The 480,134-nt window shown below is 38.7% G+C and overlaps 14 protein-coding genes and 1 long non-coding RNA gene across 32 annotated transcripts in view; 6 read left to right on the forward strand and 9 right to left on the reverse strand.

Moving 5' to 3' along the window:
- The window catches only part of tymp (thymidine phosphorylase), a 17,289-nt gene extending 1,186 nt beyond the window's left edge, over positions 1 to 16,103 (reverse strand). The window contains 10 exon segments of one of the 2 annotated variants that reach the window (NM_001126955.1): positions 196 to 336; positions 1,179 to 1,391; positions 1,693 to 1,855; positions 2,386 to 2,504; positions 3,280 to 3,409; positions 4,380 to 4,478; positions 6,929 to 7,131; positions 7,721 to 7,852; positions 13,632 to 13,662; positions 15,826 to 16,005. In NM_001126955.1, the coding sequence (NP_001120427.1) occupies positions 196 to 336; positions 1,179 to 1,391; positions 1,693 to 1,855; positions 2,386 to 2,504; positions 3,280 to 3,409; positions 4,380 to 4,478; positions 6,929 to 7,131; positions 7,721 to 7,852; positions 13,632 to 13,662 (1,231 nt within the window). In that variant the 5' untranslated portion in view covers positions 15,826 to 16,005. 2 annotated transcript variants of the gene reach the window in all.
- A 12,092-nt stretch (positions 16,104 to 28,195) lies between these two features.
- odf3 (outer dense fiber of sperm tails 3) lies at positions 28,196 to 37,254 on the forward strand. Of its 2 annotated transcripts, none has more exon segments than NM_001015830.1 (7): positions 28,196 to 28,236; positions 30,299 to 30,413; positions 31,066 to 31,269; positions 31,872 to 31,973; positions 34,300 to 34,421; positions 34,510 to 34,650; positions 35,950 to 37,252. In NM_001015830.1, coding segments are annotated over 6 exon segments (771 nt in total). In that variant the 5' UTR covers positions 28,196 to 28,236; positions 30,299 to 30,304; the 3' UTR covers positions 36,043 to 37,252.
- Positions 37,255 to 38,020: 766 nt separating this feature from the next.
- On the reverse strand, positions 38,021 to 45,908 carry nme6 (NME/NM23 nucleoside diphosphate kinase 6). 5 transcript variants are annotated; one of them, XR_001170159.3, is made up of 7 exons: positions 45,541 to 45,740; positions 44,839 to 44,946; positions 44,020 to 44,122; positions 42,127 to 42,166; positions 41,443 to 41,603; positions 40,633 to 40,830; positions 38,021 to 38,537 (listed from the first exon to the last, which is right to left on the reverse strand). XR_001170159.3 is itself a non-coding variant. In XM_018091950.2 (6 exons), the coding sequence occupies exons 2-6, from the start codon at positions 44,923 to 44,925 to the stop codon at positions 38,389 to 38,391; spliced, it is 540 nt and encodes a 179-aa protein (XP_017947439.1). In that variant the 5' UTR covers positions 44,926 to 44,946; positions 45,766 to 45,795; the 3' UTR covers positions 38,112 to 38,388.
- Positions 45,909 to 45,966: 58 nt separating this feature from the next.
- On the forward strand, positions 45,967 to 57,066 carry rabl2b (RAB, member of RAS oncogene family like 2B). Of its 3 annotated transcripts, XM_012959242.3 has the most exons (9): positions 45,967 to 46,117; positions 48,160 to 48,349; positions 48,783 to 48,812; positions 49,508 to 49,587; positions 51,705 to 51,784; positions 53,098 to 53,209; positions 54,965 to 55,062; positions 55,210 to 55,293; positions 56,418 to 57,066. In XM_012959242.3, exons 2-9 carry the CDS (start codon positions 48,243 to 48,245, stop codon positions 56,502 to 56,504), a joined length of 678 nt encoding a protein of 225 aa, XP_012814696.2. In that variant the 5' UTR covers positions 45,967 to 46,117; positions 48,160 to 48,242; the 3' UTR covers positions 56,505 to 57,066.
- A 3,203-nt stretch (positions 57,067 to 60,269) lies between these two features.
- arsa.2 (arylsulfatase A, gene 2) lies at positions 60,270 to 68,334 on the reverse strand. Its single transcript, XM_002941833.4, has 8 exons — positions 68,023 to 68,334; positions 67,541 to 67,781; positions 64,886 to 65,104; positions 64,558 to 64,727; positions 64,096 to 64,220; positions 62,624 to 62,751; positions 60,807 to 60,909; positions 60,270 to 60,665 (listed from the first exon to the last, which is right to left on the reverse strand). The coding sequence occupies exons 1-8, from the start codon at positions 68,238 to 68,240 to the stop codon at positions 60,352 to 60,354; spliced, it is 1,518 nt and encodes a 505-aa protein (XP_002941879.1). The 5' UTR covers positions 68,241 to 68,334; the 3' UTR covers positions 60,270 to 60,351.
- Positions 68,335 to 88,272: 19,938 nt separating this feature from the next.
- On the forward strand, positions 88,273 to 277,827 carry shank3 (SH3 and multiple ankyrin repeat domains 3). 2 transcript variants are annotated; one of them, XM_012960073.3, is made up of 24 exons: positions 88,273 to 88,345; positions 119,995 to 120,192; positions 130,654 to 131,262; positions 174,540 to 174,743; positions 175,611 to 175,682; positions 182,832 to 182,940; positions 198,521 to 198,672; positions 198,862 to 199,029; positions 199,915 to 200,031; positions 202,208 to 202,285; positions 215,042 to 215,108; positions 215,311 to 215,644; positions 224,505 to 224,656; positions 236,991 to 237,104; positions 238,034 to 238,109; positions 238,469 to 238,551; positions 242,245 to 242,369; positions 244,144 to 244,279; positions 253,626 to 253,706; positions 256,855 to 256,982; positions 257,645 to 257,750; positions 258,164 to 260,393; positions 268,468 to 268,498; positions 270,527 to 270,616. In XM_012960073.3, exons 3-23 carry the CDS (start codon positions 130,654 to 130,656, stop codon positions 268,487 to 268,489), a joined length of 5,163 nt encoding a protein of 1,720 aa, XP_012815527.1. In that variant the 5' UTR covers positions 88,273 to 88,345; positions 119,995 to 120,192; the 3' UTR covers positions 268,490 to 268,498; positions 270,527 to 270,616. The 2 variants fall into 2 exon arrangements, with proteins under 2 accessions (XP_012815527.1, XP_017947859.1); XM_018092370.2 differs by lacking the exon at positions 268,468 to 268,498 and having other exon boundaries at positions 270,527 to 277,827.
- A 7,397-nt stretch (positions 277,828 to 285,224) lies between these two features.
- On the reverse strand, positions 285,225 to 317,177 carry mapk8ip2 (mitogen-activated protein kinase 8 interacting protein 2). Its single transcript, NM_001097201.1, is given in 12 exon segments — positions 285,225 to 287,378; positions 288,490 to 288,588; positions 289,523 to 289,593; positions 292,152 to 292,262; positions 292,422 to 292,531; positions 294,692 to 294,861; positions 298,406 to 298,481; positions 298,644 to 300,491; positions 300,885 to 300,957; positions 302,064 to 302,312; positions 309,074 to 309,179; positions 316,876 to 317,177. Coding segments are annotated over 12 exon segments (3,051 nt in total). The 5' UTR covers positions 316,941 to 317,177; the 3' UTR covers positions 285,225 to 287,305.
- Positions 317,178 to 318,584: 1,407 nt separating this feature from the next.
- On the reverse strand, positions 318,585 to 338,516 carry LOC100487908. Of its 7 annotated transcripts, none has more exons than XR_004222015.1 (6): positions 338,266 to 338,516; positions 335,819 to 335,974; positions 335,589 to 335,690; positions 326,921 to 327,046; positions 326,205 to 326,247; positions 318,585 to 319,270 (listed from the first exon to the last, which is right to left on the reverse strand). It is a non-coding gene; the product is annotated as an uncharacterized LOC100487908 (long non-coding RNA). The 7 variants fall into 7 exon arrangements; XR_004222010.1 differs by having other exon boundaries at positions 326,139 to 326,247; positions 338,266 to 338,412; XR_004222009.1 differs by lacking the exon at positions 326,205 to 326,247 and having other exon boundaries at positions 338,266 to 338,412.
- Positions 338,517 to 338,623: 107 nt separating this feature from the next.
- On the forward strand, positions 338,624 to 351,789 carry chkb (choline kinase beta). The gene is made up of 11 exons (NM_001126676.1): positions 338,624 to 339,185; positions 341,166 to 341,274; positions 342,789 to 342,902; positions 343,370 to 343,503; positions 344,511 to 344,615; positions 345,556 to 345,614; positions 347,135 to 347,222; positions 347,837 to 347,945; positions 348,699 to 348,796; positions 349,012 to 349,093; positions 349,533 to 351,789. Exons 1-11 carry the CDS (start codon positions 338,830 to 338,832, stop codon positions 349,587 to 349,589), a joined length of 1,311 nt encoding a protein of 436 aa, NP_001120148.1. The 5' UTR covers positions 338,624 to 338,829; the 3' UTR covers positions 349,590 to 351,789.
- Positions 351,790 to 352,886: 1,097 nt separating this feature from the next.
- Positions 352,887 to 375,336, forward strand: cpt1b (carnitine palmitoyltransferase 1B). 2 transcript variants are annotated; one of them, NM_001079298.1, is given in 19 exon segments: positions 352,887 to 352,933; positions 358,897 to 359,045; positions 360,999 to 361,138; positions 361,963 to 362,134; positions 363,220 to 363,321; positions 363,846 to 363,983; positions 365,195 to 365,272; positions 366,490 to 366,597; positions 367,125 to 367,209; positions 368,860 to 369,055; positions 369,420 to 369,605; positions 370,411 to 370,516; positions 370,748 to 370,864; positions 371,271 to 371,435; positions 371,797 to 371,931; positions 372,091 to 372,243; positions 373,327 to 373,440; positions 373,888 to 373,980; positions 374,889 to 375,334. In NM_001079298.1, coding segments are annotated over 18 exon segments (2,316 nt in total). In that variant the 5' UTR covers positions 352,887 to 352,933; positions 358,897 to 358,904; the 3' UTR covers positions 374,976 to 375,334.
- Positions 375,337 to 375,754: 418 nt separating this feature from the next.
- Positions 375,755 to 380,323, reverse strand: reg4 (regenerating family member 4). The gene is made up of 6 exons (XM_004915988.3): positions 380,223 to 380,323; positions 379,884 to 379,954; positions 378,812 to 378,906; positions 378,137 to 378,274; positions 377,806 to 377,920; positions 375,755 to 376,894 (listed from the first exon to the last, which is right to left on the reverse strand). Exons 2-6 carry the CDS (start codon positions 379,951 to 379,953, stop codon positions 376,827 to 376,829), a joined length of 486 nt encoding a protein of 161 aa, XP_004916045.2. The 5' UTR covers position 379,954; positions 380,223 to 380,323; the 3' UTR covers positions 375,755 to 376,826.
- Positions 380,324 to 383,698: 3,375 nt separating this feature from the next.
- reg1b (regenerating family member 1 beta) lies at positions 383,699 to 389,390 on the reverse strand. The gene is made up of 5 exons (XM_002934582.4): positions 389,007 to 389,390; positions 385,421 to 385,518; positions 384,827 to 384,964; positions 384,621 to 384,735; positions 383,699 to 383,832 (listed from the first exon to the last, which is right to left on the reverse strand). The coding sequence occupies exons 1-5, from the start codon at positions 389,074 to 389,076 to the stop codon at positions 383,765 to 383,767; spliced, it is 489 nt and encodes a 162-aa protein (XP_002934628.1). The 5' UTR covers positions 389,077 to 389,390; the 3' UTR covers positions 383,699 to 383,764.
- Positions 389,391 to 391,302: 1,912 nt separating this feature from the next.
- hcls1 (hematopoietic cell-specific Lyn substrate 1) lies at positions 391,303 to 414,256 on the reverse strand. The gene is made up of 17 exons (NM_001011314.1): positions 414,207 to 414,256; positions 407,791 to 407,871; positions 406,806 to 406,879; positions 406,365 to 406,494; positions 404,734 to 404,844; positions 403,173 to 403,227; positions 401,526 to 401,581; positions 399,461 to 399,515; positions 399,152 to 399,262; positions 398,902 to 399,012; positions 398,266 to 398,321; positions 396,912 to 396,981; positions 395,785 to 395,930; positions 394,368 to 394,472; positions 394,004 to 394,295; positions 393,314 to 393,373; positions 391,303 to 391,553 (listed from the first exon to the last, which is right to left on the reverse strand). The coding sequence occupies exons 2-17, from the start codon at positions 407,869 to 407,871 to the stop codon at positions 391,405 to 391,407; spliced, it is 1,662 nt and encodes a 553-aa protein (NP_001011314.1). The 5' UTR covers positions 414,207 to 414,256; the 3' UTR covers positions 391,303 to 391,404.
- Positions 414,257 to 416,211: 1,955 nt separating this feature from the next.
- golgb1 (golgin B1) lies at positions 416,212 to 450,463 on the reverse strand. 2 transcript variants are annotated; one of them, XM_012966897.3, is made up of 16 exons: positions 450,317 to 450,463; positions 449,246 to 449,343; positions 447,156 to 447,302; positions 444,058 to 444,174; positions 443,726 to 443,974; positions 442,700 to 442,810; positions 441,192 to 442,044; positions 437,736 to 437,803; positions 431,908 to 437,309; positions 429,060 to 430,785; positions 428,483 to 428,623; positions 427,382 to 427,513; positions 426,213 to 426,319; positions 425,132 to 425,257; positions 424,773 to 424,866; positions 416,212 to 418,860 (listed from the first exon to the last, which is right to left on the reverse strand). In XM_012966897.3, exons 2-16 carry the CDS (start codon positions 449,324 to 449,326, stop codon positions 418,729 to 418,731), a joined length of 9,486 nt encoding a protein of 3,161 aa, XP_012822351.3. In that variant the 5' UTR covers positions 449,327 to 449,343; positions 450,317 to 450,463; the 3' UTR covers positions 416,212 to 418,728. The 2 variants fall into 2 exon arrangements, with proteins under 2 accessions (XP_012822351.3, XP_017947861.2); XM_018092372.2 differs by lacking the exon at positions 450,317 to 450,463 and adding an exon at positions 448,476 to 448,567 and having other exon boundaries at positions 449,246 to 449,335.
- Positions 450,464 to 455,119: 4,656 nt separating this feature from the next.
- guca1al (guanylate cyclase activator 1A like) lies at positions 455,120 to 466,465 on the forward strand. Its single transcript, NM_001079039.1, is given in 5 exon segments — positions 455,120 to 455,799; positions 458,311 to 458,460; positions 461,785 to 461,875; positions 464,006 to 465,703; positions 465,743 to 466,465. Coding segments are annotated over 4 exon segments (567 nt in total). The 5' UTR covers positions 455,120 to 455,601; the 3' UTR covers positions 464,134 to 465,703; positions 465,743 to 466,465.
- The last annotated feature ends 13,669 nt before the right edge of the window (positions 466,466 to 480,134 follow it).

The following is a 480,134-nucleotide window of genomic DNA, read 5'->3' on the forward strand; positions in this document are numbered from 1 at the left end:
GTAAAATCTGGTCTCAGTCAGAAGTTTTACTGTTGCCTGAAAGCGGCGACACACTATGCTGTGTTTCATCACCCATTCCATGTAAACTTTTTATCCTGTCTGTTAGTATTTAGTTGCTATTCTTCATAACATGTTCTATGCATTTGTGTATATGAAGGTAAAATTTTTAAAATAAAAAATAATAATGATACTTGCCTTGCTCTACATGCTGGCCCATGCTCACCAGGAGCTCAGCCCCAACACTGTGGTTTATTGGATCATTGGCTCTGCTTCGCCCAGCTCCCAATGCATTCAGTGTCTCTGCAATGGGTTTGGCTCGGATCAGCTTCACTGTTCCTGGTGAGGAAGAGAGAACAGATAATTCATGATGTCTGACATTCTGAGAAATATGGTAATAAACCAGAGATGACCTATAGCACTACTGAAGATATCTGACACCATAGTATGAGAATATGTATAAGCAACAGCACATTCTATGGTAAACCATACATATAAGCACAACATTTACAGCAATTATTTTATTGATTATACCACCTTACTGTTCTTGCTTCTTCAGATCCTTTGTTCAGATATCTATCTTTTTTTATATATAAATTCACATTAATGAGAATACAAAGCATACCAAAGCTAATAGAACTAAATACAAGAGTAGTATTTGCCCTGTTAAAATAATCTTAGAGGTTATGCTGCTGATTTCCTTTCAAAACTGATATACTTCTCTCTAAGATCTATAAAGGCTCATTTATTAATGCAAGTGCAAAGTAGAAAGACTGCTTTGATTAAATTGAATTGAAATGTAATCATTGCATCCCTGTCACATGCATTTATATGGAGTCCCTGAACTTTGAATCTGGTAATCTTATGCTAAATAGCATGAGCTGCAACTTACACACAATTCACTGATATAAAAGTGATGCAAGTCAGTTGCATGTATAGGCACAACTGCTAAGGGAACCATACACCACCGGCTCAAGGCACATATTTATTTCCAGGGATCCCTTGCATCCATTTTGCACTTATTTGAAATTAATCAGAACAGCTTAACCAGATGCATTGGTGCATTGATGCATGCCTGAAGGGGGATATTTGTCTGTTAGACTAGAAAATACAATTTTTCGTCTCCGGCAGAAGGGGTAATGCCAAAACCGATGTTATCTTATCTCAAGGCAATAACCCACCTGATTTTTCTACCCTAAGCAGCTCTTGATGGGATGCTGTACGAAGATTACTAGTAGAGCTAAGTGTCCTTGCTATTTCAGAAGGTACTCCTTGTGCTTCCAGCATTCCACGGAAACATTGCAGAGCTGAACCATCAGCCAGAGCTCTGGCAATTTTCTCTGAACCATGGGTTTCTGAAGAAGCCTGACCACACAGCCAGAGAAGATGACCACCTGTAAGGAAACAAGTAAAGATTGTGTAGTAGGATATGAAAACCACTAGGGAAATAAAATGAACTCAGAAATGATTCACAAAATAAGAACATGAACACTACAGTCTATAATTTTTGTATAAATGAAAAGTAAATTTATTATGAAAATGAACCCCTTTTCAAAGCAAATAAGCATATATTGGGCATCACTGAGATAAAGAGAGACTGGTGCAGTACCACTGACAACTGACCACTCAAGCTCAGCAACTTGGTAATTGTTTATCTTTAGAATTTTATTTTGGAACATTCTTGGGCATTCTGACCTGTATGCATCACCAGTTCTCGAAGGTCATCTGGACCAGCACCCTCCATGCACTCTAGTGCCTCTATCACCTCAAGTGTATTTCCCACACAACGGCCAATTGGACTATCCATGTTAGAGACTAGGGCAGATGTTGGTATACCAAGAGAGACTCCAGCACTGACCTTAGGAAAAATAAAAGATCACAAGCTCAGATAAGCAATAAAAGCACTGCACATTTGTGAATGTTGTTATTTATAATGTGAACATAGTCCAAGTTTTGGCAAATCAAGTTAATTCCAAAAACAAATTCAATACTGTTCCTAAATCTGTCATATATTTAGCCCAACAAAAATAAAAATACATATGTACTGAACTCCTGCATAGGTTGTTGAAATAATTTAAAATATGTTGGTATTATTTAAATATAAAAAAAACACCAGTACTTCTGTCATGGAACCAATGAAGCCTAGGCAAGTGTCTGAATCTTTTAATAAATAATAATAATGCCAACAGTGCAAAATCTTGGCGAGGAGGTCTCTTTAAGTCTTTATCATGCAGAAGGGAAAACCTAACCACAATAAACACGGGTAAAAGTAAAAGAATAGATGTACAAGGATTAACATGATTTATTTCTATTCTTTCATTGTGTTTAACACTGGGCATATTTAAGTAAGAAACATAACCAGTATCAAATAATGTAATTATGACTTACAAGGCTATTTGCCAGAATCCTTGCTTCTTCCAGGGTTGGACTCTGAGCTGCTTCACCAAACTTCACATCCAGGATAAGGGCTGAAACATTCTCAGCAACTTTCTTGCTGATAACAGATGCTGCACAAGACAAGCCATGGACAATGGATCATTGCCAAAACTAAAATGGAATGTCATTGCTATACTACTAGTGTTGCTGCGCACCCTATTAAAGGATAGGTAACTTTCAGTGGTCTAATTTGTTTAATAGATGTTTCAACCCATAACCAAGACCCCTTTATGGGTTAAAGCGCATTGGGCTGGTGCACTATTATGTATTTTGCATTTGTATAATAAACTTTGCCTTTTTTGTACTTATTGGAGTGTCCGGTCCACTATTCATTAATTGTGTAATTTGTTTAAATCAGAAGTTCCCAGAAAGTATTGTGGCTCTACAATACATGACAATACATTTGGGGAGCAGTATCCGACAATAGCAAGTCCCCAATTGTTACCAAGGCAAGGTACTTGTAAGTGAAAACTATTTATAATAGAAATTTAAGTGAATAGCACTATGAATGTGTTACTGAGTGTATAAATACATCCAATTTACATATGCTGTTTATAAAACCCTCCATTGCACTGATGAGCCCCAAAAAGGTTTTAAAATCAGTTGAGCATACTGCCCTGGCTATGCTTTACAACCCAGTTGGCTCATGGGCAGGGTCAGAATGGGGGTTCAGGGCCCACCAAGGCTGCCCCCACATCCCCCAGCTGCCCACCCAACCCCCGAGTGCGCATACAATAACTTACCTTTGGACGTGTTGAGGGAGGGAGATCAGGGCAGCCTGGAGAGACTTCCCAGAATTCCTTCTGTATAAATAATATAACAGGCAAATAAGTAAAACTACATCACCTGTAATCAGTGGCAGACTGTCCACTGTTGCTGTCACATCCCGCATCTCATAGAAAATCTTATCAGCAGGCACCAGATCTTTAGACTGTCCAACAATACAGCACCCGACTGAACGTAGGATCTCTAACATCTAAACAGAAAATAGAGACTTTCAGTGAAAATTAGTAAATGCTGGTGCAGCCGATGCACGTGTGTGAGTGTATAAATGCAGACCCTCTCGATGTAAATCATCTTTGTGCCAATACAGGTATGGGATCCCTTATCCGGAAACCCGTTAACCAGAAAGTTCCAAATTACGGAAAGGCCATCTCCAATAGACTCCATTATAAGCAAATAATTCAAATTTTTTATTTTAAAATTTTTAATTTTCTCTGTAGTAATAAAACAGTACAGGTATAGGACCCATTATCCAGAATGCTCGGGACCAAGGGTATTCCGGATAAGGGATCTTTCCGTAATTTGGATCTCAATACCTTAAGTCTACTAAAAAATCAATAAAACATTAATTAAACCCAATAGGATTGTTTTGCATCCAATAAAGATTAATTACTGTATATCTTAGTTGGAATCAATTACAAGGTTGTGTTTTATTTCTACCAAGAAAAAGGAAATCAGTTTTAAAATTCTGAATTATTTGATTAAAATGGAGTCTATGGGAGACGGGCATTCCGTAATTCGGAGCTTTCTGGATAACGGGTTTCTGGATAAGGGGTCCGATACCTGTACCTTGTACTTGATCCCAACTAAGACTAATTAATCCTTATTGAAGGCAAAACAAGCCTATTGTGTTTATTCAATATTTAAATAATTTTTAGCAGACTCAAGTTATGGAGATCCAAATTACGGAAAGATCCCTTATCTGAAAAACCCCAGGTCCCAAGCATTCTGGATAACAGGTCTCATACCTGTATTAGCCATAAATTCAACAAATAGTTTATACAATTATTTTTCCTTATTTCTACATTTGTTTTTTTCTCACCTGCACCTAAATAACTTATAAGTATATTTTACTAGTTTGATACTGTTAAGGCATTTTTCTCACATTTCCATTTAACCATTTAGTTTAGCATGCATAGAATATGCCTACTACTTATTTATACCTGTGCAGGACTCTGCTCAGGGCTGAAACCAGGAATAGACTCCAACTTGTCTAAAGTTCCACCTGTATGTGCCAGCCCTCTGCCACTGATCATAGGGACCTGTGAAAAGAAAGCTTAATTAGAAAACAAAAATCACTTTAGGGCTCATTTACATTCTGTAATACATTTGTGTACTGTGATACAAGTGCAAAAAAAATAGGTACATACTACTTACAATGGTGTGCAAAGACCTGTGCAATCAGTCACAGTGACAATGGGTGTAAGGTTAGGGGGCCTTGTACATAGCAAACACTACTGAGTAAGAACTCAGTGCATGGCAAAAGCTGTAAAGCTGCTGAAGCACTGTGCCTTCTTTATCTGCTATGTGTATCTATTTTTTTTAAATGATGTTACAAAAGTTAATTCAACTAATTACACATTTATTAGTTGCATAAATATACATTCTTCTGAGAAAAGACTTGGCGTTGGTTGCAATGACAGATGCAAACCTTTTGAGGTGTGTTTCCTCCTGCAATTTTATAACTATTTTTCTTGCCAAAATTGCTTAATCTGTGTTGGATTCAAGTAATGCCTAGATTATAAATCGAATCGGGTCTGGGATTTGACTGAGCCATTCTAAAATACTCCAGTGAGGTTTGGGATGTGTATTTATAGTCATTGTCCAGCTAGATGGTAAACCTCTGTCACAGTCTCAGGTCTCCTTCAGACTGAAGATAGTCTTGCACAAATTGCTGATACAGGTATGGGATCTCTTATCCAGAAACCTGTTATCCAGAAGGTTCCAAATTATGGGAAGGCAATCTTCCATAGACTCTATTATAAGCAAATAATTCTAATTTTAAAAACTGAATTACTTTTTTGCTGGAGTAAAAAAATAGTACCTTGTATTTGATCACAACTAAGATAATATTAATCCTTATCTGGAAGACCACTTATCTGGAAAACCCCAGGTCCCAATCATTCTAGATAATAGTTTCCATACCTCTAATAGAATCTGTTTACCGCAGTATTACCCTTGTCTTAAGTTATTTTTTTTAGTGTGCACAATCTGTTTGCTAAAATAACCAGTGCGAGGGGCCAAAGGTCCACTGGAATTTTTCCTGATATTTCGGTGGCCCAGTCCAACCCTACTCTAGAATCCATCTTGCCATCCATCATGCCCTTAATCCTGACCAGTTTCACAGTCTTTGTTGATGTATACACCAGTGATAAGTAGAGCTGGCTCTCCATCACACAGTATTTTGGCTAATGCAAAAAAGACATGTTTTGTCTTATATGAGAGCAGATAATTTTCATTGTTTGCCTCAATAAAACCCTGCTTTGTGGCAAATTTGGATTTTATTTGTCCCATGGACATTTTTAATGAATCTCTCCAGCCCCTTGGCGTCTTTGGTTGTTTCTATTTAATATAGAATAATAATACTGTCCTAACCCAGTCACTGAGTTTTGGTGGGCAGTTCTCCCTAGGCAAAGCCATGTTTGTGCCATATTCTTTCCATTTTTAAATTGTGGATTTGGAAATATAGAAAGATTGGAATAGTTTTATCCAGTAGCATAAAAATAGAGGAAGCAGAACCCCATGGCCCCCTCTCCCCCAGGCCTCCTTGCTACCGCGGGGTCTGCTTTCTCTATTTTTAAGCCAATGCTTCCTCCATTTTGCAAATAAATGTCCGCTCCACGCTTGTTCCCAGGTAGGAGAGCAGGCAAGGAGCAGGGATTTATTGGCTTTACACTGGGTTTTATGCAATCAACACTTGCCTCCAAGCCAGAAATTCAAAAATGAGCACCTACTTTGAGGCCACTGGGAGCAACATCCAAGGGGTCAGTGAGCAACATGTTGCTCATGAACCATTGGTTGGGGATTACTGCTGTAGCACTTACTCTGTTACTGCATGGTAAAGCTTTAACTTGCATTTTCCAGTCTTTTGTTGCCCCCTATCTCAACTTTTTTGAAACATGTTGCTGGCATCAAATTCAAAATAAGCATATGTATTTCAGAAAACTATACAATTATTTAGTTTTAACATTCAATATGTTGTCTTTGTACTATTCACAATTAAATAGAGAGTTTAAATTATTTGAAAATCACCCAGTTTGCTTTTTATTTACATTTTACACAATGTCAAAACTTTTTGGGAAAAAACATTGTAGATTTGGTATATTTTTAAAATATGTGTACATAAGTATAGTCTACATATTACCTATGCATGTGAGTGGGAGATTCCAAGTTGCTTGCATAGCATGCAGTGTTATTTCTAGTGCAGTGCCTCAGTCAAGATAAGTAACAGCTTACTTTTGGGTTACTGAGTGATACTGTTCTCACAGCAGCAGTCAGTCATAGAGGGAATACCAGCTTTACCTGAGAGGAAAACAGAGCTCAAATAGCCCATGCCTTGAGCGTACAGTCACACTAGGTACAGATAAGAAATAATATTTGTCTTTAACTCAAATATTAGTTTCACAAATCATAATAAGCACAATTTCTCAATTATGAAAAATATATCCTATCAGAGTGCATTTATGCTTTATGTCCTTGGAATATACAATACCTTGCAGCCACAAGCCGCAAGTGCTGGTGCCAGAGGCAAGCTGACTTTGTCCCCCACGCCTCCTGTAGAATGTTTGTCCACCAAAATTCCACTCCATTCCTTTGGCCACTGTAAAACACACCCAGAGGCCACAAACTCCTTGGTTAGAGCTAGGGTCTCCTCTGGGTCCATTCCACGGAGTCGGACTGCCATGAGCAAAGCACCTGGGGCAAAACATTTCTGATGTAGTAAATGATTTCTTTTCAATGCCTATTACATTCATGAAGAAACAGTTGTTTGGGATATATATTTATGGCAAGAGAGAAAGGCAAGTTTTGGGCAAACTAAAAATGAAAAAAAACAAAGTCAAAAAAACCAATATTAACATTCTTGTTTGTTAATAATATAGAGCAATTTTTCCTGCCCATGCCACACATTTATTTATTGAGTGATAATATGTACAAAACAGAAATGTTATTTCAGTGCACCAACTAGGGTTGCCACCTCTGCCAGCTTTCTTCGCTGGGCAGGGGGCGGGGGTGACGTCACGAGGGGTGGGGAAGAGGCAGGGTCGTGACACCACAGGACAGGAAGAAATGGAGCTATGACATCCCAGGGCTTGGCTATGACACAGCGATCACTAATTGCTCAGTCGCAGCGTCAATGTTAGTGAGCCCAGCCTGGTTTTCTTAATTTGGGAAACCGGGCAGGAGGTTTTGACCTGGACTGCACTTCTGAAAACCGTGCTTTCCAAGTCAAAACCGGACAGGTGGCAACCCTATCACAAACTCTGAGAGCCTCTATCCTATTTACCCAGTTGGCTGTCCTGAGCGTGGCCTCTTGTAGCTGCCTGTACCACATGTTTAATCTCTTCTGCTGTAAGGGGCAAGCCGTCACGCTTCTTAGCAATGATGTCAGCGATACGGAATGGCAAATTTAAACCATCTATAGGAAACAGTGAGAAAAAATGAAAGGAAGTCAAAGGCAATGAAACGGATCTATGGATATGAGTGTAACAAGGAAATATGAATATTATTATTAACACAAATTTATAAACCTCAGTCATATTCTGCAGCTCTGTATAACAGAAGGGCGCATACAGAAAACATGCTGTTTAAGTAAATGTTTCAATGAAAAAACATTATCAAAGTCTAACTGCGACTAAAATGTTTAGTAGGTCAGTAGGACAATGGGGCGTTACATAGTTACATAGGGTTGAAAAAAGACCATCAAGTTCAACCCATCCAAGTAAACCCAGCACCCACAACCCACGCCCACCAATCTATACACTCACATACATAAACTATATATACAACCACTAATACTAACTGTAGATATTAGTATCACAATAGCCTTGGATATTCTGATTGTTCAAAAACTCAACCAGGCCCCTCTTAAAGGCATTAACAGAATCTGCCATTACCACATCACTAGGAAGGGCATTCCACAACCTCACTGCCCTCACCGTGAAAAACCACCTACGCTGCTTCAAATGGAAGCTCCGTTCCTCTAATCTAAAGGGGTGACCTCTGGTGCGTTAATTGTTTTTATGGGAAAAAAGAACATCCCCTATAATCCCCTCTAATGTACTTGTACAGAGTAATCATGTCCCCTCGCAAGCGACTCTTTTCCAGAGAAAACAACCCAAACCTCGACAGTCTAACCTCATAGTTTAAATCTTCCATCCCCTTTACCAGTTTAGTTGCACGTCTCTGCACTCTTTCCAGCTCATTAATATCCTTCTTAAGGACTGGAGCCCAAAACTGCACTGCATACTCAAGGTGAAGCCTTACCAGGGGCCTATAAAGAGGTAAAATTATGTTTTCATCCCTTAAGTCAATGCCCTTTTTTATACAAGACAGCACTTTATTTGCTTTAGTAACCACAGAATGACACTGCCTGGAATTAGACAACTTGTTATCTACAAACATTCCCTAGATCCTTCTCCATTAAGGATACCCCCAACACACTACCATTCAGCAGATAGTTCGCGTTAATATTATTTCTACCAAAGTGCATAACATTGAATCTCATTTTCCAGTTTGCTGTCCAGTTTCCCAATTTTGTCAAATCGCTCTGCAAAGCGGCAGCATCCTGCAAGGAACTTATAGTTTTGCACAATTTTGTGTCATCAGCAAAAATAGAAACAGTACTCTCTATGCCCACCTCCAGGTCATTAATAAACAAGTTAAAAAGCAAAGGACCAAGGACTGACCCCTGCGGTACTCCACTAACCACACTGGTCCAATTAGAAAATGTTCCATTTACCACCACTCTTTGTACTCTATCCTTCAGCCAGTTCTCTATCCAGTTACAAATATTATGTTCTAGGCCAATATTCCTTAATTTGATTATTAACCTTCTGTGAGGTACTGTATCAAACGCTTTAGCAAAGTCCAAGTAGATGACATCAACTGCCATTCCAGCATTGAGGATCCTACTCACCTCCTCATAAAAGGCGACTAAATTAGTCTGGCAAGATCTGTTACGCATAAAACCATGCTGGCACAAACTAATAGTATTGTGAACTGCAATGTATTCAAGTACCCTATCCCTTATTACCCCTTCCAAAAGTTAGACTAACAGGCCTATAGTTTTCAGGCTGAGAACAGGATCCCTTTTTAAATAACGGCACCTCATTAGCAATCCGCCAGTCTCTCTGCACCATGCCAGACCTCAACGAATCCTGAAAAATTAAGTGAAGAGGTTTGGCAATCACAGCGCTCAGTTCATTTAATACCCTGGGATGAATCCCATCCGGTCCTGGACCTTTGTTTACCTTTACATGTTCAAGTCTCTTTTGAATTTCCCCCCGAGTGACCCATGCGTCAGTAGCTAAATTACTAGAACTGGGCATATTAAAAAGGAAGCCTTCATTACCTGGCTCCTCAGATGTATAGACAGATGAAAAATAAGAGTTCAAAATTTCTGCTTTTTCCCCATTCTCATCAACCAACTTACCCCCCCCCCCCGTAATAATAAGGTTCCCACCCCTTCTTGCTTCATTTTTTTACTATTCACATAATTAAAAAATAATTATACTCCTAGCTGCAATATCCCTTTCCATTTCTATTTTAGCTTGCCTGATAGCTTTTTTGCATGCTTTATTTGCTTCCTTGTACCTGATGAAAGTTTCTGCTGTTCCAGCTAACTTGAATGCTTTAAAAGCACGTTTTTTCTTACCAACCTCGACACTAACACTTTTATTCAGCCATAAAGGTTTTGCTTTGCCATGCCTCTCCTTGCTTACAAGGGGAATATACTGTTGTGTATACCTGCAAAGCAATGTTTTAAAGATGTTCCATTTTCCTTCTGTGTCTAACCCCATGAAAAGCCTTTCCCAGTTGACACATTGCCCTTATACTGGCAAAGTCTGCACGTCTAAAATTGAGTGTTTTAGTTACTCCCTTATAGAGATGTCTCTGCAGCATTATCTCAAAGGAGACCATGTTGTGATCACTGTTCCCCAAATGCTCACCCACACAAATGTTAGAGATGAGTTCATTATTATTAGTTATCACCAGGTCCAAAATAGAGTCATTCCTAGTGGGTTCTTGAATCGCCTGAAATAAAAAGTTGTCATTTAGCATATTTACAAACCTACTAGCTTTTTCTGACTTAGCCACCCCATTACTCCAGTCAATGTCCGGATAATTAAAGTCCCCCATAATAACAACTTGACCCAGTTTTGAAGCCTCTTCCATTTGCAACAATAGCTGGGCCTCATCTCCCTCATCTATACGGGGTGGTTTATAGCATACACCAATGATCATTTTCTTTGTGACCTTCAGCCCTACTGAAATTTCTACCCAAAGAGATTCGACGTTTTCATTGGTAATGTCTTTATTACATGGCTTTAAATCTGACTTTACATAAAGACAAACCCCTCCACCCTTTTTAATCTATCTGTCCCTCCTAAAAAGTGTGTAACCATTTAAATTCACAGCCCAATCGCATTTATCATCCCACCAAGTCTCAGTGATACCAATTAAATCATAATTTTCAATACATGCAATAGCTTGCAGCTCCCCTAATTTACTTGACAAGCTACGCACATTAGCCAGCATGCAGCGGAAATTACTACTTCTCCCTCTGATGTTTACATTAGCTAACGGAGAGTTAGAGCTAAGGCAAATATTCCTTGGCGTGTTTAATAAGACTGGAGATAAATATCACTGGTGATGTGGCCCATAGCAACCTATCAGCAATTAGATTTGAACAGTCACCTACAAATTAGAAATCAAAAGCAAGTCAGGCTAGATTACACATTCACCAACCAGCCACTTCTGGGAGTGAGTCACTAGGAACCACCTTGAGACAAACCATGCTGTCCAGGTACTGCTACTTGGCTGAACATGCCTGTGCAACTGATCAACATGACAGTGCCATTCTTTCCGTCATCACAATGTGCCTTGTATGACACAGGTCAAGAAACTTAAGTTATTACTGCAGGGACCCACTTTGGACCAGCCCCATAATGCCTGGCCTGAGAGGATAGGGCTGAATCCAGGCTTTGTTGTTATTTCTTCTCTACATCATCAATTAGGTCTGGATTGAGAAGGTCAAGACATGTTTTAAGGTGCCGCCCCATCAGTAGCTCAGCAGAGCTGACACGTGTTTGGACATGCTGAGCTAAAAGGAATCATGCAAGTCTTGTTGACCAGACCCATTAGTAATCCTTTTGAGTGCATCCTTTGCAGTTTGAACCATTCTTTCAGATTGTCCATTCTCTTGAGGTTAATATAGAGTAATGGTCGATGTGTGAACAATTCCTGGATGGGCTGCATGTAGCATGTCTAGGACAATTTTGTGACCTCTTTGAGGGATGACTACTCTGTTTCCCCATAATAAACACCCTGTGCAGATAGTTCTAGCTGACTTGTCATTGGCCATCCCCTCCACACCCAGTTTAGAACGTGAGAAAGTATTGGATCTTTTGCAGTAATATAAGCAATCTCAGTAGCTTCCAGAGGAAAATCAGGGAGGGATTTCAGTACAAGTACTTCAGGTAAAGAGGGTAGTGAGCAGTCTGAAATATCTAAAGGCAAGTGACTAAAAGCATCAGCATTTAAAGAAGAATGTAGTCATAACCACTTAGCATGATACTCCATTTGAGTATTTGAGGTGACATAACATTAGGAGTAGGACTATCGTTTGAAAGCAAACCCAGAAATGGCTTGTGATCAGTGTGGATTTCGAATGTGTGTCTATAGAGGTAATTATGAAACTTTTAAACACCAGCTATGACAGCTAATGCTTCTTTGTCAATCTGTGCATAGTTCCTCTCTGCTGTCATTGTCCTAGAGTAGTAAGCAACTGGTGCCTCTTTAACATTTGAGAGAATGTGGCTAAAAACAGCGCCAACGCCATAAGGAGATGCATCTGTAATAATCATTACTGGCCAATCTTCATCATAATGAACAAGAAGAGAATCAGATGTCAGCAACTGTTTAACTTTTGGGAAGGCCTCTGAATGTTTAGCAGTCCAGTCCCATGGAACCCCTTTGTCAAGCTAGCGATGAAGAGACCATGCAAAATTAATTTTGAAAACTGACACTAGATGGACCCACCCTGGTAGTCAGGTAAATCTGATCTGAGCTTGTCAACCATCTCACTCTGTGTGTGACCAGCTTTGTCCTATGTAATAATGCTTCCCAATAAAATGATAAGGTTGGATGGCCAAGTGATGTAGGCGTGCCTTGGCATCAGCAGGCACATAGTCAAAACTAAATAGTATTGGCTGGCAGCTGGCACAAGGAGACAGAAAAACACACCCAAGTTAGAATACCAACCTGTACAAAAAGAAAGGACATAAAACCTAATTAAACATTTTGCTATGCACAAATGAAAACTCAAAATAGCTGATCTTGTCCTTAATCAATAATCTGAAAAATAGCTTAAGGAATAAATGTGTGTATGTCAAAGCCAAAGCAATCCGACTAGCTAGTGTTTCTGTAGTGCTGGACATAAAACAGCCTGTTAGTGTGGCTTTATGTGTCTGATAGCTTCATTAGCATACAATAAACATAAAATCAACAATAGGCAACTTGACTGCTTACAAATATTGCCTTTACAACATTAAAGGAACAGTTCAGTGTAAAATAGACAGATTGTGCAAATTAAAAAATATTTCTAATATTGTTAGTTAGGCAAAAATGTTCTATCTATCTATAAAGGCTGGAGTAAACAGATGTCTAACATAATAGCCAGAGCACTATTTCCTCCTTTATAGCTCTCTAAGCTTTTAGCAGTCAGTAACCAATCAGTGACTTCAGAGGGGGCCATATGGGACATAATTGTTCACTGTTCATTTGAATCTGACCTGCATGGTCACAAACTAACTGAACAGTTATGTCCCATGTGGCCCCCCTAAAGTCACTGACTAACTAAGAGGTTAAAATGCTGAAAGTGGAGTTCTGGCTATTACATTAGACATCTGCTTACTCCAACCTTTATAGACTACATTTTTGCTAAAAGTATTTTTTATTTGCGCAGTCTATCCATTTTACCCTGTTTCATTTTTACACTGAACTGTTTCTTTAAAGCTGGCCATGCAGACCAATATGGCAGCTTACTGGCCATATGGGACCTAACAAAAAGTTGCCAGACTAAAGAGGACAAGTTTATTGTTGCATACCGTCAATGTATTGTTTATGCAGTTGTTCTATTAGTTGTGTTAAAAAGAAAATGTACTAGGTTTTCCAGCCCAAAGTTTATACTGTACCTTTCTGTTCTGGAAATGAAGGTAATTCCATCTGGAAAATATTGGAAGAAGAATGATGATGCTTTAGTGCCACTGCCTCCTACATCACTGTTTCATGCAGATCTACCAGTTCTATCCTACTACAACACATTGCATCTAAGTCCTCTTGCCCTAGCAGCAACACAAAGAATCTCAGCAGAGTCACACTGTAAAGAAGTATGAAATTAAAGGGGTGGGTCACCTTTAAGTTAACTTTTAGAATGATATAAAATGGACAGTTCTTAGCAACTTTTAATTGGTTTTCATTTTTATCATTTTTAAATTACAGGTATAGGACCTGTTATCCAGAATGCTTGGGACCCGGGGTATTCCAGATAAAGGATCTTTCCATAATTTGGATCTCCATAACTTAAGTCTGCTAAAAATCATTTAAATATTGAATAACCCCAATAGGCTTGTTTTTCCTCCAATAAGGATGAATTATTTCTTAGTTGGGATCAAGTACAATGTACTGTTTTATAATTACAGAGAATAAGGAAATCATTTTTAAAAATTAGAATTATTTGTTTGTATGGAGTCTATGGATAAAGGATCCCATACCTGTATTTGTTTTACTCTTCTGACTCTTTCCAGCTTTCAAAAGGGGGTCACTGATCCCTGCAGCCTAAAAACTATTGCTTTTTGAGGCTACAATTTCATTATTCATGTTCTCTCCTATTCATATTCCAGTTTCTCATCCAAACCTGGTTTGCCTGTTTGCTAGGTAAATTTGAACCCTAGCAACCGTATAGCTGGAAAAATTCCAAATTGGAGAGTTGCAGAATAAAAAGCTAGATTATTCAAAAACCAGAAATAATAAAAAAATAAAGAGCTATTGCAAATTGTTTCAAAATAGCACTTTCTAGAACACAGTAAAAGTTCATTTAAAGGCGAAGAACCCCTTTAACACTAGTTCTACACCCTTATGAAAAAGTAAATCATGACGTGTCTGTCTAAGCATGGTGTAGGACCTAACAATTCACAGCAGTACTGTGGTTACTATTATCAGTAAAGCTCCATCTTTCACCAGTCAGCTGACGGAGTCAGATCACTAGCACCTTTCATACCAAACATAGGCAGAAACACCCACGTGGCACACCCCTGTTTGCACATACTAGTTTGTTGTACAGGGATCAAAGTTAGCATGTCAACCACAGCTGGAGGTCTCTATGGGAAACCCCAAGCCCACACATGCACCATGCCATATGCTCCATGCAAGTGATGGGGAAGCAGACGGCTGATGGGAAAACCGGCACTGACCACTGCTAATTGGGCAATGTATTCACATACACAGTTATCTTACATTCACAGTGAGTGTGGGTTTGAGGGTTTGTTCACTTTTAAATTAACTTTTTCTGTGGTGTAAACATTTTGAAACAGTTTGCAATTGCTTTTTTATTATTTGTGGTTTATGAATTATTTAGCTTTTTATTCAGCAACTCTCCGGTTTGGAATTTTAATAGCTATATGGTTGCTATGGTCCAAATTACCTTAGCAACCAGGCAGTGGTTTAAATAAGAAATTTGGAGAGGACCCAAATAGAAAGATAAGTAATAAAAAATAACAATAATAATGAAATTGGAGCCACAAAGAGCAATAGTTTTTTTGGCTGTCGGGGTCAGTGACCCCCTTTTTGAAAGCTGAAAAGAGTCAGAAGAGGAAATCAAATAATTAAAAAAACAAGAAAAAACAAACAATGAAGACTGATTGAAATGTTGCTAAGAATTGGCCATTCTATAACAATCTAAAAGTTAACTTTACATTTACGTTAAAGTTCAGATTACTTCTAAACTGTATATTATGTTTCTAATATCCAAACATCTTCAGAATGTATTCCCAAAGAAACCATGTGTACATTATACGTGGGTCCCACAGAAGGCAGGTTTTACAGCCGCACAGCTCAGTGCCTGCTTGGTTTGGAATGTGGCCATAGACTTTGTAAATACATTTAGCAGATATGTCATCTCATAAGCAGATGCCTAGCATTGAGCTGACAGGAGAAGAGACGTGCCTTCCCAGCTGTCCCTGTGGCCATGATACCATTGGTTCTATTGCATATCTTCCACCACACCCCCTCATTCCTTTAGTACAGTTATTTTGCCTGAGAGAAGCTCAGAGAAGTTTTCCCTGCCTTTTTCTCTCCAATTGGTAATATTTGAGCCTGCTGGGTGCTTACCTCAGAGAAGAAAAGCTCTTCTATCTGTGCAGCGGTGTCTGTGCTTCTTTCCTCACTGTGTCTCTATGTCACTTTGACCTGGCTTGGTGCCTAGTTCTCTGTCTCGCTGCTATTTCTTTTTTATTAGCTCTGACTAAATAAATACCTTTAAACAGCAACTTTCTCTTAGACTACTTCCACTCAACTATATAGGAACGCTCCTCCAGACACCCAGTATATCCAGCAGCTTGTAATGCTCGTCTCCGAGACTCCCTCTCACTGATCCACAGCCTACAGGTAGGTGTGAAAAGAACTGTCATTCTGTCCAATCAGAAGGTGGATGGAAAGGGGTGTAGCAGTGGAAAATCACATTTAACAAGAGATAATGGAGTAGGATGGCACAGGGTGGCAGTGTGGAGCTCATTTGCTGCTACAGAAACACTAGAAGTTCATTTAGGAATTCAGTGCCTGCTGCATTTTCATATGCAAATTCCAGAATATGCAGAATTCCAGCAACGTTGTGGTTTTGCATCAAGTTTAGGGTTATCAAATGACTTAAAAATTCAGGGACACATGTAGTAAACTACAATCAGTGCTGCCCTTCTAGCTGAATTTCCTAGGTGTTTCCCAAAATTTTCAAGCAGCAGTAGGGCAAGCCGGCCATGTGCCCCATGCAAATCTGACAGCTTCCTTATTGAATCTTACCTCTGCCTGTGACAGGGATGTACAGTATTTAGGTCCAGTGCTGCCCTAGGTAGCAAGGGGGCCATGCACTTGGAACAATTGCCCTGAGCCTAAAATAATTGCAGTCGATTTACCAAAATTTAGCAACAGCCCGTACATTTCTTCAGATATTGGATGCAACTGGGAGGAAGTCTGGCTGGTGAAATGAGGCCTTAATGTTCTATGCTTCCTATCGATTACTGCTCCTACATCAAACATAACCACCCTCAACCAAGGCATCCTAATAATCAAATAACCACACTGAACACAGAATCTTGCGGGAAATACAAGGAACCAGAGGTCACAGCTTTATTAAGCAACATGTAGGGGCACATTTACAAAAGCACGAATGCTCCGAGTTTATTTTCGCAGATTTTTTCGGGCGTCCGCACAACTTTTTCGGATGCTTGCGTGAAAAAATCGTAAAGGTTTTACTGCTGTTTACAATTGTTCGGTATGAAAATTTAGTGACTTTCGGATCGCCAATACGATATTATCGTGACGAATACAATTTTTTTGTAAGCATTTTCGGGATATTTGCGATCCAATCCGATTTTTTCCTATTCATGATTCGGATTTGTGGATTAGTAAATGTGCCCCATTGAGTAAGTCCCCTCCACCAAATGTGGCACAGTTAACACACATGTAAGTTTGTCTTCTCCTTGCTCCCCATGGTGGTCCATACCACAGGTTTCCATGCAAGCCTAACCGTACAATTATAGCCCACTAGCCTGGGCATAGCCCCACCCTCTGGCACTTTCTCTTTACTGCCACATTAGTATCTACCAAGGAAAAGCCCAGAGCCCTCTACTGTGCTCTCCCTAGTTTCTCTGTTCTTATTGCGCCCCATGGTGGTTCCTACAATAGGTTTCCACACAAGCCTGACTGCATGATTACAGCCTACTTGTCTGGGCATAGCCTCACCCTCTGCCGCTTGCTCATCCTGTTGCATTCTGCTGCTTTGGTTTCCAATGTACATTTGGTAACTCTTGATAGTGACCTCTAGCCTGTTGAAGACCACTGAACCTGTATAAAAAAAGAGGGTTGGGAGGGTGGGAAAAAAAACCACAAAAGCAAAAAAGTTATCTTGCCCCTTCCCTCCCATCCTTAGCTTTTAAGCCCCTGAAAGCCCTCCCCTTTCACACCTGTCTTGGGCCAGGGGGAGTGTAGGGGCAACTCACTGGAGCATTCAGTGCACCCACCCTGGCAGTCAAGAACAGTAGGTCCCATGGGCTTCCATTTTAAAAATACAGCCTTTTTTCAGGTGTCTGCCATATGAGTGATGTCTGTAACAGATTCTTTAGGTGCAGGTAGGGTTGCCACCTTTCCGTTTTGGCCCGGACAGCCTGGTTTTCAGAAGGGCTGTCCGGGCCAAAGCCTCCTGTCCAGTTTCCCAAATTAGGTACGGCCCGCCTCTTCCCCGCCCCACAACATCAAGGCCCGCCTCTTCCCCCGCTCCCCCGCTAAGAAAGCCAGCAGAGGAGCCAACCCTGCGTGCAAGCGTGCTGTGCCTAGGGATACTGGGCACAATAGGAACCCTGGAGCTACTGTCTAATCAATTTGAAACTTTATGGAAATGCATGTTATGAAAGTGGTGTTACTTGCAGCTGACTGCGGAGAACTTGCAGAGACCACAACTGTACTTGCAGCCATGAAGGAGACCTTATATCTCTTTAAGGGCTGTGAAAACACGGGAGATCTTCCTTGCAGTAGATATAATCTATTTGGATTTTGCCAAAGCATTTGATACCATTCCCCACAAACGACTGCTTTCTAAGCTAAGGTCTATTGGTCTTAGTGAAGTCGTTTGCACATGGATAGAAAACTGGCTACAGGATCGGGTACAGAGGGTGGTTGTTAATGGCACATTACTCTCTGGAGTAAGGTTCTCAGTGGGGTCCCTCAGGGTTCTGTACTGGGTCCACTTTTGTTTAATTTGTTCATAAATGACTTAGGGGAGGGTATTATGAGTAATGTATCAGTGTTTGCAGATGACACAAAACTCTGCAGACCAGTCAATTCTATCCAGGATGTGACATCCCTGCAGCAGGATCTTGACCAACTGGCAATCTGGGCAGCTAAGTGGCAGATGAGATTTAATGTGGATAAATGTAAGGTCATGCACCTGGGATGTAAAAATATGCAAGCCCCCTATACCCTTAATGGAACTGCACTAGGCAAATCCATAATGGAGAAGGACCTTGGAGTCCTTGTAGATAATAAACTTGGCTGTAGCAAGCAATGCCAGGCAGCAGCTGCAAGGGCAAACAAGGTTTTGAGCTGTATTAAAAGGGGTATAGATTCACGGGAGGAGGGGGTTATTCTTCCCCTTTACAGAGCGCTGGTAAGGCCCCATCTAGAATATGCTGTTCAGTTTTGGTCTCCAGTGCTCAAACGGGACATTATTGAGTTAGAGAGGGTCCAGAGAAGGGCAACTAAGCTGGTAAAGGGTATGGAAAGTCTCGGTTATGAAGAAAGACTGGCCAAGTTGGGTCTGTTTACACTGGAGAAGAGGCGCTTAAGAGGTGACATGATAACTATGTATAAATATATAAAGGGATCATATAATAACCTTTATAATGTTTTATTTACCAGTAGGTTCTTCCAACGGACACGAGGGCACCCACTCCGTTTAGAAGAAGGGAGGTTCCATTTAAATATTCGGAAAGGATTTTTTACTGTGAGAGCTGTGAAGTTGTGGAATTCCCTCCCCGAATCAGTCGTACTGGCTGATACATTATATAGCTTTAAGAAGGGGCTGGATGGATTCTTAGCAAGTGAGGGAATACAGGGTTATGGAAAATAGCTCTTAGTACAAGTTGATTCTGGGACTGGTCCGATTGCCATCTTGGAGTCAGGAAGGAATTTTTTCCCCTCTGCGGCAAATTAGAGAGGCTTCAGATGGGGTTTTTTTGCCTTCCTCTGGATCAACTAGTAGTTAGGCAGGTTATATATAGGCATTATGGTTGAACTTGATGGACGTATGTCTTTTTTCAACCCAACTTACTATGTTACTATGTTGTCGTGGGTGCCGTGATTTGCAGAAGTCGCGGATGTTGCCTTGAGAGGAAACTTCAGTGACTTCAGCAAATTGCGGCGCCGCGTATGCCAACCCACCGGCGATTTACATTCTAGCCGGTGGGATGGCATTTTGGGGAGATTAGTCGCCCGTGACAAGGGAGATTTGTCGCGCGGCGACTAATCTCCCCGTGTGTCACAGCTCTTAGATATAAACTGATTTTCCCCTACTTAATGGGCAGAAGTTATGATCTCAGCAGAGCTGTACACACTATGGCATTATGGGAGTTTTAAGCTTACAAACACAAACATCACATCAGTAATTTGCAATGGAGGTATGGAAAGATAGTATGGCACACAAAATTAGGGTAATGAGAAAACATAATTTGGCAAATGTTAGGGGGTGTTATGGTGGAATTGCTGGCACTTAGAGAAGGGGTAGAGGTTGGCACCTGGGGGGTTGTGGAAGAAATAGGACATGGAGTAAGGAGGCATTGGGGGTCAGAATGTCATAAAGAGAAAAAGTGGTGAAACCTGTATATTATGGGAGAGGAAAAGTGGGGCAGAATAGCACATAAAGAAAAGGGGAAGGGAGTAAGAAAGAGAGTTCTCCAATGTGTACCAGAATATCTCTTTTGGCTTCTGCTTGAAAAAGTTCAAAGTAACCACTGATGATTTTGGAATATAGTTTAAAAAGTCCAGATATTCTCTACCATGGTAAACTGGTGAAACCAGTTCAGATAAGTGGTGAAATGTCTTTATGATTGCTCAGCAATTCACAGTTGCATTAGACTTATCACTAATACATATTATAGACATTATATTTACAAAAAAAAAAGTATATTCAAGATAAATTCAAAATAATACTAGTAAAATATAAGTTGGTACTGATTTTGTTGTCATTTTGGTCTGCCCTCATGGGGCCAGTGCATTTAACGTGGCAATAGATTTTCTTTCCTGTTTGAGCTGATTATAAGAAGGTAAAGAGAAATCAATTCATACACAATTTATTCACATTTCTGAATAATGTAGAAAGTAAACTGAAAAAGTAGTTCCTTTAATATACTTTTATATACTATATGCTACAAGCTTAATGTTTTTGCACTACTTCAATCATTTGTTCAAGATATAGTCTTTGGTTTGAAGTACAATGTACTGAATAAAATGATCTATTTATCTACAATAATATATCATTACTACTGAAATGAGTAGTATAAAACAAAAGAAGGCTGAAAGCAGTACAGATATGGGATCCCCTTTGTGGAAGCTCATTATCTAGAAGGTTTCAGATTACAGGAAGACCATGTTACACAGAGTTTATTTTAAGCAAATAATTGTAATATTTAATAAATAACAAAACAGTACCTTGTACAGTGTTTGATTCCAACAAAGCGGCATAAATCCATATTGGTTACAAAACAAATTACAGAAAGATCCCTTATCTGAAAACCCTCAAAACCTATGTCCTATACTTGTATTTAGCAAATTGCAGCACCTCTTGGTGCACAAAACATTTGAGGCAAAACTCCCTAAAACTTGACATTGATCCATGAATTGAGCTCACAACAGACCACTTTAGTAAAAAATGGCCATTGTACAGTAATATTTTGTCCATTCAATTTTATTTAAATTACATTTTCACAGTTGTCGCTTTCTAATACACAAAGAATTTTAAATGTTAATAGGTTGCTGTACAATTCTAAGGTTCTATGCAAACATAAGGGGTCACCTTTGCCTTTTTTTCTCAAATGCCACAGTGTAAAGATTAACTGGTGAAATGTGTACATTTCTCTTTGTCTTCACCAAGTAACTCATTTTTTAGCAAGATTATCATTTACATGTAAGTATGTCATAACACACCACTTTTTTTCAAACCTGGCTGCAAGATATCTGACAGATCCTCAAACTACTATCTGTGGGGCAGGTTGTTATTTGGTCTTATTCACAGACCAACAAGGGGCCGACTCAATCTGGTTATGTGTATGGCTAGATACTGTATAAGCTCACATTGCAATCATGGCTATTTAAATTGTTTGAATGGCTAAAGCCATATCAGTAAATTACATTCAGTATATGATGTCTGTGCGCACGCACTCATCTTCGTCCATGGGGGGGGGGTGCGCGCGCAACGAGTGCGTTCAACAAGCCAGCACATCCATATACTCAAGTATAAGCCAAGGGTTACTTTTTCAGCACATTTTTAGTGCTGAAAAACTCGGCTTATACTCGAGTATATACAGTATTTCATTTGTTTCTGAAATTGTTTTCTAACAATGTTACTTTATGTTGTGCTTTTAAAAAATATATATCTTTAACTTAAGGTACGGTGAGCTAGATCCCATTCTTGTACTGGCTTTTTAATATTTTGTTTATGGTTTTCACAGGCCAACTCTTTTACCTTAAGGTAGCCCTGTGTATCATATTATTTTAATACTATATCTCCCCTCACTCTTCCTTAAAGGTATATATTTAAAAATATCAACAACAAAGTCAAACTGAAAATATCACTAATCTTTAGGTCTCCCAAGAAAAGTACTTTTTTTACAAACATACACATTAACCCAGATTACAGTTTCTCAAAGGCAAACATTTACTCAGGCACTGTACAGATAAACTGATAAATGGTTAAAGGGACAACAAACTATAAAAACTAAACTAAGGTTTTGTTTGTGCTGAAAAATATGTAAAATAAAGCAGAATATATATATATATATATATATATATATATAGCGAACCCAGGGTGGCAAACTCAGCTCTTAGCTCGGGTGCAAGGTAAATGATTTAAATATCCAAAAAAGACCAGCAACACCGAGTTATATTCCAAAAACAATCAATTATGTATTAAATATATATACTGTATATATTGTGTTCATGCGTTTTTAATACACAATTGATTGTTTTTGGAATATAACTCGGTGTTGCTGGTCTTATATATATATATATACTGTATATATATAGACAAAAACAAGAAATCCTTAGCACTCACCCATATCAATATATTTAGAACATTAAGACAATTTGTACAGTTACAGTTACCCCTTTAACCTTACGGTCTTAGCCCCCTGTTGCACCCTAGTTCCGGTCCTGTACATACATCAAAGACTTACAAGCGTCCACTACCAATTTTCCATAGCACTGTTTGAAAAATCAGCATACTTTAGATTCCAAGGCCACAAATTCAACTAACAGTAGGTTTTCACAAGGAAATCATACAATTTTGAAAATTGCACATTCTAATGAATCTAGAATGTGTAAATATACCTTTCTACTTAAAAGCACCAAGCTGCATTGCTTTCCTATTGATATTCCATTGATTTTTATTTACTATTTTTTTATCTTTAATACTGGCCAGGTGGCAACCCTATCTGCCATTAGGTACCAAGGTAACCTATCAAAGGGGTTTACTGAACAGGGATGTATGCTGCGCTATTCTGCATCTCTAGGTGAGCTTTCCAGACAGGGACATTTTACATCTAATAGTCTAAGGGGGAAGGAACAGGGAGGGAGGCCAACAGGGGGCAGTCTATGTGGGCTTTTGTCTATAGGAGGTTTAGTTCTTCTTTAAAGTTACCAGGAAAGCCTTTTTGTTACCCCTGGTAACAAGTGGGGCACTGCTGCCTACAGTAAGTATGTAAGTTTTTTAACTCACTTCATAGCAACAGCGCCCGCTTCTACTCCAAACAGCAAAGTTTCCTAAAGTGAGCAACATTTTAAAATTTTATGAAAATCACCTTAAAGGAGAAGGAAAGGCTATATCCCTAGGGTGTCTCCTGTTAGGAGAAAACTGCACGGGGCAGGGTGTATGCGGGCGAGTGTTCCTTCTTCGCACCTGGGCAGTACAGTGAAAAGCTAACAAAAAAGTCAGCTTGTATGCTTCATGCATACGCCCCTGGATTCTGAAAAATACCCCGGGCCGGTGCAGTTTTCTGTTAACATGAGCACCGGCCCAGGGTATTAGGCTAATGTCACAAGGAGAGATTGATTAGTCACTGTGATTTTTAAAAAGTGAGTTCCAGCGACAAGTCTCTTGTTTTGTCTCTACATAAAGAAGAATATAAATCGCTGGTACCTAAACCGACGATACTACTTTAAATCACTTATCACTCTGAATCACTATGAGACCCTTTTTAAAGCAATTTTACAAAGAAAGCATTGTATTTCAAAACTATTGGAATCACTGGAAGTAAAACCCTCTGAGCTGGAAGTTGCTGCGGTTTCCCCATTGCACTGAATGTCATTTCTAACTATAGGTGGGAAATTTGACACCTGGATTTGTGGGAAATAGAATCGCTCCATTGTTGAAATCCTTGTTAGGAAAAGACAAGCGTCACTGGAACTCGCTTTTTAAAAATCGCAGTCACTAAATCTCCCCATGGGACATTAGACTCAAGTAAGCGATTATATTCATTTGGCACCCCTAAGGTCACTATATCTCCCTGTGGAACATTAGCCTCAAGTAAGCGATTATATTCATTTGGCCCCCCTAAGGTCACTATATCTCCCTGTGGGACATTAGCCTCAAGTAAGCGATTATATTCATTTGGCACCCCTAAGGTCACTATATCTCCCTGTGGGACATTAGCCGAAGGTAAGCGATTATATTCATTTGGCACCCCTAAGGTCACTATATCTCCCTGTGGGACATTAGCCTAAGGTAAGCGATTATATTCATTTGGCACCCCTAAGGTCACTATATCTCCCTGTGGGACATTAGCCTAAGGTAAGCGATTATATTCATTTGGCACTCCTAAGGTCACTATATCTCCCTGTGGGACGTTAGCCTAAGGTACGCGATTATATTCATTTGGCACCCCTAAGGTCACTAAATCACCCTGAGGGACGTTAGCCTAAGGTACACGATTATATTAATTTGGCACCCCTAAGGTCACTATATCTCCCTGTGGGACATTAGCCTAAGGTAAGCGATTATATTCATTTGGCACCCCTAAGGTCACTATATCTCCCTGTGGGACATTAGCCTAAGGTACGCGATTATATTCATTTGGCACCCCTAAGGTCACTATATCTCCCTGTGGGACATTAGCCTAAGGTAAGCGATTATATTCATTTGGCACCCCTAAGGTCACAATATCTCCCTGTGGGACATTAGCCTAAGGTACGCGATTATATTCATTTGGCACCCCTAAGGTCACTAAATCACCCTGAGGGACTTTAGCCTAAGGTACGCGATTATATTCATTTGGCACCCCTAAGGTCACTAAATCACCCTGAGGGACGTTAGCCTAAGGTACACGATTATATTCATTTGGCACCCCTAAGGTCACTATATCTCCCTGTGGGACGTTAGCCTCAGGTAAGCGATTATATTCATTTGGCACCCCTAAGGTCACTATATCTCCCTGTGGGACATTAGCCTCAGGTAAGCGATTATATTCATTTGGCACCCCTAAGGTCACTATATCTCCCTGTGGGACATTAGCCTAAGGTACGCGATTATATTCATTTGGCACCCCTAAGGTCACTATATCTCCCTGTGGGACATTAGCCTAAGGTACGCGATTATATTCATTTGGCACCCCTAAGGTCACTAAATCCCCCTGAGGGACTTTAGCCTAAGGTACGCGATTATATTCATTTGGTACCCCTAAGGTCACTATATCTCCCTGTGGGACATTAGCCTAAGGTAAGCGATTATATTCATTTGGCACCCCTAAGGTCACTATATCTCCCTGTGGGACATTAGCCTCAGGTAAGCGATTATATTCATTTGGCACCCCTAAGGTCACAGTAGCTGCGTTTAATGATTATAAACACTATAACAAGTGTTGTAAAACAGCAATCCGGAAGGCAAAGATAGAAAATGAGGAGCGCATCGCGGCCGAGGCCAAGACTAACCCCAAAAAGTTTTTTAAGTATATTAATAGTAAAAAGATGCAGGTTGAGGGTGTGGCCCCATTGAGTTATAATAACAATATGGTTACAGCGGATACAGAAAAGGTAGATGTGCTTAACCAGTTCTTTTCTTCTGTGTATACAGTAGAGGAGCCAGTGGGCCAAGTCCCACCCAATAGCTGCACTGTTGCCTCAGCTCCAACTACACAGTGGTTGGCACAGGATATGGTGCTTAAAGGGTTACACACGATAAATGTAAACAAGGCACCTGGGCCAGATGGAATACACCCTCGGGTACTGAGAGAGCTAGGGGCAGAATTGCAGTGGCCCTTGTTTCTGATATTCTCAGACTCTCTTTCATCAGGTATGGTACCTAGGGATTGGAAGAAGGCGAATGTCATTCCCATATTTAAAAAGGGAGTAAGATCTCAGCCTGGCAATTATAGGCCTGTAAGTTTGACATCCGTGGTGGGCAAGTTATTTGAAGGCTTGTTAAGGGATCACATTCAAAATTATGTAGTGGAGAATGCCATTATGAGCAGTAATCAGCATGGCTTTATGAAGGACAGGTCATGTCAGACCAATTTAATTGCTTTTTATGATGAGGTAAGTAAGAAGCTGGACAGTGGGGATGCAGTAGATATCATCTATTTGGATTTTGCCAAAGCATTTGATACCGTTCCCCACAAACGACTGCTTTCTAAGCTAAGGTCTATTGGTCTTAGTGAAGCCGTTTGCACATGGATAGAAAACTGGCTACAGGATCGGGTACAGAGGGTGGTTGTTAATGGTACATTCTCTACTTGGAATAAGGTCCTCAGTGGGGTCCCTCAGGGTTCTGTACTGGGTCCACTTTTGTTTAATTTGTTCATAAATGACTTAGGGGAGGGTATTATGAGTAATGTATCAGTGTTTGCAGATGACACAAAACTCTGCAGACCAGTCAATTCTATCCAGGATGTGACATCCCTGCAGCAGGATCTTGACCAACTGGCAATCTGGGCAGCTAAGTGGCAGATGAGATTTAATGTGGATAAATGTAAGGTCATGCACCTGGGATGTAAAAACATGCAAGCCCCGTATACCCTTAATGGGACTGCACTAGGCAAATCCATAATGGAGAAGGACCTTGGAGTCCTTGTAGATAATAAACTTGGCTGTAGCAAGCAATGCCAGGCAGCAGCTGCAAGGGCAAACAAGGTTTTGAGCTGTATTAAAAGGGGTATAGATTCACGGGAGGAGGGGGTTATTCTTCCCCTTTACAGAGCGCTGGTAAGGCCCCATCTAGAATATGCTGTTCAATTTTGGTCTCCAGTGCTCAAACGGGACATTACTGAGTTAGAGAGGGTCCAGAGAAGGGCAACTAAGCTGGTAAAGGGTATGGAAAGTTTCAGTTATGAAGAAAGACTGGCCAAGTTGGGTCTGTTTACACTGGAGAAGAGGCGCTTAAGAGGTGACATGATAACTATGTATAAATATATAAAGGGATCATATAATAACCTTTCTAATGTTTTATTTACCAGTAGGTCCTTCCAACGGACACGAGGGCACCCACTTCGTTTAGAAGAGGGGAGGTTCCATTTAAATATTCGGAAAGGATTTTTTACAGTGAGAGCTGTGAGGTTCTGGAATTCCCTCCCCGAATCAGTCGTGCTGGCTGATACATTATATAACTTTAAGAAGGGGCTGGATGGATTCTTAGCAAGTGAGGGAATACAGGGGTATGGGAGATAGCTCTTAGTACTAGTTGATCCAGGGACTGGTCCGATTGCCATCTTGGAGTCAGGAAGGAATTTTTTCCCCTCTGTGGCAAATTAGAGAGGCTTCAGATGGGGTTTTTTTGCCTTCCTCTGGATCAACTAGTAGTTAGGCAGGTTATATATAGGCATTATGGTTGAACTTGATGGACGTATGTCTTTTTTCAACCCAACTTACTATGTTACTATGTTACTATATCTCCCTGTGGGACATTAGCCTAAGGTAAGCGATTATATTCATTTGGCACCCCTAAGGTCACTATATCTCCCTGTGGGACATTAGACTCAGGTAAGCGATTATATTCATTTGGCACCCCTAAGGTCACTATATCTCCCTGTGGGACATTAGCCTAAGGTACGCGATTATATTCATTTGGCACCCCTAAGGTCACTAAATCACCCTGAGGGATGTTAGCCTAAGGTATACGATTATATTCATTTTGCACCCCCAGCCTTTCCTTCTCTTTTAACCTCATAAAGCTCATACACATAATACACTATCTATTTGCTGTGAGAGTGGGCCCAGGGTGTAAGTTATTTTTTGGGGCCCAGGGTGTAAGTTATTTTTTGGGCCCAGCCCCAAGGTCATAGACACAATCTGATACTGGCATATAACTAAGTATTGCAAAGGCTGACAGCAGAAGAAACATGGCGTCAGGTGTATTTTAAGCTTCCCAACAACAATCCTAAGTTAATATATATTAACAGAACAAACTTAAATAAAAAATGTGATGCCCTGCTGACTCCAATGCTTCTGTCTCATACCGCTTGAAGGCATTAGCAAAAGGTGAGCCCGAGTATACAAAGAGCCAGCCTGGCCGCTGAGCTGCTATGGCCATGAGAAAAGGAAGGCAGCCATGCATCGCATAAACCCACACCTACAGCCCGGAAGGCAAGTGCCGAGTGCTCTATGGCCCCGGGCAGCACGCCGTGCTGTTACTAAGGCAGCCGTTACCGAGCGGCGGGTTGCTAGGGAACAGCAAACAAGGGCGGCGAGTAAATCACTGGCAGGGGAGTTCAGCCGGCAGAGTGGCAGTGGTTTTCAAGGAATCAGGAGCGCGGTCGGCTTCCACTTGCACAGGTCAGAAACTCTCTAACGATCTACACTGATGTGCTGTATATATGCCTGGCTGACGGGATTCTTGCCTTATACAGGCTTAACTGGCATCCCAAAAGGGGTATAGTTACTTTTGTGTAACTTTGTGGCCATTCTGGGAGCTCTCACTTGGTGGTAGGAATTAGGAAACTAAAGTTTTGTTATGTTGAATAACTTGATTGAGGTATAAAAAGAGAGGGAGGCTAGCTTGCTGCACGCTGTCAAAGCGCTGCTTAGAGTTTCAGAGTTATTCCCATGGCAACAGTGCAGCCAGACCGATAATTGGGGGAGCCGGCAGCAGCTTATTATACAGTTGCTATACGGTAACCGGCGGATTCTTAGTAAATGTATATACACTGTAATGAGCACAGCCTCAACTGATGAATATGCCTTTATGGGCACTGACTGTTAGCAGCACTACCTGAAACTGAATGTTTCATAATTGGCATGTAACGTAAATGCACAGAAGTTACCCAATAATTAGCCATTACCTTATTTTTACATTTTATATTGCCTGTGCATTTTCCTTTCAAATTGGGTATATTTTCTCTAGACCAGTTGTGTATTGAAAAGGAAAAATATTTTAAATGTGCTCAGTACTTTACAGCACAAATTAAAACATTCATTTTAGTCTGGCTAAAGCTGTTAGCCTGACAGCATGTATATTAATCTAATGTTGCAGAGCACAGGCCAAACATGCCATATACATTATATATGGAGCAGAATTCAACACTCATACTCAGGCACACCTGGAAATTGATGCACTGCCTACTAGTTTATTATTGCTTCTGTTTTCACACTGTTTCAATAAAATGCAGCTAATGTTGCTGCAGTTCCACTGTTTTGGCATGTGTTAATTACTTTCATTACCATAGACTTCAGATTTGATTGTATATATTACATTTACATAGTGATCACTTATTGCAACTTTTATCTGTTTTTAGTTTCCTTTATAGAAATGTTCTCTAATATATGTAAATACATCTCCTTACATTCTATATAGAGAGATATGGAGTCTAGCTTGTATTAAACAGTATAGTATTAACACAATATGTGCTTGGCTATATAACCTCATTTATACTGTATATGAAATGATCAAACCTTTGGCAAATTATTACCATTAAGAAAATGTGCATTATTTAAAAAAAATGTAGGGGTAATTTAGAGCTGGGATAAAAACTTCTAAGGGTGGTGTTGTATTGTTTTCGCTAGAATCGTAATCAAGGGAATTATTTATAACCACATACATTACAGGTAGAACAAAACTATCACTTGTACCCCTGGATAGCCCCCCTAAAGGGACACATGGAACTGAAGTTCATTTAGAGCCTTGCAAAATACATTGCTTTTTATTTTGTTAACTTATTATTTAATAGAAAAGTACATTCTAAGGCCTCTCCTGTTGTCTTGTCTAATGTACTGTATTTTTTAATATGATAGTATGGTTATTCTGTGTTTACGGACAGTTCTGCCCCATTAGTTGTGTTGAGATGGTGTTGCTATGTATAAGGGGGCTGTGCTAAAAGAAGTCTTGTTATACAAATTTTGTTTTAGCAACTACAACAATATATGGTTACCAAGCATGCAGTGTGTGGCCTCTGCAGTTATACACTGTTTTTTTCTTATCAGGGTTTATACAGTCTGTAATTATATGAAATATTTTTTTCTTTTTACTAATAAACCTTTTCGTTTGCATTTTTACTTTAGGTCATGTGAATGCTGTCCTTGGCCCTGTATACTAGCACCCAGATTTTGTTGCTGTATATGGTGTGCAATATATAATTTATGGTGTGTACCCATATTTATATATCTGCACATACATGATACACCAGTATGTGAAAAAAAACATATTTCTGTTTATGTATACTGCCGCATCCAAAGATGCATATATGAAGTATTTGTCTCATTCCAATGAAGAATGGCTGTAAGACATGAACATTTTCTGCCTTGTTTAGGCAAAGATTATATTTTAATACTCTAACTTGGAATTAGTTACAGTATTAGTTTTTTTTAAAAAATTTATGTATCTTTCCCTTTTTTTTGTTAGTTTATCATGGGCACTGACGTATGGGTTGGAAGCTGGAGACCTCATAGACCACGGGGGCCCATTGCAGCTCTCTATAGCAGCCCAGGACCCAAGTATTCACTCCCAGGAAATACAGGTGAGTGCACTGCATGAGGTATAGTTTTATAACTACAGCACAAGCTTGTTTTTACTTTTATTATGGGGCCAGTTTAAACTTGTTCTTAAATGTGGGGAAATATAAAATAAGGGAAAAAAAAGAGAATTTGGTTACCATTACTGGTCGTGGTCCTATAGCATAAAGTTTGTTCTAGGAAAAAGCAATTCCTTCTAAATTAATGCATTGCCAGAGTTTTATTTAGTCACATGACCCTGAAGCATTTCATATAAAATAGTGGATATTACAAGTAACTGTAATGTACAAACCAAATTATATTCTCTGTAATATTATGTGGATTATCTGGATTTATGCCACCTTGCCACTGTGTACTCCTTGGGGACCCATGAAACCAAATGGTAGGGCAGAGCAGAGCAGCTGGCCCTTTTAAAGCACCATGGGCATTTTTTTTACTTAGGACAAAAATAAAATAAAAATGTCTTTCAGGGCCATTCAGTGCCTAAAAATTTGCTGGACCCCAGTAGTCCCAACTGGGCCCTCTTGTGTTGCAACCCTACATATACTAGTATACTTTATTTTAGGGTTTATAAGATATTCACTGTACACACACGAGCCTATATAATAACCCTTAGTATTATACAGAATTTACTTGTGTTTTTAATCTACATCATAGGTTTCGTCAGTCATGATCCCAGTCGATATCGTGCTCCAGCTTATAGTATGGGGAACCGACGTTTCAAGTTTGTTGACGACTGCTCACCAGGGCCAGGATATCTGGTGCCATCTAATATCACTGTTAAGGGAAAGGATGGAACCCCTGCTTATTCCATTTATGGCAGACCAAAGGACATCTCCTCATTTAGGACCCCAGGACCAGGTGAAAGAACTGTATAGCCAGTTTGTCTTACAAGCAAGTCTTACCACCCTCATGTCTTATATCACCTAGATAATTATTTTCACTCAGTAAGAGAGGCTTATGCCCAATCTCTAGCGTGTTTTTGAATATTAAACTAATGCATTTCATACCCTAATTACATTGACTACTATGCCATTTGCACAAATCCTTATCATCTCTTGGAACCTGCACAGTTGACAAATATAAAAACTATAATTGTATCTGTGCATATCCAACAGCAGAAATGAGCCCACGCTTCTCAGTTCATTTTGTGGTATCCTTGAATTTACCAACATAAATTTGGAAAGTAGTAGCCATTCAGAGTTGAAAAGCACTTGTACATTTTATTGTGTGGCCTGGAAATTTTCCGTGAATGTTTGATAACAGGGACACAAAGAATATATCATGTTTGATAATAAAGTTATTTAAAGTAAATCAATAAATGATCATAAAGGAAGTACTGGCAGTACTCAGTGCTCCCCCTACTGATTTGGAAGGTACTGAAAAAATAGTTATACTGATCACCTATCTATGCTGCTGTGTTTTATCCAAGTATTGAGGCTGAATGTTTTAATGTTCTGCAGGTAGTTATTCTCCAGAGCGTGCCGGGAAGTCTGCATACCGCTCAGCTCCAACATACTCACTTGGCGAAAGAACAAAGACGTTCAGCAATGACCAGACACCAGGTAAAGAACACTTTGTATTGTACACAACCATGTTTCAGGTAGCAAATAATTTGCATTTGGCAGACAACTATTCTATTTAGACATTTTACTGTCTAATCTCAAATGTACCTGTGATTTCATATGAAGCCAGAGCTGTCCATTCTACACTTGCTGTCTGCAGCTTGAACAGACCATGCCAACTTGCATAGAACTGAATACACATGGGACAAGCAGAATCTGTGATAATTTGAGATGATAATTAATTTTGGCATAATTCTTTTAAAATTAATATTCAGTCATATCAAGAATCCCAGCCATAAAGGGTGACAGGATTGCTGAGCATTTGTTGTATGAATTCTTTATGGAAGCAACTAAATAAAAAAAGAATTTTCACCACATTGTCCTACATAACACGGTTTACAGTTTTGGGGCCAATAAATTCCATGAGAGAAACTGACCTCATGGTTTATCAAATGAAAACTCAGTTGTGATACATGGGAAAATTTGGCCCTATAGTGAATGGTGTCTAGTGAAATTTGTAAAAGAACAGATGCATTTCAGTTGCCAACATATTAAGTACGAGTGGTGCTTTACTGTTGTCAATATGCCTGTGTATAATCACTGGTTTAGTTTATATTTACTCATCTGGATCATATCATTCCTGGACATTCTTTTTACAGACAAGGGGCAGAGTTATCAAAGTGTAAGTTTAGAGCAAGATACATAAAAACTCACCTACAGTGGTTTGCTTAAGTATTCACCTCCTTGGCATTTTTCCACAACCTGGAATTAAAATGGATTGTTTTGAGAGTTTGCACCATTTCATTTACAGAACATGCCTACAACTTTGAAGTTTTTTTTTTTTTTTATTGTGAAGCAAATAACAAATAGGACAAAATAACAGAAAACTTAGTTAGTACTTTGTAGAGCCACCTTTTGCGGCAATTACAACTGCAAGTCACTTTGGATAAGTGTCTATGAGCTTGCCACACCTTGCTACTGGGATTTTTGCCCATTCCTCAAGGCAAAACTGCTCCAGCTCCTTCAAGTTGGATGGTTTTCGCTGGACTTAGACTAGGCCATTCCAAACCCATTTAAAAGTTTTCCCTTAAACTTTGAGTGTTGCTTTAGCAGTATGCTTCGGGTCATTGTCCTGCTAGAAGGTGAACCTCCGTCCCAGTCAAATCACAGGCAGACTGACTGAGGTTTTGCTCAAGAATATCCCTGTATTTAGCACCATCCATCTTTCCCTTGACTTAGACCAGTTTCCCAGTCCCTGCTGCTGAAAAACATCCCCACAGCATGATGCTGCCACTACCATGTTTCACTGTGGCAATGGTGTTCTTGGGGTGATGGATGTTGGGACATAGCATTGTTGAGACATAGCATCTTCCTTGGTGGACGAAAAGTTTAATTTTAATCTCATCTGACCAGAGCACCTTCCTCCATACAGTTGGGGTGTCGCCCACATGCCTTTTGGCAAACTCAAAACGTGCCTTAACATTAAGTAATGGTTTTTATCTGACCACTCTTACATAAAGCCCAGCTCTATGGAGTGTACAGCTTATTGTGGTCTTATGGACAGTTACTCCAGTCTCTGCTGTGGAACTCTGCAACTTCTTCGGGGTTACCTTTGGTCTCTGTGCTGCCTCTCTGAATGATGCCCTCCTTGCCCGGTCTGTGAGATTTGGTGGGCGGCCCTCACTTGGCAGGTTTGTTTTGGTACCATGCTCTTTCCATTTGAAGATGATGGATTTGATGGTGCTCCTCAAAGATTTGGATATTTTTTTTAGAACCCAACCCGGACTTGTACTTCTCAACAACTTTGTCCCTGACTTCTTTGGAGAACACCTTGGTCATCATGGTGTGATGCCTCTTGCTTAGTGGTGCTGAAGCCTCTGGGGCCTTTCAGAAAGGGTGTGTTTATACTGACAGATCATTGCACACAGGTGGACTTCATTTCACTAATTATGTGACTTTTGAAGGTAATTGGTTGCACCAGGACGTTTTAGGGGCTTCATGGCAAAGGAGGTGAATACATATGCACATGCCAATTTTCAATTCTTTTTTTATATATATTTTTCTCATTTCACTTCACAAGAAACATTTAAATTAAAGGTTGGAATGTAACAAAATATGAAACATACCAAGGGGGGGTGAATACTTTAGCAAAGTAGAGTTCACCGTTTGATAATCCTGCTTATAAAAATCCCACAGAAATGAATAGAATGCGGATGAGTTTTTATTTATTAAGCTCTATACTCACATTTTGATAAATCTGCCTGAATTGTAGGGAGTGCAGTGGAACATCCTTGGTAAACCCTTTTTATACATTGTATTTCCCCAGGCCCAGCAGCATATGTGCTCCCTTCTGTAATTGGGCCACGGATAGTGAACAGAATTTCTGCCCCAAACTACTCTATGACAGGACGGAGCAAAATCGGTAGCTTCCATGAAGACCTGCAGAGAGTAAGCCTTACTCTAACCTCTTATTTTGTTCTGTTTGTAGTTTCTGCTTTATTTGTGGATTTTAAATGTGTACCGCTGCCCTTTTTAGACACCTGGTCCTGGGACATATCGTGTTATAGACCCTGGTTCATATAAACACAGACCTCCTCAATACAGTATGACTGCGCGAAATGTGTTGCCTGGCGATACCACAATAAAACCAGGCCCAGGAGCCTACAGCCCAGAAAAGGTAAGATAAACAAAAAATGAGCAGGAGAGGTTGATAGCTCCGTTACATAAGCAGAAGAAAGATATTTTTACGCACCAACATCCAGGCCCTCCTCGTTAGCCGTAACACATGATCACTCCCAATACACATCCAAAGAGGGGATTTTCGTCAGTCCCACACAATTTCAGCAGTCAGCTCCAAAGTGAAGGAATGTGTATTGCCACACATTCTCTTATTGCCACACACGCTCTTAAAAAAGTCTATACTTTATTAATCCATATAAAAAGTTGTGTATTAAAACTGGGTGCTGCTCCTGTAATCCTTTACATAAATTCATTTACTGTACCTGGGCAATGCAATATATCAATATTCAGTAATTGGTTAGGTCATTATAATGCACGAGTGATAGTTTTGCACAAAGACAACATTTGTGGTTGTTTTGAAATGTGAGCTTTATCATATGACAAATGCTTATGTTTTGTCTGCAGCCTTCTAGTTCTGTTGGAACTACAAGTTTAAAATATGACTGGTAGTTGTAGTCCAGTAATAAATGAGCATACAAAAAAAGAGACAGGGATTGATCAATGCACATTCCCTGGTCCCGTTTCTTAAGTAAATTATCTATGCTAGTGCATGTATTTACAAAGAACTGGGGTTTTTAGTTACAAAATTATGATCATAAGATTGGTAAGCCACCATACCATGTCAAGGTAAACCCCGTATGGTGGTCCTATCTATTTACCTCTGGCTATATTTTTCAAAGGCTGGCACTCCCGTGCACAGTAGCCATTCTTGACCTGGGGGCTGGTTTGAGTCAGAGGGCTTAGTCCACCCCCATGCCTTCAGCTTTTATAGAGAGAGATTGCCAAGACCACAGCTTGGTTGTACAGGCTTAATCCTCTTCTGCTTGCGGCTTGTAAAGGAAAAGACTGCCCATTAACCAACACCCATTTTTTAAAAGGCATAAGACCACCATTAAAGGGACTGGTGTGGGGGTGCTGCACCCACATGGAAGTTTGGCCATTCTTCCTGCAGAATAACTCTGCTAAAATACATAGATACACAAAAGGGGGTTGTGGGAGCACTCCAAGGCTAGCCTTCTAGTTCTGTTGGAACTACAAGTTTAAAATATAATACAGGTAGTTGTAGTCCAGTAATAAATAAGCCCTATTAATAAATCATGAACATTATTCTCACCTTTTTGTACCACGCTAATGCAGCTAACATTTGACATAATTAATTAATATTTCAAATCATAATTTTGTTGCCAATTGAGGTCTGTATTGCTTTTCTTCATGTTCCATTTTTTTAACCCCATAGGTGGTCATGTCAAGGCCTCAGGCTCCTAACTTCTCTTTTGGTATTCGGCACTCAGACTATGTTGCACCCCTGATCGTCGACGTAGCAGACTAATTGATACAATAAACAGCAGAATCTTGGCACAGAGCAACTGGTGTCCAGTGTGAAATGGGAAATGGATGAATTAAGGTTATTTTAAAATGCTTCAGCACACACCAGTTAGATTGCAGTTTTTTCACTACATGTTTAAACTTGAACCCACTAAGAAGTACTGTGAGCCCATCCTTGTAAACTTAAGGTGGAGGGTACAGTAATTTTAAATGTCTTTTAATAATTTTTTATTTTACCTACCTGTTTCCTCTAGTTTTGCACTAGATGCAGCTATAGCTAGAGCTATAGGGGGAATTAATTATTAATATCAGACATGATGCACTGACATAACATTAATAGGTATCCCATCTGAAAACCTAATTATGCTAATATCGCTTATCTTAAAATACAAGATAACCCAATAGACACCTGGAAGAACAGAGTTGCTTTTCTAATTAACTTTGAATGGAAACAGAAAGCAGCTCTGTGTGAATTCCAGGAACTGATCTTGTTATACCCAATCCCTATTGCAAGCAAACTGCAAGATGCTAATCTCAAACATTAATAACATACTTCACAGCAGAAAGATCAATCCATATCTGAATTATGTATCTAAAGAAAATAAACCACAGTAGGGTAGTTTGGTGGTGGTACTTATATTTTGTTCTAAGCCATTTTACTTATTGCTCTACAAAGACTTTTAAAAGTTAAATTCACCTATACAACTCTCTCAGCGATTCATGTGACATATATATATTCAATATAGCCCAGCACACACAATTCTTTCATGAAAACTAAATCTTTATAATAATTCTTTATTTTGTATTTTTCACAAAAGACCTGTGTGTGCTGGACTATACTGGACATAACTACTTGGTTTTCTGAGCACCCAAGCATGGCTGATTCGTTACCTGTTTCCATTCACATTTTTTTTATATATGTATATATATATGTGTATTTTTTATACAGGATGCAAAATCTGGATACACTATATTACTGAAAAAGATAATACAGATTCAAAAACAGACTCAAGCAAGTATAAACTACTTGAATAATGAACTATAAAACATCACAAAAATGAATGACCACAGTATTCTGCCGAATATATTTAAATGTTTCTAATAACTGCAGTTAGCAAGACTCACCGATATTCTCAATTGCACTGTTTTCTCTCGAAAGACTAATAATTGTTCACAAATTTCAATGTGCCAACTAAATTAAACCTCAATTTGTGCACTTGTGTCTGAATCTGTCCCTGGCAATAACTGTTCTGCATGACACCTAATTCTTCTGATAACTCCCCTGACTGAAACTTAAAAAAAAAAAATACTGGACAGGACTATTGATGAGCAAATCTGTAATTTCACCAAAAAATTTGCAAAACGGCAAAATATTTGCGAATAAGTCCTGATTTCACAATCATTTGGTTATTCATTTCAAGGGTATACATCATATTGAACTTATATCCACACCAGAAATATAAGGGCTCAGTTACAGGCGCAAAGTGTAGTTGCGGTAACGCAATTTTGCCACAATCTGTTGCATGAAAAAATCCCATAGGTGTACGTGGTGCCACTTTATCGATCCTTCGCCTCCTTTAAATTGACACAGAGGAACCCTTGAACTACAGTCACCTTTGAAAGATGTGGTAACTCCAGGGTTCCTACAGCAGCTTGCATTAATAAACCGAGCACACTTGCATCTAAAAAATCAGGTGCAGACTTCATTTTGATGCTAAGTGCCGGAAGTGATGAATTGAGAAGATTTTCAGTGCAACTGTGTAAAAGTGCAAATACAATTTTGCATGTTTTAACATACTGGCTGCAATTGCATTGGGTGGCAACCTTGTGAGCACTATTATGCTGGAATCATGGGAAACAGACTGCATCGTGGGTAACACTTTGTGCCCTGCACACATTTTGGATCCAAAATGAGCCCTGTAATGTGTTATACTGAACAGTACAAGGTTAGCCAAAATTTTCAGTAGTTACCTTTAAAATAGATAAGGCAGCGATGCCCAACAAGGATCTTGGAGGCCACATGCGACCCTTCTGTGCTCAGCTTGTCAGCTTCACATTAACGTTGCCAAAAGAAAACGTTAGTATATTTATTTTATTAAAATGTTTTGTATTGAGCTAAAACAGAGTAGTCAGCGCCACACTGAGCTGAGAGAATGACGTCAAACTTAAAATCTTCCATAACAATAATATAGTGCCCATTGTCCCTTGCTGCAGCAAAAATGTGTACAGCAGTAACCACTTCCTAATTTTGTCTGGTGTAGATACACAGCCTTCTTCATGTTAAAACCCATAGTCTTTTATGTGACATGAAGCTGCAGACATAAACACACAGTTTGCCTTTTAGGTCCCTTCACTCCCCTTCAAGTCGGTGTTCTGACCGTTCTTCATCATAGAACACTGGCCCTGTTCTGTAGCGAGGTTCTTGCTTCTCATACCAATCGCTAGTGTTGAACTCAGGGAAAAAAAATGTGATTTCACGGCAAGCTGATTCAACAGAATCTAAATAAAAAGAACATTTTTTTTTAACAAAATACTTTTTATTGGTTTTGACACTAAAAAACATATCCTAACACAAATTAGTACATAAAATTCAAGGGTTTACAAATAAATGGGATGGCAGGCACCTCTGTCTATGAACATTCCCAATTACCTTTCAATGTTTTCTCAGCCTAAAACTGGGTCTATTTCCCTTTTGTACATGGTTCCCAGACTTTCTGATATTTACCTTACCCACCCCCCCACCTAATCTCGTAAGTCAGTTTGTATAGAGCAGGGGTACCCAACCTTTCCTACTTGTGAGCCACAGTCAAATGTAAAAAGACTTGGATAGCAACACAAGCATCATAAGGCTAATGTCAGATGTGGCATTTGGTGTATATTTTCGGCAAGCAGAAAATCTCTTGCCGAAAATATCGCCATAAGCCTCCTACCCGAATGAATGACATACGCTCGGGTGCAGGCACATATAGCTGATATCCGCCAAAGATATGAAGTCTTGCGTTTTTTTGGCGGAGATCGGCTACATGTGCCTGTACCCGAGCGTATCTCATTCATTCGGGTGCAGGCACAGGTAGGAGGCGTTTGGCACTATTTTTGGCAAGCGATTTTTGGCTTGCTGAAAATATACGCCAAACGCCACATCTGGCATTAGCCTAAAAGTTAATGGAGGTGCCAAATAAGGGCTAAGATTGCCTATTAGGTAGCCTCTATGCACACTATCAGCTTACAGGAGGCTTTATTTGGTAGTAAATCTTGTTTTTATTCAACCAAAACTTGGCAGGTCAGGAATTAAAAAAAAACTGCCTGGTTTGGGGGCACTGAGAGCAACATCCAAGGGGTTGGTGAGCAACATGTTGCCCCCGAGCTACTGGTTGGGGATCACTAGTATAGAGGTAGCATTGTATTTACCAACCACTTCCATTTTTTAACTGTCCCATTCCCAAGTTACTCTAGGACCTCTAGTAGAATTTTCTTAATGTTGGTAGCATGCCTAGTTTTTCTGTCAGGTATTTTAGGACCATTTACCAGTCTTTATTAATCCTGGGATAGTCTCACCACGTGGGCAGGAGATTGGCTGCATGTAACATGAATTATTTTCTTTGTGGCTGATGAAATGTAGTTTTTTGGCATAATGTACACTCTTGGGCTTAATTACCAATTTTCGAGATTGAATGTTTGCTTATTTATTAATATGAAAAACTTGCTTAAATAAAAAAAACTTGAATACCATCAATTTGTGAATTTACAAACTCGAAAAAACTCGAAAATCTCAAATTGAAAATATGGCTTGACTTTGCCTAGGACAACTCAGCCATGGACTTCTATAGAAACTCGCAAGCTTTTAGATGCCGAAGTTTTACATTTGATATTTAGGGTTTTTGCACTAATAAATGTCAGACATTTTAGTTTTTAAACCATAATTCAAATATTGTGAGTTTTTTTTAAAGTATTTGTTTATTTGTTTTAGAACAGACAAAACAAGAAACATTTACTAACAATCATATTCTGAACAGCATATAGAGAAATATATCGAATTATGGTAAAAATTTGAATTCAATGTTAAGCCACCCTCCCCCCTGTAGGAATTCACACTGAATGAGTTTGTCCCTACCTGACACTAGATAGGCATATGGGCCATTACTGACTTCTTTTTAGTCTTCTGCCATTAGATTTGGGATATCTTTATGGTACTTCTCAATCTTGGGAGCGCTTGAGTGATTTATATACCTAGACACTATTTTGGTGGGGGAGGGGATCCATAACTAGTCCTCTACTGTGTTTGGTCTGGGGCACAGATCAGGTACCAAATTGCTCCATAAAAGCATGTCTTGATATTGACAGGTATTGATATTGTATGGTATTGTAGATAGTGGGGGGTCATAGTCCCTTATAGTTAGGCAAAATAAAGTGATTATTTAGTGTGTACTGCAATAAATGTCACCAAACAGGAAGAGGTAACGTATACTTACTATGGTTTTCCTTTATCTATTGCAATACTCAAAAGGGAACTTTATGGGATTGATTTAGTATTTTCATATATTTAAAAGAGAAGGAAAGTCTAAATCACTGGGGGCCAAAAGTCTAAATCACTTACCAGATACCATGGGCCACTGCTCCTTTTAGCAGAAAACTGCACCAACCTAAAGTTCTTTGTAGAAAGTACCACAGAGCCATCATTTTCTTCTGCTTTTTCTTTCTTTATTGCGTCCAGGCAAATGCATGCGTAGGGTGAAAGGTGAGAAAGCCAGCTTTTGGTTAATGTTCAACTTTTCAATCTACTGCACATGTACACCTGTACAAAAAAGGACAAAGCAGGAAGAGAATTGCTCTGTAGTACTCGCTAAAAAGTTCCCCCAGGCTGGTGCAGTTTCTTGCTAACAGAATCACTGGCCCGGCGTATCAGGTAAGTTATTACAATTACTGGAGGGTGTGATTTAATTTAATAATGTACTGTTTGAGCACAATCAAAACAACTTACACTGAGAAGCCTACAGCTGGGGGGAGGGAGGGGTTTGTTTATACACAGGGCTTCTCAATGGACTGCTGATTTGGTTTGATGCTTATTTGATTTGATTGGTGCTCATATGAGACTAGTTTCAGATTTGCCATATTTGGTACAAGAAATAATAAAATCCAAACATACCTCCTAATTTAAAAAAGGTGTTAAATATGTTTAGGACAAGCTCTTTTCAGTGAACTAATGTTGAAAAAGGCAGTATATTTCCCCTTTAAAGCAAGCTACAATTAACTTTCTCCAGTGTGCCATTCTCACATAGATCATTCCTGAATTATTTCAAAATTTTCAAAAAAGCAATTCAGTTTAAGAATAGGTTAGGACATAAATACTTGCATTTCTGCAAAGTACTGTATTGGGTGGGATATGTCTGCAATGAATTAGACTTACCAGAACCATGTGTGGTATTACGGGTGTCAGTTAGTCCCAGATCTCCCCGCACAGTCCCAGGAGCCACAATTCGTGCTCTGAACACTTTGGTTGGACCCATTAAGTTCCTCCATAACTGGACAGCATCCTCATGTGCCAGAATATATGCCTGCATGGGTCCACTGAATAAATAGCAAGAAAGCTACATAAGTTGTAAACACTTGTTACATTTCGGGACATAAATCGGTCACATATCAAAACTCTCACTAAAAAGTGAGCTGTAATTATAAAAATGTGGTTTTATTTGCAGTTTGATAAGTCAGCACCAACTGTAGTAAAACTGCAATAAACATCAAAGCAGCAACCGGACTGTATATTTATTTCAGCATATACTTTTTATATATTCTCAACTACAACTTAAGTTAAGGGTTACCAGCATACTTAGCAAATATAAGATGGGGGGTTATTAGTGTGTTTATGTAGAACTGAGGAGCAGGCTTCTTTTAAAGGAGAAAAAGAAGCCCTATAAGCTTTCCTTAACCATGTCAAACTACAATCACTATATGCAATGTAAGTTTTCATGATATTGCTACATGAGAAATTGTAATTAGAGGATAGATCATGCTGACACATCTCGTCTTAATTATAAGAAATAAGGACCCTTTTGTGGTCACTTGGGCATAAGTTAATGAAACAAACTCATACCTTGACATAAACTCAACTAGTCGTTGATAGAAAAATCGTCCTGCGAAAGTAAGAAAAAAAAAAGAGGTTTAAGAAAGAGGTTTAAGTTAAAAAAAAAAAATGTAATTTAATATAAAGAAACTATGAAATGTGAATTCTAATGGTCTGCACAGGAATTAGTTCAACCATGCACTGTGCAATTATTATCATCTTCCTTTGTCAATATATATTATCATGGTATATAACTGCTAAATATCTTTTACATGGGAAAATAAAACGAGAATAGCGAAAACAGCAACCAATGATAAAAGTAGCAATCCCTTTAAAGGCCAAAAAACGTACTTTATTATATAACAATATAAATGGTAGGCTGACCTAAAAAATCAGCCTTAATCAAATATAAATGTATACTAGAGTGTAAATATAATTTACTGGATATTTATGGCTCTTTTGTAATATATATATATATATATATATAATATATATATATATATATGCAGGGTACCATAGGTTTAATGGTCCCTATGAATTTAAATCCTTATACTTACTTTTTCCTGTTATTAGGCAGAAGTCTATGTATTTAATTTTGCTTATTAGCATATCTTTATAATTGGCCCTTAGGCAGGCTTAAAAGAGAAGGAAAGGCTAAGTCACTTGGGGGTGCCAAAATGTTAGGCACCCCCAAGTGACTTAGAACGCCTACCTTGTACCCCGGGCTGGTGCCCCTGTACGGAGGGAACAGCACCAGCCCGGGGTAGCTGCCGGCGCTTCCTCCTTCCTCCTCGCTTGCGCGCGCATGCGCAGTAGAGTGAAAAGCCGAACTTAAACATTAAAGTCGGCTTTTCACTCTACTGCGCATGCGCCGGCGGATTTCGCCGGCAGCGCGCAAAGGAAGGAGGAAGCGGTGTCTACAGGTGCCCCGGGCTGGTGCTGTTCCCTCCGTACAGGGGCACCAGCCCGGGGTACAAGGTAGGCGCTCTAAGTCACTTGGGGGTGCCTAACATTTTGGCACCCCCAAGTGACTTAGCCTTTCCTTCTCCTTTAATATATTGTTTAGCAAGAGGTGGATCTTCCTCTTTGGCCTTCAGTTGCTGGATGTGCTCCAGGGAGCCTAGGAGCTGTCTCCACATGCTGTCACATCATGCTGTCTTATTATTTATTGTATTGGCATATATTTAATCATTAAGTGCTCATACTACCTCAATAGATTCGGTGAGTAAATTCAACCCTGTGGATTGTCTTGGACAATAAAACCTGTTCTGTTCGCTGCAAAGTACCTCCTTTTTATTTTTAACACAACAGTGAGCGAGTTTTAGTTCCACTACACCTTGTCCTTCATTCCTTCCTCATAGCGAAGGCCCATAATTGTGTGTTAAAGTCTAATGTAACTGATGCTTTATCTTATCTAGTTGGACAAGGCCTTTACTAGCTAAATAGGCTTATATTGTATGATTATTATAATATATATATATACACAGCGCTGCGGAATATGTTGGCGCTTTATAAATAAATGTTAATAATAATATATGTTGTTAAAGTTAACAACATATATAATATATGTTGACTTAATGGCAAACCACCCATTTAATAAGACATACATTGGCACTGTCACTATAGAGACTGAACAATGCAGCAGCCCTGAGACCACTGTACTATTTATTGTACCCCAGGAAATTCAAATTCACATAGTTAGTTATACTTTTATGTATTCTGTTACTGTACTTTGGGGAACTGACTGGTTTTACCCCATACATTTTCTTCTACAGTTATCGCTGTGTTCAATATAGTTTAAATTCCAAGCCTGCTATGTGATTTGTTGAGAATAAACAACTAATTGAAGTGTGGAAACCTGTAATTTACCCCAAATAAAAATTTTTTTTTTCAGTTTTACCAATGTTTATTATTGGTTCTTACCCTTGTGCTCACAATAAAACCTCTGAGAATCTGTGGATCTCCAATGAAGCTCTTTATGTCTTATGATCAGAAAGTTATTTTCTAAAATCTTTTGATGTACCGCCTATAAAAGGAGCAACACGGATAAATATGGACTGGTTAGCTGGGTAAAGCACAAATACAAAAAAAAGTCTAAGTGTGTCATGTTTAATGTTTCAGAGCCAATGACAGCCTTGGTATAAACTAAAGTATTTTTATTTAGCCGAGTTGGTCATTCTTATATATTATATTATAACCTTATTTGCTAGCTGTCACACACAATTCTCATCATTGTAGTATTTATCACAAAACAAGAGACCTTTACAAGGGAATTAAACAATTGTGTAATGTTTCAAAATATACTTTAATATTTATGATTATGAAGTGTCATATATTTTGGTGGGAGATAATATTCTAACTCGGGCAACATCTGGCCTGCAGATAAAACCTAAGGCCCCCAGTATGCACCACAGACTTTACATTTCCCACATATTTGTATGATAGCATCATGTTAATAAAATCAAGGCTCCTAGCATGCAATATGACAAACTGCAGGCCCACTATATTTAAAAATATTTGTTGCCCACCAATTCTATTATATAGCACCAGAGGAAGTACCAACTTTAATACCCTTGGTTTAGGAATGAGATGTTTAGAGGCAATATTTAAAGATTACTTAAAGATAACAAGATTATATTTTTAACAAGGAATAACTATTAATTACATGAAGCCATTCTCTCCGCCCCTGCTTTACACAGTGCCGGGTCATTACTTTGTGTTTCTGCGATGCACAACAGTTACCTCAGAAATGACTGGATTGGCTACAGCATCAGGTTTAATCAACGCTAACGTGAGCTGAAGGGGTCGAACCCAGCGAAATGATGACATGGTTGCACAAAGGATCACATCCTACAATTGAAACACAGTTTGATAGCAAGAGAATATCTCAAAATATGTGATATTGGCTATGATCAGGCTGTATACTGAACTTAGCCATGGCTTTCACATGGACCACTGATATATCATACAATGACAAAACATTTTCAGCATTGGAATTTTCCTTAGTTATGGATTCAATACATCAAGTATTGAGTTCTGCTTGTAATTTTACTACCCTGATTGTCTGGGCTGCAGCACTTCTTTGCAGGAAACAAAATACAAACTCTCACAGTAATGTTCCCATCTGGCTCAATTCTCAATGTGTAGATTGGCAACTGTAAAGGTTTTGCCAACCTTTATTTCAGGTATTACCCAGGAGGGGTTTGTCCAGACAATTCAGTATTGCCACCTCTGATAAGGAGCTGCCCAAGGATCTTGTAACCAATGCTGAATGTAATAACAAAAACATAAATCTTATTGAATTCAGGTTTTATCTCCATTTTAAAGGCACAGACTGAGAGGGCAGCATGAGACCAATTACCACATACTTTGGAGGGTAAATGCATTTAAAAACCACAGTATGTATAAACCCTTTGAGAAGCCACTGCAGCAAAGCCTAATTACCACCGAGCCGTGCAAGTTCACTTTTATTAAAGACTAAGCTGTCAGATGGATTGTTACGTCCCGTCCCGTGTGGCTTGTCAAACTAGTATATCTATGGACAGACAGCTCGGGCAAGTCCTTTGTTACCCAACAATATACATATGCGCTCTGAGCATTGCATCCTTCCCAAACAACACGCTCAAGTTTAATTGGCAATAATCTAGGCCCCTGCCTTTTTCTACTAACTTAATCTGCTATTTATTTGCCTCTGAATTGGATAAATCGCCAGAGCGCCTACTCACCGCTGAATGGTTACTCGCTGCACGTGGTCCGTGTAACTATAGCAACGCTCACCGCTTTCTGCCTTAATTGACCCCTGACGCTCAGTGATGAGCGCGGTAAGAAGCGCGGAAAACGTTATGCGCATGCGCTATCTAAGTGTCAGGCCTGTTCCAAAGGAACTGCTAGGCGGGGGGAGCCAATGATCGGTCACTGTGCCTTAGGGGGCGTTACCATCCCGTTTGGAGTACGCGTGCGCAGCATCAATTTGCTGTTGCCAGGCACAACGAAGCGAGAATCTGGGGAGACGTAGTTAATTGTAAGTGTGTTTGTTTTATTTATTTATGTAATTTCTGTATTTATTGTGATTCACTCACCTTTATCGCATCATTGTTCGTAGTTTACTGTAGGTACATTGCAATATATAGCAAAGGATAACGGGACATCATACTTGTTGCTTGTCATTGTTTTGTATTTTGTTTGTATACATACAAAAGAAACATTGCCTTTTGTTATTGTCCATCAGTCATTTGCTTCGTGTGCCTGTGACCTTGCTATTTGGTCAGGGCGAACCTGGATCACTTAGGGGGCTTAAACACCTTAACTCTGGAATGCTGAAATACCAACCACTTGCTGCTGTTTTCCATAGGCTACCTTATCCCAGCAACACCAGCTGCCAGTAACCATTGCTAGCTATTGGTGAACCCCAGAGACTGGCCAGACTGGCAAACAGACTGCACTGTTAGGTTCCATGTGATAGGTGGCACCTGTCTAGAACTGAGGTTGCCAAAAGGATCAGATCACAACAATGGTAAAAGCAGGCCAAAGGCACAGGGCAATGCAGTCTTTTCCCCAAAGGGTTTTTTTTTTTAAACCTGCCCAATCAAAATGTGCCCCATTATTGGACAGTTATCGGTCTGGCAGGCCTGTCGGAAAACCCATACGTGGGCCATTAAAGGAACAGTTCAATGTAAAAATTAAACTAGGTTAATAGGCTGTGCAAAATAAAAAAATGTTTTCAATATAGTCACTTAGTCAAAAATGTAGTCTATAAAGTCTGGAGTAAACAGATGTTTAAAGTAATAGCCAGAACACTACTTCCTCCTTTACAGCTCTCTAACCTGTTAAAAGTCAGTAACCAATCAGTTACTGAAAATAAAACATAATGGCTAAAAATGCAATAAAATCACTAAAAATGCACCAAAATCACAAAAAATTTAATATAATCAATGAAATAATATACAAAATGTATTTCACAGTGCAGTTAGTGAATACACTATTTGCAATGGCAATAAAAAATTGTGCATTGTGTGTGTGCAAGTATGTGTGGGTGCTGTGAATGGGTAAAAGCCCCTTGATGCCCCAAAAATGTAAGTGTGTATTAGGATAAAAAGTGTGTGTTTGTGTGTGTATGTGACACTAACCCAGGACAACCAGGCTGGAAATCCAGAGGAGGTGGCAGAAGGAACCCCGGAACCAAAGGAGGCTGTTTCCCTTCTTCATCCAGTGGGCTGTCTCACTAGGGGGGCTCCAGGAAGTGTAGGCAGCAGCAGGCAAATAATTGCCATGTGTCTGCTGTTGCCTTGGGACCCCCCTGGGCGATCGTGCCCAAGTGCCATCTTATTTATCACCTCTGCTCGTTGCAAAGGGGCTGGGGAACGAGTGGAGAGTGAAGGAGCGGCTTTAAAAACCACTCCTTCGCTGCCAGACCTGGAAGTTCAGCAGAACGTAGAATGTAGATCTGTGGCACCTAGGCACTTTTATCCACAGAACATAGATTTTACATTCTGTGCCACTTAAAGAATTAAATAAACACAATAGGATTGGTTTCCCTCCAATAAGGATTAATTATATCTTAGGTGGGATCAAGTACAAGGTACTGTTTTATTATTACAGAGAAAAAGGAAATCATTTTTTAAAATGTGAATTATTTAATTATAATTGAATCAATTGGAGATGTCCTTTCCATAATTTGGAGCTTTCTGGATAAGGGCTCCAATACCAGTATTTCTAAAACACAGTAACATCAGCAGGAACATGCATGGGGAGGTAACAACTTGACTGAGGCAAAACTGTTCTTTATTCTTCCTGGGAAAGGTTGGTGCATTAAAAATTGAGAAATCAGTGAAGATTGGTCCATTTGGGACTTTTGCATCTACATCTTTGATGTGTGCTATAGATCATAGGGAAGGAGTGTGTGACATGAAGGTCTGTTATCTCCCCTATATGCCATGAAACATATCTATAACCTTCATCAAAAGGAGCTTAAGCCCCAAAAATCTGAATACCTCTACTCTTCATAATCGGTGATTGCGCCTCTTTTGTGTACTACATAACTTTAAGAATCCTTATTTTGGCTAGGATGAAGACCATCAAAGAGTGCTGACAGGAACCTATTTTGTATTATTAATGTAAAGGAAGCGCTGATACTCAGGACTCTCAGCATGGCTGGAGATGGGTGTGAAGTCTCTGACCTTGACCAAGATAAATATGATTCTGCTGAAAATGTCAAGATTATCTGCCTTGGTGACAGTGCTGTGGGGAAATCAAAGTGAGTGCCTGAGACCATTTTAGTTCTGATTACATACCAAGGCATTGTCTGAAAATCATTTTTTAGATACAAATATAAATACATTCGTTTTAAAGGAAGTTATGTTATATATACTTTGCATAATAACTCATACACCACATCCTCCTATTTACTTAAATGTCAAACATATAAAAGTGTGAATACTAGGCATTTTCAGCCTTGATTTACATGATTTACTTTGGCTAAAAGTAGCTCTAAAGTGGCTGTGATTTCTCTACAGGAATTGCAGCAAAGCACATTGTAATTTTTGTAAGCTTGTAGGAAGATGTCACCAGTACAGAGATCACAGTAAGGGAGCTGGCAATGCAACATGGCACTCTGGGGAAGGTGTCTGTCATACTTATATATTGCTTGAACCATCAAGAAGAAAATGTATGATTTTTTTTTCTTATAGGTTGATGGAACGCTTTCTAATGGATGGATTGTATCCTTTTTGAGTCATTTTTATGGCTGCATCATTTTCACGACCCCTTTGTTTTGGAATCCAGATTATACTACGATGAGATAAGTGTACTAAATGGATATGGTTAAATTAACACATCATTTTACACTGGAGTAGTAATCCATAGAAACCAGTCAATAGCTTGTTCTGATTGGTTAGTTACAGTAAAGATTAAAATCTGCTAATTTGGCAGGGTTGCCAAATGACATGTGTCTGATTTGGCAATCCACATTCTGGGCCAAAGCAATTTGATGAAACTGCAGGCCTCTGGAGAACTGTTGGACAAGGACCACACCAGCATGCCAGTGCAGTCCTTTCTGACTGGGATTTTAGCCAATTATAATTCAGGCTGACTATCTTGGGGCTCCAATACATTGGAAGCTGACAACTTTATCTGTTGGTATTATATAAAGTAATACTGATACTAGTATGGGAGCTTTTATCCAGAATGCTTGGGACCCAGTGTCTTTGGATAAGGGGTCTTTCTGTAATTTTAAGCCTATTAAAAACTTAATAGTTAAACCAAATAGTATTGTTTTGTCTCCAATAAGGCTTTCTGGAACTTTTTCCTTTTTTTGTCTAGTATAAAAACTTCCATGTATAAATAAAACATTTCATGGTGCAAAATTTTGATAAAATCTGAACCATCTACGAGAATTTCTTACTTAACTTTATAGCCATCCACAGCAGCTCTCTACGTTTGCTCTGACACTTTATAAGTATTCCACATGTGTTGATGGAAACACCGTTCTAGTAGGTAAGTGTCTGTACACATAACTAACAGCTCTGAAAATCTTGGTGGTTTCCAGCAGATTATGGAGTACAGACTGATTATTAAGTTCAGTTCTAAAGGAACTGCAACTGTGGTTAGCCATGTTGTTACTAAATATTGTAGTATGTGGCACTTATATCCACCTGTAAACCCTATGCAACCTTTAGGCCCTTTATCAAGGATAACAAATAGTGACTTATGCAAAGCTTAAATACCCATAACTCCTGTGAAAATGGTGCCAAAGTGAGATCAAACAACCAATTAATTTATGCCTCAATAGAGTTAATTTAAATGTGCAAAACATCAAACATCTTAAGGTGCATTTCACTAATCTATCCACATGGTGTCGCTCACATAGCTATTCAAGAAAGTGACAGTGCAACCTATTATGTTGCTACATCAAACATGTTGTAGTTACTATGCAATTCACCAGTCTGTCCACTTGGTGTCGCCCACATAATCATCCAACAAAACTGATGATGCATTCTATCATGTTGCTATATGAAACGTGTCCTTGTAACTGTGCATTTTTCCATTCCAAGATACCCATTGCTTTATATAATATAAAAACTCAACATTAAATGCTATTAAAAACACATTGCTATGGGGCCCATCTGAATACAAAAATAATTTTCGTTATTCATTCAAAGCTTTCCTTTGGCCAGGTTGGAGCTGCAGAGTGCCATTGAGTCCTAAGGGAGGCTTCCAAAAACGCACAGAAGGTTCAAAGTCAGAAAGTCTTTCACGCCTTTTCCGAATGTTCGGATATGAAAATTTCGGAACTTTCAGATCGTATCACAATATTTCCGTACGACCACGATTCGATCCGAATTTTTCAGATTTAATACGATTTTTTACCACTCTGATTTTTTAAAGTCAGCCCCAAAGTGTTCCAGTGTAAAATTTAACATTATATCAAAAATTAAGTTGCACATGATACTCATCAGAAAACATTTTTATAAGAATTATAAAAAAAAATATGTAGTGTACTTCACCCATGTATTTCAATTAGAAAGTTAAAAGTTCCATTCAAAAATAAAAGTCCCATGACCTTTGCATTGGACATAATTTAAGACAGTCCATCCTGAAAAATATATAAAAAATAACTTTTATATATAACCATTGTTTTAAAACATACATAAATATTAGGATGTTAGGATATCACAGTTAGAAATCTAAATATGAACTTGTCATAAAGCAAGCCATACTAAATTGTCCATTCAAGCCCCTTGGTGTTTGCATGATTTAATTCATGTTTCTAGTTTCAGCAGTTCCTTTGATAAATCCCCACCTCTTGTCTGTTTATCATTTGATCTGGGGTCCTAAGAGTGTATAGGACCTAGGAAAGAAACCCATCTGATCAGTTATGATGTATGGACATGATATTTTGGAAGTTTTTGTCCACTCATTGTATATTTTGGATGATCACATCCCCACTGCAATCACACTGAAGTTTATTGGCCAGTCAAGTCCTTCCCACTCTTATACAGTTGGGTTAATCTGCCAACCTGGAGGCAAAGGAGTCAAAGATTTCCTAGTCAACGTGGTGACTGATCAATGAGTTTGATGCAATTTGAATACCTATGTGTGTACACAGCACAAGATTCAGCCATATGGGAACTGATCTGTGTTGGTGTGTTCTTTGGTTACACAAACTCAAACTACTGTGGGGCATTATGTCTCAATATGTTAACGTAGCATCATCATCAAGTGTGTTTAAATCTGCAGTGCAGAGATCTGCTCTTAAATAACCAGCCTTATTAATCTTTTTGTTTGACAGTGCTCACAGGAGACTTTGAGGCCTGTTTTATTGCTGTTTTTTATGTATTTAGAAAGCGTCAACATATTCCACTGTGCTGTACAATAAATGGGTGCATACATTAAATATGCAGGTTTACATACAAAACTACCAATAATTAATACAAGAAGTAAAGAGGGCCTTGTCCAAATGCTCTTACTGCAGATAGGAAGCAATATGCCAGGGGTGTTTGTTTCATAACCATTTATTCAATTTAGTTTTACAGTTCTATAGTCCTTTTACTTACTTATCACTAATCAGCTCATAAAATAAAGTTAATAATACAAGAATTTGTCTTTTTCAGATTTCTGGGACACAGCTGGACAAGAAAGATTCCATAGCATGCATGCTTCCTATTATCACAAGGCCCATGCCTGTATAATGGTAATTTGCTAACCTAAACATTTTTTAAATGTTTAAACATGAAACCCTCTACCCAACCCCAGGCATCCTGCCCGCTCCCCATCAGAAGTGTTCATATCTTTGTACCTACTACAAAAATGCAGAGTTGCACAGAATGGTTAAAAGAATCCTCTTGCATCAGTGAAGCTATGCATGCTTAGGGGCCCATTAACAAAACCTCGATTAAGTATTTATGAGATAAAATCGTATTTTTTCGAACTTATCGAACATTTCCACGAAAATGTTAACAGAGAAAGAAAGGTAAAAACTAAGTAAGCTTTATCAGAAAGGTCCATGTAAATACAGCCATAAGCACTCACAGAAACACCTCACTGAGTTCTCTGTCAAAAGATTTGTTGTGTCTGTTTTCCTCTGCTAGAGACATGCAGCTTTCTTTCTGCTCTCTCCTGCTCCCCCTTCCCTCAAGAATGTTAAGAACTCACCCACCCCCAGGAATGTGGATCTGAGCCAATCAGCAGGAAGCTTCCTCATAGTCTTACAAACTGAGCATGTACACTGGTCTGGGTCTCGGTGCAGGAGTGAGGCATTATGGGAAATTTCTTTATACAGCTCAGCGTTTTTTTCTTCCTGTTTGGCTTCTGATCATCTGAACAGGTGAAATATGGGGAGACTTAAGGGCACTATTGAGAGAACTGAAGGTATTCCTGCAGCTTGAGATTAACTCTTTATTAGCCTTTCATTCTCCTTTAGAATTCCACAACTTTTTTGTGGTTTTCATTAACTTCCACGAAAAAGTCATAATGACTACGACCATTTCGGAATTCATTCAAGCTTTGGTATTGTGACTCTTTTCGCCAGGAGTGCCATTGAGGCCTATGGGAGGCTTCCAAAATCATACATTGAAGGTTTCAAAGCCAGAAAGGCTTTTGTGCTGTTTATGAATGTTTGGATGTGAAAATTTTAGAACATCAGAAATTATCATGGTTACTCCAAATTTTTTCCATATCTTGATTTTAAGCCCAAAAACTTCGGACTTGTGAATGGGCCCCTTTGTGTCAGAAATCTGACAAGTATCTGGAGCTACCCAACTCTGAATTTTTACGGGTACAAAGAGAGGGACACTCGACATTAATGGGTGGTCCGTTGAGGGGGCTGATGGAGGGGACTGCAGCTAGGGGAACGGTTTTGTTTGAGTACAAATAAGATTCAGTTCACAGTATGTTTAGTGGCACATAAATGGCCCCTAGTGGGCTGTAATGCAGATTACAGGTAGGTATTATGTTTGGTTGATTCAAATATGTGCATTTGTTGGTTATTTCTGTGCCTTTTAACAGGTATTTGATGTGCAACGCAAGATCACATACAAGAATCTAGGAAAATGGTATCAAGAGTTACGGGAATACCGACCAGAGATCCCATGCATTGTTGTGGCCAATAAGATTGATGGTGAGTCTTTAGTATGCTTATTATACAGCAAATATTAGCTGTTACAGTGTATGTGTGTCTGTGTATATATATATATATATATATATATATATATATAATGTATGTATGTATTCCAACCGAGTCGCACTCCAAGTAGATAAAACTTAGCTTTTATTGAAGCTCAGATTAAACACAATCCAAATATGAAAAACATCCGTGTAAAACTTAGTCCAATAAAATAGCAGTCAGCACGCAACGTTTCGGGGATACCATATCCCTTTCAAATACCATACCATACCAATACCATATCCCGTGACTGTTCAAAACTCTGTAGTATACATCCGTTGCAAGTTCCGTGTATAAATAAGCACACGGAAGTGACATATATATATTTTGGCTGGTGTAACAGCCGAAACGTCAGTTGTCGTGCTTCTTTAAATAAAGCATTTAAAATGGAACCCTAAGTCCTGCGTGAACGGTACCTCTCTCCAAGACTCTGTATACAACTATTTCTTTGGGACTGCACCCAGGCATTATATATTGGTCTACACGTGAGTGCCGGCTTCCTCTGCATATATATAACATTTTTGGTCAAGATCCTATATTTCGTGAACTGGAATTACAATGCAGGCACACATCTGGATTTCAAACATAGAAATTGGATGACTTAAAGGGACAGTATACACCTTTGCACAATAAATAAGATTTGTGTTAAAAATGCATACTGCTTATTTTTTTAATTAACAAAAAAAATGCATTCTACAATATGGATTTTCTTTTTATTAAGATAATTTTCCATTATAAAACACTTAAGGTGGCCATACATGGGCAGATTTTACCTGCAGATTTGGGTCCTTAAGTCCGACCCGGCAGCTTATCTTCCCAAGTATGGGCACCCCGACGGGCCTGCCTAAAATTGGCCAGACCTCAATCAGGCAGGTTTGATTTTCCCGTCAGATCAGGGACCGCATTGGTTGTTGACGCACTCCTGTGTCCACTGGCCTATGTACCCACTGTTTTAACTCGATCATTTGGCCCTAGGGTCAAATCTTAGGCGGGAATATTGGGAAAAGATCCGCTTGTTCGGTGAGCCGATCTTAATGTGTATGGCCACATTTAAGGCTGATGCCACACGAGGCGTAGGGCTGATATTTTCGGCAAGTGGAGAAACGCTTGGCGAAAATTCAGCCATACGCCTGCTACTTGTGCCTGCACCCGAATTAATGGAATACGCTCTGGTGCAGGCACATGTAGCCGATATACGCATGAAAACGCGTGAGAATGCAAAGTCTCGCGTTTTCATGCGTATATGAAAAAAATGTCAAGCGTTTTTCCGCTTGCCGAAAATATCAGCCTAAGCTGGGCATATATTGAAAGATCTGTTCCTCAAGTTTTTTCCCTGATATGCCCACCTTGAGGTGGGTGGTATCAGGCTAATTTGATCATTTGAACGGGAATGCAGGCTGTTACGTGGAAGATCTCATCTATGAGCCACTATGGTCTTCTTCCTGACAGGTTTTTTAAACTGTTCCCAATCAATATCTGTTGGAGGGCTCCATAACACTTCATGTGTAGCCACCTCAGTAGAGATTGCTTAATTATTTTGCATTTCTTCCATTTTCCTTTTTCTCTCCTTTAATTTGTTTAATTCTTATATTTAATCATTTTTTCCCAGTTGTCTTCTCATCTCTGTTTTATCTTGGGTTATTAGCTACTTTTTATGGAAATTTGTGTCCTTTGCAGGACAATAACTCTCTGCTTTATTAATTCTTTCAGCTGACATCCGTGTGACGCAGAAAGGTTTTAATTTTGGCAAGAAACACAATCTACCATTTTACTTTGTATCAGCTGCTGATGGTACCAATGTGGTTAAGGTAAAGACACACAGAGGAAATTATATAACTGCTGGGGGGAGGTCAGCTTGCACAATATTCTGTGCTTAAGTTGCACATTGACATGGATAACACATAATAAGACTAGTTATTTTGCTAACAAAGTGTGTGTTCCCACTGTTTACTCAGCTCTTCAAAGATGCGATAAAGCTTGCTGTATCCTACAAGCAGAACTCTCAGGATTTTTTGGATGAAGTGATGCGGGAGCTTGAGGTAAGAAAGCTTCACACTCCTTTTCCGCTGAGTATGCAGTCATTTACCAGCCCCTTTTAAAACATGTTTAAAGTGTTCAAAGGTATAGCCTGCATAAGCCCAAATGGTTGTTGTTTAGAGTTGATTGCAGAATCTGCTTTAACTGTGCCTTATCAGGATTTTATCTTCAACTTCATCTTTATTTTTTTTCTTTAGGACAATACTGATGTACTGTAGCATATTTGGTTTAAACTGATATTCATATTGATCACATTATGTGTTGGTGCATGATCATTAGAGAAGTGATAGTTTTGAAAAAAAGTTAAGAAATCAATATTAGGCTTTTCCATTGGATGAACTTTAGGCATATTAAGGTGTACTTATAGATATTTAGATGCAGCTCTCCTGGGATCTCAAAATTGACATCTACAGTCAGTGTGATATGAACAGGATGTAAATCATTTCTCACTCTGCATTGCAGAACTTATAGCAGTATAGAGTGGAACTTTGCTATCTTACAGTCTCAGTGCTCTCAGAAAATATCAACACTGTAAGGCTTATGGTATTGGCACAGGGGCAAATTGGAGCATTTTTTCACCCATATGAGTTTCAGCTTGGTAGGCAGGTGGCAAAGTGCTCAAAATTGCCTTTCCCCAGTGCACCTGCAGGTCAAAAGATTATTGCATGGAAATACTCAAATGTGCAGACACCCCACGTTCAACCTGTATGTGATAGTCCTTAGGTTGAGCACTTTTGTGACACTGCTGAATGGCTGGAATAGTTGCGGTTAGGACCAGGGCCTTGTATATAAGCTGGAATACGTGCAGCATCTCCTTTTAAATGCTGATTATGACACTTTTTCCAGTATAGCTAGAGTTTGGTTTGACATTCTTACAGGCACTTCTCACTGTTTGTGGCAAAAACAGCAAAGGCTTTCATCTTGCCCCAGTACATTAAACATATTTCATACATTATATTTTTATTTGTGGAATCTTCTGTTTTATTGATGTATGAGCTTTGCCTCTTCTGCAACCATAATATAAACTTGCTTTATTGCTTTTATTTTTTTCCCATTGGTTTCACTTAATTTTAATTGTCTTATGTTGGAGAGCAAAATGATATGTTAAACTTTACTGTTTTTACAGAACTTTGAACTAGAAAAGCAAGAGGCAGAAGATCTGTCAGAAAAAGAGGACTTATCAGAAGATGGAGAAAAACCAAAGGCTGTGTAAATACTACTTACCCAGGGTACTATTTTATGACAAGCAGTCTAGAGCTAGGTGCTACTGCTATAAAATGTACCTAATCCTGGTAAAGATATTGCCGACTACAGCTGCTATTTGTATTGTTAGAAAGCAAGAGAATGTAGTTAAGGACCAAAAGAGCAACCTGGATACTTTAAATTATCATTATGTCAAAGTTTTAATCATATATATAGCTTGATCTCTCTGGAACATTTTTAGAACATGATTATATAACAGCCATAATTGATTTTGGTACAGAGTCCCCTGAGACTATAACAGTAGGTGCTCAGATATAGTTTTTGACTTTTAGTTAGGCTTCTCTAACAAGTTGTGTTCCAACTGTATTAACAACAGTGATCAGATGTGAAGTTGTTCTTTTCTCAAGGACACAGCATTTGTAAATATTAAATTATTTTAGAAATCATGAATTCAAATTTCCATCTTTCATCTCTGACTACAGATACATTAAATATACTTCTACTAAACGGACTAGTACCAAATATACTGTTTCAATAAATTTCCATTGTGACACTTTTATATTGCACACTAATTATGCTTTCTGATTCATGTTCTTTCAGTCATTTTCTACATCAGGTTTCACCCAATTAGATATTAGATGCAATTCAGTACCCTTGTGCCAGTTCAGGCACATCTGTCAGTCAGTTAACAAATGTGGAGGAAACATTTTTTGAGTAAAAGTGGTGTTAATACAATCTCCTTATTCACAAACAGAAATCTGCCAAAATACCGACTCAACCCCTAGCTTTAATTGTTTGATGAAAAAAAGACTGTTTATAGACATTTTTGTGAATAGGTTGCTAAAAACGTCAAAAACAGAGAAGAAAAATTACATTTTAAATTACATTTTCTTCTGACATTTATAAAATGGAGTAAAACTCCCTGTAACTCTTCCCCCTGTCCTCAGCTCTGCATTGTTTCCTTCAGTCTCCATTCACCTCTATTTTAGTGGCAGTATAGGGGAGTCAGTAGCATATTTGTGGTGGTTAGCAGCCTATTGTTGGGGTACAAACTCTGTTTTTAGTCCCACCATAGAATAACATAGAATAAATAAGTAAAAACAAAAAATGTGTATTTTATATATAATAGCTTATTGCCAGCATAAAAATAGGTGACAAAAACATGATTTTACCTCACCTTGGCATTATTTTTCTAGTTTTTGCTTAAAATTAATAAATATTAGCATTTTAGGTGAAAAAACATGCATTTTCCAATATTGGCCTTTAAATGAGAAAGAGAATCTCTCTCTGACAGGCAGAATTATTAGTATGAGGCACAGGTACAGCTGTGATGGCAAACTGGCAGGATTAGGAAAAGCGTTGCCAAAATGTCCTGTGACAGACACAATATGGAAACTGTCTGTTTAAAAGATAAATTCACAGAAGTGGAGATAAAGCTTTGTGAATATGGTGGGAAATTCAACAAATCTATCACCACTTTTGTGAAAATAGCATATTATCTGTGACAAATATCTAAGCCTCCACTGCTTCATATCAACAACCTTATGAAAGAACTGGCAAAGCTCCTGTTTCCTATGGTTGGGAAAGTTTGTCTTTACGTGTTACTCTGTCTGTTTTTGTTACCTACTTTATGAGCAGCAGTGCCAGTTGATTTGGCATTTATTGACTAAATGTGACAATTATCTGTGTGCTGGGGGTAATTTAGCTGTTTTCCTGCCGAGTGGAAATTTGATAACTCAGATTTGCTCATTTACCTACTGCAGTGCAAAGTACAGGTATCGGACCCCTTATCCGGAAACCCGTTATCCAGAAAGCTCCAAATTACGGAAAGCCCGTCTCCCATAGACTCCATTATAAGCAAATAATTCAGAATTTTAAAACTGATTTTCTTTTTTTTATGTAGAAATAAAACAGAACCTTGTAACTGATCCCAACTAAGATATAAATAATCCTTATTGGATGCAAAACAATCCTATTGGGTTTAATTCATGTTTTATTAATTTTTTAGTAGACTTAAGGTGTGGAGATCCAAATTATGGAAAGACCCCTTATCCGGAATACCATTGGTCCCGAGCATTCTGGATAATGGGTCCTATACCTGTACCATATCATACATTTTTTAGAGGAAAACGCAGTATTTTTTTAGACTGTAATTGCATCTGCCAGGGTGAGTTGTGCTTGGTGCAGTTGGTGCAGTTGTGGGTCAGTTTTAGTGCAATTATGTACGTTATGCAAATTGGTTCTAAGTGTATACTTTCTGCCCACTGTCAAGGTGGTGGTGGCTCCAAAGCTTACCTGCATCATGTGACCTCAGTGCATAAGTGCCTGGTGTATATATACAAAGTCCTTGAGAAAGATCATGGTGCAGTGACTGAAATGTTGGACCTTGATTATGAGTGATTATATGATTAAATAAATATTTTTGATTAATTTTCCAAAGACCCTATATATTGAGACCTGTCCCTAAGCTCAAGCAACTTGACAGCAGCACAGAGCGTATGATGTGAAAAGAAGAGCTGCTGGGGTTGTATATCCATATACAGTGCTGTCCAAGTTCTGTGGTACAGAGGGCCGGAGTTTTTCTAACCTACATGGTGGAGGGACGATAATAGAAGTCAGTTTTGAACATTCCCTTTTTTTTTTTTTTTTTTAAACCACACCCACTTCATGTTATCACAAAAGCTTTTAAGACCATACCCACACTAATGGTGGTAGCGCAGCAAAAACCCAAATTGTTGGTGCTCACTGTAAGGATATTCCCCCTTCATTCATATGTAAAATAATTATATTAAGTAATATTAAGACATACCCTTAAATCCATATGCCTCCTCCTCCTCTGCAGCACAGCAACCCCCAGCATATAATTACACACCTTAGGGACCATATAATGACTATTTCCAAATGCAGAACAAACCTCTGCCAGGTTCACCTCCCACAGGCAGCATAGGGCATGCAGAGTATGGCACACACAGGCAGCATAGGGCATAGTATGGCACATACAGACATACAGTCTGAGGTGTGAACAATGTGGGTGCTTACAGTCTGAACCTGAGGTATGAACAATGCAGGGAATAAAAGGTATGAATTGTACAGGGGATTACATGTTTAAACAATACAGGGGATTACATCTTGAATCTGAGGTGTGGACAATGCAGGTGGGCCGTTAATATCAGGATTGATACCATTTAAAGCTTACACAAAGGTAAGCAGTCACAACAGCCAGACAGGTGGGGGGGGCCACACAGAGGGGGTCCACGGGCTGCTAGTTGGACAGCATTGATTTAGATTATCAGCAAGCCCTTTGTTATTTTGGGCCTTAATAAATATGGCAGAGTAAAAAGGCTCTTTAACTGGTAAATGTGCTGTGAGACTCTCTGCCTTTCCAATATTACATGAGGACCGGTAAGACAAATTACATTAGCCAGCAGAGTGGGGCATGTGATACTGTTTTACTATAAACATGGCTGAGTTGGTTCCAGGTGTTTGCATGGCAGGACCCTATGGGACAGAAACTGGCTAGGAAATATATCACGCACTGTAGCACCAGTCACAGCACTTGCTAGGCACATAGATTAAAAGCCATTCATATTTTTGCTTGCTTTACCCTGACACACATTAAATTCAGGTCGTAGGATTTTAAATTGCAGAAATTCAGTATAGATGTGAAATAATCAGGAATTTCCTGAAATCGTATCAAATGTCTGGTTTTAAAACTTGTCATTGGGGTAATGCAAAATTGGTAAGAAGAGGAAAAAAGACAAATACTATATTCAGTTATAATTATTGTAATAAGAATGAAAATGATCAGCCATCCATACACCAAGACAGAAAGAACAACTTGTTACAATGTCTTTCTTTTAAGAGTTTCCCCTCTCACAGTGGCAACATTTTGGTTTGGGTGTACATGCTGGGTTACAGCAAGGTCTCAGTGAGGGATCTTTCCCTTTATTAGTCTCACTTTCTGCATATTCCATAGTTGACTCAAATCGTGCACGCTCTTCCTGTATTTTATTGAGTAAAGGCACAAGATCCTCAGGGACCCCTCTCTTAAATAAGTCATAGTTTTCAGCAGGATCCATACCCAGATCAAACAACAAAGGTGGATCATGGGAAGTTAGCCGTGCAGTCACGTGACAGTCAGCATCTGGGGTAGTATCACTGTGGAAAGCTCCTTTGAGGAAAATTGTAAAGAAACTAGCATTAAAACATCATCTTAGCATCACCCCCACCCCTGTCTCTGGTATAGAAAGGGTTACATAATTTTCGAAAGACACTGTACAGAAATGATAGAGAGCTGTATGTCTTTGCTCACCTTGTGTGTAAAAGTGTGCCTTGTAGTTCCCCATTCTTAAAGCAAAGATGCCTCGGCTTGGGTCAATAGAGGGGGGGTAATAATAAAACATATTTCGTGGACTCTGTGGTTTGGAAGAACATGGAGAGATGATCAGAAAGCGTTTAGAGTAAAATATGCAGAAATAAACATCTCATTTAATAAATAAAGAAGCAAATGAAAATTCCAAATAGAGTGTACAAACTACTATATCAAGTATGGCATTGTTCCATAAATACTGTCCATTATGATTTATGCATTTTGTATATTATTGTATATTTTATATATGTGTGTAAAGTTTGCAAACGTATAGAACTCAACAGGGCATTTATTCATTAAAATTATTATTATTATGATTTATTTAGTGGTAACGCAACATTTAGTTCCACTAGCTGTGACCTTTGTCAAGGGAAACAGAAACAAACTGTTTCTATAAGACCTGCAAGTGTTGCTGTCATTTCTTGTGTCTGTGCGCATTTATACTTTTTGTAGAGGGTAATGCTAGCTACTAACCAGGTGGTATCATTGGTACAGTTCTAATTGCCATACCTACAGTTTGGTACAGTCTCATGCTTGGGATAAGAAGTAAGGAAGACAAAACTGAATAGGAGATTTGATGATAAGAGAGCAAAAAGGATGAAATACAACTTTATTTCCAAGTTGGCATATTATAATAGTGGAGATACAGGAGTGGATAAACCCACACCATAGTTACTATTTAGACCAAAACACTTCTTTTTGTGAGTATGAGTGCAAACAGAGAATGATTTAACGGTATATGTGACACTAACTCAATCTGGAAATGGACAGCCACAGCAGTGTCAGCTTGGAAATACCGGGGAGAAAGAAATCTTGCTAAAAATGCATTCCAAAATATCTCTACGAATGATAGGACCAACTTCAAAAGCTAGTAATAGTGCAAGAGCAAATACATCAAGCCTAAATGCATGTAATTATATGATTATTATAGTTCACTGTAATTTACATCAATCCAGCATATTCTCATATGCATTACAATGAGATAATAAACATACTGCAGGAAAATGCATTAATAGTCTATTCCTCAACATTTGTTTCAGGCGTATGAATTTTCTCTCCAGAATGAATAATTTATAAATCCACTGTAACAAGTGAAAAAATATTTGACATATGTAATTTTTGTTTAATTGACTATTAATTGGCCTTAAAGTGATACTGACAGTGAAAAACTACTATGTACTAGATGTACATTAAAAATGACCTATAGGTCATGTTGATTGTTTTTTGCTGCTTTTGTAAGTAATTGTTACTTGAAACTCCTAAACCTGACTGTTTGGCCAACCTGACTGTCCCTTCTCAATCTGTCAGTTATACAGTAGCTTCTAATGCTAACGGACTCCTGCTGTACATATATGGCTGCCCCTCACAGAGGAACATAGCGATTAGATATGTAAAAGCATTGGGCAAATACTTTTATGGCAAAATTTAAATAACATGCAAAGACAATGTTATGATAGATCTAAAAAAGGGTTTAATTTCTGGCATCAGTATCTCTTGTGATACTACTTCCTTCAAGAAAATCCCTTGAACAAACCCATATAAGAAGGAACATAAACTAAGGAAAAAGTTCAGGGTCAAACTGGAACCATGTAATTACCCATACCCAAATTAGTGATTCGCTCTGCACATTAATTACTTCAAAAAGTTTGAGCAAAGGATATTAGAATGAATGTACAGCAAAGCGAATGGATATTATGCTCTAAATTAAAGTAACAAAGTAATATGTTTCAGCCTGTAAATATACAAGTCAGTGTACTCACTGAGTGTCCATCAAATAGGAGTTTGCTTAAGTCATAGCCATCAAGAGTAACATTGGGCAGGGGAGCTCCTGTAAGGGCTGCTATTGTTGGGAGTATATCCAGTATGCTGGCTATCTCTGATGTTACACCTAAAACACAAACAGAGTTAGGAAGAAAAGGGGGCACATATCTTTCCTGCTAAAGGGTTTTAGTTGCCTTGGGCTGGTACAGAAGCACAAAACATAATTTACTCCATTTCTAGCCTGCGTCTTTAGTTAAGCTTTAGTTCTCCTTTAAGAAAAAACCCTGACTTAAAAGAATGATGTCACAAAATGCATTTTTTAACTAATCCCATTTAGTTTTGTGCAGTGTCCTCACATTTTCTGTTTAGTACAGGTATGGGACATGTTATCCATAATACTTAGGTTATCTGGATAAGGAGTAATTTGGATCTCCATACCTTAAATCTACTAAACAATCATTAAATAAACCCAGTAGGATTATTCTGCCTCCAATAGGGAGGCTCATGTACAAGGTACTATTTTATTATTACAGAGAAAAAGGAAATCATTTTTTAAAGCTGAATAATTTGATTATAATAAAGTCTATGGGAAATGGTCTTCCCATACTTCAGAGATTTCCAGATAATAGATCATATACCAGTAATATGTTTTTATACTTTTTTAAAGTAAGGTAGTTCCTATTCTTTAAAGTTCTCATTTGCCCACTCTTATCACTAGTGGTGTTAAGCACTGTAATATCGAGAACAGTAACTATTAGCAGTACCATTAGTCCTGAGAGTATGTTGCTTTTTTCATTAAGAATTACAGGACAGTAGTGCCAATCACGACTACCAGGAAACAAGAAGTGAGGGTAATCAGCATACAGTATGTAAGTTTTTCTGGCTCTACGCTACTCGTGCAGTAGAAAGGACAGGTTCGAAAATTTCAGTTGGATAACGATAATATCTGATATCTAATATCTGTGCATGTATTGTGTAGATTGGCGGACCTACAATGAATTTCCAGGAAGTCACTTTCATACAATGTCTGTCAACTATTTGTCAACTACTTTATCCTACAATTTCAGTCTGAATGTTAGTTTTAGATTTAAGGGCTCTGGCACACGGGGAGATTAGTCGCCCGCGAACAGGGAGTTTTGTCGCGGGCGACTAATCTCCCCGTGTGCCAGAGCCCTAAATGTACAATCAATATCCAAACATTCATCAGAAGAAGACCAAAATCTGAACGTGTATGGCCAGCTTTAGTTTTAATCAGTCTACTACAAGCAAGAAAATGAAACGAAGGAGCTACAGCATGTTGTTAGTAAATTAGCCCCATATATATAAAATTATAAGTAAGTGATTGGCAGACAGTGAATGCAACTGTTCTGCTTTGGGGGGTAAAAAGAAAAAAAGTTATTTGTGTTTTTAAGGGGTCTCAATATGCTTTTATTTAAAAGCACCTTACTTAGTTTGTAGCTGGAATCCTTACCTGGTTTTATCTTCCCCTCCCAGTACATTATGGCAGGCTCTCTTAGGCCACCCTCATATGTTGTACTTTTGCCACACTTCAGATGCCCAGAGCTGCCCCCTCTCTCCTTGCGCATAGTCTCAGGCCTGCAATTAAGAAACCACACTGTGCAAATGCAATCCTACTCAACAATCCAGTCTGTCTAAAATCTGACCATGAATTGAAATACACTTCCAAATCCAGAAGGCACTAAGCTTGCCCAATAACCCATTGTAAACCAATACGATGTTTGCTTTTATATAGGTGCCCAGTAAATTCTACCTGCTGATTGATTGCTATAAGTTACTGCTCCTGGGCAAACTTAGTACCTTTATTATAATACCCCCTAAGTATCTTGCATCAATACCAGCCCATTAATAATATCAGTATCAAACAGTATCAATATCATGTTTTACATTAGCATTCATTTCTTCTTATACTGACCCATTATCAGAGGTGAAGATGATTAGAGTGTTATTTTGAATCCCACTGTCCTTCACTGTCTGCAACAGCTCCCCTACTACACCATCAAATTCCATAAGAGCATCCCCATAGCGCCCTCTCGGAGAGCGGCCTGTATACGCGGCACTGGCAAACTGTGGGTAATGAGTGTGCTGGAGAGAAAGGACATTTGATTGACATCTGAGAGAAGGACATTTGATTGAGGAAGAGATATTGTTACAGTGCAGGCAACTACTTTTTATGTAGGAGGAGGAAACTTAATACTATGTTGACTAAGGTGCACGTAGACACTACAGAGTGTTTTACTTACATGGGAGGCATAATACAGAAAGAAGGGCTTCTTGTCCTCCACCGCTCCATGAATAAAGGATTTGCTGAACTCCTGATATAGGGGTACAAGCTTTGTAAAATCAACAGGCTGCTCCAAAATGTCTTCATCCAAGAACAAAGGAAGTGGAGCCTCTCCAAGGTCACATGTTCCAAAGCAACTTATGTCTGGAGGGAAGCATATCAGATTCTGACAGGGGCCCTATGGGAAGCAAAGTAATGTCATTGTCAAACAGCCCAGTGCATAACCATACCTTCAGATCCATACCAAGTAGAGTAATGTGCATTCCCTGTTAAAGGGTAGTGTGTTCTCAATATTTTGCACTAGGTGGTGCTATTTATATAGTCAGTCACATTTTGCATGTGAAAGTCAGTCTCAGACATACAGCAGGTGCCTATAACTAACCAGACCAACCAACGCTTTAGGAACATTTCCCATTCACTTTAATTCCTGCAACTCAGTAATCAGGCTCCATATGTCCCTGAGATTATTGAACCTGACAGTACACAAGCTTCCTTTAACATAATATCCTCCTAATCACACCCTCCTGCTGATTTGGCTACTGGGCACTAGTGAGGGCTACACCCTAAATACTTATACCAAGTTTATATATTCTGTAGTAAAGCTTAGAATAATTAAAATACTGTGATGTAGTACCCTCATAAGTATTTAAAGTGCCATAATGTGTTGTATGCCAAACATTTCCAAACCAGAAAAACTAAAATATGTGGCATGCTATTAAAAAGTTGGTACACATCACGTTATTGCACTTAACACTGTTAAATATGTAATGGGATACAGAACTACAGTATGTTTCCGAGCTTCCCTACAGTATATACTTTTGATCACAATTGCTGAATAAAGTATTTGTTTGATTTGGTAAACGCCCCTTTTCAACATAAGTTTAGTGGATAGGGCTTGTGCTGAAAATACCTTTTGTCTATTGTTTAATTAGGAAATTGTTATGGTTTCTGTTATTTCTGACAACACCAAGAATATAAAGCCAGTTTAACAATACCACTTCCTGTCACATTCAAACCTCAAAGAACTTCAAAGGAAGTGATTAAACTAATTACCAGTCCACTGAGAAGCCTCTGATAATGAGCTGCTCAAAGGCTGCTGCTTAGAAAAGAGAGGGGTTTATTGTTTAAAGGTAGATAGGAAGCACTGAACAAATGCCATGTTTATAAAAGACGGGAAGGTTCAGTGAACATAGCCCAACTTTTAAATAATGGTTAAAAATAGGAAAATATGGATTTTTGAAAATTAAAACGACAGGCAGATTGTAATGTGCTCATTTTTAGCAAAGGTCTTTTTAGGTGTATGCTGGTGTATCCTTTTAATGATCCCAGAAGAACGAAGGCTGAAACAAGTCCATTTAGCAGGAACTGCCACCAGTTAAGTCTTGCCCACAAGCCTTTTTGGTGAACTGGGTTTTAATGGCACAATTACCTACATGGTCATTACAAAAGTGAGATCTCAGAATGCTCTGTGGACATTCCTTAGATATGACGGATAGAGTGGCAGAGAGACCAAGGCATCCTCTGCAGCTAGGGCTGGTGAAAGCACTTGGGCTAAAGTGAGCTCAGAGAAGGAAGGGTGGGCAGGGGTCTAAAAACATCAGCCATTCTTTGTAGCTAGGGCAACTATTGTAAAACAGTATGTAAGGGATTCACACAACCCTTCATGCAAAAAAATCATCTAAATCACAATATGTATGAATAAATCCCACGCTTAATTTTACAGTATAGTGCACAAATAAAAACATTTTATATACATCAGCTCTCTTAAGCAAATCACTTAACAAACAAGTGCTAATAGTGAATGATGCTAGAAAAAAACTAGGTGTTCTTTTCTATATAGACTTTCTGCTTAGGCCTAGGCCAAGAATTCTTAAAATTCTTCTAAAATGCAGAACAGTATCTGCTGGTTAAGATATTTTCCTACAGTAAGAGGCTGCAATGCAGTAAGCAATCTCTGATGTAAGGTTGTTATTTCTATCAAGACTTTCTCTCTGCTGTAAATGATGTATTAGATGGGATTCACAATTACCATTTCTACTTGTTGGTCCATATTTGAAGGTCCTTCAAGGTCCTTGTCCATTTGTTCTCCTAATTAATGTAAATAAGCATTTTATAAGCATCTAACACCTCTATCAATGTATTTCTCATGTTCTAGGGCAATGAAAGTTCAGACTCGTTGGGGTTAAAGTCCCCTTTGTGGTCCAGTAACAGTTCAAGTCAACCCTTGCCTTATAACAAGGATAAAGGTATATAAAACATGGTCATATCAGTCAGACAGCTATTCCAAGAATATTTTGTACAGACAACAGGTGTCTTTCCCAGATCTCACTTTAATTTGTGTTTAGGCTGTACTTTAAATATCAATAAATATCAATAACCATTTCTTACTAAACATACTCCTATATGCATTGAGACTGACCCCCCCCCCACACACACTGCTCTGCGCCCCCATAGGGCTGCCAGCAACATGGCTTGTCAGCTATGTACTGTATTTCAATATTCTAATAACTGTGGCCTCAAAAAATCACTCTTCTGCTAGATGTTTATTTTGAAATAAGCGCAAAGTAAATCATGATCATGTAAATGTCAAATTGCTTATTCTTTATAAATGTACCTGGTCATGGGAAAAGGGTGACCCAAGAAAGTGATGAAATCCCTGCCTTGTAGGTAAGTAGGTTCCATTCATCCCCATTCCTAGATGCCACTTGCCCACAGTGGCTGTTAGATAACCTCGAGACTGCAGAATCTCAGCCAGTGTCACCTCATTTAGTGGAAGACCACCTAGTGAGGTGGGATAAAATACACCAGGGTATACCCCAGTGCGTGTCTGATAACGGCCTGTCAGAAGGCTGGCTCTAAAAGAGAAGGCAAGGAATAATTGGTAAAAACAATTAGTATTACCTCATGATATTTACAATATAGATCTTACTATACTCATTTTAATGTAGCTAGGGGTCCTATTTATTAATGGAGCCTTCGGTACCTTTGGTATTCCTGTACCTAGCTTTGCTGGCTGACTGGATGGTTTACACAGATGTAGTAGAGAATTGCTGGATTGAGTTTACTGTTTGAAAGTATTCTTCTATCATTGTGTACCTGGATGGGGAGCAAACAGCTCCTGTGGTGTAGAAGTCTGTAAATCTCAGTCCTTGCGCTGCCATCTTATCCAAGTTAGGGGTGAGAGAGGATGGATGTCCATAGCATCCCAAGTCACCATAACCCATGTCATCTGCTAAGATAAGTATGATGTTTGGGGGATCAGCACTCACTTGGGGAAGGATGAACCCCAGCCAGAGCAGATACCAAAATGCCATGGGTGGACTGGATTTCCTTTTTTGTTTTGGTTGGTATTGCTGAAGGCTGTCTCTCAGGGAGCTCCAGGTCTATGTGTGTTTGTTTCAGAGCTGTAGTTTAACCTTACTCCTGGGACTATCAGAGGTACTTAGAACCCTGGTCAGTGATATAACACAAGCCAATCCCTTCTTCATGCAGGGAGCAAAGTGCGGCAGTACAAGTTGGGGCATTGAACTGAAACAGCGGACAAAATGAATTACATTGTTTCAGATGAAATACAGTAAAAGTGATAGCAGAAGTGACTTCTGAGATTTCAGTGTCCAATACCTGATGCTGCTGAGCTGAATCTGCAGGTTTCAAGCTGTTGTTGAAGCATTTCCAGTCAGCTTCCATCACACCCATCAGCCTATCTGATACTGAACTAACAAAGTTCATGTGAAGTTGAATGATATTCCAAATTATAATTCAAAGTTATAAATAATAAAAGTCATAAATAAGTTATAAATAATCCAATAAATGTGTGTCTGTGCAATAAAGTGGGTCAATATCTTCTTGCAGGTAGGAGGAATGCAGAGAATCAGAAGAACTTTCATTGAAATGTTATAAAGAAGTATCAGAAAGCCATGCCTTGATAATTATTGCTCACCAACTATAATAAATGTGGCTGGAACTCAGAAAGAATTGGACCCTACTCATTGTTGGTATATGCCCTAAGCAAAAATCACAAGGGTGGTCTCCTGGTGTATGAGGCCCCATGAGATGAATGCACATTAGTTTCCTGCTCTTACTTGCCCACCTATTGTGGCTGCAGAAGGTGGCTGGCATGGCAGGTAGCCCATATGTTGGCTGACAGGTATTTATAGAAAAAGGGTGGTCTTACATAAAATGTTAGTTTGTATTGTCAATTTTACTGACAATGTTCTGCAACCCAAGTGGCAATGGAAAAACACTGTCAGCCCCCCTTCCCAACAGAAAATATGTCTGGGCAAAACCGACCCAACACCATGTTTACCCACCCAACATCTGTTTGTAGTGGACAGGGGTGGCCCCTTTTTCCCCCAGGTGCCTGCTGTGTATGGTAGTTAAGCAGTGCTAATTGGTTATAATTTGGTTATAATTCTTGGTAACAATATGTCTTGGTAACAATCTTAATATATGCTTATAATGAAGCATCTCAACCTGGTTTTCTGTTTTTCTTGGCTGATGGGAAGACACTGCATAAGTATGGGTTTATGGATAAGAAAGCCGCACCTTGATACTGTCATAGTCAATGAGGGGGAAATAAATCATTTTGTTCAACACAGGCCACAATGTTGTTGGTCATTTATTCTAACCAATTCTCATCCTATGTGGTTTTGTCTTTTTCACAATAGGGAACACTCCAACTGCTCCCACCAGCTTTTCAGCAGATCCCAGAACCATTAAAAGTCAGCCATATGTCATAATATAACCTTGGATACTATAGATCTTTCAGGCCATCCTATACATTTTGGAGGCCTAAATACTAGTTTTCATCCCAGTGTTTGTCCATATTGATGTCATTAATGCATCTGGTGTCTGGGGGATAATCATTTTGCACCCTTGCTTTATCCAAGATATAATAACAGAAAAATTCTGCTGCTTTCCCAGTATTTCCACACAACCTTTTGGCTAAAACCTGCAGTTCAAAGCAAAAATGTTAAACAGTCAATGGATATACTGTATGTATGTGTGTATATAGCACTACTAGTGTACATAGCACTGTACAGCAGAGCAGTCATTAATAGAACAAATAGGGGTCAATACAATACAGCAGATGTTCTGCAGTCAGTGAATGTGTGTATTGGTAGTGTGATGGGAGTAGTTCATGGCAGCAGGTGTTATGACATTAATGAATTTGATGTTTGAGTGAGGCACTAGACTTTAAAGAAGAAAATGTTATGCGGTCTATGTTAGCAATCTATGAGTGAGGTGCTGGGAATCATTATAGTTTGGAGAAGGTGCTATTCAGCAACTGATCTTTGACTGAGGTGTTGAGAGATGCAGTCTTGGGGGCAGATTTATCAAGATGTGAGTTCAGAGCTTATTACATAAAAACATACCCACATTCTATTTATTCCTATGGGATTTTAAGAATTGTATTTATCAATGTGTGAAAGTTAGAACTCACTTTTTGATAAATACACTTCTAAAAACCCCATAGGAATGAATAGAACATGTGTGAGTTTTTATGTATTAAGCTCTGAGCTCACATCTTGATAAATCTGCCCCTTGGAGTTGAAGTTCAATCCTTACTGTATTATGCAGTGAGTGGGTGTGATCTTTATGTGAGCTGCTGGGAGTTGTTATAGTTCCAAGCTGCAGGTGTTATACAATAAAGGGATGTGATCTTGGGAGTTGCATTACAAAGCAGCTGCTGTTATACAGTTAGGGGTGTATTTATAAACATTGGAGACAAACATCACTGGTGGTGTTGCCCATAGCAACTAATCAATCTGTGCTTTTGTTTTCTAACTTGATGTTGACTGTTCAAATTTAATTGCTGATTGGTTGCTATGGACCACTTCAGCTGTGATGTTTGTCTCCAATGTTAATAAATACACCCCTTAATGTGTGTAAGGGCTTATTTATATCCACAAGGGCAGTTGTAGTACCTGAAATTTTCCTGTAGTCTTTTGCATGCAAACACCACATTTAAAGGCACTTGCATCAAAATGTACTCCATGAACTTCCATATTGTTGCTTGGCCCTTTCTGCCTTCTGTTCCAATTCAAATGTTGTTGTGTCCATTGATGCAAGAGAACCCTGGAACTATAGCCACTTCCTGACCAGGTGTAGGTATAGGCCCAGCACACTTTGCACCTAAAATATCAGGTGCAGACGTCACAAGAGTGCTGAACACTGGTAATCATGCGCAACTGTGCCCAATATGCAGAGAAATATACCCGCAGTTGCATTAATTTTGCAGAATCGGTTGCAATTGCGGTTGGTGCAGCACACTTATGCCAAGTGCATCACCTCGTTGTGATTGCAATGCTGCTGGCATTCTGGTAAAAAATGCTGCATTGTGGGGAAAGAAGGCAACTGAGCTTAAAATTGCACTTCGATCACTGCAGTGGCGGACGCATCAATGTGCTCATTGAGCTTTAGGGAGTTGTCATAGTTCAAGGCAACAGGTGTCATGGAGTGAATGTGATCTTTTAGTGAGGTTCTGGAAGTTGTAGTTCATAGCAGCAAGTATTATGCTCTGAATGCATATGTGTTGAGTGAGGGACTGGGAGTTGCAGAATTCTTGCACCTAAAGAATCACATTGATGCATCATTTTGACACTAAAAAGCAATGATGCAATTCTCCACTCCAACTATTTTAGCACAATTGTACACATTTTGACGTGCCAGGCACATCTGCCCCTCGCTGCCACAATTACACTGGAATTATAGGGGCAAATGCAGCATTCTGGGTAAAAGGAATGCAATAAAAATTGAAATTTGCATACTGCACTTGTAATTGTTAATGATTATGTAGGTGTTACCCTCCTATATACCTGTATATATTATATTTTCTCTATTAATAACATTGGCATCAGGTATTTCTCTAACAATGGTTAGACAGCGCTTTATATGAAAACCCTTAAATAGGTTTTACAAGATAGGTATTCAGGGCTAACAGCAGGATGATGTTTTATTTATGAGTTTGTATTGGTTCCTTACTTACACATTACAGTAAAATGCACATTGGAGTATTGCTTTATTACAGGATGATATGCATTTCATTATATTGTATTCATTTATTGTTACACTGAATGTTGTGAATCAAGAGCAATTAGGGGGTGCAATAATATGAATGGTAAAGGAGAAATTATAATTAATTATGTAGTGTGAGTATAGTGTGACTTTTAATTGAGCCTCTGACAGGATTGTTATTTAGTGTTTTGGTATAGCAAGAAGTATGGCACCTTCTGGGAGATGCTGTTCAAGTCAGTGGTAGGGGAATGACATGAGCCATATGTCTAGATAACCTGAACTGAATTTACACTGAGAATAATGTTGCAAATTGTGGATTAGCAATAGCCACAAGCTGAAGATCATTGCTCTTGCCTTTGTTTAATGTAGGAACCCTAATTTAATGCTGAGAGTCAGCTACAGTCAAGGATGTATGTAAGATAGATGTGTGTCATTAAATATGCCATGTAGCATATGATCACTAACCAATGAGGGTCAGTCTTTGCTACCACTACTGCCTTAAGCATGGTCAGTGTGCTGCATGGAGTGAGTTACAGAAAATGGAAAGGAGCAGGCTTTATTGCATTGCACATTTATGTTTGCATATAAACACACTATACACATCCACATATAGTACATACATGTATTGTGAAATGTTGTACAATGTTGACTGTCCTAATGAACTATGCATAGTTCAGTGACAGCTCTCTTCCTCTGTTTAATTTCTTTGGTCTTTAATATGTTAATAATGCCTTACTGATGCGCCTATAAAGCATGACTAAATGCACTAGCCATGGGGTCACAACAGACATAGATGTGTAGGTTTAAGTGACTTCAGCTGCAAGCAAATATACCAAATGTTCATTAGCGTATTATGTACAGTGCCTTCCCCTTCTCTTTCCTGTTTTGTGCATGCAGGCAGCAGTGGGAACCCTAGAGTGGGCAGTGTATACAATGGTATTATTATTATTATTATGATAAAGGCTTACTGTTAATTGTTCATGGAGTTCATGATGCAAATACATTCTTTTTTTTTTTATAGAAAAAGACTGTTTTAAGCTATTTTCAGTGTGCAGCTAAATTGGTTTACTGAATGCAAACTATATTTTTAATATGAGTCCCTTAGACACATCTCAAAGGCTGTGCAACGTTTATTTAAAAAAAGGTGAAGTTAAAGAAAACGTTTATTAATATTTATGCTCATATGAAATAGGCCATACATTACCATGTTTAAATTAACTATGCTAAAATCTTTTCTACAGATGTTTACAAGCTTATTTTTAACAAATCGCATATTATAGCAAATGTAAAGGCCAAAAAGTTGTATTGGCTACTAACTGTCAGTAGACAAAAAAAAATAAACCATCGGTCGCACGAAAGATCATTCCAACCCTCCACTGACGTTCAGGGCTGAATCATCAGATATGGAGGTAGAAACAATAGGATTTCTACCTCCTTCTGCCGATTCAGCCCTGAACATAGATTTTGCTCTGTGCCATCAAAATCTTTTAACCCGCCTGATCGGAAAGTCGTCCAATATCTGCAGCCGTCTGTGATATCGGTCGCCTCGCTGAGTTGCCATACACGCAATGAGGTTTCGTACAATATTATCGGTGTGTATGGCCAGCTTTACATGGGAGCAGGTGAAACAATAGGTTACCTGAAAGCAGTTCTAATGTGTAGCGCTGGATTCTTCTGAAAGCTCAGACTCAGGCACAATGCACTGACATGGCTGCCTACACACCAATATTACAGCTAAAGTAATACATTTGTTGGTTCAAGAATAACATTTTAAATGGTATAGTAAATTATTTGCTATGTAAACAGTGTAATTTAGAAATTAAATGTACAACATAAAAATTATTACAGGATCCTTTTAAGCTTTAAAGAAAATCAAACTCTATAGGTCTACTCCAAAGCTTTGAATAGCCCAGTACAGTAAGTGACAACAACATGTTAAAGCATAACATGATACTGACTGTAAAAAACTACTCTTCAAAATATTAATGTATATTAAAAGTTGCCTATAGGTAATGCTGATAGTTTTTTTGCTGATAGGGCTGCTTTTGTAAGTAAAGTTTGATAACCTGACTGTCCCTTCTCAACCTGTCAGTTATAGCTTCTAAGGCTAATGGACTCTGAAGGGTTAACATATGTATAGCAGCCCCCCACAGAGGAACATGGGGTATCAAATGGGTAATGTAAAACCATCAGGCAAATACTTTTACAGTGAAAATCTAAAGCTCATGCAAAGACAATGTAAAAAACGTTTAAATTCTGGTGTTAGTATCCCTTTAAGGTTGCTGTCTCCTCCATATTTAAGGGGTAGAATTCCTTCTTCCTGCTTATTGATCAAATGGTATGAGCTTTATTCATATGCATTTTGCTTTTCCTAGCATCAGAGTCCCAAATGCTTATATATTGATTGTACACCCAAAAAAATCTTGCATAAGGAAAGAAAATGTAATTGTAATCAACTTTCCACAAAAATCCCCAGATGTTTTTCAATTAAGGATACCCCAACACACTACCATTTAGTGTATAACTCATGTTTATATTATTTCTACCAAAATGCATAAATTTTCACTTTTCAAACACTGAACCTCAATTTCCATTTTGCTGCCCATTTTTTGCAATTTTTTTCCTGCATGGAACTAGTTTTGCACAAGTTTAGTGATACATTTTCAGTATCAGGCGTCCAAAGCAGGCCCCCTCTCTCCGCCACATCCACAGCCTTCACTTACTCTTCACACCTTCCCCATGACTTGCATGCCAAGTCCCGTTTCGCTATATTGGTGAGTGGGAAGATTTGTTGCACCAACTTAGATAAGGGCATTTAGCCCAAAGTTAAACCAGCATCATATATTCATAATTGCCTACAAGATCAGAGGTTTTTTCAATGCCTGTTCTCTGCATTTGGTATCCGATCTGTTTATTAAACCCACTATATTTCCTTAGTGGAGTTTGCCATTGCTCTGCTACTTTTGCCTAATATTTTAGTGCTGCTGGAGCTCCCTATTTTAAGAATCTAATACTCAATACTGTTTGCAGGTTTTCAATCCTGATTTGGACTTCACCAGTGTCTGCCTTCCCATGCTCTGAGCTATAGAGGATCCTTATTCCCCCATTGCCCTGTTGTGTATACTGCCAGGGCAATCACCTGTCTCACAATTAGAAACTCCCACGAGTGAAAAAAATCATCCAATCATGTTTTCATAACCCCCTTCCCAACTAGGGTGCACTGTTGTAGGACACCATCTGGGTAGAATCCCAATTTTACCCTGCAGAAGCCTGCTGAGTGTCTAGGTTACCTCTGCTTGGTAAGGAACTGGTCTAGACCTAGATTATGGAGGTGCAAAAATTTGCACCACGTTGTAATTAGTATGCATATGTGTGCAATTATGTGCATTATCTTTCTTAACACTAGTGCCTTTATATGACTACTGTATAGTCTGCAGCTAATATGCACCTGTTATGTGCTGCTGTGTCTTTAATAAGCACCGCTGAAATTTTTTAAAATTTTAATGTGCATATCATAGTGACTGATTGACCTATGCAACTGCATACTTATATGTATTAGTACTGGAATTACTTTTTTGATAATTTGAGCAAATTAGATCATTTGTTTTGTTAGCGCACTGTAATTTGCATTCACTTAAAGCAGTTAAATGGTTGTCTTAACTGAGAGAGTCATGTGGAAGGAGTATCGAATGATAGAAATTCCAGCACACAGTCAATACAGTTCAATTTGCTGCTGGGTCTGTAGGGATTACTGCAAGTCAGTTGGGAGATATCACATTTATGCAGTTATTATGCCTCCTGTTGAGGATTAGTTTGGGTCTGTTTGTGATCCTACTACAAAGTGATTGCAGAATATAGAAAACCTCTGACACAATTGGACTTATTCTAAAACATCTGGTAATAAACTAGTTTAGCTGCAGACAACCTCAATTTATATTTGTGTATTGGTTTTATTATAGTAGTGCAGTTAGTGTTGCAAATGGACAAAGGATTAGTGCCAGCCATCCAGCACACATGGTTAAGCCTTTTATAATGGCATTTCTCTGCCTCATGTAAACAATGTGGGAATAAAGATTCAGTAAAAGTATAGTCATGCCTTTTACATGGAACACGGTGTAATACAGTTTAGTGTTTTATAGTATTTTGCCTAGCAAAGACACACAGCAGCACATAACGGGTGCATTTTAGCTGCAGACTATAAAATTGTCATAGATATGCTCTAGTGCTAAGAAAGATAATGCACATAATTGCCTACATATGCATGCTAATCACAACCTGGTGCTAATTTTTGCACCTCCATCATCTAAATCTAGACTAGTGCCTTACCAAGCAGATGATGTGTTTCATGGGACTAGACCCTCAGCAGGCTTTCTAGCTTACTAGCTTGGATGAGTTTTTCGTCTAGTGGGGGTTTCAAATACTGATACTATGAACAAAGCCAGTGGGACTGGCCAGTGGTTTATAGGCCAACACAAGGAGAAATGTTTTTATTATTCACATAATGTTTATCTGAGACATCCTACAGTGGGCCAGTATACTTCCGTATTAATGTATCCAATATAAGCATCTTATAGGAGTTTTACAAGGCAAATTACTTGCACATTTAAAAAGCACTAGAGTCAGAGATGGTGCTGTCACTCAAATACTAGGTATTTACGCTGCATCATGGCAGAATCCGATTTGGGCTTTTTGTTCCATAACATGATCATACAAGGCAACATACATTCAATTATCAATTACTGTACCTCTACCTGTCAAGTTTGATCTATTTATGGTTTTACTATCCCATGAACTCAAGTGATCTCAGTCCTGTGTTACATGTTATGATGCATAGATAATCCCTGGCTTCTTCCACTGAGGGAAAACAAGATTCTAATGGAACTTGTCTGATTAGCATTTCAAAAACAAAGTCCAAAGTTCTCCTCTGCTAAGAGGAAAATGTACAAGATTTTGCTAGATCATATAATGCCAATATGTTTATGGAAACATTCTGGAAGTACTGACACCAAATAAACCAAGATGTTACATTATTTAGAATGTCAGTATACAATGTAGAGTGGGATAAGCTGATTAAGGCTAAAACACAGAACACCTAGGAAAAATGTATACTGATTACATAAACTTAAACTAAGGTCTGAATTCCCTTTGGCTATATGTTTTATTTAGTTTACATTTATTCACAATGTGGCTTAATAAGCAGGTGAGTAACAGCAGGAAAGAAAGAAGTGGGTGTTTCTTTTATTCAAGACAGAAAAGACAGAGTTAGCATTCAGAAAATATATGGTAAAATCTGCAGAGGTATAACAAGGCAAGCTAAAATAGAACAGGCATTACCTACCGCCGATAAAATGCTAATCAGGGGACATGGCAAGGACATTTGAGAAAATTAACATTTATAACAGGTATATAGAGCTAGAATAATAAGTTGCACACCCTTGATGTAGCTTTATGTATTTATATGATGCACTAAGCCCAAAGAGTACGAATTCTAAATGACATAAAATGTTAATGTAGAGAAGACCAAGTAACACAGGTATACTTTATGGTTGGCACTTCAGAAGATATCAGGCCACATCTATTACTATCTACTCAAAAGTACAGGTGTTAATGATCCAAACAGCTGTTTAATCTCCTCCCCACCCAGCGCAGCTCCATTCTTTCTGCTACCAGTAGGCAATGGAGCGGCATGCCACCCCAGGCCCAGGCCTTTATTAGAGATGTAGCGAACTGTTCGCCGGCGAACTAATTCGCGCGAACATCGGGTTCGCAGACTTTTGCCGATGTTCGCCACTTTGGGTTCGCCGCGTTTTTTTTTGGCGCCGCGTTTTTTCGCCTTGGTTTTCCCACCGTGTTTTTCCGCTGCGTTTTATTGCCTATGCATATACATAGGAATAGCTTGCGTTTTTTTTTTTGGCGTTATTTTTTTGCGTTTTTTTTTTTGCGTTTTTTTGCGTTTTTTTTACAGTAGTAGTATAGTAAGTATTTTTCAGAGAAATTTTTGCTTGATCCCCCTCCTGCATGCCACTGTCCAGGTCGTGGCACCCTTTAAACAACTTTAAAATCAGTTTTAAAGTTCGCCTTCCCATTGAAGTCTATGGGGTTCGCAAAGTTCGCGAATATTCGCGAGTTTTGGCAAAAGTCCGCGAACGGGTTCGCGAACATTTTCGGCGATGTTCGCTACATCTCTAGCCTTTATAGCCTGTTATCTAGAAAGGTACTCACTGCTCAGACTAGGGTAATGTTCCAACTGGTACCCAAACTGGTAAGGATCTATTTCTGTCTTTTATGCCATCAAACAAGAAAAAAATGTTGAATGTTTCCTAATTGAAGGAGGCAGTAATGTATTCATTATATCCATGCATTTGCTGAAGGGTTAACACTCTTCATGCTATAAATTAAACTGCTTAGAGTGGTCACCTATTTGATATTTACATACTGGCAGTAGTCTTGGAGAATGCAGCTGATAGTTCTGGAACCAGTACTGATAATCAATGCATCGCTGTGCCGCCTCATTGGTTTTTATTCTATGGACATTTTTGTGACTGCAATCTGATTTGTGTCAGATGAAGTAGATTGTTTGTTGCATCTTGTTGGGTGCAGTCACATGATGCTTCTATATGCCTGTTATTCTCTATGGATGTGAGCATGGTCCAGCTAGTAATTGAATGCAGTTAGCAAAATCTGTTGTGAACATGAGCTGCCTGTCACTCCAATGGCTCCTCATTCTTCCTCCAACATTTTGTCCCTCTAGAGCAGGGCTGTCCAACTGGCGTTGTGAACATGAGCTGCCTGTCACTCCACTGGCTCCTCATTCTTCCTCCAACATTTTGTCGCTCTAGAGCAGGGCTGTCCAACTGGCGGCCTGCGACCCCCCTCTGTGTGGCCCCCCACCTGTCTGGCTGCTTTGATGGTTTACCTTTGTGGAAGCTTTAAATGGTATCAGTACTTAGATTAAATTGCCCACTGCATGGTTCACACCTCATATTCAGCCTGTAATTCCCCTGCCCTATGTTGCCTGTGTGTGCCATACTCTGCCTGCCCTACCCTGCCTGTGTGTGACATACTCTGCCTGCCCTATTTTGCCTGTGTGTGCCATACTCTGCCTGCCCTATGCTGCCTGTGGGTGCAATACTCTGCCTGCCCTATGCTGCCTGTGTGTGCCATACTCTGCCTGCCCTATGCTGCCTGTGTGTGCCATACTCTGCCTGCCCTACCCTGCCTGTGTGTGCCATACTCTGCCTGCCCTATGCTGCCTGTGTGTGCCATACTCTGCCTGCCCTGCCCTGCCCTGCCTGTGTGTGCCATACTCTACCTGCCCTATGCTGCTTGTGTGTGTCATACTCTGCCTGCCCTATGCTGCTTGTGTGTGCCATACTCTGCCTGCCCTATGCTGCCTGTGGGAGGTGAACCTGGCAGGGGTTTGTTCTGGGAGTTTGTTAGGTTTTAAAATAGTCATTATATGGTCCCTAAGATGTGTAATCATGTGCTGGGGGTTGCTGTGCTATCCACAGGGGAAGAGGAGGTTGAGTCTTAATAAGACATAATATTTCACATATGAATGAAGGATGATATCCCTACAGTGAGCACCAACCATTTTGGGTTTTGCTGCGCTACCACCATTAATGTGGGTATAGTCTTAAAAGCTCTTGTGATAACATGGGTGTGGTTTTAAGTGGGTGTGGTTTAAAAAGGGGGAGTGGTCAAACTGGCTTTCATTATTGGCCCTCTACTACTGCGTTGGCCAGAAAAATTCCGGCCCTCGGTACCACAGAAGTTGGACAGCGCTGCTCTAGAGCGTCCCCTGTGACATAGTTAGCCCAATTCAGTATTGTTAGTGTACATTGTCACTATAATTGTACTACTTATAGTCCTCTAATTGCTTTTTTTTTTTATAAACTTTGTATTTGTATTTATAAACTTACAACTTATTGCTTACTTACTTGTAAGTTATTAATCTGTTAACTCAGATAACATAAGTACTGGCTACAGTTGCTTGGTTTCTATGGCATTCTGGTGCAAAGTTTCATGTCTGTTTTATGTCTGTTTCAAAGTTTCTATGTCTGTGAATTTCCCCCTTGCTATTGTATTAAATTTATTTTTGGACTGGTCTAGTGCTGAATGAAATTGGCAATTCATTGGTTTTGTATGTGTGTACTGTTATAATACTTGGTCTGATACAATAAGGTTCTAAACGTGTAATTCTAGATATCTCTTTGTCTGCTACACAGACTAAACATTGGTTATATTATCAACAAATCAATGCTTAATGCAGCTTCAGAGCATATGGCATGTTGTTGCAACAACTCTTTTAAAGGTTGTGCTGCATCTGTTGCAGATTGATGTGTATGTTCCAGTTTGGAGAAGGCAAACTCTAATATTAGAGTGAAGCACTGGGGTGCTGTGTGGGCGTCTTCTTGTGAGGAAGCTGCAGGACTGATGAGTCACGCCAGGAAGGATCTATAATAAGTACACATGCTAGCCTCCTGCTCATTGTTGTAACAGCTCATACGCTTACTATGTCATAGTGCTAGACACGGAGCACCAAATGCCAGCTCATATATGTTAATATTAGTTAGCAGTTATTTTTACAAATACTTTTGTTGCTGTTAACTGAGACCAATTGTGTTAATTCTGACTTTCAACTCAATGAATCAGATTCTTGATATGACATTATTTTTCCCATTCAGGATTCGAACTCGTGATTTGATGAATGTAGCCCTTAGTGTGCTCTGAGTAGCTTTTGAGAAGCTAAACTTAGGTGTTGACACAAATCATCAAGCAAAAAATAAGGTTTGTCTGTCATATAAGCTGATGTTACAGCAGGGCCGGAACTAGGGGTAGGCAGAAGAGGCAGCTGCCTAGAGTGCAACCGTGGGGAGGGGGTGTCAGGCAGGAACCTCTTATTTTACCTACCTAGTTCCGGACACTTTTCCCCTCACTGCAGTCCACACACCAGCGGCCCGCAACCCCCCCGCCCCGTGTGCGTGCATCGTGTGCTTGTTTGCACATGCATGCGAGCACAAGGGGAGGGGGGCAGGGTTTGGCGTAGGTGGGCCAAGCCGACCAGGTTGCCTAGGCCATCAGGCCGGCTTGGCCCGGCATTGTGCTACAGGGCTGAGAATGAATTCTGATGCATAATGCACTGGTTTCTAAGCAGCCATGTAGTACAGGTATGGGATCCCTTATCCGGAAACCTGTTATCCAGAAAGTTCTGAATTACGGAAAGGCCATCTGCCATAGACTCCATTATAAGCAAATAATTTTAAAAAATTGTAATTATTTTCCTTTTAAGAACATTGTACTTGATCCTAACTAACATATAATTAATCCTTATTGGAGGCAAAACAAGCCTATTAGGTTTATTTAATATTTAAATGATTTTAGCAGACTTAAGTTATTGAGATCCAAAAGATCTGTTATCCGGAACACCCCAGGTCTCGAGCATTCTGCATAACAGGTCCCATACCTGTAATTATCTCTATTATTTACTAATCAGTTTTATATTTATATTCTGTATATACAGTATATTGTGAGTGGGTCCCTAAGCTCAGTAACTAACAGCAGCACAGAGCATGTGCAGTGAAGCAGCAGAAAAGAAGATGGGGAGCTACTGGGGCATCTTTGAAGGCACAGATCTTCACTGCTAAAGTACTGTGGTTGCCTTGGGCTGGTACAGACGCTAAAACAAATTTACAACATTTCTGCTATACTTCTTTAGTTAGGCTTTAATTCTCCTTAAAAGGGAAACTATAGCCCCAGAATGAACACAGACAGATACAGATAGTTTATATTAAGTGGCCTATTAAAGAATCTCACCGCAAACTAAAAGGTCCTGAGTTTGTGAGATTTCATATTCTACTTATGAAAGTTTGTTTCTATCTAGGATGAATGTGATGAAGCTTATAACGTGCACCTCCCAAGCACTGTGACAGGTGGATAGTATTCAATCCTATCATTAAACACACAGGGTAGGTATGGATGGGATCAGCCTTTTCTTCACCAGTGTTTTTTTCAGCATTTCTACAAATACTTTGAAATCTTAATATATTACAGCAGTTACTCTGACCCAGTTTACTAGTTACTTTATCTTAGTAGCCAGCCACATTTATTTGGCAGAATGGAGCTTTTATAAAACTTTGTTTATTTTCTACAGTTGGTTTATTATCTTAAGTTACATCTATTAATATTTTTTAAATATTTTTCTTGCTAAAGTTAAATATATATAATATAATATAATATTCTGTGTGTATTTCTCCTTACAGGCTATCAAACCAAAAAGTTGTCCTTGTAAGGCTGGCTCAGCTTTGCATGCCCCAATCATTTTGGGATCTTTTCTGGTCATGTATAATGGTTATGAGGCACAAGCTAAATTTTGTCTCTCTAGTAGTTTGTGGTTCTGCTGGTGAGGGGGCGGGAGCCAAAATGCTTAAAATCACTATTCTCTGGAATGGACAGTGCATTTCTATATATATATATATATATATATATCGCTTGAAAGTGCATCTGTCCAGTGAATTGCTCCAAATCACCCTGTGTACCATTGCCCTAAAGAGATTATGACATAATATGAGAGGGACAGTGAGGCCACATAGGCAAATATATATTGTAGGTTGATTCATTGCCTGCTTTAGGGAAATTGGGAAAAGGGGTACCAATAAGAAAAAAAATATTCATTTGATAGTATTTTTTTTTTTTTTTTTTTACAATTACTGAATCTATGCTTGCCAGTCTTAAATTAATTACATTTCTTCTCCTTTACGAACTTATTTTTTAAAACATCAAATTATATCACATTTTTTGATATTTAGGTGTTTCCTAAATGCTCACAGAGCACCCCCTCTCATTAGCTCCCCTACAAATATTTCTTCAAAAATCTATCTGTGCTAGTTCCTACATTATATCTAGTTCTAATGCAGTGTATTTTTACCCATAGGGACTCTGATGTTGCCATCTCCATCGGTTACATTTAGGCTTTAACTCATTGTTACATATAAAGAATCCTCATCCATCCCAGCAATTAATAAGCTTGTGTTGGTTGATTTGAAAGAAAACAGCTATAAAAGTATTTAGATGAAACACCATATGATAATTACATTATTATGTGAGTCAGAAAAGTCAATCTAAAAAATGCATTGCATGTTAATGAAACAAATCATCACAGAAAAGTTCACTATAAACAAAAATTAATTTTTTGCCACTTTGTATTTTGATTTCAAACATGTTTTCCACATGTGTTAGCAGTCACAAGCACAATTTTTCAATGGGTACGCACTATACCTATGACTACGTGTTGAAAGACACGAAACGCGTCAGGAATATTGTGAATAAAGCTATTTCTTAACCACCTTCACCTGTGTCTGGAGTGCGTACCCATCGAGAAATTGTGCTTGTGACTGCTGGGTCTCCCTTTGCTACAGGTCTGGGGTGCTGCACCTGAACCACTGGATAAGTGGGGTGAGTGTCCATGAAAAACTGAGATTTACATGATATTTTAATAAGTCCAGGTCCCTGGCCTCAGACCATTCACTCAGGGAATGATCTGGGGGCAACGCACCTGGACCAAATTTGTGAAGGGGTGAGCGAATGCAAATTGAGACTGGCTGTGTTAAAATTAGGTTTGAGTGCTGGGTGGCTTAAAGCAAGTTTTGGTATAATTGTATTCCACATGTGTTGGATGAGAGATAAAAGGAGATTCATTTATTGCTGAAGACTAATTGGACCTTTTCTCCTGAACTACATTCTACATAGCAAAAAATAAACAGCTTTATAAATAAATGATAACAGCTATATAATAAAATAAATGTTAAATGATTACATTATTAAACAAAATGAAGTATGTAATAGTTAATTAAACATAATTAAATATTATTTTTGGTACAGCAAAATAAAGGCTCCTAGAATGAAAAATAAAATAGGATAAATAGGTTGTATGCATATATTGGATTATTAACAAGCACAGTGTCAGACTGGGGTGCCAAGGGCCCCCAAGAAAACCTTAGACCCTAGGCCCACTCTTCCCTTTTCACTGGCACCTTAGCCCACCAGGAATTTTCCTGGTATCCTTGTGGGCCAGTCCGACACTGAACAAGCAATGCTGTAACACCTCAGTCCTGCTTCCAACCTGGTACAGAATATGGGAAAATGAACCTATAAACCTATCAACCAATGAAGTTGAATGAAACCGAGAGCTTATAGATTTCAATCCCCATGCGCGGGATACATACTGTGATGGAGAACACAACATTTTACATTGTAGTTCCCAAGATTTTAAAGGGGAACTAAACTTTAAAAATGAATGCTTTGAGAAATGCTGTATTTTATATATTTAACTTTGTTCCCCAGACAAAAGGATCAGCAACCCCGTAACAGCATTGATCCAGGTTTGATTGATACAGTTAAACACACAGGTGCTTCTTACAAGAAGTGAGGTGTGGTTAAACAGTTTATTTTGGGTTATTATTAAGAGGCTTATTGTTTTACTCAGTGTGCATAGGAGAGAAAAAGCTATAGAACTCTCATAAGGGCTAATAACTAAATTCTATTTAGCCAATGATTATGTATTAGCCGGACTCACGTCCAGCTTTACAGCTACAAAATTAACTTCTTTACTAAACAAATGTTATAGGGTTCATTTAAAAATCTACATGTTTCTTACCCAAATTCAGCTTTTGTCCAAGCATTTTTTAATAACTAGGGTTGCCACCCCCCTGATAAGAATCAGGGAGGGTCATTTTTTAAAATTATTCACACAGTGAATATATTTGCCCTGTCCTTGTTTATCTTTATAAATATGGTACATTTGTTGTGCATACATAATTGTGAATTTTTTATTCAGTGCAAAAGCTTTTTTAACATGGTATATTTGCAAATTGCGAAATTTTATGTGTGTCCGGAAAAAAATGTTCACTAAACTGATTTCACAAATTGCTAAGTTAAATTTGCAAAGTGAAAATTGCCGCTATATTCACACACAATAAACATGCAAAGAAGGTTTGCCCATGCAAACTGCAATATCATTTGTAAATTTTTGTGTGCAGTTTGAATTTCACTGCAGTTCGCAAAAAAGGTGCACAGCAGTGCAAAATGTAAGCATTTAGAAGAAAACATGCACAAAACAACCATTTATGAAAAAAATCTCTCTGTGTAAACTTTATAAATGATCCCCAGTATGTACAAAAGCATGAAAAAAAGAGGAGGATGAGCTGAAAGTGACGGAGAGGGAGAAATATAACAACATTAATTCTGCTTGCTAAATGTTTCTTTAATATATGACAGTTGCCCAGTTAGGGTGAAGACACATGGAGCTACTTAGTGGCAGTTACTTGTTACGGCTACTAAACACCAGAAAATACCCTGCCATGGACAATACTGTTAGCCCTGGAGCAGCAGGGTCATAGGAGGGGCTGCATGACCCAGCCCAGCATCACAAGCGGGGGGATAGAGCAGCTTGGATCAGGGCCGCCATCAGAAATCACGGGGCCCCTCACCAAAAAAATTTCTGGGCCCCCCTCCCACCAGTACAAAGGACTCACAGACATCAGACATTGGTAGCCAGCAGGCCCCCCCTAATACATTGGTAGCCAGCAGGCCCCCCCTAATACATTGGTAGCCAGCAGGCCCCCCCTAATACATTGGTAGCCAGCAGGCCCCCCCCAATACATTGGTAGCCAGCAGGCCCCCCCCTAATACATTGGTAGCCAGCAGGCCCCCCCTAATACATTGGTAGCCAGCAGGCCCCCCCTAGTACATTGGTAGCCAGCAGGGCCCCCCTAATACATTGGTAGCCAGCAGTGCCCCACTAGTACATTGGTAGCCAACAGTGCCCCCCTTCCCCCAGTACATTTTTAGCCAGCTGTGCCCCCCTTCCCCCAGTACATTGGTAGCCAGCGTCTTGTTCAGCACCTCTGGCGTCTTATGCGGCAGCGGCTCCTTCGCGGTGGCTTCTGACTCCTTTCGGCAAGGCCCTTCCTGGATGACACCGCAGCGCTTCTGAGAGCCGACAGAAGACAGGCCCTTTTATAAGGTTGCGCCCCGTGCGTACTGACGTACATGTACGCACGGGGCGCAGCCAATAGGATTACCCGCTGGCCACCAATGACAGGGCCCGGAATTGATTAAAGGGGGCCCGAACGACTAAGAAAACTTTAGCACGGCCGGGCCCCCTTTTAAAGTTAAAATCATCCGGGCCTGGGACAATTGTACCCCCTGTGCCCCCCTGATGGCGGCCCTGGCTTGGATTGAAAGGGGGAGAGAAAGAGGGTGGGGGGTGGAGAAGGGCTGGCTATCCACCATTTTGTGGGGGAAGCAGCAGAGGAAAGGTCCCCACCCACATATGTGGCCATGGAGGGCTTAGGGGTACACGGGTTTAGTTTAAAAAAAAAATGGGGGTGAAATACAAGTAAAGTGGCGCAGACGAACAAGCGTCATGGTCACAGCTTTGGCGGGTCCTTGTCAGTCTGCCGGGGGGGTAAGCTTGTTCTGGTATGCCAGATCAGGTATAGTGGATGGTTTAACCCCTAAGGTGGGTGACCATTGGTGGATGGAATATGAAAGGTGCGCTATAAAGCGCTGGGTGGGTACTGATATGGCTAAATAGAAAAGGGGACTGGATAGGTCCCAGATTGGCGGCGGGTATCCTCCGAGCTAGGGATTGGGCGGCTGGAGGATAACAGGGCTCAGGCTGGTTATGGAAGGGCAGGCTGGCAAGGGGCTCAGGGTCAGTGTTTTTGGTTATGGTAATGTTTTGCACTTATTATATCGATGTACTGTTTATGTTTATACATGTTTACCAATTTTGTATTGTATTTAATAATTTTGCACTGTTGTATTTTTCAATAAAGCTGTGGCCATTATCATTCCAACAATGATATTGTCACGCAGTTTTTATTGGTAAGTGAGGTGAGCGAGTGTAGGTTGATGCGTGGGTCATGAGAATTGCCTTTGCTAAAACACACGTTATCAATAAATGATCAGCATTGTCTATTTTAGTAGCCGCTACTAGTAGCTCTGTGTGTCTTCACACTTAAGGTGTAAAACTTTATAAAATGTAAATAGGAGGACGTTATCAATATCAAAATTGACTCAACGGCACTCAATCATTTATAATAATAATAAAAAGAAAGGGAATATAAAAAAAGCTACTTTGCAGAACTGCATTTTTTATATAAAAACCTTAGTGTCTCCAATGAGACTAAATGAAATATTTAACTTCAGTTGTTATATATAGCTGGGACATCTATAATGGCAGCTTGTGTATCAAGTCTGAATTTGCATTAAGCCAAATCATTGATTTCGGTCTCAGTTTACAATAGATGCGGTTTCTGATATGGTTAGCCTTTAAATACCTTTAACGCTGACATATACATATATGTCATACATGTTGTTATTGTACTGTAGCAGGAGCCTCTCTTTTTGTCTGCCTCCTTAAACTTCCAAAGAAATTTCCACCATTCCACACAGGGTCGCCCGGAAGGAAGGTATCACTTCCTCCTCTAGTGTCACACTTATTTTAGTACAATTGTATCTTACGTGGCATAACATAATAGAATGCTACAGAGTCCCCTGGAGACTAGCTTAACATGTGTAAAAGACAGTGCTGTATTGCTGTATTGCTGTATTGTATTGCTTTCTATATTGCATCATACATAGTATAACATAAAACTACAAAGCGAATAAAAGGGTAAAAAAATACAGTACAGGCATGGGATCCCTTATCTGGAAACTAGTTATCCAGAAAACTCTGAATTACGAGAAGGCCATCTCCTTTTTAAGCAAATAATTCAAATTTTTTAAAAATGATTTCCTTTTTCTCTCATAATAAAATAATACCTTGGACTTGGTATAAATCCATATTCATGTCAATTTATTTAATGTTTTTTATAAGCAGATTTAAGGTATGGTGATCCAAATTACAGAAAGATCCCTTATCTGGAAAACCCCAAGTACCAAACATTCCATATAATAGTTCCTATACCTGTACCATGTATAAATGAGATTATCTGTACTATCTATAAGGTTCTGTATCCTCACTGCACACTAAACAAAAGGAACATCGGCTCTGTAAATGAAATGGTTGATTTGCAAGATTTATAGTATACTTTATGTTGTAAAGCTACATGATGGATAATGGATGCACAAGTTATATGGAACACATGGGGATCTCACAATCAGGCCGCACCCATCTGGACACGCTAAAGTTATCGGATACACAACAATAGTGAGTGGAATCATCTCCGGGAAACAGGAAAAGCAGCCACTTCCTACAGAGGAAATGTAGGGAGGTCAGGCATATCTCGCCACTAGAACAGTACATGCAGGATTGTTCAACAGAACACATACTTTCCATCCCTGTCTCTAGTAAACATATACCAGGATCCTGTGAGGCTGATGCCTAAGATTTGAGGTATGTTAAAAATACCTTACTTACTACTACTACTAATATTCCATAGTAGATGTATTAACTATATAGATTTTACATTGGAATTAGTTAATAGTAGAATGGTATAAGACTGTTGCTCCTTTTATTGTCTGTACGAGTGGTACCTTTTTTAAATTTAATAAAACACTGTCTGCTTTCTACAGGCAGTTTATTGTAAAGCACCTTTTATGTTGCAAAAGCAGCTCCAAATGTTAGTGTAGGGCTGTGCTATTGAACTTCAGAAGTGTACGAAACTGAAAAAGAATGTATTTATTCTAATAATATTTTGGATCACTGCCTTAAAAAAAAGATCTGTGTCAGAGATGTCATAGATCAATACATTATAAGAACTGTCAGCTGCTTTGGGCCCTGGAGTACAAAGGATCCATAGCATTCTGATTAAAGCACAGTTTCATTATATATATGAGAAAGAAGTAATCTTGCCTCAGGTTTGTCGGACTGGTGACCATATGTAGACTTTAGGAGCCTTTAGGAGCCTTTAGGAGCCTCATGTTTCTAGTTACACCACTAATGTGTGTTATTAGATTCAAACTTAAGCTTAACTAAAGAAGTAGGGAAGAAATGTACATTATGTTTTGGGCTTCTGTACTAGCCCAAAGCACCCGCAGTCATTTAACAGGGAAGATCTGTGCCTCTAAATAACCCCCAGTAGCCCCCCATCTTCAGTGTCTTTTACATTTTGCTTTTTATTCTTACTGTACCTGTGCTTTTTTAGATAAAGATTGCAGGGTTGTACAGTCTGAAGAAATTTATTTCAGGAACAATCAAGGTCTGTCTGGGAGTGTGTTATAAAGATTTAGTAGTTTGCTTGTATTATGGCTAAGAAATTCTGTGGTAAGTGTCTGCTATCCCCCAGGCTGAAGGCCTGCCCACATGTAATGACATTGTATAAATGTGGTTTGCTGGCCCAGTACACTGGAAGATCTGTACCACTCTGATAATACGGATATCTCTGTCATTTTTCATTGGTAGTTAAATGATATAAAAGTAAGTGTGTGTGGATTTGTTTGTTTTTAAAGGGTAAAGTACCTATGAGTTGGTAGGCTTTTTGCTAGCTACAAGTGTTGGGTTGCCACGTTTTCTGTAAAAAAAAGATTGGCCTTCCTATATGCTCATGTCTCTTCCCTATTATTAACATTGGCATCAAGTTCTAGTGTTATTGGAAGTCTGTGTATGTGTATAACAATAATACAGGTATGGGATCTGTTATCTGAAACCCATTTTCCAGAAAGCTCCAAATTATGGGACAGCCATCTCCTATAAACAAATAAATAGATTTTAAAAACTATTTCATGTTTCTCTTAAATAATAAAACAGTACCTTGTACTTGATCCCAACTGAGATATAATTAATCCTTACTAGAGGCAAACCAATTCTATAGAGTGTATTTAATGTTTACATAAGTTTTTAGTAAACTTTAAGTTTGGTCATCCAAATTATTGAAAGATCCCTTATCCGGAAACCCCAGGCCCCAAGCATTCTGGATAATAGGTCCTATACTTGTATTATATATAACTGAATTGTTACTGTGTTACTGTATGGGTTATTAAGCCTAATCAAGTAGTGTAATCAGATCCATGATCTCTAGGTTTCCATATGTAATATTACATAAATGACTGATCAATACATCTACATACTGTATGACATTCTGTATAAACTGGCAATCAATTCTCTATGAACTGGCAATCAATAAATCTTCCTTTGTAGTATAAATTGCTGCTTTGTGTATCTCACCAAACTGCATTTTTCCATATGACATACCTTACTGTAGAACTCCAATGCAATAATTGCATGAAATGCAAAGTCAGCCCTTATGTTACAAACTTGAACAACAAACAGTCTGTATTGCCGACTGTTTTGATATTGCCCAATGTGTCACACAAGTGGATGGCGTGGTTTAAATGACCCTATTGGATGTCTACATTTTCTGCACATGCCTCTACTCATCTAAAGAGGTACATCGTATTAGTTTGGCAAACAAGTGCCTCTATTTATAGCATGCATTTCTATGCAATATAATGTGGCACTTGTCATTAATAAGAATTGCCATAAAAAGCTGGCAATCAATCAGTCTGTGTATGGAAATTAGATTTGACTGTGTCAAACTTCCAAGTCGTATCCTGCCAGAACTAAATTGATCCAAATTGATTCCATTCAGATGATCTCTGGATAATATAGTGACCCCACTATATTGTCATTTTATGGATGTTTTGACAGTTCTGTTTTCCGACAAGTGTATTGAATTGGAATCTGACAATGCATGGCCAGCTTCAGCAGATATGGTTTTCTTTTAGTCAGTTTCTTAGGGCCGTGGCAGACGGGGAGATGAGTCGCTCGCAACAAATCTCCCTTGTTGCGGGCGACTAATCTCAGGAAATCGCGGCGCCGCTCATGCCATCCCCTGGCGATTTACATTCAAGCCGCTCTCCCCGTCTACCACGTCCCTTATAAGTAGTACAATAACTTGCTCCTTTGCAATTGAGCTTATCTGTAATGATACCATTAGTAGACTGAACAATCAGTATCAAAGGGCAAGTGTTTGACATATAATCAGTAGAAAGAAATGTTGATCTGGAGCATACACAAGCATGGGCGAAAACTGCATGTTATAAACCAAAGGCAGTTTTGGGGGAAAAAAGAAGAACTGGCCAACTGTTACCAGGGTCAGATTTCTGTTCTGGCAGCCCAGAGGCTGGAATCCTTAACTACCGCAAGTGCATCCTTCAATCTTATACAGGGGCGTGCCTACACCACAGTGCTCTGTTTTGAGGAAATTTCTAGTGCAGATGGATGGCATCCTGCCCATTAATGTGTGCCCCACTAGCTCACCTCCCAACATTTGAAAAGTTTTAAGATGTTGAAAATTTTTGACCATGCCCATTTTTGTGACCACGCGCCTTAAACACCACTCCCATTTTACTAAAGTTGCCAGGTTATTTAAAGTTTAAACACATTCTGGGGGTTTTGTGGTATTGTTTTATGTGTTATTACGGTTTTGCTAAAAAAGGTGAAATTGCCCTTTAAGATGCAAGTCCCAGTTCGCCAAAGATACCTGTTTAGTTTATTAGTTACAATTGTATTTAAGTGCAGGTGTAGCTTGTTAACTTTTCTGGGCTCTCTGCCAAAAGCCACTTATTTAATTAAGTTTGAGAATCTTTGTATCTTTTTTAGCATTCAGTGCTGGAGATAAAAGAGAAATGAGGGGCTTTTCACTAAATAAGTTATGCAGTAGGCCCCGGCTACAAATCCAGGCATGATTGTTACTGTACATAAGTTGCCACACACGAATGCTCACAAAATCAGACTCAGCAGTTGCATCGGTATATGAAAGTGAAAAGCATTAATAGAAGTTGTATTTATGAAAAATTATCAGCAACAACATGGTGTCCAGAAAAGATAGAAAATATGTGACCAGCAAAAGAGAAAATCCCAGATAATAAAAAAAATACCATGTGCACACCCAGTCCTCTGTACTGTATGCTTGGTGCTTAGTATTTTGGGAGATGGCACTCCCTCCAAAATATAATTCAAAAGAAAGGCAACTGGCACACAAAGCTGATCTAAGGTTGACTAACCCCTAATTTTTTCATTATGTCGAAACCATACAATCTTTCCGGGGTTGTGTCCCTGAAGAAGGTTGTGTGGTTTTGACATAACAAAAAGTTAGGTGCTAGTCAACCTTAGATCGCCTTTGTGTGCCGGTAGCCTTTCTTTTGAATGACTATCAAGAGAAAGCACAAACAATTTGTTGCATGGGACTGCTATATTATCTAAAGGTTATACAGAATCTCCCAGGAGCAGATTTTCAATTGTTCTTTTCCCACACCATCCCTTTAGTACAAATAAACTGTTTGGTTGTAACCAGATTAAGGTTATTGGCACACAGGTCTGTATCAGACACGGGGAAATTAGTCGCCCGCGACAAATCTCCTGTGTCGCAAGCGACTAATCTCCCCGATATGCCATCCCACCGGCAAGAATGTAAATCGCCGGTGGGATGGCATACACCGTGATGAGAGGAAACTTCCGCGTACGCCATCCCACCGGTGATTTACATTCTTGCCGGTGGGATGGCATTTCGGGGAGATACGCAGGCGACTAATCTCCCCATGTGCCAGAGCCCTTAAAGCACTGCTTTTGTAAGTAGCCCTAAATGCAGTTTTGGATCAAGTACAAGGTACTGTTTTATTATTACAGAGAAAAAGGAAATCATTTTTAAAAATGTGAATTATTTGATTAAAATGGAGTCTATGGGAGATGGCCTTTCCTTAATTCGGAACTTTCTGGATAATGGGTTTCCAGATAAGAGGTCCGATACCTGTACTATGATCTTTGAAAACAAGAATTACTTTTGTTTTGGTTTTTATTTCACTAGACAGAAATACCTGTGTGTGTACACAAGGAAGTTGTGATCAGTCTAAATAAGGTCATGCACTGTAAGTACCCGGACACCAGGGGGGCTAAGTTTTGCTGCAGTGTGTCAGTCCAGGCCACAGCTCCTCTGCGGCCCCCCATTTCTAACACCTATGCCTGCCAACACTGGTTAATTTCTCAGAAACAGGCAATAATCTTGGGCTTCTCATAACATTTCCCATTATAGCCAAGTGAAATTGAATACCAAAACATCCTGCAATATGCACTGATTAAATACTTTGCACCCTATAGCCATAATAGAGAAAGCACATACCATCTCTGATGTATGCTCACAGAGGTACATGCTCACAAAATAAAAACTTATGTGGATTGCTGTGGCTGAGCCATAAATGAGTTCAGGGTCAGTCATCTGATCAATTTCTAATTTGTTCTCTCTAACTATGGTATTTATTAAGTTATTAATTCAATATGTTATAGGGGGAGTGATGGTATTCATGGGCATTACGAGTGTCTGGTTGGCCACCATAATGGATTTGCACCTGGTCAGGGGCTCCTCTGGAGTGGCCCCCACTGTGTCTGAAAGGGGCCTCATACAATCTCACTCCCAGTAGTTACACCACTGCTGGCATTTCTCTAATTCTTATTAATGAGGATTAAGGGCTACCAACTTTTGATCCAAATGCAGTCAGGGCAGTTGCCATCAGATACTGATACTGTGGCAGTGACATTCACAGCACTGTAAATAAGCTATAAATCTAACAACATTATTTCATACATAAATGTACTGTATATAAAAGCGCTAATATATTCTTCAGTGCTGTACAACAGAGTCCCCTCCACCTATTGACTTGTGAACATCTTATTGGAAGATCAGTGCTGATTTTGTATAAGAATACCTGGTAAATAATCCAACAGTATTCATTTTCACAAGGGCACAATACACCCCAAGTTCTTTGTGATTTCCCCTTTATATTTGTATATTAAAATGAAGGCTATAACTATTTTTTTAAATGACATTTTTTTGTCTTTGCCCCCAGAATACTACTAAGCAATTGCCAAAGCAAACCTGTTCATTTGGGGTAATTCATTGTGTGATCCTGTTATAACATTGTGGTTTGCTTTGCACTATGACCTTTTTTATTTTTGTACTTTACACTACATATTACAGAGTTTGCAGCCAGTGTTAATCTTTTCTGTTCATGTTTTATAATTAAGTTGTTTCAGGTGTGGCCTAATAGGTGTGGGTGTGGTCTAACATTCCTGGAAGATGTGGTTAGAACTAAAAGCACCGGCAACAGAAAAAACGTGAAAAATATGTAGTAATATTCCCATGCTCTATATACAAATAAAGAAAATATTGGACCTTAGATAGCCTTTAAAAACAGACAATTTGCACACTAAATTTCCAAGATACACATCAGAAATCAGTCCAATGCAGTTACCAAACTGAGGTCTCAGCATAAGGGAAAGGTGGCATTATATGTTAGTACACAGTATGACACTCAGCATTCCTCAGTGGCTGTTGTAGGACACTAAAAGGTTGTATTTAATCAACAGCTGGAGGACAGTAAGGGCTCTGGCACACGGGGAGATTAGTCTCCCTGTTCGCGGGCGACTAATCTCGCCTTGAGAGGAAACTTCCGCGATTTCACTGAAATCGCGCCACCATGTATGTCATGCCACCAGCGATTTACATTTTCGCGGGCGACTAATCTCCCCGTGTGCCAGAGCCCTAAGGAACACATCTTAGTCAAAATTAAACACTTTTACTTAATCAGGTGGTTAACACATTAACCAGTACAAATACTAAATTTACCTCTGGGCAGTAACCCATAGCTTCCAATCAGTTGGTTAGATTTTTCCAGCTAGCTGCAGGTTAATCACTGAAACCAATTTCTTGAAGCAATTCCTTTTTATAGGAAATAATGTATTGTCTGCTGAAACATTTAGATATTAGTGGTTATTGAAAACTTCCACAAATATGTAAAATCATTAGGCTGTATGATAAAAAAAAGTAAGTTTGCTTACCAGTTTGGATACCATATAATACCTCATACAGTGGGTTAAACACTCAACCGCAGAATGTTATGTTTTATTGCACCTTTGTCCCACAACACATGGGTTCATCCCCCTTTCTGCTTCCTGGTTGAAAACCTTGCATTTTTATGTTGTGTGTAATTAATGCCTTGGTGGTGGTTTTGCCTTCTCTGTTTCTGTTGTTCCTGTGCCTGGGTTTATTTTCTGTTTTGGTATGAGGTGACTAACAATCCATCATAATGGACATGGCAACAATAACCGAGTAATTTCAGTCTGTGTGCATGTCCATTTCTAAGTTACATGGTCCCAAGATATTACTACTCTCAAGATAAAACTGGGTTTTCAGGCATAAATCAAATAATTTTATTTTGATGAGTGACCCCTTAAATGAAATATATACCCCCAGAATGAATACTTAACTAACAGATAGTTTATGTTATGTTAAGTGACCTATTAAAGAACCTCGCCAAACCGGAATATATATATCAGTAAATATTGCCCTTTTACATCCTTTCCCTTGATAAACCATTTAGTGATGGGCTGTGTGCTCCCTCAGAGATCACATGACTAGAAATAATGCAGCTCTAACTGTAACAGGAAGAAGTGTTGAAGCAAAAGACAGAACTCTGCCCATTAATTGGCTGATGTGGCCTAGCATGTATGTGTGCCTTGGCTTGTTTGTGTGCACTGTGAATCCTATGATCCCAGGGGGCGGCCCTTAATTCTTAAAATGGCAGTTTTCTATTTATTAGTATCCAATTGCACATACTACTATTTAGATGAAGCAGGGTTTTACATATTAGCTTGTTTATGCAATATATTTTTATAGAGACCTACATTGTTTGGGGGTATAGTTTTTGGGGCGGTATGACAGTTAAATTAGGTCTGCTTTCACTGGAGCTCACATAGCAGGTTTTGATATATTTAAATATGAAAGTATTTAAACATAAAGCGTAGTAGAAGAAGGTGATATCAAAGCTACCATTGTATAACAGGATTTATGTGAAAATCTACTTTGGTTGGGCTCAGCAACTCCCATGAGAATGTTCATGCTCGTCTCATATCAACCTTTTCAGTGGAGCAGATTGTTGTAGTGGCTAGTTCCTTGATCTTTCCGTCTTGATCAGTATCATTTTTGCCAGGGACTTTACTAACAAGACAAGTTGTGAATCATATGCTCCTCTCTCTCTAGAGTATTTTATTGATCCCTCTCAGCATACATTTTCTTTGTTTTCCTTTTATATGTGCTCCACAACATAGCAAGAATGATTTTAGTTACAGAAGCTGTTATTGGGCAAGATTTGAAGAGCAATATTTCAGATCCAGTTCTAAACAAGATAAGACCTAAGACAAGAAAAAAACCCAGAAAACACAAATAGGAGCTGCCATGCAATTTGTTCTTCTACAGCTTTCCCAAAACCAGCACAAAGATTATATTCCATATTAAGATAGATTTAAGATATAATTCATTTACTATTAAATAAGATTGTTAAATAGTTATATTGCCATATGAATGTAAAAGGCCACATACAAAGTGCTTTTATATAGTCACATGAGGACAAGGTGACATCTAACATTATTAAATTAACTGTAAAATTTGATCAGAAGTCAAAGGGGTTGATTCACTAATGGTCGATAAGCGTTATCGCATGTTTTTTTGCGTTAAAATTGACGCGATAAAGTAATTTTGCATGCGTTAAATCACACGCTACTGCAACACCTGATTCACAGACACATATGAAGCGTTAAACGCGCTAAATATTGCATTAGTCTGTGCGAAGATTAACACCTACTTGGGGCAGGCGGTACTTAAAGAAAATTGTGGTTGGTGAGCTTTTGGCACGCAACATGGACTTTGCAGTGAGATTTTTTCAAGTATGTGTTGGCCCTAGAGTGATGCAGCCTCCAGTTTTCAGGGAAATGGTCATTTTCAGAAAAGTAGTTTTACGAACGTAATGGGTACGTGCGTTAAATTGTGTGCTAATATAGCAAGCGGCGAAATATATCGCCTATGATTAAGTACCCTGCTGCTTCTTGACAACTTTTTTGACGCAAAAGGGACCCCAGATGTGCCTGCCTATTTGTTCCTGTATGTTTCAGCGGGAATTAACACACGCACGGAAAATAATGCAAGAAAAACGCTCATCGCGACTTAAATAATGCAAACAACATCGCGTCTAAATTTTGACGCCTGTCCTTTTAGTGAATCGTGCGTTAAGTCGCAGAAAAAAAAAAGTGATAACATTTTTAACGCATGCTATAAATAGTGCTCGTTTTAACGCACTTTAGTGAATCAACCCCAAAATGCCCATTCCTGTTTGACATTGCCTCCTATGTAAAAAGACTAGGAAATGCTATTATTAAGCATGAATTTATTAAGTGGCAGCATGAATGGATGGGTTTATACACTGAACATGCAGATTACATGCAAAAATACAACAGATACAAGAGGTAAGGAAGGCCTTATCTAAAAGAGCTTACAATTTAAATGCAGGGGTGGATTAATGACTAGGCATCCCTAGGCTATAGCCTAGGCGCCCAGTGCTATCAGGGGCCCATTGCACCTGCCTGGGAGAAGGGAAGTTGGTAGACAGGCAACTGTGTCTGCATGCGCCAGGTCATCCATGCACGCGACACGTGCACCCAAGCTCTTTATGCTCTTTGGCATACACGTGCCAAACTCTGATATTCTCAGACTCACTTTCATCAGGTATGGTACCTATGGATTGGAAGAATGCTAATGTCATTCCTATATTTATAAAACGAGTAAGATCTCAGCCTGGCAATTATAGGCCTGTAAGTTTGATATCCGTGGTGGACAAGTTATTTGAAGGCTTGTTAAGGGATCAGATACAATGGGGTTGATTCACTAAAGTGCGATAAATTTTATCGTACGTTTTTTTGCGTTAAAATAGACGCGATAAATAGCGCGCGATTCACTACAGTATTATCGTGTGCGTTAAGTCGCCATATCACATGCGTTAAGTCGCCATATCGCATGCGTTAATTTTCGCGCGACCACATGCGGTAGTTTTAACGCTTGCGTTAATTAGCGCACAGAAAAGAATACTAACGCATGATTCACAATCACTTAGGCGCGCTAAATATCGCATTAGGCTATGCGAAAATTAACACCTACTTCAGACAGGCGATAATTATAGAAAAGTACAGTAAATGAGCTTTTGGCAATAAAATATGGACTTTGCAGTGTTATGTATTCAAGTATGTGTTTCCCCTAGAGTGATGCAGCCGCCAGTTTGCAGCGAAATGGTCATTTTTAATACAGTAATTTTCCGCAAGTATTGGCGTGTATGGCTAACATGGCGTGCGTTTATTCGCACAACTATTTATATGCGGCTACAAGTGATGAAATGTTTCGGCAGGCATGGATTCGCAGCGAATTTTTGGACGTGCGGCAAATCTTTTCATGCGTTTCGCAAAACAATCTGCCAATGGCAAAACGCATGAAAAAATTTGCCACGCAAAAATTCACCGCACGTCCAAAAATTGACACAGGCGTCAAAAAATAATAGTTGTGGACAACAATTTTTTTGGCCGCACAACATTTTTGCCGTTTCGTGGATCTTTCAAAAGATTTGCGAATTTTTCACCAAAGATAACCAGAACACATTTGCTCATCACTAGTGGCTACTATTTATAAGCATCTACTATTTATATGCTACCATTTATATGCGGCGACAATTTATATACACTATTTATAAGCTACTATTTATATGCGGCAACTATACGCGTGCGTTATTTAGCTCATGTACCGTCAAATACCGCATGAAAATAGTCTTCGCAAGTTAAATAACGCATGCAGTATCGCGCGTAAATTAGCGCAAGTATGCTTATAGTGAATCGTGCGTTAAGACGAAAATTTAGACGCAATAAAATTTTTAAAAATATAAATAGCGCACGTTAAAATGCACTTTAGTGAATCGGCCCCAATATGTACTGGAGAATGGCATTATGAACAGTAATCAGCATGGCTTTATGAAGGACAGGTCATGTCAGACCAATTTAATTGCTTTTTATAATGAGGTAAGTAAGAAGCTGGACAGTGGGGATGCAGTAGATTGGATTTTGCCAAAGCATTTGATACCGTTCTCCACAAACGACTGCTTTCTAAACTAAGGTATATTGGTCTTAGTGAAGTCGTTTGCACATGGATAGGAAACTGGCTACAGGATCGGGTACAGAGGGTGGTTGTTAATGGCACATTCTCTACTTGGAATAAGGTTCTCAGTGGGGTCCCTCAGGGTTCTGTACTGTACTTTTGTTTAACTTGTTCATAAATGACTTGGGGGAGGGTATTATAAGCAATGTATCAGTGTTTGCAGATGACACAAAACTCTGCCAGTCAGTTCTATTCAGGATGTGGCATCCCTGCAGCAGGATCTTGACAAACTGGCAATCTGGGCGGCTAAGTGGCAGATGAGATTTAATGTAGATAAATGTAAGGTCATGTTCCTGGGATGTAAAAATATGCAAGCCACTTATACCCTTAAAGGACAAGGAAAGTCAAAATATATTAAGCACACTACTATTGCTATGTAAAAACGCTATATTTCTGGCTTCCCTAATGAAGGATTTACAGAGATACACATGCTACATTCTACATACTTGTTTCAGTGAACGTCGCCGCCATCTTTTTCCCTCACTGTCTCTACTGCGCATGCGCCCCCAACATCCTTATACTTATGAGTATCCAACTCATCCCGACCCCCCCGTGTCACACACTGCCCACTCCAATCCGCTCCTTTTGTCAGCACCCCCCACTCCGCTCCTCTTGTCTGCACAACTCACCCCCACTGCGTCCTCTTGTCAGCATCCCATGCTCCCCGCTTGCCTCTCCCCCCACCAGCACCTGCCTGCCAGCTGTCTCATCTTGTTATGTGTATCTGTATCTTTACCAGCCGCCTGCCCTTGTGTCACACACCGCCGCTCCGGTCTGCTCCTTTTGTCAGCACCCCCCCGCGCTCCGCTCGCTCGCGTCCTCTTGTCTGCACAACTACCCCCCTGCGCTCCACTATGCTCGCTTGCGTCCTCTTGTCTGCACAACCACCCCTGCGCTCCGCTAGCTCACGTCCTCTTGTCTGCACAACTACCCCCCCCCGCTGCGTCCTCTTGTCAGCATCCCACGCTCCCCACTTGCCTCTACCCCCACCAGCACCTCTTGTACTCTTGTCAGCATCCCATGCTCCCCGGTTGCCTCTCCCCCCACCAGCACCTGCCGATGGCTGTCTCGTCTTGTTCTGTCCCAAGCTGCCGCTGCATACACTATTTGTAAGGGCAGCGGCCGCCATGGCAACTGGACGCTGGGGGGAGCGCTCCTGCTGGTGCGCATGCGCCGCCTACAGTCCTGGTCCCATGGTCAGTGCAGGAGTGAGGCATTATGGGAATCTTCCCTACCCAGCTCAGCGTTTTTTCTTCCTGTTTGGCTTCAGATCTTCTGAATGGGAGAAATATGGGGAGACTTAAGGGCACTATTGAGACAACTGAAGGTATGCCTGCATTTTGAGATTAACTCTTTACTAGCCTTTCCTTCTCCTTTAATGGGACTGCACTAGGCAAATCCATAATGGAGAAGGACCTTGGAGTTCCTTCCCTGCCTAAGTTGCCTTCCTACCACCTTCCCTTTACATTACAACGGGACCCTAATTGTCTCCTTCTTCCAGGCCAGGTGCATTATTTTACTAAGTATTATTACTAATAGTTAATCATTTAAAAGTTTATTGTCGTATATTTATGTAATTGTTGGGAGAGGGAGTAGCCTAGAACGGGGGCCTGTGCAAAGTGGGATGCAGATGGGATCCTGGGAATGCCCCTGATTGCACGGACTCCTTCCTTGCATTCTTCTTCCAGACCAGGTGCATTATTTTACTAATTATTATTACTAGTGATGAGCGAATCTGTTCCGTTTCGCTTCGCCGAAAAATTCGCGAATCTTTGAAAAGATCCGCGAAACGGCGAAAAATTCGCGAAACGGCGAAAATGTCGTGCGACAAAAAAAATTGTCGCCCGCGGCTATTATTTTGTCGCGCAGCTATTGTTTCGTCTCCCGCGGCTATTGTTTTGTCGCGCGGCTATTATTTTGTCGCGCGCGGCTCTTGTTTCGTCGCCCGCGGCTCTTGTTTCATCGCGCGGCTCTTGTTTCGTCGCCCGCGGCTATTGTTTTGTCGCGCGGCTATTATTTCGTCGCGCGTGGCTCTTGTTTCGTCGTCCGCGGCTCTTGTTTCGTCGCACGGCTCTTGTTTCGTCGCCCGCGGCTATTGTTTTGTTGCGCAGCTATTATTTTGTCGTACGGCTATTGTTTCGTCGCGCGCGGCTATTGTTTCGTCGCGCGCGGCTCTTGTTTCGTCGCCCGCGGCTCTTGTTTCGTCGCGCGGCTCTTGTTTCGTCGCCCGCGACTATTCTTTTTTGACGCCGGCGACAATTTTTGGACGTGCAGCGAATTTTTCCGCGGCGAAATTTTTCATCCGTTTCGCGAAACAATCCGCCAATGGCGAAACGCGGAAATTTGCCGCAAATCCATGCCTGGCGAAACTTTTCGCCCATCACTAATTATTACTAATCATTTGAAAGTTAATTGTTGTATATTTATGTAATTGTTGGGAGCGGGAGTAGCCTAGAAAGGGGGCCTGTGCAAATTGGGATGCAGATGGGATCCTGGGAGTTGTAAGACAAAGGTTCTCTCTATGCAGAGGTCTGTCTGAGGGGACAGTTTATTGTAGTGATCACTAGAAATCATCTACACAGAAGGTATGACATTAACAATTTAACTTTAGCTCCTGTCCATTCTTAGGCCTGAACAGTCTTGTAAAATTACAGTATGGTACAGTAATGCATGTCTGCAAGTACATCACCAACCAGTTGAATTTGTAGAGGTTGAAGGGGCTCCCCAGCCTGTAAACGTTCAGCTTCTAAATGTCATTTGGGTGACCCCAAATTTAGGAATTTTATTTCTGTTCTGCCCCTGAACATCGGATCATTCCATATAGTGAATAAGTGTCTTAGGACTGATACTTATTTTTCATAAAATTAAACTTTGGATTGATTTTTCAAGACAGGAATTAACAATTGTGTTATTACGCTCTGTTATTACATGTTTAGCCAAATATGCCTGGTCATTGTTGATAATGAATAACCATTATCAGAGATAGCTTGTTGTAACTTTATGCACATTTATAACTTTAAAGATAGCTGCACATGCAGGTAATTGAATGTCAAATGTTATCTGTTTTCATGTATACAATAGTATTTGTCTTCATTATTCTGTTGGTATGTGTTTGTGCACTGGTCAGAGTCCCTGCGGATTTAAAACACAATTCACAGGATGTCTAACAATATGACTGCAGCCATCAGGAACTTCACTTGAGAATAACAGCACTTGTTGTTATATAATCCTTCACTCTCTTTGGTGTACGCTATCCTCCACTTGTAATAATATCCTTCCGTATTTAGGCCCCAGCTCACAGCCTATAGTACAGCAGCTCTGGAAATCATTTTATCATTTTTATTATTAACTGATCATTTATTTATAGAATGCCAACACTGTACATAGGGGAATGACAGTAAAATACATACCAAAGCATCTTGCAATGCTTCTAATAATTTTTTATCATTATAGTTTATTTATAAAGGAACAACAGTTTCTGCACATCTGAACAAAAAAGTGGAAACATTAAAGTACACAGCAGATCAGAGGGGCTGAATACTTTTTCATTAGGATTCACAATATAGGGATTGTTTTGTTTAGCAAAATATAGTTGAGCTAGAATAACTGAAGCACCATTTACCGTAGCTTGTTTTTGAGTTAACAGGGGTAGAGTTAATTGTATCAGGCTAAATTATAGCGCTGGCTAGATTGAATCGCAAGGCTGAGCCCACAGTGAGGATTTCTGTGCAGAATTGTTCTGCAAATCATTTTGTACTTCAAGTGGTTACAAACATGATTTTTTAGGGGCCCCCATACCCCAAAAATGAAAAATTTTCAATACATTTTTTGCAATTATGCATAAGGACCCCCACGAGTCCCCTTTTGGACCTTGGTGCCCTAGAAGCGATTGGGTCTGCTGTATTAGTTATTATACCTTTGAATTAGAGAACAGTGTTTGTAATTTAACAGCTCACTCTCATATGTAATAATGTAGAGTCATGAGGTTCCCCCTAAGGGAGTACCTATTGGAATCTATTACAATTCATATTTGAGATTAATTTTGATAATAGGTGGTACCAGGGGGTTTCTATTAGGCATACCATCTGGCTAATGAATATGAAACATTTTGACAATGTTATTAAAAGGGAAGAAAGATAACTGATAGTAAGCTGGCATTTCCAAGTAACCCATAAAGGCCCATTTATAATGGCAATTTACTATATTTTCCCCCTAATTACAATGAAATTTCACCCATGAGGGGGAGTTGTGTCCAATGCGGCAAAACATATGCATGTGTATTTTGATTAATTGGATCTTGAAAAGTTAGAATGTTGGAATGATGTAGTTTTTACGGATCAGTGGCAAAATAATGCCTGTGCATGATTCTTTCAGTTGAGTACACTGTGCTTCATGATGTGGCCTGCTGTGGGAACCCTTACACTACCCCCACCTTTGGGGGTTCCCCTACATCAATAGGTGCACTTTGGGCAATCTTTTTTTTTTTTTAATTCAGGCAAGTTTATTGAGAAGAATTTACAGCAGTTTCAGCATATATACATCACATTATGAGGCAGAGTTACGCAATGTAATAAGGTTCTAGCATAAGACATATTTTGCAGTGACAAAAGTTGTGAGTTATGTTGCATTTGAAAATACATTGTGACTTTTTCATTTGTAACCATTTTCCTTTCCCCCGTTCATTTCTGACCTTTTCCCTCAGGATGTTGACACAAATTACAGTTTACTAACATATTATCTTAAAAATGCTTTATTAAAATACTGCCTATATCTTCCTAAGTGGATTTTTCTAGCTGTTTTTCCCATATTTTTTCTTGTTTTTTGGGAGCTCCTCTAGTTTTATGGATTAGATTTTCCAATGTACAAGGAATTCTCCTATTGTACTCCCAAGTTGTTCATCTATGTCTAGAATATCTAACCATGCTGGGTTAAGGGACCATCTCATATGTGTGTTAGTTTTCAGATTTTCCCAGTTGGTTAGTAGTGGAGCATGGTCCAATATACCTCTAGGTAAATATACAGATTCACTTAGACCTGCTAGTACTCCTTTAGACACAAATATTAGGTCAATACGTGAGAGAAAAAGGTGAGATGTAGAAAAACAGGAGTAGTGTAAATCATTGGGGTGCAGGTGTCTCCATCCTTCTGTTAAACCCATTGCCATTGTTAGGGCCATCAAATTAGAGGGGGGGGAATCGTGGTTGGTATACTTTTACAGAGTCTGTCCTTTTGCGGATGGAGTGTTGAGTTAAAGTCCCCTGCACATATTACTTGGGCATGAGGGTATGATGCTACAAAGGCAGCCAATTTTGAATACAGACGTCCGAGTATGGGGGGGGGGGATGTATATATTTGCTAATATAACTGCAGTAGCATTTAGTAAACAGTAGACAAATACCTATCACCCACACGGGTCTATTTGTATATTAAGGGGTTGAAATACAGTTGATTTCCGGACTAGAATGGAAGTACCCCCAGTATATGTAGAAAATGTGGAGTGATAACTCCATCCAACCCACTGTTTTGGTAATGTAATAAATTTACTTCCTGACTTTGGGCAATCTTTAACATCGAGTATAACTAATGTGGCAGTGCAAGCCTTCTGTTTAGACACAAGTACCATTAATGAATGACAAAAAATCGAAATCAGTTATTGTGCATCTACAGTTTTAAATGACCAGTACAGATTCTATATTCACTTTTGATTGCTGTGATTCCAATTTTGATATTTTTAGGGAAATGAATGACTAGCTTTTTTGGGGGGGTTTTAGTTGAGTCAATCTCAACTAAAATAAAGACATGCAAAGTAATGAGATAAATTCATATAAGTGAGGGGTTGGTTGTTGAGTTTGATAGATCTCAATAGCAATTTTACTATGTTGGAACAATTATACTTTAGCTGTACAGAATTATGTAGTGCTAGAGATTAATTATTTTAGGTTAATAATAAATAGGATAAATGAAATCATAAGAGAAATACACCCAAGTAAATCAACTCCATCTGTGTTTGTGTGTGCCTGAGCTCGATGGGTGTTCTGTTCTAGTCGGATACCTGTATATCTCTGTCTTAATGAAAACTACATCTAAGACACAATTAGCTTTATACAACAAAACAGTGTTTACATTAACAGAAGTGTGTGTCAGCATTCCAGAAGTTTATCAAGACAAAATAATTCATAGATAAATTATGGAACTGAAATGGTGCCATTTTTCCTGAGCACAGATTTCCTGTCACTACTGAATGGCACTTCAGTCACTCTGTCAGATCCCAAAATGGCTGATAACAGAGGACAATAGTTTCCAGTAATGTGAATAGCAGTTTCAACATTATTCATGTTCTAACCATGCCCTCTAATGTTTTGGGACCTGCTTTTCCCAGCATTATAAGACATCCATTACACTTAAATATAAATGGTTGTACTTCCCATGGAGGGCCATTGTAAGGAATTGGTGGGCCAGGGCAAAAACAACATGGGGCTATCACCATACAATTTGTGTTGCTTTCTATGGGCAACCATATTGATGCACAAGTTGACACAGCTGCACAGAGGTGCACAACTATTAATACAGCCAGCATCAAGTTATTATCTTGGTCCAGCACATAAGGGGTCATTAACAAACTGGAAGGCAGATTATTTGCAGAGCATAGACAGACCTGGGGCAGAAGTTCTGCAGGTCAGTGACTTCAGGCTTCAAGCTCCACAAGTATATAATGCTGACTGCATTTATAAGAGGCTGCTGGAGCAGGCCTGTATGAATCCCCCCTTCCAAATCTTGCCCACCCCCTAACTTGCATGGCATTCAGACAGCACTTTCATCTGTATTTTGCACCAGACTGCGCCCAGTCAGTTCTTTTAGAATATGCACAAAGGGGCATGACATATATACTGTTTCTGTTTTATTGCCACTTACTTTAAATTGCAGCTCACACTTTCTATGTTCTTAATATTCTCATTTCAGCATGACGCATTAAATGGACTTTTTTTTAAATTAAGAGCCACGAATTTTAGGTATGTAGCCACACTATTGACTATGTAGCCACACTGCTCATTATTCATAGGGGTACTTGTGCCTATACACATCCCACAGAATGCCTATTCAATGTGCTTTGATAAATTGAGTGTAATTGCACAGATTTGCACAAAAGAACCCTGGAATTAACACCACATTGACACAAGAGAACCCTGGAATTAGCGCCGCCTTTGATGTACCAGTAATTCCAGGGCTCCCTTAGGTTGTATCTACACATACAATTGACTGAACACAGTAGATAATTTGTGTCTGCATTGATGAATCTCATTCAAGTTGTGGCACACACACACACACACACACACACAACAATGCCAACATTCTGGGAGAAAACCTGTAACAGCAACCAGTATCCCACTTTCTATCAATGGCTGTAGAAGAGTGCTGGGAGCTGTAGTTTAACATAAGCTGGATGCTAGTAGATAGGATAGCATAGACTAAAACAGTTGTTTTTTTTTTATAAATTTAGATTGGGAGTTGGCTTAGCCTTCCTGGCTTACCTGCCACCATCTCTTCTCTTACCCTGGCCCTGTGTGAGAGTTGCCCATATATGCCCCATATGTAGCACTATCCCACTAATTGCTCAGCATCACATCATCACAAACACCTCATGCCTACAGCAAGACCAGCACTTCCTTAGTGAGAACACTGGTATAAAAATGCAGTGCCACCGTTAGGTATTCTGACTTTTCTGCACTTGTGACTCATTCTTACTGCCCCCAGAATCCCGATGGCCGAGGCTATTGCTCATATCTCATCACAGGACTGTTCTGTTTTAACTGAAATCTCCTGCACAGTCCCTTCTAACAGACATACAAATTTTTAATAATGCACATATAATGCACAAGTCTATGTAGTACATCCTTCCCTTATTAATCCCTACCAATATAATTTGCTTCCTCCATACAAGCTCTGAGCAATGCACTCACTGTTCTCTCTAAGCACACGCATAAGCTCCTGACACTCTTGTACGCATCTCTCCTTCCTACACAACCAGCTCCCAATAAGAACACACCATTTGGACAAGTCATACAGTTCCTAGAACACATTCCCTTCATACCACTGCACGTTTTCCTCATTCACATACATTCTAATACATACACCCCCTCTCTGCTAGCACATGCAACCGCTCCCCCTTCTGCAGATCAACATTTTTTCTCAACCCCCAGACACAGACACACATAATCACACTCACTCTCAATCGAACTGATATCTGCATCACATTTTCACTTCACTATCTCACTTTCGATAGCTTTTACTATCTCCTTTTTGGACCCCTGCCCCCATTTCTGGCATCACCTTTACTTTCTCTTTCCCCATCTCTCTCTTTTTCTCACAGTCCCCACATCCTTATTACCATGGTGATGCCGCTCTGAGCTCTCTTCCTGATACCGAAGAGAAGGTAAAAAGAGAGAGAAGAGAATGAGAGAGAGGTAAGCAGAGAGCAAGCAAGGAAGGGGTAGAGAGGGCATGAAAAAGAAGGGGTTAGAGAAAGGGGAAGGAATATGGGAGGCTGAAGGAAAGTACAGGTAAAATGAAGCATAGGTGAACCCAGAGACAAGAGAAGACATGTATATATGATATAGCTTGGGTGTCTGTCAGAGGTACAGGAACAGAGGGTGAAAGGGAGGCAGTTAATAATATGTGGGAATAGAGACCATCAGGGCAAGGTAGGCAATAGCAGAGGCAGAAGCAGAAAGATCTGAGCTCACACCAGATGCTTCTCCTTCTGTCACACTCTGTGGTATATTCTCTTCCTGCATGTGACACTGTGAGATGAAGCGCACACTTGTCCTTATTTGTGTCTCCTGTGGTCTTTTACACGATTGTGTAACTGTGAAAATGTGTCTCTCAGCATTATCATGTTTAAGCATCCTGGCAGTGATTTCTTGTTGAACTGTGTCTGAGTGGGAAGGGAATAGTATGTGACAGCCTTGTATGTGCGTATGTAGGTGTGCAATGCTCGATCTTCATATGAACATGTATTATTTGCACGCTGAAAGGCAGTTCTGGGGGTAAGTATGCAAAGAATTTAATCAGCAGATGTTGGTCCACCAAGGTGCTATTTAGGATCATTTTTATTCCTCCAGCTTTTACAAATAGAAAAAATGTATTTATTGAAAAATCTATCTCATTTTATCTCATTATATCTCAAGACACAGATAATCAAATAATTGTCTAACCCAAATGATATATAGTGAATACTGTAAAATATAAGAATGTTATGTCACCAAGGAGTTCCATGACCATATAAAAACTCAGAAGTCACTTCTAATATCCTCATATTTTACAACTGGGTGTGCATTATTTTTTATAATACACAAGTTCCATAGAGTCATGTGAAAGAAACTACATCACTAAGCACCAATTATAATTGATGATATCACTAAGCACCATTTATAAGGATATCATTTGCAGTATTCGGGGTTCTTGTGTATTTTATATACCATATTTATAATTTTCCCTTAGGTCATGGGATATAAAGGTACAGTTATTTAATCTGAAATGCTTGGGATCTGGAGTATTCCAGATAAAGGGTTTTTCCCATAATGTGGATCACCTGCTAAAAAACATTTAAACATTTAAGGAACCCAACAGGATTGTTTTGTCAACGATATGGATTATTGCATCTTACCATTAGGTACAGTTTTATTATTACAGAGAAAATGCAAATAACTGCAAAAAAATGAATTATTTGCTTAAAATGGATTCTGTGGGAGAAAGCCTTTCTGTAATGGGTTTGCTGATAAGTGATTCCATACCTGCATATACACACATAGGGTTTTATATGCAAATTAGATTTTTTTCATGTTGAAATGGGAGCTGCCACATTGCAACCACCCAATTACATCAGTATAATTTGTTTGTCAAAAATTAGTAACATTATCCTACTATCTATCATCTATCTATCTATCTATCTATCTATCTATCTATCTATCTATCTATCTATCTATCTATCTATCATCTATCTATCATCTATCTATCTATCTATCTATCATCTATCTATCTCATCTATCTATCATCTATCTATCATCTATCCATCTCATCTATCCATCTACTGCAGGGATCCCCTGCTCTGTTTGGCAGTACAACTGTTTTTTATGCCACCAGCACTTGCCTCCAATCCAGGAATTTAAAAATAAGCCCCTGCTTTCAGGCCACTGGGAGCAACATCCAAGGGGTTGGGGAGCAACATGTTACTTACGAACCACTGGTTGGGGATCACTGATCTACTGCCTGTGTTTTGTACACAGACAAATATACTCCATGCGTCTGCACAAAGCCTGATGGTGTGCCTGTCAAAAAGGAGTGGATGAGAGCAGATCAGCTTTTCTTTCCCTGTGTGCAAAACACGGGCAGAAAAACTCAAATCCCCAGTTCCATGTTCCATTAAAATAAGTCCTTAAAGGACAAGGAAAGGCCAAAATGTTAGGCACCCCCAAGTGACTTTAATCGCTTACCTTGTACCCTGGGCTGGTGCCCCTGTTAGGAGAAAACAGCACCAGCCCGGGGTACCTGTAGCGATGCGCTTCCTCCTTCCTGCTTTGTTTAGCTGCAACTATACGATAGGCGCATGCGCAGTAGAGTGAAAAGCCGACTTGGCTTGGTTCGGCTTTTTCACTGTACTGCGCATGTGAACACACGGAAGCAGGAAGAAGGAAGCGCTGCAGGTACCCCGGGCTGGTGCTGTTTTCTCCTAACAGGGGCACCAGCCTGGGATACAAGGTAAGCGATTTAAGTCACTTGGTGGTGCCTAACATTTTGGCACCCCCAAGTGACTTTGCCTTTCCATGTCCTTTAAAGGAGAACTACAAACCCCCTAGCTATAAAAGCCCCATTAACTGGCTTGCCTCGACCCCCCTCACCACTCCCTTATCGCATACTCTGTAACTTAGAAAACTGCCCCTGTCGCAAACCCCAACCTAAAAATGCAGAACAACGCAGTTGCGTACCTGGGCGCCATCTTCTGTTCAATCGTAGAAGCTTCGGGTCTCAGAACATGGCGCCCAAGTACACAGCTTGCTGCTCTGCATTTTTAGGTTGGGGTTTGCTACAAGCGCAGTTTTTAAATCACAGAGTATGAGATAAGAAAGAGGTGAGGGAGGTCTCGGCAGGCCAGTTAAGGGGGCTTTTATAGCTGGCGGGGGGGGGGGTAGTTCTTCTTTAACAAACAAATATATCCCTTGCAACCACAAAACAGTATAATTGCTGTACTCAAAGCACTCAAAGGGACTTTCTACCAAAAATCATCACATATTTATTTGTCAAGTTTAAGCCCTCACTGGCACATTCTTTAAGTCTTTAGGCCCTCAGACCCTTGACTAGTTATGTTATTTTTCTAACTATGCCCAGTTCTTCTATATAAAAACCTGCTGTTTGGAACAATGGGGCAAAATCATTCCCAAACAATGTTTTCTAACCAACAAGCAACAAATGTTTTCCCCATTTGACTCAAATCCTGTACCACCTCCTATCCTTAAAGAAAACTTGCACACCTTGATTGGAAAGAGATGGCCGCGGTTGTTTATTTACATCATAACAATTAACATAACTTAACATGTATAACACTGACAACTTGTAACCAAACCGTTTGTATAACAAACATTTTATCAAACGGCAACCTTGCCTTACTCACCCCAAGGGCTAACCCTGCTCCCAACCATAAAGCCTGGTTCCTGCCTCCTTTCTCTCCAGCCCTAAAGCAGGCTGCCTACCTTCCTGTCAGGACCCCAGGCCTGTCAACTACTTCCACTACTTTGTCAAATCCCCATTTTAACTTCCCCTGGGGCTCTGTGTAAAGATGCCTTGCCCCCACCTTCAGCCCAAAATCCAGGAATCCTCAAACTGGCCAATCACAGCCCTTGAACTTGTGGCCTCCTGGCCTGTCAAGCCGTGCTTCCCTACACTACGCTACGGGTCATTGGGCCCCAGGACGCAGTCATCCGTGAGGCATATAGAACTTATGTTTCTTTATTTAAAATGAGACCAAACTTTTTCAAAGGGACAGTATAAATATTTTCCTACCTTGATAAAATTCAGTATGAAGACTAAGTGAAAACTGCTTGTATGGCAGCTGGATCTTCTGCTAAGTCTTTTATATCCCCTTATCTCCCTCCCATAAGCTTTAAAACCAGTTCAAGTACTGTTGAACTCCAACTTTCTTCTCATCACAAAAAATGAGCACCTGCAAAACCCACTCTCACTAGTTCTCCTCTCCTTGTTATTATTGCCTCTTGGGTTATTTCCCCCAAGGAGAGCAATTATTACTATTGCTTTTTTATGTCCTTTATGTCCTTAGGATGCTACAGTAATAAGATTACTTAAAAAGGAAAAAAAGAAAAGAAAAAGATTGCTGTGTCAACAGCACATAACCTTAGGGCAGTGCTGTCCAACTGGCGGCCCGCGGGCCGCATGCGGCCCGCGACCCCCCTCTGTGTGGCCCCCCACCTGTCTGGCTGCTTTGATGGCTTACTCTTGTGTAAGATCTAAATGGTATCAGTACTGTGATTAACTGCCCCCCCTGCATGGTTCTCACCTCAGATTCAGGCTGTAATCAGGCTGTATTGTTTAAATATGTAATCCCTTGTGTTGTTCACACCTTTTAATCTCTGCATTGTTCACCCCCTGTAGTGTTCACACCTCAGGCTCAGGCTGTAATCACCCATATTGTTCCCCTGTTCACACCTCAGGAAGAGTAGAAACCCACAAATAATCCCTGCACACTACAAAAAGAACATATACTGAGGTGGTACTTCGATTAAAAAGTTTTTTAATATATAGTTATTGTGCAGACTGTAGCAGTGCCAGCATTGTGTCACTGTAGGCTGCCTATGTGTGCCATACACACAAGCATCATAGGGCAAGCAGAGTATGGCACACACAGGCAGGGTAGGGAAGGCAGAGTATGGCACACACAAGCAGAGTATGGCACACACAAGCAGAGTATGGCACACACAAGCAGAGTATGGCACACACAAGCAGAGTATGGCACACACAAGCAGAGTATGGCACACACAGGCCAAGTATGGCACAAACCAGCCAAGAATGGCAAACACAGTGAAAGTATGGCACATGCAGGCAGGGAAGGCAGAGTATGGCACACACAGGCAGGGTAGGGCAGGCAGAGTATGGCACACACAGGCCAAGTATGGCACAAACCAGCCAAGAATGGCACACACAGTGAAAGCATGGCACACAGGCAGGGTAGGGAAGGCAGAGTATGGCACACACAGGCAGAGTAGGGAAGGCAGAGTATGGCACACACAGACAGGGTAGGGCAGGCAGAGTATGGCACACACAGACAGGGTAGTGAAGGCAGAGTATTGTCACACACAGGCAGGGTAGGGCAGGCAGAGTATGGCAGGTTTTTGCTGTACTACAACCATTAATATGGGTATGGTCATGTGATAACATGGGTGTGGTTTCAAGTGGGTGCGGTTTCAAAAAGGGGAGTGGTCAAAACTGGCTTCCATTATCGGCCCTCCACCACGTAGGTCGGAAAAATTCCGGCCCTCGGTACAACAGAAGTTGGACAGCACTGCCTTAGGGTATTGTAGTAATATTAGATGGTTAATCACATGATCAGCTGGGTGATAAATTACATATGTTGAATGGACAGAGGTTAAGTTTTAATGAATTTATATTCAACTGTTTCAAGATATGTAATGTATCGCCTGGCTGCTTTTGTAGGAGGTGGGGTAGACTTCTTTCCTTTGCAGCTACACAGTTAAAGTTCTTCCATCTGCTTCACCTCTATCATTTCACTACTTTTTTGTTCACTTCATTTGGCTCTTTTCTGTATTGCGTCACATACAGACCTTTTGGACTAACATCTTATTTTTGTTCAAAACAATGCTGCTTTGCTCTCTTATTTCCTTTGTCTGACACTTGTAAGGCACTGTGGAAGACTGGCACCCAAACACCTCTTGTTGGTTATCATTTCTTTTTGAATGCCCCAGTGCTATCTTATATTATGTTTGTCTATGACAGAAATGCTCCTCTTTCCCAGTGCAACATTCATAAAATGGGCTAGTGCTTTAGGGTTGTCCTTGACAGGGCCAGAATTTTGCACCCCTAAGCCCATTGTTCACAGCAGCTCCCCCGTTGACATTCAAAATCCCTTTCACCTAGTGCTGGTTGATCAATCACTTCCCTTAGGCCCCTCAGTTGCATCCAATCTCCACCCTACACCACGTCCCTGCCACTCACAACCCCTCTCACCCAATGTCAGGACTTCCCCTGCTATGGCGCTGTTGACTGCTTCCACTGGGGACTGGGTGGAAAGGAGAAACATTAATCAAAATCTCCCCACCCAGTCCCCAGTGGCGATCTTGTCATTTTTAACTTAAATAATGTTTTTAAAATATTACCATTCATCACACAACATGGCACCAAGAGTCTAACCCACCCTTTTTTTTTTTAAAGGGGATATAAAGTCAAAATCTTACATAGTCCTAAGATAGGAATGCACTATAACAGATGTTGTTCTAAAAAATCAGATGGCAACACAAAACTTAAAACACAGCTAAATTGAGCTCTGTGTCTGCAGCCCAATGAGAAGAGGGTGTGTTTCACTCTCTGCTCATGTTTCACTTCCTTATTTGTGCCTGACTTGCTTTTATAAGCAACTGACCAATGACAATCCGGTAAATAAACTCCTATACTTTTTTTCAAGTCTGTTATGGGATAGTCCCTGCTTTTGTTTTTTTTTTCAAGTCTGGTACACAGCAGTCACCTGTTTTTTTTCACATCGGGACGGCCATTGGCGAAAGAGGTTTCCAGGAGATGTGATCAGAGCTAATTTCAGGGGAATAGCATAAGATGCAAAATACAAAGGCGTCTGTTAAAAACAGTAGATAATTCTTAATGGGTTTAAGTTGCAAATTTATTTTCTAAAAAAACACACACAAGGACTATGATTTTTGACTTTATATCCCCATTAATTTCACATATTGACAGCTGTACATCTTTATTGATCGACCTACCCCTGCAGAAACTATCACTTCTCAGGTCCATAATAAATGCAGTTGCCAAACTCCTCTTCGAACACCGACTTCCGCTACCATTCATGTTAAACTATAAACTACTGACCCTGATATTCCAAGGAGTTCACTATTTTGGCCGACCCTGAATTTGGCCCCCCTTATTTCACAACATCTTATTATATTGTAAATTCTAATGAGCAGGGTCCTCCTTAGTTTTGGTAAGTTGTGCCCTGTGGAATATGTTAGAGCATTATAAATATTTGTACCTTGTGAAAGGTCTCTGCCAAGGCCTAAATGTTGGTTCAATAAATTATCACTTTTTTTTTACTTTGCAAGAAAGACCCGTGAGTGCAGTCTTATATGATGTTACATATATACAGTATATATTGGTAAGCTCAAATATCAGTTCTGCTCAGCTATACACCTGCAATAGATTCTTTTGTTTTTGCTACTTTGCTTTTACTGTATCAGTTTTCAGTACTTCACTGAATACTTTCCTATTTACTTTTCACATGATGGCTATATTTTCTACAAGGATTTATATAACTTTTAATTGTGAGTAGTTTATCACAGTGTCGGGAGTGGCGATGTCATGCTGACGTAACTTGGCGCCAAATTCAGCACTGGGTTATTTAGAGGGGGTTTGTAAACTATGAGGTATCCTGATAAAGGTCTGAGTATTCGACTGAAGCGCTAATTCTGCATAAAAAAGATTTTTTGTTTTCTAACAAGTCCTGTGAGTGCTGAGTTCATCCTGTCCTGTGTTTCACATTCAAGCACGTGGCACCCAGGCAGAGGACTTTAACGGCAAGTGCCCTCCCACACACACACACACACACACACACATATATATATATATATATATATATATACATTACTGTATATCAGGTACACTTACAAGCTATTTAAAAAATTATTTTATTTAGCGACCAGCTAAAATTATTTAAAATGATTCAAACTCTAGGTTGCAGAAATCAAACAAAGCATTTATTACCTGCCAATATGTGTACAATGCATTTGGCCTTAGTTTGGACCCCTAAGTTTGCTAAAGGGCATAGTCAACTGTGCCTTGCTACACATATTATGGGAGACAATAAACATTGTTCTCTGCTGCTGTATAAATATAATTGTATTAAAGACTGAATTTAATTATCATCCAGGCACAAATATCATAAAGGGTGTAGCCCAGCAAAATTCCATATGCCAAACAGTATAAAAATATTTCTCTTTGAAGATCAGAAATGAGGCAAGGAAACAATCCAAATGAACAGATGATTCTAAAGGCATCCAGGATATGCAAAGATGCCAAGAGGATATTCAATAATATTCATGGAAAATCTCTAAAGGATGAAGAAAGAAATAGGAGGATGTTGCTACACTAGAGACTTGCTACACACAAAAGGTGAGGTTGCCAAGTACCTACGGTAACTGGCTGATTACGCTCCTTCATTGGATCAAAACTGGATAGTTCTGACCCTTTTATTATATTCCATAGCACAAAGTCAGCCAATGATATCAGCTGCTATGTGTAGGAGGGCAACAACCAGTAAGAAAGTGCAAATGGTTGCACTTCTCCAAAGATACAAAAAAAGTACTCACCAAGAGACTTACTCATTGCATACTGGTCATGCACAAAGTTGGAGCCAAAGATCAAATAGCCAGGACTCTAAAGGTTTTAAGAACAACAAACTGGAGTTTACAATATAGTAAATAAATTAATATGGCAGTGCCTCAGAACTTCTGGTAGAGCAACCACTTAACTGCTGTTAATTACTGAATATGGTCCCATTTGGACCAGCTTGGTAATAGTCATAATGGCATTTTGTATTTCAGCATATTTTAATATGCTGTCTATTCAGCTCTGTGGTGCTTTTACTATGTACTTATCACCATGTATTTAGTAGAAAGTAGATCTATACTGATAAATATGGGGCACTCAACAAATTGTCCTGCAGATTGTAGTGGGATGATGCTGGATATAGTAACACATTAAATAGCAATTTGATAATTATCATCATTCTAATTCTATTTTTTTAGTCTAAATAATTTACCCTACCCAGATACATATCTACACAACTGGAAAAATATTGCACTCCAGTTATTGTATTATAACTGTATCTGTTAGATTAAATAGACGGGGAGGTGCTTTAAAACCAGTTAGAATAAGATTTAGGGTAAATGTCAATTTATTCAAGGAATTCCCAGGAGACTTAAGTATAGCTCCACTTCCACCCACTGGAGAGTTGGTAAGGTGGATATTTGTTCTGTTGTGTTTGAGGCAACTCAATGTGTAAACCTTAGCACTGTTGCTTTTTAAAAGTATGTGGTGGAAAATTAACCTTGATGGAAAGTTGTGGCCTGGGATTTCTCCATGTCCCACCAAGCACCCAAGAGAGCAAAGTATCACCAGTTTCTTTATTCAGCTACTTCTCACTATCCATAATTGCAAACTGTATGTCAGTCTGTAGCCTCCTGCATGCTTTTGCAATACTTCCATTGGCATTGATTCCAGAGTATAATAGCCCAGTGCCACAAATGTTGTGCTCCCCTGTCTAGTGCTGTCATAAGGTTGATGCTGGCGTTGGTCCAGTGAGGATGCAAACTAAGCAGTCTATCAGAGAAATCTTCTGACCCGTTGTGCAGTGACTTCTTGCCCGTTGTGCAGTGAATGTTGAACATAGTAATCTTGTAGTCTCTCAAGATATTCTGTATTTTTGATGTTGACAAATTAAGGCCTGATGTAGCTATAGAATAATCAAAAGTCTGCTTAGGATTTGCTGATTTGTAATTTGCATGTAATTAGTACAAATCAATCTTTTTAAGTAAAATGATCTAATATATTTACAATCAATCACAACAAACTGAATCATCCTTAAAAGGGACTTAAGCAAATGATGTGCAAAAATTTCACATGAGGCTACAATACAAGCTGAAAGGTACACAACATACTGACAATAAGTTAGGTAACAGCCAGCATGCTATCCCCTGCAGTTCAATATCCTGTGGAGCCTTTCACCAGCCTAAGGCCAGCACACAAGGCATTTAAATGGCTTCTAGTACCAGCGGGAACAAGCAAGGACCAGATGGATACTGAGATACAGGAAACAGCTTTGCAGGTTCAGCTCTTCTGTCACAGGGCTGTTGTACCTCAGGGCTTGCTGAGCAGTCCTGTGTCCCAGATACATCACTTGCGAAATGTTGTCTCTTTTTATTATTAACTGGTAAACCATTTCATGTTGCTTTACAAGTACAGAAAAAAGGCATGCCTTATGAAGTCAGTTGTGTGCATGCTGTATTTCATAACTATTAACAGATTCTCTTTATGGTGCCCAACCATTCTACCTTGTCACAACATTTATTGTTGGAAATATTCACCAGCAGAGGGCTTACTGATCCAATTTCTTATCATTTCCTTTTGTAACTATCAAAATGAGAATCAGTTTTATCTTCTTTGAATAATATATTTGATTTCCTTATTTTTAAAAGGAAAGTGATTTACACAAAAAAAATAAATAAAAAGGAACTTTCCTTAAATCTTTCCTTTTTAAATGCTTAAAAAAATGTTGCTGTTATTCTATATTGGGAACCTTATTTATCTATGTTGTTTTCCTTGTAGATTGTAAGCTCTTTTGGGCAGGGCCCTCTTCACCTCTTGTATCAGTTATTAATTGCTTTATATGTTACTCTGTATGTCCAATGTATGAAACCCACTTATTGTACAGCGCTGCGGAATATGTTGGCGCTTTATAAATAAATGTTAATAATAATAATTATTATTATTGTGTATGGTGGATGCCATAATCCTCAAAGTAGCCATTTACCAGCTCACCTGTAAAGTAATCTGGCTGATTGATTCATTGTGGGCTAAACTGGCATATACTGTGTGAGGAGCCATAAACATATATGGTCACTTTTCTATTGTTCCGTTCCTTCTAGTTGATGGCTCCAATCCCTGGACCAGCAAGAAGTGAAGAGGAACTGCACCTCTTCCACTTCCTTTCAACCAATTTTTTTCCACCAGGATTATCTTAACATTTGACTCTTGCAGCTGAAGATGTGTATATTGTGATTTTCTTTGCCTGTGTCTTTGGAGCTTTTACCTGACTCTTGGCCACCTCCTATATACTACTAAAGAAGTCATCTGATGATTTTATTTGCATAAATAGATTCATAAAGTCTCCCACATGGACTCTTATATATACAACATGAAATATGAGGGTTATTAGTGCCCATCCCAAGGAAACAGTATTTAGCTATAGGTTCCTCCCCCCCCCCCTTTTTTTGTTTAGAGGGAATTAGAGGGGGTGTTGTCAAACTAACTAAAGATGTACTTTTACCAGGCTCCTTGCAATGGGTGTGTTAACTCTCAATAATAACACGGGGGGGGGGGTCAGTATTATTGGTTTAAAAACTTTCAGTTTGAGCAAGCTAATGTGTTGGAAGCACATGTGAACACACTTTTAACCTGCTATTATTTTTTTTCTTGTTAAGATTCTTAAGCTCTGTTAGCTTGTGGCCAAATGCCTTATTGTCATTTATTGACCAAACATGCCCCCCACTTGCAGTTGCATTGTGCCTGCCAATGCTGTATATGTATCTAGTCTGGCTAGTGCTACTGTGTTTTTGGTTTTGTGCAGGGTCTTACAACTTTGGTGCAACTATTTATGTAGTCTCTTAGTGAAACTATAACCCCATACAACTGTGTTTCTCTTTCTATCTATAACACATAATAACAGCAATCACCAGAAATATGAAATGCCATTTATAACAGGCATAACATGTTCTCCGCCATACACCATTAACATATGTTCTGTCTGTTAGATCTGGAATGGATCCAAGGGCAAAGATTTCAGCCAAGTTTGCATGCACAATTTGTGTCACTTTAGTAATTCACCCCCTTCTGTGCCCTCCATTGTATTTTCATATGTTTCTGGTTGCTTCTACAGGTCCATACATCAAAACCTCATCACATACAGTATATACTGGCTTCATGCATCTTCAAACTTTTTCTGCCATTTCTTCTGAGAATTCAGTTCTCAGCTGTCCACACCAAGAATGGCCCTGGGAAGATGCTCAGTGGAATTTCCATTGGGTGTGCTCCATATGTGACAATTATTATTAAGTTATGTTATACCTTTCTCTGTGGAGTGTTTTCTTTGTGGAGTTTTATGTTACACCTTTCTATGTTATACCTTTTCTTATGGAGTGTAAATTTAAGATCCCACCAGTATTTGGCAGGACCAAAAGACTGTAATGCTGCTTTTATTGTGAATGATAGACTATTACATCAAGTTGGTAGTAGTTAGTGGTTCAGCTTTTTAAATAAATTTATGGGGCGCTGTTCGTATGTGTAAATGGGACTGTCAGTTTGCACAAAATTACACCGGAAATATTTGTATCTGTGGCTGGCATTAATGTTGTGTTGGAGGTGGACAGGAACCTGTTAAGCAGTGAAGAGTCTGCTGGTGCTGCGGCTAAGTAATGAGTAGGAAGCTGGCACAACTCTGTTTGTTTTTAAATGGGAGGGCTGGCAGCTTGACTAAAGTGTCATTGTTTTTAGTAGAAGGAAGGTAGGCTTGTAAAGAGAACTGCAAATAATGGGAAGAGAGGAGCAGTGGCTGGTAACACTGCCACCCATTAAGTGTGTTGGATTGTATGAGCAATACTATCACTATGGGTGCCTCTTTTGTATAAATACCTATACTCTATGTAAAGATAACTGTTGCCAATGGGCAAAGCAGTGGCTGCTAATACCATCACCAATGTGTTAGATAGCATTGTACAGTGTGAGTGCTACTGTCATTGTGTGGCTGCCTCCTCTATTTATATATACTTGTACTGTCCATAAATATAACTACTTCTAAATGGTGAAGAGAAGCAGTCTCTGATCAGAATGTCGCCATGCCTTATGTGTTGGTTAGCAGTATGCATGAGATTTACTGAACTGTGACTGTGTGCATACCTTTACTGTCCTGTATAACTAAAAGTATATTTTCTCTGACTTTCAGGAACCAAAGTCCAAACGGCTGCGAGCGGGACCTGCGAGAGGTACACAGTTGTGTGTGTCTCTCTGTGGACTTTATATTTACTCTTTTGGTGTTGCCGTGTTTATATATTTGGTTCAGGAGAGTGGCTTCATGGGCAGTGGGTCAAGTCATGTTGTTATTCTGTCACGTGTCAGTGGAAAGTTATGATAAGTAGAAAAGGTGAGCGTAATCCCATTTCTTAGATACATAAGGATGTGTAATGAAGATTTATACCCTTATAAAATGCACCTAGGATTGTCATCTACCGCTATAGTGGTAGTTGCAGATTCTGTCCATTGTTCCGCAGCATGGGAGAACATTGCAGCTAGATAATGTTGGTCGATATAACAAAGCATGAATCTTGCAACATCTAATTTAAATAAGTAATTAAATAAAGTAATTGTGTTGCTGTGCTTATAATATAGAACTGGGTTTACCAACAGTTGCTATTCCCAAACACATTCACCTATGCTAATATTATCACAGACAATATAATATATACCATACACCATTAAATTACATGAGCCTCTATACATTTATGTTAATAACATATGCTGTCATAATATCTACTTACATTTTTTAAAGGTCACATTTTTAAGTTAATTGCTTACTTCTAACCCAGTGCAATTTACTAATCGTGTAGTATAATTTCCAAACATGAAGTTACATTACAAAATATGTATATTACATTTTTTTGTGTTTTAAACCACTATACTTTGTGTTACAAAGGACTACATTTGCCTTACGCAATAACCCTGGAATTGTAATAGTCCTATCCAATGCCCCACCTGTGATCCAATGCAAATTACTGTATATAGTCGATCTGCATATTGGGTTAAAAAATTGAAAATACATGCCCTATTTTAAAGTATAAGGATATTAGAAGTCACCAAGGAGTTCCATTTACCTAAAGGCACAAGACAGCAGACCCAGGGAATTTATGAAGGTCATGAAACACCAAGGTGACTTCTAATATCTTTGTGTTTTGCAATAGACTGTGTATTACATTACATTACATTAACATTTATTTATAAAGCGCTAACATATTCCGCAGCGCTGTACAATAAGTGGGTTACATACATTGGACATACAGAGTAACATATAAAGCAATCAATAACCGTATTATATCTTATAATAATATATTTCAGTGAGTCATAAGACTCAAGGGCTATCCCAACACAGTTTTTCAACTGTGAAAATCAATAAGCATTGTTTATTAAGATATATTTTACAGGTTAATTGCTGTATATGACTTTTTTTTTATTATATAGCTTTAATTTTCTGGCCGTTATCTGTGCTATTATATCTGCATCTCTGAATGCAAACTTGGAAAGAGCAACTTTTCAGGAAGAATTGAATGTCTTTCCTAACTAGTCTTTTTCTCTCTTTTCTACATTCCTATGCAATGAGATTACCTTATTTATACATTTTGCTGTAACCACCTGCAGATGCCTCTTGAACTGCTGATGTTAGTATACTTTTATTCTCTTGCATATTATATACAGTAACAAAACCCACTTAGTACCTACAAGGCAGCTGCCAGTAACTTCCCTCAAGTCTAAATCAGTGTTTCTCAGGCTTTTTTTGGTTCATACCCCATTTTGAGAGCCATCATATGGCCTGTGCCCCTTTAACTTATATGGTTGCAGATATATAAAAACATTGCTTTACAGCCACATATTGCAGCTTCAGGTACATACAGTAGGTTCAGGAAAATCTAGAAAGGCAAATAAATATTCATCTCCAAATCTTTCTCTAACTGATGCATAAGCTGGACTTCCAGAATTACTTTAGACAGCAAACCTCCTCCTCAAATCTAACCTTAACTGGCCTTTCAGTTGACCCCACCCCAGCTTACACCCTCAAACCCTAAGCTAGGGTAGCTACTGCCACAATTTGGGTACCACTGGTCTAAATACATACACCCAGTGGGGGGGGGGGGTATTCTTAATACTGCAGATGGAGGCTGAGTAGGATAAACACAGAAAAATACTGTGCCTTACGTATTTTAATGCATCTTTAAAAAAAAAAAACCAATTATAAATGAAAAGTGAATTCCATTGCTTAAAATAACCACGAAATGTGCAAAACAGTTAGGGCTGTAGAACACAATTTTTGTCCAATAACGCACCCCTTCTGTTTGCAGCAGTGGGAATCCTTAGAGACCGAAACCACTAATGTGGTTAGCTATCTGGGCCTCCCTAGATGCTGGGTTTGTTGTCTCAATTGCTGAACCCCCAATATGACCCCCTTTATGGATACATTTTTGGCCTCCTCTTTCATTACGTTTAGCAGATTCCAAGGAAACAGAAGGTAACCCTCATATTTAATTGATTTCTATGTGTGCTGCTCCTGAAACATTGTCTTTAGAAATACCAAAACTCTGAATCCACAAATCGCTGTCCATAAATGGGGCCTGCAATAAACATGCAAAAGATAATAAAGCCTTGTAAGTTACACCCCTGAGAAACATTAATGCAAGAAGAAAAAGACAGAACCTCTAAGCCTTTATAACAACCATAAAAGCTATTTGCCAGCATCGTCTACCGAGTACTGTGTTATTGCAGTGAGGTTTGGGATGCAAAACTACCCAAAAGGGACAGCAAGCTTCAAAGAATATTTGTGCCTCTAGCTTTAAAAATTAGCTTGATTTTTGAGGAACAACCTTCCCTGTATTAGGTGAAAAAAAGAACAAGGCTGCCTACATGTGCTGCTCTTCATTTAAAAATCCCATCTACATGTCCAGTCACAACACAGTCCTTAACACGTGTTATAATAGCTGGGTATCAGCAAGATGGGAGTTACAGAAAAGATGGCCCTATCTGTAAATCAGGGATAACCATTTTTTGCTAAACTATAATGCCTGTTTTTCCTGCCATTTACTTAAATGGCAGATGCATGTTGGCCTGAAATTTGAGCATTAACAGAGAAAAAAAAGGTAAAATGTAAGAAAACAAACATGCTAGCTAATGGGGGTAATTGGTAGATTCCCCTACTTACCATGTGCTAAGTATTAAGCCTCGAAAGAGTATAAGAGCAGTGTGTCATGCAGTTTCCTACATCACTTATACAAAGTACAGACAGATATATGCTAATAAATAATGCTTAATGTCAATGAAACATGACCAAGGAAAGTCTAAAAGCTTTTATAGAACTTAATAGCCCACTCAGTGTGATTTGCTCTAGATGCTGACATCAGGTATCTAAACTGGACCTACAGTACTTGTGAGTTTTAGCTTTATTATTTGAAGATGCTATTACCCTTAGGGAAGATGTACAGCTAAACAGAACACACCTAAAACATATTCTAAAATGATTCATTAAACAATGCATTATTTGCATGCAGCAGTTACTTCACTTTACATACACACTAAGAAATATACTAATGGAAAAATCAGTAGTGAATCAGTAATGAATAGTCTGTGCATATGAATTTAGTCTGTTGTTCCGTGCTGAAGGAATTAATAATCTAATGTTTTCAGTGATCACCTTTCTAGGCACTGATCACGTTGCTGATTGGTCCTTGTCAGTCATAGTGCAACTGTATGTTGTCACTGAGAACTTGCTTCCAGCGGCTGGTGCTTACAAAACAAGTGCATACAGGACTGAGGCTAAATTGCAATTAGCTGAAGCTTTCTGCACTCCCAGGCGCACAGGAGCTCTATATGAATAGCTTCCATAAATAGGTATTACAAAGAGTGCTTTGTTGTGCCTTGTATCCTTAGGCACTCTTTATTTTGCAAGTTATGAATTATGCCAACAGTGGCACCTCTCATTGGTAAGCAAAGGGTGCCAGTTGCATTGGGGGGGGAACTCAGTTTTTTTTTTGCATTTTGCATTTTCTTCCTAATAATTTAACATCCATGGCTAGGTTATTATCACTATACATTTATCTTAGTCTGTTTTAAAAGTTTATCATTTAATAGCAACAAATTTAATTTTTTTAAATACCCATATTTGGTCTGGCATTAAGCCAGTTCTGACCATCTGTGTGAATATGATGGCTTGCCAGTCTCACCCAATGTCCCTATATCAGGATTCAATTGGGCAGGTTTGAAAATTTTCTCTGCAAATGAGGAAATGAAGAGAAGTGGCAGCTATGATCACTTGTGGAGAGTGTACAACGATCAGACCAACAGGAAGCGGCCATATCATGCATTTTATGCTCTCTGTCTGTTCGGCCCATGGGATGATCAGTCAGAAATAATAGGAGATTGGTCCAAGTTTGGTGACCTTAGAGGTCTGTCCAAGCTGAATATTTCATCTGTGGTGCTCTTTCTCAGCTTGTGGGTAGGTCATTAGCAGGTGAGGAAATAGGAAGAGCCAAAGCTACTCCTTACTTCTTTGATGCTAATAGCCCAAATGAGTGTAGCAGTGTTGCATGGAGGCCAAATCATACAATTTCTTTCTGTCTGACTTGTGGGCCCATTGGTCAGAAGGTTATCCATTTTTTGCAACCTTAACAGAAACCAGAACAGAATCTACCATCTGTAACCTTTGCATTTACCTCATATTTTGTTTAACCTTTTGGATTTTAGTCACAGAGGTTGAAGTAGCAGCAATACTTTCTTCTTGCTGCCAAACACATGTGCCTGTGAACCAATGCTCCCCAATTTGCCCAAAACATTTGTATTTCAGTCTGACAACTTAAGGTGGCCATACACAAGCCAGTTCTATACTTTAAAATGATTGATACCAAAACGATCTGATAATATCGTTAAATGGTCGTATAGTTGATGGTATATGAATGATCGTTGGGCCACTAATTGGGACCAATAAATTGATCACCTGGGTTTAAAGATTTTAGTAGTTCAGCAATAAAATCTGCCAGTTGGTGTGAGTGCCAGACATTTGTTGTTAAACGATTGTTCCCTGCGCATGTCATGATTGCCAGCGGAAGTCAACGAACAATATCGGATCGTACGTAGATGTATGATCTTTCTGTATTTTACATCAACAATACGATGACATCTTTTCAAATAATCATTGTCCGTGGATGGCATATCGTATGGCAAACCGATCGTCAAATGATCGTGTACTGATTAGATCATTCATCGCAGAACGAGAGAAATTGGCTTGTGTATGGCCACCATTACTAACATCATCATTATCTCATCTCATCATTATCTACCAGTACTGTTCCCCCATCTTGTTACACCTGATATTAAAAGAAGATGTAAATATGCCACTTGTATTACAAACCATTGTTTGTATTTTCAGTTAGTTTAACCCTTTAACTGAAACATGGAATTTATTTAGCAAAGTGAATTCTATTGACTGCATTCAAAAGAATAGAAAAACATTGTGCTAGGTATCACCAGCATTAAAATGGTCACATTTACTTTTAAATTGCTCCAGTGCACATCCTGACTACATATACCATCATATACCATCATTGAACAGCAACATCTTTTAAAGTATTTCCTTTTACTTTAACGAGAAACATCTATAGAAGAGAGTATGTTACCAACAGGAAATAATAAGTCCACCTAATAGGATCATACAGACTATATCCTGTACTTAGTCTGAAATCATAGAAACTAAGCTTAGTGGCAGCTAATTGCCACAGAGGTCTGATCTAAAGATGCACATGTTACAGCAGCATTGTAAAAATGTAGTTTTGTAAATGGTGTAGGTTTCATGACTTTCCTGCTGCAACAAAGTGTTTGTTACTCTTGCCTGTTAATTCTGAAATGTTATAGTGCATCAGCACTTCTGGAATGACTTAGCATGGTGTAACTACATGAAATATGTAATTCTCAATTCACATGGGACCGTTCTGTTCACAGTAGCTCCTATTTCCCTTTCATAACAGGCAGCTTAGATGAGTGGGATCTTCTTACTATATAAATAAACCACTGTTTGGAGATTACTCCTGCCCTCATTTAGGGTGTCAGACCGGCAGTGTTCTATAGTTTACCTAGTTACCTGCCATCCTAATGATATGTGGCTATTGATGGTACAATAGTGAGCTTTAAATAATGCAGGAGTACTCACATTACCAATACACCGCCTCCTCACATCTCTCTTATGCAGATATACTATACAGTTTAATCCAACTGTTAAAACATGGTCAAGTTTAAGAAGTGATTCGGGTAATGATTTTTTTAATCTGGCAACAGCAGACACAAAAATCCTGTGGGTGACAAAATGCCCTGTATTCCATTGTCCTTATAGATATCCTCTTCTTCATATTAACTACTGTTAGTTGTCAAAAGTTGCAAAAATTATCCAGAGGGGTAAATCCACAAGGACTAACCATTATTTTACTTTAAATGGAATAGTGCAGCTTAGGCAATATAAGCAAATATCTATGTTTTATGTACTGCATCACCATGTTTTTCCCAGAATGCCTTTCCAGCATTTATTAAAGGTACATCTCTTCCCTGCCAACTTTAATATGCATTTAAGAAAAAGTAATTGGAGTGTCAAACACAGTCTCTGTGCCATCGTATATGTATCAAATTCGGCCTCCATTCTCAGCTATATATAGCAGTGGTGGATTTATTCTAGTAATAACTTATGTAAAATTTTAGGTCATGGAACATGGACTCTGTGCCTAAGGCATTAGTGTACAGTTCTGTCTAGCCATAGAAACACTTAACAAAAACACTCATTGCTACTTATTTCCTTGTGCATCTATTTAGAACAATATAACTGACACATCAGAAATATAGCCCCTTAGGATACCACCCTCATCACAGTTAGATTATGTTTTGCAGAACGCTACAAACTTCCCTATGTCTGCTTACTTTGCGTCCTCCCTTTGAGGTTTTTTTGTTTTCACACCAAGGTGCACATTATTTTCTTTGGGTATTGAGAGCACTCCAGTTTAACCTTAGCACTCTACAGTCTTAAGAATTTTTAATTAAATATGGCACCAAGCTGGGTGTTTTCCTTTTGCCAAACTTCATGTACTGTGACTCAGCTAAAAAAGCAGGTTCTTAATTAAAATGTGTTTAGCAGCTTCCACCCTCCCCTCCCTTACCCATGTATACACCTTACCCACTACCTTAAATCACCCTCTTTGTATTTATGTTATTTAGAAAAGTATACTCTTCTTAATACACACCACAACAATGTCAGTAAATTCTATTCAAAGAACCCAAGTTTCCCCACTGAGGCTGAGAACCAGCCTGTCAGTTCAGTATGAGTCAGATGACTAACATTTTAATGTTTATTGAGACTGATTTCAGTAATGGTACTTACTTATGTTTTTCATGATGCCTGTCCCCTAACCACCAATCACATAAGCCTAGCCAAAACTCATTATTTTAGCTTCTGCATGAATGTGCCAAGTGTGATGCTCAGTTAGATCCTTGCAGGCACTGTAACCTTAGTCTGTCAGCCTCTAGGTCATCTGTCTAACTATCACTGTCATTGCTTTTATTTAATATGTCTTCCTCAACTGACAAGATTATTTTTCACCTGGAAATGAGTCCAAAATTTTGCCTTTATTCTTTCATGCTGTAATAAGCAGTTTATTATAAATGAATACACCGTCACCACTCTTCAGATTTACTTCCAGTCTGATGACTGCTTTACTTAGTCGCTATAAACTTAATTAGTATCTCAGAGAATCCCTTGACAAAGTTTTGTCAAGGGACAAAACACACAGGGAAATTTCCCTTCCCTCTGGCCTTATGTGTAAAGTCCAAAGTCTGAACAAATGAAGCTGAATGGAGTATCTAGACTGTGGAGACTTTTCCCTCCCTTCCAACCTTATCCCCCAATATATCCACATGACACAAGAGAAAACACACTGACACCATTCTTTTTGTGGGTGGGGTTCGGCCACAGCTTTATTAAAGAATCCAACATCAGAAATAGTCCTTGCCATGTATTTCAAACTTTACCAAAATATCACATCAAACTTTTTCGCTGTTATTATAACGAATGCCGGCCACTGTGAGTGGGCATATGGAAACCACCAAACTACACCCAAAATTAAATGGCCAAGGATTATCACCCGCCCTTTTGCTGTGACAGACCAAATATATATAAACATGTATCCAATATTTTAATAAAATTTCTTTTTTTTTTTTGAGACCTGAAAAGGTAAACAGAAACATGTAAAATTGAATAAACATTACGAGCCTATAGCTCCCTAGCTGAAAGCGCTTAAACAGGGAGGGGGGGAGGGAGATGCCGCTCCGTGCTGCAAGGATGTGAGACGCTGCTGTGAGGGCTGGCAGGCAAAAGGGGAGGGGGGGGAGTAGGAAGCCTCTTCTTTCCCGCCCAGCATCTGAGCAGGGTTAACTCCTCATGTGCTGGAGGGAAATAAGCCCTGGCTGGCTCCACAGTCCCTCAGCGCTTTCTTGATGTATTTCAGCGCTGTCTAGAATGCACTAAAAGATACTATGGAAGTAATAGTAAGGTTTACTTGTATGTCAATATAAAATAAATTATAGTGTTATTTAGTGTAGTTACGAAAACCCTTGATTACATTTAGTAGGAAGTGAGATTTATGGTGGAGGTATCTGTGACAGCTTCTATTCTGGCAAAAAAAACTAGACAAAATCTTGCTTTATGGTAGTGGTTTCCTTATAAAGTCAGGATCAGGTCAAGTGCTGCATTTGCTGCCTAAAGATCTTTTTAACTAATTTGCCTGTTAAAGGCAAATAAATACAATAGTTTACAATAGCAAACAAATGCACATAACATTTAAAATACACTAAAATATTGTACTTTCGATGTTAGGGAAGACAACTTGGCACAATTAAAACTTTTGTAAACAACACCGAAGTAGGATTAGGTGACAAAAGTAAGGCACACTACCAAAATAACAGACACCTATTAGTAGTAGTCTTCTGCAGGCTAACATAAAATACCAAGACTGCCACCTGTGGGAACCCTTCCCCTGAAACTGTGCAGCAAAGTTGGAGGTCATAGAATACTGTGTATACAACTATCCCTCTCTGCTTATTTGCATTTGGACAAATGAATAGGAGCTGCAATCTGGGAGACAGCTAATGCACCAAATTGCAGGTTTACCTTTGCATGCCGTGTCCGTCCCCTCTAATTTTTGGTGCACCTAAACTGCATACAGATGAAGAGCATTTAAAGAATGCTATTTTAGCACATCCTGAATGATATCAAGAATGTGGAATCATTAGAGAGAGCATATAATTGCACAAAGCTAACATACAAATAGAAGAAAAAACAAACAAATTCAAATGATAAAACAATTGCTTTATTAGCATGCGTACTTCAAAAACATAATAAGGATTGCCAGCTCATAGGGCCTGAAGATCGAACAAGAAAGTAGGCTTGTTATAAAAAGGGACATATTTTGAGGTACATATATTTGTATTTGAATAAATATTGCAGGTATGTGTGCAGCACTGTAAGTATCTTATTAAAGTTGCTAAACTGTATATATATTTTAATATATCTAGTATATAATATATATATTTTATAGCTTTTAACGCAGTCTATGGAAATAAGAATGCCTTAACCCTAGAAAATAATTCAAACAACAGGAATGCAGCCACATCCTTTCTGCACTACAAGATACATTTTATTTACCTCTATATAAATAGGTGGCTGCTGCTATCCTGCTCAGAAACCCACCTGATTCTGGGAATGGCAGTACCTCTGTATCTAAGCCACAGGTCAATAAGCCCTGATATAGGTCACACTGCTGCCCTCTTAACATGCACCCACTTGGCCTCTTTTAATGTTACTGCTCCAACTGTAATCCCACCTTTCTGAGTTACTGATTGCCCTCTCTCTCGCCACCTGTCAGTTGCTGCCAAGCTGCTTTGTTACTGCCTCCTTAATGTAGCAAGCCATTCTGTATGCAGCCAGATATTCCTTCCTCTCACCTCATGGAATAATATGTGCAGCTCCTAGTGTTCATCTCAGCTTCTTTCAGCACAAGCTATTTTTTCATTTACCCAGCCCTCTTATAATGTTGTGCTGGCAACAACCATTTTCCTCCTGCTCAACACTTTATACCTGCTCTCTCCTGCATGAAGTATATTCCCATTTCTTTGGTATACATGCTGTCCTCTTGTACTAATGCATGGTATCTGTCCCTCTTTCTCAAGAAGAAATGCATCTCCCTATCCCATAGTATAAGAAATATGCAAAGTGCCTGCTTCCTAGGCTCTATCCCAGCTATAAAACTATAGCACATGCAAGCTCTCCCTCCTATACAGTGCATGTAATGCAATCTATCTACATTTCCTAGTAAAAGGAACGCACCCCCCAATGAAATTGATTGCGAATTACCATACTCCCCATTGAATGCAAGCAAACTGCTTTCTAGTTCACGGAATCTATTTCAACTCTGCCCTTCTTTAACTATCCCTGCTATACAGTGCATGCAGCCTATCCCACTCCCTAGCGCATGCAGTCTAATCCTACTCTAAGGCATGCAGTCTAATCCTAATCTAAGGCATGCAGTCTCTTCCCACTTCTACCTCAAGCAGTCTGACTCTGTCTCTTTCCTATGACACCCATGCTTTAGATTAGAGGGGAATCATTGCTCCCCTATTTTATCAGTAGTGGTTTGTTTCCCTTTTCCCCCTCCTCTCACTATTAAATGCAGGCTATCCTCTTTCGCCCCCACTACCCCGTCTATCTATTACATGCAGTCTCTCTTCTCACCCCCCTCTCTCCCCCTCTCTCTATTAGATGCAGTCTCTCCGCTCCTCCCCCTCTCCTGCTCATGTTGTGTCTCCGGTTCCTGAGCTCCCGGAGCGGCCCGGACCCCCCCCACCCAGCCCCCCTCAGGGGCCCCCGAGGGACCCCGGGGCTCCCGGCACCCCCTGCCTCTCCGGGGGAGACCCAGAGACCCCGGAATCTGAGAGCCAGTCCCCCAGCAGGGGAAGAGACACCCCCACAAGGCTCAGAAGCCCCAACTTCAGATATCCCCCCGATTCCGGCAGAGAACCCCAAGGCACAGAAAAACTCGCCCAAGCCGGAGATATCAGCGCCCAGATTAAAGAGCGTGAGCTTTCCAGCCCTGATAGAAACCACCACATCGAAGACAGAAGCATCCCGATCAGAGACAGATACCCCACCTTCGGAGGCAAAGATACCCCTGCTAGAGACAGGGGGTCCCCCGTCAGTGACAGAGTCTCTGTCAGGTCTGCCAGCGATCTCAGGATCAGAGACAGAGAGCTCACTGTCAGAGACAGAGACCCCCACGGCTCAGACAGAGACCCCCCCGGCCGGCGGATGGAAGAGACAGCAGGGAACGCGGTGATCATCAGGATCGGCATCCCGGACCTGCAGCAAACGGTAACCAGCTCCTGTCTGTCTGCATGTCTGTCTCAATGTAGTGTGTGTGTGTGTAGCATGCTGGCTACTGCTGCCTATCGCCTCTACTACAGCTTCATTTCTAGGGAGCTCTTTACATATGGGGTGCTGCTGCACCTGTCTGCTTCTCTCTGTATGTGCTGCTATATATATACATATATATATACATACATTGATATCTATGTGTGCATATATATATATATATATATACACACACACACACATATACATACAGATATATAATATGTGTGGATGCATGCTAGATGAGAATAAGAGCCATCTTATTACATGCTGTAGGCTATTAATAATCGATGCATTCCATATATGATAATTTTATTAATATATCATCTATCTATCTATCTATCTATCTATATCTATCATCTCTATCTATCATCTATCTATCTATCTATATCTATCATCTCTATCTATCATCTATCTATCTATCTATCTATATCTATCATCTCTATCTATCTATCTATCATCATCTATCTTTTAATCACCCTCCAATTTATACACTGTTCTTTAAATACAGCTATGGATGTAAATGCACATATTTATACAAGACATATAAGACTGAAAACATATTTTAGTTGGTCTATTTAACATCAGATGTTCACACAGTCTTTTACCATTATGTAACACATGTTCAGAATACTTGTAAGGTACATCTTAGATACTGATATTTATAGACACACATATATATGTTATGTAGAACATAAAGTACCTGGAGTGCCTGCAAAACTGCTCCAATACCTGCTAATATGAGCAGCTTGACAAGATATATAGGGCTGTTCTATGGGGATGGCAGGCTGCTAACTGCATTGGACTTTCCCTTTAGCGACCCCATTCAGTAGGGAAGATAGAGAAAATACTGCTATATATTTGAGGTTAGATGGAACTCACACTGCTCTATACACAGCCCTGATTACATTCAGCCATTACCTAAATATTATGTTGGTTTAGAAATGTGCTGTACATACAGTAAGCCAGTATGCATACATCATATATATACCTACACATCTACATGATTTTATATATATATATATATATATATATATGTATATATATATATATATATATACACATCTATGTGTATGTCTTATCATTATGAGCATGTTTAAATGTGTATTTTTAAATACCTGTGTTTGTGGTAAGTTTAATGGATGACGCCATGGTGGGTTTTTATTTCTTTAATGTAGTTACATCACTTTTTTACTGCTGTGTGGGCAGATAGATAATATACAGTAACATAGATGTGCCAGTGTTGGTGCCAGTGTTGGTGGTCAGTATTATTCATATTGATTTAGAGTAAGTACAGTGAGTAAGGTGGGGGGTTTTAACCATCTTCTAATGCAGTGGTTGCTGCTCTCCATGATTGAGGGGGGAGGCTCAACCTGAAGGCCATTTAGGGTCAGGAGAGATTCTCTACTCTGGAGCTACCATGAGGCAGTGGGGGGGTCCAGGGAGGCCGCATCACTAGCCCCCCCCCCAGCTAAAAGAGCTGAATTTCCTGTTTAAAGACTTGAAATTCAGCTCTTAAAGTTACCAGGAGTAGTTTTTTTCTACCCCTGGTAACTTTGGGGGTGCTACCGCCTAAGGCAAGTTTCTCAACTCACCTCATGGCAGCAGTGTATAGGTGGAAACAATATTTGCTTTCCTAGAGACATAGATCAGATAGTATGAGACTTGGGGAGAATACTTCTTTCCTGTCAAAGATATTATTGGAACCATGGCTGAGCTGAGGTGGGGTTCTGAACAGAACGCCAGAGTACTGAAAGCAAAAATCCTAGAAGTTGAACCATCCTGTCAGGACATAGATTATGTGTGAACACTAATACACTAATGAAACATAACTGATTAACTAATGCTAAAATAATTTAAGTAAAAATCTAAAATCCATTAGGGTCAAGAAAATGAATTATATTTACAATCTCTCTGCGGTATACCAATCAAAATGAAAAGGGCTGTATTATAAGTACATATGGGGTTATGTAACCGAAGGTGCTAAGTTTGCTTAGGTACAGTAACCCATGGCAACCTGTAAACATCCTATTGGTTGCTATGGGTTACTGCACCCAAGCTAACTTAGTGCCTTTTATTACATATGGGGGTAGGACCATAATATTGCAATATTATTCTCAATCTTGAGGAAACATTAGCCTTAGATAAATCTTACTAGGCATCATTTTTCCCTCCCTCCCATACATAGAACCTGCCCTTTTGTTGAAGGTAATCTATTAGACACATAAGGGGCTATTTAAGGGGCCATTTATTATGCATTGGGCATGGTACAACGTTTAAAAAACAATCAGTGTTGGGCCCCTATAGCCCTGAGGTGCAACAAAGACTCAGATTGGAGAATGAGCTCCAAGATGTGCAGTTAATGACCCCTGTAGCGCTTCTAGGTGCTGTACATTATAGATACAACATATTTTGTATTCTTTTTGATACATATTTATGCTCGTACCTGTATGAATGTTTTTTTATAGTAGGAGCAAATGCCTGGCTATAATAAATTGCTCTTTGTGTAGGTAGTAGTGACTCAACCCAATGGACTCACAGTGTTATAGTTGGCAATACCTAGCTATTGTGCACAGTTTGTTAGATGATGGTTACTGACCTTCATGGATGCTTCAGTCAGAAACATCAGTACCTGCTAATGTTTTACAGGAGATTGCAGAAATTGATATGTACATGTGTAGCTTCAACTACACATAATGGTAAACGCAGTACATGAAGTAGTTGGCCGTGATAAACATTTCTATAGGAAACTAAAGGATGCAATTTCTTTGAAGTAATGGGTAGTAAATACAGTAGCTAGCAGTGACTGAATGTTGTTAGCTACTAATGGAGTAGTTTGAACAATCTGAAACATATAAATGAATTGTACACTGTATGCTGGTGCCTGTATAGTGTGAATGCAAATCAGTCATAGACAGCGCCTAGCATGGTAGATGTGAAATGCTTCTGCAATATTGTTTTCAAGGTGCAGTCACTCTTAATGCTCCAGTAAGCTAGACTCTATTAATGGAATACAGTATTTATTTGTATTTAGAGGTACTGTTGCTCAGGACATGGAAGGCATGCTGAGTTTCTGCCCACTGGAGCTAATAACCACATTTGCCATGGCTAAAGCACAGTAGAATAATGTGACTTACCCAAGGTCACACAGGGCTAGCGTCTCATACAGGCAGATGTTACTGCTGAGTGCTTTAGTCCTATCTACCATTGATTAGATTAAAGGGTTATTTTGATTTGCATTTTTGCTGTCACTATACTTAATTTTGTGGGAAAAGTTCTAGAGCTTCACAAAGCAGTGGCCGGGTTCACCTTACAGGAGGTAGAAGAAAAGATATAATCAGGATCAGACTGGGCCACTGGTGCCCCAAGAAAATACCCGGTGGGCCCCGGCAGCCCAAACACGATCCCCGCAGGGCGCCCCCCTAAGCCGTCGGTCTCCCTCCTCCGACGAGCTAAAGGTAAGTTTAATGTACGCATGCCCAGGGATCGAGCGGGTGGTTGGGGCCCCTATGGGGAAGGGGGTGTAAAGGCTCCGGCGGGGGCCCATGGGGGCATGCAGGGGCCCCTGAGGCAGTCCGACCCTGGGTATAGTCACTAGAGGGGGGCTACAAATGTTTTAGGCATTCCAGGTGATTATTAACTGCTTACCTGAGACCCTGGGCTGGTGTTACTTTTCTTTGAAAACTGCACTGTCCTGGGGTAATACTGTAGGAGGGCCATGTCACTATATATCTTGGATCCTCTGCATGGCCAATATTATTGTTATGTATTCCTTATCTTCCATGTCAGGCCCATTACTTTTCATCTGTACTTTCATCTGTAGCTTGATTTTCTACTGTAAATCAAGCTACTGCCTGGTTTCTATGGTAAGTGGGACCTTGGAAACCAAATAACGCTTTAAATTCTAAACTAAAGTATTGTAGAACAAAAAGTTAAATTATTAAAAATTAAATAATATAAAATTTAGGCCGACTTTCAAGGTGAACTGCCTGTTGTGACAAACAGGACACATGATAAAATGATGTGACAAAGAATGGCTGGAGTAGTTTAATTAAATAGCTGTGAATCATTATTCCAACAGATGTCTTTTGCAAAATTATAAATGTATTACTGTTTACCTCAGAAGATTCCAGGGGTTAGGTGGTCATAAACAAGCAGATTTAAGCTGCCGATTCAGTCCCTTAAGACCACATTGGCTGCTTATCTTTTCGGGTATAAGGGCCCACCAACAGGCCTGCCTGGCTGAAAATCAAGCAGATCAATTGGGCAAGAAGTGCACATTTTTCCAGTCCTTGTCTGAGATCTTTTTAGACTTTAGTGGATGACCATATTGTTGGCCCTAGGACCAGCTATTGAATCAGCCTGATTTGGCCCAGCATGTGGATTATTAATAATAACAATAATAATAATGTTTGTCAGTTCCTGCACATAATGACTCTCATCTGACATCTGAAATGTTCAGGAGTGTATTGAAAATGTGTTTTACTTCAATACAATACACAATACAATCTGTTTTTGATGTTATCTTTTGGAGTTTTTAGGCAATTAAATTCATAGAGCTGTACAAAACCATAGCAGGCACATCAGGTCACATATTCAGTTCATCTGCATTGGCCTTTTTGTATGCTGTAATATCACTTTTGCTCCTTGGAGTGCATGGTAAACAGTATTATCATTGAATATTTGGTTAACTAAACTGATAATTACAATCGCCAGCATGTTGATCCAGCATGTCAAATTAAAATGACATGGTACAAAAGGTACAATTTGCTTAGGATCAAATTACTTCTAAGGGGAAATACACACTTTTAAGAAGCACTATATTAAAAAATATACCGTATAAAACTAAAATTAAAAACTAAAGCAGGTAATATAGAACAGGAGAGACAGAAAACTGTAAGCAAGAAAGTAACTGGGCATTGCAGAGGCTAGGGGGCACATTTATCAAAGTAAGATTGTTTCCGATTACAAAAAAATTGTATTTTCTCTAAGTTTTCGTACTGTGTGTTTTTTGCGACTTTTTTGTTAATTTGCGCAACTTTTTCGTACTTTGCGACAATTTGTGCAACAAAATCACAAAGTTTCAGATTCATTAAAGCTTCAGAGTGCCATTGAGTCCTATTAGAGGCTTCCAAAAACATGCATAGAAGGATCAAAGTCAGAAAGGTTTTCCCGCCATTTACGATCGCTCGGATACGAACATTTTGTGACTTTCGGATCACTATTATTGTGGCTATTATGATTTTTCCGTAAGCATATTGACATTTGTGATCATCAGAAATTATTGTATCTAATCCGAATTTTACCCATTTTGGGATTCAAATTCGTACTTTGATGAATTTGCCCCTATGTGTTGCCCCTGAAACACCAGTTTGACACGCCAGCTATAGACCTTACAGTCTCAGACACTTACCTGACATTTGCAACTCAGCATTGATGAGCGAATCTGTCACAGTCTTTTTGACATGACCTGACTTTTTTTGAGACAACCGTGACTTTTTTTGACACGACTGCAACTTTTTCCTTACTGCAAATTTTTGTTGGGACAATTTTTTTGCGCCAGTCTTATGAAAAAAATTGCCACTGGCGAAATGCAGAATTTCGCAGCAAATCCATGCCTGCCAAAAAAATCTGCTCATCATTAAACATGAATTATATACAGCAAAAATCTTGTGACTCCTTACTCCCATGGGTAGGGAAATCAGTTTATATTGCTTTAGTTTTTGTCCTCTTATGATTTGCTAAATTGAAGAGGACACTTTTTGTTTCACTGGAAGGAATAAGGTAATAATTAAAGAAATATGCATAAATGTCTATTAATTAGATGTATAAAATCTAACAACTAACTTTTAAGTGTGCTTATGAGAAAAACTTCAAAAGTTCCAGTGTGTAAATATTTTAATACTTGTCCCTTACTTTATGCTGCTGGGGTCCCAGTGGGATCTCATTAACAGCCCACTGGATCGATGTATAACAGAGTAGTAAGTGATCGGTCAGAGAGAACCGTCCCTCACTCCTGCAGAGAAAATCACTAACATCTTCACACAGTATGTGCCACTGAAAATAAAAACATTGGGCGAGCTATATAAAAGTACGTAATGTTTTTTTTTGGTCTACAGATAATTGTTTCTGGCATTGGTTTGCACAAAAGTTATTCTTTTACAGTATTCAATATTGACTTTCAGAAATTCGACTTTTATTTGGCATTACTTACATTAGGTCAGATTGCTCTGATCCCACTGATTGGCTTACAGAGTAGCATATCCAATATGAAAGTGCTGTGCTTCTAACCAGGGCTAATGGCCAGATTACGTTTCTTGAGGAAACTTTAAAGAAACTACGAGGCAAGTTTTTCTCATCAAATTTAATGCGCCCTAAACTGAGCTTCTATTTGACTGCATATGCAGAGGTATACCATATAAAACTCTTGCTTGTATTTCCTAGCAGCTGTGTTTCTCAATGTACAGTCTCAGTGCACATGGCCAGATATCTTTTATGTAAAGGATAGAGGTGGTGCATATAGCAAAGCAAGGGGCACTATATAGCAGTTACAATGCACTACTTTTAAACCCACTTTGAACTGGCACGTAAAGTCAGATCTTTTTTCTTCTGTTTATATCAATATGTATCAACCCTGTGCTTCAGGAATCCAACACATTCATTCTTTCACCAATACCTCAGCCAGACAAGCATCCTCAAGTGCTTCTTCCTCTCTTATGTTAATAAATACAATTTAGCAAATAATAACCTTGGGAGACTCTAGATCTTAAGTTCACTATAGGCTTGGATATTACGCTTGCTAAAGACGTCATCCAAGCCACTTATAAAGGCATTAATAGACTCTGCCATTAAAACATCACCTGGCAGGGCATTCTACAACCTTGCTGCCCTCACTCTGAACAACCACCTACGCTGATTCAAATGAAAGTTCTGTTCCCCAAGTCTAAATGTTCTTTTTTGTGTAAAAAATATACCCCGCTATTTGCTTATAATGTCCTGTACTTGTACAATGTAATCATGTTCTCTCACAAGTGCATTTTCTCCAGAGAAAAACACCCCAAACTTGACAGTCTTTCCTCATAGTTTAAATCCACCATCCCAGTTTAGTGCAAGTCTCTGCACTCTCTCCAGCTTATTAATATTCCCCTTAAAGACTGGGGCCAAAATCTACACTGCATTTCCAGGTATCTATAAAGAGGCAAAATGATGCTTTCATCCCACATGTTAAAGCTATTTTTTATGCAGGACAGCACATTATTCACTTTAGTAGCCTCTACCTGACAAATCCTTCTTAGTTAAGGATGTCCCAACACACTATCATTTGGTGTATAACTCACCTTTATGTAATTTCTATCAAAGTACAAACCTTGCATTTATCACTAATTCAACCTCATTTGTCAATTCTACAAAGTGGCAATCCTGCATAGAACTTATAGTTTTGCACAATTTAGTTTCATTTAGGGAGACAGCAAATTGTTCAGTTAATCCACAATAAATTTACTCAAAATGCCTGTTTATTCTCACAAGAGGCTCATTTCTTCCATGTATACCACCGTAAAAAAAAGCAGCACCTGGTAACTTAAACAACCAAAATTGATCAGATATTATCTTGGCTTGTGCTTTAAAACCTAGTGGGCGAGCTTTAGCCTGTAGGATAAACCCATGTAAATGGGGTTTTCTTGGAGCTATTTGGAATTCGTTCCCAGTATTCCTTTTGTATATTTGCATACATGTAATGTGATCTCCTCAGTCCTAATGATTTATTTGTGGATCCACACTCCTGGCTCTACCTGAGCTGATCAACAAACCTGCAGTGTACTGATGAGCCCCAAGAAGGGCAGAACTGGTCTGTAGTTGGGAATTTGATCAGCTATTATCTTGGCCTCTGCTTTAAAGGAGAAGGAAATGTAAACACTAAGTAAGCTTTATCAGAAAGGTCTATGTAAGTACAGCCATAAGCACTCACAAAAACACTGCACTGAGTCTCTTAGGGTATCTGACTTCCTCTCTCAGAAAAATCCTTCATTCCTGGGGCCAGTTCTCTCCTCTCTCCCCTCTCCTTCTCCCCCCTCCCATAAGAATTCATAAATCTCACTCCCCCCACCCTTAGGAACGTGTGATCTGAGCTATAATAGCTAAACTATAAGCAGGAAGCTATGAAGACCAAGTTAAAATGGCAGCTTCAGTCTTAAACAAAATGAGAAAGCTTATAGGGCTGTTTTCTCAGGAATGGTAATGCTTTCTGCAGAATAAATATAGTGTTCTAGGTGGCACTAGTGTGGCAACTCTATTGGCAGCAAAATGCCAAAATGACTTTCTTTCTCCTTTAAAACACAATGGGCGAGCCTTAGACTTTTGGATAAACCTATGTAAATGGAGTTTTCATGGAGCTATTTGGGATTAGTTCCCAGAATACATTTTTTTTAAAGGAGAAGGATGCAGGCATACCTTCAGTTCTCTCAATAGTGCCCTTAAGTCTCCCCATATTTCTCCAGTTCAGATGAATAGAAGCCTCATAAGAAAAAAAAATGCTGAGCTCTGTAAAGAAAGTTCCCATAATGCCTTGCTCCTGCACCAAGACCAAGACTGGTGTACATGCTCAGTTTGTAAGACTATGAGGAAGCTTCCTACTGATTGGCTCAGGTCACACACTCATAAGGGGGGGGGAGCAGGAGAGGGGAGAGGGCTGTGTGTCTCTGGCACAGGAAAACAAAGAGACAACAAATCCAGTTTCTTTTCACAGAGAACTCAGTGCAGTGTTTCTGTATGGCTGTATTTACATAGACCTTTCTGATAAAGCTTACTTAGTTTTTACCTTTCCTTCTCCTTTAACAGTAACCTAGTTATCTGCTTCATAAGAAGGTGGCTTCTTTAAAATTGATCCTTCTCAGTGTTGCAGTTTGCTGCTCTTAATCTTGAACTACTGTAGGGCTTCTGGATTGTGCCCACATTTGCTACAGATAATCACACTGGAATTCCTGTCCCAAATATACAAACATATGGCAAACTGTTAGTCAGACCATCAATCCTACTACCACTCATTATCCCAGTTAGAAAATGAAAAATTACAAGAGAATTGCACAATGGATAAACCCTTATGTTTTTTAATCCCACCAGAACAGGGGGCATAATCTTTTAGATCATTAGGGAGAACTGAACAGAAACAAACTATGATCCTAGACTATCAAGGTTGGGTTTTTTTCAGTATTGACAGATAGTGGGGGCACCATTCACATACAAAAGCACAAGTGGCCACCCCTTCAGACGTAACCAACAAAATTTCCATTTGAAGCAATGCAAATGGTTCTTCATAGCGAGGGCAGTGAGGCTGTGAAATGTACTGCCAGGTTATGTTGTGATGGTAGATTCCATTAATGAGTATATTATCCAGGGCTATAGTAATCTCAACATCTAAAGTTCGACTTTTTTCAACTCAAAATAACTATGTAACTATGTTACAAATTGGTTTCAGAACTTGATGCCCAGCATTCTATGCACAGATGAAAAAGGAAAAAAAAAACAAACAAAATTCAAGACCTTTTGGTCTTGAAAAAGGTCTTAGAAGGAGACCGAAACATCGACCTAATTTTATGGAACAATAAAAGTAATTTTTTTGTAAACGTTCCTGCCTATGTGGGATTTTATATATATAAATATATATATATATATAGATATATATAGATGCTGTCTTTATGGTTTCTTTATCATTGCAGGAAATAATAAAATAAAAATAACATTTAGCACAGGGATCCCCAACCTTTCTTACTCACAGTCAAATATAAAAAGACTTGGAGATCAACACAAGCATCATAAAAGTTCAAAAACTTGGTTTGGAGGCACTGAGAGCAGCATCCAAGGGGTTGGTGAGTAAAGGTGGCCATACATGTTAAGATCCGCTCGCTTGGCGAGGTGCACAAGTGAATGTAACTTGCAGATGTTCTAAAAGTTAACTTTTGTATCATAAAATCTTCCCTGCATGGCAGGACTAACGGGACCATAAGTAGAATACTTCATAGTTGTTTTGAAAAGTTTTTCAAAGTTTGTAGATACCAATAAATATGGTGGCACTGGTATTCCTGCCATTGTTACATAGCACAAATAGGCAGAGGAATTCTAGGTTATAGGGGTTCTTTAAAATTCATTTAGACATTACTTATGTATCATTTTGTATATATTTCTTGTTACTTTGAGGTCCTATATATGAAGTATCAAGAAACCGTACCAAGCTATAATGATAGTTAGTGCTCAGTAAACTGTTGGGATCTAATAATTGTTTTTTAAATTTGTTATAGCCAACATATAATAGGTTGAATCCTTTTTACCTGTCATCATGCCTATCATCAGGGATAGGCAGGTAGTTGGTAGTGCACTATTGGGGAAATGTTCTTGCAAGTTAAGGTTTGTTGTAACTGTTTTTGGTAGAGAGCCTGATGTGACTAAAATTAAAGCCGTGCTTTGCACTTGAGTGATTAATGTTATTTCTTTTTCTTTTTTTTCGTAATAAGATCAAGAAATAGATCTGTTCATCCCTCTCTGCCTGGCAGTGTCTTGCATAGGACCTAGGGATGTTAGTTCTCATGACCCCTATACTGGTCATGTTAAATCCACAGAACCTTATGTTTTTCAAAAGTACTTGCATGCTTCAGATTCAGCCGAATCCAAGTGCCTAACCAAATCGAAAGCAAACCCTAAAGAGATACTGACAACTGAAACTAACATTTTTTTTTAGATATATCATAACACAGTCTTTGCATTCTATTTATAATAATGTGAGGGCTGCCATATTTGTCCATTAGCATTAGAAGTTATAACTGACAGGCTGAGATGGGACAGTGAAGTTGGAAAAACACGTTTAGGAACTTCAAGTAACAATTACTTACAAAAGCAGAACTATCAGTGAAAGCAATCAACATGACCTATAGGTAACATTTAATGTTCATTAATATTTTGAAAAAGTATTTTTTTAGTGTCAGTATCACTTTAAAATTAAGGAAGGTCATTATTTTCCCCCCTTTTTAGCCTAATTTGTATTCAGATGCTGTTTGAGATTCGGGTGAATTCTTTGAAAAAATTGGATTTGTTAAAAAAATAACTTGAAATCTAAATGAAAATAAACCTGTTGTGATATTGGCTAGACAATATGTTATCTATCATATCAACCACCTGTAGAAGCAGAGGTGATTTTAAAGGGGAACTGTAGCTGCTATTAATTTAATATCCCATTCAATCTGATGAGAAAACATATTCAATTCCAAATTGAATCAAATCAATGAAAACAAATCTTCAAATAGCACACAGTTGTTTTGCTGCTTTTGTCCGCCAAAATATAAAAACCCTTTGTGCTATCACCCTCAAAGTAGCTTTTTGCACCCCTGGTTAAATGCTAATAAAAGAAAACAAAATTGTAAGCACATTTGCAAATACATTTATTACAAGTTTTTAATGGTTTTTGTTTTATTTGTATTTATAATTGCTATTAAGAGCACTGTTTGTCTGTCCTTTTCTATTCTCTGCCCTGGTGGCTCTGACTCTTGAAACAATGTAACACAAGGCAGCAGACTGACAGACCTGCCTGCTGCAGGAGACTGACCTTTGCAACATTGTTTAAAAAGTAACAACCAGGAGTTCAGCAAATGCTGCTTTCAATTACATTTACAAATAACCTTTAAAGCATTAAATGTTTAATAAATTCATACTGAAAAGTTGCTTAGTATTATATTTTCTTTTAAAAGGCAAAACATGTTTTGGGGGGGGGGGGGGGGGGTTGAAATGTCCTTTAAGAAACAATGAATATCTCTTTTTTATATCAGCTTCTGATCTCTCATATTCTGGCTTTTCCTCTTTGACTTTGCAGTATAGCAACCAAACACAGAATGTCTTCTATAATTATGGAAATGAGCTCAGGGAGCTTATTTGCCAGACTTGGTGCTCTGGTGCACATGACAGTGAGAATGATATTGTTATTACTTTAAAGTGTAGCATTTTTCTAATCTTCTGAAAAGAGAGCTCATTGATAGACAGGGATATTAGTTTACAATTCTTTTGAGGCAAGACAGTGCAATTTGATTGCAGTTGATCCATTTAGGGAGAAATGTGGAGATCAAATCACCCCAAAATATCTTGGAACTGCATCTCGTTCTACTGAATGTAAATCACCTTTACTTATGGTGCATTGGGGCATATTCATCAAAGGGTGAAACAAGTACATGCCACAGGGAACCCTCTTGTCACTTGCATGAGATTATAGAGGCAAATTTTTCAAAGGGTACAAGTAAGAGTTTACCTTTTGATAAATATGTACCTAAAAATCCCACACAAGTAAAAAGACTGGAGGAATGTTACCATGGCATGTTCTAGTTTGAACATAAAGTTGCCCGTTTCAGCTTGACTATGTTCCAGTGAGCTTTTAAAAATAATATAATGTGTTTTTTGCATAGTTAAAATGCCAGGAGATTGAAAACCATGCATATAAACCTAGACAGACAAACACCCAGACCTGCAATGTGGCATTTTTATTATAAAGAGAGCAGTGTGATATGTGAATATAGCACAAATACTGGCATTAGCAGCAAGCAAATAGCTGTCATGTGGGAATGGATTCTGCATCCATATTGGGTTTGGAGATGTAGGGTTGTGTTTGAGAAATCAGGTAGGTAAGTTGTGTTAGAACAGAGGGATATAAGTTACCAGACTTTGGGGTAGATTTACCAACATTCAGTTTTTTGTGGTTTTAGAGTTTTTTTTAAATCACGACTAAATTAATTTCCACATGACCGCAACAGCTTTTAAATGGTGCATTTTTTCTTTTGGGTCTGTCAAAAAAAATCACTTACTTTTCTGCAACAAAATTGTGATTTTGCGTAATATTTTGCGAATTTTGCGAATATAAAACTTGAAAAAAATTCAACCATCATTAAATGCCCCCATAGAGTTGCTTGGGGAGTGGCATACCATCCCTATGCCCAAAAATAAAGCCTTAGAGATAATCTTTAGTCGTTTTAAATAGTTTTTTATTGCTTATTCTTGGGGTAAAGGGCTTATATGGAATATAAATTTTTCATTTGTAATTCAAAAGTACATGAAATATGGATTTATTTAAATTAAAAGTATATTAATCTGTCATATCACATACTATGTATTGAAAAACAGCAACATTTTTGTTGTACTCTGTATTGAGTCTTTGATATCCTTGATATCCTTGTACAAAGCTTAATATTTATAAAGTTCAATCATTTTATCCAAAAGAATACACTGAATTAGATTTTGAAGTCATTGAATATCCTATCACTTCCTTCAAAGTCGAGGCATAATAATCTCGATATTGTACTATAATCATACATAATGCTGAGGTGGAGATGTGACTACTGCACTTACAATTTCAACTTTAAATAAGGGTTAGGAAAATCCTGTTAGAAAACCTGCCATGGTTATTTTTACATTACCAGTAGAATGCTGACTTTCTGACCTATAGAAAATAGCAGTAAAGATGCTAGATCTTCTATAAATATGTTAACAGTCTAAACATGCTGTTAACAAGGATATTAGTTCCAGTGGCATAGATCTCAGTCAACTGAAAGTAAAACCATCAATGAGATCCTTTGTGTCACATTGACTAGATGCCAGGCCCACTGGCAAAGCAGCTTCCTGTTAGATATTACTAATCTGAAGGGAGTTTCTGAACACCATAACATTGTCCATAAAAGCTACTGTAGTATAAGTCCAATGATAATCCATTCATAACATTTTACATTTTAGTTTCTCATGAGATGTAACAAATACATAATTGTTTTCAAGAAGTACAATATACACTGGGGCATTGGGCAGATTTACTAAAACTCGAATAAATAAAATCTCATTTTATTTTCTTTGAAACCACAAATAAACTCATTTCCATGAATGTCAGACATTTATCAAAAAATCACATATGGGAAAAAGTCACAGAAAAGCTTCAACTTTTTCGAAAAACTCGAAAAGTTTGAAGCAAAGAAAAATTTTCCTGGCAAGGGAAGGGACAACTGCCATTTACTTCTACGTGATCTTGACAGGTTTTAGGTGAAGAGTTTTGGATTCAGAATTGTCGCAGAAAAAAACACTTAATAAATCTCGAAAAAGTTGCGCTTTTTTCCCACAACTTTTCTGGGGCTTGTGACTTTTTTGGCTTCAAACACCCTGACCTGAAAAAGTTACCGGTTAGTTATTGCCCCCCTTAGTAACTCACTAACTTTCCTACAGTTTTTTTAGTTTAGATTACTGCAAATAGAAAAGATGGCTGCTGGGCATGCAAAGTAGTAATGCCACTCCAGACAACAGTGACGCTCTCTCCCATCTGCCGATCTGCTGCCAGCTGCCAGAAGTGGGCAAGCATTTTGATAGGTGAATGAGGCATTTTTTAAGCATTAAATTGTTGTTCTTTTGCAATGTGTCCTACCAGTCTGGTCAGACTTTGCAAAAGATGGACATCCCTTTTACCTTTTCATAATATGTAAAATTATGATAGGAATTGTAATTAAGATGTGTTTTACCAAAAGTATTCAGATCCCCTTTAAGGTTAGCCATATTTTGTTTACATTCATAATACTGTGTTGCATCCCTAAAGTCTGTATGGCAGCAGTATAGCTCCATTCATTTTTTTCATTAATGCAACACAACCAAAAGTGGTATTTTTGTGCAGTGTAAACCTGCAAGTGACAGAGAGCAAATGATCCATACTCGACCAGTAAATGATTGCAGGTTACACTTAGGGGGAGGTTTATCAATCCACCAAAGCTCCGAGCGTTCTTTCGATTGGACTGTTCGTATTTTCTGCGACTTTTTCGTACCTTGCGTATTTTCGCAGATTTTTACGCTATTTTACGCAAAGTCGGAAAGTTTTTCCTGCATTTTACGATCGTTTGGTATGAAAATTTCGTGACTTTCGGATTGCCAATATGATATTATCGTGACTAATACGATTTTTTCGTAAGCATATTTGTGATATTTGCGATCTTCAGAAATTATTGTATCCAATCCGAATTTTTCCCATTCGGGATTCAAACTCGTGTTTTAATGAATCGGCCCCTTAGGGTTTCCCAATGTCCGATTTTGACCCAGACAGCCCGGTTTCCGGGCCCGTCTCTTCCCTGCCCCTGTGATGTCACTGCCCGACCCTGGTGGCAACCCTTGTTATTCACAAGTGCTTAAGACAAAAAATTAAGAAAAGTAAGATTGCATTTTTCCAGTATTTACTGTATTTATTTAGCATTTATGTGGATGTATGGTACTATTATTCTATTTGCTATAAAGGGTTACTAAATATCTGTATAATATATTTATATATAACAAAGACTACCCACAAAGATTTACAGTGACAGAGGAAACAGCAAGCATAGCTTTTAACAGCAATAGGAAAAAAATGTTATTCCCTTATTTAACACAATAGTACAGTTTCTCTGGATGTTTAACCAGACTTCTTTTCTTGATTATGACTCAACCGAAAAGCCTTACCTGCTAAGCAACAAAGACAAAACAAACAGGTAGGATATTTAACAACCAGTAGCCACTTGACAAAAAGACTGACAATGCCCCCTATAGCCAAGATATAAAGACCAGCAAAGCACAACAAAAAGGCTATTTGCAGCTGTTACAATACTGGGCAGAATTTCAGTCTTACTCACAGCATGGGAACATTACAGCAGCAGAGCTATGTTGCCTCACATCATTGTGCTAGCTATTCCAGCACCCTTATGCAGACTGAATGCAGAATTACATTTTATTTGGTGCATATATATATACTTGAGATCTGTGCTGTGCTTTTTTTTTCTTTACTCTACTGGGTGCTCTAATTAGGGTCATTGCACAAATCTTATAGTACTGTATATATACAAAATGGTTAATTTATGTCCGCAAGCACAGTGGGCAACTTGTGCTTTTCCCCACTGTGAGCTGCACCTAAATCCACTTTAATTAAAAGTACTTGTTCACTATAGTTGCGTTCTGCGCTGCTCAGTCCTTCCTGCCTTTCTTCCAAGTTGGATGCTGTTGTGTCTTGGCAGATGTCCCTTCCCTTGACACAGGGTAACCTTGGAGTTACCGCCACCTCCTGACCAGGCGGTAGCTCCAGGGTTCCCTTAGCACTCTGCTTCAATAGACACAGCACACGCTGAAAGAAAAGGACACACACATTGCTCACATTCCAAGAACTGGAAATGACACCAGGCAGACATAGAAAATATTCAGCGCAACTGTGTCTGATTTGCAAGCAATTGTACATGCAGTTGCATCCATTTTGGTAAATTGGATGCAACTGTATAAGGGACACTGTAATTGTATCAAGAGGATTGGCTGTTCGTGTCCACAATGATGCCAGAATTTTGGAAAAAAAACGGTTTATTGTGGGCAGGGCTGGAACTAAGGGTAGGCAGAAGAGGCATGTGCCTAGGGCCCAGGCCCAGGCCCAGCACTGATTGTGGGGATTGTGTTTGAAATTGCACTTTGCACACTGTGTCTATGTAATAGTATATATACAGTGGCTTGCAAAAGTATTCGGCCCCCTTGAAATTTTCCACATTTTGTCAAATTACAGCCACAAACATGAATCAATTTTATTGGAATTCCACGTGAAAGACCAATATAAAGTGGTGTACATGTGAGAAGTGGAACGAAAATCATACATGATTCCAAACATTTTTTACAAATAAATAACTGCAAAGTGTGGTGTGCGTAATTATTCAGCCCCCTTTGGTCTGAGTGCAGTCAGTTGCCCATAGACATTGCCTGATGAGTGCTAATGGCTAAATAGAGTGCACCTGTGTGTAATCTAATGTCAGTACAAATACAGCTGCTCTCTGACGGCCTCAGAGGTTGTCTAAGAGAATATTGGGAGCAACAACACCATGAAGTCCAAAGAACACACCAGACAGGTCAGGGATAAAATTATTGAGAAATTTAAAGCAGGCTTAGGCTACAAAAAGATTTCCTAAGCCTTGAACATCCCACGGAGCACTGTTCCACTGATCATTCAGAAATGGAAGGAGTATGGCACAACTGTAAACCTACCAAGACAAGGCCGTCCACCTAAACTCACAGGCCGAACAAGGAGAGCGCTGATCAGAAATGCAGCCAAGAGGCCCATGGTGACTCTGGACGAGCTGCAGAGATCTACAGCTCAGGTGAGGGAATCTGTCCATAGGCAACTATTAGTCGTGCACTGCACAAAGTTGGCCTTTATGGAAGAGTGGCAAGAAGAAAGAAATTGTTAACAGAAAACCATAAGAAATCCCGTTTGCAGTTTGCCACAAGCCATGTGGGGGACACAGCAAACATGTGGAAGAAGGTGCTCTGGTCAGATGAGACCAAAATGGAACTTTTTGGCCAAAATGCAAAATGCTATGTGTGGCGGAAAACTAACACTGCACATCACTCTGAACATACCATCCCCACTGTCACATATGGTGGTGGCAGCATCATGCTCTGGGGGTGCTTCTCTTCAGCAGGGACAGGGAAGCTGGTCAGAGCTGATGGGAAGATGGATGGAGCCAAATACAGGGCAATCTTGGAAGAAAACCTCTTGGAGTCTGAAAAAGACTTGAGACTGGGGTGGAGGTTCACCTTCCAGCAGGACAACAACCCTAAACATAAAGCCAGGGCAACAATGGAATGGTTTAAAACAAAACATATCCATGTGTTAGAATGGCCCAGTCAAAGTCCAGATCTAAATCCAATCGAGAATCTATGGCAAGATCTGAAAACTGCTATTCACAAACGCTGTCCATCTAATCTGACTGAGCTGGAGCTGTTTTGCAAAGAAGAATGGGCAAGGATTTCAGTCTGTAGATGTGCAAAGCTGGTAGAGACATACCCTAAAAGACTGGCAGCTGTAATTGCAGCAAAAGGTGGTTCTACAAAGTATTGACTCAGGGGGCTGAATAATTACACACACCCCACTTTGCAGTTATTTATTTGTAAAAAATGTTTGGAATCATGTATGATTTTCCTTCCACTTCTCACGTGTACACCACTTTGTATTGGTCTTTCACGTGGAATTCCAATAAAATTGATTCATGTTTGTGGCTGTAATGTGACAAAATGTGTAAAAGTTCAAGGGGGCCGAATACTTTTGCAAGCCACTGTATATACCAGTCAGTTTGAATGTTCCCATGTATGAATTAAAGGTGCAAAAAACAGTAAAACCTATTCTGTACAATGTATATTAGTCTAAAGTCTATTGCATAAATTTATATGAATATAAGAAGAACACAAAGCTGTCTCCTGTTTTCTTCAGCAGGGAACAGAATTCCTAACTACGTATGTCAAACCAGCCCCTGTATCAATGATGTATTACTTTAATTATGTTGTATATATTGATTTTTTTTAAATGCACCCAAAACATTAAAATAAGAAAAGTGAACAGAACTCCTGTAGTAGTTGAACTGCAACAAACTTTAATAGGGCAGTGGAAACGCAATGTGTTTCGAGCAGTGCCCTTTTTTAGGCTTCCAAACCTTTCTTGAAATAAACTACTGGATATGACAGCACTTAAGAGCGTTATTACTTTCACTGGAAAATACCCTTTACACAGCTGTATAGGAAACCCTTTCGCTCTTCAAATGTTCAGTAAAATGTAGTCCAGCTTATTCACCATAAACTACTCTGTTATACATATTAACTTCCAGACCTAGACAGATAAGTTCTCCTTCTGGAGGGCCACAGGTTGGATTTATCCATACAAAAGATTTTTATGGCACTGAGACTGATCAAAGCATTATAGACCTCTTTGTATGTCATCATTTCGTTGTAATCTTACCTCCAAACATGTAGTTTAGTAAATTTTTGTGTCACTATATAGAAACATGTGACAATAGTAGAAATGTTTTCTTCATATTTCTTTGCAGTCCCATATTTACTCTTTGCTCTTTAACTTTCCACATAAAGGGCCCAGCCTATCAATTAGAATGTATTTCTTAGCTATCCTATTGAACTTGACTTTTTTTTTCACATTATAATTTTACATTGAGGTCTTCCTTGAAGTAGCATGTCCCTCTATACCTCAATGGCTTTTTTCTGTGTTTTTGTCCCAAATCCACACTCGACTACTGTGCATGCTCTGCTGGAAACCTCTAGAGAAATTCCCATAACGCTTTCTGATTTCTTCCACTGCAAACGTCTCATTCTACTTTCATAATTCTCTTGACTAAACAAATTTACTTCATAAATAAGAACAGTTTATTCTTTAACAAAAAATACTGATGTTATATATATTAAATATAAGAATTGTGGTACACATAGCAAATACATCAATTGGTACTTTTTTATATAGAAGCATGATTAAAGAGGACACTTAATATCTTTTATGAAGTTTCAAAAATCATGTATTGTGTTTTGGCTAAAGCAGCAATATTCTGCTTGAGGTTCCTTTTTAGCTCTGCTGTTTAAAAAACACTGCCAAGGGGTGCAATGTTGTTCCCCTTAGAGAACCATTAAGCACATGCTCCTTACTCATAGGGGCTTATATACAACATGCATGCAGTCGGTGCACAAATTAACGCAAATTTTTCATTTGTTGATAAATGAGGCTGAGCATGTTTTTTAGCACAGTATTTTAATAGGCATTTGTCAGTAGGTTATTGTAAAATTAAAATGACAATATAATGTCATGAATGATATTATCATGTTGTAATGAAATTCTAATATTATATTTAAAGACAGTAATGAATAAAAAGCATCAGAGGAAGAATTGCATTGTGCCATTTCAGATAAAACTATGCTGTACTCAAATGCAATTATAAATTCATAATAGAACTGCAGTATCTTAATTGTACTGTGGTGTCACAATGCAACTGTGATGTTGCAAAAGCACTGAGATGCTATGATGGCATTATGATGAGACTTTAAGGGCTATGTCTCACATGGGGTTGTTCTCTCTGGAAAAGAGGCGCTTGCGAGGGGACATGATTACTCTGTACAAGTACATTAGAGGGGATTATAGGCAGTTGGGGGATGTTCTTTTTTCCCATAAAAACAATCAGCGCACCAGAGGTCACCCCTTTAGATTAGAGGAAAGGAGCTTCCATTTGAAGCAGCGTAGGTGGTTTTTCACGGTGAGGGCAGTGAGGTTGGGGAATGCCCTTCCTAGTGATGTGGTAATGGCAGATTCTGTTAATGCCTTTAAAAGGGGCCTGGATGAGTTCTTGATCAATCAGAATATCCAAGGCTATTGTGATACTAATATCTACAGTTAGTACTAGTGGTTGTATATATAGTGTATGTATGTGAGTGTATAGATTGGTAGGTGTGGGTTAAGTGTGCTGGGTTTACTTGGATGGGTTGAACTTGATGGACACTGGTCTTTTTTCAACCCTATGTAACTATGTAACTAACTATGTAACATGGTACAAAAATGCTGGTGGAGAAAATTTCAATCTGCTCTCATCCACCCAGTGATATATGAGCATAGACAGTCATCACCTGTCATCGTGTTTTCGAGCTGATATAGTATCTGCCCAGTGTGAGCACTGACAAGGGGCAGATCAGGGTAGATTGCATTTTTGCTGATGGAGAAAACAGCACATGTGAACAAAGGCATTATGTGATAACTGATTTGATGTCATAAAGAGATTTATTATCATATTGATATAATGCCTTAATTGACCTATAATTTCAATTATGCTTTGTGTAAATGATTTTTCTAAAGTAATATTAGTTGTTCAGTCATCCTTGTTTATAAAACTTTCACGGTAATACATTATGCAGGCTTGTCAATTTTAGGCAATATAAGGTTGAAAGAATCTGCATTCAAGCTTGCCACAGCTTGTCCAGTGGACAGTAACAGGGTGGAATTGCCTGTAACAGAAACATTGGGGGACCACCTTTACTCTGCTTCTTACTAGAGTGACTACCAGAGTTCACAATAATCTAGCCCCACATCTTCCAAAGTTTTGGATATGTAGTGATAAATGTATTAATATACAAAATATGGGTCTCTGTTGAAGCTCTATTTAAAGTAACACTGGTTATAATTTCTTTGTTTTTTTCCACTGTGAATTCATTGGATACCAACATTTTTTTAGATGCAGGGTTCAAACTAGTTGTGTAATACCTACCTAGCCCTGATGTGCTATTAAGAAGTAGGGTGTATGCATTTTTCACTTTTCCAAAGTAAAAGCAAGGCATGATAAACTTTGCAGTTCAAGCGGTTGTTAACTTCAAAATTAAATTTAGGATATTTCAGGGCTATATCTATAATAAGACACCCAAGGGCCGGTGCCTAGGGTGGCAGGTTTTAGGGGCCGGCCCTAGAGTGCCTATGTATTTGTTTTGTATATAAAAAAAAATGTACATTTTCCCCCAGCCTCCGCCATGGATTTCCATTTGTGTCTTTTAAATTTTTTGCTAGGGTCCCATTTGATTTAGAAACAAACCAGTGTTTTGAATGACAGATTAAAAAGTAGGGATGCACCGAATCCAGGATTTGGTTCGGTATTGGCCAGGATTTGGCTTTTTTCGGCAGGGTTCGGATTCCTATAATAAGACACCCAAGGGCCGGTGCCTAGGGTGGCAGGTTTTAGGGGCCGGCCCTAGAGTGCCTATGTATTTGTTTTGTATATAAAAAAAATGTACATTTTCCCCCAGCCTCCGCCATGGATTTCCATTTGTGTCTTTTTCATTTTTTTTCAGAAGCTTTCTAGTTGATATTTTTTGCCATAAAATGATTGCTAGGGTCCCATTTGATTTAGAAACAAACCAGTGTTTTGAATGACAGATTAAAAAGTAGGGATGCACCGAATCCAGGATTTGGTTCGGTATTGGCCAGGATTCGGCTTTTTTCGGCAGGGTTCGGATTCCTGAGCGAACCAAATCCTAATTAGCATTAATTAGGATTTGGAAGGGTTAATGTCACCACATAAACACCACTGAAGTGTAAAATTTAACCCTTCCACATCCTAATTAGCATATGCTAATTAGGATTTGGTTCAGTATTCAACCGAATCCTTTAAAATGGATTCAGGGGTTCGGCTGAACCCAAAAAACTGGGATTGGTGCATCCCTATTACAAAGTGAATAGAAAAGTGGCTAAATAGAAAGCTAAGCCATAGAAGGAACAATCAAACTGTAACCTGAAAGAGAACCGTTTTTGGTTGCAGGTATTAGTAACCTCTGAAAGCCAGATAGCCTTTTAAACTGAAAAATGGAAAGAGACATAATTGAAAGGCAAGTAATTAAAAAAAACTATTAAAAGAAAATATGAAGACCAGTGGAAAAGTTATTAAGGTCATTCTAAAAGCTCAAGTTGACTTAAAAAAAATGAAAGCTAAGCCAGTAGCCTGAAAGGGGAAGAGTTTTTTGGTTGACAGCCAGACAGTATTTTAAACTGGAAATTAAAAACAACTATTAAAATGAAAAAGACCACTGGAGAAGTTACTAAGGCTATTCTAAAACATCTTAAATTTTGATTGAAAACCTTAAAGATGAACTACCCCTTTAAGCAGCAGTCACTGACTTGCCAGATTGCATGATGAGGAATGCAGAATATGGTCTGTAATAACTGCTAACTGAGTGCAAAGATTCTTGCAAAGCCCTGATGGATAGGTTTGTAATATGTTCTGGGGTTTAAAATTCATGGAGGATTACCAGCTTGTTAATGTGAAAGCATTTCTAAAGCAACAATTGCACACATAAAATAAGTAACGTATAAATCTATTTCAATTTTCAAGACCAATGCATTTCCCTTAAGCTTTTCTACGGCTATGTTTGGGGAGATGAACTCGCTAAAAGGTCTCTAAAAAAAACCTTGATTTTAAACATTTATATTGCTATTTATTATGTAACTTTCTAGTGACTAGCAGATGGAGCTAGGATACCCCCTTTGCTGGAAACAAAATGCTGGGCTTCCTTTCTCTGTAAACTTTATATATAATAATATATGCTGGCTGTTCAGTTAAATAAAAGTGGCAACACTAGATTGCCTATATGGCTGGTAATAATTTCTGTGTCAGAATTACATTAAGGTCATTTCAGATGCAATGTGGCTTGGTAGGGACTAAAGTGAATTAATTTGCGCTCTACAACTTGGGCAAGACCACTAAAATAATTTTATACTACTTCTTATTGGAGGTTGCTGTATAATATGAAGAAATCTAACCTAAATGAAATGTAACCAGATAGAAAAATTGGCAGAAGATGCACAAGCAGATGATTTTTATAATAAGTGCAATCTCTTTTTATGCATTCCAGTGTACTGTAGTTGTGAGTGCTATATAGAAGTGCTCAGTGCCGAACGTGGTCCTTTTTCAATTATTTATTAATGAAGATAGATGTGGAAAGTAAAGACTCCATCTTGGTAGATGACATTAAATTATGTATGCTAATTAACTCAGAAGATGTTATTTTCGGAACTGGGCAAGTACGTGACAGTACAAGTTAAATGTAGTAAAACAACAGGCTGCTCCTTATAGAATCAAAAGCATCTGTAACTGGATGAAATGTATTAAACAGGGAAATTTAGCTGCAGATGATGATATAAAACATTTTCTGGATTTACCTCGAGGCCATTTCTCTTCTATAGAATATGAAGGGTGTGGAGAAATACAGTTTGAGCATGTTTGAAGCAAAGTGGGGGCTTTGAGTCAAAAAGACTGGAAACTTCTTTGTTAAGGTGTTTATAATAAAGAAACTGATGGGGGGTGGGGGGTTACCTGGTATTCTGATTTTAAAATAGCAAAAGAGTGAATAGATTTCTTGATAGTAATGTTAGCAAAATCTTCTGTTTTTTAAGGTGGCAGAATATGGTAAGGTTTTAAGAAAGATCACCAGCACATCCTCACCTCCTGTAATCTTTGCTTTGTGCTTGGTATGGAGGGTCGGCACCCTCCCACAACTTCAATGTATAAAAAGGCTCAACAGAGCTAGTGCCATTGGGAAGACCCATACCAGTTTAATACATATACATAATAAACTATCAGGGGTCTCCCCAGTTGTACTAGCTCTGCCTGTAATTTTTCTACATTGAATATGGTAGGCTCCCAGAAACAAGTTTACAATTAATTTATTCTTCTTATACACAGTAAACTGTGAGGGCGTTGCTTACTGTGTTCACAAAACATTTTTCTGCTCTTATATAACTGGGGATACCATAGTGTTGGCCTTAGCAGGGATGCTCTCCACCACAGCACCCTTAGCAGCAAGAGCTCCATCATATTGTGTCTATGATAAGTTGTGCTGTAGGCTAATGTCAGACGAGGCGTCTGGCGTATATTTCTGCCTCCTACCTGTGCCTGCACCCGAATGAATGAAATACGCTTGGGTGCAGGCCCATGTAGCCAATATCATATGTAGTCTCGCGTTATGCCGATATAATAAGAAGTCTCGAGTTTTTTGGCGGATATCAGCTACATTTGCCTGCACCCGAGTGTATTTATGCAGGCACAGGTAGGGGGCAGATGGCGCTATTTTCGGCAAGCGATTTTTAGCTTGCCGAAAATATAGGCCAGACGCCTCGTCTGACATTAACCTAACTAGAAATAGAAAATGGATACAAAATATACCCATATTTTATCAGTATACAGTACAGGTATGGATAAGGGGTCTTTCTGTAATTCAGATCTTCTACCTTTAGTCTACTGAAAAAATTATTTAAATAGTAATTAAACCCAATAGGATTGTCTTGGCTCCAAGAAGGATTAATTATATCTTAGTTGGGATCAAGTACAAGGTACTGTTTTATTATTACAGAGAAAAAGGGAATATATTTTAAAAATGGGAATTATTTGATTAAAATGGAGTCTATGGAAGATGACCTTTCCGTTATTCGGAACTTTCTGGATAATGGGTTTCTGGATAAGGGGTCCGACACCTGTATACTATTCCTTTTTATAGTTAAGGTATACATATAGCCCAACCTATTGACTGAATTTAACGTGCTATGCCAAAGCACATTTTTAATATCTCGTCCTATGCTTCTTTCATACAGCCCACTTCTGCTGCAAGTGCATCATAGTTCACACTGACTGCAGTGGAAAGCACCATAAGTTGCTCTTGGTTTCTGATTATTTCAGAAAAATGTATTGGTGGCATTTGTACTAGTAACATGCAGAGCAGCCAATGGTTTTAAAAAATTGGCCATATGCCGCTATTTTACTAAATTAGCCATTCCTTTAATTTCTCTCCAAGATATGGCTTGTAAAAATTGGACAGCCATACTTAATTATTTATACAGGAGGTTTGCCAACATTACTTTCTATACTTGATAACAAGACAGAGGAGCAAGTTATGCTCCAAGGTAGAAGGAATGGCAAGAAAGGTTCCAAAATGAGTAGGAGTTGCTTACAATGTTCCTTTTTGCAGATGACTCAACAATGCACTGCAGCTCCAAGTGACTACTCATCCTTGTAAGAAGGATTTGTAAATTCAGATTCCCACCTTGTTGCTGGAGGGTCCGTATTGTTGCACAGATACTTTTTACTTAATTGGTACAGCACTGGGTCCTTATGAGTCCCTTACATACAAGGAGAACCCCCTGCCAATGATCTGCACCTGTATAACATATCTAAAGGTGTACATTTTTCATAAATATTTTGTGTTTCTACCTGTTTTACTAGTACAGGTATAGGACCCGTTATCCAGAAAGCTCGGACCAAGGGTATTCTGGATAAGGGGTCTTTCCATAATTTGGATCTCCATACCTTAAGTCTACTAAAAAATCAATAAAACATTAATTAAACCCAATAGGATTGTTTTGCATCCAATAAGGATGATTTATATAATAACTGTACACATTACATTATCAAAAGATCCCATACTTGCAATACACTTCAAATTTTATTTTTGGAGGTTAAAAATTGAATGTTTTTTGCCATTAGAGACTGTAGTCTCTAAGTAGGTGTTAATTTCCGCATTGACTAATGCGATATTTAGCGCATCTAAGTGTTTGCGAATCATGTGTTAGTATTATTTCTGCGCGAAAATACGCTATTTAACGCACGCGATATGCGACTTAACACATGTGATAATAATTTTCGCGCCAATTTTAACGCAAACAAGCATGCGATAAGTGTTATCGCACTTTAGTGAATCAACCCTTGTTTTTTTTTATTAATATCCACTGTCAGTTTATCAGTGTTTTTTCAGAGACAAAATTTGTAGGTTAGAAGTAAGCACAGAGATGGTTTTCTTTAAGTGATATGTGGGTCAGCCTGAAACACACGGTCTGTGACCGTACTATACCCAGCTTCCACCTTTGGCATCCTCTGGTTTAGGTACGCCCATGCCTCACCTCCTTCATGGCATCAGAGATGGGATGGGGGGGGGGGTGTGGGTCTATAAATAGAGGTAGATTACGGGGTTGGGCTGGGAGTGGCCAGGTTAGGGTCGGGTGGGGGTTGACTTTTTAAAAAAAGAAAATACAAAAATATTTATTTTTGAAGGTTCAGATAGTGTTTGTGTACCGTCTTTTAGCAACCCAACTGAATGAGCACACATCAAAAAGGGGAATATATTTTCCCTTTAAAACTTTATTAGCAGAAGTGAGGGTAGAACTAGCAAATGACAGGGTATGCTTTCAGTTGTACTTAGTTACAACTGGATAACTGCAAGCTGCATTATATATATAAATAGATTTTCTTTACCACCACTGCAAAATGTCTTGGTGAATATGCAATATTCTATATATATATGAATATGCTATATGTATATATATAGAAAGACAAGCATAACGAGTATACCTTGTATTCTTTTACATGTAGGATGAATTACCATTTACATTAATGTAGAGGATGTACTCCTGTAGTTTACTTGTGAACGGACGATAAGACATTCTTTATATTTTTCAATGAACCTAAAATTGTTTGTGCACAAACAGCTGAGCTTTCTCTGAATAGACACATTAATATATGTACATCTAAATATGTTCTAACATACGCAGGAAGATGATTTTTGCTACTTATCCAAAGAATGAAGCATATTATGCAAATTGTTAAATGATGACGTATAATGTGTGTGAATGGAATTACACACACTCCCATGGTCTCGTTTTCATGTAAGGTGGTGACGTCTGCTTGTAATTCTTTAAGAGCACATCTGTGTTTGTGCGCCCTCAGGTGGGATGAGCCATTCTTTCAGTATAATAGACCTGCAAGTTGAAGTCGTAGGTGCAGGATGAAGCATTCAGTGTAAAAACTCTGGTGGATATCTTTCTGGTATCTTAGCCTCTGTAGATGTGTCTATTTTAGGAGTGATTGATGGATGGGGGTGGGAGGAGAGCAGTGAATTCTTCCTCCTGTTCTCTGTGTGTTACAGAGGCGTGTGAATATGAAGTATGTCATTAAGTCATAATAAAGAGTGTATACCGTGACACACGCCGCTTGCTACAGGAGCATTGTGCTGGTGAGGCTGCTGTTTCCTCAGGTGTGTGGGCGTTTGGAAACCTTGCTAATCTGGGGAAAACTGAGATTCTCGGTTCTGAGCTTGCTACCACACTTGGAATAATAAGAGATGGTGCAGAGGCTAAATTTTATTGACAGGACATACAGAGATAGGTTCTTTAAGGTAAAGGCAGAAATCATATCATGGGCTAAAATTGGTTTAAAATGGGAGAAATACAGACCCTTTACACTGAAAGAATAAGGATTGATATGTAAGACTAATATAAAATAAACATGGTCAACTTGAACATACACTAACTCCACTCATAAAGAGTACTTGCACCCACCTGTATAGGATTCTTGCACTTGTGAGTACTTGGGGAGAACCAATGATGAGCTATGCGTAAGTGCACACATTGTAGATAGGGAACTCTTTCATTACTGCCAGACTGAACATTGCTGTAATTCCAGGTTCACATCAATAGGTAGCATCTGTAGCCTCTACTGATTCATTTCATGCAAATTACGCTGCTATTGATATTCATGCCATAATTAACAGCACATCAGAAGTGAACCATCCCCACTGTGAAAATATTAGCCACATCTTGTTTGTAATTCACGAAAATCTATTCACTAATTGGTGAGATATTAGGGCATCATGTGCAGTTGTGGTGGATGCAACTTAGAGTACACTCGCTTTAACGTTGGATTTACTGGACAGAATGCTGCATTGTGGGCGAAAACAATTTGTGTCTGAAAGTTTGCACTATGTGGGATATTCAGAAATGAGCCTTATAGCCTTAAAGTCCTAATAATAGCAGTAAGAGGGCATGTTAAATAAGGGGTTGTAGTGTATGCACATACTGTATATCAGGCAAAAGCAGGGTTAACAGTGATATGATAAATGAATGAAAGACGTAACAAGTAAAAAAGGAGAGTTACATAAAGCAGCAGGAAGAGATATTAAAGCCATAGGATATTTGGGGAATTGTTATGTGAAGCGACAGAAAAAGGTAAATGGAGAGATTATGTAAAACAATAAGAAGAATTAAAAAGGCAATTCAGATGGGGTGGAATAAATAGTTCTATGGAGCAGCAGGAGTTTATATTTTAACACTTAACATCTTGTGATGTACTTGCTCTGTTTAAAAAATAATTTCAAATAAAGTGTTTTGTTAGCTAGCAACTTTAAAAAAAAAAAAAATGATTTCTGCAGATATGTGTTTAGAATATCAGGTAGAATACTCATCAGAATTGAGTCTGTACCTTGGTAAATTCATAGTCTAAATATGTAACTATTTTGCCACTATGACACCATGGTGCTGACATGGGAGTAGAATATATATTCCCTCCACTGCCCCAGTACTATTTTAGAGCAGTGATATAGAGGCAAGAAGGCATTTGTATTGATAGACACATGACAGTTTATTCTCTGCGGTGATCTTTAGGAATATACAGTTAAAGATCCCTTATTTGATTGCATTTCCAGTAGCTGCTAGGGCATTTCTGTACACTTTTATCTACCATTTCTGGTCCTCATTTTATTGTATGCAGCTGATGAAAATAAATATTAGGCAAAGCAGTGTTTTATCTAAGTCAAGTGTACCTTGGGTTCCTGCAGACTGCTGTTTGTATTGTTAGCACAGGCCTTAGGCTAATGGCACATGGGTAGATTTGTCACCCGCAGTAGCCCAGATTTAACCATTTATCTCCCCAAAATGCTTTTTCTACTGACAAAGTAATTTGCTGGCGGGAAAGCAAGCAAGGTGAGCAAACTTCAGGTGACTTTGGAAAACAAAGCGCAGTGTATGCTTACTCACCGGCAATTTACTTTATTACTGGTGGAAAAGTATTTTAGGGAGATTTGTTGCCTACAGTAGCCAAGATTTAACTGCGGGAAACAAATGTACTCATGTGCCATTAGCCTAAAGAGATAACATGAGATGGTTTTATAAGATAACTGATGATAGGAGTTTGGATATAGCAATTTTGAGGTGATGAATTTATTAAAATTTTCAGCATAGCATAGATGTAAAAGTGATTAGATTTATATTTGTGGTGCTGGAAGTTAAACAGTCAGAATGATTTTTTAGTTTATTACGTGATAGTAAGACACATACGTCACCAAACAGATCCTTGGTTTAGTGCAGTAGCTTTCTTGCTTAAAAAGAGACCAGCTTCTGATTTCGTCGAACTGTCAGTCCAACCTGCTTAAGGTCCCCATACACGGGCCGATTATAGCTGCAGATTTCGGTCCCTTGGACCGATTCGGCAGCTTATCGGCCCGTGTAGGGGCAGAACCGAGGGGCCTGGCCGACCGATATCTGACCTGAAATTGGGCAGATATCGATCGGGCAGGTTAGAAAATCCAGTCGGATCGGGGACCGCATCGGCTCGTTGATGTGGTCCCCGAACCGACTGCCCCATTGCTGCGTGCAGAATTCGATCGTTTGGCCCCAGGTGGGGATATCTGGTGAAGATCCGCTCGCTTGGCGACATCGCCAAGCGAGCGGATCTGCCCTTGTATGGCCAGCTTAAGTTGTAAACCTGTAAACATTTGGTTTCTCATATATTTATAAAAAGTGGTCATATCTCACCCAAGTACCTATAGTGGAATACATATCAAATAACAACATTTACAATACTTTAAAATTAAAGTTTAAAGTTTGAAAGTAAGGCTCTTCTTATTTTGCTTCTGGCTTCCTCGGGTCTTCTGAAACTACACATGATTCTTAGGCTGAGAGAAGTGTATCCACTCCCTTCCCCAGCTCAGTTGATCTGCACCTAAAAGTACAGCTTCCACTTGCGTGCAGGTACATGCAGCTGTTAAGAATTCGACCCAAACTTCATATTAGCCATACATGACATTACTTTCGTAAAACTACTTTTATGAAAATGACCATTTCCCTGCAAACTGGAGGATGCATCACTCTAGGGACAACACATACTTGAATAAAACACTGCAAAGTCCTTATTTCATTGCCAAAAGCTCATGAACTGTACTTTTCTATAATTACCGCCTGCCTCAAGTAGGTGTTATTTTTCGCACAGACAAATGAGATATTTACCGCGTCTAAGTGTTTGTGAATCATGCGTTAGTATTATTTCTGCGTGCTAAGTAACACAATGCGGTAAAATTAACGCATGCAGTTGCACGTAAATTAACGCATGCGATATGTGACTTAACGCATGCGATAATACTTTAGCGAATTGCGCGTTTTTTTCGTGTAATTTTTAACGCAAAGAAACATGGGATAAAACTTATCGACCTTTAGTGAATCAACCCTAATGTTTCTCAAAGTTCATTAAATTAGTAGGCTTTTGGCAGAGAGCCCAGAAAAGTTAACAAGCAATGTCTGCACTTAGATACAATTGTAACTAATAAGCTTTACAGGTCTCTTGGAGGAACTGAGACTTAAAACTTAAAGGTCAATTTCACCTTTTTTTTTTTTTTTTTTAGAAAAACTGTAATAACACATAAATTAGACCCCAAAACCCTCAAAAATGTGTTCCAACTTTTTAACATCCTGCCAAATTTTGTAAAATGGGAATGGTATTTAGGGGGTGTGGTCACACACATGGGAGTGGTCAAAAATTCACTGTGCTGCACACTGCATTTCTTTTTGTCCCTCTTTACATTTTTCAAATACTGGGAGGTATGCATAATTGTACTTATACATTTGTGGGGCTTTTTCTGTAATTCCAACCCATGCATGTGCCTAAAACTAATGTCCCTGCCTAGACTAAATTTGGGTTCAGCAGCAATAACTGTAATCCATAGGATGCTCATTGCAGTCAGTAGGCAGTGGACAGTATTGTGGCCGACGTGTTGTTGAGCTTGATAGTATTTCTGTTCGGCTAGGCATAAAAGGCATCATTGGTTATTTGATGCATAAATCACAGACTGTGAAAAACATTGTTTAAAAAATGAAACGTTTTTCCAAGCATAATGGCACAGCTGAAGAATGAGAGGTTAGCCACTAGTCATCACCATGGGGCATTCTTTGGGGAAACTAATGTCCCTCTACCCTGTGGAGGTAGTGTGTATTCCCCGATAGCTGCATGGGTGGATATGTTTACTGAGCCTCTGAGGTTTATGTGATTTCACAGCCTTTTTCCATTCATGCAAACAACTCAATTCAACTCAATTGTTTCTTTATGCATTTGTGAATTGATGACTTATGCTTGAATCAGCCAGTTATAGAAGGTAAATTCCTACAATATTCATCTCAAGTGCATTTGAACCTATTATAACTGCATCATACTTTTTAGCAGTTACGCATGTTTAATATAGACAAAATGTTTGAACTCACTGTGACATGTCTTTTTTTCAACATAACTTATTATGTTACTATGTTAATACATATTCAATAGCACAGGAGGGAAACTGGTGCGGCAGTTGTCAGAATACATATTGTAGTTAAGGTTATGAGATTTACACTTGTATATCTCCTACCTACTATATGAGGCTGGGGAGGTTACATTAAAAGATCATTGGTTTCTTAATGTGGATGTATTTGCTTGAAGGGTAAAGTGAACATTTAAGACACAAATATGAAGTTCCCAAATGAAAATAATTTTATCCCAAAATACCCTCCCTCCAAAAAAAAGTGCAAAACAAAATAAAAAGATGCAATGGAACTCATTTCAATTAAACGAGAGCAGGCATGTGTTTTACACTATACAGTATAGGGGTAATTTGCAACCCCTGGGGGGCTTAGGTACAAGAGTGTTAAAGTGCACCATAGTGTGACCCTTAGTGCTCATTTGCTAGCACTTGCACCACCCCAGGTTGTAGCCAGTATGGAGCTAGGGACAGGACCAATAAAGCCTTAAGGACTGTGTTTAGTATAAGTAAATCTAAAGCAACTGGACTTGCTAAGTAATCATTGAAGACATTTCACTACTCATCCAAGCAGCTTCTTCAGTTCGACTGAATGGTATGGGAAGTCCTCATCATATGAACTCTTCTGCCAATCCAATCACAATGGTTCATTGTAACTCTTCAGAGAGGTGACACCTGAAACTCATAGAGGTGTGAATGCTGTGGAGTTACTTTGATAGGATTACCAAAATATCATGCAACTCATAGAGACAGGTGTTACTTGTTAGAGTTGCATGAATGGATGTGTGAAGAGTTCTGAATGTGCTGGGGTACAGATGTTAGAACAGCATTGTATTGTGCAGACAGATGGTGTTGAAGGCCCCCACCTCTGTTTAGGGATAGTCTCTCCACTTTAACATGCATAGCCTCTTTTACACCTCTTTCAGACCAGCGACCTCTTTTGTCCAAAATTTGGACGTTGCTATTCTCAAAGACGTGTACCTTGTCTTTTTGGTGTAGAGTTGCTGAGTCTTGCCCTGTAGAGTTCACCATCCTATGCTGAGCCATTCACGTGGAGAGCAGTTGCTTTGTCTCCCCAATGTATTGGTCGGTGCACTCCTCACTACACTGGACTGCGTTTACAAAATTGCTTTGTTTTTCATTTGGTGTTGGATCCTTTGGGTGTACAAGTTTTTGTCTCAGTGTGTTGCTAAGTTTGAACACAACAGGGATGTGGTGTTTGTTAAAAATTCTGACACTCCTGCTACATATGGGATAATATTGTTCCTTTTTGTGTTTCTGTTAGGCTTAGTTGCTGTTGTTTTGACAAAGGCCCAGTCTGGGTAGCCACAAGCTTTCAGTGCTCCTCTGGGATGTTTGTGTTCCTTGTCCTTGTACTCTGTATCGGTTGTCACCAGGGTCAGACGGGGGGGGGGGGGGGGGGTGCAGGGCCCACTGGGGCTTCTACCTCAGGGGCCCCTGCACCCCCCAATGGCCCCCCATCTTCACCCCCTCCAACCCCCTCCCCTGAGCTCTCCTAAAAGAATCTTACCTGCGGTGCGTTAGGGGAGGGAAACAGGGGATCACGGGAGCACCCTCGGGGGGATTGGATCTGGGCTGCCAGGGCCCACCGGGTTTTTTCCCAGTACCCCGGCAGCCCAGTCCGACGCTGGTTGTCACACTTTCTGCCCTGTGGTGTAGACAGTGCTAGACAGTGGGCTTCATTTCCAGCCAGAGTTTTGTATTTTTTCAAATTAGTCCCTGCCCCAGTAAATATTACAGCCTAATTGATATCACATTCAATACACTCTACAGTCAGTTTCATTAGAAGCCAGCTAACCTGTCCATTTTTTTAGAGTGTGGGTGGAAACTGAAGTACCCATAGGAAAGCCACATTATTCAGATACAAACTATTTGCAGGTATTGCCCTGGTCAGAACTTCACTGCTGCAAGGTAGCAGTACTGACCACTGAACCACAATATAATTAGGTCACATTTTGTATGACTACCCCATTTTCACAATGCAGCTACATGGGTTTATTTGATTTCATAAATTCACTGACTGAATGTTCGGCCACCTGTGTTATATAAGGGTTACCAGATTTTGAAGGGGGTGAAGTGAAATCCAGGGACACCAATTAAAGTTGTGAGCACACTGCACAAATACTTATATAGTACATGCCTACTTTTCGACTGCTTCCTTTTGACCACAACCACTAAAGAACATGGTTACAGAAAAATAGTTAGCTTTTTATACATTGTGACTGCTTTCACTGCTGCTGTTGTCACACTGCTGTTGCTGTCAACATAAATTGAGGGAGAATTATGGGGCAGATGAGCAAAAAAATAGGGACATTCTTGAGCCAATAGCTGCAGGTAGGGACATGTTTCACTTAAATAGGGCCTTTACCTGGGAAACCTATGTTATTCTGTATACCATAAGTCATAAATTATTGGTGGCTTGTGGAGCCGCTAGAGCTGGGCGGTATGACCAAAAATTTATATCACGGTATTTTTCAAAATTATATCGGTGTCACGGTATTTGACGGTATTTTTTTTTTCCATGCATGATTAGGTGTTCACCCCATTTCCTAATAAATTAGAGAATAATTACTGCAGTATTGAAAATCAGAGTCAGGCAAGCGAAGGATCGGCAATAGAAAGTCGTAAGGTAAATCAGGCACGCTTAGTTTCCCAGGCAAGGCCGCAGACAACATAGCACAGGAGGAGGCGTTTGATAGCATTAAATACCCCCCACGCATGTGCAGAACCGGCGCCGTCAGCGCGTCACGGACGTGCACGCTTTGACATGTAGGTGCGCTTTGACGCACGCGCACCGTCCCGCGGACAACGGGAGGCGCGCGAGACCGGGTCGCACGCGTGAGTACCCTGACACCCCGGTATTGTGGTATCTGAAAAATGAATATAGTTTAAAAAAAAAATACCGGTATTCGGTATTAAACGGTATATCGCCCAGCCCTAGGAGCCGCACATCTGTGGTCTCATTTTCTGCAATTTATATCTGCCAACATCTATATTAGTGGCAGATACTCAATGTTTGCAGCAGTACAGTACATTTGCTATGTGGATGTTGGTTAAACATGTACTACTGTATCAGTATAAATAGCACAATGTTCTTTTGCTGCAATATCTTTGTATGTAACATAGCAAACTGAGATCAATAAAGACACATCCATGAAGTTAAACTCTCACGACATTCCTATTTAGCTTCTACTATTTATATTTTTAGAAACAAAGAAAGCCCACCCAAAGAAGTTTCCACCTTGCCATGAAAAGAAAAAAACAAATGGCCTCCTTGCTCCACAGTGTACTAATTGTTGGATCAATAAAGTACAATCTAACTTACAAACAGTAACATTGCATTTTCTGCCTCAGTAACATGTATCCCACACTCTATTGCATTTATCTACTGCATCTACTTGCCTACTATATCCCCTTCAAAGTATGCATTTCTCAGCTTTACTTCTCTGACAAAAAAAAGCTTCTTTGTTCTTGCTGAAAAGATGTTCTTGGGCACTTAAGTTCTTTGTACGAACCCTTAATATTTTTATATAGGCTTTAAGATAAAACCGCTACCAAACCTAAATCTATAATGAAAGTATATCAATATCTTAATCATTATGTTGATCCACATTAATCATTTCCCTTACAAAATATAATTAAAGGGGTCGTTTACCTATAAGTTTACTTTTAGTATGATGTAGACTTTCACAATCTAAGGCTAACTGCAATCATTTTTCATGTTTTACTGTTTGTGGTTTTTGAATTATTTAGCTTTTAGTTCATCAGCTCTCCAGTTTAGAATTTCAGCAGCTAAACCAGCTCAACCAGACAATGGTTTAAATGAGAGACTGGAATATGAATAGGTGAGGCTGAACAGAAAGATAAGTAATAAAAAGTAGGGACCAATTGAAAAATTGCTGAAAATAGGACATTCTATAGCATACTAAAAGTTCCCTTTGAATACAGTTGATCATTTTAGCTCAAATGCAAAAAAGTCCACACTTCACAAGTCTATATAACAGCCACAAATAGTTATAGATATATCTCACTGATAAAATCGACCGGTCTGGGTGCATCTGCCCCAATTTTCAAATGTTTACAGGACATGCATACCAGACCTCAGACTGCTCCATTGTGTGATGAAGTAAAATATAACCTTCATTCATCCTCCATTACAAACAAAGATGCCTGATGTGTTATGTATCTCTGCAAAGGGGAAGAAGCACACCAGTGTGTCGGCAATGCCTTTAAATCAATTATTTGCAGAAATGAACAAACAGTATTGTACCTGAAGAAGGGGTCACCCCCGAAAACTTGTGCTGTTTGTTCATTTCTGCAAATAAATGATTTAAAGGCATTGCCGACAGACTGGTGTGTTTCTTCCCCTTTTCAAAGATACATGGAAAAAAGGCTTGGGAGCGGCTGTGGAAGTCAAGCACCCTTTGAGAACATGTATGTAATTGGTGTGCTGAATATTTTTCTTTATGTGTTATGTATCTCAGCACTCTATCAAAGGGATTAATGTACAGGTATTATAAAATATAAGGATATTACAAGTTACAGAGCAGCTCCATGATAGGGTGACCAAATCACTTTAAAATTCAGGGACACATCTAATAAATGCATATTTGCAGTGCAGCCCTTCTAGCTGGATTTTCTAGGCCTGTCCCTGAAATTTTAAGTGATCTGGTCATCCTACTCCATGATCATAAATTGTAAATATACCCTTTGAGACTGCCCTGCTGGCCTCTGCAGTGTTTGCAGCGACATAAATTGTAGGATAAAATCGTAAAACTAACAAATCATAGAATGTTCTGAATTTGAAATAGTTGGCAGACACCAGCCATACGAAAGTGACTTCCTGGAAATGCATTGTAGTCCCCCAAGGATATTGGCAGAGATATAATACATGCACAGATTTTATTGTTATCCGACTGAAATTTTCTAACATGGTCAATCAACTAAACAACCGATTGCCCTATTAAGAAAATTATCTGGACTAAAATTTGAAGCCCACACTGTCCAGTGCGTGTATGGGCAGCTTTAGGTGACAGTTGCAATGTGTAGACCTACAACCAAACCTAGGTAATTATTTAATTATTTATAAATTGCTTATAGCCACAACTGATGACTGTATGTTCTAATGGTGGAGAGTAGCATGGAATTTATCCATATTTACTTTTAGTGGGTTTGCTGTGCTGGTACACCTGTGTGGATTTTGATATCCAGTAATAATTGTTTTGTATTCTGGAACATCTAATATCCTCAAAGTGCACATTAATTCTTATAAATGCAAATGTCAGTTTTTCACGAGTAACTTCACAAAGCACTATTTATAACTGATGGTATAACTTTTTAAAGATGTATTCTACAGTTTGCATAATTGCATAAGATGTAATTGAGATATGACATCGATCTATTCATTTCAGCTGTTCAGTAAAGTATATTATGCCCTTTATCCTTTAAGAGTGGTTTAATACAGTACTGTATATATACGTAGCATGCATAACACTGCATTTAGCTACACTGAACTTCGACAGGTACTTAAACCTTGAGTAAACTAAGGGGGATTTATTAACATTCAGATTTTCATGAAACCAAATCTAAACTCCATGAATGTCAGTCATTTATCAAAAGATCTGAAGTAAAAAAGCATGAATGCAAAAAGTTGCGTAAAAACATGTAACCCCTTCTTGGATGTAACCAAGCCAACAGCACGGCTAGTGTAGGTTTAGAGCATGGGGTACACGCGACTCAATCCTTCAGGATGGGCCTTCGCTAAGTGCAAGTGACCAAATGGAGCTATAGGGTAGTGCAACTACAACCCACTGTAACTGTGTGCAGTGCAGATTAACAAATGGGCAAGGACCTTGGGAAGGTAAGTACCACAAACCAGCATGGCTCCCTGTGGAGAGTAGCCTGGCCAAGTATCTGTGTCCTCAGGGTGTCCCTTAACAGCCAAGGATCCCTCACAGCCGACTATGGATCAGGGATAGGAACTGACCTGATACCTGTGTCTTAAATATGGCCCTGCTCTAATGCAACAGTGCCTGTAGGGAAGAATACTTCCAGCTAATCTCTCCTGGTTGAAGCCAGAAACTGCTCTTTCTAACTAATCTCACTTTCTTATAAAGTGCTCTTTATAAATTATCCTGATACTCACTACTCCTCATTCACAGGGTCCCTGTTTCACCGACTTTACTAGAGTTAAATGCAGACTCTAGGGTAGAAGGCTTTACTGGGGCCCTGTTGATCCCAGGCTCAGTGGAACTTCCACCTGGGTCAGCAGATGCAGCCAAAGAGGAAGCCCCACCCCCCTGCTAAGCACTATATTAGAGTGCCAAGGGTTTGTTCTTCCTGGTAACCAATAAGGCACATATGCAAAACTATAAACTGATACATGGGTCTTTGCCCAGTAACAGCACAGACTAAGGAAGTTGATGGGTTTAAAGCCATAGGGACGTTAACCCTATGGGTCCCTACAAACACAAAACCACAACTTTTTTGATTTGCTGGCCGAAAACCATGTGTTATTTTGTGACAAAATCGTCACAAATTGGGTACAGGTATGGATCCTGTTATCCAGAATGCTCAGGACCTGGTATTTCTTAATTACAGGCTTTTTGTAATTTGGATCTCCATACCTTAAGTCTACTAAAAAAAATCACTGAAATAATGAATAAACCCAATAGGATTGTTTTGCCTCCAATAAGGATTGATTCTATCTTAGTTGGGATCAAGTACAATGTTCTGTTTTATTATTACAGAGAAAAAGGAAATCATTTTCAAAAATTAGAATTATTTGCTTATAATGGAGTCTATGGGAGACGCCCATTCCGTAATTCGGAACTTTCTGGATAACGGATCCCATACCTGTATTAAAAAAAGCCGGAACCGAAAAAATCAAGCATTAGTAAATGCTCCCTCAGGTCTCACAAGACACCACTTGCTACTGTAATCTGAACACAGGATTCTCACTAGCTATTTTTGAACCCTAATATAGATGTCCCAATGGATAAAATGTATAAACTTGCTTGGGTGTCTAACTGGGGGCTGTGATATCTGGGGCACTTTTATTTATTTATTTTGAGTCTGAAATAAGACAAATCAGAGTCAAATAGTTTGCACCAGTAGTTAGATCTTTCTGACTTGCATGGGACCAATCATCTTATTGGGTGCTATCGATTAGCGGACCTTGTGCAAACTATATGGCTTTGATTAGATTGCACCATTATGTCTCCTTTTACTTTTGCAGTTCATTCTGTGCTGGAAAATAGGTTATAGAACATGTAGAGTTTTTTTTTTGCAGCATTTGCAGCTTCAGGTTTCTATGGCAACTGAATGAGTGGCAGGTTTAGAAACTATGTTAAGTCTGTTGGACTAGCAGCATGAAACAGAAATTGTTACACTAATGGGCAGAGATAAAGTCTACGTGAAGCTGGGTGCAGCTACGTGAAGGGGAAAAATCAAGGTCTTTAATTTGAGAGAAGTTGGCATTAAAAGACAAACGTTTAATGGTATATCATGGATTTTAGCCACTATTACTCACAGTCTAGGGGGCTATGGAAATAAACTCATAGCCAAGGGTGAAGGTATATGAGTACGAGCCAACCACCTTATAATTATGTATACATTGAACATTCTGCTGCTCTCTTGTTGCTAATTGCACACCTACTGTTACATGAATGCTTTGTACATGCTATTCAAAGGGTAGCAAACAAGCAGAGTCTACCTTCCATGAAATGGCTGGATCATGCATTAGAGATGAAAGCAGGCAGGCCTGTGCAGCTAGTGTAGCGCAACAGGGAATTAGCTGAGGAAAATATTGCAATATTAATGAAATCTAAAATGCACACAATATGCATTAAGTAATTAGGTATTTATTTTTTGCAAAACAGCATAATGTAAAATTTGCTTTCCTTATAAGAAAGCTATTGTTATTAGGCTTGTTAAGGAAATCAGCTTTACTTGCACAAGCCCATAGCCTTCTGCACATTGGGAGTTATTTAATAAATAGTTCTATACATTTCCCCTTTAGTGATGAATCATTTTTAGAAATACTGAATGACACATTGTATGTGAATACTTATAAACCTTTCTTAGTATTACATATGGAGTAATATGGATTAACATGATTCTGGGATAACAATAAAGAACCCCAAGAAAGTGCATTAATCAAGCCACTTTTGTTAACCAAAAACCTCATAGGATACTCCTGCCAAGGTTAAATGAAGCAGAGGTACTTGTCAGTTCTCATTCTCTCTCTAAAATCTATTGGCTTTGTATGTACAGTATATCTATTATAGCTGCTATGTTATAGCATATTATATGAAATAATTTACTTTAATTACTATTTCATGAGCAGTGTAAACTGCACTCGGTGCTTTGCATCAGACACCAAATTCAGCAAAGAGCCTTTATCTTAATGCCTGCCAAGAACATGGTAACTACATCTACCTGTAGCTTATGTCACTTGGAGGTCCTTTCTTGCACCAGGTTAATGAATGTGTGCATTTTGGCACACTACTATCATCATCTGATTCTAATAGTTGTGGCCACAATACACTCATTTGGCTTCTTAAGTATTTTTGTAATGGACATTCCTATGATTCTGCTTTTGCAATATATTTTATGATTTAAAAAAGTGTAGAAATTAAGTAACTTTTGGGGTTTTACTAAGACTTGTGTTACATATAGCATGTTATTATCTTGACTTTTCTGTTAGAAAAATGCTGCAACAAAGGTCATTAAATTGCTGGCATTACAGTGCAAATTGCATGTTTCTTGTATTGATTAATTTCTTTAGAAACTGCAAATGCTTGTGGTTTTTTGGCCAATTATATAATGTGAATTACATTGCCTTATATCATTGGCAGTTTTAAGCAGTTGTTTGTGGCTGTTTCCCAGAAAAGTTGTTGAGGTAAAATATCATGTGTAACATAAGTCATAACATAGTTAAGCCATATGCTCCATAAACAGGTTTTAGTGTAAGAATTATATTATTATTTTTTTTCTGTATAGTTGCACATTAACTGAATTAAACACTGTTGTTCTGTCTGAAGTTGCAGGTTAGAACTATAATATTGAATTGCTAGACTCTTGCGTATCTCTCATTAATCCTTTGCCCTCTGTAGTGTAATTCAATTAGTGATGCCCTCATATACATGAGAAAATTACAAATCGTTAAGAAAGCGAATATACTTTTTTCAGAGCTAGGACTATGAATGAAAAAGGCAAAAGCTGTCTTAAAGTTGGGGTTCACTTTACTATTACGGCATATGTTGCTGCTGTGTTGTTTGCTGGGGCCCTATGTAGGGGATCAATTGGGGGCCACATCGCTAGTGCCAGTTGTACTCTCTGCACTAGATAAGCTATTTCTGTTACCAGAGGCAACTTTTTACCACCTCTAGTATATTTGTTTCTTAACCATTTGAATTACACTACAGAGAGCAAAGGATTAATGAAAGATAACCAAGAGCCTAGCGATTCAGCCCTGCTATCTTCGGGCACATCCACTTCCCTACGCTCCTCTGTGTGCAACTACCTGGGTGTGGACACACAGAGAAGAGCGGATGGGAGGACGGCCTGAAAAATGCGAAAGTGGACATTGTTCAGGCCGACCTCTGATTTGCTCTGCTTTGTGTGCACACACTCAGACAGTTGCCATAGTGTTTAATGGAGGCACACAGAGGAGCATAGGGAAGCGAATCCGCTTGGTCAGTGGAGCCTAACCAAAAAATGCAGGGCTGAGAGAAGCGGATATACACTCACCCTAAAAATTACAAATTTGTGGTATTCAAGTTTTTTCTACAGTTTTATTCATTGTTTTTATACAGATTTTTTCATAAATAAGGGGAGATTTGCGTTTTTGTAAGGTTATTTGAAGTAGAAAGTAATAAGAAAATTACAAAATACAAATTTTGATGAGTCTTCTTTCTGTTATGCCTTCTAACTATGGTAAAATAACGATAAAAAGATACCATTAATTATAGCCATCTGTATGACTGACTGAGAATTGAATGTTCTCTCCTTGTTTGTGTGGATTTCCTTTGGGGGTACTGTTTTATTCCTGCAGTCCAAAACCATACTGGTAGGCTAATTGGCTTGATGACTTCTGATGAAAATCGCTGTAGTGTGTGTTTTTTCTGTACGGAAATTAGGTTGTTAGCTCAACTCATGTGGGGGTTTGATGTTAACAAACACACTCTGTGAAGAGCTGCATAATATGGTATTGGTTTGTTTATAAAGAAATTATATTAATGGCCCTTTGTAACTAACTGGGCACTGACTTGCTTTCTTAGCACCTACTATTCATCATAAAACATATGCATCCAGTATATATCATGTCATCAGCTAGTGTCTAAAGGACTCTGCAAACTTTGCTGCATGTTTCTGACATGTTATTTCACAGAAACACAGTAGCAGGTTGGACCTTTAAAAGAGAAATCTAAAAGGCATATTTACTAACATTTGTTTTTTTTTTTGTTGTTCATGAATCACGATTTTTAGTGCTAAAAATCATGGATTATACAAATTGCATGAAAACACAAAAAATGTGTTATTTATTATGCAAAAGAAATGTGAAAAAAGACAAAACAACAAAAGCTGTTAAAGTAATGTAGAAGTCAATGGGAGCTTTCCTAGGCAATTGCTCGTAAGCGCACTAAAATTCTTCTGAAAATGGCACATTTGAGGTTTTTGTTTTGACTAGACATTTGTTTTAATTGAACTGTTTTTTTTTTTTTTTTTTAATGGTTTCAAAAACCTGTAAAACCACTAAAATCAAAATGTTGACAAATCTGCCCCTAAGTGTTGAATTCTGCTCAGTTAGACTACTCTGTGTATTGCACCTTTAAAGACTCCTGAATCATATTATTCTCCAACAGCTTGACCTTAGGCATACAGCAATGATTGAACAGTGTCTCATCCTGTCCTGAAAATCCTTGTAGCTTGGCATTTGATGCATTAAGAAATTATGTAGAAAAACTAAAGCTGTTTTCCCAAGCCATACTCTGTGTGTCAGTGATCAGGGATTTTAATGTGACTTCTAATAAAATATTTATCTTTTAATCTTTACTGGAGAACCCTGTGCAAACTAAAAAGAATCCCTGGGGATTTTGTTTGATGTCAGTGTCAGTGATCAAGCAGTCCTTATTTAATCCCTAGACTGATTTTTTTCTTTTATATCTTTAATATCTGTATTTCAGTACATATCCTTACTGTTCTTGTGCCATGGAAGGGCTATTTGATGCCAGCAGGGTAATGTTTATTATAAACTAATTTGTGTATATTCTCTTGAAACTTACATGGGTAGTTAGAAAATTTTTACAGATTATCATTGGTTTTAATTGAGAACATTTTTTAGTTGCCGAAGGCAAGTAGGATCTCAACCGTTTTGTGATTCAATTATTCCTCATTCTTAGCATGGCTGTTAGTAACATGTAGCTTCCATGGTGTAAATCTGTGCTGTTCACTTTATACAGTGTTCACTGGCTGTTCTCAGACACATTTCAGTGCAGCATAATAACTATAATTTGTCTCTTTCTGGTGATCTCTAGAAGTGCCTCCGGCTGAACCCTGATGCTCCGGTGTGGGTGGCCAAACAGCGGATCCTGTGTACACTAAATCACAGCCTAAAGGACGTTCTAAATTATGGGCTCTTCCAGCCTGCTTTCAATGGGAGAGCTGGCAAATTTTTGGATGAGGAACGACTTCTACGGGAATACCCACCTTCTTTGGCAACACCTGTTCCTTACCTGGAGGTAAATATGCTCAGAGAAAGACGTGGGTTGGGTAGTTAAAATTCACTTAGTTAACATTTCCTGGACAGAATATAATTAAGATAGCAGGATCTCAAGTAGGTTATTGTTTGTATGTAAACAAAATGTACAGAACTGTATATGCAGTTTAGAACAGCTGCAGATACAGATTACATAAATGCTAAAGTTTTTTTTTCCGGTAGCAACAGCCTTCCATTATTTCACATATTTGCCACGGATTCTAGATAGCAAAGGTTCAGGGCAGCACTGACTTTATATCACCATATCCTTGCCAAGAAGACAATGTTATATTAAAGGGAAACTGTACTTAACATTTGACTTGCAAGTGTTGTCTTGCTTGCATATGTGCTAGGTTATATTAACTAATAAAGGGACAGTGGCATATTTGCAGCAACCCTTTAAACATTTGCCAGCAGCAGTACAGAGAGGCATAGTATACTGTTTCAGTAATGTTCATCATACTCTAAGCCACCTCAGACCCGGCATAACCTTTTGCACTCAACAGGACAAAGTCAAATTAAGAAAAGGTTCTAGTATGAAAAGTGGTTTTTGATAAAAGTGTGAAAAGCACTGGTGCTCAGCTCAACATTTTCCCTCTGTTTTTTGTCAAGCTATTTCACTCCAAAATTTAACACCCCATTACATATATGGCAACACTTATTACATAGCTTTCTAACTATATATGTGATTGTACACAGTGTACTGTGGTATAAAATTGGCTATATGTGGTGTATATCAATAGAGGTGTTTGTTACACACATTTATAAACATATTCTATAAAGTTTTGTTCAGAAAATGTTGATATAGCTGTTGACTGACTAAGCTATTATTGTGATTATTTTTTCTTAGTTTCGGTACAAGAGGCGAGTTTACACACAGTCACTGCTGGATGACAAGCAGTTTGCCAAACTTCATACAAAGGTAAGTAAACCTAAGAACATATTTGAATTACATAAATTATCAAAGAAGAGTGTGAAACCCACTGCATCTTATAGTCCTGCAACAACTGAAAGTAGCTTGTCAGTGGTTTAAAATCTCCTGTGAGATTGGATCCTTTAAACACCCATGCCATTTTACTTAGCAAGATAGCTGCCAAAACAATTGCAGAGTAATCCATGTCCCCTTTCCATAGGACCAAAATGCTACATACAGGAGGAATTTAAAAGCATGATATTAACATAGTAAATTAATCTGGGTGACCTTGTTGACCATGTGGCCCCAACTTGTAGTGACCTTGCCAGTCTGCCATGCCACAATAAAGTCACACAGTCACCCTGCTTGTATGCTGCCTGCCCTGTTTGCTGGTCTGAAACTTGGTTTGAAATTTGTCTGCCTGACCAATTCTAATGTCCTCCTTCTGTGGGGGAATGTAATAAAAGTCGGTAATGGAAAAATTATTCGTAATGCCTCTGTGGGAACAAATTTGCCTTTGTACAAGCTTTATATGGACTTTGTGGACTCAGAAACTGTTTAGCGACCACTTCCAACAATGAAAGAAAGTTTGTGAATGGTATTGTTTACAACAGTGTGCAGTGGGTTCCTGCTGAGTTGCTGTGCCGTTTAATGCTTGTTATTAAATGATAGGTCATCTAAGGCTGTGAGCCAATATGCCACTGAATACTGGTGGTCACTGTACCAATTATCTGGGAGTCAAAATGCCATTTAAAACAGGCAAACCACGGTGCTTTTTAATGTTGTCGGGTCAGTGCATTTTTTAATGCTGCAAGTCAATGTACTGTTATACTGGTAGTCACTGTGCCAATAAATTTAATGCAGGGGAGTCTCTATGCTATTTAATGCTACTAAACCAGGGGTACACAGAAGAGGCTTGTGCTTAGAGTGCAGGGTTGGACTGGGGGGGCACTTTTTCATAGCTTAGTGGCCCCCACACACCCTCACCCCTGGTGGTGGGGGGGCGTAATTTTTTTCGATAAATTATATTGTTTTCCACAACCATAGTGTGGGCTTTTAAAAGGAACAGTGTAGTGTAAAAATGAAACTCGGTAAATAGATAAGATGTGCAATATCACAATTATTTCTAGTTAGTTAGCCAAATGCTGGAGTGGGCAGATGTCTAACATAATAGCCAGAACACTACCTCCTCCTTTCAGCTCTCTAATCTCTTAATTAGTCAGGGGGGCCACATCGGACATAACTGTTCAATGAGTTTGCTTTTGATCCATAACACACGGGTCAGATTCAGAAGCAGTTATGTCCCATATGGCCCCCTCAAGTCACTGATTGGTTACTTACTGCTAAGGTTAGTGAACTGCAAAGGATAAAGAGTGTTTATGTTATGTTTATGCGATTGTGTTAGACATTTGCTCTCTCCAGCCTTTACAGAGTACATTTTTAACTAATTAACTAATTTATATTTTATATTTTGTACTGCCTATCTATATACCTAGTTTTATTTTTTCTCTGAACAATTCCTTAAAGGGTCCTCAAAATGATCTGGGAAAGCAGTGTTTTTAATGCTGTTGAGTGACTGCATTTTTTTATTTATTTCTGTGGAGTGCTGTTTAATACTGGTAGTCACAGTTTCATTGATGCTGGCAGTCATTATTCCATTTATGCTGTGGAGGGTAACTATGGTATTTAATGCTGCTGGCCCATTATGGTATATAAAGCTAATTGTTCAGTGCGCTATTTAATGCTGCAAGTCATTATACAATTTCCTGCTACAGCCAATTAATGCAATGAGGCATGCTTACTAATGTGTGAATTTTCTCCTCATTTAACTTTACCAAAGTTTGTCTTAATTCATCAGGCGTATTTTTACATCTCATATTTACTTAAAAATGTACTAAAAATACGCTGTTAAAGAGAAATGTGGCAAATTTGTTTTGGTGAAAATTGATTCATGTGCTCTTAGTATATGAGTTCACTGGAGTAAATTCACCATCACAAAAGAAGTAAATTTTCACCAAAGCTAAGCTGATTCGACAAAACTTGTTGTACTGTCCTTTTAGTAAATTGTGGGGTATTTTAAATTTTGGTAAAAATACTTCAAATTTTCACTTTCACCCTTTAGTAAATACTGTATGCCCCCTTGTGTCACCGTTATATAATGAGAAGGAAAGCTTCAATCACTGGGTGCAGTTTTCTGCTAGCCCGGGGTACAAGGTAAGTGATCATAATCACTGGGGGTTGCCTAACATTTGGCACCCCCAAGTGACTGAACCTTTCCTTCTCCTTTAATGCTGGGAATCACTAGGGCTCATGCACCCACATTTGCAGCAAGTGGAAATTAGAATTCTAGTCATCGTGTTTTTTTACCCAATATTCAAATTGTTATTATAATTCCATCAAATATTGCTGCAAGGGTGCAATGTGGCTGATGCAGCTGCATCCAATGCATGCAATAGCACCTCTGCTTTGACTATTGATGCAGATGGCTTCTGAAACCTTGGAGCCTGTTTAGCTCCAGGATGCCCCCAGAATCAATAGGTCAAGTAACTCAGTCTACAACATAATGCAAGATAGATGCAATGTCTTTTAACTCAACTATGCTGAGGTTCAAGGGAATGCTATTGATGGAAGTACCTTTAATAAATGACACTGATTTGCGCAACTACTGTGTCAATTTTGCATGACTGCAACTGCAATTGCTTTCGTAAATGAGCCCCAATGTACTGTATCATGTATCATTTAATGCTGGTAGGTCACTGTGCTATTTAATATTGTGCGCCAGTGTGTCCAGGGCCAAATTTAAAAATCAGGGGCCATTAGGCAGCCACTGCCCCCCCACTCGCACACACCACCCTGCTCCTGCATTTTTACCAGTCATCAATTGCCCTTCGTTTTCAACCATCCCTCTGAACCCCATTGTTACATACCTTAATGAAACACCAGGAGCCAGAAATGGGTAAAAAGAGGCCACAGCTTTTATTTACATTTTATCAAATAAATAGGACCTTGCCAGCCTCACCCCAAGGCAATATTCAAAGCCAGAATTCCATTAGAGATCACTACTATGCTCTGCTGTTCCTTACTGAAGACTTGAGATCAGCACTATGTCATTATATCCACCATTGAGTATTAGGCTGCCTCTACCTACAGAGAGGATGGTCCCAAACTCTGCTACCAGCAGGAGCTGCATCTCCCACCATGAGAGAAGTTCAGCAGCCCTGCTGCCAGTCCTGAATCTGCAGTGTCTCAATGATAGAAAATCCAAGCAGACTGTAACCTAGCACAAGCAGTAGTAGTGTTGTAATCAACCCACTGAGAGAAGCTCCTTTCTCCCTCCTCTAAAATTTCCTGTGCAGTACTCTGGCAAGGTCCTACCACTGCTGTGACAGATACAACTTTAAATACATTACGGTATAGCCACTGTTTTGATCCAGAGGAAGGCAAAAAACCCAGCCTGAAGCCATTGCCAATTATGCCTCAAGATGGAAAAAAATCCTTCCTGACCTCCAAGGATTTGACTTTCATTTAACATAAATGATACCATGGAGACTCGGACATTTATACTGTATGTTACCAAAACCAAAATATAACAGTGCATATAGGAAAACATTCATATTCTGTTATTAATAGATAATATGAGAGCATAAAGAAGAGAATATCCTGGCATTTTTTAAAATATGCAAAAAAGAGGGGAGGGTAGGTGGGATGTTTCTACCTGTTCAGGAGATAGGAAGTGAACTGCTTCTCTTATGACATCACATCCCTATCTTTCTCCACCCCCAGCCCAGCTTTCCCCTTCTTAATTTATTGCTTCTCACCCAATCACAGGTGCATCTGATTCTGCCAATCTTTAAACATAAACCAGTGTAATCTGGCTGCGGGTCATTCGGATCCCTTGTCATGCAGCCCCTGCGTTTATAGCTTCAGGGCTTCCTTTACAGAGGACTGGGTGAGCGGGAGATTCAAACAACTGTCAAAATTACCGCCCAGTCCCTAGTTCAGATGCGGCCAGCAGGTTGCATGCCACCCACAGATCTTTGCCACCCTAGACCCAGGCCTTTGTGGCCTGCCGACAAACACAGCCTAAGTGTGTTATTTGACACTGGTATACACTTTTCCGATGAATGCAGCAACTGGACATTACCCCAGTGTATGGAGAAATCTCCCTCTTGCAAATCCATCTTTCACTTTACAGTTATCTGGGTGATGCTGGCTGGCATCGATCATTTTTTGGCTAGCTTGTGGCTGATTTGCTCTTGAAATTCTCTAGAAGGTGCATGCTGCCCCAATCCGAGACCCACAGTCCCCAAACACCCTTTACCTGCTGGTGTAATGCTGCGAGTTACTGTATAATAACATCATGTCCACTGCATTTTTATCAACAGTGCAGTAATTGTAAGGGCCCAAAGCAGAAGATCTGCCTTAATCCAACAAACTTTAGTTTTATCTTTTAAAAATATGCAGCCAAAATATATGCTTTCTCACATGGGTATGCAAATCCTCCTGCAGAAACAAAGGACTTCCTTTGTTATGCTACTGAACTATTATTTTTTATTCTGTACAGTGCATTTATAAATGTATTATATTTGAATCAGAGAGGCAGATTCACATTACATGCCCTACCCTGGCCTCTCCCCTTGCTCCACCCCTTCTGGGTTATAGGACTCTCCCCACCTCTGCCCACCCCTACCTGCCCCCTAACCATATGAATGATGCAGTTAGCCCCTAGGAACAGTAAATGGTTACTATTTTTGTGTTATGAGTAAGGACTATAAAATCATGATCTGCTGCCTTCTAAATAATTTGCACATTCCAATAAACTTACCTTGTAGATTTAGATGAATCATTCCTATTTACAGTGGCTTGCTAAAGTATTCGGCCCCCTTGAACTTTTTCCACCACATTTTGTCACATTACAGCCACAAACATGAATCACTTTTATTGGAATTCCATGTGAAAGACCAATACAAAGTGGTGTACACGCGAGAAGTGGAACGAAAATTATACATGATTCCAAACTTTTTTTACAAATAAATAACTGCAAAGTGGGGTGTGCGTAATTATTCAGCCCCCTGAGTCAATACTTTGTAGAACCACCTTTTGCTGCAATTACAGCTGCCAGTCTTTTAGGGTATGTCTCTACCAGCTTTGCACATCTAGAGACTGAAATCCTTGCCCATTCTTCTTTCCAAAACAGCTCCAGCTCAGTCAGATTAGATGGACAGCGTTTGTGAACAGCAGTTTTCAGATCTTGCCACAGATTCTCCATTGGATTTAGATCTGGATTTTGACTGGGCCATTCTAACACATGGATATGTTTTGTTTCAAACCATTCCATTGTTGCCCTGGCTTTATGTTTAGGGTCGTTGTCCTGCTGGAAGGTGAACCTCCGCCCCAGTCTCAAGTCTTTTGCAGACTCCAAGAGGTTTTCTTCCAAGATTGCCCTGTATTTGGCTCCATCCATCTTCCCATCAACTCTGCCCAGCTTCCCTGTCCCTGCTGAAGAGAAGCACCCCCAGAGCATGATGCTGCCACCACCATATTTGACAGTGGGGATGGTGTGTTCAGAGTGATGTGCAGTGTTAGTTTTCCGCCACACATAGCATTTTGCATTTTGGCCAAAAAGTTCCATTTTGGTCTCATCTGACCAGAGCACCTTCTTCCACATGTTTGCTGTGTCCCTCACATGGCTTGTGGCAAACTGCAAACGGGACTTCTTATGGTTTTCTGTTAACAATGGGTTTCTTCTTGCCACTCTTCCATAAAGGCCAACTTTGTGCAGTGCACGACTAATAGTTGTCCTATGGACAGATTCCCCGACCTGAGCTGTAGATCTCTGCAGCTCGTCCAGAGTCACCATGGGCCTCTTGGCTGCATTTCTGATCAGCGCTTTCCTTGCTCGGCCTGTGAGTTTAGGTGGACGGCCTTGTCTTGGTAGGTTTACAGTTGTGCCATACTCCTTCCATTTCTGAATGATCGCTTGAACAGTGCTCCGTGGGATGTTCAAGGCTTTGGAAATCTTTTTGTAGCCTAAGCCTGCTTTAAATTTCTCAATAACTTTATCCCTGACCTGTCTGGTGTGTTCTTTGGACTTCATGGTGTTGTTGCTCCCAATATTCTCTTAGACAACCTCTGAGGCCGTCACAGAGCAGCTGTATTTGTACTGACATTAGATTACACATAGGTGCACTCTATTTAGTCATTAGCACTCATCAGGCAATGTCTATGGGCAACTGACTGCACTCACACCAAAGGGGGCTGAATAATTACGCACACCCCACTTTGCAGTTATTTATTTGTAAAAAATGTTTGAAATCATGTATGATTTTCGTTCCACTTCTCACGTGTACACCACTTTGTATTGGTCTTTCACGTGGAATTCCAATAAAATTGATTCATGTTTGTGGCTGTAATGTGACAAAATGTGTAAAAGTTCAAGGGGGCCGAATACTTTTGCAAGCCACTGTAAATGTGCATTTGTAGTGTACAAATAGGGTATGTTTGGATTTAAAATAAAGAAAGTCAGAAAAAATTATAAAACATTTAAACATTATAAAAATGTAGCCAGGAAAACAGCAACAGAAATATTTGTCTCATGCCTTGTTGTCCTGACTAGTTAAATTAAAAAAATAAAAAATAAATTAATGAAATAATAAATAAACTGTTGTTTTTGTAAAATGGCTGCATAGTTAATGTTATAAGCATATCAAATTAATCTTGACTCCTTATTACACAAGCAGATAACTGTTTGACATTGTTAACTGCTATCTGTGTGCGCTAGGCAGTTTTGGTGTATATATTACAAAATGTCTCTGGTTTTTTATAACGCAACGAGGGTGTTTTGGTTGATACATATATTCGTCATCATAATTACAATGATCATATTCCCAAAATCATTGATCATTGATGTCTTTTCATTTTAAGTTACTTTCTTGGCTGCTATTCCACACCATGTAGACACCAAAAAACAGGTCTCTATTATCTAGATTCTAGACACTAGATCTATTATTTGCCAGAAACATTATATTTTTTTATATTCTCTAGAAAGTGTGTCTAAAATTAGAGACATTTACTATAAATATTCAGTTAGGCTTGAGCTGTGACACTGGATTGTTTTTCTTTTTCAAATTGTCCTGTCCTCTTTTTCTTTCTTTTTAGGGTAATCTAAAAAAGTTCATGGAGTACATTCAGTTACAGAATATCGAAAAAGTTACCAGACTGCTAGAGAGAGGTCTAGATCCCAATTATCAGGATCCAGACACGGGAGGTGAGTAAACTCTTGAAGGCGTGCATTTCTCATGCCTAGCAGCATCTTTAGGGCATATGATGATCACATGAACACGAGAAAGGGTATGGGGAAAGTGCTGTGTATCCAGTGACCCTTGGTAGAAGGACTTGTGGATAAGTAGAGCGTGACTGTTTGTTGCTTTTAGACTAACATGTTTGCAACATAGATAACATTTAACAACAAATCCTAAGATTTAGAAAATATTTAAATAAGGATATACCTAATTAATCAGATCCTTATATGTTCCATTACTAAATTATCTGGACAATATCTTACACATTCAAGACTATTCTTGAACTGACCAGGATTTCACGTTCTGTAAATATTATTTGCTCAGTTTATGGTATTATGTTCAGTACACTGGCAGGACTGTATTTTTTCATTTCCTTTTGGTCCTGTGCGCTCTAAATATATAAGGCTAATGCCAGACGAGGCGTAGGGCAGATATTTTCGGTAATCGGAAAAATGGTTGCCGAAAATTCTGCCCTACACCTTCTACTTGTGCCTGCACCCGAATGAATGAGATACACTCGGGACATGTAGCGGAAATACGCATAAAGAGTTTGAAAGTGTTACGTTTTTATGCTTATTTTGTCTACATGTGCCTGCACCCGAGCATGTTCCATTCATTAGGGTGCAGGCACATGTAGGAGGCATCGGGCGGTATTTTCACCGCCCTATGCCTTGTCTGGCATTAGCCTAAATGTGACAACTTTTACACCCCGTGTGCAAAAATGATCTCTCTGTATGCACACAGAGGTAATTAGCTCAGAATGAATACATAAATCATATGTTTTGATGCAAATTTTCTTGTCCACACCTTAATTAGTAGTGTGCACTGACTTAAAAATGTGTGTGTATGCTTACTGGCTAGTGGGAGCATTGATTCCCAGGAAAGCCACTACAAAGGATTTGACTGTATCTGAGTCTTGCTAAAATCTTGGGATTTTTCTGAAGCCACAAACCAAATTCTGGATTTAGTGCATCTTAGTATTTAAGCCATTGTGAAGCTAGTACCAACACTAATAAAAACAGCCACACAATTGCTGATTTTTTTGCACATTTAGGTCATTTCTGATTGGTATACCTATATGCTATGTAAATCAGCCAACTGTAATAATAAATACAACATATGGGTTCTCAAACAAGGCTTTTCATTAATTGACTGACTGAGCCTTTTTAAATGTTTAGCAAAAATATAAAGCTAGCCTGATTGATGACCGTCTGCTAGGGTTGCCGCCTGGGTGAAAATACCAGCCAAGGCTGGAGCTGCTATTACAAATCTATCGGCAATGTAGATTATGCTTATTCCTCTTTACAAATACCGTATTTTCCGGCGTACAAGATGACTGGGCGTATAAGACAACCCACAACTTTTGCAGTTAAAATATCCTCAATCTCCCCCCCCGCAGCGTCCTAAAGCTCGTCCTCCCCAACATCATCCAGCTCCCCCTAGCGTCCTCCCCAACATGCTCCAGCTCCCCCCAACATCCTCCCCCACATACTTCATCTCCCCCCAACATCCTCCCCCACATATTTCAACTCCCCCACATCCTCCCCCACATACTTCAGCTCCCCCACATCCTCCCCCACATACTTCAGCTCCCCCACATACTTCAGTTCCCCCAAGTGTCCTCCATCACCCCTGCTTCATCCGGCTTTGAAGGAACGGCTTTATCCACCACCCCTCACGCTCGTCTGGTGCTTCCTCCGGCTGCTTAGGTTGCGCCCCGTGCGCGCTGACGTGACGCGTATGCACAGGGCGCAACCAATAAAATTAACCGCGTTACAGGCTCATTGGTGGTCAGCGGTTAATTTTATTGGTTGCGCCCTGTGCATACGCGTCACGTCAGCGCGTATGGGGCGCAACCTAAGCAGCCGGAGGAAGCAGCAGGCGAGCGGGAGGGGTGGTGGATAAAGCCGCTCCTTTAAAGCCGGATGAATCAGGCGAGCGGGAGGGGTGGTGGAGGACGCTGCGGGGCCCTGCAAGCAAGTACCCGGCGTATAAGACGACCCCCGACTTTAACCCAGATTTTTCTGGGTTAAAAAGTCGTCTTATATGCCGGAAAATACGGTACTATTCATTAAAATGGAACTTATTTTTCTTATCATTACAGGTATGGGATCCGTTATCCGGAAATCCATTATCAGGAAAGTTCGGAATTACGGGATAGCTATTTCCCATAGGCTTCATTATAAGCAAATTATAGATATGGTGTATATCAGTGATCCCCAACCAGTGGCTCGGGGGCAACATGTTGCTCACCAACCCCTTGAATGTTGCTCCCAGTGGCCTCAAAGTAGGTGAATTTCTGTCTTGGAGGCAAGTTTTGGAAGCCCAGAGACATAGTTCTACTCCAAGCAGAGCCTCCTGCAGACTAGCAGTCCACATGGGGCTACGAAATAGCCAATCACAGCCCTTATTTGCCATCCCCAAAGAACTTTTTTCATGTTTGTTTGGTTTACCAACACTTTTTACATCTGAGTGGGGCTCACAAGTAATAAAGGTTGGGAATCCCTGGTGTATATAAACAACCTTTCCAAAAGAGCTTACATTTACAAATAACTCTGAAAACCTAAAAATGTTTAATTAATGCATATTGAAAAGTTGCTTAGGATTATATCTCTTTTTTATTGTGAAAAAAATAAATTGAGGGGAGAAAGAATAGATTTGGAGTTCAAATCAGTCAGTAGACACGTTCAAATGATACATACTGTATATCAACCTTTTGTAGCTTTTGCTACCCTTAAGTATGTATTTCCTATACTGCTGAAACACATGCAGCATAATTATAAATCTAACTACACGGTAAATATTTCAGCAACAATAGAGTGATATTTGATTCGATTTTAATTGATTTAGTTCTGGGTTTAACATTTTTTCTCTTGAAGCCAAGTTGCTTTGATTTAGTATTTAACATTTAGATCAGTAGTTTTGTTCTTGATTTTTATTCATAATTCAGTAGTTCTGTTACACTGTTCCTCTTCTAGGTCAAAATATTTGATTCAGTGTTTAACATTCATGGAGCTGTCGCTATGCCATTCTCCTGGGTACAAGGAGGCCAGGCCTTAGTTTCTTTGGTTTAATGCTGTTTTTGGGAACCTGGCATTGCACCGTGTACCTGAATAATTTGGTTTAGCAGTTCACATCACTATTTATCATTACATATTTTCAGTAGTCCTTGAAGGTTATGAATAACTAGCCACCAAGGAACAGAACCTATAATCTTATATGTCACTTTATGTGTTATAGTCATACTATTGCATCTACTAAAATATTTTAGAAGGCCCTTCATGAAGCAACACTTACCAGTAACTAAGGATGTTAACAAAAGCTCAGTTGCTGATAGTCATTAATATGATCAAAAGACTAACTGAAGAGATCATATGGAAAGCTGGATGGAGCTGAAAGTTTCCGCAATTTCTGTTAGTCAGTGAATTCCCACACAAGCTTATGTTCAGTGGGTTAACACAAATGTCAATCATATTATTTGCCTGAGGGTCCAAATGTCTATTAATAGGTGGGTTAAGCACTTTGCACTCTCTATTATGTGTTCCTTCTGTTTCTATTTTTATGGCTGATGCCCTGCCAGGAACCTAGGGAGAAACAGTACAACCTAAGCTAACTGTTCCAGCACAAATGTTGGAACTGTTATCTCTGTTGGCCTAAGGGCCTGGCACATGTGCAAATTTAGTGAAATATGCTGTCAACAAAACAAACAGCCTAAGTGCATCGCTCCATGTATAGTTAGAGTAAAAGGGTGGTTCACCTTTAAGTTAACTTTTAGTATGTTATAGAATGGCCAATTATGAGCAGCTTTTCTTTTGGTCTTCAGTATTTATTTTTTATAGTTTTTGAATTATTTGCATTCTTCTTCCAACTCTTTGCAGTTTTTAAATGGGGGTCACTGACCCCAGCAGCAAAATTTTATTATTATTATTGTTATTGTTACTTTTTGTAACTTTCTTTTATATTCAGGCCCTCTCCTATTCACATTCCAGTCTCTCATCCCAACCACTCCCTGGTTGGCTAGGTAACTTAGACCCTAGCAACCAAATAGCTGCCAAAACTCCAAACTGGAAAGCTCCTGAACTGAAACTGAGATAACTAAATAACTACAAGTAATTAAAAGTAAAGACCAATTGCAAATTGTCTTAGAATAGCACTCTCTCTACATCATAATAAAAGTTAACTCAAATGTGATGATGTTAGTGAGGAGCGAATCTGTCCTGTTTCACAAGAAAAAGCGGCGAAAATGCCCTGCGTCAAAAAAAAATAATTGTTGCACATGTCAAAAAACTGACACAACAAAACACAAAAAACTGCGCGCAGCTATTTTCTTTTTTCACGAAACAATCCACCAATGGCAAAACGCAACAATTCGCCACAAATCCATGCCTGCCAAATTATTTCGCCCATGAATAGATGTTATTCTTTGTTAAAGGACACTAATGCGAATTGCAAGTGGATACCAAGAATTCTGACAAATTTCAGATTTTTTTACCAAGCAGTAAGCATCGCTATCCCACTGGAAAAAAATATCAAGCCTCAATAAGATTATGTCAGGTTATACAGATTTATTCCTAAATGGGTAGGGGCAATGGCTTGGGCAGTGGCTCTTTTATAAAAAAGGAATTATTCTGCAAACCCTTATTTTCTTTAAGATTGGTGAAAAGAAAACACCAGCCAATGCATTTTAATTAATGTTACCATAACAGTGTCCCTTGTCTCCAAAGTCTTTATGTATGTATGTATGTATAACTTTATTTATAAAGCGCCACAAGGGTACGCAGTGCTGTACAATCTTACAATATACACAATTACACACAGGCAGGACAAGTGTTATAATAAATACATATAAATACACAGGGAATAAGTGCCATGTGGTATGAGACACTATGGGGCAGATTTACTAATCCACAAATTCGAATCCCGAATGGGAAAAGTTCGGATTGGAAACAAAAATTTCTGAAGATCGCAAATATCCCGAAAATGCTTACGAAAAAATCATATCAGTGACGATAATATCGTATTGGCGATCCAAAAGTCACGAAACTTTCATACCGAACCATTGTAAACAGCAGCAGAGCCTTTCCGAATTTTTCGCATGGCCGCTCGAAAAAAAATCGCACGGGCGCTCGTAAAAGTCGCGCGGGCGCAAAAAAATCTGTGAGAATACGCTCGGAGCGTTCGTGTCTTGGTAAATCTCCCCCTATGATTTGTAATCAAATGTGCTGCTGAGCAATTTTTTAACTGAGAATGTACATGTTTGTATAAGTGAATAATCCTCTATTATCACCCACCTTTCCTGCTATTAATGCTTATGTACATCATACACATCTACAGCAGAAGCGTTGATAGAAACATCTTCAGGTTTCTGATGGAGGCACATGTTAGGATTTACCAGTCAATTGTTTTGCTCCTTTATTGCTAATAGTATGATTATGTGGCTTTGTTTTATTATCTTATTGCTAATAGCAAAATTATTTGGCATTGTTTTATCATCTTTTATCTGATGCTCATAGTGTATTAGTTATCAGTTTGAGGAGTAACCATATCTAAAACGATACTGTTTCAAAAATATGCTTTTGCTTGATGAAATCCTCAGCGGCTATGGTTGGTTTTTCCTGTCAACAATGTCATTCAAATCCTTCATTGTCATCATTCTCAAAATATTGTTTAATTCACTTTATAACTAATAGGCTTATTTCTACTCCCACAGATGCCTAGCCTCATATTTTCTATGTCAAATCTCATCTACAATTTGCTGAACAATCAATCTTAATCTCCCTAGAGACAATAAACATCCAGAGAAGACTTTATTACTCTACATATTTAGTGTAATTGGCAAAGGCAGACCCATTGATTTCAATACCAACCTCAAGGTCATTAATTGGGCCCAGACCTGAACCCTGAGGTACTGCGCTCCAATTTATATGACTTTTTGAATGACTTCCATTAGCAAATCTCTGTGGTCTATATTTAAACCAGTTTTCCTACCCAAAACGATATTTTATTCAATAAGTGACATGGTTTGACAGTATATAAACAGCCTCTGTATTTCAAGTGATGTATTGTAGGCTTTACTAAGAAGTGAAATTAGTTCAGATTTCTCTGTGTTTTGTTGAAACTTTTTGATTTAGTTTTATGTCAAGCTGATTTGACTTTTAATTTGACTTTTAACCCTTTCACTGCCAGCTGTTTTGAACAAAGTGGAACTTCTACTGTCGTAGTTTTTGAACATTTTGCACTGTTTCAATTTAGGGGCTTTTTCTCGGGGGGACTTTTAGTTTACCCAGGAAAACTATATATCGTTTTTTTCAGGACAACCTAACCTTTCAAAATATGGAATTTTTGTGTAATTCTAATTCTGTAACAAGATATAGGCTTCTAAATGTCTTAAAAATAAAAAAAATTTTTTCCATAATATAAACACATACACCAGAAACAAAAAATATTTTATGCATGAAAATACAACTGATTTGGAATGTCCCATGTCTCCTGAAATTATACATTTTTAGAAAGAACAGATTTTTATCAAAATTTGTGAAATTTCTTAAAAATCGCTTCAAAGCTTCCAGTCTATAATATCTTATCTCCTACAGGTCATAAAGTAACCAGATAAAACACCCTAAATATGAACGCCAGGGGTCCACTTAACAGTTTGATGCCCAATATGTATAGGTTTACCTAAGTATGTGGCATGTAGGGGCCCCAATGTGAACATACCCCCATATGATCTATCATTTCTGTCATTCCAGCTTCTGCAAAATCAACACATTTTCATCATTTTATGTAGGATAAAGCTACAAAAAGTACACACCCCAGAAAGCCATATATTTTTGGAAAGTACACATCCCCTGAATGCAAAATGGGCACCCATGTCTTTCTACTCCAAAGTACCAAGCTGCAAAGCTTTCCTAAAGTTGGCATTTTTTATAACATTTCCAAAAATCCTCTCAAAGCTTCCAGTTTCCAGCATCCTATCTCCCACATAGCATTAGGTACCAAGATAAAACACCCTAAATATGAATGCCAGGGGTCCACTGAACAGATGATGCCCAATATGTATAGGTTTACCTAAGTATGTGGCATGTAGGGGCCCCAATTTGAACATACTGTACCCCATATGGTCTGACATTTCTGTAATTTCAGCTTCTGCAAAATCAACACATTTACATCATTTTGTGTGGGATAACGCTGCAAAAAAGTACATTCACCCCAGAAAGCCATAGAATTTTGGAAAGTACACATTCCCCGAAATCTAAAATGGGTACCCATGGCTTTCTACTCCAAAGTACCAAGCCACAAAGGTTTCCTAAGTTTGCCGATTGTTATGACATTTCCAAAAATCACCTCAAAACTTCCAAAATGCAGCATCTTATTTTCTATAGGTCATTAGATACCAAGATAAAACACCCTAAATATGAACCCCAGAGGTCTACTGAACAGTTTGATGCCCACTATACATAGGTTTATCAAAGCACATGGCACTTAGAGACCCCATAATATACCTTGTGCACACTAATTTCATGGCTTACCTTTACCTAATTCATAAACACACGGCAGTTTTATGTGGAATAGAAACTGCAGAAATGTAGGGTGACCCCTGAAAACCATATATTTTTGGAAAGTACACATTCTGACAAATCCAACATAGGTAAAGAGTCCTTTCATCACCCAAGTACCAATCCACAAAGCTTTCCTAAAGTTAGTGGTCTCTATGACATTTCAGAAAATCGCCTAAAAATGTTGAAATTTGCCACATTTATCTCACACAGTTTCTTGCATACATAGGCAAATCACCCCAAATAGGAACACCACAGGCCTACTGAACAGTTTGAACTCTATATGCATAGATTTACCAAACTATGCAGAGTACAGGGGCACCCAAATAAAAATAGGGCATATGAATTTTCACATATGACGCTCCGACTCGTGCAATTTTTGCACCCGGTATGTGTATTATGTGCCATAAGACCCCCTAACAGAAAGGAGACCCTAGAAAACGATACATTTTAAGAAAGTACACAATCTGACAAAACAAAAATGGGTAAATACATCTTTCTACTGCAAACTACCAAACTACAAAGCTATGCTAAACAGAACGGTTTTTATGACATTTCTGAAAATCGTCACAAAGCTTACATTTTACCTCATTATGTACCCCAACAATTTGTAATGTACCAACATAAAACACTCTAAGTATGAACGCTAGGGGTCTACTGAACAGTTTGATGCCTTATATGCATAGATTTACCAAACTATGCGGAGTACAGGGGCACCCAAATGAAAATAGTGCATATGAATTTTCACAAATGACGCTCCGGCTCGTGCAGTTTTTGCACCCCGTATGTGTATTATGTGCCATAAGACCTCCTAACAGTATGGAGACCCTAGAAAACAATACATTTTCCGAAAGTACACACTCTGACAAAACAAAAATTGGTAAATACATCTTTCTACTGCAAACTACCAAACTACAAAGCTATGCTAAACAGAATGGTTTTTATAATATTTCTGAAAATCGTCACAAAGCTTGCATTTTGCCCCATTATGTACCCCCACATTTCATGACGTACCAACATGAAACACTCTAAATATTAACGCCAGGGTTCTACTGAACAGTTTGATGCCCAATATGCATAGATTTACCAAACTACGTGGGGTACAGAGGAAGCCAAATTGAAATACAGCAGACAAAATGTCCATGTGCAAGATAAGTAACAAAGAACAATATGAAATGCAATAAAATTGCTAAAATCCCCCCCAAAAAACCTAACATCAATGTTTTTTTTTTCCTAGTGATATCTGCAGTCAGAATCACAGTTTGAGTATTCTGGCTTGGGCAAATTAGTTTTACAGACAAAGTCAAGCGAACAACAACTATGCATAACTGAAAATGCAATAAAATGGCTAAAAATGCAATAAAATGACTAAAAATGCACCAAAATCACAGAAAATGTAATAAAAACACTAAAACAATACACAAAAGGTATTACGCAGTGTGGTTAGTGAATACGCTATCCGCAATGGCAATAAAAAATGTTTTTCAGGCAAGAATAAAAACGATGCTATAAAAAAAAATTTACATAAGTGTGTAAGTGAGTGTGTACACATGGCAAAATGTGTTTTGTGTGCATGTGTGTGTGTGTGTGCAAATAAGTGTGAGTGCTATAAGTGCTGTGAATGTGTGAAACCCCCCAAAAATGTATGTGTATGTGTAAGTATAAGTGTGTACTAGTAAGTGGGTGTATGTGTGTTTATGTGGCTCTTACCTGGGGTTAAGGAGCTGGAGATCGCAGGAGGGAGACAGGAGATGCAGGGACAGCAGCTGCAGTTAAGAATCGGTGAGTGGGCGGCACAGGAGGAGGGGGGAGCGGAGGGGGGAGTGCAGGAAGGGAGGGAGAGAGCAGAAAATCGAATCTATGTGCTGGCTTTTCTTTTGGGCCTCCTGGGCGATCGCGCCCCAGGGGCCACTAGTTACCCCCCTCATTCTCTAGGAGTTCTTTACCTTGCGTTCGTTCTCTGCACTGGGATTAAGCGCTGAGCGCAGAGAACGAGCGCAAGATAAAGAAAGCGTATCTCCTACGTGCTTGGCGCCTAACGTCTTTTTATGCCAGCACGTAGGAGCTACGTGCTTGGCAGGGAAAGGGTTAAACATTTGTTTTGATTTTGTACTGGTCATGTAAACATTAGATTTTTTTTTGCATAATTGTTCTAGTCCATGTTTATGCATATTTCTATAGATTAAGGATGATGTTGCACGTTTATTTTATTGCAAGAAAATACAGTTCTATGCAATTTAATGTGCAACCAATATATAAGCGTTTTTCCGCTTGCCGAAAATATCAGCCCTACGCCTCGTGTGGCATCAGCCTTAGATATCTGGATTAGGAATGTAACCACATTAATGATCCTTTTTTTTTTTAAATGTATATATTAAAATAGTTTGGCATATTTAGACCTTGTTGTTTTTCTTCAACCATAGGGCAACATGTAACATCTGTTTGTGTGCTTCGGAGAGCATTTTGCTCTTTTTATTTAAGCTGTACTGATTTGATTTATGGCACATTATATTTGTTAATGTAGACATCATAGTTCTTAGTTATACTATATTACTGGGAATTTTCAAGTCTCTAATCACTTGTAATTCATGGCTCATGTATTTTCATTATCACTGTACATGTATGTTTGCTTACTCTTGTTATTGATGTTCAGATCAATGATAACCATGTTTAATATTTATATTGATTATCAAGTCAAAATGATGAATTTTTAAATAACAGGTATCAATTTTGCTTTCTTTAGTTTGGGTGAATGATGTTCCTTGAATGATAGTTAGTAACATTATAGCTTTATCACTATATCAGGTTATTCTATTATTTTTTAACTTTAATCTTTACTTTTTTAGAACATATTAAAGGGATACTGATATGATAAATGACAGCACTGGAATTTTGCTAATTGGTTTCCAAACTGTGGAGCTCAGTGCTGTAGTTGCAGGCCCTATCCTGGAGGCCCACTGGGGAGAGATTGGGGGATAAATACTTATTTATTGCTTTGAATATACCTAAAGCAACATTAAGGTGACAGTTATGACCATATTTTCATGTGTCTGTAACCTTGTTATGATCTAAGTGGTCGTATGTTAAAGTGGACCGGTCACCCAGACATAAAAAGCTGTATAATAAAAGCCCTTTTCAAATTAAACAAGAAACCCCAAATCATTTTTTTATTAACACATCCATACCCATTATAAAAGCATTTCAAAATACCAGCTGTCAATCATATATTGACTGCTCCGCCTCTATGCCTCAGGCATAGAGCTGGGGCAGAGAGATACTTTAACTTTCAATTCAGAACTTCTTAGATGTTGCTGCTCTCCTCACATTCCCCCTCCCTCCGCACCATGTAATACAGGTATGGGACCCGTTATCCAGAATGCTCGGGACCAAGGGTATTCCGGATAAGGGGTCTTTCCGTAATTTGGATCTTCATACCTTAAGTCTACTAAGAAATCAATAAAACATTAAATAAACCCAATAGGATTGTTTTGCATCCAGTAAGGATTAATTATATCTTAGTTGGGATCAAAAACAAGATACTGTTTTATTATTACAGAGAAAAAGGAAATCAATTTTAAAAATCTGAATTATTTGATTAAAATGGTGTCTATGGGAGACAGGCTTTCCGTAATTCGGAGCTTTCTGGATATCGGGTTTCCGGATAAGGGATCCCATACCTGTACTGTAACCAGTGCATAGACCTGGGCATCAGGTCCCCCCATACTGGCACAGAAACAAGATTTTGGCAGGATGCAATGCCTGCTTTGATAACAGTGTCCACAAAATGGAACCTGCCTGCTTACAGCAATTGTGAATTCCAAGGCTGAAGAAAATAAGATTAAAATAATTTATATAGTGTAAGTAAAGTTTAATTTGCTTGACAAACACAATAGAAAACAATTTGGAATTATTTCTTAAGGTGACAGGTCCCCTTTAAGAGATTGAAAACCACTGCACTAACTGAACAAAGCTATGCCTCTTTCCTGTCAGACTAAGCAACATGCATTTCTTTACCATGCCAAATTACACTTTCTATTAATTATTTTTTGTCAAAGATCCAGGGCTGGCATCACTTTAGTGGTGTCAGTCTCATATTTGGCTATTAACTTTCCACCTGGGTATAGTTATACTTACATAAATGCTTTGTTTACATACCTCTGGGGTAATGTAATAACAGGTGCAAAATGTCCTTTAGTACTATGTCTATGAAGATTTTCATTCATCCAGGTCATGGTATATCTAGTATAAATAAATTTAAACTAACTGGACTTGTTAAGTAATCATTGAAGATGTTTTACTACTCATCCGAGCAGCTTCTTCAGTTCAACTTGTTGAACTGAAGTTGAACTGAAGAAGCTGCTCGGATGAGTAGTGAAACGTCTTCAATGATTACTTAACAAGTCCAGTTGCTTTAAATTTATTTATACTAGATATGTCCTTTAGTACTGTCAGCTAACGCTACTACACACTACTAATAGTTTGCTATGGCTTACTAATACTGAGACATTTTGCATCTTGTGTTACATTATCCAATGTCTGTTTTGACAAAAGTTGATCTGATTGACTGCTGATGGTTAAAATTGATGCTACTAATCCATATTTACTTGAACTGGTTGGACTGGTACATTGATAATGGACTGCTTACTTCAGTGTGGCAGTGCATTGATATGTGGCTTAATCCAGTGTGGCAGTGCATGACATGTATACAATGAGTACAACTTTAATAAACAGGGTACACAATACCTGTGTTGCACATTAGTTAGGAGTCTAAGTGCTACAAACACAAACAGAGCACTACAAATGTATTTGTGAATTAAGGCCATAGCTGTCTTTCTTATATTTCATTATGTATTTTACGTTTTGCCATGGTAACAAAGGAGTTATAGAGCAATGCTGTTAAGCATTGCCCTATAACGCCTTTGTTACCATGGCAAACCATAAAAAACATAATTAAATATAACAAAGACAACTATGAATGTATGACAAGGGTTCATAAAAGATTCAAAGGATAAGTAAACCTTAGACGTTCAAAGGTATATCTTCTCTCTGAAGGTATATCTCCTTGACTGTCTTTCACTGTACAGTTACAGAAATTGACCAGTAGTTGGCACTGTTGTTACAAATTTCATTATATTGGCAGTTAATAAAAAATGAAATAACTTTGAAACTGAAAAAAAAACAATTTAAATTGCAAACGTGCTTAGAAAATCACTCCGAGTAATTTTACATTCAGCGTTTTTAAGGTTTACTTATCCTTAGCAACAAACTGATGGTATTAGATTAATTTAAATATCAATTTATTGAGGGCAAATTCATTACAAAATATTCTCCACTATAGTTAAATGTCAAGCCACAAAGTTCATATGTGCTTGTATCTAAAAGAGACGGTTAGATTCAGTGTGATATAAAATGGCAGCCAAGATTAGGGCTGTATATTTCTATATCTCATCACTAGCAACATTTCAGCCAAAAGATCAATGTCATGAGGGTTAATTTCACTCTTAATAGTTTGTTCAACTTAGCTGAAGACTCTCCAATAAAAAATATACGTAATTAAATTAAGCCCACCCCATTCTCTCACACTAGAGATGACCATGACTAGAGATGTAGCGAACTGTTCGCCAGCGAACTAATTCGCACGAAAATCGGGTGTTTGCAAGTTCGCGAACTTTTAGCGATGTTCGCAATTTTGGGTTCGCCTTAGCTGGAGCCAAATTTTGACCTCTCACCCCAGAGCCAGCAGATACATGGCAGCCAATCAGGCAGCTCTCCCTCCTGGACAACCCCCGGACCACTCCCTTACCTATATAAACCGAAGCCCAGCAGCCATTTTACATTCTGCCTGTGTGTGCTTGTTGAGTTAGCATAGGGAGAGAGCTGTGCAGGGATTTGAGGGACAGTTTAAGTAGCTTTGCTGACTAGTAATCTACTTTCTACTGCTCTGTATGTAGCTGCTGGGGACAGCTGCCCTGCTGATCTCATCTGCTGTAACCCAATAGTCCTTGTAAAAGCAGTTTATTACACAAGTTTAGAAATGTAGTGTGATTTCTGCCCTTTACAGCACAAAACGCAACGCTGTGTCAACAACGTATTTTTCAGAGAAATTTTTGCCCTTGATCACCCTCCTGCATGCCACTGTCCAGGTCGTGGCACCCTTTAAACAACTTTAAAATCAGTTTTCTGGCCAGAAATGGCTTTTCTAGGTTTTAAAGTTCGCCTTCTCATTGAAGTCTATGGGGTTCGCAAAGTTCGCAAAAGTTCGCACTTTTTGGCGGAAGTTCGCGAACGGGTTCGCAAACTTTTTTTGTGAGGTTCGCTACATCTCTAGCCAAACTATATATACTGGCACAAAATATGTTCCAACCAGTGGCATTCATAGACATCCAGGCTCCTGTTGCCTTTCACAATGTCACTGCCGCTCTCAAGCCATCTGTGCACAACGACTCCTAGAAAACACATCTGCTAAAAAAACACAATGAACGAACATGTGTTTAGCCGCAAGCTGCTTCTGGGTCTATATGTTTCGACATCTTCCTTCAGTTAAAGTGCAAGTACCTTTATATGCACTCAATGCTCCAAAGTGCATTATGCTGCAAGAATTTTCTTTTGGAACAGCCTTGACAAGAAAGGACATACTGTATCAGTTTCAACATATATTTAATAAATGAGATAAAAATAGTAAACTTCTAGCCTACCTCTCTAATCCCTCTCCACTGTAGTTCCTAACATTCTTGCTAACAATAGCTCTGTACTTATTGCCCCCCAGCAAATAGCTTGATAATTTGCATAATTCTATTAAAACTTATACTCCTCTACAATTGCATATTCTAGGCCACAGCTGATAGAATTTTAAACACGTGCTTCCCCCTTTATCTCCCAGTAATGGTGACTGTCTTGATTCCCTAATTTTCGAAAGAGGAAATCGAAATGGCCATTGCTGCTTTACCTACAGAGAATACACCCCACTCTAAGTGAAGGCACTAAAGACACTAAAGAGTTCATTCACAAAGTTCTTATAGACATATGTAAAAAAATGGCTGTCACCAACAGACTACAGCAGGTGGTCCCAGATCTTGTTCCAAGAAACCTGAGTTGTAAAATCTCTTGACTCTAGCTATGATTCTGTAGAATGAAATTACCTGAGAGGTCCTTCAGCTTTTTGAATTTGGTTAAAAGATCAAGCTGTTATATAAATTCCCAACAATCCATGATAGAGTCAAAGGGTTACAATCTTATTAATGTTCCCTTCCATGGGGCACAAGACAGGGATGTCCCTTCTGCAAAATAGTGTTTGCTTTAGCATTTGAAGTCCTGGCACTATTGATAAGGAAATCCTCCAAACTTAAGTTGCTACCATACGTACTGCAGTGGAGAAAATGTCCCTCTTTACTGATGACCTTCTAGTTTATCTATCTGACCCCAAATACTCCTTAGTTGCCCTTCTTACATTTGTAATTGCTTTGGTCAATTCTTTGACCTTTAAATAATCTTGGAAAAAGTCAGTGATTTTTCAAACTGACCCTAACCATCCCTCTGGGCTACCTTAAAGGAAAGCTACACCTGCTGAATAAATATTTAACCAAAGAATAGTTTGTGGTTGTGGTGAATCCCTTTAAAAAGAAATACTATCAAAACTTGTGTCAGATGATTATTTAGATGCACTGGGTTATTTATGATCATTTATTATTTAATTTTTTACATAATAAAGCCAGACAAGACTTACAATTAAAATAGTTCATTGTACACATATAGAGATAAAACATAACTGAACGTATAAATATCTACTTGAAAAACAGCTTCATCCTCCCAGCCCACATAACCCTGCCTGCATGCGGTAGCTCTTATATATCTACAGTATATGTAGTAATGTTTGGTACTTACCCTGCTTATAAACTATGAAAGAAGAATATTGTTTGGTTTCTGTCAGACTTTTTAGACTAACCAATCACATATCTTTCGAATTCTAAATTACAATGTCTTTCTCCAACAGAATGTCCTTTAACCCTTGCATCGCAATTGGAGGGTGGAGCAGATCTAGTAAAGATTTTGAGAAATGGAGGAGCACATCTTGACTTTAGAACCCGCGAGGGACTAACGGCTCTGCACAAAGCGGTTCATTACCGCAACCATGCCGTACTGATGGTAAGTAAAATCTGCTGTAATGCCAATATGGGAATCAGTTTCATAAACAGGCAATACTGAGAAAGAAGTATTGTATTGATTGTTGAGATAGCATACTTATGTGCTTGCTCTTTCCCTTGTACTTGTCTGTTGAAAAGCCTGTTGAAAAGACTTGTCAGTTCTGCAATATATTATTTTATCCTGATCCAGACCCTCTTGGATTTGGGTGCTTCACCTGACTATAAGGACAGCCGTGGCCTGACACCACTCTATCACAGTGCTATGGTTGGGGGAGATCCCTACTGTTGTGAGCTGCTACTCCGAGACTATGCCAGCCTCGGCTGTGAGGATGAAAATGGCTGGCAGGAGATTCACCAGGTGAGTTCTGTGTTTTGGGGCCCTAAGACAGGAAGACAGCACAGGACAATCAGGGCAGGACAAGGGGAGATGTTTTGCAACATTGTATAGGGCTTCTTAGATGAGTAGAGTGGATTCAAAGGGAAAGTTAAAAATGAACATGAAAGACATTTACAAGAGTAGGTCCCTCATGTGGATGAAGAGCAAAAAAGAGAAATCTTGTAACCCTGACTAGCAGGAAGGGGAAACATTAAAACCTGGGTATGTTATGTGTATGGTACTAAAAGCATAATTTAAGAAGAAATAACGTAACATGAAGTCTCTGTGAGCTTCTGTGGAACAGAAAAGAAGAATTATGAGAGGCAGGAAAGACCTGAGACTACCACAGACTGGAGAATCCTGCAAGCATAGTCCAGCAAGGAGGTCAACATAATAGCACTCTGCTCATAGAATTTTGGTTTTCTTGTATTTACTTGTTCTTATCTCTTTTTCCCAATATTCATTTTTCTCTTCTTGCCCTTATGCTTTTGTTGTTATGTTTCTTTTCCTAACTACCTTTGCATCTGGTTTCCTTTCACTTGCCTCAAACCTTTTATTTGGCTCTCATTTACTTTATCTTGATCGCATGGACATGTCTTGTTTTGCCCGTTTATTTGCTGTTTGTGGTTTTTGTTTCTGTGGCCATTGACACTTCTTCTGTCTATATTTTCATTCTGGCATCTCTTTAATATTTCCATAACCTTTTTGGTCTGATTATTTGATTTATTTTCACTATGTACCAACCTTTGTTACATGTCTGACCTGGGCTTTTTCTGTCTGTTTCTTCCAATTTCTCTGTCTCTGTCGGCTCTCTTTGTTCCTTCCCTTTGGCTCTCTCTTTGCACCTTTGCTTTATCTGATTCTCAGGCTTGTCGGTATGGGCATGTTCAACATTTGGAGCATCTCCTGTTTTATGGAGCTGATATGAGAGCACAGAATGCGTCAGGGAACAGCGCTCTGCACCTTTGTGCACTCTACAATCAGGTGACAGTGACTCAACTATATATAGACTGCTGGGTCAGACAAGAAAGTACTGACACATAGGGATGCACCTATCTAGGATTCGGTTAGGGATTCAACCAAGATTCAGCCATTTTCAGCAGGATTTGACTGAATCCAGGCCAACCAAATCCTTAAAATAATGTGATTTTTTGTCACATAAACAAGGAAGTTGAAAATTTTTCACTGCACACAAAGAGTGTGGTTCTATTTATGCATATGCAAATTAGGATTTGGATTCAGTTTGGTCTTTGGCCGAATCCGTCGCAAAGGATTCAGGGTTGGCCGGATCCTCAGTGGATTCGGTGCATCCCTACTGAGACCTAACCATGTGACATAACTACAAACAGAAAAAAGTATTTGCAGTTATGCCAAAATCTAGGCTGTTTCATTTTTGCCAGGGCCACTTTGCTTGCACACATAGGGGAAACACATTTTACATATGGTATACATTGACAATAAAGCTACCTATTTACATAGAAAATAAAATTACACGTCATGTAAAGCCACTACCCTGATAATACTGACATTTTGATAAAACAAGGTATAATGAAGTGAACAGGGTCACCATCTTGTGACATCACATTAATGTTATACAAAAAAAATAGAAACCTTAGTTTAAACAATTGTGCATGTATTCCAGTAAGGTCAAGATGAAATACAACAACTAATGGGTCATTAGTTTAAAAAAAAGTCACAAAAAAGTATCTGGCAGTGGTGGGAGTTAAGCTGTTCAATTTAATTATTTCAAATTTTAACAACACTAAGGGGCCCATTCATTAAAGTCTGAATTTCGGATTGTTCTAAGTACGATTGGAAAAAATTCGTACTAACCATGATGATTTCTGATGTTCGAAAATTCTTTTCGTGCTTATACAGAAAATCGTGGTAGCGATCCGAAAGTTACGAAATTTTTGTATCTGAATGATCGTCAACGGCGCGAAAACCTTTCTGACTTTGAAACTTCAATGCATGATTTTGGAAGCTTTCCATAGGACTCAATAGCACTCTGCAGCTCCAACCTGCCCAAAAGATAGTCATGATACCCAAGCTTAAATTAATTCCGAAACTTTCAGAATTGTTGCACAAAGTACGAAAAGTAAGACTTTTGTGTGGAATGATGAGGGTATCACGAAAAAGTCGTACTTTTTTAATGATAATATCCTTATAACAATACTAACAGTTCTAAAGTTTAGAAAAAATACAAATTTTTAGTAATCATGGTCCTTGTGCTCTAATAAACCTTCCCCTAAGAAAGGATTAAAGGATAACAACAGAGGGAGTGTAAATCTTTTTGGATTCACAACTAGAGTTAGATTTACAGATGGGGCAGTGCTGTAAGTTAAAGAAAAATAAAAATACATTGAAATTAATTTAGTTTAGAAGTAACTCAAATGGAGATTAAAGGAATAATTTGATTTTGCATTCAGTACCACAGGCATGGGATATTTTTAGTGATTTATTCAAATGTGAGATCAGAGCTCACCGCAGAAAATTCACCCACTTTCTATTCATACCTATGGTATTTTTAGAAGCGTATTTGCAAATGGGTGAAAGTTAGAGTTCACCATTTGATAAATACACTTCTAAAATGAATGAATAGAAAGTGGGTGAATTTTTCTGTGGTGCACTCTAATCTCACATTTTTATAAATCTGCCCCCTAAAGTATTATGGATGAGGCTGGAGGAGTTACGTTTCTCAGCGTTCTGAAAAGTAAGCACAAGGATTTCAATGTTTGTCCCACAGACTTGGATTGATGTTGATTGAAGTTAGCATTATTTGAGCAGTCATTTTTAATGTTAATTAAAAGAAAATGAAAATATTTTAGGGAAAAGAAACTAAAGCAGGAGGCTAACAAAACAACACATGGGATTACAGTATAAGACATTAATGGTGTCAGGCAACATTCTGTGACGTCTGTGGAAAGAAGACATCCGTAATAATCAGTAGACAGTGCGTAGCATTATTAAGCATACATACTTAGATATTAGGGACTTGTTAGTAGTCTGTATGTAGAAGCTAATTTCAGGAAAATATATTAGTGTTTTCTAAATAGCGATGGTGGGTTAAAGGGAAGGTGAATGTATGTATGGTTTGCATGCCAACTAATGTGCTGATATGTAGTCTCCTTCCTGACTTGAACTTTCTCCTTCCCAACAGGAGAGCTGTGCTCGGGTTCTTCTCTTCCGGGGGGCAAGTAAAGAGATTCGAAATTTCAACAACCAGACTGCATTCCAGGTACAGCAATAAAACTTGATATAAGACTTGTTGCTTTAAAGCTGATTTCTACTATGCCAGTTAATCTCAGGTAACACAACTTCATGCAATTTGTACCTCTAATTATATTCCTGTAATATACAGTTAAACTTCGTAAATTTGCAACTACTTCCACATATAGCCCTCTTATGCTACTGCATGGGAGTACCGCTACAGGAGTCCTGTGCCTCCGCTATATGGAAGAGCAGGTACACTATTAAATGGCGTGCCTCCACCCAGGGTCAGGACAGGTTGAACTGTGGTACCCCTCCCTGGGTAACTTCTCTGATCCACAACACACACACACACACTGAAAAGGTTGATGGATTTATTGGCAGGACGCTATACCTTTAAAGTTGCAGACATATATACAGCCTGCAAGCCAGGGGTATCTTCACTCACATAACACAGGCGGTACTTTCTGAACTGCTGAGGGGAATCCCCACTTATATTGCAAATGCTTCACAGTCCGAGAAGCACTCCCTTTGGCTTTCCGTGCCCTGAGAAGAGCACGCTTTGCTCTTCAGAGCCCTGTACAGGACCCCCTTTCCTTCCGCACCCTAAAAAGCGCGTGCTTTCTGCCACTGGGGGTTTTTCAACTACTTTCTTTTACAGAACACTGTGGGAGCTTCCAGAACCTTGCTTGTCTCTCTGCTTCCTTGTTCCAGCACACCTCCCCTCTCAATTCCTTCCTGTCAGCTCACACAGAGGGTGGGGGCTCCTCCTCCTTGCACAGTAACAACACAAAGGAGAGACAAGTGTACACAGCTCCCCTACACACACATGCCATACTTTCCATGGTTGCACAGTTTCTGTAACGAATCCTTATGCACTTGCTTGGAGAGCTCAACCTACTTGATGAGAAATCTAGCAGCACTCTGTAAAGTTGATGAATGTAGTAAGCATATAAATGAGTTGTAAGTCAAGTCACTCCTGATGTCAGTGGAAAGTTCACTGCAGTAGGCTGCACTGCAAGAACCCCTAGCTAATTCTGCCAAGCCCAATGTTGGTGATAGGCAAGTAATAAACATTAATATCTTAAGCCATTTTCTAAGCAACAAACAAATGCTCTTCAACAATTTACACCTGCAGGTGACACTAGCTCATCTGGTTGCAGCCTAGCTATAATATTTGAGGAGACCAACAGTGAATTCTTAGTAACTTTCTATTAGAATTTCAAATTTTCAAAAAATACTTTGTTATTTGAGTGCTAGCAAGCCATAGCTCATTCTCTACAGGGGATTCAGTTTAAACTATTAGTTCTTGTATTGAGATATACAAGGGCTTTGCAAGCCTTGCTGATGACTTATTAAGTTACCAGCCATATAAAAAAAAATATATATACATATATATATATATATATAGATAGATAGATGATAGATAGATAGATAGATAGATAGATAGATAAAAGGGTCCTCCCTTGCCAACCTTAGATGTGCTGATTGTAATGGCTAGTATTAGTGCAGGAATTGATGTTCCAGGCTGTAGGTCTGTGGGTCAGGGATAGTAATATGGAGACAATTACAAGTATAAGTTTCAGGCTGTTTATTTCAGTTGCAGGCACAGTTTTCTTTTTTCTCCTCACTCTTCCAGTGTGCCTTGCCACAAAACACTTTTCTGTCCCCTTATTTAGGCTCACCCCCACATACATTGTTCCATATGCAGCCCATTTTCTAGCAAGAGAATGCTAATTGACCCTCTGCTGGGATGGTTCCTCTGCTAGGTTAATAATGGACAAGGAACCATATTTCCAGACACAGCAGAGCTTGTTTGATGTAATTTGTAACAAGGGGTCAATAAAATGTTAATGTCCTGGAGCAGTAGTTTGTATTTTAGTATTTGTATTGGAGTTTATTTTATTAATTCTTTTTTTAACCTCTCTTCTGTGGGATATGGCTTGTAACAATGATCTCCTGCACATTTGCAGAATGCAACCCTTTCTTGCTAGATGCATAACCTATTTTACCTTCTCTGACTCCCTGATATTAGAATTGGGCACTTCTTGTGTATACACTCAGAAGCAATGAGTAAAGTGGGAAAACTGAATAAATATTGCACTGCAAGGGTGGGCTTGATGCCACAATATCTCTGGCTTTTGGGAAAAGCATTTTCAGATAGTATATGATGTTATTTAACTTATAAACTCTATATAACTTATATTTTTGGCATTGCTTTTTTGGGAGAAATAATGGCTGTAAAGAATATCATTAACTATATTTGAGGGGGGGGGGGGGGTCAGAGTGAATGAAAGGAAGGGTAGCATAGGGTGGGGACTATTTTATGAGGATTACCTATAAGAAGGCTAGCAGAGCCAAATAGGCTTGTATTGCGACCTGTTGACCTGCATCCTCATTTATTTATTTACCCACACCAACATTATTGAAGATATCCATTACTGCTAGTTGCACATACCTTACTGTTTATGATTCTAAAATTCTTCTAGACTTCTTCTACAGTGCTTCTGAAGTTACTGTAGAGCCAGTCATTGCTGCCATCATGTATGCAACACTGTACAGCAGAACTTTAGAATAAACATAATGTACACATGTAGATAAACAGGGGTCAAAGTATTCTACAGGACGTCAGGATAAAAACATTTTTCATATAAACCATGTTACCATGAAATTGTTTCAGTGCTCAGTCAACTACTTTAACAATACATTTTTTTTATATATTTGTTGATGTTACTGGTCCTTTTAATTTTTTTGTTCATCTGTTTTTCAGTAGATGTCAACTGCTGTTGATGACAGTTTCTGACCTTACCTAATAAACTGTTACTTAATTTAAAGGATTTATTCAGTGAGCCCAGTTGTTTCTAACTGTAATGCAGGAGTTGCATTATAATGGTAGGGTGAGTCTGAAGATAGTTGCAAAGACACCAGTTGCCCTCATGTCCCAGGGATGAAAAGATTTTCTGTGTCTATTTTGATGTTTTGATGATCCCTTAATCTGGATTATTGTCAGCCTGGTATTAGCACATCCCCCTTCAATAAACAGAGCCATCTGTTAGCATGTCTTACCTACCTGTATGGCCATTTATGTATACATGAAGACATACCCCATGGTGATATTTATTGTGTACATGTGCTTTTGCACAGATATGTTTGTAAATGAAATGAACATCTCAGAATAACACTGATTAACTCATAGAAAGCACATAGAAAGTTATATGTTCTAAGAGGAACCTGAACTGTCTCATCACTGCTTTTTCCATTCTTTCCTCTTATACATGTATATTGGTGCCCTGCATCCATTAAATACAAATCCCAACATCTTCATTCAGGTTGTGTTCAAGTACCTTGTACTTGATCCCAATTAAGATATAATTAATCCTTATTGGAGGCAAAACAAGCCTATTGGGTTTATTCAGTATTGAAATAATTTTTAGCAGACACAAAGTTATGGAGATCCAAATTACAGAAAGATCCCTTAACCGGAAAGCCCTGGGTCCTGAGCATTCTGGATAACAGATCCTATACCTCTATATATCACCATCCTAAAGAAAGGTCCTAAGAACGACCGAAACATACATTGGATCTTTGTGCGATGTGCTCACAATAAAGATTGTTATTTTTTAAAAAGTGTGTGCCAGTCTGAAAAATACATTTTATATATATATATATATATTTTTTTATATATTTTATTTACATTTCATCTGAATGTTATATTTTATTTTACATTAAACAATAAACAGTCTGTCACCATATATGATGAGGAAGTTCTTGAATTACAGGAAAAACCGCTATGTTTTTTAGTGGACCAGAAAAAATTGGTGTAAAATTCGGTGGGACCACAAGACTGCGTAAAATGAGGCAATATGTCAAATTGAGGTTTCACTGTACTGATATCCATGTCTTCTAATTGTAGAGCTATTTAATTATGTCCCTCAAGTTGCCATTTTAGCACATGCTTGTGCATTATTTTTACTGCAGGATGAGGATTTCTCTTTTTCTGTATCTCAGCTTTGTCTGTATAAATTAGGACCACAGTTCTCCCCATCCCCCCTTAATACTGGTAAAATGTAACCAAACCAATGGGATTGCCTTCAGTAGCTGTCATCCACTCCAGCAGGATTGCCCTCAGTGCTTGTCAATATAATCAATGTGTCAGCTAGTGAGACAGCTCATTCCATACCTTGAGATCTATTTGGCTTGATTCTCTTGGAGTAGTCATGTCACGTCTAGGCAAGCAATATCCAGATATATGTAAATGTGGTAGCTTTTCAAGAGTAGACCATTGAATAGAATCCTGAAAATTAAAAATAAAAAAAAAACATTTTGCAAACATAGGGGGGTGTTACCATGGTGCCCGCTCCCACTATGTTTCCTTTTTTTTTTTTTTTGAGGAAGACTCCGGTTTATTGTCTGCAAGTGTTTTCTATCACCAGCCACCTTAGTGCTGAGGAAAACTGACTCCTGAATACTATACTCACCTTTCCATTTGTGAGATGTCTAAACAGGACAGTAGCTTGCCTCCAGCAGACAAGACAAACACATTAAACTTCCAGAATAATTATAGTAATAAAGTAAAGGTTCAGCCATTGGGGAAAGAGAGCCACAGAGAAACACTGCAAGGGGGAGAGCTGCTGCAGCATTTAAGGTACTGAAGGAGGAATAGCATCTGCTCTGGAAATGCAATCATAACAGAAAATTAACCATTGCAAGCTTTTGCAGTGCATTCCGCTACCTACAGGCTGCTTTATTCCTTATAACTCTGTTTCTTATAACAGCAATTGCCAAAAAAAATAAGCTTCATTTATTGCTTACCACTGTAATTAGAAAATAACATGCACTGATAAATTGCACTGTTCTACATTTGGTATTATCAGACATAAGGGTTGGTTTCTGAGGGTGGTCCGTTTGATGGGTAAGTCCTAGCAGTCCAGTTAAGGCAAGCCCCTCCCCATTAGAGACCCCTCCCTATTTTTTTTTCAACTACAGATGGCATATTGCCACATGGCCCAAGTATAGACAATTGCAAGTAAAGGAAATAATTAATTAAAAAAAAAGAATGGTTGGTGTAGCCAAACATTTTTTTTTTATTTGGGCTGACAAGGTCTACCTACCAGGGCATTCACTGAGGGCCCCTGGTGAGTAGGGCACTTTTAACAGTATGATAGTATGAAGTTCCATGATTTCTGATGGCAGCCCAGGTAAGTCAGGTGATAAAGGACATTGAACGCCTTACATTAGTCTTAGATTTTGAACCAGCTTCCCTACACTAAGCTTCTTATTCAATAGTGGACAGTGAGGCTGTCTGGGATGTTACTGCTTTGGACTTTATAACACAATTGTATGTACATATGTATAATTGAGATCACAGGAAGAAATTATTTTTGATGCAAGCCATTCTCCTTGCGGTTGTGTCAAAGTTTCATATTGCTCTTTCAAAATAACATTTGACTGCTATTTATATGACTTTTTCTTGTATTTCTTTTCTATTTTCTTCTTCCTTTTCTTTCCCTTCACTTAGAAGCTAAAAACAGTGTGTGCTTTGATCTATTTCACAATAAGAGCTCACAGTGAGAAACAGGACTATTGTGACCTAAAACCTGAAATGTAGAATTGTGTGTGTGAGATGGAGACCCCTTGCCTCCTCTTTTCAGATGACCCCATTACCTTGGTTTCTGTGTTGAAATTCTCCAGTATATGAAATTGTTACATTGCTAATGCTGTCTCCGCTTTGCTGTATTAGAGTGTGATTTATTTGGTTTATTACTGTGTAATTGCCAGTTCATGTTGTACTGTGATTTGATGTGTGCTAAACTAAGTATTCCCCAGGGAGGTATTTATACTGAATGTTATATAGCACCAGTACTCCTTCAAGATAAGTGTAGATAACATTAAGTGCCGACTGTACTATAAAACAGAATAATGATAAAGTAACCACTGTGGTATAATCTATAGAGAAAAATATATGTACACCATCATGTAAACTACACGTCCCTTTACTATTATAGCATAACTGTAATATAAAGGGGGTGTTATACATTAAAGGTATGTGGCATAGTCGCAACAAAATTTTTGTTGTTCTTGCCCTTTGGTGTATCCTGAAGAACCCTGCCATAATAATATTAGCTTTTTCTATCTAGTAATAGGGTGTCTCACTTAAGCCACCTTGCTCCTCTAACAAATTTAAAAAACACGTCCAAGTGCAGTATGGTTGTCCTGGGCCTGTGCGTTGAGAAATTCCTTAGGCAGCACAGTTTTAATTCATGAATTAATATATAATTCTCAGTACCATGGATAATAGCTAACCCAACTACAATATACTGTAAGTTTGGGAAATATATTGAATCAAAAGGTCCTGGTAAACAGTTGGCTAAATCAATTGGAAGCATTTTCCTGCATATCCACTTTAGTAGCTGACACAGATCATACCCAAATTAGCTAGTTTGCCTGTGGGTAGAAAGATCTACAAGGAAGTCACTTTGTCAAGTTTGGATTCTTTGCTAGGAACACACACCAACTATTGGGCTGCCTTTTACTTCTCAAGGGACATGTTTCCTCCTGGGTTCCTTTGCTGCTGTTAAAAGCACAAATATGAATTGATATAACTTACAGTGGTCCTCTTGTATCATTTACATTTATTTACTATTTGCTATTTTAGTGTTATATATTAGTTTTAGACTGCTAATACCAGACATTTGTCACAACAGCTTTATTTATAGGTCAGCAACCCTAACTGGCTATGCACTCTGTATGTGCTTCCTATATAGCATACCTTCCAACATTTTGAAAATGGAAAGAGGGACAAAAAGCAATGCCGCACGCAGGGTGGTGAAATTTTCTAACCATACCCATTTTTTGTGACCACACCCCCTAAATACCACTCCCATTTGACTAAATTTGGCAGGTTATTTAAAGTTTGAAAACATTTCTGGTGGTTTTGGGGTCTTGTTTTATGTGTTATTACAGTTTTGTTAAAAAAACTGAAATTGCCCTTTAGGATGAAGACACAAAGAGCTACTAGTAGCAGCTAATTGTCATGCCTTCCAAAATAGACAATGCTAATCATTTACTGATAACTCTCTCTATGTGTGTTTTAGGGCTGCGGCACACGCACAAAACTCCCTGTTCTCGGGCGACTAATCTCCCCAGATTGCCATCCCACCGGCGATTTACATTTTCGCCAGTGGGATGGCATACGCGGCGGCGCGATTTCAGTGAGATCGCGCAAGTTGCCTCGAGAGGAAAATTGTGCGATCTCACTGAAATCGTGCCGCCGTGTATGCCATCCCACCGGCGATTTACATTTTCGCCAGTGGGATGGCAATCCGGGGAGACACGGGAGATTTGTCGCGGGCAACTAATCTCCCCGTGTGCCAGAGCCCTTAGAGGAGGCAATTCTCAGCATTGTCTATGGCAAGCAATTTTGTGGAGTAGCCATGAAAAAGTAGCTGCTACTAGTAGCTCAGCTTCACCCTTAAGCTGCAAGTCTCAGTCCCCCCAAGAGACCTGTTTAGCTTATTAGTTACAATTGTATCTCAGTGCAGGTGTGGCTTGTTAAGTTTCTGGGCTCTCTGCCAAAAGCCCACTTATTTAATTAAGTCTGAGAAACAATGTATCTAAGTGCAGGTGAAGCTTGTTAAGATTTCTGAGTTCTCTGCCAAAAGCTACTTTTTTTTGGAAAGGAGGGGGGAGGGGAAGGTGGGGGAAGTAGGTTGTGCAAGTCAGGGTCTTGCTTTCTTAGAGTCTCGACCTGATGGGAAGTGAAAAGTAAAAGTCAAAAGATGTATACATGGGGAGAAAAAAGATGGTATTATAACTACTCAAACTAAAACCAAACAAAACTGTGTGGGGTGCCTCTGTTGAGTTCTCTCTGGGATCCAGGTTCTACCAGTGAGTTTGCATGTTTATTTCGTTTCTCCATCTTCCATGTGTCCCTAGGGACTTTCAGTGAAGTTCTTCCATCCTTTTCCCTTTTCTACCCCTTCCCCCCCCCCTTCTCCCCCCTTGTCCAGGTTTCCTTTTATCTTATGTCTTATATGCCAAAAGCCCATTGTGTTCTGCCCATGTTAAAAATTTAAAAACATATTAAGAGAAAAGCATTGAAGTTATTACTTTATTAGAATGCTTGTACAGGTATGGGACCATTTTTGAAAATGATTTCCTTTTTCTCTGTAATTAAAAAACAGTAACTTCTACTTGATCCCAACTAAGATATAAGCAATCATTATTGCAGGCAAAAAAATCCTATTGAGTTAAATGATTTTTTTTAGCAGACTCCAGATATGGAGATCCAAATTACGGAAAGATCCCTTATCCAGAAAACACCAGGTCCCGAGCATTCTGGATAATAGGTCCCATACCTGTACTCCTTAAAAAAGTTTAAATAACTATTACAGATTCAGCAGTTTATTTTTTACCAACATTATAGCTCCTTTGTGTTAGGATTAAAAATGCTGAAATCTGTTTCTTCCCTAGTTTTAACATTCAGAGCATCAGCTCTAGCAAAGCAAGTGGATGACCTCTAAAGGTAGAAGTAACACACTGCAAGAGCAAGTTAACTGGTTCTAGGAAATTATTTTATGAAAATAGGTCAATGTAAGGGGTAATAAAAGAGACAGGTTTATGGTGCAATTGGAAAAGTTCTATGTAGAGTTAAGGACTCTTACTGTGGCAATAAAACTGTGAAGCCCAGCCAAATGCAACCTCCTTATTGGACTTGGCTGTTCCTCTGGTAATGTGGTAGGGCAGCTGTGCCGCTATATTGGATAATGTTGCAGTACTTTTGAGTAAGTATTCAAGTGCCCCAGACTCCTTTGTACCCTTTCAATAAGCAGTACTTTTATTAAATAGCTTCTAGCACCACACTGATGCTTAGACTGATCAGAGGGTACTAGGTAATGTTAAGTTTAGCCTTTCAGAGACTTCCACTTTAGGGTACACCTCTGGCCAACAAAAGGATATGTCTCTGTCCAGAATAACATGACTTTGAAGTGCCCAACTGTTGGTCTACCTTGTATTAGTGGGTACCTTGTTCACTATTGAAAGTCTGGCACTTGACCCTGAGCCTGTTCCTGACAGGCGCCACTTGCCTGACTACTGATTACGTTTCTGCCTGGTCTCTTTAGTACTTTAGCTTACTGAACTGCATTTCAGCATTACACTAGTAACAGTGTCTTTCTACCTCAGAAGGCCTTAAGGGCCTGACTGTACAATTAGGACATGAACTCTGCTGAAGCAACTGCATTTGATTTAGGGGTAATGTTTCACATATGGATGTGGATCATTATAAGTTACAGCAAGAGCACTTTGGGCAATTTTTAGACCTTCTCCTGAACCGCCTCTTTCTGCTTGCAGTCCTACTTTGTCCATTGAGCCTCAGATGTTGCCTCTTTTCACCCCCATATTGTAGGGCTTCAGTAATCCATGCCTCATTCAAGGTGAGCATCAGCTATATCACTTTAGTTTTAAATGTAACAAGATAGGCTACAAAATATTCCTGTTGGTGGAAGAGGCCTTAACATAGACATCCCTTATTTGGCAAGAGAATAACCCTGTCATATAGAATGATAATGCTTTTCTTGAAATGTTCCAGAAAATCCAAATGATAGCTGACTCCTGCCTGATGCAGATCTGCCAAAGAAATTGCACAGCCAGTCAGTATGTTGTTGCATTCAGGATCCCAACTACAAAATTGATTAAAATAATGGGGCTATGATAGCAGCTTAGTAGAAAGACTTGTCTTAACTGTTACATAATCTAATTATGCCATACATATAGGTCAATGACTGACAAGCAGAAAAAGAACACGAAAAATATTTTTGACACTTCTGCGTCATGTCTAGCCATTCTCCAAGAACTTTCTGAGATTGTCTGGGGTTTGTCTTGGTCTTGATTTTATCTAAAGATTTAACTATCAGTTATCTCAAAAGGTGGCCATACAAGGGCCAATTTCATCTGCTGATATTGGTCCTTTAGACTGATTTTGCAGCTTATCTGTCCATGTATGGACACCACCAACAGGCTTCCCTGACCGACATCTGGCCTGAACTTGGGCAGATCTCGATGGGGCAGGTTTGATTTTTCAGTCATATCTGGGACCGCATTGGCTCATTGATGCAGTCCCCGATTCGACAGCACCTTTGTCCGCCATTTAAATTAATCGAATTAGCCCAATATCATCCACCAGTAGGTGGGCATATAGGAAGAAGATTTGCTCGCTTGGTGTAAAAACACTTTGCACATAGAAGAGCTGTTTCCAAAGCAGAAAGCAGAACTATAACATTTGCAACTGTAAACAAACCGCTATCCAACTCAGCCTAATACGATCTACCCAGATCGTAAGAATGTAAAAAAACCTTAAGGCTCTAATGAAACCTAGTGACAAATGTCAGTAATTTTTTAAAGATCCGAATTTAAAAAGCACAAAGACAAAATGTGAAAACAAAATCACACACATCAAAAAACCAAAGCAGCATTAGTAAATACCCCGATAATTTCAGACAGGTAAATGTTATTATTACTTATGACCCAAGATTCATAAAAAATTAAGACTGGTGCTTTGTCAAGAATGATAAGCTAGTAACATACAAATACCCTATTATTCCTCACCCCACAATTATTGTTTCCTTTTTTGCCACAATTTTCCTTCAAACTTGAGATCATCCAATCTGCTGTTCCTCAAGAAATTCCTGTCGGACTAGCCTTTATTCTCCCTAATATACACATGCCTATATTCCAGAAGAGGCATTGCTCTGAACAAGCTGGACATCTACCTGTAGTAGCATGAAAGACACTGAACTATTGAATCAGGCTGTCTGGTGACCCTACTTTAAAATAGATGTTAAAGAATTTGTTGCCTCATGTAACACATATATTAAAGGAACAGTAACACCAAAAAATGAAAGAGCTTTAAAGTAATAAAAAATATAATGCACTGTTGCCCTGCACTGGTAAAACTGGTGTGTTTGCTACAGTAACACTACTATAATTTATATAATAAGCTGCTGTGTAGCCCTGGGGGCAGCCATTCAAGCTGGAAAAAAGGAGAAAAGGCACAGGTTACATAGCAGATAACAGATAAGATCTGTAGAATAATAGTGTTTAATCTGTTATCTGTTATGTGCCTGTGCCTTTTCTCCTTTGAATGGCTGCCCCTGGGGCTACATAGCAGCTTATTTATATAAACTATAGTAGTCTTTCTGAAGCAAACACACAACTTTTACCAGTGCAGGGCAGCAGTACATTATATTTTAGTTACTTTTATACACTTTCATTTTTTGGTGTTACTGTTCCTTTAAGAGCCTACCCTGTCACCACTTACAAAGTCTGAAGATCTATAAAGGCTGGAGTGAAGGATGTCTAATGTAATAACCAGAACACATCTTCCTTTGCACCTCTCTATTGTTTTAGTCAAACAGTGACTTGAAGGAGGACACACAGGACATAACTGTTTGCTTTTGATCCTGTGCACCCAGGTCGGTCAAATACAAACTAACCTCCTTCAAATCACTGACTGACTAACAAGTTAGAGAGATGCACAAGAGGAAATTGTGTTCTGGATATTATGTTATAGCCATCTGTTCACTCCAGCCTTTATAGATTACATTTTTGGCTAACTAACTATATTGAAACAGTTTTTATTTTTTTTTGCTATTTTGCACAGCCTACAATTTTACCCAGTTGTATTCCTTTAAACTCAATTCTTTTTATTGATCACCTCCCTGTTATTGGATTCATCCTCCTAAGATGCATATTTCTAATGTTTTTCACCTTTGTCTTCTTAAGCCTGTGGTGTCCAACCTATTCTATTTCAATTTACAATGTCCTGCTCCTAGATTATCTAGAGGGATGCTACAATATTATATTTATTGTAAAAGCTTTAATCCCAAAGAATTCTCCTTGGCAAAACAGTCTGCTGTCTATGCTTCTTATCTAGTACATGCATTCCACAGGGAGTTCTGTCAAGAGTACACACACCTGTTCCTGCTTCCAGGGACATTTCTGTTTTTGCTCCTGGGCACACCTCTGGTCAACATGGTCAGACATGACATGAACAAAATTACTCTTTCTTGTGAAGTCCTAGTATAGTGTGGCAACATTGTGCAAAAGGACCTCCAACTTCACACCAGAGAGTCATTATACCAGTGTGCTTACACTGAATGTGTTGGTGGCACCTCATGATTTTGCTCCAAAAAAGCACATAAATAATCTGGTATTCTTTCCTGTTACTCGATTGTTGACTTACCTTTTGATAGGTACTGGGTGCACTATTTCTTGATAGTTCTCTGTTGCTTGATCTTTAACTTGTTCTTAGGTAAGGCATTCACTTATAGTGGATATTTGGATTTTGCAGTCTTTCTGTTTGGCACATGGAATTTATGGCTAGGGGTACGTAAGAAGTACAATTCTTTTCAGGATGCTCATGACCTATGTACATAGAATATTATGTTAATAGTGGAGGAGATAAATCTGTGGTTATATCTGGTCTGTAATTACTATTTTACAATCAGTTAATGTTGTGTATTGTATATTTTTAAGGAATGATTGTGTTGGATTTGGGGCAAATATATTAAATACTGAATTGGGAAGTCTGGGAGGACAAAAGCTTGCATTACACCTAACTTTAAAATTGCTGAGTCAAAGAATCAATTTGTGTATATTTGGAAAACTGCTTAAAATTAAAGTTTCTTTCATTATGAAAAATATTTTTGATGGAGTCCCCTTTTATCTTTCAGCTTCCAGTTACTTTTCATGATGTAATTTTTTTTCTTTCTTGGTGTCCCTTCAGGTTGCCATTATTGCAGGAAATTTTGAACTTGCAGAAATAATCAAAACTCACAAAGAATCTGACATTGGTACGTTGCTAAAACATAAGCAAAATTGTAAGAGGAATTTATACAGACTGTGTGTTTGACTTGTAAAAAGCATACACCACAGATTGGTGAATGTTATAAATGACCGTGCTCCCACATCCTATTCCCTTTATTGTCACTTCTACCTGTTTTTGTTTTCTTAAGTTCACTATTCATTATTTTTTATCTTTCCTGTTCCTTAAAGTGCCTTTTCGGGAGACTCCAAGTTACACAAAGCGCAGACGTGTTGTGAGCTCTGTGGGTCTCTCATCCCCGCGCTTCCTGCAGCGCTCTGCCAGTGACAACAACCTCAACTCAGATGGAGCTCACTATTCCCCAGTGCCCTCGCTCCGTGGTCTGCCCCCACAGTTGCTTTCCCAGGGTCCAGAGGTCTCCGGGATAGCAGCAGTGGGGGACAGCAGCCTTGCGAGCACTACTAGCTCCCGTAGCACACACAGCCGCTCCCCGTCACTGCACCGTGCCAGAGAGGAAAGAGATATTGACACCCACACCCTTCGAAGAGGACGAGGCAAGAGCAGGTAACTGCACATATGCCTATGTTATGACAATTGCACAAATTTTGCATCAGTGACAAATAAATGGTAACTTGTGACAAGTAGGTAAACTGATGGTTTAGCAACAGTGGTATTAAAAATATATTTAGTGTGACTTAATGAAAAGTAAGATACATAGCTGATAACACCCTGTAAGACCTGACTAACCAGTCACTGCAGTTACACTCAGCACAGCATATGGAACATATACACATGTTAAAAAATACAGGAAGAGTACAAATATGCTGCCAAGTGAGTTTTATATAACTTGTGTGTGAGTTTTGCTCAGTATGTCTTATGAGAAACCAAACTCTCAAAAAATCTGCATAACAAAGAATACATAAGAATTGTTATAGTAGGGGCACATTTACTAACCCACGAACAGGCCGAATGCGTCCGATTGCGTTTTTTTCGTAATGATCGGTAATTTTGCGATTTTTTTCCGTATTTTTTGCGATTTTTCGGCGTCTTTATGATTTTTGCGTAAAAACGCGAGTTTTTCGTAGCCATTACGAAAGTTGCGCAAAGTCGCGATTTTTTCGTAGCGTTAAAACTTGCGCGAAACGTCGCGCCTTTTAAGTTTTAACGCTACGAAAAAGGCGCGACTTTGCGCGCAAGTGTTAACGCTACGAAAAAATCGCGACTTTGCGCACCTTTCGTAATGGCTACGAAAAACTCACGTTTTTTTGCAAAAATCGTAAAGACGCCGAAAAAATCGCAAAAAATACGAAAAAATCGCAAAAAATACGAAAAAGTCGTAAAATGTTCGTTTCCAATCGGAATTTTTCCAATTCAGATTCGAAATCGTGTCTTAGTAAATCAGCCCCTAGGAATAGGTTAAAGTAATAAAGGATGCCATATATAAGTTTTGAGATGAGCAGAGGAAAGTGGTCTGCTACTTTCTTCTTTTTTTGCCAACATTTTTGGACCCTTAAACACTCCTTCATGTTGGTCGTGCAAATTTATTAAAAGAATCGTGACACATTTCAATTTTAACAGGAATGTGTCAGTATGCCTACTTAAACCCTAACAAAGCTCTTCTTTTCTTACTGATGTGTCCCCCCTGCCTCCCTCCAGTTTACCCCATAATAATCTATGTCAGTCTTCAGCATGACTTTAATTTGAACATCTTTTTTTGGGACAAGAGAGTGTTCTCATAGGCTGGTGCACTGTTTACGTCTGTCCTCCAGCCTAACAGAATGTTGTCCAGCTTTGAAATTGAGGAATTCTCTATTGGAAAAATTTGTATAGGCAGATACATTAGATAGCTTCAAAAGAGAACTATACCCCCTTGGCTATAAAAGCCCCCTTAATTAGCACTGCTTCAACTCCCCCTCATTTCTCTCTTATCGCATAGTTTCTAAGTTTAACAACTGTCCTATCCCAACTGTTAACTATCGCTAACCCCTAGCTAAAAGACCAGAGTAGCGCAGCTGTGTACCTGGCTGACATCTTCCCTGCAAGCAAACAGTCTTCAGGTCTCATCGCCGACATGGTGATGCTTGCTTGCGCATGTGAAGATTAAGCAGTTTTCCTTGGGGTTAGTGATAGGGGCAGTTGTTAAACTGCGATAACGAGAGGTGAGGGGGGTCAAGGCAGTGCTAGTTATAGTTCCCCTTTAAGGGGACTTTTATAGCCCGGGCGGTATAGTTCTCCTTTCAATTATTAGTACAAAGACAATCCACAGACTGGTTCAGTTGCACTTTTGGAGTAAGAAAGGAATTTTTGTTTCCTATCAATGACAAATTGTAGTTAATGGACATTTGAAGTTTGTTATATAAAGTATAGGAAGTGTCCACTTATAAAAGTTAACGGGAAACTGTCAGTAACAAAACCACTACATTGTAGCAAATGCTTATAATTCTTTTTTCGCAAATAGTATTACTTTTCTTACTTTTTTTAAAGTATACATGGCTTATTAGTGTGCTTTCTCTACCTATTTTTTATTTTACAAATAACTATGCAGTTTGTAATAGTGCACTGAAAACTGCTGACTTGAATTAGCCAATTCCACCAAGTGAAATCTGTCAATGAATCACATCATGGGAAAAATATTAGGTTTAGTAACTCGCAAATAAATTGCTACATACATAAACAACTGAAAGAAATAATAATACATACTGCTTGTGAAATAGCTTTATTAAAGGAAAAATATACCCCCCCCCGCCCCATTTTTGACATGAGCGCATTCATTTAGGATTATGTAGAAAAATAAATACTATATGTGTATATATATATTTACGTGTATATTTTATTTTTGCACAGACATACCTGATTTCACAAACTAAAAGGAAAGCTCTGTGTGTCATCTAGTTTGTCAGAGTAACATGGTTTCTTTTCAGTTTTTTAAATCAATTATTTCTGTGTACAAAAAAAATTATTTTCGAAAGTTCAGATTGTATTTATGCATCTTTATACATAATTCCAACTGAATGAGTTCATGTCAAAAAGTGAGTATATTTTCTCTTTAATCATCTATAATAGTCTTGTTTTATAATAGTGACATCTACCCCTTAAACAACTATTAAAGGAACAGTAACACCAAAAAATAAAAATGTTTTTAAGTAATCATAATACAATGCACTGTTGCCCTGCACTGGTAAAATTTGCACATTTGCTTCTATAGTTTATATAAAAAGCTGCTGTGTAGCCATGGGGCAGCCATTCAAGCTGGAAAAAGGAGAAAAGGCACAGGTTACACAGCAGATAACTGATAAGACACCATTGTATTGTACAGAACTTATCTGTTATCTGCTATGTAACCTGTGCCTTTTCTCTTTTAAATGGCTGCCCCCATGGCTACACAGCAGCTTCATTTACTAAACTATAGTAATGTTTCTAAAGCAAATACACCAGTTGCACCAGTGCAGGGCAACAGTACATTATACTGTAGTTCCTTTTATACACTTTGATTTTTTGGTGTTACTGTTCCTTTAAAGGAGAAGGAAAGGCTAATAAAGAGTTAATCTCAAGCTGCAGGCATACCTTCAGTTGTCTCAATAGTGCCCTTAAGTCTCCCCATATTTCACCTGTTCAGATGATCAGAAGCCAAACAGGAAGAAAAAACGCTAAGCTGTATAAAGAAATTTCCCATAATGCCTCACTCCTGCACCGAGACCGAGACCAAGTGTACATGCTCAGTTAGTTAGACTATGAGTCAGCTTCCTGCTGATTGGCTCAGATCCACATTCCTAAGGGGGGGAGTGAGTTCTTAGCATTCTTGAGGGGGGGGAGCAGGAGAGGGGAGAGAGCAGAGAGCTGCGTGTCTGTGGCACAGGAATTACAGACACAACAAAACTTTTTTTGAGAGAGAAGTCAGTGCAGCGTTTCTGTGAGTGCTTATGGCTGTATTTACATAGACCTTTCTGATAAAGCTTACTTAGTTTTTACCTTTCCTTCTCCTTTAAAGGACAAGTAACTTGGGGGTGCCAAAATGTTAGGCACCCCCAAGTGACTTTAATTGCTTACCTTGTACCCCGGGCTGGTGCCCCTGTTAGGAGAAAACAGCACCAGCCCGGGGCACCTGCAGCGAGCGCTTCCTCCTTCCGGCTTTGTTTTGCCGGCAAATTCCCAGGACCGGCGCATGCGCAGTAGAGTGAAAAGCCGACTTCTCTGTTAAAGTTCGGCTTTTCACTCTACTGCGCATGCGCACGCGAGCGATACAAGAAGGAGGAAGCGCTGCAGCTACCCCGGGCTGGTGCTGTTCTCTCAGAACAGGGGCACCAGCCCGGGGTAAAAGGTAGGCAATTAAAGTCACTTGGGGGTGCCTAACATTTTGGCACCCCCAAGTGACTTTGCCTTTCCTTGTCCTTTAACATCTAACAGCTATTCATCCTCTTTAAATTCAATATTTTATATAGTTGACTTGACCTTTTAATCATGTAGTTGTTATTAACTTGATCTTTGCACTCTTTCTTGATATATCTTTCAAAGGAGACATGTAACATATGTGAAAACCCAGTCGCGTAGGCAACAATGAATAATATATGGTACTGGTTTCACTCGGGGCTAAAATAATCATTATCTTTAAAAAAGGCCCTTTTATGGGAGCTCCCTATAGATCACCTCAGGTCCCTGTTTCAAAAGAGGGGTGGGTGTGTCCTAACGGTCTGTGCTGGAAGTACTGTAGAAGGTCATTCCAGTTGTTGATTGGTTCCTATCCTACAGTGCAGTGTGCTAAGTGCCGCCAACTCCCCTGCAAAGACTGAAAAAGGAGGCAGCAAGAGGTTGAACAGATGGGTGGGACTAGTAGGGTTTTGAGGGAATTTCTTAATAAATCAGTTCAAAATATATATTTTTTAACCACATCCTTCTGTATGTAGTCGAGTATAATTTACTGGCACATTCTTGTTCTTTACACAATATGTCTCCTTTAAAAGTACATTCATTACTACTTTCATTATTACTAAGTAGCTGAAGTACTTTCTTCCCCAGAGAAAGAGAATTTCACTTACTGTATCAAAGAGCAGTGTTATTCCACAGTCTTCCACAGATGGCATCCACAGTCCACTGACTCATCTCCTATTACCAACAAATATATGAATATGTTTAAATTGCGCATATTAAACTGATTGTGTTGTAATTTTGGCTTTGAGATCTGCATTGCCAAGACAGCTGCAAAAAGAGCAGAAATAAAAGCTATCATAAATGCACTGAATATTCAGTCTTTTTTTGGCCACTGATTATGAAAAGTGGAAATCAAGTGGAAAGATTACTGGGCAAAGAAACTACTGCAAATAATGGTTTTGGCTTTTTTTGGCCACTGATTATGAAGACTATAAATCATGTTGAGATTACTGGGCAGAACCTACTGAGCAAACTATCTATTCTAACTATATTTAAAGGAGAACTAAGGCCTAACTTAAGAAGTAGGGCAGAAATGTTGTACATTATGTTTTGTGCTTCTGTACCAGCCCAAGTCAACCACAGCACTTTAGCAGGGAAGATCTGTGCCTCCAAAGATGCCCCTAGTAGCTCCCCATCTTCTTTTCTGCTGATTCACTGCACATGCTCCGGGCTGCTGTCACTTACTGAGCTTAGGGACCGACTCACAATATTTGTATATTGTGAGTGATTAGTACATATAAACCAGTGAAGCTAGCATCAGAATGAGATAATGAGCCCTGTAGCATCAGCTTGTACAACAGGCCAATTCTATTCCTAAAAAATCACATAACCCCAGAGGAAGTGCTCATAACAATTCTCTACCTGGATGGATTCAGTGGGTGATATTATAAAGGGTATTCACATCGGGGCAGATCTAATTCAATGAGAATAGCGTATATCTTAAGACAAAAAGTCCCACCAGCACACCCTTACTTCCTCCAATACTATTCTAGGTTTTCACATAGAGCCAGATGCAATAAGTCTATGGGAGAAAAACTGGAACTGAAATATAAGAAAAGTTTCTCTCCTCAAATTAAATCTCATCCATTAGTATTCAAGTTGTAAACCATAAAATAATATTTTCTCATTTATTTAAATTTGGCCCATTATATCTTCACCCAATTGCAAGGCTTTCAATGTTATTCAACATGGGACTTTTTTAGAAACTCAAAACAACATTTATTTTAAAGGCCAACAAAGATTCCTTTGGAACCTAACAGTTACAGGTCCATTTACTGATTTATAATGATGTGAATTTGGGTAGTAGGAATGCAGAGAAAATAAGCTAGAGGCCACTCTGGTGCCTGTGACATTGTAACCACTGCATCAAATTAATTCTAAGTAAATCCCCTACCACATTTGATCATTTGCATTCCATTCCACAAATCAACGTTTTCTATCCTGCACATGTTAATTATTCATTCCAAGACTTTCTATCCATTCTGTGTCCCACACATAAACATTTCACTTAGAAAATTCTTGTGCTGCATATTTTCACAGATTTGGAATATGTCTTTGCACTATTTTTCCTTAACATTTATACTCTTTTTTGCATATTAAATGAATGAAATGAATTGTGTCCCCTTTATTGTAGCATTGCACCACATTACCAGTTGGCCTCCATTACACAATACATAATACATGAATCTGATTTGGTACTTGGAGTAATTGTGTTGAAGGTGGAATAGAGTATATGAGTTGAAATACATTGAGAGAACAAAGGAGTGTGTAGAAACCTGAAGAAAATCTAGATGCAAAGAATATACAGAGCAATGAAAAACGTTAAACTGGTTTTCTGTCCAGGGAGCTTTACATTTGTGAATATTATTAGTCATGTATTTAATTGGGACCTTTGCCAATCAAACCTTTCCTTCTAAAAGCAGCTGTTGAAATATAACCTATAAAATATTTTATTCCTATAAAATAGTTGCCTCTTTTAACCATAATGTCATGAAAGATGCAGGAGTTGTTGCTTAGCTTTATTAAACAATTGCTTGCACAGTTAAAGGGGTGCCCTTGTTAATGCTCTAAGGAAATCTACATATAATGTGGTTTCAAATGTATAACATATATTGTCCCCCTAACGTTCAAACATATTTAAGGCTGTTGCTGTTCATTTAAGACTTTTTGCAGGACAGTGTTACTGAGGTTCATTAGAGATATCTTGGTTAGGTATGCTTGGAAGGAAAAATGTTGCCTATTTATTGCTAGTAAATACACAGTATATTCTGGAGAAATCCTCTTAACTTGTGAGCCAGTCACCCAAAATCATAATCATTCAAACATTAACTAGTGAAGGAACCTTTTTTGGCTCCACTTATTTCAAGCATGTGCCAGCTTTAAACATCCTTCTAAATTTGTTGAGATGTTTCTTTCATTGGCTTAGTGTTTTCTATTATTCTTTTCACTAGGCAATGCCTTAAAGCCTGCACTGTCTTGTTCCTTTTAAATTGCAACTTGACATCCATCCAAATAGCTAGTCAGCCTCTTAGAAACATGTTTTCTTCTGTGTGGGCAAGAATACACTTATCTAGCCGGCCCTTCAACGTGCCAGCACTGGCATGGTCTGTGGCCTGTAAGAGAAAGCTAGCATGGCAGCTAACATTGGAAAGCAAAAGGGAAATGTAGCTGTTTGCAGTCATGGCATCTAGAATGCTAGTGCTTGTTGATCAAGCAAATGCTCATAATTTGTACCCTCTGTGCATTTTTCATAGTCCTGAACACAAAAGAGAGTGACTTTTGCTCTCTACCATTATAAACATGTACCTCTACATGTTTTGGTTGCATCCTCTCTATTTATGGTAGATCACTAAGACTCCTCTAATGGAATCTCTCCACACATACAATCAAAGTGTGGTACACACACAGTGTCCTCACAGTCTCATAGTGAGTGACCACATAGAGGTCTTTCTAGTAAGATGGTCGCTTTCTCTGTCACAAGCTTACATTAATATTCAGCTCCCATCACACACTTTCTCTCTGCAGTAATTCAAAATCTGTCAGCCAGCAGAGAGAGGAGGGAGAGAATGAAATTGAGAGAAAGTCAGAGTATTGTGTGAGAGGAAGTGATGATAGATAGATAGATAGATAGATAGACATTGTAGGCTTGCAAAAAAAGTAAAAGTGCTACTAACAAAATAGAGGTAGGATAGGTGAGAAAGATGCTTAAAAGCCAGGATGTGAAGGACAGGTTGGGGGGGATAATATTAAACTAGCATTAGGATATGATGCTACAGAATTCTGATTCTAATACAAATAAATAAAAGCAGAGACTGAGGGTAAAAAGACATGAGAAAGATTTAGGCCAATACAGAAGTGAAGAAAGAGAGCCAAGGAGCAAGAAATTATAGATAAGGGAGAACGAAATGGAAATTCAGTATAGCGAGTTCGGATGAGAGAAATAAATCAGGTGTGGAAAGATTGAGGTAAAGGGAGAACTGAAGAGGTAGCCAGGGGTGATAAATCAACAGTTGAGATGATGCTGGGGAGAGAAAATGAGGGGATATGGTAGAAAACAGGAGAGAGGGATGGAAAGAGTCAGAGATTAGTCAGGGAAGAATAGCAGTAAAGGAGAGAGAGGCCAGAACGATAAGGCCATTGATAGAGGGTGGGGGCTGCTTATTGATCAAGCTGAAGATTAGAAAGTGGGGGGGAGGGAGGTGGAGGTTAGCGGATCTGGGAAATGAGTAGAGAGATCCAGGGGGAGAGAGAAGCATGAATGGACACCCCCTCCTCCACTTGTCCTCCCTCCTCACTCTCCCCCCTCCTCTTCTGCTGACAGTTTAACTGAAACGGCAAAAGAACAGGGAGAACTGCATACAGCCGTGCTTTCCCTCCTCTCCATCTCTTTGCTGGTCCTTCATCGTCTTCATATCCATCAGTCCTTCTGGTTCTATTACATCTTGTGTCTTTTTATCTGCAGATTTTCACCTGCCTTTGCAGTTATTGCCCTCACCATTTCTTTTCCATTCCATACATTCCGCTGTATTCTTCTTCTCCATCTTTTCACCTCTCTGTCAGTGTATCCTTCGGAACCTCCCTCTTTCCTCTCCCTGGCCTCTTTATTCTTAACTTATTTTGCCCATCATCTTACTTTCTTTTTACCTTTGTATTGCCTTTTTGATTTCGTGCTACCTTTTTTTATCCATTTTGTGTATTTGCTCACCTGTAGCAAAGGGAGAGGTGATCTGAGGACAATTAGCTTAGACAGGAACCCTCTTGTATAGGCTACACACTACAGATTTGTAGGCTCTCACTGGGCAGCTGAGTCTTATACGATGAATTGGTGGCAGTGTTTCAGGACAAACATGGAGACTTCAAGGTCCCCATCAACCACTAAAGGCCACCATCCTCCTCAGAGCTGAATTGTCTAAGAAACTGTGGGGGGTAGTAACCATCCAGTCAAACACATGGCATATACCACCCCAATCAGCACCATTACTTATGTGTTTGTTTATAGCCCAGGGCCACTGGATGTGAGGAGTACTGGCCCTCGGGGGCCCAAAAGAAAGCTGTACAGTGCTGTCCCAGGAAGAACATTCATTGCAGTGAAATCATATGAACCGCAAGGACCCGGAGAGATCCAACTCAACAGAGGAGAGAGAGTGAAGGGTGAGTCTTACACATATAATTTCTCTTCTCATGGGTCATGGGAGACAGCAGATGACAGAAGAATCACATCAGCAATGGGAGACTATAGGCTGAAAAATATAAATAAATAAAGTTTACATAATTTAAGGACCATAGACATATGAGCTTTATAATAGCAATCACATATGTGTATATAAATATATTTATACAGTCACACACATATATATTCATTTATTACATACAATTATCTCTTGGGAATCAAGACCTCCAGTTCTACATAAAGGTGCTGCAGAATTCATGTAACTTTTCAACTACATAAAACAAACAAGATAGAGACTGCTGGGTAAGTGTGGTGTAAAGTGCGGATAGTATGTTTCCCATCTTATCTGAAGTGTGTCCTCATACTGGGGTTTACTCTCTAAAGTGTCTGTGACAGCTGCCTGTGGGATGTATGCTCATAAGACTGATTCTTAATGTAGAATATGTGTAATTTAGCATATGATACTTGGTGTGTGTGTATTACAGAAAGTCCCACATGTTATGTGTATGCATTTCAGAAGCCACCCATCCCTGAGCTGTTTGTGCTACAGAAGTCCCTGCCCTGAGTTGTGTGGTTATCAGGAAACCCTTGGCTTTGAGGTGTGTTTAGAACAGATGTACTATTGCCCCTGTGATGTGTATATTTCAGAATCCTCTCTTCTCATGCAATGAGTGTTTAATGATGAGACCTATCAGTGTGGGATACGTGTTTTACAGAACATCTGAGGTGTGTGTTTCAGAAACCAAAATTTGCTTTATTAAGACAGCCACTTGCCTCTGAGGTGCATGTACTGTCAAAAATAAACACTTAACCCCAATGGGCCTTTGAGGTATGGATTTAGTAACCAGGTTTGAGCTTTCTGTGATGTGAGTGTATAAAATTATTACCACAACACACTCCTCTGAGGTTTCGTAGTTTAACTGGCCTTGGTTTACATAACATAGATGCAAATATTAAAGCAATGCTGAAACCTATAAAAACCAATAAGACTTTCGTTACTGTTCAAAGCGGATTTCTTGTTGCTATGGGTTACTGCATCGCTGCCATTTTGCACCTCTGTTAGTAAATGAGCCCATAAATGTTTATGTGCGCTACGTTGATGTTCTTATATGTGCTTTAATAATTGTTCAGTTTGTGATGTGTGGTGTTTGTTCTCTTGCTGAGCTGAGCTAAGCTGATCTCTTCACTGCTTGTGTTTTTATTGCTCTGTGTGTGTGTCTTCCTCTCATATGGTTGTGTCTCATTGGCTGTTTTATTCTCCATGCTCCATTCCAGATGCTCTCGTTCATAACGTAGGTAACTATCATTCTGGCTGCCTCATAAATTCTGTCTCTTTCTTTCATCCTATGCACCCTTCTGAATGTTTTTCCCCTGTTTATCCTTTTTCCTTATTTTATATTCTACCTCCCTTCCACAGAGAGCATATTGGTGACCAGAGGCATATTACAAATGTATTGTGTCCTGGTAGAAATTTAACATAAGCAATAGCTAGAAATAGCATAAGTACAGTACAAAGCAGTGAGGGCCTAAGAGCAGTCCAGCTATTGTACTATATAGCCAATTATTAAAAATAACTTAACTCTGGCATTTTCGGTGTCTCTCTTGTTCCTAGTCTGCTTGAGCATTGCTGTATAACACTTGTGTGAGTCCCTTTCTCACATAAATACATACAGTACTCTTATGTGTGTAGGTACGTTTGTGTGGTAGCTCCATTCAGTGCCTAATTTTAGGAAAGAGCACTAGTTTTTGAATGCAAAATGTGCAGGATTTCTTCAGGAATTATTTTTATTTCATATTTCTGTAGTCAGTGAAACATAAGGGTCTGGACAGAAATTATTTTATCGCATCCATGGTCCCAGCCAAATCCTAATTAGCATGAATTAGCATATGCTAATTGGCATTCGGAAAGGGTTAAATGGTTGCGGGGAAAAAATGTTGCTGCACGTGCTTCCGGTCCTAATTTGCACATGTTAATTGAGATTTGTATTCAGTTCGGGATTCGGCAGAATCTGTCAGGGTGGGTTCAGGAGTTCGGTGCATCCCTAATATATATATCCATCAATATGAGCTAGTAATGCCATAATATTTACAGTTCTAAAGTAGAATGAAATATCCATTGATTTTAATTAATCTGTGGTCTATGGTTTTAGAGAAGATTATCATGGGCAATGTTAGGGGACAGTGTAATAATAATCAAAAGTTTTCTCTAGCTTTAGTACCCAATTTCAACCAATCAGCGGGCAGCTTTTGTTCAGAAGCATACTTCTGATTTGAAAATAGTAATAAGGGATAGGGTACTTGAATACAATACAAATCACAATACTGTGAGTTTGTGCCAGCATGGTTTTATGTGTAACAGATCTTGCCAGATTAATTTAATTGCCTTTAATCAGGAGGTGAGCAGAAACCTTGACTTTGGGGTGGCAGTAGATGTCATACTTGGACTTTGTTAAAGCATTTGCTGCAGAACTGTACAAAAAGTTAATGATAAAATATAGTAATATTGGCCTTGAACAACATTTTTGTACTTGGATTGAGAACTGGCTGAAGGATAGATTAAAGAAAGTGGTGGTAAATGGAACATTTTCTAATTGGGCCAATGTTGTTAGTGGAGTACCGCAGGGGTCAGTCCTTGGTCCTTTGCTTTTTAACTCGTTTATTAATGACCTGGAGGTGGGCATTGAAAGCTCAATGCAGGATGCTGCCACTTTGCAGAGAGATTTGACAAAATTCGAAAACTGGGCAGCAAAATGTAAAATGAAGTTCAGTGTTGAAAAGTGCAAAGTTATACACTTTGGTAGAAATAATATAACCGTGAGCTATCTACTAAATGGTAGTTTTGAGGGATCCTTAATTGAGAAGAATCTGGGGATGTTTGTAGATAACAAGTTGTCAAATTCCAGGCAGTGTCATTCTGTGGCTACTAAAGCAAATAAAGTGCTGTCTTGTATAAAAAAGGGCATTGACTCAAGGGATGAGAACATCATTTTGCCCCTTTATAGGTCCCTGGTAAGGCCTCACCTTGAGTATGCAGTGCAGTTTTGGGCTCCAGTCCTTAAGAAGGATATTAATGAGCTGGAGAGAGTGCAGAGACGTGCAACTAAACTGGTAAAGGGGATGGAAGATTTAAGCTATGAGGTTAGATTGTGGAGGTTGTGGTTGTTTTCTCTGGAAAAGAGGCGCTTGCGAGGGGACATGATTACTCCGTACAAATACATTAGAGGGGATTATAGGCAGTTGGGGGATGTTCTTTTTCCCATAAAAACGACCAGGGCACCAGAGGTCACCCCTATAGATTAGAGGAACAGCACTTTCATTTGAAGCAGTGCAGTGGGTTCCTCACGGTGAGGGCAGTGACATTGGGGAATGCCCTTCCTAGTGATGTGGTAATGGCAGATTCTGTTAATGTCTTTATTTAGAAAGTTCCAAATTACAGAAAGGCCATCTCCCATAGACCCCATTATAAGCAAGTAATTATAATTTTTAAAAATGATTCTTTTTTTCTCTGTAAAACAGTACCTTGTACTTGATCCTAACTAAGATATAATTAATCCTTAATAAAGGCAAAATAATCTTATTGGGTTTAGTCTATATTTAAATGATTTTTAACAAACTTAAGTTATGGAGATCCAAATTACGGAAAGATCCCTTACCTGGAAAACCCCAAGTCCCGAGCATTCTGGATAACAGGTCCTATACCTGTACAAGCATAATATCCAAGGCGATTGGTATACTATTGATGTTGGTATATACAGTTTATGTATATGAGTGTTTAGATAGGACGGTATTGGTCTATGTGTGTGCGCTGGGGTTTGCTTGGAAGAGTTAAACGTAATGGACTTTGGTCTTTTTTCAACCCAATTTAAAGGAATACTGTTGTGATTTTTATGGCATACTTTTTATTTCTAAATTACATTGTTTACATTGCAAACAATTCACTCTACCATTTAAAATTGTATTCTTGTAGCTGTAATATTGGTGTGTAGGCAGCCATCTCAGTGCATTGTGCCTGAGTCTGAGCTTTCAGAAGGAGCCAGCACTACACATTAGAACTGCTTTCAGATAATCTATTGTTCCTCTTACTCCCATGTAACCGTAGGAGTCCCAAGCCAGACTTGGATTGCTTACTATTGAGTGCTATTCTGAAATCTACTGGGAGCTGTTATCTTGTTAACTTCCCATTATTTTACTGATCGCCGGTGCTGGGGGAGGGGGGGGGGTGATATTACTCCAACTTGCAGCTCAGCAGGAAAGTCTGACTGAAGTTTGTCAGAGCACAGGATGGATTTCAATGCAGGAGAAGCTCTACTGACTGATGTTTTCCCATGGAAGTTTTCCTTTAACTATGTAACTATGATTGAACCCAAACAGTAAATTGATGTAAAGATAATCAAGGTGCATCTCCAAGCAATTTTGCATTTTCATTTCATTTTCAGTTTTTTAGACTGCTATTAGCAGGATTTTAGTCTAGCAGGGATTTATCAACCCTAGGGTTAACAGAATCCAGAAAGTGCATAGACAGATTTGCCTTGATAAAGCCTGTGAGCGAAACGCGCGTCGGCGTGTATACCCTATGCCTTTTTATCCTTGTGCCGAGGTAAACATTATTGAGGTGTAGGCACAAGGATACTTACTGACCGAATTGTAATTGAGATTGACGTTCTGAATTCTCGCTGGTTGTTGAAGGGGTGACTGGGTGTGTACCCTTGCAGTACTAACTCCTATGCCGAGGTACTAAAACATCGAGTAGCAGGCATGGGATTTTGACTAGCTAACTAACTTGTCTTGCCGACCGATTCCCGTAGTTACTGTAGAGACCTATCATATTTTTGCGATCGGCAACGTTTGCCATATATTTGAAACTCTGTGCCGAGGTAAAGAACAATAAGGTGTAGGCACAGAGATTCTATTGTTTTGTAATGCGAATCCTCACCGTCAAAGTGTGATTGGGAGGAGTGTGTAACTTTGAGGTTAATTCCCGTGCCGAGGTAACAGAAGCACTGAGGTGTAGGCACAGAGCCCGGTTAACTTCAATACTGTGAATAAACTTTAAATAGATTTTTGAACTCCCGCCGTGGAAGTTGGGATTGGGCGGCATGTATACTTCGCGATGTTATCGTTACTGTTGAAATAATAAGTATCGGGTCAAGAGGCATGAGATCCCTAACCAACATATTCCATTGCGCCGATGTAAATCATAAGGAGTTGTAGACACAGGGATTTGTACTTACGGATAAAATCCATATGATATTTCGGCTAAGAAAGAACACTTCTGTAGCCCTCAATCGCACACTGAATATCGGAGTATTGGGGGCTAGTAGTAATAATTTGTGAATGCGTGAAATAATGACTTGCAAGGGTGGGCAATAATTCTGTTTTTGTTTTGGAAGGAAAAAAAGGGATATCTTGAGACCCTATTACGAATCCCATCTACCCTTGCGGGTTTAGTGAAGCCAGCTGAATAGCGACTGACAGCTGCAATCAGTAACGTCTTAGCAGGATTGTTGATCTAACATCCACGCACTCTTTGATGAATGGAATATTATCTACAAAGCTTACCCGAATTAGGTGGGAGTGAGTCCCGATTATATGTACTTAGTAAAAATCGATCTCTCCTCACCCAGTAAGCGCTGTAAAGCAGAGCGATAGTAGCAATTCTTCCTCACTGAAAACAACATATGGGAGTTACAGTTCAGGTCAACCGCTCTTAACTACGGGACCAATTTGTGTTGATTTTAGTATAGCGATCGAGATTCCTATCCACATTTCAACCTTACCATTAATTCTTACTAACCACGCTCTGAGTGGCACAACCTGGACGGTCGGGGAAACGAACCTGTGAAATAAACGGGTTAGAAACTTACCGCACGTTCTCGCCCCGGTGTGTTCCATACGAATCGGTCACATTCGCCATCCAATCGCATTAATAATTTAAATTATATATAAACCAATAAAGAAACGTAAACACGTCAAGAGTTAGTAATTTTTTATTAGTAACATTCTGAACATAGCAGTTTGGGAGGTCAGGGATTCAAACCACAGAACCCTGTGAAATAAACAGGTTAAAAACTTACCTTGTACTTCTGCTCCTACACGTGATATACGATCTTGACATAATTGCTGGTCAAATTGCAACAAAGTAGAGATTACAGGTGATATCGTCAGTAGAACTGCTCATACTTAATGCATTTGCTACATTTGCTACATTAACCTGAGGAACTCAAAAAAACCTCGAAAGAGCAGCAATGTGACAATTGTCACAGATACGTCAGTATAATTTACAATTAAGGCATAGGGCAATGATTTTAGATATTCTTTTTCTTGCTTTTTCTATCTTTTTAAACGGTATATGTTTTAGCAATTCCTAATAAAGGTTACATTTTATTAGTTATAGGTGTGCCAGTCCTATATATGTGTCTTTCCCTAAAAACTTAAACTCTTATTACACATCTGTGCACCCTATAATAGAGCTGTAGTGCGAGGTTTTCTTCAAATCTATAACCATAGACAGTTAGGGGCATATTTATTATAGTATGCAAAACCATATTACTGGTGATGTGTGGCCACAAGGTGGAGCTAGTGGGTCATGTAAAAATGTTCTAGTTGTAATTACAATATAGGGGCCTCTAGAGGGAGATAGTGAGTGTTGGGAATGTCCCAGAGAGAGGAGCTGAAAAGGGTATAAAAGGAGAGGAGTGCCAGAGCAAGATGGGATGCATCATGGGGAACAAGCACACGCAGGAAGTCATCTGACCAGCAGAAGGTACTGCAATAACATTAAATAACAATTCAATGTTACCTATCATGTCAGTTGCCATTTTATAAATTCTCTCAGTGTCTTAAGATGAAAGGCTTTTTTTACATGTGATTCCCATGTGACTGATGGAAATGAATCAAGGCTGTGCTAAACTCTAGCTTTTAACAACACTTGCAGTTGGATCGTGCTGATCTGTCCCCCTGTACTGTTTGCATGTGGATCGGCCTAAGGGTTGCAATAGAACATCATGTTCCAAGTTGGCAGAAGCACTGATTGTAGTTTGACAAGTTAAATCTGAGTATTAAGGAAACTGTGAACATGCTTTAAGCCTAACATTCGTTGTTGCTAGTCTAAGATTAATACATTTGGCAACTAGTACTTATAAATACACTTTAAAAAAAAACCTATTATATATGCATATTGTATATGCCAGTCTACCATGGTTAACCAAACCTTGTTATCTAGAGCCAATTAAGTAAAGCTTGTTTAAATTGTCACTTTACCTTTAGATTTTCCTGGAGAATTGTAGTTAATGCAGGGGAATATTTATGTTTCCACAAAATTTATGGTATCTCTCAAACTAAGATGAAAACAAGAATCTTGTCCCTGTCATTTACAGCCTTGTTCAGCTGACTGTACCCCACAGAGATATCATCATGATGCACCTTGTACTGCTGGTGTGTGTTCCATTGTGGCTTCTTGTAAGGGGATTATAACATAATAGAAGGTTTAAGGGAAGTGGGAATAAACTTGTAGCCAGCCTGCCAGAGACACCATGTCTATTCAGGCAAGTCTAAAAATTCACACTAAGCCTGTGATACCTTCATAGCAGTTTTAGTTAATAAAACAAAATTAAAAATCAGCGGACAGTTTATTACCTTCCTTAAAGGGGTAGGTCATCTTCAGATTATCTTTTGGCATAAAGTAGACAGTGATATTTATGATGATTTGTAAGTGGTCTGTTTTTTTTTTTTTAATTATTTATGTGTTTGTTGTACAGCTGTCAGGCACAGGATTTCAACAGCTATTTATTTGCTTGGGCTTTGTTAGCAGCAAATAGAAAATGGGAAATGACTATAAAATTGGATTTTTAAAGCCTTAATTTAAAATTTGTTTAAAATGCATACCTCTATACCATATAACACACTAGTTTATTTAAGTTGAACTTTCCCTTTAATTGTTTATACTTTTGTTTATCTATGCAAGGATTTGTACTATTCTGCCAGACTGGATGATTGCTCTGTATTATTATTTCTTAAGTGTTTGTGTTCTGTCCACTTAATCTTATAATCCACCTTACCTACATGACACAATACTTCTGTGCCTATTGCTTGGGAAATAATCATGGCAGGACATGGTGCTCTAATGATGTTCCCTGACTTTTATATAACCTATGTGGAGTTTCAGCCTTGTTTTAGCTACGGTTTTATTGTTTCATTTCGTCCCACATTAAATATTTGTAGGTAGTATTTTATCCACCATCTGCTGGTACTTCTTGCGTTTAAACCCTAAGCAAAGGTCAAAACTGTTGTCAGGGTCACTAATACCTTTTCAGTAGGACAGTAGATTTTGTTACAATCTATGACATAACCCATGTCCAAGTAGTTTTCCAGCCTGACACTGGGGGGGGGGGGGGGGGGGGGGCAACATAAAAACATAGGTGCTAAAATGCACAAGGGCAGTGACCAACTGCAGTCAGTCAGCAATTAGTTTTTGCCTTCTACAAGGGAAGGAAACCAAAGACCTAATTGGTTAATTCTGGCAACTACCCTAGTGCGATTTATTGCCTTCGTTAGTAAATGAACCTTTCAGTCTCACTTTCTAAACTAAGTAGTTTAATTAATACTAAACTTTCTAAACTAAGTAGTTTAATTAATACTAAAGAATAGACAGAAGAAGACTCAGAATAAATATGGTGGTTGTTTTTTTAGGAAATCTACTCCTACACTATTATTCATTTACTGTTATTGTTTATTTATAGAAGACCACAATATTTCACAGCACTGTGCAGTTGATTGAGAAGAATATAACAGTATAATATTTAAATTTGACATGGTGCTCTGCCCAATTATGAAGCCATCAAGTGTGAAAACATTAAGGTGGACAAGCCTAAATATAAAGAAGACATAAGGCTAAAGTCCCTTAAGGAGAGGAGTGTATCTGGGATTCAGTGCAGTCCTCACTGGATAGGATTTTACCCCAACCAGATTGATATCTGGGTGAGATAATATAACCTTCTCGTATAAAACAAGCATATGGTCTATAGAAATCCCTATTTAAAACATAAAGATTTGTTAAAGTATGAAAAAAATGTTGCTGGTAAATTTGCAGTTTTGGCTCTGACCTCAGCTGGTATTTTGGTTAGGGACAATCGGTTAGGGACAATCCTTGCCCAAAATGCATTTTCCAGTCTTCCATTTGATTGGAAATCACGCCATTACACTACAGTACAGAAACACGTTTCTGCTTCTCCTCGTTCATAAAACAGATATTTCTGATTTTATTCATGCCCACCTGGCCTCCTTCCTTTAATGTGACACAAATCATTCCATTAGAGTCTAAATGAAATCTTGCACTTGCCAAATCTTGTCTACTCATGTTTACTTGTCATCATTCTCTTTCCTCTACATCACTGCACAATTAACCTTTTAACATCTTCAACTATATGTTACCATATGTTTGTTTGTAGCCACTGTGTAATGGTGGCATTATATAAAACCCACACTACTGTTCTTATGCTGCAACAGGTGGCACAACCTTCAAGGCCGAACCAAGGCTAGCTTGAGAACTGCATCCATCCAAGTCAGGGGGTGGTGCCTGCAGCTGGGCTCTAAACAATAACACAGTACATAGGTGACAAGACCCGTTTTAGAGCTTTAACTCCATTGGTACTGGAATGAAAGGTAACATGAATTGCTTCACAACATCCTTTATGGACCACTGGAGGGGGGGCATAGGAAATCTGCCTACATAGAATTTATTCTTTATCATGCCTGTCCTTTATAAATACTCTGATCAGTGTCTTCCTCATCAACTCAGCGCCTCTCTCTGCACCTTTAGATTTATTGCCTGACATGCAGGGTAAATACCAGTTTAGTAATATATACTTGATGCAAAAAATACTTAAAACAGCTGTATAATGAGAAGATGGAAGGAAAATGAACAATGACTTTTATAGAACAACAAATGGGAGCTGAGAGGACAGAGAGGGACAAAACAAGAAGTCAAAGGTGTTCTTTTGTAATAGCACTTTCTAACCAACTCTTTAGGTTTTACATACTACAAAATTACCTGTGATATGTTTCCTCAGATTACCCATTAACTCCTACTATTTCCTGTTTCTCATCAAACTGCATATCCAATGAAAACATGTGCATAACTGTTTTTGTAATTTCGGCTTTAGCAAGGTGCATTGTGGATAAAAACAAAGTGGTTTGTACCTGTACTTTTATGGACTTTGCACCTTGCCCCAATTTAGTTAATTTAGTTAATAACTAGTATCTTTAAGAACTATTACAAAGTCAAAGCTGTGGTGTGCAGAATTGTTTAGTATGGGCCTGTAATACAGGCTACACGTCGCTCATTCATATGGAGCATATATCTATCCACAGGGATCAACACAATCTGCAGTGTATGTGGATGTGTTGCAAATTGCAGAACACAGAAATTCAGGACTAGTATCTAAAAAGGGTTGTTCACCTTTGAGTTAACTTTTATTATGCCATAGAGGTTAATTTTCTGAGACAATTTGCAATTGGTCTTCATTTTTTATTACTTGTAGTTTTTTAGTTATTTCACTTTTTGTTTAGCAGCTCACCAGTTTTGAGTTTTGACAGCTGTCTGGTTGCCAGGGTACAAATTACTATAGCAACCAGGCACTGGTTGATTGAGAGACTGGTACAGGTATAGGACCCGTTATCCAGAATGCTCGGGACCATGGGTATTCCGTATAAGGGGTCTTTCCGTAATTTGGATCTCCATACCTTAAGTCTACTAAAAAATCAATAAAACATTAATTAAACCCAATAAGATTGTTTTGCATCCAATAAGGATTATTTATATCTTAGTTGGGATCAATTACAAGGTTCTGTTTCATTTCTACAGAGAAAAAGGAAATCAGTTTTAAAATTCTGAATTATTTGATTAAAATGGAGTCTATGGGAGACGGGCATTCCGTAATTCAGAGCTTTCTGGATAACAGGTTTCCGGATAAGGGATCTCATACCTGTATATGAAAAGGAGAGAGCCTGAACAGAAAGATAAGGAATAAAAAGTAACAATAACAATAAAGCAGTAGCCTCACAGAGCAATAGTTTTTTGGCTGCTATGGTCAGTGACCCCCATTTGAAAGCTGGAAAGAGTCAGAAGAGGAAGGCAAATAATTAAAAAAATATTAAAATGAAGACCAATTGAAAAGTTGTTTAGAAATGGCCTTTTTTAACCACCCCTTTAAATCATGTACCTCCTTGCAGTTTGTCATAGCAGTTCTATTGTTAAAAAAATCCTCTAAATCTCTTTTATTTGTGATCTGGACCCCAAAGTTGCAGTTGTATATGTGCCTGTGCAAAATTTCTAAAATTTCTAAATTGTCTAAGACTTTTGTGCATTTGGGTTTTTACTTTTTCGCAGCTTGCAATGCAATACCCATTCAAGTGGTGGAATCTGTTGATTTTGGCCAGCATATATCACTTGCTGTGTGTAAGAGAGAAAAGTCAGTCTCAAATTCTGTCCCCTATCACAGTCTATGGGAATGGATTCATTAAAAAGAAACCATTTTAATGTGAAGGGCATGTATCTAGCTAAAAGTAGAAATGGTGCACACAAAGAATAGGTTATAGCCAGCTGATCAGAGCAGGGATACAGTTCTTTCTTTAGAAAGTATCCAGCTGTGAATTTAGTTATTCAAAAATATATAAAAATGTACCATGCAACACAGGGTTCTTGGTAGACATGAATGAGCTGCTGTATGTGTATGTATGTGTATGTGAGCATGGTATTAGTAGCTAAGGGAGGACACAAATATGGGAGATGTATTGTCATAATGTAATATAATGCATAATGGAACTGTACTTTTAAACTGAGTATTTTATACCTTGGATGATTAACGTTCAGCTACAAGCACTTCAGCATCAGTTCTCATTCCCTGCCATACTCACTTGTATCTCCCAAGTGATGTAGCTCAACTCTATTAATAAGCAAAGGAGAATCAAAAAGCAGTCTTCTCTCTGTCTCCTTACTTTTCACATCTGTTCCAGTGCTTCCCTAATCCAGTGATGTTCAACCTCAAGTCTTAAATCTGTTGTTGAACTATAGCTCTAAGCATCCATCAAAACCTGAAGGATGCCATGGGGGAAACCATTTCAACAGCAGTCCAAGGACCCTGGTTAGACATCCTGGTTTTGTCTACTCCTATTCCTTACACCTGATCTCATTGTTCCTTTTTGTGGTGTCTTATTTTTTTAATAATTGCTTATTTTTATGCAAGTTTATACCCAGATAGCTGGTGAGTGGTTTGTACCTTAGTGTTTTTCCAGTATTAAGTCTTGTTTTTTTCACAGTGTTGAGCATAGGTGAAGGGGGCTTCTGGGAAGGCTCTGTGAAGGGCAGAAGTGGCTGGTTTCCAGCAGACTGTGTGGAGGAAGTTCAGATGAGGCAGCCTGATCCAAGGCAAGGTAAGAGAAACTAACTGTAATATAAGTGGCAATACCATACATGGAGAAACAAATCATTGTAGCAGTGGTTGCATTCATTACTTTTTAGGTCACTCTTGAGATGTAGAAAAGTTAGTTCAGTGGACAATAACATTATCAGGAAAAAATGTTTAGTGGAGTGTTGACAAAACAGGTCCATGGTGTAAGATGCAAACATTAAAGAAAAGACTTGCAGTACAACTCATAAAAGGGGAGGCTATGAGTGAATGTTCTACCAATTGTCTTTCTCTTGGCAATAGAAAAAGAAAATAACCAAAATACAAAAACAACTTTAATAAATATTTCATTCTATAAATTATTTTTGGGCCCCATGTGCCTTATATACCTCTAAAGGAGACTAAACTGGACATCTAAAGTCTACCATGCACACAAGAAAACTACAGTTTGTGCAGTGTTCTGTATCAGGCCAAGCAATAGTCCCGTTGGGCTATAGCCAAAAAATGGCACAGACAACTGAACTAATGGGTCCTTCTAGGTTTGGTCAGTATCTATCCTGCCACTGATATTTATTTGTCACAGTTCCCCTACTGTGAAAAAAACCTGAGCAGTGTTAAATTAACAGCAAATAAACGTGCTTGGATATGCACCTATACACCTTTGTTCTACCAGTTTAATCATAAAGAGAAAAGGAATACCCCAAAAGAAGGGATGCAGAGCCCCCCAAAAACCCAGCCCTTGAGAAAGCATTTGGTAAATTTCCCCCTAAGAATTAATTCACCCCACATGGGGGATATTGTATGCTACTAACCCTAAATTTAATTTAATCTATTTGATATGTGGTCAAGTTTGGAGATCTAATCCCCATGAGTGTGTTTGTTGTTCTATCAGTTTAAACAAGTACTATCTCTGTATTATACTTGTGACTAACATAGTCTCATTCTTGCTCCTAGAAACCCGTGAAGATCGAACAAAGCGGCTCTTTAGACATTACACAGTGGGATCCTATGACTCATTCACATCACACAGGTAAGAGAAGTGTACCATGTTCAGGCAGCAAGAATGGTCACAGTGTCAGACTGAAAACCATGGTTAAGAGAGTATGAAAAGGAAACATATCATGAAGAATAAACTATATTGATAAGCTGGCTGTAGCCAAAGTTTGCATTATTGGCCCCTGGTACTCTAGTCTGACATATAACACCTGTAATCATGCAAAGGAATACAACAGCACAGGATAAATAGTGCACTGTCATGTTTTTAGAAGCAATGAAAAGTATGCTTGTGCAGGCATTAAGGACTAAAGGCAGAACAGGAAGTTTAATTACAGAGTGAGGACTAATGCAGTATGTGAGAAATGTAAATGACTTACAATGTGACTTTTGCAGTGACTATGTCATCCAGGAGAAGGTGGCACGCTTGCAGAAAAGAGAACTGGAGGGATTTGGCTTTGTATTGCGAGGAGCAAAAGGTAAAGACTCCAAAAACTTGCCTCCAAGTCAGAAATTCAAAAATAAGCACCTGCTTTGAGGCCACTGGGAGCAATATCCATGGGGTTCATGAGCAGCATGTTGGTTGCATATCACTGATTTAGAGTCAGTACACTGGGACATAGTACATAGTAAATACTGAAGCACTTATACATTTGGCAGTTGCAGCTGTATTGTTTGAATGAGAAAGTAAAAGAAAACTGATGAAAAGGACACTGATGGCAACTTTGAACATAATGCCTACACCTAGGCACTGGGTGGTGTACTAGACAACAGATAACAGTTGTTCTTTATATTGCATGAAAAAAAAAATCTGCATCACAGAATCCTGAAGTGTTAGTGTACAGTACAGCTTCTTACATTCTATGTCTCACTAGCAGATTTCTCATGCTGTATATTGCATTGCTCATTATTGCATGACATATAGTATCAGTAGATTGATTAGTGCCATATTAAAAAGTGGAGGGGCCTGAGCCTGAGAATTAATCAAGCAAACTATGGAATGGCTAGACATGTATAATCAAGCTTGAAGAAAACTAAATTAAAATAATTTCATGGTGAAAAATGCCTAGAAATATACAGTATCTGTACATTTAGCATAAATGTCTGCATATGACTGCATATAAGTATATATAATGCAGTGAACCGATTTAAAAGAAGCAGTCCATGGTCATTTTCCCCTAATCTCAGTGTTTTCTGTACAATAGTGTGGTTTAATGCTTGGATCAAGCAGGGTATGAGTTTTATATTGAAAGCGTATGCCCAATGAATGCAGAGTATTAAAAAATCTAGTGTGAGGTGCATAAACAAGGCTGGTGGGTGCAAGGCAGACATTTGTACCACCGGCCATAGGGTAGGGGGTATGTACAGGGCTACTTTGCACCTTGCGCATGTTGGCCATCCCTAACTTGTGCAGCCCCAAATGAGGAGATTGGTAGGGGGCAGGAATGTTGGCAGCAACATACCTCCCCCTCGATTCATGTATACTGCCAAAGGCAGGCAGAGCTGTATTCACAAAGAAATCACAGACTGTTGCCCGCCCTGCCTTTTGTGAAGAGGATTTAAGGGGTCGTTTACATACCATGGGGCACAAGTGCAAGAGTGTGCCCTTTACTGCTAATGTAGAAAGCACCTCTGACCCCAAGTCCCCCATTCTCTGCACTATGCGCCAGAACAAAAATGGTTGCTTGGAGCAGCGTCAGATGAAAATGATGTATAAGTTAGGGGTGTATGGGGGGAGAGCCTAAAGCTGGCCACACACGTGGCGATTTTCGATCTGTCGTGCGACCAACGGTTCGAGGTTTCGTACGATTTTATCGGTGCGTGTATGGCCAGCTTAAGCTTGATCTAAAAGGCATGCCACAGGACTCTGCCCTCCAGAAAGGAGCACAGGGGTACAGGGTGCAAAGGATCCCTGCACTTATTGTCTGGCCTGTAGCAGCCAGTGCTGAGCTGCACCCTGAAGGGTCTTTGAAAATAAGCCATAGGGGTTATGTTGTAAGAGACACTAAGGGGCATATTTATTATGCCGTGTAAAACAAATTAGCTGAAAAAATGGCGTAAAAAGCTGTGTAAAATAAACTGAGAACATCGCCTTCCGAATGCCAGATTTTACGCCGTTATTTTCTGTATATTCCGGTGGAAGAAAAACGCGTAAAAAATTACGCTGATTTGATGCCGTTTTTTACACAGCGATGTCTGGCGATGTGTGACGAATTTTCTAGCTGTTTTTTACACAGCATAATAAATATGCCCCTAAGTTTGCCCAGAAGCAGTAACCTATAGCAACCAATCAAAAGGTAGAATTTACTGATCACCTGTTTTACAAGCAAACATCTTATTGGTTGCTATTGGTTACTGCTCCTGGGCAAACTTAGTGCCTTTTACTTCATATGGGGGTTAGACTCTTTAAGCATGCAGAATGCTAAGAAACAGCTCTGCTGTCACAATATAGAAGTTATTCCAGTGCAATATACAAACCGTTTTACCTAATCTTATTTTATTAGATGATTATAAATGTATATTATTTAACTGCACAGTAAAGTAAGAGAGGGTAAAGTAGCCTAATGTGTACACAAAAGATTCCTTTGGATATTTAATTTTATTATATACATATGAGTGGGAGCTCCACATTCTTCCTGTAGATACATTTCACCCCTATTATCTTCTCACCAAATCTATGCCGAAGACTTATTTTTAAGACTGGTACTACTGGGCATAAGAAGCAGTTTACTTTATTTGGAAATCCATACAATTACCATTGATTGATGTCAAGATTAATTCAGTTAATGATAAATGTAAGTGACAGTTTTCCCAGGACAGTGGATGCATAAATACTGTAAATATGAAAACATTTCATCAGGATGGAACTGGCAGTCATTTATATCATAACATTCGAAACAGATGTAATCGAGACCTTGGCAGAGACTTCAGTGATCATTTCTGAATGCAAACACAGTGTGAAAAGTATATTTTTTAGCTGTAATTTGCTCAAATACAGCATTTATTCTTGAAATTTTTACCTCTGAAAAGTTATTTTCGCCCATGTGTATAGAATGCATTAAGGGGATGTTTTATACACTCAAGTAGTTGTACCTATACATTTTGGCATCTTTTAAATGTAAAATAATTGAGATAAATACTATACTGTATAGATTTATATCTATAGATAGTTTATTTTGAAGAAAATAATATATTTATGGCTGGTTAGTAGAATGTATGAACAAGAGACACTGCTAATAAGTTAAAGGAAAAAGGAAAAATATTATTCTAAGCAACTTTTCAATGTGAATTTATTAAACATTATTAGTGCTTTAAAAGTTATTTGTAAATGTATTTGCTATTAAAAACAGCATTTGCTGAACTCCTGGTCAGTCTCTTCCAGTAAGACAGGTCTGTCAGCTGGCTTCTGTTACAGGTATGGGACCAGTTATCCAGAATGCTTGGGACCTTTGGTTTTCCGGATAAGGGATCTTTCTGTAATTTGGATCTCCATACCTTACGTCTGCTAAAAATCATGTAAATATTGAATAAGCCCAATAGGATTGTTTTGCATCCAGTAAGGATTAACTATACCTTAGTTGGGACCAAGTACAAGGTACTGTTTTATTATTACTGAGATAAAGGAATCATTTTTAAAAATTAGAATTATTTGCTTATAATGGAGTCTATGGGAGATGGCTTGGATAACAGGTTTCCGGATATGGGATCCCATACCTCTACATTGTTTCAACAGTCAGAGCCACCAGGGCAGAGAATAGAAAAGGGCAAACTCTGCTTTTAATAGCAAACATATATACATATAACTCAAAAACCACTGCAAATCTGTAATGAATGTATATTGCAAAGTTGCTTAGAATTATGTTTTCTTTTATTAGACAAAAAAATTACATTTTGGGTTGACTTGTCCTTTAAAAGCTGAATATCACTCTCCCACTCCATTTCCGAATTTAGAGCAATACAGGGTGGGCAGGAGCAGAGAGACTACACAGTATTTTTTATCTGAACTCTTGCCCCGCAACTGCTCTCTGGGCTGCTGCTTACTCTGCCTACCCCTAGTTCTGGCCCTGCTGAATATTTTGTGTATGTGATGGGAGCCATTGCCCGTGGCCTTTATTTCAATTGCATGAGCCACACAAATAGTAATGCTGTGAAACTCTTATGTGCTTATATAGCAGAGACACCAATTGAGGAGTTCACACCTACCCCTGCCTTCCCTGCCCTGCAGTATCTGGAGTCTGTTGATGTGGATGGAGTGGCCTGGAGGGCTGGCCTTAGGACTGGGGACTTCTTGATAGAGGTAACTATTATGTAACCATCCCATATTTACTTTGTTTTGACCTTTAGCACTTCCCTCTGGTTCTCTGGGCAGAAAAACCTTATTGTGAAATTCCCTTAATGGGATTTCAGACATGTTCATCCTGTACAATGGCTTGTGATTTTTCATATTATACGTTTAGTCCCAGATTGTCCTTTTGTATCCCAGATTGAGGTGTTAAATGTTCTTAATGGGAAACTCTGGCTTCAGAACCATAATATGTTAGAGTCCCAAATATGTTAAAGGAGAATGCAAGTCAAAATTTAAAAAGCATACTGCCCAATAGTCCTCCTATTGTTTAGTAGAAACGCCACACTTTTGGCTCACCTAATCAAATATTTACTCAGTCACACTTACCTCACATTTTCTAGAACAGGCAGCCATCTCTAAAAAGGTATTCTCCCTTCCTTTCCCTCCTTGCTTCATACTGCACATGTGTTTCATTCCCTCCCCCCCTCCCCTCTGCCAGATCCGCTTCTGATTGGCTGGTGGGCATGTGTAGCTCAGAACAGGAGACAGGAACAAGTTACACACATGCTCAGAGAATAGGAAGGCTGCCGCTGGCACCTACAGGAAGGGAAGAGAGATTTCAGTGATGTCACTGTAGTCTTCACACTGCTGTAGGCTGCCAGCTCCATATCTCAGAGAAGCTAGCAGGGGTCTGGGAATTTAGATATGCAGTAAGTACTTAAAAAGAATGCCTTTAGACTTACTTTTAATTTATATTAACCTTTCATTGTCCTTTAAAGTGCAAAACACAGAAATCCCTAAAATACCTATCAATGCAATCTGTTCCTTCAAAAAGTATGATAAATACATTTTTATATACTGAAATCCAGCTGCAAAACAGTTTTTCTCTTTCTGCATCATTTGAAATCCTGGCAGGGGAGGAGGGACTAAAATACTGATTTTAAAATTGAGACAACTTCTTTGCAGCTTACAGACAGCATGCAGGAACTACATAACCTGCAATACATTATACTGGGGTATTCCTTTCCTTATTGATGTCACATGCAGGGGATTGTGGAATATGGATCATGCAAGCTGAGAACAGTCGACAAACAAACATAGTAGTGGCGTCACATACAAGACATTTGTTGGTTACAAAGATTCAAAATAAATCAAATTAAAATTGTGCATACCATACCAAACGACATACAGGTGCATCCCAATGCCACATGATCCCCAAACTCCGCCCTCTTAATGCATTTCACGCCACTGGATGCTTCATCAGAGGAGCATTTAATAGGCTAAGGACAGTTAGGGGCGTATTTATTATGCTGTGTAAAACTAATTCGCCAAAAAAATAGAGTAAAAAGCTGTGTAAAATAAATGGAAAAGATCGCCATCTGAACGCCGGATATTACGCCGCATATTACGCCAATATTTTCCATAAGTTCCGGTGGAATAAAAAACGCGTAAAACAATTATGTAGATTTTACGCCATTTTTACACCATTTTTACACGGCGAAGCCTGGCGATGTGTGGCGAATTTTCTCGCCGTTTTTTACACAGCATAATAAATATTCCCCTAAATGTTTGAGTTTCAAAGTAGTCAGCCAGATCAGCAGATCAGGGGGCCAGGCTTAGGTAACTGGTCCAAACCAGTTGGAGTGGAGTTCCCCATTATCTCTACCTGATTTAGCTCTACCACGTCTATATGCCATTGCCGTCTTTCCTTTCTCCTTGCTTCTGTTCCAACTATTTGCTCTTCTTTCTATGCTTTTTTCATTCTATTTTCTTGATCTCCTAACAGGTAAATGGTGTAAATGTGGTGAAGGTTGGACACAAGCAAGTAGTATCTCTAATTCGTCAAGGAGGTAGCCACTTGACCATGAAAGTTGTGTCTGTAAGTCGGAAACCCGAGAGTGAGGAGGCTATGCGCAGAAGGGGTAAGAGGACGTGGACGGATGGATAAGAATTGATGAGCGATAAAAACATAAATCCTGACTTACATGAGTGCTGGTCTTTACTGTTGATGTCACGTGCCATCTGTTTATAGAAAGTAGATATAGCTTTAGCAGCAGCAGCCCGATGATAGAAGAACTACAGGGATCGAATAAAGTTTATGGTGGGGGAGTTAACTCATTGGACTATATTTTGATCATTTACATCCAGGGTTTCATTTTAGGAGTTTTCCCACTTATCCATAATTTTTAACTGTTTTTGTGAATTCATATTTTATATCTGTCAGACTAAGGGGCACATTTACTAACCCACGAACGGGCCGAATGCGTCCGATTGCGTTTTTTTCGCAGCGTTAAAACTTGCGCGAAATGTCGCGCCTTTTAAGTTTTAACGCTACAAAAAAGGCGCGACTTTGCGCGCAAGTGTTAACGCTACGAAAAAATCGCGACTTTGCGCAACTTTCGTAAAGACGCCGAAAAACTCACGTTTTTACGCAAAAATCGTAAAGACGCCGAAAAAATCGTGTTTTTACGCAAAAATCGTAAAGACGCCGAAAAAATCGCAAAAAATACGAAAAAGTCGCAAAATGTTCGTTTCCAATCGGAATTTTTCCAATTCGGATTCGAAATCGTGTCTTAGTAAATCAGCCCCTAACAGTCTATCTGTTTTGTTTAGAAACAAAATACTTTGCTTATAGATTGACATGCTTAGATAAAGAAGACTTAAATGCGTTGATCCACACTAAAAACTGTTTTATTTCAAGCCTATGAATGTGGCATCCTTTTAACTGTAACCTTATAGCAGCAACAACAGGGGTGCCAGCTCATGTAATGTATGTACCACATTTCAATCCTTAGACTGAAAGTATAATTTGCTGCTGCTTAAATAGAAAGCTAGCAAAGTCTCCCGCCAGTCTTACACAGATTTGCAGAACATAGCTAACGACAAGAAAAGAATTTGCTTGATTTGCCTGCTTGAGAATTTAAAAATAATTTAATTCCAGTGTCAATTCAGAATTCAAGCAAGTAATGCTAAGACGTGGGGAGAGAGAGAAAAACTATATCGCATATTTGCAACCCATTGTGCTTCCCTCCCTAGAGTCTGTTACTAACTAGGCTGTTGCCTAAGAAATTGTGATATTGAAAAGTTCCTATTAATTCCTATGGGAATTTTAGAAGAGTATTTAGCAATGGGTGAAAGTTTAGAAAGGAATAGTAACACAGAAATATTTGAATACCTTTTTCACCCTAAAACAGCTATAATAATAGGCAAAGCCTACTCCCCCTTGTATTTTTGAATGCTTCAGGTAGAATTTTACTCACAAAGTAGCAGCAGAGCAAAAAGGTCGACAGCAGCTTGAATTCCTGTTTGCGCTGAACCAAAATATTTTCTCCATTGCAGTTATCTTATTTATGAATGCAGTTATTTATAGCAGTATCACTATGTTCAATATATCAAACAATGCTCAATATTCTTTTGTTTTACTGACATTTTCACCAATGTCTTGTATATATTGGCTACCCACCCAATCTTGGTTATCTGCCTACTGTTGGCTCTGTTTGCCTGGGCCCCAGCTTCTTGTGGCTGGAGGGAAAAATATGTTGGTGGTTGTTAGAAATTAGTTTTATTTTGTTTAAAGAGTGTCAGTGTCTGGGGAGATAGATGTAATGGGGGTTAAAAATACCCTTGGGAAAGCATAAAGTAAAGGCCATACTTGACAGTTATCCCGGATCAGTGTTTGCTCAAGCTGCTAGTGTTCATTCTTTTGATAAAGTGCTGATGTTGCTGACTGTGCCAATAAGCTAGTGCAGCTGGAGGAACCAGCAGGTAACCACAACATATTCTTTTTTCCTGATCCCATGTCCTTGTGCAGTTCCTCTTAATTACATTTCCTGGTCTGAGTGTTCATCTCTTTCGTTGATAAGCTTCCACAACTTGCTGAAGTAGCATTTTAATCTCCGTCTGGGAGTAAATACGTCCCTTTTCAGTCTCTCTTGTAGATTGATCAATTAATGTTGCAGGGCAGGCCAACAAAGCAAATGTGAATATTTCAGTTATCCACACTGTATAAGGATATCGGTAAAAAAAATGTAGTGTGGACAAAACATTGATTAAAAATCAATGCTGGGGGTTTAGACATACCGCTGTGTAAATAATTAGTAACATTTTTGGAAAGAACTAGTTCCAATACAGCACATTAACATTTAATACAAAAGAGAACATTTTATTGTTGCTTCTCAGCACTAATACACTCTTATATTGAGATGATCTAGTGAAGTTAAAGTTTGTCAGAAACACAAAGAATATACTACAACACATTGGTGTCAAATGATGCTTCTTCCCATAGCCTTTAAAGGAACAGTAACACCAAAGTAATTAAAATGTAATGTACTGTTGCCCAGCACTGGTAGCTGTGGGGGTAGCTATCCAAATTGAAATAGGGCTAAACTGCAAAGGTTACATAGCAGGTAATAATTACGCTCTGTAAAGCACCATTGTATTCTACAGAGTGTATCTGTTATTTGCTAAGTAACCTGTGCCTTTTCTACTTTTTTTCCAGCTTAAATGGTTGTCCTTGTGGCTACATTAGCTTTTTTATATAAACTATAGTAGGATTTCTGAAGCAAACACACAATTTTTAACAGTGCAGGGAAACAGTACAATATATTTGTACACTTGACAGCACTTTCAATTTCGTGTTACTGTTTCCTTTAATTCTGTTGAATCTCTCTGTTTTTAGTTGATACATGTGTTTGTCTAGATGAAGTAAACTTAATAGGCAGCCTCAAATATTAAGGTCTCTATTGAAAATATAGTCACTATACCAATGATGTTATGAATAACAGTGTAGTTTATTGCATTGAGTCATAGCACATAGTTTGCAGTGTTAAAAAGGCATCTTGACCTGTCAGTCATGTAGAACTAAGAGTTTAATAAAAGAATGTTGCACCTCAGGTACACAGAGTATCATCACCCTAAATCTTGAAGAATTCCCTCTAAATTAGCAGAGATTCTCTTTGTACATGTCTCTTTTTATCCCTGCTTGGCACAGACTTTTTATATCAGGTATTTTTAAACATGTACCTAGGGCAGTGATCCCCAACCAGTAGCTCGTGAGCAACATGTTGCTCACCAACCCAATGGATGTTGCTCCCAGTGGCCTCAAAGCAGGTGCTCTTTTTTTTGAATACTTGGCTGGGAGGCAAGTTTTGGTTGCATAAAAACCATATGTAAAGCCAAACAGAGCCTTTTATAGGCTGCCAGTCCACATAGGGGCTACCAAATAGCCAATCATAGCCCTTATTTGGCACCTCCAGGTAACTTATTCATGCTTGTGTTGCACCCCAACTATTTTTACATTTAAATGTTGCTCACGGGCAGTGATGGGTGAAATGTTTCGGCAGGCATGGATTCCATGTTTCGCGAAACAGATGAAAAAATTTGCTGCAGAAAAATTCGCTGTGCGTCCAAAAATTGTCGCGCACGACAAAAAAATAGCCGCGTGTGACAATATAATAGCCGCGCAACAAACTAATATCCGTGGGCGACAAAATAATAGCCGCGCGACAAAATAATAGCCGCGGGCGACAATTTTTTTGACGTGCGACATCTACGCCAATTCGCGAATTTTACGCTGTTTCACGAATCTTTTGAAAGAATCTTTTGAAAATTTTCCGGCGAAGCGAAACAGGACAGATTCACTCATCACTACTCACAGGTCAAAAAGGTTGGGGATCCCTGACCTAGGGCATACTAGAAGTTTGTATGTCTTCAAGAAATCTACAGAGTAGAGAATTTTGGAAAGCTGATTCCTTTTATGGCTCAGCTGAGCAGACAATGGATGCACAAGTAAAGATTTTCTTCATTATATTTAAATGTAAATTTCAGGACAGAAATTATTAAAGTTAGTAGTGTTTTATTAAGATGTCATGTCTAATCTATTTGAAAAGCTATGATTTGGGTCCACAAGAGCTGTTAAATACGATCAAATGTCATTCATGGCATGGCTATGTACATAAGTATAGGATGAACATTTCCATATGCCAGACAGGACAGATATTTCTTTATGTTTTACTTATTGCTTTGTAATTTGTAATGGGCAAATTAGCTAAGATACAACATGTCCGGTGACTTGATTTTACTAAAATGCTGATATTATACACAGTAGCTCTTAAGTAGGCATGTAGCTTCTAAAAAGCATAAAGGGCCTCATCTGGCCAAAGAGTTTTGTTGGACAGCCCTCGCTGATGTCTGAAGTTGACCCAAGGCAAGAAGACACATGTAGGCTTGAATACCTTTTGCGAACCCTTTGCCTTTCATGTGTCAGTAAGATTGCAAATTTTTTAGCTTTTGCAAGTGGGCAATGCATGTAATAAAACTTCTTTTTATTGTTATTTTGGCACTAACTTCTTTACTTCTGTAAACATTAAAACAAGGCAAGGCAGTATCAACCCTTGTAATGTTGAGAGTGTAGTTGCACTGTCTACAACTAACAATTCCCCCTTGCTGTTCAAGCACATCTTAAATATTTGCAGTGTAATAAATGTTTAGTGAACAGTATTACATTGCGAGCAGTGCTAAACATTTGCAAACATGTGATTTTACACATCACTTGTGATTTTTATTACATTGCCCCTGAAGAGTATCTACACTTTTCACTTTTTACAAGCTTATGGCTTATTTTGTACACTACTTACACCATTCTTTGTTTCTGTGAAATTATGGGCAATAGCAAGGTGTGAAACAATGCCCAATCCACACTGCTCAAAATTTTATTGGATACACAATTTTTCAGTGAATTTCAGTGAGCAGAATTACACTAGAGTGTGAGAAAGAAATGCGTTATTGGAAAATACAGCACTGAGACCATTGGCTTTATAATTCATGAAGGGTTTGTCAGTGTTTACTAACTGCAATGTAAGTTCGGATATCCCTAAAAAGAAATGCTTGCATGGTTAGTTTCTAACAGGGCCAGGGTCCCATCATGGCTGTCACAGGCCACATTATATAACTGAGTCAGAAGAAGTAAAGTGTATTGCTCAAAGAAATCACTAAATTGCCAATAAATTGCACCAGGCCAACAGCCTGATGCAATTGCATTTCTAAGCTGACTATATTTTAGTCTGGAATGTCTGAGACAGACCTGTCATCTAATTTGGATTTTCCAGGAATTACCTCACTGGGCAGGAGCAGGGTCGGACTGGGCCGCCGGGACACCGGGAAAAATCCCAGTGGGCCCCGGCCCTAGTGGGCCCCAGTGGCCCAGTCCCACCTTTGCCGGCGCTCCCCCTACTGACAGTTCCTCCCCGACGTGTTCAATTTATACGCGCTTGGGGAGGACGTCAGGCGAAGGCCCTGCGGGGGGGGGGGTTAGGGGGGCCCCTGAGGGGGGTTAGGGGACGCGGCTGGGGCACCTGCAGGGCCCCTGGGGCGGGAGCCCCGGTGGGCCCTGCACCCCCCAGTCCGACCCTGGGCAGGGGCAGAGCTGGGGTCATGGTTAGGATATAAAAAGTCATGGTCTACTCTAGGCAAAACAGGGGCATGACCAAAAGAAGCCACTTCCGGAGAGAAGGTATCTCAGTTAAAACTCAGAGCCTAATATCCCTGCTGTAATACACGGCAACCCTCTGGCTGTCAATGAATGTTACAAGTTTAGGGCCAGAGGTTACAGTATATATCCCCTGCTGTAAAATAATAGTAGGCGTGAATATGTTTCCAGCTACAAGACCTCGTATTGACTAAGAACAGAAGGCACAACCTTTTAATTAGTGTAACAATAGCATGACATTTACACAAAAACTGATTTAATAACAGTCCTTTCATTCAACTGCAGAGTAGATATCTAAAATATCTTCTTTCTGGTTGCCATTAAAGGAGAAGGAAAGGTAAAAACTAAGTAAGCTTTATCAGAAAGGTCTATGTAAATACAGCGATAAGCACTCACAGAGTAGTATCAGACTTCCATTCTCTTCTCTTTTCCTTTATTCACCAGGCCTCAGTCTGCTGCAGCTTTCTCCTCTTTCTTTATTTGAGCTACCAGCCCCTAGAACTGCAGCACAGAAGCTACTGAGACCAAGCTAAAATGACAGCTACTATCCTAAACAAATGGATGGGTGCTTCTAGGGCTGCTAAAGCTTTCTGCAGAATAAATATAGCATTCTAGCTTGCACTAATGTGGCTAATCTATTTCCAGCAAATCGCCACAAGCCTTTCTTTAAATGCATTCTCAACAGAAACCAAAGCCACTACATTATATACCGTCCTTCTTCCTTTTAAACTAATGGTAAAAAAAACAGTACTTTTCAATTTGTAGGGAGGACAACCAGCAGTTCATTTTGCATACAAATGTCACGCAAACTTCATTTAACATGCAACATAACTTTATTCACACACCCAGGTTCACATCATACAGGCAACCATTCCGTTGTTTCCAAGAGGCACTCATGCATAACAGTACAACATTCCAAGCAGGCTAATCACACAAGGATGGCTAGGCTGGACTGTCACATTTGTCTCCAATTCCCATAAATCCCTGTTCCCTACCTGTCTCAGCAATCTGGCAAGCCCTGCAGTGCCCCTTTGCTATTCCGACCAGGCATTTTCCACTGGCAGACTTCTGGCTTGAAGCCCATCAAACCCTTCCTTCCTACCTAGCCTAATCCTGTTCTCTAGGGTCTCTATATTGTGGATGATCCACTGGAGAAATTATTCCCACTACCCTCCTCACTGGGACAATAGGGGGGGTCCATGCTGCAAAACCTAACTCAGACACCTAGTTCCTGCTCCACTTTCCTTACCTGCTTCTATTTCTTTCCATCTGGTCTTCTTCTCTACTTGTGTCTGATCCATAGCTGTTCCCTCCAATAAACCTTGGGTGTAGTTCCCCTTTTATACCCTGTAATGGCTGGTGGTCAGCATTACACTACACTTATTTTTCCTAACTATACTGCCACCTGTTGGTTACATACACACATGACACTCAATCTATAGTATTCTAATAGTTTTCTACTGCCACCTGCTGGACATTTAAAGAAAACAGCACACGGTATACAATTATCCTTTTCCACCATCCTTACAAACTCGCAGGTATATTTTAGTGGTGCATTCGCACCACTGAAAATAATGCTTTTGTGAATGCATAGAAAATTCATAAAAACTACTCCAGTTATTTTAATTGATACACCTTAACTACTCCCTAAAGTTGTCAACTCCAGCATTTAGATTCAATTTAGAGAGAAAAGGTAATCTTGTGGTTTATCAAGTGAAAACCTATGGACGAGATTCAATTTGAGATGTAATTTAATTCAGAAAAAAACTTCTCAATGTTTATCACACAAAAACCTCCATTGAAGTCTATGGCAGAAAACTGGAACTGAATTAGGAAAAAAAGTGTTTCTCCTCGAATTCAATCTTGTTCATAAGTTTTCACATGTTAAACCATTAGCTTACTTATTCTTGCTGAATTGAATCTGGCCCTTAATATAAAAATGTATTTCTCCCACCAATACCCAAAATATTTGGCAGTTATCTTCTCCTCTCACTTGATTGTCCCCTTTTCTTGATGGTTATAAACCTGTGTTTCTTTCTAATTGCCCCCAAACATCATTTATATTCCTACTATATAAACTCTTTGCCTGAACTCAGCTGTTGTTAATTCTGCCACTTCATTCAACTTATCATCTGTTATGTAATATAACTGCTGGGCTTATGTGCTGATTTGATTGGGTTTGATTTGGGTCTCCTAACTATCAGTATATATATATACTGATAGTTAGGAGACCCAAATCAAACCCAATCAAATCAGCACATAAGCCCAGCAGTTATATTACATGGAAAATTTAATCAAAAAAAGATACTTATTTTATTTAGATCGAAATAAAAATCTAAATAAAATAAGTATCTTTTTTTGATAAAATTTTCCTGGTGTGCATCAGCATTTTTTACATATTTACATTGTTTATCTGATTTGCACCCAGGTTGTAATCCCTATAAGTGTGTGCCTCAGCCTTTTTCTATACATATATATATATATATGCCTCAACCTCTCTTACACTGACCTAAGATGCCCTATTGGACCTCTTTTTAACATCCCCCTTAGCTGTGCACACAAAGACTGAAAGAATTCTTGTCTGGTGTATCTGATAGTCTCTGTCGTTTTAATATCATGCATGCTTCTTTGTATAGAAATGCTGACTATATTTTGCATTACATGAATGCATAAATTGGCTATATTATACAGAATGCAGTCTACTAACATGTCTATGTCTATCCCTTGATGGTGTGTTTTTACCTGGATTTGGCAGATTCTGATTCCTGGTAGTTTGTGCATCGTTTCCATCTGGCTAGTGTGATGTGTCTGCCTATTGTGAGCTGATCTCTTTGTCTGTGGCACACAGCCTTTCTCTCTAGATCAGGAACTTGCAACCCTTGGCGCTACAAGTGTTGCAAGATTATAGTTGCAGTGCCAAACACCTTGTAAATCTTGCAGGGGATGCTGAAAATTTTAGTTCTGCAGCAGCTGGAGTGCCAAGGTTGCCTATCACTGCTGTATATGGTCCTTGATGATGGCTGCTGTCTTTTTGATTCCTAATCGCTCATATTTTTTGGCCTTTCTTTTTGCACTCTGTAGATGTTGCAGGTTTTTTATCAGTGTTTGGTGGTACAGGTTCTCTCAGTCTGTAGATGGTGCAATCTCTTTCTCTATGTCTCTTGATGGCGATCTTTCTCTCTTTCCCCCCTCCTTCAGATGCATGAAGCGAGAGTAACCATGGAAACTCAGCAAGAGCTGAGAACTGCATCCCTGAGCTTCGAGGATAGAGGAAGGGAGGGAGAGAGAGACATGCATTCACACACACATAGAGAGAGAGACACGATGCCCAAAATGAGCAAGAGATAGAAAAGAGAGGAAGAGGAGTATTAGGGGATCTAGGGAAGTTAAATTTAAAAAAAGACAAAAAGGGAAACAAAGAAAAAATAGCGGGGGAAAAAGAATAGAAAGTATCTGGCAGTAGCTGAGGAAGACAAGTGGTGAGCAGGTGCAGGAGACGCAGTGAATCTGCATTATATATAGGAAGCTGCACACACAGGCTGCTACAGATTTGTGCAAATTTAAGAAACTGCATAGCCCCTTCAACCCCGCATGGCTCTGCCGGGGACCCTAGCGCAAGGACCCCAGAATGAAGTCACGCCGCAGGGTAGGGAAGCTGCTGGCGCAGTGTGACCCTTCATCTCGAGAGTATGAGGAAATGGTTGTGGAGAAACGGCGGTTCCTTCCAGACCCCAGACGTCTGTTGGATAAGACCTGTAAGGTCACTTCTCTTTTCCTTCCAGCTCCCCCACCACCGAAGAGAGCGCCAAGCACCACACTTACCCTGAGATCCAAGTCCATGACAGCCGAACTTGAAGAACTGGGTGAGTTTACTACAAATAAGATAAGGGGTGTGAGAGGACTGAATGTTAAACCCTGAATAAGAGGATGTTTTCTTTATATAAATTCAGTGCAAAGTATTACCAGCTGCTCACATTATAGAATCTACAGATCATTTTTGGTTTAACAATGGGTGGGCTGTAGAGAGCCACTGCTCAGAACTGTAGACAACACAATAGTTTATGGCAGGGCAGTATAATGATTCAGTGAACTGACAGAACCAGAAAACCTTTAGACTAGAATTGCATTTGTGTGTAGGCAATGCATATGCAGAAAAAAAGGTTTAGATGACTAAAACTGTTGAATGATACGTTATCATTCAGAACAAGACTGGGCTAAAAAGGGGTGCAATCATTCTGTGTCTAGGAGCTTGCGTGCAGTGCTGGAACCCAGTCGATTTACCAAGCTAAGGCCTGTACAGCATGACTGTGCCATATTTTGGGAGTGAAGAGTATTCAGGGACTGGAAGGTTGATGAGTGTGGCAACTAGCAGAATGAGACAATTGGAAGGTGATTGTGGCCAATTGTACATGTATTTGTAGGGCAGAATTAATCATAAAATAATGGAGGAATATAAGTAAAGCTTAATGACAAATATGACATCAGGAATAGCTAAAATATACCTTTAATATCAGCATAATGGCTGGAAATGTGTGGTCAGCAGAGCAACCTTCAGAGAAAGTGTGGTCAAAATTATACAATGTGCAGTCCTGCAAAAGAAACCACTTTGACTGTCAGAACATTTAGTATTTTTCAAGATAAAAATGGGGTTTTCTGGATAAGGGGCCTTTCCATAATTTAGATCTTCATACTGTAAACCTACTAAAAAGCATTTAAACATTAAATAAACCCAACAGGATTGTTTTGCTTCCAATAAGGGGTAATTATATCTTAGTTGGGATCAAGTACAAGGTACTGTTTTACTATTACAGAAAAAAGGGAAATATGTTTTAACATTTTAATATATTTAATTAAAATTTAGTCTCAATTGGTTTCAGATCCCATACCTGTACTAAAAAATGTAGATGCTGAAAAAAATGGTTTAATATTGAGAAAAAACATACAAAGGCTTTTAAGGCCATGCAACTATATTTTAATTAAAAGTACAAAGTGTTATTTCTACTTTTGCAGGAACTGAAAATGTATATATTTCTCTCATTTCCAATAAAATGCTCACAGGTTTTTAAAGGAGAAGTAAAGATAAAAACTAAGTAAGCTTTATCAGAAAGGTCTAGTAAATGCAGCCATAAGCAGTCACTGAAAAAACTGCACTGTGTCCTCTATCAAAAGATGTAAACATGTTTTTTGGTATCAGACTTCCTCTTCTTTAGGGCTCCTTCAGGTTTGAGGCACGAGTCTGTGCAGCTCTCTCCTCTCTCCTTCACCCTTCTCCTGCTCCCCCTCCTATAAGAATTCACTCCCCCTCCTATTAGAATGTGTGATCTAAGCTACCAACTGCTAGAGCTGCAGCAGGAAGCCACAGAGACCAAGCTAAAATGGTAACTGCAATCTTAAACAAATGGCTAGATGCACAAATGGGTCTAGAGACATTGGTAAGGTATAAAATAGAGAAAGTGAAATATTGACCCATTAATGCTTATTTGTGAACTCATTTGCACCTGGGCAGTAAACCATAGCAACCAATCTGTTATTGTAGATTTTTCCAGCCTGCTGCAGGTAGATCAATGGATGCAAACTTCTGATTGGTTGCCATGGGTTACTGCCCAGGTACACATTTGCCCAGTGTTTCTAAATGACCCCTATCAAGTTTTATCTCAGAAAGTTTTGTTAGCTCATAGTTATCAGTACATTCAGCCCTTAAATGTGTTCTAAATTAATATTGTCCCCGTCCTTTGTACTATAATATAAAATGTAATTTTGTTTGTATTATTTTAGGTGGGAGATGCAGAAGGTCAGTGTGAGGTGATTTAACTTTATGTAAAAAGAATTGGAGAAATGAAGTATAATGGCTCACTTACAGTGGTAGTGGTAGTGTATTGTGGAAGGGGCATAATCCAAATGCAGAAAATGGGAATTGTGTTATTTCTGCACCAAATCCTGAAAATGCTGCACAATTATTTTGCTTGGTGCCTTAAAGCAACAGTCACAACAAAAAATGAAAGTGTATAAAAGTAATTACAATATAATGTAGAGTTACCCTGCACTGGTACAACTGGTGTATTTGCCTCTGAAAGACTACTATGGTTTATGTAAACAAAGCTGCTGTGTAGCCATGGGGGAAGCCATTTAAGCTGGAAAAAGGAGAAAATGTGCAGGTTACTTAGCAGGTAACAGATAAAACCCCATTATATTCTACAGAGCTTATGGAGATCTCTTATCCTTATTATATAGATATGAAACCCCAGGTCCCAAATATTTTGGATTTAAGATCCTATACGTGTATTATATTTTATTTTGTGTTCCTAAACAAGGCTTACCCCATTTCTTAATGGCCTATTAACAAACAGAAGAACCTGCAGTAAATAGGGAGAACATACTAAAGAGATCAGTTTAAAGGAAAATAATATTTAAATTTGTTTTCCCACTCCCATAATGTGAGCATGTGTGAGAAAGTATGGGATCCATAATCTGGAAACCCATTATGCAGAACGATCTAATTTATGGGAAGGCCATCTCCCATAGACTCCATTTTAATCAAATAAATCAAATTTTTAAAACAAGTTATAGTTAATCCTTATTGGGGGCAAAACAACCCTATTACATGTAACTAATGTTTAAATGATTTTTTAGTAGACTTAAGGTACAGAGATCCAAATTACAGAAAGACCCCTTATCCGGAAAACCCCAGGTCCAGAGCAATCTGAATAACAGGTCCCATTCCTGTAATTAATATGGCAGCAGTTTGGGAGTGCAAGCTGTCTGACATTCTACACTAGTGTCTCAGGGCTTCTTTGGAGGTTATAGTACTTCTGCAAACACGTCTAATGTAAATGGGATAGATATGTAGCCACATTCTGTACTGCTGGATTCTGTCTGTATGCAATTATAGTCTGATAACAAGTGAATGTGCATTTTCTGGTGAGAATCAAGAGTTGTGAGATGCCCCATGCACAAAAACCCTAAAGCTATACCCAATAATTGTCATATGTTTTGTTATTTCCACACTTGCAGAAAGACTAGATGAAATCTTGGTGGCGTCTGATCCCTCCTTGTGCCCAGATATTGCTGAAGCTGATTCTAGAGCTGCCACTGTCAAACAGAGACCAACAAGCCGGCGCATCACCCCAGCTGAGATCAGTGTAAGAGATGAGCATTTATACAATGAAAATGCTTTAAAATATAGTAGCCTGATAATCTGATACTTATGGTCTACAGCAGGGATCCCCAACCTTTTATACCCGTGAGCCACATTCAAATGGAAAAAGTGGGGAGCAACACAAGCATGAAAAAGGTTCCTGGAGGTGCAAATAAGAGCTATAATTGGGTACTTAATAGCCCCTATGTGGACTGGCAGCCTACAGAAGGCTCTGTTTGGCATTATACTTGGTTTCTATGCAACCAAAACTTGCCTCCAAGCCAGGAATTCAAAAATGGGCACCTACTTTGGGGCCACTGGGAGCAACATCCAAGGGGTTGGGGAGCAACATGTTGCTCACGAGCCACTGGTTGGGGAACACTGGTCTACAGTTTCCCAAGTCTTGCTGCTCTCTATGATATTAAAATTCACTTCTGATCATTATTATGTACCAATGAAGGAATTATTAAAGAAATTGTGCCCACCATTTATTTAATAAATCTAAGACCCTCTAAAATAATGAATGGCATATTTACCAATGGATTAGAATGCATGCAAAAATGCTGAAATTACATTTAGTTAGGGGTTAGAAAGCAATAATAATTATGTGATGTCACTACAATAGAGATAGTTAAGTATTGTTGTCCGTTACTCATTTCTTTACAGTCACTGCTGGAGAGACAGGGGATTCCCCAACATGCAGTACACCATTTTCCCAATGAAAAACATCATTTTCAGCTTCATCATGGAATGTCCCGGACAAAATCTGTAGGTAAGAGACACTACACTGATTATATGCTTTAAACAATAAACAATTTACAATAAGTTACAAAGGGATTCATATAAACGTTAGACTGGTGACGCCTCTTAGAATGGAGATGGGTAAGTATTTAGATCTCCATGTTTCAAATAATTTGTATGTTTTGTGTAGCTTTTTAGTCCCATGAGAAACAAACACTATAAAATGTTATTAATATGTAATTTATTATTATTTATTGCTAATACTACAGTATATGAAGTTTTCCTTAGAACTGTTAAAGTTGTGGACTGTTAAGTGCAAAGGAGGTTGTGAACAGAATTTAATAGCACTTTTTGGAATTTTTATTTCTGCCATGGGTACTTTGAAATTCTAAGGTGGTACATCATTGTGGTTGTTTAGTTTTAATCTTGTATTTCTAACCTTAGGTGAGGATGAGAAGTTTTCAGACTCTTTCTTTGATGGCCGTTTTCCACGCAGCACATCCATGCAGGATTCATTAAGGGAAGGTCCTGGAATCCCACCACCCCCACAAAAAGCTGCTCCCCCTCCTCCAACTCCATATTATTTTGACACTGGACCACCCCCAACTTTTTCCCCACCTCCTCCTCCAGGCAGAGGTTATGATACAGTGCATTCCAGCTTTAAACCAGGGTTTGAAGCCAGGTTTCATGGGCTCCAACATGGAATGGGTTCTGCTGAGCTCTTAAGCATGGATCGTGGTCTGCCTCCTCCTGATCGACAAAAGAGAGCTCGCTCCATGATAATCCTTCAGGATACATCCCATCTACCAGTTGAACCCACAAGTATTCAACGACCAGGTCCATCACCTACTCCTCCAGAGAAACTAAAAAGAAGAAGTCGAGCTACAGAGAATACATATGCCAATGTGGGTATTTTTGCACCAATGAAGCCACAGAGAAAGAAGAGCCCCCTTGTGAAGCAGCTTCAAGTGGAAGATGCCCAGGAAAGAGCAGCACTAGCTATGGTAGGAGGCTTTTCCCGTGATCCTTCACCATCTCGGCGCAGCCCAAGGCAGAGCATGATGGAACTAGGAACAGCTCAACATGATCCACTCAGTAGCCCTTTTGCAACAGCACTTGCAGGAGTGATGAAGGAACGTGAAAGAAGGCTGGATGAAAAGCGAAAATCCACAGTCTTCCTCTCAGTCGGAGCACTAGAGGGCACACCTCCATCTCCAGATCTCCCATCCCTGCAGCCTTCACGATCGGTTGATGAGCGGCTGTTGGGGAGTCGTGATGTTCTTCTTCCGTCACCTGGATCCTCTTTAAAATCTTTAATGTATAGCAGCTCTCATTCCACTTTTATCCACCCACTAACTGGCAAGCCTCTTGATCCAAACTCACCCCTTGCTCTTGCGCTGGCCGCAAGGGAGAGAGCACTGTCTGCTCAGGCATCTTCTCCCCCTCCTCCAAGGACACCCACCCCAGTAAGGAGCCCAGAATCAGACAGAGCTCCTCCACTCTTCCTGGAAATACAAACCAAAGAGGGGGAGATGGGAATGGAGTTTGAAGGGTCAGCATCCCCAATTTACAGTCCATCAGGGGCACAAATTAAAGGTCAGTGGGTAACACCTCTACGCAGAGATGGAGATGTTCGCCCAGATAAGAGCCCTGAGAGACCAGTGAGCAAGGTGGAAGAGCGAAAACCTATGATCCTAAGCATCGTAGACACATCTCAACAGAAAACAGCGGGCCTCATCATGGTGCATGCTACGAGCAATGGAACAGAAGAAAAAGAACAGGAGCCACCAGCTACCACTGATAAGCAAAAAGTTGAACAACCCCCAGATATTGAGGAGAAAGCCCCCTCCAGCTCATCATCTGATAAGACACTTGGCCAGGGAAGCTCAGAAGAAGAAGTTGAACCTTTTGGAGGCAACTTGCCACCTGCCATGCTCTCCTCTAGTGATGAGGAGACAAGAGAAGAGCTGGCCAAAATTGGACTGGTGCCTCCTCCTGATGCATTTGCCAATGGAGTCCTGGTCACCAAACCTGGCACCCCTATCAGCCAATTGACTCGACCTGGTACTTTGGCTGTGCCATCTGCCAAGCAAGCCAGCAGTACACCACCCTCAGGGAAGCCCTCGGATGCACCACATCCCCACCCAGAGTCAGCTACAGATTCAGGTGTGGAAGAAGTGGACACCAGGAGCTCGAGTGACCACCACCTAGAGACCACAAGCACCATCTCTACTGTGTCTAGTATGTCCACTCTTTCCTCTGAAAGTGGGGAGCCCACTGACACCTACACCTCGTATGCCGACGGTCAAACTTTTATACTCGAGAAGCCGCCAGTGCCTCCAAAGCCCAAACTCAAGTCTCAACTGATGAAGGGCACCGTGACCTTCAGGGACCCCCTGCTCAAGCAGTCTTCGGACAGTGAGCTCATCGCCCAGCAGCAACTTGCAGCGGGCCGTCCGCGCTACCTCTTTCAGAGAAGATCTAAGCTATGGGGAGACCCAGTGGAGAGCCGACCCCTTTCCCATGGGGGCCCTGTGGAAATGGAAAAGCCGTCAGTGATTGGAGAAATCAGTTCCCGACTCCAGCTGCTGAACAAAGACACGCGGTCACTGGGGGAGGAGCCATCAATTCCGGGAATGGATCCGGTCAAGAAATCTCCCGTAGTGGCAGCTCGGTAAGAAAAAAAGAGAAATAGTTAAGACCACAGAGGGCATGTTGTAAATTAGTAGGTGCTAGAAAAAATTAAATTAGTGAACAATCATTAAGAAATAAGGGATATGAGGTTTCATTTACTAAAACATGTGCAAAGTGCTAAAATGGATGCTAATCTCCAATCTTTTAATCAACAATGCATTCACACAATTTGTGTGCAATTTACTAATACAGATGTTTATTAGCATTTGCATTGGTAAATTGTGTTTTCTGGTGTGGGTGCAATTGCATTATTTCCAGAGCATTTTGTTATGTGCAAGTTACTAATTTATGTAGGTGCAACACACAAGGGAGCCCTGGAACTAACACTTCCTCAAGGCAGGGCTCCATGCAGCCAGTGCTTTACAGACAAAACTGTTTTAGTGCAAGTATAGATTCAAATGTATAGCTGCAGGTACATTTGTGAATGACTTTTTAAAAGATGCAAATTTGTGCTTTGCATTGCATCTTCAGTTGAACGCTGTGGTGGAGACCTATAATGTTTGTGCATATGGATAGCTAGATAGATAGATAGATAAATAGACAAAGAGATGATAGATAGATAGATAGATAGATAGATAGATAGATAGATAGATAGATAGACAGAGAGATAGATAGATAGATAGATAGATAGACAGAGAGATAGATAGATAGATAGATAGATAGATGATAGATAGATAGATAAATAGACAAAGAGATAGATAGATAGATAGATAGACAGAGAGATAGATAGATAGATAGATAGATAGATAGATAGATAGATGATAGATAGATGATAGATAGATAGATAGATAGATATATAGATAGATAGATGATAGATAGATAGATAGATAGATAGATGATAGATAGATAGATAGATAGATGATAGATAGATAGATAGATAGATGATAGATAGATAGATAGATGATAGATAGATAGATAGATAGATAGATGATAGATAGATAGATAGATAGATGATAGATAGATGAAAGATAGATGATAGATAGATAAATAGACAGATATATAGATAGATAGATAGATAGATAGATGATAGATAGATAGATAGATAGATGATAGATAGATAGATAGATGATAGATAGATAGATAGATAGATGATAGATAGATAGATAGATAGATGATATATAGATAGATATATAGATAGATAGATGATAGATAGATAGATAGATAGATAGATGATAGATAGATATATAGATAGATAGATGAAAGATAGATGATAGATAGATAGATAGATGATAAATAGATAGATAGATAGATAGATAGATGATAGACAGACAGATAGATAAATAGACAGATAGATAGATAGGTAGATGATAGATAGATAGATAGATAGATATATAGATGATAGATAGATGATAGATAGATAGATAGATAGATAGATAGATAGATAGATAGATAGATAGTGCCTGAACTGTTTTTAGAGTTTGTATCTGAGGACTGACAGGTATAAAAGTAATTAGATGTGTATCCCTGCAATTCACACTGACAGCTTATATGGGAGTTTCCTTACTAATTTCTAATTTTCTATATCATTTTGCCTGCCTGTAATGTTTTCACTTCCACTACCAGTTCTTCCACTTCATTATCCTTTAGGGGCAAGTTGACCATTTTAATAAAAAAAAATGACCTGATCTACCTGATATTTCCTTTAAATTGGACCATTTTTTTGTAATTTGTTTTCATTATGTATTTTTCACCCCTTTAGGGAAATCTAGTATTAGTAAATCTCAAGCAACTGGAATTGCTGTATAATCTTGAAAACCTTTCATCATTTCAAACCCTGAAGGGTAATCAGCGAATTCTCTACTATTCAGCTATTTTCACTACTTGTACGATGGTGAAATATGTAAAAAATTGTAACTTGCTTTAGATTTATCAACACTATATGCTGTCCAGTTCACCTCTTTCCATTTAGAGTGCCAGTTAGCTGATATATTACATGTTTGTGGCATACCTCCCAACTGTCCCAGTTTTCATGGGACAGTCCCTCTTTTAACAGATCTCGGATTCTTACTGAAAAGTCCCTCATTTTCCTTTAATCTCCTGCCTGAATGCAAAAAAAAATACAGTGTTTCTCAAACTTAATTGAATAGGTAGCTTTTGGCAGAGAGCCAAGAAATCTTAACAATTTATACCTGCATTTAGATACAATGTTTCTCAAACTTAATTTAAAAAGTAGCTTTTGGCAGAGAGCCCAGAAACTCAAAAAGCTACACCTGCACTTAGATACAACTGTAACATATAAGATAAACAGGTCTGTTAAAGGAACAGAGACCTGCAGCTTAAAGGGCAATTTCTCCTTTTTAGCAAAACGGTAATAACACATAGAACATTCCCAAAACCCCCAGAAATGTGTTCAAACTTTAAATAATCTGCCAAATGTAGTAAATTGGGAGTGGTATTTAGGGGGCGTGGTCACTAAAATGGGCGTGTGGCATTTCTTTTTCTTCCTCTTTACATTTTTCAAATGTTGGGAGGTTTGTTGTGATCTAGAATATATAAGAATAATGATGTCATGCACAGTAGCTATAAGGAGATATAGTGCTATAAATATATTTTGGAAAGCCCCATCTGGCAGCCATGCTGTATGTAATGACCTGAATGCAAACTCTCTGTGTAGCGCCACTATTCACAACTGGCAGGCAGAGGCTGTCTCTTAAATGTTACACTATTTTTTTATCAGAAAGGGTTAACAATAAATAAAGACATTTTTAAAATAGTCTGATTTAAAACGTTTTTTTTCTTCCCATAAAGGTCAGCTGCCCCTTTAAGTTCCACCTAACGTCTCTGGCTTGTTCTGAACTTGTGGCAACCTTTCCCAACTTTGGCAATGAATCAGAGAGAATTTGAGTTAAGCTGTGAATACAAATACAAGTGTGGATTACAGTGGCATTCTTATACAGTTTCATTATAACCAATGACAGATCCATAATACTGGCTTGCTCTTATTAGCCCATGCTATAACTTAAAGGGGTGGGTCATTCTATAAAAACTTTTAGTATATTATAAAATACCCTTTTTGTAGCAGCTTTTTAGTTGGTTTTCGTTACTTTACTTTTCTATAGTTTTTGAATTATTTGTCATCCTTTTCTGCCGCTTTCCAAAAACTATTGCACCATGCGGCTACAATTTTATTGTTACTGTTACTTTTTATTACTCATCGTTCAACTGTCTGGTTGCTAGGGTAAATAAGACACTAGCAACCAGATAGCTGTTGAAATACCAAACTGGAGAGCTGCTGAACCAAAAGCTAAAAAACTAAAAAAAACATAGAAAATAATAAATGAAGACCAGTTGCAAATTGTCTTAGAATATTAATGTCTACATCATATTAAAAGTTAATTTAAAGGTGAACTACCCCTTTAGGTCTGGATAGTGCTCACAAGGAATGTTATTTTTGTGTGGGTCTTTGCATTTTGTTTTTGTGAATGATCCATGCCTTGATTTCCCCTTTTCCATTTGCTTTAACATAAGAAGCTTTGCAATTAGATAAGAAACTCATAGTATTGTGCCAACGTTACCAAGAATTACCCAATTCCTTCATCTGTGTTATTAAAACAATGAAGGTTGCCATTCATTGACTGATCCTCAGTGGTATGTGAGTGATTGGCATGTAGGCTGGACAGATTGATATTGTACACATGAATGCCTGTACACACACATGGCCACCTTCCATTGTTCCATTCATTTGGGCCGAGATCCTGAACAATTGAAACTGCAGGCAGCAAAGAGGAGTTGCGGCTTGTCACTGATAGAGCGCATTAGCTCTTGTTGCAGTGTGTAATTGTATGTTACTGGCTGCTGCTGGATTTCCCTCGCTCTACAGTGCTGTGTAACCTGTTGGCACTTCATTTACAAGGATTAATAGATTCTGGAATATCCCATTAGAATCAGTCTATTAGCTGTCATGGTAATGGCCTTGAATAATGTAACTCTGAAAAGGAAGCAAGTTGCAAACAGTCAGACATGTAAAGCAGGATAATAGAATTTCACATAAAGTAAGCTCTGTGGCCGTGAAGGGAAGAATCTAGAATTGCAATCATTATACAAATCCTAATCTTTAGATGGTATAGAAAAACAAGAGAAGCATGGTAACAGTTCATGAAGAGAAGAGGGCATCCCTCAGTATTCACACTATGACTCCAGAAAGGATTATGCCAGTTTGTTTGGCAGAGCTCAGCTTCCCGTAAAGTGCAAATTGGTCAGCCGATTGGCTAACCCACGTCAAGATGCGTTATTTACTCAGACTGTACAAACATAGGCATTCCTTCAGTATACAGTACTTGCTCTGTTTAATTGTGTGAACACTGAGAGATTTGCACAAAGTAGCTTTCTGCTGCCTCCAGGTAATTCATTGACAGTTCACAGGCAGTTGACAGGCTATGGAAAGCCACTGATCTTTTCCTTGGCCCAAGGGATTAGGAAATTGTGCTAAAAGACTCATAACCAGATGGCTGAGTTCATCCATCTATGAAGCATAAGACAGAACGAAAATCATTTCCTCTGTGCAGACTCTGAAAGCCCTGGCATGAATTTATGAAGAATATGCTGGAAGCCGTATAGTTTATTAGTATTTGGGGAAGAGACCCTCTTTAGAACCTGCATTTTTGCAAAAAGCTGAAGAATACAGGTGGTGGTGTAACTAGATTGTACTGGCACCCACAGCAAACTAATTATAGGCCCCACTAAATTATCAGAATAAGACATTTTTTATAAAAATGGACCCCATTTTTTTCCTGGTCTTCTCAGCAGTCACAGGGTCTGTGTCATCCGTGGTTTCACCTCTGAATACAGAAGCATATGTACTATGTGTTTATTTTGTAAGCTGTCTTATGCACTAATGCGATGGTTCCTAAACAATGGGGCTATATACACCTGAAATCCCAGCTTGAAGGTCAGTTAGGGCGCCTATGGAAACTATGGAATTGTAGCTAATATATTTATATTTCCCCATACTGTATATGTAACCTTGTTATAAGCTGAGGGTGGCCTTGAAAAAGTTTAGACCTTTAAATGAAGCCTTGAACTGAAAAAAATACAAAAACCTTTGCCCAAGTGCATTCTTGCTTTATATTTCTTAAAGTTTTTAGCACCAGGGCTGTATTCTCTACACAGGCACCCAATGGCACGTGGCAGCTTTAGGTTTTAAAATCTCCCCAAGCCAGCACTGTTTAGCAGTACTCTCTCAGTGGTCTGGATTTCTATTCTAGCTATATAGTCAAAGTTTTTTTGACCTGTGTCTGTTTGACAGTAAGTTTATAGCTAACACAAAGCCCATAGTTTTATTACAATACTAACACATTACAGTAACGTGTCAGTATTGTTCACTACAGATCTCTGAGGTCCTTTTAGGTAAAAAAGCATCCTGGCTCACTGGCAAGCATTTGTGATATTTAAACATAACGTGGGCTCATAGCTATCATTGGTGGCATGTGTACAATTTAAATGAATGGGAAGCGGCTGCTTGTGAACAAGAAATTCCATTAAATGTCATTAAGCTTCATATTAAACTGCATTCATTAGGAACTTTACTTTACTTTATCCAGGGTGTAAAAAAAACATTAAAAATACCTTAATGTAGCCTACGGCTCGGGTAAGAACGTAAAACCTTTACTCTAGCTCCAGCCTCTCCATTCTTGCCACATTAACTTCATCATTGTGTTTTTATAAAATTTATGTGTGGGCCATGGGTCAGTGTAGTAAGGGTGCAGTTATTGTCAGGCCGAGTAACCATAGAAACCAGTCATATGTTGGCTGCTGATGGTATGTTCCAATAAGCAGGAAGTTTGGTATCTGCTGATGTCCTCTTTCTAAAACTGGAGCACCCTATAGCGTGATACTGTTATTTATTTGCCTATTTTTGCTACAGTTTCTACTGCATACATTTCACACATGGGCCTTATATGTTCCATATCTTAAATATCTTTAGCTTTCATGTGCAAAATCATATGAAGGTAAGGAGCAGATATACATTACCAAAAGTATATACCATAATTCTAATCATACAATACTTGTATCAAATAAACACTGTATTTTGTTAGAGCTACAATACTTCTGCACTTATATTCTGACATTTGGGGAGTCTTAATTTTCCTTTATACTCAGCAGTTTATGAGCAGTGACTTGGAACCATTTGTCAACTGCCACTTCAGTCCTGAAACTATGTGGGATGGACCAGTAATCAGTACTAATAACAGCTATGTTTGATTGGGTTGACTGGGGTACTGGCATTTAAGTTGGGTAAATTATTCCCACTAATGCCTTGTCACAATTGCAATCCGTTTTATTATTCCTCCTACAAGTGGGTGTAACAGCTAATTATAGATATGAGCTAATGACATAATTACGTATCAAGATATTGTAATCTCTAAACAAACACAAAACATAGGAGTATTCAATCACTAGGTAGGAGTATTGCACACACAGTGTTTTGATTACTGCTACAAAGTCCTAGATCATTTCCAGTTCACCTGACTAGTTATCCAGCATCCAATCCTAGCAAACCAAAACTCACCAGCTATCAGTGTAGGCTGATGTTTGGTACTTTCTATTCAACAGGAAGTGTCCTGGATATTTTGGTTGTTTCTATCCTGGGAGCAACAGACTCCCTGGGGCATATTTTTTATAGTGTGTAAGCCAACATCACTGGTGTTGCCCATAGCAACCAATCAGCAATTAAATCTTAACGTTCACCTACAAGTTAGAAACCTAAAGCAAAGATCTGATTGGTTGCTATGAGCAACACCACCCAAGATCTTGGCTTACACACTATAATGAATATGCCCCTCTGGGGCTTATTTATAAACACTGGGCAAATTTTGCTCTAGGGCAGTAACCCACAGCAACCAATCAGCTAGCCAGAACAGGAAATGCAAACATATGACTGGTTACTGCCTAAGCATAAATCTAATTAATTGCAACAATATAAATTGGGAAAGGAAATCACATTTTATATTTCACTGATAGGCCCTGAACCAATATACAAATAACAACAAAAAAATTCAGTGAAAATAAAACCACATTTTAATGGCTCAAAGATTTTTTCAAGACATAATACATAACAAATTCAAATGTATACTATACCACACAGTGACAGGGTACATCCTAGTGCCTCTCCTAACGCGTTTCGCACAAAGTGCTTCATCAGAGGAGGTGATGAAGCACTTTGTGCGAAACGCGTTAGGAGAGGCACTAGGATGTACCCTGTCACTGTGTGGTATAGTATACATTTGAATTTGTTATGTATTATGTCTTGAAAAAATCTTTGAGCCATTAAAATGTGGTTTTATTTTCACTGAATTCTAAGCATAAATCTGCCCAGTGTTTATAAATGAGTCCAGGCAGTACCTTGATCTTAAACTGGTCATACATGTAAATCTCCACTTGTTTGGTGAGATTGCCAAAATTAGCAGATATTTAACCAATATGCCTACCTTGGCTTGGGCAATAATGGGCTTATCAGATCATTTGGCCCTTGGATCAGTGATTGGATCGTAATTACTGCTATGCTGCCATATGGACAAAGACAACATTAATGTGCAGATGTGTTCCTCAATCTGTTGGGAAAATCAAACCCGCCAGATGGATATCTGTACCATACACATATGGCCACCATTAGAATTCATGGTTACTAATTGTATAAACCCATTGCAAAACTGTTCACACACATTTGTTTTATCATACCCATCTAATGTGTCAGTAATGTGGCCTTTTAACTGGTCTACTTAGTCTATAAGGAGTATGTCATTATTTATTTGTTCTGTATACTGCAGTGTTAACATCTTTCTTTCCCATCCCATCCCATCCTTTACTCACTCTTTTCCCTTTCTCTCTCATACTATATTTATTTTTTGTCTTCTCTCATCTTTCACCACCCTTTATATATCTCCTATTATTGCCTAACCTTGCATTACTGTGTATTATTGCTGTTGCTTTGCACATTGGCGTAACCCTGTCTTCCCACTGTGGCTGGCAAACTTCCTTCCTTTGTTTCTTTCTCTCGTCTCTCACTTCTTTCTCTTCTTCTTCTTCTTCTTACCATGCATGTATACCTGTCTTAGACACCCAGACATTTGGAGTTGAGCATGCTGCGTAAGTTTTTAATGGGGTAGATTTGCTCCTTCATTTGTCAAATTATTTCCAAAAACTGGGGTTGGATGGGGGTGTTGACCAGAACAACAGCATATATGCTTTTTTCCCTTACTCCTCTATCTGCAAGACTAGTGATTGTTATTAAATTAGACAAATGCTTAAAGCAGTTAGACATTTTCTCTGAGGACATTAGGTATTATTTACTAACAGAGGGCAAACCTGCAGCTGGCTGAACAAAGCTTATTGGTTTTCCCAGGGTTGATAATGAGTCTCATTCAGTATTCTGAGCTTTTTACTTGCATACATACTTATAAAATAAACACTTATATGTAAGGTAGCCTTTATAGAAGTAATCATAATATTTGTTTCTATTTGTATAGCTATGCTTATCTCTCAGCACATATTTACTTTTTGGCACATTGAGTCATGCAAGAGATTTATTAAGAAGCATAGGAGCTAAATTGCTAAAGTACAGTTGCTAGTAGTAACCATTCAGCAATTAGCTTTGGTCAGTCCACTACAAAAACATTGAGTAATGAGCTGTGAGGGCATGGATATTGGTTAGGTAGGGGTTGGAATTGAGGTCCATATGGAAATTTGGAAAGAAGCTTGGAGAGGACATAAAGATCGGTGAGAGAGTGAGAAGGGCTGCACATAGGTGGTTGAATGAGCTATGAGGTCGTGGAGAACAGTGAGAAGGGGATAGGAACTGTAAGAATACTGAGGAAAAAGATCTAATTGTAGAACATAGTAAATTGGGAAGAAGAGAGAAACCATACAGAGAGTGGGAAAGGAGTTGGGAAACAATTTACAGAAAGGTTTTGGTATGTTCCAGGTTCTTTCACACACACACGTAGGTTTAGATCTTAACATAAAGTCCTGTTGTGGTGGCCCAACCTTGGAGTAGCTAATACATAGAGTTTTATGTAATAATTAGATACGTATAGTATCTATATCAGTGGCACATACATTGTGGGCGGGAGTTGTCGATATTTAGATGGCTGTGGGGCATATTTATGATGCAAAGACAAAGGCTTGTACCCAGTTTAACCTCATTTGGCATAAGCCTGAGGCCTGAACATTACCGTAAGCCAGTGTTAGATACAGTGATGAGGTTATTATGAGCCCACATCTTGGGGCATCAAATATAATAATATAATTCACTCAAGGATGTGGGTGAGTTAATTCCTGATTTATATCTGTGGGTGTGAATGCCCCACACCTATATCTAATACATACAAAGAGGATGGTAGATACTCACAGATCCCACATACAAGGGTATACCTAGTATACAGTACCTAGTGTAAGAAAATTGTGCTTAATTACAAAAACTTTAGGTACAAAGAACAGCTTTATGTTTTTTGTGCTAAGTGCACTCATTGGCAGATTAAGAACATTGCAATAACTGTGATAAACTGAAAATCAGGTACTAACCTGCAGCAAGTTTACTATTGTACTCACTGGACTATTATTTAGTATGTGCCCTATGATTCCGACATGTTCCACAGGCTTATCTAATTACCCTTCCTTCAGTCTCTATGTTCTCACTCCATCCTTCTCCAGTCATTTCAACTCTTACTTCACCCCCTTAAAGCCTATTAGGTTTTCTTTTAAGTGCAGTGACATAAGGTTTACAAGGTACATATAATATATATATCTCCATTACAGTGTTCTATTTTCTTCCTGCTCCTTTATTTTACTGTTTTTCTACCGACCTTCAAACTCCCATTACTTTTGTCTGACTTTTTGTCTTAACTTTGCTCTTCTTTCCCAACGTCTGCTTTTCCTTTGCTATTTCCTATATTAATTAGAATGCCACCATGCCACACTAATTCTTAGCCTCCTCTTTGTATGTTCATTTCTTTACTTTGCATTTTTCTTAATATATTCTGCTCTATGCGCATATTTGTTTTCCTTCCCTGTATGCACTTTATCCTTCATCCAGCTCTACTTTTTTTAGCCACTGTCTTTCAGTATTCTATATATTTCTTTCCTCCCTTCTCCTTATATTTTCTCTTTCCCACACAGCTTGTTCAGCAGTCTTGGAGAGCTGCACACTATTTCCCAGCGCAGCTATGGAACATCCTACACCGTACGCCCTGGGAGCAGACACCCGCTGACTCGCCGGGCCCCTAGCCCTGTGCCACCTTCCTCTGAAAGAGTAGAGCCATTAGGAGGGGCACGATCGTACACACTTACACCTCCCACTATCCTGAAGTCCTCCAGCCTTTCAGTTCCTCATGAACCTAAGGAGGTGCGCTTTGTAGTGAGAAGTGTCAGTGCCCGGAGCCGATCTCCTTCTCCATCTTCTGGGCATCCCCTGCATCCTGCTCGTCCATTTATGCAGAAGCCCCTGTCACTATGGAATAAGTATGATGTGGGTGACTGGCTGGAGAGTCTAAACCTGGCTGAACATCGCCTCAAGTTCCAGGACAATGAAATTGAAGGCTCTCATCTACCTGCTCTAACTAAGGATGATTTTGTAGAACTTGGGGTTACCCGTGTGGGCCATCGTATGAACATCGAGCGTGCCCTTCGTCAGCTGAGCACCAGCTGACCCGGCCAGGAGCTGCGGTCCCAGCCCCCGGGAGAGCAACTCTGCACCGCTTCGGGGGGAGGAACTACTTCACATACACATAGTGGCGGGCATTGCCCTGAACACATAGAACAAACACAAAGGGGAACCGACTGCGCTGTACCAACACACACGACACAACAGTGCCCAAAACTTCCAGAGCAAACCTCTTGCTTTGCACATATACAAAGCCCAACACACTGCCCTGAAAGTACACACAGGAGGACAGCACACTGCACTGAGCTCGTACCCAGAGGAACACAATGCAGTTCACACACTGTCACAATAACATGTGCAAGTGTTATCACAGTTAGCCTTTCACAGGCAGACACACTTACGCTAACACACACTGATACCCAGACTGTAACACAAACATTATCTGAGACATAAAGTAAAATGCATTTAAGGGTATCCACCAACATTACAGTATCCCAACAGACACAGGCATTAATAATACACTTATATGTAGAAAGACAAGTTTACATTTATTGTAGCTCAAAACACACATTCCTCTCCTCTCCTTGTGCGGTGCAATGGGGCCCAGTCACTGATCCCCCAACTCACTTTTTCTCTCTGTGCCATGGAGTACAGGAGGGGTCAGTCACAGGGTCCCAGGGCCAGGCCACTGTGTGTAAATTCCATTTTTTAAGCTGAACAACAAAGGGATCGCAGTCAGACATAGAACATAGACCGGGGCAAACCTCCATACCAAGATCTGACTCATGGAGAGATATCCATGGATTGGGCTGGAAGAATCTGCAGGTTCCAGCCACCGCCACTGTGGGACGCTTTTTATGCATCTTTTTAATTAGCTATATATTTGAAGAGAAAATGACTTTACCTATATATATCCATATATATATCTATATATATATATATATCTATATACACAACACCCTCTCACTGGACTTTTTATATACAGCAAATCTGGGGATGTTTAGAGGTTTTGCGTGTCCGACGCTGCCTCATTTTGGGATTTGAATTTTTCTTTGGGTTTTTGGTTTATGTTTATTTTCAATTTGTTGAAGTTTTTTTTAATGAAGGTTCTGAGAGTTATTTCAATAAACCCCTCACCATGCCACCAGCATTATTTACAATGAGACATGCATATTTTTTTTTTGGTCAACATCTCACATGGGGTCATCATTACCAGGGCTTATATGGGGGAGGACTCATTTTATTATCATTTTATATTTACTTGAACACTGGGGCTCATTACAATCACCCATCCATGTTGCCAAATTAAAAGTTTGTATTTTAGTTGTGAATTCTAAGGTTGGGTGTTCTGGGATAACTTTTTGTGTTATGTTTGATGGATTTTATCTTTCATTTTCTATGATATTCCATGAGGGTTTTCTTCTGACACTGAGGTGGATTTTTTTGGTTCTACTTTGCTAAATCCTGTTCGCTGGACATTTTAGTTAAATATTATGGGGGAAGGAACATTTGGATAAATTGTTTATATTTAATTTGGAGGTAATGTTGACTTATTCCAGGGTTTTGTCTATTCAGGTCTTAAGAATTAGCAATTATTTCCTCACTACATTGCTTTTCATGGTTGAGCCGGAGAAAGAATAGACCCCTCTCCTTTGAACAGTGTACAGCACCCTAAATACACCCAGAATCCCTCTCACATTCTCACAGATATGTCCCAAGATATTGCATGGCCTGCAGTAGACTGTTGATATCTGGGCAACAATCTCATGCAATGCCTTGCTTATTGTCATCTACTTGTGGACATTGACTGGAGATGAGGGAGAATCACGGAGCCGGCTGGGTCCTCTCATGTACTATGTCCCTGTGCTCCTGAGGATACATTACCCGGGGGTGACCGACCTGGATCCAGTGTGCCTTATTGCCATGATAATCGCTTCAGGTCCCTAGTGGGGAGAAGCAATCTGATGATATCCCATTTCCTGCAGTGCCTTATCGCCATTGTGGAGCTTAGACAAGACCCTCTGACTGTGCTACATGCGCTGCTCTTTTAGAGCAGGAGAATATACAGCCCCCAAGATGGAGCGATCGCTGCTGCTTCTCTGACTGGAATACTATAGCCCGACTCCCACAATCTGATTGATCCTCATATACAGGGCTATAATCCAGCTCCCTGCTTGCCAGAAGGATTTCACTGAGCCAGGTTACAAGGCAACACAATTCAGCATGGAGAGAGTGGATACAAAAGAAATAAAACTGCCACCTTGTTTACTGTGTGACCCACAGCAACAGAAATGTGTTTATGAACATTTTATTAAGTGTATTCTTGAAGCACTGAATGAGCAATATTACATAAATAATGGCTAAGCAGTGTGGGATTCTTAGAGTAACAGTGTGACTCTGAAAAGAACATCTACATTTCCCAAATGTTTCAACTCAAGCCTTGATACTGTCTCATTTTTGGCCAGTTAGTGCAGAAACCTTCTATCCTACCCTGCCATGTGCTGTGCTCTCAATACAGAGGCTCAGGCATCTTACAACCATGAGACATGGCAGGAAGTAGCTTTAAATTTGTGATCAATTATATCACAATATAGCTGTATTGTAGTATTATTGCAACCACACAGAGAAACTCCACCATTAAAAAGATCTAGTTCCTTGCAAAAATACAGAATGAAATACAGTGGAGTTATTTGTGGTATCTAAAAGCTAAAAATATCAATAAACTCATTCTAAAACAAATTAAAGCTACTAATTAGAGCACATAACTAAATTAGAACCTAAAATACAGTATATATTGTGCAAAGTGGACACTTGTAATCGTTAAATGAAAAACAGCAGAAGGTTCACTTAAACACAGCACAAGAAAAAGGCTGCTGGAAGGGAATCAGAAAGAAGAAATCAAAAGTCTTTACTTGGAACAGGACATACAGACTACAAAGGCAACAGCCATTTATATAACCCAAATGTATGTAGCCTTCTCTACATGCATACAGGGGTTAAATAATGGATAATATTTAAAAGTGCAAACAGTTATTATCCCAAAGAACCTTGTTAAAGTTGACATGGAGATGATTATTATACTTGCCATAATAGCTGAATAAACCTTGGAGTATACAGGGTTTATGAGCTACACATAATAAAGGACGGAAAGTGAAAGGCAGCCATTTTAAAAATGCTGAATCCTGCATGGAAATAATAAAAACAATCCAAAGTAAAAATGTAAAAAATGAAAAAAAAACCTGAAAAACATTTAAAAACTGTATGACAATAAAGAAAGGTGATAAACTATATGGGAATAAAGATGTAAACTAAAAAATGTATTAATGGCATTAAGGAAATATGTGCCAAAAATCTATCATTTATAAAGGCAAACATTACATGTTTCTGTGTTCTATACAGAGCGTCTCCATTGACATAATGCTTATATATATTCCAAATATCAATTCATTTAAAGCCTGAATTCCCCACAGAAACTCTTTATGGATATTCACACACATTTATTCCCCCACTGCCCTATCATGCCCAGAGCAAATTCATAGGAACATCAAAAACTCCCATTATTCTGTAAATTTATATCAGAATATTCCTCTCTTCTTTTTCCGGCTTTGCCAAAGCTTGAAGGGGAGGGATGGGTGATAAGGACTGACTTGGTTTTGGGGGGTGGGGTCTGGGATTCTGCCATGGGGTAATATCATCTGGTGCTATTTAGAGGGGGTGTAGTTTTGCCTGCCCCTCTCATATCTTAATGTTTTTAAGGCTTTCATATGGAGTGTGTGTTTCCCACAGAGCATGGCACAGCTAGTGCGGCAGTTATTGGGTGTGTTGACATACATACAGAGAGCAGGGCTAGGGATGGAGGAAATATATATATATACATATATATATAATGATTTTCATGGTAAGTTCAGCCACAGAAGAAAAGATTCACCTGTGTCTGATGGTTCTCTAGGTTTTTGTTCCTCTTGCTTCTTACACACGTGCAGATTCATTGGAAGGGGAATGTGGGTCTCACATTGTGATTTGGGACTATATGACCAAAGAATAAATACTAGGGTATTGCTGCTAGTGTCATCACAGGACATGAAGGGATGTAGCATCAAACTGTTATTTCAGTTCTAGTTGCCCTTTTGTGCTGGTCAGTCATGACTAGTAGACCCTAACATACAGTTTGATATGCGTCACATCTTTTTCCAGTAAGTTTCAGCTAAGGGACTCGATCTTATGAAACAAGCTTCATAATTCTGCAGTGAAAGAATATAAATAAGTGATTGCCAAATAAGGGTGCTTATCTGATCATGGTTACATAGCAAAGAGCACAATTAATCACATCATAGGAAAATAGAAGAATAAACTTGGTCCAATGCGGCAACAAACTAAACCTCCATAAAAATACAGGCCAAAGTGTATAGCAGGGCATTTGGACTACTTTATCAGTTACTGTTAAGTAACAATTTTTATTTTTCACCAAAAACCTTTTTACAGGTATGAGATCTTTCAACTACTACGTGTACCCATAACTGTGATTTGTTTATCTTTTCTCTGTAATGAAAAAACAGTACCTTGTACTTGATGGTAATTAAGCTGCATGGATCTATATTGATGGCATGGTACTTCAGATTATTGAAGGGTCCCTATTGTAGAAAACACCAGCCCTCTAGCTCTCCAGATAATAAATCCCATACCTGTATTAAGACTTTCAGTGACTGCTAAAGTAAAAATCAGCATATAAGGCATACATTTATTAAACAGTGTATGTCCTGTTCTAGGATGAAATTTACATTTCAAATCAGGAAATTACCTGAAGGGCATTTTTCAAATGAATTTACCAAAAAGCTTTAGAAAATCTGCTCATAGTAGTGGTACCCTCGTTCTTGTTGTAACTTACAATGCAGAAATCTTATTGGCATAAAAACTACAATATAAGTACTGTAGCCACTTAAAAAGTAGTCATTGCCCCATATAATTGACAGTAACTGGAGTTTGTCCATCTACTCTAAAATAACAGATAATGCTGAGATGGCACTTGCAAGTAGTTTAAACCACAAGTTTAGTGAGTTTTATAGAGAAAATGTACGATATAGATTCTATAGATAGAATCAGTAAAAGATAAAAAAATAAAAAACATTCATTATTCCCTATAATGTTATGTAAAGTATCCTATATTTGGGAAGATTCATTATGTCTTCTCCTGAGATCTTTACATTTTAGCTTGCAGAAAATGCTGTGGACCATCCTTACATGGAGGTGTCCTAATAAATGCTCCTAAATGACCTCATGATAAATTCCTATCAATAGTAAGTCCTAATGAATGCTGTTCTTAGCTGTATTGTGATGATCAGTACTTGACAACATTGCACTTATTTGCCCATTCGTTTAATTTGCACTTAAAGGTAGGGTTATGCAGAAGCATGAGCAAAGATCCCCAAGTCCAGTAATCCAAAGCTACTAATCAGATGTTTGCCCTTTTGAGCCACCACTTAGGAATAAGAGGCAACATTGGATGTTTGCTTTCATTATTCTGAATGCACTGGATCAATAAAAACTAAGAGTCATGAGGCTGCTATTGCCCATATTCCTGCATAACTCCTGAGTACTTTCACTTAATAAATTTTCAATTCGAATGAAACCTTGATGTATTCCCCTTAACTATTTACTGATGGTAAGTCCCATACTAATAAGGTTATGCTCATTTTTTGTAGGTTATGGACATTGACATTGAGACACACCTAGAAATCTGACCCATTTAACATCTAGCATACACAATAATAAACTTATAAATTACTGTATTTAGTATTGACAGCACTCCCAGCTATAAGATTATAAAGACACAGAGAATCTTTGCCCCATGGCACTTACCATCTGATTAACTTAGTACAAGTAATGGAGTAGCCCCAGTGTCTGTTTTTAGAAGATCCATTTTCTGTACCATTGTTTTTGTTGTAGGCTCTTTGGTGTATGAGCTTGATGGTTCTGAGTTAATAACTTATAATAATAAACACTGAGTTTGGGGGTACTTTTTATAAAAGTGCCTTCTCCTAATGTTGCTTTATTTAAAAAAAAAAAACATCATATGTGCTGGACCGCTGTTTGGGTGTTTTTGAGTAATTGTACTGTGTAATGGGGATGACAGGGTTTTCAGATGGATGGGACTGAGATGAAAACATAGAAGGATGCTCCATTTCGTTATTGCCAATAGAACATTCTGTGGAGAGTGCCTTTTGTGAATGCAGATGACAGAAGTGTTTTAAAAGATCTCAAAAAAAAAGTTATTGGATATGTAGTTGGTAGCGGTGTTTGTGTGATGGGAGACATTGAAGAAGGGTTGTGAGGATGTTCCTTTAGAGTGGTGAGATGTGCTTTATTGGGATTTTCAAAGTAAGGTTACCCAAGCATGCTTTGTCTGAGTAACAATGTGACTATTGTATCTGGAGGGTCTTTGCAAGGGCAATATTTGCAGTGCTCTTTGTGCTTATGGGTTGGCTAACATAAGAATGTTCTGTGTGTTGTGCTGGAAATGTGTGATATATAAAGATGCTTTCTCTGGGTGTTAGTTTGCCATACTACCCCAATGATTGTGTGAAAGGATAGAATATATGCTGAGCTCTACTTGGGAAACTGAGTGCATGGAAATGTCCTCTACAATTACTAATAGGTACAGTAAATGGATAATAAGACGGTGTTGATTCTGGGGATTGCAGAAAGTGCTCTAGACATTATTGTGGTAATTTTAAGGGCGGGGTATCTGGGTTACCTCACTTACCCCTGCATCAGGTGTTAATTAGTGTGCTGGATGACATAATAAATTTATAAGAAACTCTAACTTTGTCAGTGTTTTTTTTTCCTTGAAATAAAAAATGTAATCAGTATTGATGAAAATCTGGATCTACAAGATGAGATTAAAAAAAAAAACTACAAAATAATGTCACAGAACAAAGGTGGGTGTCGGGTTTGGCCAAAGCAATCACAGTGATAGCAAACCGGAAACTCTGAAACAAGCCACAAAAAGACTGAAATTTTTTTGCGAAACTGTGATATAAATACAAGCCACTTATTTTATTGCTATACTCGAGCAAGAGCTCTCTGCACTAGCAATGCAGCCCCTCTCAACCCAGCTGGAGTGCAGAAAGGTAAGTGCTGGGGGTTGAACGGGTGGCATAGGGTCATCCACCTCAGTAGACAAGGGGTTCACAAACACCTCTGGTTGCCTGCTTGTCTCAACCAATGGCCCAGCTGTCTCACATGGGGCTGTCAGGTTTTGGATTTATTGCATTGCATTTGATGCCAATCAGGTTCCTCATCAGTTGCCCTTTGCTGGCAATAATATGCTCTGGGTAGGAGAATATGTCTTGGAATTCACAGCCACGAGGAAAGTCATTTTCTCCAGAGTTGGAAAATAAAGGTACACTGGATAAAGTACAAGGGAATCGTGGCTTTTCATCCAATCAATAAGGGGATCTTTCCCCCAGAACTACTGAGGGCCAATTGTGATAGGAGTTAAAGGTCAGTAGGAGAGACCTTTTAGCACAGTTACAAAATATTAAATGTTAAATGCAGGACAAGGCCAGCAATCATTGCTCATCTTATTGCTGTTTATAAGAAAAATATGATGTTCTGTCCAAAAGGGGAACCAGTGCACAAAATGCCCTTTTATTGGCCGGAAATGATGATTTACACTTTATCCTGTAAAGAAGTTAAATGTGAAGGTTGGAGTTGTAGAGTAGTAGATGGACGTGTGGTGGCTTATTTACTAACTACTGCAGAGTCACAAAGCAATGCTCGTTATAATAAAAAATGTACAGTTATATTTAAAGTAATATGTTAAAAATGTAAGATTTGCTGGTGAACATTTCAGAGCATTAATGATGGAAACATTACTTACACTTTAACAGTGAATTTTCCATGCAGAACGATTCTGCTCTAATACCATACTGTAGAGAAATATGGCATTTTCTTCTCTAGGCAGAAATGTGTCGATTTGTTAAGAGCATTTATGATTTTCAGGACATTGTTTCTACAGTCAGAAAAGTCTCTAAAGGACAAATATATTCATCTTTGTGGGTTTTCTTCTGTGAACTTGTTTTCCATGAATCAAAGCAAAATATAAAGATTAATTGAATACATCTGCCCCTAAATGTCACAGCAAATGTCTTCATTCAATTTGATGTAGAGGGGTAAAGGTTTTGCCAACATTTATTTCAGGTAGTCCTCTAGGAGGATTTTGGCCAGCTAGAGTTGGGCCTGATTTACAGTTGGGAGGGGGAGTGTTTTCTTTTTCCATGTCAAAGTATTTCCCAGGCAGTTCAGTATTTGGCCAAGGGGTGTAAGGATTCCATAAGTCTATGTTTAGCAAAGCTACCTGTTCTGTTCTTTTGGTTCTTACTTGCTGGAGGAGGTGGAGTACTGAAGGGTCTGGGTGGAGGTAGGCCCAGTAAGGTAGATAGACAGGGTAGATAGAGCAGTTAGAGGCTCCAACAAGGAGGCCAGGAAGGGTTATTACCCTGCAGTGTCAATGCTGCCAGTATAGAGACTCAAGTAGTTCAGTGATAGGAGATTCCTGGAGTAAGGGACCACTGTGAGATTTGCCAAGTGCTGGGGATTGTGTCACCAAATCAGTGAGTATTACCTCTGGGGTAAACACTACTGCTGAGACATGAGAGGGATGAAAGTGTTTGCAGTAACTGTGAAGTCCATCAGATCAGCAGCAACCAATTGATTGTGAACCAGTCAATCAATAAAGAGGTGTCATTTATTTGAGAAATCAGGTTCTGTGTGTGAACTCAGTGTGGTTAACCCTTCCTTCACCAATACAGTGAAGGCCACCTGAGGGAAGAGTCTTGTGTAATCTGCTCTACCAGGAGTTGCAACTGGCAGAAGTGAGTCTGGGTAAGACCAGGAAAGGAACAAGTTACCAGTATGTGACCCATTTACCAAAGGGTGTTATAGTTGGTTCAGAAAAGATCATGGTGTAGTTTTGTCCTTTTATATGGGGGCATTAATATCTATTCATGTAGGAGATCAGCCCCTTGCACCATTGGTGAGGAGTCCATGCAAAGCTCCAGTGCATGACACTGGCAGCATCAGTGACTTGGCAACACTCCCCATCACTGCTACTCACACTTGCGCTGTCACCAAACAAGAGAAAATCATGTCCCCCAACATAGTGTCTTCACAGATGTATAAAAAGATGGTAACTGCATTTAACCAAAGTTTAGAGAACATAGTAATAAGGTTTCAGGAAATGGGTGGCAACATACAGTATATTTGGACTTTCCTTGTCCTTCAAAGGGATACTGTCATGATTTTTATGGGGTACTTTTTATTTCTAAATGACACTGTTTACATAGCAAATAATTCACTCTACCATTTAATTTATTCTTGAATCAACAAATGTATTTTTTTTAGTTATAATATTGGTGTGTAGGCAGCCATGTCAGTGCATTGTGCCTGAGTCTGAACTTTCAGAAGGAGCCAGCGCTACACATTAGAACTGCTTTCAGGTAACCTATTGTTTCTCCTACTCCCATGTAACTGGAGGAGTCCCAAGCTGGACTTGGATTTCTTACTATTGAGTGCTATTCTGATATCTGCTGGGAGCTGCTATCTTGTTACCTTCTCATTTTTCTGCTGATCGGCTGCTGGGATGGGGGTGATATCACTCCAACTTGCAGCTCAGTAGTAAAGTGTGCCTGAGGTCACATGGCTGTGGCACCCTGGGAAATGAAGAATATGGCTGGCCCCATGGGAGATTTCAAAATTACATTTTTAAAATCTGTTTGCATTTTTGAAAAACAGGTTTCTGCTGGAGAAGCTCCAATGCGTTTTGAAAAAATATTTTTCCCATGACAGTATTCCTTTAACAATTCCTTTAGTTATATTGTTAATATTTAGTATTACATCAGTGATACTGAGGGGTTAAAAGAGAAAATGAGTTATTTAACAACACATTCTGAAGAGTCATGTTCTCTGGCAATGGAACATTTGTATTTTGTTGCCTAGGAAACTTGGCCTTAATGAAATGTAGGAAAAGCAATGAACCTGCATCTTCCACAATTGTCATGTTATAGCCGCAGACAGTACAGAGTACTTTCATTTGCTCCATTTTTCCACTCACAATGATCTGTGCCCATAGAACACAGATATTACACAGAACCCCTGATTTACATCATGGACCAGTTTTAACATAAGAGCTATTATTTTAGAAATACTTGAGTAAAACCCCATAATAACCCATTCAATGTTTTAATTAATTTTAATTAATACCTTATAGACGGTAAAGTCTAGTTCCCATATGCGCTGTTATTTAATGAACATATCAGACATATTCCTCCTCATTCAGCCTTTTATTACAGAGGGTGGAGCTATTAAAAATTGATGCAGTACATCTCGCTTCTTGGCAAAATGTGCCAATGTATCCAACAGATAAAATACATTAAAATATAATAATTATACAGTTCTGGAACATATACTGTAAGGTCCTAAGTTAATTCCTGTCCCCAATTGGCAAGTAAGCTGCATTCACTATTTTATCTTTACATGCATTAAAGTGGCTGTATGCTGTATTATTTAAAGGACATGTAAAGCCTACATTTGCCTACAATGTATATCAGTTGGCAGGGGCGGGCCAAGCCGACCGGGCGCCCTAGGCAACCCGGTCGGCCAACTCCGCCCCCCTGCACCTCCTCCTGTGCATTGGTGCACATGCGCCGTTCGGGGGGCGGGGCGGTTACATCGGTCATTGCCTCCTCCGCTAATGACAAGCGGCGGAGGCAATGACAAAGTAGCACTAGGGGTAGGCAGGAGAGGCTCCTGCCTGGCGCCCCTCAATCGTTGCGCCCTACGCAGCTGCCTCTTCTGCCTACCCCTAGTTCTGGCCCTGTCAGTTGGGCACATCTCCCCCGCCCAAATGGCATCATTTGTACTGCATATATCCCCTCCGCTTGCCAGCACCATCACATTTTCCTAAAGTAAATAGTAGCTTTCACCTGGTGGCCATTTTTCCTCTGATACATAATTGGATACATTTAAATCTGCAAACAGCATACACACACACAGACCCTTATTCAGCATACATTTCATCAAGAATACAGGCTCACACAGGCACAACTGTCTTTGATAAAAGTTCTACTTGGTTTGAGCTGAGCTCAGGAGAGGAGGTTAGGAGAAAAAAACTGAAGCAGACAGCTAGAGCTGAGTTTCTATGGGAACCAGCAATGCCATCTCTTCACTGGCTGCTAGACTGGGGAGCTTGTTTAGTAATCTGAGCTTAGAACAACTGAGCATGCCCACAAGCCAACACTCACAGCAAATTCCCGAGGGAGGGGGCCTGGTGGGTTACAGGAGGAGAAGGAAATCTAAGTGATTAAGGAGATGCTGCAGCCTTACTATTAACCTCTGGACAACCAGTGTGGCAGGTATTGAAAGATTTCAAAGAGGCTGTTCACTGATTACATTTCTGTGAGTGTGGTGTTTACATGTCCTTTAAGCTCATGTAAGAAGTTAATGGCAGTCAGTAGTTAACCCACCCCCAGGATATTTACCCTATAGTCAAACAAATCAAGGGCCCCAGCAGACACAAAGTACAAGTATGCAAGCCATTCAGGTTTTATACCCTTACTAATGTTGGGAATAGGGAGCCACTAGGGACCCCAGGGCTAAACGAAACAATATTAACCTCTATTCCCACATGTTGGGTAGATAACAAGAAGGAATAGTGCCCCAAGTTTAAGAGGATTCAAAGATTTCCCATCATTTCTATATATTACATGTGGGAAATGGGGTTCTGGAGATGCAGGTTCCAATAAATAATCATTTGCATCAGGGATCTTCATACGCTTGTTATTTCAATTCAAATTATGTGGGGATCAGAATAAACCCTGCATGGGCGATTGCTTACAAGGGTTCAAAATGCAAAAAAAGGCACTTTTTCATTTTGTTGATTAAGTTGCAGACATCATTCCCTCGGTATGTGACTGGGGCACTAATACAAACTGGCAGATTGCTCAATAACAACATTGCAAGGAAAGGGCCATATTGCACAGATATAGTTCTTGGGTAGAGCAAACCCTCATATACCTAAACCCTTGTTACTTTGAATAAATACATACTATATAAGTGATCCCTTAAAGGAACAGTAACACCCAAAAATGAAAGTGTATAAAACTAACTAAAATATAATGTGCTGCTGCCCTGCACTGGTAAAAGTTGTGTGTTTACTTCAGAAAGTCTACTATAGTTTATATAAATAAGCTGCTGTGTAGCCATGGAGGCAGCCATTCAAAGGAGAAAAGGCACAGGCACATAGCAGATAACAGATAAAACACTATTGTATTCTACAGAACTTATCCGTTATCTGCTATGTAACCTGTGCCTTTTCTCCTTTTTTCCAGCTTCCCCGTGGCTACACAGCAGCTTATTATATAAATTATAGTAGTGTTACTGTAGCAAACACACCCGTTTTACCAGTGCAGGGCAACAGTGCATTATATTTTTATTACTTTAAAGCTCTTTTATTTTTTGGTGTTACTGTTCCTGTTCCAAATAATAAAAAATAAAGACCAGCTGCAAACTGTTTTACATTATCACTTGCTACATCATAGTAAAAGTTACCTAAAATAACAATAAGGGCACAGTTATTTTTCTTTGCAATAGGTTTCATCTTTGGAGGTTAAAAATTTTTCACATTTGGTTCCCCAAATTTTGGGAGCATTTATATTGTTCATTGTTCTTTTTTCTGAGAGCATAATGATTAAGTGCCGTGGACGTTATTTGAATAAGTAATCATATTTTTCAGCCTATACGACTGAGTTTTGTCAATTCAAATAGTTCAACATTGTGATGTTTTCTTCTGTTTTATATACAGGTATCCAGGGTCAGACTGGGGTGTGCAAGGCCAACCAGGGCTTCCGCCCCATGGGCCCCCACAAACACCTCAGGGGCCCCTGCCGAGGCCGTCACCCCCCCCCAAACACGGGTGTTGTTCCACCCCATACTAAGATTAAATTCCATGTTTGAAATAAGTATAGTCCAAAATACCTTAACTGAACCTTAACTAAATCTCCTTTTCAAGAAGCAGGCCATCTATGTAGTTTTTATGCAATATAATGATACTGCTATAAGGTTTTGACAAATAAGCTCCTCCCCTGTCCCGTCAGCTCCAGTTTAAACAATTTAGTTGAATTTAATTAAGGGCTCCATGGTATGCTAGAACTGAGAACATTTTCTTGGAAATGAATGCATTCTCGACAAGTAAAAGTTTCTAAAGGCTTAGCTTCCCATAATGTCATATACATTTGGAAAGGTTTTAGTGAACTTGCACTAATGCCAGCACTGGCACTAAATCCCCCAATCAATACACTGAATGATACCAGTAACCCGAGATCATTCTTGAATAAAAGACATCACATTCAGCCGATTCAGCTCAAACCTTTATTTAATGCAGATAGAAGATGAGCCATGAAATGAAAAAATAAAACAAATATATTTATATATAGAGATTCCGTTATAATGTGTTCACAAGATAATGCCTCACCTAACTCTAACATTAAACTCCTCTGCTCCCATCATCGTTTAACTCCTCTGTAACCACCATCAGTACACAGTACACCAGTTTCCCTAGCTAAGTCTTTGAGGAAATGCTTAAAGGAATAGTAAACCCTATCTTGAAAATAAGCCAATAAATTCCTATGACCTGACTCTAGAGTTCAGTGATAGAAACAGGATGCAAGGCTTACCAATATATTGCTTTGCCAATTAACTGTTTCCTAAGCTCCTTGCGGATGCCCATACACTATTCAGTCAGGGGCCAGTCAGTGGGGGATAGGCTTCTCACTGAAATACGCTTTATAGGATCAAGGCAGTCAAAGTGTTCAGGGCGATTTCCACTTTGTTTATAAACTACTGTAGCCTTTGGCAGTGATCCCCAACCAGAGGTACCTAATAGCCAATCACAGCCCTTATTTGGCACCTCCATGAACTGTTATGATGCTTGTGTTGCTCTCCAAGTCTTTTTACATTTGATTGTGGCTCCCGAGTAAGAAAGGTTGCCCTTTGGCATGTGCATCTTCTCCCTTTCTGGTTACTGAGAGCGTTGCAATAACTCGGCTGCCCCACCCTCTGGACAAAAGTACAGACTGCAGCTTCAACGAACTAACAAAAGGAAATTTGCTTTAACAACTGGCTTGGAGTCAAAAGGTAGGTAAAGCAATACACACAGTATTTTCAGCACATACAGGTTTATTTCACTGCTATTATATTGCTAAATGGCTATCCTAACAAAGATTACTATTCCTTTAATTGCTGTTTTTTAAGTCCATGTGATATTACATAGGTTTTTTTTTCTCTGACTTTTCCCATGGTGACTCTTTAAAAGTTAAAGAGAAAACTATCACTAAGCTATATTGTAAATTGTTGGTGTATAAGTATTGGTTGTGACAAGACTGAACAAAAGAAAGAGATGGACAATCTCCAGCAGAATAAAAAGCAATGGCCGCAAAGGAAAACCGCAGCAAACGCAATCTATCCAAGAAACTGTTATTCCTATTCAGGGCATGGATACTGTATTTTAGGTATAGTTTTCTTTTAATCAATAAAAGTCATGTTCCCAGCCTATGGCCCAGATTTACAAAGGGTTAGGAAAAATGGAGGAAATATATATATACACATGCAAGCATGCTTTTGGTTTATCATCTCATGCCTTGAAAACATATGGCACATCTAGATTTGACACATAAGGTCAGGGTGCCCATTCTGCATCCCCCTAAGCACTGTTAAACTGGAACTACCAGCATCAGGATGTGCTGTCAGCTGCCTATATAATCTCTGTTCTAGACCACTTGTAACTACCATTGGTTTAAACATTACTTGCAGGCACACTGCGGCCAAGTCAGTGCTTTTAATGCAGATCGTCATATGATTTTAGAGTTTGAGGAGGACCTTATACCCACGTATCTAAAATGAATTAAAGTATATTCTCATGAGATTTCAGCATAATCAAGCAGTGCTATGAATTGGAGTAATGCAACAAGACAAGTCCCATTGTTGATTAGAAATGTGCTCCGGCATACAATTTGTTCTTTAGCTTTAAAGTAAATCTGGGCCTGTGTAAATATCACATTTTATAGTGCTCCTGATATTAATCCTGTTTGTATTATATTCAGCATTTTACTTGTACCACTTTAGAAATTACCCTTGAACCATATTAAACCATATTATACATACCTTTATTGTTCCTAATAATAGATAAGTCAGATATAAAATGTCACTATAGTTTCTAGATACCTAAGGTGGCTGTCTCCATGCTTTATAGCCCGTGATGTAGATCCCAGAGCTACATTATCAAAGGCAATGATGTGCCGCTCCTAAAGAAGTGAAAACATCCGAAGATTTCACCGGCAGCGCTGCTAGAGGGGCAAGCTGTGACCTACTGATCAATGAAAGGACCGCTAGTTTTGTGCAGTAAGCTGCAGATCACCAGTTAGGTTATTTTAGCAATGAGCTGCAGGTCACATATTGTACAAAGGAATAATAGAAAGACAAGCTGCCAAACATCACAAAGGGAGAACAAAGTGATAAGTAATTAAAGTATCACTTAGCCAAGCTTGGGCAAGTAGTTTGACAGGAGTTCAGGAGTTACCATAATAATTACAGAGTCATTGTCTATGGTGTCATGAGGTGCACATCTGTTGGAGCACAAATAAGGAAACTGCAGCCTAAACAAGGCCTAGAAGAGTGTATGTGTGTGTATATGTGTAGTGGTGAGGAGTTGGACTTATTGGTCTGCACCAGTCTGTAGCATTCAATGCTGTTAAGGTGAAATGTTCAGCACATCGGCAATAATCTTCAGTTATATGCAACTGAATTATGGGTAATAAGATGGTTATGGGGTGACCAGAAGGTTTTTTTTCTATGTGTTGCAGCATGTATGAGGGGCTTTTGTACATTGTAAAAATGAAGGAATGAAACCATGTCTTGGTGGGGGTAAGGGGGCTAATGTACAGTAGATACTTTGCAGTTTAAAGCTGGAAGTGGAGGGAATTGACAAGCTTTTTAGTCTTTAGCGATAGAGATAGAAGCTACCATGGGGTGCTCTGCAGTCTTTAGCAGAAAACAGATGGTATAAATATGAGATGATTTGTACCAGTGAAATAATAATAATTCCCTACTAAAAGAATTGGGGGAAGTTTGAGGTCAGGGTTCATGCAGGCTCACTGCCCCTGGAGTTCTTGCTGAAAGAGTATGACATTAAGATTTATCTCAATATTGCCCTGGATTCCGTCTGTTTATTTACAAGCCACTGGTTACTCCAGATAAATATCTTCTGTTGGACAACTAAACTCCACATTTTCTTGATAAAATTCTTGGAATGCACGTCTGGAGAGAGAAAGAGAAACTGTGTTAGTGTATACTATCATATTAGCCCCCTTAATCTTCATTATATCAGTGCCTCATTTGTCTTAAGTAATGTACATATATAATGTATAATATATGATGAATACTATGTAAGCCTCACTCTTTTTTCTATTAAAGCTGCGGTGTACTGTGTATATCAGATATATTTATTACTTCTCCTATACCCTCCTCAGGAAACCAGCCACACTAGGGGGTCCCACTAATTAATGTTAACCATTAAATTAATGACACTATTTATTCAGTACTTACATAAATAAAAAGGGTTCCTGGTATGTATATTAGAGATACAGTAGCCCTTCATATTTATAGAGCCAAAATTGAGCCTACTTTTGTTTTTCTCTGCTACTCATTTCCTGTTATTCCTTTTGTCCTTCTCATGTTTAATTCTCATCTTTCTTTAACTTCTTTCTCTGCTCTTCAGTTCTTCAAGTCTTTTTGTTTACCCAACAACTTTACCTTCTGATTTCCCATAACTCTCTCTTACTTTTTTGGTTTGTTTTGAAACCCTACTAGGTGCCTTCTGTCCCCCTCTATGTCCTCCTTAGTTTACATCTATACTTTTAGCGAAACCGTGAGGGCAAGTGCAAATTATTTGAAATAGTACTGCACCATTTAGGCAGCCCAAATTTAGACATTTCTATTCTGAGATAGTATGTGTTTTGAGTTAGTCACTTTGTTTTATTCTACTGCTCTATGTGTAGTAATGATTAAAAACCAAATTCCAACTGAGCCTAGATCTCTATTGTTATTAATTTTAATTAATCCTTTTATCCAGGCCCTCAACAATTAATATTCCAGTCTATCCAGTCCCTAGAGTCCAATATAAAGAGCAGCAGACGAAGAAAATAGATAAAAAATGCAAATTGATTTAAATACTCTATGGCATGCTCAAAGTAAGTTTTCAGGTGAACATTCATTTGAATTAAGGATTTCAAAAGAGAAATGGCATTTTTAAATTACAAATATAGAATCTGATGATAGATCAAGTGCTGTTTCACTTTTGACCTGACATTTTTAACATAATCAATTACACTAGCGGGATGTTAATTATTGTACCTGTTCATCTACTCACCCCAAACACTCTGCTACACGTCGCATGGAATCTTGGGACACGAAGACGTGACAGGCAAAGCGATTCAGCACAGGATGTTTTGTGATAAAGCCAAAGTAACTTAAAGAAATAAAAATATAGAAAATGCATTTGAGCAAAAGAGGTCCCATTCGGAGAAACATCAGTTATTAGTTTCAAGTGGGAAAAATGTACAAACAGTGAGTGCAATGAATAGGGCTTGTGCTAAACATACTTTTTACCTATTGTTTTAATCATGAAAACCCTATGGTTTTTGTTATTTCTTGAGCTGACCAAGGCAAACAGGGAAACTGAACAATATAAAACCATGATAACATCTGTAGAACAAACTCTCCGCAGTCCTAGGAGGCTCAGGTGCACTGCCCTGAGCCTTCAGCTTAGGAAGCAGACATTGGATAAAGATAGATAGACTATACAGGCCATACATGTTAAGAAACGCTTGTTTAGCAAGGTCACAAAATGAGCGGATCTTTGCCCTGTATGCCCAACTATATGACCCTAGGGCCAAAGGACACCCTAGGACACCCTCGGGTGCCCATACACAGGCAGATAAGCTGCCAAACCAGTCTGAAGGACCCAATTCGGCAGCTGAAATGTGCCTGTGTATGGCCACCTTAAGGCGATTATCTGTGCTCTGTTAATAAAATTATGTACCTCACAAAAATAACAAAAACATTTTTTTCATGATTAAAACAATAGGCAAAAAGTATGTTTAGCACAAGCCCTATTCATTGCACTCATGGCAAACATGGGGGTGTACTGTCCTTTTAAACCTTTTCCATCACTGGAAAGTTTTACTCCTGAAATATGCCTCTGGTTTTGAGAATCCACAGAAGTATTATATCAGTAGTGAGTTCTCAGTTTCTGCTCTTAATTTATAAACTACAGGTAAGTAACTATATAAGCAATCATAGCAGGAGCAGCAGTGCGTGTGGGAACCTTAGTACTAAAGAATCCTGCATGTAAGAAGGTAAGTGAGTGACCCTATCAGACACTCAAACCCTAGGTTTCTCACCAGCTGTTGCGGGGATGACATCCACAGAAGGAAATATTCTTCATTTGGAAAAAGTGACTGCAGCGCTCATCCTGTAGCACAATGAAAACAAGGGTTTACCTATGGGGCAGTGTAGTGTATGAGGGTATGAGCTTGTTTAGAATGTTATGTTCTAATACAGCCAATGTTTGTTTGTTTTGGGGTTTTTTGTATGTGATTCGTGAATAAACTAATTAATGAGGGCCAGACATAGGGGCCCATTTACTAAACAATTTTGAGATAATTTCATATTTTATCCAACTTTTTTCTAACGTATAGAACATTTCGGAATGTATGCGAAAAGCTTGTTAAAATTCCACAAGTTTTTCGTGAAATTTCCACTAAAAAATCATACAAAGAATACGAACATTTCGAAATTCGTTAACGCTTTGGTTACACTTTCCTCGGGACTATCTTTTCTACAGGTTTGATCTGTCAAATGCCATAGAGTCCTATGGAAGGCTTCCAAAGCCAGACATGGAAGGCATCAGGCCAGAAAGGCTTTCGTGGCTTAACAAACTTTTCGGCATGAAAATATTGCGACTTTCAGAATGCAATTTGTACGAACGACAAAAGCATTTTAGTGACATTTTAACAATTATCGTGGTTACTCCGAATTTTTACCATATCGTGTTTTAAGCCCAGAAAAAAATTGGATCTTAGTAAATGTGCCCCTTAGTGTTAAAAAGAAGGAACAGAAATGATAGGGGTGCTACATGTGTTAAGCAGAATGAAGACTATGCTATGCAGGCATAAAAAATATAACTTATTAATTAACTCAGCTGCAATGTATATGGTATTCTTTTTATTTCTTACTTGCTAGGCTTACATCTGTTTTACAAAGACTATCAATGTCAAGTAACTGTAATAGACTTCCTTTCATTTGGTATGAACTAAAGAAAAATTGGTGAAATTTATGTATTTAGATAGGGATTAGGATCTCAAATTAACAATTATAGGACTGTAAATTAAATATCTGTAGTAGCACACTGGGCAAAGTAAAATATGTGATTCAGTGCTAATACATGACAATCGATGCACTTAGGCTTTGAAAATGTGCACTTGGAGGGACTAAAGCTGCCCGTACATGGGCCAATATAAAATGTAGACAGCAATCATGCAGGTTAGAACATCCCATTGTATGAGAACCAATTTGGCCCTTCTCTGCATAGGCATGCACTATGACCCTGGGGCCAAAATGACTGGATCAGTTCAATTTGGTCAAAGTATATAGATAGCAAAATCAGGCAAACATCTGCACCTTTGATTATGCCCAGTCTAAGACAAATCATTAATGTAAAAGAACTGTGGGGTACTTCTGGATAATAAACTTAGTTGAAGCAAACAATGCCAGTCAGAAGCACAAAGGGCCAGCTATGTATTCTCTATTAAAAGGGAGATTCACAAGAGAAAGGATTAAATATCCCCTTTTACAAAGCACTGAGAATATACAATCGGAAAACTGTAGTGCAGTTGTGGTGTCAAAAGAGACATTACTACAATGTACAGGGAATAACAACTAAGCTGACATAAGGTATGAAAGGTCTCAGTTATGAAAAAACAATGGCCAATGTGTAAGTGTAAATATAAGACACATTAAAAAGGTATGAAGCTCTATTTACCAGTAGGTTCCATGTAAGAGAGCAAAAAAACATTTTTTACATTGAAGCAGTTTTACTGTTGGATCACTCTTTAGCAAGTGAGACTGTACTGGAAATGGTTACTAAAGTTAACTTTTTTGTACAAGGTTGATGCAGCAATTAGTCCAATTGCTCTTTTGGGGTCATGTAGGAATTTCTCTCTAATAATCATTGGAGTTGGCCTCAGATGGGGTTTGTTGCCTTTCTCTGAATCAACTAGTATCAAAAAGGTTGAACATGATGTACCTATGTTCAACCATACACTATGAAACTACATAACTATGTTATATAGAAGTTGCTAACCACCAGCACTTAAAAGTTAATAGAGGCTACTCTGCAATGCAACTGAACACTAATCAGAATGCTTTTGGTCAGATACTTTGTGTTGGGCAGACAGTGTTGTAGGAAGAGTCGGTAAGCCTGGAAAAGACAGAAAGCATTTCCTTTTTGTTGAAAAGTTTCAGGTTTCTCAGCCAGCTGCCCATTAGGATCTTTCTATTTTTTTCAACATTTTATAGTTTTATATTTTAAAAATCTCACCAAGATTTTGGCTGAGTACCATATCTATGCTTAGTCATGCTGACTTGCTCAAGAATGTAAGTGACCAAATCTTTCAGGGCATGGCCAGCTATAGAGTAAACTCTCTACTAGATTTAATGAGTCTTGTTTTGGGTTAGTCGGGCAAACTTTATGGAAATGAGTTGGGAATTGAGTTTGGCAGATTTCTAGAAGAGCCTGGGATTTCTGTCTGGGTAGGTAATTAACTATCACTTTTTGAGGTAAGGTTTGAACATTAGTATCTTCCTTAGAGGGCATCAAGTTGGTTTAGATATGTGTTAATTATTTAAATGGGATTTGTATCTGACTGATTCATGATTTGTATTATTATTATTGGTATTATATTATAGTTAATTAAGTGAGCACTGTATAGTGTTTATTAGCATGGTGATTTCATGGTGCATAATGTATACCTCTGGCCGGTCATTGCCTCTCAGGATAAGTTTCACCCCACGAAGAGAGATTTCCAGTTCACAGCTGGCAGGAGGCCTTAGATGTACTGTTAGCTTTCTCGCAGTTGCAATCTATAAGCGAATGACATGATTGAACACTTCAGGTGCTTAGGGCCGATCTCATCAATTCATAATAGACTGGTATTAGGTGTATGGAAAGTAGCTGTTAGATAAAGCTGTAGGCCTTACACTGTATTACGTAATAAAGCTTTGGGGATTTGTGGGTGTTACCTTCTGCATGGCTGCACAAAGGATGCCATTGCCTTGATGATTTGGTACCTCCACAGATCCCAGAAACTGGGCATCAAACATCTGGACCCAAGGTGAATTTCCTCTGAGCACTTTAGAAAAACAGGATAGGAAGGAAATAGAGATAAAAAGAGACAGTGAAAAGTTGAAGAATGAAAAACATTTGTACAGTGTATGTAACAGAGAGAGGCAATATAAAGAAAATTCAGAGACAGAGTTGAAGACATATTTGCAACAGTCTATTGAGCTTATGGTACATACAGAGAACAAAACTAACTGCTCAGAGTGAAAACATAATTTACTTCAAGTACTTGCTGAAATTAAGGGCACTGACAATCAAAAAGAAGGTTCATTCTGGCATCTGATTTTTTCCTGTTTCTGTAATTCTTGTAATAATATTATACATATAGTATATATATATTTATATACTAGTACAAATATTTTGTATCATCCTAGAAATGTGATTTAAAGAGCAACAATATGAAGAACTCCAGCCTACCTATAAGACCATCTGTCTTCTTACATAAATAACATTGATAAATAAGACTCTAGTTGTTGAAAGGTTAATAGTAGGGCTGCAGCATCCCCTTAATCATATAGATTTCCTTCTTCTCCTCTAACCCACTCAGCCCCTACCTGAGGAATTTATTTTGGCTATTGGCTCCTGGGCATGATCAGTTCTTCCTAGCTCAGATTACTAAACACACCCTCCAGTCTAGCAGCCAATGAAGACATGGGCATTGCTGGTTCCATTGCATTCCATGCTCGTATTTTTTCTCCTAACCTCCTCCCCTGAGCTCAGTTTAACCAATACAGTGCTCAATCCAAGCAGAATTTTTTTTATCAAAGTTCTGCCTGTGTAAGCCTGGATTTTTGATACAATGTACATTAAATAGGGGGTTTTGTGCATGTATGCTGTTAGCAGATTTAAATGTAACTGATAATGTGTCAGAGGGAATACGGCCACCGGGTGAAAGCTGCTATTCGGTATAGGAAAATGTGATGATGCTGGCAAACAGAGGGGCTATATGCAGTACACATGATAGCATTTGGGTGGTGGTGATGTGCCCAACATATATACATTGTAGTAAAATGTAGGCTTTACATGTCCTTTAATTGATGTAAATAAAGGTACATGCCCAGGACAGGTAGATCCAGGTGTTCCTGAGCTATTATTTCTCTCCTATCTCTTCTGAAATGATTAGACATTCTATGCAAAGTCTACATAATAAATCATGGTACACAGAATTTGCCAGTTGATCTTCTATTCAATAAATATGTATTTTTTGGAAAATGCACCTTGATCCTTAAGAAATCCAATAAAAATACAGTTAGTAAAATGAAAAAGGTACACATAGAACAAACCCATCTTAAAGTCAATAGCGCGCCCACCCAAAATACTGACCCATAGATGATTAAGGTTACAGGTGAAACCCCAAATTAACACTTTGCTTTTCTTTATTTCTTTCCAGTGGCAGTGAGGTAAAAGGTAATTTTTGTCTTACAACCTCTAACCTACGGGACAAATTTATTAATATAAGAGATTAAATTTGTTTGCGTTCAAGAAAAACCAGAGTGAAAAAATGCGATTGTGAATATATTTTGTGAATACTCAAATAGCCATGATATACTAAAGAAAAAAACATTAAAAAACTCAGCACGTTAAAGCTGCAGAACAGAAGCCAAAGGAAAGTGTCTCTAAAGTTTTCAAGCAACATTTTTCCACTGATTTCAACCAGTTTGTTACAGCAGCCAAGATTTTTAGCCTTTACTGTGGAATAATGTGTTTTTTGTTTGTGTGACTTTTTTCCTCAATAAAACATGACTAATCTGTACAGGTTTTTCACGAATATGCTAGTTGAGAACAGTTGACTGTATTTTATCATATTTTTCTTCCCAATGGTCATTTTTTTCCTTTGAAAATTGACAAATATGCCCCCCATTTGGGCTACCCTAGCAGTTATAAGATTTTAGCCATACCTAATTAACAGTTCGGATACAAAAATTGTGTGACTTTCTTATCGCCAAAACGATATATTATTGTGACTATTACGATAGCATTTTCGTGACATTTCCGATCGTCAGTAATTATCGTACCTAATCCAAATTTTACCCATTTCGGTATTCGAATTCTTACTTCTGAATCTGACCCTATATATTGTAATCATCTACCCACACTATTCCTTTAAGCATCACTGCCTAATAGATTAATGAAGGGAACAGGGAGGCTAAAAACAATTACAGTAGCTTACCAACATTCTCCTTCACCGGACACACAACCTCATGGGCATAAAATGAGGGGAAGATTCCTCGTTCTCCTGTTCTCATGTTATAGCCACGACACCACGAACCATCTTCACACTCTACCAGCAAGGGATCATCTACATCAAGTTCCAGCTCATCTTCATGACGAGGGATGAACCTGTAAAAGAGATTAAAAAACAGGTGCTGAATCTGTTAAACAAAGAGCATAGCATATGTTACAGATATGGATGGCCATGTGTAAATGTACAACACAGCAACTAACAGACAAACAAACACAAACAAAAACAGGCGCTAACAGCCAAGAGCTGTCCATCAATATGTTAAAGCCCAAAATATGTTACAGCCCAAATTTATAGCAAACAGATGCCAGCTATGATTTAATGATATAATATAACGTGTTATAGGCACGAAAAGGACAAGACTGGGACACCTCTTATCATTAAAATATAACTTTTACTTTTAATGGTTAAAATTAAATACTTAAAATGGATAGAAAAGTAAAGAAAAAGTAAAAAATGTTCAAAATCACACCTTGAAACTGTTTCAATTCTAGCTCTTACCCTCCTGGATATTGTTACTTATAAAGTATCTTTTTCTGTCGTGATTAGTTTCATTTGTATCAACAATATAATTGGTCTGCACAGTGTGGCTTGCAAGAGGAATCGTAGTTCCTTCATCCAGGTAAGTACTAAAAACTCTTACATGGGAAAGTTGGAAGTAATCACACCATCCGTATAATAAACTTTTATTCACCATTCGTGTGTCATGTCTTTATTTAATCCATATTTGCTTTATACAAAGGATCAAATAGATGTTTCACTTTATACACGGGTAAGTATCGTTATGGTGCACATGCACAGAATTAGTCTCCTAACTGATGATTCACTCTGCTGAATCCTAGTACCTCACCGAATATTACTGAGGTTAATCCACAATTCACTGGTATTCTATTTCCAGGATCATGTATATCTGGTCTTAGTATGGTCCAGAGACATGTGAAACCCTTGTGGTTAATGTCCAATATCAAATTGGCACAGAATTACTTATAGCATAATATTTACAAGTTTCTTTTCTTTGCTCAAGGCAGATCAATTATTAATTAGAGCCTACTATTTGGCTCAGCGGGATAGCAATCACTAATTATGCTGTCCTTTATGGCATACATTTGGCCATAAATTGATAATAACTTCGGTAATCTATTTTACCTATCAAAGAAAGGGTGAGCTTATCCAATCATTACAGCTTCCGCACATTCCCTTCAAAAAATCAAAGTCGCTAGTTAAACTAGCACTATTATCAGCTATTAATCAGTGATTTTCTCTCTGTCCTTACTGCAGAGCGGGCAGGAGATACAATTGTAATTGCTTACGGCTTGTCAATGTTCACATTGGTTACCCAAGAACAGTAATCACATTGGGACTTAATTTATCTCAAATGCTCAACATAATACATATAGAAGTAACGTTCGCATTTGCTACTTCGGCATCAGAGAACTGCTCGATGTGACCCTGAACGCTATTCAGCTTTTGCTTAACTATTAGCTGATATAACATGCGCTGATGTTAGTAGTTTACTTATACGGCGCGTAAATTGCATTCACCTTGCTAATTCACCACATTACTGCCCGTTATTGCCTCAAGAGAAACTACATTTAGATCACGGCTTACATTACCGCTGTTGTTTCGGCGCTTATATAGTTAAGTGTAGTCATTACTACTCATACGATATGCGACACATTAAAAGCTCCAAAACATTATGGATCAAAACATCGCTTCCAATCCCAAACGACAGAATCCTGGTGCCTACACCTATATTTGTTACCTCGGCATCCAGGATTCTACGAGTCGGCTAGACAATTAAACAATTACAACAAGGTTCCGTTTCTGATCTAAATCCTGGTGCCTATACCTCTGATTTTAACAAACCGCCAAACAACAAAATTCCTTTGCCACTATTCCGTTTCAAACCCAGATCCTGGTGCCTACACCTCTGTTTGTTACCTCGGCAGACAGGATTTTAAATGACCGACAATTACAACCGACAATTACAACTATTCCCGCTTCACATTTAACTAGATTACGTCTGTAGCCAGTCTACATTACTGGCTGAACATCAACAGGAAGTCAGACAATGTTCCCGTGCCTACAACCCTAGTCGATACCTCGGCACGGGAATTGCTAGATCAAGTGTGTGAGACGCCGACCCGCGTTTCGCATAGAGCTTTCTCAAGACGACTTGGGGACTATAAGTGTCTCTGTTATTTTCTGTGTGATATTTTACTTTATGGGGCAGATGTATCAAAATGTGAGATGACTGTTTTCCTCAAAATAATTAACCAACTTTTTATTTATTCCTATGGGATATTTAGAAGCATATTTATCATTAGGTGGAAACTAGAGTTTACTATTTGATAAATCAGCTTCTAAAATTAGAAGTGGGTGAATTTTTCTGTAGTGAGCACTAATCTCACATTTTATAAATCTGCCCCTATGGGTGTGTGACTATGGTATCAAGACAAATGTATTAAGTGTAATAAATAACAAGCACCAAGCTCTTGCAATACAGCTGCAACAAACTAAGTTCTGTGACATGTAAACTGAGGGTGACAGAATTATCTTTCCCAACCCAGTTTTACATTATTAGTGACACAAATGACAGATTAGTTATCCTTGCATAGCATACTTGGAAAATGATTTTATAAGGCACATACTCACATGTAAAACTATTAAAATTAGTTTTCATAAAATTACATGTTTTCCTGTATTGAGGCATCTTTTGTGTTCTCATGTAAGGAAACTGTGTGAAGGAAACAGTTATAGGGTCTAGATCATCATAACCTGCACTACGAATGCGTTAGGCCAATGGATGATCATATCCTTCAACATAGAGTTTATACCCCACTACTTCAATGCATGCAATGCATTATGCTAGATTCTCAGTGTGTTACTTTGGCCTCATGGTGATATAAGGGTGCCTGTTAGGGTTGGAACATGTAGCTAAGTGGGTCCTGAGGCAATTATTTCCTCTCCTACTGAGTTAAATTGTGCTTCTTCTACTTTGTATTTTTCTATAGTGCTTTTATTCTTCTGCAGCTCAATTTACTGAATGCAAAATAAATGAGAAGTAGGATTACCAGTCAAATATAGTAGCATTTTACTGGCTCCCTGTCAGATATATTTTTTCAATGGCCTCTGTTTGCCACGTGCTCACTTAGATAATGGTTGACTTATTACTTCTTTCTGCTGTAACAGTTAGGAAAACTTTTTGAGTGTCAAAAATAGAAGCAATGCAGGTTCAAAAATTGTCCATTTACTTGTACAACCATTTACAGTGTGTCTGCTCTTCCCTGTTTTCTTCTCTATAGTTACTGTAACTTCATGTCCTACTGTGTCCAGTACTTGCAAAATAAACAGACAGCACTGATGGCATGTGTATATTTCTGAGCTGACACGTATATGGGTTCAGGGGCTCTCTGCTATATCTATTGTGGCAATAAAATACATATGATTTATTTACATATGATTTTTACATTTGAATGTAAATGTTTCAGTATGTGTCTTGTTAGGCTATTTGTTTTTACATGTAATTGTTATAATGATAGACCCAGCAATTCTTTAGCATGGACTGAAAGGTCTGAATCTAGATACTGTATCACATTTATAGACTAACTCTGTAGCTAACTGTTGACAATAGTCCCTCACCTGAACACAGCTCTGTGTGTCTGTTCTCGCTCTTCACCATTTATTACACAGGAAAATAACCCAAAGGAATCTGTGCCTGTGGAAAAAAATAAATAACTCTTATGATGCACTAAACTTTAGGGAACACATAGCACATAGACAATACTCAGAAAATAGATATTCTTTTCAACCTATGCATTACTGCTAGATATATGTCTCATATCTCTGATACTGATTCTCACAAAAAAAATTTACTCACTGGATGACCGGGATGTGCTGTTCACAAACACATTGAGAAATTTCTTGGAAAAAGGCATGTTGGGTTCTGGAGATGAATCTCCCGATGAAGACTCTTGTTCTTGGGCATCTACTTCATCACCAAAATCATCTTCTTCTAGGTCACAGGGGTTGCATGTGGTCAGGAGGTCACTGCCATCACTTAATATGGATGTACACCTTTGTAGGCTAACTAGCTCCAGTTGTGTATGCTCATCCACCACTAATGTGTATTTTACAGAGTCATATGCTAACGAGTCATCCATCAAACGTGTTTCAGTTAAAGGGGGTTCCAAGAAATTTTCCTCTACAACACAATTCTCAAAGGGAGAGTTTTTTAAGCTTCTGTAGTAAGAAATCTCATCATCTTTCTCCCCAGTGTATTCCAAGTTAAAGCCCCGGTTGGTTTTGGCTGTGGATATATCCAAGCTTGGTTGGCTTTGGTCCAGTTCTTGGCAAAGGTCATCACAAAGGTCATTATCAACCAGAATACCAGAGTCCAGATCACGGTCAATATCCCAGCCATCTGCTGGCTCCTGCATAGTTTCTTGTCTTCCATTCCATAATTTTTGTTCAGATCTATGTACAGGAGATTGTGTTCTGCATTTAGCTGTGTGGGATAATTGCTCCAAGTGGTGTGAAAGTCCTTCATAAATGGGAGTGACAGTATCACATGAGTCATGCATAACATACAAAGCAGGGCCTGCATCTTCTTTTTCCAAGTGGTTGAGGGAGTTCTGCAGAGTCTCCATATCGACTAATTCTATACTTTGATCTGTTGTCTCTAACTCTGCAGACATATCTTTAGAGGCACTAAACTCAGTTTCAAGGTCTGGTTCAACTGCCTCAGGGTCCAAATCAGAGGCAGGAGAAAGTGTGTCGCAAGAAGGACTGGTTTGTCTCTGGAAGCATTCATCTGGGCAGGTAATTGGATATGAGCCCTCAGAAATCATTTTATTCACAAGGTTGCTGAGCAGCCAGGGGGAATCTGAATCTTCACTTAAATCAGCCTCTGATTCCGAGTCTGATTCATACTCACTGTTTGCATCTGGTTCTGGCATTAGCTTTGGCCCAACAGGCAAGTAGAATGAGCGCCGTAAGCTTTCCAGGCTGCGTTCTGTATTTTTTGCTGGTTCTTCCTGGGGTGGAGCTTCCTCGTCTATATTCCAGGAGCTGTATTTTTCTTCTATTTCTACCACTCTGGGGTCAATCTCCTCTTCTTTGCCCAATAAAATAGCTTCCTTTAAGCCTTCACGGCCACCATCTAGAACATGGTCTAATTCAGGATCGGAGGTGGGAGAGCTAGCCTCTTCAATAGAGTTAGTCAGATGGGAAGATCGTCCACTGCTTGACTCACTGCTCAGGTCCAGCTCTGTTTCTGAGATAGAGGAAATCATATTTCCTACCAACCTACCAGCTTCACAGGCAAAGGCTGCTTCAATCTCCCCTTCTACATCTGAATCAGAGCCTGGAGAGCTAAGATCCTGGCTGCAGTGCCCAGAGGAAAGGTATCGACCATGACTGGTCAAATCAGCCTCAATTCCTGGATCTGAAGAAGGAGATGTAGTTTCATTGGAGGAATTGGAAGGATGGCCCCTTGTGCTTACTCTCCTGTCTGGACTCAGATCATCAGTCTGATCTTGAGAGGGTGAGGATACGCTCAACTCTGCATCTCCTCTCCTTAAACCACCATGGGTGGACTGGACCTGAATGTTAGAGGGGGGCACATAACTGTCATCTTTCATTTCCAGCTCTGTTACTGTGTTGTCACTGTCAGAAACTTGGCAGCTGTCTTGCTCTGGCTGTGTGATCTCAGACTGGGAGTCCAAATCTGCAGGACAGAGAAGAAAGCAATAAGATTCATAGATTACAAAAAAGCATTCTGGCATTCGTCCAATAGAAATGATAATCCAACAAGTTGGAACAAAAAAGAAAACAAAAAGTATATGAAAATATAAAAAAAAAACTAATACACAGGCAATAATGTTTCTCATATTGAAAAATATAAGAACAAGGATCATATAAAGGCATGAGACTGCAGGCTGTCATGGAATTCCAAGGCGACTTTTAATATTCTCATATTTTACAACAGGGGTACCTTATTTTTTATAATATAAAAGTTTCCATGAGTCATTGATCCTTTGGGTTGGAGCGATGGCTACTAATCAAAATTAGAAAACAAAATAAATAAGTACATCACCCAGGATAAAAATAACACTCTCACCGGTTTCATTTCTCTCAGGATCTGGCCAGCTTTCTCTCTGAGAAATAAATCCACCATTGTTGTTCAGTGTGTCCTGAGGTGTAGAGAAAATGTACTTTCAAACCACTAGTCTCTCACATACATAAATATATTTATATGCAATTACAGAGCTAACTTACTAATACCAGGCAAAATTGACTATTTGGTTTTGGTGTTCTACCGGCAGCAGACTGAGCCAATCTAATTGCTGACAGGTTGATAAAGGTAACTGCACTGAGGCAAGTATATTCTGTACACCCTTGACATCCCATGCAATATAGATAGATTTTAGATATCTTAATAAAATATATTGTAAGCTCTACTGGGCAGGGACCTCCATCCTCTTGTCTCTTTTATTCTTAACTTATTGCAACCAAATTTTTGATTTATTATTATACCTTGGCTGTAACTATTATTGTAATAACCCCCTGTTTGTTGTATCAATTTAATGTTGTACTGCATACATAAGAAGCACTTTATAAATAAACATATACATACATACATACCAGACGTATTTGGGATAATTTACAGAACACAGTTGGAACATTTTTATCAGGGCAGTAACTTATAGCAACCAACCAACAATTAGTTAAGTTAAGTAAGGTACACTAGTGCAAACCTCAGTCTCCTCAGTACAAAATGCCCCAATATCCACAGGTGCTGGCGTACTGTATATTAAATGGGATAAAAATGTATTGACAGATACAATAAGTATTTCCCTGGCAGGGAAACCCCTAGATGTCAGATACATAACAGCCAGCACCACAGATTCTACAGTCTACAGCAGCTGAGCAGTGAAACCTCAGCTCCTACCCCTGTATTCTCAGTGTTCATTATGTCAAGGGTACAAGGGGTATGATAATTATCTTGTAGCCACTGCCAGCTACTATTAAGGTGCCATAGAGGCATTAACCAGCAGTAGTGAAAGGTTGCCCAGAATATAAGAATAACTGCTGGGATCTATAAAAGAGGTGAGTTGGGCAAAGGAAATTAGTATGAACTTCTCTAAACACCCATAAGAGGTACCCATTATGTAAGCATAAATCACATTCGTTTGAGTCTTCTTCAAGACATGAACTGATACATTTTTATTTACTTCTATTACTACCACTATCATATATTGTTTTTTTTATTTGTTTTACTGCTTTGTCTCTAGTGTACCTGAGTTCGAGGAGCAGTGATTCCCAAAGTGCTTGGTCTATTTTTTAAAGAGTCCTCAAGTGGGAGAGGAGATGGACTTGGGGATGGTGGAGCCTCGATTTGTTTTATGTTTTCTTGTACTGGAAGTTCATCTTCATCCTCCTCATCTTCCTCATCCTCCTCCTCATCAATCATCTCAAACTCTTGGAAATCCTCCTGGAAGCTGCAGAGAGCACGGGAGGGATCACAGCGCCCAAACCCCAGACCTTCCTGTACAAAAGGAAAAATGTCAAAATTGGAGTCCAAATATAATAATCTGAGACATTTTCACCAACAGATTTTTATCACAACGACCACAAATGAAAATACAAATTAACTTACAAAGCCTGTAAAGCCAATATATTACCTACAATAACAACAATTATATTTGTCTTTATTTCCCCTTGTAACAGCAAAATAGACGTCCTATCAATTTTCATTCACATGCCAAACATTTTTTTTTCTAAACTCGTAAAATGTTTTATAGGACATGGAAATCCTTATTTCTGTAGTAGCCAACATTTATTACTGTGCTTTACTGCTCTCTACTTACACACAGGTTTAATCATTTATAGAGAAAAAAGCCTTACCCATCAATCTCAGAGCCATTATTTCACCACTGTTTCTTTTATACTAAATATTTATTACTTGAGTGCATGAGCCCTCATAAGTGAAAGCAAAACTATTTCAATGAAATTATGCCTCCTAAAAATGGCTTGTAGAAATGCATACTAGACATTTTCATTATAAAATATGAGAAAGTAAACCCTGCACCTCTAACTTATATGTAATTCTATCAGAGGCTGACATAGAAACCCCTACAGTGTACATGTCCAACCAAAGAAAAAACTATTTGTAACTTTGTGCCAACAAAGGAGCACAAAGAAAGAGAAGGAGAAAATTATGGCAAAACAGATGCTGAGATATTGGTAATTAATCAATATGTGCTTTATGTCCAATTGAATCAGGTGACTGTCTGTTAATAATTATTAAAACATAACTTTTATTATTGATAATTGCTAAAAAGACATCACTTACATTAAATGCAAATAAAATTGGAGCTGTGTGGAGCTTTATGCTGCTTAGTAGGGATAAGGACAAGGTACTGCTTTATTATAACAGAGGGAAAGGAAATCATTTTTAAACATTTTAGTTTTTTTGCTTAAATGGACTTTATGGAAGATGACCTTCTAGTAATTCAGAGAAGGTTCCATAAAAGAGATCCATACCTGTAGTAACAATTACATCATCTGTTTAATGTCGGTAACACAAAACATGGGAATATGGGTTAAAGGCACTAACCTAAAAAGTCTTCTATGCTGTTCCTAGAACTAAAGCTAGGGATATGCTGGATGCAGTAGACCTTTTTGTTCTTTCTCTCAGTGCAGGCTTAAGCAACGTTTGTGGAATTTCTCCTATGACTGCTCTCTCATAAAAAGCATTATAGGACTAAGGCAGAAACAATAGCTATTAATTATGATTGTCAGGGCAGTGCAGCACTCAATTCAGAACAAAAGGCAGGAAGGACTAAGTGGTGCTGAGCGAATCTATACAGATGTGAAAAGAACTCATTTTGATGCATGTACCTTTAATGAATGGGGTTGAAAGGAGAACTAATGCTTCACTAAAGAAGGTTTTATGTTGTACCTTATGTTTTGGGCTTCTGTGCCAGCCCAAGGCAACTATAGCCCTGTAGCAGTGCCATGCCTCCAAAGATGCCCCCAGTAATTCCCTATTTTTTCTGTGATTTAATCACATCTCTGTGCTGCTCTCCATTGCTGAACTTAGGGACCAACTAAAAATATACAATATAAATAGAATTTGAATGTCACTATATAAGTCTGATTAGTAATTTATTTAAATTCACATTACATGACAGCTCTGAAACCAATGCAATTACCATCAGAATTTAATAATCAGCCCTGTAGATGCCCTTATATGACAGTTAAACCTCATTTTCCTGCTTGATAATTTGCAACAACCCCTAAGCTTAGCTTCTCAGGAGCTGCCCAGAGCGCACTGAACATGTGCAGTGTCACTGACACTGACAGAATCCATGACGGGGAGCTCCTGTGACAACTGTATAGACCTGGATCATTACTACTACAGAGATCCCGAAACTTTTGGCTGGTGCATTAAGTTCAGTAAATAAAATGTGGTTTTTCTAGCCATACTCATTTTTGAGTTTAGTACTCTTTAGAAGTGCAAGGAAAATTGTGGGAGCGCAACTGCGTCTGCAGTTGTAAATTACATCAAATTTCTGCTGCTGCTGCAATATCCAGAGATGAGGAAGGTGGCATTTGAATGGTGCCTAAGAACACATAACATGTACATAGCAGTATCCTGTTTAAATGCCATGTCAGTAGTATTAGCAAGATACCGTTTTTTCCCTGAATTAAGGATGCATTTGGGCATTAGTATAATGCCAAAACAAAAAAGCTGCCAGCTAATCCTGATAATTCTAACTTCTGGCTTTGAATATTTAGCCTAATTGAAATTGTACATGTGTATGGAAAAGGATTAATATTCCTTTTGATCTGCCACAAGTAGATTAATGCAGCTCTATTTTAAGAGGGTTTACATACAAAATACGCTTTTTTGGTTACCATATACTGTGAATTGAATTTGAACACTAGGCTACAATTATGCAAGTAGTGAACCCCCTAAGTATGTCTTTCCATACACACAGTACAAACATGATAAGATAATGATAATAATTACTGTGGCGCGATCCAAAATTACCTTATATTCTGGCCGAACAGCATTAAACTGATAATCTTACCTTGCAATCATGTGAATTTCCTAACAGCCCCTCTTCCCCATACATCCATGTCAAGGAAATAATGCTACCCTGGACAATTTGTTTTGACACCAGTAACGTAAACACTTTGGGGCAGATCTATTAAAAGTGTGAAATTAGAGCACACCACAGAAAACTCACCCACTTTCTTTTCATTCCTATTCACACATCATAAATCTCTAATATATATCCCTTAGCGGTAGTTCAAATTAAATAAACAAATGTGATACTGTCACCAAATGTATGCCAACTAATATTTCAAATAACACAAATATGTGTGTTTTATATGAAATGAACAATAAAATCAAAGAGTTTTAATTTCTAATTTACATCTGGATATGCCTTTGTGCTGTCTGGGTATAAAATAATCCAGTGTAATGCTCTTTGTAGTTGTCTTCAAATTATTGTCGAAGTATTGGCTGTCATTTTAGGGCTCATTTGCGAACAGAAAGTCAATGTGCAAAGCGCCAAATAAGACTGCAATTGGATCTGCAGAAAGAGACCTACAGACTTTTCTTAGAATCAAGTGTGGCAACCCCCCTCCTGTCTCCCACTCACTCCTACTTTGTGCATCATTCATAAGCACAAGGTAGAAAAGATAGGCATTAAGCCTGCATTAAGGCCCTGCCCTAAGGACTGCTGGTAGGGCTAGCTGCTCGTTCTGACCCTGTGCTCTTCACTATGTGCTGGTGCACTTTTGTGCCCCTAAACGCTCTTGCACTTGTGTCCCAAGGGTCATAAATCACCCCTATGGAATAGCATGAATTGCACCTAACACATTGACGCACTGATATATGCTGCTTGGTATCATAGCTGTGACAAGCTATTTTATGAAATACTGTGCTTCATTTCTCATCGTGCTCCTGGCCTGTTATGGTTGTATGCAGGCCTTTGTATCTGATCACTTTAGGGGATTTGATATTATTTATTAATTCTGGCACATTTCTTTTGTGGCTTAATATAAAATTCATATGTAGCAACTAATACAAACATATTTCAAATGCAGTCAGTACAATATAAACGTGGTATATATATATATATATATATATATATATATGTGTATATACAGTGGCTTGCAAAAGTATTCGGCCCCCTTGAACTTTTCCACATTTTGTCACATTACAGTCACAAACATGAATCAATTTTATTGGAATTCCACGTGAAAGACCAATACAAAATGGTGTACACGTGAGAAGTGGAATGAAAATCATACATGATCCAAACATTTTTTACAAATAAATAACTGCAAAGTGGGTTGTGCGTAATTATTCAGCCCCCTTTGGTCTGAGTGCAGTCAGTTGCCCATAGACATTGCCTGATGAGTGCTAATGACTAAATAGAGTGCACCTGTGTGTAATCTAATGTCAGTACAAATACAGCTGCTCTGTGACAGCCTCAGAGGTTGTCTAAGAGAATATTGGGAGCAACAACACCATGAAGTCCAAAGAACACACCAGACAGGTCAGGGATAAAGTTATTGAGAAATTTAAAGCAGGCTTAGGCTACAAAAAGATTTCCAAAGCCTTGAACATCCCACGGGGCACTGTTCCACCGATCATTCAGAAATGGAAGGAGTATGGCACAACTGTAAACCTACCAAGACAAGGCCGTCCACCTAAACTCACAGGCCGAACAAGGAGAGCGTTGATCAGAAATGCAGCCAAGAGGCCCATGGTGACTCTGGGGGAGCTGCAGAGATCTACAGCTCAGGTGGGGGAATCTGTCCATAGGACAACTATTAGTCGTGCACTGCACAAAGTTGGCCTTTATGGAAGAGTGGCAAGAAGAAAGCCATTGGTAACAGAAAACCATCAGAAGTCCCGTTTGCAGTTTGCCACAAGCCATGTGGGGGACACAGCAAACATGTGGAAGAAGGTGCTCTGGTCAGATGAGACCAAAATGGAACTTTTTGGCCAAAATGCAAAACGCTATGTGTGGCGGAAAACTAACACTGCACATCACTCTGAACACACCATCCCCACTGTCACATATGGTGGTGGCAGCATCATGCTCTGGGGGTGCTTCTCTTCAGCAGGGACAGGGAAGCTGCTCAGAGTTGATGGGAAGATGGATGGAGCCAAATACAGGGCAATCTTGGAAGAAAACCTCTTGGAGTCTGCAAAAGACTTGAGACTGGGGCGGAGGTTCACCTTCCAGCAAGACAACGACCCTAAACATAAAGCCAGGGCAACAATGGAATGGTTTAAATAAAACATATCCATGTGTTAGAATGGCCCAGTCAAAGTCCAGATCTAAATCCAATCGAGAATCTGTGGCAAGATCTGAAAACTGCTGTTCACAAACGCTGTCCATCTAATCTGGCTGAGCTGGAGCTGTTTTGCAAAGAAGAATGGGCAAGGATTTCAGTCTCTAGATGTGCAAAGCTGGTAGAGACATGGCAGCTGTAATTGCAGCAAAAGGTGGTTCTACAAAGTATTGACTCGGGGGGCTGAATAATTACGCACACCCCACTTTGCAGTTATTTATTTGTAAAAAATGTTTGGAATCATGTATGATTTTCGTTCAACTTCTCACATGTACACCACTTTGTATTGGTCTTTCACGTGGAATTCCAATAAAATTGATTCATGTTTGTGGCTGTAATGTGACAAAATGTGGAAAAGTTCAAGGGGGCCGAATACTTTTGCAAGTCACTGTATATATATATATATATATATATATATATATATATAAATGCATTTCTGTATGCAGCCAGCCAAGTTTCACCTAGTTTAACCCACGTAATTCTGGTATATGTGTCTTGTTTAGTTTGACATGCCTGACAGATCAGTTTCTCAAACTGTCACACCAGCCACACTTGGAAGCAAGCCCAAGCTGACTTGCAAGTTGCGGTAGGTGTTGCTCCTTCCTAAACCATATTGAAAGTGACAACATTTTGCCTTTCCTTTTTTAATATTACTCTGATGTTATCTATAATGAGATATTCAGACCGTAATTTTTCAAGTAATTTATCATATATGCGAGACCTAGGGGTTTACAGTAGATGCATGTGAGATTCAGTTTAAAAAAAATGGGAACTCTTGAGCTGGGAAATTGTTAGCTTACAGAATGTTATGTTTCATTGTTGAATTCTGTTCATCTAGTACATTTGTGCTGAGGTTTGTAAAGCATGCATCATCAAAACAAAATAACCATTAGGACAATGGTTGCCATGAAACTCCGCTGTTACTGCTGACAAAATGTGTTTGGGAGGGATTAGAGTTGAAGCTGGAAAACGATACTGAGAACCACTACTGGTAAGAAGGTTGACATGTGTCTGGCCATATACTAACCTGCGCCAGCGCCATTTTTTAAGTGGGTATGAGGTAAGTGTTTAAAGTTGACGGGGGTGTCTAGTTAATTGGCAACCCCCCCCAGTCAATTCATTTTTCCTTGTCCTTTAATGCTCTAATTGGCTCTTAAACAATAAATGTAACTTTATTTGCTATGTCTATCTGTATACATTTTAATGATTCACAATTGATCCCTACACTGTACACTGTGGCACCCAACATCTCCTGCGACATGGTTTTCACCTGTGTAATAACTGTGAAAATGTATAAATCACCATTCAATCACTTCTTTATTTACTTAATACAGTAGAAGCACAATTTTATGTACCCCAAGTTTACATTTTTGTGTAATTGACGGCCCCACGGTCCCAAAAAGGCAAGTGGCATCTTTCTCGATTTTATGTTGTTCTGGAATTTATGAAGTTTTGATGCTTTTCCCAGGGGAACGTTGGGGTTCTATTGTATTATAATTATGATTATGGTTGTAGTTAGAAGTGATTTATTAACACTTTCCTAATTGCCAGGAAAATGCCTTACACTGCTTGTGAAATGTTAATGGCTGTTAATAAATCAATCTCTGCATAAGACTTAAGAGTTCATACTCTTATAAGGATATTGGTTACTAAATGGAACTGGCTTGTGATTTTTGATTGGTGGACCACTGGTTTTAGATAATAATTTGTTTATTGTAATTGACTGGAGTACACTTCTTATTCTAGACAGATTAGGAATGACCAAGACCATCAAATGGTTGGATTGTATAAACAATATAAAAAAAAAGTAATCCTAAAATATAGTAGCAAATGCTACTAATTTAAATGCCCCGTCATTGTAGATCCCTGGACGTGTCTGGTTCTAGCGTAAAACTACTTCATTTAATTTTATTGTGCCATAAGTACCTTGTCACAATGGTCTGAGTCATAGTTCAGTCCAATTCCACAGTCATCTGTAATTTCTGATAAATCTTCATCATCAAATTCCTCCAAGCTGATGTCTTGCGATGGTCTGAAACATATATGGGATAAAATCATGAAGTTCAAGATATTATTATTATATAAATATTATTGTTCAAACCTGGGTGGAGATGAGATATATTTTGATATCATTAGATGATCCTAGCTAAACATAAGGGTATATTGTTGGGCTATGAGGTATGCCCTCAACTTGAGCATGTGCAATGGCTGAACCTATATGAACTCAAGAGTTACAGCCTATTCAGTAATGCAAGTAGACCCTGTACTTTTAATACATACTCTACACAGAAAACCAAAGGAATTGCAGAGATTTCAAGATAAAGAACACTGACATTAATAATTACCATAAAACAAAAAAACATCAATAACATTGGGATAATTTAGCAAGGCTGGGCAGCTGGTAATGCCACAGATGGTTTAATAAACACTATACAATGCACCCATTTTGGGACTAGCAGTAACACTGGCATTGCGCCATGCCTGTTTCAGAGTCTAAATCAGAAAGCCATTATGTGATTTACGCTCAGAATAACAGCAGGCTGCACTTTGGCTCTGTGCCTTATGAATATGGAATAACTACAGACTCGCACAACTGAAAAATATACTAGTGCTACCACCTGACATATACTGTAGCGATTTACAGTATGCAGGCAGCTGTCCAGAACTGCCTATCAGTTTGGCTTGAACAACAAATTTAGTCTGATAATGCACAGTGGACTATGCACTTTCATCCACATAACCCTTAGCTGATGTCTTTTCCATCCATCAATCCAACCCGCCCCCTCATATCAGCCCTGCACAGTAAGCTTTTAGTCATCCCTTTGACTGAATTCCAACTGCTTTATTTGCTTCTCCTCAGAAAAAGCAGAGTACTTTGTTGTATGTTCTTTGAGTGGGAATAAGCTACATAATGATTATATTTTGAGAGTAGGTGTGCACTGAGGTTATATTAGAGAATGCAGTTGAAACCAGCTGCTGAGTCTTGTGCTTTAAAGGTAAAATAAACACCCCTTTTTGACATATTGTTAACCCTAGTGAATCAGGGTTTCCTTGTACTTTAAGGTAATACCAGGTCTTAGAGATGCTTTTCGGTGCATTTATTTCATGTCAAAGCCACTCCAATGTATGATTAAAAGGAAAGCCAAACAAGTTTATTATAACATGAGACATACTATTGCTGGGGATCAGAGAACTCTTTTCCTTGTTTTTCAGTCTGTGACATCATCCCGTCTGGCTAAAGACTGAGGAGGAACCCGACTGGCTGGATGCCCCAGTGCACTGTTGGGAGAGAGGAGGTGTGCCTAGGTTTGAAGCCAAAAATCAGGGGCAGGCCCAGCAGCTTATAAAGGGAGCCCCTGTTGTTTTGCCAGAGTTGAGACAGAGACCATCCAGTAAACAGTGACTGTAAAGACTGTGGCAGCTGTAAAGAGAGATCTGTTACACTGCGGTCAGATGCCTTACCACCTGCAGATCCCCAGTGAGTGATTCATCTGAGGAAAGGTATCGAAAAGTCTCCTGTGTGAGGACAGGTGTTTTTCATGGCCTGCTACGTAGAAGCAACTGCCTATCCAAAGGGAGAGGTACTTTGGGGCAGGTAGCGCTACCTGGGGACACTGAAAGAGCTCTGGGGAAGGGACTTTGTCAGGACTGAACTGGGAAAAGGAATTTCCTCCAGGAGTGGAGTGTGGCATTGAATCCCCAGAGAGACCGAGCCAGTAGTGGCTAAAACCATCCAGGTTTCCAAAGCAGGGTTAAATACTGTTTGCATGTTATAATTATATTACCTTTACACCCAGTTATATAAAGTCGATATTTGCTACAAACTGTGTTTGATTATTTCCTAGCGGAAATCCCTTTGAGGTGTGCTCCTCAGTGTCCACTAGGCGGAGGCACTGCGCTAAAATCCCAGTTCCCAGTACCTTTTATCTGCAAAGGGGGACCAAATTTCCCATTTAAGCAAGTATCCAGCCCAAAATAAGTGAGTGTGCCAATATATTATTGATTAGGGATGCACCAAACCCACTTTTTTGGGTTCGGCCGAACCCCCAAACCCACCCCAACAGATTCTGCCAAATCCCGAACCGAAGCCGAACCCTAATTAGCATATGCTAATTAGGATTGGGAAGGGTTAAAAATTGCAGTGTGTGGAGAAAACTCCACCCCCACCACCATTTAACCCTTCCGAATACTATTTAGCATATGCTAATTCGGATTCAGTTCAGCCGGGACCCCCCTAAGCCCCCATGAGATCAGCCCCTACACACCGATCAGCCTACCCCCTGTGCCTGCATCCAAAGGAACTAAATCAGCCCGGTGCCGGCACATGGAGTGGATTTTGCCAGTGAAATCTGCTATCCATGCCTGCACCTGAGACAATGCAGTGGCTTTGGGTTCAGGCACAGGGGTAGTCTGATTGCAGTGTAGGGGCTGATTCTCAGCCTGCGTTCATTCTCAGGCCAAGAATCAGCCTGGTATGCCAGAGGGCTAAATATACTCCTTATGGTGCTGAATGTAAATGCTATGATATTTTTTCCAAAAGTATAAAGCTACCCAAGCCCGGACTGGCAATATGTGGATTTTGGCAAATGCCAGAGAGGTTGCTGTAAGATGCCATAGACAGTCACTGTTTATTGGGCTGATGGGGGGGCTGTATAGGCTTCGGTATGCTTGAAATGTCAGGGCTTATTTTGAATCCCTGTCTGAACCTGAATCTACATCTTTTATAACACCCTACCAACATAGTTATTTAATAGTGTTGTACTAAGTTTATGCAACTGATTTGTCAAAGTGAGCATTATGACTGGGATTTGGTACTAGTCTGTTAGGTAGCTGCCACAGGTTTATTTCAAATTAATTTAGATTTGTTTAATGATCACTCCAGGTGGGCACAGTTAGCAAAAAAGGTTTTTGGTTCTACTATAGGAGGTTACATTTTAACTGAAATATAATATGTCATGTGATCTGGAGCATTACATAACCCAGAGTTTGATCCCTTGGGATCTTAGGATACAGCTTTTTCCCTCATTTGAAAATGAATGAATTTGAAACACACTGGAAAAATGCAGTCAATGAGCGTTCTAATAAATTAATGATACTTTTGAGGGATTTTAATTATAGTTGGAGGGTGAAGACACACGGAGCTAGAAAATGATTCACTATGTAACACAAAGAAAGTCTGGCATTAAAGAGAGCTCCCCAACAAATTTTGTACAGGTATCATTATGTTCTTAAATTTATATTCATTACAACAATTATTTCTCACTTGCATATGCATCATTAATCATACTAAAGATTTGCAGAGAGTTATCAATCTAATATTGAGGATTCAGGCTTATATTGATGTTTTTAATATTCTTTGGATTGCACTTTCCTCACATGTATATCATGTTGCCTCCTTCCTTTTTTATATTTTTGAACTTTATAAGGATTAATTTAAGTGGTATAGTTTATATTAAGCAAGGATTTGAAAGCATGTTGCCATGGTTATGAATTATTCCTGAAAGGACTGTGCCTTTACAAATGAGATCACATCTGGTTGATGCAGTACCCCTTAAAGGAGAAGGTAAAAACTAAGTAAGATTTATCAGAAAGGTCTATGTAAATACAGCCATAAGCACTCACAGAAAAGCTGCACTGAGTCCTCTATCAAAAGAAACACAGGATTTCTTGTCTTCTTTTTTGTAAACATGTTCTTAGTGTATCTGACTTCCTCTCTCAGAAAAGTCCTTCATTCCCGGGGCCAAAGTCTGCTCAGCTCTCTCTCCTCTCCTGCTACCCCCTACCATAAGAATTCATAAAACTCACTCCCCCCACCTTTAGGAATGTGTAATCTGAGCTATAATAGCTAGAGTTGCAAGCAGGAAGCAATGAAGACCAAGATAAAATGGCAGATGCAATCTTAAACAAACAGAGAAAGGTTCTAGGGCTCTTTACTTGGTTATGGTAATGCTTTCTGCAGTATAAATTTGAGGTGGGACAAACCACTGAGTCCCTGAGGAAGAGCACTGGTCATGCTCGAAGCATTGGAATTTTTTCAATAAAAACTTTTTCTTTTGTATCAAGCCCCTGTGTGTGCGGTACTCTTTCTATTTTATAATTATATATATTTACCCGGGCAATGTAAATGAAGTTATGGCCTTAATTTGAAGTGCAGATCGTTGAGTGGATTAATATATATATATATATATATATATATATATATATATATATAGCTATGGGGAATGTCAGCACTCACAGGATTTCCAAAACGAATAAACAAACAAAAGAACAAAAAATTGAAGATCTGAGGTGAGATTTATTAGTCCTACTTTTCAGTTCCCTACTGGAACCTTCGTCAAAATCTTCAATTTTTTGTTCTTTTGTTTGTTTATTCGTTTTGGAAATCCTGTGAGTGCTGACATTCCCCATAGCTACACATTTTCCTCAGCTCTGGCACCCAGGTATTGTCACGAGTCATTTGGTGTGCTCTCCACCCTATGCTTTATATATATATATATATATATATATATATATATATATATATACACACACACACACACACACACACACACACACACACACACACACACATACATACCAAAGTAGCAAAACTCCTTTAAGCTGCCCTTCAGCTGAGAATCATTGAGCTTTATAGATATATGTAAATAATACTGTCATAATGCTTCTTAGTAGAAAATATCTTCAAAATTTACAGTATGGGTGTATTATTACACACCCATTACTGCTGATTTTTTAGTGCTGTAAAATGAAATGCAATGAAACTACAAACACAACACACAGCACATAGGCTAACATGTCCATTAACAACAAATAATTCTTGCATCAAAGTAATTTATTTATCCAAATTCGGTATTTAATTTAGTCATTCTGATGGAAATGAAGATAATGCAAAAATGCAGCAAGTTGTCTCTCTTTACTTTTCAGACAGTGTTTACAACTGAGGTAAAGATTCGCCCTCTCTGCATAGTGGGCAAAATACAAGCAGGTAAGGGCAAACAAACAATGATACAACAGATACCACTGTGGATTAGGTTAAGTTTCTTCTACAGCCATTGCTCTGCATGTGCAATACTCACAACTAGCAAAACTAAAACATCTAATAAGAAAGTTCAACCTACATCTCTCTAACTGCAGTCACATTAGGTGATTTTCAGGATACTGTGGGTTTTGCGATAACATACACAATGCCAACTTGCACTGACTTGGGCCGCTGTACCCACAGGCATCACTACAGAAATGTGGGTATATCCTGCTGCAGGTTGGTGGATGACCCCATACACATGCCAGTAGGGAGCATCCACCAACAAGGTTTGCTATTTTCAGCAATGTGCCAACAGAGGCAGATTTCCTGTTCCGTCTGTTCAGTTGAAAGTGATGCAGCCATTTTTTAAAAAAACATGATACCTACATACAGTATGAAGGGTGGAGGTTATTGAGGTGAACAAAGAAGCCTATGTATGTATAGTTAAAACTGCTGCACATTTTTAGTGTGGTGATCATGGGACAGGTCCAGTAGCCAATTTATTCATCAAAGAATTTGTACAGGTATTGGACCTGTTATCCAAAATGTTTGGGATACAAACTTTTCTGTAATTTAAATCTCTATACCTTAGATCTACTATAAAATAATTTAAACATTAAAGGAACAGTAACACCAAAAAATGAAAGTGTATAAAAATAATTAATATATTATGTACTATTGCCCTGCACTGGTAAAAGTTGCGTGTTTGCTTCATAAACACTACTACAGTTTATATAAATACCCTGCTGTGTAGCCATGGGGGCAGCCATTTAAATTGAAAAAAGGAGAAAAGGCACAGGTTACTAAGCAGATAACAGATAAGTAGCATTGATTCCCATTGTATTCTACACAGTTATCTTCTTATGTAACCTGTGCCTTTTCTCCTTTTTTCAATTTAAATGGCTGCCCCCATGGCTACACAACAGCTATTTCTATTAACTACAGTAGTCTTTCTGAAGCAAACACACAACTTTTACCAGTGCAGGGCAACAGTACATTATATTTTAATTATTTTAAAACATTTTTATTTTTTAGTGTTACTGTTCCTTTAACTGAACCCAAAAGGATTGCTTGCCTCCAATAGGGATTAATTATACCTTAAGTTGGGATAAAGTACACAATCCAGTTTTATTATTACAGAGGGAAAAATCAGTTTAAAGGGGAAAAGGGAATTATTTTTGTTATGGGTGAACTTGATGGAGGTGTTTTTTGAGACCTGGGTCATGTAATGCAATGTATATTATACTGATGTGTAGCTTAGTGGACAGAATTAAATGACATATTGTGTAATGCTGACGATTTGTGATGGCAAATAATATTTGTCATACACAAAGAAGAATATTTTAAATATATTGGGTATATATATATATATATATATATATATTTATATTTATGGTTGCATAAGAAGTACTGTGAATATAGGGGTTACAGCAATGGGGAGAAAGTAGGGTATTTGCTCTATGTATGAAAGTAGTCCTTAAAAGGTAAGGGTTGTAATACCAAGGTCACTTGAAATATATTTGACATCTTGCAGTGTAAAAATGCACATTTCCATACAACATGGGAAGTAAAACATATTATTATACTAGTTTTTGCTGAAATTAATGTGTAAACAATGAAAAAAATGTAATTGTAACTGTGTAGCACAGTACATAATATGTTTGTTCTTTCATTAAACAGAACATCAATAAATGCACACAACTTGGTCTGACCTTCAGCCTCCCTCCTAGTATGGATTAACATTCCTTAGTTTTTGGGGGACTCCAGTAGTTTTATCTCACTGACAAATTGTTGGAGGCCTGCAAGCTGGGCATACCTGAAGTACTTTGCTGTGGAACTTTCCCAAGTATTTTTATTTTATTTTGAGGTGATTATTTATGTGTTAGGCCACAAATAGTGCCATATGAAAGTGCGAACCAGACAAATCATCATACTTCTATTTAAATAAACTGCTTATTATCAAATATCAGTTTGTGAGGACTGAAAGAGAAGACAATATATGTAATAAACACTGCATGCTAGTTTCCTATTGGTTTGTAATATTTTACATAGGGTGTCCAATATCCAAGGGCCTGCATTGGAAGGGTTTACAGATCACTTGACATTTGGGATAGGAGGATATTCACAGCAAATGGATGTCATTTAGTAATTCTGTCCACTGATTGGAGTCCTCAGATATTACACTGATCTATCTACTGATTCTATCAATCATTACATTATTATGGTAGCTGTTCCTGTGTTTTGCACGGTTCTATGGTATTTTATACTATACAAGAGCACCTCTGAAATACAGAACATACAATCAGTGGCAAATGTTTATTACTTGCCATATGTAGGCCTGCCTGTCATTTCAGCCTCATCTTTTACCCAGACTAGTGTGAGGGGCTGGTTAGTCTGGTGCACGACTTTTATCCTAAAATGACAGCATAGCCCTGCATATGAATACAGCATTTGCTGTTGACAGCCACTACTAATACAAGAGGCATATAGATAACACAGCAGATTAGTGAGCAGAATACATAAATATTGCAGACTGCATTGATTTGTATGGCATTGTGCAGTATACATTTAAACTAATCACTGTTGTGCAACAGCCCAGTTTAAAGGGTAAGGCTACTTGCACCCCAATAGGAACCCCAATTCAGGCCCCAGCCCGATGGTTGCCCCTGGCTGTGGGTAACACCATGGCATGCAATTCGGCTCTCACCTGCAGCCTGGCGGGGAGAGGGAGTGGAAGGTGGAGAGCGAAAACATCTCAGCTCGATCCGCCATCTTCAATGAGAGAAGGAAAGAACTGAAAGCGAGTCATACACCGACACACCCTGATTACAGGGAACGCAGAATAGCCCAGAGGGCAACTTGAGGGACAGGCCGAGATTCACCCCAAGGCAAATGCACAGTCTGAGGTGTTTAGTCCTGGAGCAAAAAAATAGTCCCAGGGACAGCGCCCAGTGACAGGTCCTCACGGTGGCCCCTCAGGCACAATCACGCATCTCTTGTAGGGATGTCAGTCTCAAGGGTTCGGTTTGTTCGGGTTCAATCTCAGCAGCCTCCGTGTCTCTTTGATTGGTGGGGTTCCTGTGGTTTGATGCAGTCGGATCCAGGAGAGACTGCACAAGGCAGCAGCCAATGCACAGACTGGGGGAGGGGTGGGGGACTGAGAGGAGAGAGAGCGAGGGGAGGGTGGTTGCAAGGCAATAGGATGCAATGAGAGAATAGGTAGGGGCAGGGAGCGTTGGCTGATGGGGAGGCTGACACGGTAGTGATGCAGAGATGCGAGTGGAGCTGTCCCCTAATTGTGGTGCTGAAGCGAGGAAAGGAGCCGGACGCGCGCCTCGTGAACGCGCACACGGTGCTAATAACAAGACGTTGATATTATATTGTTGGACTATTATGTGGGAATCGAAGCCTAAACTAGATATTTTAAAACAATGACCTCAAGGCATTGTCATTGGTGGGTTTAGTAGCGGTTGCGTCACGTTGTTTTGGTTGGGAAGCTATTGTGTTCTTACATGGCTTCTATCGCTGTCCTATAAGCAGGAATTGCGATGACGCATATGTACTTATACACTATAGTATGACACGGGCAGGGCCCCTCTCATTATGTGTATCAGCCTATGGCAGCGTGACATTTTACACGTACAGCTCTTGTTTGTATGCTTGCAACTATGGCTAAGGCGTGTCTCTCTTTTTGTTTATGGCAACAATACCATAGGAGAAGTAACATTTTATAATACACAGCCACAGAACGAATTCACCTACGAAAACAACTGATTTCTCTTTCCCCACCAGTAGGTTTTGCTTGCAGAGTAAGGCAAGAGGCAAAGTTACCATTACTGGCCCAAACACATTGGGGTTATGTATTTAAAGCCACTGACTTTGCCCAGGTGCAGAAACCATCAGCAGGTAGGATTTACTGGTCACCTATTTAAAGGGGTTGTTCACTTTTAAATTAACATTTGGTATGATGTAGAGAGTAATATTCCCAGATAATTTGCAATTAGTCTTCATTTTTTGTGTTTTTTTTTTTATTATTTCCCTTTTTGTTCAGCAACTCAACAGTTTGGACTTTCAGCAGCTGGTTGCTAGGGTTCAAATTACCTTTGTAACCATCCAGTGGTTTCAATAAGAGAAGGGAATATGACTTAGTAGAGGACCTAAATAGAAATTTAGAAATAGAAAAGTAGGGATGCCCTGAATCCAGGATTCGGTTCGGGATTTGGCCTAATTCAGCCGAATTCATGCTCCTGGCCAAACCAAATCCAAATCCTAAAAATCATGTGACTTTTTCTCTTGTAAACACTAAAGTGCACTGTGTGCACGCCGACATTTAACCCTTACATAGCCCTATTACCATATGCTAATTAGTATTCGGTTCAGTATTTGGACTAATGCACACTCATGCAGCACAAAAAGTTTACATTTTAAAGTTTTATTAAAATCATGTTTATAGTTTCTCCTCTACTGGTTCTGAATACTTGAACAATCTTGGCGACAGCTAATTTATAGACCTGGAAGTTCTATGTTGTTTCAAAGTCAGAACCAAAGAACAAAAAGGGTAAACAAATACTGATTTGATTGCAACTATGCAGTGCATTATTATCTTTAAATGGCCTCAGTTGATATAAAAGGGAGAGATATGCCTGAAGTACCCAGAAACGAAGTGCCTCATAATAGAATATAAATGAACTGAAAAGGATAAAATACAATGGAATAAATCACACTACTATGTAAGCAACCTGACCTAACACGGTTCTAATTTAGTAAATACCCATATCGAAGCAGTAGTGAGTTACTGCAAGAATACAGTATGTCTTCTTTGGACTGAACACAAATAGCAGAGAGTTCATTAAAAAAATAAGTCAAGTTCATTATTTTGTTTGTTGAATGAATTCTTCCATGTTCAGGTGTGACTTTCAGTTGTCTACTGTTTGTACAAGCTCACAGTCAGTTGGAAGTGATGACGGTCCTGTGTGCTGTCCTTGTAAGAGATCCATGTAGGCTCCCGTCATGAGGTCATCAGGCTGAATCCCAAGCTTAGTCATGAGATCTTGAGCAATATTATCTCCGTCCCCAAGAGTCTGGGAGTCTGTTAAGACCACCTGTATATATAAAACAGTAAGTTACATAAATGAGAAAATCCAGTAGCAAAATAACTTCACCTTATCTGTAATGCTTGGAATCTAGAGTCTGCAATTATAAAGTAAAAATATAAAATAAGGGAATCATTTATAAATGTTCGAGTTTTATTTTATTTCATGATCTAAGATTTTTCACGCTAAAATTTGCAACATTCAAATTATGGTTCAAAAACTCAAATGTCTGATATTTATTAATTGCAAAAAAAAACAAAAACTCGAATGTAAAACTTTGGCATCTAAAAGCTTAAAGGTCATATTTTAAATTTAAGATTTTCCACTTTTCACAGTTTGTAAACTCAAAAATTCAAGGTATTTGTTTTCCATATAAATAAATAAGCAAGCATTTAAATTAAAAAAAAAACTCTTGAATTCACAAACTGTAAAATTGACAAATAAGCCTAAAAATTTTGTCTTTTTTGTCATTTGATGCTGAGCCAGTTAACATTGTCTAAAAAGCATTGTCTAATTATTAAGCAGAACAGCAAATCAGGCAAGACTGAACATTTACTGAAAGTACAGCGTAGGAAACAGCAATGTCAGCTTTCAACATATTCTGGTTAAGGGGTATAGGGATAATAGATCCCAGCCTTGCTCTAGCCCAAGGTCTAATTCCACATCCTCTTGCACTTTTGCTTCTTAATCATATTAAAGTAAATTTAGCAATGTAAAACATTTTAATAGCAGCTTATAAGCACCTACAACAAGATTAACAAATAATCAGCAAAAAAATGGTTCCATGGCAACAGCCAATGAATTATTTACAAGTAGTTCTAAAATGTGGAATTAAAGTGGTCTCTAAGGTCTTATGGCTGCAGTGCTTGCTGAAATGTTTCAGTCACTTATGTTTGACCCTCTTTAAAATGTTGTCAAAGCATTCAGTGCAAGTGTAATTATTGCACTTGGCTTTATGAAGAATTAATAGAAAGAACCAGAATAGAGATATTTCTATTATATACAGTGGCTTGCAAAAGTATTCGGCCCCCTTGAACTTTTCCACATTTTGTCACATTACAGCCACAAACATGAATCAATTTTATTGGAATTCCACGTAAAAGACCAATACAAAGTGGTGTACACGTGAGAAGTGGAAGGAAAATCATACATGATTCCAAACATTTTTTACAAATAAATAACTGCAAAGTGGGGTGTGCGTAATTATTCAGCCCCCTGAGTCAATACTTTGTAGAACCACCTTTTGCTGCAATTACAGCTGCCAGTCTTTTAGGGTATGTCTCTACCAGCTTTGCACATCTAGAGACTGAAATCCTTGCCCATTCTTCTTTGCAAAACAGCTCCAGCTCAGTCAGATTAGATGGACAGCGTTTGTGAACAGCAGTTTTCAGATCTTGCCACAGATTCTCCATTGGATGTAGATCTGGATTTTGACTGGGCCATTCTAACACATGGATATGTTTTGTTTTAAACCATTCCATTGTTGCCCTGGCTTTATGTTTAGGGTCTTTGTCCTGCTGGAAGGTGAACCTCCGCCCCAGTCTCAAGTCTTTTGCAGACTCCAAGAGGTTTTCTTCCAAGATTGCCCTGTATTTGGCTCCATCCATCTTCCCATCAACTCTGCCCAGCTTCCCTGTCCCTGCTGAAGAGAAGCACCCCCAGAGCATGATGCTGCCACCACCATATTTGACAGTGGGGATGGTGTGTTCAGAGTGATGTGCAGTGTTAGTTTTCCGCCACACATAGCGTTTTGCATTTTGGCCAAAAAGTTCCATTTTGGTCTCATCTGACCACCTTCGTCCACATGTTTGCTGTCTCCCCCACATGGCTTGTGGCAAACTGTAAATGGGACTTCTTATGGTTTTCTGTTAACAATGGCTTTCTTCTTGCCACTTTTCCATAAAGGCCAACTTTGTGCAGTGCACGACTAATAGTTGTCCTATGGACAGATTCCCCCACCTAAGCTGTAGATCTCTGCAGCTCCCCCAGAGTCACCATGGGCCTCTTGGCTGCATTTCTGATCAGCGCTCTCCTTGTTCGGCCTGTGAGTTTAGGTGGACGGCCTTGTCTTGGTAGGTTTACAGTTGTGCCATACTCCTTCCATTTCTGAATGATCGCTTGAGCAGTGCTCCGTGGGATGTTCAAGGCTTTGGAAATCTTTTTGTAGCCTAAGCCTGCTTTAAATTTCTCAATAACTTTATCCCTGACCTGTCTGGTGTGTTCTTTGGACTTCATGGTGTTGTTGCTCCCAATATTTTCTTAGACAACCTCTGAGGCCGTCACAGAGCAGCTGTATTTGTACTGACATTAGATTACACACAGGTGCATTCTATTTAGTCATTAGCACTCATCAGGCAATGTCTATGGGCAACTGACTGCACTCAGACCAAAGGGGGCTGAATAATTACGCACACCCCATTTGCAGTTATTTATTTGTAAAAAATGTTTGGAATCATGTATGATTTTCCTTCCACTTCTCACGTGTACACCACTTTGTATTAGTCTTTCACGTGGAATTCCAATAAAATTGATTCATGTTTGTGGCTGTAATGTGACAAAATGTGCAAAAAAGTTCAAGGGGGCCGAATACTTTTGCAAGCCACTGTATATCAAGAACACAATCAAATTTGGAAAACAAATAGCAGATTAGCATGTGGAAATATTTTATAAGCTAAGGACATTAAAACCATTACAGCCAAGTGACTGAGAATTAGTCTCTTTAAAAAAAAAAAAAAAAAATCAGACAACATAATTTCAGACTAGAAAGGGAAGTCTGAGATGAAACCTCATGTTAGTTTGAAAAACGGGAAGTCACTGAATGAAATCTGATTGGCTGTTATTGGCTGCACCCAGTTTTTCCAAACTTGGACCACAGTTATATAGTAGAAACCACTGTGCAAAGTTTGGGGACCCTGGTTTTAGTAATAGCAGCAATTTAAAATTTCCCCACTGAAAGTCAGTGAATGACATCTGGTTGGTGGTTGGTGGCTCTGCCTACTTTCTCACCTGGAACTGCAGTTACCCAGTGACTAACCCTGCAAAGTTTAGGGACCCTAGGATTATTAGTTAAAGAACGGCAGCAGTTTAGATTTAAACCAATAAAAGTCATAAGGTGGTGATTGGTGGGTGTGCCCCCTTTTTCTAACCTTAAGTTAAAGACACCCAGTGACAAACTGCAAATTTTGGGCAACCGGGCATAAACAGGGTGAGAATGACAGCATTTTAAATTTAAACCAATGAAATTCAATGTTTTTTGAACCGCAGTCCCCGAGTGATCAAACTCTGCAAAGTTTGGGGACTTAGGCGAAAAACTGTGGGACTGACAGCATTTTACATTTCAACATTGAAAGTAAATAGGTGTGATTGGCTGTTGGTGGCTCCGCCCACTTTTTTGTAACTTCACAAAGTTTGTCACTGGGTATTTGTAGTTCAAAGTTAGGAAAAGTGGGAGGAGCCACCAACAGCCAATCACATTTCTTTAATTGATTTCAGTGGGGAAATTTTAACTGCTGCCGCTCTCACATGTTTAATGCCAGTATCCCCAAACTTTTCAGTTTGTCACTGGGGTCTAAGGTTAAGGGTTAGGAAAAGTGGGTGGAGCCACCAACAGCCAATCTGTTTCCACCCATTAAATTTCATTGGTTCATATTTACAATGATACCATCATTTAAAGGAGAACTATACCCCTGGGTGCAAAAAGCACTCTTAATTACACACTGTCCCTATCGCTAACCGCTAGCTAAAAATGCAGGTAAGCAAAGCCGCTTCTCATTCCAAATGAAGACACTTTGGTCTCTCTGCCGATACGAACCTGCTTGCACATGCGCAGTTGAAGCGGATTTCCTGCTACCACCAACTGAGCATGCGCAAGCAGGTTCGTATCGGCAGAGAGACCAAAGTGTCTTCAATCGGTAAGAAGATGTCGGCAAGGTATGCGGCTGCACTTCTCTGCATTTTTAGCTAGCAAGTAGAGATAAGGACAAAGTGTAAACGTAAAAACTATGCGATAAGGGAGAGGTGAGGGGGGGTCTAGGCAGCGATAGCTAAGGGTATTTTTTGTGCCTGGGGGTATAGTTCTCCTTTAAGTATTAATTCTAGGGTTGTTAAACTTTGCAAAGTTCGTCACTGGGTATTTGCAGTTCAAAGTTCTAGCCCTCTTGTATATTCAGGATTCCCCACACCACAATCAAACGATGTGATGTATATCTACTAATTTATTTATTCAAAATTAATTAGTCCTGGATATTATTATCTATTAGTTTAGTTACTTTTATATAAAGGTTTCATAACATGTCATTTTATAACCATCAGTGATACAGTTACCCTTCCTTACCAAACTTTATATTTGTAATTCTGGTAATCAGTACCGTATATACTCGAGTATAAGCAGAGTTTTTCAGCACTAAAAATGTGCCCCAAAAGTAACCCTCGACTTATACTCGAGTACATAGTAAGTTTGCATTTGTCCAAAGTCGCTGCTCCTTGCTTGCATCCCCCCCCCCCGTGGACGGACGCGTGTCCGTGTGTAACTGCGGGCGCACTTCTTTTAGGGTATATACGGTAACTCAATATACCTCGGCGCGGCATGCGACGTGTGTGTGTGTGCGCGCGCGCTGGGGGGGGGGGGGGCGGCGTGACGAAGGGATTGCAGTTAGGACAGGAATGCACCCTCTGTCCCAAACAAGGTAAGCGCTGTTTCAGCATGGCGTGTTGGGGCGGCGCACGGGGGGTGGGGGGAAATGGCACGCTGAAGGGATTGCAGGTAGGACAAGAATGCACCCTCTGCCCCAAATGCACCGTCTGCCCCAAACAAGGTACCTCCCACCTGCTTATGCTTTGCACCAGCTCTGGAAGCATGAAAGTATTTATTCTGTATTCATTTGGATGCTGCCAGTGATACACCTTCTCTCTATGCAGCCAGTTCCTAGGAACATTGTACAGTATACCCCACTGACTACTTTCCCAGCCTGTGCCTTACAGCAGTTTGCCCTAATTGAGTAGCCTACTGCCTCCACAATTTATTGTGGGTCAAAATGGGGCCCTATTATTACATATAACCAAGTTTATCTTGCTTGAGTCTGATAAAAAATAAAATATATCTTGCAATCGACTGTCCACATCAATTTTGTTTTCATGTGAGAGACCTGGGGCGGCGCGCCAAAGGGAATTTACACATCACAATTTCAATATGTATGTAAAATTAAAGATATTAACTATTAGAGATATTAACCTGTACAATCTTGCATATGGTTATCTTATGTTGGATGCACCTCATTTTTCATATCAAGTATGTAACAAAATGCTGATATAAAGCTAGACTCTCAGCCTTACAGAAAACAGAACTGCTGCCTTCTGGGTGAATTTCAGGTGATGATCATTTGAGTTTAATGCCCCATTAAAGCACAAAAATTCCACTAACATTTTCAAAATGTAACATTTAGCTTCATGCCTCTGAATCTTTAGGCTGTATCTGGAGGAAAACAAGACAACATAGACGAGGAGTAATTTGCATGTGTACACCCATGATTCCCTAAAGGGCAACTTTCATTAAAAAAATCTCTTTATCCCCACTGGAGGTGCAGGCAAACAGAGCCCACACTTCAGCTGGGGGAATCAATACTATTTTTTTTTTGTGTGCAAAAAATGCCCCAGTGAGTGCTATGCTGCCTGCACACAGAGTGATACAAGCATGCAAATGAGAATTTAAAATTGATAAGGGTTAGATTTGCAATATAAAATGTTATTTGCTTACTAAGGCAAGCTTGTTCAATAAGGATTCACAAGGATGTGCCAGTTATAACCCTGCTAAAGCAAGCTGCAGGTATAAATCCTATATACATCCATTTATTGAAAAACGAATCAAATAAAAGTGTATGTAGGACTGGGCAGGACTGTAGGACTGGGCAGACCAAGCATGACTTTTATGTAGTTGTCGCAGTTTAATGTATTGCAATTTAATGACAAACAATTGCTATTTAAAAAGGCAAGGGCACCTTTAATGACCTTTTGTGTAAAATATGTTAATATCCCGTATTATATCTGTGTGTGTATATAGATCTATTTAACTCCACTTTTTCATCCAATGCTCTCTCGCTAAATGTTCCCAATTTTTCTTACCTTATTTTCTGCAACAGGAACTAAAGATTGCAATAGGTTTCAAATAACTATGGCTTTGGCATTCCTAACAATGTCTGCTTTTATTTTTACCCTCAATGGCATAATGGCTGAGTGCTTTTATACAGGTCTGAATACAGAGACCCTATGTCTAAGGTGACTGATAAAATTGTTTGGATTCACAGCTAACTCATCTAACTGCCTCAGGGCTTCTAAGGCATCCTAAACTTAAGAAGGTAGAGCTTCAACAAAAGGTTCCAAAATGTAGTTCATAGTGACTTTGTTCAGTAGGGCCCCTACCTCCAGAATAATCGGATCACCCTGGTGGATTATTAAATTGTTTCTGGATTGTGGGGATATAATAGAAGGTAGGCTCTTAAAAGGAATATAAAAATAACAACTGCTTTTGATTAATTACACCTCCATTAAGGCCCTATGCAACATATCACATAATTTACTCTGTATCTGCTCTAAGGGATCCAAAAGTATTGATTTTTATTACCCAACTGTCTCATCACTTCCTGTTCATAATATTCTCAAGAACTACAATATCAAGAACTACAATATTCCCACCTTGTATAATTAGTATTCTTGTCCATAGCCTTCACCAATTTGATAAACGGATAGACAGATTTTACCTCAGATAATTGAGGATATTCTTTAAAATGTTAATGAAGTGATTAAAATGTACTTTGTGCACATGGGCCATTAGTGCTTTCATTATACAGGGATTCTAAATCATCCTCAGCCTCCATCATAGTACCTAGATTTTCCATATACAATTCACTCAATGTTTGAAAAACAGTTCCGTTCCGGATATCCAGCTCACCTCCTAACTCGACATTTTGATGATTTCCCCATAGAAATGACCACTGTAGCAAAAAAAAATAAATACATCACTGCAGAAAATTAATCAATAAAGGGTTGGTAAAAAACCTCAACGCCTTAATTATGTGGGAAAGGTTCACCACCTGTCTGATTGGGACCTATCGTTTCCTGAATTGTTAAATTGTTAGCATCGATACCGGGGCTTCATTCCACTCTAGTCTCAAGGGGAACTCCTTTTGGGCTTCTCCCCCCTCACTCACTGTGTCTTGACCTTCTAATACTCAAAAAAAATCAACACATTTTTTTGCAGAAAACTTTCTGTGATACAGTTCCCCACATCTGGGACAGCTTGGGAACCTATTTTCTCCTAAGCAATGAGATGCTAGGCTTTCTACTGGACTACAAGAAAAAACTACAAGCACGTGCAGTTGAATTGCACTTAATGAGTTTTGCTGGAGGATGCAATACAACCGCACAGTAAATTTAATGTTTTATTGTCCTTAAACAAAGGCTAAAAATAAATAGTGATATTTTAGCAGCATGATTTCACAGCAATAGCAAAACCAGGAAACTAAAAAAATGGAATAGCTGCAGGATCCATGCCCCAGACAGAATCTAGAAGCAGACAAGAGCAAGCACCACTGGCATCACCCATAGCCATTATTGACAAACCACTTATGCTCAGTTAAAGATGGTTCTTCCCCTTCTCTTTCTCACCTCAAGTTCCAAAAAATTTCCCAGACTCTGCACTTTGTCAAGATGAATCCGGGTTTGTCCAACTAGGAAGAGAAGACGCTCCTTTACTACTGAACCACGGACTCCCAGGGCTTGAGTCAGCACTCTCTAGAACACACAGGTATGTTTACATCATAAAAATTACAGAAATCTGTTATGACAGAAGCCTTGCACACATACATACTGCTTCATACTACAAATATCTGGTAAATTCTGAATCAAATTGTATCATTCTACGAATGCATGCATTTTTTTACATTTTTGCTAAACATTAAAAATTAGATTCCAGTGGTTGCTTCCACATAACACCACACAAATAAAAGGGGAAGTAATTTATGGACAAATTTAGAACTGCTTCCAAATAAAAATGATATCTAGGACTGCTACTATTAAAAATATTCAGTGAAGTTAATAGCATATAAAATTAGTTTTTAGTCACTTAAACACATGATTTGTTTGTGAAAGAAATTAACAATTATGTTTATTTTAATTTTAGCTTACACAGTAAATAAGGTTGCAAGTAAAAATAATATAAATAATAAAGTAAATAATATTAGTGCAAAAACTAGCTCTTGATAGAAACCAATACACATAAGCAGGCTAATCAAAAGTTAAAGAATAGCTGGTGGTGTACTTTATCACTGCTTTGGTGGAACCAAGTACTAATTGAATTCTGGGGATTACTGTGAATTACTATCTAATTGAATTTTAAATGTTATATATTACTTTGGTTAAGCCTCTGAAATTCAGGGCCGACATATAATTCTGAAAATATTTTAATCCTCCTATTCTCTGTAATTTGGGATGCAATGTTATGGGCTACAACATCTGTACCATTTACTCAATTTAAATTTTGTGGTGTCCCATGGCTTAATCTAACATCCGCACGTCAGAACACCAACATATTTGTTCAAACCCGCTGCCACCCAAAGCTCCTGCCGTTCGTACAGGCTCTCCCTCTATGACGGCTATCAAGAGCCGACGCACTTATTTGACGTCAGTACACAGTGGTGCGAACAGTGACTTCCCTATGCGCTTCGTCACATCACATGTGACTTCTTCAGGGGCTATCATTCTTGAATGAGTAAATGGTACAGATGTTGTTGCATAGTATTTGATGCGAGCCATGTGCCAGTGAAGGAAGTCTCTTTTTAATTGAATGAATTAAAAGTTATATTTTAAGTTAAAGGCACTAAATGAATTTTTGTGTATACTCTTGATACTATGATCAGCCAGTGTATCGCTATCTTACATAGAACAATTTATTTTATCATGCAGACAGAACAAAAAAAAGCTTTATGTGACAAGTTAAGTGGTCAGTACATTACAAGAGATTTGCCTTGACAGGTTTAGTAGGCTTAAATTCTCTATTAAAATATTATATTATTAATTTTACATCTAATTTTTATTAAGCTAGTGCATGCATGGTATGTTAGTAAACTAGCTCCCATGTCTCCTGTTCTCCCCTTCGTATAATACATTATTCATATCAGGGTCTGCCCCAGTGGAGCTTACTGGTACAGCAGGCTATCACTTTAGTTAAGCTTTAGTTCTCCTTTAAAATTGATTTTATTAGGAACCAGTTAACCCCCTTATGTTTTAGGCGGGTAACTATATTATTGCTTATACGGCTGTTCTGCACATTCAAGGTGCATCTAGATTTTGATTTGCATCTCCTTTATAAGGATGTCGACATCTTTTACAGCATGCGGTGCCACTCAAGGCCTTGGAACCTAGATGCTAAAACATGTGCTATCATTAAGCCATACAGACAGCAACAAGAGGCCCTCTGCATTCACCTATTATCAGTATATATATAGGGCATTGAGACAATCTGTGCATTAAGCTGCAAAGATATGCAATTATAGCTATATTAAAGTTGTGCTTATTACTAAACCATTAGGTGCAATGAGGCTGTGACCACATAATTCATATAGACAGCAATGGTTTATACAGGAGCAGTGGCCAGCTCCATTGTAGCTTGCACCCTTTCCAGGTGATCCCAGTGGATTCTTCAATATCATTTTAACAAAGGGACTGAGTTTTACCTGTAACTTACTTGATTTCAAGGTTAAAAATCCAAATGGTTGCCCTATGTTTGGCTCTAACATAACAGTCTGTTTGCCTATGCCATTTCTAGGAGGAAATTAAAGGAACAGTAACACTAAAAAATAAAAATGTTTTAAAATAATTAAAATATAATGTACTGTTGCCCTGCACTGGTAAAAGTTGTGTGTTTGCTTTAGAAAGACTACTGTAGTTAATAGAAATAGCTGTTGTGTAGCCATGGGGGCAGCCATTTAAATTGAAAAAAGGAGAAAAGGCACAGGTTACATGAGAAGATAACAGATAAACTGTGTAGAATACAATGGGAATCTATGCTACTTATCTGTTATCTGTTAAGTAACCTGTGCCTTTTCTCCTTTTTTCAGTTTAAATGGCTGCCCCCATGGCTACACAGCAGGGTATTTATATAAACTGTAGTAGTGTTTATGAAGCAAACACACAACTTTTACCAGTGCAGGGCAATAGTACATAATATATTAATTATTTTTATACACTTTCATTTTTTGGTGTTACTGTTCCTTTAAACAATGGCCTTTCAATTTATGCAACTGGTAAGAATGCACAAGCAACCAATAAATTGGGCCAATAGTAAAAAAGTAAGGGCAGAGTTTAGACATGATGACGTAAGCATTTCAGTCCTCAGTGTTTCAGGTTCAAAATAGACCACTCCCATTCCTTCGGAAAACTGATTAGAGACAGAAGATGGACTGATTTAACAGATTAAAAAAAGTAGCTTTTATAGTGGCCATGTTACTTTTTTTTTATGGAAAATGAATTTTCTAACAAGCTGAGAGCACTGTTGGTGGTTTAATAAGATTTGGACATTGAAGGTGAACAGCCCCTTTAATGGGGAAGGCATATCTTGGTAGCTTAAAGCACATAATGTCTTAATGTTCTATTTATATTGATAATGGGTGAGTGCAGAGGACATCTTGTTGCTGTCTGTATGAATATTGTGGTCACAGCCTCATTACAACCACGCCTAATGGTTTAAAATTTAGTGATGAGCACAACTTCACCTTTTTTGCTATAGTTTATACAGGAGCAGTGGTTAGCTCCATGTTGTAGCGCCCACCCTTCCCAGCTACAGTCAGGTGATCATGGTGGAGCAACCAATAGGGGGTTTTAACCTTGAAAGCAAGCAAGTTGCAGGTAAAACTCAGTTGCTTTGTTAAATGTATATGGAAGTAGAATTCTTAACAGGCTGGTGGCTGGTTGAATCAACTTGCTTTCATTTCAACTAAAAAGGGATAAGTATTCTTTACTAACTTTATCAAAACCATTGTGTTTTTTTAACTGTTGGGTTTTATTTATTTTTTTCATAAGTAATTGTTGTTTTTGGAGCTAATTTACAAAGTTTGTGGGATCCATAGGCTTACAGCAGGTTACATTCCCTTGTAATTACCCTCAGCTTGAGGAGGGTGGGGTTTGATTAGTTCACCTTTACAGACTGCATAAATAGAACCACAGGCACTCCAGTGGAGCTTGCTCTGGTGTTAGGTGCTCTGTAAGTGATTGCTCTTTAAGTGGGGGCTCTGTAAGTGGAGTTATAAACTCAGGAGTTAGTTGGGGCTCTGTAAGTGGAGTTATAAACTCAGGAGTTAGTTGGGGCTCTGTAAGTGGAGTTATAAACTCAGGAGTTAAACACTAAGGGAGTTAAAAATAAGGTAAAACAAGGTATTTACTACAAGTCCTTACACCTTTTTTTTTGTTTAACTGTGCTTGTAACTGGGAGTATGAGTTGTAGCAACATTGAAGGTCTGACACAGTGCACAGCCTGCCACATGTATGCAGTTGTGGAACAACAGTTCCAAAGTGCATACCTCTGTTGTGGATGTGAGCGAATTGCCACTTTAGAGGCTCGCGTTAGAGTCCTAGAGGAACACGTTGCAACACTGCGTTCAATCAACAATCTTGAGAGGGGTCTCTTGTTAACTGAACAAGAACTAGTGGGGTCAGATAGTAGGGGGGGAGGGGAGCAGCAAAAGGATGATAGGCCAGTAAGCTGGGTGACAGTTAGAAAATCTAGTGTGGGGAAAAGGAAAAGGGAGGCTGCTCCAGGGTTTGCGCATCCCAACAGATTTGCCAGATTGTGTGAAGAAGATGGGAGTGTGAACTCTGGATTGGCGGTTCTAGGTGAGGCTGATCTCTCTAACAGCCGGGAGACAAGTTTCACTAGTAGTGGTGGGGAGGAGAGCAGAGCTAGGCCTAAACAGATGGTGGTTATAGGGGATTCGATCATTAGGAAAGTGGACAGGGTAATCTGTCGAGCGGATCGCTTCAACCGGACAGTTTGCTGTCTTCCTGGTGCCAGGGTTCGGCATGTGGTTGATCGGGTTGACACATTATTGGGAGGGGCTGGGCATGACCCGGCTGTCTTGGTACATATCGGTACTAACGACAAAATGAACGGTAGGTGGGGGACTTTAAAGAGTGAGTTCAGGGATCTAGGCTCTAAGATTAGGCAAAGGTCCTCCAATGTAATTTTTTCGGAAATTTTGCCGGTGCCGCGTGCAAGTTTAGGGAGACAGCGGGAGCTTAGGGAGCTAAATGCGTGGCTAAAGTCTTGGTGTAGGAAGGAAGGGTTTGGGTTCCTAGAGCACTGGGCTGACTTTTCCTTGGGGTACAATCTATACAGCCCTGACGGATTGCACCTCAATGGAAGGGGGTCTGCTGTGCTAGGGGAGAGAATGGTTAAGAGGTTGGAGGAGTGTTTAAACTAGACAAGGGGGGGTGGGTGAGCTAGAATTTCATGGGAAAATTAGTGTAGACGGGGTAGGGGGACTAGCAAAGGTTTGTGGGGGAGGAGTGAGGGGGGCATATAGTTTATCAGATAAGGAGCTTCCGTTACAAGGAAAGCAGTCTCATAATTGCCTTAGCTCTAATTCTCCCTTAGCTAATGTAAACATCAGAGGGAGAAGTAATCATCTCCGCTGCATGCTGGCTAATGCGCGTAGCTTGTCGGGTAAATTAGGGGAGCTGCAGGCTATTGCATGTATTGAAAATTATGATTTAATAGGTATCACTGAGACCTGGTGGGATGATAAATGCGACTGGGCTGCGAATTTAAATGGTTATACACTTTTTAGGAGGGACAGAGAGATTAAAAAGGGTGGAGGGGTTTGTCTTTACGTAAAGTCAGACTTAAAGCCATGTAATAAAGACATTACCAATGAAAACGTTGAATCTCTTTGGGTAGAAATTTCAGTAGGGCTGAAGGTCACAAAGAAAATGATCATTGGTGTATGCTATAAACCACCCCGTATAGATGAGGGGGATGAGGCCCAGCTATTGTTGCAAATGGAGGAGGCTTCAAAACTGGGTCAAGTTGTTGTTATGGGGGACTTTAATTATCCAGACATTGACTGGAGTAATGGGGTGGCTAAGTCAGAAAAAGCTAGTAGGTTTGTAAATATGCTAAATGACAACTTTTTATTTCAGGCGGTTCAAGAACCCACTAGGAATGGCGCTATTTTGGACCTGGTGATTTCTAATAATAATGAACTCATCTCTAACATTTGTGTGGGTGAGCATTTGGGGAACAGTGATCACAACATGGTCTCCTTTGAGATAATGCTGCAGAGACAGCGCTATAAGGGAGTAACTAATACGCTTAATTTTAGATGTGCAGACTTTGCCAGTATAAGGGCATCTCTGCAATGTGTCAACTGGGAAAGGCTTTTCATGGGGTTAGACACAGAAGGAAAATGGAACATCTTTAAAACATTGCTTTGTAGGTATACACAACAGTATATCCCCCTTGTAAGCAAGGAGAGGCATCGCAAAGCAAAACCTTTATGGCTGAATAAAAGTGTTATTGTAGAGGTTGGTAAGAAAAAACGTGCTTTTAGGGCATTCAAGTTAGCTGGGACAGCAGAAACTTTCATCAGGTACAAGGAAGCAAATAAAGCATGCAAAAAAGCTATCAAGCAAGCTAAAATAGAAATGGAAAGGGATATTGCTGCTAGGAGTAAAAAGAATCCTAAATTATTTTTTAATTATGTGAATAGTAAAAAAATGAAGCAAGAAGGGGTGGGAACTTTATTATCACGGGGGGGGTAAGTTGGTTGATGAGAACGGGGAAAAAGCTGAAATTTTGAACTCTTATTTTTCATCTGTCTATACATCTGAGGAGCCAGATAATGAAGGCTTCCCTTGTAATATGCCCAGTTCTAGTAATTTAGCTACTGGCGCATGGGTCACTCGGGAGGAAATTCAAAAGAGACTTGAACATGTAAAGGTAAACAAAGGTCCAGGGCCGGATGGGATTCATCCCAGGGTATTATATGAGCTGAGCGCTGTGATTGCCAAACCTCTTCACATAATTTTTCAGGATTCATTGAGGTCTGGCATGGTGCCAAGAGACTGGCGGATTGCTAATGTGGTGCCGTTATTTAAAAAGGGATCCCGTTCTCAGCCTGAAAACTATAGGCCTGTTAGTCTGACATCAGTAGTAGGAAAACTTTTGGAAGGGGTAATAAGGGATAGGGTACTTGAATACATTGCAGTTCACAATACTATTAGTTTGTGCCAGCATGGTTTTATGCGTAACAGATCTTGCCAGACTAATTTAGTCGCCTTTTATGAGGAGGTGAGCAGGAACCTTGATGCTGGAATGGCAGTTGATGTCATCTACTTGGACTTTGCTAAAGCGTTTGATACAGTACCTCACAGAAGGTTAATGATCAAATTAAGGAATATTGGCCTAGAACATAATATTTGTAATTGGATAGAGAACTGGCTGAAGGATAGAGTACAAAGAGTGGTTGTAAATGGAACATTTTCTAATTGGACCAGTGTGGTTAGTGGAGTACCGCAGGGGTCAGTCCTTGGGCCTTTGCTTTTTAACTTGTTTATTAATGACCTGGAGGTGGGCATAGACAGTACTGTTTCTATTTTTGCTGATGACACTAAATTGTGCAAAACTATAAGTTCCATGCAGGATGCTGCTGCTTTGCAGAGCGATTTGACAAAATTAGATAACTGGGCAGCAAACTGGAAAATGAGGTTCAATGTTGATAAGTGCAAAGTTATGCACTTTGGTAGAAATAATATAAATGCAAACTATCTACTGAATGGTAGTGTGTTGGGGGTTTCCTTAATGGAGAAGGATCTAGGGGTTTTTGTTGATAACAAGTTGTCTAATGCCAGGCAGTGTCATTCTGTGGCTACTAAAGCAAATAAAGTGCTGTCTTGTATAAAAAAGGGCATTGACTCAAGGGATGAGAACATAATTTTGCCCCTTTATAGGTCCCTGGTAAGGCCTCACCTTGAGTATGCAGTGCAGTTTTGGGCTCCAGTCCTTAAGAAGGATATTAATGAGCTGGAGAAAGTGCAAAGACGTGCAACTAAACTGGTTAAGGGGATGGAAGATTTAAGCTATGAGGTGAGACTGTCGAGGTTGGGGTTGTTTTCTCTGGAAAAGAGGCGCTTGCGAGGGGACATGATTACTCTGTACAAGTACATTAGAGGGGATTATAGGCAGTTGGGGGATGTTCTTTTTTCCCATAAAAACAATCAACGCACCAGAGGTCACCCCTTTAGATTAGAGGAAAGGAGCTTCCATTTGAAGCAGCGTAGGTGGTTTTTCACGGTGAGGGCAGTGAGGTTGTGGAATGCCCTTCCTAGTGATGTGGTAATGGCAGATTCTGTTAATGCCTTTAATAGGGGCCTGGATGAGTTCTTGATCAATCAGAATATCCAAGGCTATTGTGATACTAATATCTACAGTTAGTACTAGTGGTTGTATTTATAGTTTATGTATGTGAGTGTATAGATTGGTAGGTGTGGGTTGGGTGTGCTGGGTTTACTTGGATGGGTTGAACTTGATGGACACTGGTCTTTTTTCAACCCTATGTAACTATATATGTAAGATAAAAGTGAGTGTAGGACTGTTCAGACCTGGGATGACTTTGACATAGTTTGCAAGCTTGAAGTATTTTGAATATATGGACAAACAAGTGCTGTTTTGCTAAAAGGGGAGGGCATTTTTTGGTAGCTTAATGCACAGAATGTCTTAATGTCCTTTATATATTGATGATGGGGGGGACTTTTTGTTGCTGTCTATACTGTATGAATTTTGTTTTCACAGCCTCATTGCACTATGCCTAATGGTTTAAAATTTAGTGGTGAGCCATCCCTCAGAGGCCAGCCAATTCTTAAGAAGGGTCTACCTTTGCAAACAGCAAGCGGTTTCAATGAGAGACTAGAATGAATAAAAGAAGGTTGAATGAAAGAAAGATTGAAAGAATAAATAAAAGAAGGCTTGCATAAAGGGATATTAATAGAATAACGATAAAATGATAGTTTCACAGACCAATCAGTAACCCCATAATTGAAAGATGTAAAAGTAGAAGAAAAATGAATAGAACAAAAATAAACACTATAAAAAATGAAGACCAACTGAAAAGTTGCTATGAATATGCCATTCTGTAACATACTTAAAATTAACGTAAAGGAGAACAGCCCCTTATAGTCATTGCAGTTGCCTCCCAGTAATGTTTTATAAAATGTGATTTTACATTTTAGTCACAGAACATCATAGGAAGAATTAGAGTTTTCTCCTGCAGGAGAATTTTCAAACCTCAAGGTCAGCAGGATCAGTTGTGTTGGAGATGGAGTAGTCTGAAAGCTTAGGCCCAACAAGATCCGGACGGTTATAGTATATAAGCTGGCCCTGTCCATCCTACAAAGAAACCAAATAATGGTAGATAATGCTGTAAGGATCTGGTTAAATGTCAGTAGAAGAGAAATGTAGGAGCATATATGCAAATGAGGAAACAAAGTCTTGATATTGCGAACACGGAGTGGTACCTGAAAGTCTCGTAACTTAAGACGACCATGGCTACTGTTAAAGAAAACATCTCTCTGTTTGATCAACTCTCCGGGAGTTTTGCTTTGATTGCAACATTCTTGAAGAGTGCGCTCCCAGTCACGAACTCTTGCTTTTATCTCTACGTTCCTTGGCATCTTAAACAAAAACATATAAATACCTTTAAATGTATGACAGCATATTATGGGGTTGTGTGCACTTGCAATATAACGATACAAATATAAGCTATATAAAAGATTTTTGTGAGAAAAAGAACATCAGAAATCAGCTCCAGCTAATTTAAGGAGTGCCCTTTAAAAAAAAAAAAAAAAAATTACTATTTAAAGGTAACAAATGATACACTATAATGCAAAATGCTCTGAGACAACCTTTCTACATTATTGGAATGAGAAGGAAAGTCATTTTGGCATTTTGCTGCCAACAGATTAGCCACAATAGTGTATGATTAAAAACAAGATTTACTACCAAATAAAGCCTCCTGTAAGCTGTTAGTGTGCATAGAGGCTGCCTAATAGCCAATCACAGCCCTTATTTGGCACCTCCTTTTATGGTGCTTGTGTTGCTCTCCAAGTCTTTTTACATTTGACTGTGGCTCACTAGTGAAAAAGATTGGGAACCCCTGGTGTAAGCTAAAATGCAATATTTATTCTGCAGAAAGCGTTTCCATACCGGAGTAAACCCTAGAAACTCCCTCTATTTGTTTAAGATAGCAGATGCCATTTTAGCTTACGTTCTGCAGCTCTTGCTGCAGGTAGCTAAGATTACACAGCACAGTTGGGAGGGGGAGCAAATTCTGATGGGAAGGGTGAAGAGCAAACTGAGCAGACTCGTGCCAGTGCCCTGAAGGATTTTTCTGAAAGCAAGAAGCAATACCGAACAACATGTGTTTCTTTTGGTAAAGGAATCGATGCACCTTTTCTCTGAGTGCTTATGGCTGTATTTACATATACTTTTCTGATAAAGCATACTTAGTTATTACCTTTCTTTTCCTTTAAGCAACAACCATCACTGCTAACACAGGGGCCATTTATATCATACAATGACACTCCTGACAATTCTGTGACTCCTACTGCAGTATAATAAACCTGTGCACAATGTAAGGTCCATTCATTTGTTTGCAGAGATGAAAGCGAAGGAACTTGAAAGACCTAACCTGCTCAGAGCCCTGACTTCAACACAGCTGAACACCACAGGGATGAATCCAAATCATGATGTGAGAACTTTGAAAATGACAAAACTAGGTTTTCGCAATCCCATTTCATTACCCAGATTACTGAACCTTCTTACATTCAGAACTTAAAGATGTAAACATGTTTAACACCCTAGGGCCTAGACTATTTATCAACATTTGAATTTGTGAGTTTTTCTACTTCGAATAAACTCATGATTTAAAAAAAATGTTTCCTTATTAAAAAATCTGAAAATCAACAAATAAAAAAGTGGAAAACTGCTCAAGTTTTCTGAGATTTAAAGGATGCCTTCTCTTAAGTGCAGTTTTCAGGTAAGTAAAGGTTTGGCCTTATTGGCAGGGGCAAAAAATGTAAAAATAAAAAAACCTCCCCAGACTCTGCCACTGTCAGTCCAAACCAATTGAAATTTGGCGGTGGAGCTAAGGGGTGAGGGGGTACAGGGGAGTGACGTCACATGTACTATGAGTGATATCACTTCTGCAACACCTCAGGAGCACATTTAGGTCAGGTGCCTAGGGTAAGCATTAAACAAAAAAACAAACTGGGGCTTGTGCTGAACATACTTGTCTATGGTTTCAGTTACAAAATAGCTATGGTTTCTGTTTATTTCTGGCACTTATGAATATAAAGACAGCTTCACTTGCGTACTTCCCACTGAACTTCAAAGGAGGGGATAAAAATAATTACCAGTCCACTGAGAAGCCCTTGATAATGAGCTAATAAAGACTGCTGCTTAGAAAACGTAAGGATTGTTTTTTTTCAAAGGGGGCAGAAAGTAATTAACGTTTTTAGGTGTACTCTGTATATTACACACATTAGCAACTTACAATTCAGTCAACATTTTCAATTGACAAGCCTTTCAAAACAAAACCAATATTTACGTTTATCTTTAAACCACAAACATCCAGTAAACGATAATGCAATAGACATGCAGACCTTCTTCCACCGAAATGATAGGACACAATTACTAGAGACTGGATTTCAGTACATCCCTCCCTGTATTTCCCCCAGAAAACTAATGGGAGATACACAGGGTGTCCCAACACCTGGCTGTAATGGGGTACTGAGAAACGCAGCTCAGAAACAGCAGCCGAGCTGCTAAATGGTACTAAGCACAAAGCAGCGGAAAACACAGCCTACATTTTATACATATTGCATTTTACTTTTAGCACGTAAAAATGTGTTTTGCGAGCGACAGTCTCCAATAGTTGGTGTCGCTTGAGAGCACTCACACTAACCTCAAACGAATCAAACTCCCGCCAGAAGTACATACAGCCCATCAGCATTGGATAGGGCTATAGCACCATCACATGCTCACTAAACCTAACCAATCGTATGCTTCCCGGCTTTCGCCATGTTACTTGTCATTTTGCGTCCCAAGAGCAACCAATGATGTTACACTATGCGTTCCAGCATTGGCTAATCGCATTGCTCAACCATGATTAGCTGCATTGATCGCTTTTAATAGCTGTTCCGTTTTGTGATTCATTCTAGAGTCCATCGTGCTAACTGTAGTGTAATCGTGGCAGGGTGAAGGTCAGCGCTCATTGCATTGCTGGTTTTTGTGCTGCTTTAGCTTCCGCGTTTGTGAATCTGCTATTTTCTTCTTGCCATGCCCAGCTGAGCTCTACTTGACATTGTAACTGCCCTGCTCCTTTACACATGGTTCAACTCTAAACTGCAGTGCCTAGTCTTGGTTCCCTGAAGGTGTGGTTGGAGAGTGTACTGCGTTACCATTGGGCTTTTTAAGCATGCTTTGCGCAGAAGGCGGAGACAGTCAGGGAGAAGAAGCCTCGGGCATTATGGAGTTAAATGGCCGAGGTCTCGACTGTCATTGTGAACCTTGTAAATGCCATGAAGGCACTGGTCATACATCCAGCAACTGCTCCTGCTCAGTCTGTCCGAGTTCCACTGGGGACCAGGATCCTGTAGCCAAGTTCTGCTGCGCCCCCGAAACCGTAAGCCCACAGCTCCCCCAAGCCACTGGCGCAGGAGAAGATGTTGTACCTCCTCAGGATGTGGGGACACTATCTCCTGGGGGTCGGAGGTTGGGGGTCAACACTGAGCTGCAAACGAGAGCATTTACTCTATGCAGAGAGTACCTGAGAGGAGTTTGGAGAGAGATCCAGCCTCACCAGTTTAGAGTGTCTGTGGTCAGGTAAATCAACCAACTCTTTAGTTTTGGGGACATTTGTCTTCTAATACTTAGTTAGGGTCGTTCTTACACATACCAAGTATACCAGTATATTAAACATACCCTCTCACCCTACTGACCTTAAGGGTGAAGACACACAGAGCTACTCTACTAGCAAATATAATTACTATAACTTGCCCTTTGCCTAACTGCACAGAGAGTGCAAGAGAGACATGCAGGCTAAGACACTGCTGTACAAAGTTCATCTGGCAAGGGCTTACTAACCGGTTTATTTACATCCTGAAAGGCCTATGTCATAGTTACCAAAAGACGCCTTTAGTAAGCAACACAGTACATACAATATATTAAGATAAATAATGATTGGAACAGGGGTAGTGTTTTCATATGGCAGCTAATTATTAGTAGGAAGAAAGGAAGGAATGCCAGTATTTCTTTTAGGAAAAGCTGACCGTCCTAAACAAATGTCTTTACTTAAAGCCACTGCTATTGTACCTTTTAATGTAAGCCTAGGGTAAAGTGATTATTATTATCCCTTATTTATATAGCATTGCCATATTACACAGATTAATTTAGGCCCATCCCCAGAGATAACAGTCTACTTTCCCTGTTGTTTAACATATACACATTAGGGTATGTTTTTTCAGAAGTCAGTGGAATTCCCTTTATATTTGTAAGTGTAGGAGGAAACCCACTTGATGAACATGAATTGCAAACACTTTGCAGATAGGGCCTGCCCTGTTCATGCCATAAAATTCAAGTGCAGAACTCCAGTGCTGAAGGCAACAATATTTGCCTGGGGTCCCCTGCAGTCACAGGGTCACTTGTTTTATGTATATATATATTTTTTTTTTACGTAGTAATCCGCCAGAAGCTGTACACACTGGATTATTTGTGTTAATTTTACAGACACCTGTAATTGCCATCCACTTTTCTGCTTTTTGTCTTTACATTTTTATGCCTGAAAAAAGAGTTACAGAGAAAAACACCAGAAAGCACTGTGTATTACAGTGTGCAAACTAATGTGTCTTTCAGATGGATGAAACTTTTGGAGAGTACTGACATTTTTAAAACGTATGCATGCCAGTGCCCCCCCCCCCTCCCCAAGGATCCTGTATTCTAGGGAGAGCACATTTTCATAAACCAATATGTTTTTACAGCAGTATAAACAGCTACAGCCAACTATCCCTCTTTCACAGCTGCTGAATTGTGATGTGGCCTGTACCACTGCTAAAAACCTTGAAGGAAATAAGAACCCTCTCCAAGGTTATCAGATCATTGGAGGTATACTGATACTGGACACTCGCCTTTCAGGGATTTAAATGCCAAAATGCTATATACAGCCTTTGGGTTTTTGTCTTTCGCTCCAGATGAAGGTTTCTGTGTGAGACCAAAATGTTGAGTGATAAACCTTTCTATTTTTTTCATTTACATTTTGTTCACGATTCTAGGAGTGCTGTCCTTGTTCCAGTACCGCTCATAATAGGATATCCTCATTTTAATAGAATCCATATGTACCATATTAGATCATTGGCAAGAGCAATAAAAGAAATAAGAACAAGTGTTAACAGAAGAAAATGGGACTCCATTCCAACAATGTGTCTGGAACAAGACTTGTTTTTGTTTTTTATTACCAAAATAGCTTGTCACCTTATAAATTATTTAATTTTAATTATTTGAGGGATGCTTTTCGGAGCAGACACATCATATAAGTGGAGTAGGTCATGCCACAGTTTAATAGAGTTCCAGCACTTTCTGTTTACTTGTTTGGGATTTTTTAGAGGCATACTTTATCAAAGGGTGAAAATGAATTCATATTGTGTGGTGAAATTTTCCCTTTGACCAAACCGTTTCAAGCTTTCTATAAATTTGCCCATTAGTCTGTGGATGGACATGGAGAAATGTGTTTTGTCATTTTGAAGCTTATGTCCATTGACACCTTTTCTTTCTTTCTTTCTCTTTCTTTTTTTTTTTCTTCCTTTACAGTGGTGGTCTAAGTAACCTTCTTTATAAGTGCAGTCTCACAGACTCTGTGAAAACACAGTCTACTGAGCCACGTCAGGTTTTGCTACGGTTATATGGCGCAATTCTGCAGGTAATGTGCCATGTCAGAATTTCTCTTTTGTTGTATATATTATTGTTTTCTTGAGACACATATGGGATGTTTTACCCACAATTCTTGTTGCTTTCAAGGTAAGGTGTCTTTTATAACATTAAGTGCTATTTTTTAGCTCAGTGTGACACTGTTCACAAGGTTAATAAATAAAAACTAGACCCTTATTCATATATGAACACAATCTACAAAATTGCATCAAATATAAACACTATTCTAGTGGTCCAGAGCTTTAAAGGGGATATATCAGGCTGTGATTTTTGCCTTTTTTTTTTTGTACGCGCTAGCTGCAGTTAAATGAATTTTGAAGACAGGCAGGCATCAGAGCCAAATATTACAGCCTTTCTAGCTTTTGAACTGAGATCTTCTCTCTGCATTTTTTTAGGTTGTGCTCCTTTATGCAGGAAGCATGTCCATATTGAAATATACCTTTCAAGGGGGCAGCCATATGTAATACATATGTATAAAAAAAACTCTGAATACATTCTAAATTAACAATATATCTAGTAGTTCATTGAATATAGCCATTCCGTGGTAGAAATATTTACATACAATGAGCCCATAATAGATCCCCTTTAAAGTCATGCAAGAAATCAGTGTTTCATCAGTGATTGTTTCTGATTGGTAATTTCCTGACCTGAATGTGCACCAACAGTCATCATGATTACCATTATTGGCAGTGCAAATGTATTTCAATCCTTTTGCTGCCCTTCTGTGAACTGGAAATTGCGTGGATGACAAAAAAAAAAAACCCTGTTTGCCCCATTACCTTAATGGTTTGGATTAAGCTGAATGCTAAGGATCCAGCCAGATATGAATATTTTCACTATGTATTTTCATATATAGTATATTCTCATTTTTGAAAAAAAACTAAGGATTTGGTGCACCCTTAGAGGCAGATTGTTTGAGTTAGAGAAAAAAAAAAAGCATAGTGGGGAAAAAAGTGACAACTCATGCAAAAAAAATCATAAAAAAATCAGTCATGTAACAAAGTCTCAAGAAAAAGAAAATCACATTCATTTTCAATGAAGCTGAAAATTTTGACTTATAATTAAACTGTGGAAAAATTAAAATAAAGTTGCTTAAAACCTTCATAGACGGTTCCCATTAATTTCTACGGAAACTTGCCAGCTTTTACTTGCAGTGTTTTAATGAGAAAGTTTGCATTTTTCTTCCAAAATATTCTCGAATATTGTCACAGTCTTGTCTTTCTGCCATGTTTACTCTCAAATTGTGAAAAAATGCAATTGCAAATCATGATAAATCAGCCCCTAAGTGTTTGTACCTTTTAATGCAATGCGATATTTCAAGATAATAAAAACAAACATTGTGCTGAACCCATGTAGTTATTTATCAGAATGGCACAGGCTGTCTTATCAATTAAGTTGATGCTGGTAATTCTTTACATGTGGGTTGTACATAAGCATTTCCTTTTTTTGGTGAACTCCCTGTCTTGCTTTGTCTCTATGTGCATTTTGTTCTTTTGTTTTGTACAGGGTGTGAACTCTTTGGTTCAGGAAAGTGTAATGTTTGCAATCCTAGCAGAACGTTCACTTGGCCCACGGTTATATGGAGTATTTCCTCAAGGACGTCTAGAGGAGTACATTCCGGTGAGATACTATCCATGGTGTATTGCTCATACAGCAGCCAAATGTTCTAAGTATAGTGAAGTGTGAGTGATACAGCTTAAAGTTGAAGTCAAGCTTAGAGAAGACATCTATACATATATTGTAGCCAGAATCTACTGTACTCAGAAGGAAAAGTGTTGATTGTAAATGATTAAATTATATCAGTTTAATAGCTGAGTGAAAGACAAAATATTTACAGGCACAAAATAGCATATACCTGTACCCTTTGGGGGTGAAAGTCCTTTGAGGTCAGACAACCTCCAGATTTCTAATAGATTGTTATTTATTTGTTGTAATTTTGTATTTATCTCTCTATCATCTCAAGCTATAGACTTCATTTATTTGGCATGATTATGCTTCACCACAGGGTGGAGTCATCACAAAAACCTTTGAGTCTGTTATTGTAGGGGTAGTTTGCTCTTTGCATTTAATCTTTGCCCTCTTTCCAGAGCCGGCGACTGCTGACATCAGAGCTTAGTTGCCCAGATGTATCAAGTGAAATTGCTGAAAAACTGGCCAGGTTCCACAAAATGGAGATGCCTTTCAACAAAAAGCCAGTGTGGTTATTTAGGACCATGGAGGAGTAAGTAGATTAAACAGAGAATTCTAAACTCTTTTCTAACTGAAAGTGAAAAAAGTTTTTTCACTGGAAATGAATGTCATTTTCTGCTTCTATAAAACTAATTAACTTAAAAATATTTTAACGGTCCATTAAAGCCTAAATGTGAATTATTATATTTGCCTGAAAATAAAATATTTTTTGCAGCAACAGTCCTAATTTGTATTAGAGAGGTTTTCATTTTGTGGGGATGCAGAGAGCCTTAAGTGATGTTTAACCCTAGTTCTACATAGTATCTGTTATCTGCTATGCAAATGTGCTTTCTACATGGTCTACATAGTAGCTTATATATAAAAATTATGTTAGAGCTTATGAAACAGACACAACTTTTTGTTACCTGTGTAATAGATATTCTTAAATATATAATTTCTGTGTCTGCTAGGCATAGGACTCAAAGAACTGCTCACACAACATCTTAGTGTATTCACCAGAAAATGTTTATTTTTAGCAAAAAAAGCAATAACAAGGAAATGGACTCAACAACCCCCCAAATATTCACATTGGCTCTCTGAAGTCAAACACCTATGCACATTGGAAAGTCTAATATATAAAACTAGAGGAGCTCCCAAAAAACACGAAAAAATATTGGGTAAATGGCTAGAAAAATCCAGGAGGTATTTTCTTAAAGCATTTTAAGATAATATGTTTGTAAACTGTAATATGTGCCAACATCCAGAGGGAAATGGTCAGAAATGACAAGGGAAAGGAAAATGCATACAAAAGAAAAGGTTACAATGTATTTTCAAATGCTGTTGCAACTTTTGTTACTGCAAAACATGTCATATACTAAAACCTTACTACATTGTGTAACTCTGCCTCATAAATGTGATGTATATATGCTGAAACTGCCTGAATTAAAAAAAAAAAAAAAATTATATATATATGACTATTTCACTCCTTATTTCACTGAAATTTACCTAACAGATCGCAGACTCTTGATTCATGTCTTCCTGGCTTATTCTCGCCCACAGGTACATGTCTCAAATATCCTCACTTTCCTTTACACAAAAAGAAGACGTGGAGAAGTTCAACCAGCTGAAAAGTTTAAGTCTGGAGGAAGAAATGCAAAAGCTGAAGTGAGAAATTATGGCACTGTGTATTTAATATTTTTTACATCATTTTATTATTTGTGGGCATCAGAATAGTTGCTTCTTTTTATAATGCAAACATGGAGGGAGATTCCATATTTAAAAATATGGGATTGTGGTATTGTTTGTTTCTGCAGTATCCAAAATTAAAGTTCCTTTTACAGAAGTCACCATTCGTGCTTTAGTCCTATGGTATGCAGGGTATTTTAAAGTCTGTTGTGCGCATTTGTGATCTAAACATGCCTATCCATCTATTATAACCTCTCATAGGGATACATGGGAAACATTCTACTTCAAGCAGTTACAGGGGATAAGCAATTGTTTTCTCTCTGAGCACAGAGGCGGTCAGAACACAATTCGTTTTGCAGGCTTTTCTACATAACTGTTTTTTCTCTAAAAGGAATAACAGAGAAAAGTGGAATAAATTGAAACGTGAAGTTTTCTTTAAACACTTATTTTGTTTGATTTTTTTTTTTTTACTAAGCTTTCTTATGAACTGGTAGGGGTTAAGGAAATAGGCAGCAAGACAATCATGACACATGCTGTCTATTCATGGGTGGGTTCACTACTGACATAGGCTCTTGTGGCTACAGCTAAAGGGACTGATGCTGGTTATTTTGCATGATTTACTTTCAGATTTTAAATGCCATTGGAAAGTTTGCTGCTCTGTCTGACCATAAAGTATTATAGTTATTTGTCAATGTTAAAATTGCAACACAGTCATCACAGTTGTCACTTAACAAGCATAACAAGCAACTGCTCTCTCAACACCTACCAGAGGGAAAGTATTATACCTGGAGATTGCAAAGCATTTTAGTGCATTTCAATGTATACAAAAATACAGATCTTGCTTTTACTAACCATAAAAAAAAAAAAATCACTCAACATTGACTACTGTCTCAGCTATTTCTGTGTTCTTTATTTCTAGACTGCTTCTACTTTCTACTGCATCACCTGTAGTGTTCTGTCACAATGATGTTCAAGAAGGTAGGAGAAGCTCACCAATTTTTTCCTGATTTCCCTCTTAAATGTAATGTCACACAAAAGAAAATTACTTTTGTCTTCTTGTTGACATTATTCCAAAGAATAAGCAGCATAGTAAATATACTGTATTTATAGAGAGGAGGCAGTGCAGGCTAATGTGCTTGGAGTTGCATTTTGCATCTCTGTGGTGCACCCAGACAGCAGTGACTTCTGTGGCTTTGTTTCCTGGTTTAGTGACAATGAACTTTAGAGCTTTGGCCTGCTGTCAATTGCACAGATGGGACTTGTATGTTCATTTATTTTTAGACTGTTACTGTTAAAGAGAGCAACAATCACCTTAAGGGTGAAGACACACAGAGCTACTTGTCATAGCTACTGAATGCCAGAAAATATCTTGCTATAGACAATACTGAGAATTGCCTCTGCTAAAACAAACATAGAGACAATTATCAGTAAATGATTGTTTCTATAGCCAGTAGCTGCTGTGTCTTCACCCTAAGATATTTATGGATAGGTGCTCAAGCAGCTTTTAACCCTTGCAGGGGTAAAAAGTTATATAAGGGCAGTTGGGGATTAGTTGCCCCGCGACAAATATTAATTACCGCGGGTGACTAAACTCCCCCAATGCCATCCAACCAGCAAGGATGTAAATCCCCAGTGGGATGGCATTCACGTTACTTCATTTTCCCGAAGTTGCCTCTCAAGGAAACTTTGGGCGGCACTTTAGTTTGCAAAGTGAAAAAAAGTTTTTATTGTGGCCAAAGACCAGGCAACGTTTCAGGCCTTCTCTTGCCCTTTCTCAAGCTAGCCTTTCTCAAGGTCGTTGACCACAATAAACACTTTTTTCACTTAGCAAATTGAAGTGCTGCAGCATGTCTTTCATTTTAGACTGTTACCCACTGGTCTTTTTTCTGAAAGCTGTTTTTAAAGGCTATTGGTCCCAGATTATACCAGATCTTAACATATACTGGCTTAAGAGAGCCCCTTTTTGTCTGGTTGACTTAACATGTTGGATTTATAGGTGAAACCAGTTTTGCAATATTATGACTCTGTATAAAGTGCCACACTAATGCAATATACACATCCCCTGTGCACTCCATATGAAGCACTACTCTAATGCAGAACATTTTATCCCCACCCCATTTTATATATCAGTGGTCCTCATTAGACAGTTCTCCAGCTGTTTTTAAGATACAAATCCCAACAGCTCCTTAGAGTCACACAATTATTTATAGCACCCATGATAATTTTACAGAAGGCAGAATATGTGTTTATGAGGTAAATACATGAGATATCATGCATTTTGTAGTGGTATATTTCCCAGCTGCTTTACCAGTAAATATTAACAGAAATTTGTGGCTGCCTCTCAGGTTCTTACCTTTTAAGATATTTAAAGTATTTTTATATGTTGTTTATAATTGCTAGATAGTATGTTACAATTTGTTTTTGGGACAATCTTTTGGTGGGTTGAGGCTTGATTGATTAAAAACCTGAGTTCATTATTTTTCTGTTTTTTTTACCAGGTAATATTTTGCTGCTGTCTTCTCGCTCCTCGTCTCCATCAGACAGGCTGATGCTTATTGACTTTGAGTACAGTAGCTACAATTACAGGTTAGACCAAACTCTGAGTTAATTTATTTTTTTTGTGGTGGTTCCCAAATTCTTTGCTTAAAAGTAGCCTGGCGTTGCATCATTATACTTACAACATTTCTGCATGCAGATATCCTCTTCTTATTGTATAGTCTCCACTAAGGGCCCCAACACTCAGTGCACTTCTTGGCTCTGCAGGAAATCTCTTCTCCTATGACAATGAAGCTCCCAACAATACTTGCCCTTTCTCTTTGCAGAAGGAGGCATTTTTGAGCAATTACCAGGGATCCCCACATGTAATATGTTTTGCATTTGGCGATTTCAACAACAGTGAAGGCCAGGTATTGTCCGGTACCTCATTGCCTATGGGAGAGGAAATTTCCTGCTGAGCAATGAAGTGGAGAAATACTCTGTTACTATGAAAATACTACAACTTGAAAGAGCAGGACTGTATTTTAAGTGTTTTGATCTTAAAATGTTTGTGTTTTGTATTCAATTTCAAATAATTAGTTATTTATTATATTGTGTTATCTTTATTTTTTTTTTGGTAACTTGATGCTTTTGTCAGCCAGTCAGTGATGTATCCCCTGCATAGTTTTAAAACTCTCTCCTGTGTTATTATCACTTTTTCTTAGAGGGTTTGATATTGGAAATCACTTCTGTGAGTGGGCGTATAACTACCAGCACAATGAATGGCCTTTCTACAAAGCACAGCTGAATGACTACCCTTCAAGGGTTCAACAGGTATGTTCCTTATTTCTTTTGATTAGTATGTACAGTACATCAAAAAATGTTGTTTTAATATTTTTGTCTTGTCTTACATACCTGTAACTGAAAGAAATGGGTTCAAAAACATTCCATCACATATGTTGCTCAAAGGACCAGTAGCCTTATAACTTAACCACATAGTTGTTCTTTCTCCTATCAAAAATATACATTTGTTGAAAAATTTACTGTACATTTGGTAGAAAAGGACAAATAGAATATCTCTCTTCTAAATAAGCACCACCACCTTAATTCTTGAACTTAAGGAAGACATGGGTCGAAACAGGATGCAAACATGTTACACGGCCCCAGTTTGTCATTATCCATAATAGTAATACAAATGTTTAAAACAAGAACAGAGAAATTGTACTTTGCTCTCTTTTTCATTACAGTGATCCTGACACATTCTACTAGTGATGGGAATTGTCAGTTTAGAAAGTAAAGTCGCACCTTAATTTTTTTTTTCCAAAAAATAATAGCATGGTGGGAGTTTGGTAGTTATACTGACAAAGTATCTGTCATTGATAGAAATGTGTCTGTGCCACTTTATATACTGTATGTACATTTTATGTGTAGGGTTCCTATAGGATTGTCTGCAAGCTAGCACATTACATATCTTTGTTAAATGTCATTTTATGTTAATATTGGTATTTCTTATTTTATATATATATTTTAGAGCCTCTATATCTGCTATTATGTTCTATCCCTTTTTAATTCTGTTTTATTTCTTAGCTTCGATTTTTCAGATCCTACCTTTTGGAGATGTCTCCAGGTCTTAGTGAAGGTGAACGCCATGCTCAGGAAGAAGCAATGTTGCTGGAAGTAAACAGGTAACTATATGACTCAAAACACTCCATTTTATCTAGTGGCTGCAAGTTTCAGTGATGCAAAACTTTTAAGAAGGAGGGATGTTCTAAAGGCCAGTTGGATACAGTTAGATGTACCAAGGAGGCAAAGAGGGAATGTCCAGATCTCTGTAGGGAAGATAGTAGGATGTGCCTTTTATACTATGGATCACTTTTCCACTCCTGTTTCTCACCTTTAGGTTTGCATTGGCTTCACATTTTTTCTGGGGTCTCTGGTCTATTTTGCAAGCAAAAATGTCAACTATCGAATTTGGATACCTGGTAAGGATGGACTATTATCACAATTTCTGCATGGTGCGAACTATGTAAACCTTTTGTTTTGCATAGCTTTAAGAGATAAAAATATTACACTCAGCACACACTTCAGATCTAGACATACAAATCATTTTAAAGGGCCAAAACTCACATCAACATTTTGTTTTAGAAGTATCTTACATAGTAAATGGCCCATGCAAAAAGAATATTAAAAATGCTTTGTTTGTAAAGGCCGTTTACCCTAACAATCAGGCAGTGGTTTAAATGAGAGGCTGGAAGATGAATAGGAGAGGGTCTAAATAGAAGATAAGTAATAAAATGTGCTAAAAACTACTATATGAAAATAACTGCATTACTTTATGTCTTTAGTGAGAAATGTTGTGTTTTGAATTTAAGAAGAAATATTCTAATTTCATGGTTTTTTTTTAATTTGCTTTTATTGTAGGATTATGCACTTTCTCGGTTTAATGCATATTTTGAACAGAAACGCCGTTGGGCCTGATTTCCCTTCGATCTCAGTTGAGCATGTAACAGCTTTTCGTGTTCCTGTCTCCAGCAAGAATCTGCCTCCTTGATGCTCGGATATACCTGCAGCCTTTTCATCCTCATACCTGCCAAAGGGCAACAAACTTCTAGTCTCTGCACAGTTTTGTGTGCATGGCTGCAGCTTGCATTCCATTGCCCTTTTTCCTCCTGCTTTCATCTGTATGCAAATTACCCTGCCCCCACTATGCATAATCCTCACCCTTATTTATACAACCTCATGTGTAGCACCCACTGTGGAGACTTTTGAGTTTCCACTACAAATGTAAAACTTGTAGTTTTTTACAAGTTGTAATAAGTATTATAATTTATCAGAAATTCTGTGTGTCATTTGCTCCTGATATTGCCAGTGTAGTTTTAGAATAGTTTGTGTGATATCGCAATACGTTTACCTACTGCCCATGGTAGCTCATTCTGAATGCTAATATTTCCATTGTTTGCATTTATTTTAGCAGTCACAGTATTTTAACCACTGACAAAAACTCCTAATTTTAAAATGCCAAAGAATGAAGAAACAACAAACTAAAAACCAGAAATTCAGGATGTTGCTCGCTTATTAAGTGCTTAGCACTTATCCCCCCATGTGTAATAAAAAACACAAACGTTTGCCTAACCAATAAGTTATTTGCAAGTAAATGCTACCTTCTGAATGACTGGCACAGGCGTATCAAACTTTGGACAGTTTATTAAATAAACCCTAGTCTGTGTGTGTTTTTGGTTTTTTGGCACCACAAATTTTATCATAGTAGTGTACAAAGAGATGTAACAATTTTATAACATTTAAAAAAGGATGTAGCTACCTTTATAAAGGACTGCATCTATATGGAATTGGGGGGTTTCTTGATTTTAATAGAAATAGCACCACAAGAACACAGCAAATGTGTCAGTGCTCATGCAAGAGTATTTTTAACAGCAAAAGTTTCTCCTAAAAGGCATTTTTCTCCTTAAAGGAATATTTGTTACTACTTCACCTTTTAAAATTATATAACTGTTCCGTCCACCCCCCTCCCCTCCCCATTAATTGCAATATACTGTTTTCTGGAAATATCTATATGGCACATGAAGCCCCAGAAAGGAATAGTTGTCCCATTTATTGTTATTGGAACAGCATATGACATTTGGGTTGCAGCAGACCCTCCAGCCCAACACAGTTACAGTATCCTAAATATCGTAATGTGTGCCCTGGCAGACAACATATATGTAGTCCTTACTCAGTTAAGTTAAAATCTGCTAAATCTTCTGTCCTTACTATGATTGTTTAAAATGCAAATTGGATATTCTTGACGTATGTATGTATGTATGTATGTATGTACATGTAGCTTCTGGTGTGAAGGTAAATTAAATCTCCATGGACTCTATTGATCCAGTTCCTTTAGTGGCAGTATTATGACAAAAAAGTACAACATTTACTTGGCTTTGCTAAGCAATGGCATTGGCATTGGCATTTTTAATGGCATTTTAGACATAAGGTTATACCTGTTTTTCTAAACAGGATATATTTCATTAATAGCATCCACCTAATAGAGAGGTGCCTATTTTTCAGTTTTCATACTTTATTTTTGCACCCGTCTCTATCACACACCAACACTACCCACCCTTCTTTTATGTACAGAATAGTGTCAGCCTTTCGCTTTTCTCAGTGTAACACTGCACTGCTATACATAAGATACATATATCTTTCATACAACACAAGCATAGCCTGGAATTCCAACTCTTTCTGCCTTATACAACTCTGTTTCCCACAAAGTCTAAGCTTTATGTAACATTGCATTCTCCACCACCACTGTTATAATCACACTTGATCTACCTCTCCATTCCATACAATTTTGCTCCCCATCTAAATCACTGCCATAGCCCACCTTTTTTACGGGTGGAAACATTTAACCATAACCATACTTGCTCAATTTCCTGCTGTGTTGCAGCTAGATTTTTCACATCATTCCCTGATTACAGCAGCCTGATTTCTTAAGCCTCTCTATTAAGTCATCATTTGTTTGCTCCATGATCCTCTTGTTTGCTTCATGTCCTTGTTATTTATAAGTCAATTATTTACACAAAAAAATATGTATTGCATGCATAAAAACAATATAAGAGAATTACTGGAAATGAACCACAGATGCAAACTATGCAGTATACCAAAAATAAAAAAATGAAACAAAGTTTTCTTTGAACTTAAAATACTTTATGGTGTTTAAAATAGCTTTTTTGTTTTGCAGCTCTCTAGTTTGGAATTTCAGCAGCTATCTGGTTGCTGGTGGGGAGGTTGCTAGCTATCTGGTTGCTCTAGGTCAGTGATCCCCAACCAGTGGTTCGTGAGCAACATGTTGCTGACTTGGAGGCAAGTTTTGGTTGCATAAAAAACAGTTGTACTGCCAAACAGACCCTCCTGTAGCCTGCCAGTCCACATAAGGGCTACCAAATAGCCAATCTTAGCCCTTATTTAGCACCTTCATAAACTTTTTTTTATGCTTGTGTTGCTCTAACTCTTTTTTACATTTGAGTGTGGCTCATGGGTAAAAAAAGTTGTGGATCCCTGCTCTTATTATAATGTGTAAGCCAACATCACCAGTGATTATGCCAATACCAACCAATCAGACCTTTGTTTTTGTTTTCTAACTTGTAGGTAACTACAAGTTCTGTAAAAATTCTAATTGCTGACACACTGTAATAAATATGCTCATTTGTGTGTGGGCCCAAAGGGGCGTCCCTTCACATGATAACATTGCAAAGGTACATGCCAACAAATTATGTCTTGGGGAAACATCTGTGCCTTTAATTTTTAAAGGGACACAAATCATTTCAAAGACTACATAGATATTTATGTGCATGCTCATATGGTTCGTAGGTGCTAAGCTATATACTTTGCAAAGAAGAAAAAGGAGGAGGATATGGTTATTTTCAAATGTTGGCAACTAAGAAATAACTGTGCTCACATATGCTCTGTGGCACCTAGTTGCTATGATAGTGTACAGAGTACAGATTCTCGCTGAAGTAGAAACAGTATAGCTTTAGTGCAGTGTTTTCTTTCTTTTTTTATGTACTTGGGCAGCAGTGCTTGCTGCAACTGGGTGCCTCCTGCTCACTCACACAGTAACCGGGTGCCCTCTCTGCGTCAGTGTCATAGTGTCAGGGCTCAGGTTACACTGGAAGCTTTTGGCTGCAACTTAAAAAAAAAAAAAAAAAAAATCAGAGACTGAAGGACATAGAGGACAGAAAGCAGCAGCTGTGTGATTTTGTGTGTGTGTTGTTCCTACATGTTAGTGTTTCATTCTGAAGATATCTGAAAAAGTGCAAAATAATCAGGTGAGTATCTATTGGACAAGCTTAACTGTTTGTGTATTCCTTTGTATATAGCTCTCGATCCCTTTTTGATACATTTATTTTTTGCTTAATAGAGAATCACATGCTTAAAACTAGGTGTATCGGTAACCTTGTCCTCACTGCACTGTACTCACAGCTGTGTTTTGTGGTTGTAAATAGTATGTTATTTTGGTGAGATGTTACTTTTGCAGCGATCTTGCTATATCTGGCTGTTTGTACCTATGCAAACTTTTGCTGTAAGGTGAGAAGTGAAATATAAAGGGCGCCGCTGCCCCTGGAAGTGTCATACATTTATTTTGACTCAGTGTGCCCATGCACACACAGTGCATAAAGGGAAATCTACATTCTTTGGTCAACACTTGTTGAAACTTTTAGATGTAGTTGTTTTTTCTAAGTTTAGTACTGTTATTAGGTGAAGCTAAAACTACATCAGTATTTGGTATGAAAAATGATGTGACAATCTAATTCAGCATTTGGGGGGTTCATTTTTATTTGCACCTCGGGCTGTAATCTGCAATTATAGGGTTCAGTGTAAAACAAGACGTTAGCGTATTTAACTGTGACAATTACACCTTTCTTTTCTATAGTTTTTTTTTGTTTTTTTACAAGATTTGGGTTATTATATTTGTTAATAGCAAAAGAATCCCAAATAGCAAAAGTTTGTGTTTTTTTTTTCATCTTTTCTTATTGTTATGTTATAGTCCTTACAGCTATTTGGCATTCAGTGCACATAGCATGTATGTTTCATTTACATAGTTAAAGGGGCACTTCACCTTTAACTTATAGTATGATGTAGAGAGTGATGTTCTTAGACAATTTGCAGTTGGTCTTCATGTTTTATTTTTTATGTTTTTAATTATTTAGCTTTTTTTTTAGAAGCGATCCATTTCAGAAATTCATCAGCTATCTGGTTGCTAGGGTCCAATTTACTTTAATGAAAGAATATAAATAGCAGAGAGACTAGAATAGAAATAATAGTAAAAAAGGTAGCAATATTAATAAAAATTTACCCTCACAGCAATAGATTTTTGGCTGCCAGGGTCACTGGCTGCCATTTGAGAGCTGGAAAGTAGGAGGAGAGGATGCCCCATGCCCATGCGTACTGATGTCACGTACTGATGTCACGTACGCACGGGGCGCAACCCGAAGTGGCACGGGCCGCATCGCTGCACCCACAGGCTCAGGTCCTTGTGCTCTAGAATGGATATAGGTGGGCCCCCTAAGGGGTGCTGAGGAGCCCTGTCCTTCCCGACTGCATATGGTGGGCACAGCATTGTATGACTTTCGGGGCACAGCATTGGCCCAGATGCAAGTGCTGGATAAATGAGCACTGAGCGGCATCATTTTGCATGCTTTAGCACTTGGGTCTCTGTGGCTTTTACAAGCATACAAGGAGGGTATTGATCAATGCACATCTTCAGCCCCGTGATTTATTTGTAATTTATTCTGCGCAAGAGCATACATTTTTAAAAACAGGCAAACAATTACTTGTTCGCACTTTGACCCACCCCTCTCTAGCTTTATAGGGGGTAGATACAAAGGGATGAATTTTGGGGTGCTACAACCACATGGAATTTTTGGCCTTATTCCTGCAAAAGTCGCATCGCTGGCCTGGAGCTGGCCAGCTTGCTGTATGGGGGGGCTGTATGGGGGGGGGGTTTAAAATACCGTGGCCGGCCTGCAAACTATTTAGGGGCCCTGGCCACCAATGTTAATTGGAAAAAAAAATACCGTGACACTGATATAATTTTGAAAAATACCGTGATATAAATTTTTGGTCATACCGCCCAGCACTAGTTCTTCTTACTAATCTGCATGGCTGATCTAATTATTAAATATTATTGTTACTTTATATTACTTATTTTTCCATTCAGGTCCTATTCATATATCGCTCTTTCATTCAAACTGCACCCTGGTTTTAAAGGTAATTTGGATCCTAGCAACAAAATAGCTGCTGAAACTCCAAGCTGGGTAGTTGCCAAACAAAAACTCAAATAATTAAAAAAACTATAAATAGTAAAAAAATGAAGACCAATTGCAAATTGTCTCAGAATATCACTCTCTACATCATACTAATAGTTAACTCAAAGGTGGACAACCCCTTTCAGGCAATACATAAAATATACAGTATGTATTACTCATCATTTCTTGTTCGTACTTAACTCCTCATTTACCACATCCTAACAGAAACTGATATCTGTATTGTTTAGGACATAAAAAAGGCTCTAATTCTTCTTCTTCTTTCTGATTGCTGATTCCTGCTAATGAGCTATCAGCCCCTGCACTGGCCACATCAGTGAGTCTCTTAAGGGGAAGATGTGGCCATTCTCTCTTGTATGCGTTATTGTAAATACCAATACCAGTACTTTTGTATAAGAATAAATGTGGCACGAATGTGAAACCCTTTAATGGATAACTACAGAGAATATTTTAACGTAAGATTTCCAGAGTTTGGTGTGCCGCTTAAGGCTGACCCAAACCCTGTGGACTAAAACATCAGCCAATGGGCTTCTACCTTGGCCAAAAGAATGGGTATTTGATGTCATAAAAAGCAAGATAGAGAATACATCTCATTAAGATCTCTCAGAGCTACCGTGTCATGGGTCTGGATCCATTTTCCCTCTCTTTGTAATAACAATGGTAATAGTCCCCGTGTTTGTAATAGTAATAAATTGCAGAACCAACAATTGTTCCCCAAGTAACATATGTCAATGTACTGTATAATCCTATATATACTGCGATAAATATCCTCAGTGTGGAAATAAAATGCTAAACCTCATAAATTGTATCCCCATGTGTCACACATAACCACATGTACCCAAAACGTATCAAAAATGAAACTCTGAAACAAAAATAAAAACAAAAATAATTCAATTCAACTTTAATTCCTAAAAAAAGCAAGATAAGAATACATCTTATTAACAACTCTTGGGGCTACTGTGTCAAGGGTCCATATCCTTTTTGCCTTTTTTCCCAATAATATTTTAGCCCTATTGCCCCCTCTTAACATAGCAGAGTGACAAAACTCAGGCAACAATTACCACCATGTGTCATTGCCCTAAGGCTGAACCAAACATCTAGCCCTATGGACCAAAGAAAAGATTACATTGAGGGCGTGTGCAAACCTGGTTGCCACTGATTGCATTAACAGCCTAATCAGCCAGATCTAATATGGTCAAAATAATAGGCACCCGATGTCCATGAACATTCTAAATTACCTATTTTCATCTTTAAGATCTTCACATTAATTAGTTAATGTGAACATAAAAATAGCTCTTGTCAAGCCAAGGTGGTTGCAATAGCAACAAAGTATAAACACCACATATCAACAGAACAAACAGTGATCAACCAAAATAAAATTGTTAAATCCTTGATAAGTAAAGCACAATGTTAAAGGAGGACTAAAGCATTTTTGGGTTTCTGTACCAGCCCAAGGCAACCACAGACCTTTAGCAGGAATATCTGTGCCCCTGAAGATGCCCCCTGTAGCCCCCCATTTTCTTTTCTGCTGATTTCAGTTACCTGAGCTTAGGAACTGATATACAATATACTGTATACATGAAATAGAATTGTCAAAATATAAGGCTGATCAGTAAATAATACAGATAATTAACTAACACCAGAATTTAATAGCCAGCCTTGTAGCATCAGATTATATGACAGGTAAAATTCACTTTCAGCTTAAAAATTTGCAATGACCCCTAAGCTCAGGCCTGGATTTGTGGCGAGGCCACAAAGGCCCGGGCCTAGGGTGGCATGGATTTGGGGGTGGCCTCTGGGTGCCCTGCAGTCAAATCCGGCGCTGCCTAAGCTTAGCTTCTCAACAGCTGCTTAGAGCATACTGAGCAAGTGAGTGTCACTGACACTTCTAACAGAATCCAGTATGATGACTTCCCCCCCCCCGTGACAACTTTCAAGGCCTGGATCATTATAGAGATGCTGAACCTTTAGACCAGTGCAATAAGTTCAGTATATAAAATACGGCAATTCTAGCCACATTCATTTTTATGGTTTACTTCTCCTTTAAATAGCACCAAAACAGAAATTAAATGAGAACCAGTGTCTGATCAAAATATTATATAGTTCCATGCCTAATCCAAAATCATGTCATTCGTTTACACTGGATTATGTCTGGAGGCAGCAAACCTATACTGTAATGGCAATAACAATGGACTCCTTTTATGCCACAGGATGCACACAGAGGCCACTGTTACTACCATGTTTTTTTCTCTGTGGATGCTAAATATTATATTTAAATTTGTTATAACTGTATTGCTTTATATGTCTATCCTACCTTGTTCTATAACTTTTCTTAACTTTCATGCCTTCGTTCCCTGTAGTCTGCTGTTTAACCTTTCACTTAATTGGTCAGCTGCCAGTGTTTCGTTATGGAAATAAACTCACATGCTAACAGGCAAAGAGAAAATATTTACAGAAAGAAGTGATGGTGATTTCAGTCAGAGTGTGCTAGGAAAGGCAGTGTTGTGCCAGGCAAAGCTAAGCAGGGAAGGTTAGAATATCTGATATATATAAAATTACAATTGAAGAAAGGAGCAGCACCACCATGCAGATCCACTGTATTTATATCATGCTGCAGCCAGCGTTTCAGTCCCCTTGGGAGTAGTTCAGTGTAAAAATAAAACTGGGTATTGAAGGGGGGCTACATGGGACATACTGTAATTGTTCAATTAGTCAGCTTTTGATCCTGAGCACACAGGTCAGGATCAAAAGGAAGGTTAGAGGGCTGAGCTGAATAGAGGAAGTAGAGTTCTGGTTATTATGTTAGACATCCATTTGTAGATGACGTTTTTGAACAACTAACTATATTAAAAACATTTTTAAACATTTTTTATTTTGCACAACCTATCTATTTACCTAGTTTTATTTTTACACTGAACTGTTTTTTTAAGGTGAGAGAAGTAAAGTTTTGGACTTATGGTCCTGCAGTGTCTATAGTGGCAGATAGAGGCACTAAGTTTGCCTGGGAGCATTAACCCATAGGAACCAATAAGATGTTTGCTTAACTAAGTGACCAGTAAATGCAACCTGTTGATTGGTTGCTGTAGCACAGTAGCAAACTTTGCATCTTTTATTGCATTTCCTTAGCACAATGATTATTAATGGGGTATAGGTAGAATTCTCCCCAAACTAGAAGTTAGAAAGGACTTCCTTGAGCAAAAGATTGAACTTGAGCATTTTCTTATTTTGTTTTCTAGCTGAACTAATATCAAAATGTTTGTGTTCAGCTGAAACAACAAAAAATTGATGTTTTACCTGAAATAACAAATTGCATAAGGTGCCAAAGGACTGCTAATCACTTTAGTGATTGGTGGAATAAATCTATTGCTTAAGTCCCACTTTATTGTCTGCTTGACCATTGCTTGTAGAAAGTAGTAGTTTAGGGCAGTGGACAGTAGGTTTCACTTATAAATGACGCATTGTGTGCAAAATGCAACAAGAGAATGCAAATTGCACATTTGGGTGCACTTTAAAAGGGGCCCAGCGCACACAGGTACCTAGCCATCGCCCCTCCCTGCCTGCTCATATATGCGCGCTAATGTTATGCACACCCGCTGCTTAATATTTAGCACTTGCCACAAGATACTCATAAGCAGAAGTACAAGTATCTGTGAGGAGAGCCAAAGCATGCACAATTTTGCATCTATTAAAATGACGTCCACTTGTGTTAAATATTGAGCCCTTGTAACTCCACTGTGACAAAACTAAAACTTAAAACACTATACAAAATGTTATAGTTTTTCTGTGATCATACAGAACAAGACTTTATGATTTCACTTTAGACATACAACCTAAAATGACTAAACCTGTCACACTAATAGAAATTGTTTTTAGAATATATCACTTGCTAAAGTGCACCACAGCACAATGTGACTGTAAGTAGATCCAAATAATGGTATTTTTAACTCATTCTTTTTCATCCACAGGTCTGAAGATGGCAGAAGCCCATCAGGCTGTTGCCTTTCAGTTCACTGTGACACCAGATGGCATTGATTTACAGCTAAGCCATGAAGCACTACGACATCTCTGGCTGTCTGGGTTGGTTGCCTGTAGGAAACGCCTCATCACACTTAAGGTAAAAAGTTGCAGTATTTATAGTAAATAATAATATAGGGCAGGCACCTGTAATTAGTGAATTACATCACCCAGTAGAGCAACATTAACATGAACAACATTACCATTATATGCAACACCTTAGGGTTTATTTACATGCAGGGCAGGGCAGCAAATAACACTTGTGCACTCTCCCCCTTCCCTGTAGGTAGCAGAATTGACTATGTTTACACTATGAATATATTGCTACCTGCATTTGGCAGTGCTACATTTATGAGCTAAGACAAGTAGGCAATCCCTCCATCCTGTCTGTACAGACTTAATTGGGGCCCTATGGCACCATGAAGGACAGGGCTGTAGCTGTCGGGTCTATATAAATGTCACTGCCATATTCTAATGTAGAAAAATGGATGTTGTCCTCTTTAAGTGAATGCAAAAACAGAGCTAATGGCACAACAGGAGGAACCTTTTTATGACGTTTTATGCTAATTCTAATTATTGTTAAAGCTCAAAGAATTTAACATGTAAATTAAGAACACTCATATATCCTTTATATACATTTAGCCCGGTTTTTGTTAACTCTCCCAGATTGTTTGTGGGGCTTGTTCATTTATATTTATATATATATATACAGTATACATACCTGCATTTTAATAAAATAAATCTTAGAACCTTGTCCTCTTTTTCTAGAGCAATCTACCATAGCTCGTCTGAAAAGTAGCACATCAGTCAATGTTAGGCATATTAAGGGGCACATTTACTAACCCACGAATGGGCCGAATGCGTCCGATTGCGTTTTTTTTCGTAATGATCGGTATTTTGCGATTTTTTCGGAAAATTATCGCGACTTTTTCGTTACCAATACGATTTTTGCGAAAAAACGCGAGTTTTTCGTAGCCATTCCGAAAGTTGCGATTTTTTCGTAGCGTTAAAACTTGCGCAAAAAGTTGTGATTTTTTCGTAGTGTTAAAACTTGCGCGAAACGTCGCGCCTTTTAAGTTTTAACGCTACGAAAAAAGCGCAACTTTTCACACAAGTTTTAACGCTACGAAAAAATAGCAACTTTCGGAACGGCTACGAAAAACTTGCGTTTTTTCGCGCAAATCGTATTGGTAACGAAAAAGTCGCGATAATTTTCCGAAAAGTCGTAAAGGTGGCGAAAAAATCGCAAAAAATACGAAAAAGTCGCAAAATGTTCGTTTTCCAATCGGAATTTTTCCAATTCGATCAGAATTCGTGTTTTAGTAAATCAGCCCCTAAGAGTATGATTGATTGCTTGGTCTTACAGTTTTCTAAAATAGAAAGTGGTTTGCTATAATATTCAAGTAAGGTTTCTCTACAATGCTAGTGTAGATTCTTAGAGATTCAATTTAGATAAATAAGTATAATATTATGTTTAGGCTCCTTCTTATTGAATAAAAATAGGGTATGTCTTTTGAGGCTGACATGTTTTCTACATGGCTCAATGACAAGTCATCATCATCATTTATTTATATTAGCGCCAGCAAATTATGCAGTGCTTCATGATTCAAAATTAATGTAAAAGTGTAGAATTCAATGTCCTATTCAGCAAGTTGTAATGACTGCATAGAACATTAAGCAGTCTACTTCTTTCCAAAAAGGTTAAATCCATGAATACAATACTACCATTTACAATGGCAGCTAAACCAATATAGTTTCAATAACAGAATTTTTAGGAACATAAAGTCAGTTTTGTATAATTATTTCTAGAGATGTAGTTGAATGACCCATATGAAGTAACAACTGTGTTATTTAATTGAAGCAATGACTGACAAATCACCTATGCAGTAAAGCTGACGCCAAGCCCTATATATATCTCACATGTTGGTTAGGATAAAGAGTTTTTACTTCAGTTTTTATTATGCTTTGATTACAAGATGGGTCTAGAAGATTTCTGAGCTGATACAAATTGTATCAATGCACAATCCTTTCACATTTCCTTTTTTACACACAGAGCTCTGTGCTGAGTGGAGTGTACCCAGCTAGCCCTTCTACATGGTTTGCTGTGGTGGCTATGACTCTTGGTTCATTATATGGCAAGTTGGATCCATCTCTAGGACTTATCACTAAGATCAACAGCATTCTCCCAGGAAAGTGAGTGACTGTTGAGCAGCTTGGTGTGCGGCTGTGGTAGTGTGAGTTTGTTTATAAAACACAGAACTGTCTGAAAATGTTACATTGTTCATTGTATGTTTGGGTTGTATATGGTGAAGGCAGTGGCAAGTGGCCTGGAATTTTATTAAATTGGCACATCTTCTATACTACTGTCAAGAAGCACCTTACTGGAGAACATGAAAGCAATCACCTAGCTGTGTAATGCAATAATTGCAAACATAATGCATTCATGCTGTGTACAAGACAAAGTGCTGTTCCAGTATGAGAATGTACTGGGGGTGATCAGCTAATATTTGCTTTCTCATTTACAAAATTTTCTGTGTATTGTAAAGAAGCATATGTTTCAGGACAAGCGGCTTCACATACTCCTAACATAACCATCAGCTGGAGTGATAAATCTTGCTGGACAAATCTAGATATAACAGGTGCCAGGAGAATACTACCTGCTTGGGAGCATAATCTGACCTGTAATGTTTGGTAGAGGAACAATACTACTTGGGTAGTTTGGAATAGACAGAAAACAAACCTTAGCATCACAGTGTGTCATTATATTTTTGGCAGTTCCTACTACCAAAGGGAGTACAGGCCGTTGTAGCAGCAAAACAAGAGCCAACTTCATAATAATATACTTTGTTTTGGAATTAAATGTTGGACAGGCAGGTGTCAGAAAGCTTTTCAAATAATTTCCTGATAGAATGGAATATAACTGCTCACATCCCTGTCCCCATTTAGCTATCCGTTTAAACAGCTAATTATATAAATGATGATTATATCAATATATATATTATATCTTTTGTTTACAGGTCAATTTTAGCACCAGTTTCCCGCACAGTCCTCAGTGCTGTGATCTTTTCATCTGGTGTCTGGGTATCTGGAATCCTGATCTACCGTCAGACTCTTCGTATACTTTTATCTTATCATGGATGGATGTTTGAACCACATAAGAAAACAAGTATGAAAACCAAAATCTGGGCGGTAAGAAAACTTGCAAGTTAAATTACATTAGTATTGTTATAGTTACCATAAAAGACAATGGCCATTTTCAGAGTAATATATATTTTAATGATATGGTTTATTACTAAAAGGTTTTAATATAAAAACTGTACTATGATATTTCAGTACAAAACTTGTGATACAGTTCCATGCATTACTATGTAGAGGGATGTCATTTGGTCTTGGAAATCACCACACTTTCATAATTGGATATCGTCTGTTAATGCTTTATTAATACTATTAATGCTTCAAGTAGCAACTAAAAGATCTCAGGCCATCAAACTGAGACATTATGTAAGATTTTGCGTAGATAAATGGTAATGCACATGTGGCAAGAAATTCCATGCAACACAAAGGCACCTCACGTGGCTTTTCTAAGTAGAGAAAGTGCGAATAATGTCTCATTCAGAGTATTTTCTTTTTTTACAGTGGCATTAAGAACTAGAAATAACCCATAGAAAGGTGACTTCATCACTAATGTTTATGAGCATATTTGTTTATAAAACTTGCTTACGTAGTTCGTTAATGTTGGAGAAGGAGCGCTTACTCAATATGGTCGTTTAATACAATATAAAGGGCCCAGACATAGAAGTTTGTCCACTCAGATCCACCCAGAGCACATAAAGGCATGCCTTAAAGAATGATTGATCTTCTGCTACAGAATTTTCCCTAATCATTTGCGAAAAATTGAAAACAGCTTTAGCCATTTTTTCCATTTTCTTTTCCACTGGTTTAAATGAAAACTTTTCTTTTGTTACTTCTCAGAATGAAACCAGTCACTCTGTTGTGTATCTTATATGGTTCTCGGTTTCTAATGGGCACACTTTTTATTGATTTGAAAAATACTGGTTAGAGTTTTACAAAGCCATGTTTATGTTTTATATTTATGTTTTACCTTTGCATGAATATTGCAAAACCTCATGTGTATTGGAATTAGAAAAACAGCAGACAAATAGCAGAAAATAAAATGCATAGATCCCCTTAATGATAGATCTGATTATCTTGTGGTTTCTTTCCTTGTCTTTTATTGTTATTGATTTTTTGTTGCTTCTGTATAATCTTTAAAGGGTTGTATGAAGATAATGTCCAGCCGTCAACCAATGCTCTACAGCTTTCAGATGTCTCTTCCAAAGTTGCCTGTTCCCCCACTGGAGGATACAATAGAGAGGGTAAGGAGATTGCATTTAGATAACTTTGAGTAGGATGATCAGCATGAAAAGAAAACATACCGTTATGTAAATTACTAACTTTGATTGTTAAATAAGAGCTATATAAAGTAATTGGTCTGAAACTGGGTGCCATGTATATACTAGGTGTTCTGGACTTACCTTCTGTGTTTGGGATGCTCAGTATTCACAACTGGATTAGGGATGAGGAAAAATGCAGTTGCTTTTTGCAGAATTCAGATTTGAACAACCAAATCTAATCTAAACCCTGGTATAATGTGGCTTTAAAATACAGCTAAAGGTAACACATTTTTGTGGAGGATTTGGTAGCCAACTGAACCAGAAAATTATTAATTGTTGAAGGTCATACTGTGCTTTGCAAAAATATCAGCAAAATAACTTTGTGGAATCTGTAACTAGGGATAGATCAATAAGAGAAAAGGTAGGTTTTCTAGTGGTATTCGTTCCCTTTGCCTTCATTTATTGGCTTCCGTTTATTTTTTCTGCTCTCCTTGTCATGCTGACAGTATCTGCAGTCGGTGCGTCCTTTACTGGACGATGACAAATTCAGTGAAATGAAGATCCTGGCTGAGGAATTCCAGAAAGATCTGGGGCGGAAGTTACAAAAATACTTGCACCTTAAGTCCTGGTGGGCTTTAAATTATGTAAGTATCATAAACCACAAACAGGGCTGTTATCCAACAGTTAACCGATTATATACAACTAAAATAGAAATGTTGCATATAGGAAATAGGCCATTTTACAATGGCCATGCTTTCCTTCCTTGTTTTCTTCAGGATTCAAAACTGTGTCCTGTTCAGTTTGCTATATAAATACGTAAGATTATGAGTGGTACTGTAGGGGAACCAAAGAGTTAATACCCCTGCTGGCACAACAAGTGTAGGTGTCTCTTTCCTTTCCCTTGAAGGATATGTTCCTATAGACACAGGGGTTGAGTGACCAGTTTCTGTCCATAGTTATTTAATGAGAGAGAGCATATGGCTCTTCCTCTTTGAATTCCACCTGGTGTTTTGGGTGAATCTGCTGGGGAACCTGGAACCTAAGGCCCCAGTAAGACTTGTGTCCTACAGGAAGTCAGCCCCTTAGTGAGGTCAGGGAATAGGAACCCTATGAATGAGGTGTAGAAAATGGATAGCAGAATTTCATCTAGCACACTCTAGTAGTTGTTGGCTCGATAGGGTAGGTAGAAAGAGCAACATCAACTCCACCAAAGAGTAGTTTGAAGACTGTTTCTCCTGGGTCATACCTTGCCTAAAGTGATGGGACACTCAGCTTGGAATGGGACCCACTACTGGTAAAGGTGACTTATTCCCTGTAATTGTTTTATTGCTTTACCACTCACTGAATGATGCCTTATCATTGTTATACCTAAAGGGAGTACATGTTGCTATCTGTTAATAAACAAATTTAATGTTTAAGAATCACTAACAACCTTTATTGTTTAAAGCAACTGTATGTGTTGAGAGTTGCAGGTCAGCCTTACATGACCCACCAGCTATTGAGTGGGCTCATCTGAGAGATAGGGTCATTCAGTCAGGTCTCTATGCACCAAGTAAGGTATTAGTAGGTGGTGTTGCATGATGGAACAGATTAGAGTGGGAAAGGATAGGCTGTAAGAGACCTGGAAACAAGGTTGTCAAGCAATCACAAGAGCATGGGAAAATGGAAGACAACATCTTCCTTATAGTAAGACCTTATGTTTAGAGTCCATGTAATTTACACTGTTGACGCATCAAATTTTACAAATGCAATTTCTAGTTAACATAATTGTAATTCTGTTGCTAAGGTATCATCTCTACAGCTCAACTATATTGTCTGGAAAATGAAATATGTTTACATTTTTCCTCTCCTGCAGGTCAGTGATTGGTGGGAAGAATACATATACTTGAGAGGTCGAGGACCAATAATGGTGAACAGCAACTATTATGCAATGGTTTGTACCCCTAAACCTTCCATTTGTATTGTTGTTATAGCATATTCTGCTTTTCCCCTGTACAATGCAGTGTCCCAAAACACCTCAGCCACCAGTGCCATTTGATATAAGAGTTGCTGCCATGGTTTACAGTAGCAAAGTTAGCATTGCCCCTTGGATTTGGCAAATATGCAATCTTGAGCTTTACAGGATTAATACACGGGACATTTTTCATGTTGATTTTTGTTCCCCTACAGATCAAAGGGCCAGATTATTGTTGATACAGTTTATTTGTGAATGAAAACTCTGCTACCTGTAGTACCTTTTTTTTTAGCACATCCTGATTAACCATTTCAGTAAATAAAATCAGGCTAGAAAAGATTTCGGTGATGTTTATTAGGGGTAGTATGACAAATGTTATTACTGTTACACCAACCACAATAGATGCGTAGCTAGAAAGCATATCTTCAGCCAGACATAACTGATTAAAATGCCTTATGCATTCTGATGAAGATATGCTTTCACAATGCATTCTTCCATTAAGGCTTATACACACGGGTGTTTCGCCCTGCATTGGAACATAGGAGAACTCCACTGCAGGGGAGCCCGAGTGCTTAATGTGTTATAATCATCTTTCTCAGGCTATATGTTTGGGTTTGTCTTCTGTTTTTTGGCCTTTGCTCTATGTCTCCTTGTTGGTCAGCAAATCTGGGGAAATAATTTTAAATTGTGGCCAGATATACCTGCTGTCAATCTAAAACTCTTGATCATTTTGCATATATTCTAAATTTATCATACTCAAGTTAATATGCCAAAAACTTTGTCAAATTTGATGTTTTGCACTTTAGTATTGATGAATGTACAGAAGTGAGGGGGACATGCACATTTGTGGATGAAAGAAAACTGTATCTTGCTCCAACTTGGCCAGTGTTCCTATACACATGGCAGTAGTTGCTACTGCCCAACAGCTGTTCAGTTTTGTTTAATTAGATCTGATCCAATGTTTGAAAATTACAAAATTGAATGATCCTAGTGGCCTTTGCATAACCAAATATATCATATTCAATCAATGATACTAGTTTTCCTGTAGTCTAGGAAGCTCCACTAATACAATCACGCTTCCAACCATCGGCCTTTTAGTTTACCTAGCAGAGGATTGTCACCCATTTTGTCTCCCATTTTTGTACTGTTTTACATATCTAGCTTTCTCTCTCTTTCCTTTGCATCTGGGTATATAGGATTATTTATACGTGACCCCATCCACAAATCAAGCTGCCCGGGCAGGAAACGTTATTCATGCCATGCTACTCTATCGCCGAAAGCTGGAAAGGGGCTTGATACCTCCAGTAAGTAACATGAGAATATGATATCCCACTCTGAAAGAAAGACTGGGAACAGAATACACATATGGGGGTTACGTAATAAAAGGCACTATGTTTGCCCAGTAGCAGTAACCTATAGCAACCAATCATCAGTTAGCATTTACTGGGAACCTGATTAAAAACAAACATCTTATTGGTTGCTTTTGGAAACTGCTCCTGGACAAACTTAGTGACTTTTATTACATATGATTAATGTATACAATAAATGTAGACATGTAGCTGTGTATTTAGTAGATAGTGGTGGGTGGAGATGAGAAACACAATTAAAACTGAAGATTCTCAACAAATATCTATTAAAAAGCGAAACCAAGACTTATTGGTAGGGAGATTACACATCATAATGAGTAGAGGAAGATTTTTAAGTTACTGTTGTTGTTACTGTTAAGCCTTAAAGTATTACATAGACAAGGGTAAAAACTGATTAAGGTGACAAAGGAGATGTAGCTAAGAGCTTTAGAAAATGGACATGCTGAAGGCCTCTCTCTCTTCAGGTTATGGCTCTTGGCATTGTTCCTATGTGCTCTAATCAGATGGTGAGGATGTTTAACACAACAAGAGTTCCAGGAGTGGAAACTGGTGAGTAGACATACAACACTGGGGAAACCTAATATGAATTAGTCACGCTGCATCTGTGGAACATATACAGTAAACCCATTTCTGATATCCAGTAAATAAGCATGCATTTCAGTAAGGATATACAGTTCTATTTATTTATTTTAATTTTATTGTCATTGCACCAATATTTTTACTCTTCAGTCCTGCAATCTAAGTTTACTTTTAGCTATACACCTAAATAAAGGCCATATATATATTCACATTTCTTTTTGAAAGTATACCTTCTTTTACCAGCAGGTGTCATTATGGGTTTATATATTTAAAAGTTTATATTTAAGTTGCTTCTATATCTCTGATCCTTTTAACCATATTTCCGCCACTTAGTTTTATACGCTGCAAGAACTACACAACCTCTGCAGTTATATTCACCTGCATTAATAGATGCTTTGCCCAGAGCACATCTTGATATGTTAATGTAGCATACCTCATTGCAAAATTAATATTTCTGACAAATCAGAATAATTGCATAGCTGTTTAAAAGAAGTCTATAGGGAGAATTCACAAAAGTAGAGATAGCCCTTTTTTGGAGTTAAAGTGGTGGGAAAACTGGTTTAAAACACTTTCTTTAAACAACATTTTCCCATTTTTTCCCGCCATTTCCAAAATGGAGTAAAGCTCAGTGTAACTCAGATCAGTTCTAAGATCTTCTGCTTTGTTTCACCCAGTCTTCATTTTCCACCTCTGGTAGGGACACATTATTAATGGAGATTACCATACAACTAACATATTAATGGAGATTAGCAGCCTATTGTCAGGGGACAAATTTCTGTCCAACACTAGAACAATAGGGGCAAAAACCTCCTTAATACATTCATAAACAAGTAAAACATTGAAACAAGTGTAATTTATACAGACTTATATATAAAAAGTAATTACTTCACATTTGCACTATTATGCTAGTTTTAGCTTAGTGTATGAGGCAATGATAATGTTTTAAGTGAATATATTGTATAAATCTTTATTTAAAAGTCAAATTCTTAGTTTTAGCAACACTACACCCTCATTAATCACTTCACTGACACTGTGCACCCATAGCAGAACTACCTGCTTGACAGCATTGCCACAAAATAAATAACATTCATGGGAGCACTTACTGGTCAGCTCTGTATGTGCTCATGTATTGCTGATACCCAGACAGCATATCATCCATCAGAAAGAGAAAAATATACAGAGCAGCCACAACATCGCTGAATAAAAGCCACGTTTATGGCATCCATTAAAAAGACATTGTGCGAGTGTCATGCAAGGACCATACGCTTGACACGTTTCATGACAAGTTTTTTAAAAAGTGGCGTGACGCCACGAAACGCGTGAAGCGTATGGCCCTTGCATGACCAGGTGGTCTTGGTGGGTTAGCCAGATTACTGTTGGCTGGTAATCAGTAGGGGAGTAGAGAAGTAGTGCAGTAGCTTTAAAAAACTAATTCACAAAAGTGGAGACAGAGGTCTGTGAATATGGTGGAAAATCTGACAGTTCTATCTCCACTTTTATTTTGTCACCACTTTTGTGAATTCCCCCCTTTGTACCTTACTGAGGGAAGCATGTGTGTGTATAATAATACTTATAACACAGAATATTTGCAGTGCCAATAAAGCTGCATCCTTCCTTTAGACTGCCTTCAGCACTTGGTTGAAAGTCGCCATGTCTGTGTATATCACAAAGGACGGTATTATAGGTTAGCCCTGTATGAGAATGGAAACCTCCTCACTCCCCGCCAGCTCCAGTCACAGATTCAGTACATCCTGGATGACTCCAGTCCCCCTCAGCCTGGGGAGGAGAAGTTGGCAGCTCTAACTGCAGGGAACAGGTAAGTGGGGGGTTAGGGAATTTACTTGGAATACATGATGAAGAAGGTTGGGAAGAGGCAAGTGAGGTTTAGGTATCATAATGGATTATCTCTTGTGATAAGTAATAAAATAAGGTTTGTTTTCCTTCATAAAGCTAATTGCTAGGTGCAAGGTGTGCTACCTGGCTGCAACAGAACATTTCCATATATAATACATTGCTTATTGCTCACTAGATTTAATTCAGTGTTTATTGTAGTTGAAATGTTGATGCAAACTGGCACCAAATTCCAGACAGACAAACCAATTTCTTACCCTGTTAAACTTGTGTAAATGTGAAACACTTTCACATCCGCTGTTTTGCCATTATGTGTCTGGGATTTACAGGGTCCATTGGGCTCAGGCTCGCACAAACTTCTTCAGTAATGGAATAAACAGAACAGCTCTGAGTTGTGTGGAACGTGCAGTATTCTTTATCAGTCTTGATGAGGAGGAAGCTGGGTATAATGAAGAAGACAAGTCCTCTTTAAGTGCTTATTCCAAGGCCTTGTTACATGGAAACTGTTACAACAGGTAATATGTCATATGCAGCAAAGCTGATTACCTTGTGTTTGTGTGTTCCCTTCTTCTGGCAAAGGCACTCATTTCTTTTTTTATTCACACTATTATTTCTTTTAATAATTTCTCCTCACCTTCTCTCTTATTCTTAGTCTTCTTTCTTTCTTTTGTCTTCTTCTAAGCTTTAACTACATGTTTCACCCCTTATTTTACATGTAATTTTTTGTTTGTTGTTGTATTTTTAGAATAATATCTACACATGGCTTGCTGTAATTCAAGGTTTAATTATTAGGTTTTAGTTTAGCTGCAGCTTTGATCCAACTTTCAGACTACACCACTTAGCTATCCCTTCTTCCAAAGACTAAATGAGCATGGGTGGTCCCCTTTTGGTATGGCTAAATAGCTGTTGAAGTCACTGATCACCACAGCAGTTTTGATATATGTGACAGAGGAGAAAGACAATCTTTAACTTCTAGCTCTAATGGCTAAAGTATAATTAGCTTAACTTAGAGGCAACATCCCATTGTTGGAGAGGTTGGGGACGCAGATGATTTCCAGCAAAGGAAGATGAAACCTTATCAGAGTGGATCTGTTCTTCCTAGTGCAGATGGTTTGTATTTGGAGAAACAAAGCCCACAGAGATCATTAGGCAGTATTCTCATTTTGCTCCATGCTTTTAAAATTCTTTTCTCCCTGGTTGCCTAATTTTTATTGTTATCATGAGCACCATTATACCAAGACAGAAAAGTTATTTACTTGTCTCTGCATGTATAAAACATTTTGCACATTCTTATTCCTCGTATATCTTTTTATCTTTCAGGTGGTTTGATAAGTCATTTAGTTTGGTTGTGTTCCGTAATGGAAAGTTGGGTCTCAATGCCGAGCATTCTTGGGCAGATGCACCAATCATTGGACATCTGTGGGAGGTACCAAGGAACAAAATGCACATATTACACCATGATACACCATACTACTCACTGCCAAATGTTGTTACATATATAATAAGCCATATGCTTGTAACAGTATAAGGCACACATGAATTAGCTGCATTGAGTTTATTAAAGAAAAAATGCATACATTCCTCTATTCTTTATTTTTATTAAGATTTCTTCTGTATTCACAGTTTCTCTGCTTGTTTCTTCTCTTTTAATCCTTAGTTCACACTGGCAACAGACTGCTTTGAACTGGGTTATACAGAGGATGGCAACTGCCGTGGGGATGCTGGGTCCCCTCTTCCCCCGCCTTACAGACTGCAATGGGACATTCCTCCAAAGGTTGATATTTGCATTGTGTAATATTAAGACACAGCAATTTGTATTGTCCCATTCAAGATGGTATTGAAGTCTTATAGAAAAATGTAAATTTTAAGTGTTGCATACATTTCTCTGTAATAATGTGGACTAAATGGAAAGTTGTAAATGATATGCATTAAAAATGTATGTGAGTATATATGATAAATGTGCTGTTTCCTAGATTTCATGGAATAGGCTGGTGATTTTTATTAGTCTAGCAAATACATGTATGTTGCCTAAATAATGATTTTTGTTAATAGATATACCGATATATTTTTTTTTAAATCATCTTAAACCTGTATCTGAATAGTACCCAGATCTGTATCTTCCTGACCTCTGTACAGAATTCTAGTAGTTCTGCAATTATTCTAATATTTCCCTTCTCCAGTGCCGGGAGGTCATTGAACGCTCTTATGTCACAGCTAAGGCAATAGCAGACGATGTGGATTTCCACTGCCTCTGTTTCAGTGATTTTGGAAAAGGATTAATCAAAAAATGCAGGAGCAGCCCGGATGCCTTCTTTCAGATTGCACTACAGCTGGCACATTACCGGGTAATATAACTACAAAGCTATGGCAGAGGATCTAGCATTTAATATACCCTAATATAAAAGCAGCATGTTCACTCACTTTGTACATAGAAGCAGGTAACAAGGCTGTTACAGCTGTAACACAAATGTAAAGTTATTCCATCATACCACAATATGCCTGAAATGACACAACTGTGCAAATACATTAATAAGCTAACTTAAATTTGAATTTATGTGACTTATTGATTAACCTGCCTATATGATATCATTTGACTTATACATCGTCCCAGAATGTAAGTTGTTCCTCGTACACTGCGACTGCTTTTTAATATTTTGCCTTTGCATTCCTATATCTGAGGATTTCTCTAACCATTTTGTGTTACAGGAGAAGGGCCATTTCTGCCTGACCTATGAGGCATCCATGACTCGACTGTTCCGTGATGGTCGGACAGAGACAGTGAGATCTTGCACCACTCAGACCTGTGATTTTGTGAAAGCCATGGAAGACCCTACACAAAGTGTAAGCAGCAGTCCTTAAGATATATTGTCATATCAACAGCTTATTTATGACTTCAGCTGACTATTATATTATATCATATTATATAGTATTATTTTATGTAACTTCATTTCTTCCTTGAAATCTGAATTACTAATCATGTTTGACCTCTTTGACTTACAGCAAGAAAAGCGCCTGGCTCTCTATCGTGCTGCTGCTGAGCACCACCAATTGATGTATCGCTGGGCAATGACAGGAAAGGGAATTGATCGTCATCTATTTTGTCTGTATATTGTGTCTAAGTACCTTGGGACTGACTCCGCTTTCCTCCAAAAGGTGAGAAGCTGGAGTAAATTGTGTACTTGTCTGAAAGTGTCACTCACTTCAAAGCAGGGATGGTGATGAAGTGTTAAGCTAGATAGTCACCTACCCAGATGGGGTCAACTATTTTTCAGAAGTTTTTTTATAAGGGACGTGGCTGCTTAATCCCTACCTGTAGCTGCCATTTTGGCCAGTGCCGCAGAACTATTTTTTTTAATATCGAGGCAGAAAAGCAATTATCCTGATGAGATGATTTATTGTCACTGAATTATCTTTACATCAACTAATTTAAGGATGAGGAGCCCCTCCATAAGAGAGATTGCTTGTTTTTATGGGTTAGGTATTTTAACTATTTTTTCTGACTAATTAATTAATAAAAAACACTGTTTTTTGTATTATGATATGGATAACACATTACTACTTGGGGAATTAGTCTCTTTGTTTCTTTTTTGTATAAAAATGTTGACATAATATTAAAAAAAATAATAAGAATAAGAATAACAAGAACACTAATAATAATAATAATAATATTAACAGCAACATAAATAATAAAAATAAAACAATAATAATACTGATAAAAATAATAATATTCTTGATGTTTATATAAGACACAATTGCCTTCCATACACTTATTGCACATGCATTCATTGCTGTCATTCTTTAACATTAATAATAACATTTATTTATTATCACTATGCTTAACAAAGACCAAATATAAGTGAATATTTCCTTCATCACATTGTGATACAGAAGCCACTAGGACACACGCATGGTGCATGGTACATGGTGGTTTTTTGACTGTCATGGTTTTTCACTGGGTCAGATTGCTTGGTTTTACTTTCTATAATAGTGATTTCCATGTTATTCTCTCCTACTACCATTTGAGTGGATGTGCTCATTTTCCCAAGCAGAATCACTTTGTTGAGCTGGAGCAAGAAGAGCCTTGTTAAGACTTGCTCAGAGTAAAATATCTAATCTGAGAAGATGATGATTTTTCTTGTGGTATTCCAGTGTTTCTTTTTTTTATCTTGTAGATGAAAAGATGTCTCTTTTGACTCTATCATCTCATCTTCTGATGATCTAATTTACACTTTTTAGGTACTCTCCGAGCCCTGGCGTCTCTCTACTTCTCAAACTCCACAGCAACAGTTAAAATTATTTGACTTGGACAAGTTCCCCGACCACGTGTCTGCAGGAGGGGGATTCGGACCGGTTAGTAAAGGGGTTTAAAAAGCAAGTAGTATATATCTGTTGCCAATGAGTATCAGGAGGAACAATTCAGTTATGTGGAGATTCTTGCAACCATGAGACAAATTGCAAACTAACCACACTGACTAGTAATGAAGGAAAACTTCTAAATGTCCCTGCTTTCTGCATTAGTCTTCAATTCAATAGTATACTTCACTTATAAAACAAGTTAATATAGGTCCCATTTCACTATCATTTTCTGAGGTTATGTTTTCTCTAAAGAGAAGTGAGTCAGAGTTGCCTACCAGTGTTAGATATCTTGCATACCTTTGTGATAACCCAAGTGCCCTGGACTCATTTCTGGTAATCATCCATACCTCTCTCAGCACAATCTTGCCTACTAACAATAACAACTTTAACCTTGTCATATTGCAATATCTAGACCCTATGCTCTTTACTTTTTCCCCCTAGGTTGCTGATGATGGTTATGGTGTTTCCTACATTTTTGCCGGTGAAAATTTAATCACTTTGCACATTTCCAGCAAGTTCTCCAGCCCTGAGACGGTAAGAATGAGACTTTGGGGGAAGTGAGCGGCTGAGAGGGGGTATATTGGGGACAACAAACAGCTATAACAGCTATAAAATGATTCATTTTTTATTATGGAGTCAAGAAACAAAAAATGTTTTTAAAATATGTACATAAACCTGCAGTTAGAGAATATTCTAAACCAGAGACCAAATGACAGGGCATAGCATAATGTGCATATTTGTATTTATAGAAACAAGGGGTGCAGCTATATTGGTTTTCATGGTTAAATAGTCAAATAGTCAACATGAGCAAATGTGCAAAATGTACAGTCTCTGTTTATTCATTGCAGAAAATCCTGAGCAGGTAAAAATATGGCAATATAATTTTAGTACGTCTCTTATTATTGGAGCCTAAACCATCAAGCAAGTATGTTTGTTGTAGAGAGAACTTTAAATCCCATTTAATAAAGTGAAATAAAAAGAAATCCTAATTAATTGGATCTTTTCATTCTGTGCCTTGTGTGTGTAGTTTGCAGCAAGATGAATACAAAAATATCTGCCTGGCCTGTAAGTCCTGTGTGGTCAAGGGAAGCAAGGCAGGGGCCTTAAGTATTTTTTTCCCACAACAAACCTAAAGAAAAAAAAAAAGAAAAAAGAAATGATCACATTCAAATGATTCTTCATTAGAAAGTTATTGCAGATAAACAGTTGATGGTGGGAATGGCTGTCCTGGTGGGCACTGGGCAAATGTAGGTTTGTCCATTTTTTTTTAAAATGGCCCTGATGCTGGTGATGCCTTTGCAGTTAGTACAGGTATGCAAGGAACTAGTTGATAAATCCATGCTGCCAAGAACCAAAGAATTATACATGCATAACACTGTAATTGCAAAAAAGGAAGAACAAACATTAATGCTAGCTTCTTATGCATCTTTTTCCCCCCTAAGAATTCTCACCGTTTTGGACAGCGAATCTGTCAGTCTATGCGAGATCTGGCTCAGCTGCTCAGTCCCCCGGTCACAGTGAGGCCATGAAATGACTTGTTACTTCTGCTAACTTGAAGAAAGCTACAATGGTTATATACACTGCTAACATGTACATTTGATGACTGCTGTGTATCCAAATTATACTAAAGCAGGGCAGTTAATGAGTATGTTATTTTTTTTACAGTGCCTTCACTAAAATGGATGTTATTGATTGTAATCACATTGTGTCACCCAAGTATCACATAACTTACCAGCACACTCCATGCAACCTTACAAGAGAGGGCAACTGCTCTTATGGTCACAATATATATATGTGCAATGCTGTTTTATATGTGGAGCATCATTCTCTTCCTGTAATTCTTTTACTGTAATTACACTTCCTGTATTAAACTTCCTAGACTCCCAAATATTTTTTTAGTGGGTGTCAGGTGCTTATTTATTGACAAGAGGCATGCTTAATTTCCATGGTAACATACTTTTAAAAGCACAGAACTGGTTAAATTACTCTGTAACCAGAGCAATTATTGGGTTAGGTTGCCAGTTACTTTACAGTTTGTGGGTATAGGGCTGGATTTGCTTATGGTGCGCCCCTAGGCCTCTCGTACCCATCTTCTATGCATTTGCACTCTCCCCACCCCCCATGGGTGCTTGCTCCTCCTGCCCTTGTGCCGCCTCCATGCCCTCCACGCCCTTGCACCACCTCCTGTTCTGATTGGCTGCCATGGGGACTGCATATGCTGCAAGCGGACGGCATCCCCCCACCATATCTTTGCAGCCCTAGGCCCAGGCATTTGTATAGTACCCCCAGAACTAATACCACGATGACAAAGTGTCAAATTCACGTTTATTTCTCCCAGAACTCAAAGCAGGATTACACAGTGGCAGTTCAATATATAATATACCCAAAACACATAGCAAGATGACACAGTGGTAATTCTATGTATAATACCCCCAAAATTTACAGCAGGATAAATGCAGAAGTAGATTCACAGATAACACCCCCTGAACACAGCAATTTTTCTGTACAATAACCTCAGCATATACATCAGAATAGAGTATAAATCTCATTTTTCAAATGTTAAAAATCAGGACTAATTAAGCCAAGGATTGATTACTGAAAGAAATGGAGATGAAGAGCCAAAATCGTACAAGATAATAGTCTTAAGTGTGGGAAGTAAACAGGTAAGCAACAGGTAAATACACCATTAGGGGGTCCAGGGGGGCCCACATCACTAGTGCAGAGAGCACAATTGCAAACAATTTCATAAGTGACCCCCTATATCAATAACTGTACACTCAGAATGAAAGAGAATGAAATAATGAATAGTGGCATGATTGGACCTGCTCTAGTTGTTCCCATTATAGTGCAAATATTTGTACACTTAACCTAAAGGTACTAAATGGCAGTAAGCTTGCCCAGGTGAAATAAGCCTTCCCAACCAATAAGATGTTTGTTTGTGACAAGTAAATGCTCCCTGCTGATTGGTTGCTATAGGTGCCTAGACCTGTAGCAAACTTTGTCCCTTTTATTACATTTCCCCATTTACAATATAGTTATGTGCCTTTAGAATGATTTGAGAGGCAAAACTTCAGCAGGGGGTGGATTGGCCACTTAAAATAAGGATATCCTACCTTAGGAGATAGTACAAGGACATACAGTAGTTACTAAGCACAATATATTAGAAAAACTGTATTTTATAGTTGTCATATAAAATGGCTCATCATATATTAAGAATGTCACCCCTCACAAATCTCATGTCATTGTACAATACTAAACGGCACACTTAATTTTTTTCTTAATAATTAACAGACAATCATTAACTGTATGAGAAAGAAATTTATTCTGAACAAGAATAGCATTAAGCTCCACATCCTTGTCTTGGTGGAGAGGAAATGTCCTTATGGTTTAAATTTACACACAAAGTGATTTTGTATGTTACATGGGGCATCATTCCATTTCTCAAATCCTGAGGAGAGAAAGAAAGAGATTATTGAGGACAAAATGTATAAAACCACTGCACTGAAATTTAGTGAGAATATGAAACGTACTCTGTACAGTATCTAGACTTCTCCAGTTTTTCCTATTTAGTGGGCCAGTCCCCAAGACAACCCCCTGACAATTGAGGAACTAATATAAAATGGCAAATATTTTTTAATGCAAATAAAAATGTACTGCAGTCTAAGGAAGCTCTCTCTCTTTCAAACAAGATTTTTTTATCAGCAATAAACCCTTGTTTTCAGTATTTGTCCGAATCCCCAAATCCTTGGGTATGAATTCGGCTGAATATGGAACTAAATCTGAACCGGAAAGCGGAAAGTGGTGAAATTGAAGGGAAAAGTCAGGAAATGCCATAGTGTGGGTAGCTAATTTTCTCATTACATAGGGTTCGAATTCGGTTCGGCAAGGCTCTTAGTCAAATGCAAATCCTGCTAAAAATGGCTGAACCAAACCATCGATGCATCCTTAATAATAGGTGCTTCAATTAAGGAGCTTCACTACCACTCACTAACTGTATGTGACTTGACAGGTCCCTTGAGTGAGCTGGTTAGTTTATATAGCCCTATCCTGTGTGCCCCACAGACACCTACACACAGAAGTAGATGTACTGCAATTATATAGCGTATGTATGATTAGTTACAGTAAAACACTTTGGGAAATAGTGTAACTAAAATTACAGATGGTTTCTCTGAATCTCCAGTCTTTTAAAGTTTGTTTCCAATTGATTTTATTTTCATGGCATAATATATATTTTATAAGTGCTTATAGTTTGCCTACAAATAGTAATAATGGTAAAATTTCATTCAAACTTTACTGAAGCAGCATTGCTAAACTCCAGTTAGAACCAGTGCTGGAATTTATGCTCTGCCTAACACTTACTGGTTTCCACTGCCAGCTCCCCACAGTACTCCTCATTATTGACATTATTTGGCTCTCCATTTTTCCAGTTTCGGTAATTATACATTGAGCCGTCATTCCACTTCCATCTACGGTTCTAAAAGGAAAAATAAAATCATCCAGTAAATGATGTTGAGTGCTTATTGCACCAAAGTATTAATCAGTGCTTGGCTTTCATAATTAACCACATATCATTTAGGTTGATTATAAGGATAGGTGGTTAAGTACATGTCACTCACTAGCAAAGATGTTTATGGATCTATATGTGATTTAATTTGTTGGCACATCTGTGCTTAAACCAGCAAACTCTTACCTGTTCGGGGTCATGGAGACCTATCCAGACATCTCCATTGACTTGATAAGCAGATACATGACTTGCAATTATGTCAGCTTCAGCATTATCCAAGATGGAGGCCAAATGTGCACCATGTCCATAACTGACACACTCAAACTACAGGATGTATTAAAGGTAATGTTAGTGAACCAGACAATTGTTCATATAATACTGAAAAATTCTGCCATGCATGATCAGATCTGTATGGCTGATACGGCAGCTTTCTAACAAACAATGAAAGAATTGCATATGTAGGGCCAAAATATTACTTTTAAGTTGTCTCACTCTATTCTGATTAGATTTGATAACTAAAAGCTGCTAATATATTTTCTAGCCAGCATAGAAGAGCATATTTGTGCCCAACCTGGTTGTTGTATCTGCCTGCTTACTTAGTGATCTGACTGTACAGTCCATATCATGTAGTCTGTTTATGGGATTTTATGGTAAGTGGCTGTACTTTTTGTAGTTATATATCCTTTATTAACATTTAATGTGCTATTTTGGTTAATGAAGAATATTAGACTGATGGTTTCTTGAAGATAGCAGGCCAGTAACTGCCCATTAAATGAGTTCTGCTGATTGCTTATGTATGTTTAACTTATAGCAAGCACCAGTTTTGCACCCCTGAGTGTGTCTGAGGAACAATTTTCTTACCTCAGCTTCAGACCAACTCAGTTTAAAACGAAAATATCCATAGCAATGAGACTTGTAGTAAAACCATCCGTAAGGGCATGAAGAACGTGGGGCAGCTGCGGGATATACAGAGATTCATTAAGCATGATGGCTGTTACAGATTTCGATCCCAAAGCATGAAGGGTTTATAATTCCATATGTATGCTGTATGTTTCCCACTGGTCAAGTATGTAAGCGTGGTTAATATTTCTTGCGTAGGTACAGCTCAATAGTATTCTAAGACAGTTTGCAAATTGTTTTTATTTTTTAGTCTATTTTTCAAATAATGGCCCTTTTTGTGCTGCAAATATCTAGTTTGCAATACAAATGGTTCTGGTTGTTTGGCTTGTTTTAGGCTACTGTGGCATAGTTGCATCATGGGAGCCTTTGGGTGACTTTTTGGGTCTCATGGGAAATGCCTTTTAAGGTAAAACACAGATGACTACATTTGCAAAGATATCCCAAGCCCAGTCTTACTATGACTCTTTTGTTATTTGTTGTAAAATAGGCCATGCATAGAGTATAGCAGAGCCTTAGTACATAACGGCGGGGCTGAAAAAACTGCTTCATTTTTTCTATTGATGTAAAACATTATATATACACAGTTTGACAATATAAGGCATATGTAACAAAATTTGAATTTTTAAGTTCTTTTTGAATTCAGAAAAACTCAAATATTTATGAAAAAATGCACAACTTGATTACTTGAAAAATGTGGAAAAAACAACTTTACCTCAGCAAAATCACATTTGCCCTTTTCAATGAGTCTGTGATTAAATCTCATACACCACCTCTCATTGGCTTCAACCTGATCTCACCAGCTTTTGGATGCTAACTTTATTTATAACTGTATTTTCTGTGCATTAAATATCTTAAAAATTTGAGTTTAGGAAACTGGAATTCACGATTTTTGCCACAAAAACTGGAATCGCTGTACAAAGTCAAATTAAAATGTTGCTAAATCTACCTCTACAAGTAACCTTTACGGATCAGAGCCAAGCATCTTTAATAACATTCTGCCTTCCTGATCAGCCCCCTTCCCTCCCACACTCACCATCTGACAGCGACACTCCGAGAATCACACAGCCTAAGAGGACAACGAGTGAGGAGGAGGTGACAGACATTCTGAAGATGATGAAACAAGATTAGTTATTATGAACATTTACAATAGACAGGATACAATTCTGTTAAATAAAACTTTATACATGATTAAGCAAAGAAGACATTACTAGAGAGTATGAAAGACATTGAAATAACACAATGAAGCAGTAAAGTCAACATAAATACCTTTCAGGCAGGCTACTGGAACATGTGTTTAACCTATTTTTTTATTCCTGATCTTCCCTGCATGTTTCAGGCTGAATAGCCATTCTGTTAGCTGTGTAGCCCTTACCTGCTGCTGCTGTGATTGTCTCCCAGTGTGTGGCTACAGATATCTGTGGCCAAGTTTTTATAAGAGACCCCTCGTACAAAATATTCTGCAGCCCAAAAGGGTGGGGACTGTCACTAACAGATGGTGAGCATAAATAACCTGGCCTAATTATGTAATATACTTATTTAATGTTATCAGCGGGTGTAGCCCCCACACCCAGGCAACTATATGACATGGAAATTAGCTTCTGGCATGCATAAACATGCACTTTATGGTGCCCTTTGAGAGCAGATTGGCCACTGCCATTTGTACTTTATTCTGAATAGCAAAGCTGCACGAAGAATGTGTCCTGTTGGTACACTGACTCCTTCAGTGTGATTCCTTTGCAAATACTAAACTGGCTTGTAGTGGTATGTTTATTATGTAGTACAGGGGTCCTCAAACTTTTTATGCAGGGGGACAGTTCATGGTCCCTCAATTTCAACAGCAATATGGTTGCTAGGATCCAAATTGCCATAGCAACCAAGCAGTGGTGATAGTTGTAGTTCTACGGCATTATTAAATTCGGAAATTGTAGTAATAGTAGTAGTCAAGGAAATAAACACCCACACACTATGGTTTATAACACATGTGCTACAGGCAAACACAATGCTACAGTACTATAGTGAATAAAACCGTTATAACGTTAGTTTAGGTGGTGAGGTTCAACAGAGGTTCCCTTAAAAGCTGCAGTAATTTCATTAAGTTTAGATCCCGGGGGCCTTTGGTCAAAATAGCCAACTTCAATGGGAGATTATGTGTCTAGGCACTTTCAAGTCCTACAAGAGATTCTCCCCAAAAACCCTTGATACTGGGGGGACATATTTGGTTTGTTCCTGTGCTACAGGTAGCCAAGGGGCTTCCTTAACCCAAGCAGGGAAGGTGCACGCTTCTCGCTTCTCTCCCTCTGCACTCTTCCTCTTAAACACACCATTTGTGAACATTTTTAATTTAATAAGCAATACAATGTTATACCAAACAGATATTTATTTCAATTGACAATCAGTGCAATCCTGCCAACTATGCCAAATGTAATGCTACGGCACTATTAAGTTCAGAAATTGCAGTAATAGGTCAAGGAAATAAACACCCACACACTAAACAGCTCTCCAGTTTGCAATTTCAGCAGCAATATGGTTGCTAGGATTCAAATTACCCTAGCAACCAAGCAGTGGTGATAGTTGTAGTGCTACGGCACTATTAAGTTCGGAAATTTCAGTAATACGTCAAGGAAATAAACACCCACACACTATGGTTTATAACGTGCTACTTTACTAAACAAAATGGCTAGAGACAAAAACAATGCTACAGTACTACAGTGAATAAAACTGTTATAACACTTAATACTTAGCTTTGTTTAGGTTGTGATGTTTGATTGGTTTAGAGGACCCAAGAAATAGGCTTGCACAAGGACTGTTCAGAAGGATCTCTTCTAGGACTTTGAAAGTGCCTAGACACATAGGGGCACATTTACTAACCCACGAATCCAAATCCGAATTGGAAAAATTCCGTTTGGAAAACGAACATTTTGCGACTTTTTCGTATTTTTTGCGACTTTTTGGAAATTGTCGCGACTTTTTCGTTACCAATACGATTTGCGCGAAAAAACTTGAGTTTTTCGTAGCCATTACGACTTGCGCGAAAAAACGCGAGTTTTTCGTAGCCATTACGATTCGCTCGTATCTTGTCGCGACTTTTTTGTATTGAGCGCTCGTAAGCGGCGGCCGAAACTTTCAGACTTAGCATGATTTTGGAAGCCTCCCATAGGACTCAATGGCACCCTGCAGCTCCAACCTGGCCCAAGAAAAGTCACCATACTGAAGCTTGAATAAATCCGAATGTTTTGTACTCGGCGCGAAAGCTGCGAAAAAAGTCGCGACTTTTTAACGCTCCGAAAAAATCGCAACATTTTGCGCAACTTTCGGAATGCCTACGAAAAAGGCGCGACTTTTCGCGCAAGTTTTAACGCTACGAAAAAATCGCCAGATTTTGCACAACTTTCGGAATGGCTACGAAAAAGTCACGACAATTTTCCGAAAAATCGCAAAATACCGATCATTACGAAAAAAACGCAATCAGACGCATTCGGCCCGTTCGTGGGTTAGTAAATGTGCCCCATAATCTCCCATTGAAGTTGGCTATTTTGACCATAGGCCCACAGGATCTAAACTTCAAGGGCTGCAGTTTGAACTTGCCTCTGTTGAACTTCACCGCCTAAAATAAGCTAAGTATTAAGTGTTATAAAGGTTTTATACACTGTAGTACTGTAGCATTGCGTGCATTGTTTAGGATTGTTTGTCTGTAGCCATTTTGTTTAGTAAAGTAGCACGTGTGTGGGTGTTTATTTCCTTGACATATTGCTGCAATTTCTGAATTTATTTGTCCCATAGCACAACAATAGTGTGAGTGAGAGACAGGAATATGAATAGGAGGGGAAATATAACAAATAAAAAGTATCAATAACAATAAAATTGTAGCCTCACAGAGCCTTTTTTTTTTGGCTTTTGGGGTCAGTGACTCTCATCTAAAAGATTTTCTAATATGAAACCATAAAGAATAAAAAATGAAGTCTAATTTAAAAACTGGTATAGACTGTTTGTTCTGTAACATACTAAAAGTGAACTTAAAGGTAAACTATCCCTTTAACATAATTGCTAATAAAAGCAGTGTTTCTGTTTGTTTGATTCTTAAAACAACAGGGGTTAAGGCTTCTCCGGGTCTTTTAATGAGATGGTTTGCAACATGTTTCAGGAGTCAGAGCCTGGAGTGCAGAGAATGGAAAAAATCAGATACATAAGTAATGGTAATTATAAATTACTTGTGCCCCTTTAAAAATGAAAAAATGTGGTATTTTTGAATTGCATTTTGAAAATTATCTGTGGTTTTGTATATTTTTTCATTTTTACATTTTATTACTCTGTTCATCAGATATGATGTAGTCAATACATTATTTAAGTGAGAAACTCCCCCTACTTCATGTTAGGAACATAAAACAGAACATCCTTGGAGAAACAGGAACTTTACCAATAAAAAAGAGACTCTGTTCTGTACCCCATTTATTCTTGAAAACAAAAATAAAGAATTTATAAAAAAAAAAAAAGAGACTCTGTTTTCATAAAAGTAACCAGGTTATGCACGTGGTTAATAGTATTTGATCCAGACAGCTGTCACATTGCCATTTTGGTACTATAAAAAAACTGACTTTCACTCCTGTGAGGTTAAATTGTCAGATGTTGTTCTTCTTGTGCTAATAGTGTTTTTTTTAGAAAGACTCAAACTGATGGATATTTTAAAAAATAAATAAGAAAGACTAGGAAAAAGCACAATTCTGAAGAAAAAAGTCAAGTTCCTATTAATAATAATTGGTATATGATATATGTGGCACAGAGCGCTTTTGTTTTGCAATAAAATGATGGCATTTATGCAGAAAAGGAATAATGTACAGTACACAAGCAAAGTAGCAAATGTGATTTTAATTTAAAGATAACAGAATTATTTGTTTAAATTCCAGTTATAGAGCAACTTCATGGCTTGAATTTACAAACATAGTTTCGACGTCCTCCACACCCAACATCATTCCACTTCTTATACTCTGAATAGAAAAGATGATAAAAGAAGTTAAAAACTGAATTTAAGAAATTAAAAATACTGTAATGAACTTTGCCTTTCCTTGTCTGAAAAGGGCTTAATTGTGCAGTGTTTTCAGTGTAGTTGGTGCTGGTGGAGGGTCTATGGAGCCCCTGGCAAGGCTGAGGGACACAAAAAGATCTCCATGTGGGATGGGTATGGACGGGTAGGGGGCAGGAGAGGTGAAGCCTATGTGCAACCCACCTGCAGACAGACTGCAGAGACCTGACACTATTTGCATAATTTGCAGTGGGCAAAGTGCAAACATTTAACATGAAAATTGTTCATGACCCCCTATATGTTGATGGCACTGATGAAACTAGATACCAGTTAATGGAACATTCATTAGAACTTATTGAAATAGTTAATACGAGACCATGCCTGGTAGGATATGACTAATTTATTGTAGGATGATACTGTGTGGCTAAATAACGTGCAAAGGTCAGAGATTAATACGTAAATGCTGGGTTGTGGCTGGGAATATTCAAAGTGTGACAGGCTACCCAGCAGCACCGGGACATGTGAATTTATAGGTTTATGAGTCTGTTATCATTATATATTTCTACAAAGCCAACAAATAAATTCTGACCCTTGTGCATGCATGGCAAAGACGTATTATTTGAAAACAATAATACAAGAAGAAACCAAAGACAGGTACCAAATTGTAACTTCCATCTCTGTACTATTAGGTGTACTATATAGTATAACCCAACGAATAGAATTTTGTTTTTTAATATGGAAAGCCTTACTTACTGGAGCCACCTAGAAGAACAACACAGAACTCTTTCCCCTTGGCATTATCTGGCAAACCCGATTTCCAAGCTTGAAAATTATACATGGACCCATCTGTCCACTTCCAGCGACCATTCTAAAGGAAAGCAGAACTATTTAGCATTATCTCTTTTCCAAAACAAATATGCAGTGACTTGTGATCCTTCTGAGTGTCCGAATGCACTCACCTTTTCTGGGTCATGTAAGCCTATCCATACCCCTTCTTTATCCTGGCTTGCAGACACATGACTTCCAATAATGGCAGCTTCAGCATCATCCATTATAGATGCCAAATGTGCGCCATGCCCATAACTGTTGCATTCATACTACAAGGTAGAGTGAAGATATTTACAATAAAATGGTATATTTACTTTACATTAGCAAGATAGATACAAGAAAAGTGTCTAAGGTGATGCTCAGTCTCAGTGACTATAATCTATAATTGCACAGTTCAGTGCAATACATTATATGCCAGCTGGTATTGGCAATGCTGACACTGGCACTGATGTCCTGACAGCTACAGAGAACTGTGACCCTGAGAAGCAAAATACAGAGATCTAGATTGTTGATCTTTTCTCTGTGATAAATATGGTGGCAACTGGAATATGGGTGAAATGAGCTGAAATAAGGATATAATAAAGAAATAAAGTCAGCATGTAAACCTTATAGAACACAAAATACATTGTAACCCCCCTAGACATCCATTTTAACATCCTACAAAGTATATGTATAAAACATAAAAATGTAGCGCATTTGTTTCAGTTACATATCACGTAACTCACCTCAGCATCAGCCCAGGGCACAGGGTTCTTACTTACAGCATAGCAATGTGACCTGTAGAAGAACCAGCCCGGGGGGCAGGCCATACGTACAGATGCACCTGAGAAAAAGAGAGAGAATACCAATTTTAACACTGAACTCCACAAACAGAAATGTCCCAAGACTAACAATACATAACAATACATGTTAAGTGTAAGGAAATATCAAATTTTAAGGAAGAGACAAAAATCAGCTACATCCAAAACGAGAAACAGCGACCTGAGGCTGATTTGTAATAGAAACATACCTTGAATTCTGAGTAACCAACACACACATCCCTTCGCTTCCTCATACTTTTAGTTTCCTATTATCACCTCCTTACCCACAGCATTTATGGGCTTATTTATTGATTTTGAGTTTGTTTTTCTAAATTGAATAAATTGCATATCAAATGCTCGCTTATTTATTAATGTGGCAAACATTAAAAACTCGAATATCTCAAAGTTTTGAGTTTACATAATCGAAACCTTGAATATCTTGGATTGAAAATATGGCTTGAATTTGCCTAGGACAATTTCCATTGACTTCTATAGAAACTCGTAAGCTTTTAGATGGCGAATTAGTGCATTAGAGTTTTCTGTTTTTTACACTTATTAAATACCAGAAATTCATGTTTTTCAACCATAGTTTGAATGAGTTTTTTTTTAGCACAAAAAAACTTGAATTGTAAAAAAAAAAAAATCAAACTTGAACGTTAATAGATCTCCCCCTTAATGTTATATTCTTTTCCACCTCATATTTGTAAGGCTTGCTCTACACATCTCCCTTCTCCCTGCTTACCCTGTGACTTTTCTTCTTATCTTCCATCCTCTTTACCCCATTTCCCATTGTCTAACTACCCCTTTTTCACTTATACTTTCTTATTAACTTTCATATTGTATCCCCACACCTAGATACATTTATACTTGGCTTGTCTACATGTAAGCAGGAAACCATTTTGCCACCTACACTCCCTCGTCCCTAATGCACTGCCTCATCCCTAATTATTATTATAGGTTCCTCTACCTCTTTCTTCTGGCTTACCATCTCTTTGATTCTTCCATGGTGCTTCCCATTGCTTATATTCCCTGTTTCCCATTATCTATGAGATTTTAGTCAGCTGCTGCCTTTCCCTTAGTCAGCTCTCTTGGTTTTTCCCCAGCTGTTCCCTATGCCCAACATACTTAAACATCTATGATGGGCACTATCAATTATAGACATGTTATTAATCCATCAGTCTGATATCATTAAGCACACCCACTTACTATTCTGCAACTTTGAAATGAGCAGGGATTGTACAGACTTGTGGATAGAGTAATAACAGCATTGGCAACACCGGGGTTAGATAAGGTCTCTATTTTATTGCAGCCAAAGATAGCCCTGTAACTATCTACATCTACACACCCAATACCTATTCTCAATATGTGATAAGAGAACCGCAATGAACAGTACCACTGCCGTAGATAAAACACAAGTGATTTTATGAGCACTGGGACAATACCAGATTCAGTGACCCCCTCAGTTATTATATCCAAATATATTTGAATCTTTGCAAATCTAAAACACACACACTATCTCTCATTGAATTTAACAATGAATGATCCTTGTAGGATCTGCTGATACGTATAACAAAAGAGTTGAAGTTGATTTAAAGGTGACACATATACCTTATTGGTCAATAAAAATGTATTGCTAAGGGTTGCTATGTACTGTATATAAAGTCATACTTGGGGAGAAATCGGTATAATGCTACAGCTCTCCTTCTCAGAGTTCAAAGATGTCATTTTCTTCCTAAAATCCTGATGGACATAATCATAGGGATTTTGTTTAGGGTCTGGTTTGGGGTACCTAAGTTCACCACCAAGATGCTCAGTCCAGTTACTGGTAAGAAAGTTAAGCTGCCCATACACACACCAATATTATCGTATGAAACAAGGTTTTGTACGATATTCGGTGCGTGTATGGTGGACTGATGAGGCGTCAGTTTCTTGCAAAAGCCTTGGATATTTCCATATTGCCGATCGGGTGGATCAGGCGCTCTTGAAGGTGTCCGAGCAAAGGCATGCGTTTAGGACTGAATCATCATTTCATTTATATGTAATGGGACTGTTTGTGAACATTTTGATTTGTGAGATTAGTTCGTAATACCCCAATTTCATTGGCTTTGGTTTATGTATTTTTCTATGTAACCTGCAAAAAAAGTGCATTACCAGGGATAATCTGTTTATAAATGTAAAGGATTTACACAGACACACAGAAAAATGATATTTATTCACCAGTGAACCCTTCCAGAGGACAGAATGGCATCCTTTAATAGTGATGATAGAATCTGTCCCATTTCCTTATACAGCACCTTACATGATCGGTAAGTGCTCCTCCTTCATGCATTGAAGTCCATGGGCAACAATGTTTTTACGCGCAACAGTTTTTTCTTATGAGTGACTTTTTTTTCCTTACTCCAACTGCATTCAAGGGGATGTAACCCCTGCTGTACTACCCTGCTCAACCAAACTTGACTCAGTTACTGCTGGAGTACAATTCCCATAATACTATAATGTCTAATGAAGGGTGAGGCATGCTGGGAGCTGTAGTCCAGCACCATTCAAGTCAATGGAGGTTTTTTATCTGCAAATTTTTTGTTGCAGAACATTTTTGTGTGTATGTTTTGAGAAAAAATTCTGCGATGGTGAGATGTTGAACTTTGCCTCAAGTCCATGTCTGCCAAAAAAATTCACTCATCACTATCCATTGATATTAAAAGAAATTGGATTTCATCTTAAATTGCAAAATATGTTTTTTATAGTGACAGCTGTGAAGTTTTGGAATTCTCTCTATGATGAGATTTTGCTGGCAGATTCATTAGATAATTTAGTAGAGAATTGGAGAGGCTTTAGTTGTGGGTTTTTTGCCTTCCTCTAGATAAACTGAACAAAAAGGCTGTACTTGATAGACACTTCTTTTTTCTCTTAAATAACTATATTACTATGGACCTTGGCTTATATATAGATAGATGATAGCATTTATGTATTAAATAAACGCAACATTTTCACTTCTCATTTAATTAAAATTTCAACAATGAAACATTAATACCAGCACAGGTATACAGCTTGCATACTCCCATGTTTCCAAAATAATCTGTCATCTCATTTTTAGGCTTCTGTAAAATGATGCAGATTATATGCTGTACCATTACACTTGTTTTGCCTGTACAGTTTGAAAGGTCTCCATTCAGCATGACTAAACCAATCACACACATCCAAAATCCAACCACGTTTGTTTAACCAATGCTGCAACATAAACTGAAGTAAAACTAATTACCCATTTTGTATATAAAATGATAAAAAAAGGCAGGGCACATATTTGTGCATTTCAAGCCAAATAAAAATTATGCCCCATAATTTCTGAAGCCAAACCTCAGAACTGAAATTACATTTACATTTATGTACAATAAATACTAGAAGTTGCCCCCTGCTCCCATGCCAGTAAGTGCTTAGAATTTAGTTGCAATGGCAGCTGATTTCTTATATTATGGCATTCTTTTCTAACTCAGTTCTTCCAGCAGTAACTTACCTTCTGTGAATTCCATCATGATAGTGACGTATCCTAGAACAGCCACAAGTACACCTGTAGTAGCAGCCATTGTGTATCTCTTACAATAGGTTGTTTAGTTTAAGTTGGTCCCAAGGTTTGTCCTGATTCTTGTAACTTCACTTATATCTTTTTCCCAGTTAGCCTGGACAAGCAGTGTATAAAGGAAAGAGCTGTTAGGGGTGGACAGATATTTAGGGAGCGGTCTCTGCGACTGAGTCAGACCTTGGTCATCTCTGGATATTGCCCTTGGAGGTGACAGATGTGCATAGTCAGTGAATGCAGAAGAGAAAGATTCCTCTCACACCCGGATAACAACTAAATGCATAACATCTGCTGTGTAGTTTGTTGTTGATGGGAATTAACAGATCGATTTGAGATGTTGTCAGAAGTGACTATGAATCAATATGCTTATCTTATCAGGGATGTTATAGAAGGTATACTGTAATACAAATGCATTCTGCTGGTTTTGCACCGTTGAATAAAGCAATATTTTATCTTTCCATGGCCAGTCCAAAAGCCGCAACCCTCACCTGGCCCCCCTCCCAACCCCAAGGGGTCTACTGCATTTTTATTTACACCACTTTTATTAACCCCTAGTCTAGAGTGACCCAGAGAAGGAACTTTTACAGCTGCTCCAGCATAGATGTCTGGACCTATACTTTATCAACAGAGTATATAGGATGATACAAATTTTCACCCAGCTTTAGGGCAATGATACACAAGCAGATCAGTCATCCATGATAAATCTCCTCTACCACAGGAAATTTATCTCTTGCAAATGTTTCCCAATGGCAATAATATAAAACACCGGTGGAAAACATTTGTGATGCTAGGTTGCCCAAAGTTTCATCACAAGGCAACTTCGGAAAAACAAACTGCTGCGCATGTTTTCTCACCAATTTACATTATTTCCATTGGAAAAGTTTTTGCAAGAGATAAGTCTCCCCCCAAGTAGCTCCCCATCTTTTTTTCTACTGATTCACTGCACATGCTCTGTGCTGCTGTCAATTACTGAGCTTTGGGACTAATGTACAATATACTTTATATAAATATATATAGAGTATAAATGTCACAAGATAAGGCTGAAGAGCAATTTATTCATATTCACACTACATGGCACCTCAGAAAACCAGCACAATTGGCATCGGTATTAAATAATAAGCCTTGTAACATCTTATATAGCAGGCCAATCTAATTTTCTGCTTTGATAATTTGTGACAACCCCTAAGCTTAGCTTCTTAGTAGCTGCTCAGAGCTCCTGTGACAAATTTGAAGGTCTGGATCATTGCTGCTGAAACTTAAGCCTGGTGCAGTAAGTTCAGTATATAAAATATGGGATCTTTAATCATTTTCATTTTTAGGGTTTAGTTCTCCTGTGCAGTGCAGTAAAGTCTGTGTCCATGTTCCCTTTTTGTGAGTCTTCAGAAGAAATTCTATGCCTCTGCCCATGAGGCAGGACTTCTGATGCTGCCCCTCGCTCCCTGTGTCTGCCGATAGTAGCTTTGCCTTGGGTCGAAGGAGCATTGCATAATCACGCTATCTGCACTAGAAGAGCCAAAATACCAATTGAAAAATTGGAATTTCGGTCCTTACAAATTACCAGGAGCGTCTTTTTGCCACCCTTGGTATCTTGCTTGCCACTGCCATCTGAGGTAAGTTTTTCATCTAATCTCATGGAAGCAGCACTCCTGTTAGTCTAATCTCAGTGGCGGGGCTTTTTGCCACCCTTGGTATCTTGCATGACACTGCCATCTGAGGTAAGTTTTTCATCTAACCTCATGGAAGCAGCACTCCTGTTAAGGTGGCCATACACGCACCGATAATATCGTACGAAACCTCGTTTCATACGATATTCGGTGCGTGTATGGTATTGTCGGCGAGTCGACCGATATCGCAGGAACCTGCTGATATCGACCGACTCGCCGATCGGACCAGTTGGAAAATTTTAATCGGGCGCCATAGAAGGCGCCTGATCAAAATCTCCCTTCAGAGCTGAATCGGCAGAAGGAGGTAGAAATCCTATTGTTTCTACCTCCTTACCTGCCGATTCAGCCCTGAATGGTGTGTGGCACATCTGACGATGTTTCTTGCGACCGATGGTCGCACAAAACATCGTCAGATCGCCACGTGTATGGCCACCTTTAGTCTAATATCAGTGGCGGGGCTGGGCAGATAAAATAAATACATACATTTGCCATACTTGGGTAGATCCCCTTGAAGCTATTGCTTCCCTAATGCTGAGAAGGTAACTACATTGCAACAGATATTACAATGATTATTGTTAACACTGAATACATGTTTATTGAGAATTATGACAACTGAAAATGTAACATTAACAGTTGGGAAGACCAAGAAATTACATGTTATCTTTGGAAATTTACAAAGGAGCAGCTTGCTGAAGCTCCACATAGTTGGCAGGGAAGAGCCCCCGACGCCCTTCACAGGTTCCACACCACCAGCCCTCATCCAGCATATCTATGTCAGTGATCAGTTCCTGAGGTTGGAAAGAGATCTCATCATCTCCACCTGTCAATAATAAATAGAAGCAAGAATGTAGTTAAAGGACCACTAACATCAGTAAATAAAAATACCCTACTTGTGTTAACTTAGTCTTCACTTTCAAAAATGTAGTATCATTAAGAACATGTTTTCAAAATATTCCTTTATCTGTCTATCTAGTGGGCGGCCACACAGAGTAACTATGATTTGTGATGGGCTGAGCAAGGCGTTTCCACCTAGTAAGCAGGGGATTCAGTAAAGGTATTCCCCCACTTTGTCCAAATAACTGGTTTGGTGGGATTAAGCACTGTATAAATGTGATATTTAATTAAAAGGACATAGATCATGCAGTATACATCAAATAGCTGATTAGCCTTCACTAGAAGGGTTGCAAACTTCTTATCAGAAAATGAAGTATTAGGAATGTGCATGGAAACAATTCATATGGCTTAATTTATGAAAGTATGGTTACAAAAAATGAATTATTTTGATTCTGATAAAGTTATAGCAACATTTTGGCTTGCTGATAGTCACGAGCAGGTCTTAGGAATTTTCTTTGTTCTCTTATATCGCAACCCCAAAGCCTAAATATATGTTTAAACAAGAAAGAGATGATATGCAGCCAAAAAATATGATTATAGTATGCCTTTACATTTGCTTAGCTCTTTTGCCTGTTAAACATTCATTGTTGATAGGGACCACTTATCATGCCTATACAAACAGCTAGGGTTGCCATCTTTCATGTAAAGGGGACCCAGGCAGGGGGCATGGAAGTGACATCACGGGGTGGGAATTGTAACATCAGGGGTGGGGGTATGATGTGGCGATTGGCCAATAACCATGTCAATCAGGGAGATTCCTGTCCGGATTTCCTTATTTGGAAAACCAGGCAGGCAGTTTTGACCCAGTCCCTCCAAAAACCAGGCTGTTCGGGTTAAGAACGAACAGGCAAGCCTATTCAAACAGCTAGGATCCTTTTAGTGAAAGTAAGTAGAATTCTCTTATACAGCTAAAAAGTTGCCATAACATTTTTAAAAAATAATACAATTGTTGGCATAGTTTTCTGGTGTAAATAAAATCTAATTTGCTGGATGACAGTGTCACCTTAAAGGAGACATATCCTATAAAAATTATGAATGTACCAGGGAATTATACTCCCCTAGATATAGAAGGATTGTGCTTGAAAATTTTGTGTTTCTGACTGATTTATTGAGAAATTCCACAAAAACCCCACTAGCCACGCCCATCTGTTCCACTTCCTGCTGGCTGAATTCTCTGGATGAGCTGGGGAGCCGGCGGCCCTCCGTACCCTGCACTGTAGGATAGGAACCAATCAGCAGCTAGGCTGACCTGATAGGGAACTGAAGCCTGTCTGTGCTTGTGGGAGTGCAGGGCTGTGATTGGCTCTCCCCCTCCTACTGTGCTTCTGGCAGGGAACGTTAGGACACTCTTCATTTCAAACTCGGACAGATAAGCGATACGATCTATAGGGAGCTCCAATAAAGGAGCCATTGTTACAGATAGGGTTAATGTTTAGCCCAAAGGGAAATCAGCACCGTATATTATTCATAGTTGCCTACAAAATTAGTGTTTTTCCCATTTATCCAATATGTCTCCTTTAAAACTAAAACAAAAGATTCTGATACAGAAATGGGCTGTAACATATCACTGTGTAGGACTTTTGATACAGTTTTTGTAGTTTTGTTTTTCTGTTTTTCACTTGAGTTTCCTTCTGCTTGAGACATAAAATGTGCAATAGATTCAGAAGTGCCAAGTAAGCAACTCACCTCCTTCATAATCATACAAAGCGACAGCACAGATTCCTGAGCCACCTTGTTTAGATGATGCTGAAAAGAAGGGGATATAAATTGAATAATAGAGTATAAACAGTTTACTTGCCAAAGAATTATTTTAAACTGCACTATAACCCTTTTGCCACATGACCTTTTTAATAGACACAGGGTGTTTTGAACTGTGAAACTGTGCAAGATAATAAAGAGGAAATAGATCACCTCTTTTTCATATTTAACAGTGATCCTTTTCCTCTTTCCGATCATCATCTTGTCACCCCTGGCTTAACTCTAGGGCATGATTCTTGCATTCATGATCTGCAAAACGCATGGGGAGGAAATCCCATGCAAAAGTCTACTTTCTCCATTTTAAATCTCTCATTCCATGCCTCAATGTTGCACTCTCTCAGGCTAAGCAAGATAACTAGAGCATGCTCACAAATAATAATAAATCCAAACCATGACGCTTGTTTTCCATATTCAAAATCTCTTCACATCCCTCACCAACTGAATCGCCCACATTTCTACATACTCGTGAGAACTCTGTAGGCTTCTTCAAAAGCAAAGTAGATTCTATCCAAAAACAATTTAGCACCTCTATTTATGGAATATATCCATTATATACTTTATATATAATTATTCTATAACATGTCAGTGGTTATCCATTTTCTGAAATTTATCTCTCACCAATTAATATAGGACTCTCTTCTTTTGGTAGCTCCTCATACAAAGCCTCATCATCTGGCAAATCTGGAACAGCTTCATAATCCTCCTCATTATCTTCCTCAAATTTTCTTGGTGGAAGATCTGGAATGGCTTCATATTCTTCTTCTGTGTCGTTTGCAGGGATTACAACATCTTCATATGTTTCTTCATCCTCCTCGTTTGTTGCAGGAGGATTGGGCACTTTCTCATTCTCAAACTCTGGGAGTTTGGGAGGCACAGGGGGTGGTTCCTCATATAATGGATCCAAATCTATCTGAAAGTAGTAACAAATGATAAGTATAAATAGTTCATTTTTTTATTCAAGGTCCATCTGAAAAATATTTACCTCTCTTGCACAAGGCTTTTGTGGTAATGCAGAAATGCGTGGTGTTGGCACAGGGACAGAATGTGAAGGCAGTTGTGTCTCTTCATTCCCAGTGCTCTGATGAATCTGCAACATAAAATACTCAAATGCTGAACATGTATCCAATCCCAATATCCAGTCTTCCAGGCTTATTTACCAAGCCTCTGTCATTTTTTCCAAGCAGACACATTTTTAGTGCACTGAGCACTAGACCCAATAGATTAGAATGATGTTTGCCTTTTTTCCCGACTGCTAGGAATGTTTTGATGATTTGAGAAAATATCATCCTTATGGAATCCCCAGTTCAATATTTTATTTAAGTTTCTCATCCAAATGAATCTGGCATATTTTTAGCATTGCTTACTTAGGGAGGTATTAGCACATATCACTTTGGGCATAGACATGACTGTGGGTATATGGGTGGATCTTAAATCTTACCCATGTATAAAATTAACTTCAAGCATTTATTCATTGTAAAATTCATCTCTGTTTGTTTTTGGAACATTTCTCAACTTTTTTTTTCATTATCCATTGCCTTTAGGGCACGAAAATGTCCCAGGTTTTTTTTCCTACATTGTATAAGGTTCCCATAGAATTTATTAGTAAAGCAACTTGAAAATTCTTGAGAACTCTTGATAAGTATTTTGATTAATTTGAGTGACAGAAAGGTTTCCTTTCAAACAAATGCTAATATGCCCAACGGACTGAATACATCTTCGTGTTTTTGAGGCTCAAATGTTATTGTTAAAAAAAATGCTGGCAAGACAAATCTCGATCTGCAGGAAAATTCCAATTCATTTTTTCATCTTGACCATTGATACATTAGTCCGTTTAAGTTTATATTATTCCCTCTGACTTACTTAATTTTGTTGCACCTTGGATAAAAAATAATTAAATGTGGGTTTTATGGGTAACTCATTCTGTCTCAGAAAAACGAAGTAAATTGATGCATATATTAAAGCAAGTCACACGTACAGCCAGGAAAGATGGATTGGGTATGGGTCTTGACTTTACCAGAGGGGGCAATGGTGGGAAGTGGCATCACCTGGATGTGGGGTATGGTTGGTTATACAGCCTGGTGAACATAGTATGGGCAGAGCAGGGATAGGGCCCTATTAAAAATAAGGCCTGTGACCCACCTGTTGCTTGTGCACATAATTGGCCTAAACCTGGTCAACCCATGGATGCCATAGGATTTGGGCTAATCTGTGCACCACTATACCACAGAGGTAAACATACCGTCAGATCATACAAATGCCACATAGCTAATGCCCAAAACACAAAAGCCCTTTTACTTTACCCTACTACTGGCACATTTACATTTCTACATGCTGAAGATGTCTTTATTATACATATCACATCTTTCTGGTCTTAATGTATAGAAATGCAATGTTCTTACTTCTCTTTTAAGCTGCAACTCTTTCTCTTGCTTCTCTTTCTTCTGTCTTCTCACTCTTTCCTCCTCTGCTTTCTGTTTATTCTCTTCCTCTGCTGTTCGAGCCATGTTCTCAAAGCGGGATCTGAGATTATGGGCCCCACTTGTCACTGCAATTCAGGCACAGCACTTACATTTTTTTCACACACTACTCAATAAGTCTTAGTGTAAAATGTGACCTAGGCCACCTTTCTCAGCTTAAGAAACACCCATGGCCTCTTATTATTGGCTTCTTATTATTTCCACCCCTACCTTCTCCCATATCAATCAGTCCCTGTGTGTGTGGCCTCTTTATGCAGCACTGTTTTCCTTGTGTTGTAAAAGATATACATTTTCCTCCTTATAGGGCTCCTCAAGGCTGCAAAAACCAGTAGCATCTACAGAATCTGCACCCACACTTGTAAAAGCTTACACAAACATTTTTATTTTATTGGCAGGACAGTGGCTCAGTGGTTACAACTGCTACATTCCAGCACTGGCCCTGAGTTTGATTCTAGTCAGGGCACTGTCAAAAAGAGTTTGTATGTTCTCCCCATGTCTGTGTGGGTTTTCTTCAAAAACTGGTGAATCCTGGTGAAACTGACTACAGTGTGTATGTGATAGGCAGGGCCGGAACTAGGGGTAGGCAGAAGAGGCACGTGCAGAAGAGGCACAACGATGAGGGGGCAGTAGGCACATACCTCTTCTTTTGCCTACCCCTAGTTCTGGACCCTTCCCCCACCCCCCACCATCTGCACGTGGGACACCTCCCTCCCCTGTCCTTAGTGTCACCAGCAACTGAGCGGATTCGCTTGTGGGGGGGCAGTGGGCGAGGAGGCCAGTTGGCTTGGCCCAGCACTGGTAATAGGGACCTGAGATTGTAAGCACCACTGGAGCAGGGAATGATGAACAATCTCTGTAAAGAGTTGCATAAATAATACAAATAAATTTATGTTCAGTTGCACCAAATAAGATGTAAGTGAATTAATTATTGTAACATTTGTTTCTGACAATGAATGCAGCTCGTATTGAGCTGTAGCCACATCATTTAATTCAGGTTAGTATACTTGTTTAAGCAGTGATTATCTAAGTCTTTAATGTAAATTACTCACTAGCTTCTAATGGCTGGGTCTTCTCATAAGCAGAGCTGGGTGTTTCAATCTCACCAAATCCTGATGCGCACTGTAGGGAGTTCAATAAAAAAACATCATAAAAGTCATGCATAAAGAGCTACAGCAAAATACCTTGGTCACAAGATTCTCAGCCTAACCAAACCAAGGCCACACACACTTGGCAGACACCATGTAATGCATCTTTCTGTTAAAAACTAAGGCCCAGATGTATGACTGTGTGAGATTTTGGGCTCGAGCCATGATAAAGGAAACACCGTGTGAGTTTGCTAATTCACGCTAGGTTTAAGCAGAAAAAGCTTGGTGATTTCTGTAAATTTCCCCAAACAGGCTTTTGTAATGAAGAAAAACTTTGAGCAATCACAAATCTTTCCCAAAATCTTTAAAATAACTCACAGCTGGTTATAAGTATCTCAGTATGAACTCTAAGGTTTAGCTGCACATTTGCTCCTAAATTAAATTAAAATTAGGGCAGATTCAATTAAGAAAAAAAAAATCTGATGTTTAAGTCTGATGATAAAGGCCAAACTCAGTTTGGTGAAAAAATAGTTTTTATGGTTTTTCCCCATGAAAACTCCAGCTCTAACAGAAAATAGAAGTAGGGATTTACTCTTCCCCTTACATAAGAGGGCTAGTTGAGCATGGGTTAGAGAAATGTAGTACTGTAAATGTGTAGCCATGACATGGGATGTCAGATGCCATGGCAGTTGTGTTGCTTCTCTGGGACTCCCCTAAGAGGGTAATTGGTATTGGGATCCTGGAGTAGGCAAGGTCCTAGTTAGTATAAAGGGTAAGATCCAACATCAATGGAAAGCACTAATTAGATACTATAATAAATATTTGCAGTTTCACCATAACAACATGCTGGCTGAATTCAATGCAAACAGCACATTTAGTCCATCTAATTACAGTGTGCACTTTGTCATGAAACGCATGGGCCACTATGTCAAAAATTGAGCACTGAGTGTAAATTTTCTATCCTGCAAAGTGGTCTTATAAGTGGGCGTGGCAAATAATACTCATTTTAAACCTACCCATCACCTTTTTGAAGCAACTTCAACTGCTGTATACATTATTTAAAAAAAAAAAAATCCTTAAAACTTGGCATTGCAAAGGTTGTTTAACAAATAAGATCAAATTATACTTTCATTTACTTGAAAGCATTTTTGAAGCATATCACCAAAATAAAAGTTTAGTACAGACTTAAATGAGGCAGGACATTATTTTTAAAAACCAGAATAGCTGAGGAGGACAAGGCTGTGCTTCTGTGTGATAAAATGCATTTTTTAATTGAATCATTCAGTTTTTTATTAATACTGCCATAACAGCTGCTCACCTTGTCAACACGGTCAGTCTGTACTCCAAAACGCCCTCCAAATCCTTTGGTATAATCTGCATTTATAAATGAATGGACATGTTGAAAGCCATCTTTAATCATCCTTCAGAAGAGTCTTTTTTAAAAAGTGATATATCCTGGAGGGGAGGATCTATAACTATTTATTGTTTTTGAACTTATAATCTTTCATTCATTTTAGATTTTCACTAACTTGTCAAGCTACCACCCAAAGTAAAATAAGACTTTGCTCTGTAAACAAAAGTGGTAGCTCTTGTCCCAGCCTGTTTTTGGATTTTCCCCCTTGGCAGCATTGTACCTTTTTTACTGATGATATACCAAGTAGCCTGTCCTGTCCCAAAATGCATCAGCTGAACTTCAGAATCCATTTGCTTTAGACAGTTATCAATGTTCTCTCTCATTTATAAATGTATAGTTAGCACTTGTATTTAATAACTAGTACCAAGTAGTTGTCTTAAATGCTTATAGCCTAATACAGTAAACAGGGCCAGCCTTTGGATCAGTTTTGAGCAGTTTCAGAATTGTAGAAGGTGTCATATAAACTCAGGGTGTGACCCAATGTTAGAGGAGCCTGCCAGATAAGATTAGGAACTAGCTATTTTTGAATGAAGTAGTTACCTGTTTGTGATTCGTGAGGTTGTATTTCTTCTTTATGACTCCAGCTATGAGCAGATTTATCTTGCCTGTCTTTCTGGACCCCAAACTTACCCCCAAAGCCTTGGGTATAATCTGAAAAGTCAATATGATGTGAAGTTAATATGACAGGATTACATTAAAAAAGGAGGACAGCGAGATGAGAGCATATTATGTTACACCTTGAGGCTATGGTTTGCATGGAATTCTACTTGTATATAGGTTGTGCTGTTACCCGTCTGTGATTGATGAGGTTGTAATTCTTCTTTGTGACTCCAGCTGTGAGCTGATTTATCCTGTCTATCTTTCTGTACCCCATATTTTCCACCAAAACCTTGAGACTGATCTGAAACAAATAGTTAAATTAAAATAAAACAAATGAAGACAAAATGCTGACATATTCTCTAAAATATCTGGGTTTCACCTCTTTTGTAAGACAACATCTTACAAATGCAATGACCCATGTCAAAATATATATCTAATCAGACAGGCCCTTTTAATTTACAATTCTGATATTTTATTGCTATTTTTTCACATAACTCACCTTTTTGGGAAGAGTGTTTTTGTAACTCTGTCTTGTATTCAAATCCAACTGCTGACTGAAAAAAGAAAAGAAGAGAAGGTACAGTTGCATAAAACACTATGAACATCAGGGGCAATTCCTCATTATTCAGATTCTGGGGTGTTTTGCTGGCTGTGTTTCTTAGTAGCCTTGTGGTGATTTCTGGTCAGAATACCATCTATGCTCATTTGTGCACTATGAGCATTGCCTGAAAGTGTTAGCACTAGTGTTTGTCAACTTAACATATGTATGTATGTGTGAGTGTGATATTGCCTTTTTAATAAGAAATCACCTCTATACAGAAGGGAATTTTAACGCCTCCATTGCATTTTGAGTAGCAGATGTTCTTTTTCTGGCTATGAAAATATAATGCTTAGGGCCCATCCTACTGCTTGCATTCTATGTTTATGCAATTATCATTAAAGCAATATGATATGTGGTCACTGGGTGGAGGAGCGGCTATTAGGCATAGTTTACATTGGGTGGTGTGTACATATAATAAATTACTTTATATGACTTTGCACTGGAGAGGTGTAGTGTGTGCAAATACTACACGAGCGCAGAACATTTATTAATAAAAAAAAGCCCTTGGAAATAGAAACAAATAGCATTATTTGGCTGTTTTAAGATTAAACAAATTATAGTGATTACTGACAGGTGAAACTCTTCATGAACATGAAATGGTAGTAGCGAAAAGAGAAAAATACTCCACAAATCATTTTAAAAATTGCCATTAACCAAGAACAGGTTCATTAACAAAGGGGTATACCTATTAAAGGGTGCAAATGGAGTGCCCAAAATTGTCCCAGGGTCAAAACCCACAGCTCTCTATTAATTTGTGCAGAATTTCTTAGCAACATATTCATCTAAGGGTGAACTATATACAGAGGGTAGGGCTTAGGGCTTACTTTAACCACAGAAACTGTGATTCTCATAAGAAGTCATTGCTTAATATACATTGTAAAAATATATTTGTAATTTTCTTTGTGTCGCTGAATATAAGTAATTTTCTACAGTACAGGAAAGATGTTATTTATGTATAAAACAGTATCCCTATTTTTTGATGAGGCCATCGTGAAGTATAAAAAAATGTCCTAGAATGGGTCCCTTGCATCAATAGTTATGCCCAGCTTGCATTTTGGAGATACGTGATTATTTTGATTCCTACCCTGAATTTTGCAGGTAAACTAATTCTTTACTAAAATGCTTTAATACACATTGAAAATTCATCCTAAAACAAGTTTAACATTTACCAGATGCGCACAGCCAGCACTAGCCAGCTTATTACTGTTCCATCTGCCATAATAAGTGGAGCGAAAAGTGTAGGGTGCTGTCTAAAATGAATAGTAGGGGTAAATACTGTAAACAAATGAAGTAGATAAGGCTTAGGGCAAAATGAATGTTCTCCTCTCAGCTCTCATAAGAACAATCAACGCACCAGAGGTCACCCCTTTAGATTAGAGGAACAGAGCTTCCATTTGAAGCAGCGTAGGTGGTTTTTCATGGTGAGAGCAGTGAGGTTGTGGAATGCCCTTCCCATTGATGTTGTGATGGCAGATTCTGTTAATGCATTTAAGAGGGGCCTGGATGAGTTCTTGAACAATCAGAATATCCAAGGCTATTGTGATACTAATATCTACAGTTAGTATTGATGTTTGTATGTATTGTTTATGAATGTGAGTATATAGATAGGTCAGTATAGGTTTGTGTGTGCTGGGTTTACTTGGATGGGTTGAACTTGATAGACTCTGGTCTTTTTTCAACCCTATGTAACTATGTGCTGAAGCTGAAGAGGTTTTCTGTGAGGACAAGCACTATGCTTACTAAAACGTTTAGAACCCCAAAGGATTGTTTTACCATTGACATGCATTATTCCTAGCAGGGCAAAATGCAATCTTATTATTGTATTTAAAAAGATAATTAGTAAATGTAAAATTTTTCTATAAACTGGATTCTCTGAAATTATTGTCATATTTTAGACCTTTCTTCCATTTATAGCACATTTTAGCACCTTAAGTGAGGTGCATCTGTACAGCAAAAGGCCCACCTTATCAACACGATCCATCTGTACACCATAGCGGCCTCCAAATCCTTTGGCATAATCTATTTTTTAAGAGATACACGTTGGTTAGGAAAGTAAACAAGCATCTTTATAAATTAATGGATAACAAAGGAACAGGAATACATTGAAAAAATGCATGTTGACTTTAATGACAAGCCAACAAATAACCACTCATATTGGGCTAGTAGCAGTATATTCAGCTATACCAGTGCTGTCCAACTGGCGGCCCGCGACCCCCCTCTGTGTCTGGCTGCTTTGATAGCTTACCTTTGTGTAAACTTTAATCAGTATCAGTACTGAGATTAAAGGTGGCCATACACGAGCAGATCCGCTCGCTTGGCGATGTCGCCAAGCGAGCGGATCTTCACCCGATATCCCCACCTACGGGTGGGCGATATCGGGGAGGATTTAGGTGGAAAAAAAAAATAATCCGATCGTTTGGCCCTGGGGCCAAACGATCGGATTATGTGGGCAACAATGGGGCAGTCGGCTCGGGGACCGCATCAACGAGCCGGTTCACACCTCAGATTCAGGCTGTAATTCCCCTGTATTGTTTAAACATGTAATCCCCTGTACTCCTTACACCTTTTAATCTCTGCATTGCCAGCATTGTGTCACTATAGGTACTGTGTATGGTGCACACAGTGGGTTTTTGCTGCGCTACCACCATTAATGTGGTCTTGTGATAACATGGGTATGGTTTGAAGAGGGTGTGGTTTAAAAAGGGGGAGTGGTCAAAACTGGCTTCCATTAGCGGCCCTCCACTATATATTCTAGAGAAATTCCGGCCCTCGGCACCACAGAAGTTGGACAGCACTGATCTATACTATTCGGGCTTGCAAACCTACACTAAGGGGGAGATTTACTAAGGCACGAACGCTTCAAATGCGTCCGAATGCGTTTTTTCTGTAATGATCGGTATTTTTGCGACAATTTCGTTGCCGTCACAACTTTTACGTATATTTTTCGCGACTTTTTCATTGCTGTCGCGAAAAAATCGTATTATTATGCCGAGTACAAAAGTTTCGGATTCATTCAAGCTTCAATATCGTGACTTTGATACGATAAAGTCGCGACGGCGACCAAATAGATGCGCAAAATACGATAAAGTCGCGACGGCGACGAAAAGTCGCAAAATTTTCATTTCTAATCCGAATTTTTGCTATTCGGGATTCGAATTTGTGCTTTGGTAAATCTGCCCCTAAGACTTCTTTGTAGTTGCACTAGTAAGCAATTAAATACCTGTACATATATGCCCCAGATTTTATTGCTAGTCATATACCTACAGGGACTGTTTAAAGGACCAGAAACACTATGAAGTATACTTCTTAGTTATGTATAATTATGACAGTTAACTGTTTTTGACTTTCATCTTTAGATCTATACTATGTTATCAAACTAGCCTTGTGAATTTTCTTTTACCAACAATTATTCATAAATGCTCTGTTTAATCCTCTCTATACAGAGATTCACCATTTTTACTATTAACTTAATCATAATCTTTAGTTGTTAATAAAAATAAAAATGTATGTTCTTATATTGTCACTGCTGTAATACTCAATAAAATAAGTTTATTAATTCATTTTAATTAATTAAAATGTGTTGATGGTAAGGACTGTGTTGTGTACTTACCTTGCTGGGAAGCATGCTGTTCTACCTTTGCCTTATAGTCAAACCCGACAGCTGACTAAAAGATAAAAATTGCAGAAAGCATGCCATTCATTAAGGGCAAGGTCACACATAGCGTAGATCTACTTCTCTCAGCCCTGCAGTTTTCCATCAGGCTGACACAAGCGGATCCACTTCCCTATGCTGCCCATGTGCCTGCACTGAAAACTACAGCATCCACCTCAGTGCAGGCACACACAACGGGGAATAGGTCCGCCTGTTTAACACAAAAGCAGACATTTTTGCTGGACCTACGCTCTGCTGTGTGTGTTTTTTTCTATACCTAAAAGTAGTCTGTCAGCATACAAAATTGGCAAAAACTTTTTAACTACCTGAACTATTTTATGGTATTGTCTACCATATCTTGCAATGAAGGATATTACTTGGCCCCGCTGTTTAGCTTCAACTTCAAAAAAGTTTATCTGTCTGTATTTGCTGCTCTTACAAAAGCATTTTCATTATTAAGTGCTGGGAAAGTATGAAACGCGTTAGGCTATCCATATGGGGTTGTTAGTATTTTTAATGGATTGAAATAAACAAACCTATATATTTTTGATATAGGTATTTCCCTCTTTTGGTCACTAGGGGGCCTTCTGGTATCTACTTCTTTTTGATGGTTTATATAAAATCAAGATTTTTCTGTTATGGGGTGCTTATTTTTATTTTCAACTTTTTACTTAACTCCTATTTTCTAATGCGTTTGATGTATTAGCCTTTCTACTTTTTTCTGCTTTTTTCCAGCCTTCCACTGCAAATGCTCTCTCCTGGCAATCAACAGATTAAAAAAAAAATAAAGTCTGAGATCTGACTTCGAACACTCCTATCTAAATCATACAAAAAGTTCATTTTACATTTAAATACCGATATGAATCAGTTACAATTGACGCCAGGGGTGTGGCCAATTACATTGAGGACGCGGTTATGACATGGTGATCGGCGATTGCCCGATTGCCACTGTCAATCTAATAGAGTCCTGCCTGGTTTCCCTAATTTGGAAACCTGGGCAGGGAGTTTTGACCCGGACAGCCCTACTGAAAACCGGCCTGTCTGGGTCAAAACCAGACAGGTGGCAACCCTACTATTCCAAGGAATGCTCAGAACTTCTTTTTAGGCATTCCTGATTTAAATGCTGAAAATTATTACCCAATATCTACCATATAGTTTAGGTTCAGGTTTAATATTACTGTTGGAAAAGAAATGATATATCTAATATAAGTGTTTTGTTGCTAAAATACTTAGTAGTGGTATGGAAACATCCCCTTCACATAAAAAAATAAATATAAATACAGTACATTAAATGAAACTGGCTGCACAGATTGGTCTATAAGTATTATAAGTAGCATTATAAGTAGGTAGTTATGAGATGTCTTATCCCATTAGTATACTCATGTAGTAGAAAGTGTGTTTCAAGCATTCTTTTCTTACATTTATCATATCTGGGCATCATTTTCCTTCAACTTAGGTACACGTGGACAGGTACAAATCTCGATAATATACATAGATCTATGCATTTGCTGTAACTCACCTTGTCTGTGCGATCCTTCTGTACCCCATATTTTCCCCCAAAGCCTTTTGATGCATCTGTCTGTGAGGAATGTTTATCGAGCTCTAAATGGTACTCATGGCCCAAAGCACTCTGGTAAATAGATCAAGAAAACATTAGCCGTGTCCCCAGTTCAGCACCTTCTCCTGATATATCTATTATCTTGCTGGATTATAGTGCTTATGAGCACTCCATGCCATAATGCCAACACTCTACCAGTACAGCGTGAGGAGCAGAGATAGTAAAGTGGGGAGAACTATTATAAAATAGATTAGTAAATTATATGGGCAAAGCCTTACTACAACACTGCAAATTTGCAAAAATACTGGCACAACATGGCTGTTTCAGCAGGATAAACCTGCAAGTTTACTTAGTGCCCATGTGAATGTTTTTAAGGCACCGCCCCTTTGTCAGACATGGGGCAAGCCCCGAAAACAGTCACTTGGTTTGCACTAAATAAACTTGTAGGGTTAGCCTGCTGAAACAGCCCTGTTGTTCCAATATTTTGCAAATTTGGAGTTACCTTGGAGGGTGCCGATCCTTCAACCAAATACTGACCACCAGGTGAAATATTAGTGGAAGGGCCAGTGTGTGCTGGTGAGAGTTATAGGTACTACAACACTGCCCAATGTTGGACTGGGATGCCAGGGGCCCACCAGAAAACCTTAGCCCACAGGCCCACTCTCCAAACTATTTTTCCTCTTTGTTTCCATACAGAAATAGCGACTGAATATGTAATAGGCCAAATGGTTAGCAGCAGGGGGCCTACTGACACCTGGGCCACCAGGAGTTTAACTAGCATCCCGATGGACCAGTCCCATGAGGGACATCATAACTGCCCTCATCCAAATATCAGCACAGCCTACCTTGCTTCTTGTACCTCAAAGGAATTATTAGTCTTTAGAAGCTGAACACCTAGGAATGACTGAGTTTCCCTCAACAGCCTCTCTGCAGCTGGCAATATGGTCCCTAGAAATTGTATTTGCTACAATTGGTTATAGAACTCCACTGTACATCCCAAGGATGTGTGTCTGGCTACTGCAGTTGGCTCCTTTTCTGGAAAAAAATACTGGCCTTCCTAGAACTGCATCCTTCTTCCCTATTTATAACATTGGCATAAAGAATAATTTTTTACTGGTCAAGCTGGTAAAATATCATCCAGATGACAAACCTTAGTGACTACACTTAAGATTTAGTACTCCTACAGGAAACTGGTGGTCCCCTTTACCATGAGCCCTATATTTCTATCTACACTCTGAGAGAGAAAATGATTGCTTCTCAACCTTTTACACCACAACATGGAAACCGCCTAATGCTCTTAACCCAGAGGACATGCTTTTCCTGGTATGCCTTCACTACCCATGCTTACACAACCAGTCTTTTTCTCCATAGGGATATTGACAATGTACAGTTTAGAACAAAAGCCTTTAGGAAATGGCTAAACTAATATTAACCTAGTTTTAAATCATTATCACATAGGCTCTGCTAATGAGGCAAGAATGTTGCTACACCTAAGCACAGGGATATATACATTTTTTCATAGCCAAAATCATCCTACCAATTTCTTCCTCATAAGGGAAGGGTTGGGCATCACAAGCTTTTATGCAATTTACCTTATCCATCCTGTCCTTCTCTGTTCCAAACTTTCCACCATATCCATATGATGCACGAGGACCATCCTGAAGCTCCTTCTTTTTCAGATTTTGATGCTCCGTGGCAACTTTGTCTCTCAGTTGTTTTATGCTTGGGTGGAATATCAAAAAACAGTGAGAACAAGCAAGGGGTATGTGTCAGAATAACACAAAAAAGCACTGCAATACTTTGACAAGGTTGAACTTGACTGTGGTCCTAAATAAATAAAATAAGTGTTGATGATAATAACTGCTATAGTGGCTAAATAGAATAATCACACACACACTTCAACAGTAATAAGTTGTTTAATGAGGGAAAACATTTTTGTCAAATTTAGCAGCTGGGCCAGTTTAAGCTACTCTGCCAATTTGAGAGAAATATCCACTTGAAAAAAATAGAAGTTGAATTTGTCAGTGACTCACTCTACATGCTGCGGACGGCCAGATCCTGCTACTGTTTTGGCTCCCCAACGCTGTTCCTCTTCTGTAATGTCATTCTACAGGAAAAAAGCCACAGGATATTAAAGTAGCTGCTGACCATTGCAGTGTTTGATATTCCATGCTCAAGAAAGCGGTATAACTGCAGAAAATGATTACAAATGCTAACTGGTGAAAATGCTGGTTAAGCTAAAACTAGAATATACACTCAAACATTATCTCTTTACTTCTGTACAGTTTCTTATTTACAGCACCCACAATTATTGGTGTGCTTGGCAAACTGTAAGGAATAAACAAAATAATGTACAAATATAAAAATGTATGTGTTAGTTCCATGCAAGGTTTTTGCATTAGTGCAAGGGTTAAACAGTTAATTCAAGCACTAATACTCTAAAAAAAAAAAATGAAAATCCCACTGCTGTCACCAATTTTTTACAGAGGCACCATTTCCAAGGCATGTGGAGTTGGGTGTGGTTATATAGAGTAAGATTCTCCAGCACTCATTCTCTCGCTCACCTTAAACACAGGTTAGAAATAAATGCAATCACACTGCAAAACACTCACAACATCCAGAAAAACTCACTGCCACCATCTACATGCAGGAGAAAACCCAAACTGTCACATATCAACCACATTTTGTTTTATAGCAGTGAAAGGGTAGCAGATTTTACCTGTCACCAGTTTGTTATAACGTTGTACTGTTGGTTCAAATCACTGCCCACACCCTGTTGTCTTGTAACTTACCAAATAATATGACTTCTTATCAATCTGTTGTCTTCCACTTTTAGACTAGGCATCAAATGATGTAACACCTTACACAGCCTTTAACATCACAGACAGCAATATGGGTATATATAAATATTTACTCAGAAATCTTGTTCCATCTTGAGAGTATTTAAAATATTACAGTAAGTAGACCGCATGGCTTCACATATGAATGAAAGGCATTGCTGGGTATTTTAGAACTCACCACAAAGTCAGGGTCGGTTTCCCAGTCATCTCCTTCTGCTTCACTTACTTTCACATTGTGTCCCACTGCAGCCTTCCACATCTGCCAACAAAAATAAAGTTCTATTAACCTGAATAAATGTGAAACTTGGACACACAAGGACTTATGCTTAGGAATCCTAAAATCAGGTTATTGAGCACATGGAAAGTAAAGGTGACAGCAGCATGCTGACCAGTTCAGAATCAGAATAACATAAACAATTCACTGACTGCTATAATTTGCAAAACTTATGAAAAGAAGTAAGAAGCAGAAAAAGAGTAAGCAGCAATAGGAGAGGACTGCTATTAACCCCACAAAGATAGCAGAACTTCAATGGCCACATATATTGTGTGTCCAGTTTACCCTAGCAACCAAGCACTGGCCTAACTGAGAGACCAAAAGAAGAATAACAGGGGGTCTGAATAGAATAATAAGTAATAAAAAGTAACAATAACAACATAACTGTAGCCTTGCACACCAACAGTTATTTGGCTGCAGATGGGTCAGTGACCCATCTGACAGTTGTTAAAAGGTAGAAGAAGACAAAGCAAAACCTAAAAAAAATAAAACTTAAAGACCAATTAAAAGTTGCTAAGAATAGTACAGTCTATAACAACAACCCCTTTAATCAAGAACCTTGTTTTAAATTTATGTTATTGGTGCAACAGTGGCAAGAACAGGAAATTATTTGGCTACTGGAAAGGTACATTTGACTCATATATTCTGATATTTATCTGAACCCTCCTATTTTCAGATAAGAGCTTCACTCTAAATCTTTCCAGAAGTAGCACACACTTAACATGTTGTTTTAATAAAAAATCAGCCCATATAAAACGATATCTTCTTAAAACAGTCTGCATTGCTAGAGGGAGGGGGGATTTTGCAATTATCTGAGAATTTAATATCACCTGAACAGAGCCTTCCAATGATTTTGCTTCCAAAAAGCATCTTTTATCTAGCTATTCTCACACTTATGAGGGATGGTTTGCATCCCCTCCCACTTCCTGACATATTTACAGTTTAAACGAAATATATAATTGGAGGCATCTCCAATTAGAAATCCAGAAACAATACAGACAATATAAGGTTGAAATGCGAACCCATTCACCTTTAGCCAATACAGTCATTAGAATGGCTACTTGCTTTTTGCAACCATTGATGCAAATTAGGAATGTCCCTGCAACTGGTATGTGCTAATCATGGTATTTTTCCTTCCTACCTTTGCAGAAGGTATTTATACACTTGCTGGTATTTGACACAGGTGTTACACATATCTGCTTCACCTCTTTTGCAATTGATTACACTCTGGTATGTATATTTCAAGTTTGAGCAAGTGTTTGTGAAGTGTTAATATTAATATATATTTATTTTTTTTTTTGTTTGGGGAATTTTCGATTTTGTTACATGTAGGTACAAAATGAGCTAGAGCACTGGCTCACTGCCCTGTATTGTTACAGATATAGCTAGAACCACACCCTGCTTATACTCTCGCCCTTGCTTTCTCCTCTTCCTTCTATTTTCTTACTTCCTACATTTCTGTTTTTCTTTGCTATCTATTTGCTTTTGCTGTTGGGCCCAGGAGCTTCCATTTTCACCACTTCCAAGCTAATTCTATTCCTTTTTCATTGCTAAACGCTCTCCTTCTTCCACTTATCTCCTCTACATCCTCTTCTGTCCACCACTTAACTCTCCCATATTCATATCCCCTTTTCTCCCCTTATTTCTCTCTGTCCTTCATTATCTTTGCACTGCGCTTTCCCCTCTTCTATTTTGCTTGCACTACTCCTATAATTCTTTTAATTTTTTCCTTTTGCTCTACCTTTCTTTCTTCCTACTTCTACTGTACTTAGCTCTGCATTTTTAACAAAAACAGTTAGCCCCTAGGCCGAAGAGCAAAGCTATTACCGGTAACTACAGTGGCTTGCAAAAGTATTCGGCCCCCTTGAACTTTTCCACATTTTGTCACATTACAGCCACAAACATGAATCAATTTTATTGGAATTCCACGTGAAAGACCAATACAAAGTGGTGTACATGTGAGAAGTGGAACGAAAATCATACATGATTCCAAACATTTTTTACAAATAAATAACTGCAAAGTGGGGTGTGCGTAATTATTCAGCCCCCTGAGTCAATACTTTGTAGAACCACCTTTTGCTGCTATTACAGCTGCCAGTCTTTTAGGGTATGTCTCTACCAGCTTTGCACATCTAGAGACTGAAATTCTTGCCCATTCTTCTTTACAAAACAGCTCCAGCTCAGTCAGATTAGATGGACAGCGTTTGTGAACAGCAGTTTTCAGATCTTGCCACAGATTCTCGATTGGATTTAGATCTGGACTTTGACTGGGCCATTCTAACACATGGATATGTTTTGTTTTAAAGCATTCCATTGTTGCCCTGGCTTTATGTTTAGGGTCTTTGTCCTGCTGGAAGGTGAACCTCCGCCCCAGTCTCAAGTCTTTTGCAGACTCCAAGAGGTTTTCTTCCAAGATTGCCCTGTATTTGGCTCCATCCATCTTCCCATCAACTCTGACCAGCTTCCCTGTCCCTGCTGAAGAGAAGCACCCCCAGAGCATGATGCTGCCACCACCATATTTGACAGTGGGGATGGTGTGTTCAGAGTGATGTGCAGTGTTAGTTTTCCGCCACACATAGCGTTTTGCATTTTGGCCAAAAAGTTCCATTTTGGTCTCATCTGACCAGAGCACCTTCTTCCACATGTTTGCTGTGTCCCCCACATGGCTTGTGGCAAACTGCAAATGGGACTTCTTATGGTTTTCTGTTAACAATGGCTTTCTTCTTGCCACTCTTCCATAAAGGCCAACTTTGTGCAGTGCACGGCTAATAGTTGTCCTATGGACAGATTCCCCCACCTGAGCTGTAGATCTCTGCATCTCGTCCAGAGTCACCATGGGCCTCTTGGCTGCATTTCTGATCAGCGCTCTCCTTGTTCGGCCTGTGAGTTTAGGTGGACGGCCTTGTCTTGGTAGGTTTACAGTTGTACCATACTCCTTCCATTTCTGAATGATCGCTTGAACAGTGCTCCGTGGGATGTTCAATGCTTTGGAAATCTTTTTGTAGCCTAAGCCTGCTTTAAATTTCTCAATAATTTTATCCCTGACCTGTCTGGTGTGTTCTTTGGACTTCATGGTGTTGTTGCTCCCAATATTCTCTTAGACAACCTCTGAGGCCGTCACAGAGCAGCTGTATTTGTACTGACATTAGATTACACACAGGAGCACTCTATTTAGTCATTAGCACTCATCAGGCAATGTCTATGGGCAACTGACTGCACTCAGACCAAAGGGGGCTGAATAATTACACACACCCCACTTTGCAGTTATTTATTTGTAAAAAATGTTTGGAATCATGTATGATTTTTGTTCCACTTCTCACGTGTACACCACTTTGTATTGGTCTTTCATGTGGAATTCCAATAAAATTGATTCATGTTTGTGGCTGTAATGTGACAAAATGTGGAAAAGTTCAAGGGGGCCGAATACTTTTGCAAGCCATTGTATGTGTAGAAAACCCTTTTTCATCACCATAATTAGCTGGCAAGTGGGCTGCTGTAAAGTGTGTGATTTGTGCGCTGACACAGACACCCAAACTGCCAGCATGATTCAGTCCATGCATGGCAGGCTGATCAAGCATACACTTAATTTCAGCAGGCAGCCTGGCAGCACATATATATATATATAAGGAGATTTTGCCACCATATGCAGTAAACCAGAAGGACATTCCAATTTGGGATCTGAATAATCTTTTAATTAAGGTAGGTAACACATGCAATCAGGGTACACCTTAACAGCTCTCAGGGAAAGAACAGGAGTCTGCTCCTGGCCATTAACTAAAATCTAGTGATTTACTGCACCCTCACTTCTCAACCTTTCCAGACTGCAGTCTGGTAATGGGTTTAACCACAGGACTAGACAGCCTCTGCAGCTCTGCTTTCTACTTGTTGATTGGACAACGCATGTAAGAAAACATCTAAATGTATTGGCTGATCAACAACTTGTCATACGAGAGGCTTTTTGGACCACTCAGACAGCCCTTCAAACAGGGAAGAATGGGAACTGTAAGTCAAATGAATAAAAAAATCTGTAACTCAGATTACAATGATATATTGATGCTGAGCTCACTGGGCCTTTCAAACTCCTGGGCCCCAAGCAGCCATATGGACATCAGTTTCAGCAGCTTAAATTCAATTTCACATGTCTCTTTGTGACAGTGGATGATAAGCAAAACTAGGGCAAGCACAGCTATAGCGTTGGTACACAAAGTATAATGTAAAATTAAGCTTTAAAAAGTAACTCAAGTTAATGCTGCAATATTAAAACATTAAGCTTAAATAACTGACATTGCTGAACTATCAGTCTCTACAACCTTTGTGTATCTAAATGTATGCTGCTGAGCTAGCATTTTTTGCTAAATGAAATAGATGCTGCTAAGTGACATTGAAATAACATTCTCTGCCTAGTTGATGCTATCAAGTGGCTAATTGTGGCCTATGAATTTTTGCACAAGAACTTCCATTACAGCTAAGGATTCCATAGTTTTTAATGAAATATTCCATACATCTATTATACATGTTTTTTAATACAGATTTTTCAAGAATTTGTTGATTCTGAATATGGTGAACTGTACTGAAAAAATATTTTTGTAGATAAATACAATGTGATATTAAGTGATGTAAGGATTGGTTGATAATGCAACACAGGGTTTTCTATCTCACTGTAGTTTTCCTTTAGAAATGCTGTACATTATGTTTTGTGCTTCTGTACCTGCCCAAGGCACCTACAGCCCTTTAGCAGGGAAGATCTGTGCCTCCAAAGATGCCCGAGCAGCCCCCCCCCATCTTCTTTTCTGCTAATTCACTGCACATGCTCTGTGCTGCTGTCACTTACTGAGCTTAGGGACTGACTCACAATACACTGTATATACAGAATATAAATGTCACAATACAAGGCACAAAACTTTTGCTAAGCTTCAGTGTGTTGTCCATTTTGTTATGGTGTTGCCTTCAGTGTGACTCTCTGCGTTGCAAATTGTATTGCATTAATAAAGCCTCTTCTGCAATGTCTAGTTGTGGCTGCAGAGTAGAAAAGAAGTTCCTCAGGAAGTGGTTTATGTTTCAGAAATATCTGTGTCACAGTAAATGAATATATATATATATATATATATATATATATATATATGTGTGTTTGTGTGTGTGTGCGTGTGTGTGCGTCAAATACAAATGTATATATAACTTTGGTGACAGCCAAGTAGTGTATACAATGTTAAAAAGCTTTCAATCATGTACAGTATAATGGAATCTATTCTCTATCAGGACCATGGAATAATTAGTTAACTGTTAATCAAAAATACACACTGGTGCAAGGCCTTCATCTGTTGCAGAGGGACAGATTGCTGCTGAAGGGTAACCTGTACCTTAGTGCACAAAAATTGATCATATTTAAGAGATTTCATATTTCCATAAGATGAAACATAGAAAAACATTTTGTTTTCATGTTCCCCTTAAAGAGTATATAAAGCGTTTTCCATTTTGAATTTAAGGTCTTTATTGCTTCATTTTACCACCTACTAAATCATTAAGTAACATATTACTAATGACACCTACACAGGAAGGGGTATAAAGAAAAAAGTGTTCACCTTCTGCTTATTTAGCCTTTATAGGAAACAATATTTGCTTACTGAGGAGCGTGAAGTTGAACAGTAACAAGAAGAGGCAGATAAATACTATATAATGCAAAATGTGACTATTAACTGCCACTGGTAAAATTTAAATTCTCAGGATTTTTAAAGTTTACACACTTTTTATGGTCTGTACTTGGAACTATGGGCTTGAAGTTGTGCAACATTGTACACTGCATGCAAAGAAATGTACTGTATGTGCAAGTAACAAAATCCATGCAATCCTAGAAAAAGTGGAAGCTGCAATTTGGCATTATGCACCTCACATATTGTGATCACAGTAGTTGGAAGCTATGTATTTTCAAATGCTATTTAATGCTCCATAGATTTAATAGCCTTGTTCCATATCATTATAAATTGATCATACAATAAATGAAGCCTTTCCTTGCATATTCAGACTACATCCCGATTAATGCAAAATCTATATTTAATTTTAACTTCTGCTTTGTTTAGTGCTGAGCCTTTGAAAGTTAAAAGAAATCATGCTGATTTTATGGATTTTTTTTTGCAGGCCAATTCAATATAAAATAAAAAAGTTAAGAATAACTCAAAATCTAAATGAGCATTCAGTTTGTAATGCGGTCAATACCATACCATGTTTGTGTGCATTGCCATTATTATTTTTGTTCTATAACACATTATACTGGAACATTTTTGAACTTTAAACACATCATAAAAGGTGGTATACAAGTCACTCACCTTTCTTCCAAATGATTTTGCCTTTTGTGGATGCTGTTACTTAGTAGTCCTTACTGTTCTGAGCTCAGTCTCACGACTGTACTTAAAAGCAGGTCCCTGCTAACTTCCTGCTGAGATAGTTCCTCTCTTATGTTGTTCTCTGCTTCTGTACTTCCTCATCTGTGGTCTCTCTCTGACTCCATCAACAAAACATTTATTGCCATGCAGTATCTCTCATTCTCGCATTAAAAAGACCTAAATAAACATAGCTATTTTATCAAATACAGACAGAACCAGCAGACTATGGTTAACAACATATACTAAGGCTTTCTGAACATGACACACTGCAGCCAGGACATAACTAGTTCTTTTTTTCTCAATTCCACACTGTATGTTACAAATTCATTGCACTTTATGAAGCAATTGCCATCATGGGATTAAAAAAAAAAGTAAGGGCCCCATTGCTAATAGGATAAAGTGGTGGCTCCCCTTTAATAAATAGAGCATGGGCATTAATTTTACTTTTATACTTTTGTTGTACCATATTCGGCAAGTAGGATTGGTAATTTGATGAGTAATTGCCTTTTGCACTTTGGTTATATAGTGAATAAAGTACCCTCAGTAACCGAGGAGTCAATGAGGCCAAACTCTGAGTGCTTTTATATAGGTCACGGAACTCCAATATCTCTAATATCCTCATATTTTACAACAGGGGGTACTTTATTTATTATGATATACAAGTTTTAGTGAGTCATGTGACAGAAATTACATCACTAAGTACCATTTTTAAGGATATAATTTACAGTTTGGTCTCATAGGGAAATGACCACTGTATATTATGAACAAATGACAGAGCCCACCCTTCTTCAGTAATGTTTAAGCAGGCAATTATACAGTTATACAGATTGTTCTTGTTCCTGCATCTATGTACAGAGGCAGATGGAGGATTAATGTCACTAGAGAGTATTCTTTAAACCACCTCCCTCATGTTAATTTCCCCTCCAGTAATTTTTTTGTAGAGAAGTGGAAATGAAAGTAGTATGATCACTAGACTTTGATTAAATAGGTCTAGCACACTCGAGGGTCATTTATAAAAAAAAATGACAAAATTTGCAGCTGGAGCATGGCAACCAATCACATATTTGCTTTCATTGCTCTACTTGCAACTAGAAGCCTTGTGGAATTTTATAAACAAAAATTGGTGGAGGTCCTTTCCCTTATGCATCCTCAGCTAGATAAAAGGAGTTGTACTGACATAACATACCGAAGCCAGCTATTAGGCTGGCTCACATTTGTGAACAGCTGCAAGTAGGTACTTATATTCTATTTGTGTTGATTAAAGGATATTTAAGTTCACCCACAGTTAATCATGGGAAAAGCTCATGTACAGTCTTAACGCTGGAGGTCAGCAAAGGAGCAGCTCCCTCCTCCATATGTCCATAACCGAGCTGGCCGATATTACGCTGATCAAATGTTGTAGCCAGTTAAATCACAAATGGAAATGCAGCCATTGGACAAGAACCACATCAACCAACCAACGTGTTCCATATCCAACCAGATTTTTAAACCTGCCCGAATGATATCCCCCCCCCATACACGGGTCAGTAAATTGCAGCCTTAGTCCAGAAGCTTTAATTGACTGAGGCCACCTAGAGACTGGCTGCAAGTGGATTCCAAGCTTTCAAAAAAACATAACAAAAAACACACTAAAATGCCAGCTATGTGATCTCTGGGCTGGAGTAGGTTCATGCAAGCTATTTCCAGGGTTTTCTTCTTTTCTGTCTTCATTTTTTTCATTTTCATGTAGTCATGTTTTCTATTATTCAATAAACATTTCCTCCTTATGGGCTCCCTTATTTAATTACCTCACTAAGAATGATTTGCACTCCTGCTGCAAAGATTCAACCCCATCCTTAGAAACTGCTACTGTACGTAACATATTCTCCATGTTTTCCCTCAACTTTAGCCTTCCAGAATTGTAGCATTCACAAAAAAAAAAAAAAAAAATCACAGCAATTTATCTCAATCATTTGAAAAAATATTTTATTTTATTTTAAAATTTGGGCTGTAATTGTACTGTGTCAATCAGTGAAAAGTAGAAACCCATGTTCCCAATTCTAGGACATAAGAGATACATTAAGTCATAAAAACACAGAACTGAGATCACATACAAAAGCCCCAGAGGTCAGTGCAATGACCAGCCTAACACACAGAATGGGTATTACATAAATATTTCACCTGCAAACCAAAGAATGATCAGTTGCAATAACAGTAAATACAAATGAAATACACTGCACATGAACACCCATCATAGATATAAACATACCAGTTTTTCTAAATCAGATACTGAAAGAAATATATAGTGCAAAGAAAAACAAAAAAAGTTCAGACAACAGAAGGTAAAGGGCTGATAAGAGTAAAATGAGGAAATTAATGAGGGGACTCTGCAAGCTCCCCATGGCACTTTAATACCAATCATCTTTTCAGAAATACAGGAAACCCCAGATAAGTGTTGTTGAGTAAGAACAATTAGTATTGCTGGGTAGTGTAATGAATAACAATATAGGTTTTATTTTTTAATGTTAGCAAGTGACAGGGGGCACAAAGATCACATAATGGAAGACAGGTGGTTGCTGTCATTGTCAGCAAAGTAATCAGATCTTTACACATGGCAGATATCTGTATAACAAGAACAATTTTTTGCCACATCTGGCAGAGGAACAACGATGATGACTGTGTGCAGAAGAGACTGGCTGAACACTGGGTGGTAAATAGGGAAAGTTGCTGACCTGTTTGTTTCCTTTTGCATAGAGTCGTAGATGAATATATTGGCACCATGACATGATATTGATTTCTTGTTTCTGTTCTATTTGATTTAAAAAAAGATTTGAGTGTGTTTTATATGTCTTTCCTCCAACCATAACAGAAACAAAAAATCAAGATCATTTAAAGAGTCACCAGTTTGGGAAGAAAAGAAAATTCGGTAATAGCTCAGTTTGCTTTTTGTTTCCTTCAGTGTCCATGTGCATGCTTTGAACTATGTGTGCGTGCCAATTAGAAGCAAGGGTATCTATTTTTTCAGATGCAGCCAAAGACAATTGCCCAACTGTTGTGTAAACATATAATTATATATAAATACATACATACACTGTACATACACCATATCCAACAGTAGGGCTATAAAGCCAGAAACCTAATTATTAGATAAACAGAAATAAAATAAATGCCCTGGATCATCACAATGATGGTGTAAGAGGAAAGAGACACGACTACAGGCCTTGATCACAAAAGTAGGGATGGCACTAAATCCTGAATTTGGTTCTAAATTGAGCTGAACCCCAGCACGTTTTGCAAGATTCAGATTCGTCCATATCCTTAACATTAAGCAGGACCAAATCCAAACCATTAAAGTAACTTGTCTTTAAAGCAATGGATAACGAAAGGCAACAATTATTTTTCAGATTATTTAATAGTTTTGAAATTTTTCTTAGATTTGAATATGCAAGTTATGGTTTGAATTTGGTGCATTTAAACACAGATATATCTTCCAACCTCTTACCCCAGAAATAAAGTGCAGCTACAATTAAATTATATTTATCAAAAGAATCAGGGCATTATATCCTCTTAAAACAGATCTGGTTCATTCAACATGCAAAAGGCTGGTTCAATAGGTCATGTATATTTGGTTAACATAAATTCTTTATAACACTATTCATTATAGCCTTTATTACCCTAATGAGCAAGGAAAGATCAACACTTAACATAGCCTTTCCAAAAGTCTCATGGCACTCTCCCACACTGAGAAATTATGTATTGAGACATGGTCATAAATTCATAGTTTATGTATGCTGCAAGCCTATAGGACCTGCTTATTTAGATGATTTATAGATGAAATGTATACAGGAATAATGGCATGGGCAAACGTCAAATATATCTGCTTTTCATTTGTAAACAAGCAGGAATACTTAATGGAGAAGTATATATTCCTTTAACAGATCTAGGTTCCAATAAATTACTTTTAATGGATTTTCTGGTCCTCATACTATTATATAGACATAACTAACATAACAGAAGTGCTACTTACACACATACTTGGATCTCTCTGGCAGAAGTACTGCCATATTGCACATAGATACCGAATTAAATGGGCACAGGGCATTCTAGAGATTACATATGTTGTCAGAAATCACAACTATTGTTTAACATCAGACTTTGGGTTATAGAAAAGGCAACAAAGGTGTTTTAGGACAGTACGAGGTCAGAGAGGTTACATCTTCAGAGATCGAAGGGTACATCAGAACATCACACTTAATAGTGAATGTTGTTTAGCAGAAACAATATATTCTGTACATGTCTGTATACATTGCAATTTCAATACTATGGGATGTCCTTCGTGATCTTTTCTGAACAGATGTCCTGGTGCCAATCCAAAGACTAAACCATTCCAGGCATTTTGAAGTGATATCAAACTGAAGGTGCAGTATCATAGTTTTAGCCCTGTTTTGCTGTAAGCAAGGAATGGAGTAAGATACAGCCGGTAAAATCACAAGTGCCCTGTGATACAGAGGAGCAGCAGCGCATGTATAACTACTTGATAAAGAGCAATCAGCAAAGGAGTCCGTCTGCGTGAGAATAACCCATGGCGCAGAAATCTTCGGATGGATGAACTCCGAGCCTGTACAGTGGAATAAATATAATGTTAACAGCATATAAGTCTACATCTTTTCATGTTTCTGATGATAAATTGGACAAAAGCAGTACAACTAAGAAAATGGTCCCTTTTAGTGTAATAGCACACTGGGTGCTTTTACTTTGTGACTTAGGTCATTTAATGCTTTCAGTTATCTAGGAGGCATAACACCTCCTCTGTATCAGGAAGTCAGCAAAATTGATACAAGAAAGAAATAACCTCCTTCCTTGCATTCAATAGTCTGTTTCTTATGTTCTTCATATAAAGGCCACAAGCTGAACCAAAGAAAAGTGTGCTAACCCTACATTTAAGATAAAGATGTAGGAGGGAAGTTCAGGCCCTGCCACTTTAGGTTTGACCAGATTGTAAGCACTTTGGGGCAGGGACCTCCTTCCTCTTGACTCTTTGAAACTTGACCCTTAAGTTTTAAATGTATCTGTACTTTGTATTTATTTGTATTTTTTATTACAATGACTTATTTTCTATTAATTCACTGTTCTGCTGTACAGTGCTACGTTCATACCAACCTACTACATTTACTATTGAAAGCAATGACAGAGTACATAATAAGAACAGTGGTTGCAATCCAATTAATAGAGGGCCTTATTTTAACACTACTTCCAGAAGGTCAGGGAGCAGAGAAAAGACCACAAAATAAGGGGCAGCTTTATCAAAATGTGAGTTTTGAGCTTAATATTTATCAATTGGTGAACCCTTACTTTCACCCATTGATAAATATGCTTCTAAAAATCCCATAGAATGAGTTTTATTATTAGTATTAAGCTTTAAACTCACATTTTGATAAATCTGTCCTTAAATAAATTCATAAGTATGGGTGACATTTTTAAGGATTTTATAATGTTTTAGTGAGTTTCTAAACAGCAAAACAGGAGTCAAAGTTTGTTAATATAATCACAAATCACAAAAAACTAAAGCAGTCAGAATTCCCATATGTAGTTATTTCTCTGCCTGTAGTTCTGTTAGCAGCTCCTGAGTCCTTTAACTAAACAAAATATACATTTTACTGTAAATTTGGTCTTTTATATATAGACTAAATTACCTCAAATATGTACAGTAAATCTTTGGTTCAGATTTGGAGGAAGAAAAGGTAAACAACAACTTATAACTCAAAAAATGTATTTGCACAAATAACTATGTATTTATATTTATAAAGCACCAACATAATGTTCAATAGAAGGGTGTATATAACAATATGTATGTGTGTATATATATATATATATATATATATATATATATATATATATATATACATATATACATATACACACACACACATATAAATATATATACATATACACACACACACACACACACACATATATACATATATATACATAGAAAATAATCATCTGTGGCCAGCACACCCTTCAATGTTTCATCAAAAAATTTTTTATTGCAGATATATTGTTAAAACCAACGTTTCGGTCCTTGTTAGGACCTTTCTCAACAAGGACCGAAACGTTGGTTTTAACAATATATCTGCAATAAAAAATTTTTTGATGAAACATTGAAGGGTGTGCTGGCCACAGATGATTATTTTCTATGCATACATAATTTTGGCTAAGCACCCCGCAGAATATTGAGCCTTGGAGTGCGGACACCATTTGGATTGATACATATATATACACATATATATATATATATATATATATATATATATATATATATATATAAAAAGGAAAATTGTCGGCACTCACAGGATTCTCACGAAAATACTCACGGACAGCCAAGCATAATAGGATGCAATATAGTGAGATTTATTGGTCCTACGTTTCGGTTCTTTACTAGAACCTTCGTCAGGGAAGCAAGGGTGTACATAGAGCAGAGTTTAAATACAGTATTTGGCGCCAAGAGGCGCGTTGCTAGGCAACCATACAGTAAACAACAAGCCCCGAGGTGAAAGAGCAGAAAAGAATGCAGATAATAAAAGAAGATTATTTACAAACCTATGCGTGGTGTCATTATTGCGTCAGGAGCCATCATGTGTCATTATCCTGCCAGGATCCCCGTGTGTGTGAGAATATTTTGAGCACCGATCCGTCCATCACGTCATGCGCCGCCCACGTAACACCCCTAGGGCGCTCCTTAGCAACGGCGTGTATACCCCTGCGCTGTTGTCCCAGTTTAGGGAGCCCTTTTGTGACACATCTCCTGTGCGAGCTAAGCCATTTCTGCTGTAGGCGCCGCATAAGCCGAGCGGTGCTGGCGGCAGTCCGGCATTGCTGGTTTCGGCCAGCCATGTCAGCCAACCACACTGCCGCCTCAGGGGGGTATATAGGAGGATGTGTCTTCATCACGATAGAGGGGTACCAGGGGAGCAAAGTCACGATGGGTGCGCATAAGCCCCACGCGGGGCTGTCACTTCTACAATATCGCTCGTCTAGGAGCGGGCTGTCACATTGGAGATCGGGCTCTATTAGGTACGAGCGACACACAGGGGATATATTGGCAACAAATGCACTGTGAAATACGTCAGGGTACACCTGCTACCCATGTCCTATTTAGGGTACACCTGCTACCCTTGCGACATTTACTGACCGGGTGGTATCCTGGCAAATGAACACCTAAGGCAGGAAGGTTTAAGGAAAGTAGAAAAAGTGTGAAAAAGAAAGTATATACAATTGTACATTCCTTCTGATAGCATTTTGGTTACAATGGATGTTAAAAGTCTGTACACCATTATCCCACATGAGCATGGTATCAACGCTATCAGAAGGGCCCTTGCCATGAGCCCTTTAGCCAACACTCCTACTGAATTCCTCCTATGCCTCCTGGAACTAACACTTACCAGGAATTATTTCCGTTTCGAGAATTCGTACTATTTACAAGTATCTGGCACGGCGATGGGCAGTGCGCTTGCACCATCCTACGCTAATCTCTACATGCAGGACTTTGAAACTAAATACATTTTTCCCTTACTCGGTGAACAGATTTTAACTTATTTTCGTTACATTGACGATCTGTTCATGATCTGGCTTGATGGGGAGGAGAATATGCTTAGGTTTCATCAAGAATTAAATGACCTTGATAGTCCAATTAAATTGACCTTGAACTATCACCACGACAACGTTGACTTTTTAGATCTAAATATTTTCAAAACTGACTCTGGTCTGGGTACAAGACTTTTCAGAAAGCCCACTGATCGCAATTCCATCCTACACGCCTCCAGCCACCACCCTCCAGCCACTATTAGGGGTATCCCCTTCTCCCAGTTCATTCGAGTCATCAGAAATAATAGCTCACCAGATACTGCAAGAACTCAACTAAAAGAGATGTATGATAGATTCCTTGCACGTGGGTACACAAAAAACCTACTGGACCCGCAACTTCAGAGAGCACTTCTCCAGACACAAGAAGGGCTATTACAAAAGACCAATAGGAACAAGACTCAGGCGACTCCACTGATTTTTACAACTACATATAACTTTACATCACCACATTTATCCAAAAGCATCCAAAACAACTGGCCAATGATTGGCCAAGATGAGACTCTCTCCTTATACCAAGCCAGAAAACCACTGATGGGTTACAAAAGAAACAGCAGTCTACGGAATCTTCTGGTTAAAACTGACTTCAAGGGTCACTCGACTCCCTCTACCAACTGGCTCTCCTCACAAAGAAAACCGGGGTGTTACAAGTGTCCTGACTGTGTTACATGCAGATGCCTACTAACGGGACCTAACTTCCCTCACCCACATACAGGTAAACGTTTCAAAATCAACCACAGACTGACGTGTACCTCGATCTATGTGATCTATATCATCTCCTGTCCCTGTGGCCTGTACTATGTGGGTAAAACTATTACCACACTGCGTGAACGCATTGGTAATCATCGCTCGGCGGTTAGCAGAGCTCTTAAAGAAGGAAAGGCGGACCAGCCGGTAGCTAGACATTTTCTCAAAATGAAACACTCGCTTCCCACCTTTAGATGTATGGCAATTGACTTTCAACCCCCCCTCTCACGGGGTGGTAATAGAGATCAAGCTCTTCTACAAAGGGAATCCAGATGGATCCACAGACTGGACTGTGTGACCCCGAGGGGTCTTAATGAGACTCTGCCACTTGGTTGCTTTATCTGAGTTTTGTTGAATTTATGCTTTATTCTCTATATAAGTTGCAAGTCTCAACTCTTTCACATGCTACATATCTGATACGGTGTACCTCATTGATGTGCTGGACTTTTACATAATGTAGCGATAATGTATCCCTATAATCTGCTAGAAACTGGGGACCATGTACAATTGTATATACTTTCTTTTTCACACTTTTTCTACTTTCCTTAAACCTTCCTGCCTTAGGTGTTCATTTGCCAGGATACCACCCGGTCAGTAAATGTCGCAAGGGTAGCAGGTGTACCCTAAATAGGACATGGGTAGCAGGTGTACCCTGACGTATTTCACAGTGCATTTGTTGCCAATATATCCCCTGTGTGTCGCTCGTACCTAATAGAGCCCGATCTCCAATGTGACAGCCCGCTCCTAGACGAGCGATATTGTAGAAGTGACAGCCCCGCGTGGGGCTTATGCGCACCCATCGTGACTTTGCTTCCCTGGTACCCCTCTATCGTGATGAAGACACATCCTCCTATATACCCCCCTGAGGCGGCAGTGTGGTTGGCTGACATGGCTGGCCGAAACCAGCAATGCCGGACTGCCGCCAGCACCGCTCGGCTTACGCGGCGCCTACAGCAGAAATGGCTTAGCTCGCACAGGAGATGTGTCACAAAAGGGCTCCCTAAACTGGGACAACAGCGCAGGGGTATACACGCCGTTGCTAAGGAGCGCCCTAGGGGTGTTACGTGGGCGGCGCATGACGTGATGGACGGATCGGTGCTCAAAATATTCTCACACACACGGGGATCCTGGCAGGATAATGACACATGATGGCTCCTGACGCAATAATGACACCACGCATAGGTTTGTAAATAATCTTCTTTTATTATCTGCATTCTTTTCTGCTCTTTCACCTCGGGGCTTGTTGTTTACTGTATGGTTGCCTAGCAACGCGCCTCTTGGCGCCAAATACTGTATTTAAACTCTGCTCTATGTACACCCTTGCTTCCCTGACGAAGGTTCTAGTAAAGAACCGAAACGTAGGACCAATAAATCTCACTATATTGCATCCTATTATGCTTGGCTGTCCGTGAGTATTTTCGTGAGAATCCTGTGAGTGCCGACAATTTTCCTTTTTATTCTAAGTTTGCTGCTCTGGCACCCAGGTATCGCTTCTGAGCTTTGGTGTGCTCTCCATTTTGCAATTTTATATATATATATATATATGTATATATACACACATACATATTGTTATATACACCCTTCTATTGAACATTATGTTGGTGCTTTATAAATATAAATACATAGTTATTTGTGCAAATACATTTTTTGAGTTATCATATAAATATCATATAAATATCAAAATAAAACAGCCAGCACCAAGGGTCTTTGTGTTTCAAAAAATCTCTTGTGTATTATAATTGCATGTACAACCTTTGGTTGTACATGCAATTATAATACACAAGAGATTTTTTGAAACACAAAGACCCTTGGTGCTGGCTGTTTTATTTTGATATATATATATATATATATATATATATATATATATACACATATACACACATATACATATATATATATACGTATCAACTTTCAATACTTTTTTCCATTTTTCTTCTCTTTCAGTCTCTTTTGCGTATGTATGTATGTATGTACGTATGTATGGATGTATGGATACATACATACATACATATACACACAAAAGAGACTGAAAGAGAAGAAAAATGGATTTGAAAAGTATTCAAATTTGATACGTAAAGAGAAAGAAAGGAAGACTGGGCAAAAGATGGAAAAGGAGAGAAGCAAGAGGAAGGTAAGGTTTACCTTGGTCTTCACAATTTCTGGAGGTTCAATTAACAATGAAAGCTCTTGGGACATGTTTGGATCCTCAGGGGTTGACCAGTTGTTTACCTGCAACCTGTCAAGAGAACAGCAATAAAAGTTTTGTTTTTTATTGCAGCACCCTCTAACATTTTGCCTACCGACCACTGAACACTAACTTCCCTACCCCCTTATTACTCTACATAACTTCTCCTCTTCTGTATTATAGGTGCAAAACAGTTACATGCCCTCGCTGTAGACTCTAGGTACAAAATCACTACTTGCACACAACTGTGTGTGGTCTCATTTCTAGCAAACCATGGCCTTGTATCTCCAATTTGGGCCTTTACAGTAGTACAAACCTCTGCATGTTCTCTTCCATTTCCTGGAATCTGTCTTCTGCCCTTTGCCGTTCGTCCAGTAACTGTCGCTCCAACACTGCAACAACTTGTTCTGCCTCAGTGTTTTTGTGTTTCATTTCTTGATACCTGGAAAAAATAAAAACCAATTTTGAATTTCTTGAAATTAGGAGAGTCCCATTAGGAGAGTCCTGACCTTGTCAGTAAGTGGAATGAATTTCACTCAAACAATCGTGGGGTGCATCTCAATAAATTATCAGCAAAATAATATTTTTAGCAGACAACATCTCTCTTAGGTATCTCTCATAATAGGCGAGCTCCAGATAGAAACATCAACACATAATCTTCTCCTTGTGCCACTTCTGCCTATGTAAAGCCCATTTTATTTAACTTCTCTTTATACTGTATATCAAAGTTTGCTCCATTCAGGGTTGGCGTGGACTACTGGGATACCAGAAAAATCCAGTAATATCAGTGGTTGGATTGGTCATTGGAGATCCTACAATTGGCCCAAGGAACTCCAGTTCAACACTGGCTCCATTTAGGTGAATAAAAGCACATATCAAAACAGCCCAACAACCAGGGACCTGTGCAGGACTAAGGGACAGATAAGTACTGCATTTTGTTCCAGAAGACACCGGTGTAACATGTGACAATGTTGCCTACTTATAGGTGATATGGGAATGATGTGAGCAGAGATGTCTCTATTTGGAATTTGCCTTTTATAAATTATAACTGATACACTGGAATCTGTAACATGTTGATATTTTATAGTGGAAGGGATAACCATGGATACAAATTTTATAGCAGATATATGTTGTAAAGAGAGGGACCTACACTGGGCTGATTTTTTATGCTTGCTTTCATTATTCCTTCATGTAATTTCCAGTCACGTGCACTATGCAACATTGTCACCCAAATGCAGCAAATGTCTGTATGATCTGAAAGGCCAAGCAGGGGAAAAAAATCCCATTCCGCAGAATTGTCTTAGTAAGCCACAGAGAAAAAGTTAGTGGCAGTCAAGTGTGTGTCATTGTAAAAAATCACAAGTTCTTTATTTCTCTAGCATTTTCTAGAATCTCACCTCTGCTGCAGTTCTATCAATTGCTGGTCTGCCTCTGTGTGGATTTCTTTCCTTTCTTGTGGTGCTCCAGGGGCTGAATCAACCATCACGGCCTCCTGTACAGATACCTTAAAATTGGTATAAAAAGGGGATCATGCAACATAATTTATACATTCACACTCCAAAATAACAAGTAGAAAGAAGGTTTCAGCTGTATAAATAATACAGGATCTCCAGCGGTAACACACTGATAGCAGATGGTTTACAGTACAGATTAAAATGCCTGTTACTGCACCAACCTATGGTTCAACAGCAGGGTTTTGTTAATCTACAAATGGCAAATGCACATTAAGGGAATGGTAACACCAACAAATGAAAGTAACTAAAATGTTATGTACCGTTGCCCTGCACTGGTAAAAGTTCTACATTTGTTTAAAAGAAAACAAACTAGTATAGTTTATATAAATAAGCTGTTTTGTAGCCCAGGGGATAGCCATTCAAGCTATAATAAAGGCACAGGTCACATATCAGATTACAGATAAACTCTAAAGAAAACAATGGTGTTTTACAGAGCTTATCCATTATCCGCTATGCAACCTGTGCCATTTAGCCCTATTTCAATTTGAATAGCTAACTCCAAGGCTATAGAGCAGCTTTGTTTATATAAACTATAGAGGTGTTTCTGAAGCAAACTTTTACCAGTTTGGGGCAATAGCACATAACGTTTGCATTACTTTGATATGTCTATGAAGATTTTAATTCATCCAGGTCATGGTATATCTAGTATAAATAAATTTAAAGCAACTGGACTTGTTTGGTAATCAACTGAAGAAGCTGCTCGGATGAGTAGTGAAACATCTTCAGTGATTACCAAACAAGTCCAGTTGCTTTAAATTTATTTATACTAGATAAATTACTTTGATACACTTTTATTTTCTTTGTGTTACTGATCCTTTAAGGCATATATTCGTCCAATAAAAGTATAATACTACACAACATGTTTGCATCTGCCATTTTTCAGCATGAGATACATTAATATGCATGTAAGCTAGGACACCAAAATGAGCAAACTGGAGATCTCTTTTAATGGAGGAATTTGAGTAAGAAAATGTTTGCTGATCTTTATTTTATGCATTTGCTTCTCTTTAATATTCTATTTTAATGTCAGCCAGTCCATACTGTATTCTCACCTGATTCTTGGGTGCTAATTCCTGAAGTTGTTTTTCAAGGGATGCATATCGACTGAGAGCATCTTTAAGGTTCTGGCTGCTTCCTCGAAGTTGCATTGATAGAGCATTCTTCTCTTCAAATATCTGAGACAACTACACAGCAATGATGAGCAAACATAAATGCAAGGTCAGTAGCTAGCATGCAATGTAATTACATTATTCTTTTTATAATCTTTAAGTGCCTCAATACCTAACTAATGATGACTGAATTTGACTGTTTCAATCTCATGAAAAATTTGCGACATGGGAAAAATTTGCGAAACGCACTGAAGTCAATGGGAGGTTTTTTGTGGCTGCTGTATGATTTTTATTTTTTTTTACCACGCAACTTTTTTTTTTTGCAGCCATTGTCTATGGCTGTGGAACCTGAAGAAACATTTTGCTCATCCCTAGACCTAGCATTTTTTATTTATATAAAAATAATGCTAATTATTCCTTTTTGTTCAGAAAGGTGTTACTGACTTCTAAACAGCTGACATTCTAAAAAGATTCCCATCTTTGTGCTACAAAACTAAGCTTAGGGCCTGAGGTTTTGTGGATAAGGATCTTTCTGTAATTTTGAATTTCCATATATTAAGTCTGCTAAAAATACTAAATAAAGTCTGCAAAAAACACTAAATAAACCCAAAAGGATTGGATAGACCCTAGCAATCAGATAGTGAACAACCCATTTAAAGTCAGCTCTGGACTGGCCAGTCTTACGCTCACTTTCATCTCATTAAGAATCATACTGCTTCATTATACCATTACACAGGGACCAAGTTTTACCTGCAACTTACTTACTTACTTTCAAAGTCAAAATTCCCAAATGGTTGCCCTTTTTTATTGGCCACCACCCGGGTCACTTTGAATACTATGCCTGAAACAGGGACCTAAGTAGTCCTGAAAGCTTGAATTTTTTTAATCTACTTTGTTATCCAATAAAAATGTATCACCAACTTTACATTTTCTGATTTTGTTCTATGGCTAACACATAGTTGGTCGGCTTGAATACATTACAACATTTGGAAAAACAATCCAGACAGATACATTTAGGTTATATATATATATACACACACACACCTTTCCATTGAGCTGTTGAACTCTCAGCTCTTTGTGGTGAACCTGAGAAAGTGCATCATTAAGCTGCTTTTGAAGGCTCTGCACTTCCTCTTGACTGGTTTGCAAAGCGGATAGCAAGGAGTCACTAGTATTACTAGGCACCTACAGAAGGAATACACAGAAAACAACACTTTAGGAAGAGCACGTAGATGAAAAATTAATGTTTCTTATTCAATACCTGAATCTACAGTGTGTTCTGACTACAATCAATTACTATTCCTGGGCCTAAAAGCTAACTGGTTTTAGTACTGTACTATGGACAGGACAGGGTTGGGCTTAATTCATCCAAATTTGGAAGCAGAAACAGTAGTCAGACAGAGAAAACAAGAGAGTTAGAAGTTAGAAGGAGGATAGGGACACTCATAAAAATGAAAGCTCAGTGTAATACTGGGTAGATAATCATTCCCTGAGCAGCAGCCTACCTGCTTTTGGGACCTACCTATTAATAACCCATGTGAATTTGCAGATTTTGCAAACATTATTTTTATCAATCATCAGGAACAGATTCACTGTGCATCATGGCAATTTAGTCACATACCTTTCTGTCCTTGAGATCTGTGTTCTGCACATGTATGGCCACCTCTCTTTGTGATGAATTCAGAGCCCCTTGTAGTCTCTTGCTTTCTTCTTGTAAATTCTCTAAGAATTTTATATGGTTTTGGGAAGCTTGTAGGTCAGAACTTAACTGACTAATCTGCATTTGTCCAGCTTCCAGCTTCGCAGCTTGCTCTTCTAACAATGCTTTCAATGTTTGCTGTTCCTCTCTGTGTGTTTCCTCCATGAATGACCATTTTCTCTGCTCTAAATGCATTTTATGTAGCTCTTCCTTAGCAGAATCGTGACTGTCCTGCAGAGACCTCATGGAGCCTTCAAAAGCCTGTATCCGAGCTGTAAGGGAAGAATTCTCTTCATTTGCATGAAGTAGGTGCTGTTCTGCATCCATCAAGTCCCTTGCTAGTTCTGCTACTCGTTCCTCGGCTGTTTCTGTCTCGTTGCGCATTATTCCAGTATCATGCTGCAAACTTTGCAGTTTCCTCTGTAGCTCCTCCTCTACACTTTTCAATCTCTTTTCCGCCTCTGTTTGAATTTGATATTTCTCCTCTTTCACAAGTGTCAATTCGCTTTGTAGTTGCAATAACTCCTCTTTCAGTTTCTGGACTTCTTCAATTTCTTCTGCATATCGAGTCTCTCCTTCCTCCCTCTCAGTCTGTAGTTTAGACACACAAAGCGTCAAGGTCTCTACTTCCAGCTGTGTGCTCTGTTTCTCTTTTCTGGTTTCCTCAAGTTGCTGCTGCAAAATATCTCCCTGCTCTTTCTCTTGCTTCAGTTGCTGTTCCTGGGCACTCTGCTCCTGTCGAAGTCTCTCTATTTCTTGTAACTTCTCACCCAGAAGCTGCTTCAGCTGTGAGTCCTTAAGTGTTATGAGTTCTTTCAAGTCCTCACGGTACCGAGCTAGCTGAGCATTCAGTTTGGCATTTTGTGCATTCAGGTCATCAGTGCGGCTCAGCAGAGATCGTAGCTCCTCACGTAGTTCATTACCCTCTGCTGCAGCCTCCTGGATCAGTGAGTCTTTAGCAAGTATGGCACTAAGGTGTCGCTCCTCTAGCTGTTGGTAATCACTTATCAAGCGTTCACGTTCCTCCTGCAGTGAGCACATAGATTTAGTTATTGCTTCCAGCTGGGTTTTACTTCTTCTAGTATCTTCTTGAGAATGTTGTGCTTGAGCCTTTATAGCCTCCAGTTTCTCCCTTAATTGTGACCTCTCCTGCTCCATGTCTGCTATTCTCTCCTGGAGTTCCTTGCTCTCTGCAGCATGCAATTCCTGCAGCTCTCTAACAGCTGTGCTTACTGCCTCATCTTGAGAGCTCAGCAGTCTCACTACATCTTGCTCCTTCTGCTCTAGCTCCCTATGAAGTTGCTCTGTCAGTGTTTTAGATGCCTGCAGATCACTTTCAATCTGTTCAATATGCAACCCCATGTCCTGGACTTTCAACTCCAACCTCTTTATTGTGTCCAGCTGGTTCTCCTTCTCTGCTTTAAATTGTTTAATTTCTGTTTCCAGAGCATCAAGTTGATTTTGCCGATCTGTGGCCTCCAGATTTCGCAATTTCAGCTCTTCTTGACTGCTATGTTGCAAACGCTGTTCCTCTTCTAGCTGGGAAGAAAGCACAGCTTTTTCTTCCAGAAGGGAATTCTGTACCTTTAGATGAGATTCTGCGTCAGTATGAATGGCTGTTGTGAGTTCCTTATTCACTTTCTCAAGTCTATTGAAGAAATACAAGTTTAATATAAGAATAGGAACAACTGAGGTAATCTTTTGGTGTAAATATGTAGAATTAGTGATAAGCTATCAGTATTAACACTATGTACTTCAAATACATATATAGTGGGAAGTATATTCGCAGAAGAGTACAGTCCTACCAGCTTCTGCAAAAAATGTTCTATTACGGTGGATGAGGTTTGGGTAGGCACTGAGACATGATCAAAGCCTGCTGATGTGCCTGACTAAAGGGGGCTGAGAAGAACACTGAGGTAATATTAGAAAAGTCAGTCACCCTATTGATGTTAAAACTGTTTAAACCAATATGTTAGCTGGCATAAAGGGTACAAAAGATGGGGAAAGACCTTTCCAGTTAAACAGAACACTATGCCAGGCATTCACACCTCATGATGATAATGCTTGTATTTACCTTTACTGTATAGCCAAAAGGCCTTAGGTTGATAAGCATAAATAAAAGAATTCTCACATGTCATGAAACCGCATATACCAAGGATTAAAATAGTTATGATTGCTATAGCAGTTCGTGGAGTAAAAAATCTAGCATGTAGCGCAGGCATCCTCAAACTACGGCCTGCGGGCCGGATACAGTCCCCCAAGTTAATTTACCTGGCCCCCACTATGATCTGATGCTAGGACGCAGGGGGGAGCTGGAGGAAGCAGCGGGAGGATGCAGAGGGAGCCAGAGGAAGCAGCGGGGAGCAGGGGGGAGCTAGAGGAAGCAGCAGGGAGCAGGCCATAGTATGAGGACACGGGGGGAAGGAGTTTAGTCCGGCCCCCCAACAGTTTGAGGGACCATGAACTGCTTAAAAAGTTGATGGACCCCTGATGTACCGGTTCTATTTGCACTCCACTGGAAATATCACTACTTGTGACTGATCTAAGCTTATAGGAAAGCAATTCTTGGCTATAATAGAGGTTTTATAAAAATTATCATCATGGGTTTTGAATGCATAGTATATTACCCCATTTACTCTGAAAGTATTTCCACTTTTCTTTTGATTCAAAGTTTTATAAAGACTAGAAATCTATAACAGAAATGAGTTATATCTGAGATTCCACTGTCAAAAACTTCTCCAATTTGAAAGTTATACATTACATTCTTTACCTAATCACTTGTTCCCGTAGTTCCTCAGCTTGTGAAGTGATTTCTGTTAGCTTATTCTTCAGCGATGTACAAATCTTCTCTTTTTCTTCCATTTCATTATCCTTTGCTTGCATGGCACCTGAGAATTTTTTATTCCATTTTTTAGATTCTTCTATTACACGGTCTCTGTCGTCTTGCAAAGAACACATGCTGCGGGTAAATGCTGCCAGTTTCGCTATGTTCTGGTTCAAACTGCCCTGGAGCTCCTTTAGTTCCATAGTCTTGTTGTCCAGAGCAGTCTGCAGGCCAGTAATAGTTTCCTGCATTTTTTCTTTATCCTGTTGCAGCAAATCTAGCTTCTCCTGCATGTTCTTTATCTCTTTAAGATGCTTATCTCTTTCATGTTCCAACCTCTTTTCTGCTTCCTCATCTTTTATCCTCAGTTTTAAAGCTGCATCCTCCCCTGCTACACGAAGACTTTCCTTTAGCTTCATATTCTCTGCTAATACTCTTGCCGCTTCACTTTGGGTATCATCTAACAGCACACGAATCGAGGTCAAGTCAGCTTTTGCTTTCTTCGTATCTTCCTTGGCTTTAGCTGTTCTTTCGTTCGTTGCTACTTTTTCTTTCTCACATTCACTATGAACAAACTCTAAAGCCTTTACGGTTCTTTCTAAACCACTGATGGTCTCTTGGAACAGAATACAGTCTTTCTGCAAATGGCGTACCTCTTGCTGTTTCTCCTTGAGAAGTTCCTGAAGCTCTTTTGCCTGTCTTTCTCTGCCTTTTTCTCCCTGGTGTACCGATTTCAGTTTATCTACATATTCTTTCTGAACATGAGAAAGTGCTTCTGCTTTTTGCCTCTCTAGTTTCCTCTTCTCTTCTTCTAATTCAAACTGGAGGTCCTGTAACTCTTTTTGCAAGCAGTCATTTTTTATTTGTAAATCCATGGCATCCTGTTGGTAATTCCCTATACTTCCATTGAGCTCAGCCAACTGGTTCATGAGGCGTTCCTCCAACTCATCCTTTTCCAACTCTGTCGTCTCCTTTTCTTTAATTGCCTTAGCCACAGCAATTTGTACTTCTTGATTTATTTTTTTTAACTCTTCAATCTCTTCTTGCAGTTGACTAATATTCTCTAGCAAATTACATATCTGTTTTTCAGCCTTAAACTTATCTTCTTGTAATACCTTTATGTCATCACTCATTTTTTCAAGACCATTATCTCTTGTATTGTTCTCCAGTTCATGTATACGATCTTGCAGTTGATTTATTTCCTCTAACAAATTAGATATCCATTTTTCAGCCTTAAACTTATCTTCTCGTAAGACCTTTATTTCATCACTTATTTTTTCAAAACTATTTTCCTTTGTATTGTTCTCCAGTTCATTTATACGATATTGCAACTGTGCAATCAAATCATTAGCCAGAACTTTGTCAGATGTTTTTTCTTGATTATTGTCTAGTTCCACAGATATTTGGCTGCTGTCTGCCTTTTCTCTACTTTTTGGAGGTGGTAAAACAGACACTACAGAGGATTCCTGTGTGGTTATAGTCTCATCTTGACTGAAATTGGGGTGTTCTTTCTCAATTTTTTCCAGTTTTGATTCAATACTCTGAAACTGATTTCGCAGACATTCGGCCTCTTGAATAAGAGAAACATTTTCATTCTTGACAACTTCCAGTTGAGCAACAAGATCACAATTGTTTGAGTGAAGTCTTTCAAGCTCAGCTTTAAGTTCTTCATTTTCTTTATTGAACTTTAATATCTGTTCACTGCTGCTGGGTTGTAAATCTCCTCTGAGTTTTTCATTCTCTTCTTCTAGCTCTAGTATTTTTTGCTGCTTTGATTTGGCAAATTTCCTCATTTTATCCTTCATATTTTCTAATTCTAGATCTGCATCTTCCAGTTGCTTCTCAACTTCCCTTTTTGCAGATTCCATGCTTTTCATTTTGTGGAATATCTCTTGCTTCTCCAGCCTTACAGCTTCTAAAGCTCTATTCATCCTGTCAGTCTCATTGCTGACATTTTCATAAGACTGAAGCAGTGATTCATATTCTTTTTGTTGGTCAGACAGTTTCTCTTGCCATTCCAGTTGCTGTGTAGAGCCTGCATTTTTCATAGATTCTAGCTCCTTTTCCAATATTTCTTTCTCGTGTGTTATACCGGCTAATGCAAGTTTCAGGCTTTCGCATGAAGCATCCAGATTTTGATTATCCGCTAAACATTTGTCAACATCCACTCTTAGCTTGTTTAGCTCTTCTTTCTGGCTAAATAATGTATCAAGCAAGTTGTCCCTTTCCTCACTTAGTTGAACAACAGAGCTTTCTACCATTCTCAGTTGGCTAGAAAGCTCCTCTCTTTGTTTTCCCATTTTATCTAGCTCTGATTGTAATGACTTACTCTCTTTAAGTGCTTCTTTTCTAGAGATTAGAGCAGCCTGAAGCTTCCTCTGAAGTTGAGTTTTGTTCCTAGCTTCCTCCACATCTTCATCTTGTTTTTGCTGCACTTCCAGCACCTGCTTTTCAAATTTTTGAATACGTTCCTCATTCTCTTTTGCTTGATTTTCCAACTGAGCTTTAAGGGCAACTGTAATTTCTTCCTTTTCCAATACAGACAACTGCAGATTTTTTACAAATTCATTTCTTTCCTCAAGCACCATCTGAAGACTGTTTATTTCCTCTTGCTTAAGGAAAAACTCTTTCTGTGTTTCCTTTAACTCAGATTCCATTGTTTGCAATATGTTGTAATCCTGAAGGCTTTTATCCAGCTCTATCGTTAAAGAGGCAGCTTTGGCTTCAAACTGTTGACAATTATCTTGTTGATGTTGAAGTTCTCTGTTCAAATGTTCTATGGTCTCTTGCAGTTCTGAAACTTCTTCAAGACGACGTGCAAGATCTTCTTCTAAACAAATAGCTCTTCGTTCAAACTCATCTCTCTGTTTCTCAAAAATACCCAGCTGCTGTTTTAAAGTTTCCACTGTTTCCTTAGTAGAAAGATCCTCATCAGAAACAGGTTTGTCAACTTCCACATTTATAAATTTCAAATGCTGCTGGTCAGACGCATCAGTTTGTGTGCCTGCATCCTGAGGCTCCTCTAATTGACACAACTGTAACTTTGAGGCCTCCACTTCTTGCACATTCTTTATCTGTCCTTGGTGCTCCAAAAAATGTTTTTGCTGCTCTTCATATTTTTCCTGCAATAGATTGTATTCTTCTTTCTGTTGTTTCAGCTGTTCACGATGATGTCTGTCTTTTTCCTGTGCTTTTTTAATTGTGTCCCTACGAGAATTTAGAGCGTCCTGAACTTTCTTTTGCAGTTGCTCTTTTTCTTGCTCAAGATTTATTATTTTGTTTTCTAGCGTTGCTTTTGTGTCAGTTAGCTCATCAGGTTCACACGAAGGCACAGAAACTAAACACTTTAAGTTCTGAGATTCTGCTGTTAACCTTTCAATCAAGGAAAGGTTCTCAGTTTTTTCCATATGTAGTGTTTTAATCAAGTTATCTTTTTTGCTCATCTCCAAACTCATTTCTTCTATCAGTGTTTGAAGTTTCTCTTCATCTTCCTGATTTTCAATTATCTGTCTCCTGGCTTTCTCCAAGTCAGACTCCATTTCTGAAAGTTGCAGTTTCAGGACTTCTTCCACTACATTTTGTTCTGCTACTTGCTGGCAGGCAGATTTAGCTTCCACATTTATACTACCAGAGCAATCAGGCTCTGTATTATATTTAGTTAACTTTTTCTCCAGAGTGGACACCTTTTTCATGAGTTCCTTCCTATTGATAAGAGAAGCGTGAAGCTTTTTCTTTAAATGATCAAGCTCGTTCTTTTGCAGTTCCAATTGCTCTTGCATCTCTTCTTTCTCCTTTGGCTCATCAATGTCTAGCAATGATCGGCTTTTGAGAGAATGTACTTCATGCTCTAAGTTGCTTTTCTCTATCTGGAGATTGCGTATGGTTTCTGCATTATGAAGCTGTGTCTCAGTTAGTTTTTGAATTTGTTCTTGCAAATCCCCATCTGAACTCTGTTGCAATGTCACAAATTCTTGCTGCTGTGCATTATCCTGTCTTAGTGTTTTTACTATTGCTTCTAGCTCCTCTTTTTCTCTTTGCACAGATAAAAGCTTTTCTTGGGATTGTAAGTGCTCACGTGTTCCTTCTTGCAACTGAATTTGCAACAAATGCAATTCTTCTTGGACACAGTGCAACATTTCTTTTTTTGTCACGTGATCGTGTCTTAAAACTTCTAATTGCTGATGCAGCTCTTCTCGCTCTTGCTGTACTAACTCCATCTTGCCCTGCAGCTGTGAGTTTTCTCTTATAATTTTGTCTAGCTGCAGACGAACATCCTCATTTTCTTTTCGTAGTATAGCAGAGTGTTCAATGTCCTCCTTCTGTTCTCTGTCAACTGATATCAACTGTTCTTTAAGAATTTTTATTTCCAAACCCAAGGAATGTTTTTCTTCATTTAGGAGTACAACCTTATCAGAAAGGCTATGACTTAACTCAGCCAACTGCTGATCCTTCTCTGTTAACAAAATTTCAAAATTTGTTATGCTTGCACTCTTTTGTGAAAGGAGATCCTGAAGCAAGACATTTTCTCTTTCATTTCCTGCAAGTGCTTCGGAAAGCCTCTCTTCTTTGCTCTGACTTAGGTTCAGCATTTCCTGCAAGCTTATCATATTTGTCTCTTTCTCACACAGCTGATCTTCCTTCAGCTTTAAAAGTGCATCTTGCTCAGACATTTGAAGGTTCAATTGATCAAGATCTTTTTGCAGAGCTGCAATTTTTACGTCTTTGGATTTTGACTCATTTTCTAAACTGTTTGCTTTTTCAGCTAAGATGTTCTGAGCCCCATAGTATTCCATTTGTTTAATGTCTGTGTCTAAAAACGTAATCCTCTTGACCAGGGCCTCCTTCTCAGAGGTCAAAGTTTGCACTTGATTTTGCAGTTCAGATACCAGCTTATTCAGTGCATTAATATCTACATTTATCTCCTTATTGCTACTCTCTGTAGTTAACAGAGCTTGACAAGTAGTATCAGATCCTTCATCATTTCTGACCTGTCTAACTGGTGCCTTATCCTGATATATGTCTAGATCAGAGATGTCACTCCTTTCTTCATAAATATTACATTTTAGATTTTCACTATACGTTGCATCAGTTAGTTCAACAAAGTCATTCTCAGCTTTGCATTCACTATCATCCACCCTTTGTTCTAATTTTTCACTGGGCAATTCTTCGGCTTTTTTTAATAGTTGCCCATTCAGGCTCTCTATCTCTTCCTTAGTGTCTCTAATATCCATCATAAGGATGGACAATTGTTTCTCTTGCATATCTTCTACAGCATTTCCCAGAGCAATAGCAAAGTCTTCTGATACAGAATCAAGCCCATCTTTTTCCACTGAAGAAAGGTTCAACACCTACAGCAAGAAAGACAAAGTGTTCTAAATCAATTACAGTAAAACTACATATATGAGCATGACATACAAACATTATAAACAAATACCAAGGCCAAATTCTATAAAGGGGTTGAGTAATGAGAAGGATTCTGAATTTATTCCACAGGCTGGCACATTTTTTCCAAAAAAAAAAAAAAAAAAACAATACTGGAGAAAAATTTTTTTTTTGTCATTTAAAGACTATGGAAGATGTGGCACTTTTCTACATATCTCTACAGGTTACTCATCAGTGAATGAATGAGAGTAGAATTTGGCCTGCCACTCTTGGCAAAACTGAAGAACAAATTGCCTCTTGTGCCATAGCTTTCATTAAAAGAAAACATTAAAATGGGTTATCTGGTTCTTACTAATAAACATAACATTGTAAATAATGTAATTTTTTTTTACCTGTGTTATAAGTTCACCCTGTGGTTCCAGAACATTCTCAGAGGCTGTGAGCAGACTGCATGCATCATCTGAAAGAAAGATTTTTTTTTTTAAGGGTCACTAATACAGTGAATCTACAATTTATAAGAAATACCTCCACAAACTTTCTAATTTCATGACAGATGTAAATGCCCAAGCGCACTTAAATGGATGCAAGTTTGAGAGTGATGTGATGGCATTCATAAATGGTACTTGCAGCTACACACAATATGTAATACATAATTACTGCCTGCATGTAGAGGTAGCTTCAAGGTTCCACTAGCTGTTTGTGATTCAATTGGCTCAAGTCTGTAAAGACTATGGACAAAATGAAGTTATTAAAAAGTGTATTGGCATGCCAGAAGTCTCCCCAACCCAACTCTGAAAATTTTCACTACAACTTGTGTGCAAACAAAAACATGCTTTCTAATAATATATATAGATATATGTATTTATCATAGGTATATATTTTTTTTTCATAAGTCATAAATAACCTATAAAATATATCCTTACAAACCATGAATAGTACGTAGCAGTTGATATCAAGAATGAAACTGGGAAAGGAGTATACAGACTGCCATAATTACTTGCTGAGCACAATAATTCCTACAAATCCTGGTTTCCTGATGCTTATGCATGTGGAGAACAATTTCTAAATCTTAAATGGCAGATATTTTTTTTTCAAATGAGCTGTAACCTTTATTATCACTCATTTAAATATAACGGGCATTTGTAAATCAGCCCCTTAGTGATATAAATTTTGATAATGTTCATGCTAATTGAAAATACAAGGATATCAGTCACCTCAGAGTTTCATGACCTATACAAAAACACTAATCCTGCAGAGTGACAGTATAAAGTTTCTGAATTAAATTACAGTTTGACAACTGACAAATGAACATGTCGGAAGTAAAATGTTGAGTACTTAAAGGAGAAGGAAAGGCAAAGTCACTTGGGGGTGCCAAAATGTTAGACCCGGGGTACAAGGTAGGCGATTTAAGTCACTTGGGGGTGCCTAACATTTTGGCACCTCCAAGTGACTTTGCCTTTCGTTCTCCTTTAAATACATACAATTTAGAAGCCCTGTGTGGGTTTTTTTTTTTTTGCACAATGACAAACACTAATATTACACACACACACACACACACAGTATATACATATATATGTATAAAAAACTTAGGTAAAACTTAGTCCCTTTGCTAAATGTATATTGAAGCAGTAGAATTCTTAATGAATCGCATAAGTCAGTGTAGGACTGGCCAGAAGGGATGACTTTGACGTAGTTGGCCAGCTTGAAGTATATTGCAATGTATGGACAAACAATCCCTGTTTTGTTTAAAGGGGAGGGCATTTCTTAGTAGCTTAATGCACAGAATGTCTTAATGTCCTATATATATTGATAATGGGTGAGTGCAGACGATCTCTTGTATTTTGTGGTCACAACCTCCTAATGGTTTAAAATTTAGTGGTTGAGCAAACTTTCCCCTTTTTTGATAGAGTTTATACAGGAGCAGTGGCCAGCTCCATGTTGTAGCTCCCACCCTTTCCAACTACAGTGAGGTGATCCCAGTGGAGACAATAAAAGGGCAACCATATGGGGGTTTTAACCTTGAAACAAGTAAGTTGCAGGTAAAACTTGAAGGGGAGGGCAGGTAAAACTTAAAGGGGAGGGCATTTCTTAGTAGCTTAATGCACAGAATGTCTTAATGTCCTATATATATATATATTGATAATGGGTGAGTGCAGAGGATCTCTTGTTGCTATATATATATATATATATATATATATATATATATATGTATGTATGTATGTATGTATGTATGTATGTATGTATGTATGTATGTATGTATGTATGTATGTATGTATGTATGTATGTATGTATATATATATATATATATATATATATATTGCTCAAAAAAATAAAGGGAACACAAAAATAAGACATCCTAGTTCTGAATGAATAAAATATTCTTATTAAATACTTCATTCTTTACAAATCTGAATGTGCCGACAACAAAGTCACACAAAAATTATCAATGGAAATCAAATTTATCAGCCCATGGAGGTCTGGATTTGGAGTCACACTCAAAATAAAGTGGAAAAAAACAGTACAGGCTGATCCAACTTTGATGTAATGTCCTTAAAACAAGTCAAAATGAGGCTCAGTAGTGTGTGTGTGTGGCCTCCACGTGCCTGTATGACTTCCCTACAATGCCTGGGCATGCTCCTGATAAAGCGGCGGATGGTCTCCTGAGGGATCACCTCCCAGACCTGGACTAAAGCATCCACCAACTCCTGGACAGTCTGTGGTGCAACGTGGCATTGGTGGATGGAGCGAGACATGATGTCCCAGATGTGCTCAATTGGATTCAGGTCTGGGGAACGGGCGGGCCAGTCCATAGCATCAATGCCTTCGTCTTGCAGGAACTGCTGACACACTCCTGTGAGGTCTAGCATTGTCTTGCATTAGGAGGAACCCAGGGCCAACCACACCAGCATATTGTCTCACAAGGGGTCCGAGGATCTCATCTCGGTACCCAATGGCAGTCAGGCTACCTCTGGCGAGCACATGGAGGGCTGTGTGGCCCCCCCCAAAGAAATGCCACCCACACCATTACTGAACCACTGGGCTGTAAGCACAACCCCCACCTGTGGACGTCGGGCCCTCATACCACCCTCATGGAGTATGTTTCTGACCGTGTGAGCAGACACATGCACATTTGCAGGGCTCTGGCAGTGCTCCTCCTGTTCCTCCTTGCACAAAGGCGGAGGTAGCAGTCATGCTGCTGGGTTGTTGCCCTCATACGGCATCCTCCACATCTCCTGATGTACTGGGCTGTCTCCTGGTAGTGCCTCCATTCTCTGGACACTATGTGGGTTGTAGACTCTGTCTCATCCTACCACTAGAGTGAAAGCACCGCCAGAATTCAAAAGTGACCAAAACATCAGCCAGAAAGCATAGGAACTGAGAAGTGGTCTGTGGTCACCACCTGCAGAACCACTCCTTCATAGGTAGGTAGCAATCATTGTTGCTACCTAAGTGGACAGTTTGATTTCACAGAAGTGTGATTGACTTGGAGTTATATTGTATTGTTTTGTTTAAGTGTTCCCTTTATTTTTTTTTTTATATATACATACATACGCACACACACACACTCACAGTTATGGGACATGTTTTTCGGATAAGGGGTCTTTCCATAATTTGGATCTCCATATCTCAAGTCTACTTAAAAATCATTTAAACGTTAACTAAAGTCAATTGGATTGTTTTGCTTCCAGTAAGGATTAATTATATCTTAGTTAGGATAAAGTACAAGCTACTGTTTTATTATTATGGGAGATGGCCTTCCTGTAATTTGGAACTCTTTGGATAACTGGTTTCCGGATAAGCTGTATGTATGTAATATATACACAGACACACACATATAAACTTCTTACCTAGTGCCTTCTCTTCAGTATCAGTCTTTGACATTTCATTCAACATTTGCCCTAGGTTCTCACTTTTTATTATACAAAAAGCTTCATGGTACTCCTCTGTGGTTACTGGGCTTTCCATATTTTGATGCTGAAGGGCAAGTGTCTCTTCAATTTTCCACTCGTTCAGTTCCTGATTTTTCTGAGCTGCTTTTATGCTGTCCAGCTCCATCTTTGCTTTCTCAAGCTCCTCCTTAGCTCCCTTTTCTTTCTCCAGTTCCTTTCTTACTTGTTCCAGTTCAATCTGATAACCTCTCAATTGTTCAATTTCTTCTTTCATTCTCTCTAATTCTTCATGAACCCTTTCCGTTTGTTCTAATTCCAGTGATACTTTTGTGCCATGTTTTTGCCCTTCTCCTGCTTCATACAGCCCACAAAGGTCTTCTTGCTCTTTAGGCAACTCTTCTCCAAAATTACCCTGGGAATCTTTTCCTGTGTTCAGCCTCTGATCTTCCATTCCTTTCTTCAACTGCTCTTTCAGTTGTTCTAACTCATCCTGTGCCACTTTCCCTCTCTTCAGTTCTTCTCTCATTTGTTCCAGCTCTTTGTGAGCTTCTTGTCCTTTTTCAAGCTCTTCCTTCATTTGTTGCAACAAATCCTGTGAACTTCTAAGGTCAGCCTTCATTTTCTCTAGCTCTTGTTGAGCTTCACTCTTTTGCTCCAGCTCCTTAAGCAGCATTTGACAAGCGTGATCCTTTTCTGTAAGTTTTTCTTCTATTATGGTCACTTGACAAGCATATTGTTTCTTCTCTTCATCCAAAGATTCTCTAAGGGACTTTAATTCTGTTTCCATCTGTCTGAATTGCTCAGACAGAACCTGTGAAAGGATTTGTATAAGAAAAAAAAAAGGGGGGGTGTTAGATGATATAACCAACCAATAGGGTCCTGTTGTATTTTTAATCATTTACACCAGGAATGGTAAAAACATAGATAGGGAGCAAAACATAATACCATATATCAAACTGTAACAGATGGCACACAAATCAGCATTGAAGGGGATGCTCCCCCTTCCTAGGGTGCTCCGACAGTTTCCAATAAAACCAATGGGAAGTGACACAACCAACTTTGGCTGCTTTTCTACCAGCTAAAATACTGCCCTGTGTGCCTAAATACTTAAAAAGTCATTGTATCTGACACAGCTTACCTGCTACCTACTAAGTAAATGTGGGCCCTACAGCCTTGGCCATATTTATATATGTCTAGGGCGGTCCTTGGTTGTCTATATAATAGATTTATTTAAAAAAATAAATAATAATGAGGGGTATGTGGTGTGGAAGTGATATCACTTACAATGGTGGGGAAGTGCATTTAGTATAGTGCTTTGAAAATCTGTCTAACTCATGTACCCCATATGTTATACTACTTTATCTGGAAGTGATGTGCAAAAAAACAGCCCCATGTTTATATATCTTACGCTCCCCTGCTATTTCTTTCATATTTGTGGTAGTGGGTCTGTTTTAACCTGTAATTACCTGTTTCTGAAGCTCTGCACTCTGAAGCTCCTGCTCTAACATCTCTACAAACTGAGTGCGGGCATTGAGAGTTTCACACTGCTCCTCTAGCTTCCGCTGGAGATCACGGGTCTGTAAAAAATATACAAACAGAAAAATGTTATGCAGCAGTGGGAAATTGACTATATACTGTAACATTAACTATATAGCATTACTAATTTTAAACAAAAAAAATGATTGGCATATCTCCAATTGAAAATATAATACAGGTGTACTATTCAATTTTATTTCTATTTCTTTAGAAATAAAATGTAATAACATTTACAGTGTATTTAAGCCAAGAATTTGACAGCAGCTATTAACCGTTATTTTAATTAAAGGCACACCAATCTGACATAATAAACAACAGGGGTATATCACAGTATTGCAATGTATGTGTGTACTGGTCCTGTTTTGAATAGTGACATTGAGGGGTGTACCAATCCCACCCAGCACTAAAGCACTGAATCAGAATGCAGGGTTGGCAACTGTTTAATATTTTGGCTTCTGTGAACAGCGAGGCCTCAAAGATAACATAATTACACTACTAGTGCACAGATGACCCCCCTGCATAACAGTCACAACAAAGGCTGCAGGGTGGGTTTGTATACTGGTAATCTAATTAACTCACCTCACAAGAGCCAAACAATAGTAGCTTCAATTTTCCTTTCTGAACAGTTTAGCTCACAAAATAACAAAAGCCATAGATTTTACATGACTAAAACAACAGGCAAAAATGATGTTTAGCACATTCATTTCACTCATGTTTAACAAGGGGGTATACTATTCCTTTCAATACAGAGTGTGATACATACAAGACATACATAAGATAAAATGCTATTTTTTACCAGACTTGCAATGGAGTAGAAAATAATCAACATACATATTTTTGTATGAAATATCAGGGGATAGCAAAACCTCACAGTAATCTCTCTTTCCAACTAGTACAGTACCAGCATGCATTACTTTAATGATATAAGCAGCCTTGAGAGTGACACATATCCTTACCTCAGATTCTTGATTTTGTTGCCTTTCATGGAGCTGTTCCACTGTTTGCTGACTCTCATGGAGCTGTCTTGTAAGTTCATTGAGACTTTCTTGACTATCATATAGTTGTCTTGTAAGATTTGAGACAGTCTCTTGACTCTCTTGAAGCTGCTTTGTGAGCTCGGATACATTATCTTGTAGTCTCCTTTTCTCCTCTTCATGAATCTTTGCATCCTGTCTCTGATCATCACTGTTCCCTTCTTTGTTTGCCTAATTGGGAAAAAGCTGTAATAAATCTACAGTCTAACAAAGACTCATGAAAACACACGTGTATCCATTCTTTCATTACTAACCTTATTGTCAGCTGATGTTTTCTTAAGTTCCTCAAGCTGCTTGTTTAAATTAGCAACTTTTGCCTTTGCTTGGAGCTTCAGTTTGGTGAACTTTGAGTCTGAAGTTTCCCTTTCCAGCTGTTAAATAGAACAATGGTTCATGATCACTGCAGATCTGTTTAAAATGCCTCATTCCTTTAAACACAAGTCACAAATAGCACTTTCTTCCCACACAATGCATTGACGATACACATGCTAGGTCTGTGTATCTCTAAATCATACAATACGTGATAAATAGCAATATTTGTTCAAACTAAATTTGGCCATACGCATTTAGATTTTAGTTGTTGTACAACAAATGTTTGGATATCTATTATACTTTTTAAAGTGGTGGTTCACCTTCACATAAATGAAGCTATTTTAGCAGATTACAGTATGTAATTTTAATAAAATATGTAATGTATCTACTGTTTTAGAGAAAATTACCTCTGAAGATAGCATTTCTGTATAGGGCAGGAGTCAGTGGAGGCACCAGGGGAGGGGGTTGCCTACCCCTTTCAGCACAAGCTTGTGTCAGTATGTTGAAGCTCTGTGTAACGCGGAGTACTGGAAGTAGGAGCTTCTAAAGCTACTGTGCATGTCTGCTTCCAGTCTTTTTTCTTCCTGCCTCTCCTCTGATTGGCTGCTAATATTACAGGCACTACCATGATCCCTGCTGCTGCTGTGTTCGGGGGTGGGGGGGGGGGCGTACACAGTCTTTGCATGACACATTATCATACTCAGGGGAACACAATCTATAATATACTATTGGCAACAGCACAAAAGGAAAAGAAGAATATCTTCAGATAGGCGACACATGAACAGATAATCTATTATTATTGGGATGATTATTCGTAGCCCAAGTACAGTGCAAAAATAGTACTTTGTATAAATAAACTTGGAGCTTCCAATAATACTAATTATTACTAGCCACTACAGTTGCAAGAAAAAGTATGTGAACTCTTTGGAATTATATGGATTTCTGCACAAATTGGTCATACTTTTTCCACCTGCACTGTGAATGTTTACATGGTGTGTTCAATAAAAACATGGAAACATTTAATTATTTGTGTGGTATTAGTTTAAGCAGGCTGTGATTGTCTCTTGTTGTGACTTAAATGAAGATCAGATCACATTTTATGACCCATTTGTGCAGAAAATCCATATAATTCATATACTTTTCCTTGCAACGGTATGTATTCAGTGCCGACACTATGGGGAAGATTTATCAAACTGTGAGTTTAAAGCTTAATACATAAAAACTCAACAACATTCTATTCATTTCTAGAAGCTTATTTATCAAAAGGTGAAAGTTATAACTCACCACTTGATAAATATGCCTCTAAAAATCCCATAGTAATAAATATAACATGGGTGAGTTTTTATATATTAAGTAGTGATGAGCGAATCTGTCCCGCTTCACTTCGCGTTATAATTTGCGAAACGCATTTGTCGTGCAATTTTTTTTTGTCGCGACCGCGACCAATTTTGCCACGACCACACTCTAAACATTTTGATAAATATGTCCCTTAGTATTCAGCGCAGTACTTGTACTTTACATGCATTAGTAAAGATTACAATCTGAGGATCCTATTAAATCCATACTAGGGACAACTTTATCAGAAATCAATTAATCTGCCCATATGTATTTGGAGTGTTGCAAAAAAGAAACCCCAAGCAGGCACTGAAGAAAAATATACTCATTGCATTGACATTACAAAAAAAAATTTGAGTCATGATAAGTTGCCCCACATGTTTTGTTTTAAATAATAAAATAATTATTGCATAAAATAGGAAATTAATAAATGGTTATTTTTTTCTGTAGGGTTATTACGGTACCTTTATTTCTAACTATGCCCAGGTTCGAGAGAAGTTAGAATTATGGAAGTAAACGTGATTGGTTTTAATGGATTACTGAGTTTTGGGAGAATGAAAAAAATCATATACAGTAACAAATTGGCAAATTTATGACCACTGCATTTTGCAATGTTATTCTGATTACATTGTTATTACATTGTGAATATTAATTGCAAATTGTACATTTTTTAAGACCTGTTAGAAACAGAGATTTTTTTGTGTAGCAATATATGAATGAAGTGATATTACTCACACAATGTACTGGTGCAAACTGTAAAACGTGCAGTCTTTTACTTCATTCAGATGAGTTTATAAAACTCTTTAGATCACAAAACTTACATTAAAATGCCTGCAAAAGAAAAGTGTTTGCCTAAAGAAGAACAGCTTCCATTGCCTATATTTTTAAGTAAATTACTTTTATTGCAAAACATATTTGCACTCTCATACAAAGTAAACTGTCTCGGTGCATATAGCTAGCGAACATATTCTACCAAAATAGAAAAAAGCAAAAGTAATTTAATAAATCAAACTTTTCTTCACTCCCGAGAGTTCTTTTTTCTATTATAATATATATAAAATATATATATATTTTTTTATATTTAAATATAAAATCAATTCTTACAGTTTTCAGTATGCCTTTTTTTTTTTAAAGTGAATAATTTGTCAACAGGGGATGATACACGAATTAAGTAAACATCTTATAATGCAGAGAAAAACAATGTTCTCCAGGATATGCAAACATGAGAAAGAGGATATGGGGAAAAAACACTGATGTACAGAGCTTGTGCTGACAAGTGATGCAGATAAAGTGCTAAAGGTTTTAGTCGCAGATGGCAGTATGACACTTACAAAAGCAGAACCATAATAAACTTTAAATGACCGCCAGTATTGTATTCTGAAAAATGTCTTGGAGATCTGCCTTTCTATATTAGCTTGGAGTCACACTGTAAACACCTGGTCTCTGGTCTGCTTGATTTGTTATCATTGACGGACTATGCTATGTTGACATTGACGGAATATGCTATGAAAAAACTGACCTACTTTCAGTCATACAATTTTCAGTTTCTCAGTGGAACAGCAATACAACTGAAAGCAGTGATAAACAATTCAGGCAGAATCTTTTCCACATTAGAGCAGATCATACCAAATATATCCTCTAAAGAAAAATTCCTAAGTCAGTGCTATGTACTATGTTAAATGAGATCTAGAAACAAGTCTTAAACCTTTATCTGTGCATCCCTTTGCTCTATCTCCGCATCCTTCTGCTGGATCAGCTCCTTTAATTGTACCACAAGCTGCTCGTAGTGAGCCAGTCTTTCCATCTGGTCCTCTGACATTTCCTTTTGGGATGCAGATTCCATAGCGGATTTCTATTTGAAGAAATAATAATTTACAACAGAATAGTCGGTGTACATGTTTGCAATTTGTTCAATGGAGCGGTTTACCTTTCAGTTAACTTTTAATATATTATACAATGCCCTATTCCTAGCAATTTAACACTTGGTCTTCATTATATTTTTAAAGCCTTATTTTGTCTTCCTCTGCTGCATCTTTTCAGCTTTCAAATGGGGGTCACTAAGCCCAGCAGCTAAAAAACGATTGCTCTGCGAGCTTACAATTTTATTACTACTGTTACTTTTTATTCCTTATAGTTACATCCAGGCCCCCTGCTATTTATATTCCAGTCTTTTATTCAAACCACTGCCTGGTTGCTAAGGTAATCATGACCCTAGCAACAGATAGCTGTTGAAATTCCAAACCGGAAAGCTGCTGAACAAAAAGCTAAATAACTGAAAAACCACAAATAATAAAAAATTAAACCGACTGCAAATTGTCTCAAATTACCATTGTCTATATCATACTAAAAGTTAATTAAAAGGTGAACCCTTTTAAGGATTAAAGGAGAACGAAAGGCAAATCTAATCCACTATACCACTGAATAGTGCTACTATGGTAATGTGAGATTGCTATGTTTGAGATCACCAATTCGTAGATTGAAGAAGTTATTGAGATCTCCAATTTGCTGCCTGTTTTCCATAACGCCGCTGCCATCTTGATTATGGAATCCCTGCTTTAGTTTACTCACTGTTCCATTGTGCGCATGCGCCAGTAATTCCTCCCTGACACCAAGCACACAGGGAGTACGACAAGGCACGCCAAAATGACGTAGTTGGAGTCCTGTATTTACTTTACGCTCAGAGTGCTGTTCCTCCGAAAAGACACTAGGGACACTGGAATTGATATGGGCTGTGAGTGCCTACAAACTAATATTTATTTTATTTTAACTTTTCGTTGTCCTTTAAGCATGATAGAAAGACCGCTATTACATTTGTATCAGTGAAGAGAGAAAGTAATGAGGAAAAAGTAAGGCTATATTTTTACAGCACCAATTCAATTCTTATCAATAAACATTTTAGGATTTTTGCATAACTCCTGTGATTTTTTGGATTTTGGCTGTTGAAAGGGAAAGAGTTTAAAAAGCAATATGCACCAGTATTGTCATGAGCCCAGCTAATGGGGCTTAAACCAAAAATACAGTATACCTATTGTTTTTACGTAAAATATCTACTTAGGTTTTCTCTCTTCTGTCAAGCAACGTCGATGTTACACTTGATCCTATGGTCCTTTAGAGCAACTATAAGAGGAGGAGAACATATTAAATGTGGTTGTGCTTGACAGTTAAACACTCTTTAAATAACTGGCTCATGTTGGACAGTGGTGTACAGAGGGCCTAATGGAGTCACACAGCTAAAACCAAACAAAAATTATTGCTCAATTTATTGAATTGCAGCAAAATAGTGCAGTGTTACTTAATAGGCTACTTATGGGGTCAAGTCACAAAAGGTAGGTGCAGTAACCCACAGTAAACAATTAGAAGCTAGAATATTTAGGTCTGTCTAATAGCATATGTATTATTGGTTGCGAGAAATTACCACACCTGGGCAAATTTTATTACACCAGGAGGTGGATGTTTTGTAGCTGCCCTTTTCTTTTTAGGAAGGCTTATGGCACACAAGTAGATTAATGCCTGCTACTTGTAGCTATAAATAAATAGATATATTAGTTTCCCAATGAAACCATTCTGTAGCTAGCTACAAGTAGCAGCTACTAATTTCCCAGTGTGATGTAAGCCAAAGCACACTAAGTGCAGTTAAGAGGAGCTCACCGCAGATTTATTAATGCCCTAAGATTATTGAGTATTACGTTTAATTTTTAATTTTATTAAAATAAATGTAAAATCTGTGATTAGATTAAGTTATAAACATTTAGCAGATAGTTAGATTCAATCCCCTGCTTAATAGCTATCACTTACCCCAGAGTCTCCATCTTCCTCTCCATCACCAGAAAGCTCATGTAAAACAGTGTTAGCGATACCCGAAAGACGGCTGAACATTCCGAGCAGGACAGGGCCTATGTAATAAAATCCCCAAATTATATATGTTTTTTAGAGAATAAAAAAAACAAAAAACCTCACACACATACACAAAGGGTGACATGAAACTTTTTCATTTCAGGACTAACTCACATGACTGTTTTGAGACAAAAAGAAAAAAAAGACAAACTCATACATAAAGGGTGACTTGAAAGTTTCCATAATTAGAACTAGCCGTTACTAAAATGCCAATGTTTGTTTCAGAATTAAAAATGTTATTTACCACTGTAATACATGAGAATTACAGTATATGATTAAATGTTCAGACACTGTAATATGAACTGAGCAATGTAAGGCATACTTTGAGGGCTATAGTGCAGCCCCCCAAAAGTCTAAAGGGCCATGAATGGGCCCCCTGCTATAGGCTATGCCCCAGTGTGGCCCTATTTCATAGGCATGGGATTAACTCATCTTGTTCTGTAATAAATTCATAAATCAGCAGCAAAGCACTTGGGATAATAATAATGTGCAGTCATAAACTAATATCCAAGTACAAAAGAGCAGTATGCAAAAATCTATGTAACGTTCTTTACAAGCAATGAACTCTAAGAAATACATTTCCCCAATGAAGGGTGACCAGCTGCCTTAAAAATTCAGGGACACGTCTAATAAATCCAACAAGCCGGGTTAAACTGACTGCAGTTTATTTTAAATGCAATCGGTGTTGCCCTGCAACATGTATTAATTAGACGTGTTGCTGAATTTTCAAATGATCTGGTCACCCTACCCCAATGCCACCTTCCCTGAGCTTTGGCCAGAGATCCTGCTAAATGCAGTCAGCGCTAGGGGGCTGCTAATACTTTGCTGCACCGGACAGGCTCTGTAAACACAGAAGGCCCAGCGTGTAGATGAGGGTAAACATACAGTATGATGGGGGGGTATATATGTTCATTTCTGCAAGAACACCCGAGTTATCTTTTATAAATCAGACATTATTAAGGCGCAATATACCTCACTGTATCTGTCAGCCCGTCTGAAGTCAATGGAGAATATCTCAGGTACGCTTATCCCGATTCCGAGACTACTGCTCGCCGAACTCCTCCTCCAGCCACATCAGCAGCACGGTACTTCCGGGTTACAAACACAGCCCCACCTCCCCAGTCAGTAACTGTGTTTAATAATGTCTCAAGTAACCTCAGCAATATTCATTCGCGTTTCCTGCTTTGCACCGCTCCTTATTTTATATATTCTGCTCATTTCGCTTGAAGCTTCACTATGAACGCAGGAGACTACGCGCCACAGATATCCAACACTTCTCTGCAACCCCCTCAGTTTGGTGCTGCCATTACCCCTGCCGGGTTTGTGCCTCTTCACTCAACGTTCTGCATGTTTCTTTTCAAGCACGCACATTACCTATTGTAAATGCTTGGATGGGGAAAGCACATGGTGGAGGATGTGATCAGAACAGAGCTGGGGGAAAGGAGGTCTGATAAAATGCTGAGAAGTTTGTTTAAAGGAAGATTGGCGTGTTTGAAGGTGGAGAGAGGAGGCATAAACGGTGGCCTCCTTTGGGGTGTCAGTATCAGTCAGGATTTAGAACGAAGGGGGGTGCTGGGTGGGTGTTGAAGTGCCCAGGGAATACATATCTCCAGAAGTTATACCAGAACTGAGTGGTGCTGAAAACCTGTGGCACAGTAGGATAAAGGCAGGTTTAAACTGGGATTGTATGTGGCATTTTTAGTAGGCAGAGGCCCAACCAACCTTTTAAATAGTGACTGTCAATGGCAACTCACAAAAGCTGGAGATATACTGAATCATTGATCCCCAACAAATGGCTCCTGAGCAACATGTTGGTTACCATCCCCTTTGATGTTGTTCCCAGTGGCCTCAAAGTAGGCGCTCTGTTTTAAATTTCTGCCATGGGGACAGGTTTGTGACAGTTCCAAGCATAGCTGCCTCAAGTCCACATGGGTGCTACTAAGTAGCCTATGACAGCCGTTATTTGACATCCCCAAATAACTTTTTGTATGGCTTACCAACACTGTTTAAGAGTGTGGCTTACTAGAGAAAAAAAGATTGTTATCCCTGCTCCAGGGCCAGCAGGACACCTGGAAAAAACCCAGCAAGCCAAGGCCCCCACCAGGGTCAGACTGGGGTGTCCAGAGCCCACTGGTGCTGCCACCCTAAGAGTCCCCACCCCAGTCGCAGACCTCGTTCTGTACTCTTTCAGCCAGCACACCCCTCTCCGCGCATTCATGCTTTCCTGCATTTCTCACATTGAGCGGCTCTCCCCCCCCCCCCATCCCATCGGATGTACATGCTTGCACAAACACCGTGTCACATTTTATTAGCACCAGGAAGGCCCAACAGGTTTTGAACTAGTGTTCCCCCAATATGGCCTTACAGAACTCTGTGCGCCGGGCAGTTATAGCAGGAGCTTGTGATTTGGTTGGGGAGGCCCCCTGGCAGCAGCCCTGGTGGGCCCCTGACACCCCAGTCTGACACTGCCCTGCTCTAATTTAAAAACAGTCACTCTCCTCTGCCCAGAGTCATTGACTGGACAAGCATGACTATATCGTTGTGTCTGTCATGAAATACTGGGGCAGAGGCACTGCTATCATGAGGCAAGTTAAGCTAATGGCCTCATGGTAGCAGTGCCTCTAAAGTTAGAGGCAGCAAGAAGTCGCTCCTGGTAACTTAAATAGCCGAAATTCAGATTTTTATTTCCGATTTCCTCAGGGTGGCACTAGGGGCTGGACACCCCTGGCTGGGGGACTCTCACGGTGTCTGTCATGAAATGCTGGGTGCTCTCTTACTGTGTATGTCATGAAATGCAAGGAGACTCTTTCACTGTGTCTTTCATGAAATTCTAAAGGCCCCTCGCACTGTGATTGTCAATAAATGCTGGATGTCTCTTTGAGTGTGTCTGTCATGAAATAATTCTGGGGGCCTCTTTTACTGTCATGAAATGCTGGGGACTTCTTACCGAATCATGAAATCCTGGGGACTCTGTGGTTGTCATAAAATGTGTCTTGGAATTATAGCGATGTAATTTCTGTCACATGATTCACTAAAACTTGTATATTATAATAAAGTACCCCCCTGTTGTAAAATATGAGGATATTAGAAGTCAACTTGGAGCTCCATGACTCCTCAATGACTTATAATATTCCTATATTTTACTATAGGGGGTACTTTATTCACTGTATATACACATTATTGGGGTTTGTAAGGGGCTATTTAGACTGAAAAACTGCACATAGAGTACAACCCCAAAATTATTAAATGTAAACAGGTCTGGACTAAGATTCAAATTTGGCCCTGGCATTTCAAGCACACAGAGGCCAAACAACCCCCTGCAGACTAATAAATACTGACTGTCTATGGCTGAACACAGTCCAAACAGTGAATTCTTAGTACCGTACTCGAGTATAAGCCGAGACAAAAAATGTGCTTAAAAATTCAGGCTCGGCTTATACTCGAGTAGTGATACAAACACTTTGGCTTTCACTACCTTCAAGTCGGGACCTGCTGTAGATTTCAAGTGGCTGGTAATTTGGGTACACCATACTCCCTTAGCTCTGACAATTTCTATTACCCCTCAGGTCCATGGGTGCACACACGAACGGCCTACTACACGGAGGGGGGGGTGGCTTGTCAGGGCAGCGTATCACTACTCGAGTATAAGCCGAGCCTGAATTTTTAAGCACATTTTTTGTGCGCGATGAAACCTTCAAGTCGGGACATGAGCGAACATGCCGACTACACGGCGCGATGAGCAGGCGAATGCTGTAGTCGTGTGGCCAGGCAGCTTAATAGGTAGGTGTTTCAGAATAAAATACAAACACTTTGGCTTTCACTACCTTCAAGTCGGGAAATGAGTGCACACGCCGACTACATGGGGGGGGGGGTTGTGCGGCTTGCGCGACTGCTACAGACTAAATATGGTGTGTTATGCAACATGAGGCTGCCTGCCCCTGCTACAGAGAGCCCATAGAAGTACAGTACAGCAAGGTGAGTACAGGAAGGCTATGTATGTAAGGTATTAGCTAATGAAACCTGTCCCCTTTAGTTGTGTAGTGCTTTTAACTGAACTGTAGTGGTACAGATCCTACAATTGAATCAAAACTTAAGGTGGCTTAAGGACTTACTAAGCAGCACTGCAAGCAGAGCTGCTGCCTGTTTGCCCCTATATAAGCCTACTTCAGAAAGCCTCCTTTCAAGCCAGGAATTTCAGCAGCATGCACGCACGCACGTCCACGCGGGGGGGGAGGGGCTTTGGGGGGCTTATACTTGAGTCAATAAGTTTTTCCAGTTTTTTTAGGTAAAATTAGGTACCTCTGCTTATCGGCTTATACTCGAGTATATACAGTATGTAAAAATTGCTTCATCTGTGAGCAAATAATTGTTGAATTTAATTGTCCAGTGCTTTAAAGGAGAAGGAAAGGTAACAACTAAGTAAGCTTTATCAGAAAGGTCTATGTAAATACAGCCATAAGCACTGACAGAAACACTGCTTTGAGTCCTCTATTAAAAGAAACACATGGTTAATTTTCTCTTTTTTTGTAAACATGTTGTTCCGGTGTCTGACTTCCTCTTTCAGAAAAATCCTTAATTCTGGTAGCCAGAGTCTGTGCAGTTCTCTTCTTTCTCCCCTCTCCTGCTCCCCCTCCCATAAGAATGCTAAGAACTCCCGCCCCCCTCCCATAGGAATGTGTGATCTGAGCTATAATGGCTAGTCTGTAAACAAGGAGCTATTTAAAATGGCAGCTGCTGTCTTAAGTAAATGGAGAAAACTTCTAGGGCTCTCTCAGGTATGGTAATGCTTTCTGCAGAATAAATATATTGTTCTAGGTGGCACTAACGTGGCATTTACCTTCTCCTTTAAAATGCCCCACTTTCAGCACTCTTTATTTTAAAGTAGTCTTAAAGTAGTGAGTCTTACCTTAGTAGTGAGTCTTTCAAGACCACCTCAGAGAGAAGAGATAATGAGGGAATGGAAGTCATTAGTATAGTATGAATGGTGCTACTTCAAATTCCTTAAATTTTCCTACACTTCTGAAAAGCAATATTTAGTACCTCATAAGTTCTCATTGTAATAGCCAATAATATTTAAGCCATTAGTCACTAGTGAAGTAATCTGCATTCTAATACTGGGCCCTAATAGTCCAAGGGGTTTTCTGATTTCAATTTTTACAGGTGTACCTAAGAGACCTCAGCTGCTGCTGAACTCTCTCATACACATATAGCACATCTGCACTTTGCAGCTGTTCATAATCTTTAGTGACATACCATAGTTTTTACTCTAGCTTTAAACTGAACATAAGCACAAAAGGTTTTTTTTGGATATTAAGAACACAGATTAGATTGCAGTGTCTATTATAACCCTGTGACCTATACCTATAGAAAAGAATTGCTTAACCCAGTGGTGGTTTTGATACTATGATTGCTAAGCATGTCATATATAGTAGGTGTGGCTCTGTGCCCAGTTTTACTGCAGTTGTATGGCATAATTACAACGTTTGCTAAGAGTTTCTTTTCTTTTATTTTGCAAGTATGTATCAGGGGTGTTTGATAATGTAGATAGAGTAACAATGGCTAAAAATATTAATATACAAATTAACTCAAGTGTGGGTTCTTGTTTCAAAGGTGCAAATACATTCCAGTTCTTTTTGCACTGCATAATGACTGCAAACAACATTCAGTTCCTGATAGCAGGGAGTTTATTTTTAATGGAATACTGAGCCTGTGAAAAGACATAAACACAGCAAGAATTCTCTACTGAGAACCATAATCTTCCAAGTCCCAGATTAACCTTGACACTTTTCATGTCCCAAGACATCAACTATGTCCTTCTTAAATGGAATCAGAATGGATTACACACCCTGTGATGACCAGGAGACTCAGGTCAGTTTAAAAGGTATCTTATAGTAGGGGCAGAAGGAAATGCTAGAGGGGAACTGTGCTGAAGGGACTGCCTTTGTTGGAGAGCCCCCAGAATACAGAGACCCCACACAAAGTTAAAGCCAGAGGATTTGAATCTGCTGGTTCTGCAATACACCTTACTGCTTTGAGGAGTTTTTAAGAAAGAAAAACACATTCCAGTTATGGACTTTGGCAGTGTAAAAGGGAGGATACTTCCAACATAAGAAAGAGAAGAAAGAGTTTTTTGTTTCTTGTTGTAAGGGAATACCCAGTTTTTTTAGCCTTAGTCTTCATACATAGTTGAAACTCAAAAAAACTAGCAGAGATTTCAGTGATTACACTTCAGAACAAATAAGAAGAAATATAAGGCAATGGGAAATACAAGCAGTTCCACAGTAGATGACCTACAGGCAGTGGAGATCCATCATTGGTACAAGAAGTTCATGACAGAATGTCCTTCGGGTCAGCTCACTTTACATGAGTTCAAGCAGTTTTTTGGATTGCGGGGACTAAGCGGAGAAGCCAATAGCTATATAGAGCAAATGTTCCGTACTTTCGACATGAACAAGGTAAGAGATATCTTTCCTAAACAGCATATAAGTTAGTGAAGTTCCACTACATGCCAAAAAGGAGGATTAAATAAAATAGTGTGTCTCAGTAGATCCTCCATGGCATTTCTGTTACTTTGATTTTCAGTGGCCATTTCAAACAGACCAAGTGCTTAGTGTAGCATATTTATATAAAGTTAGGAGAATGTGTCTTCTAGTGTGTTCCCTTTTTGTACATCACGACTTTGAGGATAATGTTTATCTAATGAACTCTGAATACCATCTTGAGCTAGTTAGATAGATATTACAGTAGATGTTTGCAAATATATCAGATTTTGCAACAGGCATGGTACTTGGCATTACATGTAACTGACATACAGTACTTTTTGAAAATACTCTCTAACAGTAGAAGCAAGTAGCTCTCGTTCTTTATTATTTCATTTTCTGCTAAACTTGAGTTTGATTCTTTTGCTGTGTGAATTAGCAAGAACAGGGAAAAGAGAGAAAAACACATGAATGGGGTGTCCGATAAAGAGTGGACTGCTATAAAAGGATGATGGAGAATTAATAAGAATACAAAGACTGAAAGTACAGTTGCATGGAGTTTGCATGAGCTAATTCAGCTTGCATAGGCTTCCTCTGGGTACTCTGGAGCCTTAATATACTAGCAGGTTCTTTTCAATAACAAAGTGCAGCTCGGTTTCTGATAATATCCACATCACCCCCCACCCCCAACAGGCTCACTTTCAGTAGGCCAGAATCCTACATAAGGTACAGAGGATAACACTGGAATGTATTTTGCTATGAAGTTCACCACAGAAAAATTCACGTACTTTCTAAAACGTGAAAAATCTGTAATTTATTAAGCGTAAAAACCACAAAAAATTACAAAACTACACCATATAAAAGCTGGCGAGGTCATGTAGAATTCAATAAAAGCTGTCCTAGGCAAACTGTAACAATCTTTATTTAATTAGTGGTTTTCGAGGTTTTTGTGTTAGGAAAAAGAGGATTTCCAGGTTATTGTATATTTATTAAATATTTTTTGCTGGATTTTTCATGTATGCTATTTATATTAGGCTGATTTAACAAAATTTCTTAGCATTTGTGGTTTAGTCAAAATTTGTTTTTGTGGTTTGAAAAAACACTAATATCAGAATATTGATAAATGGGCCTCTAAGGGTTATTAAATTTAATGAGGTGGTACTAATAAAATTGATGCACGTATTTTAACTTTACAGCTAGTAACCATGGATGTTTCCTGCAGTTCAATGTTTTCCCCAAAATAATGCATTTGCCTATTGCCTACACAGGGCTGGATTATATAGTGGGGTGCCCCCAACCTTTGGCATGTTGCACCGCAACACTACCCTCTCCACCACTGCCCTCCTGCTGTCCTAAGCCTTGGCTGTAGAAATACCAAAAGCAAAGCAGTGGTTTTCAGAGGCCAAGAGCATCTTGGACTAACCTCTAAATCAGAATACACATGCCAGCAAAAGCTCAGTATTTATAGTCAATTATAGGCCAGTTTAAAACAGTTGAGTTCTGTGTACTTGTATACTCTCACAATAAAAAAGTCAATTTTTGGTCAAATTCTTTTTGGGTTAGTTTTTTTTTTTTTAAGATTTATTTTTAAATAAGTGTTTTCTGCAATGTTGCGAATCAGATTGGATTGTCATTTTCGCCCAAAAAAATTTAAAATATTGAAAGCAGAACTAAAGATAACTTTACAGGCTCCGTTAGAACTCCTTACATTTTCTATAAAAAAATAGGCCTAGAAAGTTTTGAGGTTATATTGGATGCAACTTTTAAATAGACATTATTATTATATTGTGTTTTTGTACTATTTATATAGCATCCAGAGCCTGCAGACACACTTGCCTGCCCCATCCGCAATATTTGGGGTTGCCACCTGTCTGGTTTTGACCTGGAGAGCCTGGTTTTAAGAAGGGCTGTCTGGGTCAAATTAGGAAACCGGGCAGGACTCACTGACATTGACATAACGATCAACTAATCGCCATTCGACACATTAAGCCCTGCCTCGTGATGTCATGGCTTACCCCTTCCCACTTGTATATTGAACTTTCTGACAAGCATTTAGTCCTTTTATCATGGAGAAGCACTAACTAAATTTAGTTTTTTTATTTATTCTGATAGGTACAGCTGTACCTAGCATAAGGAACAGTTGCACAGTTAGAATGCGTCCTAACATTAATGTACATTTACAGTTATATTCTGAACCCCAAAGGTTTGCATGTTGTTAAAGACAGAATCTGGCCTTGAATCTTTATTGGTCCTGGGCAGTATATCTATGAATGTGCTTATTCAGTCTTTGGGACGTGGGATGCTGGGAGTCTTTTTTAAAGTGCATCTAAACACTAAAAATATCTGTGAGCTATACCACAATGTCAAAATATAAACTGCCTAGGATATTTTTTGGCTGGGGCCACCTCTGAGACTGATTTGTGCTGCTTTTAGTGTTTTACATATACCACATATACCACCATTATCTGATGTGTTTGTGTGTGATAGGATGGATATATCGATTTCATGGAATATGTTGCTGCTCTGAGCCTGGTGCTTAGGGGAAAGATTGAGCAGAAACTTCGCTGGTATTTCAAACTATATGATGTGGATGGAAATGGCTGCATAGACCGTCATGAGTTACTCAATATTATTAAGGTAAGTTAATAGAGAAGGAAGAAATGCAAACCACCTACACAGACCTAAATAATATTATTATTAGCTTCTAATATATAGTTGAATCTATCTATGCGCAGACACATGCTGAGATCTTGCATTGTTACCAGGAACCATACCTGGGTGTCTCTAGCCTTACTACCATGAACAAGCCACACTCCATTGCTAATGGCCTGACAGCAGTTTCTTATTAGATAGAACCCCTTCCTATTGATTTTAAACCTTGTGGTTAAAACACAAAGCCAGTCCTGGAGCCACTGAATGTTAAAGGCAAAACTCTGGTATTTAGGAGAAAACAGTGTAGGACACTGCTAAAATCGTGTGCGTGGCATGTTGTGGGGTCCACATGTACATAGGCCTTTCTAACTGCACTAAACACAGATGGAAACATTTAAAAAACTGGGGAATTGCATATAGTTACTGAAAGGTGGGGGAATGAGGTCAAAAGCTGGCTAACTCCTTGGAAACCTGGGGGAGTTAACAGCTATGGGTATTACCAGCTACTGGAAGCCCAACTGGGCTGTAATATGGGAAGGCAAAGCCATGCAAGGTTCATAATGGCCCCTGGTGCGAAATTACACTGACTGCAATTAATACAGCCCTACTTTATTTCCTCACAGTAAATAGCCCTGGTTTATTTTTTGCTAAAAACTGATCATTTAAGGAGAGAAAACAGAGATTGTAATGTTAAGATAGCAACAGTTTGATATTGCATGTGACTCTATATTTAGTGACAAAATTTGCAAGCAACACCCAAAGGATCCACAAAGAGGAACCTCAATATTGCATGACAGTCACTAGGGATGGGAACTTTAAATACCACTTTAAAACACACAAGAAAAAAGAATCTAGTGTTCCTACCTAAACCTAATACCTAAACACTCATAACCTGGCTTGACCAGATAAACATGATTTCATAAACCTGTATGTTATCCCCGTGTTTGTATGGGTTTCTTCCGAGTACTCCAGTTTCCCCCCATGCTCGAAAGATACATGCAGGTTAATTGGCTTCTGATTAAATTGACCATAGTGTGTGTGTAAACGTGATAGGGACCTTAAATTGTACACTTCTCTGGAGCAGGGACTGATGTAAATGAGGTAAAATCTTTACAAAGGAAATGTGCTATAGTAACGGGAAATAAATAATAAAATAAAATGTGTGTTTGCTAAAACTGCTGGAAAATCAGGCTCATTCCACCTACAAATTGACCACTTCCACAAGTACCTCTTATAAATAATGAACAAGAGCATAATGTTGGCACTTGCACTGCAAAAACCTTAGCCAACTTGTATGTATATATATATATATATATATATATATATATATATATATAGATATAGTACCTTTACAAGTACCTTTTACATTACAAGGTTCATAGTACACAAATTAAAATTGTTCTAAATTTTATAAGGGACTGTAAAAAAAAGTTTTTTCCTATACAGGTATGGAATCCCTTATCTGGAGACCCAGTATCCAGAAAGTTCCAAATTATTGAAACTGTCTGTTTTAAGCAGATAATGACTACCTTTGTCCCTGTCATAATGAAACAGTGCCCTGTACTTAATGGTTACTAAACTGCATAAATTCATATTAGTGGCAAAATAATCCTAATGGGTTTATTTCATGTTTAATTTTTTTTTGGCTTAAGACTTGAGATATAGTGATCCAAATTATGGAACGATCCCTTATCCTGACTAACCCCAAGTCCCAAGTGTAAATCCCATACTAGTGTATATTTATTTCAAAGTTGCCTGGATGACCCTAATTTATACAAATGAGGACTAACACTCATATATATATGACTCATTTGATACGGCTTACCCTTTCCATACTTAGAATCTTCTTAAGGTTGAGCTGCCCTGTCAGTCTGAGCCATCCCATCTCTTTAGGAGGATTTCAGATCAGCTATTATTACAATAAATCTCTTCCTAATAAGAGAGAGTTAACCTTCTTAAGAACTGAAGACACAAACATATTATGTTCAAATAACCTTGATACATAAACGCTTACTTTTATAGGTACAGAACTATGAATCCTTTTTTTTTTTTGCCTAGCACTATAGGTTTACAGATTGATTATATGGACACACGAACAGTAAACATGGGCAACAGAATCATGTATTATTTTCCAATAGGGTTTAAACATATACATCTACAGTACTGCATATATCGGTATTGTAGTATTGCATCCATTAGGTATTCTCAGCCTACCTCTCGACTACATTTTCCATTATCATAACTAACATAACTAACTGTTTCACTTACAGTCAATAAGCCATATCTACTACAGGTATGGGACCAGTTATCCAGAATGCTCGGGACCTGGGGTTTTCCAACAAGGGATCTTTCTGTGATTTGGATCTCCATACAATAGGTCTACTAATTATTACATTTATTAAACCCAATAGAATTATTTTGCCTCCAATAAGGATTAATTATATCTTAGTTGGGATCAAGTACAAGGTACAGTTTTATAATTACAGAGAAATCATTTTTAAAGATGTAAATTATTTGCTTATAATGGAGTCTATGGGAGATGGCCTTCCAATAATTCGGAACTTTCTGGATACCTGGTTTCTGGATAATGGATCCCATATCTGTACTATAAGTGTATGTTCACAGAGATGGAAAGTAGTTTAATTTTCCCTGCAATATGGTGTGTTACATGGTGTTACGGCATCATTATCCCTTATAGAATCTCTTACTCACTGTGATATTGTAAATTAGACTATGTAGTGCATTGTATATATGTGTTTTCGTTCTTGCAAGAATAAAGTGAATACTTAATCTTGGTTTGACTTTGTCTCCCAAGCATATCTGTGATTATCCGGAGTGCTGTAAATAGATGGTTAGGCTCCCTTGCTCCTGGTCCTCTACAGACATTGACAATCACTGTAGTGCCCCTCCCGCCAGTGGGTTCCAAAATCCAGACCTCAAAATACAGTTTTACAGTTTTAACATTGCAAATTTTGAACAAAAATAGAGGCACTCTAAATCTAGAAGAGGTACACTTAAAGGGAAACCATTATGCCAATGATAGACAAGTGATCTTAGTATGGAGACTCTCTGAGATGCAGAAGTGAAGAGAAACAAGAGACTATAAGTTAAAAAGTTTTCAAGGTCATGGTTAGCATTGTGAAGTTCAGAAGATAAAGTGAATATGTGCAGTTTACAAAAGCTGTAAATATGAGCATGAGGTCTAGGTACAAAAAACAGTTAGAGATTGGGTTGGTATGTCATATAGTGATCTACAGAGACATTTAAAAGAGTGTTTTCCTTATTGTGTTCATGCTTTGTTCTTCTCAGGCCGTGAGAGCAATTAATGGCTGCGATCATGATACAACCGCTGAAGAATTTACCAATCGTGTGTTTGACAAGATTGATGTCAATGGTGATGGTAAGATTTCCATTTTGTTTTCTTTTCTTTCCTGTCTTTTTTTGTTTTTAATCGCTAGGCAAAATGCATAAAACAAGTTTAACTTAATTCCATTTATATATACAGTATATACATATAGATCTTGTTCATTTTGTTTTTTGCTACAGTAAGTTGAACAAATCTTCGCTCTCCCTAAAACCAGTGCAATGACATAATAAAAGGCACCATGATTAATTTCTGTGTAATTAATTTAGCACAGTTAGTAAACATCTCCATGCAGTAGCTAAACAAGAAATACATCAGACATCCCCGACACAAAAATATTTTTAGACACTAAATTCACAGAACATAAACTGAAAATTACAGGGAAACTCCACTTTAATTACCACTTCCATTTCTGCTCTATTTTTTTTGAGAACCAGAGAACAAAATGCATTGTTATTAATGTATACCAATTAGTTACCTTTATATTTACAATTTCTTAAGTTACATTTTGATTATAATTATGCAAAAAAAAAAAAAAAGGTAATGGGTGGAGATCCACTATAATATTTGGGCCCCAGCATGCTTTCACCTGCTACTTCAGAGCTATTTCCTATCACAAAGCATTTTAAGGAAGGACATAATCTGTACCCAAAAGGTTTATTATATGAGAAATTAATATTATTGAAATCAGTCAAGAAAAGTGGTTACAATAAAGTTTATTTTAAAAAACTGAAACAAAATGGTTTTGAAGCCTAATAGTATTACAATGGAACTGTTGTTTCTTATAAAATCTTTTCCAGACATGTACTGTATGTAGAGCTTTTCCAAATGGAAGGCTGTTATTTCTAGGTATTCCTTTGTTCAAAAGTATTGTACTTGCACCATATATAAACATACATGGCTGTAGGTGTTTAGCCCCAAAAACATTATTTATATGTTTATATCTAAGGGTGAAGACACACAGAGCTGCTTAGTAGAAGCTACTTGTTACAGCTTCTAAACACCAGAAAATCCCCTGACATGGACAATACTGAGAATTGCCTCTGCTTAAACACAAGTAGAGACAGTTATCACTAAAAGATCAGCATTGACTATTTTAGCAGCCACAGCAAGGAGCTCCATGTGTCTTCACCCTAATAATACTCCCAGCCTCTCCTAGACAGTGTGAGCATACAGGTGGCATGGCTCACAAGTTGCAACTATGTGTGATCCCTTTCTGGAAAAAAAGCTAATCTTATGTATTATGATATCAGTTATATATATCCTACTCCAGTTATCTTAGCTTTACATTCTATTCCAAGACCCCATGTTGACTCAACACACACACAAAGACGTCAATAAAATTAAACATAAGCTATACTTTATGAGAAAATATGAGTTAAGGGGAGTTAAAGTGGCAAGCTAAGTGCATTTCAAATTTGAGCTAGAGCATCCTGATGGATTTCCAGCATTTTGATCTTTGACTTTTGACTTCTGAACTTGAACATATGAGAGTCAAGAAAGGGTTTTTATAAACTCTCACTTCAATCAAATCATGTATGAATTAATCAGAATGTGTTGGATTGCATTGAGCAGTCAATCTCCATTCTGTTCTATAGGGCGCAAGAGGTCACTGCATTGAGATCTAACTCGGAATCATTAAGCCTCAGGAAATTATCTTGCATTGAGAAAACATTAACGCAATTAAACTTAATGGGAGAGATTAGAGATTAAGTGAAGTTATTTTCTGCAATGGAAGAAACTGTTCCAGAATAGAAAGGAGCTTTTAAATCTAAGGGTAGAATTATACAGGAGATTTTTTTGGATGTGCTCAGATAAAATTGATTGCATCCTACAAGTTGTTGAAACTGATGAAAAAAAATCTAATCTCTTAAAAGATTTACCATCAACATGAAACAGTAAAATGTTAACCCTGGCAACAAAGTATAACAGGCATATTCCTAATCTATATACATTAATGGTCGGGTGTCAGAAAAAGAAAAACTGTTAAAATATAAAATCTATAAAACTAACTTCATATAGCATAAAATACAAATTAATAATTAAAAAAAATGTAATCTATGATATTAATCTTATTCTCATAATATATTTTGTTTTGAGTTTCATTCTGGGTTTGCTAAGGAAGCACTCCTTCCATTTCCTACAGTCTTCCTTTTTCCTTAATAGGGGAGCTGTCACTAGAAGAGTTTGTTGAAGGTGCTCGGAAGGATGAAGAATTTATGGATGTCATGATGAAAAGTCTGGATCTGACCCACATAATGACAATGATTAACAACCGAAGACATAGCGTGTGACTGGCAAGATACAAACATAATATTATATGGGGGTAGGAAGAATGACAAGCATAGAGAAGGGTGCAGAGAGCACATGACAAAGCTCGTGACACTGATGGAGACAGTATATTAAAGAGGAAAGATGTAACAGTTGGATAAAGATACTGAACTGAAAAAAGAAAATATCAGTATGTAAGATGGGAAGGAAGATAAAGCATTTTAAGAAGTAGAATTTGCAAGTTTGCAGAGCATTTAGGGGGCATGAATTACACAGCTAAGCTTCCAAATCTATTTTGGCATATGTACATATAGGATAGTGTTCAATAACAATTTAAAAAACAACTGTCCTGAGATTCATGCAGAACTTAACTACATAAAGAAGATTGCATATGTCAGTAATTGCTTTATTTTAGAGATATGTTTGCAGAGATATCTTAACAGTTGAGTGCTTTCAACTAAATCAGGAAAAATGAGGGATATCCTCCCAGTATTAAACAGATTACCAGCAAACAGATAACATACTTTTGTCTGTCCTCTGGAGGAGTGATTCTAACCCTAAGTTTCAGGGTAGAGTGGCAATGGGAAAATTCACAGGAGACAAAGGCAGATGTTAGACCTTTGGGGGAGATTTTTGGTCATGCTTCTGTTATGGCCTAATAATTAAAGTAATATTAAAACTAGGCCCCACTTATCTACCTGAGCCCAGTATATAAATCCAGGAGAGATGACATTTCGCAACGTGAATTTTTGGATATCCTTGCAGTGCTTCTGTAGATTCTATATTTATGGAAATCCAAATTCCTAAATTGTGGGGGTTCTAAGTATTGTGTCTTATGGGTTTGAATGATGGGCAGAAAGTACTATATTTAACAAAGAATAGTTAAGCAACATGTAAGAGACAAAGGAACTGTATCAGCAATGTCTCATAGAATGTGGGCATGGAAAAGAAACTCTTGCAACTCATCATCAATACACTAAGCTATTGCAACCAATTGGCAAATAGCTTTAAATAGTATACTGTGAAGTACAGGATGCAAATCTTGATGCATATTTATGAACACTGTGCAATTTTACACCAGCATAGTGTTCATAAATGAGCATCATTGAGTATATATGGCAGATAAACAAAAGAATGTTAGGCTGGCATCTTCGGAGGTCGCAATGTAGTGGATGGGGTGCAGTTTGAAAGTCAATTTTGTACAGTTTCAATCCAAGAAGTCTAAAAACCCCTGATATAGAGTGTAAAGCATTTTCGAAACATGGGTTGTACCAGAAACTGCCTGTGACATAAGGTTTGTAGTATAATAGACAGTGCCTGAAAGAAATTGCACATATAAAAAGCAGAGTGTCAGCGATCTAATAGAAGATGGGAGTGTACTAGAAGTGTTTCTGATGACAAATAAATGTGTTTGATTAATTGATTTATAAGCAGGGGGATTATAGAGGTTTTGTATTTGGGACAGAGTCTACTAACATTTAAAGGGCTCATTTGCTAAAGTAGGAAAAGGTGCAAAGTGCAAAAATAGATACAATGTAGCATATTTTTGCCTACAGTCCACCTTGCACACCCACCTTAATTTTTTTGCAGTCAGTGCTGTCAGGTGCAATACTTGGTATGGTGTGAAAAGAGTTGCACAGAACAGGTTTCTGGCTTGAGAAACTTGCACTAAGCTTATAAGGGCACATATGCACTGGTGCTATGAGTATGGTGCTGTAAGGGGTGCAATTTGCACCTACCCCTAAGTAAATGAGTTCTATGGTTTCTGTTTAATTTATAAGAATGCAAGCACAGTGTCTGAAAAAGAGTGAATGTAACAGATGAAGTATAAAACTGTGTTAAAACAGGGCTCATGCTGACTGGAAGGAATTGCCAGAACAGAAGAACAGAGGATACATGTTTAATATGATGTTAAATATATTCTTCATGCCTCCAGCTATGTTATCAAAGCAATGTGGAATAAATATGTTTCTTGTCCACCATCCCTAATATCATGGTTTAGAAGTTCTATGATCTGTGATTACCTCCAAACCTTCAGCACCTTTTATTAGATTTAACAAACTCTCAGTTATGTAAATATAATTTTAAAGCCAAGTTGACTGAGGATCTAGAAATATGTTTTGCCATAAAGAAACACAGGCATTCCTGTGGGCATTTTTCACTGTACTCTACGGAGTATAAACTATATTCCAATGTAGTGCTGTGTTTTTATTCTACCACTGCTATGTAGTGTGACACTTCTGTCTAATCAACGTACTCTCCAAATCAAACAGGATTGTGCCTTTTGTGAGCTGTAAATAAAGAGCTGCTTTCTATATACCAAAAACAAAATAAAATATGTATACCTTCATATTGGAAAAGTACTCTGTCTTTATCCTTTGGACCAAAGCTATTGCAGATTTTGTAAACTACATTTAAGCTATAATACTTACATACCTACAGTAAATGTACATTACACATCAATGGCTACTCCTGCAAAAGGTATACTTCTGCAAATCATCATCAGAGAATGTCTTCAGACCTCTTACATTTAGTGCAAGCTCTTGCAGGGGGTTAATATACTAATATATTTTTTCATAATGAATAAGAAAACATGTTATTTCTATAATAAGTGGAACTGTGGGGTTTTAAAGTGATGTCTAATTTTTAAATTACATCAGATACTAACTTCCCAGTAAATTAAAAGTAGTAGCTGCACTTTACATGGTATTGCTCAGTACTGTCAAAGTACTTAAAGACTACCCCTTCTACATTTGTTACATACATCACTAGATATCGCATCTACCCTCTTGCTAATCTTTTATTCCCCAACTAACCCACACTAGGCCTATGCATTTGCATCTATCTAAGCCAACATCATACCTCTTTAATGAAATGAAAAAGCAACCAATGTCTTCTCTTCCCAAATGGCTTCTATTGTGCCCTAAACTTTTACCGCTAAGAGAAGCCATTTGACCTAGTCAGCCACACTGGATTGTCCTCCCCTTTTCACATCTATATAGGCCATGCATCAATAGCAGGACTACCAAAACTGACCCTCAATTATCCTACCTCAGGCAATGAAAAATGACATAGGTTAACTCATATCCTGTTTCTTGTAGAACACATTCACTGAATAATCACTGTAAGCCTTGTATCAAAAAGGGTTCTTCTTCCCCTTGGCAATGATGTGGTCAATTAAACAAAAACATTGGGGAAAAATCAGGCTCTCTCTGCTTAATGCAGTAATTTTGAGTATGGAGAGGTAATGTTGAGTGCTTAATGGGTGATGTTGACTCTTCTCTGAACATTCTCCTTTAACTTGACTCACAGAAAAATTCATTTTGCAAGGCATAACCTATCATTAGTTCAGAAGTCCATGATAAGTAATATGAATGCTGGAAGAAATACACAAAATTTCAGCATAGCCTAGTACCCATATAATCCATAGAACTAAATTTTTTTAGGAAAACCCTTTTTTTAAGTAATGAGTCAAAATGGCATAAATATCACAGGCTGCTTTGTGGATGATCATTGGGCATTTGAGGAAATAATATCATAAAATCATGAGATCATTATAAAATATTATAGATATCACATTGCAGTTACAATATTTAATCCCATTTTGGGTTCACAGTGACAGAGTGCAATTGCTCTCCCTACACTAGTGATGCGGCCCTCCTGGACCCCCTCTGGCGCAGTAAATGTAAGCACAGGAGGGCTGATGGAAAGGCAACAACACAGAAGCCAGAAACGCCCCTAGGTTCACTGACCTACTAAATAGAAATCTTCCATGTACTATTCTCCCATGAAAAAGAGAAATAGTCAGATGAAATTACTATTTGGGAAATTTGTGCAGACCAAATGTGATCCATTAATATTGCAGTATGCGAATACACCCTGAAATTCCAATTGGTATTATTATTATTAACATTTATTTATAAATCTTCTGGTACCCCAGAAGAAACAGCAGATGTTTTGCCTGCCTCTGAGCTACCTCTCAGTTCTATATATTGGTAGCTTTCTATTAAACAGCTATAACTACTATACAGTCACATCTCTATAACTATGTAACTATGTATGTAACTATGTAACACACCTACTGTACCTACCTTAATTTACATTACCTGCACTTGTGACTTCTTTCCACAAGAGGGCCATATAACCGTGAATGTTCATTTTCTTTTTAGAAAAATAGTAAAATAGAATAAGTAAAGTAACATCAGTGTTACACATTGTATAATTAGATCTAAAAGTCCATCAACTAAGATAAAAACTTATGATACATTTTTTTATATACATAAAAAATTAACTAAAATACACTAAAATTAAAAAATGTTCATTGTCATGTTTAACTCACATTTAACAAAACGGAATGACTAGGATTCAAATTCACCTTGCACTGCAAATTTGATTAAAAAAATGTACATTTCCATAATGAACTAGACATTGACTTTTGTTTGACTATGCAAAAACTAGGGATTTTTTTTCTGCTATCCATTGTAGATATCATTTTTAATACACCAGTCTGAAATGATTGCCTCTTGACAGCATAGATCCTTAAGCTATTAAGAGACAGAATGTAACCAAAAGTATTGTGCACAATAGCCAAATCTCTATCTAGTTTAATAGAATGAATAAAATTTGATGGTGAGGCCTGTATAAAAGATCTAATACATTAAGGGCCAGATTTATCAACGTTTTTATTTTTTCTTTCCCCTGAATCAAACTTTTTAGCACTAAAAATCATGTATTTTCATCAAGATAATTATGCTAAAAGACACATTTTCATGATTTATCAAGTGTAAAAAGCATGCGAGGTCATGTTGGGTAATGATTTATATTTTCAGTTTGCAATTACTACAGACATTTTGAGTATGAGATACATATTTTCTACTACAGAGGATTACCCAACAAAATTGGCAGTAGCTCCAATTTGCACAATATCCCTTTTTAACAGTAGCTGCAGTTACTTCACTCTTTTTAGATAAGCCTCTTAATGCAATGTTATATTGCTATTCTGACTTTCAGTCTGAAAGTCAGGATAATATGAGAAGAATGACTATTTGCTCTTCTAGTACTCCTGGAAGCTTTGAATAAAGGTGAAATATAGTGGAATGTTGGGGTGAGCAGTTATGAATATATGAAAATAGATAATGTTGTTATACATAGTAACATAGTAAGTTGGGTTGAAAAAAGACATACGTCCATCAAGTTCAACCATAATGCCTATATATAACCTGCCTAACTACTAGTTGATCCAGAGGAAGGCAAAAAACCCCATCTGAAGCCTCTCTAATTTGCCGCAGAGGGGAAAAAATTCCTTCCTGACTCCAAGATGGCAATCGGACCAGTCCCTGGATCAACTAGTACTAAGAGCTATCTCCCATAACCCTGTATTCCCTCACTTGCTAAGAATCCATCCAGCCCCTTCTTAAAGTTATATAATGTATCAGCCAGCACGACTGATTCGGGGAGGGAATTCCAAAACTTCACAGCTCTCACTGTAAAAAATCCTTTCCGAATGTTTAAATGGAACCTCCCTTCTTCTAAACGGAGTGGGTGCCCTCGTGTCCGTTGGAAGGACCTACTCGTAAATAAAACATTAGAAAGGTTATTATATGATCCCTTTATATATTTATACATAGTTATCATGTCACCTCTTAAGCGCCTCTTCTCCAGTGTAAACAGACCCAACTTGGCCAGTCTTTCTTCATAACAGAGACTTTCCATACCCTTTACCAGCTTAGTTGCCCTTCTCTGGACCCTCTCTAACTCAATAATGTCCCGTTTGAGCACTGGAGACCAAAACTGAACAGCATATTCTAGATGGGGCCTTACCAGCGCTCTGTAAAGGGGAAGAATAACCCCCTCCTCCCGTGAATCTATACCCCTTTTAATACAGCTCAAAACCTTGTTTGCCCTTGCAGCTGCTGCCTGGCATTGCTTGCTACAGCCAAGTTTATTATCTACAAGGACTCCAAGGTCCTTCTCCATTATGGATTTGCCTAGTGCAGTCCCATTAAGGGTATACGGGGCTTGCATATTTTTACATCCCAGGTGCATGACCTTACATTTATCCACATTAAATCTCATCTGCCACTTAGCTGCCCAGATTGCCAGTTGGTCAAGATCCTGCTGCAGGGATGTCACATCCTGGATAGAATTGACTGGTCTGCAGAGTTTTGTGTCATCTGCAAACACTGATACATTACTCATAATACCCTCTCCTAAGTCATTTATGAACAAATTAAACAAAAGTGGACCCAGTACAGAACCCTGAGGGACCCCACTGAGGACCTTATTCCAAGTAGAGAATGTGCCATTAACAACCACCCTCTGTACCCGATCCTGTAGCCAGTTTTCTATCCATGTGCAAACGACTTCACTAAGACCAATAGACCTTAGTTTAGAAAGCAGTCGTTTGTGGGGAACGGTATCAAATGCTTTGGCAAAATCCAAATAGATGATATCTACTGCATCCCCACTGTCCAGCTTCTTACTTACCTCATCATAAAAAGCAATTAAATTGGTCTGACATGACCTGTCCTTCATAAAGCCATGCTGATTACTGCTCATAATGGCATTCTCCACTACATAATTTTGAATGTGATCCCTTAACAAGCCTTCAAATAACTTGCCCACCACGGATGTCAAACTTACAGGCCTATAATTGCCAGGCTGAGATCTTACTCCCTTTTTAAATATGGGAATGACATTCGCCTTCTTCCAATCCCTAGGTACCATACCTGATGAAAGAGAGTCTGAGAATATCAGAAACAAGGGCCACTGTAATTCTGCCCCTAGCTCTCTCAGTACCCGAGGGTGTATTCCATCTGGCCCAGGTGCCTTGTTTACATTTATCGTGTGTAACCCTTTAAGCACCATATCCTGTGCCAACCACTGTGTAGTTGGAGCTGAGGCAACAGTGCAGCTATTGGGTGGGACTTGGCCCACTGGCTCCTCTACTGTATACACAGAAGAAAAGAACTGGTTAAGCACATCTGACTTTTCTGTATCCGCTTTAACCATATTGTTACTATAACTCAATGGGGCCACACCCTCAACCTGCATCTTTTTACTATTAATATACTTAAAAAACTTTTTGGGGTTAGTCTTGGCCTCGGCCGCGATGCGCTCCTCATTTTCTATCTTTGCCTTCCGGATTGCTGTTTTACAACACTTGTTATAGTGTTTATAATCATTAAACGCATCTACTGTCCCCTCTGACTTATATTTCTTAAAAGCTTTCCTTTTTCTCCCTATTAACTTCTTTACCTCAGAGTTAAGCCACATAGGGTGATTCTTAACACTTCTACTTTTTCTTATTAATGGAACAAATTGAGAACAGTAATGATTTAATATCATTTTAAATGACAACCATTTCTGCTCTGTGTTTTTATCAGAAAACATAATGCCCCAATCTATGCCCTGAAGCGCTGCCCTTAAGGAGCTAAAATTTGCCTTCCTAAAATTCATTGTCTTTGTTGCCCCCGTGTAAATTTGTTTCCTGCACCAAACATCAAATGAAATAACATTATGGTCACTATTACCCAGGGGTTCAACCACTTGCACATTTGCTATACGTTCTGGGTCATTAGAGATCACTAGATCTAGTATAGCATGGTTCCTGGTTGGCTCCTCAACAACTTGTGACATAAAGTTGTCATGCAGCAAGTTTATAAACTTGTTCCCATTTACTGTCCTGGCAGTACTATTGCCCCAGTCAATATCAGGGTAATTAAAATCCCCCATTATTATCACTTGCCCCAAACTAGCTGCCTTTTCTATTTGCAACAGGAGCTGGGCCTCCTCCTCTTCGCTTACATTAGGGGGTCTATAGCATACCCCTACAATTAGTTTGGTAGATTCTTTACTATCTGTGAGAAGCTCAACCCATAAGGATTCAGCTCCTTCTGTTAACCCCATCACTTCCTCCTTAATATTTGCTTTTAATTCCTGCTTAATGAACAGACACACTCCTCCTCCTTTTCTATTGCCCCTGTCCCTCCGAAACAATGTATACCCCCCAATATTAACAGCCCAGTCATGAGACTCATTCAACCAAGTTTCAGCAACTCCAATCACATCATATTTCCGCCCCAACGCCAGTACCTCCAGCTCTCCCATTTTACCAGTCAGACTCCTTGCATTGGTAAACATACATTTAATACTGGTTCCGGCGTGAGAATGACGTGTAAACAACTTATGGGCCTCCCTGCCATTATCAGTATCCCGAAGCAAGTCTCCTCCCCCATTTTCCCTTACTATGCCCACTACCTCATCTATCCTGTCTACCACAGAATTTCCCACTGCACCCTCCCCCCCCACTCCTAGTTTAAAATCTCCTCCAACCCGCTAGCCATCTTTTCCCCCAAAGCAGCTGCCCCATCATCATTGAGGTGCAGCCCATCCCTGGCAAAGAGCCTGTAGCCGACTGAGAAATCAGCCCAGTTCTGGAGAAACCCAAAGCCCTCCTCCCTGCACCAATCTCTCAGCCACGCATTAATCTCCCTAAGCTCCCGCTGCCTTCTTAATGTTGCTCGTGGCACAGGTAATATCTCTGAGAAAATTACCTTGGAAGTCCTCGCCCTCAACTTCGCACCTAGCTTTTTAAAATCGTTCTTGAGGACTTCCCCCCCTCCTCTAACTTTGTCATTGGTACCTATGTGTACCAAGACCGCCGGGTCATCCCCAGCCCCTCCCAACAATCTGTCCACTCGTTCCACCACATGCCGAACCCTAGCACCAGGCAAGCAACACACAGTTCAGCATGTAGGGTCTTTGCGACAAATTACCCTATCCACCTTTCTAAAAATTGAATCCCCTACAACTATAGCCTGCCTTCCCTTCCTAGCACTACTCCCCCCACCTGTATTAGAGGTGCTGGCTCCCAGGGTGCTCTGAGAGTCAGCCCACTCCATACATGCCAGCTCAGAGCTGTCTTCCCCAGCATCTTCACCTAAAGCGGCAAATCTGTTGGATTGTACAAGCGGTGAACCAGCCCCCCTACCCTTGTGTCCCCTACTGCCCCTCTTAACTGTTACAAATTTGTCTCCCTCATTAACCTCCACTGTCCCTTCTCCACCCCCCACTACACCGGCTCCTGCCAGTGGTTGCTCAGTGAGCCTCCTGTTCTCCCCCATGCTTGCAGCTGCCCTCAGTGCTGCCAGTTCCCCCCTTAGATTCTGCACCTCAGATTCCAAGAGGAAAACCCACCTGCATCTCTCACAAGTAAATGCTGCATGGAACTGCTGCTCCAGGACCACATACATGCGACAAGATGCACACTGAGTAACACCAGCAATCATACTGCAACTCATATTGCCACTGGGTACTTACAGTCTCCTGAGTGCAATCCCTTGTATAGTGCCTTTTAAGTTTCAAACGCCTTTTTTGTTTTTAACGCCTACTATACACTTAATCTACATGCAACACTTTAAATTACATGCAACACTCGCTAGCAGCTCCCAAACTCGCTGTGCAGTCAGAAACTTATTGAGGTTCAAACCAAACAGCCAAAAGTCTGCTGAGAATTTACCAGATTTACTCCACCCCCTTAATTAGTATGCTCAATCAGCCAGGTAGCCCTTACAAGTCACACAGCAGTTAGTTAATTATAACCCAAATGCAACCACCTATGCCAAACACCTATGAAATTAGTATACGTTCCTTTTACCATGAGCTGAACATGCTTTTTCCTGTTGCTTTAATCATGAAAAATCTATGAATTTTTAATGTCTATAGTTAAACAGGGAGATTAAAGCTACTCCATGTTTGCTACTTGCGAGGTAGATAATTAGATTACCAGTGCAAAGAAAATCCCCTGCATGATGGACTCCTAGCAAATCAGACAACAGAGGGGGAAGGATGGGGGTTGTATACTGGTAATCTAATTACCCACCACACAAGGACCAAACATAGAGTAGTTTCAGTCTCCCTGTTTGCCCTGCTTAGCTCAAAAATAACAAAAAAAAATGGATTTTTCATGATTGAAAAAGTAGGCAAAAGTATTTTCAGCTAAAGCCCTATTTATTGCAGTCATGCAATAATGTACGTAAGTTTACACATGCATCTAAATATACTAATCCTCCCTGTAGTATGTGTATTTTATAATAACCCAGCCCAGGAATTCAAATAGATGAAGCCATGCAGCTTTTCATATTACTTGCATCTGCATTTGTAAATGAACCAGGGAGGCATATTTATTGAAATTCAAATCTGTGTAATTTCTGTGGATTTCTGAAAAATGTACAGTATTGACAAATGTACAGTAAAACATCTGAGATTTTATGGCTTAAACTAATATTTGCAGAGACTTACTATTAGCTCCATGAAAAATTGTTTCTTAAACTGTGCATTTTGAAATGTAATGTAATTAATAAGTTAGGACAATTTAAATTTGTCTTGATGGGATCTCATTTAAAGGGGAACAGCATCTCAAAATCTTTGCATAGTGAAAGAAAACATAATTTGTGAAGCAACTTCCCAACAAAACATTAATTACAAATTTTAGTGGTTTTACAATTATGCTCATGTTCAAAAGTTTGTAATCACTAAGAAATGTGTATATTTTTAACAGCGTCATACTATCAACCTGTGGCCAGCTCTTGACTGGTGCAAAATATATCATGCTGGACAACTATCCAAAGCAAAACCTATTTGGGGATAAAACAAAAAACCTGGGTATTGTCTGATGGACCAGTCACAAAATAACCAGACCTCAACCCTATCAAGCTCTTCTGGGAAGAGCTTCTGTGTGAGGTGAGGAAAAAATACCCTACAATTCATGATACATTATATGCACACTCACTCCTGGAGTCCAAGCCAGCCACACATGTCCAAACCCCCCACCTTCCCCTCCCTCATGTCCCCAATACCTACCCACTAACTCCCAGGTAGGGTGTTTGCTAAAGCTATAAAAGAAGCAGACCCCACACTTGCAGTAGGGCCTGAGGGTCAAGGGGGTCCTGCTTCCCCTTTAGTAATGCCACTGATGCACCCTACAATTTTGTCATAATCTGAGGCACTCCCATTTTGTGTGCAAGCTTTTAAAACTTCTCCTTTGTTGCCTTGCTCCTAGACAACTAACAGAGAGATAAGAACGTTTGGCTCCTGGGACATTATTGGTGAGGGGTCCAGTTGAGGGGGCGTTTGTACCTAGGGGGGCCCACTTGGCCTAGGCCCCACTTGGCTATGCTTTGACCATGCTTGTTTTTGTATTTGAAAGTTGTTTATAACTAGAAATATGTTGAGTCACTTGCATGCTAAGCCATTTTCACCCCACCAACATCTCATCAATATGTTATCTTTGAAAATGTACTGATATGAGCAAGAACATTGGACGCTGATTGGTAATAACAAGAGGGGTTGTAAAAAAAAGACTTGTGTACACTCCGTGTACATCTGTGTTTCTCACCAGTGCATTAAAGGGATTCTGTCGTGATTTTTATGGTGTACTTTTTATTTCTACATTTCACTGTTTATATAGCAAATAATTCACTCTACCATTTACAATTTTATTCTTGAACCAACAAATGTATTTTTTTAGCTGAAATATTGGTGTGTAGGCAGCCATCTCAGTGCATTTCGCTTGATTATAAGCTTTCAGGAGGATCCAGTGCTACTTATTAGAACTGTTATTCTGATAACTACCACTTTTAACAATACAGGTCACATAACTGTGGCACCCTGGGAAATGAAGAATATGGCTAGCCATGTGAAATATCAAAATGAAATGGTAGTGTCGAATAGAAATACATATTTACCTATTGTGGATTTATCAAAATGTGTACATTCTATATATGTATATACAGTACATATGCTTCATTCGCATACGGAGCAGTGGGGAGAGGACGTGCTAAAGTTTCTGCACGTCCAGTCCCCATGGCTCTGTATGAGCAAAATTACATTGCCGCCCCTGCATTTCTGCCGCCCTAAGCCCGTGCCTTTGTGGCCTCGCCACAAATCCAGGCCTGGCACTGACGGGCACAGAGTCAGCCTTTTTGCAGACACACTGAGCAGAACTGAAATGCCTAGTTTCACACAGATCCAACTATCTGACACTATTCCTTTCTGTCCAGAGAGAGATAGTAGACCAGATAGGAGTGCATCAGTTTCTCTGCAAATTGCGGGCTTAGAGAAGATAAGGCCACACCTAGTGTGACTGGGAAATCCCGATCACGAAAGATAACCATGCAAGAAAAACAGGAAAGAGTTAATTTAGGACTCTGTAATGGGATCAAGAAAAGGACAGTTGTTAGATTTATTGCTTCAGATAAGCAGGGGAATCCAGGGAGGCTGTTATATAGGGCTGGAAGGGTGACCAGGAAGTATTTGCACAGCATTAATGGGAGAGCAGTATGTAGAAGTTAGAGATACATTAATGGCATTGAAAGGTTTGCCTGTTTAGTGCACACTGTCAGTTCTTTCCTCTGCAACTTGTCTTTGTGTATCCACTGCATTGTTCTGTGCAAGCACAACTTGTAAAAGCAAATGGAGCATCATGCAACACAGCTCCACATATAGTATGAGTCCTCAACTAGTTTATGTGGTAGCTGCCACTCTGGTTGCTATGATATGTATATAATATTTCTATTAGACTTCACTGAACTGGCATCCTTACATCTAGTGCCTTCAGTGTTTGGTGATATTACAGAAACACTGTCGTGGGAAAATGTTTTTTTTCCCCAAAACACGTGAGTTAATAGAGCTTTTCCAGCAGAATCCTTTGACTCCATTTTTTAAAGTGCACACAGTTTTTTATTAATTAATTACCCATAGGACTAGGCATATTCTTCATTTCCCTGTATAAATTATGTGTAAAAGCATGGGCTCTTTACAAAAACTTCAGAAAATAGAGCTCACTAACCCATGCTGATAATTGCCCATTCCTTATCTGTATAATGTAATGTGTAATGTATTCATTTAATTTGTACCAGCCCTGTGTTGACTGAGGGTGCCATTGCCACAGAAATCTCTGGTGAGTTTCTTAGATCTGAATTAAAATATACAACATATAATGGTAATAAATACAACCTTTTAGCATACTTGTAAAGGGAGAGAGTTTAACTACAAGTAGGCAGTAGGACAGATTAGATACGTTGTGTGGATGGAGATTAGGGGTGTGACTAAAAACACTCTGGGATTTTTTTATTAATGTTAGTAATGATGCCACTTGAAACAATATAGCAGAATCCAGCTGATTAGAAGACCTGGAGGAGAACAGACTTCTGCTACATCATTTCAAGGATTAGAACCAAAGACAAGAAAGGGAAAAACACTGCTTTCAGTTGTAATTACTTTAATGAATAACCATAAAACCAGTTACATTTTAAAATTATTATATATTGGAAAATTGCTTAAAATAACATTTTCTTTCTTTATAAAAAAGCAATTTTTGGGTGGTCATCCCCTTTAAAGAATTGGCATTAATATAAGTATGCTCCCAGATTATAGTGAATTCTTAATAATTTTCTTTTAGAAATAGATTTTCTGATCCTGGTCCTAATGCAGATAGTTTTGCTTTAGCAGTGCGTTACGAACTTATGCTGGAATCAGTCAGTAAAGCTGGCCATACAATTTAAGATTGACAGATCTCTTGCCTTATTAGACCACCCTTGCACAGGCTCAAGTGAGATTGATTTGATCCTTGGCACAGAGACCAATGAATGAATTGCACTGCAGTCTTACAGTGACCCAGTTGCCGAGGACCACAAATTTCAAATACAGGCCTTGCCTAATGGTATTTTTAAACATGCCCAACAGATATTGGCTGATATTGGTTAGGCGGGCCCTCCCAAGGGCCCCATACATAGTGTGTTGTTTGGAGCCAAATGTAAGGCAGAGGAACAAAAAGAAAATCTTTAACTATATAGACAACTGTAAAGAAACATAATAAAGCCTGTTTCTGAAACATATAAATGAATCATCACCTACTGTTTAGTCAATTACTTATAACAATAATAGTTCCCCCTTTAAAGCTCCAATAATAAGTTAGACATGGAGTAACTCCTGTGTGTATTGATAGCAGTTAGGTTGGGCAAGTATGACAAGGTAAGAATCTTGACTGGGCAGCTTTGCTACTGCCCCTGCAAGGATACCCTTGGAAAAATTGTTGTCCATTTATTTAAATTTGTTTGTTACATAGACAGAAACTATGGAGCACCATACTTAGAATTACATATAATTAAAATACATTAATGTGGTTTTTACCTCAACATAGATTTATCTTTAACTTAGTTTACATCCAGGGCTTCCATCAGAAATCTTGGGGGCCCCATATGTCCAGACAGGTCTATGATCCATCCAACTCTGTCCATTTCACATTAATCCCAACCACTTTTATGTCAGTTTGGGCACCCACAGGACCCAGGTTCCAGACAACAGGGCTGGAACTACGAGAAACCAGGGTAGGTGGCTGCCTTTAGTGCAGGGTGATGGGGGGTGGAAAATAGGTAGACATCAGTAACCAGAGTGGGGGACAAGCTTAAATGAGTGCTCAAGCAGGGGGAGAGTGGCAGGTTATTAGTGGTGGCGGTGCACGGGGTAGGGGGAGCTTTTGAATGACTGGCAGCATAGAGGGACAGGATGACTGTGCCAGGCCTTGGGCACCAGTACAACTTGGCCTAGTGCTGCCTGTTAATACCAAGAACTGTACTAATTTATTATCACTATGGAATGTTGTAATGCTGTAAGTCTTTGTTTTCTGGATAACAAGTTCCTTGCTTTGCTATGTGCATTACTGTTCTAAGGATTTCTGTTAGGAACTGGTGCCCCAGTCTAGGGTCCAGCAGCAGTTTAGGTAGCCACAGAAAATACAGGTTGGGTCTGGTAGAGCATTTCCTCTACTTACCTCTGGCTATTTCATTGTTTTTGTGTTTGAGGGCAGGTGCCACATGCATATTACTACATTTGCTGTTGACATTTTGACTTTTGTCTTCCTTACAAAAGGTTCCAGTGAGTCTGTAATAAGCAAATGAACAGGAATATACTGCATTCCATTAAAGCCATCATTCCTCAAAAGAATAAAATGCATTGTTTGAAATCAGTAACCATTACTTGAACCAATACTTTTGAATAAGGTAGATTTTCAGTAGGATCATGCAGAAACCTGTTTCTTGCTTTTCAAAATAGTCCTTTCTGGAAATGTCAGATGTGGCATGTCTGTAACAATGTTTTTCATTCCAAAACAGTAGAAATAACCACCTCAGCAATTCTTTTAATCCAGATCTCTGAGATCATTCCACACATGTATAACTGACATCTACAATGCAGATAATTGAATATCTAGGTGACAAAGGCACACATGATACTCTGAATGCTCTTGTGGTCCCTATAATCTATAATAAGGAATAATCTAAAACAATTCCATGCTTTGGCTCATGAAAATACCACCTCACATAAGCCTTATACTGAGGGCATACCAGGCACAGCATCGGCTTCTCTCTCTGCCTTCAGCTGATATGACCATCTTTTATTTTGTATATGTGTCAAACTTTCTGTACTGAGGGAAACTGAAGAGATTACTATACAGGAAGAACATAGAAGCCACTGCGGTATGAGAGGAATGAATTTAAGGGAAAGGCATAGATGTTGCTAAATGACAGAGATCATTGTCTGAACTGTAGTGATGAGCGAATCTGTTTCACGCCATAAATTCTCGAAATGGTGAAAAATTCGCAAAATGCATTTGTCACGCAATTTTTTTTGTCGTCCGTGTCCATTTTTTTTTGTCACCCGCGCTTTTAAACACGGCCGTGCCCTTTTTTTGACGCGACCGTGCCCTTTTTTTGACGTGATAGCGCCAAATTTGATGAACGGCAAAAAAAAGCTGCGCAATGAATTTTTCCGCGTCGAATTTTCACAGAAGTTTCGCTAAACAATTCGCCAATGGCGAAATGCGGAAATGTGCAAATCCATGCCTGGCAAAAAAATGTGCTCATCATTACTGAACTGGATAGAAATGCCAGAAGTGTGGGGAAATGCAGACACACCAACAAGACTGTATTATGTGAGTTTGCTTTTCAGCCATGCCCTGTTCTTC

Source organism: Xenopus tropicalis, chromosome 3, assembly GCF_000004195.4.
Source record: "Xenopus tropicalis strain Nigerian chromosome 3, UCB_Xtro_10.0, whole genome shotgun sequence".
NCBI lineage: Eukaryota > Metazoa > Chordata > Amphibia > Anura > Pipidae > Xenopus > Xenopus tropicalis.

Excerpts from the sequence above, each read along its gene's own strand:
- golgb1 (XM_012966897.3), bottom strand. The coding sequence starts at position 449,326 with ATGTTCAGCCGTCTTTCGGGTATCGCTAACACTGTTTTACATGAGCTT. Across the intron at positions 427,514-428,482 it reads TTCAACAGCTCAATGGAAAG|TTGTCTCAGATATTTGAAGA; the intron begins GTGTGTGTGTGT and ends ATTGCTGTGTAG. Across the intron at positions 418,861-424,772 it reads CAGAAATTGTGAAGACCAAG|GCTCGGAGTTCATCCATCCG; the intron begins GTAAACCTTACC and ends TCCACTGTACAG.
- odf3 (XM_031897917.1), top strand. The coding sequence starts at position 30,305 with ATGGGCACTGACGTATGGGTTGGAAGCTGGAGACCTCATAGACCACGG. Across the intron at positions 31,270-31,871 it reads ATTTAGGACCCCAGGACCAG|GTAGTTATTCTCCAGAGCGT; the intron begins GTGAAAGAACTG and ends AATGTTCTGCAG. Across the intron at positions 31,974-34,299 it reads CAGCAATGACCAGACACCAG|GCCCAGCAGCATATGTGCTC; the intron begins GTAAAGAACACT and ends GTATTTCCCCAG.
- cpt1b (XM_012966755.2), top strand. The coding sequence starts at position 357,356 with ATGCTAACAGGCAAAGAGAAAATATTTACAGAAAGAAGTGATGGTGAT. Across the intron at positions 362,135-363,219 it reads TGAAAACCAAAATCTGGGCG|GGTTGTATGAAGATAATGTC; the intron begins GTAAGAAAACTT and ends TAATCTTTAAAG. Across the intron at positions 371,932-372,090 it reads TGGAAGACCCTACACAAAGT|CAAGAAAAGCGCCTGGCTCT; the intron begins GTAAGCAGCAGT and ends TTTGACTTACAG.
- nme6 (XM_018091950.2), bottom strand. The coding sequence starts at position 44,925 with ATGTCATCATTTCGCTGGGTTCGACCCCTTCAGCTCACGTTAGCGTTG. Across the intron at positions 42,167-44,019 it reads GTTTTATTGTGAGCACAAGG|GACGATTTTTCTATCAACGA; the intron begins GTAAGAACCAAT and ends TTACTTTCGCAG. Across the intron at positions 38,538-41,442 it reads TAATACCACACATGGTTCTG|ATTCTGTTGAATCAGCTTGC; the intron begins GTAAGTCTAATT and ends CTTTTTATTTAG.
- chkb (NM_001126676.1), top strand. The coding sequence starts at position 338,830 with ATGGAGTTAAATGGCCGAGGTCTCGACTGTCATTGTGAACCTTGTAAA. Across the intron at positions 339,186-341,165 it reads TTTAGAGTGTCTGTGGTCAG|TGGTGGTCTAAGTAACCTTC; the intron begins GTAAATCAACCA and ends CTTCCTTTACAG. Across the intron at positions 344,616-345,555 it reads GAAGAAATGCAAAAGCTGAA|ACTGCTTCTACTTTCTACTG; the intron begins GTGAGAAATTAT and ends CTTTATTTCTAG.
- reg1b (XM_002934582.4), bottom strand. The coding sequence starts at position 389,076 with ATGGCTGCTACTACAGGTGTACTTGTGGCTGTTCTAGGATACGTCACT. Across the intron at positions 384,736-384,826 it reads GCTTACATGACCCAGAAAAG|AATGGTCGCTGGAAGTGGAC; the intron begins GTGAGTGCATTC and ends GCTTTCCTTTAG. Across the intron at positions 383,833-384,620 it reads TGTTCTTCTAGGTGGCTCCA|AGTATAAGAAGTGGAATGAT; the intron begins GTAAGTAAGGCT and ends TTTTCTATTCAG.
- reg4 (XM_004915988.3), bottom strand. The coding sequence starts at position 379,953 with ATGTCTGTCACCTCCTCCTCACTCGTTGTCCTCTTAGGCTGTGTGATT. Across the intron at positions 377,921-378,136 it reads GTCTCCATGACCCCGAACAG|AACCGTAGATGGAAGTGGAA; the intron begins GTAAGAGTTTGC and ends TTTTCCTTTTAG. Across the intron at positions 376,895-377,805 it reads GGAGCTGGCAGTGGAAACCA|GATTTGAGAAATGGAATGAT; the intron begins GTAAGTGTTAGG and ends TTCTCTCCTCAG.
- rabl2b (XM_012959242.3), top strand. The coding sequence starts at position 48,243 with ATGGCTGGAGATGGGTGTGAAGTCTCTGACCTTGACCAAGATAAATAT. Across the intron at positions 48,813-49,507 it reads CGCTTTCTAATGGATGGATT|CCATCCACAGCAGCTCTCTA; the intron begins GTATCCTTTTTG and ends TTAACTTTATAG. Across the intron at positions 51,785-53,097 it reads AGGCCCATGCCTGTATAATG|GTATTTGATGTGCAACGCAA; the intron begins GTAATTTGCTAA and ends GCCTTTTAACAG.
- arsa.2 (XM_002941833.4), bottom strand. The coding sequence starts at position 68,240 with ATGGCATTTTGGTATCTGCTCTGGCTGGGGTTCATCCTTCCCCAAGTG. Across the intron at positions 65,105-67,540 it reads CACCCTTTTCCCATGACCAG|GGCCCCTGTCAGAATCTGAT; the intron begins GTACATTTATAA and ends TGCTTCCCATAG. Across the intron at positions 60,910-62,623 it reads TCCTATTTGATGGACACTCA|AGTCCACGAAATATGTTTTA; the intron begins GTGAGTACACTG and ends TCCAAACCACAG.
- hcls1 (NM_001011314.1), bottom strand. The coding sequence starts at position 407,871 with ATGTGGAAGGCTGCAGTGGGACACAATGTGAAAGTAAGTGAAGCAGAA. Across the intron at positions 399,263-399,460 it reads AAAACACTCTTCCCAAAAAG|ATCAGTCTCAAGGTTTTGGT; the intron begins GTGAGTTATGTG and ends TATTTGTTTCAG. Across the intron at positions 391,554-393,313 it reads TTTGTATGATTATGAAGGAG|GTGGAGATGATGAGATCTCT; the intron begins GTGAGTTGCTTA and ends TATTATTGACAG.
- shank3 (XM_018092370.2), top strand. The coding sequence starts at position 130,654 with ATGCAGTCTCTCCGCTCCTCCCCCTCTCCTGCTCATGTTGTGTCTCCG. Across the intron at positions 237,105-238,033 it reads GCAGCCTGATCCAAGGCAAG|AAACCCGTGAAGATCGAACA; the intron begins GTAAGAGAAACT and ends TCTTGCTCCTAG. Across the intron at positions 256,983-257,644 it reads TCACCCCAGCTGAGATCAGT|TCACTGCTGGAGAGACAGGG; the intron begins GTAAGAGATGAG and ends ATTTCTTTACAG.